We start from the raw sequence: 466,068 nt of genomic DNA, 5'->3' as shown, positions 1-466,068 counted from the left end.
GAACATCCTTAGAGTGCAGTACACTGCTCACTGCTCTCCTGTTGCTGAAGGATTAGATTGCTTTTCATGGTGTGGGAAAACCAGTGGTTTCCCAACCCACTCCATCCCTACAGGAAGGCAGCAGCACAGAGCAAAGTGAGGAAAACAGCAAGCAGGAAAGCAGTTCCTGCTGTCATTCTGGTCCTGAACAAAAACAGGAAGTAGGGGGTTGAGCTTAGGTTGTTGTTTGAGTTTTGCCTTTTTTGAACCTTCCTCCAACAACTTACTGCAGGGAAGGGTCAGAGAAGAAAAGCAGACAGGGAAGCACCAGCCCATCTGAAGAACCTGGAAGGATGGGAGCATGTTGCATAGCTGCTCCATCAGGACAGCATGGGTGCTATTTGTTAAACTGCCAAACCCAAGAGTGAAAAAAGTTTGCACTACTCCACTGGCTGACTGTACTGGATTTTTAAAAGGTAAAGGAATCATTTACACCTTCAGAACTCACCAGGGATCACTTAGCCTTGCCTTTGTGGGTTGTGTTCTTAAATATATAGTAAAATCCCATCAGGTCAACAAGATAAAAGCAGTTGTACTGTATCAGACCAAAGGTCTGTATAACCCAGTGTCATCTCCAACAGGAGACACAAGAAGAAAACACCATGTCAGCCTCAGCTCTCCAGAGCTGGGATGACAGGAGGGAGAAGGCAGTTTGTCCTGCTCTTTTTCCTCAGATACCCCAGGGTCAGGTGGAACAGGCTCATGGTCTCAGGCTGCCTCTCACAGAGGAGGGTCTGTCTCCTCCCAGACCATCAGAAACAGCGGCACAGCTTCAGTCTCTCAGCCCCTCTCTCTGTTTAATCCTGTTTCAATAGCATATCACAAGCAAATTCAGGTGGAGTCTGGTTCACTCTCAGGGAACATGAATAGGCAGTAAAATAAAGGCCCACACTTCTCCCTGCTCCTTTTTTAAACATAGTTTAAGAATGGCTAAAGGAAATGCTAGTGCCATGAACCACCATGGGAGAAATAAAAACCCCTAAAAGCCTCACACATGAAAAACCCAACAGTAGAGCAAAGCCAGCTACCTGAACAGATCCATGAACTTTGAATTGTCATGGTAACTACACAAGCCACAGATTCTCTGGCACCACACTTGGATGTTTTAAGTAAATTGATGTCATTACAGCTGTGTGAGTAAGGCTTGTGGAACAGGACTAATAGTGGCTGTTGGTGCAGCTGTCCATTATCAAACTCTACCAGCTTTTTACTACCTATCAAGTTGATGTTTGCCATATTAAACACAGTCTCCTCAGGGTTATTAAATACCTCTTTCCCCCATTCTCAGAAATGTTTCTATTGCCCTACCCAGAATTTTCCAGAAGAGGAGGCCAGGCACCTGCCCTTTAAATTGTCAGCCTGGGTGAGTCAGCTGCTTCCCAAACCAGGGCAGGGAAAATACATTGCTAAAAAGCCCCTGGCACCCTTGGTCTTGAAATAAAGTCTTCATGAGACTAGAACTGCCAGGACTAGACACCTGGTAATCCAGAGGGATGAGGTGAGGGGGACAAGACTGGGACGAGTAGAAAAAGCATGTTTGAAGGACCTACAGGAAAAAGTTCCCCTTTGTAACTTGGAACAGATGAAGCACATCCAAGCCCAAGGCAGGTGTGCCTCCTGCCTCTAGCCCCTTTAGTTGTGTGTTAAGTGACAGTGCTGTTAGTGGTGGAACCAGTTTAAGGTGTGGTGAACTGCAACAGATGGAAGCTTTTGGCTTCACGGAAAGCATGGGTCCCTGTACAGCTGTTGGTAGCAGTTCCCCACCTATTCAACTTGTCCTCTTGAAATGTAGGAATATACAGTGAGGATTCCCTGTCCCTTTAATGGAGCTTTAACAACAACAACAAAAAGATCAAATCAGCCCCTCCCACTTGAGGAAATCCTGAGATCAAAGCATTTCCTCAGTTGGAGCCTGTGACCCAGCCCTGGTGGCTTTCCCCCCAAGCCTTGGGGTGGAGGAAGGAAGGATGCAGGCAGGGAGGGAGCCCTGCACTGCAGCTCCTTCCCTCTCAGCCAGCCAACATCGTGCCAGGCGCTGCCGGAAGGAGCTGGTGCCCAGTCTGTGGTGTGTCTCCTGTCTCAGATCACTTGGCAGCTCTGAGGAGTGACCTTACCTGCCCAAAGGCCCTTCTGGCTCAGACTCCAGACACATGGCTTCCTAGGGAAGGCTGTAAGGCAGTACCAGGCAGCTCTGAACCTCCTACACCGAGCCTTATGGCTTGGGTTTTATCTAGAAATGTGTCTGTCTGAAACGACACATCCCACTGCTGACAAGTCCTCAGCAGCCCTTTTGTTAGCTGTCAGAGGCTGAAGGCAGAAGCAGCCAGTAGATTTAAGATGGATGTTGTCAGAGATCCTGCATCATTTTTTCCAGGTTCCACAGCATTGCATTGCTCTCCATTAGAACCAACCCTCACCATGCACCAGTGGGGGAAACAAGGCAGGGGATCTCATACCAGGGACAGAAACCCTTGGGATGACAGTGTTGGAAACAACACAGGGTTGGCCTTAAGGGACTAGTCTAATTTACTCAGCCAAAATCCACAGTGGAAGGGGTGGACTGTTCATTGTGTTCCCCTTTGCAAGCTTCTTCACAATCTACCTGGCACTTTCTGAAAACAGAGTAGAGATGTTACACTATAGCCACCACCACACTACCTGGCTCCCGTGGGCAGCGAGCAAGCCTGAGTGCTTGGGCTGTAGCCTGAGCCTCAGCTGAGGAAGGAGCTGTGCTACAACCTTCATTTGAATCCAAGGCTTGCAATCGTTCTACATGCTACAACCTTTGTGGAGGCATCTCTCTTAGGTCAAGAGGAACTGCAATTCACCTTCCTGGATTTACCCGAGAACAGAAAGGCAGTCAGAGGGGAAGGCAGGAATGAAAAATTTCATTTTGCCCCATTTTTGGTTGGAGGAGGAAGAAAGGCTGTCATCTGACTGCAAAACCAGCACCAGCACACAGTCAGCTTGCATGCCTCCTGGGAAAAGGGAAGTGAGAAAGAAGCAGAAATCTTTTACTACCCTGACCTTCCAGATTTCTCCATTTTATTCTAAGCCTTTTTGAGAGGAAATAGTGTCAAAAAGTCATGAAGAAAAAGCAAGCAAGATAGGACAATCCTTTGGACATACTGAAGCTGAGAGAAGCCAGTACATCCTTCACAGCAGTGACACAAACATCAGATAACAAAACTGTTTCAAGATGTAGTAGCACAGTCCTGACCTAAACATCAAGTTGTAGCTTCATCCCAACACTGCAAAGCTAAGAGCCAAGGCTGCTGACTCAGTGGTCACAATTAGTCAGGAATAAATGTACATAAATTAAAGAAAGGTGGACTGCTCAGGACTTTAATAGGCACAAGCATGCCAGGAGACCAGTTCCTTAAGTGCAAAACTGTATTTCATTTGTTTCAGACAAGATCTAACACAACACCAAGATGTTCACCTGCAAACATTTCTGAATCAGACAGCAAAGGAAGCACTCAACACTTAATTTCCAGCTGAGCTTCTCTGCTGTTCCTGGTTGTCTCCCCACACCCACGTGACTCCCTTAATGACACCCCATAAGGCTGTTTGTTAATAAGGAATTGCAATGTGGTGTTAAGACAGCTGACTGAAAGCAAGGGGGTTTTGGTGAAAGACTTCAGTTAAAGTAGGTCCCAAATGGAATTTTCAACGTCATTTTGCAGTTCTGCTTTTCCAACTGCTGTAAAAGTTCCAAAGCAGATGCAGCAATACTAAAGAACCATGAAGAAAAACCATTAATGGGCAAATGGGGAGAAAAGGCTGCAGAGCACTTAGATGAAGGCAATTGCACTATTTTTCTCAGGAGTTACAACAACAAAAAACCCCAAACACTTCCATGTTCAGAATTTAAACTGTGAGTGTTTAAAAAAGAGTTTTACACCCCTGAAAATAGGGGATTATTCTGAAGCACTTTCATTTACTGACTGCAGTGATTAGCCATGTTATACAGAGATGCCACATCCCCTACCCACATTCCAAAACAGATTTCCTTAAGGTATGATACATAGCAAAAGGACAACCCTTTTTCAAACCAATATTGCTTGCACATAGTTACTGCTGAGCTCTACCAGTTTCAGAATAGCAAACATCCAATGATTTAACAGTATAAATATTGATTACTGAAGTTTTAGTCATAAGTATAAAATCTCTGTGTAAAACCACATGCTACAGCCTATCTGCACAAAGGCCAGGAAAAAAGGTTGTTTTTTTCTTGTAACAAAGTGCTGCTGCAGAATTGACTGATCTGTTGTGGCCATTTCTGGAGAAAAACAGATTGTTTGGCTCAGAGCATTTCCCTACAAAGATTACAGAAGATTACAAAGCAGTTAGTTTCAGGCTGCAACAAAACTCGAGTTATGGCTCTGAGTTAGGCAAATTTTCATTTTCTCTGCACTATTTCCCATTTTTCACTATTACTTCAAAAGTTTCTGTCTAGATTTAGTCTACATAGAGCACCATCAGACAGTACCTGTGGTACAGCTCAAGCAGTTAGAGAGGCTGATGCTCTGCCTGTGTTACCTTCCATTTGAACATTTCTAGTCTGTTAGGCTTTAGCTCATCTGGTTTTCTCTCAAATGGATCAGGAATGCATGGCCAGGTATCTTCTCAGCAGAGAACCCCAACAATTCCTTAAATGACTCCAGCTTAAAGCAGCACTTACCTGTGACCCCCCTTAGGAAGCCCTGTTTTATAGTAATCCTGTCCTCTCTTCCCTCCATCAGAGGCATGGGACGGAGTGAAAGGGGGGAAAACCTCTAAGGCAAGAGTCCAAAAGAGGTGCTCAACTCCCATTTGAGCTTTAAAATATCTCTTCCTTTATACACTAAGGCTACCACATCAGATTGTCCCAGACATCCTTTTTTACACTTAGACACTTTCAAGTCAAAAGAAGAGAACTTGTCCATTTATCTGGGATTTCCAGGTATCAGGCAGTCCAGAGGAAGTGCAGTATCTGACAGGCTGACACACCTGGAAGCCCAGAATGAGCACTCAGACCAGCTGTGTGCTCGGTGCATCCCTGTGCAGAGACCAGCACAACCAGACTGTGCTGGTTTTGCAGCCCACATGCCACAGCCCGAGGTCCAGACCCCAGGAAGAGATGTCAGAACAACAGAGCTGTCTGACATCTGGAACCTGCAGGACAAACAGCCACTGTCATGATGTCTGGCACAGCCTGGCCACATAGGCACATGCTACCTGTATGTGTACCCACAGTGTGATATGAAATACAGGAGCCATACACACAAAGTTATACTTGGGGAAAGATACTGAGACCAGGAATGTTCCCAAATGCACCTCCATGTGTTCCACACCAAGCTCCTGTATTCTGCGTTATACCACGGGAAATATGACATTCACTCTTATACCTTTAATTTTGCCCTATAAAACATCAGGCATTCCTATCTGTATGGCAAAGCCAGCATTTTTAAGTTGGTCCATAACACTGAAGTGCATCAAAATCAGACTTTAAGCATTTGTTCAGCAGCAGCTAAATGAAAAAGAAAGTTTTCTGTAGCAGGTGGAAATCGCTTTTGTTTCAGGGCCTCGGGTTTAAGGGTTGGTTTTTCAGTGCCATCAGAAGCTTCAGTAAGTGAGGCTAATGTAGCCAAGATTTCTTTTGTCTTCAGGGAAATATCCTTGAACAGAAAAAACAAGCAACCATGAACATAGTATCAGGTGTGAGGAAGTTTTAACATGCTAATGGCAAAAAAAGAAATCGCTACAGAACGAAACTAAAATCATGAGAAAGAAATAGTTCACTTTAAATAAAGAGCCCATTTGTTTTAAGGCAAATTAAAACAGCCTGCCCTTGTGGGATGTTGACTACAGGGAGCACAGACACTGCCCAGGCTCCTCTTGCTGCCCAAACTGAGCTCTTTTGACTAAATGGCTCAGTTGTGAAATGTCTTAACGATCTGTGAGATAGGAGAGGAAGTGAAAAAACCATCGCCATAAGAATCAGGCTTTAGGGCTGAGAAGACACCTCAGTAGTTTTCCAAAGTTATTGACAATACTACTGACAAGGCATTGAGTAACCTACATGTTTGGTAGAATAAAGCCAGGAAGCTAATGTTACTGGAAGTCTTAAAATCAAGATATTTTCTGACGTTGCTTCAGCAACGTGGTTACCCAAGAGATAATATAAACCAAGTATATCATCCCCAAAAACCTGTATGAAGAAGAAAAATGCTCATTTGTGAAAAGGCAGAAGAGATTGGCTGACTCTCAGGGACAATCTTTCTCCTGCTCTCCCTCTTTCACTAAAGGCACAGCAATAGAAGTAATGTAGACTTAAAAATAACATTAAAATCTTAACCTTAATGACTTGGCTGTCTGATTTATCTGGATCTTCTGCAGATTGAACAATTAGTTGACCAATTTCTTTGTGAAGTTTCCCCATTGTCATTGCATCTGAGCAAGGAAAAAAAAAGAAAGCATAAAATTTACATAAAAGGAGCATTTCTGTGATACCTAGGAATGCATTATGGGTAACAAGCTATGGTAAAGACTCTTCATGACTGCCATTGGAGAGCTATGGGTACAGGCAGCAACCCGACCTGTCAGCAGCCAGCACAGGCAAATCTCTGCCTCTAGACAGGCCTCAAGCAGATGAGCTACTCTAGGAGGTCCTGCTCTGGCAGGGGGGTTGGACTGGATGATCTTTTGAGGTCCCTTCCAACCCTTGTGATTCTGTGTGACTAGAAGCAGCCAGATGACAAGCAACATACAAATCTTCCTTTCAAACAGTCCTCAATCTCCCAGCACTTAGTGCAACGTTCTTAACAAGCCTCATGAGACAGCTCTGCATCCAGCAACCCTCAGCTGAATGTCTCTTGTGTGTAGTTGTCTCACACTGCTGTTTGGAAATCACAGTTGTCCATTTGGTGTTAGGTGAAGCACATCTTTCCAAACCCCAACTTCTACCACTCTTCCAGCTTCTCAATAAAACCAAAAGATGGAAACATACATACAGGCTTTTCAGAACCAGCATGGAAGAAAGATCAAGATTGTTTGACTTACAGTGAAGTTCAGCAATTCCTATCAACTCTGAAATAAACAACCCCTAAATCAAAACCATAAAAAAGACCCCACCAACCTTTTACTGCAGGGGAAACAGTGATCTCACTGTCTGCCAAGTTCACGTACACATCATAGAGGTCTGGTCTGCTGGTCACTTCTGAATCTGTAAATCCAGCAATGTAACCTGGAGAGCAGAATATTGGCAAGACTAAGATCTTCATAAACAAAACCAAAACAGAACCAAGATACTGTGGAGAAATCAGTCCTAAAGTCTGTTATGAGTATTTGACCCAATACTCATTCTTTGGACCCAAGAAGCTGCTCTCTTGATATTATCAGTCATGTGATGACTGTGTCCAGCAGAACCCTTCACTTGTGATGGGCTTCTGAAGTTTAGGTGAACCCCTAACAACAGATGATACACAGGGTTGTCAATTCGAAATGTTAAGCTCTCTTTCTACCTTGCTACTTAAAATAATTCATTTGCAAATGAAAAACTACTGGCCTTCCTCTTTAAAAGATTGTTTACTCAGGAGCCCCTTGTCACTAAGTCAGGATCAAGCTGGAACAGAGGAATAAAAGCAGCAGATTTTCTTATTTATAGCATGCCAAACTCACAGTGGCTTTTCCCTGTGGAAGATGTTGAGTGAGCTGAAACAAGTACTGTTGGTAATGCCATAGAAATGCTGAAGGTGAGCAGTTGCCTTGCTCATTGTTCTCTACAGAGAAGCCTCATAATTGCCATGTTCTGCATCATGCTTGCCCTGCATAAACCAAAGGCCTCTTCCTGGATTCTGTGTCAGGCGCTACGCACACAGAGCAATGTGTCAGATCAAACTCCTACACAGCTGGTGAAGTCTGTGTCTGATCAGGAGCCAGGGACTTCACTGGCAGCAGTCAGTCAGAATCAAAATGGAGAACTTCAGAGTTAGGAGCTTAAAATAGAAAAAGTCCCAAAAGTTCAGTTACGAGCTATGGGTAGAAGTTGGGGAAAAAAGAAGTAGCTTGTTTGAAGTGAGCTGCTCCTGTACAACAGTAGGACTTTCAATCCCTCTGATCACAACATCAAAAAAGTCTCAAAGCTGTTTTGCATCTGTGATTAGGGATAGGCAGATGCCAATCCATGCAGAAAGACCAGATGAACTAGCTCTCTTCTAACATACCTGTATAGCTGATTTGCCTTTTCTACAGAGCGGTACTTTTTGAACACCAGCATTAGTAGCAAAGCAACCCACGTTGTTTTGCTTCAAAAACAAAAGGCACTGGTGTGAGAATTTGCACCAACAGAAACTGAGATGACATTTGGTTTATATTTTTGATTAATATATTATGCAAACCTCTGCAGGCTTTTAAGGCTTCCACTTCCTCCTCATTTAGATGTACGTATGAATGAAGAATCGACCAGTCTTGCCGATGCCACACTAAAGCAGGCAAAGTCCTAGGGAAATGAGATTGACACTTGACACACAGTAGATCTTTACTAATTAAAGTTTCACAGTATGAAATGCATGTCATAAGAAAAGAACTAGTGAGACTAGGTCTCGTTTGGCACATGAACTACAGAGACTATCAGTGCAAGCAAAATTTCTCACTCTGACATTTCTCTCAGCTAACAAACATATGACTAGAGCTTAAGAGATACAGGATAAACAAGTTTAACAAAGATGTATTTTTGCTAAATTATGGACATTGCTCTTAACAAAGGGTCAACACTTGGACTTTTGGCAGGATTGGGGCAGTAGGGATTGACAAAGTACCTGGTAAACTCCTGGAGAGCTTCTATTCTAGGATGGTACACTACAATTCTCTTCTTTAACATCAGTGCTGTGTATAAGATGACTGTTTCCATTCCAAACTGAGATACTATATCTAGAAAAGAAGGGGAAAATGATTTTATAGAAGACATAGCTAATATATTTTCCATATGATTTTATCCCTGCTGATACTACAATCCGTTTTTCAAAGCAGCTTAATAATAGCAGCACAGCTAATACTGTCAACACTATTTACTTGAAGTATCTGTGGAAAATGGATTGCATTTTATACTGGACAAAAGAAATCAGAGTAGAGACTTGTGGTATTAACCTTTGATGGACCCAGCAAGGTAAGCCTTCCGAGCATCGAAGTCTTTGCTGAGGAAAGACCCATTTTCTTCGCTTTGGCAGATCCCCTTTGTAAGGACTGCAATGTAACTCTCCATCATTTTCACTGGGCTTCCATGCTTCAGGTAGATTCTGGATGAAAAGAAAGCCTGATCTTTTGACTGCAATCGGTGCCAGCAGATACATTGTGTGTGTGGGGGAGAAAGCAACTTAAAAAACCTCACAGTACTACAAGTAGCAACATTATTGGCAAGAATTCCTATTTAAACACTTATTTTTTCATCCAACAAGCAGGCAAAAATGTGTCTGTCTCCTACGATGACAAACTACCTTGTGTTTTCATTTGATTTTCCCACAAAGGTGTGAGCAGGTTCTTTGGACTAAAGGTCCTTTGCAGATGTGGAAGGTACCTGCTTTATGATAAAACAGTTACTACAGTGACTCCTGCTATTATGTGCAGACCACAGATGGCTTTTCATTTGTTATACAAGTATCATCAGGCATTCTTCTCTACTCTATGTTAAACAATGAAAGAAAAATAGAAACACATCCTTCATAGACCTCATCTAGGTGACCCTGCTTCTGCAGGGGAGTTGGACTAGATGATCTCTAAAGATCCCTTCCAACCCCACCATTCCATGATTCTATGATATAGAGGGATTGTGAAAATGGGTATTGGAGGAAAGTGAGTAAAAGGGACAAGGGGGAGGTTTGGTTAGAAGAAGGGAGAAGGCAGAGCCACACACCTCGAGAGGCAGAGAGCTCTCATTTTTCTAAAGGAAAAGCAAAATTCCCTGGGTGCTCTGCTTGGTTCACAGGAGTGGCAAGAAACGTCTGTAGGAGAGATGTTGTGGAGGGATGCAAGTTGCCCAGCATACTGGCACTGATGTTTGACTACAGAGCACTGACCTCTTCACAAATGTATGTACTTATTTTTCAAAATATGGAAGAGAAACAGAGTGTGAAACTGGGATGGTGTGTCAGGAGAAGACATGTTACAACCTACTGTGCACCCACACAATTTCAGGTCATGAACTCAAGAAGCTCAAACCAGGCATTTATATAATCTGGTTCAGTTTGTAGGACTGAGCTTCCAGCAACAACACACAATGACATGTAATCTTTTGCCCTGTCAAGATTAAAACATGCCCACAGCAGTACCACAAAGCAACTTTTATACAGACCTACACAGTATCCTAGCGAAGGCTGCGTATTTCTCTGGGTTGAAGTCTTTGGCTGTCAGGACAACAGAGAAGTGGGTCACCTGGGTGAGACACACACACAGAAAAATGCAGAGCTTATTTGATGACTTCACATGAACGATATTTTTCACATTATTGAATTTACTGCAGTACTTTGTCAAGGTGTTTCAACTGAGAAAAAAACAAGTGAGCGTCCGACCCAAGTCGGTAACTGCAGAGAAGGTCTGGTTAAAGGATTGCTGGTGCGACTCCTTCCCATTGCCTCAGCTCTAGTACATACTCTCTTTTGCTTAATCTCTTACAGAGTTGCTTTCTTTTAATCTCATGTGATTACTTTAAAAGAGAGAATGGGATTTTTCTTCCTAACACTAGGTAGGAAGCTTCCAGAATTTGTTGCCCAAGGAGGCCGTGGAGGCAGACAGCATCAATGTATTTAGAAAGAGACAGGAAACAAAGACTTGATGGACAGAAGGCCCACAAACAGAAACACTCTTTAAATTCCTTAATCAAATGTGGGCTGCGACAGTATGAGGCTAAAAGTCTGCAGACAATGACCAGGCTCACATGTCCTCCTTAAAGACACTGTCAGACACTGGGAACACAGTATTTCACTTTCTCTTTTTTACACCTTTAAGGTTCATGGGAGATGTAAGCTTGATGTGAGGAAAGGCAAGGAACACTCTGCTGTGGGCATGCAAAATCACCACATTGCTGCTTAACAATACAGCATGAAACACAAAAACTGAATAAGCTTAACGGGCAGGGAGAGTATAGAAGACACAAGCATGATCCCAGTCACTCAGCTTTCAATGCAGGGGAAAAGAAAGTACCTATATAACTCAAACCTTTGGAAGAAGAAAAAGGCATCAAGCCCTGTACAAACAAGATTTTGGACACTATGAAAGATCCTTTCTAAGAAGCGTTTTTGACAAAAAAATTGAAAGAATTGCTGAATTTGAAATGAAAAGTAACTAGAAACATGAACTAGCACCTTCAGTTTCATACACAGAATCTAAATAGAGTCATAAGTATCTCCATCTCTGCATCTCCATCCAATATACATCTTGGTGAAAACATTAACATGAAGATTGGTTGGGCAGCCAGGCAAGAGCTGCATTTGTGTGCCCAGAAAACCTCAGATCCCTTCCCTTTTTCACAGCATCCAGTAGGAAAACATTGCTTGAACTGACACAGCAAGCTCTGCAGAAGTCTTCCTCGCACCCTGCTGAAAAAACAAATGGCCAAGTCCTACCTTTTTCAAGGCTGGAGAATCTTGAACTTCCACAGTTGTGATATAGAACCATGACCTCTTATATTGGCCAAATACAAACGTGTGGAGCAATTTATTTTCGTCTGTCAGGCAGCACTTTCGCAGCAACAGACTCCTCAGCTCAGCTGATACGGACGGATAACACCAAACCCACAAAGCATCTCCGTTGGAGTCTTTTTCTATGGTGGAAAGATGTTCACTGTGAGAATGCCAAACAGCAGCAAGGAAGTAAATCGAGGGGTTAATCAGGTTTGGTTCCTGGAATCAGATTAAAATTCCACTTTACCCTGACACTAGCCATCCATCTCTGCCGCTAAGGTTTAAATTATAGGGCAGCGCTTGTGCCACGGGTTTTGCTTTTTAAACATCGGCAAAGATCCACTCGACCTGCTTCACTAAGTCAGAAAAGCATCGGGAGCCTGAACAGACATTCATACCAACAAGTTATCGACCAACGGGCACCCACACCAGCTCATTTATCATTTTCCCTGCTCTTCTTGCTTCTGGTTTCATAACAGAAACCTCAGAAGCCGTGAATCTGAGCCACTTTAGCCGAGTTGAGCTCTGTAACAGGCAGAGCCCTGGCACAACCGCAGCCTGGCAAGCGCCCGGCCGGGCCAGGCCCCGCGGCCACAGCTCGGCGGGACCCCGCCGCCCGGCTCCCCGCCGGCCCCGCCCGGCCCGCCCTGCAGCCCTCCCGCACGCAGCCCTGCCCCGGGGCCGGCGGGGCCTCACCGATCAGCCCCACGGCCCGCAGCAGCTGCGCCTCCGGCTCTGCCATCTTCCCAGCGCGGCCCGGCCGCTTCCGCCCGCCGCCGCCCCGCCCCCGGCCCGGCCCCTCACCCCCCGCCCGCCATTTACTCCGCGCTCTCCTGGCGGGCTCCCTCACGCCGTCTCTTCCAGCGATAACTGAGAGGGAAGAAAAAAGAAGGCTCTTGACGAAATATATGTTTTTATTACCTGCATAATCTTCCTTTGCAAGTCGGAGGGAACGGTTTACGTGAGATGTTACACAGGGGGAGGCGGCCCTGCTGCCGGCTGCCTCCGGAGTCAGGGCCAGGAGCTGCATCCCTGAGCAGAGCTCAAAACACAGGCCTCCCCAGAGCTTCTGCAGACACTGGCTTGAGCCTGAAAGCCGGCCTGAGAAAGGTGGAGAGTGTTCGTGAAGCACAACAGTTGTTTCTGAGTAAGTCTCATGGATCGACGGGTTTATCTGAGGATGGACGATAGTACCTGAATACCACATATGGATGCCATAGTGTGCCAACCCCACTAATGGCATGGGCAAGGACTGATGAGGAAGAAACTTCCAAGATAACCTGGGAAAACTACAGAAGCTACTAATGTGCAGTGCTGGGAGAGAAGCCCAGGATCCCGCCTGGCTAGGGAAGGCACTAAAGGGTAGCCCATCGTGTGATCTTCGTAAAGTCATAGAGGTAAAGCACACATGTTAATACACTTGGCGACAGTGTAGAAAGAGACAGGAAGAGTCAGACTGTAAAAGCTGCCCTTTTTATCTGATTCAAGCCTGGAGGGCTTTCAAAAGTTTCAAGGAGCTTTAAAAAACTGAAGTGAGCTTCTGAATAGCAAGTGGTGCTACAAACAGCAATAGATACCAGGCAGCACAGCTGACCCCCTGAGAAGGCTGCCAGGCCTTAGGATAGGCACTGCCTGGTAGCATAGCAGAGGTGGTCAGTGGATGCTGGGAAGCTGCCACCCAGCCCTGGGCAGTGTCTCCAGTACTCACCCGACAGACTTTGAAATACATTTTATTAAGGCAAGAAAAGGACTTGTTCAGCACCATAAATAGCTTAATGAAGGCTCTACCAAATCTCTCGCTGTGGCTTGAAACAGAAACAAGGAGGCTGCCAGAGACAGTTCGGAATGCAGACCGTACTAAAATAGCATCACAAAAATCAATAGTGTGGCTTGAGGGAGAGAACACTGTGTTACAACACTGGCCACCAGCTCGCCAAGAGGTACCAAGGACATAGAGAAAATCCCAAGTGAACTGAGACTGAAAAAAGCAAAGTTGCTTTCCCCTCGTTTAGTTTTTCACTGTGGAATGGAGGCTCATGCAATAGAGTGGAACAGGATTCCACTGCTAGTAGAATAGGATCACTGGAGCTTCCATACAGTGACTGGGTCTGTCCTGTTCTTAGTTTTAACGGTTCATTCTGTTTAGCAATAAGCTGTGATTACAAGCCAACGTTAAAAGTACGATTTTAAATGTGTTATATAACGGCTGTGAAGCTTCCTGGTGGCCATGCAAGGTGGATAATGTGACCAGTATGCAAAAAGAAACTGAGCAACAAGTATACAGAAGCACATGTGCCAAACCAGAAATTCTTTAGTCATCGTAAACAGACTTTCTTCTCCATCTACCTATGTATTTTTTGAAGAATCATGCTTAGATATACTTAAGAAACCTGCTGGGTCTGCAGAGGGTCACAGCTACAGCTCCAGTGTCATCAGTGATGTAGCTGCAGAGGTGCGCATTCCTGCTGAAGGACATGCTCTGCTCAGTACCTGACATGGAGACACACTATTCACTCATCCAGAATATGCCATTAGTCGCACATTCACTTGCTGCTGTTCTACTGCTTCAGCTGCTGCTGTTACAGGGTATTTTTTGTACAATCCACACACCTTTATACAGCTTCCATTGCATCTCTGCATGCCAACAGGAATTTTCACACCAGTAGACTTGACAAAAAGCACACTGGCCCTAGCAGTTACCACATGTACACTCGTATGAACACTGCTGCTACTATTGCTCTTAAAAGAAACCTCCTGAGTTGCTCTCAAAACAGTTTCAAATGTTTAAGATTCAGAATGCACCCTACAGCTGGGCCTTTCTGCAAATTAAATGCCCCAATGTACAATTCTGAGCCGGCTGGACAAGCCACGGAGAGCCAAGGCTCGGCATACGTGATGACTTCTTTGCCAAAATGTTCTTCTGTATTCAATTATTCCCGTAATCCAAAACCTTAGGGCTAAGCCAACCAAACGGCTTCCTGGAGCTCCACAAACCGGCTCCCCGGTTTGGAAGTCTGCCGCCATCACCGAGGGGGCTGATCAAGCCAGGGACTGCCCTGAACGGACAACCGCTGTCACCGGCTCAAACTCAACCGCGTCCCCCTTCCCCGAGGCGCCCGGCACAGCGGAGAGCACACGCCGACGGCCTGAAGCGCGGCTCTCGGCCGAGAGCTCACCGAGCGCCTCGGGCCATCAGCCACTGCGGCTGCCGCTACGCCGGGCTCTGGGCTCGGCCAGCGGGGGCCGAGGTTCCCGGCCGGGACGCGGCCGAGCAGCGGTGCCCCGGCCGTCCCAGCGCCGGCAGAGCCGCCACCGCCGCCCGGCCCGCGGCCGCGCGCCCCGCCCGCGCTCCGGGCCCCTTTCCGCTTCCGCCGGCGTCACGCGCGGGCGCGAGGCCGCCCTCCCTTTCCGGCCTCGCAGGCTGCCTGGCTGGAGCACGGAGCGACCCGCCGCCGCCGCCCTGTGAGGAGAGGCCGCCGCCATCATGCCGGTGTACTTCCAGCGGCCCGAGAATGCCCTGAAGCGGGCGAACGGTCAGTGCGGGCCGCCCCCCTACCGCCGGGTCGCCTCCCGCGCCCCTCTGCCCCGCGCCGCGGCGGGCGGCGTGCGCCGCTCGTGTGCCCCGGGGCCGCGCCGCGCCGTGCCCGCCCCTGGAGCCCCGCCGCCGGCCCCCCAGTGCGGCACGGCGCGGGGCCTCGGCCGGCGCCCGCCTGGTGCTGAGGAGAGACCGCCCGGGAGCGGCGCGGCGCCGCCGTGCCGCGAGGAAATGGCCGAGGCCTACCGGCGCCGGCCGCGCCGCATGGCGGAGGCGAGGCCCGGGCGGCCGCGGGGAGCGGGCCCGGCGCGGCTCCGCCTCCCGCTCCCCGGCGGGGCCCCCCGGCTGGCCGCGGGCGCAGGCGGTGGGCAGGCTCTGGGCGAAGGGGGGGTCGCGGCGGCGGGGACCTGAGGTGCCGAGCTGTGCGCGGCCTTGGGCGCAGCGGCGCCTCAGCCCGCGGCCCGGTCGCCGCCGCGCCCGCCGACGGGAAGGGCCTCTGCTGGATGGAGGCTTGGTGTGAGGCGTCCGGCCTGGCTCTCGCACCCACCCCGTGATGATTTCAAAACCGATCTGATCCCCGGCCCTGTTTTTCCATGTGAGCTCCGTATTTAGTAGCCCCATCCTTCATGTGACTTGGGTGAGAATGGTAATGATTAAACTCCTGAAATGCTGCGCAGGCTGATGCGTAAGTTTGTGCCTGGAATGGAAACCAAGGAGGACTGCGCCGTGGCTGTGTCTCACTGACAGCCACATATAAAGCTGGAATAGTTATATTTATCAGCTGTATCCTTTCAGGCTAAATATATGACTTTGACACTGTTGATTTTTTTTAAAACAGTACCCTATTTTAAGCACTTAGCAGGACCATTTAGACCCTTAATTGCCACAGGGCTGATTGCAGGATGACACTTACAGATGATGTATGGGTCTTGAAATGACAGCTGAAGAGGCTGTGTGGTCCAGGGACTATACATAATTCAAGTACTTGCTATTTTAACAAGAAAAAAACCATACTGCACGTCCTCAAGATTTCTAATCCAAAATTCATTGTAAAAGTCATTCCTATAAAAATAAAATGATGAAAGATAAAATCATCTTCAATCAACTTTGAAAGGTGAATTTATATTTTAGCAGTCACTGGGAAAGATGCATATACCTTAGCATATAAATGAGACTTCAGACCTTCAGATCTTAAAACTGTTGAAATGTGATGTTTTATTATTGGTTTCTTCGTATTAAAGAGCAGCTTTCCATTCACATCTCTTGCACTGCTCCAAGTGTACCAAATTCTGCCAAACTGAAGGAGTAGGGTTGAACTGAAGGATTAGAACTCAAGGAAACGTTCTCTAGACAGATGTTGGCAATCCCGAGACTTGGGAGACTGAAGGGAAAACACGACAAGCAACGTCAAGCGTTGCAAAATGTAGGGGCTTCATCTGACCATGGCCAAGTGTAATAAAGGGTGAGAAGTTGTACCCAAGGCCGATTGTATGTCACAGTTGAGCGTTAAACTGACATTTCAAATTGGAACACTCACTGCAGTTTCCAGAGTTTTGATGTTTTATATATAAAGCTTAAGTGAGTATTTAGGAGCACTTTATGCTTCAGGTCCTCAGTGACTTCAACATACACAGGAGATATTTGGAAATAAGAAGAGCTGGAATGATTGTAAATGATGTACAGATATGTGAGAAAGGCTGTTTCTCCTTATAAGCTGTGAATGTAGGTCAGTCAACCCTTAGCTACTGTTGCTGTCTGTTATTGTTTTATAGTCAAGAGTGTAATGCAACTTTAAGGAGTGTTTTATTATGGCAGATAGAGAATTTGTTCTCTATTAGAATAGCCATCAGCTGATGCATGACACCTTTGTCACCCTCTGTAATAACATACCTTTTCTGAGATGGAAAATGTAGCTTAATTCAGGATTTTAGATTAGCAGTAGGCGAATTCTTAGTGTGTATCAGCTTGTTCTTGTCCTCTTGGAGCTTCAGTTGCTGTTTTGGATACCTTTTAGCATTTTAAGTACTAGAAGAGAAAAAAAGAAAAAAAAATTGTACTCCTGAGAGCTATTTATTGGATGAGGCTTCACATTTTATCTGTTACAAATCTTTGTTTCCCTGGTGAGTCCTCATCTGGAGTCCTGTGTCCAGTTCTGGGCTCCCCAGCTCAAGGGGACAGGGAACTGCTGGAGAGAGGCCAGCACAGGGCCACCAGGATCATCAGGGGTCTGGAGCATCTTCCTTATGAGGAAAGGCTGTGGGATCTGGGACTGTTTAGTCTGGAGAAGAGAAGACTGAGGGGGGATCTCATTAATATTTACAAATATCTAAATGGTGGATGTCAGGAAGTTGGGACATCCCTTTTTTCTGTTGTATCTAGCGACAGGACAAGGGGTAATGGGATGAAGCTAGAACACAAAAAGTTCCATTTAAAGTTCCATTCTATTTTACTGTTGAAGTGAGGGAGCCCTGGCACAGACTGCCCAGGGAGGGTGTGGAGTCTCCTTTTCTGGAGGTTTTCAAAACCCGCCTGAACGTGTTCCTGTGGGACCTGCTTCCGCGGAGAGGTTGGACTGGATGGTCTCTAAAGGTCCCTTCCAACCACCACCATTCTATGATAATTTACAGAGTTTCTACTACAAGGCACAGTGAAGTGTGCTGCATTTGACTCTTCCTGATTCACTTTGTGTGTGCATTTACTACAGTCTGTTAAATTACTCTTAATTATTTGACTTACTCGTAAGAACTTGCTTTACCAGAGTTAATTAAAAGTTTTGGAACAATATGAATTCATTTTTGCTTTGTCCAGTTGGTTATCGACCTCTGAGAGTTGTGTCAGGAGTGGCCTGGCATTGCTGCAAGATTAAACTTGCCTTTCAAGTTTATTTTCATAAATGAAGAATTGGCAAGCTGAGCAGTAATTGTCTCAAAAGCGGCACTGAGACAGAATAACAGTGTAAATTATGGGATGGAGAATAGCTTTATTAAAACTCTTGATGTATAAAAAATACAGCTGAGCACTGTCATGCTGTAACCTGAATTATCTTTAACACTTTTTTTTCTGGAAAGGAACTTGCTCATTTTATGCACATTCATTAAATTAAGCCCTGAATATGTGCTGTTGTGATCTTTAAATTAAAACTGTGCTGTTGCTTTCAAAATCCATCTTTTAGCTGTGTTCAACTTCGATTCTAAGATTCCAGAACTTAGAAGTGCTGTCTAATCTCTGAGCACCTTGAGCAGGCCTCTTATCTTTAGGAATGCAGTGAGTTCCAAAGTACTTCATGGGCAGTACTGAGGCCTTAAGAATACACACATTTCCTTTTAGCTGGAGTCGACTTACCTTTTAAGAGTATTGATGGGTGCTATGTTTAGTGAAGGGCCTGTATGTGTACTGGTTGATGGCTGTTCTGCTTTGATATTTGCTTCTGGGTGGTTTGCTGTATTTCATACTGAGCAGAACGTGTAATGTATCATAGATGGGAGTTGCTGTGATGCTGAGAGATCCTGTTAGTAACAGCAGCTGCTTGAGGAATTAATAAATAGAGCACTGGTTTCAGCCCCAAGGCTGGTTTTATTAAAAAGTACCTGACCTTTCAATTGAACTGTAGCAGCTTTTAGTGTAACTGTTCCATAAACTATATCTGTAGACCACTCTGAGTTTAAAAAAATTCCACCAAACAACTTTTCTGAGTGAAGTTTGTTCCTTTCTTTCTTTCTTGGCTTGAGGGCAAGACTTTTTTAAAGCCAAATTCACTGGATGGTTTGCATCTTGTTGGATGACATTGGTAGGCACTGTACTACAAGCCTCATGATGTCTATATTTAATTGTCCTTGATGAAGCTAGCTTGGAATCTGGATGTATATATTAATATGTATGAAGTGCCCAGTCCTGCCTTGGTAGATGGAGAGCCATCTCTGCTGTCCTGAAGGTTTTTTGTTAACGGAGCAGTCTGCAACTGTTTGCTGGTTATGTCACTGAAGGACTGCCACTGCAGTTGCATCTGCCACCATTTTTGATATGACCAGCTAAACGAAACTATCAATGAACTTTGGTTAGAGTTGACTCACTTTAAAAGTTGGCAGTGTTAAGTGCAGAACCATATATGTTCTGGCTTGCAAGGCTTTCGCTGATTGAATTTTACTTTCAGAATTCCTTGAGGTTGGCAAAAAGCAGCCTGCCCTTGATGTTCTCTATGATGTTATGAAAAGTAAAAAACACCGAACATGGCAGAAAATTCACGAGCCGATTATGCTGAAGTACCTGGAACTCTGTGTGGATCTCCGCAAGAGTCACCTGGCCAAAGAAGGACTCTACCAGTACAAGAATATTTGCCAGCAGGTATGGCTTTGGAATTATGGGTTTTTTGGTATAAGTGTAGTATAAGTCAGCTGATATGATCTAAAAGTAACTCATTGGTCTGGAGTTAGAATTAATCAGCCTTTTAGATATTCCTGGGTTTGTGGCATTTATGTTTTAAATATTTGCTGCTTATTGTGGGTGGAAACATCTTCCCATTTTCTGCCTTTGGTGTAGGTGAACATCAAATCTTTGGAGGATGTTGTTCGAGCCTATCTAAAGTTAGCTGAAGAAAAAACAGAAGCAGCTAAGGAAGAATCCCAGCAGATGGTACTGGACATAGAAGACTTGGATAACATTCAGACTCCAGAAAGGTAGGTGGCCTGTCTTTAAAACCTATCAATTCACAGCAAAGGTATCCATGGAGGATGTTGTCAGTCCAGGGAACTGAGATATAAAGATAGTGGGTTTGAAATGGCATAACAACAGGGTCCTAGAGGTTCTAAAGGTAGGAAAAAACCCCAGAAATTTTGCATTGAATGAAATCTTAAGTCCAAGTAAAGAAAAATAAAGTAGTAAAGAATAGAAAACATGGATACAGTAGGAGCACTTCTGGGAATTGGGTCACTACTTTCTTGGGTCTGCTCAGATCTGCGTCTGTAGTGGTATTGGAGAGTCTACTACTGAAAGCTACTCAATATTAGTTGATGTACAAATGCTATGAATTATACCTGGCCAATTTAATTCCTGTGGTGATAACCTCCACTCTTTGTGACCACATTGTGCATGTGCAGACAAAAAAAAATACTAGTTTATACTTGCTTGGATAACTGATGAGGTAATAGAAGAAAGGGCATAAAAAATTAGAGTGTTATGATTAATTGGACAGATAACGAAAACAGAAGGAATGGGAAAAAAAAGATCAGTAGCTCCGTAGACCTTTCCTTGAAGGTAATGCCAGGTAAGGATGAAACTACTCACCAGCTCTGTGAGAAGTCACAGTTCTGTTGTCAGGATGTTTTATGTGAGAACTTGCACTGGTGAAAAGCCAGGTGATTCTTTGTGAGTTTTGCATTCTGGGTGCACTGTTCAGCAGAAAGGGGTTGGTGTGGGTCATAGTGCTGACTTTGTCTCAGTGCCTTGGGAATACTTTCCACTCTTGCATTTCTGAGTGAGGGAATACAGTTACGTCTGTGAAATGTCAGGTCATCATATCCTACTTCTGACATCTTTAAGCATCTTTTCTGTGTCAGATTGTTTCAAGGATTTGGTATTTTAATGTAAATATTCTAGTTCTTGCTGCCTGCAGATCATAAGGCACACATTGCTTGTGTCATATGTCAACAAGGAGTGAGCTCTCTCTGGCAGCGTTGCTGGTGACTAAAAAGGAAGTTTCAGCAAGTAGGAAAGTATCTGAGTAGACACTGATACTTGAGTCTAACAGAGGTACAGTGCACAGCTCCCTGGTAGCAGAGGGAAGGTGAAAATCCTGGAATTGGTTTCCTTTGGCTTCCTTACTGTGTGAAGGATACAAAAGCTCCTCATGTCTCTTCCCGCTGAAGCTTGTACATGTCAGTCATTCATATATGCAGGTGCCAAAGTTTGAAATCTTAACAGCAAAAAAAGTTATCTATATCCTTTATATTCTATGAGATTCATCCAGTGTCATCTTAGATCTTGGTAAGAAAAATTGATGAGAACTGTGTGGAATAAACCACTTTTTTTCTACCTCCCCTTCCCCCCTGCCCCAACTGTAGCGTTCTTTTGAGTGCTGTAAGTGGAGAAGACACTCAGGATCGTACTGACCGACTGCTCTTGACACCCTGGGTTAAATTTCTGTGGGAATCATACAGACAATGTCTGGATCTTCTCCGAAATAATTCTCGTGTGGAACGCCTGTACCATGACATCGCACAGCAAGGTAAGGGGAAAAGGTGGAATCTTAGAGTATAACGAGGTCTGGGACTTCTGTAGGATCTAAAACTAGAAAATTAAAGGCTGTTTCTATTTGAATATTGCTTCAGCCTTGTAAATAAGTTGACCTCTTACGCATATGTAACGTACACATGTAGTATGCTTAAAATTAACAGAGGTTCCTTAAAAGTTCCTGAGGTTTCTGGACACTGATCTTTCCTTGTAACAGAACCCATAAAGAAAAGGTTATTTCTCTCATGCCAAGAAGCCGAGAATTACTGGTGCTGTGTCTCTGTTGGTTTTCTAATTTACTGATCAAAATTAGTTGTGTTTTCACTTTATGATCCAGATTGAGAAATGCATCTCCCATTATAATATTCTCTGGCAGCTAATTTGAGAACTAGTGTACACAAAAGGAGTCTGTAGTATTACGATGTGCTGCCAGTTTTGACACAGGTGTAACTTAGGAAAATACGGTGCAGAAGGTAAGAGGAGAAAAGCCTAACCTGACTCTTTCTGGCATTATTCTCCAAAAACTGACTTTATAAGAATGAATACTTACATGTTAATGTTTGCTAACAGGTGAGGTGTTTTTCTTTGTATGGTTGTTTTTCTTTCTCTTAGAAAAAGAGAATCTGTCAGGTTTTTAACGACACATCCAAATTGTGCAAGTACATTAGGAAAGATGACTGTCAGTTGAGTTCTAGGCGCTTAGTGCATTTCAGTCTTTGTGCTACAGTGTTGGGACTTCCATTTATGCCTGTTTCTGGTAGACATACTTCAGAGTTTTCAGAGTGGCAGTGACAAAGCAAGTGTTCCCTGGGCTTCTTAGGCTTAATTATGTACAAATATCTACATTGTTTTGAGGTCAAGATGGAAGTGCTCTGCATTGTCACTTATTCTGTGTGACATGTTGCATCTCCTTTGACATGTCATTGAGCTGTAAATGAAGATTCCTTAAACATACTGTTTTACATATTTGAGTCCCATTTAGAACTACCATTAGTGAGCATTCTTCATTGATATTGTTCATTTTTGCAGCTTTCAAGTTCTGCCTGCAGTACACACGTAAAGCTGAGTTCCGCAAACTCTGCGATAACCTGCGAATGCACTTGGGCCAGATCCAGCGTCATCATAACCAAAGTACAGCAATCAACCTCAACAATCCTGACAGTCAGTCCATGCACTTGGAGACCAGGCTTGTGCAGCTTGACAGTGCTATTAGCATGGAGCTGTGGCAGGTATGCAGCAGGGCTCCTGTAATCACACTGTAGTCTACAGCCTTTCCAGAATCTCTTCCACACAGATCATGTTTCATGGTGTACATACTCCAAGGTAAAGATGGGCTCAGAGCTAAAGAATAAAGTTTTAGTATCTGAAATGTGGTGCTGTTTGCATATTCAGTATTTATCCTGATGTTCCTGCAGAGCATTTCAAACAAAGCTTCTGCTGGTACTAGTAGAGGGTGAAGTAGCTGAAGTCACTTTGGGTTATGAAAGTGAGAAATCGATGATAACGCTTTAGTGTCTGACATCTTTCATTCTCATGAGCTAGATCACTGGGAAGTGATTGGTAAACATTAAACCCTGCCCTGACATTGCTGGTTGAATTATGTTATTTGGGGCACCGTCAAAGCAAATTTTTCAAGGACTTAATTTGCTTTTCCAAGCTTCCCAACATCAATTTTCTTAAAAACCTAAGGTTATCACTTTTGGTTGTGTGAATTTGGAGACTGTTCTCTGTTGTTTGCTTTTTTGGTAGGTAAGTAATTACATGCATGACATTTCCAAGATTGTATGTGTCTGTAGGGAAACTATACCCAGTTTTGATCACAAAAGTTTTTTTCATGAAGAACAGTAAACCCAGTAAATAGTAGAATTGGTATAATACTAAAACTAGAATTTTTGTTATTCTGATTGGGGTTTTTGTCCCTCTTGATTTTGTAGCTTGACAATCTGAAAGAAACCACTTTGCAAAGGATGGAAAAAACTAATCCTTAACTACCAAATTCCAAGCAGACAGTTAAAGGATTTGCAATATGTCCAAATAGTTACTAGGAAAAACCTGCTTTGTTTTGTGTAGCTTGTGAAATTGCAGGTCAGAACTCTCACTGGTATTAAATATATTGCAGTGTTCCAACCTTTAGTGAACATGTATTTTTCCCTTTTCTTGAGGTTACAAAAAAATTCCTGAAAGTAGTGTATTTGACTTGTTTTTTAGGAAGCTTTCAAAGCAGTGGAAGATATTCATGGGCTATTTGCACTGTCTAAGAAACCACCCAAACCACAGCTGATGGCAAATTACTATCACAAAGTTTCAACTGTCTTCTGGAAATCAGGAAACGCTCTTTTTCATGCATCCACACTTCATCGACTTTATCACTTGTCGAGAGAAATGCGAAAGAATCTCACACAAGAGGAGATGCAGAGGTGGGGAAAGATACTCAGTGTGATCTTAGATTCTGTTTTTAACCCTGTAGGATCAAAGATAAACTAAATTGTTCCCTGAAAGATAGAGATGATACGTGTGGCTGCGAGCAGCTCTCCTTAAAGTGGCCAGTACTAGTTGCCTCGAAACCTAGAGCAAGAAGGATATTTTACAAAGCTACAGTGTAAATAATTTAAACACCAGGATGACCTTAATTAAGCTTCCTTCTCTATAACTGATTGGGAAGTTAAACAAGTTAATAAGTCTATGTTTTACTTCCTTTTTATCTTCTCAGTGATATTTGCATCACAAGACTTCATGATAACTGTTATAAACTTTAATACATAAAAGCCTGTATAGTCAAATGGCCTTTGGTAATAAGTATGATACTGGCCAGGCTTTTAAGGCATGCAGAATCATTGACTTAATTAACCTCTGAGGTTTGTGTACAGACATGTATAGAAACAGAATCTGTGGGAAGAAGCACTTTATGCAAATTCTTATATTCCTGTTCATCTGGCTACTAAGGTGGCAGTTCAGATATTTAGTGTAATGTGTATTGTGACATCAAAAGACACATCTGGCTTGCACAGTACATCTTAAAAATCAATGCAGTCAAAATGACTGGTGTAGATTTGCAGCTAAAATGAGTTTGAAAAGGTGCTGTTTTCATTATTTTATAGGATTTTGATATTCACAGAGGCAGGTTCAATTTCTGAGCATTTCTCTGTGTGTATATAGATAGAATTGCACACATATGTAAGTAATAAAGAGGTGTTAACCAAAATCTTTCCCCTGGCTGCTGAAGAATACATTCTGTAGACTGTGCAGTTGGCATCTTTTCTGTTATTGCTGGTATTTTTACACAGTTTTGCATCATAAGTGCTACTCATCCTACTCTTCAGTTAGCAAATATATGAGAAGAGTTTCATTAGTGTTCCCTTCCAGTTCATCTTTTGTGGCTACACTTTGTCCACAGGATGTCTACTCGGGTCCTTTTGGCTACTCTGTCAATTCCTATAACTCCTGAGAGAACTGATATCGCTCGCCTGCTGGATATGGATGGCATCATTGTGGAGAAGCAGCGGCGGCTGGCAACCTTGCTGGGTCTTCAGGCCCCACCTACACGTGGCAGCCTTATTAATGATATGGTAGGTGCTGGTGTTCAGACAAGAACACCAACTGGATGAATTTTGACAAGGCCAAGTGCTGGGCCCTGCACTTGGGCAACAATAGCCACATGCAATGCTACAGGCTTGGTTGGACATGTGTGGCTGGAAAGCTGTGTAGTGGAAAAGGACCTGGGGGGTGTTAGTTGACAGCAGCTGAACATGAGCCAACAGTGTGCCCAGGTGGCCAAGAAGGCCAATGGCATCCTGGCTTGTATCAGCAATAGTGTGGCCAACAGGAAGAGGAAGTGGTTGTTCCCCTGTATTGGGCACTGGTGAGGCTGCAGCTAGAGGGCTGTGTTCAGTGTTGGGCCCCTCACACCAAGAAAGACACTGAGGGGCTGGAGTGTGTCCAGAGCCAGGCACCAGAGCTGGGGAAGGGGCTGGAGCACACTTCTAATGGGGAGCAGGTGAGGGAATGGGGGTATTTAGTCTGGAGAAGTGGAGGCTGAGAAGCAACATGATCACTCTCTACAACTCCCTGACGGGAGGTTGTAGCAAGGTGGGGGTCAGTCTCCCAAATAACAAAGGATGAGACGAGGAAATGACCTCAAGTTGTCTCAGAAGAGGTTTAGACTGGAGATGAGGAAGAGCTTTTTCCTTGAGAGGGCTGTCACACTGTCCCAGGATGCCCAGGGAGGTGAGGAAGTCACCATTCATGGAAATATTTAAAGCTGTGTAGCTGAGGGCTGTGGGTTAGTGATGAGCTGGGCAGAGTGAAATTGGTTGTTAGACTCAATGATCGTAAAGGTCTTTTCCAGCCAAAATGAATCTGTGATTCTGTAAACATTGATTCCTCTTTATGGACAGCTTTCCTTCTAGAGCACTGCATTTAGTTATGGGACAGCAGTTTCTAAGTTAAAACAGCCTTATGGTTAATTGTGTGACTTGCATTATAGCAAGTTTCATGTTCACAAGAAGGGCTGTTTGGAAGTGACAGCAATAACAGGAGGCCTGCATGCTGGTGTTTGTGAGTCAGGTTCAATGGTGTCCTTTATGTTACCCAAACAACAAATGTCTTTTTGAAGCTGTGAGGGGTGTGAAAAGATCTGAGCTAGAATTGGATTTGCAATAAACTGAACTAAATGTTTCTTTTTCTATTCTAAATGTATTTTGGTTAAGCACAGGTCAGTTACCAAATAGCAGACTGTAAAGGACCTATGTGATAATGAAGACTTCCTTGTGTGTAATTAGTAAGGGAAGCTGTATTCACCTGTCTTCAGGCCTTCCCAGATACTCATAAACAAATTAGGTATTCAATCACAATTAGGTATTTTCAGAAGATATTTGACTCTCTTGCAGTCATTTGCATATATGCCTAAAACCTCACATTCAGGGTTCATTGTAAAATTTGCAGTAATTCTTCTGGCACCTCTCCCGTTTGCCTTAAAAACCACAATTTAAAACTTCAGAAGTTTCCTCATGAACATGTGTGGTTTTAGTTTGGAAGTGGGCCTGAATCTATGTCATAGGACTTACATCTTAGAAATGGTTGATAAGTTGAGGATGGGATTCTAGTCTGAATTATTTCTCTTGTGTGTATCTTTTTTTTCTACTTTTCCATTTTTAAATAGAACCAATTTAGTGTACAGTGTAGAGTTGTTATCATTGCAATTAAGAATGCCATAATAAGAAATATGTAGTCACCTGTATGAGGTAGTAGGTACACGTGGTGCCTACTTAACTTCCTGAGTATAACATTCTTAAAGCATGACTCTTTGTTAATATTGCATTTCTTTTGAGATCTTTGGGTTTTTTGTTGACTGTAGGTAAGGTTCAACGTAGTGCAATATGTTGTTCCAGAAGTGAAAGAACTTTACAATTGGCTTGAAGTAGACTTTCACCCTCTCAAGTTATGTGGCCGTGTCAGCAAGGTAAGTTTTGTAGTGCTGTGTGTATAGCAGTTTGTCTTAGCTAATAGTCTGTTGTTTGAGTATTGATTTGTAGTAGATAGCAACTAGCACTTTGCTGTTGTCAGAATTGTCAGTAGTTGGCTTTATTTGATCCAGTTCCATTACAATGACTTGCAACATCCAATACATGTAACACACCAGAATAAAAATGAATGCAGATTTCTAGAGTGCTATTCAGAGGGCCTTTATAAAGGTGCAGAGTTTTGAGAGCCTAGCAAAAGGTCTTGTGGGTGGGGATGGTACAGAGTTACATTTCATTTGGAAATGGAGGAATGAGAAAACTGTGCACATGTGCATGTACATTTAAGTGGGTTATTCAGGAAGTGGAGAAACACTAATGACTGGTTTTACTATTAAAATATAGAGTGTTTGGAGGTAAAATAAAGTGAGAGTCTGTAAGGTTAATGTAAAATCTGCAGTTGATCAAGCACGTCACGTTCTTTTTCTTTGATAGTGGGAACAAAGATATTTGAGGTGCTAAAAAGGACTTGAAGGTAAATTAGCAGTGTGGTAAATGTTGCCAATACTGTCAGTCACCTTCACACAAAAGATGTTAGTTATCATTATAAATAAAAGTGTTCTGATCAGAAAGTGCACTTCAGTAAAACAGGGTAAGATCTGGACAGGAGTGCTGTTTTTTCATGAGCTTTAAACCATAAGTATTTAAAAGCTACACCTTATACTTTAATGTTTAAGCTTTTAAGGTTGTGCAGATAGAGTAACTTTTCAGAATTTTGGTAGGTTCTGAACTGGGTGAAAGACCAAGCTGAAAAGGAGCCTGAACTGCAACTGTATATTCCTCACCTGCAGAACAATACCATTCTTCGCCTCCTGCAGCAGGTATGAGTAAAGAAAATGTATGTTCATAGGTATATGGAAGTTAGAAAATGCTTTGGAAGAACATTAAGTTACAAACTTAATGCTGAAGCATTCTTTTTGTTCACATCAAATGGAAGACCACTGACTAAAATACTACTTTTTCCATTATATAACCTGTACCTTCAGGTTTGTACATCCTTTAGGTACAGCCATAGTACCTGTATGTAATAGGGACTGCATACAGTGGTGTAATCTCTTACCTAGATCTTCTTCATTAACCATCTAGGGCATCTCATTTAAGGTAATTCATTGTTTCTTAGAACTTTGAGTGGAGCAAGATTTGGGTGGGATGTGTGGTTCTTAATGTTTTTGTGTGCTTAGGCATTTTGTAAGATGCACATTTCATTGACCTGCTTTCCTTTCCAGTGACGAGCAGCGTTATTTCTGATGTGCTAAAGAAATACATGAAGGCTAATTAGCAGCATAGCTGAATGTAGTTACTGCTGCCAGTCTCCTTCATACAAAGAAGCCATCAGGAATAGCATTTAGTCTTAGGTTAAGTTGAAACACAGTAGAGAAATGAAACTGTATTTATAGGTACACATTCATTTGTTGACAATTTAATAAATTAGCTTTCTAGCCCATACAACAGCTTGTATTTCTTGTCTGTTTAGTGAGGAAAATTACCCAATGTTTCTGTTCACATACAGGTGGCCCAGATTTATCAAAGCATTGAGTTTTCTCGCCTGACTACCCTGGTTCCTTTTGTTGATGCTTTCCAACTGGAACGTAATATTGTTGATGCAGCCAGACATTGTGACTTACAAGTAAGTGCTGTAAAAAGATTTCTGTGAAATGATGTGTGAATTCATGTGTATCCATGCTGATGAAAACCAACTGGTTGACATGGAACCCATAGGAGACAGTTGATTTTGGTAGATGGAGATAAACTAGAGTAAGAGATGGATGTGACAGTGTACTAAGAACTGTTTGCGTGTATTTTTTGAGTCAGCAACAAACAATATGAGACGAGTAGAAGTGAAAGTTCAAGTAAAATAAGCTGAAATGTGCCCAGTCATTTAGTCCAACATATCCTAAAGCAAGTCTAGCAAATAGGAATGTGAATTTCTGAGTGTGCTGAATTAGTTGTGCAAGACTGAAGAGCTGGCAGTTGCTGATGTTGGGTTTTGTCTAACCAAGTGACTGAAGTAAAACACCTGGTGTCTGAGATGTGTCAACTGCTGTTCAAGATTGTATTATTGGTAAAGTACTGGAAGAACAACAACCTGTAATGAAATGTTTAACTTGCTGAATAGATACAAGTAGTTTCTAGTAGAGGTTTCTTTGTGATTGCACATTTAGGGTTTTAGTTGAGATTGCAGTGCTTGTTTCATAGAATCATTGAAAGTTCAACCTCTTCCATTGCTTCTGTTTGTTTGTGTTTTGTTGCTTTTGTTAATAAACCATGGAACTCAAGCTTTTATTCATGGTGCTAACTTGGCATTTGTCATAGTCAGGTATAGCTACAACTTTTTAAAAGTCATTTCTGCTTATAGTATCTATTGACTCATATTGGTCATAGACAGAGCAACAGACACATTGTTTAATAACTCATACAATCCCTTTTCTTCCCATTTTTTGTTGCAAAGGTTCGCCTTGATCATACTACCCGAACACTGAGTTTTGGCTCAGATTTGAATTACAGTACTCGAGAAGATGCTCCACTAGGCCCTCAACTACAAAGCATGCCTTCTGAGCAAATTAGAAATCAACTGACTGCTATGTCCTCAGCTCTGGCTAAGGCTCTTGCGGTCATTAAGCCTCCTCACTTACTGGTAAGTCACTTTAAGGCTTCTGAAAATGTTGACAAGTTCTGACATTTCCCTCATGGATGTTGTGTGATGTTTCTCTGTTGCCCTTATGCAGCCTTTTGGATCTTTTTTTCCTTTTGGGTTTTGGGGTTTATTTTTGCCTCTTGTTGGATTTTTCTGTTTCCTGTTGTTTTCTTACTTATCTGGTCAACTGCTCCTTCGAGTAGTCTGTTCTCAGTGCAGCAGTAATCAGTGTTGCTACTGCTGTTCCTTCCCTCCAGAACAAAGCCTTTGATCCTTGATGTATTAATTTATACAAATGCAGTGGAGCACTAATGTGTCTTTTAATGACAAGATATCCTTCTGCATCTGTTACGTACTCTCTTGCTCTAATAGATCTAAACTTTCTGGTTTAGCAAGACAAGCTTGTTAGGAAGTTGTGAGATCGTACCTGAAGCAGTTTATACCTTTCTTTGACATAGGAAAGACAGTGAGCTGTTGAATGATTAATTTAGCAAGACACTGCAAGGAGTAGAGTAGGTAGCAATTTGTGCTTTTGTACACTCGTTTATTTTCAGAAGCATGCTGCTCTGTTTTTCAGAGCATTGTAGTAGTGATCTCTCATCGAATTTGACAATGTTGATGGACTGCATTGAAATACTTGTGTGCGAAGTATAAATGTGAGCTAAGAACACAACATTTTATACCAAAGCTTGTATCTTAATTCATGTATTTGCTCAGATTAAGTGTACCTTTTCAGTTCATTTTTTTTTTTCAGCCTGGTGGTAGTCAGCTATTTATGCTTGTGGAGAAGAATAAGTCATTCTTAAATGCACCCAACTAGTTAGTGTTAGTCATAACTATAAAATCACATCAAAATGTACACAAGAGGCCTGAGCTGGAACTGCCAGTCTTGCATATATCAGGTGCAGGATATACAAAATAATAACTTACCTGTATATGAGTCTCCAGAGCTAGGATTTGTTTCAACTTCTGCATGCATTTTTGAGCATATCAGCCTGCTTGCTTTATTCTTCCTGGAGAAAATGCTGTTGTGAAGAACCTGGAATGTAGCATCGTAGTGGAATTTAAAAGCATGACAAAAGATCCCCTAAGTCAAGAACTGACCTGTCCTTGTCACTCTCTGTCCTCCTCAACAGGGCTGTTGGCTTCAAGGTTGGACTCACTGATGAGCTCACATTTCAGGTTCTCCAGAGCCCTGTAGGAGCAAGGTGTAAAGCAATCTCAGACTTCCAACGGGTTTTGTCTGTGACAAGTTAAACCTTCTGAGAGTTCAGTGCAGGGCCACAAAGATGATTAAAGGAGTGGAGCATCTCCCTTCTGATGAAAGGCTGAGGAAGCTGGGGCTCTTCAGCTTGGAGGAGACTGAGGGGTGACCTCATTGATGTTTAAAAATACGTAAAGGCTGGGTGTGAGGAGGATGGAGCCAGGCTGTTCTCAGTGGTGACCAATGATCGCACAAAGGGCAACAGGTACAATCTGGAACGTGAGAGATTCCAATGAAACACAAGGCAAAACTTCTTCCCTGTTCAGGTGAGGGAGCACTGGAAGGGGCTGCCCAGATGGGCTGTGGAGTCTCATTCTCTGGAGACATTTCAAACCCACCTGGACAAGTTCCTGTGTGACCTACTCTAGGTGGTCCTGCTCTGGCAGAGGGGTTGTACTGGATGAGCTTTTGAGGTCCCTTCCAACCCTTAAGATTCTGTGATTCTCTTAGAAGAGCAGTGGTAATTTTTTCTTTTGCTTTATGAGAGATTTCATAGCAACCATACAAAAGGTTTTTTCCATATGGAAGAAGGGCTGATAGCAGGGTGTATGCCTTCATTCTTCATTGGGGTGCAAATACTAACTGATATTCTTCAAATAGAAACACACAAAGTAGGGCTATGTCATGACACTTAATGCTACCCTATTTACGTTGGCTTGAATGTATTTTAACTGGTTTATAGTGTTTAAGATAAAAATATTCCCATGTAGGCTTTCCCCTAAAATGATTTTATTTGTCTTTGATATTAGATGGATTGTTGGTTGAAGCAAAAGTCATCCTTTATGTGGCTGTTCACAGATAGAAATGACAAAATAGTCTTTACTTGACACGTTCCTACAGTTTGTGAGTAAGACATAAAGGCTAGTGATGATGCCTGTGAAATTGGGTGCAGTGTCAAGCTTAATACCAATCTATGTGGTTAGAGAAGCTACAGAACAAGCTGATATCCTTTGCTGCTGAGGCTAAAACTTCTCCCTTTTTTCAAGTGCTTAAAAACTTTGTGAAGTTTGTTAGAATTTACAAAATCATAAAATTCATCTGAAACTGAAAGGATCACAACCTAAAAGTTTTTGTGTTTATGGCACTTTCATTTATCTTTAAATGTTTGCAGATCTGCAACAAAGTATTGATGTTTCAGTGTTTCTGTTGAATGCCCCAGAAGTGACAGATTACTAAAAATACCTCCGAGGTAGTTCCATTTCAGGAGCAGTGTGACTGAGGGAGTGTAGTGAGCTGGTTGGCCTGCAGTGTTTTGCTGCTTGCTGGGTTGAAGAGAATAGGCAGCTCCCTGGGCTGGCATAGTCACACCTCTTCATATGTGCAGCATGGATCTCTACTAAGAACTGGATAGATACTCTGGAGGAGTCTGGAGGGGGAATGTGAGAAGGCTGCTTAAAGAATAGTCTCTATGATAGTGTCTAGAAGCCTTGTGCTTTTTATAATGAAATTGAAATGGGTTTATATACAATGGTTATACCTGAGTTGTAGACTCCTTAGGTTTTTATCATCTCACAGATAGCTCTTTGTGTTAATTAGGATATTATTCTCTTACGGTAGTGTGTTCAGACAAAAAGCATTAAAAACAAGGAAGCTTTGGTGAAATATAGTACATGTGGTGCTATACATGCTAACACATGTAGAGACAAACAAGATTGCTCTCCTCACCCTGCTTTCAGTTAGTCTTAAATAGCAATAACATGGGTGTGCAGTATTTTTTAATAGAAAAAGGTGTGAAATGGTTGTACTTCAGATCACAGAATCACAGGATGGTAGGGGTTGGAAGGGACCTCTAGAGATCATCTAGTCCAACCCCCCTGCTAAAGCAGGTCCACCTAGATCAGCTATCAGATGTGTTGCAGAATACCATCTCCTAGAGATAACTCTCCCTGTGCACGTGGTTGTAGTCAGTTGATGCTACCTTGTTATGCCACTCGGGTGAGTGATTAGATTTGCCGTTACGGTTGTATTTCCATGCACTTGGCAAGTTTCTGAACTAACTTTCTGGGGGTTTTTTGAGAAGCATTTGCTATGCTTTCTGCCTTTAAGAAGTGATGTTGATCATTGTCTCTTCAATGCAGCAAGAGAAGGAAGAACAACATCAGCTGGCGGTCACAGCCTTCTTGAAAAATTCAAGGAAGGAGCATCAGCGTATTCTGGCGCGTCGTCAAACTATCGAGGAGAGAAAAGAGCGCCTGGAGAGTTTAAACATCCAGCGTGAGAAAGAGGAGCTGGAACAACGTGAAGCAGAGTTACAAAAGGTGCGGAAAGCCGAAGAGGAGAGGCTGCGGCAGGAGGCCAAGGAGAGGGAGAAGGAGCGAATCCTGCAGGAGCATGAGCAGATCAAAAAGAAGACTGTTCGGGAGCGCTTGGAGCAGATCAAGAAGACCGAACTGGGAGCCAAAGCATTTAAAGATATTGATATTGAGGTAGGCAACTTGAAGTTTTGAGTTGGTTTTTAATGCTTTTGGTGTTATATACTAGGCTGACTGAATTTTTGGGGGGTTTACTAGTTTTATACCATAACTGGTCTTATAAACAATCTTTCTTAACAATGAGACAATAGGTTGGGACTTTTTTTACCTGGATAAATGAAGTCCATCCATCTTTCTTATGTTTTTTTTTCTTTCTTTGTTTTCCCTCTTTGTTACTTAAACGTTATCTGAAGTACAAAATAGACCTGCAGATCCAGTTTTGTAGTACCTGGACTGGGTCTCAATTAAAAATCAGGATCTGAGTGCTTTTTAACAAATAAAGTAAAAGTTACCCAGAAGAGAGAAAAAGCAACTGAAAATAATTCTGAAGCAAATTAGTTTAAAAGTTGAGAGGGAAACTGCAGAGAAGCTTAAATAAACCAACCAACCACATTTGTAACAGAAAAAATGTTTGCGTGTTTTACATTGGTAACTTCACTTGGTTGTAGGATCTTGAAGAATTGGATCCTGACTTCATTATGGCTAAACAAGTTGAACAACTGGAAAAAGAAAAGAAAGAACTTCAGGAACGTCTGAAGAATCAGGAGAAAAAGGTACAAAGCAGGAAGGGTACAAAGCCACGTCTATATGATGCTTTAATTAGCAATTGTGTACTCCTATATTGAGATATATATATATGTTATTGTTTCTAACTTTATTGTAAATGTGTTATAAACTTATTGAGTTTCTAAAATCAGTGCCCAAATCTGTTCTAATCAATGGAGTTCATTTGAAAAGCCTCTCTATATGGACTAGGTCTTACTTGGGAAGGCTTGTAATTGGGCAATGTTCAGAGATTAACTGTTCAGAGAGGAAAAAGTCCTTTCAGAGAGCTAAATCAATTGTATTAGTCCTCACTGAAGCAGGAGATTCCCTAGGAGTGCAATGAGTTGCCAATGGTAGGGTCAGTTTCTTGGTCAGGTGGACCTTTGATGTGGTCCAAAGTGGTTGTTCTTATGTATCAGAATTTGCTTTGGGGGATTGCTGAAGACTGAGTCTTCCAGATTTGCCCTGTGCACTGTGACATACTAAAGGTGTGTTATCTCTATTTAGATCGACTATTTTGAGAGAGCGAAGCGCTTAGAAGAAATTCCTTTAATCAAGACTGCCTATGAGGAGCAAAGAGTCCATGATATGGAGCTGTGGGAGCAACAGGAAGAAGAAAGGGTAAGGTTTTTTTCATTCAGATGGCAAATCCATTGGTAGTGGATGAAAAATAGTGAGTTTTTCACTGTCTATTTCTTCAGCTTGATCCAAGGGAAGAAGGGGAAAAGTTAATATGAAGAATGAAGTGTTGGCTTCACAGTTGCATTGTGCTAGTGGCCAGCAGTATTCTGTGTCTTGGATCTGAGAGGGAAAGGGGATTTCTCTTCCTAGTGGCTGTAGTAGATCGAATGCAAATGTATGGAAAAACCTTCCTTTGTAATCCTTCATATATTTTGTATTTTCAGATCACCACTTTGCAGTTGGAGCGTGAGAAGGCCCTTGAGCATAAGAACAGACTCTCAAGGATGCTGGAGGATAGAGATTTATTTGAAGCCAGGCTCAAAGCGTCACGACGAACAGTTTATGAGGTACACAGGATACGCTGTCAGAATAAAATACTCCCCTAAGTGAGGAACTAAACTTGAGACCCAGCGATTCTTCAGGAAAACCAGAAACAAATCAATATCTAGAATGGGTAGAGTTAGGGAATTGTTTCTTGTCTGATTGGACTGAAAAAGAATTCTTGCACATGTTGCTAGATATTGTCACGTAGAATTTTTGACAGCTTCTGCAATAGCTTACCCGGAAAATGAGAGACAAGTAAATTACTTTAGTGCTTCTGTTATTAAGAGACGTTGTGTAGCATGTGAACAGACAGCTGTATCTGTACAACTACTTGGACTTACTGTGGTGATGGAACAATGCTGATAATAATACTGAAGCTGAGAAATAGAAATACTCATCTGTCAGGGTTTTTATGTTTTTTTGTCTGAACCTGGGAACTATTTTGGCCGTTCCAAGTGTTTGATACTTCAAGTTGTTTTCCATTTGCAAAATTTACTAACAAATGAGACCACAAAGGCAGGGAAAGATCTGTGCCTTTGTTTCTTGCCCTAGCTTTTTAATGTTCTGCATTTGCTGAGGCTGTTCATGGTTTCGATTGTTTGGCTGTGTTGCAGTAAGAAATGGCTGTTTGAAAAAAAACAAAAGAGGTATTATGGTCAAATAAGTGACTGTATAGGATTCTTTGCAACAATATAGGTGTTTTTAGGTAATGTATTTTGGGTACAGGTAGATCATTATTCAGGTAATTTCTTTCATTGAAAAAGCAGATGGACTAAAATTGAGCATGGTGATAGTCTGTCATACAAAACCAATTGCAGGAAAGGTTGAAGTAGCAAACAGATAGTTGACTTGCAACAGAGCAAAATTAGTATGTTGCAGTTGGTTTGCTTCTGTGCAGCTTTATTTAGTAATTTGTGTAACTGTCCAGCTCTTACACATCTGGTGTTTTCAGGTGCACTCTTTGTGTTTCAGGACAAACTCAAGCAGTTCCAGGAGCGGTTAGCGGAGGAGAGGCGGAACCGTTTGGAGGAGCGCAAGAAGCAACGCAAAGAGGAGAGGCGTGTGACTTACTACAGAGAGAAGGAGGAGGAGGAGCAAAGGTTACGAGAAGAACAGCTTCTTAAAGGTATCATCAAGAACATGACCATCTTATCCTTTGCATCCATGACCCATTCCAGACCTGCATACAGCTGACTGTCTTCATTGCTATTAGATCCTGTACCTTTACAGTTTACCTAATGCACCTGCTGACTGTTTACCTGTGCAGCATAGAGGTGAAGGTAAAGCTTTATAGGACAAAGGGAAAATGAAAACAAATTAATGCTTCCTGCTCTCCCCTTCTCCTGGACATGAATAAAGGAGGAGAATGAACGAGATTGGTGAAAAATTGAGTCTTTGATTTTAGTCGTTTAGAGTTCAGGCCACTTGTTCATGCTCATCTTAAAGAGAACAGAAAGAGAACATTGGTGCCAGATCAAGAATTGTAAGCGACTCACACACCTTTCTTGGTGAATTACTTTGTCTGGTAGCCTGTTTCAAGGCTTTAGAAGAGAAGAGGTGGTAGGCATCATCCTGTAAGGTAAATTTCTGCCCTGCTTACACTTGCTTGGTGAAGGTTTTATGTATCAGAGTTCCTAACAGTGCAGTATTTAAAAACCAAATGATGAACCAAGCTGTCCTGAATATCAAATGTCTCACACTTCTAGCTGGTTTTCTTTTTTTGTTTGACCTCTCCTAAGGAAGAGATCCTCTACTGTGCTTGAGGGAGTTACCAATATTGTAGCACATTTGCAACCTGCATTGAACTAGTGTTACAAGTATTGGAACATTTTCTTTCCTTTCTCACTAGCTGTTGTTCGTGATGTCACATTATTGAGTGTATCAGAGTTCCTTTTCCTATTGCTTTTGAGTTAGGATACTTGGAGAAACCAGGTTCTGTGGTTAGCTAAATGCACCCTGTAAGGTGCTTGGATATGTTTTTTATAAGAAGTCAAAGGGGAGAGGTTGTTTTTTGTAACCCTCTGAGGATACAGTGAATTTTTTATTGATTGCACATTGTGTCATGTTTCCAACCGTGCAGAGCGAGAGGAAAAGGAGCGCATCGAGCGGGAGAAGCGGGAGCAGGAGCAGCGCGAGTACCAGGAACGGGTCAAAAAACTGGAGGAACTGGAGAAGAAAAAGCGGCAACGAGAAATGGAGATAGAAGAAAGAGAGCGTCGTCGAGAAGAAGAGAGGAGAGGTCTGGATGACCCATTTTCAAGGAAGGTAGGTAAATCTGCAGGTTTGGTTTCCTTTTGACTGCTGGTTTTTTTTGACACCCGTACTCAGGCACAAAATAGGCTCTGCTATGGAGAGCTTTCAGTGTGTTCAGTTACATGTTCTGATCTGATTGGCAAGCACAAACACAAATAATTCTTTGAATTCCTTCCTACTGTCATTAAGCAGCAAGAAAGTGAAACTGTTAGAACCTTTCTTCTGTTTACAGTTGGTAGCTGTGGCCCACTGTGGTTGTTCATACACTTGCTTATAGACTGTTGTGTATTTGCATCTGTCCTGCCCTACGTGTAACATATGTGTCGCAAAGGGAACCGTCTTGTCTTTAAACTGTGCCAGAAAAAGTAAAGTTAGCCAGTTAAAGGCTACACTGAAGTTGTTCAAACTTCTGATAGCTCAGTATTCTCCACAGTGTGAGAAGTGGGTTTTAAATGAAATAATATACGCTGAAAGGAGTAAATGATACGTTGGAAATGTTCATTTTAAAGTATTCAGAGAGAATGTTCTGGATTTGTTTTGACATACAGGAATCTCGTTGGGGTGATAGGGAGTCTGAAAGCTCCTGGAGAAGAGGTGGTGAGACAGAGTCTGAATGGCGGCGAGCACCAGTGGAAAGGTAATCACTGGCTTATGAAGCACCAGTCGTAGTGGGTTTTAAATATGTAGACTCCTTTTGTGTTGTTGCTGCTAGAGCTGCACTGACTGAATAATATCTCATGCCGTTGCATTTCTGAAAGCTACCTTCTGTTAAATTGCCACCTAAGGATCTTAAAGTGAGAGAGGGGGTTTTATCTTGGAACTACATTCAGATAACATTCCTGTTTTATTTAGCTCAGATATGTGAAAGCTAGCAGATACCTTCTGGTTTCTTTTTTAAATTAAAGAATTCTGTCCCACTCAAACATTGGTGTCACTTGTATAAGTGCAGGATGGGGAAGGATGACAAGCAGACACTGGGTTCCTGGATGATGAAGCTGGGATTTTCCACTTAGGAAATTGACCATAATGTATAAGAACAGGAAAGTCAAAATTCAGAGTCTTGAACTATTTAAGTCTCAGAGTGAGTCACAGTGCAGAAGATATGTGCCATAAGCTAAAAGTCCTAAAAGACTGCATTGAATAAGCAGGAAGCATTTCTGAAGGGAGAATACTCTGAAGGTACTTTTCACTTTAAAGAAGAACACAATGTTTCTTCACATCTCCACATCTTAGAGGCTTTGGATGTGTTCAGTAATAATGTTTATGTAGTTGCAGAAAACAGGATCTTTAACCTCTCTCTCCACCCCCTCTGTTCTACAACAGGATCAGCTGTACCTAAAATATGATAAAATAAATAAAATATGGTGCTCATCTAGTTGTTCTTAAAAGGCTGTGCTGATGGAGATATGACTGCTTGTTCCAATTGGCAGTGTTCTTTATTGCTTAATTAGCCTTCCAGGGAGATAGATTTTTATAAATATCTAACCTTAATTTCCACTGCAGCAATTTAAATCCATTACAGCTTACTCTGACTCCAGTGGAAGCAGATTAATTTTCTCTCTCTAGTAATTTCTTGTAACATGCTGAAAGAATATGCTCTCTCAATAAACAAAATAGCCTTTCCTTAAAAGCTGTGTTGCCATTCCTGGCTCTGATCCACTTTCTTGTGAATTGCAAAATCAAAAATTGGATGAAACTCCTGGGTGACACCTTTAACATGTTGCAGAAGCGTTTCCAAAGAAACACAAGGCAAAACTTCTTCCCTGTTGAGTTGAGGGAGCACTGGAGCTGCCCAGATGGGTTGTGGAGTCTCCTTCTCTGGAGACACTCAAACCCCACCTAGACGAGTTCCTGTGTGACCTACTCTGGTGGTCCTACTCTGGCAGAGGGGTTGTACTGGATGAGCTTTTGAGGTCCCTTCCAACCCTTGAGATTCTGTGATTCTGTGAGTTGAGTGATAAAGGCAGTAACAGAGGACAGAGCACCAAATTTAAGGGACAACACGTGTCTAACACAGCTACTGGATATATGCATTAAAAAGTCTTTATGAATGTTGGTACAAGGAGAGAAGCCATCAAATTCATGGAGGGATCCTTATGGCCCAGTCCATACATGCTATTTTGGTACACAGTTCTTTACAGTCACAGAGCAACCAGTTGTACTGTGCAGCAGTGCCTGGGGGAGACTGAGGGGAGATCTTATTAACATTTATAAATATGTAAAGGGTAGGTGTCAGGAGGTTGGGACAGCACTTTTTTCTATAAAAGGACAAGGGGTAATGGGATGAAGCTGGAACACAAAAAGTTCCACTTAAATATAAGAAAAAACTGTTTCACTGTTTCAGTGAGGGAGCCCTGGCACAGGCTGCCCAGAGGGGTTGTGGAGGCTCCTTCCTTGGAGGTCTTCAAGACCCGCCTGGACATGTTCCTATGCGACCTGATCTAGGTGACCCTGCTTCTGCAGGGGGGTTGGACTAGATGATCTCTAAAGGTCCCTTCCATTCTATGATTCTATTCTATGAGTGCAGCTGACCAGCATGTTTCAGTCTTTTCCATTCCATGGGGCTGGTTGCAAGAAAAAAAAAGATTACAGAAAAGCAGAGTAGTCCAGCAAGGGCTGCCTGTCTCTTGGACAGCCAGCGGCTTTAGTGGGAGTTCCAACTAGTCTCTGAGTGTCTGCTTTGTCCTTCTCTCTGCAAGAAAGGTAGCTGTCATAAGAAACAAAGGAGGAGAATAAAACTGATGATGTAATAAAATTTTATAAGGGAGAGAATATCATGATTGCAGGAAAGAAAAGGTCAGCATAGAAATGCTGTGTAGGAGTTACATTAAAAGCTATCTGGTTTACTAGAAAAAGTCATACCTCTTGTTCTTTCTTTGGATCACAGAAAATCCATAAAATGCTCTCAGGAGCTGAACACATGCCTGTTGAAACAATCAAATGGCAGTTAACATGGACCTGGTTGTCACCAGAAGTGATGGGGCAGTGCTGTAGGCTGATGTGGCTGACACAGCTCATTAGAGCTATTACTGCCACAGAAGCAACAAATGCTTCTGTGCTTGTCATCAGGGAATGCTAAAAAGCCACAACCTAGAGAAAGGGGGAGCTGACTTCTGTTTTATGTGTGTGCTGTTTGTGCATGAGTCAACATGAGGAAAGAAGAGTCCTACCTGTGGAACAGTGGTAGACACTGTAGTGTGAACTTTGCCAGCAGATTTCTGCTTTATTTGATAGTAAGTGAGAATTGGGATTTCTAAGAGGGAAAGATGGACAAAAGCTGAAAAATGAACACTAAAAGTTGTCAAACAAGAAGGAAAAATTAAAAGTGAGAAAGGTGTAATTTCAGCTGTGAGTAAAAGTAGTTTAAAGATGGATTTAAAAATCCTGACCCCCTGAAATGGTGCTTAAGGAGGAACGAATTGAATACTTCTTCTTTTGATGAACTTCATAACCGTTTCTCTACGTGTCTTTTACATCAAAATAATCAGATTTTTCAAAGGAGAAGATTATCCAATTTGAGTCTTAAGTGGAAGTGAACAATCTCCATGTCTTCTCTGCGTCTCACAGCTCAGTGCTAATTGCATTCTCCCTGATTCTTCCGAAACGAGGAAACGCGCTGCTCGCAGTTCCTCGAAATTCTTGAGATGCAGGGTTGTCACAAACTGTTGCCTGTTTGTTCTCACCTCTTGGAGTCCTACATCTGTTGTTGTGTAGCAAGCCATTGCTGTTCTTTTGTTTACACTTCAGTAGCATAGTGGATTTCTAAACCTGTGGGGGTTGTTTGGTCTAGTTTGGTTTTGATTTTATGTTTTGAATCCGTGAGATTAAACCCCAGCACAGTTTCTCTTCTCAAGAAGCAGGTACCAGCACATCTTTGTGATTCTTGTTTCTTTTTATTTCTGAGGAACTAGCTTAGGAAAGATAATTTCCTGAAATAAAGTAATTAATCTGGTGACAAAGCCAAGGTTTATGGTCTGAATGTATGTGTAAAATCCTGTAGACGTTAAACTAAACGATGTGTCCAGAGAAGTGACAAGAGTGGAAGGCTCTCTGTTGTTTAGTAGTGTCTGATCTTTTCTGTGTTAGAAATCCACACAAATTTCAATGGTGAACTGATGACTTGATAGCCCAGGGAAAATTCTCACCACTTCTTTACTTCCCATGTGCATCCTAGTAAGGAGAGTCCATGCAAGCACCGTGCAAACCTGCCTGAGCTTGGTGTGCCCTGCGTGCTGACAGGCAGAAGCAGGGGATTGAGTCATGAATTTCCTACCTTGTCCTGCCATATCTGGTTGTGGATGCTTGTCAGTGAAAGTATTACCAATCTGTTGGGCTGGAACTCTGCCAAAGCCTATGCAAAAAGGGATTGGGCTGTAGAGTTGGCATGTATGTGAGGAAGGGAGATCACTTACTCGATGGTTGTGGGTTTTTTAGTACTGATTCTTTGAGATTCATCTTGAGTTTTTCAATTTAGGCTTGATGTAGAAGCTTTTGTGTGGCAGCAGGTAGCCAACAAGGGACTGTAGTTCTCCTCCTCAAACTGCAGTTTGTAAACTGCTCAGTCTATGCTGAAGCTGTAGGGATGGTGACCTACCACTCACAGCAATGAAGGCAAATGGAAAGTGCCTTTGAAAACCGGGAGCTCTGTGAATATGTTTGTAACCACACACTAGGTGGATACAGTCAGAAATGGCCTTGAGGGGGGTCTGTGCTGTCAGTGTAACATGTGAAGCTTTCCTGGGTGTCAGCTCCTACTTTTTACTCATTCTCTATGGTTTTACAGAGATTGGCGTCGAGGAGAAGCGAGAGATGATGAAAGACCTTTCCGGCGAGGGGACGATCTGCCCCGACGTGCTGCTCCAGAGGAAAAGGAACGTCCTTCTGCCGAATCAACGGAGGACAGGCCAGCCCGGCGTGACGGGGACGAGGACAGGCCGCCCAGGCGTGACGGGGACGAGGACAGGCCACCCAGGCGGGGATTGGATGAGGACAGGCCGCCCAGGCGTGGTTTGGATGAGGACAGGCCGCCCAGGCGTGGATTGGACGATGACAGAGGGAGCTGGCGGGCTGCGGATGACGACAGGGGTCCCCGGCGTGGAATGGATGACGACAGGCCACCCCGGCGTGGAATGGATGACGACAGGCCGCCCCGGAGGGCTCTGGATGACGACAGGCCGCCCCGGCGCGGGCTGGACGATGACAGAGGCAGTTGGCGTGCGGCAGAGGATGACAGAGGGCCCAGGCGGGGGCTGGATGACGACAGGCCGCCCCGGCGGGCAATGGATGACGACAGGCCACCCCGGCGAGGGCTGGATGACGACCGGGGCAGCTGGCGGGCTGCAGATGACGACAGAGGCCCCAGGCGGGGGATGGATGACGACAGAGGCCCCAGGCGGGGGATGGATGAGGACAGGATGTCACGGCGTGAGGATGAGAGGGGACCGTGGCGCAGCGCGGACGATGACAGGCTCTCCCGACGAGACGACGACAGGGGGCCGTGGCGGAGCGGTGACGATTCCAGGCCGGGTCCTTGGAGGCCATTTGGTAAACCAGGTAATGCATGATGACGTAAATCATCTCCCCTTCCAAGCCTGTGCTAAGCTAGTAGCTAACAGATGTCGTGTACTTGGTGCCAGAGATGGGAGAAGCAAAACATGTGGATTAATTTGGCTCAGGTGGACACTGCTTACTGTGATTCAACCTTTGAATTTGGTTGAATTGAAAATAAAAACGCAGCAGTGTGTGTTACCTGGAAGATACCTCAAGGTCACACAGTAATGCTGGTAACTTACCCATGTGCAAAACCAAGAGATGAGTTGAATGCTCTGATGGGAGAGAAGCATTCTCACAAGCCATGGTGTCTTTCCTGTCCCCCTCTGTATGTCAAAATTAACCTCTTTTCTAAGAAGGATTGTGGTGCATCATTTATTGATCTGGCTTTGCCAAGCCTTTTTTATGTGTGCTAAGATATTCCTGATTTTACCATTCCTTTTGTGCTTATGGTTCTTGAAAATCCTGCTTTGAGCAGGAGTTTGGGCTAGAAGACCTTCTGAGGTCCTTTACAATCTGACCTGTCCTGTTCTTGTAGAGTTTATTTCTAGTCTTAAAGTCTTGTTGCTGGTGACTAGAAGGAGTGTTTCAGGTTCTTTCCAGAACTGTTGATGATGTTTAAATGTTAGACGTGATTTTGACTTCCTGATTCTTTTTATTCAGATTTATGTATTCACAAGACACCACATCAGCTTTTATAGATGCTCAATTGTGTGATCCAAACCTGCAGAAAAGTTACTCACACTCCAATAGCTTTCTCCTTTCTGCTCTTTAAAGAGAAAGCCGGCTGCATCCCGTTCATAAGGAGCTGAACAACATTGCAGGATGCACTGTGGAAGTGGGTGGTGGATGACAGTGGTGTTTAAAGTAATGCTTTCAATAGCAGCAGGTCCTTAAAGAATGTGCTTGCCTAAAGTCTCCTCGCTTGTATGTTTTCACAAAGGAATCTGCTGTCTCAGCTCCCCCCTTTATTTCTTCCTGTGCTTGTTTTTGCACAAGAACCTTGAGGAGTCTGTGGTTTCTGACTGAAAACTGCAGGGTGCAGTGGGCTCTGCTGAGCTGCAGAGGCAGTCCTGGCAGCTGAGGTGTGTGCTGCTGTCTCTATGTGAGGCAGTCTCTACAGTGTTCTGTCTAAGGCTCCCACTCAGCACTTGACAAGCAGCTTGAGGTCGGTCCTCAGGGATAGAAACTTGAAGAACCAGTTTCTGTGAGGGATGTAAAGGATTCTTTGTCCACTGAGAGATCAGAGGTCAAATACGAATTCCTTTGACTGTGTTTCTTACTTACAGGGGGATGGAGAGAACGAGAAAAGGCTCGGGAGGACAGCTGGGGGCCTCCCCGAGACTCCAGACCTGCAGGAGACCGTGAATGGGATCGAGACAAAGACCGTGATGAGAGTGAGAAAGACCGTGAATTTGACAGGGAGAGAGATTTTGATCGAGATGATCGTTTCCGGCGCCCCAGGTTTGACCTAAACCTCTGCTTGAGTACTTCTAGGATGCTTCTGTTTAAAAACATTCCCTGCTGATAAAGAAATGGCCAAGTTCAAGGGAGTGGTTGGTTTGTATGAAATGGAGCACTTTAAGGCAGTAAATGAACAGTGGCATTTTGGGGCCTTTTTGGTTTGCTGTTTTTAGGATGACATTAACTATTTACAGAAGGAATCCCAAAGTGCTTTACTGCTTTTTCTTTTGATCCCTGTTGTCAAGGGAATTTCATGTTATGCTCCAGAAAAACAGGAAAACTTTTGGAACTGTGTCAGTATGTTCATAGAATCATAGAATGGTGGGGTTGGAAGGGACCTTTAGAGATCATCTAGTCCAACCCCCTTGCAGAAGCAGGGTCACCTAGACCAGGTCGCATAGGAACATGTCCAGGCGGGTCTTGAAGCCCTCCAAGGAAGGAGCCTCCACACCCCCTCTGGGCAGCCTGTGCCAGGGCTACCTCACTGAAACACTGAAATAGTTTTTTCTTATGTTTAAGTGGAACTTTTTGTGTTCCAGCTTCATCCCATTACCCCTTGTCCTGTTGCTGGCTACTATAGAAAAAAGGGATGTCCCAACCTCCTGACACCCATCCTTTAGATATTTATAGCTGTTAATAAGATCTCCCCTCAGTCTCCTCTTCTCCAGACTAAACAGCCCCAGTTCCCGCAGCCTTTCCTCGTATGAAAGATGTTCCAGTCCCCTGATCATCTTGGTGGCCCTGCGCTGGACTCTCCCCAGCACTTCCCTGTCCCTCTTGAGCTGAGGAGCCCAGAACTGGACACAGGACTCCAGATGAGGCCTCACCAGGGCAGAGTAGAGAGGGGGAGCAGAACCTCCCTTGACCTGCTGGCCACACTCTTCTTGATGCCTACCAGGCTGCCATTGGCCTTCTTGGCCACGAGGGCACATTGCTGGCTCATGTTTAGTTTATTACCAACCAGCACTCCCAGGTCTCTCTCTGCAGAGCTGCTCTTCAGCAGTTTGACCCCCAGCCTGTACTGGTGCAGGGGGTTGTTCCTCCCCAGCTGCAGGACTCTGCACTTGTCCTTGTTGAACCTCATGAGGTTCCTCTCTGCCCAACTCTCCAGCCAGTCGAGATCCTGCTGAATGGCAGCACAGCCTCTGGGGAATCAGCCAGTCCTCCTCCTTCCCCCCAGTGCCCAAAATATCTGTATTGTGACTGATCATAGTGAAGGTAAACTCTTAGCATCGATTCTTATACTTTGAATGGCAAAAGGGATGATGCTGGCTGGAGAAGAGGACCAGCTGAGGAAACTTCCAGCTGGAGAGACTCGAGCCGTCGTGAAGAATGGGACAGAGGTGGTCGTGACATGAGGGATCGCCGCGCTGACGACAGGGAGCCGCCGCTCAGAAGGGGAGCGCCGCTGCGAGCCGAGCGTGACGAGCGTACGTCTGCCTGCCCGTGCCCTTCGAGGGGGGGGAATGGCAATAGCTTTTATTTCCAGCCACTTCAACTCCCTTTGCAGAAGCAAAGCAATAGAAGGGGAGCTGTAGTGGAAGTGGGGCTTCTCTCTCAAGTCTTGGCTTTTTTCAGTCACACTCTGGTCTGTGGTAGCAGCTTTTCCCATCTGCAGCTGAAGGACAGTGTCTTAAGTGTGTGGTGCTCAGAGGAGGATTAGGTTCAGGGTGAAGGAAATTCTTGAACTTAAACTAGCAAGGTGGATGTCCCAGAAAGTACTTTCTGGCATATTTCTTAAAACTGTTAAAATGTGAAGGAAACGTTTCCCAGCCAGGCCTTACAGGTTTCACACTATGAATGGTATGATGAACAACCATTTTAATTACAGATATTAACCTGGTTTAATTATGTACATTTATTAACCCTTTTCTGTGTTCTAAAAACACAGTAACAGCAAATACATTTAGGCTGAAATAGCACTTCTTCCAGCTGTGTCTTTCTGCCCTTTAGAGCCCCGAGGTGGCTGCTCCCTGAGGGCGGGTGCTGTTGGGAGCACACTAAGGCAGGACACGTCCGTGGGCTTCAGCTGGTGGAGAGCCCCAGGGTTCTCCATGAGGAGACTGATTTCACTTTTAAATATATGAAGAACTTTGGATGTTTGTCTGGTTTGGTATTTGACACAGCTTTGTTCACACAGAGCTGGGGTGGAACTCTAATGTCCTTTTGGTGGAAATAAACGAGTTTTCATATAGCAAAGAGGGGCAAGTACTGTTGCCAGTGGAGTCTTGTTAATCCAGTGCCATTCATACCTCTGATTTCAGTAGGCTGAAGAGTGATTTGCTCTCTTTTGAGACAGTGAACACCAAAACTTCTTCCACAAGTGTTTCTAAGTTAGAATTTCTCTGTCCTCAGTGTTCAGGCATTTCTAAGGAGATGCTTTTGTGCTTTTAATTCTGACTATAATATAAGACTATATATTTTTACATCATAAAACCATGTACCTCCCTAGAACATTCTTATTTCAGTTATTGTGTTTTAAAGATGACACTTGGGTTGCTCACAACAGTCTCAGATCTGACAGGAGGCTGAGTAGCTCCTGTCCATTCCTTCCCTATAAAATTAAACCGTGCGTTTGGCTGCCACCGTTGTATTTCCTCTGGGCAGGATGGAGAGTCAATAAATCAGAGTGTCAGGGCCAGACATACTTATTTAAGCTCTTGCAGGCTGCTGCTGGAGCATGACAAAGGTTGTTTTCTTGTCCTTGTCCTGCAGCAAGCTCATGGCGGCGTGCCGACGACAGGAGAGAAGAACGCGGGGAGGAGCGGGAAACAGTGCGGCGATCGGCCCCTGCTCCCGCTGCTCCTCCAGCTTCTGCTGCCCCACCAGCATCGAAAGAGAGAGATGGGGAGAAGGAGAAAGGTTCCTGGAAAACAGAAAAGGAGCGTGAGCCCGTTCGCCGTACTAAAAACGAGACAGATGAAGAGGGCTGGACCACTGTACGACGTTAAGTGAAAGTCACAGAGTTTAAGCAATGTTTTAGCTTTGAATTGATCGAATCCATGGATTATATTTGTGCTTATAAACATTCTGAATTGGAATTCTTTAACAAATGTTTTGAGGTAACATGAAAGCATGAGCTTGAATTACTTACTCGTATAGATTTGATCATGCACAAAACTCACAGCAGAAGGTTGGGAATGGAATGCCAGTTTTGGAAGTTTCAAATGATGCTTATTTTGTGGGTCACTTGTTGCTGAAATGAAAAGCAGCAAGCCCAACAGCTGGCTGAGTAATGCTTTTATCTCGCACCAAAACCAGTCTGACCTTTTGATTTTTAGTCTTTCTTAATTTGGAATGGGGTATTATCATCACAGAACATGCATTTGGAAACACCTCTGTTCGCACAGTGGAGCTACTGTAAAAGCAGAGCTAAATGAAAAACCAGAAGAGCCCTCTTTGAATGGATATCTTTGAGGGCAGGGGGGCCCTGAGACTCATTTTATCCCTAGCTAAATTCAGCAAGGGGTTTGAATTGGAGTTCAATACAGTAAACATTCTGAGCATTAGCTACACTGGGCTACTTGCTGTAGATTTACTGGGGTACATAACACCTCTGAGGCCGTTTTGCAGTCACGGTTCCAGTGATGTGTACAACCACAAAACTTTGAGCTTTGACAGTTGCAGTGTTTTGGGAAGCATGTGGCTGTGTCCTTTCTGTTGCCAATAGCACAACTGCTTTCTCCATTACTGGCTAATTCCTGCCTTTCAAAGGTATATCAATATTGTCATATTTAAAATGTGTGCTTTTGGACAAATTGTTGGATTTGCCCCCTCCCCTCCCCCAATTCTTTTGTCTCCAGGGTCAATTCTTTTCCCTTTCCAAAAAAAGGAGAAGTGATCTGTAGTAATGGCTGTGTGTTTCTTCACATTGGATGGCTTCAATTCTGGGGTGCGGTAACAACGATTAACTGTCTGGGCATACTGAGGCCAGCACAGAACTTGCTGCTGTGTGTTTCTTCAATGATAAATAAACAAGTTAAGGAATGATCTGCCACGGCGTCTTGGTTTTAGTGCCTTCCTGCAGGGTCAGGGAATGTGGAGCAGCTGCTGGCTGGCTCTCCTCTGTAGGCAAGCCTGTTTCTGTACAGCTGAGGGAGAACATGAGAACACTTGGCATAGTTTCTTCCTGAGAAATCTGGTTCCATTTGAATGGGTGTGAAGAAGAGTTGGGAAATTCCTCTTGTCGTTGTCCTGTCCTCTTCCAAGTTACTCAGGACTGATAGGTTCTCAGGAAAAGCTTGCTCTGAGAGTCATGTTCTGAGGGACACAATGGACCCTGTCATGTCATTGCTTGTTGAGGCACAGAATTCCTTCAGAGCAGTAGTGTTTTCCAAGCAAAAAAACCACCCCTCTCTGTGTTCTTTGTTATTCATAGAGGCCTACAAAGGATGGAAGCAGAGAATCGCTGCTATCCAGATGAGAAGTAGTGGGTGTTGCTGCCTCTTGCTGTCCTTCCATTCTGTGCTGCAGGATCCCAGGGTTGTTCTTGTTGCAAGGGACCCAGGAGCTCTCTTCACCTCAGGCTGTGAAATGAGGTATTATTCAGAACCATGTTGATCCAGTGGGGTCTTGAAAAGGGATGTAGACTGTACAGCAGCCTGTTCCAGTGCTTGACTGCTTACAGAGTCAGTGAATTGTAGGGTGGTTGAGTTGGAAAGGACTTGTAAAGGTCATCTAGGCCAACCTTGCAAAGTTGGAATATCTTCACCTAGAGCAGGTTCCTCAGAGCTTCATCCAACCCGACCATGGGGATTTCCAGGGATGGGGCATCTCCAGCCTCTCTGGACAGCCTGTGCCAGTGTTTCACCACCCTCATTGTAAACATTTTCTTGTATCCAGTCTGAATCTTCCCTCCTTTAGTTTAAAACCATTACCTCTTGTCCTATCACTACAGACCATACTTTCTTATAAGCCCACTTCAAGTAGTAAAAGGCCACAATAATGTCTCCTTTGAGCCTTCTCTTCTTCCCATCTTCAGGCTATGGTGCTGTTCAAACAGCTTGATCTGGCTCACACTCAGCTTTTTGCGTGCTAGGGCCTGAGCAGCTTTGAGCCACCCCCATCTATCAAGCCCTGCAAGGGCTCCCCTTGGCAGGGCAGGGCTCTGCCCTTCTTGCTGCATCCCTTCTGGCTCTTGCCCAGCCTGTGCTGGTCCCTGCAGATGGCAGCCCTGCCCTGAGCCTACTGCCTGCTCTCCCAGCCTGGTGCCACTCACAAACGTGCTGCCAGGCCACACTGCTGCTGCCTCCAGATCCTTGGGAGACGGCAGGCCCCTGATACCCCCTTCCAGGTGCAGCCCAGCCCTCTGGACGTGATGCAGAGCCTGAACATTCAGTGTTTTCTGCCCACCCTGTTACTTAGGCCGTAACATCCCAACGTGGGTACAAGAATATTGTGTGAGGCAGCGTTGAAGTCCTTGCTGAAGTAGAGACGAACATCAACTGCTCCTTCCCTTGTCCACAAAGTTACTCTTGGAGAAGGCAGGTGGGTCAGCCATGATTTACACCCTCTGTAAGTCCATGCTGGCTGTTCCCAGCCACTTTCTCCTGGATATTCCCAAAAACATGCCCTGAGAATACTTCCCCCAGGATTTTCCCTGCAACTGAAGTGACACCATCTGGCTTTGTAGTCTCTCAGATGGTCCTTTTAGCCTGTTTTGAAGATGGGTGCAGCATTTGCCTTTCACCATTTACCAGGGAGATGTAGAGGGGTTACACCTCCAGTTACATATCTTTAGTTTTATCCAAAGCCATTTTCACATGAGGATAAAGGGTAGTGGTCACCTCACCAGCCCAAGCTCTGCTCCTGTATCTGGGTTTTCATCTTGCATTAGTTGAGACTGATCACATTGCCACACATGAAAGATTCTCAGGCCTGGGCAGCTTGAGAAAAGATCTCCAAGACATGTGCTTTACTGCCATGCTGGTGTGTTTATTTTGCTGCTTAACTATTTTAGAACACCAACTACAGTGATGCAAAGCCACTACTAACCAAAGCAACAGCTCAAACCTCCATCTACAGCCATAATGATAGAGTAGCACAAAGTCTGGCTACCTGGCAACATTGAAGAAGTCACATGAATTCTGTGGAGCATTGCTGTGTTTGATTGATTCACGTTCACTTAAACATCTCACATTTTCAGTGACCCTTAGAAGAGCATGAGCTGCCACATGCTGTAACTAGAAGGCAGGACTTAAGGCTGCTGCTGGTTAAATGGGTGCAAACATGGCTCCATGAAAACAGATCTCCCAGAGGTTCTTCCCTACTCCAGGAGCAGCCCAGACTGACCCAAGGACTCAAGCCCATCCAGGTGGCTTCATTGTGTGTTCTCTGGAGTGCCCTTGTTCTAAATAACATTGAAACCCCATCAAGTATTTGCTGAGGACTGGCAGAGCAGGGCAGGGGCAGTGAGTGGAGTGGGGCCACCCAAGCCTGGGCACAGCTACGGCTGCATCTCGGGGCAAGCAGTGACCTCAGTGCTGTGAGCAGGAGGAGCTGAGGAGCTGCAGTGCAAGGGGGCTGATGGCCACCCAGGAGGCAATCTCAGAAGGTGCACAGGGACTCTTGCTTTGCTCTGAATGAAATGTGGGCTGTAGCCATTGACAGGAACTGCTACATGGAAGCGACTTTTCCTCCTGGAACTAAGAGGCAGCGTTACATTGTGAGAGCCCACAAAGTGAAGGTGTTGGGACAGTGAAAGGTGAGATTCAGGATTGCCTTGTGCTTCCAGCAGTGTGAATTCCTGCAGAAGTGGGCATGCAAGAGGCCTGACTGGAACACCTGATTCTTCCCATTTTGCCATGGCAGGACCAGCTGGAACTGAAACACCCTACAGTTTGTCTGGTCCTCCTCTCAGAAATAATTATTAATGCATTTAATTAGGGCAGAATGGAGAGTCTACCAGCTATTCCACTGCTTTTTGCTGATGAAACTCTCCCTTGCTGCTGCTGCTCTCAGATGAAGCTATTTGCCATTCCTAGGATTTAAATTACTAATCCAAACTGTTTCCAGTATCTAAGGAATCAAAGTAAGATCACAAGCTCTGTATATGGTAAAAAGCTTTTCAGAGTGACCAAGAAGCAGCTCATTTCTGTTTACTCCATGCTACAAGGAGCGTGCTGGTGCACAGGAAATCACAGCAGCTTACACCCAAAATGTCCTTAAACATTCAGTGTTTTTAAGACAGTGACTCGTAAAACTTGAAAGGGCAAATTGTCCTGTTGAATGATGGCGTAAAGTTACCAAAGAGCCTGGCTCCTGGTGGCCTGTTGCTGATTCTGGATCTTGTCATCTCCTCTCTGGAATAGTTGGATGTTTTTTCTCCCTCCCACTGGCCTTTTGAAGCTGTTACTCTGCCAACTTACCTGTAGCAGCTACGCCAGTCAGCCCTCTGCCTTTCCCCAGCAAGGCTGCAAATCAGACAAGAGGAGAAGCGGGAGTGCCAGGCAGCAGCAGAGGCCATCCATACAACAGGCCATTCCTGAGGGAAGGAATGGGCACAGCAAAAGGCCAGTGCCATCCAGGGCAGGGCATCTTCTGGAGTCTTGATGAATGTCAGAGACTTGCACAAGGGCTGTTGCTACACTGTAGCTTGATGCACAGACCAGAGAGGAGGGGTGGGCACACCACCAGCACTGCCAGGGTCCAGCCCTGCCAGGATTACCTCTTGGAAAGCACCCAAGGCAGATTTTCTTAAATCTTTCTTCTGTGTCCAGCAACAGTCAACTGCATTAAAATGCATGTACTGATCTTCACACTTCCCACAAGGAGGTAACAAAAGTACAGAAGGAAACTCCTGCCGTAGCATTACACTGGAGCTGGATTCTAACATGTGGTGGAGACAGCTTCAACCTCCATGTGCCAGGCATCACAAACCCAAACGCATTAACAGCTCAGCAGAGACCACAGAGCAAGAGACAATACACAGCTGATAGCACAAGGAGAGGGCAGCTGCCATAAGGTTGGCTGCAGCCACGGTGAAGGGTTATTGAACACAAGCCTTGTTGCATTTGGTAATTAGACCTGACATCATCTTTGAGCCATCTGATGAGATTTTTAAGGAAGATGAGAAAAGGAGAATTTCCTTTTCTCCCTCCTAATTGCAGCAGCTGTGAGTCAACAGCAGTGATGAATAACAAACCCCAGGCCCTCTTCCTAGCCCACCCTGTACATGTTTTGGCTCCCCTCTCAACTGCCCTACTCTCCCCCTCCACTAGCTCCTACCCTGCTGAGTAGCTTCTGAATCCACACAAACCTGTCTCGCCCCTCACTTTCCTCATTCCCTTTTTCTATAAGGACTCATCTCCTTTCTCATCCTCCAGTGATGCCCCAGCAGTTCCCCTACCAGGCTCTCTCCTCCTCCCTGCTCTTGGCAGGGCCAGCTTCAAGGACAGCACCCTTCCACTTCCCAGGTGTCGGTAAAGCCATCTGCAGCGTAACCCTCTCTGCACCGGGCACTTGGGCACCTGCCTGTTGGCTCTGATGAACTCCCAAGCAAATAACAGCCCTGCTGCCGCTCCTTCTCCTGCCTCTGAGTCACAACAAAAGCCATTTCTGATCTCGTGGGGATTAGAAGCAATGCAGCCCTGCCTGGTACTTGGTACCAAGGAACTGTCAGCACCTAGGCAGCTCTCAGCATCAACCATACATTTTGTAGAGTCTCTGTAGGGTTAAGGATATTTGTGAGCTACATGGGTCGATCCCTCCCACTTTGCAATGAGTTAAAGCCACATTCTCTCAACTCTTTGCATGACGTCACCTCCCCTTCCACCCTTCTGCTACAGTCCCAGCTTTCTGCTTAGTCCAGGTCTCTGCTCTCCAAGGGCTCCCCATCACCTCCCCATCGTCCACCACAAACACAATTTGCCAATTCTCTTGCCAAACCTCCCGCCTTTCCTTCACCAGCAGGAGCTCTGTTTGCACCCCCGGTCCTGAGCCACAACGTTTTCAAACATGCACCGTGACGCTTTCTCCTCTCAGACCGTCCCTGGAGCCGCGTATGGGACACGGGCACCTGTGAGAGCAGCGCGGTGCCGCGCACCGGTGGGACGGCGCGGGGGCGGCTGCGGGCACGGCCCTGGGACTCGCCGGGCCGGGAGGAGGTGGTCGTTACCCGGCGAGTAACAGAGAGCAAGTGCGATCATGATCTGCTCCCCGGTTCTAGGATCGGCGAAGAAAATCGCTCGGATGTTTACTTCAGACGCGAAACGCGGCGTGTTGCGCCCTGATTCAATACGCCCCCCACCCTGCCCCCCCATTAGGAGCAGCCAGCAGTTCTCCTGCCCGGCCCCAGCGGTGCAGCACCGGGATGAACCATCCCGCCGGCCCCCTTCGACGGCACCGAGGGGCGGCTGCCGCTGCCCCGCCGCGGGGAGGGGCCGCTGCGGGCCCGGCGGGCGGCAGAGGGCAGCGCTGCCCTCCGAAAGCGCCCGCGGAGCCCCCTCGCCGCCTGCCCGGGGCTCGCTTTAACCCCCGCTTCTCCCAGTCACATCTCGCCGTAAATCCGTTTCCATAAAAATCACATATATATATATATTTGGTTTTTTTCTTACAATAGCCAAACACACAGCGCATGTGAGCTGCGCAGCGGCCGGCTCCGCGCGGGCCAGCGCTCCCGCTCAGCACTCTCCCCCTTTAATATATTAATGCGTGACGAACAAAACCCGCCATCCGCTTTCAAGACCAAGAAACCACCCAAAACAACCCCGAGAAGGAAAAAGACGGGATGGGGCCGGGGTGCCGGCGCCTAACGGCCCTTCTTTCCCAGGGCGGTCCGGGCGTGTTTGAGCTGTTTGGCCGCCTGCATTTTGGAGAGGGGACAGTACTTGATGGTGTGGGCATTGTCGCCGCTGGCCCCGCAGAGGGGGCAGGTGTACCGCCGCAGCACCGGGCACAGGACGCGGCCGTCGGGTCCCTTGAGGATGTGGGTAGTGTAGAGGGCCACCGCCTCCTTGTTGTTCCGGCAGAAGACGCAGACCTGCAGCTCGGGCTTGAGGAGCCGGGAGGCGGCCCGCGGGTGGGCCGGCAGCCGCCCCGCCACCACCACGCCGCCCCAGGCGTGCGCCGAGCCCTCTCGGCCCGGGTGCTCCCCCGAGCAATCCAAGACGACGGTGGCGGGGCCACCGCGCCCGGGGAAAGGGCTGAAGTCGGCGAAGCGCTCCTCCAGCAGGCCCTCGCCGTGGTGGTGATGATGGTGATGGTGGTGGTGATGTCCGCACAGGTCCAGGTCGTGCAAGTCCAGCGCGCCCTCGAAATACGGCCCCACCGCCTCCTCCTCTTCCTCCTCTTCTTCCTCCTCCTCCTCGGCCGGCGGCACGGCCGCCGCTACCACCACCGAGGGGGGCTCGGCGCCGAAGCCCTTGCCGGGACGCACGGCCTTGGTGATGAGCGTTGCCAGCCCCAGGTAGTCGTTCCAGGAGTTGAAGACGTTCCCGCAGGAGCTGTGACTCCGGCCGCCGTAGCGGGAGCCCGGTAAGCACTCCACGGGCGGGAGGTGCCGGTGCTGCTCCAGCTTGCCGCCAGGGAAAGCCTCCATGGGGGTGCGGCTGCCCGGGAGCGCCCGCTCCCCCGAGCGCAGCGCGGTGCGGGGCTGCGGTGCGGGGCTGCGCCGGGCGCCCGTCCGCGCCCCCGGGCCGCGCCTGAGCAGCGCCCGTCCGCTGCCGCCCCCGCGCCGCGCCTGAGCAGCGCCCGTCCGCTGCCGCCCCCGCGCCGCGCCTGAGCAGCGCCCGTCCGCTGCCGCCCCCGGGCCGCGCCTGAGCAGCGCCCGTCCGCTGCCGCCCCCGGGCCGCGCCTGAGCAGCGCCCGTCCGCTGCCGCCCCCGCTCCGCTCCCGCCGCCGCCTCTGCGAGCGCGCGGCCCCGCGACGCGCGTCAAATAAGGGGCGGCGGCGGGAGCGGGCGGGGGAGGGCCCGGCCGCCGCGCTCCCATTGGCCGACAGCCAGGGCCCCCTCCCGCTCATTGGCTGGCGGGCGGCGGGGAGGGGCGGGGCGCGGCGGAGGTGGGGGGGCAGGTGTGGCCGCACGTGCGGGCGGGGCGGCGCGGGGCGCTCGCGGCTGCGGGGGCACGCGCCGGGCGCCGCTCGGTACCCGCCGAGCTCCTGAGGGAACAGACGCCTTCCCATAGCGGCTGGTGAGGTGCGTGGCGCAGAGGCCCCTCGGAGCGAACGGGCTGGCTTGTTGCTCGGATCGGATCTCAGGCGAGGTGCGTGCTGGAGCCCCGCTCTGCTAGATTCAGCCCTAAAAGGGGCTGCGAGTGCGTGTGCGGCAGGTGCCGTGCGGGACTCCGGTGCCCTGTGGCCCTCACCTGTAGAGTGAGAAGTCCAGGGTCTGGTGGCCCAGCTCTTGCCCCACGCTGCTGGCTGGGAAGCTGTGGCAAGGAGACACAACGCCAGCCCCAGCTCGTCCAGCCCGTGACAATCCCCATCTGATCTGGCCCCCCAGAAACTAGATCTTTCTCTGGGAAGCATCCCATGTGTGCCCTTCCGTTTGGGCGAGAGGAGTTAAAGAGGCAGCTGCAATTAACAACCTTGCCAATTTCCAGCCCCTGGTAAGCGCTGCTGGGTTGAGTGTGGTGTGTGTTTTGTCAGTAGCAAATCTGACTCTCCTGTGCACGGACTGACAGGCTCTGCCACGGCAGGTAAAGCAGCTTCACAGTGTGGTTTGTGGCTGAAATCGGCAGGTTTCCTGAGGTCAGATATCAGAAATACCTCCCGAGGGGCTGGCTCCATGCACCACAAGGCCTTGATCCGCTTCTCCAGCCGTGTGAAGTGGCTGGGAAGCAGGTATGCCGAGCACTAAGGACAATGTGTGTGACTGCAAAGACTGGAGATAGCTGGAAGCAGCGTTTCAGAGTATGAATGTCCTGGGTGGAAACCAGAGCTCCTCTCAGCACTCAAAATGTTTGCAAAAGAAGTTGTGTTCTAGAGCCATGCTTGTTGTGGGACACGGTTCTGCACTGGGTGACCACGTGGATGTTTCACAGCTGTGCAGCATCAGGCCCAGCCTAGAACCCTTCACCAGGCCATGGGTCTAGCTTTTTCTCTCTTTGATGGAGCTTTGCAGCCTGTCCAGTGAGGCACAGGGGTGTTGCCTCTCTGAACACCGATGGATGGACTGATTTTCATGTGGGATGGGCACTTGCAGGTTGCTCTGGAGCCAATGGGGAATGGCAGAGGGAACAGGTGGGTGAAACGCACAGGGTATTCAGCCCAAGCGGTTAAGCACTATGTCCTGGGGCAGTTGTTGTTGCTCATCTCCTTCTCTAGACATTTTAAGAGGAAATATTGGAGACTGGATAATTTCAAATCATGTCACACCATAGCAGTGTAGGTAGCACAGGCAGAGAGGACAATGGTCAGTTCTTCTCACAGCTAACACAGGGAGTGATAAAAAGAATACCTCCATTAGAAAAATCCTGTGAAGGATGGATATCTGTCCCCAGCACGACAGTCACAGCTCCTCTGTTTGACCAACAGCTCTGTCAGACCTCGTGTCCATCAGCAAGCCAAGAGTACCAGGTTTATCATGAAAGTTGTTCAGCTGCTTTCCCTGTCCAGACTTTTGCAAATGGCCACTCATGTTCCAGGTGCTGAGCCAAGACTCAACAGCTTGACTTGGTGCTTGGGCCTGTGCAGAGCTGTCAGGTGTCATCAGACTTCAAGGCACCTTGTTTATTGGGTGGCATGTGCCGGTGCTGGTGACACTGGAACAAACTGGGGTCTCAGTGGAACTCTTTCCACCACACGGTCTCAAAGAGTAAACAACAAATATGGTTGTGAATAGCAAATGGAGAAATGGAAAGGACACAGCATTGGCCTTTTGGTGTTCTTTGGAAATGTTTTTCATTTGAAATGTTGAGAACTGCAAGAAAAACTACTGCTTTGTCCTCAGCTGGAGGTTGGGACTGTATCCCAAACTGCCCTTTTGGCAGCTCTTGGAAGGACTTTGACAGCATAAGACCACAGCTGTCTCGGTGGTGTCTTATGTGAGATTTGTGGCAAAGCTGCCCAGCAACACTGGAAAACTATGAGCTGGAGCAGCTGTTGGCACCATGAATTCAACACCATGGACCAAACTCTGCCCAGTGAAGGGGAAAATTTTCTGCAGTCTGTCAAAGCAGCGAGAAGGCATGTCACAGATTCAAGATGACCTGAGTGTAGGAAGCCATCAGATCTGCTGGGAGTGGGGAATCTCTTTGGGGGGAGCTATTATGGGAGCTCCCACTGGCCACAGAGTTTGCTGAGGCCAAGGTTGCTCCTGGGAATGTATGTATGTGTATGAATATAGATATATCTATGTGTATATATGCACACATAGGTATTAAAACTATGAAGCCAGAGAATCATAGAATGGTTTGGATTGTAAGGGACCTTAAAGATCATCTTGTTCCAACTCCTTGCCATAGGCAGAGACACCTTCCACTAGACTAGTTTGATCAAAACCTCATCCAACCTGTCCTTGAGCACTGCCAGGGATGGGGCAACCGCTTTGGACAACCTCTTCTGGTGCCTTACCACCTTCACAGTGAAGAACTTCTTCCTAATATCTGATCTAAATCTCCCCTCTTTCAGTCTGAAGCCATTGCCCCTTGCCCTATCACTACAGGCCCTTGTAAAAAGTCCCTGTCCATCTTTCTTATAGGACCCCTTTAGGCACTGGAAGGCTGCTCAAGGGTCTTCCCAAAGCCTTATCTTCTCCAGGCTGAGCAATCCCAACTCTCTCAGCCTGTCCACATAGGAGAGGTGCTCCAGCCCTCTGGTCATTTTTGTGATCTCCTCTGGACTTACTCCAACAGATCCATGTCCTTATGTTAGTAGTGAACATCAGTGTATGGTACCACCCTGCTCCTGAGGGATGGAACTGTGGTGCTCTGGGTCAGCCAAGCTGGCTACTGACTGCCAGGAGAGCCTGTCTGGGCAGCTCTCCCCTGCCTGCCATGCCTGCAGTGCCTTGGTCATCGCTGACTCCTCAGGAAGCCTCTGAAGCCTGAGGGGCTGCAGCAACGTGGTGCCGCTGTTGTGCACACCACCAGAAGCTTAGGGAGGTCTTTGTGTAGCATCAGGGGAAAGATTTCTTTCTCCATATGAAAGGAAAAATTATCTAACAAGTCATTTGACAGGAACGGTAGAAGGATGTGAGCACGGGAGGGGTGTTGAGTGCATGCAGGACAGCTGTCAAGTTTAGAGGAGGGATTAGCAGTTCATTGGAGAGATACATTAGGAAAAAGAGCTTACTCTGAGGGGCTGTTAGCTCCCTCGGGGCTGGGCAGGATTTACTGTCTCTAAGTGTTGATGTATGGTGCGTGTTTTGAAGTTTGCCATCCCAGCAGCTTTGATATGTTCCAGCTTTTCTTTAAAACCCCCGTGGATGTTGATGTGACTTTGGTTTAACGTGGGAGATGTTGACAAGCTCCCCCAGGAGGCTGGTGAGTTCTTGAAAGGGTCTTTTAAAATATTAGCTTCTGCGCGGCTTTCCGATGGTTCCCCCCCGCTGGAATATCAGGGAGCGGCTCGTTTCTGACAGCACTAAAAATACATTAGGTGTCTGCTGACACAGGAAAGATACAGCCTGTGCTGGGAGGACTCCCAGCCTCGTGTTCAGGGATCCCATCTAAAGCTTTTGGCCTCACAGCTGATGCTTGTGTTTGGAAAGCTGAAGTTTATAGCACAGAGAGATCCTTCTGTTGAGAAGATTGGAAACAGCTGGCGGGACTAACGCGGGCGAGTCACGTTTCAGCAGAGAATACAAACACAAGTCATGAAAGCAGAGCTTCAGCCTGGAGTCTGCTTCGAGGCTCCAAGGGTGATGTGCCCGTGTGCTAACTGCTTTGTTTCCCTTTTCCAACGGGAGAGGTGCACAAGGGCTTGTGCTGTAAGTGCACAGGGGGTGGTTGTGCTGGCAGGGCGCTCTGGGGAGGAAGCCCCTGCTCCATGTCACTGGTGCAGGGAAGGTGTGGGGCCTCGGGTACAGTGGCACCCAGGCTTCAGGGAGAGCTGGCACGAGGATGTTGGTAAGAGATGTAGTTCAATGATTCCAGCCTTTTTTACTGACAAACACACACTGGAATGGAGGGAAGTAAAAGCCACCTGTAAAATATGACTTTGGTTTGGGGAATCTTTCTTTGAAGGCGCGCTTTTGCTTTTGTTGGGTGGAAGCAGCTGATGCTTCGGGTGGGCAGAAATGTCTTTGACTGCAAAGGAGGCAGTGGTGATCTCCCCTTCCTCTGATCCATACTGAGCCCATGTGAGTTGTTTCTGTACCACATATGAAACTTCTCCATGGTGTAGACCACCATGTTCACATACTGCACTGGAGGCAGGAGCGCCTGTCTGGATGCATTTCCTTACCCAGTTTGGAGTTACATGAAAGTCCTCAGGCAACTGCATCAAATGTTTACCCAGGCAAACAGAGCTGGTGGGGGATGTGGTGTATTTTTAGCTGTCTTTTAATTCCATTCAGCCACTGAAAATGCAGAGCAGGACACAGTGGTAGCCACCTCTCTAGGAACTGCTGCTCCATCTCTTTGCATGCAGACAGAGCTGTGAGGAAAAAATAAAGGTGCTTCCAAGAGAGCATTGTTGCCTGGTGAAGAGACAGGACTATGTTAGTTTCCATTTCATGAGTATAAAACCAGAGGAGACTCCAGTGAAGCAGAACTAGATTGCTATCTCCCAGGTCTTGATACTCAGAGAAATCTCCCCACTCTCCATGGCCGCAGTGACATCTGTTCAAGTGAGGAACTGGGCTGCAAGAGCCAGGGCTATGTTCCCAGACTATCTCCTAGAGAACCATACAGAAACACACAATCCTATTTAACTAGACTTTCCCAAATGCCACTAGTTGAAAGACCTGAAGTGAAATATTGGTGAACTATTTCATAACCTGGGTACTGTATAAGCTGAGCTTTGGATGGCATGGAGAATCCAAGCAGTGATCATACAAGCAATGTGCACATCACAGCAGAAAATTACATGGGCAACCTAAGTATGGCTCTGCTTGACTATAAAGTGCTTGATTTTCCTGCAAAATGACATCCTTCTCCCTGATTTGTTTTCTCTCTAGCAATGGCATCTTCTGCATCCCGTGTGGTTTGAACCCAAGTCTTCATCAGAGCCCAAACTCAGTCTGGAAGCACCAGCCTGGCTGTGGCTGTAGAGGTAAGTGTGCTTGGGGGCTGCTGAGGTGACAGCCGAGCTCTCTCCAGGGCTGACAGCAAACAGGATGAGAACAGACTGCATATGTTTGGTCACTGACAGTGCAGAGAGGAGAGAAACTGATTTTCCTCTTCCCCTGAAGAGTTTGTTGACTGAACCTCAGCTAGTTTTCAGTGCTTCCTGGACACAGACCTTTTTAAATGTTCATATTTGGAGCACTGCTGAAAGTGTTGGCAATAACAGCTGTTAAAAAACCCACAAACATGTTACAAGACTGTTTGTACAATCAAAAATGTACCACTCTAATTATCACTGCTGATAAACACTGGGCACTATCAGCTCTTCCATCATCTCTTGCAAATGCATGGAATTTCAAGGAGAATGCAAAGGTCATAGAGGACCAGATGGGATTTTGACTCACCCATCCAAGCTCCTGCAGAACACAAATACGAGCCACAAATCAAATGTTTATCAGCAGAAGCATATTTTTCCTGAGGATATAGTAACTCACATTAATATCTCAGGGAGAAGAGTGTAAAAGCAGCATAGATGTTCATATATAAAGTGTGTGAGAAAAAGAGTTTTTATGGAAACTGAAAGGGTTTTTTTGTTTAAGAACAATTTGTGTTTGTGCACTTTCTAAATACATCAGGGCAGTGTAATAAATGGGATCAGCATTCCAATTTCTCAATGTCCAATGAGGTTTCCCTCTTAGAGCAAGTCAGACTCATGTTAAAACTGAAACCTAGGTTCTTCTGTAAACATCCTGTGAACCTGAAACACCACAGAAAACATGTTAATTGTACAGTTTTATAGTGAAACAGGTCAAACTGTAGATTATTGGACTTTATTATTGCTGGATATGTCAAACTCAAGTTGAAGCAACCAAGGCAGGATGAGTGTTTGGGGACCAACAGCTCTTTGATCCATGCTGAGCTGCTCACCCACTGCCACTGCAACTGTGCCCACTGACAGCAGCCTGTGACCTGGCCCGTGCCTTTTGAAATGCTGAGGTTGAAATCCCGGCTGGCTGGTCTCCACTGCAGCCGGGCTTTCATCTGCAGAGCTTACCATGGCTGGCAGCTTATTGTCCTGCACCTCTGTCAGAGTCTGCCCCAGCAGCTGCGTGTCAGAGGTTGGTGATGTCAGTGTCTCTTGGAGGGGCTGCTAATTCGGAGGTTTTACCCATCTAAATTTGAACTGCTGGGTGGCTTTGCCTGCATGTAATGCTGTTTCACGCTTTCTTTTAACTCCAGGGTAATAATAAATGAAACCCCAGTTCAGCAAACACTTAAGTACGTGCTTATCATTACAGGCTTTGCTCCAGTACTTGCAGTTTTTCCTCAAAGTTAGCAGTTTCTGTTAGCTATCAGGAGACTGCAGAGTTTTTGCAGCACAGAGGGATGTTCCTTGCAGTGCAGAGTAGAATCCTGTTCAGTTGATATCAATGATGAAACTCCTGATTACTTAAAGGGGTGGCCAAGAGTTTGTGTACTGATTCCATCGTGTGCTGCCCACGCTTTCTTGTGTCCTCTGCAAGGTCATGGAAGTGGAAGGCTGAGCCAATGCATGTGGGAGAAAGCAGAGACTTTCCATTTTGGATGTCTTGGGATTCATTGAAAAGAGGATTTCAAATAAAATTTGGCTAGACAGCCCACATTCCTTGATGTATTCCTCCTCTCCAAAAATTACTGCTCCAAGATATACTTGAGAGAGCTTCGTACTTGCATGAGGATTTATTGCTTTTAGTTTCTGAATCAGTTCTGAACCTGAATTAGCAAATGCTGGTGCATATTTCTAATAGCAACAAGAATTCCAGCTGAATTTCTGAGGTCTGCCTGGCTGATTAAATCCAGCAAAGGCTCCTGCTAAGCTCCTAGGCAGAGCCAGCCGGATCAAGGACTTTAAGACGACCACAAATTCATTTCTGAAGATCTTTTTTATTGTGTGAAACTTTACCAAGCAGAAGACATATATATGAGTTGATCCATATAAATGTCATACACACATGCAAGACGGTAGATAAGTTCCTCTTATATTAATTTCACATGGTGAGGATGATACTATTTCTCCTGACAACTTAATTACACGCGTAAGAAATTCCTAGTGAAGAACAGGCATCGCATTTTTTGTCAAGCTGGTAAGTATGGTTTCACTACAGGAGAAAAGCAACTGAAAACTAGCATTCTTGTTTTATTATTTGGTCAAAAGTGTGAATAGAGAGTTCTTCATTGTTCTGCTTGCTTGGTGATGCTGATTTGCTTAATCTGAAATGGAAGTCTGTATCGGGATGAAGAATGATAACAGAAGATAATGAAACAGCTGAAGCATACTGAAGTCAAGAAAACAACAGGAAGGAACTTTTAATTGGTCTAAATATTTTATGTTTCTAATATATTCTGAGATCATTTATCTTCTTAGAAGTCATAGTTCACTTCGAGACTTAAGATTCTGGGGAAAGGAGGCCTTCATTAAAGATTCAGCACCTCCACCTCGAGATATCTGGCAAACATGTTTGGGGACATTGAGTGTATTCTCCAGCTGAGCAAGGGAGATTAGAGTTTGGAGTCTGACCTCTTCTGGTTTTATGGGAAAAGAGACAAAATCACAGTGAATTGTTTCTTAGAGGACTTTGTGCTGTGCAAGAAAATGAATGCCCCTCAGACTGTTAATGTAAACATCTCCATTCAAACATGTCTTGGTTTGGGGAGAGTTCCTGGAGAACTCTGAGGGTCAGAGCTTAGGTTGCAGTACTGTGTCTCGCTGCTCTGAGGGTTGGTGCTTGTGTGGGGTGAGAAGGGGGTTCTCATGGCAGAGCTGTGTCCCTGGGGAGGCTCTGGCATGGTGGAGGGGCTGGTGTTTCCCTTGATGTATGACTCTGCCCATGCACCTAGCAGTCACCCCAGTGCCCGGCCAGGGCCTCATGCACAGAAGGTATTGTTTACCTCTTGCTGCTCTTCACCATGGTTTTGCCTCCAAAGCACTACTCCCTCATTCCTCAGCTCTGCCCTTCCCCCAGCTCATCTCATGCCCATATGGGCTCACAGCTTAGGCTGGGACACAAACCCCATCTTCCCCCAAGGGGCAGAGCCCCTTGCTTCCTGGACTATGGGGTCCCTCCTGCAGAGAGGCTGGGGCGTAGCTGGGGTCCCTCCTGCCCAGCTGTGCTCCTTACCCCAGGGAGCTGCAGGCACAGTGGCCCCTATATCACATATGAGCTCTGGTGCTCCTGTGTGCAGATCTCTGTGTGCAGCAGTGTGTGAGTGGATTGCAATTTGCACAGCCACACTTCACATCCCCTGGGAGCCTGTGTTAAGTTTCCAAATTCTTGTGCTCCTGTTTTCTCACAAGTCCCGTTCTGAGTCTGACCCCGAGAGCACGACGTCGTTTGTGTTTTCAGTAACAACCGTTTTACTCAAATCTTTGGGTATTTTTGATGCATTTTTTTTCCTGAAGGGATAAACTATTAATTGTACATGGAAATGGTACCCCCAAAATCCATCTCAATAATATAATTGTAGTAGCAAAGCAACTGGTATGATTATGTGCTTCATTGCACTTTGCAGCCATTAACCAGCTTTTCTTGGTTAATGAAGTTAGTAAAACCTAGAATATGCTTTGCTGGAATATATCCAGTGGAATCTCATTATCACCTACAAGCCTTTATAATTGGGGTGATAATGTGCAAAACGTTATATTGCTGATAAACAAGATGGGATTAAAAGAGGCTGAAGTTCTGCTCTCAGACACGTGTGACAGGTCTTGGGATTTTGGTGTGTGTTCGTGGAACGCCTGCGGCCCCGTGTGGAGTTTGGGGAGGGGAAGGGGGCCACATTTCAAGCAAGAGTTGGAGTGAGTCCAGTGGCAAAACTAATGAGAGCTGTGACCTCTCAGGAAAGGTAGAAAGAGCTGGTGCTGCCGAGTCAGGAGGAGACTGCAGTGATGCATGAAAATGGTCTTAAACGCCTTCAAAGAAGGGAATAATCTGTTCTCCATGATCCTGTTGGATTGGATGCAGAGGAATGGGCTTATAGCACAGTGAGGGTGGTTAACATCAAGTATTAAGGAAACACAGAATGGATAATTAAGGACTGGTTGGAACTGCTCAGACCAGTGTGTGTCAAAGATTCTCCAAGGCATCACTCCAATGGCACTGTATGGCTCAAGGCACATGCAGATGAGGGACTGCTGGCAGAGAGATCAGAGAGCTACTTGGTGCTTGCACAAACACAGACCAGATCTGCCAGGAGGATCTGGGATCAGGATTATATGCACACCCATTACACCTTTGGAATTACTGGCAGGACTGCTGATAGAAGGGGGAGAAAAGACCATCAGTTTTAAAAAAGCAAAAGGGAGTGTTACTGTTTGTTTCCTTGGATGATGCAGGTCACAAGACTGCTTCTGTTTGCACTTACTTGAGTTTCAGCGGGTCTTTTTAGGGGAAAAAACAGCCAAATGTTGTTAAAAAAAAAGCTGTAATGAAGGATCATCATCTCTGCTCCAGCTCTGGCTTCAGTAGTAAATTCACTGTTTGCAGTGTTAAACATGTGCCTTGTCTTGTCAGTCAGAACTTGTCTGTTTTCAGTGTCAAGGTTTTCCTGTGCTAATTGAGGACCCTGATGTCAAAATTTCATTCTCCCTGTAAGTGCTGATAGTCTTTAACCAAATCATCCCTTAACCTCCTCTCTTCCTAACCTAGACTGAGCTCCCTCATCTGTAACTGTAAAGGCTGTTTTTCCATCCTTCATGTTCCTCTCTGCAACTTGTCACCGTCCTTTATGAATTGCAGCCTCTAAATTTAACGCAGCCCTCCAGCAGGAGTTACACCAGTCAGATTTGCATTCTTTGCTACAGTACTACATTCAAATCCTGTTTATGATTGAGTAGGAACATAAAAATAGGTTCAGACCAAGGGCTCTTCTAGCTCAGTTTTGTATCTGACAGCAGCCTGTAGTGGGTGAACACTATGGTTCCACACTCCCCTGCGTAGCCCTCTCTTTATCTTTTAAAAGTAAAGCCCTAGTTAGAAATTCCATGCAGAGCCCTTGATATTTATATGGTTTTGGTGTATAAATGGTCTCTCCTGTTGGTTTTCAGCGTTTGTATTGTGTGCTGCACGAGGGGTTAAACTGGAAACCAGAGATTTGTGTCTTCGCTGAGAGGCTGAGAAAAGATATTTTAAAAAGATATTTTAAAATCCCAGCAGGGCAGACAGAGGCCAGTGCATTCCTGCTGCCCAGGGATGGTGCTTGCCAGCACCCTGGCTCCCTGGAGGCCTCCCCAGCACCCTCTTGCCTGATGGCTGTGCCCCAGTGCCATGGGCTGACACCTTGAAAAGGCAGTGGGAACAAACACAGGGTCCTGCCAGGCACTGCTAGAGCTCTGACAGCAGCCTGACTGGGAAGAAAGGAGTTAGTAAAATGTCCTTAAAGCTCAAGAGCCCTGCCTGTAATGACTGTGCTTGTGTGTAGCTGATGAACCACCACGATCCCCAAATCTGTTGCAGCATCCAAGACAAAGCCCTCCCTCTTGTGAACGTGGAGCTGGGGACTCTGCTTGACCTCACCAAGGCAGAAGTGACTTCTTTGCCTCCCCTCGTCCAGCTCCCTAGCAGCAACGAATCCTCTCCCTCACTTATCACTTGTCCCAATTGTGTCATCTGCAACTTTATTAGAACATGATTTCATGTTTCCTTGCAGCAAGGACGTTATATAGCTGAGAACAGATCACCTTGGAGATTCTTGGAAACTACTGGGGAACGATTCCCTGTTTACAGTTACACTTGGAGCTTTGTCAGCTAGTTTTTGGATTTCTTTGCTCTGTGCCAGGTTAGTTCTCTGTTGTTCTAGTTTCTCAGTCAGTGCAGTGTATTAGACTGGCTGTCATGTAGCATTTTGTGGCATCAATGTTAGTGTATATGTCAAAATACTTCAGCATCTTGCAGCTAAAAGACAACCAAGGCAATTCAGTAAGATGTGTAAACACGCTCTATGTTTAGGCACTGTTGTCTTACTACAGCCCTTGGGCTGGTGGAAGGATTAAAGGGTGGGTAAATTGGACTATTCCAGTGGCAGACTAACTAAAATAAGGTATAATTCAGTGTCACAGAATTTTGTTTGTGAAACTTCCATGGCAAAAGCAAGACTTCTGAAGATAGAGTCAGTGCTAGAGGCAGAAATGGATATATTCGCTTTTCAAGCTGTTGCTGACAAATAGTGGGCAAGACAAGACTGATGATGAGGAAATGTGTTTTACTGATGAGGAAGGAGATCAGGAAAACACATTGCTTTAGGGACCAGAAAGTAACAGTAGAGCCAGGTGAGGCCACCAAGAACATAGAGATGAGATGAAGAGAAAGAAATGATTTACAAATGTTTGCATCCTGAGTAGACAGAACAAGTGATGTTACAGGTCACTTAGAAGATGTAAATATACATCCCTTTGCTACCATTTTCCTGGTAATTCACTAATTCTGGACACTTGGGTTTTTGTTCCAACAGATGAGGAGAGTAAAAAATATTTGTTGATGTTTAGTTGTGAGAAGATTCCTCTACCATTTAATTTCTGGAGGGATCATTTTGATTTCCTCAGCAGTTTTGTCCTGGTACCAAATTATTACTACTTTCCAGATGAATATGGATGCTCTTCCCTTTGGAAAAAAAGAGGATGGAAATAAACAGCACTGTTTTCTAAATTAATAACCAACTTCCTCTAAGTTTCACACCCAGATATTGTAACAATTGAAAGTACATGCTACAAAGAGCCAACATTATTGAACTGCAAAGTTATAAAATAGCAATGATAATGAAAAATGAGCAGTGCTGAGATTTGGTTGGACTTTCATTAAACTCATGATGCTCCTGAGAGCCTACATATACATGGCCACAAAGATGCTTAAGGGTGTGGAGCATCTCCCTTCTGAAGACAGGCTGAGGGGGCTGGGGCTCTTCAACTTGGAGAAGAAGAGACTGAGAGGTGATCTCATTATTATTTACAAATACATAAAGGGCAGGTGTCAGGAGGATGGAGCCAGGCTCTTCTCAGTAATGTCCAGAGATAGGACAAAGGGCAATGGGTACAAGTTGGAACAGAAGAGGTTCCAACGAAATACAAGGGAAAACTTGTTCCCTGTTCAGGTGAGGGAGCACTGGAACTGCCCAGATGAGTTGTGGAGTCTCCTTCTGGAGACATTCAATCCCTACCTGGACGAGTTCCTGTGTGACCTGCTCTAGGTGGTCCTGCTCTGGCAGGGGGATTGGACTGGATGAGCTTTTGAGGTCCCTTCCAGCCCTTGAGATTCTGTGATTCTGTGTGATTCTGTGACCAAAGTGTGTATTGGAACCACAGTCTCTCTTTTTGAAAACAATATACTTGTGAACGTTTACTGAGATGGAAGTGTTTCACACATGTGGGATTCATCAGTATTTGGACAACAGTTTTGAAACCTTATGGTTAGTTCAAAATGCTTCTTAGTGTCGTTTCAGCAACCTTCAGCTGTTTCAGTAGCTGTCAGAACTATGAAATTGGAATGTCTTGACCCCTTTGAAATAAAACATCAAAACACTCATTGTAACATTTCTGGGGCTTTTCCTCCAGAAATTGTGAGAGATTTTTAAAATGTCACTGTTTTATTCTGACATGTGCCAGGTTTCACCCAACTCTAGATACATTGTGCTCATGAAAACAGACATGCACCCGTGCAGAATCCAGATGGTTTCATTTAGATAGTGGTTTTGATCGTGGCCGTTGCTGTGATGTGGAGGAAAGCTGGTGAAATGACAATGCCTGTACAGAGGGAACAGGAACTAGAGAGGTTTTCATTCATCTGCAAATGAAGACAGAGGTGAAATCCTTCCTAGAACAGGGTTGCTTCATATTAATGGAGTTTTACCAAGTGCCAGGAACCCTTCCTTTTTAACATCACCAATTAAGAGAGCAGACAGAGCCCCTGCGTTGTTCAGCAGTGTCACAAAACATCACAACACTGCAATTCAAAGCTGTTCCATGTACTTGGAAAGACAACAATATATGAGGGTCAAAGTTACTATGAGATGAAACAGATAGAAATGGAATTAATTGTTCTGAAATTCTGTGACTCCTGTGGGTGTGATTTATGGTGTCTTTGACTTACCTGGAACCAATTTTGCCACTGCCATCACGGTAATATTTTAACACATATAGGATCTGTGTAAATCCAGAATTGAACTGTATAACCAGTGCTGGGCTGCCTAGGTGGTTGTGCTTAGTTTTCTCTGCGTTACTAGCTTACTTCATCCCTGCCTTGTTTCCCCTCAGACTCATGTCACTTAAAACATAGCCATGCTTTCAGCATCTCAAGCCTTTTAGAGATCCAGCCCATCTTTAATCTGCTGTATGGAGAGAGCCACTCCTGGGAATGCTGTATGGTGTGGCAAGTGGCACCCAAATCTTTCAATTTTATGAAATGCTGTCTGAGGACAGGCTTTATAACCCTTGCTTGCTAGCTACAGGTAGCTGCATCTGCTTCAAGGAGATTGTTTGCTTTGTAAAATATTCTTTGTAACAAGAAAAGAGATTGTGGGTTGGATCTTTAAGATGTTTGACATGTAGGTTTTTGTGTCACTGATTTTCATGTCTTTGCAAAATAGCTGAAATATTTTCCCATGTAGGCTTCTAATGTTTTCCTTCACTGTTTGCTAACATGTTAGGAAGAGATCAGACACATTTGTATCTCGTTGTAAAGAGGAGACTTCCATGGAAACCACGGTGGATACTCCAGGGAAGCCCATCAAATAGTTTAAGGTCAGAAATCAGCCTGTGTTTAGGAACGAGTAATGACGAGCCTTGTAGCGAGCCTGTGAGTGGAGTCAGGAGAGCTGGCTGCCTCTCCAGATGCACTGCCCATGTCTGTCTGGGGCAGGTGCCTCTCTGCCCTTTCTGGGTGCTGGCCATCTCCTAAGGACCTGTCATGACTACAGCAATTTGTCTGCAACTGTAACTTCGTTGCTAAGTTCCTGCAGCTACAGCTGGTGAGCACAGAGGCTGCCCACTTGGCAGTGGGTCGAGCGTGGTTTGAAGCAGTAAGGTGGTGGTGCTGGCTGCAGCTGTGGCTGGACTCTGCCCTCCTCCCTTCCTGTGGCTGTTACCCATGGAAAGCCCTGGTTATGTACGTAACCATAACATTTTTTGTCCTATGGCTGCAAAAAAAAGCACAAGTTATTTAGCAGGGTTAATCCCAGGACAGAGGGAGTCCTGGAGTGGTTTGCTAGGGAGTAAAAAAAAAAGTGTGTGGAATATGAAATCTGGGCTGGCTTTTACTCTCTCTGTGGAAAACCACGAGATAAGGTGTAAAAAGAGAGGAGAGACATGTGACAAGAAGCCAGGAAAAAACCTCCAACAGTTTGAAGCAATTTAAAGCACATAGGGTGATCTTTCTGAATCAGGATTATGAGAGGACAATGAAAAATTTTGCACAAAAGGTGCTTGAAGGATACAGTTGGTGTGCTGTGCCATTAACTGTGGAGTTGGGTGGACTGGACAAAGGGGATTTTGTATTGATTTCCCTGGAGTAGTGCAGTCTACTCAAGTGGCAGGGCATGTGCTCCCAGTCCCCTCAGGCTCTCACAGTGGTCATGGCTTGTAGCCTTGAGGGACAATGTAGAGAGATTCCTGGCAGTGCTGCAGTGGCCGAGAGCATCTGTGGGGTGTCCAGGGGTGTCTGTGGGGTGTCTGTGGATGTCTGTGGGGTGTCTGTGGATGTCTGTGGGGGAGTTGGGGGTTTCCAGTGGTGAGGCCAGCACAGGCTGCCCTTGCCATTTGAGACAATGCAGAGGCCAGGTGATGCCCGGCAGCTTTGGCTTCCTCTGTTTTATTTTACACTGACATTGCCAAAACGTGGCTTTTAAAACATCTGTTGGCTAAAGGCAGGTACTGAAGGCTGACAAAGTATTTAGAGGGGAAAAAAGCACCCAACAGTGTTTTACCTATTGCTATTGGAGGCAAGTCTCATCACCACTGAAAGGGAAAGAGAGGACAAAACCCAAACTCCAGCCACCATCTCCTCAGCCTAGTTACTGTCTTGGCTTTACTGATTTTTAGTTAGTTACTCACTTTCTCTTATATATTTGTGACTTTCTCTTGGCAACAGTGGAGATAAAATGTTATTTCACTGTTTCTTTCAGAGGTAAATTAGATAAAGGTGATACAAACTGTCAGGAGTATCTGGCAGATTGAGTAGTGCCTGACACTGCTCATCCAGTGAAACTGAAAAGGTTTGGCAGCTGCCTGCACACTGCCAGAGTCAGAGGAGAGCCCTGTGGCCTCAGGGGCTACCTTCAGTCTCGGGGCAAAGCAGCATCTTTGGGTGTAGCTGCAACATCTGTTGGCATGAGTATGCAAATGCTGAAGAAAGTGGGAAAAAGACATTTTTCTTGCCATGTCAGTGTCTGAACATTTCAGTCTCTTCATGTTATTTCCTCTTTGCTGCCAAAGTGGGGAAAGAGGTTGAAGATGGACACACACTTGCAAGAGGTCCAACTGGAGGCCTGCCAGAGGGAAGAATGAAAATTGGGTCTGTGCTGCTCAGACTTAGTTGTGTCGTGGAGCCTGGAGATGTCCTGCCTCTGTCCAAGGCTGTGACTTCATTCTCATCCTGGGCATTCAAGAAAACAACCTTGCTGCAGACTTATGGAGGTTCATGAGCAAACATGAGTCACTGAGTGGTAGGAAGAGACCTCTGGAGATCATCCAGCCTTGCCCTGAGCAGGGAACCTTAGAGGTGGGAGTCCCTTTGTGCCCTGTGTGGACATGAAATGCTTATTGCTATCCAGACATGCTGCAACTGTAGCAACTGCTGTACTTGCTGGCCTCCCCTTCCTCGTGTTTTGCAGGCAGACTGCTGTTGGCTAGGATGGAAAGGTGGAGGAAAGCAAGGAAACTGCATTTGCTGCAGGTGCTGCTGAGAGACTCAAAGGACCACTGCCGTCCAGCTATTCCATACAAGCTTTTAAAGCTAGCACAGTAGGACTTCTATTTTAGTCTGTACATTTTGTAAGTGTTACTGTGACATTCATCCCACTAATACCTGAACCTGCTGCATCCTCCTGTGAGAAAGAGCATTTTCATCTTCTTTTTCTGGTGGGAGACTCCTAAGGTAGGATATGGTTATAGAATTTGTCCATAGTCACCTACTAGGGCCATGAAAGAGCCAGGAATGGGTTTGTTTCCTCATCATGGGCCTTAGTCACAAAAAGAAATCCTTCCACTCTAGTGAAGTCAGTCCTGTCAGGTAGCTGCCTTTGTGCCTGTGTGTGTTAGTCCTGCTGTTCATAGACTTCCCTCATTAAATGGTCACATGCTGCAGACTGAATGCCAGGCCAATCTTCCAGCCTTGTGTTTGCAGGCTGGAAAGGAAAAGGCTGGCCCTGAAAAACTCAGCTTTCATCAGGCACTGACTGAAATCAGGGAACATAGATCTTGTAAACAGAGGGGTTTGGTGCTTGGGGTACACCAAGGGATGCAGCCACATCAGAGAGTGTCCTGCCTCTGCTGAAGCCAGCAGCAGCCTCCCACTGGCTGGGAAACCATTTAAGCAAAGACAAGAGAGAGCTGAAACTGTCAAACAGGCAGCTACTGACAGCTGGCAAATAACAATCCTGTTTGGAAACAGTAAATGAATAAAATACATTTGGTATCTTCAGGGAGCTTTGTGGTCCCAAGACAGCAAGAGTTCAGGTGTCACTGCCAAAGCAGGGGGGTGTTTTGATAAGTGATGGGCTAATCTTGAAATATTTTTTCTCATATTACTAAAACTCCTTTCAACAGTAAGCAAGCAAGGTGTGTTCTCCCTCTGTGGTGCCCTGAGCTAGCACATCCTCATGATGTGCCTCCCATTCTGACTCCCTTCTCAAGGCTCCCTTCTCAGCTGTAGGGACCTGGTTTGCTACAGCTTTGGGAATTGTGCCCACATTTGTGTCAGTATCTGTGTGCGTATTTCTTCATGCCAGCAACTGTCTTTCCACTAGGGTTAGCAGCAGCACTGAGCACAATAGAGCCTCCTCCCCGCTCTGGAGTGGAATGGTAACTGGTGATAGCAACCTGTGCCTCTGTAGGGTTGTTACAAGGAGGTGTAAACAGTCTCTCATTTGGCCCAGGAGGTCTTTGCAACCCTTGGGTTCTCTTGTTACAAGGTACATGAATTATGTCGGTATCTCGTGCCTTTCATTGCTGCATGGCAGCAATAACTCTTTTACATCAGTTCGTTTACAGTCTGATTCAGGCCTCTCTGCAATGAGATCCCTCATTTTTCCAGAAGCTTCTAGTGACCATTCATTACTTCCCAGTGTGTTAGAGCCGATGTTGGTTGCTTTCTGCTTGTCTCACAGCACAACATCAGGAGATGTAGCTCGGGGTCCTGCCTGTTTGTTGGTGTGCCTGGGGCAGGTGGGGAGGGAGGGCTGGGGTAGCTTGGATGTATGCAGTGCTTCAGGTGCAGGACTGCCTAGGAGTCTAAATATGGTTAGGGTGTAGAGGAAAACAACTCAAGTGTGAAAGGAACATGTTTTAAAATGAGCATTTTGCTAAATGAATTTGCTCCTCTGATTCATTGCTCCAGTGAAGGCTTTCAGCCTCCCTGGAGTAGCTCATTGTTCACTCATTTTTGCTCTATTAATAAACATGCACAAGCACTTAAATGGAATAACTTGCCTTGTGAAAAAAAAAAGAGAGAAAAAAGGCACAACACAACTTGGTGTTCCTGTGGGGAAACAAAACTTGCATAAACAGTGCCATTCTGGTGGTTTTGTATGCTGAAATAAATGCGTTGCTTAGGTTTTGCTGTGTGGGGACAAGGGTGGTTTAACTGCTCGTCTTGTTTAATGTATAGGATATCTTTTTCCTCCAGATCTTTCCTTTTCTCTCTCATATATTTCTCTCTTCATACATTGTTATGTTTCATATCAGAGTCAAATTTAGTACTAATATTCTGAGGTTTTGTTTGAGTTGAGGCTAAATCAGTATTTAACAGGGAAACTGTGTCAGGATCAGAGTCTCACAATGCTCATTGTGAACAATGGAAGATAAAATGAAGTTGTCACAGGTTGTATGTAGTTTGGAATGAAAGACCAGGCTATGTGACATTATGAAAGCAGCTAATTTCTGAGGTCTTTGTTCTTTTAGGCAAGATTTCCTCTCCTGGAATGGCTCTAATGTGTGCAATCACATAACTTGCAGATGTGTTTGAGGGTCACCTCCCCTTTTCTCTTCTCCCCAGATTGCTCCTTGGACATTGCAGGTTTGCCAGGTTTTTAATTCCACACCAGAAGAAATCTTACAGCAGCTGTGAAATTCCCTCACCCTGAGGAGTCATTACAGGAGCTTATCACCTGGGCAGATAACAGGCCTCAAAGGACTGATCCCCAAGCTCCTGGGTAGCAGTCATATTTGAAGCTAATATTGGATTATAGTAATGATGCTGCTTTCAAGGAGTTTTCCTGTTATCCTGTGCTTTGTTTCCAGCCATGTGTCTGTGGTCCTGTGTATGTGAGATAGAGGGATAGTCACTTTCTGAGCACCAAGGAGTGGCACTGAAGTCCCCATTGCCTTGCCAGGCTCCTCCCAGGTTCTCCAAAGTGTAGAGGGCACCTATGGTTTATCTTCTTGGAGAGTCCAAGCTGTCTTCTGCCCCACAGCCCTCATTGCTGAGGGAGTCTCTTGTGCTGACAAAGAGTGAGTCCTTCATCTTCCTCCTCTGCAGCAACCAGGGCAGCCTACAGCTTCTCCACCTTTGCCTGGCTTTCCCTGTCGTCTCCCACTACCTTCCCAGGGTGGTGGCAGGAGGCCTCGGTGACCAGGGTCAGCAGGGGCACCCTCAGCACTGTTGGGACAATCAGGCTTTTTTTTTTTCAGGGAGGATTTTATCATTATTTTATGTCTTAAAGGGCCTAAAAGTACTGCTTGTCAAAAGCCAGTCACTATTGGAGGCTTCATCCCAGGCAACCCAGGTCTGAGTACAGCTGGGAGGCTTCTGGGCTCCCCTTGCAAGGGAGAAAGCAAAGGATCTTGAAATGAGTCCAGTGTATTAATAAGCCAGGCTGTCCCACATAGCAGGAGTGAAAGTGGGACAGTCAGCACAGTGCTAATTTTATACAAGCCCATGGGGATTTTTTTTTCCAGGGAGGGTCTTATCATTATTTTCTGTCCTAAAGGGCCTAAAAGTAGTGCTTGTCAGAAGCAAGCCACTATTGGAGGCTTCATCCCAGACCTGGGTAGAGCTGGGACTCATGCACATGCTCCATCCCAGGAACTCCTCAGCCTGGCAAAAAAAAGAGATGGAAACAGAAGTGCAGAGAGGTGCTGTCTGTAAGTCCCTGTCTGCAGCCCCCATCCCTGTCCTGTGCTTCTCCCAGCCTGGCAGGGAGGGAGTTCTCCTCCCCTCTGCTCCCCAGGGGCACCCACCCATGCTGCAGCAGGGCTCAGCTCTTCGTTCCCTCTCCCTGAACCAGGCTGTGGCTGCAGAGTGGGAGTTGTGGCCACTGTTAAGTGAAGGATGTGCTTTGGAGTGTGAAGTCTTCCAGACAGTTAATTATGGAGGATGCTTGCAGCTTCTCTTTAAATCCCAGCACTGCCTCTCTGCACTCTCTTCCACAGGCAAACCTGGAAGACAGCAAGGGAATGGGGGACCCATCAGTGGATCCCCAGCTCTACCAGGGCTCACGGCTCATGCACTGCACTGCTAGACAACAGCCAGGGAAGCCCCAGCGTGCCCTGTAGCCTGTGCACACAGCCCTGGGCAGCTCTGGGATTCTCACCTGCCATCATGTTACCTCTAATACCTGGGTTCAAGGGTCCCATCTACAAGGGGCTGAGCATGCTAACCCAAGCAATGCAGCACTTGCTCTATGGGTTTTTTCCCATGCTTGCAGTTAACCACTCTTAAGTTCTTTTGCTTAAGGAGGCCAGCCTTGGCATGGGGTGCAAAGTGAGGCTAGATTACAACTCATCTTTTTCAAGTGATAAGCTAAAAATGAAGCACTTAGCCCCCAGTTCTGCAAATAATTAAGCACATGGGTAATTACTGATTTCATTCCATTCCTCAGTTTTGTTGGTTTCAGTTGGGCTGTGTGATGCTGGTAGTCACTGGAGTGTGTAAGCATATGCGAGGTCGGGCCCTCAGGTTAAAAGATCACAGAGACTGGGGAAATAGATATCTGTAGAGTGTCTAGCACATGGGGCCTGCCATGCCTGTCACATGTCCCTGGGTACTATGGTAAGAATAATAATGCCATATTTAAGTACAACCGATTTTTAAAGATGCTGAGCACTGGCCTTCCCCACAAAGTTGTAGCTTGGGCTTTCTGTGACAGTAAGCCTCATTGTTAATAGTGCAAAAGAAACAGCATATCATATCTGGACAAGAAAACCTGTAGCTTCATATCCACCCGTGCTACTCTTTTCCCAAATAGGAATGGTAAAACACTGTCTTCACGACTGCAGCCCCTAATCCAAACAGAGCAAAGTGAAATCCAGGCTGTGAGATTTATCTCAAGCAGTCAAAAGAAAGACTTTTGGCACTATTCTTTTGTGTTTGCTTGTCCCTGGGTATGTTTTGCTTTGCTTTTTTAAAATAAATCCTTCTAAAAACAAACCCAGTCCTTATCTGCCAGGAAAGACTTAATTCTTGGTATCTTTTTGTTCCTCTGCAGATGATTTGACATTGATGTTTACAGAACTCATGATTTAGAAAAAAAAACAAGAAGGGGGGAAAGAATAGGAGTGAATTGAACTAAGATGACCCGGGAGAACCTCCTGCCACTCCATGAGGCAGCTGTTAATGATGCCTTTGATAATGTGCCACGCTGAAGGGACAGTTACATGATTTCTTTTCTGTATCCAGACGGCTGTGGTTTTAAGCTGATTGTGTGTGCCCTCAGGGGGGTTACAACACCATGTTTTCAAACAGAGCCACCATGAAGCACCTTGCATTGCAAACAAGGCTCATTAGCATAGCTCAGCAATTAAACCCCTCTCAGTCTGCTGTCCTGAGATAAAGAACTCCCAATTTATGGCCCGGTTGACTTTCGCTGGGGATGAATTGGCTGACAGCTTGGAGTTGGTGACGTTGTGTCTCATGAGTATTGCTGTTCACAAGGGTGATCTTTCAGAATGTGACTTTGCCACAGACTAACCAAGGGTATTAGCACTAACTAATTATGGGGAGAAGCCAGGGGCAATGGGTTTCTAAGAGTGGGAACATCACAGGCCCCAAACAGCTGGGTAGTGCCAGTTCTTTTCTCTCTTTGAAGACAGCAGCCATGCTGGAGGAGAGCTTCCCATCTGGCAAGCTCTTCTAATTCATGTAATAAATGCAAATGGTATTTATCATATTTATTTTTTAGTAGACTTTAATGAAGTTTAGAAGGGATTGGATGCATGTGGCAAGACATACACCTTCCTTCTCTTTGGAGTGAACGTGTCGTAGCATTGCTTAGCAATACTCTATTACATACACTGTCCCCATATCAGTTGGTTTCCAATTTTATGAACATTGTTTTTAGGAAAGAAGTTTTCTCCTGTTTACTTCTCAGTCCACTGGCTTTTTGCTGATTGATTTTGGTTCTTTGGGGTTGAGTTTATGTAGGAAGACTTTTAATGGTTTTAGTGCTGATTAAAAACTCTTCATCTTCATACAACATTGTGCTTGCCACTCTTAAACATAAAATAGCTTGAATCTCAAAGCAACTTTAACCCAGGGATTCTTCATGTACATTGGGAGATATGAGTGTGCTCTCCAGCAGAGAGGGAAGCACAGTGGAAAAAGAGTGACTCCAGGAACTGAGGGAGGAAAAGGGCACCTGTCAGAGTGAGGTCATCACATAGGGATTGACATTGCAGAGAGGTGAGCTCCCAGGGCCTTGTTGTTTAGATAAATACAGCAGCAAATTCGAGCTGAAGGCTTGTTATCATCTACTTTATAACAGCTCCAGATCTATGTGGACTGCTTACATCTAGTACTGTCAATAGTGCAAGAGAATTGCACCTTACAGATGATTTGGTTTATTCTCCTAGTCATAAAGACAGTGGGATTGCTACAGGAGGGGATCTGGCTGTGTAGGTGTTTGGGTGCAAACAAGCTTGGAGGTATGTCCCTAAGCTTGTTGCAGGAGTTTGTGGTTGGGATTTAGGGCTTCTAAAATGTGAAATAACAACCTTTGCTGCCCAAGACCCCTTGGGAAGGGGTGAGGTGAGATTGTGTATATGGCACATACATATATACATATATATATACACATATATTAGAATCTGGGTGTGGTAAAGGAAGAAATGTGTATAATTGAGGAGTTGAAGAAGTATGGTGCCAGCCTTTTGTGATCTGTGGCATGACAACCCCTGGGGACATCCCCTCTGTGTTGTGACAGTCTAGTTGCATCACAGCTCAACTGCTTGGTCCATAAAAGGCATTTCTGCAGCTGTGATGATCTCATCCATCTTTCTCAGTATGCTCTCTGGGTAGCTATGGGGGTAAAGAGTCTGACTCTAAGTTTAGAGCTCTGGTTTTTTTTTGCAAAGGTCAGGGATCCAGCAGTAAAAGGTTGAAAATCTGGTAGGTCAGCAGAGTAGGAGGTCATCAGCCACAAAGTGGGTCAGTGTGCAGTACAGGGAGGGAGTGCTGTTTGTGGCAGAGGGGCTTAGAGCCATGAAAGTGTCACTAGCTGACTTGTGTCCATCTTGGAGACTGAACTCTTTTGTGCAGTGAATGTCTGTGTAAGCCTTTTTTTTTTTCTTATTGAAAAACCCTTTTAGTGAGCATGTGGATCCCCATAGAGCTAATTTAAGCCCGTTAACAATAGACTGGCTTTTCTTAATTACCTTTTGAAGAATCATCCTAGGATTCCCAGGTGTCCTTGGGCCACAGGTTGAAAACTATCTATACATTGAAGGAAAAGGTGTCTGGTGGTGGTGATTAAGATCAGAGAACACAGCTGATGAATTAAGGAGGACCTAGGGTTGTTTTTTATGTGTTAATCCCTTTTGTTTGCCCCAGTTTGTAACTCTTTAGTTACTGTGTCCTGAGTGAGAGCCAATAATGCACCAACAGACCAGGTGGCCATGGACTACAATTTAGTTCTGTGTTTGCTGCAGATGACATTGGTTTTGAGTCTAGGCCAAGCTCTGAGCCAACCTGAGCTACCTAATGGTGAAGAATGAGAACATGAGACTGGTCTCTCTCTGTTGCCAAATAAATGGCAGCAGGAGGCCTGGTGTGTCTGGGCCCGTAAGATCAACTTGTGTTGACACTTTGGGAGCCAACATAAATGCTGGTTAATTTGTGTGTGGCTATTTTGAAATGTCACTGCTTTCTTGGCAGCAGTGACTCAGAGATTTATCTGGATTAATGGTGGTGGGGAGGGAGTGAGCTGTGTACATTGATGAGTAACTGCATGGTGTATCTCTTCCCAAGCATGTAGGATGTACCAATTGCTGTCTCTTTCCATAGCTTGCTGCTCCCTGACACAGATGCTGGTAAGTTCCTGAGGAGCCCTTTGCTGCATGTTCATGCACATGTTCAGGTATATGCATATGGAGCAGAGATGTGGCCAGTGTGAACTCCAAGGATCAGGACTGCCAGGCCCACTGCAGCATCTCCATTTGCTGCTGGGAAGACACACATGTTGGATTTTCTGCTTTTCTTAGTTAGAGAGCATTGTAGTTTGCCACCCAAGAACCCAGAAATCTTCATGAAATGAAGAGAAAAATAAAAAGATCTCTAAAAGTCTCTCCTGAAGCAAGAAAGAGGTGGGAAGTCAGGAGCTGTAGGCAAGCATGCAGGCTGAGAGCTGCCTAGGAGCCAGGAGCTGCAGGGCAGGATCTGTCTCACTGCCCCCAGCCAGGGAGCAGGGCAGGCTGGGAGGGGGCAGGGCAGCCAAGGCAGTCACCAACCCAGAGCACCAGGCACCTCTATGGGGACAGGGATGGGCTGAGACCAGGCCCAGGTTGTCAGCCTGTGTGTCAGGGACAGGATCAGACCTGTTTGATCCTGAGCTCCAGCAGCCAAACCTTTAGAGGACAGGAGGATGCTCTCATGGCCCTTAAAGTGTCCCACTCACTGTAGCACTTCTCATGGGTCCTTAACTTCTCTGCAAACATCTCCTGCAAGGATATTTTTCCTCAAAGACTTTTCAAAACACAAAGGAAATGAAGAAGATCTCAGTGTTTTGCCAAGGAAAGGATGGGTAACCTCAAATCAGCTGGGGGAAAAGTATTTGTCTTCCTAAGGTGAGAATGGTGTATTTCCACAGAGAATCTGGGTGGTGTATATTGGTATTGTTACTTCCTGCTGTGGAGTAGGTATTGCCTGCCAGAAGGGTTTCAGGAATTAACAAAGAGCAAAATGGAGTCTACCAAAGCAAGCAGGCTCAGCAAACTCTGAGAGAAATGCACATTTTTCTTCATTATTTTCTCACTGAAGTGTGATGGTGTCTGATGGAGCATTATAGATGGGGAGAAGGAAGGAAGTGTTAACAAAGCCTGAAAACAAGAAGCTACTGCTCTGGCTAATGATGCAAAAAGGAAATTCTGGCTCTAGTGGCAGTGAAGTCCAATGAGAGAGAACTGGGCTTAAGCTTGGGTGAGGAATAGGAGCTGGCAGAAAGACCCATACTGAGTCAAACATATAAAACCTTTCACTTTCCAGCTTCTTCCCATCTTCTTACCTAGAAAATGAACATGCACATGGGCATACAACTCACACCCATCTCCTGCATGGATGGCATCCACATTCAGCTGTGGTGAAGGATGGCCTCTATAATTTGTTATGGTTTTCATCCAAGGATCTTTCTATTCTTTGTAAGGTGAGGAAGATTAGGAATCAGCCTCTTAGTGCACAGTGGTAAGAGCTGGGCATGGGCTAGTCCTTGCACACACTAGATAGAAATAGATGATTTTTCAGTCAACCCAGTTTTGTGAAGAGATGTTTTGACCTTTTTAGTTTAACTGTGAAGTCACAAAATGGTAAATGAAGGCTGAGATGCTCTGCCCTTGTGGCAGTAGTTTCTGAATTACAGTTTGAACAGATATGGTCAAATTTTCTTTTGAGTGTCCCAGATACCACAGCTGGAGGCTGTAGCATAGCTTGAATCTTATGGCATGAGCTTCAAAACAGGCTAGTCTAGGTGTACTCAGCATAAGTTGCAAAAGTGCCTGCAGATGTGTACAGTTTGAAAACAGTCCTAGATTTCTCCAGTATCATAGTAATCCCATCAATCCCCAGGGTGTTGACTCTTGGTGGTTTAAAACAAGATGGGTCAGAGATGCACCAGTGCTTGGTGGGCTCTGAGGTTGCAATGCCTGGTCAGGAGCTGGTTGTGTGTTCAGTAAAACAATACATGTTGCTCTCTTTGATGTTTTTTTCTTACTGAAAGCAGAGATTGAGAATCCTATGTGACTATTATCACATGATGATAAGCTGAGCATTTAATGCTGGTTGTTTGTGACTAAGAGTTAAGGGTCTGTGCTGCCAGCTTGGCATTCTTCCAGGTGACCAAATTCATCTGGTAAATAGGACAGAGTGGCTTGAGCAGACTCAGTCACAAGCTGGACAAAGTCTTCCTGTGTGAACAACCCATCCCTCCTCACAGCAGCTCTTGTGCTCAGTGTTTTTGGAATTCCACACCAGAATGTGGCTACAGAGGTAAACACCAGCTGGGTGTCATGTGAAAGGGTGGGAGATTAGTGCAACTTGACAGCCCCTGGATACAACTAGCAGACTTGAATTTCATATTCCTTTAGAATGAGGAGATCAAAGAGCCATGATTTGGAAACAGCCAGCAGCCTGTCACGGTGCATTAGGACTGAACAACAACCCTATGTCCAGGTGAAAATGGATTTTGTGTGTTTTGGTATGTGGTGTTAGGATGGGAATCCCCAAATGCCCAAGGATTAGGTACACAATACACAAGTTCTTTGTGAGCTTGACTAAGTGCTCTTCTGCCTGGTGGAATTTGCCACCCTGAGTTACATTCCCCTTAACAGAATGAAGAGAGAGGTGCTGGTGAGGTTAAAGAGGCCAGATGGGGATGGCCAGGGAGGTCCTGAGCTGCAGGTGGCTACTCTGTCTCAGAGGCAGGTGCTTAGCTTGGGTTCACATCTGTTTTGAAATTACAGCTGAGAGCTGTCTGGTGGGGCTAGGAAGGACAGGGCTGGCTGGAGACCACTATAAGAGGAGGAGAAGGAAGAAGTACACACCACCAGTGAGTTGTCAGGAACACAGCAGCCATGTTAGTGCATCCTCTACCTGGGCTTATACTTCCCTGTGTATGGACTGGGCTTCAGGTAAAGATGAATAAACAACTGTCGTGTCACTCAATGTAAGGATTTATTTCCTAGAGTATCTCCAGGTTTCTTTTCCATGTGTTTATGCAGTCTCTTTCTGAACCCACATACACTCTTGGTATTCACATCCGTGGGACTGTAAGTGGTGACAGTGTGTTGAAATCTTTTAGAGGTTTTCTGGGGGATAACTGTGCTTAAGTTACCTCTGATGGGATGCTCAAAAGTCTTTAGTACAAAGTCTTCGCTCTGCTTTAGATCTACAAGTGCTGATGTGGCCATTTAACAGGAGTAAAAATAACCTAAGCAAAATATACCCATTTATTAACCCATCACTATATCTTAGGTAAAGTGTTCTTATTCTATAAATAGATGTCACTTTGCCCAAGGAACAGCCTGGCATTTTACCAACACTGTCTCTTTTACCAGCACCTACCGCCTATTCTGTAGTGCTAAAATGGGAAAAGCTTCTAACTTTTATACTCTATCTCAGGTCTTTTTCCTCCCAAGTGCTTGTAAGAGCACTGCATTTGGTATAAGATCCAGTTATGACTTCTTTTAATGGATGCTTTTTGGTTTTGTTTTGACTTTTTCCCTCTCATTGACTTGCACTGCTGCAGAAAACAACAGCTGAATTACATTTGGCTTCTCCTGCTTCCTTTCTCTTTGAGATGAGGTTACAATGACCTCGCCTACCTAAATCAATAATCTGCACCCAAATCTAATAAAGATTTAGCAGGGCCTGTAAAAGAGCATGCAGCCCAGATGGAAAGGGAGGCCCTAATGTCCAATCCACTCATTAGCTATTTATCAACCATTAATGATGAGAATAGGAGTGGTGTGTGGGGAAAAGGACGCAAGAGCAAGGTGGCAGAGAACCTTCCTGCATGTGAGGTGGAGACAAAGGCTATAAACCACATATGTGGAGGTTACAGTGTGACATTGGCTGTGGACAAAGAGATACCTAAAAAGTGGATTTCTCATGGGAGTTTACTTTCAGAATCCCATGTTTTTATGCACAAATAAAGTGTGTCTTCCAACTAGTGCGTGAGAGAGCGTTATGAAGAGCTGAAACACAATTGGCTTCCCATCAGCTGACCATGCATCTCTTTACAGATGTGAAGACACTAAACCAAAAAGCATTAATTCCTGAAACTGAGTATTACATAGTCCTTTTTTAAGTAACAGAGAGATTGCCTGTGTGGTAACGGACATGTCTCTGGATCAGTGTCAGAGTTAGGAAGAAAACGGCAATTCCCCAGTTCTTTGTTTTGATTCCAAGACTTCTCTTTCAGCTGATGGATGTGAACATGTGAACTGGCAATCAAAAGGTTTTTGTTTGGGCTTTTTTTTTTCATCAAATTCCTGGAGCACAGAAGTAGGCAGACAGCTAGTGTGAGTATAGAAATAGATTTTTTCATCACTGTTTACTGAGCTGAAACTGGCTTTGTGACAAAATGGGTCTTTTTTCAATACTGTCAACAACATGTTAGTTTGTATTTGAAAACTGAAGCCACTCTCTTTGGTTTATTTTTCTTTTAGCTTTAACTGAAAATAGTATCTTAGTGGTTAAACATTTTTATGCAGGTTTGAAGCTTTCATGTATTTTTGGGGAAGGGTGTTAATATTTGTTGGAGAAGGGGAAATAGTTTTTCAAAAGCTGGAGCAGTAGAACGAGAAGGAATTCGGCATCTCTGGAGTTTGTGGTATGCATAAATACAATCACGGTCCATGAAACAATATTTCAGATTCCAGCAATGCAGAACATAGTGGCAATTCCAAAGAAAACAGGAAACAGGAGTAATTAGTCAGACAGGAGGAAGAATCCCAAACATTGCTAGGTTACCAAATGCTTAACAAAACGGTAGCCAAAAATGCATCTGATTCTTTGACTCTTATTCTGCAGGTGGAAAGTCAAAATCAGTTGCAGTGCATTTGTAGTCTCTTTAAGGAATGCTGACTTCAGATTTATGGAATAGTTGCCATCAATTGTTTCCCCTTCTGTAGAAGGAGCTATTCTACACTCTGTAGATCTCACCTAGATACCCCTCACTGAAAGGAGCAGAGCTGCAGCCAGGGGCTCTTCCACAAGGCTGGTGTCCATCTCCCTCTTTAACAGCATCTCCTGCAGCTGGAGCCCTGCTGTGTGTGGAGGGGAGGGTGTCAGCAGTGCTCCTTGCAGGGCTGGCCCTTGCTATGAATACAGGCAGCTGTGAAGCATTTTTCAGGATGGACTGAGGAATCCACTGCATCCTTTGCCAGTTTGCTCTTACTATTTAAAGCCTGAGCTGTATTTTCTATTTGAAGTTGTCTGGCTTTAGTTTCTCACCATGGGTTCTTGTTAAGCTTTTCTCTATTAGATTAAAGAGCCTTTTATGATTGGTATTTTCTCTCCGTGGAGGTGCTTAATACCCTGTGATCAAGTCACCCTTGGTATTCTCTTTCATAAGCTAAACAATTCCTACCCATCAGATTTCTCACTGGAAGCAGTTCTTCCTCCCTGGTCCTTAAATCATTTTGGTGGCAATATTCTTCATACTCTCAATTTTTTCAGTTTCTTCTAAGGCAGTACAGAATTGTGCATGGGCTTTCTGCATTAATCCCACCATAGTTTATGGAGAAACACAACTGCAGCCCCACAGCACTGCCAGGTGAACCCATAAGCTGAGCTGTGTGACTGCAACTGCAGAGGTGCTGGGAGAGGCACTTGGTTCCCGTGCAGACTTGCAAGGCTGCAGTCATTGCCTACATTCTTTTTCTCTCAGTGTATAACTGTAACAAAAGCGTTTTTATTAATGAGCCCAGCTTAGCAGATGAGTTGTTTGTATGATTTACTGTGTTTCTCCAGGCAGGACTAGGGCAGCAAACTGTTCTGCTCAGCCATTGGGTTTCATTTCTGCTTTTTGGATTCCTTTTCCTGTTGGATTTTCTTCTATTTGTTTCTCCCAGTGCCAGTCCTGTGGTTAGATTTTCTAGATAAGGGCTAGTAAAGATTATATCTTCCTGACAGTACTCTTGGGAAAGCCATGTCTATTGCTATGAGGATCACTTTTGCTCAGCTGTGGAAATAGTGTCTTTTACAGAAGGACTTTAGGAAGGGAGAGATCCCCATGAGCATGGCTGGGTATGGTTTGGCAGAAAAAAGTGTTGAACATGGAAGTCCATTGCATGACACATCAACCTTTCCTCTGTGTTAGTTAAAGTCTTGAGGTTTTACAAGCAGAGGCTCTTTAGGCGGTGCTTGGTGAGGAAGGACACTGCAGTATACTCTGCAAGTTCCGTTGTTTTATCCTGGTGCAACACATCCTTTTTTTGTCTTAGTGCGACTAGCTCTGCTGGTGGCTGCTCTGGACCTAGCAGGGTTTGCGTGCCTGACAGAAAAGGTTTTAGATAAACCTTCTCTATTCATTTCCTTCTGCAAATATGCTCATACTTGCGTGATAAGTTTTCTGCAACTCTTTCTCCGTCAGGGCTTTGGGTTTTGGTTGTGGCTTTTTTTTCCCCTGGAGCAGCAAATCAACAGGCTGTGATTAAAGAATTTAAGAACCTCCTTCATTTGCCAGTTCAAAATTTAGTTTACTGAAGCATCTCTAACTAGCTGGCAGCTGAATCACACGTTTTGTACTTCTCTTCTCCTTTACGGAGTGGGACAGGAGACTGGAGACATCACGTTCAAAGACTTCCAATGCTGCTGAATTTATCTGTCAGCCAAAGATGTGTGTGGTTATTTCCCTCTCTCTTTCAGAGGAAGGTCTTTTTCATTACATTTCTCTAGACTTGTATTTTTCCATTCACTAATTCCTACCATTGTTCTCCTTTTCTTTCCAAATAAAAAACCCCAACCCAGAAAAAAACAGATGGTTTTAGTGTTGTTTACCCCAGGAAACATTTTGAGCATTCAGTAATAAAACTGGGAGGAAATCCTTCACTTCCTTTATGCCTCCTAGCAAGTAACCACATCAGTATGAAGTGAGGATGTTTTTGGGTTCTGACCCAGTGTCACCGATCAAAACACAGCCATAAATACTTTCAAGATGCAGTCTTGAATCAATCTGGTAGATGAGGAAAAGCCACTTCTGTTTTGGAAAGGAATTCTTTCCTTCTGCAACCACTTTCTAAATTGCATTGACATTTAACAATTAACATACAAAAGCTTTTGTATCCGCAGGATCATTTTTCATGTCAATAAACACATTCCTTTGCTTTTCGGTGCAATGTTTAATAATTCTCATTTCCTATAGTGGAAAAGAACCCTTGTACTTTATTTGGATTACACAAATTACATGGAAGAAGCAAAGCTGTATCTGATCACAGTTATTAAATTAAGAACATTTGCATAAATCCTTTTTTTTTGTCTTTCCTAATCTAGTTTGCTGTTGGTAAACAGTGTGTTATCTAGGTTTAGCAAAGCATTTGGTTTCTAGCCAGACTTTTACTTTCCCCTGTCCTTTTTGAAGTTCTGTTGGCAGGCAAGGTCTGCTTCTCCTAAGCTATCTGTCATCACACAAAGTGGATTCCAGCTTCAGACACTAAATGAGTTGCTATTCTGGATTCATGGGCTGATCTGTCATTAAGTCATTGCATCCCAGCCCTGGGGTTTTAGGATGTGTCTCTGTTCCAGACTGAGGCTCTGCTCTGGGAGCTTCTTTAGGGTTCTTCATAAATTGCAGAAAGTAAAGTTGAAGGTTCAGTGGTGCTCCCTGTCTGTGTTTTGCAGAGCAGAGTGTGCAAGTGGATGACTTGCTGTGTGGGATGGCTGCTTGGCATTGAAATGGAAAAAGGACTGTCTTGTTTCCATGGGGGCCCCTCAAGCTTCCAAATCTGAGTGACACTACTGCAGTTAGGATCCAAGAGAGCAGAAAAGAATAAATGAAAGGCATTGTATGTGTTGAGAGAAATGATCCTTCAAGAACAAGGAGACCTGGTCCTATAGAACAAGAGATGTTAGAAATGACTGAAATATCCATGTAATCTGTGGCAACCTGGTCCATGGCTTTCTCTTGAGGTACCACAAGACTTGTGCTGTGTCTCTATACACAACAAGCAGCCTGTGGTGGCACGGTGCAATTTAAGCAGTAAGTGTTGGTATCTGGTGAACTTCTTTGGAACCTGAAGATGTACGTAGAGCATTGATGGGAGCTTGTTAGGGATGCTGGAGGAGTTGTGAATTTAGGTGAATGAAGTATAAAGGCTGGGGCATGTCACGACTAGTGCTACATGTAGGGTTATTTAGGGTTTCTGGGAGGCTACTTGTGAGTGTAAGGGTAGGGACTTATTTCCCATTCCCAGTGCAATCTGCTTTGGGAAAACCAGATTTCATTCCCCTGCAACCCCCTTCTGCTGTTCCCTTCCCTTCTTAGAGAAGTCCTCCTTCCCCTTCCCACCTCCACCATTGATTATTCATTTTCAGTATTATTACTTTCTTTACAGGAGAGTGAATTTAACAGGGATGCCTCCCAGTCCTGAGTGCCAGAGGTTTTGTAAGGAATGAAAAGACAGAGGCTGGGGATTGAACTGCTGGAGAGCAGCTCTGCAGAGAGAGACCTGGGAGTCCTGGTTGATAATAAACTAAACATGAGCCAGCAATGTGTCTTCATGGCCAGGAAGGCCAATGGCATCCTAGGATGCATCAAGAAGAGTGTGGCCAGCAGGTCAAGGGAGGTTCTTCTCCCCCTCTACTGTGCCCTGGTGAGGCCTCATCTGGAGTCCTGTGTCCAGTTCTGGGCTCCTCAGCTCAAGAGGGACAGGGAAATGCTGGAGAGAGGCCAGTGTAGGGCCACTAAGGTGATCAAGGGACTGGAGCATCTTCCTTATGAGGAAAGGCTGCAGGAACTGGGGCTGTTTAGTCTGGAGAAGAGGAGACTGGGGGGAGATCTTATTAACATTTACAAATATCTAAATGGTGGGTGTCAGGAAGCTGGGGCATAATTTTTTTTCTGTTATATCTAGTGACAGGACAAGGAGCAAGAGAAATAAGCTGAAACATGAAAAGTTCAGTTTAAATTGTTTCACTGTTGAGATGAGGGAGCCCTGGCCCAGGCTGCCCAGGGAGAGTGTGGAGTCTCCTTCTCTGGAGGTTTTCAAAACCTGCCTGGACATGTTCCTGTGTGAGCTGATCTAGATGACCCTGCTTATGCAGGGAGTTTGGGCTGGATGATCTCTAAAAGTCCCTTCCAAACCCTACCATTCTGTGATTCTATGACAGTAACACTGATGAACATCTTATAAATGGCAGTGTTTCCCTCTGCTACTCCAGGAAGCCCTGTCAGATCCTAGCCTGTAAATCTTTCCTTTAAAGGATTGTTTTTTAATTGCTAGCTTACTTTTCCTCAGATGGAGATGCAGTAGTCTTCAAAAAAAGATGATGGCAGCCATGGTGAGGTTGTCCTGCTGCAATGTGCACATCCCACGTGAGATCCTGTGGCCTTGAGCTTGCTCCCAGGCTTGTATGTCCACAGCACTGTGCCATCTGCAGCTCCTGGGTCTGACTGCTCTGCAGTGCCTGGGGTTGGGGTGATGGACTGCCTTGCAGCCCCTTGCTCAGCCAGGGCTGGGGACTGTCATGTGTCTGCCCCATTATGTGGAGTTCTGCCTCATTGCAATAGGGAGAAGGAGAAGGTTAGATATGAATGAAATCAGATGGGGCAGGGAGCTGGCTCTTTTCTGGGCACTGCTACATCCAGCCTTACAGGTATGGCTCATGCAACATCAGTGTCAGGTTGAGTCTCCATGATGTCTGCAGTTTGGGGCTGGGCACCATGAGCACAGCCAGTGGACAGCCAGCTTCCCAAGGGCTCAGTTTGCTTAGAGACCGAGCTCACAGGCTGCCACAGTGCATCCTGACTGCCTGGTGAATCTGTGACACAAGGAGGAATTGCCACCATGAGGGACTCGACCAATCCTGGAAAGAAGGATTTAAGAGGTGTGTGAAAGGAGGGGATCTACATTTATGGAATCTAGTCCAGCTGCATTTAAAGGCAACAAGCTCACATTGATTTAAATGGCATCTGGATTGGCCCTTAGTAAATGAGATCATTAAACCCAGCTTTTATCCCCCTTTTTAATCAAACATGAGGCAAAAGTGAAGCAGTTTGTTTGCCACGATGGAACCTAACTGTTGGTGGGATCTTGGAGACAGAGAGCCAGGCACTTAACTTGAAAATGACTCTACTGCAATAATGTCATTACGTTTTATTGACCGAGCATTTCCACAAGTGCTGAAAAGGGATTATTGGGAAATCGGGATGAATGTGCATTATGTCACTTTTGAATCATATCCTGAGTATGGGGAAGATGTGAGCCCTGGTTAAGTGACCTGCTGGGCAGAGGGGGTTTGTCTGTAGTAGCTGTACTCCTGCATGCATGGGAGCTGAGGGATGCCGTGATGAAAGGTTTTAGTGGGAAACTACAAAGACATATCAAAGGAAATCAAGATGTATGGGGTTTGATTTCTGCCTGTGTTCTATACCCCTGAGCTCGTTTTGGCCAACTGATAGTCATTAGACAAAGCTGTACTGCTTTGCAATTTACTTATTGCAGGGTAGTGACTTAACTACTAACAGAATAATACTCTCCCTCATATGTAACTTATAATTTGTTGCATGTATATTCAGCTGCTGTCATGGATTAAACTCCCAGAGAGGTGTGTGAGTGCTCTCAGGCACTTACAGCCTTCAGATGGCTGTTGAACACAGCCAGATGCAAAGTGTTATCACAATTGCATGCAAAGGCCTTTTCTCTTGAATCCACGCTCAGCTAGGAAATGAAATACAAGATCACTGTGACATCAATAAAACCTGCTGTCAGCAAGCTGTGTAAGTTACCTGGAAGCTGAATTCCATTTACAGGTGGCAGTGGAGTACACTTTATGCATTTTTTCCCCCCCAAGAATCAGTTTCCATGATTGATTTCATTTGTGTTAACGTGAATCTTGTTTCCATTTCTGGCTTTTTTATGAGGCTTTTGAAAGTGAGAGGTACTAAACTGGGAGGTTTAGAAGAATGGTTTTCAAGAGGAAACAATAACGCTGGAAAAGATTTCCTATGTTTGTAATATTCATCTGGGCTTGGGTCTCTAGGTCCTAATACTCTGCATTGGAGGCTACTCTGGAGCTTGTGCTCATGGGAGAGTCTTTTGATTCTATGTGGCTCAACATACCTGAATATTTCCATCAAAATCACCTAATTTACTTTTCCCATGCCTTTGTGACTTTGATTGTATTGAGTATGCCCAACTTCAGTGATGTTTACACACAGAATTTCTGGTATGGTTACCATAAGCATATGTCCTGTTTCCCCCAGGACTAGTGAAGTGACCAGTGTGAGGATCTAAGGAAGAGCTCAGGGCCAGAGCAGACAGCTGCAGAGGAACAGCCTTGTAGCAAGTAAGGTTATGTTTCTCATTTCAACAAAATTTCTCATTCAGTGCCTGAAGCAGTTCTCTTGGATGTTGTCATTGAAAAGTAGTAACATATTCTCATCTTCATTTAAAGTTGGTAAGCAGAGGCATGTCCTTCCCACTGACTTTTTTGCGAGGAGGAGAAGAGTAAGTCTGAAAATGAAGTCTCTTAGCATGGTGTTTAACCCCTATTTTTTAGGCAGTGCAGATTGAGCTGAGGGTTTGTAAGGTGACTGTTTTTCTCCTCACAGGTTGTGATTAATAAATAGTGTTGCGTTCCTGTTTTTTCCACACTTAATCTCCTCCTCAAGTCCAGTAGTGACCTTCTCGTCCTGCCCAATGTGAGCTGTCCCCAGGCAGTGTGGCAGAGGAGGACTCCATGCCTGGCTGTAGTTTCTGTGCAGCTCTTGCCCATGTCTTTGTCCATTGAGGCTGCTGGACTTGGGCGAGCACAGTGTTTGTGCTTGGCTCACAAGGGCACCCGTTGCCAAACAGTTTGTGCAGCCTAATCCATGTTTGTGGCAAGATGTCACACATCTCCCAAAGTGACATTTCAGCTAATCCTTTTCTGTGTTTAAGCAGATTATCAATTTCTTTCACAGAGTTCTGTTTTCAGAGAAATAAAAGGAGACTCATAGAAGATTCTGCTGCTAAAATGTGTGTGTGTGTGCATCGAGGATTTATTTATTGGACTTCTAACCATAAACAATTTAATGTTTTTGAACTACTGCTCAGGCTCATTTAGTTTGGTTGTGACCTTGAGCCATACATTTCCAGGACTCTTGCTAATAGTCCTTTTAAATGATGACAATGAAATACACCAGGCCCTTTGATAAGGATTGTTGCTACAGTGCATATTATTTTAATGCTATTCTACCAAATAACCATTATAGTATTGTTATTATTTTTTAAGTCTGGTTTTATTTTGTCACACCAACATTACAACAATCTACATCTAAAATATTTCCTCATTTGTGCAAAGCACATTTCTCTGCCAGGGGTAATGAAATGACCAAGCAGTGACCCTCATTTTTATGTTTCTCCTACTGTGAAGAGGAATTGAAGATGAAATGTAGAAGCTAATAGCTGTGCAGCACCAGTGAATCTAGCAAATCTAAAGAGCCCAGTCATGGGATACATTTAAATATTAAAGCAGGTTTTATGTGCTCTAAACAATATTTGATGCAGCTCTCAGTATGCTTTAATCTGGCTAAATGGTTATTGTGTTATGTGTCCTAGCTGTAAAACTGTCTAGCTCTGTTGTGGTCAGGATACTTTTCCCCACTGCAATTTAGATTGGATGTGGATAAACATGAAGTACCGTTCACCAAAACGTATCTTGTGCAGCTTCATCGCGCGTGGAGCAGGGTGCTTAGAAACCATTCATGTCTGTTTAATACTTTCTTCCTGATGTGCATCAATGACAATTGCTTGTAGGGCAGGGAGTCTGGTGTTTTTTTGAGGGGGGAAAAATAAGAAGATATCGACACAGTTCAGTCACATAGGAAGACTGGCATTGGGCACAGTGCTTGTGCCAGATCTTTGCCTGGCTACACTGGGAGTTGTGTGTTTCCACAGTCAAAATGTTTTCTTCACGGTTTCATTGCTGAATACCAGAAAATGCCCTTTTTTTTGAGATTCTTCTATTTCCCCTTGGCAGTTTTTTGGGGTTCAGGAACTCCTGCTTTGCTGGTGATCGGTGCTCAGGGCTGCTGGGATGCAGCAGTGCCCTTGGTGAGGACGCAGCTTGCCTGCTCCCACCAAGCAGCAGCAAAGTGTCAAGGCAGAGGCAGGAGAGATGAAGCAGGAACACCTTGCTTAGTGGCTTTTGCTTGATTGCTGCTTGTACAGAAACACACAAACAGAAATGTCTTAATTTCCTCTATGCCCCAGTCCATTCTGAATGGCACATTTTCTTTGGAAAGCAAAATGCTTGTTGGAAGTTGGCTGCTGCAGCTGACTGAGCATCTCCAGGTCGAGGTGTCAGATTAAAACAAGTTGTTTGCAAGCATCAGGACTGCAACTGAATCTCCTGCAGGTCTGTGTCTTTTGTGGGAGTTATTCAAGGCTCAATAAGGAGTAGATGGAATTTTTCCCGTTTTTTCAGCCTCCCTAACATGCCCATTCATGACTGAGCACAGGTTCTGTTGCTTTCCTGAGAGGTAGCAATAATTTCTTGCTGCCTAATTCATGATTGTGAGGTGTGTAGGAATCCCTTTGCCACTGCTCTCTCTCCCAAATGTGGCTGAAATAGGCTAATGACCTCAAAAGTGAAAAGATGCATATAAAGCCTTATTATTATTCATTTATTTAGGAAACCAGGCTAAATATGGAGAATATACTCATTCTACTTTTTTCCCTCCTAATTGTTCTGATAAAAGCCCACCACTACTTCTTCTCCTTACCCCTGAAGAAAACATGCAAGCCCTAGTGTAGCATGGTTGTAGTAGTAATAAGGGGACAGACTGTTTAGTAACCTCTGGGAATGGTGTTTCTGAATTATCCTGAAGCCTTGAAATTACTTTAGTGATCTCCTTTAAATCCCAAGTGGGCAGTGATCCATATTGTAAACCCTTCACATGTAATTTGACACAATTAGCAAATTCTTATCCTGAGACCATCTTGTGACTGACTGAATGCATTTCCTACAAGAGGAGCTGTGGGCTGTCTGCATCCAGGAGGAGTAAATGAGTCAGCTGGGGGGAAAAGTTGATTTTGTCCAATTTACCCCAGGCCAGGATGATGTTGATTAAAAAAGGTCTAGTTTATTCACTGTCAAAGGAAATCTTTTCCTGTTTATGTTCCAAAAATAAAACAGATTGTGGCACACAACTCCAGTGCAGGTCTTTTCTGGATCCTGAGTTACTTTTGTTGTAACCTGCTTTCCTTAAACCAAAGTGATTTCCTGGTTCTTGTAACTGACCTTCCCATCGCCAGGTTGAATGATTTTTGTCAGTATGACTCTTTTATGATCTTGCTAATGAACTTTTCATTTTATGCTCCTTGTCTGATTAGTAATGCCAGAGATTTAACCAAGCAGAGATAATTCATTAGTCTGAGCCATAGCTCCGAGGGCACGATGTCAGGCCCTCCTTTCCCACTCTGTGCACTCCATTAGCTTCTCTGTGCTTTGAGGTTTCCTCCATTTGTTTTCTGAGGGAAAACACAGAAGTCTCCTCCTGCTGCAGATTCTTTATGTGTTGGTCATTCTTGACAGTGAAATTCACAGGATTATTTTGGAAACTCTTAGGCAGTGATTTCTTGATTATTTTTTTAAAATCCACATTAAATTTTCACACAGATCAGTGGAAACAGAAAAAACCACTCCTAGACTCTGACTTGCAGTGTAAAAAATAAGTGATTAATTGCAGTTTATGGATGCAGCTATGATTATTTATGCTACAGTTCCTTTCCTTTTTGATGTTTTAATTTGCAGCCCTTAAAATTCAGAAATGAAAAATGTAATCTGTTACTGAGTAATCGTTGGAGTCAGTGTACTGTAGAGGAGGGAGGTGTCTGTCAGAGTGACTCTGTGCATGACTCAGTGTGTTGGTTTGATCTTGTGCTTCTTGTCTGCTGATTCCAGGGGGCTGTCTCCTTTCTAGAGGGGCTTTCTGGGACTGATGTAGTGGATGCTGAAGCCACGTCTGCACTGTCAGTGGACTGTCAAGGCTTTGACTGTTCCTTGAGCACACTCTTTAGCAGTTTGTATTAATTTCACATTACAAACCTTGCTCTGCCAAAGAGGTAGGTTAGTGAATAGGCAGGAGGTGGTATGGTGGGGGTTCACTTAACAAAGGGATTAAAGCTGTGGAAAGCTATCTGTCCCTCCCTTTGGTGGCAGAGCACATCCCTACGGTGAAATGGTTGCATCAGGGAGAAGAGCTGGGGAAAGGAGGAGAAAAGCAAAGTCACATGCAGGAGAAGTAGGAGCTAAGGGAATAGGAGAGGAGTAAGGGGAGTGTACACACCTTGGAGCAGTGTAGGAGAGACCTGTAGGCCACTGTTATTTGAGTGGTACAGATCACACTGTTCATACATACTCAAATGGATCATGTCACTTTTTCAGGCTAAAGTGATGGACGACCTCTTTCACTCCACTCACAGGAAACGTGTCTCCTTCTGCAGTGTAGCTGGTGTTGCAGGAAAGATCAGCTTAAGCTTCCGAGAAACACGAGAAACAGATTGAGAGCTGGGACCTTTGGCAGTGGGGCTTCTTCCTTCTGGAAAGAGAAGCAGACTTTGTACCAACTCTACTAGAAAGGCTGGAGTCAGAGCAGGTGGGACTTTGCATGCAAGTCATCTGTGTCAGAACCTGCAGCAACAGCCAGGTGAGTTTTTGGCTGGAAAATCTCTACTAAGGCAGTGTGACTGCCTTACCACCTCTCTTTGGACCTTTTTATTAGCTTTTGCCCAGTTTCATCATGACTGCAAATTGCATAAGTTCACTAGATTTACTCAAGTAGTACCACACTGTGTCAATGCTGATTTTAAAGTTATTTCCTTATAAGCAGTGGGTGCAAACCTGTATTCCTTGTGTACCCACAGAGAAAAACCAGTCATGGTTAATCTGTCAGTGACATGGTCATGGCAGTGGACAAAGAGACTGGAGAGATACTGCACAGAATGCCAGATGCTTATTAGCTCCATGAAAGTGATACATTTTGCAGCAGAGACAATATAAAAATTGTCTCTTGCTGCTGGTTTTCCTTGCTGTGTACATCAGGCAGGTGTTAGCAGGACATGCCAGACAGTGCACGTCAGGATCTCTTTGTGATTATATCCCTGCTGCTGAACATGTGCCCTTCTCACTCATACTGCTGTTGCTACAGAGGGTAGGCAGGATCTAATTAAAGACAAGGAGGGATGGATCTGCATATGTTGCTTGTGTTTGGGGACTGTCTGGCTCGGAGGAGTAATAATTGGCTACAGGGCCTTTCACCTCTATGGCATGGCTTTGAATGCAGATCAGCTTAGTGACTTTTAATGTCATTACTGTGTGACAGCTGTTTTCCGTATGAAATTAGCTGGTAGTTTGAGTGTTCTTTCTACAGGAAGCCAATATCAATAATTACCACATCAAATGGTGCTATTAGCACCCTTCAAACATACATGTAATTTGGAGTTTAATGAATATGCTTCAAGTGTATGTATTGGAGTGTGTTGCAACAACACTGAGATCAATATAAATCCATTTAGCTCTGTAGTTAAGTCTACATATATAAATATATGCTGGAGGTAAGTACTTGGGATAGAGTAAGGTATAGCAGTAGCATCTAACTGGAGGACTCTTAACAGCTTTCTGCAACTGCTTTTGGAGTCTCATTCTTATATACGAATCTAATCTCGTAATGCATTTAAATTTAGACTGTGTGACTATCCCTTAAGTGTGTAAAAACACAGTGAAAAAGCAGCATCAACAGAAAAGGTCGTGGCAGTTCAGGGAAAAGTCCTTCTTGATAAATGACTCCCATTTCCATGGTGAGAGCTGTAAGGAGAGAGATCTCATATTAGACCAGCTGATACAGTTGAATGAAACAGATAAGCTTCTGAACACATAGGCTGTTTTTTTTAACATACCAGCCCTAGATTAAGGCAGCAGCCCAGCTCTTTTTTAAAACTTTTGCACTCTTTCAACTGTGACTGGTTTGTCTCAAAAGGTCTGATACATGTGCTCCTGATTTACACCATCTATGTTGGTGGCTGTGGCCTGAACAGCAGCCATTTACAGAGTGAAATTTTACCACTTTTCCTGAGAGGGGAAAAAACCCTTGAGAGAGATGCAGGAGAAAAATGCTGTGGTTGGGAGTTGGCCTCAGATTCTTTGCTTGTGTCCTCTGATGCCTCTTGGAGTTCTGTTCTCCTTTGCAACCTTAACAGCAGCAACAATATAGCTGTGAACTCTTGCCTTATTCCCCTACCTGAGTGGGAAGCTGAAGAAGCTGGGAATGTTAACTCAATGCATTTGTGCTGGAGAGGAATGGCTCATCAAAGCACAACTGTTCTGTGTTGAAAAGTTTTTAAAAAAGACCTATTTGTTCTGTATCCCTCCTGGACCACAGAGACAAACAGCTCCAGCAGAAGAACCCGTGGTTTTGTAGGTCACTGATGAGGTGGGAAACCTGAGTCTGTGTTCCTGCAGTTTTTTACTTGGTACTTTATCATAATTATACAAAGAACAACAGATCCAACAAAGAGGGCTTGCTGAGAAAGACACTCACCCACTCTGAGGAATGAAAAGCAATATCTGACATCCTGACATTTTTCATAAAGTGGAACTCTTTTCACCCAGTAGGCCTTTTTCAACGTGATAAAGGGGAATGTTCTCAGCATGACTGTTCCTTGCTTATGATATCTGTAGCTTTTCTACTCTGGTGATTCTGCAGATTTGCATGCAATCCCTTTCTCCTCAAAATCTTCCAATACCTATATATTCACACACTATTATGGTAACTTGTTCTCCTCAGGATGAAAATGGTTAAAAACCCTCATAATTCTCCAGGCTCTCTAAATACATGTAGCCCCTCCTATTGGGTAATGAAACCATTATTCACTAACAAATTTCCAAGTCTATGAAGGTCTTTTATAAACAGATAAGGTGTTATCTGTTAGGAATGAGAGCCTCCAGGCTATCACAGAGGAACATAATTTATGTTATAATTAAGTGTAGGGTGTTGCTGAGATCCTGGGAAGACACAGCAATAGAGGTTATCTTTCTTTACGATGACAGGAAGAGTGGCTTCTCAGGCCAAGTTTTTTCAGGATCTCCATAGAGTGTTTTTAGAACAGCTTAGAGACATATCTGAGCTCCTAAAGCCCCCTTCAGGCCTCTGTCCTGTGGTTCTATGATAGATTCATGCCTGGGTAAGCTCAGGAACTGACCTCTAGCAAAGGAGGTACCTAACATGGGATTACCCAGCAAGGACAACTTATTGGCTAATTTGTGGCTATGGATCACCTACCAGAAGACTATAGAACAGATTGCAGATAGCTTCTTATTGAATAAAGCCACCCCATGGCTAAGGGGCTTGCTTGTTCTGCCACTCTGCAATCTCCACTCCTGGGGTCCTTTCTGCACTGTGACTCAAACTACAGGCTAGAAAGGAAAAACTTCAGTATCAGGAGTGGTGATAGAAGAGATTGGGACTACCTGGTTTGCCCTTTGTACTGCTTGCTGCTGCTGTGTTCCCTGTACTGCAGTGCCTTTGAGCCTTTGTAAGGCCTTGTTGACAGGTGCCCCAAAAGAGAGGCATGCAGGAGATGTATGTACTAGACTGAGAAATGCTGAGCTGTAATATCGAGCCAGGCTTCAAAATGTCTGTTTTTACAGGTGAACTACTTGATGTGGGGGTTATGGATAGAGAGGTGTTGCTCATTTAGCAGTGAGGAGTGGAAGCAGCTTCTCTGTATGGGAAATTTAGTGGCAGGAATGGGAAGAAACAACCCTGGATGTGTGTTACTTGCATGAATAGTCAGTGTCTAGGTGGGATGGTGGTCTTCTGCATTGACATCATGAAAGAAGCAGCCTGTCCTACTCCAGACGTGTTTTATACCTTCCTCACAAAATTCTTTCTGTGTGAAAAGCAATTACCTCACAAATGGCCCTTCATTAGCTGTGGGGTCATGTCAGAAACAATCATCGGTGTGCTGCTGATGTGGCCAACACATCTTGTGAACTCTTTGACCCTGGCAGTCAGCAGGATTTCTTTATGTGAAGCACTAGTATGAAACACATTAGCATTAATGAAAGAGCTCTCAGCCAGGTTGGTGTAAGGGGTCAGCAGAAGTTTATAGACACCTTTGCCTAACATTCCTATCATGCTTGGCAGTTTGAGTCTCATCTTGTTTTTTCATAAGCTCTGATTAATAATATAATTCTCAACTTCTGCTGCAGCCTGTCAGTACAGCAGGAATGCAGCAAATCTGGAAGCCACCCTAACTGCAAGCTATCTAGGGATTGGTCTGTCTGCTCACATTCACTCATTTATGGTTACTCGTTACCCTGCTGGAAAACATGCAAGGGGCTACAGCAGATGAAGGCTTTGAAGACCTTTTTGTTTTTAAGAAATCTTACCCTTGTGCTTCTCTTGACCTGGTTAAGAATCTCCTCCATGGACAGGACAGTAGTTTCCCAATGTCTCTTGACCAGTACCTTCTTCCTAGAGAATGCAGTGGTAGATGTTGAAGGTCCTGAACAGTCTTTAGTCATTGCAAAGAGCATTTGAAAAGATCCCAACAAATGGTAAAAACAGAACATCTTGTGAAGGGTGGAAGCCCATTTTGGGAATGCCTTTTTCCTTTGAAATATATGACTGTAAGCATCAACCTGATTCTTTTACTTAAAAATCTAGTTTGCACTTGGATCAAAGAACACACTAATGTTGCAAATAGGTAGATGGGGTAGCATACTGAATCCTATATAGACTAATAGCATACATTAACGACAGAACTTGAATTGCAAGATGTTTTATTTTGGAGCTCCAGAAACACTCAGGTGCCATCTGAGTGCCACAGCTCTTCCCTGCCTCATGGGGGTTGCAAAAGGGAGTCTCAGACACCTGTGGCTGGGAGCTAAAGGCTTTGTGGCCCTTCAGAGACCTCTCAGTTTATTGAGCAGGGGAGAACTGAAAATCTAAGTGAATGGCAAACCAGTTTCACTGCAGGATGGGCTACCTGAGTCCACAAAAACATGGGTAGGTGTGATTTGGAGTCTTGCATCTGTTTGGGCCCCTTGGTTCTGGTGTTTACAGCAGCAATTGAGTATATTACATTTCATTTCTGCCACTTGAATTATTCCAGCTCTAGCTTTGATTCACAGCACTGCTAAGCAGTTGTGAGTGGAAGAGCTATCTGTGACTGTTTTGTCAGCCTTACAAAAGTGGTGAGGTGTGTATAGGTAGTAGGAACAATGACTCTGGCAGTCCCAAGACAATAGTATCTTTTTGTTTCTAGTCTGCAGTGCTGTCCTAGCTGCCTGGCATCTCGTAGAGCTGGTTATGTTTCAGAGACAAAAATATGTGCATGCTTGACTGAGCTATGGGGTTAAAAGTTCCTTTCAAAACAAATGGTATTTTTGCTGTCTGACTTTTTGTAGATGTTTACTTACTGCAGGAAGGTGATGGCATCAGCTAGCATGGCTTTTCAGTGTTCTTGGCAACGTGCTTAACTTCAGTGGGAATCATTTACTTTATTAGTTATGTTGGTTAGTTTTCATTCACTTTGTTAGGGTAGCCAAGTTCCATCTCTGTTGAAGATGTGGGACAATAGAGATGGTGATTCCTGCTCACAGGTCAGTCCTGTATTGAGGTCAACAGTGTCTGTGTCTGTCCTGGAGTCCAGACTCTTAGGTATGCTGAGTGACTGACATATAGGCTTTGGTCATCTCAAAATCTGCACCTGTATTGAGCACACAAGAGCTGCAGCTCTTCCAGGACTGCACAGAGTAAACTGAAAGGCTGAACAACTGAGAGCCAAAGGTGGGAATATAGAAACGTCAGGCATTTTGACTCTCTGGTCCATATTATCCACAGTGCCACCAGATCCCACCTTAGAGAAATAGAAGAGGCTGCCTGGAGAGAGGTATGGAATATTTCATATTCCATTCTGAGTAAACATTAGCTTCTGTGGGAGTTGCTTTATTTCTGGATTTGTTATGCTTGGTTTGTCTTGCTGATTTTAAATATTTGTACAAGTGACTAGAGCTATGCAAACTCTGCCTGAAGGAAACGTGAAACAGGATAAGAATTAACTGGAGGTTCCAAAATTAGTCAGTATCCTAACTAAAAATATTACAAGAGAAACTGAAGAAATGTAGAAGCAGAAAGAAGTGTAATTACCTTCTGACCTGGGAAGGTGAATGTCCAGGAACTGTGGTGGTCTGACAGAGTGGTGAGAGCCTATCTTTAAATAGGTTTACATTTCCATTTACAAAGTCTTTAAAAGCACTCATGTAATTGTGTTTAGATAAACCAGTAGGTAGGGAGACAGCCTGTCAGGTTACTGCTCAGACGTGTTGCCTTCTGCTGACATTTTTCTTGTCAATATTTACTTTGGCTTTTCCTATTTCTTCTTTGGTGAATGTTTCTAATACATGTGGTAACATTTGAATGGCTGTGCAGATATGGCCAATCCAGCCTCCATCCTGTAAGCCACCACAAATGCTCATTGCCATCACATGAGGCAGAGAAGATTAAAATCACAGAGGACGTGTTTGGGCAGCGTTGCAGGGATTAGAAAGAGCTCTGCTCGGGACACGCCGCCTTACCAAGCACACAGTTTGCTATCTTCTGTATCAGATGACAGGATTACATTGGAAAGTGTAATAACTCCATGTGAGAACAAGTGGATGCCTTTTAAATGAATTGATTCCTTCCTGTCAGATGCTGTAGTGGAAAACAGTGCTCATTAAGAAAAATATAATACTGACAAATGGAAAGCTCTGAAAACCAGAGAGCTCTTGGTATGCAGGGAATAGTGGTGGCAGCAAATAGCTGCTTAGAATGCAAGTACACTGGGGTCTGCCTGTACTAAAAAAAATGCATTATTATTGCTGCTGCCTTAGCTGCTGGTTAGAAACAACTCCGTTGACAGTATTAATGGCATAAACCCTTCAGAGTGAGAGAGAAATGAGGGAGTAGGTTTCCTCTAATGGAATTGTTCTGTAGATGAGCACCTGAAAATCACTTTTAGCTTGTTTGCTGAATAGGGAGGGCTGGAGAGAGCACTCTGATGTGATGCTAATGAGATCTAACTGCTGTATATCATCCTCTGGAAAAAATATGGCGTGATAGCCAAGTGCCTGAGTTTGTGACTAGGCTTGGACAATCCAAGACTTCCTACTATGCAATGGAGAGCTACCTTTGTCTTTTTCCTCCATCCTTGTCACTCACCAGGAAAATTGCCATTGCTGCTTTTAATTTTGGGTTTTTTTTTAAACATAGGAAGGAGGGTAACAGTAACTGGGCATTGCTTTTGGGCACTGCAGAAAGTAAAGTTTCTCTACCTCATTTCCAATTTCTTGACCCATGAGTTCTACTATCTCTTACTGTATTTTGATGTTAGTGCTGGTTCACTTATTAAGTTGAACACAAGTGAGTTGAAATTTCATCCCATAATTAGAAATATTTCCTATTGTTTTGTCAGAATTTAAAGGAAATTAAAGTTAAAAGCACTCTGCAGAGGGAAGGACAGACTTAACAGCCTACTGTCTCCTTACCACAGCATGTGACTCCTTCAACTCCAATGGGAACCTCGACTCATGCACTAAACTCCCCAAACTATTAACATTTTGTAAACTGCAGCAACAAATCGTAGCTGGCAAAATCAAAACTTGCTGAAACTTGCTGCATATGAAGGCAAAGTGTTTTCCATCTCTGCTCTTGCAAGTCAGAGTATGTCCTGCAGCCTCTGTGTCTCCATAGATGAGCTGGGCTTTATTCACTCGCAGATGTGCAAACTTTAGTCCTAGGAGAATGTGGCAGGTTTTGGAAGACAGCACCTGACAGAAAGGGCTATGTCTTTTGGCCCTTGTTTCCGAGTGAAATTGTAAGCATAAGGAAAAAATGCCTTCAGGAGGTTTAAAAATAGTTTTCATAGCTGGAATTTTTTTGTCCATATTTCTACAGAACTTGATTCACTTTGGCTTCCCTGTTAAAAACTGCGACGGGAGAAAACCAGCAGAAGCAGCAGGTGTTATCTGAGAACTATTTAATGTGATAGCATCATCATCTAAACAGGGTTTGAAAATGGTGTCTGTGAAAAATCTTAATTTTTAAAGCTTCGTGTTCTGGCGAACAGTTTGCTAGAGATTAGCACTGTGGTGATGATTAGAGCACAATCTGCATCATCCCACAATTTCCCCTTTCGTATCGCACATTATGCTAATCACGCTGGATTCCATTTTTCAATAAAAGGTCAACAGTGCACTGTTTGTGCAGAATGTGCAATTTAAACTTCATGTCTGTCATTAGAGATAATCTAGGTTCGCTGTATCAAGTGAGGTTGTCATAGAAACTAGACCTGAGATCTCTGTTTACAGCCTTTGGAGAATAAACACTTTGCATTTATTTCACTGAAAAATAGGCGAACAATTAAATAAGGTTTGGAAACAAAACCATAATGGCCCAGAGAGAGATGTCATTCATCAAAAATCAATATATGTTATGCAGCTGGTAAACTCCAAGCATTCAAGCAGTTGACTGACAGCGATAGCAGAATATTTCCCACAGGGATAAGGGAGTAACTGATAGTGTATCGTAACGCCTGGAGCAGAGTTAATTTAAATGTGCTAATAAGTTTTGTTCCAGGAATTACAACACTGAAGAATATTTGCTTAAATTTTTGCTTCATGTCAGGTAAGGCTTTTTGTGTTTATTCTTTGGATACTTTTAATAGCACTGGGAGATGTTTTAGAGTTTATTTGTCTCTAATGTCCTGTGCCTTCCTATCATAGCTAAACTTCTCTTCATCTATTAGAACAAGGTTTACAGGCATCCTAATGATATCTTTGGCATCTGCAGCTTCATTACTGGGCAAAAGAGCAACAGCTTCAAGCTTAACACCAGGGTTTTAGCTTGTTCTTCCTGTGATATGTTACTAACTTGTAGAGCTCACCTTTGTCAGGCAATGGTATTTAGTAATGTTTCAGGAAGGGATTAGAGAAGTATGTGTCCAAAGATGGCTTCTGTTGTTATAGCACAGTAAAATCACCAAGACTATCAGTCTTTTTTCCTCAGGGCGTAATCATATTACCAGCTGGGTGTTTATGTAAGGGTTTTGTCAATGGCATAGCATTACCCTACTGACAAGAGGAATTATGTGGATTGTATGTCTTCTGAAGCATCTGAATACAGCCTGATGTCCACACGCACTTTCTCTTAAACGTATGAATGGACTGTTTGTGTGCCATGTCCTTAGACACAAAGGTGTATCCAAAACAGGTGATCTCTTGCCAGCTTTTAAGAGGAAAGGGGAACAAAAGAAGAAAGTTAACTCTTGAAACAGGAAAACTGGCAAAACTCATAGGTAAGGCAAGCTGAATGAAAAGCTTTTGATATTTTGCTTCTGTGTCAACAAAAGCATTTCTCTCCCAGCAGGAAGGACAACTGAATTCTTCCAGGCAGGAGATAGCCATGATCTGCTTTCCACGTTGTAAGACAAGACAGCAAAGCCTCCTGTGTTCTGCTGGTGGAAGCTTTGCACAGCTCTGTTTGCTGCAATGCATTTCTCTTCATTTCTTCCAGCAATTAATGTGATCTCTTAGTCCCTAAGGATTGTCCCTGATATCTCATTTTGCTAGGAAATAAGAGGACAGCTCTGTTAAGGGCAGCCTGCATTGTGTTATGCCACTGGTGAATTTGGTCTTTCAGATCTATAGAGCTCCATGTTCAAACCCTAAAAGAGCAACTGCAATGAATCCAGGCTGATATTCTGCTATTTGTAAGCCTTGTTTTTTGGTGTATACATCTTCTAACTAATACAAAAAAGATGCTTGGGTAGTTCTGTAAACAGTTTCTCTACCTTTCCAGAGCAGAAAATCTTCCCGTGCCTGATGTGTTTGCTCAGCAGCACACTTCCCTCCTAATTATCTGCTCTATTTGTAGCTCTTAACCTCAGCTGCATCAGTAACATGGCAGGTCTGTGAATCAAGTCCTGGCTTGTTGAACTGCCATTTGGACAATTTTTATGATACACTATAAAGTAATCCAGTATTAGCAGGAAGATAGACCTTGAAAAGTAGTTTCTATTATGCCTGTGTTAATGTTGAGATTCAAAGCCCTGCCTTCGGGTGATTGGCATTGCACTGGTCAAAATACTGAGAAATCCATTAACTGTAATAAGTTGTTTATCCTGGTCTTAAGCTTCCCTCAGAACTCTTCCTGCAACTGTGCTGCATTAGCACAGGGGCTCCAAGTCTGTAGACACCTTCAAACAGAGAAGCTAAAGCAATGACAGGGGCTCAGAGACAGTGTCTACACTTGACTGAACAGCCTCAAAGGCCTGGCAAATCCCGGGGGACATCTGCCAGTGTGTCTGCAGGCTTGGAGCTCAGGCCATGTCAGCGAGCAGTGTGTCTGTGTTCCTGGGTTTGGGAGGGATGGGGGTTGGCTGCCTTTTCTGTGTGTCAGGTTTTCATGGACTCCACTTGTAATATCTCAGTTTCAGCGCGTCACAAAAACTTAGGTTGGTGGATATATCACAAACTTTTCACCTGGGAAACCTTTCTCTGAAAGGAATTGTCATGCAGATCCAAGTTACCCTCCATTTCAGCCTGGCCTGCTCCCTCCTGGGAAAAACATCTCATCTCTGGTTTTGCTCTTGGTTTTACTGGCACCAGTTCTCTCTGCCAGTGAGTGTGGCTGTGTTGGAAGGCGGTGAAGGGAATTGTGTTGGTGGTGTACCTGGGTTTTGCTTAATGGTGGATATGACTTGGGCACAGGAACCAAAGGATCTCCAGAGCATAAAGCATGAAGCCAGTGCTATGGAGGAGGCTGGCTGCTGTGTTTGGCACTCCTGGGCCCCTTGGATAAGTACAGCCACAGGAAGTGATGACAAACATGCAGATAGCTCCCTGGGGGATGGTGTAAGTAGGTAGTAGCCTTGCCTACTAAAGTGGAAGAAAGCATTTTCCCCTGGTGTGATCCACCATCAACATTGGTAGCATGTACTTTGAGGTTTGATGAAAATCTAGCCACTCCTTTCAAATGGAGGGAAGCACTGGCATCCTGGCCAGCTCTGCAGGGAAATCTAGACTCTGACATTGTCTGTGACCAAAGTCCCTTTCATTTTTTGTTTTTTGGGAGAAGAACAGGAATCACTTCTGTATGTGCATTGCATAATGTGTGGCACTATGCTTCTGGCTGGAGAAACAAGTATGAAGTGAGAAGGAGCATTGTCACATAGCCCTCTGCTCCTGGGTTTCTTTTTTATGGATGTGGCAAAAATATGTCTAATAAAAAGTGCTTGGTTTGGCAGTTAGTAGAGAGATGTGCTTTCCAAAGGCTTACTAGCTGGGACTCACTTTGTGACCCATGCTTTGGTAGGTTTTTTGAGTAGGAGTGAATCCCTTTGCCTTTTGTAAGAGATGGAACGAATATCTGAGTGTACCTCTAACGATTGTCAGTTAGAGAGGGAACTGAGTTACTGTATTGCCATGCAAGCATCTTTTCTTTTGAGCATCTATAGTCATGTTCTTCAGGTAAATGATTTTCCTTATAATTCTCTGCATATATAAAAGCTCTATTGTGCTCCACGTGCATTTTTCCCTTTTCAGTTTCAGGGTACTTCTCACTTTTATCCTTGGATTCCTCTTCTCTGCTCCCTGGTATTTATAAGCTACTGCCACCTCTTTTAGTTAAGCTTCATACCTCCTGTTCTCCATGTTCCCTTTATGGGAAATAGCTGCCATTGCTACTGTAGGAGGGAAGAAGGTGGGAAGAGCAGTGATTTCTGAGGTTGTGCTTGTGCTGGACTGAAGTGAATTGTAGCAAGGGCTGTAGGTTTTGTTGATGAAAAGTGAAAGTCTGTTATGCACATCTCTTCCAGTCCTTCTGAGTGGGCTCTGCTTGAGGGACTTTACAGCCTTATCCTCTTGGTGGGAATGTTTTGGTGTGGAGGCTGATGAGAAAAGGAGTTGCAGTGTCCCAGACCTTGCACAGAGACCCCAATGGGCAGCCAGAACTCAGCCAGTGCCCTTGTGAGCAGTGACAAGTGTAATAATTTGCCCTGCTGCTGTTTCAGAGTGTGGGTATATAAGGAAAAGATTGATGGAGCAATTGAATAAACATTTCTTGGCACCTCCTGTTGAAAAACATACTGCCACTGTTTTTGATGGACAGATTCCCCATGTCCACACAGACTCTCCACCTCCACAAGCTCCTGGGCTATCTGGTCAATCACTAGTGGTTTTGCTCCAGTGGGTCTGTCCTGGTGTGCTACCAAGGGCCTTCTTAAGCAGAAGACAGACACATGCGTGTGTGCAAGTGTCCAAATGAGAGCATCCTTCCTAAAAGCAACACTTGTGCTCTTCTTGTGAATATTTCAGTCTTAGCTCTCAGTACATGAGGGAGAGCAGAGCTGAGTAGCTGATTGTGGCTGGAGGTGTGGGGCTGAGGTGCTGCCCACAGGGCAGGGATCCCCTCAGCAGAGCATCCCTGTGTGCAGCAGGTTCAGCAGTGCCTGCACCGCTGTCTGGGAAAGTCAAGGCCATTGCTCTGATAGTGTGATGACAAAGCTTAATTACCCTCAATGTTCAAATTGCTCCAAAAGACTGGGATGCCTACAAGAATGGGATGATTCTAATGGCTCTTTTGCAGGAAGCCAAGGTTAATCTATAGAGACTGAACACTTGCACATGGTTATTTGTGTTGTCACATTTGCTGTGCCCATTTCACCGTGACCTCTTCTGCCTTTGTCTGGCTCTGTCTCCTGCTGCATGTGCCAGAGAGGGACAACTTTCTCCAAACTGAGGTGGCACCTGCCTCTGCCTCCACACTGAGTGCTACAGGAACAATAAAAACTCCCCTACTGACTACTTCCCCCAAGTCTTGGGCTTTTCATTCAACTGCTCCAAAGCATCAAAAAACCCACAAACCAGCAAAAGTTTGGATCCTACTTTACAGTATTTTTGTGAAGGAGCCAACTGTGGATGACACACACTGAAGCTGATTTTGAAGGGATCTAAGACAAAGTGGTAGTTGCAGATTATAACTAGAATTTACTGGATATTGTTTTGCTCAGAATTTTGTGTTTTGAGGAGGATAAGTGTCTTTAAAAAGTCTGGATTGGAAGGACTGGGATATAATATTACAGCTTACTGCTGCCTTCCTCAAACTGAAAGGTTTTAGTCAGTTTGAATTTCTGATTCTCTCTGTTTCTTTTTTAATGTTTTGAATAAAAATTCCCAATGTCCATGGGGAGAGCTTCATTCTGCAATAGGGTTATTTTCCAAGATGAAATAATTCAGAAGGACAAGTCAGTGCTTGGCAAAACTGGCATCTATGAACTGAGCAGACAACAGAGAGCTCATGTATGACTCCAGAGCTCAGCAGTTAAATGGTTCTGTCTCCAGCTCAGGCCAGCATGTTTTGTACAGTCACTGCACGGAGAAAGCAATGGGAGAGGAGAGGGCAGAGGCTGGTGCTAGTGTTTTTAATGTCACATTTACTATTAGGCAGCACCATATGGAGCAGAATGGAGCATATAGAGGAAAGAGCGATGGATGGCATTTTTCCCTTGAGCTTCTTGTCAGAAGACAAGGAAAGTGAATTCCCTGCAGGTAGCTTGAGCCTTGCCAGAAAAGTGGCTTTATGATTGCTAATGGTGGTGAGGACAGGGGCTTTTTTAATCAAATGTGTGGGGTTTCAGATCTTTTTTTGTTGTTGTTCTTAATAGGATGAGTGGGATTGACTTATGCCACTCTAATGTTTTCATAATGTCAGTGCATTGTTTTCTTAGGGCATTCAGAAGAATGCTAGGCACTTGTCACAATCAAATATTATTTACTTGGAGACTCAGTAGGATACCCAGGCATCTGGATGCCTCTAAAAGAAACACCGCTGCTTTGACTGATTGTGCAATGGCACTTCTCCTCCCAGCTGCATCTCATAATCTCTGGCTGCCAGGAGACCTGTGGTGAACAGAGACTCTTTCCACTGCTCTGCCGCTTCTCCTCTGACATCTCTTCCTCCCACAGGTTACATCGCCTTTCTTTCCAATGACCGTTCAAAGCTGAAAGCTTTGCAGTGGCTGAGAAACCAAGGGCTTTGATAATGGGAGGGAGGGAGGAGAAGAGTCTGCCAGAAAAGTGACAATCGTGTTGTAACTTCTGTGCAGAAGGTGCTTGAGAGCTTGTGGGAGCCCTGAGCTCCTCTGTAGCCCCAGGAAGGCACAAAAGATGCAGATATGAGTAAAGGCTGGGTACAAGCTTTTCAATAAAGAATCTCCTGAGCTTTGCCTTGGAGCTGTGACATCCTGAACCTAAAGCTATGCCTGGTCTGTGTGAACCAGTCTGCTTTGTATCAGCAGAGAGACCCCCAGCAGAAAGCCCTGCTGGGTGATGAGGCAAAAACTGTGTGTGTGTGTGTGCGTGTTTAGACACACAATGCTCATCCAGCTCTTCAGTGTCTCTGCTAGCAGGGGGCCTCTTGAGCCCCAGGGAGCAGATAAATCTATTGGCATGGCTACTTCAGCTCCCCTCCAGTCTCCTGCACCCTTGGCTCAGCATGCTGCAAATTGAAATGATTTAAAAAGCATTATTTGCCAGCTTCCCTCTTTAATACAGATTGGTGTATCTTCCATCTATTCCTTGCACTGAGGTAACTGTTTCATAGCTGCAAGGCTATGACCTCATGATTCCATCTCTTAATTGTGTTTTAGGACTATTTTCCTTGTCCATAATGGATTTGCAATGCAGTCAGAAATGGCAAGTGATGTTTATAAAGTACTGGGTTGAAAGTAACTCAAAAAACCACTCTCAGCCCTCTCTCATGAGTCTTACAGCTCTGTTGACAAAAGATTTGCATGCACATGTGAAAAATGTTGGTCTTGGTATAGTTTTGAAATGCAGAGATACTTGGTGTCCAATTACTGTATCTTCCTTTAGAAATTTTATCTCCCATAGTCCGTTCTCAAAAGCCTCTTACTATTCTTCCCAAAGGTAAATAGACATTTAAGCCAGGTCATTGTGTGCTGGAGATCTTGACTATCCTGTGCATTCAGGTCCTTGAACGGCAGTGGATATCTGAGGAAGCCTTTTAATGGAGAGGATGGTAAAGTGCTTTGATTGGTTTCTGCTCCCCTCATGTAGCCTTTGTAAACCCAAAGTGTTGGTAATCCTCGGTGAGAGCTAGCAGAGGAGTGTCTGGTGCTCCTCATGGGTATGGGCCAGGGGAAATTAGTACCAGCAAATATAGGAAAATGTCTGGAGTGCATACAAAGGCAATCCTGGCTGGTATTGCAACACTACAGATAGGACACAGTCCTTCTCCTCCATTATGTGATTGGGACTCTCTCCTGTAGAGCCTGGCATCTGCCTTGGTCATTGCATTTGAGACTTTTCTGACTCCTTAACAACTGGTGCAGGAAGGGCACGTGAGACCCCACATCTCAAGGCTCTGGTCATGGCTCACTGTCCCAAAGTAGGCAGTACTTGATATGCTTACATGTTAAACATGTGAAATGCTGCTGTCAATCTGCATACATGTGTACTTCTTACCTCTTCCTAGTGGCTGTCTCTTCCTGTTTATGCATTACATCTTGGAGTTGGTATTGAGGAACTTGTTTTCCTTTGTGAAGAGAGGCACGTACAGAGGGAACTGTGTCAGTCAAAGAAGAAGACTCAAATTTGGGGTTTCTGACTTGCCTTCCCTTTGAGTTAGCTATTCAATTCCTTCTTTTTTTACTGCTTGAACTGCAAAACAGGTGCAGTACCTCAGGTAAAGCTGTGTGGTGAGTCATGCTGCTCTACAGGGGCATGCTCAGGTAACACATCAGGGAAGATGACAGTGATGGAGACCTGAGCTGAATCACTGAATATTTGCTAATGCAAATGGATGAAATCTGCTTAGAAGTGTTTGGCATACATGCTCAAACTCTCAGACTTCCAAATTGGTGCAGAAGAAAGGCTTGTTTGGCCTCGTTGCTAATCTGCAAGAGGCACTCACTTCCCTTGTCCGGCTGGCAGCATTCCCAGGCCGTGCATCCAAGTCCCAAGGCAGTGGTCACAGATCATGTCACCCCAGGGAAAGGACCTGTGCTGTGCACAACATTCACTATAGCAAGGGAGGAGGTTGGAATGAAGCTTTCAAAGAACTGAAGAGAGAGGAGGTAGTTGACCTTCAACTGAAAGGTTCTAATCCTGTTCTAATCTGAACCTTGCTGGATCAGAACTGCCTGAAAATTATTCTCTCCTGCTGGTTGCTCAGTGGCCTGTGAGAAACATAATTGACAGATTTTGCCATGATGGTGCCAAATGTTCAGGATCCCCGTGAGTAACACAATTCTGGCCCCTGCTGTGTAGAGCCGCTCTTACTGTGACGTGAGGTATTGCTTACTTTCCGTGATATTTTGGGGATGGGAGGCAATTCTTTACCCCACACAATGACTCACAGGGAAGAGAAAAAACAAAGACACAAGCTCACGGGCTAAGTTTAGTCTGTTGTTTAGTTTGCTGCATGTGTCTCATGAGACCACTTTCATCCAATTTGCATTAACATTTGTTCTTCATTAAGATAGCATTGTGTTTTTTTGCATAATATCAGGTTATGCCAGATGATGTCAAGGAATAGGCTGCAGGAGCTAGAATCATCCCACCTAGCCGTAGGTGCTCATGTGAGGTGGGTCTCAACTCCTTGTAATCAGAAGAATGAGACATTTGTGCTTTGAGAGAGTGACAGTTTTGAGCCCTGCAGAGGGACATCTGGGTCTCCGTTGTCAATGGGGAGAGAGAGGATGGCAAGGCTCCTAACTTAGCCTCCTGGGTGAGGAACATGAAGCTACACTCAGGGAACTTGAGCTGAGATCTCTAATAAAACAGAAGTCCCTCTCTGTCACTTCAGCCACAAACTCCCACAGGAGAAATCATGGAAGTGGCTGAGACTTACTTGTATCAGAGGATCTACATGAGTGTGTCTGTATTGGTACCTCCAAGGTGATTAGGACAAGGTGTTGCCAGCCCAGTGTTTGGGTACAGGATCTTCAGCTCAGCTGGAATCTCTCGGCCTTTTTGTATCCTTGAGACTCAGGCTCAGCTCCTCCAGATGATTTGTATGGGCTTGTCGCTGCATCTCCCTAGTTGTTATATCACTGTCTGCCTCCAAAAGCCATGAGCAGAAGGGTGACCACTGTCTTTGGTAGCTCAGTGTTTGCTTATGGTGACTCCTGCTACAGACTGGCTCACCTGGGAGAAGTTTCCCCAGAAGTGACCTGAGAAAGTCTGACAGCTTCAGGCTTCCAATTTGCTGGTTACTTGTCAATGTGCTTTATCAAGAGAATATAAAGGACTGTGGCATCATCAATGGGATGCACATATAGCATCCAATCATGGGAACACAATTCAGCCACTGAATCCCATCAGGTGCTATCACAGGGAAAGTGGAGTATTGAAACAGGATGCTGGATACCATGCCAGTGCTGGTTTTGCTGCAGTGCTTTCCATATTTAATGTGGCTAAATGAGGCCGTCTCCTTAGGAGTCTCTGAGAAAAGATGCTTCCTGTGTGCTCAGAAACTGCCTTGCTCTGCTTGGGTAAGGTCTGAGTGACTAAGCCTAGAAAATAAACTGTTTTCTTGAGTCAATGAGTAATTTCCACAAGGTATGAAGATTTCACTTGGAAATGGGGCACATCTTAGGCATTGCCAAGGAGCTCTGTAGTATTCAAGTCTGAGTCTCCATTCTGAGCCTCAGCTGGTTCACTTCTGTCTAGAAGTTCCCAGTCAGGGGATGTTTACTCTAATAAAAAAGGAATTTGCATCTCATTTCCAATTCTTTTTCCAGTGCTACTATCTGTTCTGTTCCCCTGAGAAATTTACCTGACCTCTCAATTGGTCCAGTCTCTTTTTGGAAGTGAGGCTTTGCTGCTGTTACTAGGGTCCAAGTAGGGCAACATCCTTCCAGGACTTTAGCATTTACTGCAGCTACGGCATGTGATTTGATCAAAAGCTTTATCCCATGATGTGGAATTACTGCTTTCCTGCTCCTGCCCTGGGAGTGTAGCTTGGGCACTGCTTGCTCCTTGCACCTGGGGTTTCAAACTGGCAGTGGGGGGAAAGAAGTGCAGGTGGCAAAATCCCTTAATGCCACAGAATGTGCAACAGGTAACAAGAGGGGAACATATTTGCTTTGCAGTCTTAAAAGATCTTTGGATGCAAGAAAAGGTGGCTGAGGAAGGATATAGGTTCTGAAGGACAGACAGTGAAGTCCAGTCCCATGGAGCCACTGTGGGCTTCTAATGAAGCCCTTCATTGCCACCTCCTCACTGATGTCTTCCTCTTCTTCCTTTTGCCAAGGCAGCTGACACAAAGTTGAAGGGACAGCATTTTTCACAGATGCTGCTATGCTGACTGCTTAATTTAGCAGCTGTTTTGGCAATTCCTTAGTGCCCAAAGCTGTTGAAAGAAGCCTATGTACAGTGAGGGGAAAAAATAAACAAGTCAAAGGCTACATTAGGGAACGAGTCCATCAGTCGTGGCTGGGGGTGAAAGATGAAGCCCTTTGCTTTGCTGGGGCTCTGTAGCAGCTTTTCCTGTCTTGTATCCTTTGCATTCACCTCACCTTGGAGTTGTTGCTGTTGACCCTGGTGTAGCTGCCACACAAGCATAAATTGGATGGGAGCTAATTAACTGTCAAAACCCAGGGCAAAAGACAATAAACCCCTGCTTCACCTCCTGGTGGCTTTTAGTCTTTTCTCTTTGATGTGACAGCTTGTCCTCCATTCCTTTTGCAAACAGCTCGCCATTGCTGAGGAAATGCAATACAGCAAGGCAATCACTTACCACCAGTGACAGCAAATAAACATGAAAAATGGGCTTTGAAATACTAAAGGACAATGATCAGAAAGGTTTCTTCTTTCATCCTAAATCATGATGTTTAGCACTCTGCTGTAGTATTGTAAGTTATTTATAAATGCCTTTGCTTGTTAGGAAATGTGTGTTTTTATATGAAGATAAATAATGTTTTTAATCAGATGATAAATGTGCATGTTCTGCATGGGGAGGAGGGAGAGCAGAGAAACCGATGCAGGCTCGGTGTAATATCCTCACATTTATGGGGAGGCACCTAACCAATGAAAATATTGCAGTGTGACATTTGCTCCTAGGCATGTGTAAAACAAACATGTTTATATTGCAGGAAGGCTAATCAAAACTTCTGATGGAACAATTTTCTGCCAGAGAACGCAGTTTCATCAGAATCAGAATGTCTTACTGAGAGGTGCCAATCACACAGCAGATATTTTTCAACAGAGGAACATTTTTGGTTTGCTTTTGCTAAAGTAAAATCCTTGTTTCTGTGTTTGTTTGGATTTGTCACATAGAATGTTGAAGTACTTCAGCAGGATTTGATTTGTTACATTGCTTTGACATTCTCAAAACAAAATGTTTCAATGTATCAATACGGAAGGGTTCAAAACTGGCTTTTTTGGGGGCTGTCACTTCAGGAGATATTTTAGAGGGCTTTTTTTTTTGTTTGGTTCTGATTCAATGTAAAAACATGCCAAAATGTCAGCTTCTCATATGACAGAAATTCTGTTTTTCACTCCACTCCAATTATAGCATTTGCATTTTGAAATTCAAAGCAGAGAGCAACAGGAGGCAGGAGCAAGATGTGTTAAAATTGCCTTTTCCCCCCACACATAGACACACGAATCAGCTTTGGCAAACTCAGCATTTTTCCAATGTTGTTATTGGAACTGAAATATTGTTGTATTATTATTTCCATGCTAATGTAGGCATGTTCCTAGCTGAGCCCTGTGGGGATGTATTTCTTCTGGGAAGGCTCAGTCCCTATCCCTCAACACTGGACACTACCTCCTTATCCCACTAAAGTAGGATTTTTTTGTGGATTCTCATTTCTGCTGCTTGTTGAGGGTCTCTCTTGCTGACTCTTTAGAAGTAATGGAAGCTGCAGCATCTGGAGTATCCCAGTGGCTTAGGGGACTGTGTTATGGAGTCTGAGGGTCCTGTGTCTGGTGAAGCAGCTATTAGAGCCACTCACAACAACCCCAGAACTGAGAGGGCTGTGAAGGTATCAGAAAGCTGCTGTACCCCCCTCTGAAACAGCAGTAATAGTTATCTGCTATGCTAGCAGCTTTTGTTTAAAAAACATTCCCAAGTCTTCCCCATACTGTTTAACAGTGTCAGCATGCTTGTGTATGATTTGTTTTCTTTGCAAAGACGTTGTAACACACTTTGGAGCAATCCATCAACAGTACAGGCACGAGGTCTGGTTTATCTTGCTCTCAGGTTAATAGGTATAACTCCTTTGGAAGGGGTTTTCAAATAGAAAACTTTCCCTTTTTGTAAACACACAGGCAGAACAGAAATACAGAAAATGCCAGGTCAGAAAGATGGCAATATTGCCTCAGCACCTCTTTGCCACTGTGCGTACTTCTGGGTTATTTCAACTGCTTTCTGATTAGGGCAGCTTAGCTTAGAAAATCTTTAAGGGGCAATGTAAGTCCTGCTGGAGATGAGGCTCTTTTGACAAATAAGATGAACAGAGATTTACTTCATATAGGATGATTTTGGTATTTGCAAGTAAACTCTGTGCAACAAAGGCATTCATTTTGACAGGCTTTATTGTAAGAGGAAAAGAATGTCACCAAGTGTCATGAGCCAGCCTGAATAGGACCTTGTTTGTACACTCTTCTTTCACATTATTTCAGGTTTTAATGTAGTAAATTTGGACAGCTCTGCTGGGTTCACTGGGAAGTGGCTTTGGTTTTATACAGGTGGAATTAAAAAGCGATTCAGCCTGTTGAATCTGGGTTTGTGGATGATGTAAGACATCTGGCAGGTCAGCAGGTGTTAACACTGCCAATCTGAACTACCAGAAATAGGAGCCCACACAAGGTAATGACATTGAGGAAGTGATAAGATGAGGGAGAGAAAGGTGCTTCTTGAAAATGTACCAGTATATCTCAGGCTTTCCAATTCCCACATTATCATCATTAAAGCAGCCAAAAAGTGGGCTGGAGGAACCATCCAGCCCAACCCATGTACCAGAGGTGGGATGGATGTAAGGTCAAAATGGATGTAGTGCAAACATCTAACAGTATCACTTCCATCTCTTCAGCAACAGGTTTGTTGCTACTAAGTAACAATTGAGCTATAGCTAGTAATTAGGTCTGTTCCTATCAGACTTGTATGTGTTTCACTGTAACAATAAACCCTTAATAGTGTGTAGATGTTTGCATGAGCAATGTAACTCCTTTTACTACATTTGAGACTTAACTACATGAAGTCTTTGGCCATCTTGGCATCATGCAACTCATTGCACTGTCCTTTGCCACCTCATAAAAGGTTCTGATTTGCTTTGGGTTTTGGGGTTTGTGTATTGCTTTTGAGGGAGGAAGGCAGTATTCCACTGTGGCAAAAGAAGGAGGAGGAATCTATGCCTCCATGGGTCTTCACATGTGATTTTGTCATGCCCTCTGTGTGGTTTTCAGATGTATGAGGAAAATGAACTTGGGTTGCAAATAGCTCACAGTGTAGTAAACTGGCTTTCTGGGACTCCCTTCTGAAATGAGCCCTCCAACCTGGAACAGTTCTGTATGGAGCATGTGTTCAAGTACAGGAAAACGACCCTGCAGCAAAAGGCTCCACAACTTCTGGGTCACGCTGGTGCATGAGGAACTCGAGCACTGAGAGTGGTTGGTGTCGGGGTTGGTGGGGTGTGCAGGCTGCTTGATAAAGCTTGAAGGCTGAAGTCCTGTTTCAGGAAACTGCAATTGTTAGAAATCAGTCTCATCCACATTTTATTGGTTCTGTTGGCTCCTTCAGGATCACTTTTGGTAGCACACAGCTATTACGTGCAGAGAATGACTCAGTCCCAAAGAGAAGAGCGACGAGAAGGCACAGTAACAAACTGCGAGAGCAAAGACATGCCTTGGTAAAAGATTCCTTTAGCTGAATTGGAGTTGTGTTAAGTTCTTCCCTGAGGGCAAATACTTGATTTTATTTATGGCTCCTGAGTTGGAAGAAAGCCTTCATTTTAGAAAGGTTTCAGAATTCTTTTCCTTCTCTCTCATACTTGTTTTATTTAACCAGCTGTGGCACTGACTATTGTTTCACATGACAAAACCACTCTGTTACAGAAACCAGAAAGCAACCTCATTTCTTAGTTTCCAAGTCAGGTAGCTGTGGAAATGTTTATAACTCAAGCCTTTTAAAATTCCCAGCACTTCAATATTTCCCCCCACATAATCCCTATGTAAGACTGGAGCCTTTTAAAATACATTTGTTTTCTGAAGATAAGCAAAGATATTTTTGTGCTGAAAACCTTCATCTTCCAACACTGCTTCCAACTTCAATAATGGGATAACCATGACAGGTAAAGTTCTCCAGTAGGACTAACACTGGGAAGGGCCCTCATCTTCAACAAGAAAGGAGAAATGCTGCTTTTGATGCTGGCAATTGTTGGGCACTCCTCCTTGTCATGCAGGTGCCGGTGTGTGATGGTGACTGCAGAAGGATGAAAGTGATGCTTCATGCTTTAACAAGAGGCCAGCATGCTCCTCGTCCTCCTCTGCACACAAAAAAATCTACATTGCCCCTACTGGACTGTGTAAGGATTTGACCTACCTCTTATTAAAATCAAATGAGGAGCAGACAAGATAATGGTGATAAGTAATGTAAATAGGAAAAACTGAGATAACTGTGTGTCACAAAATAGACTGAAAAAGGGACTGGGAATTTTGGGGGGCACTTAAATGACCTTATGGTCAAGTGCATCTGACAAAACCGAGGGTGAGAAATACCCTGCTCCTCACAGCTTTTAGGGGTTTGCCTTGGGTCTCCTTTGGATTTTGTTTCAACTCAGGGCCTCCATGCCCCTGCCAGGCAGCCCCTGGTTTTTCTCCACATGGGAAATACCAGTACTCCTGTGTTGTTTCCCATGCCACTCTGCTGTGCCAGCCCTGGGCTCTGGTATTCAGCTTGGTTATGTGCACATCAAGCAGTGCTTCTGTTGCAGACTGATGCTACTCAGGCAGTTGAACTGAGTTAAGATCTTGCCTTTGATGTCCTAGTGCTGCATGCTCTATCAAGGTGGGGTGACCCATTTAACTGTTTCTAGCCCTGATGAAATGCAGAAAACTTAAATCTGTCCCATCCTTCCCCTACCAACTCCCATTTTCCTACTAATCCTCCTGTTGTTTACTATTGAGAACAAGTAGGTAAGATAACCATGTCCTTGGTTAATGATGCTTACACCCACATTGTGCAGTGAAAGTCATACCTGTACTTAGAAATGCAAGCAGAAAGCTTCAAGTGGTCGTAGCATAGATGAGAGCAGAGCAGAGCTAGTGAAATCTTGTTTTACATTCTTCCATCCCCCCTCAACAGCATCAGTAATATGAGGAGCCTGAGGGAGTGAGCTGGAAGGCAGATTTTGCTCTTCCTCCTCTCTAAAAAGCAGCTTATGGAGTCCAGGAGGGGAATCCTCAAGACACTGATTTGTGCTCAGTTTTGCCAGATCCCTGCAAATGACACCACTGACCTCAACCTGCTTTGTACTCTTGCCATCAGCACAGCCAGAATCCAAGAATGCTGTTTCACTTTGATAGCGGTCAGCCTGCTTGGCCTCCCCTTTGGAACACTACAGAATGCTACAGAACATCAGTGCAGTGCAGGCTGGAGGGGGCTGATCACAGAAACCTACAATGGAAGGGGTTGGAAGGGACCTCTAGAGCTCATCCAGCCCAACCCCCTGCTAAAGCAGGTTCTCTTTGATCAGAGGGCAGAGGAACATGTCCAGGTGGGTTTGGAAACCTCCAGAGAAGACTCCCCACTCACCCTGAACAGCCTGTGCCAGGGCTCCCTCACCTGAACAGCAAAGAAGTTTTTCCTCATGTTCCAGTGGAACTTCCAGTGTTCCAACTTGTGCCCGTTACCTCTTGTCCTGTCCCTGGGCGCTGCAGAAAACACAACGATCTGGCATGTCTTGTGGAGTGGGCTGCAGAAGTCGAGCAATGGAGTGATGAACACAGTATGGAGAGTGATTTACATGGAGGCATACCCGTGACAGAGCAGCACACCAGGCACATTATCTGTTGGCTTCCCTTATGACCACTGTTCAAGGCTCCTCTGGCTCTATGGGAAATGGTTCTTTTTGCCTCTGTTCAAGCTCATCTCTGAACCTGTCCTTGTGGCTGTCTAAGGTTTAGTTTTCTGCACCATTTATTTGTTTTCTGTTTGCAGTTAAATTGCCAATCTTGATGCCATATGGCTCACTCAATAGATAAATAAACCAGTGTATGTGGTGTAAATATTTCTTTACAAGTGAGATTGCAACTGAGGAAGTTGTTAGTTCATCAGAAGAAGTGGAGTTTTTAAAGTGGGATTGACAAAAATAAAGCCTAGTTGAACACTGCTCTAAAGGACTTCACCCTGAAGCTTTTGAATGCCTTAAACATCCTTTTTTATTAGTTTTAATTATTTTTTTAATAAATAAACTGAGCAGATTTTTAGTTACAATAGCAATGTTTGAACCTGCCCTTTGGTAAGACTCTAAGATCTATGGGAATGTTATACATGGCACCAAAACACTGAGCTCTTTTTTTTCAGAGTGTTGATATAGCATTAAAAAAGTCAGCTTTAAGAGTACTAAGATTATGTGATAGAAGTGGTATAATGGAAAATACTAGGCCTTGCATTTACTGCTCTACAACCTAATACCCTCAGTTCAAAGCTTAACAAAGCCGTAAAGGCTAAAACAACAACCACCCCTTTCTCCCAGGAATGTGCTCTGGGAACAGCATGTAGCATATTAAATTATTACAGATACTATAAAAGGATGTATCTCAGAGCTCATCTCTTAGATGTACTTGCCTGTGTGTGTACATTGAGTTAGCTTGCTGGCAGGTTTGCCAAGAAATGTATATGGGAACGAAAGGAGCGTCCTGATATTTACTGCCCTTTAAACCACTTTGAGGAGAATGTGGCCCCATCCACTCCTTGAACTCTGCCTTTCTTTACCATGTGCTGCTTTAAGCTGATTCTGGAAACAGTGGTGAGAACAGAGGTGTTTAGCTGGTGCTAAGGAGTCAATGAAGGAAGAAAAATGTGAGAAGGGGATGGGTATGGATTAGAAACTCATCCTCTTTGCAGAAATCTGGAATAAGGCTGGTTGCTCAGGATGCAAATCAGACATATGAACCTATTTCAATTTGTTTTAAAACCAAGTATTTAATGCTATGCCATCTTCCAGAATGTAGTGTTAAATGATTTTTGTTTCATTTAAGAAAAGTTCCCAGGTGTTCATGACTAAGTATGACTGATATCATCTCATAGTACCACTGGATTTGCAGTGATGGTGTGTAGGGGGTACTGTGGCAGCTCCTCTGATGAGACTGAGATCTCATGGCTTCCCCCTGTGACACAGCAGTGCCTAGCAGACAGGGAAGATGAGGGAGGCAATATTCAGACCAACCAAAGAGAAGATCAAAGTCGAGCTAGTTGTGCAATGTGATGTAGCCTTAGGTGAGTTGTTAACATCTCAGTGTAGGTAGGTTGCACTTGGAGAAATCCTGGCTTATGTCTAATAGAATAACTTGTTCCTGGCACTGGGTGGTAATGGCCTTGAGAGTGAGGGGACTACTCAAGCACACAAATAAGAGGAGCATACCCTGAGAGTTCAACTCTTGTCCATCTTGCTGCCCTTGAAATTTAGGCTTCTGTTTCAACTATTGGCTTCTGAAGATAAATCCTCTGTCTGAGGCAAGCAGAGAATATTTCCAGGAAGACGTGGCTGAAACAGCAGAGCTGCAAGTGGTTTGGTCTAGTCTGCCTTTGAGAAGACAAATGACGGCTGCCTGGGTGGCTGCAAAAACCCACTTGGAGTTTGCTCTTGGGAAACAAGTGACTCTGAGGGAGAGGCAGTGGTGTGCTGCTGCAGTGAGCTACTGAGGTGTGGTTTTGTTGTTTGAATGGGCCATGCAGATGTTTTGGGTTTCTTGGGGTTTAACCATGCAGGATTTTGACACTTAGTGGGAGCAGTGAATGATGTGAAATGGGGATGTTGACAGGTGGCTGGGCCTGTGTTTGCAGCTCAGGTGCTGACCTGATACTGTCTTTGTCCTGTCTGATATTGTACAGGCTGAAATGAACGTTGGCTTTGCCATCTTTTGTTGTTTCTCCTGGGCACACACAGCGCCCAAGCACTGCTGGTACAAGTAATGCTGGCTTTTAAAAGCAATTGTCCCAGCAGCTGTGCTTGCTGGTAGGGAGCTGGCTTCCCTGTCAGGGCTGATGAGCAAGGACTACCCAGTGTAGCTCTGTGGTCTCTGCACCAGCTGGGAACGTGCACTCCTGACACCAAATTCCTGCCCTTGTTTCAGTTATGGAATTAAAAGCTCAGCAGTGGGGAGGAAGAGTCCACTTTTCAACGTGCTCTCAGTCTCGAGGGAGAGATGGGTTCCCAAGAGGATCCCTGTCACCTGGCAGTGAGGAGAGCAAGGATCTATCTTGTCAGAAACCTGGATGTTTCTTCTAGACTGGCTGCCTTTTCTCCTCCTGAAGCCTGAAGATGTTGGAGTAACACCCTGGTATGCTATGTCAGCTGCAGTATTTTATTGTTGCCATTGGTGTGGCATGCAAGGCTGGTCGAAAACCTTCTCTCCAAACTTCTGCCTCTCTGCAATGTTCTCTAACACTCTGATTTACTTTGCCACCAGGGATTTCCCATATTGTTTTGCAAGAATTTTTCAGCTCTAAAAGCAATGTTTGCAAAGTGTTTGTCTGACCCCCATAGAGCTTAGGGGCTCTACAGCATCTCCTGTAACCTGATGTGTCAGTGGAGCGATGTTTGAAACTCAGAGGGTCTCCAGGTTGGATGAAGAGTGTAAAGAAATGAACACTTTTGTGCTCAGTGTTACATGTGCTTGGAGTGATCTGCTGGCAGAAATTTAGTTTCCAGTAATTTGAGGTTATAGATAGGATTACATGTCCCAGTCACAGAAATTAATCAAGAAATAGGCCTCTTAATCCTCCTTTCAATTTTAATGAAACACTGTAAAAATGCCTTTCACTGGGGGATGTCAAGTATCAGTTGTGCTTTGATTAACATGCTTTTGTGACAGGTTTACTGTTGTACCATCTACCAAGTTATTCAGCAACCTAATTTAAGCTGTCTGTCAGGAGAAAACAAGTACAAAGAGAGCATTATTTTCTCATTGGAGTTGCAATAACAGACTTGTGTATCTACAAACAATTATGATTTCTTTTAATGCTGGTTACTCTGCACCCATTGTGATGTCTTTAACCTTCAGGATAAATGCTGGACGTGACACAAATCACACTGTCTCCTGAATGGCAATTAGGAAAGTGATAAGAAATAGGAAATGTTTTTGCAGCTGATAGAAGTTAAGCACTTGCTTTTCTCACAGCAAAATGGAATTTGGACCAACTCTGCTGCAGCGTAATGGGTGTAAATCTGGGACAACTGAGAGGAGCATAGGCCTCTGAATCTCTAATCCTCTCTTCTTTTTTCCTCTCCCCCTTCTGAAGTCAAAACACATTTTCAATGAAGGCTTTGTGGTTTGAGTTGCATTTGGCTTCTTATCTGCTCAGTTCTTTCTAATGTGGCTTGATTATATTAGATATGAACTTCCTTGTGGCTGGAAGCCAACACCAGACAGACTATTCACTCTCCTAGTTGCTGAAACCTGACAGGGGAATGCCAAGCCTTTTCACAGGAGTTGGTTTATTTTTAGAGAGGATTTTTTTTTCATGCCTCTTTAAAAATCGACCTCTTGAAAAATAATGACTCCAGATCATCTCAAAAAAATAGACTCTAGCTGGAGTCTGGAGTCTTCCATGTAAATGCAGCCTCTTCCATCTAATATGGTGCAGAACCCCATAGGCTGCACTCACCGACCTGACACCCACCAAGTTAACAGTGAACTCAGTGAACTGAGAGAAGTTTCCTATGTGAGTGGGTTCACTTGCACTCTCAGGGCTTGGAATAGGGATGAAAAGCTTCACAGTGCACCGTCTTCTATATTGGCTACTCTGCACAAAAGAAACCAATTACAAGGTGGTCTTTCAATTAGCAAAGTTTATAAATGAACTCTCAGTCTAATTCTGATGTCTAATTGTTCCCAGGAGCCTGTGACACCACATGCCTTGCTTGGAGGGAAAGGCTGCTGTGGTTGCAGCATGTGGGAGGCAGGTGGGCTGGCAATTCATGCAAGCAGGCTCTGTAGAAGTGGCCAGTCCTCTCTGAACAAGGGGAAAGCACATCTTGCTGGGGTACACCTGAGTCTCCCTTCAGCAGGCTCCCCTTGCTGCTAGCCAGCCAGTAAGGGTTCTGCAGCAAGGATGTCTGTGGCATGTTCTTGTCTGTTACCATGGCACTGTGACCTGCTCAGATCCCTAACCTCCGACTCTGCTAATCTGCCAGGGTGCTCAATACATTGTGGTGACCTGAGAGGATGTTCAGGACCTATTTGTAACATCTTAATGACCCTATTAACACCTTTAATTGTAAATGATGGGGCAATTAGTCTCAGCATAGCAGACTGAACAATTATGTTTGCCCTACTAAAGTGACAGAATATTCATTAGTGTAATAATAATAATACTAAAGAAATCATCTCCTTGGGATTTGTCCCTCTGAAGACAGTGGCCTGTCTGTCTGTCTGCTTTCAGGTCCTCTAAGAAAAACCAAGTTCAAGTGCAACTCTTGCCAGAAATGCTCGGCTCTCAAAACTATTTATTCTACCAAACACATTGACAGCAAGTGTGTGTCTACTCTGACTTGATTCATAGGGAAGAAGTGTAAGAGTGAGAGGGTGATTCAATCTCTGGTTTTCTATCAGGCTAAAGAGTCTTGAGGTCTCTTAGGTGAGTCCCAAAATAAGGTGAGGGAATCCACTGAGGTAACTGAGGTGTGTATATTTAGGGTCAGAAACCGTGCTGGAGGTTGTGATAGGTCTGAAAATTTCTTAGAATTTTTACTGCTTTTGTGTTTGAGAACTCCTCTAAAAGCAGAGCTGTTTTTCTGAGGAGGCTATGTTTCAGCAGAGCCAGTCCCAGCCTTGAAAACCTTGCTGTCTTCACCAACAGACAAAACCTGAGGCAGCAGAGAGCATGAGGAGATCTACACCGATAGCACGTTATATTTCTGACTCTTCCCCATTAGATTTCACTGCTGTTAGGCAAGTAAAAGCATATGCAGTTTGATTTTGGTGATGAGACAGTGTCATTGCTTTCAGTGGAAGCTGCAAAATAGTGATCTACCATCAGTCACTTCCAAGGATTAGGTTTGAAACCCTGGAACTAGGTTTCTTTAACATGCTGATTCAGTTACCTGATTGCTTCCTAACTCTTCCCCAGTTGACATTGAACACGTAGTAATTTTACAATCTCCCCTAGTATTTCCATCACAGATCTGAGAGACCCCATGGGATCTCTTTGGAGCTGGGGGTCTGCTCAAGATACAGCAGTGAGAAGGCAATCCTAGAGGCAGCCTCTATTTCCCAACCACTTTTGTGTGGTAGTGCTATGAAACAATTTGCCCAGTGAAGCTGGGATCTGTTTAAACAAGTTTTTCTAATGTCTTAACCAGTGAACAAACATCCTGGCACTATGGATGAAGTTGTGCTGAAGATTATGCTTTTTTATAAAGGCATCTGAAATCTTACTAGTGAATTGTCATTGTTTCAAAAACAGCCTCACTCCTAAGTGAATGCTGTCATTGCAGATGTGTTTTAGCTCAGTGGAAACATCAGGACTGTGTTTGAGGCTGCAGGATCATGACATCTTTTTAAGCACAGTGGGAGACAGACGGGTGAGCTGCCAACTTGATGCAAAAACAATAAGAACAAATGAGCTTTTTAAAAATAGAACCGTTGCATTTGGAAAAAGGCTTGGAGGAGGGTGAAGTTGAGAGGGAATAATTCTCCCATGATCCTATCCTAGTTTTTATATTAAACAAAACATGTTGCAACATTGTCTTAGCAATGAAGTGACAAACTGGAGTGCTTCCAAAATGGCTGGCTCCAAACTACTTTCATATTGACCTGAATTGTCAGCAGCTATTATGTTCTGCTGACCACTGATTGCTTCCAGAGTTGCATTTTCTTCTGTGAAATGAAAGAAGTTTCATCTCTGTGATCTCAGTGTCTCCTGGTGTTTGTGGAGTATGATAGTCATGGGAAACGATATAGTGCCTTTATTTCAAACCACTTCTCAGCTCAAGTGAAGTGAAATGTTGGTCTTGAAGTTTTTTGTACTGTGAGAGTGTGCTTTGTGCAAGAACACTGCATTTCCTCTCCTGGAAGGGTCCTCCACATCACCTTCTTATGCCCAGCAAACCAACATAGTAAGTAGAATCATAGAATGGTAGGGGTTGGAAGGGACCTTTGAGATCATCTAGTCCAACCCCCTGCAGAAGCAGGGTCACCTAGATCAGGTCACATAGGAACACGTCCAGGCAGGTCATGAAGACCTCCAAGGAAGGAGACTCCACAACCCCTCTGGGCAGCCTGTGCCAGGGCTCCCTCACCCTCACAGTAAAATAGTACCTCTAATCTATTTCCCTGCCTTCACACACACACATGAAGTTGGGCTTTGACATGGCAACGTTGGTGCCATGCTCTGCAGGCAGACTGTTAATTATTTTCTGTGGAGCTATGAAAAAAGATGAAATGGAGAAATGATACTTCTGATAGCAGTAGCTGAAGTTCTGTGATCAGGTCTCTAATGACACGATGGAATGTGTGTTTTGTTGTCTTTTTTAATCCTCTTTACAAGACAGGAGAATGTTCAGGTAATATTTTATTTCATGTAATGCAGGCTTAACATTATGTTAAAACGTTATGGAAACCTTCTGGTCTTTAATTACCAGGGAATTGAACTGGGTGATCTGCAAGGTCTTTCTAATCTTTCTTTTTTTAAAAGCCTGTGTAATATAAATTATTCATATTTCTATACTCTATTTTTCTGTACTTATCACTTGAAAAGGACTCTTTCAAGAAAAAGTGAAGGAAGTGTACCTATCCTTTTGGAAAAGTTAAATGAGTCTGTTATCTGCTAAAGACCAGAATGAAATGCACTGTACAAACAGACCTACTGGATCTGCTCTTGGAAAGTAACAGCAACTAAATGATCTGTAACATGGAGGAAAACCTTTCAGGATTGTGTGGGTTTTTTTCATTTCAGAGACAGATATTTCCTGTGCTAGAAAAATCCCAGCTGTTGGGTGGGCAGACTTTGATTGCCTTACTTGGTTTTTGTGATAGCTGGGCTCCAAGAGGAAATGTATTTGAAAGTGGTGCAAGTCTGCAACTTTGGTAGGGTAGGATTTGAGCAAAAGAGAAACTAGCCCTTAGATCTCTCATATTCAATATCCTTGGGGTTTTGTCATGTCTTTTCTGAGAACTTTCCTTCCAAGGGAGACCATTAACTAAGTGGAGCCAAGTCAGTCTGTGGGCCCACTGTCTAGGTGACTGTGTAGATGGTTTCTGAGGAGAAATGGCCTTGGGCCACTGCTAGTTCCTCTTGATGTTCCATTGTCATCCTCCTTGTATTACCTTCACTTGTGAAAGAAACAGAAACACTGAGTTTCCTAAAAGGAGGAGAAAGAGAAGTGTAAAGGAGATTGGTCATGTTTTTATAAGAGGCTTTGACTTTATTTTGTGTGTCTTAAGAATGAAAAGATAAAACTGCAGCACTTGGACTTCTATTTTGTACAGTGAAGTCTGACCACTTTGTCTGTTCAGACCCACTCCCTTTCTCTGTTATCTCCCAATTAAAACGAAACTCAATGTGTGAATACACCAAGAGCTTTCATGGGCACCAGGCTATTCTGTTTTGTGGTTTTGTTTGTTTGGTTTGGGGTTTTGTTTTGTTGTTGTGGAGCACTAGCTCCAATCCATCTGATCAATTATTTAGAAGAAAAGGAAATCTGCAGCATTTCTATCAGTTCCTAAAGGAATGCTGAAGTATCCCAAATAAAGACATTTCCCATTTCCTATATGAGAGATTGTAGATCCTCTTAAAGCCTTTTTATTTCTCACATGGTGCATATCTCTGCTGAGCAAATTTTTCCTTCTCCTAAGTGTTCCTAACCCTCACAATCCTCTGATAAATTTTAGCTGTGACTTTTATTTTCTTCAGGTCTGGGAGCCCATCTATACAACATCCCAGAAGCACGTTCTTCCTAAGGCAAACAAATCAAGCGATTAATGGCTGTCTCTAGTGTGAGCCAGGTAACTCCCTGCTCTCAGGGAGGGCCTAGGATCCTACTTTGTGCTTGCAAAAAGTGGATGGTTTGGATGGAGGCTTCCATTATTTGCAGTGTTACCAGGGGTCTCCTGTAATACCAGATACTGTAAAGATTTGTTGCAGCTTCAGATAGTCAAGGAAAAGATAGTGAATTTTTAGAGAGGATCTTCATTTTTTTTTTACTTACTTTTTTCCCTATCAGTGGTTTAAAGGTGCACCTATGTTAGTATTTTGTGTGAGTCAGAAGCAGCATTTGAGATACTTTTACATTTTGAATCACAAACTGGAACAAAATGGATGCAGCTTTTCTTGTCCCTGCCAAGCTGGGATGGCAGCGGAGGCTCGGTTGTTTTTCAGCACTCTGCCGAGAAGAAATCTGTTTCAGGCAGCTGCTGCTTTTATTATTGTAATAATCTGTGGAGAGTGCAAACAGAATGGTGCTGGGGGCTGGATCCTGTGTGCTGGGTTTCAGGAGATGTCGTGCTCCTGACTGTAAAGGGAGTGTGGAGGAGTAGCTGCAGCACAGCCGAGGGCAACGGCACAAAGGGCTGTGCAGAGCGAGCTGGGAGAGCACCTAGGCGAGATGCTTCCAGGGATGACGAGGCTCCTGATGAATGAAGCCATGACTAACTGATGTCCTTTGGAGGAGATTGGTGTTTCCAAAGGATCTCAGAATAGCTTTGTTTACAAAACTTGCAAATGATTGAAATATTAGCAGCGTGATTGAGTCACACAGAGATGAAACGGTTTTACAGCTGCTGTGATGGTTCCTACGAATCCGCAGGGAATCTGTTGGGAATTTGATTGCTGACAGTAGAAATAGCAACTCGTACTACGAGTCAGCTCTCACACTTAGCTACCAACACCCTAATTACATTCTGCTTTAGTAAACGTGAGTCAGTGCAAGAGCAGGAGTAGAGCACAGGGCTCCTGTCACTGCCCAGCACTGAGCATGCCTGTTTTGCTGAAATCCCACAGAGCCTTGGTCAGAATCTACTCCTCGTTTTCCTCCAGTCTGGTCACTTACAAGCATGCTCCTTCCATTTCTAATGAAGTCCTCCAGAGACCCCAAAACAAACACACCTCCCAAAGCTCTTCCCAGGAGAAGGTAGTTGCTCAGCTGCCTTTGCTCTTCTGAAATGTCAGTCTTACAAACCATACGTGAAGGGCACCAGAAGGAATGATCGCTGCCTTATGAGAACAAGGGATGTCTGTACACCAAAGCAATGCTTTCTGCTCCCTCTTGTTCAGGATAGTGGCCCTCTTGTTTAAATGCTGTACAGGTGAATAGATTCCCCAGGGTGAGTCTATCCCATCCTGAGTTTTATCACAGTCTACAGAGACAGCAGGGATTTTGTTGGATCCCCTTGTTAAATTATTAGCTGCACTTCACTGAAAAAGTAATGCTTTAGATTCTACTCTAATGGCCTCCCACCCCCTGCTACTGTAGGGGGGAAAATTCCAGCCAAATAAAGGATCTGTAAAAAGAAACATCTCTTTTTATATGACACACTGTTAGCCCTAATGACAGTTTTCTCCCTGTAAGTGCAGTAAAGTATGGAAATATTGCTGTGCTCCATGGTGCAATTTTCTGACTGAATTTCGTTGATAAAAGCCTTCAGAGAGCACATTTCCTTTCCCACTTATCTGCCATCAAAAGACAGCAAATACATGAAAAATTCAACTGTCACTCTAAACAAAATATACAATTACTCTGGGTTGATGTTTTAAGCAGAAATAATTTCCATGGCAAAATCCTGCAGCTATTTTCTAGATGCTGTGATGTTTGCTTCTAGCTTTTTTGCATTATGCATGTATCAGCTGTTTTAGATACTTGAATGCAAAGATGAAACACCACAAGTTAAAACTTAGCATTTGCCAAATTAAATATTTGCTGGGCTGAGCCCTAAGTTCATTACTTGACTCTGATTTTTTACACCAGAGAATGAAAAATCTTTTGTAACCTGCCAAAAGCAGTTATTTTGGGAAGCTGACGAAGAGGGCAGATGTTATTCAAGTGGTTGGATAAGAGAAGGAAATAGTACATGTTAACTCTTCTGGAATAACCAGATAGATGAAAGAAAGTGGAAATGTTCCTGAAAGCTGCTACTTTGTTTGAACAAATCTAAACAGAAAAGATAAGATGGAAATTTGGTACTTCATCTTTCACAAGCTGAAATGTTAAATTGGGGTTCCTTATGTCTCGTCTTGCTTGGATTGAATTTCTTTGAGGGCATCTCCAAACTTTGAAAGGACCTAAAATCCAGAACAGTGTTCTTATTATTATTTTGTTTCAAAGGCTGAACTCAAAAATGATATTCAAAAGCATTCTATTGTAGTAAAACAAAACTACTTCTTTTTTACTCAAACGGAAACGTCTCTCACCTTTTGCAAGTCACTTAAGCTTTATCACTCTCACTCCCACCTTAAAATGATAATTCATCTGTGTCATCCTGAAATGTGAATTCAAAGCTCAGTTTAAAGCTTCAAAAAGTATTTTAGTGCTCCTAAAAAAGAATGGTTGAGTTTGGAAGAAAAATGTTTAGTCCAGCTCCCACCAGCTCAAAGCAAGCACTGAAACTCTTCCTTCTAAAACATGAAAAGAAGAGAATGTCATGTTTTTAGTGTCACAGAATCACAGAATCGTTTAGGTTGGAAGGCACCTCTGGAAAATGTCCAGTCCAACTGCCTTACTTGAACCAGGTGAGACAGAGACACTTGCTCAGGACTGTGTCCAGTCAGGTTTTGACAATGTCTGCAGATGAAGATGTCATCTCATTTTTTTTCCCCTGAAAGTATTAGCTAACATTAATGTGAACTATTAGTGTTTGCTATCTCCTAAATTCCACCTCTGCAAATATAGTGTTCAATAAAAAGAAAAATCTCCCACCTCACCATGTTACTCATTTCCCAGAAAATATTGCCATTTGCACAAGTTTGCTGATACTACAATCATAGAAGTGTTTCAGCTGGAAGAGACCTTTAAGCTCCTGCAGCCCAGCCTTTGTCCCAGCCCTATCAAACACTAGACTATTTCCCTCAATGCAACATCCACCCATCTCTGAAACCCTCCAGGGATGGTGACTCCAGCCCCTCCCTGAGCAGCCCATTCCAATGCCTGACAAGCCTTGCAGGAAAGAAATTCCTACTGTTGGTGACGTATGTCATGTTCTCTGGAGAGCACTACAGCATCTTCTGCTTTCATACAAAGATATCTGATTTGCTTTCCTAGAGGACATTTTCATATTAGAATTACACTTGGCTGCAGCTCAGAGGGTCTGTGCAGTGAAGATTCTTATGTGCTGGTGAGCTCATGTCACTGTTTTGAGTGCCTGCAATGAAAGAAAGAGGAAGTTCAGAATGTAGATATGTGGTGTTCAGTTAAATTATGTTAACTCATCTGAGAAAATGAATATTTAGCATTCCATGGCATGTAAAGATATTTCATAATGACAGAAAAAGTAATTGAATTTCATATCCAAGTGGCATGGCTAGTTCTTCTGACCTGAACTAGTCTGCCCATGCAGGACTCTTACTGCTGAAACCTTCCTGGAGTTGGGTTCCTCTCAAGCTCAGGTTTCAAGTGTAAGCACCTCATCAGTGTTTCCAAGTCTGGTCACCCATGTCTATTCATAGAGATGGACCATTTGCCAACTCCTTCTCCTCAGAATGTTGGAGTTAGTTCCTGCCTTAGAGAAGTCCAGTGCACAGCAGGACTCAGCCTACAGAAGCAGGATTTTAAACAGAGAGAAAAGCAAGCCTCTTGGCGAGGCTTAGTCAAGTCAGCTGCTCTGCTGTTCATATTTGTGCAGCAATGGTGCTCAACTCTACAATTAAAAATCACCTACCACGCTTGCATAAAGGTCAGGCAGCAGATGCTGCCACTAGACCTGGCAGATTCGCTGATAAGCTTCACTTCCAGGCAAAGCTTATAAAAAGAAAACGAAGCATCCACATTTAATATTTCCAACAACACATGCCACTACACAAGCATATATCTTAGCAGGGGGTTTATTCTTCATTATTTAGTAGAAATATGCACTGCCAAGGCTCACCCTTTTGAAAACCATGCTCCTCACACTAAATAAAATGGATACTTTAAATGAGATATGTGACATAACTGTGACTAGCAATTCTTTACATACAGTCAAGTGTTTGTGTAGCTAACAGCAAGTGAGATGTGTTCTGAAGAATGAATGGCTATTGCATTAATACACAGAATATCTTTGCATAATAATAGTGGAAGAAAAATCAAATTATTCAAGTCTGACTAGGCATTGAGTGGAGTTATACGAGAATGTAAATTGGAGAGAGAAGGGGCCATATCTCTGTATTCTCACCAATCTTTTACAGGTAATGATTTGTTTAGGAAATGTAGCTAGGGAAAAGCTTTTGAGTTGGAGTCTGACAGTCCTCCGGAGTAGTCTTAGAGGTTATCTCTGCAAGGCAGGTGGATGAGGAAAGAGACAAGCTTAACCCTATAAAAATAATTATGATATATTATTAGCAACTAATGGCAATCTAATGGAGTCTTTTCAGCAAAGACACCGCTGGCTGTAATTTCTCTCTGTCATGTGCATAAAAAAGCAACTCTTAATGAAACCTACATCCTGGTGATTTCTCAAACTCAATGCAAGTGGCAAGAAACTTTCTGCACTTCAAACCTCCCACATTTCAGCATATTTCTGTGCTACTAATAATGGGAACACCCTCCCCAGACAGCATGCAGCCAGGCTCAACACTTAAGTCAGAGGAAGAAATCTGTTGAGCCCACGTAATCTAGTAGATCAAGTGTATAACTGGGATTTTGCCTTTCTGAGATTTATTTTTTACATGAAACAAGCTGGCCTGATGAAATAATGGTTTGCATCTCAGCACCTGTTGGGTAGTGTTACTTCACAAAGGTGGGAAATGTGGTTACGATAGTTGAGTCCTTACGGGCTTTGTGAAAAGAGGTGGATAGAGAGCAAGGACTCTACATACCCCCATAAAACCAACAAGGAGGAAAAACAATCACTGGAAGAACTTGAATTTGAGAAACTGTGATCAACAAACAAAACACCTCACACATGAGGTCTCCCTCCACAGTCTGTGGCCTCAACAGACTTAGCTAATGGTTGGAGAAGGGGCAAAGGAGGGAGGGAAGAGCACAAGGACAATATTAGCAAAAACCAGGGCACGTTACATAATCTGTAATTGCTGCAATTGGAGCTCATCATCTGCTTAGCACTTGATGTCTTGGCCTTTTCAGAATGCATTTTTTAATATTAATGTCTTAAGACAACTGTAGCAACAATTATCTTTGTTGATTCTTGTGATATTCAAAAGTGGAGCTCTTCTCTTGCTGTTGATTGCTTGTCTTTACCAAACTCTTCGTGTGTCTAGAGGCTGTCAGACCCTTCAAACGTGCCTCAGGATACTCTGAGAAGGAGTGTCAGGACTGCTCCCCTGTAAACCCAAACTGACTACTCCTGATCACCTTCTTGTCTTTCACATGTTTGGAAATGGAGAAGAAAATGTGGGAAACCATCATCTTCCCAGGGATCAAGCTGGTGCCAACCAGCCTGTAGTTCTCTGGATCCCCCTCCTTGTCCTTCCTCAAGACAGAAGTAACATTTGCTTTCTTCTGTTCTGCAGGAACCTCTCCTGACCACCATGACTTTACAAGGACAGTTAAGAATGGCCTTGCACTCACATCACCAGCTACCTTGGCATCTCATGATCAGCTGTCATGGAGTTTTCTGTCTGCTTTGTTTAAATGTGTCCTAACTGAATCCAGCTGCCTCTGTAGGTTTGCCTTGCTGCAGACTCCCACTAGTCTCAGGGATCTGGGACTGCTGAGGGTTGGTCAGTAATGACTGAGATAAAGAAGGCATTGAGTATCTTGTCCTTTTCTGTATCCTTGGGAAGGAACTTTCCGCTACATTTGAGTGATGGTGGCTGCTTTCTCACGAACTGTGCTACTAAAGCTGCCCCCCTTGTGCCACCATACAATCCTAGAAGATTTACCAGAGGAAATGTCCCAAATGCAGAGAATTGAGAGGCTCATTGCTTTCAGCATCCCCAATTCCACATACTGCTTTTGCTTCAGGTTGTGGGCTATGGAGCTGCCATTATCTCTGGCCTCAAGGAATGCTTGTGATAACCCATCAACTCTCCAGCAGAGCTCTTTCAGATGATGCTGAAGGATGGCTTTTCCTCATACCCTTTTCTTTAGAAAGCAGAGTGCAAGTTACTTGTTTGAATTCTGCTGATGTTTTGCTTTTATTTCTCTTCCGTTTCTCTGTTTCCTTCCATCAGTTTTCCCAATTAAGTATAACAATTGGAGCTGCTCTGGACCGTTGCAGCAGGAACAGAAACACTTGCAGTCCTGCAGAAAGATGTGTTTTGTGAATTTCCCCTGAAATTGCTGGACCAAAATGATTTGTGTGCTCTAAAAGCGAGGGTCAGAGCAGAGACCTTGGAACGATAATGCTGCAAAGATCTTATTCTTTGTCTTTTTCAAAACATGGACTTCTCAAGCAAGGGAGATCATCAACAAAAGAAAAAAGAAAGGCCCTCACATGCTGGGCTGTGCCCATTAGAGGAATGCAGGCTCGTTAGTTCTACTAAATATGATCCTGCGGGTAAAGTCAAAAAAGCAAAGTGAGGTCTGGAAAACTTGGCAGGAAGTCAGCCAAAATCCATTATATTATCTTTCACATGGCTTGTTAGCAGTGACACTAATTGAAGGCTGGGCCCTCCTTTTTGCTGACTGCCTAACATTAGGGCCAGTGTAATTTCACCTGATTATGTTGCCCTATTGTAAGAAGTCTGACAAAAACCCAAGATTTTTGGAAACTCCTACCAATGAGCCCTTGGCTGCCTCAGAGCTCTCTTGGCAGTTAGAAGGTTTTAGTTAATAAGTGGACTGACCCATTTTTCATTTCTAGATATCCCAGAGAAACTGGCTACTGTGCTGCTGCATTCCAGTTGAGGCTGACCAGGTTTCTGTAGCTTATCAATCTGTGTGTTTGTGAAACTTGTGGGAGGATTAAAACCGCCATAATTCCTACCCACGCCTGTGAGAAAATGACTTGAAGGAGACTGTCCACCTGAGGGTTGCCAAAGAGTGGGAGCAGATGAAGTAAGTGCTGTTGGAGGAAAAGACCATACAATAGTGGGATTGTTTTAGAAGGATTTTCTTGTAGCACTCTTGGATAAGAACTGTGGTTCTTTTGCCGCTTTTATCGGCGTTCTGTGTAATTTCCTTTTACAGTTGCCCTGCTCTTTCTTTGCACTTCCCTGAGAAGACAAGATCAGCTGTATAATAAGGAGCTGAGTTTTACCTCCCTTATATCAGTGTAAATCTAAAGTGACTCTGTGGAGGTCAAAAAGATCTGACATTGGTTAGGGGAGAAATGGTCCCACTAAAGAGCTTGTTAAAGAGAAAAATTCCCTCTCCAATTGTGGAACAAATGAACTATTAGTAGCAGGCAGTTGAATGCAGCTCTCTGGGGCTGATGACCAGAGAGACTTAAAAGTCCATTAAACTAATGCCTAAATTCATTCTTTGCATGGAGAAACTGTCCTGGCAGGCTGGGCTGTGACAGAGTCCAGCGTTTCCATTGGGGAAGGGATTTACATCAGCGAGAAAACATTTGATGATTATGACTACCAACTGTGTTAATCATCATCTTGAATTAAAAGTCACTGACAAGTTGCTTTGGGATTTGTGTGGCAATGCAAAAAAAGCCAGAATGAGCATTTCTGAGCAAACTAGATGTGCCAAGGAGGGATCATCCTTTTCCTCTGTGGACTCCTTAGGCATTGCAGAGAAATGGGGCTCTGTGAGAACCGTACAGGCCCTTTACGAGGCAAAATCTGTCCTTTTGCTTCATGAGGCATGAGTTATGAGTGAGGAGAAGCTGCTTTTGTTTGAGGAGGGGTGTCAGTGCATGGTGCCACAGGGACCTTGCTGCTGGATGGGTGCCCCAAACAGGGCAGAGCTGAGTCCTGCCTACTGCTACCTGAACGGCCCCTCTATGACTGAGAGAGGCTGGGTTTGGAGGACCAAGCTTCCTGGGGGCTACCACCAAGTGCTCTGTCTAGAGACCTCTGTGAAGGAGAAGCAGCCTACTAGTCCCTTGAGCCATCTAGTGGTGCCTTCTTTGACTATTGAAGGTAAAGTCTCACTGAAAAATATAAACGGCATCTCTTTAATTAGAAAAGAGTGATTAGTGCCAGAAGCAGGCCAACTACAATGAAAACAAGACCATCAGTGTTTTGCTAGGTTTCCAAAGCAACAAAAATGCTGGCCTGGAAATCACAGACAAGGTAAAGAGGTGGATAGCAGCATAGGATGCTAAAAGCTGAGGAGGTTGGTCTGGTGCGGTCTATTTTCTCCTTGGTGTTTGCAGGATTTTATGGATGCTCATTGAATGAGGCTGAGATTTTAAAAGAAAAGCTGAACTTTCCAACCTGAAACCTCAGCTCCTTTTCTGATGGTTTTTGTGACTGAAAAGCGGAAATAGAGTCTTCAGTAATGCAACAAAGATTTAACGATCAACGCTGCAATTACAAGTGTGGTGAGTCATCCTACCATTGCCCACGTGCTGCAAAGTACAGCCTGTGTGAGAGATCATGTTGTCATGACTGGTTTTCCTCAACAAGGATGTAGGAGCTGCTATTACTTCCAGCTACAGAAGCACTCTAAGTTCTGCAGAACTATGTTTATGGAGCAGAAGAAAAAGCAACAGTCCTGGCTCCTTAGTTGGTGTGTTTTATTCAGTAGTTCTGTCTGCAGTATCTGAATTCGTTATGGTGTTTTATTACTTTTCACCTTCTTTCAGTGTCTGCTCTCAGTAGGAGTCTTGATTTTTTTCTTCCATTTTCTCTAACAAATTACCCACCAAAACAAACACAGAAGAACTGATCTTTAGAGGATTAATATCTCTTTTTTCCTTTCTGTGGCATGCACTTACAATGAAATATTTAACTGAACATTTCACAGTGTGTGCATTTTCTCAAATTAATATTGCAAAAGACAAGGAAATGAAGATAAAAATATCCAGCCATGCTGTTTCTCAGAAACTCTCACAAGTAATCTGTTTTTTTCCTTTAAGTCCTGTTGTTTTAGACTCTTTGATAGAAAAGATTAATACTAAGTATGGTTTGGTTTAAGTATAGGAGAAGCTCTTCATTCCTAAAAGTGTTTAGCCTATTGCACAGAAGAGCTGGAAGGAAACAGGAGGATTTGTAAAACTCTACTGGAAAAATATAACAACAAATTTAGATCTTCTGCTACAAGTCTTGCTTTCCCAATTCCTCAATTCCTAGTGTCAGTGTTTCATTTTCAAATTCTCCTGACTGCTGCAGTATTCAAACTCTTTAACACACTAGAATGTGATTGCCTGCTTTGCAAAAGTCCTTGCTGTAGCTCTGCTCTTAAAGATTTATTTGTGAAACAAGCTTTTTTTTACCTTGCCATTTTTGACATCAAGTGCCATATGTCAATGAGAGATAGCTATAAATCAATGCCAGCTTTTGCAAGAATCCCAGAAGGAACATCTAATGTAAAATATAATGCAATCAAATCAATTGGTACTTTTTTCCCCCCCAGCTTTATCTGAGAAGAGACCTGCTCTGTAAGCTGAGAGACAAATCAGGTTATCTGATCTAGCAAGTCTTGCAAACAAGAAAATTCAAATATCTTATCACAGATCAAATCCATTGTGGTCTCTTCATGCAGTTGACGTAATGCACCTATAGAAAATGCTCCTACATTTGTACATTACTTTACAAATACAGCCACTTAGTAAATGAGAAGTAGTATTGCCATCTCTCCATTTGGAGCATATTAGAATGGCCTTTATCTAGTGCAGTCAAAGAGTAGCCACAGTTTAATGGAAAAATAGGAGAAAGCCCTGTTTACAAAACATGGATCTTGAATGGAGGATTTTATGAGCTTTTCTTAGAGGTGATCCAGACTAGGACAAACAGTTTATGTCCTTTACATTGGGAGAGAGAGGCTGCCCATTTGCAGAGAATCAGGCACGGGAGTGTTTTCCCCTGCCTGTCACTGGTTGGCTGATGATCTGGGCCAGCCATGTTTTTACTTCCTACATATCATTTGTCCTCACCAATGACATGGTGACATTTTTATTATCCATGTGGATAGTAAGTATTTTGAAGTGGGATGATAGAGAACCTCCATATGTCATAGCGACGAGTCCCTCAGGTTCATTATATGCTTAATAAAAAGTCTTTCTTTCAGTAACTTGAAACTTTTCTCCTTGTGCCCTTTCCAGTTTCACTGTGTACCCCTTGCTCGACTACAGAAAAGGTGGCTATAGCAATTGGCTGATGTTAAAGGAGTTGATGGGAAGGTCTGAGAGTCCTCTTTGTGTGCCTGTATTTGTTCATGTATCTCTGCCCCATTCCATGCTGTTGGTCTCTTCTCTAAATTCGACCACTTCAGACATTCCAAAATCTGATTGTATATTTCCTGTGATAGCTGTGTCTCTCTCACTCATCCATGCAAGTGGGAATGGCCTTGCTACCAGATAAAATCATGAGTGGATAATCTTAACGTTGATGAGTACTATATGCTTGTCAATGAGGAGGAGGAGCACCTTTCACAGCTCAAGCATCGAAAGCAGTGACAGAATCTGACTCCATTGTATTTGCTATTTATGTGTGATCAAATGAGGAAAAATACTTGCATTTTAATATCAACCCAGCAATCTAAACTGAGAGGGAAGTAATTACACATGAAAGAAATACAATCTTTGCTAATAACATTTTTAAAGGATCAGTTTCATTCTATCATGATATTTTTATGATTAGATTTACCTTCTAATATTTAATAACTTCAGTATGAAGTTAAGAAGTCCTTTGTAGCTTATCTCACAAGCCTGTCTAGGACATTGCACTTAATGAGGTTTATATTTCGATATAACCACATCTGCATCTTAAATAATGCCTAACATTTAATCTTCATTGCACCACTTGAATCAAAAGATCTAAAATTAAACCTACTGCAGCTTAATCTAATAATAAACACGCATGACATTTTGTGCCAAATGTGTGCCTGATCAGCACAGTGCGCTCTTACAATTGTATCAGATGTTGAAAAGCATAATTTAATCAGCCAAAGGTAGCTGGTGACATTTAACTCTCTACTTTGGGGAAACTCTAAGATCCTGACCCTGGAAGAAAGGACTGGCTTTCAGATCGTTAGCAAACTTAGGTCCAAATCCCACTAGTCAGAGCAGCATTAACACCAAGTCTTACTAGCAACAAGTGGCCTTCAGACCCTCTAACTTCATACAGGTAATTCTGGTACTGTCAACAGGAGCCTTGGCTTTGTATGTAGTCAGTGGTAAGGTGCTCCTAATTTCCCTGGTAATTAGCTGGAGCATGTGAGCTTCTGAGGTCCCTGAAGGTTGTTTGGCTTGTCCATACTGCCATGCAAGCATCTGTCCCACCTCAGGTTCCCATTGCCCTGGGAGGCTGTTACAAGCCTGCTGAGACCCCACTACCAAGTTCTCACCTAGGAAAGTAAATCAGTTTGGATTCTAAGGGTAATCTCAGCCATAGGGAGGCACAGCAGTAGGTTGTGCTTCTGCACTAAAGAATGAGGAGACTGTACATGAGACATAGACTGTATTTGTGGGCCCTGAAGGAACTTATGCCTGAGAAAGTCCCTTTGAATTTATGGAGCTTTGCACAAGCAGGCTGGGGAAAGGGGCCAAGTTCTGCAGACCTCTTTGTGGAGTCAGAGCTTTGCATTGGATTTATGGGTTGGTGGTATTTCTTTTCAAAGAGGTAAATGGTGCTTTGTAATCACATTATGCTTTGCTACAACAGTTGCCTGCGACACCAACACCTATCTTTGATAAACTGAGACAAATAAGCAGAGGAGACGACATAGCATGCTCTTATTTTGGAGAGCAGGCAGTGTTAGAATCATCTATAATGTGTTCAGGTGAAACAAATTCATGAAAGCTGAGCCCAATTATTAAATGAAAGGCTAAACCTTCTCATTTATCTTTAGTCCAGCCATACTCAAAATTGCTGTTTTGATTCCTTACAGAGGCAAGAATTAGCAACAAGTCAGCGAAAGACTTGAACCTATATTAGACTCTCATTCAAAATAGCTGCTATTCTCTCTGCATTTAAAGGGCTCTGGCTGTGCTCCTTACTGTACTGTAGCACAGTCAGTCAATTTTCTTTTTAATGTATTTTGAAGCTAGCATAGTAAACAGCAACATAGCTCCTCCATGTGAGATGCAGCATAGCTCCTCCACGTGAGATGCAACATAGCTCCTCCACGTGAGATGCAACATAGCTCCTCCATGTGAGATGCAACATAGCTCCTCCACGTGAGATGCAACATAGCTCCTCCATGTGAGATGCAACATAGCTCCTCCATGTGAGATGCAACATAGCTCCTCCACGTGAGATGCAACATAGCTCCTCCACGTGAGATGCAACATAGCTCCTCCATGTGAGATGCAACATAGCTCCTCCATGTGAGATGCAACATAGCTCCTCCACGTGAGATGCAACATAGCTCCTCCATGTGAGATGCAACATAGCTCCTCCACGTGAGATGCAACATAGCTCCTCCACGTGAGATGCAACATAGCTCCTCCACGTGAGATGCAACATAGCTCCTCCATGTGAGATGCAACATAGCTCCTCCACGTGAGATGCCTTTGTGATATTCACAGGAAGTCCCCATCACAAATGAAAAGCCACTTCTTCACCAGGATCTGAACAGAATAATTTGACATCAGCTGAGTCAAGATAGGAAGCTTTGATCGGAGGAGATGAAAGACTGGTGAAAACTCTGCTGGGCCAGAGTCCCCCGCTGAAGCTGAAACTTCACATTTCAACTGGGCTCCATCTGACTTTAATTAAATAAGGGAAGATCAAAGTGTACAAATCTCCCTGATCTATATCAGCACAGCAAACTAAAGGTAAAAATTCTTAGTATCTTTCTGTACCTCTGGAGTCAATAGTAAACTTTGTGCTCTGCACGAGTGCCATTTGGGTAGCTGCAGGTTTACAGCAATTGTGACGTAATGTTTGTGCAAGAGGAGGAAGAAAAGCTGCACCTCGAATTGATGCCTTGGCAGCTGTGGGTCCCCACTCCTCCCCAAGATTGATTTTTATCTTTAGGATTTACTTTGTCTTATGATGAAGCTAGGGGCACAATCACATAAAAAAAATCTCAGGGAAATCATTGTCTTAGTTTTCCTTCAGCTATCAGTCACAAACCACACCGCTTTTATACAACCACTTCCCCTCCCACCTTCCTTGCATACTAGCGAGGTGAGCTGGAGACTCACTTGATAACAACATCTTGAGCTAAACCAGCTGGAAATAGACAGTACAATAAGGCCAGCCTGCTGTCAGCCCTCATCTGTTTTTGTTTGATTGGTATCTGATTGAGATTGAAAGGCTTACTCCCAGAGTTAGCCACCTTGAGGCCAACCTTGAAAACATGTCACATTTGGCCACTTGATAGCATCTTAAGCATAATGTTAGATCCAGACCATGCACAGTGCAAAAAAATAGAAAGCTGGCATCTTGCTACACTGCACAGCAAAGGGAAAGCAACGTGGAAAGAATCTGACAGACAAGCAAAGAGATGAAAATGCCGCAAGGCAGAGAGAGGAGCCAGTACACGTGCGTTAGCAGCTCTGGGCAGGGTGAAGCAGTGACTTTCCCAGGGTCCAGGTTGGCTTCATGGCTTACCATTGCTGTGAAACACAGTGTCCCTTCTCTGCAGTGAGGATCTATGTGAGGACAGCTTTGCCAGTGCGTGGCTCAGGAGGGCTGAAAGCAGTTCCCAGAGTTAACAGTCTCCTATTTGCTAGGGTTGGGATTAAGGTTATGGAGGAATGGAGAGTGTGTTGTTTATGATGCAGCTGTGCTAGGGCTGTGCAGTATGTTTATATAAGACACATAAGTAGGGGAAATAAAGTATATTTTCATTATGTTGAATAAAAGTAGAAAGTGACAGTAACAGGTCTGATGTGGAGGATAGTATTGGTTCTTTTGATTTCAGTTCCTGTTGTCTGACAGCCATAAATACTGTGAGGCCAAAACATACAGATCTTTAAATCATACCTCCCTGAAAAGAAGGGAGGCGTGCTTTCAAAGGCTCTGTAACTGAGGCTAATAGCAACAGCCATGTCATGAGCTCCAGAAGAGGCAAACAAGGACGTCAACACACCTGCTGAACAGAGTGATGCTCCAGCACAGAGACTGGGAATAGCAACAGAAGAGTTGTGGGTAAACAGCCCTCTCTCTCTTCTGCACTGGAAATGCCAATAGGAACTAGATTATATAGCCATAAGAGTAAGAGATGTTGTTGGTATTACATAAAATATGGCTTGATGTTGGGTCAATGTACTGTATTTGATGCTGCCTTCCATTTAAGCTGCTCTCAAAATAGCAAGATGGAAAACAAATAATATGCTGCTACTTTAGGTATCACAAGAAGATATATCAAAGAGGCCTGAGCACAGTCCTCATGAGTAGAAAAGGACTTTTTGAAACAGAAGGTGCAATTGCTGTTTAAATTGCTTAGATTTTCAAACTATTTTAGCATTCCTATATCACTTTCTTTACTGGGATTCTCATGCAATGCTGAGGTTTGTCTCCCATGGTATGTAACCCATAGCATACCAGTGGTGCTTTCCAGTGAACTTCTGACAGGAAAGGATTTTCCCTTAAATGGAAAACCTACAGAAAAACATTGTGAATACATTGTGAGCACTGGTGGATACCTTCTATATGGATAGCCTTTCTCTCTCACTATCTACCTGAGACTTTCTGCTTAGGAAGCAAAGCTCCTTTCAAGTTCCTAACTGAAGGAGTGGTTGTGTTTTCACCAAAGCTTTGGGTGGGGGATGAGAGTCTGTGCACAGCTGGGCAGGGCTTTCTGCCTGACTCTGCACACAGGGGTGAACTCTGCCTCAGGAGATCAATATCTGCCATTGGCCAGGCTGGTGGTGTTGCACTGCTGCTGGGGGAGCAGGTGGAGCTGCAGGAAGGAGATCTTTATTAAGCACGTGGGCAAGAGTAGTTTTAGAGGGCAAGTAGGACTTGCTGTTCATCCTGCTTGTTCCTGCAGTTCAATACTACACCCATGCATCTAACACCTCCAGCTAACCAGCAGCTAACCTTCACTCTTTGGTGCCACAGGCAGCCAGGGAAGAGATGGGAAAGCTGAGTCTGAGAGGAAACTGGTGTATTTTCACAAGTCCTGTAAAGACCAATGTCAATGCAAAGCCCTGACAGCAAAGGGGCTGTCAGAAGCACTTTGTGCTTGCACTACTGGAGTGGCAGAACAATGCCGCTTCAGATGGCTCCCAAAGCCCACCCCCTTCCCAGGTGACTATGACGATGAAGCATATCACTTTCTTGAACTATTCATATTCTGGGTTAAGTATAACTTTGAGCAAATGTCTGTGTATTCTTATATGCCCCTAACAAATGTCCCACCCCACAAACTGCTGCCCATTTATTCACACCGATGCTGTTTGTCACTTTTAGCTAATAGGTGCACAAAAAGAAACAATGAACAAAAGGTTCCCAAATGACTGTCAGTAAATTTATTTTGCAGTTAACAGCCTTTGTAAAGCACAGACTAACTTTATCTCATTTCACTGTGGGTGTGCTGGGATAATTGCTGGAGTACTTTGTTAAAAAGAAAAGCTCTCCACATTTCCATTAACTCCCGGCATGGTGTCTGTTTCACTTGACTGCACTAGGTACCATTTACAGTTCAATTTCACAGTCATGATGGACTGAAACATATAAACCTGCTTTCCCTCCACTCCACTAATCACATGCATTAATAAACAGGGAGATTCATAAGGTCTGTTACTCTGATTTTTTCCTTTGTAAGTCTTTCTTTATGAATTAAATCATGAGCTATTTTTTTTTCCCTGTGAAATCCAAAAGGCCAGAGGAATAAATACAGTGCTATCTTATTTGTAGGGTGTAATAAGCTACTATTTTAGGGAATCAAGCCAGGCATCCAGAAGTTCTTGCAAACTAAAAGGAGAAAAAAAACCCCAATCCAGCAACAAAGAACAGCATTGTATGATGTCAATCTACAGTATATGTGTGTTTATATAATCTCATTGGAATTCACTTTGAACTTTAGCCTGGAAAATTTACTTACTGGGGGGAAGGGGAAAGGATTTGAGTATCTAAGCACCAAAATAGCTAAGACAAAGTAGTAAAACTGTGTGGTTGGTTGTAGAGCAGAACCGTGTGAAAATGCAAAGAATCCCTTTTGTAACGGGTAGAGACACGTAAGCCACTTGATCATTATGGTATGAGATAAGTATACAAGCCACAGGAAATGCTGTGCAATTCACATTCCTCTCTTATTGTTTTTCCAAGGGTGGCTATTTTTTTGCCTTTTAAAGGAACTTTTTTTGTACGTGACTTGTTCTTGCTCTGGTTTAATAATATCAGTTCTCTACAGAGAAGGAAAGAACAGTCCTAAGTACCGTTACATGAGCTAAGACATGGGTAAGAGATCAGAACATCAAGGGCTGTCTTTTCTCCTGTGACTTTTTTGGTGATGTGAGAAGAACAAAAACCATTTGACCTACCACAACATTTATTAGCCCTCATTCACACTGACAGAGGGCTTGGTGGACTAGTTCAAAGTTCAGTGCTGCCACGAAACTCCCACTTTTCGTGGCTACTGTGCCATCTGGCCCTTTGCAAAACAGAATGTAGTAGCCTTCCTCTGCTAAAGGCACCTGAGGGAAGTATTCTGACCCTTTAACCACATTTTTTTGAAGTGCTCAATGCCCAGCAACTTCTTTTGAGTTAATTTGTCCAGAATACAAAAAAGGAGAGACTGTCTCAACGCTTCAGTTGCAGAGCCATTTAGAAAATGATGTTGTTTTTGCTGGTGATGTGGAAGCAGAGGCTTCTTCTAAACCTCCCCTGAAACATTTATTAAAATGGAATGTTCAAATGTCTGTCTTATGGCATATTCTGTGGCAGGGCTGTGGCTACAGCTTTGGTCATCCATGGCCCATTCTTCAGTGGTGCTCAAGGAAAATCTTGCTGTGAACAACACTAATTCAGTCGGCAAAGGATATTGGTAATGGGCTGCTGTGTTTTTCATCTTTACCAAGCAAAACAGACTTAAATTCTCAGGATTTAATCACTCTTGGCAGAACATCTCTGTAGTCTCTGTCTTTTCTTTTAATGTTGACTTCTCAGTCTATGTGAGAATGGACAACAGCTGGGATTGCATCTTCGGCTTAGACAGGCATTAAAAAGTGTGTTTTTCTCTTAGTAAATGCCACCTGTCCTAGAAGGCAATTGGGTGACTTCTGTGATAAACCACCTGCAGTGTATAATGGCAACGTGATTCATCTTCAGCCCTAGCTATAGCAATAATAATGCTTTTTCCAGTCAGTAGCTAAAGTGATTTAATTACAGCATGAGCTGGAAGACACAAGCACGTAGAAACTTCCTCTCAGTGACTCACATACGGTTTGGACTTTCACCATAGCAGCAAGCCTTTGCTCCAAGTTTGCTCTTCCTCCCTCTCCCCCCTGTTGTGTTTGGTTTTAGCAAGAGCTGTTAGGATGTGAGGGTCCAGGATAGCCCTTCACATCTTTTTGAGGTGGAGATCTAAGAGAAAGACGCAGCAGGATGACCTCACTCCCCTCATACCCCACGGTGCTATGCAGCCTGCAAGTACGTGGTGGGGTGGAGGGGATGAGGAAACCACGCTGGCCTTATCTGCAACTGCTTCCTTAGGAACCAGATCTGACCCTTTTGAATAACCTCTGTGAAGGCTTCAAAGACGTGTGGAGAAGGTGAAGCTGGTCTTAGAAAAACTAGATCCATGTTTCTAGCAGTTGGAGCAGTCTGTTGAATTCCTCAGTCTTCTGTTGTCAGAGGAATTCACTGAAATTCTTCTGACCCACGACATAACATGATCAAATATAAGATGGGAAATGAAAAGACTGTGTAAATGCACAGTAGATGTTTTTCTGGGCAATAGCTTGAATCCATGAATGACTAATGTGGTCAGTTCTCTCAGAACATCAGAATCTCTGTGCTCTTCTTGGGTCTGGGGTTTGCAGAGACCCACAGGAGCGTGCTGAGCATTTCTGGCCCCAGGGGGCTCTGGCACAGTTTCTGTGACACTGCATTTTATTTTATACACTGGAAAGCTTAAGCTAGATGTTGCTGGCTAGTTCACTTACTTCTGGGCTCCAGTTCCACAAACTAGGATGTGAAGCATGTCCCTCAACCCAACAGCAACAACAGAAATGAGATAAGACATTGTACCACTCTGTCTCAGTAGACCTTGTCATTCCATGTAATTCATTACTGTTTACCTAAAGTCATTTCTGCAGCCAATGACTTTTCTTTGGTTGCTTCCCTTATATCCCAGCCTGCAGAGCTGCTTCAGTTATGAATTTTGTAAAAAATGGCTTTAACCTCATAAATCTTGTAATATTTCTTGATTGATTTGCAGTCAGTAGCAACAGGTATGATCCTTTTCTTGCCAAAATCCTTGCCATTTCTTTTCTCAACTTGGAGTCCTCAGAGCCTGCAGGGTTTTGGGTTATCTGAACCTACAGACATATTTTTTCTTGTCCTCTAATAATTCCTGGATTGAGTTTTATGGTCTTCTAATCCACTTTTTCAGTTATTCTCTATAAAGTGTCAGTGATCCATGGTATGAGATCCATTTTACTTATGGATCCATCAGCAGACTTTCCATACAGGTTCAGTTTTTCCTGTTTCTTATTTCCAAGCTAAAGCTATCATTAGGATAAATCCTTGTAGCTTCAGGTACCAGTTGAAATAAATCTAGACACAGTATGCATCTTTATCTGACTTCTGTAGTCATCCTTAACCATTCCATCATCATCATCTTGTCCACTGCTCCCACACATGATGGCTTGCTGTAAATGTTTTTTGTCAGCTTGATCAATCTCTTGGGATGTCACAAGTCTGCAGAACTCCCCATTTTTTGCTCTCTGTGTGATGCTGTCAGAGCCTGCTCAATTTTTTTGCAAGTATTACAGCAGGTTCAGTTGGGTCCTGCAGACTTCTGAGATCTGTCTTAAATTAGTACTTTGGTATGTTTTTCCTGAGTATTGACCTAAACCCAGCCTGTTTTTCTTTCACCTGTTCTCCAATGCCCTTCTTTCTTTTCTTTGTTTACTCTGCTTTTATTTACACTTCTTGAGGAATTGGTTTGTTGAGCACCTTGGCTGTGGATTCCTTACCTGCTCTTAGCCTGTGTTTCCAATACCATTTTTCCTACCTCTTTCTCTTCTGAACTTTTTTCTAAGACCATGACACTTTGATTCCTTTGTTTAACCCACCTCCCTCCCAGCAAAAACCACCACCAAACACCCCCTCAAAACCAAACTAAACAAAAACCCTTTACACCTGCTCTCTCTTATTTTTGCCAGGAAGCTTCTCCAGAGCTTTTTCACCTGCTGTGCTCTGGGTCCTTCAGAACCCTCTTTCGACCCTGTATTTAGCTTGTTGAGCTGTTCTTTACAAACAGCCTCTTTACCTCAAACTCCAAATACCAGCCTGACTTAGTGACTGATCAAAACCCATGTCAGAACAAATGATTATTAAAAAAGAGTTAGACTTGATAAAAGAATGGATTAGTAATGTACACAAAGTAAAGCTTTACTGTACCCTTCTGCTAAGAATGACTCTGAAGGTATCGAAGGAAAATGACTACAGGATCACAAAGGATTTCATTTCCCTCTCCCCACTCCTCCTCTTTTTTATAAGACTGCCTGGGTTTTGCTGGCTTCTGCCTTTATACTGATAAAGATGACTTTTGACAGGAAACAATAGGATCTGTGTGTCATGGCCTGTGTTTCTGGTCTAGATTCCTTGCCAAAATAGCTACACTTAACACTTGCACAGTTCTTTTCATCTTCAAAGCCTTTCACAGATCCGATGTAAACAGCCATAGTTCCACTGATTTTGGTGGCAAAGAGCTTAGCTTTTCCTTCAGAAAGGATTATGCATTTGCATGGAAAGTGGGAATATCATCTGCTGCTCTGCTAGCTAAAATTTTGTAAAGATACCAAGCTTCAAGCTAGAAAGCAGTTCTTAGCTGAATGGAGTTAAGAAACTTTCCTTGTGGTCAACGTGCATACTCCTGGTTACAGTTGCATTGGATGAATCAAGAACTGATTATTGAATCAATCCTTAAATGTGTTTACAAGAAATGCAGTTGCTGAGACAAACAACATTTTGAGCATCATTGATTTTGATATTTTATCAAGCCATGTACCTGCATGTCCTAATGTGTATGCCCAATATGTACAGAGATACTCTCTTGGTAGGTTTTATTCAGTGTATTAAGAGCTTTGAGACTTACTTTACTCTTTTTCACAGAATTTAACAAATAAGATGCTTGATTTCATCATAGTACATCCTATGACAAATGTTGCTATATTCAAACTTGGAGCACACTTAAGGGGTCAAGAGCTGGTCTACCCCTCTGCTCCATAACAGAAACAGGTCTGTCTAGTCTGGGGAGATGTTTATCTACTCTTTTTAATCCATAGATAGCTTTGTAATGATAATTTTGTCTTCTTTTCACTGTCATTTAGATGCATTTTGTTCCCAAATATCTCCAAATTGCCACAACAATTATTTCCTGGTGAGACTGAAGGAGGTGCCTGCAAATATTTTAAGTGGCTGCATTCATCCTTCCTAGCTTCCCATATTATCTCCCTTCTGTGATGGTCCTGGGCAGCCAGCAGGATGAACAAGGGCTGTGAATAACCCTGCTTTCTGTCCTCAACACCTCTCTGAAGTAAAATCCTCCCTCTTCTGCCAGCTTTCATTTTCACAAGGTGTATTTGCTGCTTTAGTTCCCTCCAGGACGCTGCCAAATGAAGTTCTAACGATTTTATGGCAGCAGTTCTGATGGGTGTGTTGTTTCCCTGTGTCCTAAGTCAATCCATGATGCTGCCATCCTTGGGCACGTCCCTGGCAGCCACCTGCCACCTGAACCCTCCTGCGGCAGCAGCTTCTGCAGGTGGCTCTCACAGGCTGTGCATCACCAAACCCAGCACATTCCTGCCCATCTTCTGTGATTTGCTTTTGCCTTTCCAGCTGTTAGTGACCTTTCCTTGGGTTGCTGGTGAATCTGGCCTAGCAACGGGGAGAGCTGCTACTGTGAAAAGGCTAATCAGAGAGACGAGGCTGCAAATATGATAGTCATATTTAAACCTGCAGTACTTATAGCTAAGAACTATCTATGCTGGTTCTCCAAAGCTCTACCTTTGTACAGTGGGGAAACCTGGTGTGAACCAATCCTGTAATCTGCAGTTAATGCTTATCTATGGAATACAAACCTGATAAAAATAGCAGCCCTTCAGACTCTGCTTGATGTATAAAGAAACACACTGTGGTATATTTAGGATTAAATGCTTTAATAGCAGTAATTCTTCTTACAGCATTACATTACCATTACAGCACAAAACATTTTCTTTTATATTGGAATATGTCCAGAAAAACTGTTTAGCAGAATTGATGAAAGACTTGAATAATAGTTTAAATATTTAGATTATCATCCAATATCCCAGATTCCAGCCCACGAGGGAACAAAGGCAAACACCTTTTTTTCCAGATCTAGGGGACCAGGATATTTAATGCAGACCTCCAGCTGCATGGAAATAATGCAATACACCAGAAATGTGTCAGATGCTGTATCAGCTGGGTATTACTTATTATTATTTCTTATTGCTATTTTGAAAATGCATCTGCTTTGATGCAGATGTTGCTATCTAACACAAGACCAAAGTGAATAATATCTTTGTGCCTCCTGGTAGTAATATCTAAATACTGTAGAGGATTATATATTTTTTTGGTAGCATATTATCTTTCATTCTGTCTGGAGCAGCATTATTTTGTGATTCTGTCACTGATAGTGATGTGCTAGAAGGAAGGGTGAACAAAATCATTTAGTTACTGGGTAGTGAATAAAATAAATGATCTTTTTATAGATTCATAGTATTTAAGTCCAGAAGGGATTGGTGCATTTAGCTTGACTTCTTTTATATCCCATCTTTATAAAGCAAGAGCTGTCTCTACTGCACTAATCAGTTGTTGAAGCCCATGTTGCATACAATTATTAGTCTCCTGGATAAATACCAGCTGTTGGGATCCTTCCAGCTATGGCTTTTCCTGAAGAAGGCTTCTGTGTAACAGAAACGGACTGATGATGCTCTTTTTTGAAAGAAAAGTGTGCTACAGGAGCCAGAAATGTAGGAAGGAGTTTCAGGTCCAAGGAGAATGAGGGTTTCTGGCACAGCTTTGAAACTACTGAGGGTGTGTTGAAATGAAAGGATTCCCCAGTCTGGCAGCCAATTCCTTTCATTTCATAGGGGAAGAATCATGGAGAGAACAGACAGCAGTGACTCAGAATAGACTTCTCCCTCAGTTTGCAGGAGCTGGTGGTGGTGTCCAAAAGGAAGGATGCTGTGTTTAAAGAAGCAGCAACATTTGTCCCCGTGACAGTAAAAGGACTTTTTTTCCTTTGTGTGTATGTTGTCTCAATAACTATACCCATAACCCTAGCAATGACAATGATGTGATGGCTTTCTAATGGGCTAATCACAAAGGGTTAAAGATGTTCTGCATTGAAGCTGTTTTTGTAGTTTCCCCCTGTTTGTGCCAATAATTTAGTCATGTCAGTGCACAGGCCAGAGCACTGGTGTGCATGTGTGTGTGTGCACAGTGAGAGGCTGCACGACAGAGAGGAATAATATGTTGGTTATATTGGGTTTTACTGGGGGCCTTGACAGACATGAGCTCTCCAAATGCTCCTCTCAGTGTGTTTTTGACACCTGCCTGTGTAGATACAATTACACTGGCACATCCATATCAGCCTGTTAGACACTGTCAGTCAATACCGGTTACAGCTGCAGTTCCAGAAGCAGGGTGGAAATAAGATGCCTGCAAAATGAACCTTCCTTTTTTACACTGTACAGAGCATCAACTGTGTTGGGGATTAGTCTGAGTCAGTCTCCCATTTCTGATTGCTCTGTTTTCCCAGAAAAATGAGCATGAGGTGACCTTCATCCCGTGCTCTTTGTATGTGCCTTGTGCTTGCAAGGCTGTAACAAGCTTTCTTAAGAAAATTGCCTCTCTGCCTTCCTTTTGTGAGTGACTCAACATGTACTCAGATGGGAGCCCTAGGTGTGGAGCCTGGACACCACTGCCCCATCTTCTTTCAGGACAGCAACTGGGTGCTTTGCTGGTTTCCCTCCTCCAGTCTGTTTTTTATAATGAATGTGGCATTTGGTTGGGGCTCTCGTCTCTTCTGAGTGAGATGCTTTCAATCTAATCTTGAATCTCTCTCTGGGAAAAAGATACTTGGAAGAAAAAATATCTTCCCTCTCATTTTGACACAGCCTCCTATACAGCCTGAATGTCAGGAAAGCCATTTATAGAGCGTGTACAGTAATTGCATGGTTAATATTTCATCAGCTGCATTAACAGTAATGTCACTAAAACCAGGTATAGATTTAAAAGGATCTTTTTTGATTAAAAGTGACTTTAGAGCTGCTGGAGTGTAATAATAGCAGGGGTACATATTATCATAGATGTTGCTATGAGTTTATGAACTTAATAATTCAGCACATATATACACACACAGAGATTTACATTGAGACTTTGGACAAAGCATATGATTGATATGTGACAGCAATCCTCTAATGACATCAAAATTAGACTGGTGTGAAGTAGATTGCTTAAGCTTGAGCCACACTCTTCTGTCACAGCCAAGAGATAGCAATATTTTAGGATTGTGCACAACCCTGTGCTTTCATTACCCTGCTACAGTGAGCAGCTCTAGGAAATAGTGGTTAGAATAACTGGTTGTTTTTTTACCAGACTTGCTTTAGCCTCTCTTGGTAGTGTCACGTGGTATTTGGACATGAGGCAGAGATGTTTATTTTGAAACAGTGCTTCAGTTCACTTTTATTCCACTGCATCATAGTAATAACTGAGAACAAAGATCTGCTGCCAACTCTCAATGGGACTGAAACCTTGTGAGCATGCTTGAATGGAAAATAAAAGAAGGAATTTATTGGCTATGTCTTAGTAATAAATCTAAAGAACTTTTATTTCTCATTTCTCAGACAAGAATAACTTTACAAGCAGATCTTGTGTTAAATGGTAATGAGGAATCCCTCAAGAGCAAGTGTCAGTTGGCTTCTTCAGAAACACACTTGTTGGTTATAATTTCCTTCTATTATTGAGCTAATATTTTTGCTGAACTCTGGTAATGGATCCATTGGGGTTTTGGCCAGTGATGAATTAAAAAGGGGTTTTTTTTGTAATGCTTGTGTTTCACTGATGATGACTTTTGTCCTTTTCTCAAGTCATAAGCGTCAGAGCAGATTTCCCAGATGTCCTCTTCCAGTTTGAACACATGTGCATCTTGAGTCATGCAGCCTGAATTTCCACTGGCAACCAGAATTCCTCTCTGTAGACACAACTCAGAGCGTGCTGAAATGCCAGATTTTGTACATTCCAAGGGTTGCTTGGAATCCTTTTGGCACAAAAGGTACCTTAAGAAGCTTGGGTGGTGATGGCAAACTGTGAAGACCACTTATCTCAGGAGCACAGATACTTTATCTTGCACTGTTGTGACCTAGTCCAGTCTGTGCTCTCAATTAAATAGGGATCTATGTAAATATATATATTAAAAAAATAGATGGTTATTCCATGGTTAGGAATGGAAAAATTGTTGCTCAACATTGCATGGGTAACATACTGGCTTCAAACTGTGCATTTGAATTATGGCAAACCAGTGTTCATTTTCTACCTGGATCAGCCATGTTGAAGGATAGCATCAGCCATGCACAGCCACTGTACATTTAAGTTTTATAGGTGAGGCAATTTTATGCATCTGAGTAAAATGAAACTCAGCTTCAGTGCTTACTTATGATGCAAACTGTAATTAGCTGTTTTATAAATGTAGTCTTCCATGTAAGAGTAGTGGAGTGAGAAAAATATCACTCTGATACTTCTGGTCATGCTGTTTTCTGTTCTTTTGGGGTGAGAGCAAATATATTGCAAGCTTCTTTCAAGCTTATGGGTTTTTTCTTCACACTGCTCCTGGGACAGTAATTTCATGGGTGGCATCCACACAGCAACACCAGTGGGATATGCCAGAAGTTACTTCTCAGGTTCCAGTAAGGTAACAGTTAAATTTCTGGATGAGGTAATACTTTAAACCTTCTGTTTTCATGTAAGAATGAAAGGTTCTCTTCACCCCTCATACTGTGTCAGTAATCTGTTCCTTTTCTGACAGGTAGAAATGACATTTTGTTTTCCTGTTGTTTGCTCGTACTGGACTATTGTCTTTAGTCTTCTAGATCAATCCTTTCTATTGGGTATTAAAACACACACAAAGATTTGAAGTTTTGGGGTTTTGTGTCAATTGATAACTCTGGAGTTGTTTAATTAATACTTGCTTTCATAATATTTCAATATAATGGATATAAATGGAGATATGGAGATATTTACAGTGAAATAACAGTTGGGTCTTACAACGTTTGCTTTATAACTATTGAGGCTTCTCACTTGAAGATGATTGGAAAACTTTGACTGAAAGAGGAGTTGAAGAGAGACAAACAGTCATGGCTAGTTGCATTCCTGAGGAATATTTATTTAATGAAGAAGCTCCTAGAGGAATTCTGGTTTTTGGTTCAACACGAGGCATGCTTACTTTGAAGCCAAATCATCATCGTCATGTTATCTGATGTGGTTACTTAACTCAATCTAATGCTGTCTTTAGATTGTAAAGCATCAGGGTTGGTTCTTGGTTCTATGATAGAGTTTAATGAATACAAATCAATGCTATTACTGCTCATCTGGAGACTGCAGTTGTGCCACTGGTAACTAAAAGGTCAGAAATGTTTACCATTGAAAAGAAACCAACTTGTCATCAGCCTTTTAGCACTAATTTTAATACCCATATGTAGAAGAGAAATAAGTCATAAGAACCCTCAATAATTAATGGCTTTGCCTTTTTCTGTGTGGGAATAATGTGACAGCCTCATCCTGGAATTCCAGCAAATGCTCCATTTAATGAGGGAATGAGTTTTTGTTTAAATGCTCTGAAGAATTTGGCTTCCAGTTCTGGGAGTTTTCCAGGCTGTAAACTGTTGATCACCCTTTCAAGCTCTGCTTGAGGTATTGGCTCCTCAAATCTAATTACATCTCTTTGTGACAGAACTGCCTGATGCAGTCATTTAAATAGTTTGCATCTGGTCTATAGGACTAGCTTATTTCTCTATGCCTAATTTGGTGTAGAAGTCCTGCTAAGTGGATTTAGTAGATCCAAGATCACTTTTGGCTCTTCTTTCCTTTGAATAAACTGCTTTGTGATAAGCTTTATAAACAGATGTGCCAATGCTTTATCTTCTTTACTTTCCTTTTCAGAATGGATTGTGTCAACTAATTTTTGGTGCTGCTTTGTCTCTCCTTTGGTAGTATGTGAATCCCTCCACTGATATTCCTTAGATTCCTTTACCTTCCTCAATTTGTGAGAGAATCCTCCATCCTTGTACTATTGAAGAGAGATTTTGTTTGTTTGTTTTCCTAGCCATGCTGTGCAAATCTCCTTGCCAGGCAGTATCTGCCACTCCCCATGGGATGATGTTCATGGCATCTCCTGCCTTGTTCGGTTTCTACCTTCAATGACCACTTCGATTTCATTTTTCCCTCAAGGGTGTCCTGAAGCTCTGTGAACTGGCTCAGTAAAACTCAGCAAATCAGAATATGGATCCTATCTAGATGCTGCCATTATGTTGAATGTTTATGTGCTTTGCCATGCAGGACTAGACATCCTCAGCACTGATGTGAATGTAGTAAGAGGAATGCTTCAGGGATTCTCAGGAGAGTGCTTGATGCATCAGGAAAAAGAATAACCTAAATCCTGCCCACACAATGCCAGACTCAGAACTGACACTTAGAGGTTGTGAAAGAGCCATTGCTGACAGCTCTCTGAAACCATGAGATCCGTGTGCAGAAGCCAACTCAGCATTGGGTATCCTCAGAATGAGTTTGCTGCTGAATGAGATATAAGGAAGTTATCATCAATGTTAGTAAAATCGTGACTCAGATGAACACAGAAACACTTCTCAACAAACTCTGCACTACTACTCAGAGCAGGAACTGACTGAAACTAGTAGATGAGTGTAAGACAGGTGAAAGAAATCACTGTTTCTCATAGCAGGCAATGAACTTCTGGGATGGATTGCACAGAAGAGTGTGGGGTCTTACAGGGACAGCAGGTCCAAAACAGAACTAAACACATTTAACTTGAGACAGTGGGTGTGAAGTGAGTATGAAGAGTTCAAGTAGAGCAGCACTCTCTATGTCCCTCATAGAATGGTAGAATGGTGGGGGTTGGAAGGGACCTTTAGAGATCATCTAGTCCCACTCCCCTGCAGAAGCAGGTTCACCTAGATTAGGTCACATAGGAACGTGTTCAGGTGGGTCTTGAAGACCTCCAAGGAAGGAGCCTCCACAACCCCTCTGGGCAGCCTGTGCCAGGGCTCCTCACTGAAACACTGAAACAGTTTTTTCCTATATTTAAGTGGAACTTTCTGTGTTCCAGCTTCATCCCATCACCCCTTGTCCTGTTACTAGCTACTATAGAAAAGAGGGATGTCCCAACCTCCTGACACCCACCCTTTAGATATTTATAAATGTTAAAAAGATCTCCCCTCAGTCTCATCTTCTCCAGATTAAACAGCCCCAGTTCCCACAGCCTTTCCTTGTATGAGTCCCTACTGCAATCATTACAAGGGTGGGAAGAGTACAGAGGCAACAGGCTGCAGAGAGAGGTCAGGGTCATGTGCTCTCACTAAATAATGCCTGCTGCTGCCATGATCCATGGCAGTGGGATTTCTGAGCTAGATAGACCATATCTCCATCCCCTGAGGGTGTTTCTTGTTCATCCAGGCTACACTGCTCCCATTGCTGTAGCCAGTGATGCTCAAGCCCTAGCCTGGCTTGCTCTGTCTGATGCTGTCATGTGCCATATAAGCCTCCATCCCTCGACTGCTGCTTGTTTGTTGATATTAAACTTCTGAGAAGCAGGGATCTCTCCTTTGCCCTTGCATACTTTTTCCCATACAATGTCTCATACAATGCAGCCCATACTGTGGCTTGGGTCCTCAGGTGCCACTGTGATTTATACTCCTCAAAAGGTTTGTGCTCTACACAAATAAGTTTACATACATAATGCACATTAGTGCATTGCTGTTATGCTGTCATTCAAATGTCTGGGCACAGGTGACTAACTTCAGGCAGGCAGTATGTTTCAGTTATTAAAGGGGGGAAAAACCCAAGCTAGCACTGTAAATGCCTTTCTGCTTACTTATGTTGGCCCACTTCCCTTCCAGCGTTTCCCTGTCGCGTTGTCATTAAGATTTCCACCCCCCTCTGTATCCTTAATGATCTACTTGGTTGACCTGCATCATTTAAAATATTTTTTCATTATAGTGATTTTCTCATTTAGGTCCCCAGGAGATCCCGACATGTAATCAGTTTTCTCTAACAAATGACCTCCTTTAACTTCATTAGTTCAGAATTAATTTACTAGCATCCAAGGTATTGAATGACTCTGATTAGTAAAATACAGTCAAAAAATTAAAGTTCTCTTTCATTTATGGTCAAGGCAAACATTAATTAAACCTCATATTTCTTTACTAATTTAGTTCACAGCTGAATTTGATAAAGAGGGAACATTTGATGGGCTGTCACTAGACATTAGATGAGGGTGGGATGGGATTACAGGCTTTCTGTGCGTGTAACATCTTCAAGCGGCTGCATTTTGCCAAATGCTTTGCTTCTCTCACAGCTTCCTTCACCTTTTAGGGAGATTTTTAAATGAGCAAGCCGGGAAGAGTCGCTGTCTTCAGTGAAAGGCAGAGAGAGAAGGCAAGGGGAGCTGTGGGGAGGATGTGCTTTCTGCTGGCTGACGCTTCTGAGCCACGCACCCCTACTGCTTGTGCACAGCAGCCTCAGTGCTTGGCCTGTCTCTCTTATCTCAATATCTCTCCTGGGAAATGTGTCTCCCTTTGCAAGTTATTTACAGAGTTAGCCACACTGCCAGCCCCTTACCCTTTAAGGCTTTGCAGGTTTCCATTTTGTAAACGTGCTGTGGCAGGCTCTGGCCCGGTGATGGCATTTTTCTTCCTGTCGTTTGACAGTGAGCACGCTTGCACTTTGCACTGCATGTGGGATGGCTGATGAGGCTCTGTGGAATGTGTGCAATGAAGGGCAATACAGCTTTGCTCAGGGAATGATCATTATTCCTGGAAAAATCCAACCATGTAGAGGAAGGTACCCTCCTTGGGTTGGTTTGTCCCCTTCATCACTCCCCATGCTGCTATGTTTTTGTTTTCTAAATGGTAGAATCAGAAGGTACAAATAGTTTTAAAGAAAGCTTCCTTCTTTTTTAACCATATTACTGGCTGCTAAAGACTTTATTCTAGTCTCTATGCTGTGTTTTGAAACTGCATTGACAGAAACGTTGTGCTTGCTTTGATCTTTGTATGAATAGGTAGTTTTGTTAAGGCTCCAGCCATGGCTTGATACTCACTGTGCTGAGGACAGATGAAAGCCCGCTCCCCCCACCCCCAAAATACTCCTTGAAACAAACTTCTGGTCTCAGTAATCTTAGCTGTGGAGACAACTCTGTGGCTGTGCATGACTGAAAGCCTTTTTAGATGTTGATTTTGGATTTTCATACAGGTTTGTTCCTTTATATGTGTTTGCCAGGAGAAGGGCCAGGGCAGGCACGTGATCCTGATGAACATGCCACTCAGCAGTGAGGTCTCCTCAGCCCAAAGGTGTCTGGCAGCTCGTGCCAGTGGCAACCAGCATGTCAATGGGAGAGAGTCACCCCTGACACTGTGTGCCTGTTGCTCATTGTCACCACAACCTACTGCAAATGGCCAGGAACATAGGCAAGAGGTGTTCTGGCACTCACACTGCTCCTGTCTCTCGTCCAGGCTGTGGGGCAGCACTGACATGGGGGCTATGGGGGCTGCTCTGCTGTCATGTTGGACATCAAGTGTTGTACTGGTAGCCTTTGAGAAAGGAGTTATTGAGCTAAAGGGAGATTAGATGAGGCCAATAGCCTTATAAATTTTTTTTCCCCCTATTCATAAGAATAAAGTTTGTGGAGGGATTCAGGCAATCATTTTACATCTCTTGAAGGAAAAGAAATTGAAAACACTAAAGCAATTTATTGCCTTTTAAATTTGGGGATGACAGGGAAGGTAAGTAGTGCTTAAATTTAACTACCTGCAAAAGCAAATAACGAAAACTCTAATATTTCACAAAGCCATAACCCACTATCCTATAAGTGCATTTTCAATTTCATTGTGGAAAATATAAGTTACTGCTCATTTCTGCCTAAGAGCTTGCCCATAAAGCAACATCCAATTGCTGGATTCAGGAGTGTTTCTGGTATGGATTATTTCTTACTTTTTTTACAATTTGCATAAAACACTTAGGGTTTTTTTTTCCCCCCCTCCTGTCTCATATTGCAGTATTCCAAGTTTTCAGCACAATAAGTGCTTTGCCTGCAAGGCCTATATCTAATATTGGTTCATTTTGAATGTCTTTTCCCATTTTAATGTTAGTCCAGGAAACCAAAGTGATTGTAATCAAATGAGTATGCTCAATATATAGCTTATATGACTACAGGGTGGCTTTCTCAGTCTCATTCAAATGCTCTTAGGAAACAGGAGAGATGATTCAGGAGCTGTTCTCTAAGAAGAATCTTGCTTCTAGCAATATTTACTCTTAGGTAGATTTAACAAAGCAAGAGCTGGCATCTGAGAAAAGAGATAAAAACCAAAATGGGCTAATATCTGCTTGTTAAGTGAGGGCAAAGCCACTGATGCCAATGCAGCAGAAAGCTGGATTTGCCCCCTCTGCCTGTGAGAGTGTTTCAGAAGAGCCCTGGAGAAGTTCATTGTATGAAGAGAGCATAGGAAGTACAACTTGAGCTTCATCCAGGCCACAAACCCATACTGTTCAATTTTCCCTCCAGGAAAAGTCATCCCCATTCTACAGGATGAACCATTGATGGCTCATTTGTGTGGGCAGACTGACTGCCTGAGCTGTTCTGGGACAGCTACTGCTCTACAGGTTTTATGGAGTTTCTCTTGCCTTAGATAAAGCTAACTTCTGAGATAAAGCTAACTTCTTCCTGGCATAATTAATCAGAGAATGGCTTTGCTTCTATTTTAGAGCAGGTTCCCTGAGGCAGCTCTTGGGATCGCAGCCCTTTTCTTCTGCCTGGAGAGCTGGGAGCTTTTCCATGTGAAAAATTGCCTTTGGCTCCAGCTAGGCTAGCCTGGCATCCCTGTGTGGCTGTAAGCTGGGCAGTGAGCTTCCCCTACCAACACCAACAGCATAATGTACATACCCTTTGCTGAGAGCCTACACTGGCTTTCCACCTTCCCAGGCTGCTGGTGGGATCTTGATCCTCACCCTCATATCAGAATAGAAAGGGCTGAACCTTGTGGCTAAGCAAGAGCTTTGTAACAGCTTACATTTATTTAATGATTGTCAGATCTTTTTGTTCCTGCTTCACACACAGGTTTCTCAATTAGCTATTTATATACACCTGAATAAGTTATGCAGATAAGATTGTTTTATCTCTTAGGCACTGCTGATATTCTAAACAATTTATGATGAACCCATTGAGTCTTAGCACAGAGGGGAATCAGATATATTTTTCCTTTAAGAAATGCTAGAGCTTCCCTCTGTAATAGTCAATCTGAGTTTAAGCAGAGGTATTGCACTGGCCCTATCGTATTTGCAGAGATCCTGAATGCATGTTCACAGTACAGTTCTGTGCATAGGGCTTTGAGGTCCAGAGCTGTACAAAGGGTTATTCAGAGAGGATGGGAGTTTTTCCTTTGTTTAAATTAATTCTTATTCACTTCAAAGACTGAAGTGAGCTTCAAACCAAGGTATGCTCCTTGCAGACTGTCCTCACGGGGCTGAGTTTCACCCACCGTGGCAGTACGGACACAGCCTTGCTCAGATCATAACAGAAAATGACTGCAGAGGACTGGGTTTCTCCAGAGATGCACTAACTGCCTGCTGCTCCAAGGACATGCAAATCCTTTCAGCCCATTGCAGGATAAAACCTTCAATATTTAAGACCCACTCTGGTGCTGCAAACTCTTAAATGTAATGGGCTCTGATGCTGTAAAATGATGTAGCTCTACTGACATCAACCCTTTCCCTGAGGCTGGAGCCCAGGGGACTGAGATGGGACTATGCTGATTTACATGAGAATTTAACTGTGTATATTCACAAACCAGCCTTTTGTGATCTCATATAAACATGTCTAGTTAGGACACAGTTAAACCTGAAATCAAAGCAATGTTTAGAAATACTGCAAGTGCAGCTCTCAGGCATCATCACTAGGATTTCAGTTAGGATTTCAGCTGCTTTGCTGCAAGGCCTTTAGAGCATTATGGCTGACTAGTGACATTAAAAAAAGCAGTTTTACTGTTATTAGCTGTAAACATTGCAGCATGACAGAAAAAATCCAACATATTAATCTGTGCCATAGCAGAAAATATGCACACCAGTCATGACAATTAGCAATAATTTGTTGTTCTGTGCTCTACTTAACTTTAAAATAGCCAAACTGTTGGACAAAATACCACCAGCACATGGGCTGTGGCTGTTTTGCTATGACAGCTGCCTTCTCTAAGCAGCAGCACCTTTTCCTCTTTCCAGTGCCAGCTCAGGATGTTTGGCATGAACAAACCTCATGCCTGTATGCAAACTTGGGAAAGGTCACCTGAAATAAAACCTTCTACCAGCAGAGAATTCTTGCTGTAGATCCAGCCTAGTGACTTAGCCAGCCTCCTGCCTCACCCAGGGATTTGCCTTCTGATGACCACAGCAGCACCTCTCTTGCATGCTGAAGCTGGTCCCAGAGTTGAGGTGAGCATCATCCTCTTTCTTGGCTGGCAGGGATTCCCTGGCACTGAAGTGGGGAGAAATCAGAGCTGGCAATACTGTCTTAAGATAAATCACTTGAGTCTTCCTGTGATCAGACCATGATGCTGTCCTGAGAGAAATCACTTCAGGTGATACTGGCTTGCAGATTTTATCTTTCCAATCACAAAGTACTTTTGTTTTCAGTACTAAATCTTAATCTTCTTGACACACTTTTCCCCCCAAACCTTTTCTAACTATTCCTGTCTTTCATGAAAGATCAGATTCTTTGCTAAAAATGCTATTTCAGAAAAGAATGCAATTTTCAAAATAACCCTCTTTTGAGCCCATTTGTTTATTGCAAATTTGTTAGAAGAGACTTAAATTGTCTCCTGGCTGAGATGGGCTGGAGGAGTGTGGTGATACGTTACGTATTACAGTTATGCACTACTTGAAGCTTAATAGATGTGATTCCTGGGGCACAGATTTTGTCACAGCTTTAGAAGAGTCCTGCCTGAGCAGTTGTTTGTGCTGGCTTTTGAGAACTTTGTTAGCTGGCCTGGAGTCAGTGTAGATTTCTGGCACTAATGAAGGGCTATACAGCTCAAAAGATTTCCTGTAGACTGGAAGACTGTCTAGCCTGTGGGCTTGGCTTAGGTGCAGCCTTACTCCAGTAAGTATTTATTGAATAGAATACTTAGACCAGTGGAAGAAGGTCTAGTCCAGTTCAAAAATACTGGTTTAGCCTAAGCAAAAGGCAGAATAATTCAGAAGGAGGGATTTGGGGTGGGTTTATTTCAATCTGAGGGTTGCACTAGCACCAAGTCACCTGTGAGACTTTGTTAAACTAGTCTAGTTTCTGTGGACCTGAGAATCCCAGCAAGCTTATTTTCCATGTGGGGTTTTTTTTTCAATGCCCAACATATCTTGTTTTCTCTCTCCACTCAATTATACTGGTGTCTGCAGCAGTGCTGTGTACTTTTGCTCCATGCACAAGGAATGAAGAGGGGTCTGATGTGACATTAAAAGTGCTTTCCCTCATTATTGAAGCCTGGCACCTGGGACCTCCCAGTCACCTTCTGAGCATGGCCTGCAACCCCAGAACTGATGGATGTGAGATTATCACACTGAATGGGTTTGAGGATGGCTTTAAAAATACAGGGGCCTCTCTCTTGGAGAGGTAACTGGCACATGGACAACCCAGGACCCCTGATGAGATCAGGAAAATGTATCAGGCAGAAAGGCAGCATGCTCTGAGGTGGAAGGGTTAACAGTATATTGTTGCTTCTCCTTCTTTGCCTTTACTGTTATCATGATTTATGTATTGGAAAGTAGGGATGATTAATAATCCACAAACCTTCAGCCTGGAAGGAAAGTTGAGGCACTTGACATACCAGAGCATACTGCCATGCAAACAGTAAGAAATAATTAACAAGACTAACATTTTCCTTCCTTCCCAAATAACTCAAGAGCAACATCAGTGGTCCCTTGCACTTCATGGCTCCCAGCAGTTGGGTGAAGGCTACCAAATGGCTTCTTCAAAAGGCCATGGCTAAAAGCCTGGGCACTTCAGGTACCATAGTGATGAGTCTGACACAATCTCCTGAAAAGATAAATATAGTTAACATGCTGTTCCTGGAGCTGGATATAAATGTCTCTGTTCCATATGTGCACTGTTGCTCTCAAGATAAGTTAAAACTGGCCTATAAAAAGTCCTCATTGACCTAAGAAGTCAATTAAAGTACAGAAAGACCCTCTGAGCACAGTGGTGGAATTCATCTGCTGTTTATCAGCTTGGACTTTGATGCTTTCCCTGCTGGCCCTGGGATAAGTGTAGAGGTATGACAATGTGGCCACAGAAGAGAGAAACAAAGCCAGGGAAGTGAGTTGGAGGGAATTCACCTCTGGGGTAATGGCACATTGAATGCCGAGTTGCATCGGTTCCCCGTATCTCTTCAGTTCATAAAGACTGATCACTACCAGCTTTGTTCTGTGGTCTCTGGTGAAAAAGAAAGAATCTACTTAATTCAGAAACTACTTTGAAGGTCAGAAAGTGGTTTTGCTTCCCCTGAGGTTTTTGGTGTCAGCAAGGGCAGGGGCAGATTTGGTTTCTTAACTACAAAGAGGTAACCTAACAAGGTCTTGTCTCTGTGCTGATACAAAAGGGATGAGGGGAAGTCCTAGTAACCCAGGGGAAAATGTACAGGAGAAAATCAAAATGAAATGTGGGCAACTCAGCTGTGATGAGATTAAAAATGAGCAGGTAAATTGCATCATCCTTACATGAGAAAAGAATGACGTTACTTTATTGATGCTAATCCATATCAGTAGCAAAGTGAGTAGATGGGAACTGGTAAGGTTTATCTACGACCTACTTCTTTCACAGTGGTACAAACAACCCTTTTAAATGAGATACAATGGCAAAGTGGGGCCTCAGAGGAGACTCTAAATCCCCTGCCTTCCCACCAGCATTAACAGACTCTGTAAGTCTTCATCATCTTGCTGGCTCTCGCTGCAGTGTTCATGGTGACAGTGATCAGCCCACCTGTGTGTTCCTTGCATTGGAAAGCAAAGGGCAGCAGCACACACATGCAGTGATGGAGTCACTGCAGCAATGCTTGTGTGCAGTGATGAGCCCACTACACAGTCAGTGAGGCCCTAAGCAGGATTCTCTTACTTTTAATCAAACGTGCAACATACCCAAGTACAGGCAAGTTTTGATCTGGTTTATCCTTCTATGATCCTGAAGTGGAAGTGGACTTTAATTTTTAAAGTGAGACTTAGCAAAACCAGAAAAGCTGCTGTGAAGCTTATTTCAGTAGACACCACACTTTCCAGACCTTCTCCATTTCTTTGGCAGCAGCTCCTCCCCAAACGCTGCTCCTGCCACGCTCCTCTGAGCCTGGACCAAAGTGCTCTCCAGCACATGCAGCTGTGAGCCTTAAGAAACCTGTTAGGTTTGGCTGAAAATGTCTTCTGACACTGAACAACAAACTGTACTTTCAGTGAAGTTAAACTCTTAGAGAAAAGTCTCTGCTTTGACCTTTACTTCAGCACCCCCCACCCCCAGGTCACATAACTGACAATAACATTTTATTTAGAAATATTGAAAGGATGTCTTAGGGGAATTTTATTTCCCAGCTGGGCTGCCTGTTCCCTCATGTACCACAGACTGTTGTCTTCTCACTCTGGAGAATGTTCTGCAGTGTGTGATGGTGATACGACAGGGTATGTGGCTTCTGGAGAAACGTGAAGTGTAGGGACGTTACCTTGAGGAGGTCCCATGGTAGTACTTCAGTAGCAATGTCCCTTTTGTTCTTTTCCACAATAGACTTCAAGGGTTTTTTCACTGTGAAGCAGTCTAGTCCTATGTCAAAGGTGCTGTACACATATTTGCTATGGCATGCCCACAAAGCTGAGCAGAGAAAGTGATTATCTACATTGAACTACACCACGGGTTTGGGAGAAGAGCCTCTACAGTGTAGGTAGAACCATACAGGGTTTATAATCAAGGAAGGGGTGTGCATTATCCCCATTTTGTTCCTTAGGATGCTTTCACTGAATGCCCTGCCTCCTTCCTACAGCTATTTTAGCTGCATTCTTGCATTTTTCTGGTAGATCAGAGGAATGACACCATTTCTGCAAGGATATATGGGTTGTATGGCACTGCAACCACTGTGACTCAGCCTGGTCATAGGCAGAGGTCAAAAGGAAAGTTTTCTTTGGCTCCACAGTTCACTTAGTACCATATGATGATCTAGTCCTTCCTTAAAGATGTTAATGAAAAGGCAGGACTAAGCCATGGTCAACATTGGATTAAATATCTCAAGATGAAGATTGGCAGATGATAGAATGACCTTCTGTCTCTCAGTACCCTCTTTCTGGTCTTCCTGGAAAGCACAGAGAAGTCCTGTGAAGATAATCAGCAAAATGTAAAGAGTTGAAAATATTCTGCTGGAGAGCAACAGGGTTCAAGAATAGGGCAAGGTCTTCCAAAGAGCAACTGAATGATTTTAGGAAGCGTATCTTGAAGGTGCAAGAGAAGGCAACACTCATCACCCCCTGCAGGGTGAAGGGAACAGCACAAACAAAAAGTGGCAGCATGTCAGGGTATTGGACAACTTCATCTTCTGAGAAATTTCATCACAATGGGCAATGACTGCTTTGAAGAAGCTGTGAAGAGAATATGTCTGGTGCATGAAGCTCTGCTGTCTTCAAGTGAATAAGGAGAGATAAGGGAGTCTCCTGAGGCTCAACCAGAGAGCTGTCTGAGAAATGCTTATTTTTATCCTTCTTTGTGCAGCAAAGACAGTACCAGCACACAAAACCTGCTGGTCCTTGGCAGTGAAATGCCACAGATGGGATTTAATAGTTACCTGATGAAGCACTTGAGAAAATGAGATGGTGAGGGGAAAAAAAGATGTCACAGGACGTGCTGATGAAGTATGAGGGAGCTCCAGTTGTATATGGACACATCCAGATTGCTTGCTAAAGAGGGAGCTCCAGTTGTGTATGGACACATCCAGACTGCTTGCTAAAACCTTGGCCTTTGTTTGGGCAGAGGAAGGCCATCCAGAAGGCAGACTGCTCAGAGCACGTAGCTCAGTGGTGAGCAGGGACTGAGACAGATTCTCTGCAGCATTGCAAAGTGTAGCACAGTGAGGGGTTGGCACCTACGGCTGCCAGATTACATGACTGAGGGAGGAAATACCTGTAACAAAACTCTTGTGAAAGCTACATTCTGGAGTCTCTTTATCTCTCTGCTCTCTTCTTGTGGCACAATGTCTGTGTCCTAGATTTGTACCAAGACACTGGGAAGCTTTGGTGGCTTGTCACATCCAAGCTCTGGACACCCTCCTTCCTTCTAGCATGGCATTGCTTACAGCTGCAGGAAATCTGTCAGTGTGCCAGGTCTTTTTTGTCCTGCTTTCTGTCTCTCAAACCAAGCAGTGAAGGGTCAGAGTTGCTTTTCCAGAATCAGAACAGCTTCCTGTGGAGCAGTTTGTTACAGGCTGTGGTCCATGCTTGGAAAGGGGGTCTAGGGCTAGTGGCTCAGGTCACCAGGACAAATCTTATGTAACCCGTGTTCTGTGGTGCAAAAGAGACCAGCGTTTGGGCAGCAAATCAATAGAGAGGATATTTCCATCAGCTCAGTTCACTTATTCTCTTTCCCCTTTTCATGACTACTTTTCCTGCTCCTCTTTATTCTCCACCATCTCCTCTCAGGCCCGACTGCTTTTGTTATAAGGTTGAAGGGCAATGCCAAGTGAGCACATTAATCTCATACATTTTCATGAATATCAATTACAACTTAGATGCCAGAGGATTTTTCTTACTTTCATCAGAGTCGAGGCCTAATTCTTTCTACAGACCCTGTCTCAGGTAACACCTGGGGGTGTTTTTCCAAAGCCAAGCCTGCCATCTCTTCTTCCCACTCCCTCCTGCCATGCTGAGAGCCTTTTGCTTTTTTTCCTGTATTATCTTTACATACAATGGTTATCAGGAAAAGCCATTCCCCTTTCTGCCCTTGAAAGGCAATATCCACACAAGCTCTCAGGCAGAATTTGGAGTGTAGAATCTCTGCTGTTCAATTACCATGGAGCTTATCTCTTTCATGTGTGACTAGATGTTGTATTTTTTTTTCCCAGCCAGACTGAAGTTTAAAAGGACAGAAACATTTCTAGTGCTTGAGCTGGAGGAAAACATCTGGTGTTGAAATGTGCAGTTTATGGACTCCTGGGAAATAAGGCTATTTCAGAGGGAATAAATGTTTCTTCTGTTTTGTAGTCTCTGTTGCACTCTTGGTTATCAGATTCAGATCATCATGAAAACAAAAAGGTCAAAAGCATACAGCAAACTTTACATCTATCCTTTTCTACACATGAAAACATCTTTTCCTTTCATAGAGTCCATTTTTACCTCCAGTAAAATAAACTCTGACTGTCTGGCAGCAGAAGTAAGGCCAGAGAGTGCTGGCAATAAATCCCAGGTATTCTTTCCTGGAATTATGAAAATGCCAGTGAACTTTACTTATGGGTTAGCATTCCACTTTGCTGGCTGCTCTGCAGAAATCAAGCAAAAAGGCAAATCCACCCAAAAGGGATTTTAGTTTAAGCCAGTGTCTCCCACACTTAGCTCGCTCAGGTACCGCTGCTGTAGGAGCACTCCGGTAACCGAAGCAGCAGCTCTCCCTGCCACCTCCAGTGCTGCAGCTCGTCTCCTTGGAGGAGATCAAGATGCTCAAGTCTCCTCTGGTAAGCAGACAGCAAAGCAGTGGTCTTGGCACATTCCCTGCTGTGGGAGCTTGGGTGCTGCTTGCTGCTGAAACGCTAGTCTGAGTGATAAATACCAATGATGATTTCAACTGTGTCTCACAAGAACAGTCACCTGACCCTTTTTCAGTCTCTTCCAGATACACTCCTAAGATGGCTGAGAGCTGGAGAGTGTCTGTTACATGCACACAGGCTGGGCAAGTGAAGAAAGGGGAAATATATGATCTAAGATACATCTATTCATTTTGGGTCAAGATGTGGCAGCGTACCACAAAGTTTTATAGCTACAGATAGTAACAGGAGCAGTGACCTTTAATTATAGCAAGATAATGGGCACTGCTGTAATACAGAAACAGCCAAAAATAAAAGCCAGTATAAAAACACAAAGTATCTCAGAATGTGATCACATTTTCCACTAATGGAAAACATAACTCAGCTCTCTGCATTACTGAGAAATGTTTTCTTTTACAGATACTAAGGTTACACTTAGATACCGAGTTGGTGTGGTTTAATTCAAGGTACCGTATTAGACTCATAAATTCAGAGTAACCAGAAAACTCTGGATATTTCCACTTTGATTTAAGCTAGGGTTATTAAATTTTGGTTAAGTTTGATTTGATTTGGTTTGAGGTTGAAGTAAATGAAAGCCCTCAGTGGAAAATGAAATTTGCTACCCGTAAATTAAAACAAGAGAGACTCTTCAATGCATTTACTTTAGCGAGTAAGCTGGTTCTGCAGATGTGGAGGGTGAAATGGTGCTGAGGCCCTGATGTCCAGACTCTGCATGTTTCTGGGGAATTGTTTTAGGTTAATTCAGTTCTGTGGACCGAGGGCCCATTAAGGACTGGGGTGTTATTGCAGCTCATCTGGTGGTTTAGTTTCATCCAAGAGGAGTCTGGAATGTATGCTCTGAGACCACTCCAGGGATGTCACCCAAAGCAAAGTGAGAATGGGCAGGACAGTTGAAAGCATACGTCTGATTTGGACTAGGAATGCAGTTGTGGTTGCCTTCTGGCTACCTAAATGGTCTTTGTGTGTCAGAAGGGCTGATGAGAGCTCCTAATACCTCACTTGAACCCCAATCTGTGAAGTGATTGGTGCTGGGGCTCCCGTGTGAGCAGGCATTGTAATGTCTGGGAGCTCCCAAACCAGCTCATTCAGTTTCTTTTCTTGAGGAGAAGCTTTCCCAAGTTTCTGATATTTCTTCTGTGAATTGAAAACACTTTGGTTTGCTTTCCAAATTTACCAACCTGTAGCTAAAGCTGCATTTTATGCCTGGAACTGAGCTTGATTTTCCTCTCAGAGCAAGTTAAAATGTCCCACTGGAATTAAAGCGCTGACCCAAGGTAGGAAAGGACTGCTTACAGCTCAAAACATCACAAGATAATACAGCCTGTCAAAGCAGACGTGGTTCTCAACTTAGAAATTCACTTTTACAGGGTTTTGTTATGTGTTGGAAGCAAGGGAAAATTCCCACCTGCCAGGTTTTGCTGACAAACTTCCTGCACCTATTCAGATCAAGTGAATTTGTGAACTGTCTCGAGATGCCCCAGCAATTACAAACTGTCAGTGGCAGCTCTATTAATATGCTAGTCAGGACAACCATTACAGTACCAATTACAGAGCGAGCTGAAAAGAAGTTTGAAGAGCCAACTTCTGAGCACTGAGATGCAGCCAGACCCCAGCCCTGCCCCAGAACATATCCTGCCACAATAGGAACTTCTCCATATCTGTTGACAAACTTTGGCTAATGTTGCTGCTTGCTAAAAGGTTTTCTGCCAATACAGCAACATATTGCAGATAAAACCTAATGAGCTGAGTTTAACACAAAAAATGCCATGTGGCTTCCTTACAGTGATGCCCATCTGTCGGCTTAGTGAAGCAGCAGTGTGCTGCAGCTGTACTCCTTTGCTCTTTATCAAATCAAAATAAAGCTGTGCACCCCAGAGTCAGGTATGATAAACAGGCCAGCAAATTGACTTACATGGGTATCATAGAGCTCCTTATCTCTCTCCCTTTTCAGAGCAGCAGAACCAGATGGCTCCTAACGGTGGGTGAAATTTTCTCTGTTATGTTATTGGCATTGAGATGGGGGGACATAGTCCAGAAGTCCACCACCAAAACAACAGATATTTAAATTGGACTGGGACTGAGATTACAGCCTGCAAACAGGACTTTTGAAATTGAAGCAGATTTCATTAATAGCAAAGGAAATGCCTATTTAGTGTGGGTCTGGTGGAACAAAAAAAAAGACACAAAACAATTTAAAAACAAAGAGGCTTTGTGAGCAGCCTCAGGGAACAATGAGGAGGTTGGCCTTCCTCCAACCTCCCACCCAGCTGGTGCAAAGCAACTGGCCTTTCCACACCTCCCTTATTTATCACAGTGGCAGTGGGAATAGGGAAGACTTGCCTGGCCACTGGCTGGTGGCTGGAGGCAGCATCTCCCACCAGTGCTCTCTGCAGCCAGGGGTTCAGAGGAGAATAGTGTTTCTACTGTGATTGGAAGTAGGGCCATTAAGAGGGCTTGGGGATATGGAGCATCTGTCTGTGATAGAAATCGCTGCTGAGAGCAGGATGCCACAGGCTAAAGGCTTCATTTTCTCCTGGCTCATTTTTTTCCTGGTTCACTTGTCAAATGAATCTGAAGTTGAAAATGTAGAAGGGATTTGCTCTTCCTTTAACTGGCTCCTAAACAAATATAGGTACTTTTATCTTATCCATGGTTTTGGCACCAGTTACAGATTTGAGGAACAATCAAAAAGGATGTAGGTTCAAGGTAGAGGCAGTTCTTGCTTGGTACATTGGGAATGGAGGTTTTGTTGGTGTGCACACCATGCTTTTGCAGGTGGCTTTTAAGTTTAGTTGGTTCTAGGTCTCAAAGGGGAATGTAAAAATCCACATTTGCTGCCAATGTGTACACAAGCCCCTTCTATTGCTGGGAACATGCAGCAGATTTGCATGAGGGTTTGCTGTCACCAAGAGAAATGTATGAAATAGAGCAGATTGAAATTGTTTAGAAAGGTGACTGCCAATGAACTTTCTCAACACATTGATGCTTCTGTGAATTTAGACCTATGTGAACATTTGTGTTGTAAGCACGTGTGTGTGGTGGTGTCATCTTTGTGGGCTGTCACCCCCACGTTGTACTAACATTTCAAAGACTGAAACCTGGAGCTTCTGTGTTATGTGTGCTCAGGCAAAGCAGAAAATAAACCCATCATGAATAGAAAACTGACTGAATAGAGAGAAATCGGCAACTTTTGTCCTCAGGTCATTAAAAATGATCTGAATCTACTGTATTTCTGAAGAGCAGGCTACTTATATTTGTGTGCCTTTGCACAGGTAGGACCTACTAGGTAGATAGGAACCTCATTTTAGCTGACCTCTTTTCCCCCAGTGCAAGCTCTATATCCTCCAGGAAAATATGCCCCTGCTGAAGATGAACCAAGACCTGTAGAGATGTTGAAGACTGTTACCAAAGATACCTAATGCTTACACACAAGACGTTTCAGGATTGTTGGTAGCATCAATTGTGGTCATTCCTTGCTGTGTGGATGAGATGGTGAAGGATGTATCCACCTTGTATAGCTGAGGCAGGAGAACCATATGATCAAAGTCAGAATCAGGCAGCATTAATTCACGTTGTTCCTCTTGGTTGTGTCGTGGCTGCCTCCTGTGGGTGTAAAAAAAAGAGAGGGTGCTTGTCTTCAAAAGGGTGTCAGAGCTAAAATGGAAAGTGATGAATTATGTACAGTGAGGTGGCATCTAAATGTAGACAAATGGAGTTTTCTTATTTTGGAAGTGATGACAAGTGCCACGTTGAACTGGTTCTGCTTGAGCAAGACTATACAGTGGTGGACAAAGTTTGCTGGAAAGTATTCTGTGCAATATGTACCCTGGGAGCTGCCTTTGCCCACTGTGTGTGCTGTCACCTGATTTGCAGAAGCAAGCCCTCAATTAGTTTGGGATTCTGAGGCAGCTCCCTGTGATCAGAGTAATTTTATTGCTATCTGACCACTGTTTCAAATTCAGTCCCACTTGTTATGCTGCTACGGTCACACCTCTTTAGCTCTTGCATTTCACTTCCAAGCAGTAAGCTGTATGGAAATCCTCCCTAAACAGAAAGAAGAATGTTGCAGAAATCCAGCCCTTTTCCAGATGCTGCAAGTTACTAAAAGTGTGTTGAACAACTTGACTTTCTTCCTGGTATTTTATTCATGACTGCACTTTCTTCCTTTTAGCCAAGCTGTAGACAAGAGGAAGAACGATCAAGATGGCTGAGTTAAATATAGAGCTGGGGCTGAGACATAACAGACTGTCCAGGGCTCCAGTCGTAAAAGAAGAAAGAAATTACTTCAGAGAGGATTAAGCACTTTCTTGTTATAGAAGTTGTGCGTGATGTCAAAGAGTGGAGAGTATTGAATAGCATGCTAGGAAAAGGAAAATCCTGGGATGCTGACCCAGAAAATGACCACACTGCTCAGTGGTTAACTCAAAATGGAAGAGGAGTTTCATGACTCTCTTTCCTGAACTGGTGACAGCTGTGACAAACTGTACAATGCAGTTACAACTCCGGCTTCATCCTGAGTGTGTGTGTGCATCAGTGGGTAAGGAAAGTCATGTCTTTGTACAGCTACTGTGATGTCCTAGAGGGCGTGAGCTACAGGTTGAACACCTTGTGGGTTGTACTAAAGGAAGAAATACAGCCAGTCTGTCCCCATTCCATAAATCTCTGCTCTGACTTCCTCAGACTTCCAGGAGTAATTTTCTCATGCCAGCTCCCTAACTCCTAATACTAGGAGGCACGAGAAAATTACTCCTGGAAGTATACATGAAACCCTCAAATGGAGAGAGCGTGTCTGGGTGCTGTCTCTGAGCCTCCGTGGAGGCAGAGGTCTGCAGACCTGCTGTGCGTAATCTGTGTCACAGTCACAGGAACCGCATCTGTCATTGATCTGTGTGTACAGCTCCAAGACCTGGTGAGCAGCTCTCTACCTGTGCTGGCAATGTGGAGCTTTCCAAATCTGAAGAGCTAGTCAGCACCAGAAAAGGAGCTTCTGCCAGTGCAAAGGGAGAGACAGGCAAAGGAGGGTTTGGTCGCTGGTTGATGGAGGCATGAGGGCTGGGTTGATGCTACATCTCCATCCCCTGAGCATCCCCTCACTTGCTGCAATGGCAGGCAATCTGCCTTCAGGACTCTGGCACAGGACATGAAGTCACTGCAGCTCTGCAAAAACCTATTGTTGTGGGGATGCTTTGACTCCTGAAATTGTGAGGTGCATGGTTTGTGTGAGTAGAAAAATAGAAGAAACAGTGGCTGCATTGCTCAAGCTGGGAGCTATGTGTCTGGAAGGGACATTGTGTGAGTGGGGTAGGAAATGCTTGGGATTGCTGGGTTAGCTGTGCTGCAGGAGATCTTCCAACTGCAAGAAAACATTGGAAGCAGTTTCCAAACTCTTGCAAGCAAAGCAAGCCCTTGGATTTTGAAGAGGCAAGAAGGACTCAGTCACCTTTTTTGAATCAAGAATGTGAGCTGAAGCAGGAGGGGAGTGATTCTCTCTTCCTACATGGTAAAAGCTTTACTTTGTTTTTAGTATCACTATTAAATTGTGCTGTGATGGATGCAAAAAGGACCCTGTGGTGAAAATCAACCTATTCCTAACCCACCATGCTGCTAGGCACTGTGTGAAGACCTAGAATTTTCTATTGCACACTGGGAATTGAGTAGCTACAGAGAATAAAATGTTAGATCAGCAAGGGACCTGCTCAGTCTGCTGCATCCTCCTCTCTCTACATGAATGTAAATGCCCCTTCTGTGAAGAGAGGCATGAAAGAAAATTGGACATTGAGAGAAAGACCATTCATCTGCTATCATCTGTTTATTAAACTAACCTCAGAATAGTGATGATTAGCAAAATGTTTCATTGAAATATGTCCAATACCTTCCTCTGCAGAGAAACCACTATAGTAAAAGGCTACTTCTGCTGAATGGATAGCAAACTCAACATAAAGCCTATTGACCAATTTAACCCACACATCCACTAGCTTCTAGATCTGTGAAGAAAAGGGGATGCCAGACACTGTTTAATTTCCATTTGTATGTCTCCAGATCTACACGAAAGCCTTTTGCCCACTGAGTTTTGTGCCTTTTATTAGGAATGACTCACTGGAAAATAATGTGTTTCACATTTAGTGACCCTGAGCATTAGAAAAGGGTGAAGAATTGATTTTTTTGGTTTGCTGACTGCACTAGGAATGTGTGAGGAAAATGCCTGTGGGTTGATGCTCCCAGCTTTTTTCATCTTCCCACAGAAATGTAACATTAAAAAGCTAAAAAGGATTGCGTTGGCCCAAGCAGGTTCTTTTGACATAGAACAGAGAATGTTTTGCAGCAAATGTGAAAGTGAATGGCCTAGCATGCTTTACCAGAAAAAAACACCAGTGTGTTTTCCAGTGAAAAACTGGAATCTGTCAACTATCTCAGTGCACCAGGTGTGCACTGTGCTTTGTTATGAACTCTCTGACTCTTGTGCTCACCCCTAACAAACACAGACAGTTCTGCAAGCTGCCCTGTCAGGACAAACACGAATGACTGTACCTATTATGCCTGCTGGACTCTGAAGTGGAGTTGCTTCTGATTGTGCCAGGTGCTATATCACCACCACCCTGCTAAGTCGTGGTGATGTTCATGTTATTTCATTATCAGGATGAGAACACCTGCAGCTCCATCTGATCCTACTTGCTCTGTCGTTCCTAAGCAGCAAAGATTCCTCCACGAGGCACCTCAACTCCCACTTCTGGGCATGAATAAGTTCTGCCCCCCAACTCTGGCAGGTCATCAGTAGAGACAACTCATCATGAAATGGGGACAGCCTGTGCAGGTGCAGTACCTGGTCCTACTGGGCTCCCCTTGTCCTGAGTTGGGAAGAGAGCTGCCACTGCTGCCTTCTCCCTGCTCATTTCCCTCCTGTATCTCTTGTGTTGGTGCAAACCAGCTTGCTTCAAACAAAACAAAAGACTAATGCAGTGCAACAGAGACCATTAATTGCTTGTGCTCATCTCTAGTGAATTACCTGACTGCTACAAATAAGCAGCAACAACAAAATATCTTTGCCAGAACTTTCAGTTTCAAAAGCTTTGACAAGAGGTGGAAATTGCATCCAAAATACCATTTTTTGCAGGTTGTTTCTAAGTTTTAATTTGAGAAAAAGCACCTGGAAAAGAAAGTTTCAAGGCACAAACCCCTAAGATTTTGTGGTTTTAAATTGGAAAAAAAAAGAGGTTTTTGAGTTTTTCAGTGTAACTTCAAAACCAAACTTTTTTAAACATAGAAAGGAAAACGGTTTGACTTGTTCACAAGAATTTCTCTGAAGCCAAGTGACACCTCTGTAGATACTTACATGCCCTGCGGTCAGAGCCTCTAGGTTCTCATTGTTTTTGTGCTCATGGAGTTCATTAAAAGGCTTTTATTAGCTTTCAGCTTAGAAAGGGTGATACAACTCCACATGAAGCTTTTGTGCTGGCTCTCAGGTGAACTGCAACATTTTTTAACAGTTTCTGATGCATTTTCCCATCCTGTATTAAGTAAATAAACTCTCTGAAGTTACCAGCAGAAAGCCTAATCAGTCCTATAATGATTCTTTGTTAAGTTGCCTCTTTGCTTGTTGCCTGTGAAGATGTTTTCCATCGCCTGAGTTCAAGATGTTCTCTCTGAAAGGCCATTATATGGTACATTTCAGGAGATTTCCCATTAAAGACTTTATAGACTTTGAACCTTGGTTATTGAAAGAGGAGGTGTTGCAAACAAGTATCTTGAAAGCCAGGATAGATAACCTTGAGAGCTTCACAGAAATGAAACTGTTCTATTATAAGAGCTCTCTCTCTCACTGCTCTTGTGTACCATCCATTCTGGAAATCTTGGAGAGGGAGGTGCTATTAATTGCAGAGGAGGCAGAAGCATGAATAAAGAATGACCTTCTATCAGGAAAGAGCAAATCACTGAAAAGAGGAAGCCTTGTTTGTTGCAGAGCCGTGCTGTCTTACATGTCCCAGCGTGTTTCTGGCTGGCTCCAACCCGTGCACCAGCCAGCTCCTGAACCTTGATCCTTCATCCATGGAATCAAACAACCCTCAAAGTAGCTCTTGTTTTTTTAGAGGTGAGACATGAGCTCTTCACGTCCATCTTCCCTGTGCAGAGCAGAGGAAGCACAACTTCCCACATCTATTTATAAGGACCGGCTGGTGGCTTCTGCCACATTATTCCAGTAACAGTAAATTTGCCTTCTTGGCTCTTTCCAACAATGGAGTTTCTTTTTCTCTTGTCGTCCTTCTTCCCCAAAGCCGGTTCCCAGCTGTGTTTGCTTAGCCCCATTAACACAGATCTAACACAGAAGTGGCCATTGTGTGAGATTATTAATGCTGTTCCGTTTGCGTGCTGCATGGAGAATCTTATTTCAAACTCACAGGTCCAATTTTCTAGTCCCTCTTTGTTTATTTATCATGCAGAAAACGGCAAGATTCAGCTGTGGGCTGGCTATTCTGTACCTTTTGCCCCATCCCTTCAGCATTGTTTGAAGCTATATGCTTCTTCCTGCCACTCTGAATGTGCTCTTCTGTGTTTGCGCTTCCTTTTGTTAGTGTTGGAGCATGAAGGAACACAATGAAACACTAAATAATATGAGGTCAAGGAGTCAGTCAATGGAATTGATAGGAGGTAAACAGAGAAAATGAGTATAAACCAGCTGCAAAATGAACAGAGGCTGGAAATTGGCAGAGAGCTTTTAGGCATTAGGGGAATATGGCCTAGCAACAGATGCCACAGACTGAATTAGTTTAAGGAGAGAGTTTGATCAATTTCTGTACAATTTTACATGGAAGAGCTACTTGTGATAGCAAGAGTGAGGCTTTGCAACCAGGAAGGTCTCTTCCAGCACTAGTGTGTTGCTCTTACAGTCAGAGACACATACAGAAAATACTGGAATGTACAGTTTTATCTTGGGGAGGAAATATCCAGTTTCCTCTCTGACCCACTGCTGCTTGCTAACGTACTTCATGCTGTGGAGGAACGGGGTCGGCAGGATTGATGGACATGTCTCTCTGGTGGTGTGTTTGGAGCAGGGGATGCTGACTGCTTGGCAGCATAACCTGTGGAGCTCCTTGAGGTATACCAACAGATTCCTATCCTGGTGGCATCTGCCACAAAAGACTGGCTAGTCTGGGAGAAGGTCTGTGAAACAGGAGTGAGCAGGTTGGCTGACGAATTTCAGGTTTAGGATATGTGTTGAACAGTAGAGCAGGCTGCTAATGAAAGGAAGCTGTTCCCTACAGGTTAGTCTTTGCAAGCAAACATCTGCACTGCAAGTAATTTGTTAACAGCATGTAGAACATAAGAGAGTGCAGAGCAGCTTAGTTCTCTAAAGGGAATGAAGAAAAGGATCGAGTACAGATTTATCATCTAGGTTAGATGTAAAGCACCATGTGTGAAGAGAGAATAAATGCCAAAGGGTAAGTGCTGTGTAGATGGTCCTCAGGCTCTCTCAGCTGCCTGAGGTGCATCAAATAAAGATGTGATAGCACTTTCTCCTCCTGAATGCAACAGCTCCTCTGGCTATTGTCAGAGGCTAAGTGTCGTGCCTCTTCCTTCCCTTCTAGCATCCCTACTCATGTTCTTGTCCCTTGGCCTTGTACTGGCTGCAGCATAGGACACCTCACTTGGTTTTGTCCCCTAGACTTCAAATCTGTCTGATTAGTCCATTGAATCAGCTTGAATCAGCTTTAAGGAGGTTGGGGATCAATATGAAGGTGAGCACCAAGGAAGGGGGCAAGAATGGACGAACTTAAACTGGGGGGAGAGGTAGAATGGAAGAGCAAGGGCTCTGGCAGGTTTTGCAGGCAGTCAATGCTATAGCAGCTCAGCCTGTCTTATTGCTCTGCTTATGCCCTCAGCCTCTTTGCAATAATTACACCTCAGGATAGTGGGGATCATGCTGGGGAGGGTCTGCTGCTGAGCTGACATGGCATGCCAGATGTCCCTAGTGCTGACAAACCATACCCATTGTTATGAGTGGTAAAAGCACTTCAGCTGAAGAAGAAAAAGAAGCTGGTGAAGCAAGACAAAGATACAATCCATTGAGAAAGAAAAACCCTGCCATCCCATAGAAAACACATCACATCACATGCTCAGGCAGAGACTTCAGGTTGGCCTAATTTAATCAAATATTCATGTTGCGGTTTTCCCTCGTCCTACTGTGATGGCAGCTGACATCGATCACTGAAAGCCTTTGACAGAGATAATTGTCCTTGTTGAGTCTTGCTTCTATTTCCAAATCCCCCTTTGCAGCATCTTTTCACACTTTTATAGATCTGCACATTTAACTCCCATTACTTGATTCCAGGAGCCTTTAGCTTCTGAAGTTCTGGTGTCTCACAAGAAGGTTGCGCAGGCACATGTTGATTTGAACACCAAACACATCCCCACGGAGCCAGCGTGCAGCCTCCTTTGACAAGTTGGATGTGACATGTATTAACATGTCATGGCACTTTTTTGTACAGATGACAAGTGTGTCACTTTTAAAGAGCTATGAAAAAAAAAAGCCTTCCTGAAATCCTGCCTCATATTATTGGCTCTCCGCTATCTTGTCGGTATTGCTCTCCCTCGTTATGCAGAATCAAATTGGGTGCCTGCAGGATTTGATAAACTGTAGCACTTCACACGTCTGCAATGGACTAACTTGATTACAGTAGTTTAATTCTACTTGATATCAATCAGCTCTGTACACAGCAAGATTAATTATTGCTGTCACTTTGTCAGCTCTGTAATAAGAAAACATAGATTCCAAATGGCAGATGTAAATTTGTTGGGAGCAAGAAGCGCAGTTTGCTTCCCCTGCTCCCTGGGGAGGGAGCAAGCCTCCAAAAGGTGAGCTGACCCAGGGAGGGCTGGAGCTGGGATTATCACCTGCTCCTTGCTGCAGATGGGTGCTTGTTAGTATCTAAGCTGATCCCTCTCTTCTGTCAGCACTCCAAAGCACCTCACATTTGCCCAGGCAGTCTAATTTTGTTCACAGGTATGTGATGGTGAGCATGGAAACGAGCTCCTGCCAAATGTTCATCTCAAGAAGACTGTGCTGTACATGTGCCTCTCTTAAACTGTACCTCTTTATAGTGATTTCCCCTGATCCAGAGTGGGATGTAAAATGCCACCGGATCAGAACAGCAATGATTTCCACCTGTTCTGTGCTGCTATAAATGACTACGCAGGAAAGTTGGCCTGAAAAGCTGCCTGCTGCTGCAAAGGTGACAGACAGAGCTGTTATTTTTGCTTTGTTATTGTGCTTTGGCATTCTAGTGCAAAAGTTGTGTTGAGTTGCAGATAATATTTACTTCTCTTCATTCTCTACTGGTATGAGGTACTTCAGTTATCTTACTGCAAGGGAGTAAGCTGGAGCCTCCACAAGCTGCTCCAACCTGCACAGGGTGTGGAAGGCTCTCAGTCAGGGAGTAGTGGCAACCTCTTTGTTCTTCCAGCTTCATCCTTGGAATAAGGAAGGAGCAGAGCCTGGAGGAGGGAAAAGAAAAAAGTGTGTGTTTTGGTTGGGAAGTCAGATGGAACCTTTTCAGGTCTAATTTCCCCCTTTTGAGGCAAAGTTAGGTAGCACGACTGGGAAAGGAAGAGGCTGTTATTTCATTACACATAGTGTGGTTTTCTAAGCAGATCTTGTCCTTCTGGATTTGTGTCTTCTCACTTGCTGGGTCTGTTGCACCTGCTTGAAGTGGTGCAAGATCCTCTCATTGTGAGTCAGGGAGGATTTCTGTCTGGCTGGTGTTTCACCTCTCTAACTTGCAGGTTGAACAGCAGAGCCACCCAAAAGAGAAGGCCACAGGTTTTGCTTTGCTTCTTTTTTTCTTGAAAAGCTTGGCTATGTGTAATTGCCTGTAAATATAGAGACAAGGTAGCCTTCTAGCAATCCAAACCTTGCATGTCTTTATACTGAAACAAGATGAGGCCACTCTGTTCATGGCAGGTTGCTGAGATTCCTCTCCATCCCCCTGGGCTAGGCTCACCACGGCATTTTCTTGGAAGCTGATCCAGCTTTGCCTTAGAGGCAGATGTGGTTGGATGGGTTTCCAGGCTGCTTGGGCTGCTTGGGTGTGTAGGGCTCTGAAGAGAGACAGGCTTAAAAAATGTTGTATGACAAGTGAAGCTGAACTGAGATCCACTCCCTTTTGCTGGAAGACCTCTAGATCTTGAGTTAGAGAACTGAGTCAAGCACAGACAGAATTTCCATCATCAAATGTTGGATCAGTCATAGGAGAAAGGGTGGAGCAGGCTATGAAGTGCCTCCAAATCCTGGAGCCTGATGTAGATTGCAGTAACACCAGCTCACCTTCCCCCCCAAGAGAAGTGACTACAGAGGGTATGGTCTGTAAGCTGCAGCAAGCACTGAGGCACCAGCCAGGGAAGTCAGACATCTCCTTCATCCTGCATGGAGACTCCCCAGTCCTAGCACACGCCTACACAAAGGCAGCAGCAGCCCTGAGCTGTCAGTCTGTCCTCAGACAGAATCCTCATCCATCAGCAGGAAGGCTCGCCTGGATAAGCCTTCAGTGTCTGGCTTGCATTTGCACCTTACTCTGGCATTTCCTTTGCTCTAAGAAATGCTGTGCTTTCCAGGTACAGTCTTTGAAATCAGCTGGGGTAGTTAGCTTGAAAAGCATTGCTTGGTGCAATTAAGGTCACGAACCGTTGTGTTGGGTTGTCCTAATCATCTGCACAGGCATTTGCAGCCAAAACAGGCAATAATATGAGGTTTTCTATTAGAGGAGAGGCTGAGGTGGAGGGAGCAGTCCCAGGCCTTCCCCTAGGAGAGGCACACAGCATAGGCTGGGACTGATGTTTCACTCAGAGGGATGCTCAGCTTCCTGTGCCTTCCCCCAGTATAACTACTCCACTCCTCTGGAGCCAAAAGTCAAAACACCTCCCCTTCTCTTTTTGCAGACAGTGAGCTGGGTTACCTGAGCAGAGACATAGTTCAAATCCTGGAAAGTTGTTTTGCTTATTTGCAAAACTGATATAGAATTGATATTTAGAATTACACAAGAATCTCCAGATTAAACATTTCTATATGTAGGAGAATGTTCACAGGCTACTTTTAGATATCTAACTTATTTCTTTCTGCTGGCTATATGGGGAGCTGAAGTGCCATGAGTGGTCTCCTGGAAAAGCTGAGATCACCTTCACTGACTGTCAAAAGAACCTTGAAATCTAGCTTGGCTGCCCAAGGTCTTACAGCACCCCCAAACTTGTAATTTGTAGGAATAATTTGTGTTGCAAAATAATCCATAGGCCCACAACTGAAATCCATGACAAAAAGGTTGATAGTCTATCATCATAGGAGGTTCCAAAGAAACATAAGGAAAAAATTCTTCCCTGTTCAGGTGAAGGAGCACTGGCAGGGGCTGCCCAGATGGGTTGTGGAGTCTCCTTCTCTGGGGACATTCAAACCCACCTGGACGCTCCTGTGTGACCTACTCTGGGTGGCCCTGCCCTGGCAGGGGGATTGAACTGGATGATCTTTCAAGGTCCCTTCCAACCCTTGAGATTCTGTGATTCTATGATCTTGTAGCTGGCTAAGAGTCAGGGCTGTGCAAGCTGTGCTCATCCCTTTCACTGACCCACGGGGTGAACTCGAATCTCCATTTTCCCCGAATCCCTTTAGAAACAAATCACACCCCTGTTTGCTGAGTGCATCTCCCTGGTATCCAGGGATGTGATGTGTGGGAATGGTAACTGAAATACTCTCATCAATTCTGTTCTATATTAAAAAAAAGCATTAAGAATCCTGTTTCATCCTGAAGAGACAGGGTGCTGCAGTCTTCCCTGCCCAATGATGCTAGCAAGAGAAATGATGCATCATGCATAATTCCTGTTTCATTTCCTTAATATACAGAGCATATATCACCGTGGTGGCAGGTGGGCCATTATGGACTACCCGAGAGCTGCCTCCAATATGTCACATATGTGAAAGGATGATATGATGAGGATTTTAATGTCATATGATGATCCCATGACATTGTTTGTCAGACTCCTGTTTCGAATTGGTTTGATGTTAAAGCCCACTGCTGATGGTTATATCTGCCACACCACGTAATTCACACTGTGCTTCTCCTCAGTGTTTACTACTTGGTGTCATGCATTTAGAGAAAGTGAATGATGATAAAGTACAGGAATATATTTAGCCTTAACTGTTATTAAATGATTGCTCTTCTCACTGTTTCAGCTGTCACTGGCCAAATAGATACTTGCTAATGACTTTTCAAGCACGCACTGAAACTCCTGAAATTCATCAGGGGCAGTTATTCATGCAGTCAAAATGATATTTTTATGGCAGTGAAAAGGACAAGTAGGGTAGGAGGTGAGGGAAAAAGCACTTGCAGATCATTTAGGAGAACAGCATGAACTCACTAAAATCCCCACGTTCCTCCTCAAGAGCTGTGCTCTGGGCCACGAACACTGGAGCTTTGGAAGGGCCTTTAGCCTGTGCCTTCATCCACTGCAGAAAGGGCTGTCTTCTCACAAGATGGGTGCCAGGGTAACCAGTCCAACAGGCTGAGGTCAGCACAAGCAATTCTTTACCTTTATAAGGGTATTTTTTCCCCTTCCTGTACCAGTGAAGTCCTTCAGCAGTGCCCTCAGGGCACAGGGATCAGGGCAGCAATATCTCTTTGATGCCTTCACTTGAAAGATGGATTGTCTCATCTGAGGGTCAGGCAAGACTTGAACTGGCAGCACTGCTCTGCTTGGAGAAACCAGGGTATTAAGTGTGCTGCAGGAGAGGAGTTAAACTTTTCTTGATATTCCTAAAACGCTTAACTGAACTTAGGCATTAGACTGAGAAGTAGTGGCAATGGTGACTCTGCTGGGCTTTGTTGCCTCCCTCTAAGCTGTTCACAAACCAGCAGCTAACAAAACCCATTTGCACATCTTGTCTGTGCTTTTGTGGTTAGGTGTCAAAAATGTGCTTCTGGTAGTGGTGTTTATTCAAAAAATGAGCTTCTTTAACTTTGCTTGCATTAGCCAAACCTACAAACTTGCATTGTCCTTTGCTAAAATCGATGGCAACTGTTTCTGTGATGAGGTTGTCTGTCAAATATAAACTCAGTAGAGACATCTCTGGTCTTATTTCTCCAAAGCTACAGAAGACTTGTTTTCACTTTTGATTTCAGTAGGACTTGAATAGGTTACCTGTCTGAATGGAAGGGACTTTTCCAGTTGCTTCTGTTGCTCACTTTATAGAGATCTCGATCTTGCCTCCTTTGATGCATTTCTACTGTGAATCTGTTGTTAATGACATTTTCTTTAGTGTTTTTTATAAATACCTTGCCTTTACTGAGAAACACCTTGATACAAATCAGTCATTGTTGTATTAGGGAGCCGTTCAAAGCAATGTCTGCTGCTGCAGGACAGGCCAGTGGCTTGAAACCAGAATTGCCAAAAAGTGTAGGGGTCTCTGTTTCAATTATCTTTTTCCTCCCTGGTCAGAAAATCACTCAAAGTGTATTCACAACAGTCCAGAATACAGGAAGGGGAGGAGGTATTTATCACAGTAGCCTGAGTGCTGGAAAGGGACCATGTGATAAGGACAGAGGATAAAAAGCCATGAATCAATATTTCTATGTGCTTTCTGCTGCTGTTTATTTGAATCCATTTGTTTTGCTGACATATTTCCCAAGTGGCTGGAAATGCTATTTCCTTTGATAACATCAGCAATTGATGTATTTGCTGTACAGCTAGGTGCATCCTAGGCAAAGGGATGTCACTCTGACTCTGTTATTCTGCTTAAAAAACCAAAACCAACTAAAAGTGCATGTTGCCTTTTATGTCCCAGCTCTGCACCCCTGTGTGACAGGCACCGGGTTCTGCCACCGGGCAACGCAGCCCTTGCAGGGAAGGAACTGACAGTCAACAAATTGTTGTTGACCAAGTGCATACCATTATTTTTGTTGCATGAGAGCCCTGGGATTTCATAATGTAAGGTCTCTTGGAATGAATGCCATTGAGGTCAAGCAGGTCTGTTGCTAGATAACAGATACTGTTGGGGAGATTACATGATCAGTAGAGAGAACTTTTAGTTGTTCGTAAAGCTAGAAAGGACCACTGCATCAGCAGCCAGAATGTGTGACCAATTTACTGTGTGATGATGCTTGTAACAGAGAGTCTGCTGCTTCTTTCATTGGAGGTTCTGGAGCATGTCCAGACCCAGGCACTGGAACTGGGAAAGGGGCTGGAGCACAAGTCTGGTGGGAAGCAGCTGAGGGAGCTGGGGGTGTTCAGCCTGGAGAAGAGGAGGCTGAGGGGAGACATGAGCACTCTGCAACTCCCTGACAGGAGGTTGTAGTGAGGTGGAAGTTGGTCTCTTTTCACAGGTAACAAGGATAGCACAAGAGGAAATGGTCTCAAGTTCCACCAGGGGAGGTTTAGACTGGAGATTAGGAAAAAATTTCTAGCCCAAAAGGGTTTTCAAGCCCTGTCCCAGGCTGCCCAGGGAAGTGGCAGAGTCCCCATTCCTGGAGGTATTTAAAAGCTGAGGTGCTGAGGGGTATGGTTTAGTGGTGGCTCTGGCAGTGCTTTGGTAATGGTTGGACTCAATAATCTTAAAAGTCTTTTCCAACCTAAATGAATCTGTGCTTCCATGATTCTACTTATCTTCACTATTGAAAACATATCCCTTAAGCCCAATATATCTTTCCATTTGTTGATTGCAGTGGTGTAACAAATGGTATATATTTACTCTAATATTATTTCAATCTATATGCTTAGAATGCAGAGAATTATAAAAGGTAAAATGTCCCTGGGAACTGATTTGGTCACACTTGGGATAACAGAGAATTTGGTTTTTAACATGACATGGACATAAATACATGTACATAGCAGCTTTGGGCTGATGTTTTAATAAACCCACAGCTCCTGTGAGAACGTGAAACGGATTTTGTTAACCTGAAAACTAGAGTTTGATACACTGTGTAAAAGTAAGAGGAGGCAACTTGTGTTTATCTGACTTCCTTGCAATGCACACTGAGAAGATGACATTTCCACTAGAAACTGCCCAACTCGGGCAGTGGTAATTGTGACAAACGACATCTTGCTTTATGTAAAAAGCACATCTTGCTCTCTCTCATCATTACTGGTATATGGAAAAAGCAATTATATTCTTCCTTAAGATTCAAGAAGAAAAGAGCAGCTTTCCAATGAATCACAGGACTATTTATGTTTTGAGAGGAGTGGAGAGGAGACTGGAATGGCAATAGAAATAATTTCCTGTGTTTTGCCTGCTTTCAGTGACCTAGAAAAACGCTTTTTTAGCCTCTCCATAGTTACCAGAAGATCCATTTTTCTTTTTTGTTTTGTTTTGTTCTCAATGCCTGGCACCCGCAGGAGGTGATTTCTGTGCTCTTTGAGCATTGGATCAGTAAATGGAGAAGAGCACATCCTTTCTTTGTGAAAATGTACAGTCTCCTATAGTTTTCCCTATTCAGGAGCTGCTCAAAAGAACATACCTTTCAAACATAATTCTTGCTATTCAGGAGGTGGCACTAAACAAAGCTGAGGTTGGATAGTAACCTCTTAAAAGGGAATTCTTTCCTTTTCAGTGTGAAGCTGGTTGCATTCCAGTTCAGACTGGCTGCTGCTTCTGCTTTTTGAAAGATGAAGAAGCAGATACCAACATAAAGGGATTCAAACCACCACATGCCAATTGCCATCTGCTTGAATCTTACTGTGCACATTCATACAGGAATTGTGAATCTATGACTTTGGAGTGGTGAGAGTGTGGAAACAGACAAATAACCTGGTATGGTGAGGTTCAATGTCAGGAGACTTCTCCCATTGTCTGGGTTGTTCTTTTTACCCTGTTCAATATCTGCTCAGTAAATAGTGCAGAGCAGAGATTTGTAGCTAGATTACTCTCTTCTCTAGTGCCTGGTGTGACAGAGCCCTGGGACTGGGTTTGTGTTCCCAGGCGGACTCCTACAATAGATAATAAATGGCAAGAGCTTTGTGGTCCCTTCCACCCTGTTGCTCTGATTGGATCAGGCTACATTTCTTTAAGGCAATATGAAAAGTTGGAGAGACTTTCAGGCAAGTTGCAGAGAAGGAAGAACTTACACATAGCAACCTGGGATCTTGTAATCAGCTTTTATAAAAGGAAGGATGCTACATCTATGCTGAAAGGCAAGGAGAAGCCATGGTCCAATTCAACTCCTGGTTGCCCAGAACAGGCACCTGCCCAAAGTGCATTTGCTTTGACTCATACACTTGTTTTTCTTTCCAAGCTTTTCAAGACAGTTCACAAACTCACTGTTTGTGAGTGTATAAGTGCAGGAGCTTGTGGATGTTGCATTTCTATCATTATCTGAAGTGTGTTTTCTTAAACCATCTTTGACAGGTGAATGCAATAGAGAAAATATGGTTCTGGTGTGTATATTGAAAGCAGATGCAGTAAACTGAGTTCAGTGGCTCAGAAGGGGCAGCTGTTGCAAAGTTTGAGATAGAGGATAAATTATGAGGTGCTATTTCTGGCCTCTGGCAAAAAGAAAGGTGGGCAATAGAACATTGACTTGAAACAATCACTTTAAATGATTTTGGAATTGTGTTAGCTGGAGATGTGCTGCATTTACACTGATGGATGAGTCCAGAGGCTGACCTAATTCCCCTTATTTTTGTCATATGGGCTTTCCTTTACCTATTTCACTTGCAGAAGAACTATTTACAGAGAACTTAATTTCCTGTTTGTGAAGGCAACACACCTGACAGGCAACTTGCTACCTTTTAAATTTAAGTAACAGATTACTAAGTATTTCATTCATTTTGTCTAATTCAACCAGTTCCCCTGCAGTGATTTCTTCATTTGTTTTGTGCCTTTTCTTCTTTTTCCACAGAAGTTAACTTCTTTCACAAAGCAGCACATAAAATCTCACCTACAATATGGCAATTCTCATTGCACCACAACAGAGAATGCTTGAAGAAAACGCTATGAAAGAAGAGCTGAAATAACACTGAGCTGAGATTTCTTGCCATACCAGTAAGTAGTCTCTGTGCTTTTCTTAATTATGCATTGCAGCAGTGAGATCTGTAGTAAAATTTCCACATGCCTTAAGCCACACTAATGAATACACATAAAGAGGAGTGATTTGTTTGTTATTGCCCCATGTCCTTTTATTCACTGTAAATTAAGTTCATTCTGTTTATAGTTGCTCCTGCATTGTTTTCAATTCAGTTTGTTGCTTTGTAGCATCTCTGTTATGATTTTGATCCTGGGTGACATTTTCAGCTGTTATATATATCAAAGAAATTGCACCAATGAATTAAGCTATTAAAAAACTTAGTCCCTCTTTTCTAGACTTAGGTATATGTCAAACTGGTACTCTTTGCAGGGTAAAGCATCAGGAATGCTCTGCTAGCTCTGCAGCCGTTATAGTCAAGACAGCCTAAAGTTTCCCTAGAAAAGATTTATGGCTTAGAAATTGTTGTCTGAAAGGAAAACACAATATTTTTGGACTGTATGAATGTGAAAGAGTATTGTCTTTGAATTCTGCTCAGACTTCAAGAGAGATATCTGTGAAGCCAAGTGGACAGGTCTCTGATTTAGAAATAAGATCTGTCCTGGTGAATCAGTCTTGAAGCAGGGAAGGAGCAGCTTGCAAGGAGGAGTGGCACGAGCAGAAAAACTAATTGTCATGAAGCATTATCTGTTAATATTCCTCATTGCTACGGAAGAAACACAAAATAGGATGGGATTTGATTTTTTTTGCACCGTTGGAAGATGACATTTAGAAGGTGCTAGAATTTTAGAATCCTTTAAAAGCCTCCTTCTTCTGTTCTCATTTTGTGGTAAGGTCTATTCAGTGGTTAGATACTTGACAGAAGCAAAGGTGTGAATTTAGACTATTGTACATATGAAAAATCCCCAGGAATGCTTTTGCATGTTTTTATCACGTTTCTGTTTATGTGCTGTCAGGGAGTTTGACATCTTTTTTGCTAAATTTCATTTGGATATTAAGTTAGAATTAGTCTTCAATAATGTTCACTGATGGTCTTGCTGGCTCATTGCTTCCTTCTCTTATGCACTGTTATACATGTAATTTGCTATCAATTAGAAAAAGGTTTGAAGCATGATGTGATGGGAAAAGACGATGGATTTAGTCCTGTACTGTTGTAACACAGTCGCTGGTCATGGATCAAGACCCATTGTTGGTGGGGGCTGTGAAGGAGAAAGGCGATATCTGTCCTTCAGTGCCTGAGATCTCACTGTCAGACAAGAACTAATGAATGGATATGGACAGCAAAGGAGACTGAAGGAAATATGAGCCAGTGTTAGAGGGTTTCAGCACATAGCAGCCTGGCACTTAAGGATTTTATTGACTAATGTCACAGGAGAATTTTAAGGATAATGAGGATGGTTTCACAGATACTTAAAGCTGCCTGGGAAAAAGCACAAAGGTGCCTAAGTGAGTGTTTTAACAAGTGGGAGATAAGGGCTTTTATCCTGAAGGGGCTGGAGGACAGAGTTGGTTTCCTGATACTTAAGACAAGAACTGGATCATAAAGAACCATGAAAGTGAAGCTTGTGATTGATACGCTGAAGAAAGGGGTCCAGAAACTCCAGTGGGGTCTGAGACGGTTTAGTGACATGGTTGGTTTGATGGGTAAGGGGGAAACATGACCACAGTTGTTTAGGGGAAGGGAAAAAAAGGGCACTGTAACTGAGGAAAGAGGAGAGAATCTGCTCAGGAGACACCTTTAGATGAGTGAGAGAGTATGTGTGCCAAAATGTTACTTGCACCAGTTTCCGTGAATAGCAGGATGTGGGACACGAAGGCCCAAGCCAGGGCAGCACCTGGGTGGGATGATGGGCCTGTACCCAAGAGGAAAGGGAAGAAGATAACATAGTCAGTCTAGAGGGAAATTAAAAGCTTTCTTTGAAGTTGAGCTTGCAGTTTTTGATATGTTGAGATTGCATTACTGCCAGAAAGGAAGGGAGGAGGAAAGTTAAGCTGAGCACACAAACACCACCTGGGTGGGGGAAGAGAGGCTGAAGGGAAGAAATAAGTGAAAAAGTAGGAAGAAAATTAGAGAGTACCAAGAAAAGAAGCCAGGCAAGACAAGTTTGTGCATGGTGAATGATGCCCAAGCTCTGGGCAGACTGAGGAGGATGAGGCTTAAGTACTGATTGTGAGGTTTGATTAAGATAAAGCCACTCACTGTGCTGCTAAAATCAGTAATCATGAGGGCTAGAGGCTGGTATCTGTGTCTGATCCTTAGCTAACAACACTTTCAAATCTCTTGCATTTGTTATTTCTGTGTTTGCCTGTAAAAATCCTTGCATTTGTGTGATTCCTTTCACTCTAAAGTAGTTTACAGAGGAGGTATGAGTTAGGCTGGCTGAGATTTTGGAGTGGATCAGAGCAAGTGTCAATGCAGAATGGAAAGAGGAAAGTGGCACACCAGGTCCTGCAGAGTATGTGGGTGAACCTTCCTTTAAGGACTGAATTGAAAGCTGACCAAGAAACCATGCAGACTGTCATTAAACCCTTCCCCATCATGACAGCTTAGTGGAAAGAAAAGTTTTAATGGGCCAGTATTTCCTCACTTATAGCTATAGAAAGATAGGAGTCCAGTTTAAAACTCAAGATACAGTGAAGCCATGCATTATCTTCCAGCAGGAGGAACTCTGGATGGCATTTTTCCATTTTCTGAGAAGATACCAAGAATGAGGAAGTTGATAGCCGGTATCTAATACAAACCACAGACTGGGCACCAGTTCTTCTGTTGCTGTGTGCTGGTGGTTCACACCAGCCAGATATGTGCTATGCAAATGATTTTCTAGAATGTCTTGGGTGTGAAAGCAGATGAAAGATGTGATGGGGAAAGCTTTCCCACTGCCTGATGAAGCTGTCCTACAAAGGCCTGTTCTTGAAGCAGCGAGAGAGGTGCTGCCTGATGCCTAAAGGCATGGTGCAAGACAGTAATCAGTAGTAGAGTTCTCTGTGAGAGGTGCTATGTGTTCTCTTCCCCTTCACATACTATTTTTGCTTGAGCAATGATTCTTCCTCCCCGCCCCAGTCTTCCTTCCCAGATTTTCCCCTGAAAAATTCTCCTGTGGCTATCACAAATGTCATCTAAACCTTCCAGTAGTCTGCTGCTCACTACTGATGAGGATGTATCACACACACATAGCAAATATTTAAGCAAATACATGACTCATGTGGATTTTTTTCCCTACAGTTTTCCTGAATTGTTGCTCAGAAAACGTTCCTCTCTGTGTTCAGCCCTGCAGACGACTGGCTCCACCTCTAGGCCAATGACAGTTGGTTTTACAGGGTGATCTGCCCATTGCTGTTTATGCTGTGTTTTCTTCTACTTCCCTTTTGTAAAAATCAAACCAGAATGTTTTGCCACATTGATAGATCTCTGCGACTGGCACAGTGCTGCTCTTACTCTGACCTCCAGGACATCTAGCAGGAATGAAAGTTTTCATTCTATTCATTCCATCATGAAAAACTCACAAATACTTCCTGAATTTTATACTTGAATGTATTGGTAATGTCCCTTTAAAAAAAGTTCCTCGCTGCTGAGAAAAATCCTGCTGGCATCAGTTAATATCAAAATCCTTTTCACTTAAAAAATAAAGAAGTCTAAAATCTACACATCTCTGTATTTGCATTCTCAGCTAAAGTGCAAAGGAGAACCTGAATCGAGGATGAAAGCACAAAAGCTTTGGCAGATTCTCTAAAAACGTTACTGAATGTACTTTATTACGTAGCCTTATTTTACTGAAACCAGAGTTTTCATGCTCGTGCATATTCGCTGGAGGCATTGTGAGAAAGGAATGAAATAATGGTACAACAAACAAAATCTGCTCTGAAAAGTCTCGAGTTTCCTTTTTACTTCTAGTCAAGAAGCACTTGTTTGATAAATGGGCACTTTTAGAGAGCTTACAATAGCCTGCACACCCGAGCGGAGGCGGAGGCTGGTGGAAGATTACCAGCAGATAATGAGGCAGCTCGAATCAGAAAACACGAGGAAACAGCAGAAAATTTACATGCTGCTTTACTTCTTCGTTTTGCATTAATAAACCTGAGGCTCGTGTGTTTATTTCCAAATGCTCCCCTATAAGCCCGTGTCGCTGCATGTGCCCATGCAGCTGGTGAACCCGCCCAGCCCCACGGTCCCAGGGGAGCGGGCTGACATCTAATGACGGGCTGTAAAACAGCATCTGTGAAACAGCCTCCGCGGCTTTTTACTGCATTCAATGCATCAAACTGTTTGCAAAGAACCAAAATCCACCAGAGAGCCAGAATGATGCACCCAGTTTGGCCCCGGTGAGACGGCTGAGCTGCGGGATGCAGCTGGTGTGAAGCCCATCTCGGTTGGGACCCGCGGTGCAGAACCTGTGTGAGCATCACCCAGCACAAGGGCTGACAGCCACGGGACTGAGGAAAACTGAATGAAAGTGGCACTGTAGTTTGTATTTGTGCTGTAAAACCAAAACCAACTGATATGGTCAAAATACATATGGCCTTAAAGTTGTAGGATACACATGGCACTCATCCTGCTGTCCTCAGGGCTCAGGTTAGGGCACTGCTTTATGTGCCTGACTGACAGAACAGAGTGTCCAGCGTAGGTTCAGCTGAGGTTTTGGTCCATGGAATGCAGCTGCATGGGGCTGGCTCTTCTACCTGTCCCGTGGACCAAATACTGAGTTATCCTCATAACCAGGAACTGAGTGAAACAGACCTTGAAATAATCCTGTTTGATCATTTATGAGAGAGAGAGAGTAACATGCAAGGACCTGACAAGGAGTGAACCTCAAACTCTGATTTTAAGTGGAGAAGGGGTCCTAGGTGAGGCTGGAAATTTAATTACAACCAATTAGTGCACACAGGGCTCTCACATTAGGCATAGGAGATGCAGGGAATGTGACCACTAGTGGGCAAGATGGAAAAATTCCACTGGATATACTGCTGTAGTCATTGTGCTCTTAATATCTTGCTGATGATGGCATTCGGGGAGAAAAAAGAGAGCTGGCTTGAAAATACATTTTCATTATAAACAGCTTCACACAGTTCTGGGTCCTGTTCTCTTTTTAAGGCAGAACACAGCCTTACTTGCTAAAGGACAGAAGCAGGTATGCTCTTGAACCTAATGTAAAACTTTTCCATTTACCCTAAATGCAAACTATCAGAATGGGTTTTTGCCTCCATACGCAGGGGTAACAGAGCACAGACCATGGTGTGTCTCCTATGACTCTTCTGTTTGTTTCAGAAGAATGTGATCTCATCTATGTGTTTTTGTTGTGCTCTGCAAAGCAGGGCAAACCTATATGTCCAGCACAGCACAGGAGAACAGACAAACATCTCTGGAGCACTTGTGTTGGGTTTTGATCAGCAGCTTACATTTACTCTACCATTCCCTGAGTGTGTGGACAGCCTGTGCTTCTCTCCTCCACCAAAGGGACCATGCTGGCACCTGGCAAGAACATGCTCCTGCTGACTTGGTGGGGGGATAGTTGGGATTTCCTTCTTCAAAATGCATTGTTTCTTTTGCATTCTCTGCCTGTGGAAGACAGCAGGGATTGTTCATCTTCAGGCACTAGATTTCAGCTTCTGCTGTGTTTCCTTCTCCTGAACTCTCAGAAATCAATACTGCTGATAAAAAGTGTTAACACCCTCTAGTTCCCAAGGTCTTATCCCATAAGCTGAGTTTTGTTTTGTTTTGTTTTTTCCTCAGGCAGAGACCAACTAAGAGACTGTGACATAATGACACAGACTGTATATAGTCAAGAAACACCGAGTGATCTCTCTATACCATAACTGGCATGTTTTCATCAAAGCTTTCTACTCATCAGCTGGCCCTAACAGTAGCAGGTGTTGGAAAGGGTATGCCACAGATTGCCAGACTGCAGAGGGACTACCAGTTCTCTGAGCCTCAGCAAGTCACTTCTTGGAGACTGTCAAAATATGTCTCAAAAAGAACAAGGACTGAAGCCTCCCTTTCCGTTTACCTGCTCTCTGCCAGTATTCTGCAAGAGGCTGTCTTATTTGCCATTGAAAGAGCTCCATTTCATGCTCCTCCTGACAGACTGCTATTTAAGGCTCTGCTTAGCATTCATAGTTCTTTCTTGTCAGAATTATTTTCTTGTTCCATTTGGTTTTTAGCACCAGAGCTGTAAATCCAGGAAGCATTTTACACGCTGTGTTAGGGCTTGATTGAAATCCCATTGAAATCAATGAAAGCCTTCCTATTGACTTCAGTGACCGGGCGCCAGGGAAATCAGCAAAAATGGTCTGGTTTAAAGCAAAAAAGAATTGTATCCATGTCATCAAGTTTATTATCAATGGCAGGAAATAAGCCAAAACATATTATGCATATCCTATCCCGACGGGCTTTGTATATCATTTGACTGCTACCTACATACACCCAGCTGTGACATGGAGTGTCACAGCAGCTGTTCTGCTTTGTAAACACAAATAGCTGAGGAAAAAGAAAACCCCCTTGTCTGGTTGCTACAAATGTTCATCTAAAATTGAAATTCCACAAGAGAGAAACATCCAGCAGAAGGAAGTGTCACAGCCTGCCACTGAGAACCCAGAGGGAAAAGTTCCCCTCTAGCTTCATTCCTACAAATTTCTGTCTAGAAAACACTTCTTTAATGACTCACACTTTGTGTGGGTACTGCTAGGAAATGTGGATCTTCCCTTTGAATTTGTAGTGGAGCTCGTGGCTGCAACCTGGTTATCTAAACCAAAAAAGGTAAATATTATGAAAATATACTGATACTTGTCTAGGTCATTAAATATGGATGCAGAAGCCTAAAACGAGTGTGACATCGGCATGTTAAGTTTGTCAGTGAAAGTACTCCAGTCTACTGATGAGTCAGTCATGCTAAGGACAAGCCTTGAGTCTGCAGGGATTTGTATGGAGCCGTGAAGACACTCAGGTCTTGTCAGAACTGCGTTTGTACGTTGTATTCTCCAGTAATGCTGAAAGTAATTACAGTTGTGGTATTGCACAAGGTAATTTTTGCCAAGACAGTACTGAAAGCCTGAATCAAAGTTTCACATGCTGACGAGGAAAAAAGGAAACAATGCAGAGAAGCCTCTGAAGTGCATGCAAAAACAAGTGCTGCTTTAATGATGAAGTATTTGATAGGGCCTTTTTATCAGCACGCAGTCATGTGTTTAAATAGCGTGAGCCACAGATGACTGTTGCAGCACGTCATTTGCCTTATGGGAGGGAAGAAAGAGCTTCTTGTTTGATTTGTAAGATGAGCTAGCTTGTTGCACAAGGCAACAGAGGAGACTCTGTAAAAGGACTCCACAGTGAAGTATTTCCTAAGCTTTTTTGGACTCCTGCCACAAGGAAGTGCAGCGAGTGTTCTCACTGTGCAAGGAACATTGTGAGAGGGATTAGAAGGAAACATACTTTGAAAGATTATGACAAAAAAACCCCTTCAAACCAAAAGACCCCATTTTTCAGTAAGTGACAGAGATGGTAACAAAACCAGGTGTGTGCAACAGGAGAGTACAAAGCACAAAATAAGAAATGCTAGAAGTGAAAAATGCTGGGTTTGGCTTTCCCACTGCTCTCAGGTGTTAACATCAGCCCTTTTGAAATTAATAAGAGAAAGATAATGCTATGCTGATACGGATAAGCTCCTGCTTTCTCCTCAGGTCACAGTGTGTTTAAATACTGGCAAACAATCTGAGACCCACTCATGGGATCAGTGGAAGCAGATGAGTAGGAGTTGCTCTGCAGGTTGAGAACACAAACATGTCTGTCTCGAAGCAGTGCAGGTATGCAAACTTCATTTACGTTTCTTTGTGATTAACAGAAAATTGCAACACTTACCTAAGCTAAAAATGGTTTGCTGCTTTAACTTTCCAAATTTAACAGCCATCATAAATGACTCTACTGGTATTTGTATTGTGTCAAACATCCCACTCAGAAAATGTGACAGCAAATGCAGAAATGAACAAAAATGTCCATTCTGTCCTTTTCCCCGACGTTGTTAAGGTGTAGACAGAAATAAATCAACAGCCAAAACAGGGTTGTGAATATGCTGAATCCATAATCTAAAAGCTCTACGTGATGTTTCAAATCAGCTTTTGGTCTGTGAAACTGACACATTGGTCAGAAAAGGCAGAAAACAGAGAGCGAGCTGCATGTTGGTTAGAACAAACCACTGGTGGTCACAGTGTGGTCTTTACATCTAAGGAAAACACTGTTAGTTCAAATGTATAGGGAAAAAAAAGCAAAAAGGACACATTCTTTTCATCATTTGCCTTTAGCGAGGCAACTCCAGACAGAGATTTTCCACAGCAAAGTCAGTGGTGACATCTTCTGCTTTTATCAAATAGGATAATTCAGTCTCAAGCTAAAATAGAAACCAGTGTTTCTATTCAGAAAATGAATGACATGCTTTTCACTTTCCATGAGCTGTTTTGGAAAGAAGGCTAAACACCTCTGCTCTTATCTATGGTTTTCATGTTTTTGATTGCCAAGTGAGAGCAAAAACCCACACAGTGGAAATTTTCTTTGGGTTCTGAAATACTGTTCATATCTGTTCGTTCTTCCATTGCAGTGGCCAGTTGCACATGAAAGTAAAACCTGAGTAAATAGCCATGAGAGAAACTAAACAATATTAAACAATCGTTTTTAGTGGTTACATTGTTCATTGACAAGATGATCTCATCAACACTTAGAAGTAAAGGGTGAGTGTCAGGAGGATGAGGTGACACTTTTCTCTCTAAGTGCACAGCAACAGGACAAGGTGTAACGGGCAGAAGCTGCAACGCAGGAAGTTCCAATTAGGAACCTTTCTCCAAGGAGAAACTTGCTTGGTGCTGAGGTGAGGGAGCCCTGGCCCAGGCTGCCCGGGGAGGGTGTGGAAGCTCCATCTCAGGAGGTTTCCAAACCTGCCTGGACATGTTCCCATTACCCCCGATCGAGGGCAACCTCCTTTCGCAGGGGGGTTGAGTTGGATGAACCGTGGAGAGCTCTTCTAACCCCCACCATACAGGGATGCTCTGAAGACATATGTTTTTATGTGTTACTTGTGCCGCTTGTTCCAGCAACAGTAACGTTGTGCGGCCATGGGGGAGGGGAGGGGAGGGGAGGGGAGGGGAGGGGAGGGGAGGGGAGGGGAGGGGAGGGGAGGGGAGGGGAGGGGAGGGGAGGGCCGCTGCTCCCCACAATGCACAGCGCGCAGCCCGCCCGCGGCGGCCCCGCCCTCTCCCTCGCGCCGGCCAACCGCAGCGGCGCGCGGCCGGACCACAGTTCCCGGCGTGCCTCGCGGGAGCCGGCGCTCGTGGCCCGGCCGCCGGCTTCCGGCTGTGGCGCGGCGCGGCCGTGAGGGGCTGTGCTGGCGGCCGCGGGCCGTGCCCCGAGCCGCGCCGCTCCCGCAGCCGCCGCGGGCCCCGCCATGGGCGGCGGGCGCTGATCTCCGCCCCGCCCCTTCCCCGCCGCGCCGGCTAGGCGGCCGCTATGGAGGAGGAGAGCATGGAGGAGGAGGGCGGCGGAGGCTGCGAGGCCATGATGGACGACCAGAACCACAACAACTGGGGCGCGGGCGGTTACGGGCGGCACCTGCTGCGCCCCGCCGCCGGGCCGCTCGGCGACTGCCTCCAGCCCCCGCCCGGGCCGCAGCTCCCCACCGGGCCCGAGGCCAACGGCGTGCTGCGGGGCTGCGAGCCGGGGGCCGCCGCGAGCAGGGGGGGAGCCGGAGCCATCGCCGCCGCCATCAACGCCTCGACCTCCAAGTTCCGTGAGTGGCCACCCCGCGCTCCGTCCCAGAGGCCTCGGGCGTACGGGGGGGACTTCGCGTCGCGGTGCCCCGCTGCCTCAGCCGGCCCTGCCCCTCTCCCTTCAGCCGGCGCTGCCCCCCGCCCGCTCCCCTCACGCCTGTGGGTAGGCACAGGGCTGTCTTGCGGCGGGTCCTGGACGCGAGTCTGGGCCCGAGAGGCTTCTCGAAGCGGAGTCAGATGAGTTAAGGCGACTTTGAAGGCTAAAATGCTTTGCAAACACTCCCAACTTCTACTGCTGCTTTCCTGTCATGGCACGGCAAGGTGATAGAACTGGGAGAGTGAGTGTAGGCAGGGTTTTCAGCTGTACAGAGACACGGTTACTTTGCCTTGAAGCTTCTAGATCAGGTGATGTTTTTCTAAGAACTTTTTCTTCCTACCTGAAAAGCCCAAAGATGGTTCTGAAACATGTTTGTGATTGCAGACATGGTTGGCCTGTGCAGGGCCTCTGCTATTCTGGGAAGGATATATGCCTGTAAAGGGGACAATGGAAGATGTATTTCCTTCCTAAATATAGTTCCAAAACAGCTGTAATTATTTTGGAGGTTTTAATGGAAATAGCAACTTTTCCTGTTGTTTAGCTGAGGTAAGGTTGAGGGATGAGAAGATTTTCTTGATATTCATTTCAATTCTACTTTTGTTTCCCACAGTCATCTGTCCAGGCAGAATGTGCCCTTTTCTCTAGTGGCCTTTGGAAAACTTGGATTTGGCTAGTGAGAAGTATTCCTGGAAGTGTAACTGTGTAACTACCATGATGAAATTTGGATGGGAAATGCACATTTTTTTCCCTTGTTTCTCCAGTGCTAGCTCACCTGGCCAGCTCCAGGGCTGATCAGAAGCCCGAAGTTCAGGCTTCTGGATCCCTGACTCTCTAGTAGCCTGGGTTTTGTGGCTCTAGGCACATTGCCCAGGCTGTCTGCTTTGAAGTTGAGGCTCCCAGACTCCATGAGCTCTCTGGCTCTCTGCCTGCTGAGCTTGTCAGGGCTCCAGGTACCTTGGGCTGACTCGTAAACACTCGAGACAGTTGAAATGAAATGTCGCTGAGCCTTGCTAAACTGAGCTCGTGAACTCCCAGTCGAGAGATCTAGTTTTAGTTTTTCCTTCTATTTCAGAACAAAAATGTTTTCCAGTATATATCTTTAAATGAGAAGGTGACTTTCCAGGTAATCCCCAGTTTATGTCTGAGGGGGAGAAGAAGCGTCTGTGCGTGGTTTTGCTTAGGGTGTGGTTTTTGAGTTCTTGTTTTCACTTCTCCTGCATTGGTGTCCCAACACAATATCTGTGTTAGCCATAAAGAGTGTTGTTTTAAAGAAATTAAAACCTTGTGTGATGTATGAAGTGCTTTGGGTGAAGCTCATTAGAACCTTTCTGCACCTTTGTGGATAATTTTGATGACGCATGTGCATCCCAGAACAGTAGGGGTTGGAAGGGACTTCCGCAGCTCCTCCAGTCCAACCACCTGCTAAAGCAGGTTGCCCTCGATCAGGGGGCACAAGAGCATGTCCAAGCGGGTTTGGAAACCTCCCAAGGAGCCTCCACACCCTCCCTGGGCAGCCTGGGCTAGGGCTGCTGCACAGCAAGGAAGTTTCTTCTCATGTTCAAGTGGAACTTCCTATGTTCCAGCTTGTGCCTATTACCCCTTGTCCTGCTGTTGGGCACTACAGAAAAAACTTGACACCTTTAGGTATTTATGAGTGTTGATAAGGTCGTGCGTGAACAAAACAAGTGCAGTGAAGTAGTATGGACTGAGAAAGTACAGGTGCTGAGTTGGGATCCTTCCTGCTCTAAACCTGACTCTAACAGAGGGTTCTTTAATCTCCTCTGGGTAGTTGTCATGTTTAGAAAAAGTGAGAAAAGTCACTTTTGATGTAAATCTACAATGAAAAGAGAGACAACTTGTGCTAGATTCTCTCCTTCCTGCTCTGCCTTAGCAGTGGCAGAAGCTGATTGTCAGTGTTAGTGAGTTTCCTGACAGGAAAGTTGTCTCTGCTACTTGAAGAACTTGCAGTTGTAGGGGCAAGGACACATGCCTCACTTGTTTCATGATGCAGAGGCTTTGTTTTGGGCAGGTTATTCTTCCAGATGACCTTAAAAAATGTGGGTGATATGGTTTCCAACAATACTATGCTAAATTGGAACACCTCTGACATTCAGATAGGTCTCTTCCTCCTGATTCTTCCCTCCAAAACAAAAATCCAATGCCTATATTCCACTATATAATTGTTTACAGCGTGTAGTCTTTGTCATGTTTGCAGACTAAAGCTGTTTAGGGAGCCTTAATTCAACTGGCAGAATAAGGGAGGAAGATTAGAATGGAAACCCTTTATTTCTTTCTAAGGGGCCAAATCCAATTCTCCTTCCTTGGGATTTTGGTGAGACTGAGAACTACCATCAGGTATAATAATATGCAGTTCATTTAATAGCTTTTCTTCTAGCTAAAGCAGCTTAAGAACTTTTTCTATGTTGTGGTAAACTTGTAACTAAATCTTCACTTACAGTTGATCAGCTTCAGTTACAGACAGATTTATAAAGCAGTAGTGTTATGGAAAATGTTTTTCAAAGGCCATAAGCGAGGAAATAAGAGTGAGGGGGTTTAACACTTTCAGCAGAATTCATCTGCACTAGTCATTGCAGCTTATCTTAATTGTGAAGAAAATAGACAGTTTTCCTTCTCGTTTTTTTTTCATTCTTTTCAAGCAAGGTTGGTCACAGAATCTTAAAGGTTGGAAGGGACCTCTAAAGATTGTCCAGTCCAACCCCCTGCCAGTGTAGGACCACCTAGAGTAGGTCACACAGGAACTTGTCCAGGTGGGTTCAAATGTCTCTCGACCTCCTGCACACAGCCTTTCTATGACCCCCTCAGGATGCCACGAGGCATTATGGCTTAGGCTCATCCTGCTGCCCACCAGGACTCCCAGGTCCCATTCCCCAACCTGTACTTATACACAGGCTTGTCCTTTCCCAGATGGAAGACTCTACATTTGCCCTTGTTGGATTTCATTAGATTTCTCTCTGCCCAACCCTCCAGCCTGTCTAGGTCTTGCTGAATGGCAGCACAGCCTCCTGGTGTGTCAGCCACTCCCCCCAGTTTAGTAGCATCAGCAAACTTGCTGACAGTGCCCTCTGTTACCTCAGCAAGGTCATTAATGAATAGATTTACCAGTACTGGTCCCGACACTGACCCCAGAGGGACTCCAATAGATACAGGCCTCCAACTAGACCCTGGATCATAAATGTATTGGATCCTAGTACCGTTTAGGATGGGCACATGTGGCTGTGAGCATTGGCACACCCATGGGATCTGTTGCTGCCCCGTTGCGTAAGGCAGCTGAGCGCAGCATGCGCCATGTGCTGCGTGTGCCCTGTGCTGCGTGGGCAAACTCGCCGATGGAGGAGAAGTTTGAAGTGACTTTTACAAACCAGTCTTAACACAGACTGTGAAACCTGTAATAAAAATAGAAGAGAATTGGAAGCAACTCCAGGGCAGACTCATAAACTTGCTAATGTGTGCAGGGATGTGTCAGGCAGGGGATTTAGCAAAGTCTGCTCTGTAAACAGACGTGAAGGCTGAGAAGGAGGAAAGCACAGAACCTCCGCGAGAGCTGTGAGTCTGTGGATTAGTCCCAGACATCTGCTGGAAGAGTTTGTATACTTGGACAAAATATTTTGCTAATATTTTGCATTGCTAATTAAGCAGTAGAGCTTCATATGTGCCACCATGAGATGAATCAAGCTTCTGAAAGATGCCTAGCTGCTTTCTTTGATATTTACTGTCCGGATAAATGACATTGTCAGACCTATGGCTGCTTACTCGCCAGTAGATTGGATTACTTGGCCTGCTCTGTGCCCTGAGCTTTAGCTATAGTTTTAAAAGAAGGATGTTTTTAATATGTTAACAGAGTAACCATTTTGAGTAGCTTTTCAGGTTAAGTTACTTGATCTAAATAACAAAACCAACAGTATGAATGATTGTTCTTAAAAATTATTAGGCAGTTCTACACATCCTGTGCCTGTCACTGTTCCAGCATTGTTTTTGGACTATGTGTGTTTGTAAGTTTTCCCTATCAGTTTCGTAAGGGATATATGCCAACTCTTAGACTTATGGTTTTTGGCTTTTTAAAATGTTAGATTTTTTTAACCATTCTTCTTATTGAAGTTGATATCAAAGAATTTGATAGCTTGGAGCAGGCTCTGTTTCAATTCTGGCTATGATACTGAAATATCTAGGTTATAGCATGAAACTCATGCATATTCTTCTTCACTTCAGTGGTTTCACTGCTGCATCTGACTCAAACGCTTTTTCTTTTGAACTTTTCTGTAATGAGGAAAAGCAGCAGTTGTTTCTCAAGTTTCCTTGTGAAGACTTTCGTAATTCATTGGAAAATACTGGCTTCTTTTCCATGCAATGAAACTCTCTCCCAGCCCCACCCCAAACTTGCTGTAGTTGGATAAAATCATCCATTCTGGTGTGTTTTATTGCAAAACACCTGTGTGGCTTACCAGAAGTGTCGATGAAATGAAAGTAATATTTTATTATCACCCTTTCCTTGCAATTTGGAAACAGCAGCTCTTGGACAAATCCTTCTAAATCTTGGACACCTAAGGTAGGGATAAACATTTAAGACTGACATCCTAAAAAGATGGAAAAGTAACAAATGAAAGAAGTTTCTAAAAGAGCAATCTGTGTGTTCTTTCTAAGGATCCGTGATTCCTTTCCTTTGTGGTCTTGAGGTTATTCAGGCAGAGTTTGTAGTTGGAGGGTTCTGCTTGAGGTCATCCTTTGTTTTGTGTGTGCAAGTGTGACAGAAGGAAAGGATGTTTTTAACTTTTGACAGTTGTTAAAAATTTGAAGTTATTTGTCTTCTGGATTAGAATAAAAAATGGTGATAGCTCAGTGTGTAGCCTTTGGACTCAACTGTATAAATATTATGGTTCTCAGTTTCATAAGGGAACCATGGAAATTGAATTAAGTAATAGTTGTAAGAGGGGATTTTTGAATAAAAACAAAACTTCACTAGAATGTTACTTTGAACTCCTCAGTGTTTACTATGCAGGTTTCCCAGGGCTGTCTGTAAAAGCATTTTGTCCTTTCCCTGTGCACTTCTAATGGGCAGGGTAGGGCTCCCTCTCTGCTGCTGCTTTCTGTTCCTATAGGGTAAAAAAAATATAATAAAAGTTGACAACTCAACAGCCTGCTAAACAATTCTTTTGCAGAGTACTCCATTCTTACTTGGCTGTTTTATTTCAAATGAATAGAGCTCATTTAATATGTTAAACTAGATGTGGGTGTGATTATACATTGAAATCTTAAATCAAGACGTGGTCTAGTATATATGCTGACTTCAGTTTAATGTTTTCTGTGGAACAAAGCACTTCTGTGGAGACCCACCATTCTTTGGGCAACAAAGTAAAATACTAATGCTCCAATTTTGCTGCTGAGTGTGAGAATGAATAGTGAAGCTGTTCCTGAGAACATCTGCCCAGAGCGTGGGCTCTGTAAGAGACGAGATCTCAAGCAAGTCATTGCAAGATAGATGAATAAGGAGTGACTTCACAGTCAGGCAGGTGCTGTGCTGTTCCTGACTGCAGGGATGCTTTCATGTGGTGAAGCTAACTTTCTGGACAAATTAACTTATGTCCTGATAGTTATGTCCTCAGACCCATAACCTACATCAGCTTATTAGTAAACAGGGATGTACTTTCTGATTGCAGAATGGAGTGTTGAGAGAACACCATACAGAACTTGGTGCTCGTGGCTTGTTCACTGCTCAGACACTTGCTAGGTTAGCTACATCTGTTTGTCTAAGAGGTATGAAGCAAGAGTGGTCTAATGGCTAAATTGGTGAAGAGGGGGCTAGGAGCGCTGCACTAACATTTTTCACTAAGCAAGGTTTCTGGCTGAAACGCCCTAAAATGGGACACAGCAGGATTCTGCTCTTACAGATGGCATTCAAATGCTTTTCTTGACTCACACCTCTCCTTATTCCATACTCTCTTAATACTCTTTTCTCATTATATGTTTAATATTTTGCCTATATTTTCCTAGAATTGTTCTTCTAAAGCCTGCCCAAAGTGACTTACCCAGCTCCTTTCAACCCCTTGTGAAAATAACATATCAGAAGTCTTGCTCCTCAAACCCAGCAGTGAATCTACATTTGCACGTGTTTAAAATGCAGCCCTATTCAAAATGCTTCTTTTTGGTGCAGTGTCTAAACTAGACTGTTTGGGGTGGAAACTATTGTTATTCTCTGTCCCATATGGCCCAGACCCACATGTGGGGTTCAAATGAAGAAATGACTTTAGATTTCCTGCTGTGGATAGTTTTGATGTGAAATGTGGTCTGTGCTGTTATTTATTGAGGACTTTGTTTTGAGTGGTTGCTGAGGAGCTATGGTGGTGTGACAAACCAACCAGGTAGTCCTGCGAGTACGTTTGAAGGGAAGGTGCTGACCCTTCTGCTGTTGGAACTGAGACTTACGTGGTTAGTTCTGAAGTCTTCCCTCAAAAGAGAGAGATTAAACTCTTCTGTGTCAGGGGTGGCACATCAATGGCTTGCGCAAGAGGGTGCAGCTGGGAAGCTCGAGAGGAAAAGCAGGGAGTGATGGGGGAACGCTAATTTAAGTGCCTGCTATTCTTCCCTCTGATCCTTTTCTGGATCAAGGAAAAGGAATATTATTGTGCCTGCTGGAGGAGGAACTGTAATTCAGCTCCAAAAATGTTGCCTAGGAGCCTAATTGCAATTGAAGGCAGAGTTGCATCAGCTCGTAGGCCAGGGAAGCTGCTGGTCCCACCTGAGACTTGCTGGGAAGAAGTATTCCAAGAAGTACCAGTCTTGGCCAAAGTCTGTTCTTCTGCATGTGAGGACCCAGTGTTAATTGTTAACTCTGGATTCCCACAAAAACATATAATTTATTAAGCTGGACTACTGGTTTTTTAAAGGTTATTATTAGATTGTCATGCTAGAACTCCCAGGAACTTGTTTTTCCCTGCTACTTGGACCCCTGAGAAATAACCAAGCGCTCATTTGGAAGATTTTCTGATTTTCTTTTCTTCTCTCTAGTTAAAATGCTGTAAATTCAAACCCGAGCTTTAGTTTTATCTGAAGTTGTATTAGTGAAAGTGAAAATTAGTGAAAGTGAATATTAGTGGTTTTTTTGGTCAGCTTATCAGTGTGGTCTGAAGTTGCAGAGCATTCACTAGCTTCTAAGCTTTTCGTTAGTTACTAACTGTAGCTTTTCTTTTTTCTTGTAGTAATGAATGTTATAACAATTGAAGACTATAAGAGCACATATTGGCCAAAGTTGGACAGTGCCATAGATCAACTTCTAACTCAGAGTCCTGGTGACTACATCCCTATCTCCTATGAACAAATATACAGGTAAGGAAATCTTTGAAGTGCTGTGTTACTTTATTTTTTTGTCCTTTTTGAAGTTAAATATGTCATATGTTGTATTTATGAGGAGGGAAGTGGGAAGGTTATGTGAAGTACAATAACAGATGCCTGTCTGGACATCCTATGTTAACAGGAATAAATGCTAAAGAATTAAAATGCACAAGTGCTGAAAACAGTAACTTTCAAGTAAACTCCATCACAGCTGCTTAGTGTAATATAATAAGAAATGTACTAGAGTCTAAATATCCCTTTCCTCAAAGGGGGAGAAGACTGGGGTGGATGTTTGACTTAATATTTCATGAGGCATCTTTGTCATATCTGATTGGAACCAATTTCGTGCAGAGGTAAATAGAGGCAACTGGTGCCAAAGTCCAGCTATATAAACTGCCTTTGGTGTGTTTTGCATCAGGCAGATTTGATCTGATTTTCCCCTTTGCCCAGCTATCCACTGCATGTGCAGCCTCTATCTGAAGGACTGACACAAAGTTCAGTTCTTTATATCTCCATTCTTGTCTGGAGAACATTTGGTTTGCACCTGGCCTGGATCTGCAGTTTGCTTTGCTTGAAAAGGGATCAAGTCACACACCAGCACTGCTCCACAGACTAAGCTAGTGCACAGCAGTGGAGATGGGAGGGATTTTGCTTCAGAACATCTCTGCTTCCTCAAACCAAGATAACCCTTACTGGTAACACCACTTGTAGCAGTGCTGTCTTGGTTTTCTTTGGCATGATATTGAGCTGTATGAAGTAACTCTGGCAGCTCAGTTACTGATTACTGCTTTTAGGCTTATCATCTCCTGCTCGCTTACTCTTAGCCCCTTTATCTTTCCAGTTTGAAACTTGGGATTAGGGAACCAGATCCAAGAGTGGCAGATTGTTTAGTCTTCCCATTAACTCCAGTTAAAAACTTTCAAATTTCCTCTTTCCTCTTCAAACTTTTGGAATTGCTCTTTCCAGGACTCAGACATCAGCATGTGTATCAATATTTGAGAGGGTAAATTTGAATTGAGAGACATTTTGCAGATTTAATGTAATTAATTCTTTTCTTGCTGTGAAATCCCCAACATGCAAAGAGCTGTAAGAGTTAATCTGACATCTCCCCATAGTCATCTCTGATAAAGAGATGTGCAAAGTTTGTTTTAATGCCTAGAATAGACCTGTACCTAGTTATGACTTTCAGATAATTGCAGTTTATCTTTACCTTCTTTTTGCTGCTCAAAACTATCATTTATTAAAGCAATGACAGGCTTTAAGTTTCTCGTTGGTAACACTTCTACACCAGGGTGACACTTGTAATGATGCACAGATGTCTGCATGTATTTTATATACCAAAACAAAAGATGGTCTGCAGTCTTCTTTCAAAAATTGTGTCTCTGGTTGTAATCACTCTGACACAGCCTCAGGAGGTTGGTTTTTTGATTTTAGAGGATATCCCTTTGTTTGACTTGTAATCTAGACAGCAAAGATTAAGGGTGGAAGAAAAATCAGATTTTTATGTTGAATGTAATGATGTTGCCTGCTTGGATTACTAACAGTCTGTAGCAGACTTGAGGTTTAGTTCCTCTCTGCTTCCCCAGGCTACTACTTTAATATGAAAATGGGTTCTTTTACAGTGAAACTGAACTGAAAATACAGTGATCTTTTTTTGATTGTCTTTGTGCTGGCTGAAGGAGTCAAGATTTCCATAATGCAAGCTCAAAATGTATTATTAGATACCTAAACTAGTATGTATGACATGATCAGTGGGAACTGTAGACATCTGCTCTACAGCAGTGAAAGCTTGGAGAGAACTTCAAAGCTGTGTATGCAGAAACTTACTATGGATCAGTTTACCCATAAGATATCAAAGTGTGGTTAGTGACTGTTTTCATCCTTAAGTCCAAAGCCTGCCTGTGCAAGGTTAAATACATTGACAGAGAGATGTGAAGGAGACTTTGAGATGAGGAAAATGTGAACAGCCAAGTAGTACTTGTGGCAACTGTTACAGCTGCCTCCCAGGTGCAATGCAATTTAGATCACTGTTCTTCAGGACAACTTAACAGATGTCAGATCTTCATCCCTCTCGATAATTCTTACCTTCTGATGTCCTTGACTCTTCCTTTTCTATGGTGTTTGGTTATGCTAAAAGACCAACAGCCTGCTGACTTCTTTTGGGTAATAGCAGGGCAAAAATTATTCACAGAATCAGCCCCCAATCAGGAACTGAAAACAGGATCTGAAAATGGGGAAGGAACTTCAAAATAGAAGTGTTCAAATAAAATGTAAACACATGTGCATGTACATAAAGAGACTGGTGTTTGGCTGCAGAACCTGTTGTTGAAGTAGCTGCAGCAATATTGCATATCACACTAAGCAGACCTGCAGTTTAAAATTCAGTTTAGTCAGATCATTGGATATAAATGGCTAACTTGTGGAAGTGGTTGTGTACTGGATAGTTATGGAACAAACACACATATAGCCATTTGCTGTTGTTACCTAGCTAGCTGGATTGTAAGAGATAAAAATTAATCTGGCTTTTTTAATGTTGATCTCTTTGATCCGAATAGAGTGGGTGTTTTTGCTGTTAACTGCATTATACCAAAATGGTTTTTGTACTTTTTTCAAGGTAGGGTCTGTTCTTGGTAGACTTCAGTCAAAATTGTTCTGTTTCTCATGTTATTTCAGTATTATCAGACTGCTGATAGGAAATTGTTTCTAAGATCTAGTAGTAGGAGCGGTGTCAGGTGCCTTTTGGCTTTTCAAAAATAGGATGGTTTGACAAACAAGCAGCCTTTGTATTAGGGATGAACACAGTATTTTGAGAGCTTCTGAAGTTGTCAAAGGGAATAAACACAACCTTCTAAAAGTCACTGATAATTCACTCATAAAACCTTCCTCCAGAAGACTTTGAGGGTGGCAGTTATCGAATGAGAGCAGTGTTTGGGCCCCTAAAGACTTGGAGTTGGTCCTAACCTTGCACTAGAAAATTCCAATAGCCCATAGTCTGTGATTGTTTTAATCCCATATTTGCAGTTTGTCATTGTACCACCTCAGCAGAGAACTGGAACGTCATGACTCCCCACAGAAATACTGTTGCTGTACCATGACTTTAGTTTCTCGGTGCCATTAAAACCCACAGAATTCAGGTCTGGGATCTGCACCTTGATGGAAATAGTTTGTTTGCACATGTCCTAAGGAACAGTCTCCAGCCTAAATTGCTTGCACTCACAGTACTTTGTACAGGGGGATGGAGAGAGGGAGAGAGGAGCAGAATAGAGGCATAGGGAAGAGATGTGGCTTTCCCAGGATACCAAGTGAGGTCTTCCTTGTTCCACTTGATTTTTAGCAGCTAGCTTTCAAAATGCTGACTTCTAAGAATGAAAGGACTCGAGAAGTAAAAGCTACTTGGTCCAGATAACATTATTGTTAGTCCTGATGGTGATAACTACTTTAATTTAACTACTTGGTGAAAGTAATCTCTATATATGTTTTACAACTACAGTAAATACATTTTCAATCCATAGCTTGATTTTGTAGATATTATATTGCAGTATGAGAGCAATAAAATGTTCTAAATAAACAAAGGTAACACTGCAGTCTAGAGTTAATACAGCCAAGCCGTGGAAGGTAGAATTGTTGCTCTTTCTCTGCATCTTTGTTTATTATGAAAGTGTAGGGTTTTCTTAGGATTTAAGAAACAAAAGGATGGAATAACATGCTTAGGCCTGTCATTTTAGAACTTTTCCCATTTCTTTTTAAAATACCAGCACAGTTTTGATGTAACTTATGTGGCTGCATGTCAGTGCCCTTCTTTAAAAAAGGGTTTTGCCCTGGAATGTGCATATAATTATTTTAATGCTTGTTTTAATGGAGACTTTGCTCACGTAGGAGAGACAAAAGTGAGAATTAGGAATACACTGTTGACAAAATTTTCCTGACTGTTCTGAAGTGCACTGTTAAGGGAACTACTAGTAAGTACAAGTGAGGTTGTGAAGCAGGAATGGAATGGACATGCCAGGGCCTCCAGGGGAGACTTAGGGGTCTACTGGAGCTCATTCTGATCTTAGGATTGTATTTAAAAGTTCATCAATCATTCAGGTAACTCTGTTATCCTCTAAACTGACACTTGAACAAAATATTTTGAAGTCTGTTACCCTTCATTGCAAACTGTTGTAAGTTCATTGTTTGTTCCTGTATTTGTTTCTGCAGTTGTGTGTATAAGTGTGTATGCCAGCAACATTCGGAACAGATGTATAGTGACCTAATAAAAAAGATAACTAACCACTTAGAGAGAGTCTCAAAGGAGCTGCAGGTAAGAAGCTGTGCAATCTAATTCTGTCTTTCCTGGGATCTATGATTATATTGGAGCAGCATGTAGCTGGCCCATGGAGGGGATTGCCATTAAGACTGATTTACACCAGCATACTAAATTGTGGACTATTTAATTCACTAACTGGCTGTCAGACAGAATACCAACTACTAGATCTAATTGTGTGGCACTGATCAGCCTTAGGCATCTGAACCATGTGGAGTGCAGTGGGAAATCTATGGTATGATCTAGGATGTAAATGCCTCAGTCAAACATGACACGAGCACATGACATGCTGTCTTCCATTGCTGTGTTAATCTGGATAACCTGTTTATGGTCCTTATGCATCACAAGCAGCACAAAAGGGAAAATCTGAAGGAAAAATTGAAGTGAATTGGATCTTAATTATGAAGTATAAATTAGGAGTTACTGCATATGAAAGTTTTGTGCTTCAGTTTATTCTGCATTTTTCTTGCCTATCTCTAGATGTCAGTGGTTTACAGCAGTCCTAATAGTTTGTGTATCCCTGTTCTCTGCATCTAATCTGTGCATCCATATCTGTTTCTGTGTGTGTTCCTTGTTGAAAATTCCTTTTAGACTAGAATTTCCAGACATGTTTTTGAAATTGTTATTGCTGTAGCAGCAGCACTGTTTTATTTCACTACAGCTTTTTTCACTTCCATAACTGGTATTTGAGTTGTGTACTGACTCGCAATGCATCAAGTACAGATGCCAGATACAAAGGAACCCTAAACCACAGCAGCTTCAGTGCTTCTAATTTCTGTCAGTCAAAAGTAGCCTTACTACTTTTAACTACTTCAGGTTTTTCTGGCTAAACTTGCATTCCCATCCAAATACATAGCACTGTGACCACTCTGTCCTCGTTTCATTCTTTCTCTTGTTGATTTCCTTATAAAGAAAAATAACCACCCTGCATTTAATTGGCATGGCCTTTGTGGCAGTCTGACTAAAATACCTAGGTAGTCTTGAGTTTGGTTCTTTGCTGCTTTTCTCCTTTACATTTTTTAATTCCTTTTTTATTCCTGGCTAATGACAACCTCAGTGTTCTGTGAAAAGTAAAGTGGATGGATGCAGCATTTAAAATTAAGCCTTCTTTTGGTCTCCTGAGCTGGTGCAGGCTGTACATTGTGAGTACAGATCTTTGCAGCTGTACAGGTTTGGCCAGTTCTTCTGATACATCCCATGGTAGTGTACTGCATTGCTTTGAATTTGGGAATACCCCAAATTTCCTTACTCTGTGGTATAGTCCTTAATTGTTTCCTCTGAAGTTCCAAAACTGACTCAGGCTTTGAAAGTTTGCTTTAGCATGTATGTGCATTAGCTGCTTCTGCCTAAAAACAAGGCTGCCTTCCAAGCATCAGCTGTTGAAAGAATAATTGGGAGAATTATTTAATGCAATCTTTGTCTTGCAAAAGCTTCCTTAGGTAGGTCAGACACACCTTGTGGCAGATGGCAAGAGGACTGTAATATAACATGATACCATCTTGGAGTGTATCGTGTGAGTTTTTTCTGACGTGAACATAGTTTTGGGTTTGGATGGTAAATCCATCTTTTTGAGCTCCTTGAAGTAAAACTCATATGCCTTAGAAAACTGTCCTGTAGAGAAAGAGTTTTAGCTGTGGCTTGTGAAATTTACCTTTAAGAAATTACTTTGCTTCAGTATAGTATTATCTTGATACATTTTGGTGGCAATCACTGGGGGTTTTTGTTGAAAAGTTGGTGCTAGATCTTTACCCTTGCAACAACTTACTGTGTAAATATTGGTTGCCCAGAAGTTTGACTCCTGCAGGCAAACAGTAAAAAAAACCCCACCCTGTGTGTGTGAATACTTTTAGTGCACAATATGTAGTGTTTTGCTTTCTCTGAGGGAAACTCATCCTACCTGCCAGCAATATTTAGTCAAACTGCAGGGTTCTGTTTAACTGGCAAGGTGTGACTCGATGCAAGACTTTTTTTTCAATTGATTTTATTTGCAGACATGCAAATGTATCTCAGTATAAGCAGGAGAGTTGGTTTGTATGACAAAGCAGATGATGATGAAAACTGAAATAGCAAGCAAATGCAATGTCTTATTCTGGACAAGCCAAGCTACTTCTTTGCATACAAGTGCAACAGTTTAATGACAAGTGGGTTGCAGAATATCTGCGTGAAACCAACGTGTCAGAGCAAGCTGTTCCTACAGGAACCACTCATCAAACAGCAAAAGCAGTAAAACTCTTGGATACCAAACAGTAGAAGTGGGAGCCTCTCAGGGGACTAGTCAGACTTGCTCTTGTGTGGTTTTAGCCTTACCGGAGTTTGTCTTTCTGCCTGGCACTCACTGCAGAGATTCCCCATATTATTATTTCCCACTCCATGTGCTTAACCCTCAGCTTGCCTGACCAGCTGGCCTCAGCTGAAGTCAGCAGAATGGTGGACACTTGGATCTCCTGAGCTGGATGTCCCAGGTGCTGCAACCAGGGCCCTGTGCTCACACAGGAACATGCACACGCTCCCTGGTCATCCTCTGCGTGACTTCTACTCTTCCAGACTGCAGGACGCTTTCTGTGGCTTTGGTGTTTGTTGCCATGTGCATTTCTGAGGATCTGCTTCACAGATTTTTCACCTCAGAAAGGATTATTTTTCAGTGGCATCATAAAAATGTGGATGGAGTGGTGTATCCTCTGCCTGTTAGACGTTAGGTGAAACATGGTGACTGTTGTCCACTGAGCAATAGCACATTTTGATGAGATGAGTTACTTGTCAGACCATCAGCTCTTTGATAGGAGGGCCTCTGGTAGCCCAAGACGTTTCCAGCTCCCTCATTAGTATGTATGTAAGTAAATGATCCTCTCTCAGGCTGTTTCAGTTATGGAGAGAGACTGAGCACGGATTGCCTTCCTTATTTGCAATGGATATCTGATCAGCCTGTCTGCATTACTGAGTTTTGCCACGGGGAGTGTCCAGGAATTGAGAGTAAAATTTCCCTGATTCTTGAGTTGATCAGAATTTTGGACTTTTGTGTGCTTAAAAAAAAGGGACTGCAGAAAACAGAACTGATCACATTTCCTATGTTCTTGTGAGGCTTGTAGCACATGGGTGATTTTGATGCTTTATTTGGAAACATTTTATTGGTAATGGAGAAAGCCCATTATGTTGTGGTTTAAAATAGTGACAGCTGTCTTTGTGGGTAGGCACTGAGTCATTCAGATGTGTGAGGTAGGGTGGATACACAGGCATATGCTTTTTAAATGAAATACATCTCTTTAAAATGACTACAACTATATTTGCATTAGGCACCAGTGTTTCTGGCTTAACTTATTCTTAGGTACTCTGCCCCTTACATATCTCTTCAACAAAAGACACTGAAAATGCACTGAGGCAGTGAGCTGATCCATGACAAAAGTAGCTTTTTTTTGTCCAAGTACAGTGGACTATTTTCATTTTAGTTAGAATAATCTCAATTCCTTTAGGAAATGACTGAGAGCTGAAAAGCAGTTCTTTGTCATGTTGTACCCTCTTTTTATTTAGAGAAAAGAGACAGATTTATTGTTTTCTATGTGTGTGTTTTAGGAGTTTGGGTTTTTTGTCTTGAGCAGAAGCAGTTGAATTCATTAACTGTGTGATTTTTTTTTTTAATGCTTGTTGAAGTTAGTAAGTAGAATCAGTCTTTCTCAGAGTAAATAAACACTGATTTGCTTGTGTTGTTTCTATTTTAAAACAAACAGAAGTGGTGGAACTAAAACACCAGAATGTCTTGCTTAAATTCCCTCTGTCTAAAAGCATTGGATTAATTTTGGAGCCAATTGCTGATAGTGTACTTCGGCTTTTGAACACTCCAGAGGGTTTGGGGCTTTTCTCTGCTATTATGTCTTGAGATATGTATGAATGTGTGTATATTTCTTTCTTTATTATGATCAATATATTTTTTTGCATTGAATGTGACTGAATTGAGCAGTCACTGGTGCTGACAGGTAATTTATATGGCTGCTGTGTGGCTCTCAGGACCTGCAGATTTAGGGTCTTTGCTGTGTGATGCTAGAAAGCTTTCTTGCCTCGTTGATCCTTACACTTTCTCAGCCTTGGGTCCTGTCAGGTCAAAAACCACTTGGTGCAGTGTATGAAAATATCTTCTCACCTATTGTTTTCTTGGAAGAATATGTGTTGTAGTCATTCTGCTGTTTAAAGAGGACTGCCACATCTCAGGGAACAGAGTGCCTTGTAGCACATCACTGTTGGTTGCCATCACTTCTTGTAAAACTATATTAGTGGTATCTATTGTGGACAATCTGTTCCTTCTTTGCCTTTTCCTTTCTTTTCTGTCTCACCTTTACCTTCCACTTGTCCCCTGTGTGATTACATGGAATTTTGCCATGCAATGGTGAGAAGCCTGTAATTTCCTGCCCCAGCTTTTTCTGAAACACTAATCTGGTAAATACAGCTGCCTTACTTCAGACTTCAGATTACGTTCTGAACTTCCTTATTTGCCTTTTAGAAACAGTTGTGTAACTTCCAGTGTTTCTCCTGATTACAGGAGTAAAAGCATGAGGCTTAAGTGGCTTGTTGCTTTTACCTTTTAAGCTTTGCATCTAGTCAGGATGGTATAAAATGCATCTGAGTAGTGCTTTAAGGGACTGGTAAACCTGAACTTTTGCCTGTGGGCAGAGTTATGTCCTGGGTACCTCCTTATAGCAGTTCTTGGTACTTATACTTTAAGGTGATTGTTACTGCAGATGGTTTTGTAGATCTATTTTGTTTTCCTTCCAAGGTACATGGATTGATTACATTACCTTTACATAGTACTATATTGCAATTGAAGTTATGCCAGTGTGTAAAGCAGGCAACATCATCCGTGGCTGTTTCTGTGTAAACTTAGTAAGTTAGATTGCTCATGAAGTTATGATTAGGCTTTAGTAATGTGCTTATGTAAGGCCAGGGTATATACTCCATCCATGTGAAGAAGCCTGTTCTTGCTATGCTGGTTCTATTGGCATTGTGTGACTTGCTAAAGAGAAATAGTGACCCTTCTTCACAATTCATGTCTCATCACCCATAGCATAGAAATAGCACTCAAATTAGCTCTCTTTAATGTAAAATTAGTTGATTCCCTGAAATAATTTCTGTACTTGTAGCCATTTCACAAACACTTGTGTAGAAAACAAATCTGCCTGTAGAAATGATCAGAAATAGAGGTGGAAAATGGAAACTGAGAACTTGCATTTCATAACTCTTTTCTTCATAGGTATGTTGAATGACTAGTGATTCTGAAGTCCATTTGGGTCAATTGCATTATCTGTTAATATTGACAGTCTGTTTTTTGAAGAGGAACCTCAGATAGGCCATTTATCTGGTCCATAAGGTTTAAAAGGGAAAAAAAACCCCAACCCTACTCTGAAGTCTAGTGCCGTGGGCATTTATCCATCAGTTTTGCTGGCAGACCATTGCTTAATTTTGTGTGACTTAAGCCTTTACCACTGTGATCACACTGAATTGAATGATCAGTATTACAGCTCAGAAACAGAAGTATTACAAATGTGTGCATCTTCATGTGTGGACATCAAAAAGATGTCTTTTGACTTGAGGTAGGGGTAGGGACCACCATATTGCCTGAGAAAAACATCCCTGCTGGCAGCTTTCTTGAAAGGCTTGTATTTTTGCAGTTGTTTCTAGTTTCTTGCCACACTGCACTCTCTGCTACAAGCCCGGGTACAATTACAGAAAGATATAAGTAAATACATCACAAATTACTGTGTATTTACTAAATGGAAAAGGTTCTGAAGATTTCTTACTAAAAGCCAGGGTTTTGATGGTCCTTAGAAACAGTGACTTGTTTTACAAACACGTAACTCATGTTTCCATTTCTGTTCTACATCTACTACCTTGCTCTAAGACAATTATATGAGCATGTCACAATGCTGTACAGCTTTGAGCAGTTTTGAGTGCAGACTTGAACAGGAAGACACAGTCAGTCTTTGCATGAGTTGTATTTTGCCCTGATGTCTATTTCTTTAAAAAAGTTTTAATGGTGCCCTTGCCTAGTGAGGTAGACCTGGGCATCACAGAAATTGTCTGCAAGGCGAAGTAAACAAATTATGCTTTCTTGGGAAAGAACAGAAACTGGTATAAAAGATTTAACCCACTTAGATGAGTAGCAGGTTAATTTGTGTAGTCATAGCCATTCTCCCTTTTCACTTGGCAGGCGTGGGAGAGATGCTGCAGCATGTATGCTGGCATTTTGGCAGTGAGCATGTTCCCAGGAAAATGGAACTGCCCATTCAACATGGGAATGTAAGCTTTACTGAATATATTGCTGATTGGGCCAGACTGTTTATAAACAGATGAATTTTGTGTTCCTCAAGCAAAGAACTGTTGTCACTGTTTCTTTCTTGTAAGCCATTTACAAGTTGTCTTGATCCAGCAGCATGTCTTCAGGTTTCATTCATGTGTTCAGTTAAAGAAATAGTATTCAAACTGAAAAAAAACCCCATCTTTTTTCATGTTTACAGTTTCTTGCCTACAAGTTCATTGAAATGTTTAGATATTGGATTTCAAATAAGGGAAGGATAATTTAATATACTGAGTCCCTAATGCTTGTTTTGTTTGAAGATGTCTGTCTTACATATCATCCTTTTTCAGATGTGTTTTCATGTTCCTTCTCATTTTGCTTGGTGCTGAGGTGTCCACTATAGTGTTCAAGGATGTTAAATGATGTCTTTACCATCAACCTATTAACAGCAGCTGTAGTATTGTGTGTTGACTTAAAACCAAGCTGAAGCTGTTAAGCAAATGCAACTGCATGACAGAGAGACCTGACCAAGTGTTCATTGCTTCTGTGGACAGATGCAGTACACAGTTGTTACTGGAAAACTGTTCTTAAGCCTATGACTGGTAGATGAGAGCAAATGTGGAGAGAGGATTTAAGCTGTCTGCATGTATTGAGTGTCTAAAACTGAACTGACAGTTTGATAGGATTCAAGATGGGGGAGTGAAGGAACAAAGGATCCTCTTCCTTCCTGGAAACCTTAGGCTAGTAGTGTATTTTTCTTTCATTGAGTAGCTTCTGTAATACATCCCTCAGGTAGCAGACAAGTGATTTTAAAGACAATATCTTCTGTGGAGTTGTAAGAAGTACATTCTATGCTTAATTCCAACTCTCCCTTCCCCATAATTAAAACAGCTGAGTATATGTGTTATCTTTTCTGGACTAGGACCAAGAGTTAAAAACATCAGCTTAAGCAATTTCTTAATTTTTTTCTGTAGTAGCTGTAGTCAGCTACAGATAAATACAGATTTTAAATGCAAGTTCCACTCTAATGATGGCAGTGTAATGGGAAAATCTTAGCAATGTGTGTTTACTCATTAATTTGGTGTCATGCACAGCCATTTAGTGTATAAAATTCATGTAGTATATATAAAGCTAGTCCTGCTCCAGTTCCTGTCTTACTAATGTGAACGTGGAGAAAATTCCTATGTGCAAACAAGTAATTGATTCCAGTCTGGCAGTTTCAGGCAGCCATACAGTAATCCTGTAAACCAGATAGTTCTGTTTTCTCCACACAGATTAGAATAATTCATAGATGAGCTGTGAAAATACTGTTATTGATTTCTCATTAGGTTGTGTTTTTTTGTGTACAAGTCAAGCAATAATTGTGGAGAGTTTGACAGACAGGCTTTTTGGAAACAACCAGAATGTGCTTTTCTGTTAGCGTTTTGACTGTTGAGGCTTGACATGAAACACTCTCAGGTGAATAAAGCTGAAAGTTAGCACAGTGATTTTTGCATTCCAGAGGTTAAGGTCAAGCCCTGGTATTTGCCTGACACTAGTGAGTGCTTCTCTTCAAGCTCTCATGACCTGTAGTGTTTGCATCTTTATCTAGAGCAGCTGTTTTCCACTTGGCTGCGTGGTGGTGGTGAACAGCTTCCAGGTATCCATCCATTAAGGGACTCTTGAGATTCTTCTCAGGAGACAGCTGGATTTCTAGTTGTTGTTTCCTCTTAAAACACCTCTCTTCGTGTGACATGGGCTTTGTGAAGTGACCTTGCAGAGTTTTCGTCTTCAGTGGAGGAAAAAGATACCCATTCTTAAAGTCCCCTGTAAAAACAATGGCAGACTGGCTGTATACCATTGCCTAGAGTCTGTTCAGGGGATTAAGTCACACACCGTCCAAATAACTTCTCTCTCTTTAATGCAGAGTGCAATCAGTGAGAGAAGAGTGGTGCCCTGTGTTGGGCTATGGTCTCCTTTTGTCTGACACGTTCTTTGAAATAGAGTTTTGCTTTAGTCTTAAAAGCTACATACCAAGCCTCTACAAATCAGAGAGTGTAACTATATTTAAAGTTGAGGTTTAAAAGGAGTGAAGCAGGAATACATACTGCTTAGAAATGCAGGTTTCATTGCAGGTTATTTGCAACAAATTATATATGTAACTATATATGAAAAGGAGTCGGTGGAGTTCATAGCCGCTTTTATACATTGTTGGCATTTTGAACTAGCGTTTGTGTGGCCTCCCCTGAGAACTGCATCTGCAATGAGATTAAAAACTTATGATCAAAATGAGGAATAACCATATATAACCTTTGGCAATAGCATATGAAATAAAACTCTTTATTCCTTTGCCAGTTTTACTTTCCTTTCTGAAATGTCTGCTCTGTATCTGTGTGTGTGGTGAAAATTACCCACGTGTTCATTAAGCATATGAAGGAGGGAGGCAAAAGAAGCTGGTTTAAAGGGATAAAAACTCCAACTTTTATGGATTTAGAATACTAAATAGAGCAAAAAGTCAACATAAATTGTACCTATTCTCCTAGGGCCCTTGGTGAATGTCCATACAATGGCTGAAAAATGTGCTTCACAAAGATAAGAGCTTCATGTTCTGATAAGGTGTTTGAGGTGCAGGTACTCTTCAGTGTTTTTCATGCCACAGATGGTTTGGCTTTAGAAAAATCTTTGAGCTTGCTTTCTTGCAAGGTCTCAGTCACTGCTGCATTCTTCATCCTCTTCCAGCTTGGTGCTATCAGAGAGGAAAATGGTGCAAGGGAAGAGAAGTTTTGCTTCTTGTTAGCAAGCAACTCTTTGTTCTTGGGTGTGTATAGGTGTGTCTGTGTATCTGAACAGTAGAAACTCAGGCAGCTACCCACCCCATGCTCTGGAAACACCATAGTAGGGAAAGCAGGAGGAGCTGGGCCAGAGGCAGAGCACTGCATATGAGTGAGTTGGAATGGAGAGGAGGATAGTGGAGGAACACATTTCCCTGGCTCCATTTGCATCCCTGGATGTGTAAGTGCACTCCTGAATGCTCCAGTGCAGCTCCCCAGCATTGCTCCAACTATATATTAAAGAAACAGTGGTTAGTGCTTCCCCTTTTTTTATGATTCCCTTCTCAATTTAAATTAGCTTGCTGCAGAACAGGTCTTATTTCTGTCTTTGGGAGAGATGGTATTGTACACAGAAAATAGCAGTGCTGTCACTGAGGGCTTTACAAGGCCTGTCATAAGGTTTGCACATTCTGGTTTTGTGTAGCAAAGTTTTCCTTGGGGCTACAGGATAATGCTGTGTGTTGGAGCAGGAGTGTGGGATGCCAGATGCAGAGCTCTGTCTGAAGACATTGTTTCATAGTCCCTCCAACTTAACACCCTGAATATATGCCTTAGGTGACTCAGCAAAACCTTGACATGTTTTCTGTGAAGGACAGTGCTCTCTGGAGCTGGGGGATGTGCTGCTTGCCAGCCCAGATACAGAGCAGCAGCTTAATTCCACCCTGCTGTCCTGGAGTAAAGGGAGTTGGAACACACTGCAGTATTTGCTGGAATTTGGTTATGGATTCTAAGTGTGACAGATAGTCCTTTCAAAATGAAGATCTGCTCTTCAGAAGTGTTTTTATTTGCCTGTGCTAATTTGCTAGCTTGTGTTGCTTACTGAACACACCTTTTGCTGGGCACAGACACATAGTTCTAGGCAAAAACCTGTTACTGAAGAAAACTAGTTTTGCTGGAGGGAGTTGTAACAGAAACTCTGGAATGATGTGTGGCTTGCTTTGTGTGGACTTAGTGTATTAAATACTTTGTAGCTTTATGAGTTTGCTGTGAAAGCATAGCCCATGCTGTTCCAGATCTTTCTCTTGTTCAAATTACAACCTGATTTTTACGGTTTCTTGCAGGCCAGCCCTCCAGATCTCTATATTGAAAGATTTAACGTAGCTCTTGGACAGTATATGGGAGCATTGCAGAGCATTGTGCCTCTTTTCATATATATGGTAAGTTTTAGAAAATTCTTTTCCAATAAAGTATGTCCATGCTGACTGAAAGTGAAAAGAATAAAATGCAGCTATAATGATTTTTAACTTGTAGAACCTATGATTCCTGCCTAGTTTTGACACTTGGGAAACAGTACTGAGGCGAGAGGAAGAGAAGGGCAAGGTGTGCTCTTCAATGTAGTTCTGCAGTTGGCTTCTGCCCTAACATTTTGTTCCTAGGAGTGGGGGGAATGATTTATTTTTTTATGGGGGAAAAAAGATATCCCAAATAGTTAGGTCATTCTTTATATATTTTTGAACAGAGATAGTTTATTGGCTTGTTTTATGTTGGCTTGGTAGTTTGGGCAAGTTACAGAGATGATTGTTTCTTGCTTTTAAATTGCACAGATTCAGACAAGACAAAGAAATATCTGTTGGAAATGTTTATGTCACTTGATAAAGCAATTTAGAGTGTTGACTGGATGAAGACTAATTTATGTTCAGAGTTCTGTCAGTCATACTTAGAGAGGTTCAGAAACCGTGGGCTGTGTTTGTCACGCTGATTTTGTAATTTATGAAGTCATCTATACCTCTGAAACAGTTTATGATTTGCATTGTTTTTATCAAAGTGCCAAGACTTTTGTTGCTTTTTTTTTTGTAGTCATGAATAACTAAAACTTCAAATTTGTCCTTCTCCAGAAAGTATTCTTGCATTGGCATTACTTACAAGTAAAAACTAAAGAAAGTATTTATTGGGAAAGAAACTTTTGTCTTGTTTTTTTTTTAAAGATGGGGGGAAGTTTTCAATTGATAAAGATTTAAATTGATGTAAAATAAATCTCAGTTTCCTAAAGTTAATCCTTGTTGGCAGCCTCCCAGAGTTGGGATGCAGCATCTCCTACAAGGGTTGCCTATGTTTCAGTGAATGCACCTGAAACTATGTAATTCTCTATTGTCTTTCAGCATAGTGTCGCCATATAGATTTGTTGCATTAGGAAGAGAGATTGCCCTTTCTTGAACTGAGTGTTTTCTAATGTACTCATTAATACAGAACAAAATCCTTTGATACAGCTTCACTTGTAAGTTAAGGGGTATGTTCCTGGTTATGTTTAATTTATTCCTGGCTCTTGTCACGAAATGCTGGGGAATTTCTAGGAAGAGCCTTTCACCCCTATTGCATTCAGATATTTTTAGCTGCTAGCCATTTTTTTTCCTCTATATGATGACTTGTCTATTGCAGACAAGTGATTAAGCAGTCTCATAATTTAATAAGGTCTTCTAAAAGTATTCTATGATTCTGTAAGTTGTTCAAGTCTCTACTTTGATTGAGCACTCAGATCTGTGACTGAAGTTCTTCCACCACAAAGTCAAAATCTATCTGTAGTGATAAGACACAGCAACTAACATCTAAAAATCATCAACAATAGACATATAAACAGATAGGTTTGATCATTACAAGCTTTGTCTGTATGACCTAAAACAGTATAATGGCTGAATACTTTCCCTTATCTTTTTTCCTCTTACACAGTTGTGATGTTTTTATCTCCAAAGGGGAAGTGCTTTTTATATCGTCAGTTTTTTTCCCTAGAGTTTGAGGCTAATTGATATCTCAGGCACAGTGAAAATGTGAATGAGTAATAAACAGACCTGTAAAATGGACAGTTAAGTAGTACATTTTTTTTAGTTTGAGTAAAAGAAAAGTGAAAGTACTCTTTGTTTTAAAGGAAGGGTGTGACAGGTGATTTCTTCAGGCAGTAAAACTGTTCCTGCAAACACTTTCTTATTTAAGTGGCTTGATTCAAGTTAGGCCTGACAGTGGCTCAAGTGTTATTTCTTGTTGCCAAATGTCATGCTGATTTGGCTCAGCTGCATAGCTGGTTTTGAAAGCTAATATCAAATTCTCACACTTTTTCTTGGAAATAGTTTATTAATCAGTGTGGTGCATTATGTAGAAAATATCTTTAGAGGTCAGGATGAAAAATGTTTACCTCTTCAGTTTTTATTCTGTGTGCATTTGGAAGTACTTTTATGTACAGCCACTCCTGCAGTTTTACATTGTAGTGTCTAATCAAATGTTCTTGCAAAGCAGCAACAGTTTCCTTTGTTTAGAGAAGTAAATACAGTTAAACAATTGCAAGAAGTGAAAGCCTAATAGTTCTGCAGAATAAATCAGAGTTTTGTAGTTACTTCAATAGCTACTTTCAATGTATTTTTAAATGAAGAGGACTAAACCCTTGAACTCCACCAGAGGTAACAGGACTTTCCTTTTTTGGTAGTGATGTGATTGCTTTAATTGGGAATTTCCAAAGCTGTTGAGTTGTACAGATATAACATGCTTTTAAGTATTTAAAGTATTTTAAGTATTTTAAATAAAAAGGCTTACTGTTTTGCCTTAGGCTTAGTCTTGTGTGTTTTGGTACCAAGAGCAGCACTTTCCTTTTTCCTGATGTGTACTAGACCTTAGTAGTGGTGGGACTACAGGAAAAACGTTTTCTTAACCTACTTACATGTGGTGACCAAGATGTGTTTCAGAGCTTCTCTTGAGTGATGGTTGAGAGAGATGACTTGACAATTAAGGGAGTTTTTGCTGCTTTTACTAGGAGCACTAGTGGTTTTCCTTTTCACATGATGATGGATTTTTTTTCAGTATTATGCTGCTACAGTGGACTTTCCATGAAACCATGGAGACCCAAAGCACCTTTGTCCTTCCACAATTCTGTGGGTTTCAGCTCCTTCAAAAGTTCTGGGATGTAACTGCAGATAAAGCAATTTAAAGTGGAAGTCAGCTTGGCACACAGTGCTTCATTTCTAAAACTAATTCCTAGTGAATAAGAGCTTGCTTTGTAAATCTAAGTGAAGTTATTCTAGAAGCTTACAGATTGTACATCTCACAGGAGGCTGCACACATGAATGAATAAAAATTCTATTTCCACCTCAAGAAGATTAAAATCCGCATTTAGATGGTAGACTTTTTTTCCTAATAGGTTCTCGGTTGTTAATTATGCTTAGAGATGTAGCTGAAAATGGTATCTTGTGGTATTAAATGAGCCTAACATTTATGACCACAGTGGTTTTAAGACAGTTAATTTTTTCATTGCTTCTACAACATTGCCATTCTTACTCTCTGTTACTTGTTGCTTATCAGCTAGAGGGCATTTTGTGTGTGTCTGTACACAGAAATATATGTGAGTGTGTATATATGTGGATGAGATGATAAGCACTCATATATATATATATATATATATATATATATGAGTGCTTATTTCTCTCCTTTTAACATTAACACAATTATTTCCATATTGGTTTGTGAGGTGGTTTGTAGAAGAAATGCTTATCTCTGACTTTTTCAGCTATCTGTTGATATCTGCTTACCATTTACTTGTCAGGTCTTTAGGTGGCTTGACACACTTTTCAAGAAATACTGGTACAACTTAGGTACTGACAAATTCTACAGAAAATCTTCCTGTTTTTTCACTGGAAAGAATGGGAAACATGACAAACAGTCCTTTCAGCACTGTGGATTGGAAATAAAGTACTTGTTAAGTGAGGTTTTCCTGTTGTGTATTTAAATCCATGCAAGTGTAGCATCTTTTTGGAAAGATGTTTCTGAGTGAGCAAATGTGAAGAATATTTTACAGTAAGCACTGTGTTGTAACTCACTCCTTGCAACTACTGGGGTGGTTTTGTTATTTTTCTAGTTATGAAACTTTAGGCTTTTCAACTCAAACAAAAGCATCACAGTTTGCTCATATCTTTGCCAGCTGCTTTTAATGTTAAAAGGTCTGCAGTCTGGGACAGGAACAGAGTAAATTATTTCCTTAGCTAAATGCATCTCGTATGTTACCACATAATGAGTATGAGTAGTTTGACATTGTCAGGTTTAGTTCAGTGAGCAGGTTTGTGCTGAGATGCTCTCGTCACCCCTGTGTGTTGCTCCAGTGGATGTGTGTTAGTTACGTGGTCAGGAAGGTCAAGGTAGAAATCCTTTAAGAAGTTAAGTCTGAAAGACTGTAGTATGGTGTGTAGCTTAACACTTCCTAGAAGATATGTATCTCCAGCTGCTGTGAATTTCTGTTGCAATGACAATTCACCTTTAACCAAAAATATTATAAATGAAGTTACCCTGTTTCTTACAACAAAGATTATTCTATCTGCAGAGCCTTCCCTTCAACCTCTGTTCAAAGAACAGGCTCAAGTGAGGAGGAAACAACTCAATAATAGCCCTAGATAAAATGTTTCCAGGTAGGATAGCTTCAGGGAAGTAGGAAGCTACTGAATTCTTAAGAAATCTTTTCAAGGTTGTTTTCTGTCAACAACAAACCTAAACAACAAATCTAAACTGCACCAGGGGTGTGTATTCAACCTTTGGATTTGTTCTAAGGGGATTCAATTTTCATTAAATAACTGCTGCTGAAAACTTGCCTTGAAAATGTAAGTGGTTTCTGCATGGACAGTTTATTATGATATGTGTATGGTTTTGGTAATGGTCAAGAGAATAGGTTTTACAGAAAAATGCAAAGATTGCTCTGATAGTATTCTGGGGCTTTGTTCCAATTATGTTTAGTGAACAGGAGAACAACTCAAGTTGTTAAAGTGTGAAAAAAACCTTTCTCCCTTAAGATATCCCTCCCTCTAGTAAATCTCTCATATAATTGTTCTAGCACATTATTTTTGATGAAGTTGATTTTCTATTAAAGTATCTATTTAAATCTTTACAGAAATTATCCAAATGAATTCAGTTGTTCTACTTCCATGTTAGTATTGTAATAATAGGAGATTCATCTTGAAGCAATTATTTGTTTTCCCCCCACCATTTAAAACCCACCTATAAATAAAATGCAAGTAGGAAATCTTAATTCCAGGCTGGGACTGGGGAAAATACAACAAATAGTACATTAGCTATAGAGGCCCTCAAGGAACTCTTGAGTAGACTCTCCTTTGAGGATTAAAGAAGTGAATTTATTATTAATGGTGAGTGGGGCAAGGTTACCTTGAATCCTAAAAATTGTGAAGCAGTTCAGTTTTGATTTGTTCAGTTTCAGATTTGTGTCTAGATATCATTTATTTCCACAGCTGATTAATTCTGAGATGATTGATAAACCACAGAAGTTAATAGCTGTACTGCTGATTGACTATTGTAACAAACCTGTTTTAATAACTTAATCAATTTTAGACATTGGTGAAAATGTTTACTGTTGTTATAGACATGAGGACCAGCCCTATTTTGGTGTTAGAGCGTTTATAGAGTTCTAAAAGGAAGTGGTTTTTCTATAAAGTCCGCAGTCTGGATTGATATGGAGATACATCTATAGATACAGAGAAAAAATATGCACACCTCTGTGTAGGTACATTTGTTACCTATAGTACCACATACAGTCTTTATTCTAAATGGGTATTTTTTTGTTGCACAGGAATGTTCTATTTAGTATAAAAGTGATCACTAAGGCAACACTTGACAGGTCAAATATGCTACAGCTTTAAAATTTTGAGCTGTTTTTATCAGGGGAAAAAAAAATGTTTATTTGCTACTATGAAAACCAAACACTTCTGTCTTATTTTCCAGAATAAATTTTACATAGAAACCAAGCTTAACAGAGACTTAAAAGATGACCTTATAAAGCTGTTTACGGAACACGTTGCAGAAAAGCACATTTACAACCTAATGCGTAAGTAAAGCTATGGAATTTTTCTTCTAACGGGAGCCAGGAAAACTATAGTGCTTCCAGATACTCGAGAAATCTACAGGAAATAGGAAGAAAATACAAATGATTAGTGAACTGAAATCCAAATTCCTTTTTGAGGCATGTACATGAAGAAATGGAGCACACTTCAACTTACTTTTTTTTTCAAACATATGACTTTTTATTAAGTCCTGAATTTCTGGAGTATCTAGGCAAAACAATGTTTTCTCTTATGACTTGTCATTATGACATAGTGAATGTTTCAATGTCCTGTTGCTTATGCTGTTACTTTTTAAGTTCATAATCAAAATATTGACAGGTATCATTAAGGATGTGATTTAGTCAAAGAATTGTGACACTGCTGGGGTTACTGTGGTGATCGAGTCGAGTACTTGCTGCTAGTTAGTGAATTGGATAATGCTGACAGCAGTTGCTTTCTTCAGCCTCATGGATTAATGCATGAAGAATATGCTCCAAGTGATATGCTTCCCATTACCTACTTGCAACCTGCCACCATCAGTTGTTTGTGTGAGCACAGAGACCTTGGGTGCTGGCATGGTTAGCTCCTCAAGAGCAGTTATCAAAAGCAGAGGCATTTGGACATGGAGTTCAAATTGGAGAAGTTTGCAGAGTAGTGAGCAGTTGACCAGCGTGTTGGAAGAATTACAGCTGTTGTTGCAGCTTTGTGCAAGTGGGTAGTTGCTGTGCTGAGTTCAGTACCTATCCAACTGTATTCCCTGTGACCCAGCCCTACTGGAGGGTCTCTTTTCATTTTCCTCCTCCTCCTCTTTGCTATGAACCAGTTGGTGTCTGAATGTAAAGTAGGGACCAAATGAGGGGCCATTAGAGTTGAGTATATTTCTCCTTTTGCCTTTACTTGGGTAGCTGTGCCCTTCTCTCTCTGGCACAGGGCTGAGGGAAAGGAGCTTTGCTGTGTTTTTTTTTTTACCATCACTGTGAGCTGGCAGCCTGGGGGAAGGGTGAGTGAACAACATGACTACCCTGAACTCAGGGAACCTAGTGCTCTAGAATGATGAGTAATTATCACCTCTGATGCTGTGTTCTTGACCTCATGAAAGGTCTCCCTAAGATAAGAGAGGTGGCAGATCAGATCACGGGGGAAATAGCAGGACAATGATGAGTGCCCACCCATGGATTTCATGTTTTATTTTATACCAGGGAAGTTTAATGGTATCTTGAAACCTGGTAAGGGGATTGCTGTAACAGCATCAAGGAAAATTCAGCTGATACTGCACTTTAAAATGAAAACCACTTAATTTTAAGTGTATGCATTTTTCAGGCAATGCAAACATTAATGTGGTTTTAGAACACGAGTAATGCCGGTTGTGTGTTGCCATGTAGTTCATTTCCTATGGATGATAATGTGAGAAAGGAAAACACCTGTAATTATATGTGTGTGCATATAATTCTGAAATACTTCTCCCTAGGTCTGTGTTAATTGCAGAATTAAAACTAAAATAAAACATGGAAAAATATTAATAAGCTGTCACTGTGGTGCTGTGTATGGTTTAACAAACAACTTCCTTGGGTTTCATTTCAGTCTTACCATCAGTGTATTGAGATTAAGTTAGTTGTTATCTTATTCCTAAGTAAGATAATAGATACTGACATGTATAAACTTGTAACTGTGGTCTGACTTGGTTAAATCTCAGATAATAGGATCTTTAAATTGAGTTAAAGTGTGCCTAAAATTCTAAACTTGCTCACGGGATTCCTGGGAAGTAATGGAAGACACATTCCTGTAAGATGCTGAAAAAGATCTAGTGTTGTGTCATTTTCTGCTGTTCTCAGCTGTTCTTTCTGCTTTGCTGAAATTCAGGCTGTAATATACAGAAATATTACCTTCATTTTTGGAAATGTAAGGGCTCTATGAGAATAGAATAGAAGTCAATGTTTAATTACTTTCTTTCCTGGTGTCATTGCCTGGTACTGTTGCCTGATATTTGATACAGATTTGGTTTAATAGAAAAGTGGCTTCATATGTTGAAGGGGAGAAAAATAAGATTGTGAGTGAGTATGCTTAGAAATTCAAGTCAATGAAATTGTGGTCCATATAGAGAAACAGAATCCTAGGGCTACTTTTTAAAGAGATGTTGCAGCTGAAAACCAAACAACAACATTGATTTAATCAATTTGTTATCTAGACTCAGAGGACAGAAGTAACATTCAGTCTTGCTCTTGAAATTTGTTGCTGTGTTTTTCATACAAAGGAGTTTTTGTTTGTAATGTTTTGTCATTCTAGCCAAGCTTAGAAGCTGGCATTTCTGTTTGAAGTTTTGTTCAGGAAAGACTATAAGTATGTTTCGGGTTCATTTGATCTAAGAAAAAGTTCCTACTCTACTTCAAAAGACAGGGGGGAAAAACATCAGAAAAGCAGTACAGCACAGATCTCTTCCTCAATGTTTTAACTTGCTCAAACTCCTACTGGTTGAGTTGGCCTTAGTCTCCATGCTGTGTGGTTGAAGGCAGGAAGATGCCAAATGAACTCTTGGTACAATGGTCTCTGTGGTGGGAACACTTATCTGAGCACTTAGTTGCCGTAAATAGGTTGCTTAAGGTGTGAATTCAGTATTTAGAGAAGAAGTATCACCTAAGCAAGCTTTACTTTGACAAATTTTGCCTGCATAGACATTGATTTGGTTTCGTGTTGGTCTTTTTTTTTGGGACAGAGGAAATGGTTTAACCCCCCCCCCCAACTTATCTACTATCTGAAGCACTTCTGAGCAGTTAAGTACATAAAAAATTCTGTAATACACAGCTCCATGAACATAGTTATATCTGTGAGACACTTTTGCACTCGTATATATATCAAATCGGTGCTCTTCAAATTAAAGTGGATACGTTTGAACTAAGTGAATATAACTTGATTATTTCTCTTACAAAGCCAAAGCTGGCTCTTGCTGATAAGGCTGCTCTGTTAAATGGCTTGGGAGAAGTTGCTGTGTGCAGAACTGCTTAACTGGATGTAACAAGTAAGATACAGCCTGTTGTTTACAAAAGCTTCAGGAATGGGGAGGGTGGGGTGGCAGATGCAGGTAATACTGCTTTGTCACTAGGTGTCTAGACCTAGACTTGTGTCTAAAAGAATGGCAATTATTGTGCCCCAAACAAGCTTGCTTTTGAGTCAAGCAAAAAAGAAGAACTATTAAGAACACACTTGTTTCTGCTTGGTGGATAGATCACTTGGTTTCCAGTTGCAAGAACCTGCCTTCTCTTTCCAAAATGAAAGCAAGCAGGTGAGGGGTTGGCTGGAGTTCTGCTCTGGCAGGGTTGATGAGCATCTCAGTGCTGAGAAGAAAAGTGATGGTAACTTAAACTGGTTATATAGTTGAAAGCAATTTTAGAAAGCAAGCTGAGGAAAAGAATTCTTCTTTGCTTACAGTGGAGTTTGTGGGGGAAGTAGGATGTATCAGATTGATTATGGCACTTCCTAGTGCTGTGCCTTAGCATACCACTGTAGAACTTCAGCCAGTTATATCTTTGTGTGCAGGCTGTTTCTTTCCTTCCATGTCAAGTGTTTTGAGTTCAGGAAGGGGTTTCCACTCTTGTAGGAGAAATGTATTGCTAGATATCATTCAATACAAGCTGGTTGTTCCCAAAGAAGCATCTGCCAGTACTTCTGGCTAGAACTTACTCAACTAGGAAGTCAAGTGAACTCTAGGACAGAGAAAACTTCTTTCAGCACTTGTGATCTTGTTTCTGTTGGCTGGGGTAAGCAGTGAATATTTATGTGCTCACATCATTGATTGACTGTCAGGAACAGATCATAGAAACAGATCCTTTTTATCCAGAGGAGAGGATACTTCTTGGGCCATGGCAAAAATGCTGTAGAGTAGGGCCCAAGATCTCAAGGTTCTTTGTTACCAGAATCCAAGGTCATCACATGGCTTGTGAATGAGGCAATTGACTAAAATTTACTGATACAGAACTAGAGCCTGGGCCTGAAAGCATGTAAAAAATAGACAAGATGATTAGTAAGGATTAAAGCTTTAGATCTCAGCTTCTGTCTGTCTCAGATTTTTGTTTGTGATATATATGTTATTTAAAGAGATGGATATTGAAACCTGAGCACACACTGCCCTGTTATCTGTTTGTAGTTTCTAATTGGGTGTAGGCAACTGTTGAATGTAGTGTTCCATGTCAATGCTTGTGTGAGTTCAGAGCTAAAACCCACTGTAAAAATGCATCACGTGTAAAAGTAGCAGCTTTTATCATATTTTTGTAGAGTCTGGAGGAGGAATCACAGCCTATTTCATTAGATTTGCAATTTCTAGTTATTACTGGGAAAAACCTTTTTCTCTGAAGATTTCTCACATCTGACAGCTGTGTTTCCTCCCAGTATGTCACTTGTGTTCAGCTGTGGTGAAGAGAACTTGCTTCTCTGTTTTCTTAATTTGTATTTTTTGCTGGAAGTACATTATAGTAGAGTAAAAGGACCATTTATGTTGGGAAAGATTTTCCTTTTTATAAGGATGTCAGCAAACATATTTCTACTGTCTTGGTGCTTTCTGAAAAGTACCAGAGAAGTTAATTTGAAAGTTGAAAAAGGTTGATAACAACTTCCTGACAGTGCTATTGTACAACTGTCCTTTTTGGTTGCAGCAAGTACAAATTGAATACAAAATTACAGAGAGTGAATCGAGTTATAACTATTAATGGTTGATAAATGTGGCAAGGAGCAAGTTTCCTGGGCAGAGATTTTCCTGTTGTTTGTGCAGTGGGTAAGCAGGAGAAGGTGTGATGCTTTGTGGGCACCCAGACCTACATAATTAGATGTGTTTTGCTGTGTTGACCTCCAGAAGCCTGATGATCTCAGTGAAGCAAGGGACCCTCATCTATTTGGCTGTGTAATGCTGTGCCATAATGCCTTTTGTTAATAAATTCTGTATCTAAATCCTTGCTTGTGAATACCTCAGAGGAAGAAGAATAGTGTAGAAGGCTGAGAAAAGGACTGTGGTCAATGCCAGGTTCACAGTCTGACCATACAACTACAACAGAGAACATGAGGTTTACTTTTATATGTTGGGGTTTTTATTCATTCCCTATGCCTCAGCCTTTGGGCAGAGATAGACAAGAAAAGGATACATTGGATTGATTTTTTTCCCTACTCTAGTTAGCATTTCTTTTTTCCTCCTCCACTGTGCCATCTGTCTCAAATGATCCACACATAAGACGCAAGCTGTGTTTGCCCTGACCCACAACCTGCAGAGAAATCCCTCGAAAATGTGGGAAAACAGTGTCATCATTTTCAGCTTCTTCCAGAAAACGTTGCCCCCACACTTTTTCTGTGCTGCCTTTTGGGGGTTTTCTTTCAAGAAGTTGTTCTTCATGCTTCTTATTTCCATATCTGATTTAATGCTTAAGTTTCATAAGGAAATAGCTGTTAGTTTAATAAGTGAGCTTGTTCTTGAGTGACTTTACTCTCTTGGGTCAAACGTCAGTGTAGCCCAAGTGTCCCGATCTTGGCAAAAATGCCCAGACTGTCATTACAGGTTTGGTGTAGCAGAAGTGTGATGACTATGGTTTTACATCTTGAAGGATATGTGCTCTGTAGGAAGAGATGAAGATTTCCTTGTGTGGTTTAGGCTTACATCTACATCAGTAAGTGGTGTGATATAAAGGAAGCAGATCTACAGAGTATGGAAGACCCACATGTAAGTGTTGACGACCCAGTGGTGGCCTTTACACATGTTTTGGCGAGTTCTGTTTCACACTTGCCAACGTCTGATCCTGTAAACAGAATGTCAGTTAGTAGTCTGAGCACATCTGGTTTAATCTTGCCCAAAAAGAATTAAGTTTATGTGCTCCAAGGCAGCTCTTTCATATGGACCGAGGAGCAGTAAGTGGAGATGATCAGTGAATTTGCTTCGAAGGCACATTTCTAATCTGAACTAAAGCTTTAATATAGAATCTGCCCTGAAGCATTTGAAGTGACTTTTCTTTCTTTCCTTTGAGACACAGTGACTGCTGTGATGGCAGAAGCAATATGTTGGTTAAAAAAATGTCCCATTTGACTGCTGAGGCTCTTTCCTTCTGTAATATGTTGTATGTTGCTCAGCCCTTAGACAATTATTTGCTTACCATTTTTCCTTAAAGTTTTCAAAATCATGATGAGAATAAAACCTGCACAAGCTTCCTCTGCTGCCTTCAGAAAGCTTTGTTTCTTGGTTTTTAAGTTTAAAAATGATACAGAAAAAATGAAGTGGTAGATTTTAAACCCAAACCAAACCAAAAAATGCCCACACCAGGCAGAATTACTTGCCTGTGGAGTGACTTGCTCTTTGTCTTTAGAATCAGCCTACGTGTCTGGATACGTAAAATGGAATGAGAAAATTCCTTGCTGCAGGCCTTAAAAATGAAGCAAGGTAGCAGAGCACTAGGAGAAAATAATGATTCATTCCAGTGTATTTGTACCAGACTAAAATGGGATGATTTCTATTAGAATCCCTCTACAACAAAAAGATATTCACTTTTTTTTTTCCCCCCAGCTATAAAGCTGTTGAAGTACAAGGTTTGGACAGCAAATATTTTGGGGGGAAGAAGGTTTTGCAGCATCTTTTTGAGATGTTGGACAGAGATGCTTTTCTTATAAGTTCTTTGAGAAAAGTAGTTTTTGTGCATCTACAAGATAGTGAGTCTGTTCAGTGTTTAATTTCTGGCTAATTCTACATAGGCAAATAGTTTAATCCCGTTGCCTCCACTTCTTTAAAACAGTTTTCCTTGAAAATATTCTAACCTTAAAACAGTTTTCCTTCCTTTTCTTTCTCCTGTCTTTGTTCCAGATATTGATAGGCTGAGGCAGGTGGTAGTGCAAATCAACTGCAGAATGATCCATTTATTTTCCAGCATGTGGGGAGTGTACTGGGGCTCTTACTGCAGGATAATCTGTGATTCCTTCTTCAAAACACTGAATTGGCACGTTTGTGTCAGCAGGCACCCCTACCCCCTCAGGGGCTACGTAGGATAGCTTTTGCAGCTAATTAATATATCTTATACCCTCTGTACTCTGCAAATCTGATGGAATAATCAAGAATAACACACCAATTTCAGGGTGGTATTGATAATAATGAAAGCCATAGCTGTGATTTAACAGGGCTGTGGAGTTGTATTGGAAGCATATGGAAACTACTGTTAGCAAGTGTGATAGAATAAATTCACATTCTGTACATAACATTTAACCTACACACAAATTCTGTCACTGAACTGAGTCAAGCAACAAAGTTAGTTTTAAAAGTTGCAGCAACATCTCTTATTTTTCATGTTTCCTATTGATTAAGTTGCAACTTATCAAAGTAAGGAAACTTTAAAATTGGAAAACAATCTCAAATAATGACCATCATGTTTAATCTGGCTTCTTGGTAAAGGAATAAAGTTCCCATTTCAATCCAGTTACAGTTTCCAATTTTATGAATTATTAATTGCAAGCATGAAAATATCACTTTCTTTTCCAGATATAGGTGTCCAAAAGTCTACACTTCTATGTTTATAGTTTCTCTTTCCATACTTGTTACCACACTGAATATTTTCCATGTGATTAAGACTTGGAGTTTTTATTTTGCAGCATTTTTATTAGATACTTAATAAAGCTTTTGGGCTGTGTAATGAATGTTTCCAAAGTAATCTGTGGCTTCATTAAATGCCTAGCTGCAAACACTTAGTAATAAATACATCCCCTTATGTTTTTTTCCTAACCTACATTTTAATTCATCACAAACTTGTGAAGAATTTAACTTGCTCAGAAGTTATTTTGTAGTTCTGTTTAAAGTAAAAGCAAAACTCAGAATCACGAGGAGTTTGATGTAACTGCAGAAAGGAGGGTCACACCAGAGGAAAGGTTGGTTTTCATGCAAAAGGCTTTTAAAGTTCTAGATCAATAGTTAAAGTGATGGAAAGATAAGACACGATCAGACTTCGTCAGTCAATTTAATAACAAAATAGGCAGAAGGTTAAAAAGAAACCCCAACAAACCCAGAACACACCAAAAGAACAACTAAACTCCCAATAAACCTCAACTGAAACCAACAAAAAACTACAGCCACATCTTGGGGACAGAAGCTCTTGTCATTCCTGTCTTATTGAATTGCAGTTGGGGTGTGGGGCTCAATCAAGTGTTTGTGTGGCTGGGATTTGACAGTAGAAATTGACACAGAGGAACCACATTCAAAGTGAAATTGATGTTACCACAGTGAAGTAGAAGGATACATGTGGTCAGATGGTGCCAATACAATTTAGCTGAGAGAAAGGGAATTTATAATGCTCTAGATTTGACTATATGTACTTTGATGGTACTCCTAAAGAGCAGAAGTGCCAGGTGAGCCTGTGCTGCTGAGGTTTGTTTAGGCTGTGCAGTAGCCGTGGCTCCATCGTTACTGCTGCGTGTCCCTCTGCCAGAAATATGACATCTTTGCCAAGCAAAGGAAATCAGGTTTGAAAGCATTGTTGAAGGATAGAAAAAGATCTTTAGAATAGCTCTTAGTCTTTGCAAGTCAATTTTGAGTTATGAACAGGTGAGTTTCAACTTGTAAGGTATCATTTGCTACTCTTGGAATTACTGGGGTCACAGAATCATACAGAATCACACTATCTGTGCCAACTACTCCACAGTAATTAGGAAGTAGCTTCAACCTTCATCAGGGGACAGGCTTCTTCAGTGCTACTTCACGATACTGAAGCATCTCAGCTACTGCTGACAGACTGAAGTGCTGCAGGTTCATTCCTCACGCCAGGATGGTTCATCCACTGGTCCTTAGGAAAATCCTGAGGCCATTCTGGCTTTTCTGTCTTACCTCACTCGGTTCCACAGTATTTCAAAGCATCTTCTATCTTTCTGCAGTTAAAGCATTTAACCAGCATTTAACCAACATTTCTTTAGTTCTGCCACAAGTTACTTTCAAGAGGATTTGCAGGTTAATTAACTTCTTTATGTATTGGTTACTTAGTCTGTAAAATGCAGTATGAGTTCATAAACAGTGTGGAGGTGGTCAGATAGTATCATAGTGTCATTACTGCTGCCATTCATCCGAGGTTTAGTTTTATTCTGCCTCACCCTCCTCTATCTTTGTAAATGCTGCAGGTGGAGCTGCTGGGAGTAGGTAGGAGGAGCCTGCAAGTTCTATGTTGTAGAGTCTCATTAATTGTTCTAATGAAGCAAGAGTCAAAACCTTAGTATCTGGAGGTCTTTTGCAAGACAGTAAAATAACAACAGAGGTAACTTCAGTGTGTCTGGCACAACTGTTTCTAATCCTTGAGTTTAAATGACCCTCTCAAGAAGTAATACAGGCTTGAATGTTTAGGTGGGTTTAATTGCAAAACTGGAGATCAATTTGTGTGTGTAAGAAGTTTTACATATTTTATCTATGTACCTCTTTGTCTGTAAACTGCATTGAGATTTTTCAGGTCTATCAAAAGAGGAGGAATCTTGTTAATTCTTACAGAAATCATTCTGAAAGTACATATCCTACAGCAGTGCTGTTCATTCTTTATCTAGCTTTTGGAGAAGTTATAGGCTGGGTTAGTTGGTTTAATTACTAGTGTGGGGTTGGTTGGTTTATTGAGAAACAGGAAATATCTGCCATTATTTCTATTATTGTTGAATATAATACCATCGTGCTTGTGTTTACTGGCTCTAAATCAGGAGTGAGTGATTTAGAGTTGCATAATGGTAAACTATACTTGAGTTGGGGACTATCCTCTTAACACTATTGCTTGTACAAATAATTCTGTTGGTCAGCCCCTGGAACGTGGTAAGGAACCACTTGGGGGAGTGTTGCAGGGGGTTCATTAGCTGGAAGGGAAGAAAACAGTACAGCATCCCCAGGATATGTACAGCATCACAGACTGAGAGGAATGAGCTGGTCTGGTGAGCTCATCACCTTTTGTCTTTGGTCTGTATTTACCATAAAATACAGTTTTTCTTTGTCTCTGCCACCGACTTGTTCTCTTCTAAATAACAGATAAAATCAAATTGAAAGGTGACAGTACATCTGACTGTTTGCTCAGAGTACAGGCACCACATTTCAGATTTCATCCATAGGTGGAATAACGGTGACCAGCAGTTTCCCATTTACTTGGAGATATCCAAGTATCAGATGCTCTCTACTTAGTTATGTAGTTGTGGGCAGCTTCAGTTAATGCCTGGGCTTGTCCTTAAAGCAACTCAATAGCTTCTTTTTCTTCTATGGTATGGCCTGTATGTAGCTTCTAAAATATTTTGAAATTGCTTTTGCTAGTTATAACTTGGATACCACTGGAGAGCACAGTTTTCAGTTTATCAGGAATAAAATCAAGAAGCTCTGTTAATTAATTTACTTAGTATTCATTAATATCTTCAAATGGCTTGTAACTGGACTTTTTTGATCTTTAAAGCAGTATTAATTTTTAGGCATGTTCTCTTTTGAACATTTCCTTTTTCATGCATAGCTTTGGAACATAATTTGCTGTCTGCATATGAAGAACAAATTATAGTTCTCTGAATACTTTATAAATCTATTGGTGAAGCTTAGACTGAAGTAGCTACAGTGTGATTATATATACACATAATTGAATGGATTGTACATTACTGTCTGCATGTCTTCCTTATAAAGCATTGCTCCCTTTTCAATTTTGTTTTGCAACTTTTCTGTCCTCCAAGAGGCTGTTTGAAAAAATCTTTAGGAAAGAGGCAATAAATGTGTAATTACAAAACAAATCACAGGCTCTCAGTCCCTCAGAAAGGAGCAAGCACTTCTAAGATGGTTCTTTCCAGAAGAAATTCATCTGTAACAGCTAAATACAACCACTCTGATTACCTGGAGGTTAGCAAAAAACAGTCTTTTTTAATTTCCCTATTATATAAGCCCCTTAAACAGTTTGAACTGCTACTGAAGATTTTCCTTTGTATGTAAGTGCTGCAATGGCAGATACTGAAGACAACTGGAGAAGGTTTCAAGTTTAAAACCCAGAGTCTCTGCAATGTAAACACAATACACCTTTTAGGCAGGACTGTAGGATTGTTTCACCTCTACATAGGAGGTCTGGAAAGGTGTGTGTATACTGCTCAACTCCTTTGTAGAGGCATAAAAACTGAAAGGGAGCAGTTTGTTTAAACCATATTGATTTAGTTTGTTTCTGTAATTCAGATGGATGTGTAAACCTCACGTAAATACAAGGCAGACTAAAGGCCTGGCTGTTGTAATATAAGCAGTAAATCTGCTGTTGCCAGGCTTTTCCACAAGAGGAAGATACAATTATTGCAGTGTTTACTACAGAAGAGACCAGAAATGATACAGAAATGTTCACTTGTGCTTAAAAGAAGTAACAACTTCTCTTGATTTTTTTTTTTTTACTATCTTTACACTGCATGTGTTTCATTCAGAGCCTTTCAATCCAGCCTTAGTTTTATGGACAAGATTCTAAATACTGTAAAGTGAGGATTTGTGGCTCTCAAAGTGTTTAGCACATTCAATATGAGAGTAGCTTCTAAAAATAAATTGTTTACTTCAGTTCTGCGTCTGAATACTTAAAGCTGTTGCTTGCTTGGCTTTTCCTTGGAGCTCCTGCTGCCTGTCTGAAAATAGATGAAAAATAAGTTACTTCACATTTTCATCAAACATAATTTGAACAGAATGCTTCTATTTGAAGGTGATGTTTTATGACTCTTGAGAGTTAAGTTGTCAGTCAGAAACTTGGCTGTTTCCTTTGTGAGGACCTCAGGTGATAAAAGAATCTGCAGCTACTGTATTTCTTTGATACAAAAATGTGTTTAAGTGCCCATATTTCTGGATTGGGAAAATGGCTAATTCTCTTAATTTTATTTCAGCTTTACTTTTGGAAGCTCAGTCAACACCGTTTCAAATAACTCCTTCAACCATGGCAAATATTGTGAAAGGCCTGTATACACTACGACCAGGTAAAGAAAGATATTTCTAGGAGCCTCTTGTACTGTGGTGGTGCTACCCTTTCCTGAATACATATGCAGTCACTACCTACTGCATATTTAACAAATGGGCATTGTGTTTGGTCCATCAGAATGCTTAATTCTGCTATGTGAGGGCCCTGGTTGTTTTTGTTGTCTGTCTCTATAACCTGCACAAGGTACCACAAGAATGTCCAGTCCATTTAAAAAATTAACCAGCCCAACCCTCTGCTCTGGAGACAGTGGGGAGACCTGTTTCTCTTGCTCAGTTGAAATAAAGGCAGTTGAACGAGTCAGTCATGGCAGTAGTTTAGAAGTACTGAAAGGGTGAAAGTAATATTGTGAGTCTCATTTCAAATGACCAGATCTCTGACAGAAGATGAATAACTGTTTCATCTATGAGGCCATTATTTGGTTGGTACTGTTTTCATGGAAGAGCTTAATTTAACTAAGGAGTGCATTATGAGATCTTGTGTAATGGCAATTGTATTGAAGGGAAAATGGTGTTGCAGATTTCAGTCAATTTTGTACCAAGATCTTTGGTTCTATAAGTTTTGGAGAGCTGAGTAGAGCTCTGGTTTGTTTTTGAAAAGACTTTAGAAACAGGAAGTAATCAAAATATCCCTAAATAAATGGTGCCTGTTTCTTTTCTTCTTGCAATACTGATACTTCTGAGTGTGCCCAAGACAAGGATTGTGTCTGAACTTCAGTCAGTTTTTGCTTTGCAATCCTCAGTTGTAGAAATACAAATGAGGATAGGAAAGCTTTATTACCCACCTCTTCAGTAGTACAACACTAAGCATGTGGGTACTCCATCTGCAAAATGCACAGGTAAAGCACTTTTAGTAAGCAAGGATTATTTTAAAAATGGCAAAATTAACATACTGCCATCATTTTTAAACCAATACTGCTTTTGAATTTGTAAACTGTTCAGTACCAAAGAAAGGAAGGGTATATAAATTAGTCTAGGGGTATAACTCTTGAAAGCAGCTCAGGATGGTTTGGTTGTACTGCACTTAATATTGCAGATGATGGACTTCATTCCCTAGTTGTCCATTTGAGATGATCCCTGTCTTGCTTTCTGCTCCATAACACAACAGAGCGGTTTGAGTTGGTATCATGGACCTAATCAGATTTTGTATAGTTGCCTTATGTCTGCAAGATCTTTAAATGTTCCTGCAATTTGTTGTCTGCTTTCCACAGCTGGGTACAAAGAGCCAGGTGATTGATGTTAAGCTATTGCTTAAACAGATACACGTTTGCCCTAAGTACCTACTCCTCAAACTTTTCAGCTTCTGAGAATATAAACAACTTTAATGTCATTCCAAATGGACTTGATGCAAAAGACTATTATTTGGTGGTGCTGTTTTTTGAAGATGGATTTGGAAACATTCAGGGTAGGAGTTCCTCTGAGATAGTGCTTCAGTTATTCTATGGGACATACTCCTTTAGATGTATCATGGGAATTGGGGAAGTATAGCTGAAATTGTGGCCAGTGGGAAGTGCTGCTGGGGGTTTAGAGCAGGACTGAGAAGAGTTTTGTTTTGGCAGGGCAGAGAGCAAAAGGAGAATCAATGCTGATGGCAGTGGTGGCCATGGACTTACTCTTTGCTTTCTCTTCTGTTACTCTCTCTTCAAACTGGAAGTGCTTGGCAACTGTTGGACTTCAAATGTTTCCAGAAAAGACTAATTCCAGCTCCATCATTTAATGGCCTCAACAGAAAAGTCTGAATCCTCGCAAGGTGCTCAGCCTGATAGTTTGGCTCACTTGGATTTAATCTGAAATACTATCTTCACCTCACCTATAATGATCTGGCAGTGGCACAAAATACTCTAACACAGTATTTCATGTTGTGAATTCCAAGTCATTTTATTAGCTTGGCTAAATTAGTAGGTTTTTCATAGGTAACATTTGCCATGCAGCTCATTTTTACTGCATTTCATAAGATGAAAAGTGCCATTTTGTGTTAGAGGCTTTCTATGCTGTTGATTTGGTTATTTCTTTTTAATCAAGCATGGCTATGTTCTAGGGGATCCAGGGAGCTAGAAACCTCAGTACCAGGGAACGTTATGGAGATAAGTGCAATCACACAGCTCACATGTGACAACCAGGTGATCAGGCCCAGTCAGCATGGATTTATGAAAGGCAGGTCCTACTTGACCAACTTGATGTTCCTCTATGACAAGGTCACCTGCTTAGTGGATGAGGGAAAGCCTGTGGATGTTCCTTACCTTTTAGTAAAGCCTTCAGCATCATTTCCCACAGCATCCTCTGGAGAAAATATCTGCCCGTGGCTTGGACAAACCTACTCTGAGATGGGTGGAAAACTGGATGGCTGGGCCCAGAGAGTCGTGGGGAGTGGATTTAAATCCAGTTGCTGGCTGATCACCAGTGGTGTTCCCCAGGGCTCAGCACTGAGGCCTGTTCTATTTATCAATGATCTGCATGAGGGGATCAAGTGCACCCTCAGTAAGTTTGTAGGTGACACCAAGTTAGGCAGGAGTGTTGCTTTGTGTGAGGACAGGAAGGCTCTTCAGAGGGCCCTGGTCCCACTGGAGTTGATGGGCTGAGGCCAATTGTGTGAGGTTCAACAAGGCCAAGTGCCAGGTCCTGCAACTGGGCTGCAGCAACCCCAGGGAACGATACAGCAGCTGGAAAGCTACTGCAGGGGAAGGCCCTGGGAGTGTTGGTTGGCAGCAGCTGTACATGAGCCAGCAGCATGCCCAGGTGGCCAAGACGACCAGTGGCATCCTGGTTTGTATCAGCAATAGTGTGCCAGTACTTGGTACTGTAACTGCTCTGTTCAGGGTTGTCAAGCTCTGCCACAGGCTGCCCAGGAAGGTGATGGAGTCGCCATCCCTGGAGGTATTCAAAAGCCATATAGGTGAGGTGCCGAGGGACATGGTTTAGTGGTGGCTGTGGCAGTGCTGGGTTAGTGTTTGGATTCCAATCTTAAAGGTCTTTTCCAACCTAAACAAGTCTATGATGAGGGAGATTAGGGCATTGTTCTGTAAACCCCCTGCACGCTAGTGATGATTATTTAGTGAGTGTGCTGATTCAAGTGAACACTGTTGAAGCTTGGCATCAGCCAATTAAATGCATGTGGGAGTTAGATAAAGACTTGTCATGTGCCCTAGTGAATATATTCAAAAGCATCATTTTTTTCCAAGTAAAGATGAAATTGAATATAACTGCTACAATCTGTAGAAAGTCTGGCTTCAGATGTACTTGTTCTCTCAGAACTCCTTACACTGTTGCTATTAACCCAGTTTTCATCCTTTCCTTGATCTTCTGTCTTTTTATAATCAGCCTTGAAGTAGCTCTAAGATAGGCTGTCTTGGTCCTCTAAGGCAGTGTTCATTGTAGTGAAATTAACTCCCATTTCTATCCTGAAGCTGAACTAACAGGTTCATATTGCATAATGAACATTTAAAAAGTGTTAATCTAGGCTTTGGAAGATCAATGAACAAGTTGTGTTAATTCATTTGAAATGGGTGGTGGAGAAGGGTGGTATGGTGCTATTACTGTATTATTAGAATCATAGAATGGTAGGGTTTGGAAGGGACCTTTAGAGATCATCTAGTCCAACAGGTTCACCTAGATCAGGTCACACAGGAATGTGTCCAGGTGGGTCTTGAAGCCCTCCAAGGAAGGAGCCTCCACAACCCCTCTGGGCAGCCTGTGCCAGGGCTCCCTCACTGAAACACTGAAATAGTTTTTTCTTATATTTAAGTGGAACTTTTTGTGTTCCAGCTTCATCCCATTACCCCTTGTCCTGTTGCTAGCTACTATAGAAAAGAGGGATGTCCCAACCTCCTGACACCCACCCTTTAGGTATTTATAGCTGTTAATAAGATCTCCCCTCAGTCTCCTCTTCTCCAGACTAAACAGCCCCAGTTCCCGCAGCCTTTCCTCATATGAAAGATGTTCTAGTCCCCTGAGCATCTTGGTGGCCCTGCGCTGGACTCTCTCCAGCACTTCCCTGTCCCTCTTGAGCTGAGGAGCCCAGAAGTGGACACAGGACTCCAGATGAGGCCTCACCAGGGCAGAGCAGAGAGGGAGAAGAACCTCCCTTGACCTGCTGGCCACACTCTTCTTGGTGCCTCCCAGGATGCCATTGGCCTTCTTGGCCACGAGGGCACATTGCTGGCTCATATTTAGCTTATTACCAAGCAGATAACTCCCAGGTCTCTCTCTGCAGAGCTGCTCTTCAGCAGTTCGACCCCCAGCCTGTACTGGTGCAGGAGGTTGTTCCTCCCCAGCTGCAGGACTCTGCACTTGTCCTTGTTGAACCTCATGAGGTTCCTCCCTGCCCAAGTCTCCAGCCGGTCGAGATCCTGCTGAATGACAGCACAGCCTCTGGGGAATCAGCCAGTCCTCCCAGTTTGGTTTATTAAGAGATGTAAGTTCTGTGAGTAAAGTGTTACAAACAATTTGATTATCAAGGTGAGTTTGCTCATCCTCAGTGTATGTCCTTGAGAGTGTCAAGAGACTCAGCAGGCACTGTGAGATGCAGGGAGAGCTGAATTTCAATTTGATGATGAGGTTGATGACTGATTCAAAATAACAATTCCCGTATCTACATGTAAACATCTCATTTGAACAGCCAGATGCTTTGTTCAGCTTTAAGGCTTAGTTTCTGTGGGTTTGGGGGATAGTTTTGGGATTTTGTGTTGTGTTTTTTTTTTAAATTCCAGATCTTAAAATGTATTTAAAATGTAACTTTGCTCTGTTTGTCAAATGGTAAAGTTTTCACAAAAGATCTCTTCCTCTTGTTTTGTTGTTGCTTTCCTTCTTCCTGCAGAATGGGTACAGATGGCACCAGCTTTATTTTCTAAATTCATCCCAAATATTCTACCCCCTGCTGTGGAATCTGAGCTTCAGGAATATGCTGCTCAAGACCAGAAACTTCAAAGAGAGCTCATGCAGAATGGATTTACTAGGTAATAGTTACAAGTCTTTAGTAGTGATTGTGCTGAACTGGTAAAAAAAAGGTTACACCTGAAAGTACTGAAGAAGTAATTTAAGAAACAACCTTCATAAGTCAGTGTCTGAAATATGGCCTTATTGTCCACACACCTTCAACACTACCAGCCCTGCAGATGATACCAAAAGTAGATGATGGGGCTCTTGAAATAGTTTTGTGAAACAGATTGTCTTCAGTTCATGCACCTCTGTGCTTTGAACAACATCTTGCTCTTACTCAGGCTTTACTTCAGCCATTTATTTTCTAGAAGATGACTTTTTATTTCATTATTCTTCTGAAAATGTCAGTTGATGACTTCCCCTTGTTCCACTTTCAGAGCTGTTTGTGCAGCTAAGGTGTTTATTTAAAATAGTCATTTCTCTTTTGAGGGTTGAATTAGTGGGGGGAAGAACAAACAGCAAAAGAGACAGTGGGAATTTTTCAGCACCTGTATGGTTCACTCTGGGCTGTGCTTGTTGCTCTTTGCTTCTCTGTTTAACTGCTTAGACAGAAGCACAGCCATGCACCAGTTTTGCAGTAGTCTGATCTAACCAAGAACCAAGATCAGACTGGGGAAGCTGTTGTGCTCTGTTCCCAAGAGGATTGTTTCTGCGTGAAGAGAATATCTTTCCTGTTACCTGTGCAGTGCTCAGAATCTGGTTGTGTAGTTTGAACACCCACTAACTGTGGGTATGTTTAGTGTTAGATGTACTCCTGAATCTCATACTCTCACGTAGTTTTACATAAAGATTATCTCTCCAAATCTTGGTAAATTATTGAGTATCAAAGCTCTACTACTGACCCAAATGCAAATGGTACAGCAGACCTGATCCTTGTAAGGCTTTCTGTTGAGAAGGTTCTTTTTCAAAGATACAGATGAATTAAGATTAAAAACAAAGCCCCAAGAGTTTGGGCTGAGAAAAGCAGTGCATTTGGCCCAAGAAACAGGAGTTTGAGTCTTTGAAACTGAGTAGGCGTAGGACATGGACAGAAGAATGTGTAGTGCATGTAACAAAAGAAGGAACATTTCAGTTCTGTCTAACTTTCAATCTTACTAATTCTGTGGGTGGCATATAATGGTTCTGCTTACAACTGCATTTCACTAGTTTCACACTTCACAGAGAAATAAAAGTGCAGTTTCAAGCTGTAACAGTCAATATCCACAAAAACAATTGGTTTCAAAAATATTTTTCCCTGAGCACTTGAAAATGAGACAGACTTGTCAGCTTGGCTGGGAAGTTCTTTGGTGCCGAGAGGAGGATACTGTAAAAGGGGCTAGGAAGAGTAGTAGGAAGGATGCTGACCATTGCAAAGGCTAAATGTCTTTGATGCTCTCTTGTTAAAGACTTAGTGGGGTCCCCCAAATATATTTTATCAAGTCCTATTTTATACAGAAAGTGCTAGCAGTGGCACTAATGTAAATCCATAGGAAGCTGTTTGTGTCCTGTGTGCTAGGTGAGGACAAAGAAGAGGTAAGGGCTTGAGGAGAGCCGAACAAGGTGGAACTACACAAAGGTTTCTGTCACAGTTTATAGAGACGAATTTCTAAGTGTTCCTTTTGCTTTTAGCTTTCTGCAGTATGGGATCTTCTGGGTCCTGCACATGTGAAGAGTTTTGGAATGCTTTGTAGGTTCAGCAAACTGACCCACCTGAGCTCATGCTTTTGTGTAACTGCAGTTTCTGTGTAGCTTGCTCTCAATAAATAAAATTGTAAAATGAAACTTTGCAGAGGAATAACTGATGACATTTAGTCTGCAATGAATGTGTTTTGCACAGCATGTTTGATGTCAGGGAGTCAGTGTAGTCTGGTGAACACAGAGCTTATATAATGTGTTGAGTAAAATCAAACTGAAGAGCGGATAATTGCTACGTGGCATTTTGCAGTGGTGTTTGAAATGCATTTTGCCTTGAAATGTATTTCAAGATGCTTCTTCCTGTGTTATGAACATAGATTGTATCTATTTATAATTTACCACAATTGTCTTGGGGCTCTATTCCTATAGAGAGAGATATATATATTTTTACATGAATGAAAGGGTTGTTTTTTCTCTTTTACTGAGCAACATGCCTAGTCGGTTCTCTTCTGAGTTTGTATGAAGTGTCATGTGCTTTCCTCTAACTGTCCTCTAAAATGGTGAGGTCTTTGCTCCTTCATTTCCTACAACAATAACCATGAGGAGCACAGCACAGTGGGATGTCTTCAGCAGCGTTAATGGCATGTCAGGTTCTAGGTGAAATAGTCAGCTCATCAAGACTGCTAAACACTATTGCTGCAGAAAGTGGGAACACAAGACAGTTGCTTGGTGATATTTCTCCTGTGAAAGACCTTAATCAAGGCCTACACAGCAGGTCCATCATCTTAAGAGTGGTTTCAGGGAAGAACACTTTGTATTATTAGAAAAAACCCCACAGTTTCTAACAACTTTCAGCAGACAAATGTGATTAAAACCACTGTGATGAAAATACATTGGAATCTCTCTTGCTTATGTAACAGTATCAATAATGTATCTGTCATCACAAGGAGCTTGTGAAGCAACAAGATTTTCCAGCTTTAATAGGTTATGTGCTCAAGAATAAAAAGAAATAAATGTTTTCCAAGTAGATGGGAATTTGACTGTAGGTTTTCGGGAGCAGAGATGTCAGCCGGTTCTTATACAACTTTCATTGTTCATTTAAATCTCCTTGAAGAGAGCACTGTCAGCTCAGACTTGCTTAGGGTCTGATTTTCAGGAACCTTTGGAAAACCTTTTTGGACTGATAGACTGATAGAGTTTGTCCACATAGTTATAAAAGGTTTGGTTGAGGAATTTGAATTAAGGAAAACAGTTTTATTCAGGGCGTCAGACCACACTGCATATGATCCATTTTCCTGATTTTCGTGTTGCAAAAATCATCCTATAAATCAAACCTACTATCTTAAACAAAAAGGTGAGCTAACGAAATCTATTAAATATAGCTTATACTTTCTTTAATTAGAGAATCCTGCAGCCATGTGTTCTTGCTGTTGTGTTTACATTTTATTTCTAAAGTCTGTCAAAATTGATGATTGTGCTGAGATGTTTCACTTCTTGTTGTTTTCCCTTTTTTAAAATCATAGAAGGGTTTCAGTTGGTAGGGATCTTTAAAGGCCATCTAGACCACCTGCCCTACAACAAGCAGGACATCTTGGTGGTTCAGGTCATCATGAAAATACCTTTCTTCTTCTTTCTAGAGGTGACCAGTCACGCAAGAGAGCTGGAGAAGAGTTAACTTACAGTAAGTATGCATCTAACCCTGCCCTCCAGTGCTGCAGTCCCTGACAGGGTGGGCATACAGTCCCACCACTGTGATGGATTTCTAGGTTCTTTTGGGTGATGAGGTGTCAGAGGCTGTATCTCCAGTGTAGCAAGTTGTCTGCCAGTGTAACTCTGACCAGTCTTAGTAATACTACAGAGTTCTTGGATTTAGAGCCTGGCTAACTGTGCTAGAATCCCCTTGCCCCTTGTAAGGCAGTAAGATGTCCTAGCTACCGAAGCCAAGAGACTTCCACTTCATTTAAGTGGAAACTTGAGGAAACAGCATGTAGTTGTGCCAAGTCTCAGCCTGGTCAGGATACTCGTAACAAGTGATAGGAGTGATAAGCCAGTCCACCTCTGATATGTCACCTGCTGTGTATTTCTGTCTGTGGACAGAATGGAGAGCTTGAAGTTGTGCTTTGCTACTTGGAACCCTCAATTATATCTCTAATACCGACCAGGATCTGCCTGCATTGAGATCCTAAAGGCAATTGTTTGGCTACAACCGTTTGAGTCATGCAGCAGGGAAGTTCTCTGGCCTTTATAGATGAAATCTCTTGGTGCATGTTTAACTCTGAGGTTTTTCACTCTGCTCCCTTAATTTCCCCTAGCATAGGTGAAGGAGAGAATCCAGTCCCATGCATCCTAGGTTTGAAATCCAAAGCATTTTAGGATTGAACTACCAGGTCCTGATTGTCATTAATTAGCCTTGGGGACTGGCAAATAGTATCTCCTCTGGCAATGTTGTTAACTTCAGCTCATTTTATTACATTCTTTCCACCAAGTTTTCTCCTGTGCTTTGAGCTGAGCATAAATGTCACACAGTTTTATGGTGAGCTCTTCCTACAGCCTGAAATGATTGAATGGGATGTTTGTGTGGTGTATCAGCTTCTGGTTAAGCCCTTTCGCAGACAGTGCTGGGTTTGGGGCTGTTGAGGAAAGGGGGGCAAAGGGCAAAAGGTGGAATTTTAATATTAGAGAATTTCTTGAACTTTTTGTATGATTTCAGATGGCTCATCAGCTTGTGCAAGCTCCAGAGGGTACAGATAGTGAACATACTGGATCACCTTCTATTCCTAGCCAGAAGAGACACTGGAGGAGCGCGGGCGGTACCCGGAGCCTCCTTTGGCAACTGCTGATACTTCAGCTCTGACACGAACTATGCCTCAAAGAAGAGTTTGGGACTTTCTTCTTTATCTAATAAAATGTCAGTTGCTGCTACAATTGGGATGACTTTGAAAGACTTGGTCTAGTCTCTTAACAAGTTCACATCGTGCGATCTTTGTGAGAAAGGAATGCACCTTGAAAAACAATCCTTTCCAAGTGGAGATGGGCAGCCAAAAATCAGCAGCTTCCAAAAGCATTAGAATGGAAGAACCTATTTTGCACTCTTTTCTTAATGTTAAGGACATTCTTAAAACTAGCTAACACATCAGTGTATTAGTTTTTAAACTTCAAGGTATTTTCTGGAGCTTTTACTTAAATAAGAAGAATAAAGTTTCATTGTTTTGCAGTACTTGTTCATTAGTTTAAAAATTGTCACCTTTTTAAGAGTTGGTCCCTTAGAAATGTGTCGTCTGTCAGGGAGTTCAAAATTCTGGGGTTTTCTTTGATCTTTTTGTTTTGTTCCTTGATATTTGGAAGTCTGTTTTCCTATGTGTTTGTACTCTGTGCCTTCAGCCTGTGCACTTCGCGACTTTATACAGCGTATCTTGTTACTGCAAAGTGTGTTCTCGAGGAAAAACTTGATGTGAACAAACATGCTGCAAAGTTGCACTTTTTCTCTTGAATTAATGGGAGGTGAAATTAAGGAGGAAGGAAGAGAAGTTGAACCTATCACCATTTACTAATCGTGACTTGAAAGTCTGTTCCCATTTATTTTCCATACGTATTGGTGTTTAATGCTGGGACCAACTCTCGTAGAACCCCTCTCATTGACTTTTGGCTTCCAGAATTGCAATAGATTGAGATGTGAATTCCAGACTGAATGAATACTGAGGTGTGTTTTGTGCTGTGCTGTGTAGAAACATTGTGGGCAAAATGCTCCAGTCTAGTAGGTCTGCAAAGTGCATCTCCCATCAGCACAGAGCAGATTTGCACCTGGTTCATCCACAAACAATGGTACCTGTCCAAGGTCACTTGGCTCCTGTTCAGGGATGTGATGGGGGTGTGATAGTGGATGTCAGAATCGAGGAGTTGAGAGGTGGTGTAACAAGTGCACACATTAGCCTCCTGCTTCCAGGCTTGTGTGTATCTCCAGCTGAGCCCAGTTGCAGGAGGTGTGCATATAAATCCCAGTGATTGTGACGTGGGTTTTAATGAGTAGGATGACTAATACAGTTCTTTTGTGAGAGAAGAAACATACTTGAAAAAGCAGTTTGACTGCAGGTTAGGGTTGGTTTTATTCCTATGGACTTGATATCACCTTTAGTTAGGAAGAGAAATGAGTTGGCAATATAAAATCTTCCTGAAGTGAAACAAAAGTTTGCCTTGTCTTAAAGCTGTTTAAAAAACCAAACCAACAACACACAAGAACCAAACAGCTCACCCCCTTTCTGCTTGCATGAATTCATTACAAAATACGGGGAAAGGTGAAAGACCAGATGCAGCAGGGACAAAGTTTCTTTTTGGTTTGTGTCCAGGCTCCATGTTACTGAACTTAATTCTGTCAGTTTCACATCAGCCACTTCAGCTATGCTGTTAGTTTCAGGGTGGGGGGGAAGGAATAAGAAGGAGGAAGACACTGCTGTGACTGGCAGATTCAAGTCATTTACCTCTCTATTTCTTTGCATATTTGCAAAGCCTATTTAATGTTGAGGAAGTTTCTCTCTCAGCATTAAAAATGAATGCTTTTAGCATTTTGTGTCCTGTGTAGAGCTGTCTGATCTAATCCTCAGTAGTGGAAGAACAAACTACTCTGAGTAGGGATTTTTGACTTCACTTTGCTGCCAGCTATTTAAATTGAACCAGAGTTAGGTAAAAACAGGGGGCTTGAAAATTTTGCTGAAGGATGCAGTGGAGAAGTTAATGAAAGCTAACAGGGAACAAAAATCATCTGCCAGCTTCCAGATTTTTCTGTTTTGGCTTTAAACAAAAAAAACCCCTCTTCATAGTGTCCTTAGCTTTAAAAATCACTGCTGAAATGACAATATTCTTGAGCTAAGAATAGATTTATTAACCCAACTCAGTTAAAGTGTGTTTACAACTTCTTTACCATTCTAGTTCACGTGATACAGGAACCAAGCTCTGTCATCTTTGTCAAGTGATTACAGGTTTGGGTTTTTTTCAGTTCTTAAAGTGCTTTTACCAGTTCAAGTTTGTAAATGACATGTTTGAGGCAAGGGTTTACCACCTGTTTTATGTTGCATTATGGTTGGGACACAAGCTCCAAGAACAATAATTCCATGACAAGGTGTAAAGCATTCCTGTCAGCGTGGTTCAGTTCATGTGCACTGAGTAGTGCTTGGATGCTCTCAGTCTTGTGTAGCATTCTCATGTAGCCACCACCCTGAGAAATCTGTTTGTGAAGCACTGTATTATGTTGTAAATTTGGCATTATTAACATAATGCTGACATTGTTTATCTGTTGAAGACATTATCATTGTGACTGAGCATGAAACAGAATACAGTGTACTATACTAAATTATTTTCTTTCTCTGTAAATGTGCATTTTACAAGTCAAACTCAGCCAACTGGAGCACTGGGACTGCAAAGCCACCATTCCCCACAGCATGGTCCTAACTGCAGTATTTCATTTAGCCAGCTAATTGGTGGTGAATCCATTGCATCTGTAGCTTACTCCGTTAAAGATGAAGCAGTAAAGCTGGTTATACAATAGGTGTCCTCTTGATGTTGCACTGGGTTCTAGAGCCAAACTTGCTACATTAAAATATTTTGAGAGTAATTTCACTTTGTGATTTTGGGAAGTTGAAAGATTTCATTTCTGACTGCTGTAATGGTAGGCAGCTGACAAGATCTAGTCAAGATGGTCTTTGACACAAATGATGAAGGGAAAGGGGAGGTCTAGCTAGGTAGTACCCAGTTCTTCTACAGCTGGATCTCAGTGATGCCTTTCTGCAGTTACTGGGGAAGTGTTTGTGGATGAATATTTTGAAGCAAAACTCTTGACTCCTGTTTGTTTTGTTTGATGCAAATATGATCAGCCACACTCACCTCTCTTTAATTTTCCCCCAACGTGATTGTTTACTTTCTACAGGTTAAAAAAGAAACAACAAAGGCCGTGTTCTGAGTGACTGAAAAATGTTTCTGGTGTACACTATGGCAACCCTAGTGAAAGGACTATGCTGTAGAACTACAGAATAAAAACCAACTGCTTGAATTTGACTCCTGTTTTCAACCCAGCACCAGCAGACAGAAAACAAAGATGCCTTGATGTGCACCGGCTATCCAGAGGGTGACCTGGAGGATCACAACCAAAAGATACAGCTAGGGAGGAGTGGTCACTGCTGGGATTGGGTGCTTGCCTTTCTGCTCTACTGGGACTGTGATAACATGGGATGGTCACCATGCTGATGCCACTATAGTTGAAAATTCCTTTTTTCAGAGAGATCTACAACTGATTGAATTCACAGCTGAATACTGTAAATAAGTAAATTTGCTTGCAGTAGGGGTTTGTGCTTTGCTGCCTTGAAGAGTCCCTTCACTGCTCATAGATTTCCATTAGAAGCCTTGAAATGCACGTTAAAGATAGTTGCATCTTTGGGGAGATGTTGCAAGGTCTAACACTCTGCTGCAAACTCTGCTCCCAACAGTGTTTTTGCCAAGCAGCAGGCTTTATGTGTTCCACTTTCTCTGCCCTGGGGTCTGCAGGAACAGACACGTGTGCTTTGCTGGTATGAGGTTTAGCCTTCTGTGTGCTGGGTGGAAAGGTGCAGGTGGGTATAGCACAAACATGCACATTCCCATCATATGGAGTTACGTCTTCATCTGTAACTTTTAATGACTTTTGTGAAAGGAAATGGAAGTCTTGGTCTGATTCTGTCTTTTATTTCTAGGTAAGATAGAGGAGAATTTGCAACTAGAGTCTGATCTTTCCTTTTGGAGCTTTTAGGGAAATATTCTCTGGCTTGTAGAGGAGAGGGATCTTTCCTCCAAGGAAGGGGACTGTGGGTGTTCTGTCTCTCATTTTGGCCTGCTGGTCTCCAAGGCAACTTGATGCAAGACAATCAATCCTATTGAGTGCACTATGCTTATGGCACTGCAAGACACCAATTCTGGGTTTCATCTGGGATATAGAGTGATCTTTTCAGTAGGCTCACAAACTTCAGGTGTTGGTAGTCACAGAAGGTGCAAACCAGGGGTGGACTTGACTTACTGCAGCGTGAATTGGTGTGATAGTGGCTCAACAAGGTAGATTTCTACCCATAGTGCCTGTTAAAAAAGGTCAGCAAATCTAAATTTCATGTTTATCAGCACTGGGATGCACCAGCTTTGATTGGGCAGCAGAATCACATGTGAGGGGGAAATCTCACCCTCTGTGAGGAGGTGCAGAGGGTCAGTTACTGCATCAGCAAACAAGGCAACTTGCTGATTTGGCCTCGTTCGGAAGCTCCTTTACAAAGTGCTTTGTACTTTTCTAGAGGGAGTGGAAGGACTAAACCTCTACATCTTGGCCTAACTGGAACGACTGGTTTAAGGGGCTTCCAAAATTTCATAGGCAGTGAGTACTCAGAAATCCCTTCTGGCTGTTGCTCTCTGTTGTTGAAATGCTGCAGATACACTTGGGTAATGTTCGTCTCGCTGAGCTTCTGCTAACTGATGTAATTAGCACAGAACAGGAAAGCTGACTCCCCTAATGATGACAACAGAATGAATTTAGCAATAGCACTGATTGTTTTTCAACTAATCATTCCTTAAGAAAAACACCTGCACTTTCTGGGATGACCTGGGTCATCACCGGTTCTTACTAAGGGGCAGGAGGTAATTTATTCATTACCACCATTGGCCATTTATCAGCAAATTGATCAATTTTGGGTGGAGAACAGTTTATAAATGGGTATCTTAGGATGGCTGGTAGATGTTACCCCATGGATGAGGTGTATTGCCAGGGTAAGAGCCACATGTTCAGAGCACAAGCTGTGTAGAGGCCCTAAGGTGCCATCAAAGAGCTGAGGTGGTCCATGTGGTTAGGTTCATGTGCTGTCCTACAGAAGCACACAGTGACCATGAAGTGAATTGTGCTGTGAGCATACACTCAGAGTCTACCAGCAATTGCCATGGGATGGCTGATGGGCTGCAGGTTTGCATCTTGTCTTCCCAGTAAGTAACCTGTCAGGAGTGGCTGAGCAGTGACGTTTGACTCGCCTTTGGAATAGGTCGAGGCATGAAACCTTAAAATTACCAGTTCATTAAGGTGCCTAATGTAAAGTGGTCAAATATGAAGCAAAAGATTTCTCCAGCAGCTACCAAGTGGCACTAGAAGGGTATATACATTCCAGATTTCCTCTTTTGGGTCTGTGTGGCCAGCCATGGCCTGCTGGTACTTAGAACCCATCTCCTCAGAGGAGCTGGAAGCAGAGCTTGCCAGAAAGGATCTGACCTACCTGTGCAAGAACAGAAGGAAAACAAACCTGTTTGATTCTTGTTCTCGATTACTTTTGTCTTAATTATTTAGTGAGCTGGTACTTGCTGTTCTCAATTGCTTGATAGCCTGAACTTTTCAAGGTACAGAGTTTGGGTGGTTTAGTCTGTTGGAATGAATCTTAGGCAGAATTTCATCTAAGCTATAAAACCATTTCCCTTAAAAGACAGAGATACGTAATACCCGGTGATTAGCTACTTTCAATAATCTCATTATCCTGTTTGTTCCCTCAGTTACAACTTCTGGAAGCATGTTTAAGTGATAATCTGCTTTCCAGTTATGTCTCCAATCTTCTGCTTCAGAGAATGTCGTAGTTACTGAGTACAGATGGGCAGGAGAGAGAGACCCAGAGAGTGAAAGGAGATTCTCCATGGGTACTTCTGTTTCATGTTTCTCTCCAGGGGTGTGTCAGGAATGGTAAAACTGCATACACAACCCTTCACTCATCCATGTTTTGGCATATCCTTTGCTGTGTGACCTACTCTAGGTGGTCCTGCTCTGGCAGGGCGATTGGACTGGATGATCTTTTGAGGTCCCTTCCAGCCCTTAAGATTCTGTGATTCCTTTTATTTGTTTGATTCATTCTTTTCTAGTAGTTCCCAGCCTTGAGTTTGCCTTTTCCTTAATAACCAGTGCATACCAAGGTAATGCTTCTTAGAGCTATCTGTTAGAATCCCAAGGTGTCCTTTGGGGGTAATAGTAGCTCCCTCTTGTGAAAGTAAAATCAGGATCTTGTTCTCCCAATGCCTCTTTTTGTCAGTCAGTGTAAACTTGTAATCTGCATCTCTCACGCTGTTGCTTAGTGAAATGAAGTCCTGGAGCTCTTTGTAGTCAGTCCTCCTCTTTACATCTCCGAATGACAGCACGAGAACTTTTGTGTTAGGCTGTTCACCTCCTTTTCAGCTTTCTCTGAGCACAGCAATTAGCATGACTCCAGTGCTGTGCTGTTCTGCTGACCTCTCTCTGTTGTCAGCACTGTCAGTTCCTGCTCTGTAGTTTTCCACTGGCAATTTTTTTCCTGTGAAAAACCTTCTCTATTATCTCATGGTAGATTGTAAAGAGCTTTTAAGGAGGGAGCTCACCAAAGGCCTGGTGGAAATCTGTATCAAAGGTTCTCTTTTGCCACATGCGTGTTTCAATGCCCTGCTGTGACTTGGCTACGTTTGTTGTCCTATGAAGCTGTGTATCCCTATTGCTATAAACTGCTGAAATAAGCCCTCCTCACTCATATTTGATAAGCTCACAGTTCAGCACACAGGTACTGCTGGACTGACTCGAGCATCCCAAACCCTGAGATCAGAGGTGACAAGAGTTGAGATGGGAATTTGTGTTCCCACCAATCAGTTGGGAATTACCAACCTGATTTCCTCAGGTGAAAGGAAAGAAGATCTGTATCATGGTCATTATTTTATTTGGGAGTTTATGCAACTCTGCTGCAAATTCTCTGAACTCAGACTAACTTCTCATCAGCCACTTTGTGATTTGTTGATACAGGAGAAGCAAGCAAGGTTACAACCTGCCATCTACCAGCAACACAGCTACTTGTCTTCTAAGGATGTGCTTGCATCTGAATATCCCAACTGAGCAAAGGAGGCTCAGCAGAGCAGCCTGGCAGCAGCTGAGCTGTTCTAGCTGAGATTTAACATCCACAGTTGCTGCAACATGGTCTCATCTACAGGCACTTTAGTGCCTTGTTATTGACATTGCCCATCATCACACTTGCTTCTTTGACTGTTGTATTAAATAACCCACAGTCAGGGATCTGCAGGTTTCAGGAGTCACCTTTGGGGCGTATTTACTGAAGCTGCTGTGCCCCTCTGTGCATGGCATCTCTGGGCTCTTCTGTAAGGTCTGAGAATTGTGCCTTTTTGTTTCTGAAACCTGTGTGAGACTGAGGTGGGTGCTCAGGGGGTCCTCACAAAGCTGTTGCCATGGGCAGGGTGCACAGTGGTGCCTGGAGCCCTGCTGGGTGTGCCAAGTGCCGTGCCGCAAAGCTTTTCATTGCAGAGGTAATGACAGTGTGTGCATGGCCCGTGGCTGACCTTTGGGGTTGGTAGGTGGTTGGCCTAATATGCAGGGCAACAAAAGATTGTCATTTGCTCTGTATTTATGTAAAGGAGCAGAAAGGGCAGCTCGCCCTTGGGCTTTTGGGAAGGATGGAAGCTGAGTCATGCTGGGCAAGCTACAAAACCAGTCTCCTGCCAGAGCAGCAGTGACTACACTCTTTGCTAAGAGAGGATATGTTTCCACATGCTCTAAGGTGTAGAGGTACGTGTTGACAAAAGGGTGCTGAGGAGAGCAAGGTTCCCCAGCATTTGTGTAAGATAGTAGAACTGCCAACCACCATGCCCAGGCTGGAGGCATGGCTGGGGCTGGCGAGGATGTTCTCCTTCGTGCCACCAAACAATGCCTGTGTTTCTATTTAACAATTGCCAGGGCAGAGCAAACCTCCACTCTTGCTTTAGCTGCTTTGCAGCCAGTCTTTTGTCATGTTTAAAGTATTTGAAGAGCTTTATTGATTTCCTTTTTAAAGCATCCTGAAAAATAATGGATGTGAAGTTAGTTCCCACTGGAGCTAATTTAACTTTCTGTTGGTTTGCATCCTCAGAGTGACTTAGTTTAAGCTTACTTTAGTCTGATGAATTCCTCTTGTGTTGAATACCAACAAATGCTTTGGCCATTTTCTCTGTTTCTTCTATGGGCTACCTGTGCACTGAAAAAAACTCTCAATATCTATGGCTGCTTTTCATTGAGCCATTGTGACTGACTAGTTTTGATAGGTCAAATTAGGGCTAATACACTAAATATAAAGCAAATGAATGAGATTCATGCAGAAGAAATAATCCTTGTCCAGATACATTTCAGAAACCAACTGTCTGAGTCCTAGATACAAAAGTCTGAGAATACCATGAAGAATCATGAATTAATCTGCAAATCTCATGAATTATTAAGAAAACTCCCAGGTTACATTGAACACAAGAACTCACGAGCAGAAGGGAGGAAGCACTTCACCACTTGTAAGACTGCACAGCGTGTGTGTGTGCTTCTATAGGCACAGTTTCAGCATCTTTAGCATCTCCAGTGTATTGCCTGAATTGTGCCCTGAAACTTGTACTTTTCCATGTGGTTGCCAGATACTGTCTCTGTTTTGGCTGTCCAGCGTCTTCTGACTTGGAGATGCTGAACACCTTCAAATTCCCATTCTCCTGGTATGGTCTTTGGGCTGCTCTGTGCTTCTCTAAGAGCAGATGCTGTGAGGGGAGAGGATGGACAGAATGAGACTGCTCAATTAAGGAAGGACCACAATGCAGGTAGCTGGTCTGTGCCTCTTTCTGAGGAGTAGCCTGACCTGGGTTCCCCTGGGTTTAGTAGTCCTGTTTTAACCACTCATTAATCTGTGCTTCTGCACTCTGAAGAGCCTTTGCACTGTGTTAAAGCTGTGCCCTTTTCCTGCTTAGCTGCTGTCCTCAAGTGCTGCTCAGGAGCAGGCTGTTTACCATAAGCAATGTTTCCCTGCAGCTGGATGAGTTGTGGAAGCAGCTTTAATCTCTCCCTGTTGCGTGGATGATGTATTGGCAATCATTTAGCTATGCTGCATTTTAATTCTCCTTAATGGTCGTGTTGCAGGAAAGATGACAATATTGGCAGCTTGATGTTTCAGAACAGACTGAAATCTTTAGGCACTTCCAGTGTCAACATAATTGCCTTCTCAGGAATGAGGGATTGAATTCAAATAGATTTAAATTCCCTGCCAGCAGCTGTAGCCTGTGATTGTCAAGGTGTTGCTGTGCTGTCAGTCAGAGTCTCCTGACTCATGCATTCCTACAAGGGCTGATTTGCTTCTGCTGTCACTTTTTCATAGTCTACTTCAGTACGTATGAAGTTGACGTCACTTGCAGGTGTGTTCTCTCTGGTTTTACTCTCAAGCCATCCAAAGCTGTCACTTCTTCTGCCTTTCACTCTGAGTAAGAGCTGTCACAAAGTTGTGTTCCTATTTGGTGGAAAATTCTTGGGAACTGAAATGAGAGCCACCCAGCTTTCTGTCATCTTCCTGATTCCTGAAGGATGCTAAGGGAGATTCCCTGGGGACCTCTGTGTGCTCAAAGGTGGGTTGGATGTGTCTAGCCACTGGGCAGTGTCAGACTCTACTTCAGTATGTTAGAGGTTTGTTCCACCACAGAGTAACATTTTTCTTATCCATGTACTTGGAAGTTTCTTTAAATCATAGATGTGCAAACAAAACTTGCACCACAAAGTGAGGTTGTAAGGCAACCAGTGAAGCATGGAGACACATGAAATGAACGGTGAAGGATGCTGATGTTGTAAAGAAAGACTGCAGTTCTGCCCCTCCTGAACTCAGCAAGGATTTCCCAAGATACCAAGAGCTGTTTTGTGCACAAAGTGCTCAGAGATGAGGTGCATCCACTCTGAGCAAGGCAGGAAACGGCTTTGAGCTGTTCCTGAAGTTAGGCACAAATGGAACAGAGGTGTTGTGTTAAACTGGGGCTTAATGAAGGACCCAGACATACAGAAACTGGTCAGACATTAACTTAGGCAAGATATTAGAGTGTATTGGGGTCTTTGATCTCAGAGAGCTCATGGCAAGTCATTGTCTTTACCAAGAAATAGTGGAGATGATGTGGGCTCAGTTTGCTTGCTCACCCAAAACAAATGGCTCTGCCTGCAGCTCTCGAGGGATGACAGTACCAAACAGGCTAAAGAAAAACCATCAGGTGAGAGTACAAGTCTGGTGGTCCCTTCCCTGCCCCCATCTCTCCAAGTACAGTAAAGGATACCTGGCAAGGATGAAGTTATACATTCAGTGAGTGTAACGCCCTGGCCCTCCCAAGAACATTGAGCTGAGCTTCCTCTGCACATCAGAGCTTCTGCTCTGCAGGAAGGGATCCTCTGACCTCTGCCTGTGTCCTTGGGCTGTGCTCCAGCTGCAGGCTGCTCTCAGGTAATTTGAGGGGTGATTAACCAACACAAGTTGGTTGTAGTCCCAGTGGCCACCTCAAGATCAAAAGCTGGTTGTTACCTCCTGTATCAGGAAATGTACCTCTGTGGGAAAGCCCCCAATGACTTTTGATAAGTAACTTTATGGCTTTAGCATAAAGAGACTTTTTTCTTGCAGATGCAAGATCTTTTCCTTTGCTTGGAATCAGATTTTCCTCGGTGTAATTCATTGAACTCCACAAAGTACAATTATTCACTCACATCCCAATTAACGTTAGAGTAATGCAACTTATGGGCAATTTAAAAGAGCATTCAGCACTCATATTGATGACAAAATTATAAGCTTAAAAAGCCCCAAAAGCTAGCTCTGCTTTTCTTCACGTGGATTGCTGGTCTGACAGTCCCTTGCCCAACCATTCTGCAGATCCTTCTGGAATAAGGCAAGTGCTGGTTCTACTATGATTGCTTGTCTGCTGTGAAGCCAACAGGCCTGCCTGAGGTGCAGGAGGAGCACAGGGATCAGGTGTTGACATGCACTGGGTTGCCTGGGAGTGAACTGTAGCCACAAAAGCTGTAAGCCCTAGTGCTGCTCTTCACTGCCTCCAGGTTTATTTGCAGCTTGGCTTTTCTGGGCCATGCTTGTTACTGCAATACCAATGTATGTTTTGCAACTGCATGACTTACTCTTTCTCTGCTGTCTCTTGTCCGTCTCCAGCTACTGAGGGAGCCTGGGGATGTAAGAGCTCCCCGTGCCCCGAACTGTTGAATCTGCACAACCGTGGCAACTGGAATACCATTTTTGGAGAGAAATTGCAGTGGGGGCAGGGAGGGGAGCAGAGGGAGGATGCCAGTGATTTTGGAGACTTGTATTTCACTTCTTGCTCTGCCTCAGTGATACCCAGTTGCATTAGTGTTCACTTAAATTGCCAAGAAGAACATCTGAGTAGGGAAATGCTGCTGAAGTCGGTGGGGCTCAGCGTCAGATACCTTTTAGCCCTCTTTAGTCTAGAGTTGCTTTTCCACATATTGAGGTACTTGAAATTTTACAGTGTTTTAGTCATGCTGAGCCTCTGTTTCTCACCCATGGAGATGGCATGATGACTTTTCCACATCTTAGTTTGGGATATTTCCCAGAGCAGGGTACCTGTCTGTCTTACCAGCCCTTCATGTCTCTGTTTCCCCATAGATGATGTAGCACAGAGTACAATGCAGGCTCTTGCTTCATGAAGTAATTTAGAAGCTTGAGGTAGTCTTTGGCTGAATTTAACATCCTCTCTGCTTTGCTGTCCATCACATTGCCAGGTTTAGGCTGTGGTTTTGATGGAGATTGCACCTCCTAAATAGTGCAGCAGGTACAGCTGTGGCTGGTGCTGCCCAGCATCTAGAAATAATACTTTTTGGTAATTGGTGTAACTGCTGCTGGATGAACTGATCCTGTCCTGACACTGATGCTCCTCTCACCACTCCTGTGCTGCCCAGATGACTTGGCTGCTGCCCAGAGGTTTCACACCAATGCAATGGAACTCAGTCACTTGACAGCAGGAGGAAGTATTAAGCCATACCAGCTACTCCCTCCTGTCATTGCACTGTGCAGTGAAATTAAGAGGATTGGATGTGGTTTTCACCAGTAAAACTCCACAGAATTATGTGCAACATGTGGACAGGGATACCAGAGAGGCTGATGGGCACATTGCCCACTCCTAGTACAGCCACAGACCAGCCCACAAGGCACTATATACTAAGCTCTTCCTTTCCCACCTAGTGTGAGGGATGTGGCAGGTCCTTGCAGTGACTTCCAGCCCCCAGTGAAAGGCTTTTTGTGTCACATCACTTGATGTTCAGCCCCTGGTGACTTGGCAGCCTTCTCCATCCACGTGCCTCACCTGGGCGTGCTGGAAGTGAGTTTGAGGAGATGGCAGTCTCTGTAGCTCTGGTTTGAGGGGAGAAGCTGAAGGATACAAACCTACAGTTTTGGGCTCAGCTGTTGTGATCCTAAATAAAAAGGTGGGGTAACTTTTGTGTTTCTCTACCCTGAGGAGCTGGGAGTGGAGTCTCTACTGTCAGAGCTGCCCTGGGAGAGCCCTGCTGTGGAAGCAGTACCACAATTTCTCCTGAAGCTGCTGAAGGAGAGCCATGTTCATCATCTGACATGTGGGCACCAACAGAAGCCAGTCACCAAAGTCTGAACTGGCACAGTTATCCCAGACAACAAGTGCTTTCCTGAGATTAACCCAGACAGTGAGCAGTTTCCCAAGACAAAGTGCAGGCAGACCAAGCACTGAGCCTGCCTGGGTGCCCCGGGGTCCTGCTGCTGTTGGGGCAGCTCATTGCAGGGCCCTGCCAAGAGGAACCAAAGTCCTGGGGCTGCTGCAGCCCCTTTGGAGAAAACACTCCTGAAGGCCAACTGAGCAAACTTTGCAAAGACTTTCTCATTGCTGGATTTCTCGTTGCCTGAGGTATAAGAGCTCTAGCAGGCAGCAAGGCCTCCTCACCTCATGGCTCTTTGTTCCTTTTTTGCATTAACTCTGTGTGTGAAATTCCTGTTTACTCTTCTGCTGATATTGGGCCATCTTTAAGGGGCTCTCTGTGTGTATTAACATCTTTAAGTGGTGATTTTTATTGACTGTCAACGCTGTGAGCACACAAATGATGTTCAAAGTGATGGCACCAATGCCCTTTTTGTTTTGGTTGTTTTGTTGTATTGGTTTGTTTTGTTCTTTTATGCAGAGGTGAGCTGCTTCAGGGAACTAAACAAAGATACAGCCCAGCAAAACCAGACAACTGAATGTTTTTTCTGCTGCATGCCCTTTCTGAACCAGCTGCCTGTGGAATCAGGTACCTGTGTGGGAGAATGGGTCTTGGCAACACTAGCGATACAGTCAGCTTCATAAATAAGGCTTCTTTAACTGTTGAAAAATCACATTTTCAGGCTCCTGAGGGACTTCTCTGGTTTTGGTGGCCATGAGCACTTCTCCCTTTCTTAGCAGTCACGTCCCAGCTGCCGAGGGAGGTCGGTGAGACCTGCACTGTCTGCAGTTGGTGGCTGCTCCACAGCCTCGGCACAGATACATCCTGCACCTAAATGATTCATGAGGGTAACAGCACATGTTGCTCTCTGTGGTAGGTCATTGAGGTTTTTTGACTGAAGTCAGTCTATATAAAGATTTGTTCTGCAGGCATCTTTTCACCACAGGAATTATGGTTTATCCATTATAACCCCATCACCTTGAAGAGTTTCAGTTCCCTTCCCTACAAGACTTTTTATATATGTCTGTGCCTTGGCAACTGACTGCAGGAACTTTAAAGCACCTACTTGGATGCCCAGAAACCGAGCCCAGAAGTGTCCTTTTTGTAAGTGATTTGGTTTTGCTGAAGCCTTTTTGATTTTTATTTTCAATGACTTGATTCTTTTGAATCCATTTCACCAGCTCTGTGCTCACACTGCTTTCTTGGGGTGAAAAGATGATGTCAATGACTTGCTCCAAAATGCCAGCCTTAGTAAACTTGGTGTTCTCAATGGAAAGAAACTGAGCAACAGAGCCTAGAGGCCTTGCCTTCTTGGTTTGATTTCAGACATACTTAACTGATTGGCAGCTAGAGGACTGCCTGGCATGAGATGGCATCTATATTTGTCCATGGAATGGGCTGTCTTTTCCTCTAGATGCCTGAAATCAAAAGAAGAAAAGGCTCATCACATGCATTGCAGTTCTGTCATTAATAAGTGTATGGCTGTACATGGGACCTGTAGCTGTGATCTTGTGTGCAGTCGCTAGTCAGACATTGATCAAAGGCAAGTTGAACACTGTGGTGAAAATCCAGCATGATTTCACCTGCTATTGAGCAGTGCCCAAGTGTATACCTGAAGTGACAGCTTAAACAAGCATAATGGGTAACCAAAGGCCATGAAGTTCTCCGTGATTCAGAAACGGGTTGGTCTGCTTTAGAGATTGGACAATGAGCAGTCATTAGTAATGGCCATGAACTGTCTTTGGAGCAAACACTCTTCCAGTCCAGTGTTCCTGATTTTGTAGTGCTGACTACAAATTCCTCCTTTCAATTTTTGGCATTTATTTAGTATTAACAAACTTCCTGGTCCCATGCCTCTTACTAAAGATGCTCTTAAAAAGAGTGACACAAATTACTGTTGGTTTCCCATTGGCTCTGAATTCACTTTTCATTAGGATCTGCCACAAAAGCAGTGCTTGCTTTAATCAGCCCTAGTGTCATTGTTTGGAAAGGCTTGCAAGGTTGACCGGCTTTCTCCACTTGATCTGTGCTCGCAATAATGAGACATCAGGCTAATGAGACCATTGCCATTACAATTACCAGCTTATTAAATCCTAATTAGGGACCCAATTCTGCTAGGTGCTAAGTGCTGCTTGTAAGTAGCCGAACATTTTCATGTGCCCATTTTTGATCTCTAGTTGAAAGAGGTACTTGAAGAGCATTGAAGCTTCCTGTTCACGTACAAGGTCTGTTTCAGTGCTAATAGGGTAATTGACCCTAATGATGTTGGCTGGTGTATAATGGTCAGAGCTGCCTTCCCTTCCTCTGAGAAGCCCAGCATCAGTGTGGTTGTTAAATGGGCTGTGATTCACATGGCAGAAGGCTGCATGACGCTGAAGGACAATATTTCCTATATGATGCTCTGTGGCAGATTGTTTTCTGCACATTCATGCACTAGTGAAAGGAGTTTGCAACTTGATTGTTCATCAGTGCCAATTAAATGCAAACTCAACGTTAGCAGACGTGCTCTCTCCTGAACAAACAACTCAATTCTGTCCTCCTGAGGCTGGAAATGTTTGAATGTGCAGTGTCTCTCTTGGAATTTCATTTCCAAGTGACCTTCCCACTGCCTGCTTTCTGCTCTCTGAGTTACTGAGCTGAGCAGGTAGTGTTGGTACAATAGCAGGGCACTTGCCACAAGTGCATCAAGGAACATCTCTCATGCCTGCCACAGGCTGGTTGCTTTGCTATTGTTTTTGTCAGGGGAAGGCTGTATGAGCTCTTCTTGATTTCTTCTTGGAGGGGAAGTTGTATGCTCATCTTTGCTAGCCTGTGGAGCTCTGCTATTCGTGGCACATGTGTCTTTGCAGGACTTGAAGCCTTTCAGCTCAGGCTGCCAGCAGCAGTTGCTCCCAGGTTTGGAGAGGTGATGCTGCCCGAACTGTGCTCCCTTCTCACCTATAGACCCCTAAAGCTTCAGGAGATCCCTCTGGAGTGGATCCTCTGCAGAAAAGACACTGATTTTGTGCATCAATCTCTTTGTATACCTGTGTGCACACACAAAGATGTGAAGCAGAGTCTTTCCATGGCAGAGCCTCTACCCTATGAACCCAGCATCCCGGACTCTTTGCCTTGCTGTGCGGATGTGACATCCTCTGTAGATACTACACAAAATTAACATTGCAGCAGTCTTGTCATGCCTCAGTCTTTCTCACCCTTTTTAATACTGTGCCATTGCTATTTACCTCCCAGCAATCCCTGCTGAGGCAGCTTTCTGCTCTGTATGTTGCACAGAGGCGACACTGTTCCCAGCGATGCTGCCTGAGTGTATGATGCCAGATGTCTTGTACTGCAAGCAGCCACATAAAAGCAATCTTGTCCTATTTCAGCTAAGGCTGGATTTCATCATAGGTATCTTTTAAGATGGATGCCCTTAACTTTTAGTGCTTTGTCTTCATCTGCATGCCTGAAATTGAGCTCAAATGAGGCTCCCACAGATCCATTGCTCCAGAATGCTGCCCTAATCGCTTTGGAAGAGGTAGTGAAATGGAATGGGGCTTATTTTTCAGGCTTAGTTGATGTCATAAACTTTTTGTGTTGCAGATGAAAGCCAATTTCCTGAGTTTGATCTTGATATGTCTCCCAGGGCTCTGAAGAAGCAGTCTCGAATGTCTGAGGTGCCTGGAACCAATTCTCATTTTTAGAGGGCTGTTAACATTGTGTAACAGAACATTCAGACACTTAGTATTAATCACTGGATTTTTACTTGGTAAGAACCATGCCTTGTCCTTGTTATGAGTGGTGGATCCAATGCTAAAGTAGCAGCCAGATTGCATTTCTGCTTCTTTCCCCTTCTGACTCTTCCCAGACTTAAAGACTCATCACAACTTTTAGCAGTCCATATCCTTATTGGGGTTTCCACTGCGTGTGCCTTCTGACCTTTAGAGGCTGAGGACTTCTCCTGCTGGTTGCTTATCAGCCTTTCCCTTTGCTCTTGGTCCTTCTGGATCTGAAGTCAAATACTTCACTTAGCAACTTTGCTAATGAGGAATGAGACTGAGACTAAGTGAGCATTTTCCCTCCCCCTGAGGACAACAAATTGACCAATACTCACTGGAAGAAGCAGTAAAAAGCAGGCTTTTGGTTTCATGCTTTCTGCGCAGTTTCCATGCAGAACACATCTGGAGTCTTACCAGACCCAAAGGAAACCATCTGACTTCTGGTAAGGGAATATGTTGCAATGATGCATTTGTACCTTCATCTTTCAGTTTTAAGCTACTCCCTGAACATGGCAGCAAGAGAAAAATGTGTGAAGCAGGTAAGAAATCCCTATCTGAAAAGGCAGTTCCAAAAGTTCATTCCTCAGTTATTTAGTAGTGGAAAAGGTCTTCCCTGTTTAAGTTTCTTCTTCCCTCACAATGTGAGATCAGGACAAAGCACTTAGGTGTTACCTTGGTAATTGGGCTCTAAAGCATTTTGAAGTACGTAGAGCCCTAAGCCACTGGCACACAGGGTATCAAAGCAGAGATTGAGCCACAACTATTCATGAGAAAATCCAGCCTTTCCTGACTTGGTTTGAAATAGAGATGTTCTTGGTGTGACACTAACACCACTTCCTGATTTTGCAGTGAGCAGGGGTCAGGTTCAACTTCAACTCAATTGGGTTGCTCAGAGACACATCCAACCTGATCTTGAGTATTTCCAGGGATGGATCATCTACCACCTCTCTGGTCTCTTTCTAGGCACTTGTGTAAAGACAAGTGAGGGAGTGGGGAAAACTGGGCTTATGTACTCAGGCTTAGTCCAAGTGATCCTGGATGCTTGGCTATGAGCTTGTTCTTTTATCTGTTTTGTGGCATCTCTTTTTGTTCTTAAAATGGCCTCAGGCTTTGAAGAGAACTGCTTGATATGAAAGAGACCAGACCAAAAAAGAATAGCTTCTGGGTTTATGATGCCAGCCCCACACATCAGCCTCTCCTGGTCCAGTTCAGTGGGGCAAACATTGTCCCAAAGTAGGAGACTTTGAGCTGTGTTGATTAAGAAAGTTGATAAAGTTGATTAAGAAAGTCTTTTCTAGATTTACACAGAGGTTATCTCAAGCAGGCAGATGATCTGCAGAGGATCTGGTTTTTGTCTGCTTTGTTCCCAAACACTCTCATCTCAGAGCTCCACCCCACTGTATGAAATGGGCTGCACTCTAAATGAATGGGTTGATTCTGGCAGGACTTAAGGCATGAATGTGTTCTGTGGCTCTACTTGGAAATGTCATGGCTCTTTGGTTTGCAGCTGATGTTACTGCTGTGACTACCTGAGCAATACTGGCCTTGCAAGACTCTGCTCCCCACTAGGATCTTGGTCTTCCACTGCATTTATGTGAAGTTTGCCTGTTTCTCACGTAAGTGCTCTGCCACCACCTATGATCCCAGCCATTCCTTACTGTGCTGTTTGTAGCACTTGAGAGCTTCTCACACTCCATCACATCCAGCAATTTTGCATGTCACACCCAGGAGTTTCCTACATCTTTCCCAGTTACCTTAATCTCAAGCAAGGGCCTCATCATCAGCCAACCCAGGCAGCATGGATACAAAAAGGCAGAGGTATGATGAAGACTGTTGCTACCACGAGTGACCAAACTAGATTCACATCTGCTGTAGAGCAAAGTGACTCCCCATCCATGTAGCCTTTCATGGCATACCTGTTTGGGAGTCACTGTGGGGCTTTGTCTTTGATGGTCTGCAGAAAAAGCGAAAGGAAAGTACTTTATAAAATAACCACAGGAAGGAAGATTCAAATGTGCATATCTGGGATACTGTTATTCATCCCTGAGCTTTAAAGAAATGGCCAGAGTCTTCCAAATGTAGCCCTGGGTTTAGTAATTAGATCCAGCAGAAATGACAGGTTGGATTTTGAAGCCTTCAGCCTCACAGGGATGTGTATTTGATTGTATTGCTTTGAATCTCAGAAAAAAAACCCTGAAGAATCAGCATTAGGTACTGTACAAAGCTCTGGGAGATGTGAATCTGTGATACCAATCTCTTAATTACAGCAGTTTCATTTCCTGAAACCTTTATTCTCTGGCAAGACCTCATTGAAAGATTCTGTTTGCAATTAACCTTTAAATGCTTACACAGTTATGAGGGCTGCTGAATCCCTTAATGCATTCAGAGATTAAGGATGCAATTGGTGGGACTTCTGCTTCTGGCATGGGTCATTTCTACTGTCTGTCTCCTGTTTTGTGCTGTATGCAGCTCCTTTGTACTTACACCTTTCCTCCACGTCTCCACTGTCACACCTTCATCCATGCCCTTGGGCTTTGTGCTACAGCCAAGGTAAAACCAAAAGTCATGCAGAAGTGGCTGCTGTCCAGGACAGATTTCAAGGAAATCCATGGGCTTTGTTTATCATTACTGTTTCTCTGCCCAGTCCCAGACACTGAGCCAGAGAGTCCTGGGTGTGCTGCATCCCATTCTATGTATCCTGTGACTGACACATGTAAGTTCATACAAGACTCCACTTATTACTCAACAGAAGGTTTTTAGAGCCTGGCATGTCACTGCTCAGGAACACAGTTCACCAAAATGAATATTCCTAAAATTCTCCAGTTTTCCAGCAATTTGTCTGCAGCAACTACTTGTGTAACATGTTTCTTCCTGGCCAGGAATGTAGCACTGCTGTTTGAACCATTAATTGAAGACAGGAATCCTTAGATACATCTATACTCTGTGAATGGTATGCTCTGGCTTTCACACCTCTTTCTGTGTAAAACCAGTGACTTTCACTACCTTGCACACAAGTTATGAGGCTTAATTTATCACTGGAAGTGCTCTGATTGAGCATCTGTGACAATGATTTATTGTATGCCTGGTAAACAGGTATCTCTGATATCCAGGCCCTGAACAGGCTCTTCAAAGAAAGGAAAGTTTGGTGTGTTGGTGATGGAGATGCCTCTGGCATAGCAGATCAGAAAAAGGGTAATGGCTTGTAACAGCTGATAACTGCAGGAGTTTTGATCAGATAGATTAAAGAAATTACCAATGGGTAATGGCCATTAGTACTTTTTCCAATGTAGAGAGAAATTGCTAAGAAGCAGAGAAATGTGCTGAGACGAACAGGAGTCCTTCATGCAGTGCTTCTTGGGTGGTTTTCTTGCTGGTGTCTTTGTGTTTGTTTGTTTTTTCCCTGCTGATTGTGATGCAAACTAGTTGGCCAAACAGACTGGGGAAGCGGAATGACTCAGTAGAGGAGCACTGAGGGAAGTGGGAGGGAAGCGGTGCCTGTGTGTGCTGTTGGGAGGACCACTGCTGGGGACAGCATCACCACCTCTGGGCTTAAAGCAGAAAACTTCAGTGTTAGGCAGCTTCCTCATTCCTCCTCCAAGGAGGAAGCTAGATGGATGAGGTGAGGATGATAAATGGCCCACAGCTTTGGCACACTGGCTGTGCCTGGCTTCTGCTTGGGAGGTGGATAACGCTGTGATTTGGAAGTAAGCAGATATGTGAACGTTAGCAGAGCGTGCTGATGACTAACGTCGCTTTCCAGATACTGTTTTGCTTCTAATCCTGCATGATCTTGTTTGAATTGGGACTTACAGAGAATCTTGCTTCTTGGAACAGGCTGAAAAGCCCCAAACTCACACAAATTCCGTGCAAGGTTTGCTTTAATTTTTGCATGGAGATGTCACTGTTTGTAAATGACTTTCTCTGGCCTTGAGTTGTCACAAGGACAAAATACATTTTCACCAGGCGTGTGGATGTGGAGTCAATTTTCACAGCAGCAGGAAACCAGCCAGGGCTTGTCCAGCTGCTGGGAGCTTGCTTCCTCAGGAAAAAGGAGACTGACTGTTTCTGATGGTCAGGCACAACCAGTCCTTAAGATGCTGTACAGCTGCATTTAGCTTGAGATCTGCACTCTATCTTAGTCTTGGCTGATGAGATGATTGGGGATGACAAATTTCCTCAAGGGACTTCAGTTCTGGTCCAGTCCAGTCTGCACTAAGAAGATAATAAATTTAAATGCTAATCCATTTAGGCTGAAAATGCAATTCCAGAAGATGTTTGCTAAGCACAGCCCCGTTCCATGAGAGCAGGTGCACTGAGTATTTCCCATGCATATCTGTGAAATCATTCCAAGTGTATTCATTTACTTTTTATGAGTGCTTGTCGTTACATAAAGCATCAACAGCCGCCAGTGCACCCCTGCTAGGCTATCTCTGTAGCAACCCTACCAAGCAGTAGGCAGCCTAATGCTTTTATAGCCTGATTAAGGCTACAGAAGACTCCACTGGGTTTTTTGAGGGCTGCACTGGTGGAGAAAAGGCCTTCTGAGAGCTGGGGGGAGGGTAGAGCTCTGAAGCTCTTGGCTCTTCCTTCTGCCTTCAGTTCGCTTGCCTCTGCTGCAGGCGATATCCCAGGAGATGTTGAGTCAAACCCAGGGTACCGTTATTGAATGTTGCATTTTGGTAGAGCTTTACAGCCACACCACGCTCATCTGGTGCACTCAGTATGGATGACAGTCAAGCCATGCTTTTAGATAATGAATGAGGAAACTCTTTGTGAGTAGTTTTAACTAGATCTGGGTAAAAGGTTTGCAGCAGAGGGAATCAACTCCAAAAATGGGATGTGTGCTCTGAATTTAGAGGGAGCGTAGTGACTTGTTTCAGTTGAGGGGAAAACATAATCACTTTCTTATTTGGAAGCAATGACTTTCTTTTTCTTTGAAACATTGACTTTTTATTGAACAGCTTCCCTTATTTAAGATGTGATCCAACAGCAAATGTTAGTAAATGAATAGAAATGACCTTTCAAGCCCAACAGTTTTTCAGGCTGGCTCCAAGCAGAGTGTGCTTGTTTGCTCCTCTCGGTGACACAAGACAAATTTCAAGTCTGATTTGTTTGGAGACAACCCATGTTCCAAAGTTCATCCCAAGAACCTGAAAAAATTCATTATTTGTCAAGTTTTAATCACTAGTTGGACAACAACATCATTTTACTTTGGCTAAGGCAAAATTGTTGGAAGTGCAATTGAAAGCCAGAAGTGTTCATTTGACAATTAACCCTGGGTAATTTATACATTTCAAACTAATGCAGAGTGATACTTTGATAATGACATGCAGTTTCCTTTAAGGTTACTTTAATGCCTGTGTTGAAATTGGACCTATGTATTATTTTTAGACTTTAATGCTAATTGATGAATTTGCCAACATCTTTCACTGACCTTTATGACTCGAAGCTTTCCAGAACTGACTTAATTAAAGATGAGATGGAATCAAAGTGAATTTTTGAAAACCCTGGGTTTATTATTCCCTATTAAAATTCCCCTGAATTACTCAGCTGTCAGAAATGGAATGGAATCTATCATTAAGTTATTCACTTAGATAATTAAATGAACCTGCAGCTTGAGTGGAAATGGGAGTGGAAAAAAGGCAGCGGGGTGCTTGTGTGTGACAAGTTCACTTCTTGGCAGACTTCTTGGGATTATTTAATTGTCTACCCGTGGTTTGAGGAGAGTCTGTTGAGTTTCTGCTTTTGATATTTTAAATCTATAACAGAGTCTGCAAATATGAGAACTCCCAGCCCTGTTCAGCTCAGCTCTTCTCTTTGTGTTGAGCCTGAAGGGGATTACAAGTAGGAATTGCAAGATCTAGCTCCTAATGCATCAGCTATTCCAAGTGCACCTTAAAACACTCTTTCCTGCCCTCGCTGTTGTGTTGCAAACTAATTGCAGAGAAAGAAAAGAATGACTGGAAAGAAGGACAGTGTGTAATACAGAGCCTTATACATGGATGCCTGCCTGCTGTGCACCAAGGACATCTTCACAAGGCTGTTTATTCAGTTTGTGCTGCTGTGGCTCACAGTAACTGAGCTGGAGGAGAGCTCTCTGCAGAGTGGGTACCAGCAACATTTGGGTGTTGTGAGAGCCAAATTGGTTGAATGAAGCCACAAGTTATTCATTATTATTTTCACAACACCTGCTGGATTCATTTAAAAACAAATGCCATGAAATGTGAGGGATGTCTAACTACAGAGAATTAATGGCACAAAGAGAAGCTTGCAATGCTAAGCCTGGACCTGGGATGTTTCTGTCCACTAGTGATGTAGCAAATTCTGTAAGAAGTGGATGGAGACAATCAAAAAGGTGGATGTAGGAGGGATCATTATGGTGAAAGCATTTGTTTAAACCCCAAACTTACAGCACTCTGTTTGTCCTAGTCCTGTGACCCTCCTTGACTTGGCCTGTGGGGGGACCAAGGAAAAGCATCATCTGAGAGGAGATTGAAGCAGACTGAAGCCTGATGATGAGAAGCCCTGTGCAAGTTTTGTCTGGTGTGTTAGGTTGGTGCAATGCTTTTGGAGAAGCTAGATTCAAACTCAGCTTTTAGGAGGAGGCACAAAGCCATGCTCACCCCACACAATGTGGTATTTGAACCTCCAGGCAGGTGTCAGCTTGCTCTGTTTATTTCCCCCCCTTTCCACAGGAAGAAAGTTGCTTCATGCTGATCTGTTCTTGGGACTGACTTCTTCCCTGTGTGCACTGGCTCAGCAGCTCTCACTTCATCATCCTCCTTTATCTGCTGGTCCCAGAGGATGCTGCAGTCTGCAGAGACAGCAGACACAGAGACACTCTGACACAGGCTCTGATGCTGGAGTGTAGATCTGCTTGAGGGCAGGAAGGCACTTCAGAGGGTCCAGGACAGGCTGGAGTGATGGGCTGAGGCCAATTGTATGAGGTTCAACAAGACCAAGTGCTGGGTCCTGCACTTGGGTTATGACAACCCCAGGCAATGCAACAGGCTGGGGCAGAGGGGCTGGAAAGCTGCTGGAGGGAAAGGACCTGGGGGTGTTAATTAACAGCAGCTGCAGCATGCCCAGGTGGCCAAGACAGTGAATGGCATCCTGGCATGTATCAGAAATAGTGTGACTTGTGGGAGCAGGGCAGGGATTGTCCCCCTGTACTCAACACTGGTGAGGCTGCAGCTCCAGGGCTGTGTTCAGTGCTGGGCCCCTCAATGCCAGAGGGACACTGAGGGGCTGGAGCATGGCCAGAGCTGGGCACAGAGTTGGGGAAGGGGCTGGAGCACAAGGGTGCTGGGGAGCAGCTGAGGGAGATGAGGGTGTTGAGCCTGGAGAAGTGGAGGCTGAGGACAGACATGAGCACTCTGCAACTCCCTGATAGGAGGCTGCAGTGAGGTGGAGATCGGTCTCTTCTCCCAAATAACAGGACAAGAGGAAACAGCCTCAAGTTACCTCAGGAGTTTTAGATTGGAGATGAGGAAGAACTTTTTCACTGAGAGAGTTGTCAGACACTGGCACAGGCTGCCCAGGGGGGTGGAGGAGTCCCCATCCATGGAGAGATTTAAAAGACACGTAGCTGAGGTGCTGAGAGCGATGGGTTAGTGATGGGCAGTGTGAGGTGAGTGGTTGGACTTGATCTTAAAGGTCTTTTCCAACCATAACAATTCCATGCTTTCCTTCCCAGCATCAGAAGACATGCAGCACTTCAAATCTGCACTTCCAATCTGTGGCAACTAGCTGAGGCTGGGCATCCATTGCTGTTCATGTGAAGCTGGTACAAGTTTTCTGCTGAGTTGTCTTTGTAATCTGAACTCTGCAGGCTCTAAAACCAGCCCCATCAGAGTCCTTCCTTGTGATGGTGCCGTGTTGTGACACAGGAAAGCCTGTTGAACGAGGTAGGAAAGGTTGAATCCCCAGATTGTGTCTATGTTGTGCACACACCTGCTATTTCAGGGGTTCAATTTCTCCTCCGAGTGGAGGTGAGGGTGCTGGAGGTAGAGAGGAGGGTCTGTTGGTACACTGTGCTGTGCCATGCAGAATGTGACTACAAAGAGAAAGCATTCCCTTTGGTCACTGTCAAACCTTTCCTATTTTGGCTTTCATATGTAGCTGCAAATGAGATACCATGTAATAAATCCTGATCTGTTTATCACAGAGCAATTGCCAAACTATGTAATCTCAATTTTAATTAACAGGTCTCGTGAAAACAGAAGCTCGTAAATTCAGTGCTCTCTTGGGGCTCAAGTGATTGAATGCAGCACTAATTTCAAACTTCAGCAGCTCTTCTATTGCACCTGCAACTCTTAGATAATTGCTTTTCCTGGCTGGCTGTGTTATTACTCTGCCAGTGAGTACTGTCTGTACCAACAGTGCGTAAAAGGAGAGACGTTATACTGCTGGCTGCTGTATTCAACAGACTTTTCCCATCACTAGGGCTGCTCTGAAAGCTTTGATAGCCTTACTGATACATTTCCTAGCTGCTTCTCCAAGTCTGGGTTTTCCAGGCCCAAAAACTAATCTCTGGATTTCTCCAAGGAGTCCTCCTCTGACAAAAATGCCTTAGTTCTTAATGGTATGAAGGTAAAATAGATGTTCTCTTGCACAGTATTTGCTGTCACTGACTTGATTTCCAGGAGGCTTCATAACTGCTGGATCAAGGAAGACTGATGCAACATTAGAAAGCAGGGAACACTTCTACCTCCTGTACTCTTTTCCCTGAGTAGAGAGAAAGCTGTTCTTCAAGGTGTTGAAAGTAAATGATTCTTTCACAGTCATGTGTCAGGTTTTGTTGAAGTTCATTTTCTAAAGAGTGGACAAGCCCTGTAGGGCAACAATACATTCCTAACCAAGACTCGTTCCTAACCAAGAGGCAACATAGTTTTATGGGTCTCATCATCTTCCTTGAAGATATGAGAAGAAAAACACAAAGGTTGAAATAGATCAGTTGAGTGATGGCTTCCACACATATGCTCCTTGACTATGAACAAGCCTGGGGAGTTGGTGCTTTGGCTGTTGGACACCAGGACTGATGCACACTCATGTATACATCATACACCCTCATGAATGCTTCATGAAGCCCTCTGGCAGTCACCCCTTGGGACTTGCTCAGTGAAGGGAGCTTTGCATTTCTGATGGAGATGCAGTGATGGATATGGTTGAAAGAGAAAAAGAAGTCTTTAATCTCATGAGCACACTTGGGTTTGCATTCCATTGTGGTGAAATTCTTATTACAAGAAAATGCAGGCTCACTAAAAAAACATGTGATTGAGAAACTGCTCCATCCACCTCAAACCCTCTGGGGAAGCTGATCAAAGGCAGGCTGCAGAGCTGCGTGCCTACGGGTGCCAGACTTCCTTAGAAGTCCCAGCCTATATGCTGAACTCACTTATTACCTGTACATAGTGGTATATGATTATTGATGCTATCTTAATTAATTTTCCATTATTGGGGTTTTTCTTTCCCCCCTTAAATATTTTATTCAGCAGTTGTACTGTGAACCAAGGCAAGGAAAAATGTTGTGGGTGGAGGCTGGCTGCGGTATAACGTCTGAAAGCAGCACAGGAATGAAAGAGTTTAAATGAATAACAGCAAGGGAAGATGAATTAATAGGGACCATGAGTGTTTATAAAGAGTTAGTGGAAAGCAGCTGGAGGGAGAAGATGCTGATGGATCTTTTCTTATAGCTTGCACCAGGAAATGGAAATGTGTACCTAGACAGGAGATGTCACAGGCTGCAGCGGCCAGAGAAAGATGTGTCTGTGGTTACAGCATTTGTGCTCGTTTTTAACTCCTCTTCTTGGGAAAGGCAGTTTGAATCAGGACTTAAACCTGCTCATGTCTGTTCCTTTGGCCCTCATCTAAATGGAGAGCATGCAGCAGTTGACACCACCAAGCACCGAGGCCAGCTCTGCTGATGGATGCAGTGTGGCATAACCCATCTCTCAGGTGAAACATCTCTGCCTGCTTCGTCTTGTGTGCAGCAGGACCAGTGTTTCTTGCAGATGCTGGCCCACATCCAGGCCAACAGACAGTCTGAAGTCTTTGTGACACAGCCATTCTTTGACTCCAGGTAACACTGCCTGCTGTTTAATGAAAGATAGCTGCCTTTGCATAGCATCATTTGGCTTTGCCAGATCTGGGGAACTCATTTTGTACCAACTCTCTGGGAGCTCTGGGGATTTAAAAACCCACCAAAACAGGGGTGTTTTTTTCATTTTTCTCTCCTATTTCTAAATTTGAGCTGTTAATGAGGTTATTTTTAAGAACAAGCACTCCTAAAGGGCAGAAAATCTCTCATTTGAGTTAATTTCAGCCTCACTTTTAAAGGGTTTGAAGATCTTAGAGGCTTATGTTTAAAATCTTGGCTTAAGTAAACTAAAACCTGGATAATTTTCACATAGCTTGAAATGTGCTTTGTGAGTGCTAGAAGCATGGTCAGCAAGTTGAGAGAGGTGATTCTTTCCCTCTACTCTGCTCTCATGAGACCCCATAGGGAGGTCTACATTCAGCTCTGGGGCACCCAAGGTAAGATGGACATGGAGCTGTTGGAGTAAGCTCAGAGGCAGCAATGAAAATGATCAGAGGGCTGGAGCACCTCTCCTGTGAAGACAGGCTGAGAGAGTTGGGGTTGTTCAGCCTGGTGAAGCCAAGGCTCTGGGAAGACCTTATAGCAGCCTTCCAGTGCCTAAAGGGTCTGACAAGAAAGCTGGACAGGGATGTTTTACAAGGACATATGGTGATAGGACAAGGAGTGATGACTTCAAACTGAATGAGGGGAGATTTAGATGATATTAGAAAGTTCTGCCCTGTGAGGGCAGTGAATCACTGGTACAGGTTGCCAGAGAGACTGTGGCTGCCCCAGCCCTGGAAGTGTTAAAGGCCAGGTTGGATGGGGCTGTGAGCAACCTGGTCCGGTAGAAGGTGTCCCTGCTCGTGGCAGAGGAGTTGGAACAAGACGATCCTTAAGGTCCCTTCGACCCAAACCATTCTATAATTCTATGATCTCTAAATGCCCTTGGAAAATGGAAAGCAGCATATTTATGTAGCCATATACTTCCACAGCATCTCTCTGCTCTTTAACATGCAGAGACTAGCAGTTCCTGTGCATTCCTGGGCAGAAATGTGTCCTGGTGGCTGTAAAGGAGTGTGATTCATTCCTGTGAGGAAAATGATAGCAATGCAATCTAATATAGTGGCTCCCTTTGGTTATATCACAAAAGATTAGTCAAATTACAGATGCCATTCATGTACAAAATGTACATAGCAAGATGCAACACAAAGAGGAGAATGGTTTATTGCCTAATAAAGGGAAAATAGGTGTCTCCATCCGCTTCCCTTTGTTCCCAGAATAGTGTGTCCTGGTGTATAATCTGCCATGGTGGGCATGTGCTCCATGGGAGCTTCACACTGATAAGGAAAAGACAGCCTTAGGCACATTTTTAAATTGCTACAATATCATAGGACTCCTAGATGCTCAATTAAATCACAGCTCTTTGTGTTATTCTAAGTGCTGAATTTCTAAGGAGAACCCCAGGTCTTCAGCTTCACCCTCAGCAGGCATCCTTCAGGCTCATTTACTCGTGGGGACCCTGAGAAACCCTGAAATGCCACTGAATGCTGGTGATGGCCTGAGAGGTGGGAGGGCTGTGCTTACCCCTGGTCCCATCGGGGTGCAGAGGTGCCTGACCCAGCTGCTTGGTGTGCAGCCCCAGCAGGGCACCTGCCCTGTGCTGCCACTGCTCTCCTGTCTTGGCTGAATGAGCTCCTAGGAGAAGACTAGCTAAGCTGGCTGAGCTAGTTAGTGGACTAAGGAGTGGTTGTGTAACCAGCTCAGGGGCACTTCATGAGGCAGAGAAATATGTGAGGGACAGAGTGCAGAAGGTGAGGCAGTGATCCTGCTGAATGCTGCACCGTTGCTCCTTCCCCCTCAGCAGTGAAGAAAAGCCCACACTTTAAACACTGATGCAGAGTTTTAATAGTTCAACATTCCAGTACTTGATGAGAGGCTGAGGGAGCTGGGGCTCTTTAGCTTGGAGGAGACTGAGGGGTGACCTCATTAATGTTTACAAATGCATGAGGCAAGTGCCAGGAGGATGGAGCCAGGCTGTTGTCACTGATGGCAATGATAGGACAAGGGGCAACGGGTGAAAGCTGGAACAGATGTTCCAAAGAAACACAAGGCAAAACTTCTTCCCTGTTGAGGTGAGGGGGCACTGGGACATGCTGCCCAGATGGATTATGGAGTCTCCTCTGGAGACATTCAAAACCTACCTGGACATGTTCCTGTGTGACCTACTCTAGGTGCTCCTGCTCTGGCAGGGGGGTTGGGCTGGATGAGCTTTTGAGGTCCCTTCCAACCCTTGAGATTCTGTGACTCTGTGAATACTTCTTTTAATATTTTGAACCAACTTTTCAGCAGAGGTGAGAACTGCCTTTCCTCCTTGCTTCAGGTTCACTGAAGGAACCAATCTCTTTGCCACAGCTCTGCCTGTTCTTCCTTATTTTCAAAGTAGCAAAGGTGGTATAGGGTGTTAATTGTCCTTTGTTCTCTGCAGAGAAGATTATTGCAAGACTATTACAATTGCCACCCTTCTTGGCAAGAGCTGCTGATCTCTGCTGTGATCCTCTGAGAAGCTCTCTGAGTGCTGATTACTTCTTGGCCCACTGATGCCAGTGTGTTGTGCCTACAGGCTGTTACGTATCTATGAGTACCCAGAAGACAATTAGACTGCTCAGCTTGATAAAAGAAAAGCATCTAAAAAGCCTCCAGTCCTCTCTGCATGCACCAAAAAAGACAAGGATCCCTACTTACATATAACAAGGGATGAGTGGCTGCTCAGAGTTTATTTGGATAGTTATCTCTGCCCTGTGAAGGAGAAATGGCAATGCTAGCTGCTAGCAAATGCTTTAGAAGATGATGTATTTAGCAACTGATAAGGTTTATCCTACCCTTGTACCTGTGCCAGAGTGATTTCTGGGTTTTTCTTAAATAGGTGCAACCTGGGTTTAGTGAATATTAAGGGAATTCTCCAGGTCTTACAAATGGTGAAGATGTAGAAGGCTGTGATGCAGATAGTGGAGATGAAAGCAATAGGGGTGTCATCTACTGCAGCCAGTGATCTACAGATTTGGACCTACTGAAAAAATACAGGTGTATGGACTCCAGCCATTATCCTCTGCACAGTCAGGTTGCTTGATGGAACAAGCTGGAAACTGGATTTTCTCTTTAATGGGTAACTCACTCCTGTGATGGTTCCTAGCAGAACAAAGTTCAAAAAGAATTTCAAGCTAATGGGATCATTTTGATGAAACGGGAAGGTTCTGGTGATTCTTAATCCAGGAGGTATTATTGGAAATTGTTTTGGATGAAAAATCTTTCAGGGGAAATAGAAAAGTTCTCTGAAAGAAGAAAAAAAGTGTTCATGGGATTGTGCCATTTTTCTTGTGAGTAAATTGAATCAGCCATAAAATCCAATTTCTGGGTATGAAGTATGGATGTCTGTGCATGGAGAGCAGGCCAGAGCAATCTCAAAGCTCTGCCACCAGTTTGCCATTTTACAGAGGAAAGCATTCACATTTTCAGTGAGGTTGGAGTGGGGTCCCAACTGTATTGTCTCTGACTTGCTCCTGTCAAGAAGAATAGAGTTTTTAATTCAAATGACAATGTTAGACTAATCAGATTTCTATTATCATATTTAAGGAGTGCTTTGGGGACCTATAAACGTGTCAGGGTCTGTATTACTGATGTGATTTAACAGGGGAGTACCCAGCTTTCTAAGTGGCTCCTTTAGATGCTTCAGCATGCTTCTGGAGGTACTTAACTCTAGCACATCCCATCTGCAGGACCAAAGTTCTGATACTTGCCCAGCCTTTTGTATCCTGAGTCCTAAACCATCATGGTTTAGAATTGGACTCTGTCCAGCATAATCTGAATAACCAGATACTGATGTCTATTTAGAGACGGTTACTTGAGTTCTCCCTTGGTAACCTTACACAGCCATGCAAGGAGGGTATAACAAAGGAACTAACATGTTGTAACTCCAAGTGTCACAAAGCTTTGGGCACAGTTTAATTTTGGTGTTTCTGTTTAGCTGGTGTTAAAGGAATACTGAAAGCTAAAGTGGTTTTTTAAGGGAGAAATAGCAGCAAAACAAGTAAAGTCCTGCAGTGAGGATTATGGTTGTTATGGTTACTAGATTATCTATATTGCTACCACATCTGAATTCATCCAGAGTCTCATCCTCTGTGGAGGATGTGGAGCTCCATCTTACAGGATGCACCTCAGCAAACCAGCCCAACCATTTGTCATCAGCCAGAAATCAAAAGGGCCCACGATGCTCCCTTTAGTTACCATTGCTTCAGGCTTCCCAACTGCATCTGTGGGCTCCAGGTGTGTTACTGTTATGACAGCTGATTGAAATGACTCAGAAATTACACTTACAAGAACAGAGCACTGTTTCTTGATAAATCCAAGGGCAGGATATGAAGGGTAAAGGTATAAAGTACAGATCCCACCGAAATATTCCCTTAGGAAAACATTGTCTCCTTATTTTATGAGGTAGTTCAGTGCCTTCCTGACCTGCACTCTTTTTAGCACAGTTAAATGGGAACCTTAGAGAACAAAGTATTTGAGCAAGAAGGACACAGAGAAACATGCTTTTAGGAACAGGTTCCTTTTTAGTTTCAGTTGGGACTAAAAGAAGCTGGCTGCACAAAAACAGCCTGCAGAAAAGCTACATGGAGGAGGCCTTGAGCTGTAATGTAAGGCTCAAAATGCTTGAAAACAGTGAGGAATTTAAGTGGAGAAGTGCAAATGGGACTTTTATTGATGTCTCTTTTCTCCTACTTGACTTATAGAAATCCTCCTCCTGTTCCTTTCTGCAGGACTGATCTGTCAGAAGGATCAATGTACTTTGATCTCTTGAAAGCAAACCTTGTCAATATAGCCCTGATATGAAGGGCTGGATTGGATTCCTCTACCTACAGGTACATATTTTCTTCTTATCTGGATTATTTTCTCTCCAGAGTGTTGTTTTCCTCTCCAGTGGCTGCTTTACCTGTGGGGGTTTAACTCTGTCACCCAACACACAGCATTTCAGTGGTTTCTCTGCAAGTATTAAACACCCCAGATGTGACTCCACCACCTGGAATCCCTGGACCCAAAACTCGACCTTGTTGGTTCTGTGAGCCTCTCTAGGACCCTCCTGATGGTGTTAAATGAAGTTTTTACTGATGCAGTATAAAAAGATGGATGGTACAGCCCTTGTGACAGCTGTCTTCTGCTTTGTTTACCCCTGTACTAAAAGCTGTTGGTAGGAATCATATGTTTATGGCATTAGCTGATGGACAGCTGGGGCTACAACATTTTAAGAGGTGTAAAAAGTGACCTGAGAGATTAGCTGCTTGTGTCAAAACAATCTGCTGCAAATCAGGTGGCAGTCAAACCTTTCCATTTGGTCATCTGCTTTGGCTTTCATAGGACTGAGGCTCTTCCAGGCTGACACAAATGCTTGTGACAAAGCTGACTGCAGATCAGGGAATCTGAGAAACAAGAGCATTCATCTAAACCAACAAAGTGAACTCAACAACCAGGAGTCAGCGTTCAGAAATGCAGCTGAACTGTGAGTGGTGGTGAGGAGCCAATGCTTCAGCTCGTGGTTTAAGAAGCATCAGCTTCAGAAGCATAGATGGTCTCTGGCCATGGAATCATTTGAGAGTAACAGCTTGCATGTGGGGAGGTGCAGCCCCTGCTGACAACAGGCTCTTTGCTGCTGCAGGAGTCACAGGGAGGTATTAGCTGGTAATTTGGTTTTGTAATTTCCTTTGGGCAGTGGAATTAGGAAGAGAGAGAAGGAACAAATCAGAGAAAGGAGGCATTGAAGATGGCAGAGACTTTGTTTTTTCAGTTTCTTATTCTTTTGTCATCACTTGCCAATACATTGATAGCTCTGTTGCCAAATGGAAACTGGGGGAGAGAAACACAACCAAGGAGACTAAAAGGTGCCTCTTGCAAGGAATTTTGCCTCTCTGTGGACCACAGTGAAGCACATGGGCATTCAGCATTTCAAATCACACCCTAGAGTGTCCCAAACAAATGTGTAGCCTCATAAAGCCTGTTTTTGTGTTCCAAGTGGGGTATAAAGTCCAGAAATGACACTGTAGATATCAAACAAATGATGTTGTTATATCCTTGTATTATAAACAACGTTCAGTGTCATTAGGATGTTGTTATAGAACCACTAAGTCATTACAGCTGTTTATCTCTGGTTGTTACAGTGTATAAAACACTAAAGATAGATGTCCCTCGAGTTATTTTCTAATGGTTCTGCAAGGTAAAAGATTCAAGTTGTGCACAAAAGTTCATGTCTAAGACATCTTTTTATATATCAGATTAATTTTAAGAATCTCTTTAGTGATTTCTCTTGTTGATTTAGTTTTTGGACTCCTGTCAGTCTGTATTATATGACAGATCAGAAAGATGCCCTTAAATCCCCTGTGTAAAGCAACACCCAGTGCTTTGGGAACTTGATTACCTGAGTTTCTGAGATTCACTTGGACAGTAGCTGAGCTCCAGGTCGTGCACCAGATAGGTGAAGACTGCTAAGTGTGATTTAAAAGCAGAAATAGCTCAATTACCCTGCATGTTCAAATGGAATTTAAAAAAGAGCACTATTGAATACTGGTTGATATTTAAAATAGCTGCAGCCCCAAAACTGTAGTTCTGCCAGCCACCTACCCCATGAACAGAGAAATCAATTACAAAATAAGAACTGTTAAATACTTCTGTTGCCAGAGACAGGACTTCATGGGATTCAATTTTGAATGAGGGAGCCATTGGTATCCATAATGGTTTGACCACAGCACGGAATCCCTAGAGCAGGGAAAATGCAATTTGATGCACTCTTCATGCAGGCATATGAGGTGAAGGATTTGGGAGCCCGTTGCACATCACCTGTAAGGTCAAACTCTTGAAGCTGGTATTAGAAAAGGTTTGTGTTGAGCAAGTCTGTTCCTTTCTCTCCAGAATTTGGAATCATATTTTGGAAAGAGTTGCTTCTTATATCAAGGTACTTCTCCCACCCTGAAGGTTTTAATGCTCCCTTGTTATGGCTGTGCTTGTGCTGCTTTGGTTAATGACCATCCATATTTCCATTCCAGAGCCTGTAACAGCTTAGCTGTGAAATACCGTCACAAGTTGAAACCTCTGCAGGTGTCAACTTAGAAATGTGTTCCCAAAGTGCAGAAAGACAATTCTGCCTCTCTGAGTTATGAATGCATACATAAACTGAAGGGCAAATGTTCTCTCCTGCTTTGTTTGAATCACAGGTCGCTGGGCTTTGACATGACTTACTCCCCTGAGTGAATGTCAATAGAGTTGACTCTGAACTTCCACATGGCTGGAGCTGCACCAAGCCTGTAATTTATTGGCCTTGTGCTATCTTCTTCAGTGCAAGACAGACTCCTGGCATAAGCAAAAGCTAATCCCTTCCCTTCCCAACTGCAGAGGTACATGGTTAGCTCAAATATGTAGATTACAATTGATTTTAGAGAGAGTTATTTATGTCTTGGTGTTCTGAGGCTGCATGGTCTGTGGTGAGCTGTCAGACGATGCGAGGGGCCAGGCTTAGTTCAGCAAACCCAAAGCTGATAAACTCTAACCTCGAGGAGGATTATTTTACAGATTTATGGCATTCCCTTGGCTGCTTTGATCATTCAGATTGATTGAGCTGCCTGATCCAGAAATACAATTTTAACACCTCTGGCAGCAGACATAGAGGTTTGTGGTCTCAGTGTGTTGTATCTGTTTCAAGGCCTGCTGATGAGACAGCTTAAAAAAACAAGCATTTCCTGTATATTACATGAGAATTTGAAGCCTTTTTGGTTTACTGCTTGTTAAGGTGCCTCAAAGTTTAATCAGTCCAGGAGACACCATCGATTGCAGTCTGTGCTCTCAAAGTCATGGTCATGCTCGTGGGCAGCTCTGTTGCATCACTGAGTTTGGCTTCGGTGTATTTAGTAATAAAGCCACAAGTAAGATTAGTACTGAGGAAAGTTCTCATCAAGAAGCCTGATGTAACTGTAGAGCTGTTGAATTCTCCCTGCTCAGCTGTGGTATTTTATATTTTTAAAGTCTTGCAGCACCTCTTTGGTCTCTCAATCTCCTTGAAGGTAAAACTTCTCTCACCTCTTCAAGGAAGTGGGATCTTCTGGTCCAGCTGTCTCTCACTCTCCAAACAAAGGATGGAGAGACTCTTGTAACTTGGGCACTTAGAGTTTGAACCCTTTACATTCATCATGGGTTTGTGCCAGACCTCAGAGCTTTTTGAAAAGTGCTCCAAATTCAGCCACTCCTGGATTAGTAAAAAGAATAAAATGGGTTTTTTTCTTACCAAAGTTCTCTTTCTGTTCTGTAGGGTTTTTGGATGCAAGTCACAGTGGTCCAAGAAGTCAAAGATCACCCATTGTCTTCATGACTGCTCCTCAGACTCCAAGAGTCCTTTCTGCCACCAGCTTCTCTTCTCCTCTGCTGTTGATGCAGCAAAAAGATCTTTCTCTGAATTCCTGTCTTTCTTTGGGAATCCCTCCCAAGTTGCAATGCTTCTGTGCTTTTTAACAACAATTTGTGCTCTATTGAGTGGGACAGACTTTAGTCCCATAGAAGAGAAATTAGAGATAGTGTAATATTACATCAGCTGCACATTGTTGTTCTCCCAGGCAGGATTTGTTGAGCATTCCCCAATGCTGATCTAGGCATGGGTAGTCAGACTCATGAGCTGACTGTAGGTTCACACGTATCAGTTGTTACAAAACTAGCCACAGTAGCTGCAGGTTTAAGAAGTGCAGGTTTGAATGTAAATCAGCCCTGTGCAGAGTGGTAGAAATTTGCAGGAATCACTTATTTTCAGCTTTGAATTTTGGTAGACAAAAGGGGATACTGGATTTCATTAATAGTACTTTGGACTTTTTCACCTAATTATTGTATCTTTCCTGTTTAATCTATCATTTTTTTAATGGGAGTTGTATTTGTGATTCCTCTTATGGTGTTTGGGGTTTTTTTTAAAGCTAAAAGGGTCAGGTTTTGTCTCTCCCTTACCAGTAATATGAAAATGTACCTCTCCTTTGTGAAACAGCAAGATCCATTGGGTAAAACCTGTCAAGAGCTGACACTGTGGACAACACGTTTCTGGCAGGCAAACAGTTACCAGATTGTCAAGAAAGTGAACAGTTGTGTGTTACTGGGGCTGCTGAATATGAAACAGTTGAAAATCATTTGGGTCAGCAGTAACTGAACAATCACACCTGGTTTAGCAACCTGGAAGGTAGGTGTCTGATCATAGCTGGTGGCACAACATCCCATTGTGGAAAACGAGTTGGAGAGAGAAAACACCACTGCAAAGGCTGTCTGCACTCATTGCAGCTGGAAATGAACCACCAGCTCTCCTCCATTGATTACAGGACACCTTGATAACTTTCTGAAATTAGATGTCATCAGCTAAAGAGGATGAATCCTGTTGTCTCTCTTTTGAGACATATTTGACTCAGCCATCCTAGAATTTATGTGAACTGGTGTAAATGAAATACACTGCTCCCCCTTGGTGTTCAATGATGCAGAATTTGAAGCCACAAGGGATAGTTTGATTTTACTGTGTATTGTGGGCTGTTAAATTTCTGGAGCATTTGCTATTCTAGACCCAATAACCTGGCCTCAACTAAAGTGCAATTTGTGTTTGGGCTGATGTGTGTGTTTCAGGAAAGCACACCAAGGCTTGCTAAGATGATTGAAGGAATGGAGACTGGTGTGCATTTTGGAAGGGGTAGGAACAGTCTGGAGCATTTTGCATGGATTAACTTTTTGTTTTCCTTTCATTTGAGTTTGTTTGGCATCAGTTTACTGCTGTAAACCTGCTTGAAGAAGGACCCTTCAGCATATGTTCCATACCCATGACAGAATTTGTTGCTCTTTCTGTTTGTTTGGTTTCTGGTTTTAAATTTCAAGCAGCTCTGTTTGCAATGTTGTTCTGGTTGCTCTGTGTTACTGGCCTTATCTGATCAACAGCTGAAAGTCATTTCTGTTATTTTATACTTCCATGTACTCCTGGAAGTGCTGACTCTAAATGCTTCCATTTAATGACCTATCTGTAGGTAACAGCTTTTCTAGGTCTCTCATATTCTGTCAATCGAGTCTTGATTCAGCTGCCTAAATACAGGTTGCTAATGTGAATGTCTTAAATACTACAAAGTGTCTCAAATGTGCTAGTTGCCTGTGAGAGCTGAATTGATCCCTTACTATCATACAGCACTAGCTTTTTAATTGTGATAGCACCCAGTCCTTAGGTTCGAACACAGCGATCACATTTGCCTGTTCTGAGATGTTCCCGTCTGCCATCTGGTGAGGCAGGAAACGATTATGTGCAAAGAAAAGGTGATTAGCTTAAATCACCTCATTCTGGCCTCCTGTTAGGAAGTTATCTGCAGTCTTTAGAAACAAATGGCTTGCTTCTAGTACCCAAGACTCATTTAATAGACAGGCAATTTTGCTTTGTGCATATTTAGGAACCATGATGAAGGCAAAACGCTTCCTGTTCCTCAGTTTAATTCACTGGGCAGCAACAGCATCCTCACATGGCATCATAAAACACTTCTTTTTTGTAAAGTGTAGATGTAGACTGGAAGGATTTTTGGTCATAAATACAGCACGTGAGAGAGAAGAGCATGCCTTGCATCAGCTTCCTTCCCTATGGCCAGCTGGGACTATCCACTCTGCATTCCCCCACTGGCTTATTCAGAGTTTGGGAGGATAGGAGAGAAAAGGGTCCAGATCTTGGCTATCTAGTGTTTACTTTCTCAGAGGAGCAAAGGCAGTGTACATCACTCACTTGCACCACTCCCAGATGACAATGTCTTGGGGAATCAGAACTGGAGGTGTCAAGGTCTCCTCCTGCCATGTGTGAGTACACGCATGCAGACCAAGCCATGACTTCTGTTTATAACCCCACACTCCAACGCAGAGCATGGTTATTGTTTTAGCTATGGCCCCATGTGACTTGGAAAAGGTGTGTTTCTTGGTAGTAACATTTACACATCTGATACACCGTTTGCTCACTGGTTTGCGTTTCCTGACATGAAGTCAAATATCAGTCGAGATTTTAATGTGTTTTTACTCTGATTTGATGCTTCTGATCAGTGCCAGTGACAATGGCATCAAATTCAGCTGGTGTGGGTTGTAATTTCTTGGGAGTGCATCTGAAGTGCATCTGAAGCAGGACAGGGAATTTTCAGTCACAATAATTCTCAGTGCCAAACTGATATTTCAGAGTAAACTCTAGTGACCACTGAGAAAACCCCTGTTATATGCATAAGGTTGGATTAACCACTCAAGTCTGAATCTAGGAGCGTGTCAAGTGAAACTAGTATAAACATCGAATTAACTCCTTTGCCTTTAGGTCCTGGTCCTATTGCATCTCTTCAGCATTTGCTGCCTGAGGTAAGAGGTCATGTAGCAGCTCATGTTTGGCATAGTTTAACATAGCTCTGAAGAAAGTTCTGTTGAATTCCAAACACAAGCAGAAACACATTAATCAAGTGCCATGTAAATCCTGGTTACAAGATTTGTAAGATACTCACTAGGATGTTCATTGAAGGGAGTTTATAAAAAGATGGGGAGAGACTTTTTAGTAGGGGCTGTAGTGATTGTAATGACAAGGGATAATGGTTTTAAACTAAAAGAGGGTAGATATAAGGAATAATTTTTTCTGATGAAGGTGGTGGTGAGGCAATGGAACAGGTTGCCCAAGAGAAGCTGAATTTTTCACACATTTACTTCCTCACCAAATGAAAAGATTCCTTAATTTGGAGGTTGTTTGTGTGCTGTGTGTGGAGTTCAGGGTTTTGTGTAGATCCTCTCCCTATCTTTAAAGCTTGTTATGCAGATTGAAAAGGAAATTACATTGGTTTGCTGCGATGGATTCTCAATAAAATCTTTATCTTTACTGATCTCCTGATTTAACTCTAGGACTTTACAAATAGTTTGAAGTTACACTGATAGATGTTTTGCTCCTTTTTGAGTCCTCAAGCATGGCTGCTGCCACTCTCCAATGTGATGAGCCAAGTTCTGTTAGTGTGTGTCTGATAGTAAACAAGGCATCTAATGAAAATCATGTTTGAACTTTGATCTCCTGTTCTTGCTCTCTTACCAGAAATGAAATGTTTTAAAGGATATTTTTGACAGTATTTTGCAGCATAATCAATGTTTCCCTGACTTGACTTTTGTGTGTACCAGTATCACCTCTCACCTTTGGTCCCTCAGAGAGCTGTTGTCTGCCCTGCCAGTCCAGCAATCTGGAGTGGTTCACTGTGTACTGTGTAAATCACAAATGATGTCGCTACATTTGTCCTTAATGTCATGCAATCTTTATTCTGTCTGACCTTTTCCCTACTGTCTTGTACCTTCCTCTACTTGTTTACTAACTTTGCAACCTCCTCATTAAATGTGAAGAACTGTGCAACTCCCGAGAAAAGGTTGTGAATATTGACAAATGCTGGAAACAACAGCTCTGTTTTGAAGTGGAATTGGAACTGATTCACAGGCTCTGAGAACAGTGTGAGTTGGCAGTGCACATCCTATTCTCACTTTAGGCTATCATGTCAAATTCCCAGGTAGTGAAATCTCATCACAAGGTGATGGCTTAGAAAAAAAATCTTACAAGCTTTGCTCTCATCAAAGAGGAGATGTTTTCTGCTTTTGTTTGCTTTATGTTCTTTCCCCTGAGAGATATAGTGTTAGACTCCATGTGAAATGTGCACCTGTGAACCAGCTTAAAAGGAATCATGGAAGAAAACAGAAAAAATTAGGGTTAGGGAAAGAACAGGAGAAATCAGAGGGAAGCAAGTAAAAAACTGCAGGGGATAAGTGCAAGAACCTTCTTACCCACATTCCTGAGTAACAAACTTAATGAGCACTGACCAGAAATGAGCAAAAACAACCTCAGGAGAAATACCACTGACAAAAGAAGACAGAAGGGTTTGGAAGGGCAGGTTTGCTGAGGATGTACTGTGATGTTACAGCTTCAGGACCCATTGCAGCTCATGTGAAGAGAAGCACCATTACACATGTGAACGGAAATGAAGAGCCAAAATTTGCACAGAACATGAGGGCTAACACTGCATAAGGGAATATAAAGAGGAAAGCAGCATGGAGAATAAAAGGCTTGGTTATTTGCTGTCTGTGTGAGTCAGGAGCTGCCCCAGACATGCTGAACTGGAAGCTGAAGCCTAAAAAGGATATAGAAAGAACTGGAACTACAAAAGTTGTATCAAGGATGGGGAACTTAAGGTCTGTGTTCTATGGATGTGTTTTGTGGTGCTGCTTCAAGTTATTTGCAATCACTCTACTGTTTCCAGCATGCAACAAGACTGCAAAGATGTATACTAATAAATACTTCCCTAAATGCTGTTGAGAAAACTAGTTTTCAAGGAAAAACTCTTGCCATTAATTACAGCAGGAAAAAGGACAGAGAGCCCAGCAAAAGTACCACTTGACAGGAATGACATGGAGAACCATTTGAAAGCCTCTGAATGGTTCTTTGAACCAGAAGACCCAAGCAACAAAGACATAGAAATTCCATAAATATTTTCTTCCAGGGCACTATGTTCTTCTGTTGACAGTAACAAACATATTGAAAATAAACTTATTAAAGGTTGGGTGGAAAATTATTCTGAGAAGACATTCTTTGCAAATGTCATCTAGCCTCGAAGCATTTCCAATTTGGGTTTAAGGCTTTTATGTCCTTTTGGCAACAGCATACAAATATGGATGATTCACATGCAGAATTTGAGACCAGCATCCAAACAAAAGGATTGGAGTCTAGATGTAAGTTGTGTGGCTTTGCTTGGAAATGACACCTCGTGTGATGAAAACCTGAAAAACTCACAGTTCTTGCCAAAATTAAACGATGAAGCATTTGATTCACAGCAGTTAATGAGAACCATTACCTTTTATTGCTTGACTTTTCTCTCCTCCTTTTTGTCTCTTGAATCATTTAAAGGAAACCTATTTGAAAATGGCACACTGAAATCAATTGATTAAATCTGATTGTCCTTTTGTTCCGTTGGTTGCCAGTGGAAACGAGCTGTTGTGATTTAACCCCAGCTGGCAACTTGGCCTCACACAGCTGCTTGCTCACTCATTCCCTGCTGGTGGAAGGTGGGAGAGGATTGGAGGAGTAAAAGAGAGAAAAACTTGTGGGTGAGAGAAAGACAAATTACCAGGTAAGAGAAAACCCGTGCATGCAAGAAAATGAGGAGCTAATTCACAACTTTGCATCTGCAGGCAGGTGTTCAGCCATCTCCAGGACAGCAGGGCTCCATCATGTGTAGCAGTGACTTGGGACAACAAACACCATCACTCTGGACATCCTCCCTTTCCCCCTTCTTCCCTCAGCTTTATTTGCTGACACAATGTCTAATAGTCTGAAATGCCCCTTGGGGCAGTTGGGGTCAGCTAGGCACCCTCCCAACTGCTTGTGCTCCCCCAGCCCACTCACTGGTGAGATGATGTGAGGGGCAGAAAAGGCCTTGACTCTGTGTGAGCACTGCTCAGCAATAACAAGAACATCTCTGTATTATCAACACTGCTTTCTGCACAAATATGAAACACAGCCTGCACTTACTATGAAGAAACCTAACTCTATCCCAGCCCAAACCAGCACACAAGCACATTTAAAAAGAGCCTCCACTTAGTCATTGCAGTCTGACAAGGGTCAGTGGGACTGATATGAACTCAAAAGCAAAATGTGTCCAGCTGTTGGCATTTTGCTGATGAGCAGCTTCTCCATTACACTTCTTTCTGTCACAATCATGAAAAACACCAAGGTATTCTAGCCTAGGGAATCATTTGGTAATTGTCCTATAGATCAGAAACCCAGGTGAAGGGATGGACCCAGCTGCCCCTTTGCAAAGGGTTTATGGAACAGAATTGCAATTGAAACAATGAAGAATGTTCACAACTTTTTGTTTGAAATCTTGACAAACTTTTCTCAGGCTCAGAACACTCTTTGTCTACTTTGTTATAAAGTCATTGCTATCATCCTTTAGACTGTAGACTAATTGCCATTGTGAACAGGATTCTGTGTGAGGCAGCCTTGATTTGGGTTGAGTTTCTATGTAACCTTGTGGTTGGCTGTTGGAATAGATAATTAACAGCTTTGAGGATTGAAAGAGGAACAGGAGGACGAGCAGTAAAGCAGTCTGCTCTTATCTACCATGGTGTTCACCTAATGCCACTGTGACTTGCTTTTCTTAGACTCCTCTGGAGCTGGGACACACAGAACCTACCAAAGGACATCCATTATTTCGGGTTCCATTGCTGGGGGTTTCCTGTTGCTGGAGGACAGGATCACGTTATCACTAAGCTATCACCTGGCTTTATTTAATTGCAATTTGGAGAGGCTGAACTGTTGCAGCAGTTGGATTTAGACTAGGCCCTCAGGAGGAAGCATATGGACAGAAAACCACAGATGTTCCTAATGTTTAATTGAGTTTGTTATGTAACACAGGGTGCTCTGTCAGCTGGAGACAGTGCCTTAGGATTCCCCTTCAAGTCCTGCTTCCTATATTGCAATTACTAGAGAATAGCTTGAAGGGATATCCTGGTAGAATATATCAGGTTTGTGTGGCTTTCATCTTTTGGTCAGAATAGAAGTTTTTATGGACTACAGAAACTATGATGTCCTACAATTGCCCAGATTTTTGGCAAAACTTCTGATGACAAATGTCAACAAGCTCTCTTTACCTTTCTAGCAGTCTAAACCCTTTGCTAAGGTCACTCAGTTCCTTGCCACGTTGGTCAGGTGGGTTTGGGTGAGAATTTTAGTCTGATTTATGAAATGACACAATCAGTCTGTGATTAGAGGACAGCTGTGCTTTGCCTGTGTGTGCCAGTTTGTGTTGGACATGGTAAGTCCCAAGGTAGCCCAGCTGCCATTGTAACCCCTTGGTGTGGTAGCGATCTGGGCAGCGTTGCCACTCTGCTGCTGAGAGTAGCAGCAGCAGCCTTGACAGTGTGAATCTATTTAATTTCAGGACTTATTGGGCTTGTTGGATAAAAGGACCAATGCTTATGTCAGTGGTTATATGGCATTTCTCGTTCTGGCTCGATGTTGCTCACCTTGTTCCCTTCAAAGACTTGCAGCAAGCTGTTGGAGCCGAGGGCTCGTGACAGGAGCCATCTGTGTGTCAGCTGTCTGAGAGCACAGCACATAGACTGCAGGCACAGAGGGATTCTCACTCCAGCTCTGCTTTGTCAGGTTGTGTCATGCAGTGGCTGACCTGTGTCTTTGGTTTTAAACCAGATGGAGGTGGTGCTGCTTAGAGGAAGAGGGTCGTTATCTGAATGATGCTTTGGCTCTGTGGGCATGACAGCAATAAGGAAATTAAAAGTTAATTGAGGAACATGAACGTGGAGCATTAAACTCTGTGTCCTAACTCATGTGTAAGCACGATTTATACCTTGTGTACAGTAGATGTGTCTATACAGATGGACACAGAGTATACCTTGCAAATGATGGCCATCATTTATAGAACAGAGCTTGCCAGGCACAGGGTGGACAGCTGTACTTATCAAGGCAAATGGCTTGTTACCCCCAAAGTTGATGTAAGCAAGGATGTCCGACTAAAAATGCCCAAGCTCTGGGCTGCAGAGGCACTTTCCTCCATAAACCCCTTTCTGATGTTAGAAATATCTTTTCACAACACTGAAAAAACTATAGGGAAGAAAAGAATAGGAAGAGAAAAGCATGCTCCACCTTTATCCTGAGTTCTACAAGAACATCTAACAAAACAGTTTTGGAAACCCCTGCTAGAGAGGGCTTCAAATCCCATCAGGAGACTACTCAGGCTATAAACTAAATTACCCCTTAGATGAAGAGATCCTAATCCCTCTATTGACACTATTTCAGCATTGATCAGTGCTAACTTCTATGCATTTTAAGTCTTTCCATGTCAGAATACTGAAAGTTGCAGTTAGATGAGACCTAGATAGTTAAATCCCTCGTGGATTGGACTCAGTATGATCACAGCTGCAAATTGCTGCTTGGAAGGTGCAGATGGATGTTAGAAAAAATTGTTCATGAGCAGGATTCAGCACTGGGACAGGATGTTCAGAGAGGCTGTGAAACCCTTGGAGGTTGTCAGGCTTTCATTGAAATGAAATCATTGCTGAATGGGTGTACTGTGAGCAGCAGTCTTGCTTCAGGGGGAAGCTTGATTAGGTGACCTTCAAAGGTCCCTTCCACCAACACTTCTGTGATGCTGTGAACAACAGCAGCCTGAAACTCAGGAAGGTTAGACACGTTGTGTTGTTAATGCTTTTGCTCCTGGAAGGTTTAGCAGTCCTGGGGTGAGCTGCTAGTGCAAGGAAGAAGATATGAGAGGGTATCAGGGAAGAGATAGACCTCCCAGGAGTGGCTGGGGTCTAGAGTGCCTTTGGCACAAGGCTGAGTGGGTGGATTTTGAGTGGCAAGTTTACCATAAGGCTGGAGGGTTCCTTGAGAGCATGGAGAGGAGAGAAATTGCTTGTGAATTTGAGTTGAGCTTAATATGTTCTGCTGGAGGGGCAAAAAAGGAATGTTAAAAACATGCATCTCTTCACAACTTTTAAAAAGCTTCCCTCCAGAATTGCCCAAATATTTAATTTGCATATCACTTTTGTTTTTTCTCTCAAAAAGTAACCTTGGCTTTACTGACATGGCGTGTTTTGATGATGGAAGAAAAGGTGAAGTAACCCCAGATGGGCAAAGCATTGTCCAAAATGAAGTTTTTGTAGTTTCTTCTGCATTTTACTCCAGTCCAACCCTTCTTTGTTTCATCTTTATCCTAAGCCAAGCTTTTTAGAGTAATTTTTTAACTCTTCCCTCAGACTGAAAGATCCATTATTTACCCAGAAAGCAGGAACAGTCATCCTGCCTGCCAGTGTATGAAGCTGCAACTCCATTAACATGAGCTGCAAGGTGGCAGCTGCTAATTAGCAAAGTAGAAATGTGCAGGGCCTTGACTGCAAGATAGAAAGGGGTGGATTTGAGCAGGCAGGTGAGAGAATCAGCTTCATGGGCTCAGTGGGTTTTAGTGCTCTAGAGCTATTCCTTACACCTACCAAAGGAAGGCATTGGAAATAGGTACTGCTGTATTCAGGGGACCTCTTTGGAAAGTTCAGAGCTGTGGCATTTGTTACAAGAGTCCACTTTTGTAATATTAGTTAAAAAATTGCATGTGTTGCTTATAGAGCTTTTGTCTAACTATGGCTCTGTTGGAGGACTACATACAGTTCCAACTCTCCTCTGTGATGGCATTCAGTAAATATAGCCAACAGGTAGGAAAACACACTTTTTTAAACAACTCTTGCCAAACCAAAATAAAACCCCAAATCAACTCTTAACCTACATAGTTCTCATTGGTATTTCACTTATATTATTAGCAGAAAAATTGTACAGAAACACGAGCCAGATAGAGTCTGCTGTCACCAGTGGGGACATTCCCATCATTATCCAAGGATGTGGAAGCAGAACCTTTGCTTAGCTCATAAGGAGCTGGAATTCTTGCCTTCCCCTCACCTTAAAGTTAAAAACTCCATAATCCTGCTGCTATGTGGGAATTTCTCTTTATGCTGAGACGAGTTACAGATGGAGAAGAGACAGCCTGATGAGAGAAGTGTGTCCTAATTCCATGCTGAGTGATTAAAGCAGCATGAGGAGTGAAGCAGGCTTTTAGCAGGTACAATGAACACGCATGATAACCTTGAATTGCTTCAGTCAATACTTGCTTCAGGACTGGTCTTTTGTTTAGGAAATGCACAGCTACTGTCTCAGTCATTCAATTTCACTCCTGAGCCTTCCTCACCACAGAGCCATTTATTCCAAGTTTGATCTGAAATTGCACTTGGTTCAGGAGCATCTTTGCCAATGGCTTCAAATAGAAGTAAAAATTCTCAGTGAGATGCACAAGGACATCCCAGGCAAGGAAGAAGGGATGCACATCATGCAGGGTTTGCCTCTCAATACATAGAGCAGTAGATAGTCCTCTTCCTTCCTGAATAGTGTCTTGTCCTCAGGAAATTGGGGATCTTCCTCTGGCTAATTGGATTCTCTGTACATCAAAAGCAACCTCAGTCATTGCTTCAAGATTGCAAGTCCTCTGTGAGCTGCAGAATACTTCTGCAATCAGTCCTTAAATCTTAAAAACCTGTGGAAAGATTTTAAGCAACAGAGAACTGATATTCTCAGGAAATAGCTCTGAAGTCCAATTATCTTCAATAAATAGGCCTTATCTTGGGGGCTTTATTTTTAGCATTAATTTATCGAGCTTCAGCTTTGGCCACCAGCCCTCATTATACCTTTGGTAGATTAATAATCTCTCCATTATCAGATGCACTCCTTATGTCCACATGTATTGGAACAGCTTTACCTTTTAACCTCCTCTTGGATGAACACATATCGAGCTCTTTTATGTCTTTTGCCAGAACAGGAAAAGCAGCCCCAGAGTGTTTGTTTTTTCTGGCACTTTTGAGAGGGTATTGAGAAACTGAGAAAGAGCAAATAGCAAAGCAAATGCCCAGCACCCAGCCACGGTGCTCTAAATGTCAGGAGTGAGGCAGGGACAGCCATCAGCCTAGTGCAAAAGGGCTTTTGCTGTCTGTCTGAGGGAAGCAGATGCCCTGAGGATAGGCCATCTAGGGACCTGACTATACACCTCAGTAAGTGGGACATGTTAGGCTTGAGCAGTGAGGCCATGGAGAAGGTGAGGACAGGGATGGAAAAATGTTGCAGTCGGGGATTGCAGCTGGTGCATTAACAAGGCCCATGCCAACAGTCCCTAAACTGAGCTTTGGCTTTGCTGCTGATGAGGGTGGATCATTTGACATCAAACGTTTCCCTCTCTGGAGATGAGATTCCTCTGCTTTTTTATCTGAGGCTCATGTTTGACCTTTTAAGAGCAAGAAACCACCATAGCCTGCTTTAGCTGCTCTGCAGTAGTATGCATGCATACAGCCTTACTTAATGGTGACTGCTAGACAAGTCTCTCCTCCTCAGTTTCTTCCAAGTACTACTTATTAATATCAAAAGCTTAAAGCTGGTGCACAAAGCAGTTGTGCATTTGGCAGAGGTAACTTGGCATCTGTGGCCATTTGTGCCCTTACAATCTCAGCCAAGGCTGTAGGAAGGTTGGCACGTGCACAGGGATGTCTATTTCTCTGTCCCTCTGTGGTACATGTAGTGTCTCAGTTCTCTGTGTGCATCTCTGCTGCTGCTCCCTTGGTGCTAACCTATCCCTTGTGACATCTGCATGTTTATAAAACAACTAAATCCTTCCCCTGAGATGGTGTGATGACCTTTTACTTTCTCAGATCATCTACATTTGAGATTGCTTTCTACAGTGCATTGGGCTTGTGTATATTGTGGTTTTTAATCCAAATGCCACGTGCCTGTACATGAAATGCTTTACAAAGGATTATATAGACTAGTGCAGATTCCTTTGTCAGCCAGATCTGTAATTCATGACAAACAGAACCCATATTTGTTCATAACTGCAGACATTTATGTATATGAGTCTGATTAGAAAAGCCTGACTCAAAGACTGTTGGAAGGGGTTAGATACAATGTGTTGGAAAGAGTGAACCTGCCTTCTTAGAAAATACTCCCAGGCCTTGTGATTGCATTGGATCTACATTTGCATAACAATCACCTTGTCTAACTACTTCCCAATAATTTGTGTAGATAAAAAGGCACTTTTCATTGCAGAGTTCTCCATGTTGCTCAATTTGTATGGAAGTCAATAGGGTTATGTTTTCTAAAGTGCAAATTACTTTTGGTGTGATTCACTCCCTCTTTTTATTTATTTCTGTATTTACTTGTATTAGTTTTACTCAAGGACACTTCAAATAGTCACCTCTTTGCAAAAATGAAGATCCCTTTTGTACCTCATTATACTCATTAGACCTAACAGAGCAGCCAAGGTTGAAAAGAAAAAGTGATGATAGGCTGATGTGGAAAGCATCAAAGAAAATCTTCCAGTGTAATCACTGAATCTTCAGATCCAACCCTTCATAGGATTTCTATTGATTGTCCAGGGCACTGTGTTGGTGAATCTGCTTCCCACCTTAGACAAGGCTTTTTCCCATGGGACGCTGCTATGTGGCACTTGACATCTGCTCTGTACTCTCTGCAAACTGCAGATCTGTCCCATCAAGCTTTGTGAGGACACCTGTTGCATGAATAAAGGTGGGTGTAGAATTCAATTGGTGTGTAATGTACAGCATGATACCAGTGGGAGGAAAGTAATTCTACACAGCTAGTTATTCACATTACAATTATAACTAGTACATGCTGTCCTGCACATCCTTAGTCTAGCTAATACCTTGAAGAAACAGGAAAGGTTTGTTATTTGACAAAAGGGTCTGAAAAACCTTGAGGTCCACCTATTTCTGGATGCAGATGGGTTGGATGAGAGGGGGAGAAGGGAACAACTCTGTGTCACACACAGAGAGGACTTTCCCTTTCTTAGTTGTCTCACAGACAGGCAGAACTTTGTTCCCTTGTAGACATGGTGGTTCTGTATTGAGTTGCCTGTATTATGATATATTTGTTGAATATATATGTTTGAATATATTTGTTCACATTTACCATAAACAGTCACACAGAGCCAGATCTCAAGGCAGTGAATATTGCCATGGCCTCAGTGAATCTCTGCTGAAAAACTCAGAGGATGCATCAAGCCTGTGCTCATTTGTAACACAGACCTCATCTCCTTCTCTGTTCCCATGTATGCAGTGGGAAACAGTGTGTGGGTAAGCTCAGCCAAGAGCTGGAGTAACTCTGTGGCACAGTTCATGGCAGCCATGCTCATTTTTTTCACTGCTGGGAATAGTCATAAAGGGCTCTTTCTGCTTCATTACTAATTGCCACATGTATGACTGAAGCAACCAGCAATGCCACTTCTGGGATGGACTCAATCAATAGGGTCGGTTGTTATGGATTTTGTACCCACTGGAGCTTTGCAGGGAAGGAGTTTCTGAGGATGACTCATGTGGACTTGGCTGTCACTTACTGAGAAATACATGTGTATGTGGGCTGCAGTGAAAATTAGCTGGATCCATTGGTTAGCAATAGGATATGTACAGGGAAAAGGTTAAAAATATGTGAATGACTTTAGTGATACTCCAAAATGGGAACACTTCAGGGCAGTATGGGCAAATGATGTGGTCAAATAAGCTGTTTCTGGCAGTCAATGAGCTGTTAGTATGATCCTCTGGATGCCAGGCTGGAGATGTTTATTGGAACCATGGGCACCCCTTGTGCTGCTTTCCCAATGCACATGTGTTTTATGCTGCTATCAGAAAGGCACACCCCTTGTGCTGCTTTCCCAATGCACATGTGTTTTATGCTGCTATCAGAAAGGCACAAAGGACCGTGTAAGAGTTATGATCTGTTCACCTGCAGCCCCTGGGACTGCTGGAGTGAGTCAGAGGTACAGTGGCTTGGGAACAGCCTGTGAAGCAACCCTGCTTATTAGTCATTTTGCTTTTTGCTGTGTTATTTTTAAGCTAGAGCGGTTCCCCAGTCCAGCTTGCCAAGCAGCTGCCCAAACACTTTCAGCAGCAGAGCTGAGGGTCAAAAGCCAATTGGCAGCAGGAGGTAGAGATAGGAACTGGGAGCTGTATGAGCTGGTTCTGCTATTTAAAGGAGTTCTGTCTTTCGAAGCATGTTGACACCTGAACTCTAATAGCAGCCTGGGTATTACAAGTTGTTGGCTGGTCAGCTTAGCATAGACCTGTGGAAATTTGGACCTGGGCAAGTCCATCATGGTAAGAGAAGAAAAAGGCTGGAAAGCTTTGAAGGAAGGAAGTCATACGTTTGCCATGAGCCACCAGCACTCCTTGGCTGCCCTTGCCATGAGCTGACAGAGAACCAAAACTGAAAAGGTGAAGTTTTAAAGATTCAGAACTCAAGTGGTTAATCTGTTAAACTTATTGACCCTGGCAGATCTGGGAAGACCAGAATATGTAACCTTTTTCAAGGTGCACGTTTTTAAAAGGCTATCTACTGTTTTGGTAGTCCTGGATCTGGAATGCCAGCTTCACAAGTCTTCCCTCCTGTACACCTTCAGTATAAAACATTGATAAACCCTTGTTCTTGTAATAGTTCAAAATAGAATATTCTGTGATTAATAGTTGCAGGGGTACGTGCTTGCTTGAAGGGCTCTGTGTGCTTAAATTACCACTGGCACTCCTGAGGCTCAGGCAAAGAGCAGAATAAGGACAACTCAGGAGTTACTGACTCCTAATGCTGCTTTCCTCATTTGGCCTCAGTCTGATGCTTTAATAGGCTAATGTCAGGAACAAACTCTTCCTAACAGAGAAGCTGGGGAATATACCTCTGTTTTGGTTAGTGAATTTCACTAACACATCTTTTAAGACAGTCACATTCAGGCTTTTACTGTGTGATTATCATTCTGGAAGCAGCTGAAGTTGGGAAATCCGTTGTTGCAATACTCACTTTCCAGTCACCCAGTAAATAAACCAATCCAAGTGCTGTTACCAACTGTTTTAAATTACAAATGAGTTTAAATTCCAATCCATTGCCTCACCTGAAGTCGGTGGCTCTGCTGGCAAATATATGCCTCTCATGTAGATAGCACTTGAACAAAAAGGATGAGTTTTTTTTAACACCATGGTTTTGGTGCTTTCTTCTAGCAGTATTTGTAGCCATCAGCACCAACTGTGCAAACTAAACCAGTCTTGTTTCCAGACCATATTCATGGAGTTTTCAAAGATACTCAGTTGCTTTTCATCTGACATTAAGCTGCTGACCTTGTTGAGTAATAGATAAAAGATACCATCAACTATTAAATTATGAATGGAGTTGCTGCAGGGCAAATGAGAAGTGGTCATTGTATGGAGGAGTAAATACTGCCATTGATTTTGGATGAGGCTTGTGCTGACGTGCTGATAGTGAGTGGGGGTCCATCTCAACATGGTTACATGGCTTTGTTGAAGGGGTGAAACTACAAGTTAAAAATGCTGCACTTATTCATGTTTTTGATGTCTCATTAGAGATCCTTAATCATTTGGAGTAGCTCTGACTAGCTGGTTAATGTGTTTATTCCATGGCATTCGGCTCCTGTGGAGAACTCTCTATAGCAACATGAGATTGAAGGTGTTTACAAGGAGTTCAGCTGAAAGGACCTCAGCAACAGTGTTTGAGACTCTCCTGTGAGAATTTATAGCAAGGATTTTCAAAGGGAAAAGAGGAAACATTTGTAGGTTGAAATGAGCAAACAAATGATCAAAGATTCTGAGAGTCTCAAGTTACTGATTTTCTGGGTTTTTTTCCTAAGCATCACAAGCCTGCTGCTGCAGGCAGAGCTAATTAACTAATGAAGACAGAGCAGAATTGCTGAGGAAGGGATGGAGAACAAGTTATTAAAGTTTAACAATAAGATATCTCTGTTTCATGTATTATCTGCAATGTTGATCACTTCTAGTGACAACATCCCAACGGTATTTTTCCCTAATTGTGCAGGAGTGACAGGTACTGGAGGCAATATAGTCTCCTGTTTTGAAGTTCAATCTGTGCTTTTAGCAGTACTAAAGAATTTTTTTTTTGTTCTGCAGGTTAGAAAAGTAAGTGTCACATTTTAATTGTGCAGCTTTGATTCTTAGGCTTATTGCCTGATTGATAACTTTATGGGTTTCTGTGTAGCAAGAAAACTATGTGGTAATACTTGAGGAAGCAGAAAGTAGGAAGCAACATATAAACTTATCAATCAGGCAGTAGGAAAAGTCCAAAAGCTACATAATCAAAATGTGGCACCTTTTTGGCAGAAATTGTTTTGTATTTGAATGAAGGGAGATAAGAAAACAGTTAGACAAGTCTGTGGAAAAGGTTGTAATGCAAGAGGTGGAGGGTACAGAAGAGGTGGGCACGGGGTGGAATGAAAGGAGGTGCTTGTGTTAGCAGATAAAAGCACATGGTGTAAACAATTAGCTGGAATAAGGCATCATCCATACTGTGTATGGATGATCTTGTCCCCTCAGCGGGGATGGGCTGAGTGATCCGTGCAGGTGGCCTGGTGATGTTGCTGGTAGTGGCAACAGAAACCCATGGAATAAATCTCTCTGGATTAAACCATCAGCTTAAAAGAACCCCAAATGTTGATTTCTGGAAAGCCATCACAAGAGAAAACATCACTAAATACTGCTTCTCCTTCCCCTTTCCTTCTCCCTAGAGGAACTACCAGAGATACTCTGCTGTGTTGGGTATGTTAACCCAGTGCTGCTGTTCTTCTGTTATGTGATTTAATTTAACCATGTTCTTAGCTTGTAACTCAAGAAATCATAACCACCATTCAAGGGCAAAGATCAGGGAGATTTGGTTCGTGTTGACCTGTAGTTACTTTGCCACACCACATTTGGTAGTCGTGATTTGCCCCTTTCACCTCCTATGGTGCCAACATTGCTTTCCTTCTACATCAAAACCTTTCAAGTCTCATTTACAAACCTCAATCCTATTCCTAATGAGGCATGAGCTCAAACTGTGAAAATATCAGAAGCATGTCTGATTCATGCTTTATATATAGCACGTGGATAATCATTTATGTAATGTATAATCCATGAAATGCATGGTTCTTGATGCTCCTTCTCAAACACCCATTTTCACACCTCCCTGTGCCTCATTGCCACCCAAAATTACCCATGTAACTTTTATTTACTCTTACTTCTGTTTAAAAATATGTAGATATTTGGTAGATGACTGGGTGTACATAGATAACATCCATATAAAATAATCTGGCATCATCATTTTGGGCAGTAAAGACCAAACTTTCAACACCAAACTTTTATTGACTTGTAAAATGTAACAGCTGTGATAGCACAGTTCATGTGTGTGTGTGGGAGGAGTTTCCTAGGAAGGAATAGATTGTTTTGGGATAAGAAGAGTTGAGTAACATCTGGTTAACAAATGAGTCCCACAATAGAAGTTGTTTTTCAGCTTCTTTTTATCTCTAGCACTGTTAAATTTACTGCTAGATACTCCCAGTGCCAGCAAGCCCTCAGCCCTTGGTGGTTACAATGGGGAGCTGAGTACAATGGTGAGCAGGTCGTAATGTGCACGAGTGTGGGACAGCTGCTGTGGTATGGGACATGTGAGATAAATATCCATATGTAACCAGGATTTTGTAATTCTCCTTTTCATGGAACAACTTATTAGATGTCTGGGACAATGAGGACCCCAAGCTGTTTATGTGGCAGTCAGTGGTAGAAAGTCTGTTGACTTAAGACTCCAAATGCCTCATCATGTGCTGGGACATAGGGCAGACCACACTGTCCCCACCTGGTGCTGATGCTACCTTACAAGCAGCATGAGCCCCTCCATGCTTGAGTCTTTTAGGCTCTCCAATTGGATAATTAACCTGCACTTGTTCTCTGGGAGCCTCAAAGCTGCAGTCATTTATGGCAGTTGACTTAGGTAATTTCCAGCTGTTCTGTCAGGAGCAGTGGTGGCTATACAGCAGCAAGGCTGTGGTGAAGCTCATGGCTTGGAAGGCTCTGACAGCTTGATGTAGTGAACTGCAAGTAAATCTGTGTAGCTTTTTCCTCCTGCTCCTTTGCATCAAATGCACACCTCAGCTGAGCTTTCCCAATCTCTCTCCTTGGTTTATGGACATTGTGTTTGATAACCTGATGCATACAAATGTCTTTTCCCATGACAAGGAAGCCTTTGCATTTCAGAGCTTGGATTCTCTTTCACCTTTAACAGAAGAGCAAACAGTTGTGATTGTCTTTTCTAAAACACTACCAACACAAAGCATGTTTTCCAGCCAGTCTCAGCTTCTGTGGTCTCTCTGCTATGTTGTTTCTTTCTTGCTGCTTCTGCATCATTTTAGTAGCCTTCAAGCAGTGTGTGATTTCAGTCACATGAAACAGGTCTGCTTATAGCAACCAACCTGCTAGACTAGATGGAGGCAGCTCCTGCTGCACATGGCAGAAAATAGGGTAACTTGAAGCGCAAAAAGCATTTCAAGTGGCTTAAAAATTGCTTCATTGTGAATCATAGGCTACATTTGCTGTCCTGATAATGAGAAACACCATCTCCTGCGATTCATTGTAGTCAAGCAGCATTAGCTTCAGAGAGAAATGGGACAAAAAGGAAACTGGGCCCTTGGTAATGGGGCATTTTGTGTGGGCAAGCAGTGTAGCTGGCATAGATTATTTTATTCTGATCATTCAGATCTGTTCTTCTCGGCCCTTTTGATGTTGGAGTTAATACTATATAGTAAAAGTTAAAGAGTGTTGAGTAATGGAAGCAAGGAATAACAGGTCTTAATCAGAGACACACACCAACAGTTCTTAAACTGATTAAGTTTGACAGAATAGGGGAGAAAAAAAGAGAAGTGGCAGAAAAATCTCCATCTTCTTGAAACAGGGGGAAGGCTTTCTAGTGTGAAACTAAAGATAGGCTCCTTGGGTGTCATTTTGTAAGGGTCTGGTACATTTGGGTATCCAACCATTCAGTAGATGAGTTTAACAGCTTTTTAACTACCCTCTCAGTCTTGTTTTTGATTAACCCTACAGGAAGCCCAGGGAGACACATCTCACTAGGCTAAACAAAGTCCTTGTGAGTACCTGCTACTGCCACAGATTAACATCCTTTATTGAGAGTCTATTTTAGTAGGAAACTCTCATTATGAAACATGAATGCTGAGAGGACATTACAGATTACCCTTTCTTTTTGGATGTGTGTGTTCAAATTCAATCAGGCTGTTATGCCATATGGGGTAATTTAATTTAAATTGAATTAATCAATAGAGTACATCAGCCACATCATTTTAATGTTAGCTTGGTAAAATCCTTGGCCTGTAGAAGTCAAGAACAAAACTCCTGGACCTGATGGTGAGATGACATCATGACATTAGGTCTTTTGCAAAATCAATGCAGCAAAATAAATTGCTTCTTCTCATTCATCAAATCTTCATCATGGCCATTTGGACTAAACATCCTCCACTTTGTGCTTTCATCTATGGAGCAAAGGCATTGAAGGTGCTAGTTTGGGTGTTTACAACCAGTCTCTCTCTCATTTGTTTTTTCCAGTTGAGAAAGGTTCCTATTTACTTCATGTTTTAATTCCTCACTTGCATATTGAGTGGCAGTGCTTTCCTCCTCAGAGTATATTGTGCAGATTTCCTCCACGTTGGAGTGACTCAAGTTCTCCATGAGCCATGCCCAAGTGTGGGGGTGAACAAAGCAAAGTTCTTGGGTGTGTAAACCAGATTTTATTAATTCTTTTTAACCTCTAAATGTTTCTTTTCTCTTTATAGATTTTGTTTTGCTTTTCCATCTCCATGAGCAAAACAATGCAGCTAGTTGTCATTACAGTGTGCTGGAAACGGTCCAGAAAGAGTAACACCCAGGAGTCCAGTGGTTTTGGAATCCCTGAACAGAGGTGTCTGTAAGAAATTATGAGATTGGTTTGCAAAGCCCAGCCCTAGAGTATTGTGATTTTCCTTGGCAATTTCATTTTGTTTCAAGGGAAAAGATGCTCTTCTCACTACATGGCTGGGAGATTTAAAGTTGTGGCCATCACACAAAGGTCTCTTTCCTGAAATGGGCATTATTATTTTAAGTTAATTGATTAGTTATAATGATAGGTTGTGAGGACAGACTTGGCTTCATGGAGGGCAATTTTAGCCTGGCTGGAGATGGAGTTTACCATCTATTGATAAATAAATGGGCAAAACTTTATCTAATGGCTTGAACAAGTGTACTAAGATAATTGGACAGTCAGCAAGGCTCTTGGGAAAGCTGAATTCAGTTTTGCTTCTCCATAGGAGTTAATTTCAATCATGGAGAGGCCTGTATTAAACAATTTAGACATCTCATGGTCTTTTATCTACAAGATCTGCAGGGTCTATTATATTACCTCAAAATTTCCATTCTTCCTCAGGTCAAATGCAGATTTCTATAGTCCTCAGAGAACAAACAAGGGGAAAGGTTTATTTCCAGATTAACCAGACGTGGTCCCACACTCTAGAGACTGTTGTGTTTAATATAAGTGAAACTGAGTCCATAGAACTTCTCTATTTTCTTCTTCTCTTTTCAGAGTGCTTTAGTTAGTTATGACTTTGTGCCTGAAATACTGTTATATGCCCTTGTAAATCACAGAAGAAGTATGTGAGGGATTATTTTACCTGTTGGGTAAAACCAGTCATAACTAAAAGGTTTAATGGACATGTTTCTATCTGGATTTGTTTCTCTCTGTACAGTTTGGATTTGACTGTGGCAGCATGTGCTGCAGAGTGTGGCAGTGCAGATCCACAGAGTTATAGCTGGGCATTATGGAAATATTATATTTACTTTAATGGGAACATTATTTGGTTTTTAATATGCTGTTGGAGATAAAAGGAAAAATCTCTGAATGGAAACTTGGCTCTGCTGAATAGTTATTTAACAAGAGTGACTGGAAAGTGACATGTGTACCCTTTTTAACTTGTGTAACATTGAGAGCCTTAGAAATTGCAGCATCATTCATGTTAACACATCAAAGTATTGCTGGCTGAACTCAGATCTCTCTGAAATGCTAATCTGCACCCTTAACTGTAGAGGAATGAACATACAGATGGTTCTTCTAATTACTTGGAAAAAGAAAAGGGGATGATTTCTTTTAATGATTTCCCCTTCTTTCCAGACTGAAAGCAGTTCCAGCTCTTCCCTCCAGCTAATTTGACAATTAAAAGATGCCTTTGTCTTGCTTTCAGCTATTGAGGTTTCGTCACAATTTGTTAAAACTTTCCATCATGAAGTGAGGTGTGAACCCAGGGTTATGTGGGTTTGGTTCAGATGTCACATGGAAGGCAATTATAGCCTTGAATATTTAAAGCCAGAATGAGGGACTATTCTCATCGTCCCATGTCATTGCACTGATGGCAAAGATGAGTTTTTAGGGTTAAAATCAGAGCTTGAGTCTCAGATGCACAAGGACCTTGACTGGGGAATAGATTCCAGGTATTCAGGCTTCAGACTCCTGGCAGTTCTAGTTTTCCAAGGATACAAATGAACAAACTTGAAACACATCTCTGGAGCTGTGGACTTCACTGCTGCTTTGTGAGGTAACAAGTGCTTCAGAGGAATAGGAGGAAAATTATCAGTGAATACTTTCAAACCTTTTCATTTTTGTTAAGGACCAGAACAAAGGTTGAGGCTTTACCAACTCCATCCTGCAAAATAGATCTGTGTGCTAGAAATAACTGGTGTGATCACCGGTCTATTGGCTTTCTGCCCCTCTGGATCACAGTGGTGCAGTCATATGGGAAGCTCTTTTCCTTGACTAGATGGTCTCCATGTAACTGGGTCCATACCAGCTGTTGAGGCACAAATCTGCTGTTGGGGTTCATGTGAGGAGAAAGAAGATCTTTGTTCTACCTGGGAGCATGGCTGAGCTGACACGGATGGCTGAGAATAAGATGCATGATATGGGTACCCACATCACACTGTGACCTCTCTCTCTCTTCAGATCACAAAAGTGAGTTTGGGGTAATGCAAGCTTGTGTAAAGTGGAACAAGACTGGGGAGCAAAAAGGAATGGACTTGGTTCCTTTTGGTTTGTGTCTTGGATGCAAGCAGAGTACCCCTTTGTCTCTATTTTAAAGGTTACGACCCATGGCCTTGCATAGCAATGTAGATGCCAGAGCCATCCCACAACTCCTCCAAGGTATTTAACTTCATTCAACATGGCATCAGGCTGTGACTGTTTTTTCGGGATTGAATAGTATTTTATAAATTACCATATTCCTGAATATTCCAGAACCTCTTATGGGTGTATTTCAATTAAAAGACTCAGCTGGAAACAGAGTTCTTATGAACTTCTACATACACATCTTAATCATTCCCTTCTGCTCTTTTTTTCAGGCGTATCACTTCTTTCCAAGCTATTCAAAGGAAGAAGATTTGGGTTTGTGATTGTAAGAAGACAAGAAGCCTGTTTCAGGACACAGACAGACATCATGAGGTCAGAATTCAGTGTTTTGGGTTTTTTCCCTTCATTTTCTATTAACAAGACCATGTTTTTGCTAATACTGTAATCAGGCTTTAAGGTGTTTTCCCCTCCCCCAGTAAAACAAAAAATAGGAGCCACTACTGCCACAGGATAGAGTTTTGGGTTTTTTTGACAATACAGCAGTGTGGGCATCTTCAGAAAGGGCTTTGGCAGAGTTTGTTGCCTAAGGCTGTGTATTTTGATTTTGTCTGCTGGAGTCTACATTTACAGTGTTGTAAAAGAAATGGGGAGAATGATTAGTTAGAAAATCTTGCTTTACCTTCTTGGTCCTTTGGAGTGATGACACCTCCTTTGGTAATAGGGAAAGGTGGTTTGCCTACATAGGATATTAGCAGACCTGGATTCCTTTGCCAATTGTACCACTGATATCTGTCCTGCTTCAGGATAACAATTACCCAGCTCCCTAGTGTGGAGGTGACAGTGATCTTTGCTTGGTGTCAGAAAGACATGCTCATTATTGTGCATCAAATGCTGTGAACTTCTTGGCTTGTTACATTTGCAGTGATTAAGTTGCCTTGTGTTTGAGCAGGTCTTATCTTGTTCAGTAAGTAATGCTCATTGCAAGTCTCTCTGAATGCCTGGAGTGCTACTACAGCAATGGGGTTAAAATAATAGATGTGTCTTAGGTAGCATGGATCAGCTCACTTCTGTAGACATCATTAATTTTGCTGTAATCAGGATATGGTTCTCATGATTGACCACTACTAGGAATGAAACATCTGAAACAATACTCATGTTTCCTCATAGGAAAGAATCATTTTGTTGCAGTGATGAAATAAAAGATATGTGATGTGATATAAGAATTGTAACCATCTGGAGGGCGCTAGACCTAGTGGACTTCATCCCAGCTCTCCTCGTGTTATATATAGTATCAGAAAGTACTGCACTTGAGCCAGTAGTTATTTTGATGTTGCAGTGTTTTACTGCAAGTTTTTAGCAAGTCAGCAGAACATAAAGTTCCAGGTTAAGGTTCCTATATGCTTTGGTTAATGAGTATAAAATCGACACTCGTGTAACAGTGGAGTTCACCTCTTTAATGAAACAGCAGGCACTGAGCTGGTGACTGAGCTGACATTAGTTACCCAAGAAGGAGGAAAGAACCTGATTTGAACCAAAAAATTAAAGGACAAATTTCTCTACCCTAAGTAACGTATCTCAGAGCAGAGCACCCACAACAGAGAAGCAGTCATGGGACTATCCTTTGCTATCATTCACCATCATCAGATGATGGTCACATCCAGCCCTGAAGCTATTGACTGTGGATAACAGACATTAAGAAATCTTCCAAAGTAAACCAGATTTGTTCTGTAGAATAAGTATGTCTGTGGAAAAATGGATAGATTCTGAGGTAGATATCTACTGTGGACATTGCATGTTCAAGTCTGCTAATTGAAGACCATGGGGACAGGAGCTCTTCCTGGTGCTCTCCTCTGGGAAGATGCTCAAACCCCAGCAGCATGGGAGTGTACCCAGGAAAGGTTTCTCTGTGGTTCTGTATAGAAGTGTTAGGGGACAGGCAGTATTTCTGCCCTGTTGCTGCCAAGACTCAACCCACAGGTTTTCTTGGCTGCCCCCCTCTACAGCAGAGTTAAACTGCACTCAGGGCCTCAGGGTATTTAGTGACCTTGACTTCTGGCTGTTTATAACTGCAGGGAACATTTAAAACACCACATTTCTCCAGGGATCAGCATTCAACCTGCAGGTGTTTCTGGGAGCTAATTCCCACAGTATCTTCTAGCTTGGGGCAAGTATCAGTATTGCACTCTACAGCCCTTCAGGGCTTGTGAGCAGAGGAGCAATGCAAGTTTTTCTGGTGGGGATGGGAATTGTTGGATCTGATGGATATGCAAATCTGCCTTCATGCTGTTTCATTTTAATCCTTCCTTGTAAGAGAAACTTTTCTGCCTTTAGGCCAGAGACACATCTTTTCCCAGGTTAGTCCTGACTTAGCTATATAAAAAGTAAGCACATTTTACCAGGATATGTCAGCACCATTGCCTAAAATCATAGTTACAAAGGAAGAAGGAAACTTCTGGCTGCACCTTGGATACTGTGTTCAGTGCTACAGGAGGGACACTGAGGGTCTGGAGTGTGTCCAGAGATGGGCATCAGAGCTAGGAAACAGTCTGATGGGGAGCAGCTGAGGGACCTGGGGGTGTTGAGTGTGGAGAAGAGGAGGCTGAGGGGAGACATGAGCACTCACAACCTGAAAAGAAGTTGTAGTGAGGTGGAGGTCAGTCTCTTCTCTCAAATAAATAGTGATATGAGAAGAGGAAATAGCCTCCACCAGGGGAGGTTTAGTTTGGAGATGAGGAAGAGTTTTTTTCCCTGATATCTGTCCAGGTCCCTGGAAGAAAGTCAGGCTTGTTCACCTAGTCCTTCTTTCAGCAAAATTCTGCTTTCACATGCTCCTTCAACAAATTCAATGTGAATACCTCTTGTATCATTGTACAGCTTAACTTTCTTCTCCCGTGCTTACAAGTTTTAGAAAACCCACCCATCACCCACCACCCTCCTCCAAATACCCCTACATCAAAATAGGTCAGCATCTTTCTTGGTCATTAACTCCTTTATGAGTTTCCCAGTCAATGGAAACCTTAAGGGGGTGGGGATGTGGGGGAATGAAACCTGCTTGCATTAAGCCTCTGAGCAGCAATCTTTCAGGAAGGCAAGAGCAGAGAAAGAGGCATCAGCAATTGCACTGAGTGAAGTGCCTTGGGGCTGGAGTGTTTTTACCAAGTGACTCTGCTGACCCTGTCTTTCTCCTTGCTCTGGATCAGCTGCCCTGAGCAGGTGCCAAGACCAGCAACAGTGAAAGTTCATCTGGCGGATATTCAAGTGCTGTTCCAATTGATCTGCACAGGCTTTAGTGCACAAATGTTCCCATCAAAGAACCACTTAGGACTTAAGTCTCATCATCTGTGCCATTGTGTGCTCTGGGTGCTTGGCTTGCTAGGATTGTCTTTGTCTATTGACCAAAATGATATGGTCTTTGGCCACCTGGTCCATGTCATGTAGAGAGACCCGCCTGGGGTGCTCACTGGTCTGACCACTGGTTTCTTGCTGTTTGTATGTTTTGTATTATTTTCCTTCTCTCCTCCCTTCTCCTCTTTAAAAATTTGTCCTCTTTTATACTTTCCCTTCTCAGCCTGCATGCCCCAGAGGTTACATCACATCATTTTAGCATCCTGAGGGCCTCCAGTCCCCAGTTCCTGCCTCGCCAGCCAAACACCCCAAAGTGGTGACATACATTTTAGCTCTCTTTTGAGCACCATTAATTTGGATACTGCTGGAAAACATTACAGTGGAGTTATTTTCAATTAGGAGTGAATGAAGTCCAAAGTCTGATTCTGTGTTGATGAAGGAGGAAAGGAACATCCCAAAGCCCTGTGGAAGCTATCATTTTTCTGTTAAAAGCAGGTGTTTTATCCCCCATAATGCATTGATTGTTCCAAAGCAAGCACTTCTGAGGGGCAATTTGTTGCCTTCTCACTTAGAAGCATTCTACTTTCCATCCTAAATTTGCTTATGGTGAGTTTGTTCTTTCATTTGTATTGTTCCTTATCTTAAATACATCTTTTCCTTCCCTGGAGTTTAACAAATCCTCCCTAGTGTTTTTAAAGTATTCAGTGCAATTCTGCTCCAGTGAAAAGACACTTATAGCAAGAAAATTGTGCAGAGGTTGTAAGAAAGTAGAGACAAATTCAGCCTGGTATTCATCATAAAGTAGTAGGTGCAGAAGGAAAACTTTTCGCTTTCAAATGCACTGCCTGCTCCTTTGTATAGACCTGCAATAGGATTTACTCCATCCTAAGCCACAGTGAAAATGCTTATTATCAGCTGACTGTGATCCTGTCTTTTATGGCAAGTTTTTCCTCTGTATTGGTATCAAACTTCCTCCCATTCAGCCTGAGGTTTTACAAGTTTCTGTGTGTAATTGTGCAGTCATCCTGCACGTTGTGTCTGGTTCCAAACTTGGTGGTTCTATGAAATTCAGTTGGTGTGGCCCTGCTTTTTATGCTAACACCATAAAATGAAAAGAGCTACCAAGACTGGCCAATCCCAAACAAGGTTTTTGAGAAGCATGAATAGCTCCTCTCTTCTGGTCCAATCCCTTCATAAACATTGTTCTTTGCCTGCCTCATACTTCTTAGGATATTTCCTCCGGTATAGATGATGGTTGCTCATATGGTACCACATCATGTGTCATGCAAACCCACACTGAGGAGAACTACTACATACCTTACCCTGAAGGAAAATCAGTTTAATTACATATAAATGGAAAATTAATTTGATGAAAGCTTCTATTGGTATCCTATTGTCTCCTCCCTCTCCCTCTCTCACTCCCTCCTTCCTCACTCCTTAAAGCTGGTCTAAAACCTACTGTAAACCTGTACTTTCTCACCACATCCCCCCTTTCCTACTCTTAAGGACAGGTGACCCATTTGCTTTTCTTCAGTCACAGGGTTGTGTTCCCATGCTATAAAGATAGGAAAAGCCCTTACTTCTTACCCAGCAGTTCTATGTGCCAGTTCTTGCAGAACCTGGCCATGGGGATTAGCTGGCTCCTGACAGTACAGGTTTATTCACTTCTGTGTGTGGCTTTTACTTTGCTGTGGTCATTGTGATCCAGCGCTTTCATTCCCAGGAAAGTGCCTGTATTTTTCCTCAGATTTTACAGTTACCTTTATTTTAGCAGAAGATCTTTGTTGTCACCTCACTTATCTCATCTCACTTTGCTCAGCAGACTAAGCATTCTGTGCATGCAGGGAAGAGTTGAGCCTTTATTCCACATTCACCCTGCAACCTCAAGCGGGTTTTGACTTAAATTCAAGCCTCTTCATTCAAGTTGCTAAGCTCCTCTTCATCTGAAGTGAATTAAGATGAATCCTGAGTTTATCAAAGTTTGGTACCTTGAATTTGAGAAAAGCAATAATAACCAAAAGACTTCAAACCAAGCAAAGAAACTCCTTAGTTTTAAACATGTGATGTGAGATTGTGATGGCTCAGTCCACAGCAGGGGCGTACAGGATGCATTTATATGATTAAATGAGAGGAGGGACAGGCTGCCCTGTCTTGAAATTGTTGTCTAATGCACAACCTGGTTCCCTGGTTGATCAAAGGAAGAATTTGCTAAAGGACCCCCCCCCAGCTCTGCTTCATTCAAAATAGGCAAAGTGCCTGTTTTTATTACAGGCTCTGCAAGGACTCCTTGATCTGCTCTGCACAGAACATTCCTGGAAGAATGCAAAAGACTTTTTAAAGGAGTTCTATGAGGCAAAAGAAATTGTGTTTGACAGAAAAAGACATATACCAAATAAATAGGAACACAGGAGACCCGAAACTGTGAGCCTTAATGACAGGTGAAAATGTTTTGGGCTGCAAAGCCCAAATAACAAGAGATGGCCTATTAGTTTAACAAGTACTGTTGGGCTTTGCAAATATATCTGCTAGGATCAGACCTCATTCCTTGGATCATACTGTTTTAGTGAGGAACTACAGGGATGATTAGACAAGCACTTAAGGAACAGCATTAGTGCTTGAAGAAGTTTACCACTTTCTGAAAGTCACACAGCACCTGCCAGTGTTTGTACTCAAAGCATCTGTACAGAGTTGAGCAGGTTAGCACAAGAGACTGTGAAAGCTCAGCTGTGGAATGTTTCTGTGAAGTGCTGGTCTGGCTCTAGGTATAACATTTTCCATTGGCTTGAGGAAGACTGGGGGTTCAATGAGACACTAATCAGCATCCCTGTGTGTGATACTCCTATACACTTGGGACATCAAAACAGTTCTAATATGACAGTAATGCCATTTCTATGACCTTTTCTCTTTTAATGAGAAAATTCTGTGTGAAATAGACTTAGTTCAGGAAGGACTTTGTCATCTAGCTGAAGAAATTCTAAACAAGATTAATATTAGCAATTTTAGAAGGAGGATGAGGGATTTCTTTGGGGTAAAATGCTTTTTTTCCTGTTAATTTAAGTCACTAATAAATATTATCTTTCCAGGTCTTGACTGTAGAGACAGTTGAACTGAAGAAATTTTCTGCCTGAAGCCAAAACAAACAGAAAATCACTAACAGAGATAAGGTGGGAGACTTAAAACAGAGGGTGTACTGGCTATTGGCTTCAGAGGTGAAGAAAATGCATTTAAAGGTAAGAGAAAATGTAGGAAAATTGCTTGGTACAGCTTGAAATGAAAGAACCTCTAAGATTACTTACAGGCTTTTGTGACCTGAGCATTAAGGTGACCTTGAGACTACTTTAGATGATATTTTTGTTTGCTTTTTAAAGGATAAACCTTTTCTCATAAGAATATAATGAGGATATTTGTTAAATCTGTTCTGCAGGTCTGGGGAATGAAACAGAAAAACCACTTACTTAAAAATGTGATTTTTCAAGTATTATGTGTGCACTGATACTATTGTGAGGCTTCTTTCCTTGCATCAGCCTTGCAATTCCAGTAGGATTTGGACAGTATGAAGGTCATTTACATATGCTTCCCCTTTCATTTTTCTGTGGCTTTTAGCTTATACTAGAGACCACATCCAAAGCCCACTGGAATCCTACTTCAGTAGGGTTTAAATTGGACCATACTTTTCTCCCACATTAAGTGAAACAATTCCACTCACAGGTTTGCAGCATGCTGCCTGTCACCAAAAAGTACTGTTGCACTGAGTGGTGAAAGCAGTTGAAATCCCCCTTTCTCTGCCCTTTTGCAAGCTCTACCTTCAGCTCCCTTATTCTGGATTTAGGTATGTAGAGAGAAGTAGGTATTGTAGTCCTCTGGGTCCTATCTAGCTCAGATTGGTGAGATTGGAGGCTGAAGTGCAATGTAATACCCCATTTTTGTGGATGATTCATGGGTAGGTTACTGTGCTCATGAAGTGAAGGATGGCACTCCTGAGCAATGGGGCTACATGCTTATTCTCCCTTGGGGCTGTGCTGGAAGTGTCCATTCATCATAAATAGTTGTGGGAGAATGGCTCTGGTCTGAACAAGGGCTACACAAGATCAGCTTCTGTTTCAAGATTAAGGAAAGGATTGTGATACAGATGAAATGACATCAAACCAAAAGAAGGATGTGGGTCTGTTGCCAGCCTCCTAGGAAACAATGGGTTAATATTTCTTTAGAGTAGTCTAAAAGGTAAAGGCACAAGCTGTCTGTTGGAATTGTGTCTAGATCTCCTGAGGGCCTTGCAAAACCTAGCAATGTTCTCTGAAGTGTTCAGAAGTTGTTAGACTGTTCCATCTATTGTTTTGTTTCCCTAGCTGGTGTAAGCAGATGCAGGGGAGTTTCAGTTCTTTTCACCAGCTGAGGTACTGGTGGTCCCAGCAGATGCAGAAATGGAGGAGAGGTAAGAGAGAATTAGAGCTGGATGGGGATGCCTGCTGAACTGTGCGTTCTCTAAGCAATTATCTTGATGTTTTACTTTCTAATGTTTGAACCACACAATACAAGTATATACAGTTTTACAGACAGGTTAGCCCATGCTGTCTGGTACAGAAAAGGTTAAATGACTGCAAACCTACTGCAGGAATGAAGAAACACTCCAAATATTTTAGGGCAGCTGCAATATTAGAAACAGTTTGTTAAAGTTCACTGCAGGGGAACCTTTACATTTGAAAGCCAAGCATCTCCCTTTGGGATACTCACATGTGTTTACTTTTAAAGATGAGGAAACCCCACCGAAAATACAGTGGGTGAGTAGACATTGTAGTACTCTTAGAAAATAAACTCAAGTACAAGAGCCTTTGTGCCACAGCTAATTGCAGGTTTCTCAACCTAACTTCATTCACCAGGTACGTAGCTGAGTCCCTCTAGTGGCACAGACATTTATCTGGCTCCAGCGTGTCATTGACATCCTCTTTTACAGCCACATTATAGCAGCAAATTCACAGGTAGCTTTTCTGGGCACTCTGAGGACTGTGGCAAAGTGAATCGTGGATTAGATACCGTGCAGGCTAGTGTTAATGAATAGAAACTGATTTTTAGCTGTGAGGGGCAATTATAGATGTACTGGAAGGAAAAGAGGAATTTTTAAAAGGATATTCAAGAACTAATTACTATCAACAAGAAACACGCAAAGAGCAACGTAATACCCAGGGCAGCCAATAGGGCTGAAAGCTTAGAGACAAATCTCTCGTGACCTAGGAGTGAAGACTGTTTAAAAACACTGATCTCCACTTAGCTTCACCCTCCTTTCTCACTCGTATGTTTTCTCTCTCTCTCTCTGGCATGCATTCACACATGCTCCTGGATTTGCAGAAGACAGACATCTAGGGCACTTCTTGGCATCCACAGGAAAAATCATATGAGCTTAAGAAACCCCAGCAGTAAGTACTCGCTGCATTAAATGTTTATTAAGTGGCATGCTCTCCCAGCCCAGATTTCACAGTAAATACAGGAGGGCTTTAATGGAAATCGGTCTTGTTTGATTTTCCTTAGGAACTGCTGAAAGCTGCCTCTCGAGGATTACAACTTCACCTTTTGCTTTTACAGATGCTTGTTTACTATCCATGTGGTAACCTCTGGCCAGGCAGCAAGCCATTCATTACCCGTGCCGATCAAGCACAGGAGTAGTGCGGCGGCAACTACTTCACCCAGCTGACTGCAAACGACAGAAGGAGGGAGATGATGAATTCTGACAATTTAACCTCCCAAAGCTTCCTCTCTGTGATTCACAGCAACGCCAGCAATTTATTCTCAGGTCTCCAGTTTGTTCAGTCCTTCAAGCCTCTCATCATCCCTTGCTACTCGCTGGTGGTGTTTATCGGTGTCATTGGGAATTACCTCCTCATTTATGTCATCTGCAAGACCAAAAAAATGCACAATGTCACCAACTTTCTGGTAGGCAACCTGGCTTTCTCAGACATGCTCATGTGTGCAACCTGCGTGCCCCTGACGCTGGCTTATGCCTTTGAGCCCAGAGGATGGGTGTACGGGCGGTTTATGTGCTACTTTGTTTTCCTGATGCAACCCGTCACTGTGTTTGTGTCTGTCTTCACCTTGACTGTCATAGCTGTGGATAGGTATTGTGCCATGGTGTATCCCTTCCGCAGGAGGCTCACCATCCCTGTTTGTGCATATATCCTGGCTGCTATTTGGCTGCTGAGTTGCACCTTGGCTGCTCCAGCCTTGGTCCACACGTACCACGCAGAGTTCCCAGAACTGGACTTCTCCATCTGTGAGGAGTTTTGGTTCCACATGAAAAGAGATCGCTTAGCTTACGCCTACAGCACTCTCATCATCACCTACGTGCTGCCTTTGGCTGTCATCTCCCTGTCCTACCTGAGAATCTCAGTCAAGCTGAAAAACCGTGTGGTCCCGGGCAACGTCACCCAGGGCCAAGCCGAGTGGGACCGAGCGAGGAGGAGAAAGACTTTTCGCTTGCTGGTCTTGGTGGTGGTAGCCTTTGGAGTCTGTTGGCTGCCTCTGCACATCTTCAACATGATAAAGGACATAGACATCAGTTTGATTGACAAGCAGTACTTCAACTTCATCCAGCTGCTGTGCCACTGGTTTGCCATGATGTCTGCTTGTACCAATGCCTTCCTCTACGCCTGGCTCCACGACAGCTTCAGGGGGGAGCTGAAAAAGATGTTTTCCTGGAGAAAGAAGAAAATTGGACCCACTACAAATTGCATTATGGCCAGTGTGGTGCTGTAAAAGAGGGCTGGTGGGAGCGCTCTTCCTTCGGATGCTGACGCTGTAAGTCTTTTACACTCTTAATTACTCCTGATCCCTGACATTTGTCCTCAGGGCTCAATGAGAACAACACAAGCCTTCCCCAGCACCTCTGCTCCTGCAGGACAAGCAGACATCAAGTCCCAGAAACATCTTGACCTCTTTGACAGGAGTTAGAGGCCAAGGAGATGTTAGCACAATAAGATACCCTTACCTAAACCACAGGGACCCCTCCTGTCTGTTTAGGATATTGCTGACAGCACAGACACAGGATTTGGGGACAGGGAGAAGCAAGGATGAATATGAGACCTAAATATCTCAGTGAGGAAGTGACTTGGATTGGGTAAAAATCAAATCTGCCTCTCTACCCAGAGCCTAGTTCTCAGCACAAGAGAGGACTCAAAGGTAGAGGACTAACACTGTTCATGTAGTTCTCTTGGGTTAGGGTGATGCTGGAAATAGCCTAAGGCTCTTGAAATGTCCTTCCTGAGCAGCTGTCTCAGGTTGGTAGGAGCTGCCCTCAGACTGCTCCTAAAGGACAGTGCCTGGATACACTCCTAGCCATGCTATGGAGTTTGTACACGTGCTCTGTGCTGGTGTTTCAGGCAGATATGAAACACAGCCTCTGTCTGCCAGCTGGGTTGTGCTGGCAGCAGCAGTGTGCAGGGGGCTGCCCACTCCTGAGGTTGTGACTGGTGTGTGGGGCGATGGCATTGGCTCACCCACACCCCAAGCACCTCTATACAAGACAGCAGGCTTATCTGCACACCCGTGGCCCTCTGATGGGATGTGTTCTGCCTTTCATGCATGGTTTCCTCCCTCATTGCTGTTTTTAACCTGCTACTGGTGTTTTTAACCTGCTACTGGTTGAGCTGAAGGAATAGCAGCCTTTGCAGTAGGGCTGCTCAGCTGCCTGCCACAGCCAGCTGCATTGGGCAGCAACTTATGCTATAGGCTTTTTGAATCCAGCATCCTCCCCAGCCTCCAGTGTCTCATGAACCTGCAGCACAGCATGGAAGAAAGTGAGATGCAGAATTGCAAGAAGGGAAATGGAGCTAGAATGATGTGTTTTCTGTGAGGTGCAACTGCAGCCTGCTGGGTTTGATCACAGAATCCCAGAATGACAGGGAGTGGAAGGGAGCTCTAGAGACCATCTACCAAAGCTAGAGAGAATGGAAACATAATGTGTGGTGGAAACACATCCACACAGGAGCATGTTAAGACATATCATCACTTTACTGACATTGAACTGTGTTCCATGTATGCCATTGTCTCTCATAACCCCAATTTACTGACCTTCCTGCAAGGTGGCTGCATTCCCAGCCAGAGGAGTGGACATCAGCATAGCCTTGGCCAGGCTAAGATGCTTCCAGCTCATTCCTCGAGGTACTGATTTTGATGTGTGGCAATGATGTCATCAGCTTTGATCCTCAGAGACAGAGGTTTTTTGATACTGTCTTCAGAAGCACTTCTGGAGGTGCCTGTTAAGGAACAGCAGTTGAAGGGGCTATTGACAATGAGCCTTGTATGAGTATTGCATGAGCAGTCAAAGACAGACCTGTCAAATGGAGCAGAGTGTCAAGTGCTCTCTTTTGAAGGAGTGTTTTGGGATGAAACAACTTCCTTTGAAATTCACCTTTCAATCAGATGAGTGAGCTGGAAGCTATAATCAACCCAACAGTTTCTAGTTTCATCCCTCCTCTGCCCGGAACAAAAATATCTGAGACACTAGATAAGCAAAGGAAAAACCTCTGAAATCAGATGGAAGAGGTTTCTACCAGCCTGCTCAGCCAGAATATGAGATGACATGAGAAACTGTCTGGTCCTGAGCTGAGATCAGATGGGAAAAAACATCAGTTTTTGCCATGATCATCGAGAGCATCTACACAATGGCCAGAAACACATGCACCGTGAGGCAATGCAAACAGACAGAAGGGGAGGGGGAAGAAAGAAAGGATGGTTTCTCTAGTTTGTAAATGTGCTCCTACTGTGAAACTATTGATATCATTTTCCTCATCAGCATTCAGTAAGCTTAATCTGGTTAAAAACCAAATACACAGCTGCATATGCACACACTGAGAAAAGCACTGGAAAAACATTTGAAGTTCCTTTTCACAAATATCCTTAGAATTTCAAGCTGTTCTCCTGCTGGTGATGAGGATCTGGGTATTAGAAGCTGATTACAGAGACACCGACTCAAGGAGGTCCTTTTAAAGTGGGCATTACTTGTGTTCACTCTGTGATTAAGTGTGTCTGCCTTTCTTGCTTGGGTTTAAAGATTTGAATGGCTCATTAAAGCATGTTTTGCTTTCGCTGAGTTTTTAAGAAACTGTTTTTCCTTCAAGCTCAGTGTAGCAAGATGCTGGAACAACTGGGGGTTTTGAAAAGGTGGAGAAGAACCCTTCCAAACAAACCAAGCAAATTGTCCAAGCTTTTGTTTCAGGGCTGTTTTGAAGAGAGGAGAGAGTAGGACACCAAGAGAGCACTAAAACAGCACTGCAAAAAGCAGCTTTAAATACCAACAAAACCCTGATTCTTTAGAGCTCTTTCTTCTATGGAATGATGTTACTTCAAGCTGTTCATTTGTCGGGTTTCTAAAAGTTAATTAGCATTGAGATGGCCCCATAATGTTTGCAACCTCACCAACTAAGCACAGACAGCACTGTAATCCAGAGTGAGCCAGAGCCCAGTGGAGGAACTGGGAAGACTTGTTAACACAGCAGGCCTGGGATCATTTTCTTCTTACACATCATGTTTTTACCCTCACTTGCCAGCACTGCGGTTTGGCTTATTAATGGCTGCTGCAGAGAGCTGCATGAAGCAAACAAGAAGGATTTCTCTACTTTTTTTCCCCCTTGAGACAGAAATGAAAGGCTGTTTAGTGCATACATTGTTCCCACAGTGATGAATGCACCTGGAGCTGCTCATTTCTAGCAGCCTCTGGAGCAGCCATTAGAGCAATGCCAAGGTCTGTCCCCCAAGGAGGTCATCAGGAGTGCCCAGCACAGTAGGCACCCTCAGTAAACACTGATTTAACCTATATATGTCTTGAACCTCTCACGATGTGCATTTGCAGCAGAAAGCTCAGAGCCTGCCCCTTGCTTCAAGGCCTTTCCTGGGACTAAGTTTGGAGGTGCACCCTGAAACGATCTGTGTTCCTCACTGGGGGCTCCTGAAACTCTTCTCTGTCCTCAGCAGACACCTTGACCCATCTCAGTGGCCAAGCAAGGCCATTTTTTCCAGGTTCTCCCTGTATACTGCTCAAAGGAGGTCTGGATCCAAGCAGTTGAGCTGGGGGTCCTGCAGGCAGCTGGGGACAGAGGGATTCGCTCAGCTCCACTTCTGAATCAAGACCCAAGAATCCCTACCAAAAGTGTTCCCTGTTTTCTCTGCTAGCCAGAATAATAAACAATATTTAGAGGCGAGTTGGTGTGTTTCTTTAATCCAGTTATGCAAATAATTACATTAAAAGCTGTCATGTGAAGAGCATTTGCTCATCCTCACCCCTCTCCAGGGAACAGCCACGGGTCCCTGAGGAACTGGGGCTCATCACTGCTGCATTTGTGGTGGCATCATTTTAATTGTTATTTAACAAATCATTGCATGCTTTGATTTTACAAAGTAGTCTGCTTCAAAACCTTGGGAACTTCTTATCTTTCCTGGATGAGTTCCTGTGTGACCTACTCTAGGAGGTTCTGCTCTGGCAGGGGGGTTGGACTGGATGAGCTTTCAAGGTCCCTTCCAACCCTGTGATTCTTATAAGACCAGGGATAGAGCAGGGTTTTTGTCTGAGCTGAGGGATGGCAGAATGTTACATGCTCCTTGTCTACTGAAGCTTCATTCCAGTTGTTTATATGCACCAAGGGATTTCTAGCAGGTAGAAACCCAGGTGTTCTGTATCTCACAGCAGCAAACACAATCTGTTTACGATGGCTCCTCAGACTGTTCCTAAAGGACAATCTCTGGTAAACACTCCTAGATGTGCTGTGGAGTTTGTACATATGCTCTGTGGTGGTGTTTTCTAATGGATTTCAAATGCATTAGCCAGCAAATGGGTTATCACAGCACAGCAAGTCAGGCTTTGGAAATACAGGGCCCACTTAGGATCACACTTCATGTAAAAATCACCTGGGAGGCTTCAGTGAGGCCAAGCCTCTACAGCTCTGAAGGCTGTGCGTTATCTTAAACCTGGAGATTAACAGAGATATAGTTGATGAGGAGAGGGAGATGTCTTCCCTTACAGTGAAGAGCACAGATATAGATAGCAGGAATCACAGGTTCACAATTTGAAGCTATTCTGCTCACAGAGCATTGTTCTAGCAAATACACTGTATTTCCAATGCTTAGAGATGCAGAAATCCTTCATCGAATACAAGCTACTCCCTGAGGTCAAATGTGGGATTGGTATTAACAGACAATGTATTTATCATAGAATCACAGTATGGTAGGGTTGGAAGGGAGCTTTAGACATCATCTAGTCCAACTCCCCTGCAGAAGCAGGGTCACCTAGATCAGGTCGCATAGGAACATGTCCAGGAAGGTCTTGAAGACCTCCAAAGAAGGAGCCTCCACACCCTCCCTGAGCAGCTTATGAAACACTTAAAAAATTGAATCACTATTTGATTAGGAATTAAAAAACAACAACAAAACAGATGAGATAGTGAACAGAGGTCACTAAAGCTGAAATCAGGCAATCAGTGAAAAACAAGAGTTAATGAAACCTCGGTTAGGGTCAGGTTGGGTTGTTCTCTCCCTCACCTTGAGAATGGCAGCTCAGAGCAGTCACCAAAGACTTGTTTGTGCAATGCATTGCTTTAAATAAATTTGCCTGTGCTTGGATGAAGAAAGCTGAGGGCTTTCTGTGTGTCATATTTGGGGGATGGTGGTTTATCTGGGATGGACAAAAGCAACTCCTGCCATAAGGTCACTGCTCACAGGAGCATGACGAGTGCTTCTCAGCTGATGGATAGGCTGGGACAAGCTGGTAGTTTTTCATACCAGCTGAACAACAGATGCTCTGTGCAGTTTTAATTGAGCAAATATTGCTTGTTGAGGTGTCAATGGTGAGTTATAATTAGATGGCTAAGACTATGCAAGGTTATAAGCTGAAAATGGTACACCTGCAGCTGGGGGGAGGGGAAAAAAAGGTGAAGTTGGATGGAACTGTATCATACATCCATCAGTTTGCCCACCAGATGAGAAGAGCACAGAGAGAGAGAGAAACAATGTGCTGGCAGTAAAACCACTGCTGCCTTTGCCACTTCTCCATGAAGAAATAGAACACAAGTTTCCACCTCCAGCCCTCCTCTCTCCCTGCCCATTATCATTGTCTTTTCTCAGGAAAAGAATAATTGCTTTCCTCCTGCTTCCTCTGGAGAAAATGCTGTTCAAGTGTCAAAGCAAACATTTCTGCCTCATAGCAAGCATACAGAAATCCAGGAGGCTTTCTAAAGTGAGGATCATCTCCTCTCTCAAGCTTTTTTTCTCTAAGCAGAAACAACCAATCATACCTGACACACAGCCTCTGCACCTGACCTGCAGCTGGCAGGAGCAAACCTGGCCTGCCTGCTGCTTGGAGCTCTGGCTTTTGTGGTTGCATTGAGTAAATCTGACTCCTCACCCTCAGTGACCTCATTCTGGGTCAAACACATTGCTACTTCTGGTCCTTTGTACCTGATTTCCCTCCACATCAACAAGAGTTTGCTTTACTCCAAGTCCCAGAGAGCAACTGCAGTTGCATCAAAGGTACCCTGTGCATATCAATGGGACCTTTCCTTTACAAATCATTACCATGATCCCTGGTTCAAAAGCAGGTTTCCAGTACATTCTTATGTGTTGCTATTACCAGGTAAGGGCAGGCCTTCCCCAGCCTAATCAAATTCTGTACATGTTTCTCTGATCCCTGCTCTCCCAGCCCTCCCCTAGACTTTCAAGACCATTGATGGTTGTGTCAGCAGAAGCAGGAGCCTCAAGGCTGTTGAAACCCTAGCAGCTATCCTAAGAAGAATAACAGTATTTTATTGGTGCTCCCCAGGGAAGGAGAAGATGTCTAAGTACTGGATCCTAAGGGATCCACCCAGGATTACACAGGAGATGGTGTAAATGGTTCAGACCTAGTTAAAGAGGTGGCCTACAGGGCAAAAAGTGAGAGGTCAAGGGCACAAAGCTCAGTTCCCATTGGGAGTCCTGTCCCCTGGGATCTAAAAATCTACTCATTGGCAATAAGCTGATAGGATTTTCTTGCCTGTTGTTGTTTACTTTCCCTTGCTACAGCCAGCTTTGTCAAACTAAACTAATGAAGCCAGTAATTGATATAAATAATAAAACACACACTCAGGAGCTCCCTGCTTTGTATCTCCAGCCTGCTGGAAATCAATTTGGGATCACTGCTCTCTGTTTGCAACTGACAGGGCTCTCCATACTCTGCATCTTATGTTAATCACCACCATTACATTGTCATTTTCTTGTGGGTTTTTTTTTCTCTGCAGGAAACATGCAAAAGGAGATGATGGCTTTAATCCCTCTATCTACATTTCCTACAGTTCCTCCATTTCCATTTGGGGCTGGAGATGTTTCAGCAGCAGCAAGGAGGGCTGCAGGCAGAAGCTTGCTGCTTTCCAGTGTCACAATGAGATCTGCCTCTCCTGCTGAGCACAGTCCTTGGTGCCCAGATAACGTGCAGGAAAGAGAGTCTGTGGCTCACAGCAGCAGGAGGGGGCTTAGTGCTGTGATGTGTGAGAGCCTGGTGATGTGTATGGTTCTGAAGATTGCTCCTACACAGCTCAGGATCCTCCCAGAAATACTACCACCAAATTGATGATGGCCATCAAGAAGAGTGTGGGCAACAGGTTATCCTCTCCCTCTGCTCTGCCCCGGTGAGGCCTCATCTGGTGCTCGGTTCTGGGCTCCCCAGATCAAGAGGGATGGAGAACCTTCGGAGAGAGTCCAGGACAGGGCTATCAAGATGCTGAGGGGACTGAAACATCTCTCTGATGAGGAAAGACTGAGACCTGGGGCTGTTTTGCCTGAAGGAGAAAAGACTGAGACCTATCAACACTTATAAACACCCAAAGTGCAGCTGTCAAGAGGAAAGGGCAACATTTCTTTCTGTGACAAGACAAGGGGTCACAGGCAAAAGCTGGAACACAGGAAGTTTCACTTGAATGTGAGGAGAAACTTCTCTGCTGTGAGAGTGAGGGAGCCCTGGCCCAGGCTGCCCAGGGAGGGTGTGGAGGCTCCTTCTCTAGAGGTTTCCAAACCCATCTGGACATGTTCCTGTGCCTCCCCAATACAGGGGAACCTGCTTTAGCAGTGGGTTGGACTGGATGAGCTTCCTGGATGGAGGTTCCTTCCAACTGCCACCATTCTAGGACTCTGTGACGTGCTCAGCTGGAGGTGGCTGGTGCTCCTGTGGGACTGGGTAGCACATGGTATCATTGCTCTGCCTATGGTTTCTCAGCCCCAGGGAGCTGTGTTCAGCTGCCTCATCACACCCAGACAAGACAGGCCAATGCTCTGGTGAAAACATGACAGCCAAACAACACAGCAGCTGTGACACACTGTCACAGGTTGCCATCAGTCACAGCTCAGGTTTGTGCCAAGAGCTGCATTTGGGAGTGGGGAGGAGAAGCAATACACTGTACTGCAAAGCAAGCCTGTCTTGGGCTCACAGAGGCAAGACAAGAAAGCAAGAAAAAGAGTTTCTGGTCTTCAAGCAAACAAAAACTATCCAAAGGCTAAATCAACAACCACCCAGGCACTGTGTTTCTGCATGAATGTAAGAATCAAGTCCTCTTGTGAGTGTGATCCCTCACTTGTAGTGTGCCAGCTCAGTGTACTGGTGGTGTTGTCTCTTTCCTCCCCTCCCTCTGCCATACATAATGAGCTTGAACAAGGGCAATGCAGGTGAATGCATGAACCATTAGTGCTAGCTGCACAAATGCAGAGCCATTAGCACATGGCCCCGAGATGGGTTGAGGGCAGATACATTTGTGAAAGTGTTTCTTTATAAAGGTAATTGAAAGGTTGGGGATGGGGCTTTGAGGGAAGTGTTCAGCCAACCCACTCCTCAGCAACTGGATGCAAGTCTGGAGGAAGCAAGATGAAAACAACCCAGACATGTGTAAGAGTTAGCTATGAGCTCCAGCACTGATTCAAAATTACTTTGAGTCAATAGATGCAAAATATTTTGCATCATTAAGAAGACACTCTGCTTTTAAATGATTTTTCCCTCAATTATTGGCTCCTTTTAAGATTCAGCATCTGTTGCTAATATGCATAACTTAAGAAAAAATACCCCAAACTAGATGTGAAGCCATCTGAAGCACTAGACACAGCATATGGCAGACCTGTTTAATCCCAACAAGTCAACAACAGTATCGTTGCGAATCACTTCTTCATTAAAACACGTCTTCATGTCTGTTGTATGTTTATTTGTAAAAGCCTGTTGTACCACTCATGCAATTGTCAGTTGTCACAGTTAATTCTAAATTGTTTTGATAGTACCTCCTCATGGGAAATTGCCCTGAACTGAGGACAGATGAGATGCAAATCATCACTGGCCAAACAAAGTTCCAGCAGCAGTGCCAAGGAAGTGCAGGGAAGATTTTTAAGGGCTGTGTTTTGCTTTAGTTACAAGAAGATGGGGGTTTTAAAAACTATTTTTTGAGGCATTGTGAAAGACACTGCTCCAAACACTTTTCACCCTCAAAAATTTGTATACAGGGTCTGGCAAGATCTGCATACTTTCATAGTTCTTCCTATGAATGAATGAAGAAGTAACGTTCTCCCATGAAACAGTTGAAAATGGCACCATCCAGCTATGTGCTGCTGTCTAGGGACAAGGTGAGGACATAAAACAGGTCAAACTTTAGAAGCAGGGATTAAAATCCAGACTGCCTGCACCCTGAAGCCATTAAATTCTTGCATAAAGGCAACTGTGCCTTGAAAAGTTGTCTTTCAATCATTTACTGAGTACATTTACCTCTTCCTCCCACACACTTCAAGGAAAAAAATGCTTGAATTTCAGGCTGCTAATATTCATGCAGAGATATCTCCCTTCAGCCCCAGAATGAGATAGCCAAGCTCAGAGATGCAGGGTGTAAATGACATCTTCCCTTTGGATTCTCAGTGGTGGCAGTTCAGCTCAGAGAACAATTTGTTCTCCATATTAGCATTCAACATTTTGGGTAAAACCTTTTGCCATTGCACAAGCAATCTGTCTGGGATGCTGTCAAAGCTCCCTTGTGTTCACCCAGTCTTATAAAGTTTAAATCTGACTTGGGAGGTTATTCCAGATCTGCATTCCAAGGATTTAAACAGAAGTGGTAAGTAGCCAAGAGCTCTGGCTTCATTATTTCTTTCTATTCATGTGAAATTTATTATCAAGTTAAAACCCCACAAACCTGTTCTCTAAAACACCCAAATCCTCAGCATGTTAAAGAAATGGATTAACATAAAAATGGTAATTCTTAAAATGCCTTTGATTCCTGGATATTGGGTCTTCTAAAAGGGGTAGAAAGTGTTTAAAAGTCTGCCCACCACTGCAGAAGGTAGATGCAAGTGAAGTATTTGGTAGCTGCCTACAACCATTATGGGTTTGCTTAAGTGATCAGAAAAGCACAGGAGATTTGAGGGAAAGAGGAAAATGCACAGGATTTTTACTGCTAGAATGAATTAGCTGGATGAGCTGAATCTGCAATGTGGTGTTCAGCAAACACAGACTAATTTACAGTGCCAGCTATGCTGCAAATAGAGATAATTAGGCAAGTGCTTTTACATCCAGTGCTAACATGAGCTATTTGAAAACAGAGGTGGAAGGTGGGTTGAGGGAAGGTCAGATAAGTACAAGAATTGTCTTAATATTTACGTCAACAGATTAAATAATGAGTGTCAGCACAGCTTTCTAAAGCTATTCAGATTCAAACACTGAGGGTGGAGGAGATGGATGAAAGTGATGTAGAGCTGCACTAAATTTCCCAATCCACCTATTTAAAAACAGTTGTTAGATTAGCCAAACCCTACAGGTTACCCTAAACATTTGAAACTTGGTTCTGCAGTTTGACTTCAGCTTTTATTGGAGGAAGTCTAACCTTTGAGTAGAGACAAGTGTCTCTGTATTGTTTCTTCTTTGATGGAGCCCAGAGACTTAACCAAACCACTATGATTATCTGTTGTAGATAGCAGTTCCAAAATTAGCTTTGGGTTATCTGTCCACAAGATTTTCTTTTAACATTCACAGCATAACCAGAGGATAGAAAACAGCAAGCCATGTAAGTAAAAACTCTCACTAATGCCCCACTTAACAGTAACTAACCACTTTTAATGCTGAGAGAAATGACAGAGGAGTATCGAAAGCTTTGAAGTACTCTAATCCTTGCATAGCCAGAGGTGTTTTCTGTGAAGCCACAACTCTTGTGACCTGGACTTTCTGCATTTGTTGTAGGCAGCACCACTGTTTCCAAGGCAGAGCAATACTCTTAGAAAATGTTCTATCCTTGTGAGCTGGATACTGACACTTGTAATCACCCTGACACATTCCAGTAACTGCTGAAATGCAACGAGGAAGACATTACCTCCAACAAAACATGCCAGAGTTCAGCTATGCAGAAGTGTGCTAATTTCTTTTATTGCTAGCTAAGAATCCAACAGACACCTATTATTCACAGATCTCAACCCTGCTCATATGTTTCCTGATAAATGCTAATTAGCCATTTGAGAACCCACCAGAGTAATAGTTTCATTCAGTTTAGAATAAGCAGCAGTGTGGATAAGCTGTCGCTGAAAGCTGTGTCACTTCTGAAAAGCAGACAGAAGCCTGAAGGGAACCTGTAATGCCTCTGTGATTCAGAGCACTGGGATGTGTCTGGTTTTAAATATCTCCTTCTTCCTCTGAAGTTTATTTGGACAAACTGTCTGAACAGGAGAGAGACAAGTACAATTTATTCCTCAGTGATTACACAGTGCCACCAGCTACAGTCACCATTGGGATGCTCCCAGGTACCTGAAAATCTTACTCCCACCTGCATCAATGTCAGCTGTGATTTCAGATTCAAGACAACAGGAGCTTTACAAGGGGTCCCTACCTCTCCTTTTTCCTCCTCTACACTAGCAGAAGGCAATTCCTTTTAACCTGTTAGTTCCTTGTAATACAATATTCCTCAAATGCCTGTGTTCTTTGCTATGTATAATCAGAAACTGTCAGGATGCAGCAATACACCCCCTCCACACACATCATTCAGGTTCTAATAAACAGGAGAGCTCAGAGTCTGAGATATCTCCTCCTAATAGTTATGGCAAATAAAGGATTGGAGTCCATAAAGCATAAACCATGAAACACAACATAAGTGAGTATAAATAATTACCATCCTAATCCAGAGCTGAAACAAGAACTCTAAATCAGAGCTAGTCAGCATATCAAGTACCATCACTTCACAAGAAACTAATACCAGCCCTTCACATTCAGCATTAACACATTTAACAAAATGGCAGTATCTACTCACCAAAGAATCTTCAAAAGTTCTTGCCTCCCTAGGACCTGAGAGTCAGCTGTTTTCTCCACAATTATCTCCACATTAGAGAAACAGACTCTCTTTACCTCCCAGCAAATCTTAAATCCCATTTCCTAAGAGGACTCGCCCTCCTGATGAATGTGGTGTCAATTAGCCCTCAAGCACCTGCCAGAGCCCAGCAGGCAGAGCTTTCAATTAGGGCATACAGAGACACCCTCCCCATGCAAAACACTGGCAGTATTGCTGCCAGCTGGGTTAGATGAGAGTGTTTTCTAGATAGTTCTAGATTGCTAGAAGTTTTACAAGGTTGCATTATCAGTAGATGCTATTACATGAAGTCAGGAAGAACCCACATATGCAAGAGAGTGGTTAGAATAACTGACATTGATAGAGAAGCCTGTTAAAACAGTAGGAAAAAAGCCTTCCTAATCTGTTAATAAACACTGAAGAAAAGGAATGAAAACCTATTAAAAACATTTGAGGGGCATGAAAGAATTGAGGTTCCACTTAATCTTAGACCTCCTATTTCTACTGGAGTACTCCAATGCTGTCCCTGGGCTCTTGTATTCTTTCTAAGAAACTCTGTAATCCCAGTTTAATTGCCAGAAGTTGCAATCTTGCAGAAGATACTGACAGCCCATCTTTTTGGTGCTTGCTGATTCTGGGGCTGTCTGGAGGAAGGAGGAGGATGAATCAGTTCAGAGCTAGACTCATTCCTACTTAAAACTGGCTTTTCCTCTAAAGTCTTTGCCAGCAATAAGCAAGAGCTCAGTTTAACACCAGCACTAACACTAGGAGCTAGCTTCTGGTTTAGCCAGTACAGTAAATATAATAGCAATGATCCCTTGGTGGTAAGCTGCAGTAAGACATAGCTGGTGAACAGCAAAGCTAGTGAGTAGTGAGCACCAGAAATCTCCACTTTGAGTGCTGCTCACTTCCCTGGTCACCCACTCAGGGTTTGTACAGCTCTTCTCATGCTCTGGGGAATCAGAAATCTCACAGACTCAATTAAATGCCAAATAGTCTGTTGTGCTAATTACTGGAGCCTTCTGGCTTGGTCTGAGCTGTGTTCTTAGTGGTACCTTTTTGTCCAAGAACGATATGAGTTTCTTCACCAACCCATTGCCAGTCAGCAAGGACTGAGCCTCTGCTGCTGGAGACCAGCCTTGCTCTGAGGCTGTCATGCCATGTCTCCTCCCAGCATGATCACATGCTTGACACCAGGTGAGACCAGTTATTCCAGACACATACTCGACCTTTTGTAGTCTCTTAGCATGGCACTAGAGGAGTTCTCCAGGAAGCAGGAAAAGTTTTCAGTCAGGGCTGTTGAGGCAATGCTTATAAAAATACAGCAAGAGGTTCCTGTCTGGTTTCCTTCCCCTGGGGAGTGGGGAGAGTTGTGACATCCAGATTTTGTGATGGCCTTTTTTTAATGGCTCATCCCTGTGAATCCAAGCTGTTACAGTTTTGACTTCCAGGTATCAACCCTACACCTGTGTACCTAGGGATGTCTTACTCTGGAATACTGGGCTGGGACACGAGTCTTTTCACAGACTTCACTTTTCACCCTCATCATTCCCTTTTTGTTCCAAATGGGTTTATTGCTCCTGTTGATATTATGTCATCTGTTTCCTCTTTCACTAGCCACTTGAAAGGGCCAATTTGAAAATCACCTGAACTTCAGACTGTGTGGCACATCTTGTGTTTGCAACTCTTTTCAACTTGTGTAAAAAGCTGCAGGAGAACAGGCTTCTGATGCTGCACAAGCTGGCACGGAGCCTCCCATCCTTATGCCCGTGAATTGTCTGAGCAAGAAGACAGATCAATACTAATTAATGGTCCCCTGGAAAGTAAATGATTGTTCACAGTGTGCAGTGTAGCAAGGAATCCTGTAGGCTATTTCTGCCTTTGATTTATCACACCATACAAACAAGGGTTTATACACATAGCCTGCAACCTAGAATCTATTCTTATAAAGGTCACAGCTTCTGTTGGGATAAAAAGGAGCCCTACAAGCCTGGGAGAAGAGCTTCATTTTTAACTTCAGTGGATGCAGCAGATAAGTGTGACCATTTCATCTGTCTGGTTGCTAATCTACCACGGCTCCTGAGGACAGGAACACATAGACAAACATTCAAGAGCTCAAGTAATTTGTGGAGTACCTAGACTGACCTCCTATTTCCTGCAGGAAGGACATGAATTATGATTCAAATGGGAAATTTTGGCTAGTGAAGGTTGCCTCTGACAAGCTATAGCAGAAAGCTCTTGTGCCTGTGCTACAAGGTTTCCTAAAGTGCTGAATCAATCAATACTGCACTGGCCTCGTGTGCAGCTCAGAGGGAAGATTCAAGAGTGGCCATTTGTAGGAAAAGGACTTTTAAAATGTGTCAGGCTTTTTAATTACGGGTAGTCACTGAGCAATTTCAGCTTTGTGGAAATGGGTTAGTACCATTAGTGGAGGCAGGTCCTTTCTTTATTGCAGTCCCTTCCAGCAAGGTTTGTTCTCATAGAACATGAGCAATTTTGTTTAATTGCTCTGTGAGAGTACAGGATGTTAGGAAATGGATCATCATACAGTGGCTCAAATGTATGTTTAAGTGTTGTGCTGCACAAATGCCCCTTCATTATAAGCACACATCGTGAGTTTTGTGCAGAAAACGGCATCCTGGGTTGCAGTGGCGATTACCTTTATTTTGCAGCACCTTAGGAAAGCACTGGCTCATGTTCTGCTCATGATTTTCTATAATCTTGGATCCCTGGAATTTCTATTTGTTCTCCTTCTCTTATTTGTGCCGTTCATCACTCCTGGCAAATGCACATCCTTCTGTTTGGTCCTGTAAGGTTTCATCCAGTGTTTTCATGTAAATATTCCAACTTGCCTAGCTGACTGGTTTCCAGTCCTCTCCCTGTCTCCTCTTACCTTAGTGTTTTCTAGAGTTTTAAGAGTGCAACTCTCAGTTGCATCTACCAGCTCATTAATAAAAACATCTTGGGTACAGCCAATTTCATGACAGTGTCTGAGGAGCACATAAATCAGACACTTTTGTTTTGACCATGAGTCGCTGATAACTGCTACATTTTCATTAGTTCAACACGTTCATTCCTCCTGCTTGGCCTGTCAGAGTCTCATATAAAACATACTTTTCTACCTTTTGAATGAGAAGGTCTTTAGAGAAGGCCTCAAAGCCCATTCTGTTACTTTAGATGATGTTTGTAATTTTCTATCTGGACCTGCAATCCATTCATAAAAAGAGACAAGTTTGCTCTGAGAGGGTTTGCAGTTCACTTATCCATTTTGACTCTTTCTCCTTTCCTGGTTTTCTGTCCTGTGCTCACAAAGATTTTGTGCTTTCCAAGGCTTTTTTGGCATGTGAAGGTAAGCTCACTGTTAGACAAATCCCTGATTAGTCTCTTCCTTCCATTCTTAGAAACTGAACGTATTTGCCAGCCTTCTGATGTGTATTTACACTCCATGACCTCCCTAAGATAGCCCCAAGTGATTCTAGCATTACTTTTGCCATATTCCTTTGCAGTATCCTGGAACAAAATCTATCAGCCTTGGGCAGCATGAAACCTTCAGCGTTCTCTAAGTGTGCTGATGCCTCCTTGTGCACATCCACGGAGACATCCTACTGCTCTGCTGCTGCTGCCAGTCTTTGCACTTGAGCTTTCCTCTCAGAAATGTAAAACAAGACACAGAGAACTTCAGTCTTGTTCGATTTTTGTGCTGATGACTTTCCTTTTTCATTTGCTAGTGAATCAAGAATTTGCTTGGTCTCTCTCTCTCTGTTTCCCAATGTATAGTCAGAATTGTTTCTTGCTACTCCTGATGTCACTTGTAAAATCCTGTTCTGTACCTCCACTTTAAACATTTTCTCTCTGCAAACTCATGCTGTTCTTTGATGCTTCTCTCAATAGCCTCACTTAGTCATTACTTTTTGTGGGCACCTTCTCTGTGTTCAATGTGAATGAAGAACTTGTGAGTTTTCCTTATGCTTCCAAATCTTCTGTACCACTGGTTGTCTCATCCAATTCTCCTTTTAATTCTAATGTGCTGGGAAGGTGTCAGTGTCACTGTACTGAAAAATGAGAAGAGCTGAAGCCTGATTCAGAATTCTGCCCTACATCACCCTACTCATTTGCCCATTCAAACTATTTTCCTTCTTTACTATGTCTTTAATAAGAAATGGAAAAAGTATTTGAATCAAGTAAGTAGGATTTTCCCAGCAATCCTTCCCTGGCTTTTTCTTTAGAGTATTGTTAGAAACAACCTTCCATTTGAGCAATTCTGGAAGGAAAAGGAAAGCAAACACAAATATTCTTAAAAAATATAAAATGGGGAGGATTTTTAATGTTTCCTTTGTACATGGCAAAGGACACATAAGATCATTTCTCTCTGGTGCTGGCTTTTACTCACAGCCTTGCTGTGGGAGAAATCCAGGCATGGTACACAGTTTGATTCATCATGCCATGACGTGGCAAATGCACACAAACATTCACTGTCCCCAGTGGTGCCTGTAGCTGCCCTTTGGGTCTTGGCCACCCAACAGTGCTGTGAAAGACACTCTTCTGAAATGGAAGGTGAAAAGGGAAAGGAGCCCAGTACATGGATTGAAAGGGCACACAGGAAAAGAGAGAGAAAATCCCATATTTCACATATACTGATCAGAATGTCCCGAAAGGACTCAGCTCCTTTGACTCTGCCTGCCAGGGACTGGTGGAAGATGAGAAACTCCACCAGTGCTTCAGCAGACACAAAGCTCCATCCCTGCTCTCTCAAGCCTCACAGCTGAGAACACCAATCATTCCTCAGATATAATCATCAACTTACTTGAGTTTCTTTACCCCATTCTTGGTTTATTATCCTACAGGCTTACAGTGCTGAAGTGGCCATTGATTGTTCCTGGGCCAGTGGAACACAACCCAAGTGGTATTGCAAGAATGGGCCTCCCAGAGGCCACAGGGACCTCAGGCTGAGCTGATTTTACTAAAATACTAACATGAGTTACAGCATGTCAGTAAGGGCTTCCTAGAGAGACAACTTACTTCTTTCAAACCAAGTATTTCAAAACTCTTGTTTCTGTAGATGCCAAAACACAAACCAGAAACACAAACACAACACAGACACATGAATGGGCAAGGGGCAGGTTGCATTTTAAGGGATTGCACACAGACTCTACTAACTCCCTCTGCATGCAGCAGCTTGCAGGGCCGTCATATTAGTCATGATAATATATCTAAAATGAAAGGCAATTAACACTGACTAAATCCAGCATCTGCTTTCCCTCTGGAGGGCTTTTCTGGGTTATCCCAAAAAGAAAGGTTGGTAAAAATGGGCCTCAGGCTCATTAACAACTACTGACTGACAATGGTGGGAAAATTCTGTTAATTTTTCTTACTTTTCAGGCTTTTGAAGGGGACCTGGTGTTTATCTCAGTAATCAAAATTGCTTCAGCTGTCTGGAAATCCAGGGTTTGGCAAAAACATTTTGAGAAGAGCTTTTCTCCTCCTAAAGTGAACAAGTGGGTTTCCTTACACATTTCCAGCTTCTTAACTGCGGGGTCACACATTTTGGCATTTCAGGAATCACAGATAAGACATACCTCTTAAAATACTCCAGATTGCAGCGCTGGCTTGTCTCGTAAACCGGTGCTGCTTCTGCCCTTGAAGTCAACGGGGACGGCAGAGCCGAGCAATGAGTGCTCTTCCACTGCCACCTCCTGGCCATGGCCAGCGGGACTTGAGTGAGATGCCAACGAAAGAACGAACTTGAAAACAGCATAAACAAAAAGATTCAACCGTCCTTTAATTTCTGACAGCAAAAAAACCTCTCACCTTAGATTTTCCCTGTTGTCCAGAACTCAAAATTTATATTATTTATATATATCATTTTATATAGACTCAGCACTCTGAGGCCAGACACTGTGAGGCTCAAGTCTACATTTTCTGGGTTAGACATTTTTGCTTTTGTATTCCTCTAATTCCCTCTGTTGCCTCAGATGCTCATCAGTGACCTGGTGAAGTTTGTGATGTAAGAAGGAGGATTTTTTTGGCCAGGCCTTCTTCCCAGGAAGCTGTGCTGGAATATTGCACATCCCTGTGCTGTACTCACGTGAACCACACAGATTTAATTGTGCTTTGGGTGGGGTTTCTTTTTGCAGAGCTTTGTGTGTGGAGTTCCTGGGAAATAGTTTGAGTAATTAGTCTGTCTCTGTAAATCTGGACTAAACTCTTCCAGTGGCTGAGTCAGTAAACCCAGCAGTGAAATCAGCAGCACTATTGCCCCAGCATCAACTGCCAGCCAGCATCCAAAAGTGACTGAGAGCTGAGCCCCTCTGCTATCCCTACTTCTCTGTAGGGCTGATGTACACCAGAAATTCCAAGCTCCATTCTTCCTTTAGTGTGCCAGGGACTGCAGAGAGGACCCTCCTCCTTCTTTTTCTCCAAACATCACCTCATTTGGGCCAGAACCAAACTCTGAAGATACCTATCTGTTTAGAAGCATTGTTTTCCCTCTGGCTGGGAACTCCCTGTGTGTATGTGACTGTGAACTGGCTTTGCTTTTAAAACCAGCTTGGGTTTATTTCATAAGCTCAGGGATGGAAATAGGCAAGTGTTCTCAATTCTGACCATTCTGTTACAGGCATGCAGTGTGCTTCATTGGTTAAATGGGAGAGAAGTGTGTTTTGTGCCCAGCCCTCTTGCGTTTTTAGTACAGAATTCAAAATGATTGACCAGGAAATGTCTGTCCCCAGCAGGTGTCAGTGGAAGCTACAGAATGCAGGAGCGCTACCAAAGCCAGGCTTTATTCCCCTCTGGCTCTTACAAGGTGCTCCCTGGCAGGAGGAGAGAGTGAATGCACCATTCTACAAAGAAAAGTTACTGTAAGCCAGGTTGCTTCATTATTTTTTCCCTTGCTTGAAGCAGAGCTCAAAAAAAAGTCCCTGTGGAACGGTCAGATGGGGATGAAGCAGGTGTTAAATCATTTGGTGAGGGGACAGTAGACATATTTGAAAAGTTAGTGACCCAATTCACTTATGTTCCTGCAGGCAGTTAAGAGTCTCTGACTTAACAAGAGTAGTGCTTTACCCTGGACTGCACAAACATGTAAAAGGGCAGAGATAAGGTTCTCTCAGTAGCTTAATTCCTGACATTTCCTAACATTTGAGTGCTTTAGATGTCACAGATGAAAACTGTAGAGTCACATGCCAGTACGATGTCTGCCTACCTGATGTCCTGCAACTCAAAGGCAGGGGGTTATCACTTCTCCTAGTCTCAACCTACCCTGGAAGCAGCATTTCTAAGAATCTATGGCTCAGTTTCTTGACATCACTGAAATACCCAGCTCCTCCTTTTTGGAGAGTGGTGTCTGAATTCTGTAACACCACTTGACGCAGTTCTTGTCACATAGCTCTGGCTCACTGGGTCCAACAAGTGCAAGTTGCTAGAAAGCATTAACTGGCTGATTTAGAGTTGTAGGTTCACCACCCTTTCAAAAAAAAAAAAGGTAATGGAATGCTGACTTGAGGAAGTAAGAGATGAGGAAATGTCAGTGTCATCTTGCAGGGACAAATACATCTTTATATTATCTATTTTCCCTTAGAGAATCTTCCACTGTGTTTTAAAAGCATTTATTAAGAGATACCTCATTTGAGAAGAGCTATCCTCACCTGGGGAGAAACACTTCACATGGCAGCAGTAGCATTTCTATGAGACAATTCAAATAACAGGTACCATGCAACATAAGCCTGTGGCAAAGTCAAACCACTGATGTGACGTATTTCCCCAGCAGATTTTATCCACAGAAGTTTTTACCTCGTGTCACTTGAAGATCACGATGCCTCAATGCCCCTTCTCAGGAGCATTTTAACTTTACTGAATATTAACGAGGAGTTAACCCACCTGTGTTGTGTGAACAAAGCATTTGGTGTGATATTTTATTGAGTTCACCAACACACGTTTGCAAAGTTTTTCATGATTCTCTACCAATCAATCCATTTACCTATTCAGAAAAGCAAATGTAGTAAAACATGCACCCGTGGCTGAATAATGACACTAAAGTCTTTACCGACCCTTGGACTAATACACAAAATCAGTTTCTATTAATACCAAGTGAAGGGAAGCACCACTTAATCTTAATATCCATGATCTTAATTTACAATTCTCTAGCAAGAGAATCTCACGTTATTTATTCCTAAATCTTAAAGGAAAAGCTCTGTCATGAATTCCCAGCATCTTCACTTCCATTGTATTTTATTCATGATGTTGCATCAGATTCAGAGGAAGAAGTTATAGATGATTCTTGATGTATTATGCAAACTTTTTTTCTTGAAGTGGATTCAATGAGCGTTACAAAATCTATCTTCAAGAAAGATTCAATGAAGTATATGAGGAAACAATTTGGAGTTGACTGTAAATAAGAACCATTCTTACCCTCACACAGGAAATTACTGAAATCTGTTTCTGTCATCAGTTTCCATAAAACTGAGGAGCTGGCCTGTTGGTGTTTTTCATCCAACATTGTCTCTGCATATCCAGTGCCAGACTTTACATTTACAACAAGAAGGCTTGTTGGTTAAAAATGGCAATGTGCCACTGCCAAGGTACTGAAGATTTCTTAGTGGCTCCTTTCCAGGGATCAAAGGGGTGGGGGTTTTGCGTGACGAATGCAGGGAGAGGAGCTGAGCGTTTAGTGACCAAGGGTCAGACAGCAAAGGGCTGCTGCTTGCTTCAGGAGGGTTTCACATGAGAGATCCTACGTCTGAAACACTGGATTGTGTTTCCAGGGTCTGAACCGAGGTGCCTGGACACTTCCTTAGTGCCAACATGTCAGGGAGCCTTCAAATCTCAAAGCTTGACAACATTTTACATACCTGAGCTTTGCAGACACCTCCAAGCAATTCTGTATCAGCAGTTGTTTGAATCACTTGCTAAAGGCAGTATCATGAGTTCAAGAAAGCTTTTCTTGACACCATACTTACCAATCTCTCATAGCTTCAACTGGATGAGGCCTTACCCACGGAGGAGCTTTGCAAGTGTGTTGTGCATCCAGTTAAGAAGGACACCGTAGTAGCCAGTGGTGAATAAGTAAGACACCAGAGACAGCCACCTGTATAGAGCTTCTTATTGAATTTGCCACGTTTCCAAGAGCCACAAAGCACGTTTCAGGAATGGAAGGCAACGAGAAAGCCTGTAGGACGTTGCAGCTGGGAGGGGAGAAGTATATCTCTGATCTCCCCAGGCTATGGTCTGGGCAGCTGGATCTGACATGTGAGATGGGGTTTGCTCCAGCAGTTCTCACCTCATGACCTCAGACAGGCACTGGGGTTAGCTGGTAGCCACTGCACTGGCCATCTGACACAGCCCTGGCCTAGGGAACTGCACCAGAACTGCTCACAGTCAAAAGCTGCAAGCTGGCATCCTAGCAGTGAAGAGGGAAAACAGACACAGTAAAGAAATCACAACTGCTGGAGACAGTTTACTATGAGGTTGTACCCCTCTGGGTTATGAATGCCACATCAGTAAGTGATCTACTGCTCTCATTTTCTAGCATTCAGCTGTGCTTCCAGCTACCTTGGCGAGGTAATCAAACCACGTTGTGGGAATAAAATCTAGCAAGGCACTGTGTGTATCCACATGTTTAGGGAAAACTATTTCTGTGTTTTTTAGACATGTGACGCTGATTATCTGCAGATACTTGATGTGCTTATGATTTCAATCAGCATTTTGTTCACTCATTGCTTCTAGGTTTATTGATTTATAAGCTCTTTAGAATGGTATGATTAGTGCTAGCATTTTATTCTCAGTGGGGGTAAACCAGTATTTCATTATTAACGTGTTAGAAGCTGTTTCAAACTGACAGTTTGTTTGGAACCTGGGCAAGTGAAGTGACATTTATATTTGAGAGAGGAAGATTGACACAGAAATTGTTCTGAAACATAATTAAAGGTAAATGCAGAAGGAGACAAATTCCAGTTGGAGTTTCTGGGGGCTTCTCTGCCATCGGTAGCTGACTCTTGCTCTTTTCTCAGCTCAATGTAATGAGACATAGCAGTAGTCCCTGTAGGCATTTACAGTAGATGCAGGATCAGGACTTTTACACATTTAGGTGACTGAGCACAGGGCTGTGAGTGAGATGAAAGGCAAGTGCCCATTCTACAGTCTGTCCTGGCTATCCCAAAGAGCTGCAGTGCTATGACTGGGTGCTATGGCACCCTGTGCTGGCAAAGCTGAGGAGAGGGTGATTACTAGTGAAGCAGCTGATGTCCCAGGGGCAATTCCCCACCTTTGCATTTTGTCTGATTTAGGTCAGTATTTACCAGGTTGCCTGGATGCTAGTCTGCTCTCATGATAAGGGGACTTCGACCTCACTGCAGCCCAGACAGCCCTCCACCACAGCTCCTGCCCCAGCCCCAGGACCTCTAGGGATTTTCAGCTTGGGATTTTCCAGGCTGACTTTGTGTCCACTCTGGGGTTGTTAATGTAAATTCTTCCCATTTTTCCCAAGCAAAACATTTATCCAGTGCAGGGACACCAAGATGATCAGGGGACTGGAACATCTTTCATATGAGAAAAGGCTGCGGGAACTGGGGCTGTTTAGTCTGGAGAAGAGGAGACTGAGGGGGGATCTTATTAACATTTATAAATATCTAAAGGATGGGTGTCAGGAGGCTGGGGCAGTACTTTTTTCTATAGTAGATAGTAACAGGACAAGGGGTAATGGGATGAAGCTGGAACACAAAAAGTTCCACTTAAACATAAGAAAACACTATTTCAGTGTTTCAGTGAGGGAGCCCTGGCAAAGGCTGCCCAGAGGGGTTGTGAAGGCTCCTTCCTTGGAGGTCTTCAAGACCTGCCTGGACATGTTCCTATGCGACCTGATCTAGGTGACCCTGCTTCTGCAGGGGGGTTGGACTGGATGATCTCTAAAGGTCCCTTCCAACCCCCACCATTCTATGATTCTGTGATTCTTACATTACTAAGGTGTCTTTTCTTGCCAGCATCCATTCTTCCATCCTGTAAGAGGACTCAAGGAGATTTTACACACCGAGCTGCTGAACTTTAAGAAAAAAAAATAGGTTGATGCATCTGGTTTTTGTTTCTTTTTTTCCCAAAGGATTTTGATTCTAGTGACTGACCCTCCATTACTGAGGTCTAAAGGAACTTTTCCACTAATGTGAGTAGGAGCAGAGGCCAGGGCTGTACTGAAGTGCTGGGAGTTTCCATCTTGGCACTAGAGCTCATGAGATGGGGTTACTGCAATTGTCATACAGAAGTTATGCACAACCTAAAAGATATAGTATAAGGAACAAACACACTAAGCAACAATGAGTCAACATATTACATGTACACAGTTGCCAAACATGACCCTATTTGTTGCTATCTTCTCTGGAGTAGAATGAGAAAGAACAGAAATTTGCCACTGTTGCATTTTTTTGGTGTGCTGGATATTTTTTGCAGTTATTTCTCAGAGGTATGTAGAACCTATGACAACATAGTTTTTAATATTTAAGATATTGCAAGTAGATTAAATAAATTAAAAGTAGTGACTCAAAATTCTTACACTGAAATGCACAGAGATCGAGAGCCTCAAACTATGCCAGTGAGGATGAATTTCTGCTTGGACTTACTTGAAACTGCAGCTTTATTAAATTCTTAGGATGAAATCCTAGCCTCACTGAAGTCAACCAGAGTGCTGCCCCTGGTTCCAGTGGGACTGAGATTTTGGATCTCTGCGTAGTGCACTATTTCTTTATCCTTCCCGAGCTGCTGTGTTCTGGTGGCCCATCTCATTACATTGCACAGTTGTATGTTCCTTTCTAATAAATGAAGTAAAACGTGCATCCATTATCCATACACACTCCCTCCATAATAAAGGAAGGCAATGAAAAACAACCACTAAAGATCAATGTCCAGTTTTATCGGATTAACACAGAGAAGGTGGCTCAATGACTAGACATAAGGAAAAGCCTTATATATATATATATATATATATATATTTCAGATTGGAATTATTCAAGTCCAGATGAAGAAGAGCTAAAGGAAGCAGTATGCAATTAGATACAATTATGAAAGATATACAGGAAATTAGAGCTGTTTGTAGATATTTTTCCAATTAACATTTGTCTTTCATTGGAGAGAAACCTTTAACTGGAAATAACCACCAGAATTTTGCCGTGTCAAGCAGAATGCTGATTTCTTCTGTGTTGGAGAGGGAAACAAAAACCACCCCCTAACCCTCCCTAAAGTATTTTTGGAGGGTGAAAGATTGAAAGACTGAAAAGTGTTTCTTGTTTCAATGAGAAAAATAAAAATTTCCATGAATAAGTTCCTGGATGAAATAGTAGAACTTGTCTTTATCCTAACTATGACATCTGTTTGCAATAACTCTCCAAGCCAGTAAACGATGTTATTTTAACTAATCTATTGGCGTGGCGATGAAAGTGACAGTAAAATGTTGATATGGAAGCTAATTTCTGTGTTTGGCCTTGAGATCCATCTTCACAGACACAGAGTAAGTGCAGAAACTATTTTTGGCAACATCATAGCGATCCAGATTTAATTCTGACACTTCTCTGCCTTCCTGAAATCCAAGGAAGACATCTGGCTGTGTTTTCTGCGTATGTTTGTGAAGTGCCATTGAAATCATTTGCATCAGCAGCGAATTCAGAGATAGAAATGTGGTGAGGAGGTGCATATGAGGAGGAGAGGACCAAAAGCTTGCATTATAAAGAAAAAAAAAAAGAATGGCAATTCTTCAATGTATAATGTGCTTACTGAAAGCTGGAAATAAGATGTCATTCTGAATGTGTTTCCGTGAACTTTTAACTCTGTTTAGTGCTTCAGTGCTGTTCAGATCCATGATTTATATGGAATTATGCACATGCATGGCCCGGGAGGAAGAAGAGGATGGCTCTGCCTGATTCCCAGGGGAATTCCTGCCTAAGGTGTTTGTGGCCCCTGCCATGGGCGTGCTTAGAATCATAGAATGCTTCCAGCACATCTTTAGAAGAGCAAGCGACCTAAGTGTTTGTGTCCCTTCCAACCTTTAAGATGCTGTGATTCAATGAGATTCTGTGAGTTTTTTACTAGTTAGGGTGCCCCTAGATCATTTTTGGGAAGCTAGAAATGCTTGTTTAAGTAAAAATAGCCCTCTGTAGGCTTTGCTTGCAGTGGCTTCATGTGCCACTGTCTTATTGTCTTCCGCCAGAAGCCAAGCTTTCTAGTTACTCACAGCACGCTTGAGTTGCAGACTCCTCAAAAAAGGAACTGAAAAATATAACAGTGGTCCTCTTCTGCTGGGATAAATGTGTGTGTTAAGTGTCCTGCAGCAGCGGCTGGGCCGGGCAGATGTGCTGTGGTGTCTGCACGGGGCAGCCCCTGGGCTGCCTGGCGGCTGCTGGCCATGGCAGCCGGCACGGGCAGGCCCTGCGTGCGCAGGCACACATGGCGGAGGGGCCTGCTGCCAGACCCGGCTGTCTGCAGCCTGCCCACACGGCAGCCATGTGGGTGGAAGGCAGGCGAGCGGCGGAGAGAACTGGCTTATGGCTGTTTCGGCTTATGGCTGTTTCGTCTTGGAGATCACTTTTTCCAAGCGGCCTAAACACGGGCCGTAATCATCAGCACTTCTGAAGCACTCATCGTTCTTGTATCCAGGCGAGGAGCCTTGTTATTACCCTTTGAGAGATACCACATTCCCTCATTTCCTATGGAAGGGGGCCTGCCAGCAGTATCAATACCGGCACCGCTCGGTTTGTTTCAGATTAAAAGTGTCCCCAGGGAAGATCTGTGTTCATCTTCAGCAGTGTCTCAACACAGTCACAGGGATAAACTCTCGCACTGGGACACTGACGGTTACCTCCAGTGAAGGCACTGGTGGTCACCTTCACTGAACTCACTGCTCCGCCTTTGCCCAGAGGAAAAGATACCCTGTGTCACAATGGAGAAACCTTCCCTCTCGGGTTTCTCCTTGCTTAAAATGGTGGCAGAAGAGGTTACTGTCCTTCACCGACTGCCCTCAACCTTCTTCCACATGGGAGTGGATTGCAGTGGCCCTGGTCCTTGGTGTGGTGGCTGTCCCTGGGTGGTTCCAGCTTGAGTGGCTTGGCTCCACTCCAATACTGGAAGAGAATGCTTGGAACAAAGGGAAATGCAAAATGCTGTCTGCACAGCCCTCAGTGCATGACTGCCCACATCTTGGCCTGCTCTCAGCTATGGTTCCTGGGAACAGAGAGTACAGGAGGAACCCAAAGGAAAAGCTGTGTTTTCAGCAAAATTTAGGTTTTCAGAGAGTTAGGGGATGTACTTACCATAACTATGTGAGGGATCTGTGAAAACTACACACCGTGGCTGTTTGCACAGGGAGACCAAGAGATGTTGCAGTCCAATTCACATCTGAAAAGGTCAGTCATTGAGGATGAAGAAAATAATGTATTGATGTGATATCACAAGTTATATAATATCATGGCCAAATCTCTGCAGCTGGATATCATCAAATCAAAATTAGAAACTCATTGGAAGCAAAGGACAGTCTTTGCACAGATTGCCTATAAATCTGCAATAACTAGTTCTCCCTGGGCGTAACATCAAAAACATTTTTTAGTGTCTCATTAGTAAGAAAATTCATTGCTCAACTATTGAACTATGTCGATTTTTGAAAACATTGTGTGACTAATTCCAGAAAGCATGTGTTTGATTTGTATTCATTTTGTGCCGCTGGATAGAAAAAGTGGCTTTTCCCCTATGATGAAATGACACTAATCATGAAATTAAAAGGTGAAGCATGTCTACAGTTTCAGAAGAAGGTAAATTTTTCTAAATATGCTAATGCCCTCCCTTTCCCATAAGTCAAATTAAGATTAAGGAGTTCATACCCCAGCTGAACTTAAACCAAAAAAAAAAAGTAAATAGAAGGCCCAATTACAGTTCTGTAAAGGGGAAAAGAACTCCTCCCAGCCCTTATTATTGCTTTGTGCTGCAGTGTGTTTCCCAGCTGTGTCTGTTGGCCAGTTTTGTGGCTCAAATAGCCTGAATAAAAAAGATTGAGAAAAAGAGAAGAAGTTTAAATCAAACTCGGCATTGTCCACACAGGATGGATGGAAAGAGTTTGCAAGTACCTGTCATGTGGTGAGGATTTATTGACAGCAATGTGTGTGCATTGCTGGGTTAGAAGAGCTAAGTGCAGGCAGTGCTGTCTTCTCTCACATTTTAGCTGTAGGGAGGGCAGAATGAAGGGCTCCAGGAAGATTCACTAACATGGGCTCAGATGTGCAAAATTCCTTTAAATGCTTCAGTGCTGAGGCAGTTGGTTCTGCACCTAGGCATCTCCCTCAGCTTCAGTGGAGTTTGGGTGAGCAAACAACACAAAGGCACCCTTACTCTTTACTAGAATTCCCTTGCTAGATTCTCCTTGGCAAGTAAATGCTTGTCAGAGGCCTGTAAATTCAAGAAAAACCTCTGTGTGTGAAGACTTGGGATGCAGGCATAGGGAAAGGCAAGGGCACTGTAGGGCTGCCATGAGGTATGGAACAGATTTTGGGGCAAGCCAGGACCATCCAGAGGCTCATCTGGCATTCAGGCTCAGATTTAGCTGGTGAACAGAGTGGGGAATAGACAAGTTATGCAATTAAACTCCCCTGTCTTTGGAAATAGAACTGCTTGGTTGGTTTTATCATGCTGTTAGCAGAGTTTCTGCAGTGCCATTGCTTTGGCCCTGCATTCTCCCTCTTTGTACAACACGATCTGCAAATGCAAACTAACAACCAGGTCTTATATCAAGGAATTTATTCTGGAGGAAAAGGAAGGGGAAGAGAAGAAACCGAGTCTGAGGGGCCAAGTGGTCTGCTCAGGGTTACTCACACCTCAGTGGCAGAGTCAGAAATAAACTCAGGCTGGGGATTCACAACCCGATGTCCATCAGGCTGTGGAAAATACAATGAAATTCTCAGTTTTGTTTGTGAAGGGACTATTTTTCAGAAATGAAGAATAAAATTTTTAAAAATAACTGAATTTATGTAGCATTTTTAGTGTATAAATCCTTCTCATGAAATAGTTTCAGCATCATTCAGCCAAGAAAATATGGAAACCACGAAAAAAAGGCATTGCTGTTGTAAAGTCCCATTCCAGTCTGCAGGCAGCTACTTCCAAGCCCTGCCATATAAACTACTGTAGCAGCATCACCTGTGCAGATGAAGCAGCTGATAGTTAGGAAGGACTGTGAGGGCAAGCTGGCATCTTTCTAAAGAGATATTAGAGGCTGGTAGTTGTCTGTCCTGGCTCTGCTGCTGTCACACTGCCTCCTGCCTGGCAGAGGGTCTGTGGTGCGGGTGGGTTTCCTCCCACCTTCAGACATTACAAGTACAAGCAATCCGTGTGCCACAGACAGTTCTCAGCCAAAACTTGCCATTTGAAGCTGTTGTTTTGAATGAGGGGTGCCCTCCACAGCTCTGGGGAACATGAGGGAGAGGGTTCCTCCCAGGGACATGAGCCTCTGGCTCCAGCAAACCTCCCTGGAGTACCTCTCTGGCTCACCTACAAAGGCCTTGAGCTGGGCTCCAGGAGACACCAGCAGCACTCCCCCACTTTCTTCCAGCTGTGCTGGGAAATCTCTTTCCCAAACATTCATAGGGAATGAGAAAATACAGGCACAGCCCCAGCCTTCTCTGGAATGAACGTGAGCCCCCCCCCACGACCCTACTCTCCCACGCCAGGCCCCTCAAGCCCAGCTTTATGGGTGAGAAGGATCAAAGGGCTCCAACTGTTCCCATATGGTAAATGGCCCTATACATTGCGTATAATTACACACAAGCAGCCCCACATCCACAGTGGGTCTCTGTTAAAGATCGCTGGGTGGCAGCCAGCCACGTTTTCCCAAGGCAAGCGCATCTCCAGCCCTCACAGCAGTGGCGTCACGCTCTCACACGCACGGCCTGGCAGCCGTAGGCCTGGGGCTCCCACCTGGCCCTGGCCCCGACCTCAGCCCCGTTTCACTGCCCCCGTCCTGCTCTGCAGAGCTGGGATGGGCAGTGGGGACATTCCTTGTGTCAGCACCCAGGAGAGGTGTTTCCAGACACAAGGTGGCAACTGATGGATGTGGTCCTGGAAAGTCCATGCTGCTCGAAGGAATTCTACCCTGGCCTTTTAAAACACTAATTTTGCTTTGCTAATACAAGTCCTCAAAAGGAAAGTTTGCTTCTTACTAAGACCATACAGTAAAAGGAAGAAAATCAGCCCTTCAGTCACTTATTTGAGGCTGTTATGATCCTTTTTTAAAGCAGACACTTGTGCAACGATTGCATGGGCGCACATGGCAAGCCTTAGGACAGGGCTCTTGGCCTTCTCTCAGGTTTTGGTGCAGCACCGGTCACAAAATCATCTGCAGCTGGAGGACTGGGGAATGGGAGTGCCAGGCCATAATAAACAACAAATCTGTTCTGCTTTTAAAGGCTGCACTCCCTCTCTAGAATGCAATCCTGCCTTGCCAGCCAGGAAGCTGCCCTGCACAATGTCAGCCAAAACAGCTTTTCCCACCCTCCTCTTCCTCTCTGATGAGAAAAAGACTACAAACAGCAGTCAGGCACTGGGGAGTGACTGGGGATGGAGAACACCTCTCGTGGTTTGAATTGGGAGATGGGCAGTGTGGGATCACAGCAGGACCTGGGGCAGTGAACTGAGCAGGCATGTCATTCCAGCCCAGCTGCCAGAGGAGCCTGTTGGGGATCCAGGTAGAAGGACGCAGCTGTTTCCTGGCACTGATGTGAAGAGAAATTGAGGGAGAAATGGATGAAAGAGGAGTGAAGGAGGCCCAAGACTGAAACACATTTTTTTTTTTTCTTTTTCCCTGGTGTTCAAGCAGGAGAAATTGAAACAATTTGAAGATGCAAAGGGAAACATCTCTTGGTGCCACAAGTTGGATTAAGCTGGAAGGGGCAGGAAGTCCCAGTTCCCATTTTCAGCCTTACAGCAAGGCTGTGTCATGGTACTCAGAGCTGTGTGGTAGTGTAGGTTACACAGTTCAGGCTGGCTACCCAACACCTCTGGTTTGCTCCCTGCCTTTTCCCAGGCCAGCACTTAGCAGTCATAAGAAGAAAGCTTGTTTTACCAAAGGCATCTTACCTGGGCAGTTCTGTCCTGCCACAGAAGGACTCTGCTTGCTGTCTTTTCAACCCTGCCAAGTTCCCATCCTTGATCATTCTTCTGTGCTGGAAACAGAGAAGTTCCATCACTCAGGTGCTCAGCTCAGCTCAGCCTAATTTCATGTCAGGAAGAGCTTTGTGGCTGTCGCTGCTTGACGTGTTAACGTGCATCGCTTTGTTTCTTGTTAACGTGCACCATTGCAAAAGTGACACTGAAGAGACCCAGGGTAAACTATTTTCTGAGCTGAAGCTCAGAGGCTGGCAGAACCACTCACAGGAACGCCCAGGCTGATATGACAGCCTCCTTTTCATAAACACAGCCATTATGAGAGCTGGTATTGGGTTTTTTTAACTAAATAAACTCCCCTCTCCTATCCCTCACATTGTTACCTTGGATCACCTCTTGCAGAAGCTGGTGGCAGACCTTGTTGGGGATTTTACTTCAACAAAGTATATTCAAATGGCAAATACAGTGACAAAGGAAAGCCTGTGTTTGTGGTGGTCTGCCCAGCTAAGGAGAAAAAGCAACCAGGCTTTTCATCCTGAAGATTCCTCTTGTTTTCAAAGAGGGACCCCGGGGCCATGACCACCTCAAGGATTGGATTGCTCACCCATTTCTGCTAAGGGATTTTTTTGACTCACATTGATTCCCTCCAGGGCAGACAGTACGGGACATTTTCCTTCTTTGCTCCCTGCTTTCCCCCATTGTCTGTGTGCCAGCCGCTGTGCTTTGGAGTGACAGTGCTGAATGGCAATGTGGACACCTGGTTTGCATCCAAGCACTGTTTTTTTCAAGTAATTAGTCTGGGAAGTAAGAAGCCTGCCCTACTGTGCTTTTTCAGGGACTGGTGGGTTAGGTTACCTGCTGAGTTAGAGAACTTACCTGTTTGGGGGTTTTTTCCCCCCCAATTCTAGACCTGTGATAGCCTGGGAAAAAAATCTGCCTTTATAGAGGAACCCTTTAAAAACATCCACCGGCACTCCCATCTTTCTCTGCTCAGGAGCCCAAGGGCAGACTTAATTAAAAGTTCCTTCAAAATATACTCCCTACTGCTACAAGCTACTGTGTTTCAAAAACCCTGGTGCTGTGCCAAAGAGAGAACAGGCACATATTAAAGTGACAGGTACAAAAGAGATTGTTATTCCTTGTGTTCCCTTCTCCGATCCCTCTGTGCTAATGCCACAATGTAAACATTATGGAAAATAAAGAATAATAGCCCCTCTTCTCCCCTGCCCAGCTAATGAACAGATTATGGCTGACCTTTTGCCTTCAGCAAGCAGCCTCCTCGGGCACAGGTTTCCTCTTGTCATTGAGATTCAGCCCTGAAAATCTCAGGAATGTTTTCCTGGAAGTGGCAGCTTGGTCACACCATGTCTCTGCTGGCAGCATGTCCCACGGGAGGCTTCTGTGCTGTCTGTGCAAGGAAGAGCAGGCTGGAGCACCTTAATATCCACCAGCTTGTCACTAGTAGCTGAAATATTCAAAGCCTCCTTGTTACTAGGATACTCTGAATCTTCCAAGTGCATCTATACACATCATCGTGGGTGCCATGGACTGTAGCCCCTGTGGTAGTCAGTAACAAGAGTCAATATTGAGCTGAGAGGCAATGATTTCAGTGAGAAATGGGGAATCATCACTTTTTCAGCTTACGATGGAAAACTAATGACAGCCATCACTAGGCAGTTGGGAGAGATAAACATCCTTCCCTGAAGACTAAAGAGAGAGAAGGAGCACGAGTTGGAGCATATTAAGTTAATCTAACAGCTTGGCATGGACTAGCTTCCCATTTTCACAGTAAGTGGGAGCCTTATTCTGTCAATGTGCTGAGGATTTTATTTCTAGAGATTTATAGCCACAGGTTCTGGAGTGCTTTGTAATTACATGAGTTTACACTTGCAGGGACAAAGGCTGAGTAAATATTTTATTAGGCAATTTTTTATCGTATTGAAACTGAATACACATGTGATAATTTGCCTGGTGAATGGGGGAAGGATAGTGAAATAAATAAGATAGTTTACACAGAGCCTGGTTTGTGGGCTGCATGCAGAATCAGAACTGTGTAGCTCTCAGTGCAGGTGCTGCAAGTGCCACCCACAGCCAGAGCAAACGAGGCCACTGCTGAGGTGAATTGTGCCTATGCCATGGGATGAAAGGGACACGGAAAACCTCCTGCACATACAGCCAGGGAGCTGTTTACATCAGCTTCTTGGGGCTGCCTGTGCCTAGGTGCAAACCCAGGGCCTGCTTTGATCACCCAGCCCCAGTTGGTCAGTAGTAGTGGGACAGAGAGTTGTGAGAGGAGTGCTTGGTTGCCTGAGGGTTGTGAGTCTTCCAGGACAAGGGAGGGGAAAAGAGGATTCTAACTTCTCCTGGGCACAAGATCTTCCTCACACTCCTGAAGAACAGCAATGTGTTGACATGCCCTTGCCTCTTAGCTATGGGATTCTTACACCAAAAGCACCTACAGTCACATGGAGAGATTACCATGGGAGTCCTCAGTCTTTTCCTGCTGGTTTCATCACCTATTGGTCTTGCTCCCTTCAAACAGCAACACAGAGCTGCCTCTAGCAAAAGGCCAAGAGTTAGTGTGATGCCTCTTGGACGTGGCCCCTCTTGAGAGGGCCTACTGCTTTACTGTTTAGTTTATTGGGACGATACAGGGCTGTCTGTTCACACCAAAGTGACAATCTGCCAACTGTGACTTATCTAACCTCCACTGGCAGCCAAGGGGTCGAGTCTCTTGTGATTCTATGGATGTGATCCAAGTCCCACTGCAGCCAAAGTCAGCTGCTGTTTGCATCAACGTGAATGTGGCATGGGCAGAACGTGGCCTCTTTGGGATGATGCCCCTTGATTTTAAGACAATCTACAACGAGGAGTGAAATTCCAAGAGCTCACTGACGTGCAGGCAACGAACTGTTGGGTACAGCAGCTATATGTGAAACTCAGCTTTGAAAGTAAGATCTTGGTGAAGAAGCAGCATGTGTATGTGTATACACATTTATATATGCATATAAAACGATTTTTAGCAGTGAGACACTTAATAAACATCTTCATAGGCACATGAATAACTGAAAAAAGCAAAGCTTCCTGTAGCATGTTCAGGATCTATATTACTATTCTATTCACAAACAACTGCAGCCTGTTCTAAGTCCCACGGCACAACATTTTCTAAGAATAGTCAAGGAACCTTCGAATCCATTTATAAAATTGGGTAATCATTTGCAACTTCATTAAATACTCAGATGCCCAATAATACATTATTCTTATCTTGATTTCAAATTTTAATTGCATGAAGTTTGGTCCCTCAATAATTAACACGTTGTATATCCCACCTAATTCACGAACTAATTGTCATTTCCTAGTTCTTAGTGTTACTTGCTAATTCTGCCAATGATAAGAAATTTTATGTCAAAACTCCAGAGTAAGTGACATTTTGTGTGCACAATAATGACAAAACAAGTTAATTTACTGCAAACTTGCTGAAAGATAGAGCTTTTTTAATTGCATATTTGTTACCTTCATTAAAAAGGTAAGTGGCTCTTCAGTTATGTATTTGCCCGTTTCTTACACATTAAAAAAGTGCTAATGAACCTGATTAAAATTAATTGAAAAGGTCCAAGATCTGCAAAGAGATCCTAACATCAACAGACTTCTAATTACTGCTGAAAGATGGACTTAAACAGGGTTTAGCAGTAGGCAGAAATTCATTTTCTAGCTCTGTTGTAAGGAACAATATGGGGAATGCAAAAGCGATCAAGAACCAAAACACTTGGTTATAAAAGTCAGAAAATGCTGAACGTCTGGACACTATTTCCTCTCACTCCTCTCTGCTGATAACTGCTCTTCCTGGCCTTGTCCCGTGCGTGGGGCAGGCTGTGTTACAGCTGTACGGGGAAGAACAGGCGCTCATATGAAAAGCGGCGGAGGAAACTCCAGAGTCCTCCAGGCTGAGTGTTTGCTCAGCAGAGAAGGTTGGGAGGTACCAGAGGAAGGCTGAAGTTTAGGCAAGTTAAGGGAAATGCCCATGAGAAGTAGGGGTGTAGGAGTGAGAAAAAGAACCCAAAATTGAGGGGCTCCAAAGAGACAGCGAGGGGAAAGATGGAGGAGAGGGCTGGGTGCGTGGCTCTAGGGATGGACCAGGGAACGGAGTGAATGGGGAGGTCTAAATCCTGCAGACAATGGACTAGGGTGGAAATCATGATTTATGCTACCCTGGGCTTTCCTGAGAGTTGTCTTAGCACTTGTGGTCACCCATGATGCTGTGAGAGGACAATCCTTGTTGACATTGCCAAGGTAGTTGCCAACCTGGTTGACTCCAAGGTGGTTTCAAGCGAGGCACTGTCAGAAATCCTTCTGCCTGACGGGCCCAGGTTGTCCTTGCTTTTTGTGTGCTTGCAGCACTCACAAACCCCACAGACCCAGTAAAAGGAGCTCATTCCTCCTCTTGCTCTGCTCATCAGCAGTGGTAGCTCTGTCTAAGCTGAGGAGAGGGTCTGTTGATGTATTTATAGCAAGAATAGAGAATTGCCCTAGCTCACAATCTCTCTCTTAACAGACCTCTTTCTTACTTTAACTTCACCATTTATAGTTATTCCTTTTCTTTCCTGCACTCCCACTCTCCATTCCCATTGTTCCATGATATTCCAATCTTATCAGAGCTATTTCCCTCATCTCTGTTAATAGCACACAACACTTATCTTGCCACCACTATATAAAAATAAAAGAGGAACAGATGAGCTATTTTGATTCTTTTTTTTTGTTTTGATTTAATTTAAAATGCTGAATGAAAAAAATAGCTGCTTCTAGTAATTCTGCTGTAACTAACTCAGTTTGATATTGGTTCTATTAGCCTTCTAATAGCATGAAAGCTAAAAAATTAAATCGTTCCACTTCCACATTCGTAATTATGTGCAATTAAAATCTTTACATACCCAAAAGTCTTATACGAAGGCCTGAACCCTTCAACTGTCACTCTTCATTATCTGCAAGCCTAACAATTTTACAGTGACACATTGTACACAATGAGATGTGCTAAAGAGGAAATATTATATTTTACTGATGTATGTGTTCTTTAATTTCTCTGAATTAGCTTTTTGATATGGATGCTAATTGTTTTCTTTGAAAGGAGTCACCACAGATAGACGATTTCTCTATGCCTGTTGCGCTTCAAAAAAAATGCAGTTAATTGCAGGAAACAGGAATTTCTCTCTTTTTTGTAATATATTAAAATAAAATAATCAGTTGCATATCAAAGGAGTGAATCTTAATCCAACTTTCTGATTGTATGTTAAAAAGAAACCTTCAGTGTTTGTGACCAGCAGAGAGTATTTGGCGACGTTTGATGTTTCCCCTTTTCATTTATTCATGAGGAGAGATGAATAATTAAAACAGGACGTTTGGCAAAACCAGCACACACACACACACAAATATTTCCATATGAACTTCCAGCTTCAGCCCACTATAGCCTCTGAGACGTGTAACTGCAGGATTGTCCATATGGCAAGTGCACATGCAACTTTGAAACCATAGACCTGGTTGAGCCTTGGGATCCTGCCATCAGTGGCTGACAGCTGTTACCACAGCATAAAGGCAAAGGTTGGGTGGATGGGAAGCGTGGCAGCTAAGAGACGTTGGATTTAGGCCCAATCCTGGGTGTGATGAAGGCCATGGACAATGTGTGCCCACGGGGAGAGTGGCAGATCTGTCATAGATCTCCAGGAGAAGGTGGATTAAGTGGCCACAGTCCCACATGGTTATGTGGGAGAACCCTGAGCTGCAGCATAGAAACACCCTTCCTGATGGAACAGCACACATGCAGCAGAGAGACAGTCCTTGAGATGGAGAGGGAAGGTTTGGTCTGTAGTTTCCTGCAGAGGGTTTACCAGCTAATTTTAGCATTTAGTCTTAGCTGTGATGCTGCAGAAAGCACTAATTTTCATCCTCAATCTCATAAAAGCCTAATTTGACTTACCTCTCATTCATTAGAAAGAAGTATTACAGAGAAGTGACAATATACTGTGCATATCAAAAGGTCTCAATCAGTCTGAGCCGGTCCCCTTTGTCTTGCAAATCTTCAAAGGAGCTCATGGGTTTTTAATCGTCACATCCTGCTCTATTTCACAGCTTGAGGGATCCTGCTGGGGAAAGACATCTTCTCTCCATATCTAGCTCGGAAATTCCCCACTGACTCTAACGAAGGTCTACATGCCTGTTTGCAACATTGCTAAATTTAGTCTTCAACGTTTTTTAATGCAGCTTCTGACCTCCTGTGAACCTGTGCACTGGTGTTGGAATGACAAGTGAAAGGGGCTCCATTCAGGCTCGATGCCTTACATGGGCACCGTATATAGCTTTCTCCTTAACGTTCCCTATGAATCCCATTCTTCTGTGCAAATTACATCTATTTCATTTCTCTTTTGATATCTGCAGTCGTGTTTTAGCTGCTTACACAGACAAAACCGCTTCCAGAATGTGGCTGGTTTCTGCTTATCTGGGTAAACCTTCAGGATTCCACTTGAAACCTCACTTTAGTTTTTTTCCGTCTCCTATTAGAGTTTCACCTTTGTCCCTGCGTTTCCCAAAGTGGAGTCTGTGGTTTATGAATTGTTTTACTATGGCTTTGTCTTGTTTTCCCTCCAGAGCTGTGGTCTTTGCTTACATTCTCTGAACGGCAAAGCCCATTTGTTTCCTTTTAAACTTCTGTCAGCTTAAACTTCCATCAGCTCTCTTCTCTGCTTGGGGTCTCTGATCCCCACTCAGACCTCATCTCAAATTAGGGATTCCACCAGCTCCTGTAAAATGAGGATCAGCTTAAATTCTCAGATTAAGACGAATAATTAAAAGTTCTGCCTCTATTTTGCCATTCATTCCTCACCTGATGTGAAGATCATCTCCTAGTTCTGATCTGAAAATATCATTTTAGAGGCTAGCTTCGTTCGCTGACATTTTTGGTAGCTCCACCTGCACAGATTTCTTTCTTGAATGATTTCCCGAGGCCTGTGGACACTTTAGAACAACATTAATAATAGTTCTTTCTCCCAGCTTCCCTTTTTCATCCTCCCAGAAAACTGCAGCCAATAGCTATGAGCAGGTGAATCTTCAGGAGGAATTCAGCAGAGCTCTACCAAGTTGTGGCACAGAGAGAGGGTGGGGAGTGTCAGAGCTCCTGCACCAGCCACGCAAGATTTTCTGAGGGTGCTGCTGATATCTAAAGAGGTCAGGGGAACAAACTGAGCCACCACGTGTGAACTTACCAGCCACAAGCTGTCTTACCAACATGCCCTGACTGCCCACTCTGAGAGTGCAGGGCACAGACCTGACACCCAGCAGAGAAATGCTTCGAGGGTGGTTTGTGTTTCCACAGAGGCTTCCAGAGGGCTTCTGTATGGAAGACTCGCTCGCTCTGCTTATATAGTTATCTAATATCAATAAGTTGATTAAGTGGCTTAACTTGCATTTATCACATTCCACCCTTGTTGAAAAACCCTCTTCAAAAATCTAAGTGGCTGGAGCATTTGCAGAGAAGTGTTATACTCACAAGAGTGATAATGAGTTGGATGCAGCTGGGAATCAGGTATATGAGAATCACAGAACACTTGGCAAAGGCTGTTTATTCCCTTTCTCCCCCTTTTCCTTCTCATGATTAAAAACAAACCAGGAAAGATATTTGTACACCACCAACAGAAGCTTGTTTGTTTTATTTTGTTTTTACAGAGTTCTTACAGCTTGTAGATTCTTATTAATTTACTTTTCTGCCTCCTTAAATCGCTGAGGAGTATCTGGTAATGCCATTCCTTTTGGAGGAAACTGATGGTGTCTTTGACCCTGTACCACCACAGAGAAGCCTCCAGCATTGTTCTCAAAGGCTTTCCTCAGACCTAGTCTATATGCTTTCTATATTCTGGTCTACATATATTTTTTTCCCCACTTTCTGATGGCCTAAAGAGTAACACAGCCTCCTCGTGTGGAATTTCCTGGGACAAGTTTGTTTCCTGGGTAGAGTGTATCTTCAGTGCCTTCCCCCAGCTCTCTTCTCTACCAGCCCCAGATGGGCGAAGGCAGGAGGCATCAAGAGCTCTGAACACTCAGAATCTTCTGGGCTCAAGGGATATCCTCGAGGTCAGTGTTCAGTTTGGTAGACAAATGAGAGTAGAATCTGGTAGTCTTTGGAAATAGTATTGCCCAAAGAAGGGGATTAAGGGTAATTTCCTTGTAAACCTACTGAGTTTTAACCACTTAGCACAGGAATAGTTGTTTCAAGAGTCATTTCACCATGCACAAGCCCTCACAGCAACTATAGTCCCTGGGTTACACAAGTGCCACTCAGCACCACATCATTTCATGTGGGTTTGTTCTTTCTTTTCTGCATATTTGTTTTGAAAAGATTTAAGAAAAGAAAGAAAAATAACAGCATAAAAATCTGCTTTGTGCTTCTTATTTTGTGTAACTGCTTGTCACTCATGTTATCACCAGCTGAGTGCAGTCTAATTGAACAGCAGATCAGCTGTTGGATGGCAGATCTGTTACTGTACCACCAATTCAGCAAAACCCATTTTCCTTCTAGCAAGGTGCTCTCTCAGGTTGGTAACATGATGCAAATTTCTGGTATAAAGAAGATTACTCATCAGTAAAAAACCTTCCAGTCAAAAGCAGTATATTTAGAGAACATTTCTGCTTGGGTGACACATAAATGCTATTGTAGCTTGAGAGTTTCTAGAAATGTTTTGGGCTTTCAAAGCATTAGTCTAAAATCTGTGGAGCACATTGGCTGGCAGCTGCATTGCTGCCACACCACTATGCTGAGGCACACGAAACTCTGGGCCCACACCCACTGTAGCTGAGCAAACAGAGGCCAAAGAAGCTGCAGCAGGCTGGGGAGGCTCATGTTTAGGAATTACAGCCCTTCTCTGTGCTCTGCCAGCAAGCTGTATGATTCATGCACTGCTGTTATGCACTGGGGTGGGTCATTACTGTTCTGCTGTGGAGATATTTCAGGCAATTAGGTCCCAAACCATCCCATTGTTTATAGTTTACCTTCACCTCTGTCCAAAAGCTTTCAGCCTGTGCATCTGAAAATGCCTCTGTTTCCTTCCGATCATCCCTCTGGTGTGGGATGTGCACTTGGTGCAGCCACCTGAGGCTCCAAGTGACCATAAGTATCTGATGGTGAGTGATGAGGAGTGGAGAGCTATGGACAGGTCTGCATCAGAAAGTTCAAACTCATCTCAACAGGCCTGCTTGGGAAAATAAGGTCTTTAGCAACAGCTCCTGACCACAGTGCTGCAGGACCTAACAGTGCACAGATGGACAGAATATCATCTCCTGAAATGATGGCAACCAAGAAGAGAAACCTGGATCAGGCAGTCCTAACCCCAGGGAAATAGCATTTCTGTATTTGGTGGTTGAGCTGACACACTTCTATTAAACTCAAAAAGAAAAGATGCATTTCACTCCTTGGCTTTATAGAAATTAGATTTGTTTTTCTACACAAAGAAAAGCTTTAAAAAATTCTTTTTTTTTTCCCAACAAATTGCAGCTTCTTTTTTTTGTTGTCTTTGTTCCTTGACACCTCACTGAATCTACTGCAAAATGATCACTCTTCTGTGTTTTCACAGAACTTACAATTTAATCCCCACCGAAAAAACAGAAATTCCAATGGACATTTCCTGTTGTTTTTCATAAGAAAAGAGTGAGATCAAGATGGAAACCCCTGGCAGGAGGAAGAGATGGTTCCTGCCTTGGAGAGGCATCCTGCTGCAAGAAGTTTCCTAAACACTGGCACAATAGCCAAGGAAATGAAAGAGAGTCTGTAGCACAGCACATGCTGTGTAGGAGAAAGTGTGTCAGCAGACAGGTGGGGCAGGACCTCTGATACATTTCAAGATCATTTTTGTTCTTCTTCTGTTATTAGAAGTCAGCAGTGAGCTCTGTCTAGCTGCAGAAAGGCTCCAGACCTTTAGATTTCAAAATGAAGTGTTTGTAGATCGCTGAAGATCCAAATTATGCCAAAATTATGTTATTATAGTGTAATCATCTTGTTAGCTGCTCAGAACATTTTCTTCATTATCACTTCATTCATACTTATGATGATGAGCAGATGGTACAAACGTCATAACGCAGCGTAAATCACTCCCAAATGCTGTCTGAAAACACAGTCAGAAGGTGGCAGGGACTTCCTTGCCTGCTGATGAGTCTGCTTCTTACTGCATGAGGAATTGCTGAAACCTGGTTTGCCACTTAACCCATGTGCTGGCTGCTGGCACCAAAGCACTGCAAGTCCTCTACTGCCAGAGATTCAATGAGGAACATATACATTTTTTTTTTCAGCAAAGACTGGTGAAATTAAGGCATTTTGAAGTAGATTATGGCCCACTTCAATCAAACAAGTAAGTCATAGAGAAGCCTCACATATCCTGTTTCTACTGAAGAAGTCATTGCTGTTATCTGTACCTATACCTCATCCACTTAGAGCAGGAGTCTGCAAGAGAAAAAGGGTGTAAAGCAGATGTGTTCAGCTGTGGTAGTCCTGCACTGGAGTAAAGTTCTCAGTAGCCAAGGAAATGGTGGAAATGGAAGTTGCTGCTTGCAGCATTAGCTGGCACCAGTGCTGGAGCTGGCCCTGAGAACAGAGCAGTGGTGCTCCCTGTGCCTGCAGCCCAGCTCATGGTTCATGTGTGTTAGGGAAAATCCAAAGTTAAGGCCTAACACAGATGTCACTGCCCCTTCAAAAAATATCAATGATTCCCGAGCTATCTGTCAGAGTTTTATGGGCACAACAGCCTACAGTAAGCAGGAGAGCCACAGAGCTCACCTTGTTTGTGACTTCTCCTCCTGAGTGCTCCTTTCCCTGGTTCGGGCAGGCACACCACAGCAATCAACTAATGGACCGAGTGTGCCCAGAGCAAACACACTGTAATTTTACTCAGAATCAGAACAAACACACTCCAGACCCCAATCCCCAAATCCAAGAGACACAGATGGAGTTGAAACCCAGAGCACCTAAGCAAGCAAAGATGCACACATGCACACACACATACACAAAACCCCCATGGTAGCAAAACACAAAACAACAGCTACCATAAGGCTACTCATCCCTGTTTAATTAAAACAAAAAAGCAGCAGGACAAATAAGGACAACAAAGTTTGTAAACACCTTTCAGACTTACAGAAAACCCAATTCTCCCCCCACTCTCAAGCTGCACCCACTGTGGAGCTCAGCCTTTGATTTCTAGATGCAACTGGCCTTAGTCAGGCCAAAAGAGCGATTTGAGGTGTACGTGCAGCACAAGGAGGGTGAGCTTTGTCACTGCATGGGGTAAGGACCCCTGCTTAGGCTGTTAAAAGAATTTACACACCTCACTCCCCTTGAATCCCCTTTGCAAATGTAGTTCTAGCTCTCAGAAGAAATTCCTCCCACGAATCTTGTACTAGCCACTAGAGGGGAATGTATAGCACAGTGAGAAGGGAGAGTGTCACCACGTTAAAGTTGCAGCCAGTTTGCTCCCTCAGCATTTAGTGTCATGTTGGATCTTTTCAGTTTCTGGGAGCTAATTTTGCATTGATCAGGTGCCTTGTTATTTTACTCTCTTCTGTCATATTGATCTCTCTCACCTCCTGTCAGTTTAAGTTAGTTTATGTTAAAGTTATGGACTCTTCAGGTGAAAAGAGATCCTTATAGACACTTAATTTGATGCTTAATACCTCTGAAAGGCCATAAATCATGCATTTGAGAATGTGATCTCCACTGAAACAGTCTCCTATTCAAAATTGTTTACAGAGCATAACAAATACAGTATTTCTCTCCCAGGAGAAATGCTGACATTTCAGCCTTTCTCTCCATTTAAAACAAGATTTAAAAGTAGGGTTCAGATATTTTGTGTGTGTGTGTAATGGAAATTCCACATTAACTCCAGCAAGGAAATGACAACCAGATTCATTTGGATGTTCTTCTCACAGAATGAACCTTTCAGCAATTTTGAAATGGACTTTTTTGTTTTAATTCAGTCACTGATAAAACAAATCTAAATACTCTGCATCAAAAATGTATTTCTCTGGAGTGTATGGAAGATGGGCATTGCCTCTCTGGAGCTGGGATCTGCTCTTCCCAGCTTGTATCATACCCCAAAAACCCATGATTGCTGGAGGTTACATCAATCCAGGTCAGGAAAAAATAAGCACATTGGCTTACAGTTGTCTTGGGAATGAGAACAACAAGGTCCTGAGAGTGTTTATGCTGTGTATAATGAGTCTGTAAATCTCCTTCTCTGATTAACTGCTCTGTGTGAAAGCCACGTCCTTGGTCACATGGTGGGTGAGTGGCTCTGGACATCAGAGCTGGGAGTGCAGGCACTCCGCAACAATGGGACCTGAACTCCCACTGACTTATGGTAAAGGGTGATAGGGGAATCCACTCCAGGAAAAGAAAAATCAAAATCACTAAGTGACTTACAACATGTTTCAATTCAAATGAAGCAGTTAATTCAAATTGCATTTTCTGTGGAAATGGGAAATATTCAGTGAAACAAACCCTTTCCAACTCAAAATTCTGAACTGGCACTAGCTGCATTTTTATTGGGAAAAAATATTCTTACTCTTTTAAACTTTATTTATCACCCTGATAAAAGATTCCCAATCAGCTCTGGATATTTGCATCAGAGATTTGCATTTCAAATATGACCTGCTTATGAGCCAACTTTTTGGCAGATAGGAATAAACAGATTCAAGTCAATAGAGCCACAGATTGACACACATACACAAAAAGAGAAAATACATCTCTACATTTTCAAATGCTCTCTCCTGATAGCATATAGGTGGATGTTGAATTCAACTACCTGTTCTGCAAAGAGGCTTTCATCAGAACACTAGAAGTTCATACCACCCCTTCAGTCTTCCCTCTGCAAGCCCCCAGAATACACATGCATGGCCTCTAGAAGATGTGGAGCTCCTATGCATTGCTGAAGTTGACTCCTACCTACAGCCCTCCTAGACATAAACCCCAGACTCACTCATGACAGCCACTAACTCCTTCAGCCAAGCCACTGTGGGTGTGATGCTGAAGAGAATCAGCTCGTTTGCATCACTGGTACTCTTGGCCCACCAGAAACTTTGCAGTGCAAATAAAAGCAGATGCTTGACTTTGAACTCACAGCTTTTCCATTCAGAGCACAGTTTGTGAGGGAGAAATTTCAGATGTTTCTCTCAAAAAAGGGCAGTTTGAAAACCAGCCACTGCAATCTGCCATATTGTAGATGTGTTTTCTGCTGGGGGCCTGGTGAGACCAATCCTGGTTGGTGATGAGCCTCACAGTCACATTCATGCTCTTCATTCGTATTCTGCTGATGCCAAGGAAGCACAATTAGAAGTTGACGCCACAGCAAACACACACTTGGCTAAAATTATCACATTTAGTGTGATTCCCATAATAAAAACAGGGGCCAGCATGGGGAGCCTCTTTCAATTTACAGAGAGAGACTTGGGGTCTCCTGACAGTCAGAACTGAGCCAATGTTTCTGAGTAAACTTTGTTAGGAAAACAGATTAAAAACTCCAGAGGTTTAGCTAAATCTTATACAGGAAAACACCTTGTTACCCTTCTGAATTAGAATCATAATTTAGTGCCAGTGAGTTATACATATTAAGTGGTGGCAAATGCATCTCTAACAAAGTTCATGTGATGAATATTTTTCTTTTATCTGAAATATGCAAAATAAGCTATTCTCTTCTGATTATTATTATTATTGTGACTAGTTGTGCAATAGTTGCCACAATCAAGTCTTGATGGCTCATTAATGAGATATTTGCAGAAATAGTCAAGTCTCAATATGTAAATTCTTTGGGATGGATAATCATAGTGATGTGCCTATGACTGAAATTTTGTCACACCTAGAATTAGGATTCAGGTTTTAAAATAGTAGAAATAAGTTCCCCTTCCTTGCATTTCAATTGCTTTCTGGAAGATATTTTCTTACAATCTGCTCTCAAATCTCTTCTTTCAGTGATCATTTATAGATGAATATAAAAGGAGAAAAAAACCCCTTTTATCTGAGATAGATTTACAACCTCACTTTCACATTCTTTTGTAGCATTGACCAAAAATTAACCTCCATTATTATTTGCAAGTAGCAGTGGTACCTGTTGCAGTGAACTCCTTTGTGTTAATATTATGGAGCAGTGCCATTAGGTTCAGGAGCAGATGAACACACAGACCGGTGCTTTAAAGTCTCCTGAGAGATGGTTAGTCCTTGAGTTCAAGCCCCATGGCTGTTGTCACTTCATCGTTTCTTTGACCTATGACCCAGATCAGATGGATCAGGGACAGATAATGACCAGGAATTCAGGTTTTATCATCCCTTGGAAATGTGTCATAGGCAGTCTGAAACTCTCATCTGAATGTGATGTTTGGCTGTTATCCTGAACATCAGCTACTCCACTGTCCATTTTCTGTGGCCAAAAGAGAAAGCCATTTTTCTGATACATCACCTCCTGTGTTTGCTGCTGAATTCTCTGCCTTGTAGTGTTGTCCCTTCTCCTAAACCCTGTTGTCATCTACATCCCAGCACTCTCCCCTTTCTGTCCCAAAGCACGGTTAGCCTCCTGACCCTGCTGCTGGGAGTGGATATTCATCCAGACAGCCTGTGCATCCTCACATATCTTACCTGAAGTGAATTACTGTGTGCAAATTCTGTGTGGGCTGAAAGAGAAAATCTAAGCCACATTCCCCTTCCTCTTCACTCTAGGAAAAAAACCCAACCCACCCAGATTCTTACAAATTGCTCTGCAGGGATTGTTTTACCTTTCTAGAACCTAATTTGATTTTACCCCTGACACAGCGTTACTGTTTTTGACAGTTAAACTTTCCAGTCTGCTTGTTCCACATATTTTAATATCCTGTTACCTCTGGTAGGGAAGAGATAAAATTTCATGCCAGATACTGATGGTGATGTGGGAAGAGATTTTTAAAAGTTTGCTTAAATAATAGAATTAATGACCTCTATCAGCAGCAACACAACTTCCTAAGCAACTACTGGTGATAGCTAGCTAAGCAAAACAATGGAAAATCAAAAGGGTAGAGTCCATTACCAGACACTCCCTTGCCCCTTCTTTGCATAGAAGAATGCAGATTTCTTCTTAGAGGCTCTATCTCCCTTCCACTCCAAGGCAATGTGTCAGCAATGAGTGACAAAAGTCCATTACTGTGAAGCACTTGTCACCGACAGTAACTCACGTTGTTGTTGTCAGTTGCCTTCAAGGTTTCCACCCTTCAAAAAATAGGGTTAAAGGCAGGTTTTGAGATAGTTGCATAAAGAGGGCTTGGGAAGGAGTAGATCTTAATGTACAGCTGATGACAATCTTGGCTTATTCTTTGGAAGGAATATGATCTGGACAGGCTGAGGTCATTATTGTGCAGGCAGGTAGTGATTTGCCACGCTTTTAAGTCAAATTCATAATACTCAGTATTTCATATGCAGCAACAGAAGAAATTCCATGTGATTTCCTGAATAAGCTGTTAGGATGTTTCACAGATGGTGCTAGAAAGGAGACACTGAAATCATTTGCCTAATGCAATTTCATTACCAGAAATTTTAAGAACATCCCATCTCAATTTACTCCTGCCTCTCAGATACAACTCTTCATTTAGTTATTTGAAACTAGTTTATTCAACTATGCAGTGACTCTGGGACATTTGCACAGCAATGTCAGATGCTATCTGGGAAATAAGTAGTACCATTTGCAGGCTCTGAAAAGTAATTTTTGATGACACCCTTAAATCAACTTCATGGTCAGTTTTCTCAAGAACTGGGATTCCATTGTGATAACTGAAGGCTGCATGTTACTTGATCTATGGTAATGTAGAATAATTACTAGTCCATTGCACTTCATTACACTACTGTAATAGGCAGCAGGTCAGTGTTTGAGCTACAGCTGCTCTGAAAATTGAGCTGACACTGATACTACGATAGAAGTGATAGCAAAAGGCTCTCATGCAAATTGTTGAAATTAGTTTCCACTCACTGGGTTTTGAAATGCAATACATGACTCTGAGCAGGACACCTGGTTTTCACTAACTTTTTTTTTCTCCTTGGATACAATGGGATGGTCAGGAAATAAATTAATTGTTCAATGCAATATGCATTATAAAAGGTCACTGAAATGCCAGAGGATTCTAAATACCATGGAACTGCTGGACTCTGGCTAATAACATTCTCTAACATGTCACTGAAGGCTATCTGATGATGGGTTTATTTTATTTAGATGATTCTCACATTTACTCACATCACCTGCTCCTATATTCACAGGGCAGTCCACTGAAGCAGGCACCCCTACTCTTTATCAAGGCACTTAATTTATCAAGCTTTCAGATGAAGGCAGTAAGCAGAGGCTGTGAATAACGAATTGCTGTGCATTTTCCTTCAGCAGCTGGTTGTGATCTCTGAATTCAGCTAGGTGCTGCACTGAAGGAGCCCCCATGCAGTCAGCCTTTTAGAGAGGTACAGGATGATCCTCACTTCAAACCATAACCTTGCTGTGAGGTCTCCAATGAGCACTCAGGCTAACATACCACCAGTATGTTTGAAATGCTTCTTGCTGCTACTTGAAAATAGATGTGAGTGTTTTCAAAAGGAAAATGGAATACTTTTCCTCTGAAACATTCACTTAATCAGACTTCAAGAAATTGAGTTCTGCTGGGAAACAATTGTCCAAGCTGACAGACCACCTCTCTACTCTAGGGAATGTTTATCAATGCTTAACACACACAAAAAGAGAAATTTGACACATGTGGAGAAAGAAATCTTATCATATCTCTACAGTAAAGTAGAGAAATATCCATATACTTTGCCCTCACCATCACCCTGTAGATGTTTTCTGCATTGAAGCCTCCCTGGCCACACATGCTGTGTCTCTGACAGGAAATGTTCCACACCTTCCCCTACTCTGTGACACTGTGAACTCCACTCTGCCATTCACAGAATCACACAGAACCACAGAATGGTGGGAGTTGGAAGGGACTTCTAGAGATCATCTAGTTCAACCCTCTGTCCCTGAACAGCTCTGAGCTTCTTGCTTCTGAGCTAAGACACTATACTAACTGTTCTGTTTCTGCTTCTGGTGTGATTTAGGACAGCTGCTTTTCTCAAGAGATGCCTATGTTCAGAAGCAATCCTTTGATGGAGCACTGGCACAGGTTGTCCAGGGAGGGTGTGGAGGCTCCTTCTCTGGAGGTTTTCAGGACCCATCTGGATGAGTTCTTGTGTGACCTGATCTAGGTGGGCCTGTTTTGGCAGGGCAGTTGGACTAGATGATCCCTAAACATCCCTTCCAACCCCTACCAGTCTATGATTCTGTGTGACATCTGCCAACACGTATTTAATAAATAACCACGCTGCTTTTTATGTCTGGGAATCATTTAAAATGATGAATTTGCTGAAAAATGTTTTCTTGACCTTTGTATTTACTAGCTTCAATACATATACAAAGGAATAGTATGAAAATTTGCACAACTACCTGAAATCTTATGCCATTAATGCACTGTGTATTACCTATGAACCATGCAGTTTTGTCTGTATCTTTCCTAGCCTCTTGGGGGATTACTGCTAGAATTGACTACTACTATTTGTTTGAACTCTTTATAAATTAATAATAATAAAAAAATCAATATGTGTTTGTAAATGCCAGCTAATCACAAGTAGCTTTGTACAAATTAGAGGAGGGATGTAAGAAGAAAGTAAATGGACAATGCCTGTGAGGGTGAAAAAGTCAACACTCAAAGTTCATCTGCTACCTGAATGATTCCAGATACATTCAGCCTGTTCCTGTGGTTTTGTTATTCATGAGAGATGGAGGAGGAGAGCAAAGCAAACATAGCCCATGCTGTATGGGCAATGAATACAAAGAGCCACTAAGCCATGAGAGTGGGACCTCTGTCAGAGAGGATTGGAATGCCAGAAAATTCATCATCTGGATTTCAAAATGAAAGCAAAAAAATACCCCCATAAAATCTTTAAAAAACCCACTAGATTTCTGCATTAATATCTGGGAAGGAATTATCTGTCAGATCCAGATTCACTACTTTGCCTCAGGAAACATTTCTGGTTTACCTATGGTAACTATGATTTGGCAATGTCAGCCAAAAGCATCTGTGAGTTGGGATTCACAGTTCCCATACCCTACAGTTGTTAGATTGATGTATTACCCCCAAAAGGTACCAAGGTACCTGTGATACATTAAAATATTTCTTTGCCTATGTATAAAGCATCTCTTTTTGTGAAAGGATATTCCCTAGTGTTATCGTGTTCAAAGCATAATCAAATAGAAAATGGAAATGTATCATGTTATCCACTGGTAATCATCAGCTTTGTTTCACCAGATTCCCTGAGATCCCCTGGAGCTGTCAGTACATTTGCTGCTGAACGTCAATCCCTTGCAAGAAAGGTTAAGTTGTGTGCAGCCAAATCAACAGAGCTCAGGTGATGAAGCAATCTGGGACCTATGTATCATAAAGTTTTACATTCATGCAGATTGACTGGGCTTCTGGAAAACCAGATCAACTGGGAAATGAGGGGTTTGCCTAAGGGATCCTACACTTTCCATGCTTAAACCTGCTTGGCTGTACTCCTCCTCTGTCTGTCTTGCTTAGCAATGATACCACCAGTAATGTAGTATCATAAGTAATGGGGACTTGCTATGTGAATGTTTTCAGGGTGCTGATGGCCTAGAAAGGATAAAGCAAAGTGGCTCTGTATAGGCATCTTATGTGTCTGAAAAAAATATCTTCTCTTTTGCAAAAGCAATCCCTCCCTGTCCCAGCATAATTCCCAGCTGAAAGTGTGCTCAATTGTGATTTTTCCATTTCACCAGACAGAATCGTACCTTTTCATGGATTTTGGATGGAAGCAGCTGTTTAAATATCCCTCAAAGGGCTCTCTGTGGGGTTTTTGTGTGATTTATTTCTTTTTTGTGTGTGTGTGTGTATGCATTTCCATGATGGTAAAATACTGTCTGAACTGTTCTGGGAGCTACTATGGAAGACTGCATGAAACTTCAGTTCACCTGTTTCAGCTGTGAAAAGCTGTTGTCAAAGCAGTTTCCAGCATCCAGAGACAAGCTCATAAGCACATCCAGAAAACTTGCTGCTTTAGGTACATTGTTTTCATATACTCTTTTCTCCTCACAGTAGCCATCCTTACAGTGCATTTATTCTTATTTCAATTTAGCCTTTCATCTAAAATATGAGGGATATTGCCAAGGTATTAGTGGTTAAGCTGCTTTGTTAATTACAGACTGGCTCCTTTTCCTGTCTGTCGGTTCAGCAGCAATGGTACCAAACAGGTCTCCACCTGCTCTGCAACAGCATCTTGCAGTCACAAAAAAGAGAAATCCTTCCTATCTGAGAATTCAAGGTGCTCTTTTGACTAACCAGACAGGTGGAAGACCTGCCAAGGTCACCAACACATGGCCACACAAGATCACACAACAGAGCAGCTGCTCCAGGTTGAACTTGCTATCTGAGTGAAAATCACTGAAAAGTTGTCACCATCTATGTCCCCATCCACCACTTTCTCCAGGTCTATACATGTCCTTTGACCTAAAGGCACTCTAGCTTTACACTAGGCTCAAGATTTGTGTACATCCTGACTATATAAAGGGATATGATTATATTTCCTGTGTCATTCTCTATTTCTTTTCTCATAATATCCAACTTTCTAATTGGTTTGACTGTGGTCTGGCATTAAGCTAATATTTATGCAAAACTATCTATTATAATCCTAACACTATTTCCTATGCTTACAGACAAACGGGATTTCATCTGCATCTTTATTATCCTGAATAATCTAAGTTTGCTCAGAAGATTTCTCCAAGACACAATTGCTTACTTGTAGCTAATGCTGGCTGCAGGTCATCTCTAGACACTCTGGGAATCAGAGGCCCCTGGTATTTATCCAGCAGCCCTGAAGACACTTGTAGCTGCTCTATCAGCCCTGGAGTTAGTCCAGATGAGACATCTGCCAAAGCTTAGGACAGCACATTCACTGGAGTATACATATTGAAGAGGATGGGAATTTTGCATGGTACTGTCATCTCTAGTATTTGGAAGACTTAAGTCAAGATATAGCCTTCACCTGTGTAGTGAACATTTTGTGTTATGGCTTTTACAAACTGCAGATATTTCTGCAAGTTACAATGCAATTGTCTGCAGACCACATCTGGTCCTTCAAAAGAGATTCAGTTAGTGATTTCAATATCATTACATACAAATGTGTTTCCTTATCGTTGTTTATACTTTTAAAGAAAGCTCACACACACAAGCAAAAAATAAATGAGGAAACTCTAATCTTTCAGGGCCAAAAGATAGCTAAGGAAAAAAAAAACAAAGCCAATGTATTTTTCCCTTCTGTAATTCTGTTTGTGAATAGAATGTAAATCAAGTTAGCTGGATAATTTGCTAAAACCATGGATGCAATAATTCTTATGTTGTTCTAACAGAGAAAGAAAGTAGAAAATGTTACAGGGAGAGACAATATGCAATTATGTATGAATACTAACACCCTAAGGGACAAATTACCAACAATGACAGTAAAATACTGCAGATTTCTTTTTGTGCTACAGCATAATTGACTTATACTCTGACGAGAAGAAACAGCTTAGCTTTGGAGAAAGAGTTTAAAATACAAACTATGCATTTGCTGGAAAGTATGTAGCCACTTTGCTTTATGATATTGATTACATTCCTTTATTTTTAGTTTCTATCTGTAACTTGATTTGAGAAGACTTTATCTTTTCAAGAAATCATTATTCGTCCTTAATGATATTAATTATGTGATTACAATTATTTAATCAAATTTGGTCAATACATTCAATGCAAATGCTTCTAAGATTGGATGTGGGAAACCTCTTTGTTGTTTAAGTGAAGAAGAAATAAATCTTTCTCTAACAACTCACATGAGCTGAGCCTCAAAGGGCTGTTCCCATCCATCAACGTTACACCTTGTAGAAGCTGCTGTGTGGCATGGAAGAGCAGTAGCTGATGTAACCTGATAAGCAGCAACCTGCAAACACCAATCTTGGGGCAGAATCAGGAGCTCAATTTGAATTTTATTGTTAACCTCACGGAAGTTGAAAGAAACACAGTTAAGGTTGGCTGCTCAGCATCCAGGGTACTCTGAGTTGTATTTGCAGAGTTCACATGATTAGTTTTCAGATTCCTCCATAACCACCACATAAAAGCTCTGATTATTCTGGTTTTATAAGATGGTTAAAGGATTCAAACAGATGTTTGAAAACAACCTTATATTGTACTTTTATAAATGGGATGTTTTTATAGATGTGGGGTACCTGGATGTGATGACAAGTAAGGCCTCTGAAGAGTACTTAAGAAAACAGGAAAGTGGAAAGACAGGGTAGTTTTGCTTGCAAATCTAGAGTAACTCAAGTTTGAAGGGAACAATAAGGGTCATTGAGACCTCAGCTGCTCCTCATAAGTCTTTCCTTTAAGACCTTTCACAACCTTAGTCACCCTCCTCTGGACACACACTAATAGTCTGATATCCTTCTTATCCTGAGGTGCCCAAAACTGCACACAGTGCTCAAGATGGGGCTGTGTAAGGTGGGACAATCACATCCCTTGACTGGCTGGCCAGGCTGTGATAGATGCACCTCAGGACACAGCAGGCCCTTTCGGATGCTTAGCACACTGTTAACTCATATTGCACTTAACCCAATCTCCCAGATTGCTTTCATAGGGCTGCTTTCCAGCCTCTTGTCCCTCAATTTGTATGAGTAACCAGGACTAACCCATCCCAGGTGGGGAATATGACATTTACTCTTGTTATGTCTTATACATTTGGCAACTGCCCAGCTCTCTAGTCTATCCAGATCTCTCTATAAGGCCTCTCTACTCTCAAGGGAGTCCACAGCTCTTCCTAGTTTAATATCACTGGTAAATTTAATGTACATTGGACTCCTGCATCCAGATAGTTTATAAAAATCATAAGAGAGCACCAGCCCCAGAACTGAGCTCTGAGGAGTCTCACTGGTGACTGGCCACCAGCCTGTAATAATCCCATTTATTATAACTCTTTGAGCCTGACTTATCAGCCAATTTCTCATCCATTGTATAATGGACTTGTTTAGCTGTATGCTGGATATTTTGTTCAGAAGGATACTGTGAGAGACAATATCAAAAGCTCTGCTAAAATTCAAACCCCTCACACTGTGCTCTTGGAGAGGGGAACAGCAGTTTCACAGCAGGGCTGAGCCAGGTTTGCCTTTTCTGTCTCCCTGTTATTTTCAAGGACACTGTCTTTATAAAAAGGACTGAAGAACAAAGGAAAATGTATTTTACACTGTTAAAGACAATTAAGTTCAACTTGACTAAAATGGTTTTGAACTGCAAAATTCAGGAACTACAGTATGTAATATCCAATGGGAAAAGGAAATTAGCAGGGCTTTGCATAACCTAGGGAGGTACAAATCATTCAATGTAGCACTATGCAGCACAATCAGGCACACTACCACATTCTGTTTCCTGCCTCAGCATCTGTCATGCTGGAGAAAAATGTCAGTTTGCACAAAATATCCCTCTAAATTGTACTCTGTCAGCAAAATTTGCTGATGAAAGATATTGATGGTAACTCACACAGCATCTGGAGGTAAGTCATACTATTGAATTGAGACATTGTGAAACTAACTCTGACCTGATAAACATGCAATCATCTGGGAGAAAATGAATGGCTAAACACAGAATTCTCTTAATACTTCTTAGTAGTAGGATGTAAGTCTCATACATTTTTCAAATATGATTTGACAGCCTTACCACTTTAAAAAAAAAACCCACCAGCCAACCTAATGAACTAATGCAGACATTACATCTCAAGCCTGATTCCAGTAACATCAGTGGGTGAACTAGAGAGAGTGCACAGATTGAGTTACCTACAGGAAAGAGACTGAAGAGTGTCTTTGGGTCAGTGGAAAACATAAGGCAGCAGTATGTTTTATGTTCCTCTTTGAGGAGAAGTGAATGGGTGTCACTGAACAAATATGTTTTACCACATGGAACAGAGATCCATTCGCAGCCCATGGAGGGCCCCACACCAGAGCAGGTGGATGCCTGAAAGAGGCTCTGTGGGGAGCCCACCCTGGAGCAAGTTCCTGGCAGGACCTGGGAGTCTGTGGGGAGAGGGGAGCCCACACCAGAGCAGGTTTGCTGTCAGGACTTGTGATCCTGTGAGAGACTCGGGCTGGAGCAGTCAGTACCTGAAGGACTGTTCTCCCTGTGGATGACCCACATTGAGGCAGGGTGTGAGGAGCTGCCCCTGTGGGAGGCCCCAGGCTGGACCAGTTCGTGAGGAACTGTATCCTATGGGAAGGACTCATGTTGGAGGAGTTTGTGAGGGACTATCTCCTGTGGGAGGGACCCCACGCTGTAGCAGTGGGAAGTGTAAGGAGGCCTCCCCCTGAGAAGAAGCAGCAGCTAAGTCCATCTGTAATGAACTGACCACAACTCCCATCCCCTGTATCACTGCGGCAGGGAAGAAGGAGAGTCCTGGGAAGAGGGAGGGGTGAAGAATAAACCAAACCCTTTTCTCCCCAAGTTGAGTCTGTTTTGCCTGTGATGCTAATTGCTGAGCAGTCTCCCTGTCCTTATCTTGACACACAAACCTCTCATTATATTTTTCTCTCCCCTGTCCAGTTTAGGAGAGGGATTGATATTATGACTTGGTGGGCATCTAGTACCCAGCCAGGGCTGAACCATCACAACAAATAAAGCTTTGAAATGACATGGGCAATGTGGCTGTGTAACAACATCTATGAGTGGTCTTAACACTGAAATGACTTACCTGTTCTCTGAAGAACGTTGGAGTTCGCCCAGTCAACTTGGTCTCATGTTTTCTTTGGCTTCCACCACTGATCAAACTTGATGGGTTAAAAAAGCTAGAAGAGGTTTTACAGAAACACAAAGTTAGCAAACTTAGAGCTGCTCATACTTACAAAGACACTAAGCATTTTCTCACTTGGCTTGCCTATGCAGTTTTAGTTAACATGTTCTGTTCCTCAGCCATAGAAAAAGATACAGCCTGATAGTAGCAGACACAACCTCTGAGAGCAGATTAAAGTAGAAAGGGATACAGGTGGCATTTTCAACACATAAATAGTTCTCCTGTAACACTTAAATTAAGCCCTTATAAGATTCAGGTGTCTTCTGTCTGCCTTTGGCCTTAAGCCCCAATGAGGTAAGTGTTGATGGGTGTCTTTGCAGCTAAGCAAGATGTTTTCCTGTTATATCTTATGTGTATAGTACGTACATTCTCTTCAGTTCAAAACTTTTATACAAATGCTAATAATCAATTTAAGGCTCATCAGTTCTTAAGATTAGGAAGTGCTCTTATCTTCATTTTACTGCTAGAAAAAGAAAGGCTTTAAAAGGTTCCATGATTCTTTCCAGAATTCACTTAAATTGTGATAGAAAGGGCTTCCTGGTATCAAGGCTCTTCATAAGGACTCCTGCACTTCAGTGTTAAGGCCTGGGGCAAACTGTAATCAACAGTTGAACTGAACTTTTAATATGCTGTGCACCTAGCTATAAGTCTCGAGATTAATGCTGACTTAGTTATACCCAACATGTTTAGAATCACATTATAGTCTAATGCTGATGATGAGTGTCTGAAACTTCTGTTTTTCCATCCTCTTACTTTTGGGAGACATTAAAATCTCCTTACCACCTGGTTAAACTGCCAAATATCAGCTTAAACACCTGTGTTGCTGATACATCTATTAATATCACAGCATGCAGTACATGCCAGGTGCTGTACTTTGAGAGGCTTGGGATAGGGATTCAGTCTAAACTGATTCTGGTCTCATTAAGAACTATGTTTTCCACTTTCTCACTGTGTTCCTCTAATCTTCTTACAAGGCAAACAAGCCAGGTGTTTTGTGAGTACTTGTGAGAATATTGTACTTTCAATTCAGCTTCAGATGGTTATAGACTTCTATGTAATTCTATTGTTTGTGTGATGCATAGTTTAAGAGGGCTAGCTGAGAACAAAATACTTCCTTTTCCCTCTTTCATATACCTCAAAGAAGAAATAAGTATTTTGTGAAGGTTAATAATTCATTTCAAACAGCCTCTGTGACTAGCAGTGTAGTTGTCTTTTAATAACTCTCAGTTACATCTTAAGAAACACTTAAATATATGCAGGCTGTACACTCACATAAAGACTGTTTAATTTTAAGAAGAATATGCAAAGAGTCTGAGGTGGGAAGGAGTTATGTGGGAAACAAAGCTTATGTGAATGACTTGTCACTCCAGAATGAAGTTAAAGGCTGTCCAAAAGTTGTGTGAATGCTGTGCTAAGTCTCTCATTTTAGAAACATTGTTGGATAACATGAGCAGATTCCAGACTAATACAGCTGCATACCCCTCTATCACACAGCTGCCAATTCCTAGCGAATTCTGCAATATAGTGACAGTAATGGAAAGCAAAATGATCTCTAAATAATGGTTTAAGATGGTTACTTGATAAAGGGCACCACAATAATTATGATCAATGGAGCATGGATTCAATATATATTGCCCATTTAGATGCACCAGATTAGCTTAACAGCTTTCTTTAATGTTCTGAGTATTTTGTGTGTGTGTGTGTGTGTATGGTTGTGCATGTGTATATGAGAGGGACAGCACTGCACATTTTGGTCTATTCCTCATTACTTATCAATGCAGATGAGCACTTTGCCGTATGGGAAAGTGAAATGTGAAAGTTAGACTATCAGTTGCAAAGACAAAGCAGAAGGAGTTATGAGGTTGGTTTTTTTTCAAGAGACAACTATTTTATGCTCTGAGTGCCAGTGATTGCAGAAATAGTGTTTATAACTTAAAAACATATCACATATGCAAAGGAGAAACTAAAAATGAGTAGCTGGACTGTTTCTCTGGATGTACTGAAACACGATGAGGGAGAAATGGAGGCAGAGATGGTCTCTGGTTAACATGAGAAGGGTGTAGGGTTTCCTCATAGATTCCCAAGTTTCTGGTTTGCTTCATGGGATGAAAATACAAGTTTCTGAAATAAAACTCTCTGCCAATTTTCAAAGCCCAGAAGAAGTGAATAATTAATGCCCTCTAAGGCAGTTTCCCTGCCTAAATATTTTGCCCATTGAATTTCCATGGGAGGTCATCCATCAGCATGGTGTCATCAGGAACTGACAGGCTGTATCACGAGGTTGTATAACACACTTTAGTCAAACAAGTGACCTTATTCACACAAATCTAGTGCAGGAGCCCTTTCTGCTCCTCGCTGGTCATGTTAGTGCAATATGAATGGCTTTCAGGTTCTAAAAAGATGCAAGTCATCGTGATTCCTGGTTTTTTTGCCTGAGAAACTGAGGCATAAGGGAGATGATTTTTTTCCAGAGACATACAGGCACCAGTTGAGCTGGGAATAGATGGCTGAGTTCCTACTTTCAGCCTTGTGCCTAACCACTGATGCATGCTCCTCTTATTAAGCAATGAAATAACTATCAGTTGAGGCTTTCTTTCAAGCTGGGGGAGGATGTAAATTTTGTGTCACAGCAAAATGAAAAATTTAGGACTACATTTTGCCAGGGTGCAGAAGTGTAATGGCAATTGTCATAGACAATGTTGGACCTCAGCAACTAAAGAAGAAAGGCTAATTTTAAATTGGAAAGTAAATGTAAAATCTAAATACCAAGGCTCCTAAATGTATATATTAAAAAAAACCCCACAACCCAAACAATAAACCAAAACCAACCCAAAGCTTCACAAGGTTTTGGAGATTTTAGTTATGTTTCCTCTGTGCAGGTTTTTGTTTGTTTAGGCTCTATTAAAAAATGCTGCCTCAAACTTTGATTGGCTCCCTACAATGTCACACTCGGGGAGGATTTTTGTGAGGTGCATTTTGCCATCTATCACAATGCATACAAAGGAGAGCCCCAGGAAGCAAGCCCCTGTGCTGGAATGTGTTGCAGTGCTCCACACTGCCACTGAAATCATCCTCTGAAATGATCCTCTGATTCTGATCCTCCGCTCTAGATGAAAAGCAGCTCTGCAGGGGTGACAAAACACATTGGGGGCCTGTCCTGAAGGTGACATAACTCCTCAGGTCGAGAATCATGACAGAGGACGAATGTAATGATTCCATTTCAAAGCCACCATGGGACAGGATTTAGCTGAAACCTGCCTCTATATCTGTGGAATGTAGTTAGGCACAAGCCTCTCATGGCATTCACTCCAAAATCATGGGCAAAGCAAGTGAATGTTAAATGGAGTGCTTTAACTGCAGCCACACGCGCTGGCTCTGCTTCGTGGAAAACAATGGCGATGGCTGAAAGGATAGTCATGTGTGATATACAAATATTTTGGGTGAAATATATAATCAGTTAATTGGTTTATTAAATTATAAAACCTTTGTTTGCTTGAAAGAGCAATAAAACTAACTGACTAAATGAATATTCGCCCCTTTGAAGACTTCTTACATTAATTATGTTTATGCATCACTTGCAGCAGTAATGTTAGACAAAGGAAGCTTTATCTTTATATGCCATAGCTACATTGTATTGTGGTACAAATGATGGCACCGACTTTGTGTCTACATAATTACTGAAATCTTATCCCTTTTGTGTTTGCACATCATTTTCAGTTTTTTGGAATAGTTAAACTCCATTTTACTTTTTAATAACATTTTAGAAATCATTCTGATTCAGGTAAACAGAATTTGATTGCTTTGATGGATTGAAAATGGTTAGCTCAGCCAGAGCTTATTTGATTTGTTTCTTCAGGGATTACAAAGAATAGGATTTTATCTATGAACTGACAAAAGAGGCAATCTCTGCATTTTTGCCTATGAAATAGCAGATCCACTAAGCCATTGCTCCTTCACATAGTGAATGTATTAGTCACGGGGTTGCTTTTTATTCATTTTCAAAGTTCTTATTCCACACTGTATGGGGTGTCAAGCTCCTTTGTTCTTAAAAAAATTAATCTGGAAAAATAATACTGTCAAATGGAGTTTGGGAAGATTCAGTAGCCCATTAGATTTAAGGCAGATTTTCAAAACAAACAAACTCTTTCTCGCCAGAAATGGACATCTTAGACAAATGCTCTTCAACTAATGCAACGGATTTAAAAGCCTCGAGTACCTGAATGCTAATTACCTGCCAGAGTTCAGGCTGAGGGTTCTCCTGTGAGTTTCCTGAGAGCTCAGTCCCTGACCCAGTCAGATTACATGGTTTTCCTGGTACCGCTCTTCATTTTATCCTGTGTGACATGACATTTGCAAAGCAGACAGTGTCAAGAAAGTGTCAATATATGGTATAGCGATGATACAAGACACCCTGAATAATGTGTTTGCAATTGTTCTTACACTGGCCAGTACATTCACCAAGTCCTGGGGGCCTGTGCCTGCTGGGTTTGGCTCACACGTGAATAGATTGGAACATCATACTTAGAAAAGCACTGAACTATTTTTCAGAGAATTTGCAATTTACAAGCTCAGCATCTATCTCACACTGTCTCAGGAGAGAAAACCAGAAATGTGAAATAAGTTGGTCCTTACTCTGAGGCTCTCCAGCCAGGTATTGGACAATGCACCCTAAACACATATTATCCAATAACTCTCCATTTTTTTGAGGAGATTTTTTTCTTTCCCTTTATTTCTGTTTGGGGCAATGAATAAAGAACAGTCATTCAATGTGCAAAATGTTTAAGTGAACATTCCATTTCAATAAGAAGTACTCACTTGCTCAAAACAAAAGTTTTCACAGGCTGGGACCTCGTGTCCTGACCATTTCCAGATTTCATCCCCATGCTCTGACTATTGGAACACAGCAGGATTTCCTGCATGTGCTTTAAAGCTCAATTAAATTTGACATCATCCACAGCCTACTCTCAAAAAAGTCCCTTAACAGGACTAACAGGATGTTCTTTCTCAAAATTCCCATTTATGGCCAGACACGATGAGAAATGTACAGTGTGCTCCTTCTCTATCATCCCTGTTAAGTAAAGGGTTTTCGATTTACTCTGAAATGTAACAGGCAGTTTTCAAGGTTAGAAGAGGACCTTCTAACCAGCCTCAGGTTAGAAAAGGAGCTAGTAGAAATCAGGGTTGGCCTATTTTCTCCTCTGATTTGCATCACCTGAAGACTTGTCCCAGCATTGGGTTATTTCTCTTCCTTTTAGTACCCAGACAGAGAGAAAGCTACCCATTTTGGTAACTCAGGTTCCTGGAAGGCAGCTTTGAGGAACATGCATACAAAGTGCTCTAGGCAAGGTCAGCTATGCTGAACATGAGTCACTGTGCCCATAGCTCTAACCTTAACAACTTATTGCATCCTAATACAACCAGAGATGACACACGGTGGTGTGTGGTTCAGAAGGGAGCAGAGGGAGTCCTGGCACACCTCACACTCTCGTTCTGCTGCCTCTGCTTTATTTCAGTTCAGCATGAATGCTCCCTTTCCAAGGTTAAACATAAATTATTTGGGGTTTTACATTTTTTTTTTAGAAGAATACTCATTCTCTTGGTTAGAGAAGAAAGAAGAGTTTCATACACCTCATTTTTATAATTAGGTGCCTTCTTATGCTGATTTATGACCTATTTTAGCTTTAGCTGGTCTGTGTTTCTGACGGCAAAAATGATAATCCATACTCCCATGTAAGCTTCAAAGAAATGCTGATAATCCACTCTGCCTGATCCCAAGACCTAGCAGCAGAAAACTGGAGGAGCAAACAATGTGCTGAGTACCACTGTTGAAAACCTCCCCAAATGCCTGGAGTAGCAGACAGACCCTTAACAGCATCTCTGGCGTTAAACTTCTCTCAAAACTGTCACTGGGACTTTGTCTTCCCAACTGTTACCACGCTTGAGCTGAGGCTCCTGCTTTTGTCAGAGGGAGGAGTGAACTCTTACTGTCCTGTTCTCCTGCATGACTGTTGACAGGGAGTGAAAGGTTAGCCACAAAAGGGTTAAAGCCACTTGCCTTTTCAAAAGCAACAGGCTTGATCATGCACTTTCTGCTGTTTTACAAGGCCAGGTGAGCTCATTCATGAACATCAGTCAGTTCATTGCCAGCACTCTGAACTCCCTCTGCTTTAACCTGAGATTTGACTTGCATACTTCTTGGGCTTAATCCTGTATTTAATTAAGTGAAGGTCAGGATGAGGGTCAACTAGACTAGTGAACTTAATCCAAGACCCACAGGTTACACAATAGCTGCTTTGGGGAGGTATAATTGCAGATAGGAATCGAGAGAAGAAAAGACAATATAATTGAACAAGTTATACGATAAAGGAGGAGGGGAACAGCAGGATTTATTTTTTCAGACTGTATGGCACTGGATGCATTTTACAAGAGTAGCCACTAGATAGCAGAACAGGCATGAAGCTCTGATACTTTGCTGGGCCAAGTGGAAGACAAACAATGCCTCAGTCCCAGCAAATGCAGTGTATGTAATTGTGTTCAGCAGGTACCACCGTTTTGTAGGACAGAGAGACTTTTAAGATGTGATTCCATATGTTGCTTTCCTGCTGCTATGATTTTAGTCTGTGCATTTTTCTCCCAGCATGCTGCAAGAGGAGCTTATTTCCTGAACAAGCGATCACCCTGACTTTTGTTCCAGGGGAGATGTTTGTAATGAGTGAGTTGAATGAGTCAGGGCAGCACCAGGACACCAAAAGTCAGCCCTGCCTGAGCAGAGTCCTCACCAGCTGGCCATGGCAGGCTTGAGACAGTGACAGGACATTACTGTTGCATCCTGGCACTCACCCAGGGTTTTGACTAGAAAACTGGTAGCTCAGACACTGAAGTAAGAAAACTCTTTTCTGACTTTCTCCTCCTGCACCCCATTGCACTGCAATTGGTGCTCTTTAGAGGCTACAGAGAGGTGGCTGTGCCTTTCAGGGGCCAGCACAAGGACCCCTTGCAGCACAGCATCCTGTTGTGTGCTCTGGGTTCTGTTACCCAGTGTAGACCAGTTAACACCCAAATACTGGACTGAGCAGATCTCTGCTACTGGGTTTGGCTCTAGGTGCTACCTGAACAAGCAAGTAAGGGTCTCAAATTTAAGGTGACTCTTCAGAGAAAAATGAGTAGTTTCCCACAATCAAACTTCATGTGGTTCTTTCATTGCTGGCCCAGAGAGATGCTTTTGCCTTTGAAGCAATCCTCTGTGCATCTAACAGCCCAGGATCCAGCAACAGGCAGCTTCCATAGCACAAACCATCTGAGTATAACATTGATTAATCAAAAATTGACAGTAAAACCACTTCACTTGGTACCCTAGGGTTATGCTCCAGTTCAAATAGGCAATGATAATGTTTTTGAAAGGCTAATTTGATTGTCCATAGAATATCTTCTGAACCATGGTCTCCTGCACTCAAACTCAGAGAGAAAGCTGCTTCAAACTGATGAGTAAGGAGAAACTAATCTGGTTTCCCACCTAGCTACATCTCTGATGAAGCAATAAAAAGCTCCAGTAACATTGCATGAGTACAGATGTCTCACAGCCTTGATATGAAAGTTTAATTCATGACCTTGTCAAGTTTGAAGTTCCATAGCCATACTTTTACAAGCCCTAAATTACAAATGTCTCTTTTACATACAGGTCAAACATTTTCTGAGCATTGATTGATAGACTCATCCAGTCCCCAGGACAAGCGTTTAGACCTTCAGGAGGAGGCTGGAACACTTCTGTTAAGTCAGAGGAGAATAAAGGCACTCAGAGCATTTACAGTGCTCTGTGTTTTGCACTGCACTGTGGCAGCTTTGTGTGACAACTCAAACCCTCATCTCTAATTCCTATGCAGTGAGACCTGTTTGTGAAAGTTTAGAACTTAATTATGTAAAAACATTCCAAGATACCAATAGTAATTGATCTTCATTACAGATTCAATTTGTCTGCAATTGTTTTAACTAAATAACTGTTTTTCAGTTGTAGCAGATGAAGGAAGGGAGGACAGGAGATTTAAACAAGGATACACTTTCTAACTCATTGCCTACAGGGGAAAACAAGATTTTTCCAGAAAAAATTAATGTTTTAAAGTAATTAGCTCCTGGGCTGAGATATTTTCAGCCTGCTGTGAATTTTTATGACATTGCTGTTAGACTGCTGAAAACATGCTTTCCTAGTTTATCTCACAGAATTTTAACTATGAGGTACAAGTAATATTTATTGCAGGAGTACTAATTATGTATCTGTAGCTATGTAGTGCACATTCATACACAGCCCCAGAAATTTTATCCTGTCTCTTGCAAAAACTGAACCTGTTGTGCACAGTGAAAGAATGAACTACGTGCATTGTTTCTATCTTTACCATTTTATCAGTTCAAAACCAAAAAAAAGGGAGGGAAAAAGGAGATATCCTTATTTCAAATGCGTTGCTCAGTGAATAAGGGATGAGGTGCATCTCAGAGAATTAGTTTTCAATGGCATCTCATAGTTTGGCTCTAGATTAGGCATATTTCCTGTCTCAATTTTAGCCTCCTGGTTTGCAAATTGGGGATAATGACGGCGAACTCATTTGCAAAGTGCTTGAAAGTGGAGCCAGAGTAAGGCCAAATGCTCTTATTTGATATGAATCGTGTAATCCTATCTAACAAGAAAAAATGTTGTGTTGGACTCCGTCAGGTAGACAGTCCATTCAGCACTGAGCTGCAGCCATTTTGCCAAGAAGTGCCTGTCAACCCCAACACGACACCCATCTGATATCCTCTGCCAAAACCTCACCTTAGTCTCCACAGAAGTCAGTGATAATGCTCATGCATTCCCTGTCCTCAGTCTCTGTCTCTTTCCATGCTTTGAATCCCAAACCAATCGTTCTGCATACAGAATAGAGGTGACTCTGTATCCCATCAGCAATGGTGCAGGGTCAGAAACTATGCTAAATGGAGTTGTGCCTGGCTGGAACTATGCTGGTGGCCAGGGGACTTCATGGGAAAAGCAGCCCCACTTTGCAAGTATTTCACGTTAGGCTGAAACCTTTAAAGGAACAAGAAGGGTAAATATCATGATTAGGTTTGGTTGTTTCTTTTTAAAAGCAGAGTCCAATTAAAGAAACAACCTCCAACAGCTTTCACACTGCCCATTCTCACCAGTTCATATGAATTATAAGCCTGCAGGTGACACCATGCATCTCCAGCCTAAATGAGAGAACTGTAAGGAGGAAATAATACTGTCCTGCCTGTGTAATTAGAGAAGCTGATGCGTGAATCATTGTTATAACGAGTTTAATTATAAACATGATTAAATAGGCAATTAGTGCATATTCTGCCCCAGATAAACAAAATTAAATTCCTGCAATATTAACATCTTCCACAAGGTTTATTATTAGATTACTGTAAGTCATGTGGTACAGGAACATTTTCCTGTCCTATGTTTGTAATGAATAAACACCAGTTTTTATTTCCACTTAACCATATGTAAAAGACAAGGTGCTTCTCTAAACTGCCAGGATCTCTTGAAAAGCAGCATCCTGTGCATTTAAAAAAAGCATCTCATAAAGATCACAGACAGTGCAGCCTTTCCCAGTTTATCTAATGACAACTCACCACAGCTATGACTGGTGCTCGACAGAAACACAAGGATCCAAGTGTACGAGTCCAAGGCGGGCAGCTCTCATTGTGCTCTCATATGTCTGCCAAAGCTGCTGGTATGCTCCTAGAGTATCAAAACAAGGGCAAAGCAGGGTCAAAGCTCTGGGGAAAAAGTGCTTTGGATCTGGGAATGAAACAACTCAATTACCACTAAAATGCACAAGACTTTCTATTGAAAAACCAGGAGTCTTTTTAGTGGGTATATTTTACTTCCTGATGTGTATCTCCAGTGACAGTGTATTAAGAAAGGTACTAATACATTCAGCATATAAGCAGGCTTTTATCCATGTAGCTCCAGAAAATGGTGTAAATATTAAATACATATAAAAAGCCTTTTCTGCTCAGTGACTAGTAATTTCAGAGTGTTCTCTAAGGAGATAGAGAAAATGCTGAGCGTCCATCTCTCTGGAAATCAGGCGTGTGTGAGAGGTCTCCAGTTAGTAACGTAAGATCATGAACTGCTTTTAGGGAGACCTGTAGCTCTTGTTTTCAACTGAAGAAACCAAGAACAAGAAACTGGTTGAAACTGGTTATTGCTCCAAAAGGGCTTATGCTTTCCCTTCCAGCATAGTCCCTCTCCATTTTTACTTTGGCTTTCCTTGAGGAAATCATCTCTGTTTTGCCAAGTGTCTAAGGAATTGAAAATTTCATTCATTTCCCCATGCTTCTCAGCCAACTGGCATGGGATTGCTCACTGATCACTGCTTTCAAGGTCTCCAATAAATGTTTAAGGGGGCTACACATTATTTTTGTTTGTCCTTTGCCAAGCCCACACCCTCCTTCCGTGCGAGTCTTTTGGGGCAATTGATTAAAAAGAGGTAGCTGCTGCAGTAACAGCTACAGTAACACATCCAGTATCACATCCAGTGTTATTATTCCTGCCTGTCGAGATAACCTAGATTTGCTGTCTCTTACTGCTGCTCTGTGAATCCAGAAAGAATCCCAAATAAATTGATATAGCAGCCATATACATAAAACCTGCCTCAGCAGAAACTGGTTCAGCAAATTTTCTGCATTAGTGAAGTGTACCTCACAGCCTCTGTGTGTTGTGCATTGTATACTCAGCTTTTGGAAAATAAACAGCATTTGTATAAGGCAGACTGTTGTGCTGTGCAGTTAACATCTTTAGCAGTGATGGAATAAGCAAGCACCTGGGTCACGGAGCCCAGGGAAAATCTCAATTTGGATAAGAAATTGCCACAAGTAATTTTAGCTGTACACTGCCACAGCCCTGTCCTCTTTCATGAACGAGGCAATCTTCGTCTAATATAGCATGGCACTCACATCTCATAGGATTCACAATGATCATGCCATAAAAAATATTCTGTCTGTATCTACAGCTGTTAGTGATGCTGCAGTGTGCAAATTCTCAGGTGGATGATACAGGCAAATTCCACCTTGCCCTCAAATAAAAGTGAAAGGCAGATGAAACTTTTCTGATGGATGGACTCTGTCAGTTGCTGGAAAGCAACACAACAGTGTTGGGCTTGACTGGAATGCTCACACCAGCAGGCAGTTTTGTTCTGGGCACTTGAAATGAAGGTGTATAACATCCTGACATGTGCTGATCAATGCAATGTGTTAGAAGTCAGACCAGAAGCAGAATGTCCCTGCTTTGGGCACAGCATATGCTCATATCTGTGCTGAGCACCAGCACTGTTCAACTCCAGCGTGAGCTGAAGAGTGATGTAGGTATTAGCACGGGGCCTAATGATGACCTAATTGTGCACAAGGGTGAGTTTCAGGATGAAATAGTAGCCTTGCTGGCCACTGCTGGGATTCAGGCAAAGAGCATTTACTGATTGAATGGTCCTGCATTAGGCATGTGTATAAATTTATACCAGTAATGGCTGCAAGATCAGGTACATATTAGGGAAAAGAAGTGGGTGACATACTGAGATATGCCTCCCAGATGTAGGAGACAGACAAGCATAGCCCTAACACATGAGAAAACCTGTCTCCTCTACAAACCACTTATGCTTAGCGAGTCCTCTATCACATTGTCAAAATCAGCACCAGCTTGAGCTTTCTGATATCAATATAACATTAACTTGTCTTGGGTCAACATTAGCTATTAGAGAGCAGAGAGGAATTTCAGAATTCCCTGAGACATAAGCACACTGAAAAGCCAATTGAATCCCCAAATATGCTTTTCCTCAATACTAACAGGTGTACTTTTCTTTCTCTTATTTCTAATTGAACTCCTTGACATTCTGGTCAATGCTCCGTAGTATATTTTGGAAAACAATAAATCCTGGTAACATGAGACCTTGCTACGGTATTTCACTGTTAAATCTTTGCTGAGATTTGGGAAGAGTGTAGCAGGGTTTGTGTGCTGAATTATGAGGTGTGTGGATGAATTATTTTTCCCCTTTCACTTTTTCCATCACAGAATCAGCACATAGTGAAAAATCTCTGATGAGCCAGATTCCTACTGTGCCTGCATTTGAATGCTGTAGGACACAATGTATTTCAAATATATTTTAATCTTTCTTTGAAAGGAAAAGATTATTTGCAAGTAGAGAACACTGATGTTTTATTTCATAGGGCTAATCAACATTTTATTCTCTTCAAAATGCAGTTTTGATGATAGTGTGCTTTCTCCTTAAAAGTAAATATTATCAAAGAAAAATTCCAGCCCATTCCCAAAGAACACCTCAAGTTTATGTTATAAAAAAGTTCTATTTATAATTTAAAACTGGTTTCCAAAATCCATACACATCTTTTGAAAAGCAAAAATATTCTCTGAAGCATTTTTTTTCATTGCAGGTCAAAGGAGGTTCTTCTCCCTCTCGACTCTGCCCTGGTGAGGCCTCATCTGGATTCCTGTGTCCAGTTCTGGGCTCCTCAGCTCAAGAGGGACAGGGAAGTGCTGGAGAGAGTCCAGTGCAGGGACACCAAGATGATCAAGGGACTGGAACATCTTTCATATGAGGAAAGGCTGCGGGAACTGGGGCTGTTTAGTCTGGAGAAGAGGAGACTGAGGGGAGATCTTATTAACATTTATAAATATCTAAAGGGTGGGTGTCAGGAGGCTGGGGCATCCCTTTTTTCTATAGTAGATAGTAACAGGACAAGGGGTAATGGGATGAAGCTGGAACACAAAAAGTTCTACTTAAACATAAGAAAAACTCTTTCACTGTTTCAGTGAGGGAGCCCTGGCACAGGCTGCCCAGAGGGGTTGTGGAGGCTCCTTCCTTGGAGGTCTTCAAGACCCGCCTGGACATGTTCCTATGTGACCTGATCTAGGTGACCCTGCTTCTGCAGGGGAGTTGGACTAGATTATCTCTAAAGGTCCCTTCCAACCCCTACCATTCTGTGAGTCTATGATTGCAAAAATCCCCTCCATTTTCACTGGAAATGTTGGGCAAAAAAATCCACTTTTGAAAATATCACAGAAGTCTTTGTGCTTAACGTTACTTGTTTGGTTTACACCCAAATGTTTTTGTATTCAATTATTACACCATTGCCACTGTTAGTTCCTGCAAAGTAACTCAGAAGTTTCTGAAATAATCAATAATTTGGTATTCAGAAACTTCCTGAAATTGTCTGAAATGACAAGTTAATGAGAAATATTTGGAAAAAAAAAACCCCAAAACCAAACTCAGGAAGTTTCAAAACTCTCAGAGACCTATTGAGGCATTTCTATACGGCAGTGGGTTAAACATCATTGAGGTCTTAATCTCGCAAAGGCATATTGAGACAGCAAAGAGTTAGCCAAGACTCTGCATTAACAATGATTAAAAACTGTGAAATTGTATTTAATAGTTTATAGTCTAAATTTTAACTGTAAGATCATGAACAATAATTCTTTTTGATTATTTTTTTTCCAATTTAACATCACTATTCTTCGAGGACCAGAGAAGTAAAACACTAATGATTTTTTCTCTGAGAATATCGTTATGCTGCTTTAACAGAATGTCCTAAATGAAAATAACTCTTTCTGTCACAGACTTTTAAACACTGCCCAAACTTTTTACCCCAAGCTGACCTGAAAGATCAACTGTAAGCTTTTATTCTTCTGAAAGCCTTTATGATGTCAAGAACAGCGCTAATAACAATATGTTGGGTTCATTTTACCCTAAGCACTTTTGGCCATGTACAGGGTCCTTCAAGTTCAGTCATTAATACTGCAGCTTGATCATAGAATAGCTATTAAAATGTAACATCACTGGGAAAACAGCACACATTCCTTCCAAACCTGTACCCTATATTTTTCACGTGTTCACTGATGTCTGATGTACAAATTAGGACACATATATATAAAGGAGTGGAGCATCGCCCTAATGATGAACAGTTGAAGGAGCTGGGGCTCTTTAGCTTGGAGAAGAGGAGTCTGAGAGGTGTCAGGAGGATGGAGCCAGGCTCTTCTCAGTGATGTCCAATGATAGGATAAGGGGCAATGGGTACAAGCTGGAACAGAAGAGGTTCCAAAGAAACACAAGGAAAAACTTCTTCCCTGTTCAGGTGAGGGAGCATTGGAAGGGGCTGCCCAGATGGGTTGTGGAGTCTCCTTCTGGAGACATTCAAAACCCACCTGGACGAGATCCTGTGTGATCTAATCTAGGTGTTCCTGCTCTGGCAGAGGGGTTGGACTGGATGATCTTTCAAGGTCCCTTCCAGCCCTTGAGATTCTGTGATTCTGTGAGATATATAAATATATATATAGATATGTTTCAATTTTGCCTTTATTCTTGAAAGTTATACAAAAAAGTGCATGGCCCAGAAGATTAGTTGCCAGCTGTAATATAAAGAAGGATACTACGGAAACTGAGAACTGGTTACAGCAGATACCCTTTCAAGGGAATGATTTATCATCTGGAAATACCAGCAGTAAGAGAGGCCCACCAGCTAGACCTGTATCATCTGAAGCAATCAAATCCTGCAAATATAAAGCAATTTAGTATTACTATTTCCAAGTGCTCCCCACAATAAGGACTGTTGTATGCTAGAGTTTAATATTCAGAGCAGAAACCACAAACTCTAACAGTCACTCTGGTCAAGATAGCTAATAACAGTTCCTGGGCAATGGCACAGTTGTAATAGTATTGCACAAAGCAGCTGGGGATTTACTTATATGTCAGCTTCTACATCTGAGAACTAGAAAACGATGGTGGGTCAGACATCCATTTGCTTTATATATTGATATAATTTCATCAGAATTTATGATGTGGGAATTATTGCACTGGCAAGAAATGTAATCTAACCTTCATCTTGCACAATGTAGTACCAATAGTATGCTTTTGAGAGAAATATACTGACTTGTTGAATCAGATTACTCCAAGAGCATTCCTAATGGATTTCAATATTCCCTTGGATACACCAATGCTATTTGCTTTGTATTTATGACATTTATAAAAAAATACATACAGAAGATAAAACTTCTGACACCATATAGTCTTCCATTCTGCAAACTACTAATGTACATTTATTCATTAATTTTAATGTCTAAACTTTTCTCTGAGTAACGGTCATTGCATTTACTCAACTATCTATATTTCAACTGCACATTTTAAAGGTATAAAGAATTTTAAGTCTAAATATTGACAGCTGTATGCTTTTCTCCTTCCTCTCTTGGATTAGGCAGTTTGTCCTAATAGAATTATTAGTGCTGGGATATTCCCAAATGCCAGGCTATGCCACTAGTAACAGATGATGTATTTGGGATATTCTTTGTTATGACACTACTAATGTAACAGAACTCCAGGGAACTTTATCAAGAGAGAAAACTTGGATCAGTCCTGAGGTTGCTCTATATCATAAGTCAAGGATGGGGAAAATAATAGTAACAAAGATTTTATAAAAAGAGAGGGAGGAATCTTGAGAGTTAGTCTCCCAAAGAACTCTGAAAAGACCTTAAACACCGCACGAACTCCAGTCCCTGCCCTATAGTTGGGTTGTCCCTAAGAAGAGTAATGAATTATTTTAAAACCCATCCATATCATGAGCATGCCCAACTGTTAAGCCATCTTCTCCCAAGATTTCATTTGCCAATAAAAAAAAACTACTAGTGAGAGCCCCAAAGGAGATTCATCTCTGCTGGTGTAACATCGAGCTTGATGAATATCATAATCTGGAGCTCTGGAGCTCTCAAGAGTCCTGAAACACCTCCTAGGCAGGAAGCACTCTGAGTAAGTCAGGCCAGCTGGAAATGGATGTCCAAGAACAGAGTGCACTATGCCTGTCTGCTCACTTCAGCATCATGCTCATTCCTGTATGAGTCTCAAAACAGGCATGGATGCTCCATTAAAGCACAGGGGCAAGCATGGGTTACAAAACTGGAAACAAATCTTCAAAGTAGTAAAGAAAGCAAGCCATCTCTCTTTGGGCTGGAGCTTTATCCTCAGCTGTTACTCTACAATTCCTGTGCAGACAGTGAGGGAACAGTGAACAGACATTGAAGGTGAAGGGCAGCAGATGTTTTCTCAGATGGGATGCTATCTCACAGAAGTACTTTTCCCCTCCCTCATGGCAAGTCACTTACACTGTCTTAATAGCTACTCTCCTACCTCATTTGGAGAGCTCCTTAGTCTTCTGGCTCTTCAGCTCACAGATTGTTTCCTATTCTTGTTTCATTTTATTGTCCTTCCCCCCTGCTGTGGTGATCAGACAAGACAGAATAGGTTAGTATATCAATAGAAGTGCAAACTGCTGTGCATAGTACGTAAATATTGATATTAGGAATTGGGAGACTGAATTAATAGCTCCACACACTATTAGTTCCAGGCTACTCAGTCATGTCCAGGCAGTTCTATAAACAAACATATGAAGAAGAAACATGATATTCAGACAACAATCCTGTTCCTTACTGTTATTTATCCTGGAGCACGACCAGAATCAGAAGACAAAAACTAGCCAATCCACCCACACTTTCTGGTGCACAGTGCTGGAAAGTGCATTTTAGTTGGAAATCCCTCTCTTTGTGGTGTCATATTTTGTATGGTCTAGTCAAGCCAAAGTTGTTTTAGCATTATTTTATTAATTTAGCATTATGTTTTTTTAATGCCATTCAATAGAAAACATTGTAATGTGAGAGCATTCATTAGAGCATTTGTAAAACAGTCTTTTGAGATCAGAAGGCTGCAGCCCATCTTCTTCTCCATTTCCACTGCATTCACTCAGCTGATAGTGCCAGGACTGATTTGGTGATTTGTGATCTCCACATCAAGAAACTCGCTGAGATGTAATGCACATCAGAGCACAGAACTGAAAAGCAATCAGATCAGAGAGATGCTCTCCTTGCTTGTTGAACAAAAACCCCAAACAAACAAACAGCAACTCCTTCAGTCATGAAGATTCAACAATTTCCCCAAGCAGCATAATGAATTGCTGCTGTAGTTTTCCTGATGAATATGGCTACATAGGACATGCAGCTACACAGCAAGTCCATTATTTCTGAAACAATTTGACATAGCCACAGGGAAAATACTCTCCTTGTATAGCTTAATTACTTTGGCTGTACAGATTGTACCTGATAGCAAGTAGGCATGCAAAAGGTAAGAGTGAGTCAATGTCACTTATTGAAAATGCTGACTTACCTAGAAATGGTCACTGTTTTGAAAAAAGTGTTTGGAAGAAACAGTTTTTCACTATAATTTTTAGGAAAGACAGGTAAGAGTGATTTCTTCTGGATAGACTTATGCCACATGAGCACTCTGTAGTCATTGCAGAACTACCACCCCAATGCCAGAGACAAATGTATTCAGTAGGTGCTTTACCATTATTAAGTGGCAAAGCCATTATTACTGAGGCAGAAGCTGTGAATGATGCTTTAAAAACTACAGCATTCCCTGGGCACAGGTGGTGGCACTTCAGAATAAATCTATGGTATCTCCTGAGATGGTCATTACTGTTTCACTCACCTATTAATTTATTGTCCTTTGATGTTCATTGGAAAGCAGCATTATTTATGGTAACACACCGAGCTTTCCTAAAGTTTGGTTGGGTAATTTCCTGTTTGCTTCACCACACACAGCCTTTACACCTGAAACACACATAATGTAGCAAATATCACCATTCAGTACCAAGGAGCTTTATTTTGGAGCAAACAAGCTTTTCCTCTTGGGAGGAAAAGATCTGTTCTGAAGCCCAGTTGCCTAAATCACGTCTAAAACATGGAAAAAAGTTTCATCCAAAAATGAAGGGAAAAAAATAGTGGTAGAGTGTGAGCATGCAGTCACATGAGTGCATCTGTCTGTTTTACAGAGGCAAGGTTGAGGTATTACCTAAAAGCATTCATTTCAAAGCAGTGTAGTGAAGCCTGAAGGAGCACTATTTTAAAACAAATCAGTCAGCATTTTATTGGTGTCGGCCCAGCTTTGTACTAAACACTCAGATTAATGTTAAATCACAGCTCAGGAATTATTCATGAGATCTCATACAATGTAATTGCTGATTTTGGCACCAATAGTCTGTATCCTTTTATTTCCTAGATTAGCTTCCCTTCCTGCGCTACTGTATGTCATGCCAGAGACAATGATTTTATATGACATATTTAGGAAAGAGGGACCCACCTATTTTACATAAAACAATGTCTGAGGAATGTACCCTTAGTGCTGAGATGTCAGTCTGTGCTGACACATTCCTGTGAGAGACAGAGCCTGCTGGGAGAGGAGAGAGCACAGCACTAAACATCTCCTTTCAAACTGTTGACTGAATGGTTAGTTTTATTCCAAACCTTTATAAAAACTAATGAAATTACCCTTCACCTATCTTTGAGGATTAGCATTAATGCTCAGAACAAACTGCATGACTACTAATCTCTTAATGTCCCTAAAGATATGTACAAAATGAAATGTATAAATAATAAATGAAACCCAACTTTTTCTAGAAATACAAAGTCATCCTGCATTCCCTCTCTCTCTTAGAGTTGTGTGTTACTGTGTGAGGTGGGGCAAATACAAGGAGTTGGAGAAAGGTGACTTTGAGCACAGAAGTCAGAGAGCTCCATGGTTTAAGCCTCCATTTCTTTCCCCCTAAAAATACTGCCTTTTATTTCTACAGTAGTATGTTTAGATCTAAATACCTTCAACCTCTCTCCATTCTCATTCCTTCATGCTCCAAATATCTGTATCACATGGGTGAGAAGTGAGAGCAGGAATCTTTGAAGACACAAAGTATTTCATGCTCAGGTGGCTGTGTCCTGTAGCCACCAGAAAAAGAACACACATGCAATTTCCTCACACTGAAATTTTCATGCAAACGAAACGTGAAAACCAGACTTCAGTCCTCCAAGTTGATGAGAAGAAATTGTTAAAATTTATCAGAATTCATTGCATGTACTACAAGCAAAAGAGTTTCCCCAGTGAGAAACCCAACTGTTACTCACATAGTTGGAATGCAAAACCAGTATTTCTCTAAATGATGATACTGGAGGGATTAGTCACTTCGATTTTCCAGTGCTTTCAGTCCACCTACTGCACTTCCACCCCTGCTTATAGAGACTCACACTTGCATACTTGAGGATTTTAGTACCAACTTTTAAAGATGTGGTTTTTTGGCTGTAGAAAATTAGAGATTTTGAATTTACCAGTTAAAGATTTCCCAGGAGAGCTGGTCTCTGACCTCCATCCCTGGGGTGTTTGTTTGCTCAACAAGCACACTTGAAGTGTATTTATCGCACTTGCACATATGTTAGAGTACAGTAGACAGAGAAAATAAATAAATAACTATTTCTGAAAGATGGTGACAGCATCACTTTGAAGTAATTGTAATGATCCATTATGAGACAGACCTGGATCTGCTGAAATTTGATCACATTTGCAAGCCCTTGTTGTTGCAGGCTTGACACAGTCTGCCCAAGGGTTCTTCTCAGGTCATTATTTGATTTACATTTTCTGTTTTTAAGATATTTTCACTCAAGTAAATGTTTCAGGCCAAAGATTTTGTCCTCCTCAAGGACTAACTCACAGAAGACTAATATTCAAGTAAAAAGTATCCTTAGTTGGCAAATTGCCTCAGACTCATGCATTTATTGTTTCATGACTGGGCATTTACAGCAAAATTTGGAAATATAAACTAGGCTTTACAGCAAAAGTAGAGGCAGAATTATATGCCTTGTGGAAGGAATGTATAAAAACAGTAAGCCAAGTGGTGAGCCTCCAGAGTTGGCAAAAGACAGGAGATTATCGAAACTTTTCTCCATGCCAAGGGAAAGACACTTTGCTGTGACCGCCAAAGAAAGTGATCCTATCATCGCCTTATTTTGGGAGGCTGCTTTAAGTAGGTAACAGTAGGGTGTTATCATCATCTTGCTCCCTCTAAAATCAGCGGCACTCACTCCATTTGTACGGACCTGGCTTGATATTTAGGTCTACAGTGTCAATTCTCTCAGACAATAAATGTACAGAAACACCTAACCCATGGATGACAGTTGAGCCTGGACATTAGCTGAGGATCGGTCAATATTCTGTGCATGTAGTAAATCAGAATTTTCTGAATACCAGCAATTGATACCACACACTCCCACAGGCATTGACATTACTTGAAAGTTGGGCAATTGTGGTGTGATGATACAAGAAAATTTGGTTCCTTTGATTCTGAAAATGTAACCATGGGATGAGAAAACACTAGTGCTGCTGGTTCAGACTTAGGTTTCCAACAGAGCCTCTCCCAAAATCTCATTTGCTTTCAGCTGTATTTGGACGCTCAACTTCAGTCCTCGGAAGCCCAAAACCCTGCTGAGTAGGGATTGTATGAACTTTTGTAAGCAAAATATACTTATTCATGATGGAAGAGCATGCTTTGTGGACAACACTGTATGCTCATACAAAGCACACATATCAGAAAGTCATGAAACCTTCCTCAAAAATACTTCCCGAGTGATCATTACTGCTTGAAAGCCAAATAGTGATTTTGTTAAAATAAAACAGACCTATTTCTTCCATTCATAAGACTCCCATAGGTGTCCAGCAGAGCTTTAAGGACTCAGAACCCAGAAAAGCATCAGCATTTATTTTTATGCTCATAATTTCACAGTGGCCAAATGGACAGTTTTTAACTTTATAAAAATGCATAAATTAATAATGCAAAATAAAAATAGTATGATCCAAATTACTTCAAGGCTGAGATACCATGTGCCGAATTTCAACCCAATTTTCATGGATGTGTTATCTGAGCCTGCATATTTATAATGGAGCTACTGACAACCCTTTTTTCATAAGGAGACCCTCCCGCTTCAAGACCAATATAAATGTAGTTGGGTGAATTTGGTATGCAAGAAAACAAACATCAATAAAGATTTTGATACACAGAATAATACAGAAATGACAACTCTGTACAAAGACATGCATTCATCTGTAAATGATTACATTTCTATCTGTGGCAGAATGAAAGTGTGGGGCATATGAATCTCACCTTCAAAAGATATTCTTTCGTTCTACAAAAAAACACCGGCAAGCACAGGAAACTTCAATCAATGCCTTATATTCAAAAACTATGACACTGTCAAACTGGTGTCATTAAAGCTAACTAACCATATTAAACGAATATTAAAATATAGGTTTCTTTGCATAACATAATGAGTAAAACTGCTTTTAAGTTTTTCCCTGTGCTTTGAGGTGTAGGTGGCATTTTCATTCCAAAACTTTGAAGTCAGAACAAAATGTACAGGTAGAGGGTACTAGATCAAATAATAATCAACTTCAAAAAGCATTTTGGCTGTTAGATGTCCCAAGGCTAATTTCCTCTAGACATTTTAAATGTAAATGTCTAAACTCATTTAAAAATTGTAAATTGGTCTAGGTTCAATCAAAAACCATCCTGACACAGAACAGGGAGACTGGGCTAATTGTCATTTGTTTGTCAAATGAATTCCATTTGGAAAGCAATGAAACCTCCAAGCTAATTCTTTTAAGGTGAGCTGGTAGTTGTATTATCAGTTAAATGCAGTAAAATGGATAATCACATGATGATAATGAAAACTGAACCTATGTTAGCACTCAGGCTTAGTGTGCCACAGGGCATATAGTGATGGAACTTAAGTACTGTAATGTTCCATTGGGCACAATGGCACCAAGTCTGCTCTTTAGCCTTACAGACACTTTCTTTGCATTTTAAAAAACTTTATCAAAGCACCGTGGCAATGTAGAAAATGTCAAAGTGAAATGCACTGTAGGCAAATTGAGATTTCATTAAGTTTAAATTTATTGCTTTTGACTGATGTATTACCATGCTTGTTAAGAACCAGTAATTTGGAATATCTGCCTGCCTGGTAAAATAGCTTTGTCTCCTTGCGTAATACTTTCTATGGACTTTGAAAGACCACAGTAATTCAAAAAACAAGTGTGGGTTATTTTATTTTTCTAAAGAACAATTTCAAATATTTTAAGGTCCCTGACCCAGTGGATCAATACACTTCTGCATGTGTCCCAAGTGTGGTGTTGGTGCACTCGGTCGAACGTTACAGCACTGATGTGTTATTTTGTTGCCTTGGTATAACATCGCATTCACTGACAACAGAACCTTGGGAAGCACTTAACAACTCTCCTTGTTCTGTCACTCTCAGAGCAGTTATATCAGAAATACATAAAAGCATTTGAGAGAGAGAAGGAATCCAACAAGCTGGTGGGAGACAGTATATGCATACTTCTTTGTATAAATATATATACAGGCACGCATGGATTGTGCACACAAGTGAGTTTGTGCACAGGTGTATAAACAAAGCGGAGATACAACTGTATGTGGATTGTGGCAGAAGCCATACAGGTATTCTCTGCATTGCACAGTATATTTGTGATTTAGTTTGCAGGCTTGTGCTATGGCAAAAGCTACATTTGAGATGTTGACATAAAACCTCTCCGTGTACACTGGTGCTTTTTTCACCTTCAGGAAAGGATTGAATCAATAGCGTAGGACTAGCACAATTTCTGACTGATGAGGAAGGCCAGGCCTTTGGGAAGAGATTACTGCCCTTGGAGAGAGACCTGGATTGAATTTGCTATATTCCAGATATATTTATTTACCCTAGGTGCTAGGGTTTTATGGCAGAAGTGAGAAAGTTTGTGAAACCCAGGAATACGTTATCATGTTATCTGGTATCTTAGATGGACGGTCAATATGAACAGACTGTAGACACACCTATCCCAGTATCCAGTTCACCAAGTAATAAAATGGAAACAATAGAAGTCTTTGAACAAACAACAGACATTCGAGTCTTTGGGTTTAAACAAGAGGTTTGTAGAATTCAAATGGGTTTCCTCTAGCACTGCCAAAGCAGCCAGGCCTGTATTGGTGCCAATGACAAGAGTCACACAACAAAGCCTGACTTGTGTCTACCCATATGCTTTCATTCTGCAGAGTATGGATATATGTACCTCTTCATGGGATGGGGGTGTGGGGTGAGGGAAGGAAGAGAGTCTTGAATTATACCTATTTTACCTACACTTGCGATGAAACTTCCAGCTGAAAAACAAGGAGAAGGTGATGTGTTGGATTCGATGATTTTAAACTGCATTTTGTTATTACCATTTAAAATGATAATTCTGAAGACTAGGGCAGTCTGTGTGAATTAACTGAATTCAGACATAAGCATTTGCCACTAGAAACAATCTTCTCCTTTCCATCTCAGGATTCAGCTTCTCTCACATACTCCCTACATGACTACAGAGGTAACAAAGCTGGGCATGGCTGCATTTGCTGAGCCATAGCCCAAATTCACCCAAGAGAGATTTTCATCAGAGGCACTCACCCCTCTTTCCAGTGGAAGCTCCAAAGGCTCTTGCACTCCTCCAAGGGACAATGTATGCCAAAGGGGTCACACAAGAGGGTCTTCTGTCATCAGCAGTGTCCAGCCTGAGCAAGAGACTCCCACACCCAGGAGAGATCCACCTGCACTACAAAGCCCCAAGAGGAAAGGAATCCTACTGAAGGTGAGTGCAAAGCTCAAGCCCTACTTAAAAATAAAGGCTTTCTAGTTTTGTTTTCACACATTGTACAAAGGCTACACCAACTCTCAATTAGAAGGGTGCAGAGTTAAAGTGAGAGCTAAGGTAAAGCTTTTTATTTGATAAAACATCTGTTTTTTTGCTTTAAGACACATATGTGCAGCTCCCTTTGAAGTCCAGAAGAGCTGTACAAGTCTACACTTGAGGGCAGAATTTGGCCCAATGTGATAACACAGGAGCTTGTCATCTGAATAAGGAGTGTATTTATTGCATTTTAAAGAATTTGTGGGTTAACTCAAATTAGTCAGCGAGGACTAACGCCTCTGAATAATTCTCCCTCTCAAGACATGCTTTGGAACACTGTAAGAATTACAACTAAACCTCACCTTTCTGCTGTCTTTTAAGGCACTAGACAAAATTTGCATTTTGGAGTAAGCCACTAGCTGGAGCTAAAGATCTGCAGAGCAAATTCAAAGGAAAAAAGAAAGGAAGTAAGGAAATCCACCGGCCTGAGGAGACATCCAGACTTTTTAAGGAAGGTCCGGAATGGGTTTTTGGTTGAGTTGTGGATACTGGCTGTCATCTGTTAGAAAGGCAGAAAGACCAGCCTAAGAAATGAAAACATCCACCTTGAGTTGATGGCTAGCTAAACTAAACTGGACTAAAGTCAGAGATTTAAAACAGAATGAATCAAAAGAAGCATATTGAAAAGGGCTTTTGAAAAGCACCCAAAGGACCAGTAAAACAATGAATGCAAGGAAAAGCTGAGGCACTAAAGAAGTAATTAAAGGCAGAAATTAATTGTTAGGTAGTGTTTGGAATTGAAAGGGAATTACCTAGAAATACAGAAGGCACCTAACAAACCTTCTGACCCATTTACTTTTAATTATTGACATTGCAAAGGCTCTTTGATATGCAGCTGTTTAAACATCATCTGGGAACACACTTCATGCAAGCAGAAGGAAAGATTTCTGTTTGTAAAGATCAGTTTACCTGTGGCAATCAGATATAATATATCAGGTGGGAACTGAGCACTCTGTGGTTTTGGAGGGTCAACGAAAAAGAGAGAAACACAAAGAATATTCTGTATATTCTCCTAGTTCGGTGGCACATACAAAGGATTTGATCTTCCCTTGTAATGTGTGGTACTGAGATGACTGGTGAAAATGACAATCACTGAATCATGCAGTTGGAAGCAAAATGTATTGCAATCTTTCAAAACCTTTCAAAAAACCAGCAAATAAATGCTTAATGTGCCAAACAGGATGAAAAGGGACAGCTTTCCTATAGAGGAAAACACTGGAGTCAAATGGTACTAGGGAGACAGCAAACATTTCTGAAGTTTCTATTCGTGCCTTCTGTACACTCAGTTGCAGCAGATACTGAGGCTGGCAGGTAGGGCAGTACATCTGGAGTAGGCATGTATATGCATAAGTTGAGTGCTTGCACAGGGGTTACATATGTCATACATCATGCTGCCCTCACCATGATGCAACAGAACACTGAAATATGAATGCAGATTTAAATACTTGCTGAAGAGCTTTCCTGGAGCTGCTGCTAACTGCTTGTTAGCCTGTAGCCAGGTATTGAATGTATGGCTTAGTATATGGAGACATTTGTTTTGCACAGTAAAGATAGCTTCCAGAGTGTTAGATATGTCTCTCAGAAATGGCTTTTACATTTCCCCATCATGATGGTTTTCCTCATTGAAATAAATCCTGTTCTTTGGCCAACTGGTATTTACTGGATTCCTAGCCCCAGTTTGCATGGGCAGCATCCACAGCAGCAGCACACGCAGCTTCCAGCTTTCTGCAGGTCCTAGTAAGACCTTTTGCTCTTTGAGCAACGGTGACACATTGTTTTTGAACCAGCCATGTGTGACTGGCTGTTGTCATCCATCTGCTTTAAGGCATCGGTTTTGTTGCAGTCGCACTATAGAACTGACTTCAGTAGTTTTTCTGTATGTGTGATCCACCCAGAGACACCTCTCAGCTTTCCCCAGGATATTTATTCTCCTAAGGTTATACTGTTCTGAAATTCTTAGAAGTAGGGTTTTGTTCCTTTTCCACAAGAATAACAAAAAATCTCCAAAGCTTCAAAAGCACACCTTGAAATGAACAGTCTTGGTGGGTTTTACATACACAAGTATACCATACCTATTGATTTCAGACACTGCATTCGTAATGTCTAATTATATTGAATGTGATATATTCATTTAGTAATTTTAATATACAATTCAATAATAGACACTCTTTCTTGATTCATAGCACTAACTCCATTAAGCACAGATAGCTGCTGTACTCTGTACTGGACCTTTGGTTTCACTCTTTAAATTTAAACAGAGGTGCTTTCACATGTGAACATGAGACTCTCTTTCCTGACTCAGAATAGGATCTTTTTTTAAAAGCAATTTCCACTCAGCTACTTTCCTGAACCAACAGCCTGTAGACATTGTAAACTTTTTTTGTTTCCTCAACAATACCACAATCCTGACCATTTATCCTTTTCTTTGAAAGGTACAAAAAACTTTGAGTCAACACCACCTTCAGAACTCTTTTACCGTGCTATGCTGAGTATATTTACATGCTGCTTCACAGGATGCAGGGAGAAATTGCATTGTTTCTCTGCTCTAGGCAGCATTGCAAATGAAGCTTTTACACTGATATACTTCATGATTAAGAAAAGTTTCCTTCTGAGTCACTTTGTCGTGTCTGTCATTAAGTTCTGAAAACCAAGACAGAGTGTAAGACACAAGAAACATAAAGAACTCTGTGTGTACTTAGATATGTTCTCCTTGCATGAGTGTTTGCAAAATTGATCCAGGAAAAAGCACAATATTCCTGAAGTAGTGACAGCCTTTATTCTATTGCATACACATTTTTAAAAGTCCTATATCAACCTAAATTTAGAATGGAGTGGGACAGACTCCAAAACCTTCTCTGGTAATGAGATTTAAAGAGCTGAGCTGCAAGCTGAGAAATTTATAAAGCAGGTAAGCTGCAAGGAAGGAGCTTTGCCTGCAAGACCAAGGAATAAGTACAGTGACTCCATTTCCCTGTGTCACTCGATGCACCTTTGCATGATTTCAGAGTCCGTCAGCAGTTGGGGTATACCTGATCCTAACCCTCTTGTATATTATCATACATCATTTCCTAGAAAAGAGGCACAAATATTTTAAGGTCTCCCCTTGTGACTCTCGTCACACCGATACTGCGGCCTCGAGACTCTTTGGAGTGCAGATGGGAGATGACACAAGAGAAGAAGAGAGCTGTGCTGTACAGAAAAGCAGCATATCATGCAAGAAAAGCAGGTGACGAGCAAACCCGTAAGCGTGATGTTTGTTTTGGAGTGGAAGAGCAGCAGAGGATTCAAAGGCAGTAGGCACAGCATGTAAAGGAACACTGAGGGCTGGCTGGCCAGGGAGTGCCTCTCGGTAATGCGGTATCGCGTGTATCCGTAAGAAATCGCACCTATCATACAAAGACATTTGAGTCATTTACATAGCCTCATCAGCAGTGCGAAATGGCTCCTTGTGGAGTCAGACATTTGGAAACAGATAAAGCCCCGAAAGAATGCTTCTTTTCTCCCTAAGAGATTAATGTAGATGTGAACACATTAGCGCTGTTTAAGAGAGAGTATTCTCTTTGACAGATAACTGGGATTGGGAATATTAGATTACCAAATAATGGACCTTTTAAATTCTGTCATCATTACTTATCAGGTACATTAGTTTAAAACCTGCAATTTTGAACTTAGTATTATTGAGCTTTTGAAAGATTAAATTACTCAGCTTTTGTTTGTGAATGGCTCTGTGAAATTTCCTGAAAAGGATAGTCCTCGTCCTTCATTGTGTAAATGTGAATGTCAAATAACATACTTTATTGATATTTACAGACACCCAAATGATAGGACTAATGCACCTTAATGTCTGTCTCCCTGAGTGAAAAGGCAGAGAGTTGTTAGATAATATGGTGCACTGTATCTCTTTTGTAAACCTGTTTGGAAGAGTTAGTCTTTATCCCTCCCTTCCCTTCCTGAAAACCTTATTCTGACAAGTAGCTTCTCAGAGGCAGGCTTGCAGTACAGGTGTCCTTCTAAGGGTCGCTTTCTGTTACTTGTGAGGTACATCAAAAAATGCATAACTCCAGGTTACAGAGAGCTTGCATGTACAGATTGGCAAGAGAGCCATCCATATCCAGTACATTAAAAAATTAGCAATTTATAAGCACATCCACAATTGCATTAGATAGAGAGGATAAAGCCCCACATTCATTAGCTGATCAGTCGCAGGAACAAATTACCCTGCTGCGCTGTTAAGGCTCCCAGCTGCCTGCTAAGCACTTTCTCAGTGGCTTCAGGAACTGGGTGATTCTGCAAGATCAGTTCTAACAACCATCACAGGATATTTCACCACTCTAATGATCCAGGTACCATCTGTATCCTGGACATGGCAACCTCTGCCTTTTTTCCTCTTCCTCGTAAGGAATTGTGAGACTGAGTCTCCACAGTAGGATTTTCAAAGCTGAATAAGGAAGCTAATCTCACAAATCTCACAGACATATAATGCAAATTAGGTATTTTCTTTCTACCAATACCTTTGAAAACTCCCACAGAGTTTCTCGAAGTTATTTGGTGAGAGCAAGACTTTTTATTTTTTCTATTTTTTCCAACTTTTTCAGAAGTCAACAGTGAGACAACGAATATGAAGAGAGATAAGCTACAGCCATGAAATGCAAAAGGAACACTTTTGTGAGAATATATGTTTGTTTAATGAGGTAGGTTCAAATCATTCTCATAAAACAAAATCAGAGAAAAAGCAAAGATACACTGTAAATATCCCTGACTCTCCATTAGACCTCGAGTGTAGGTACCGCCTATGCCCAAACAATTCAAAACACTTGCAAACAGTTTAAAATAGATTTTGTTTTGGTTGTTCAGTTTTTATGGGCTGTTTTTTGTAAATTACCATGGTTTTTTTCTCGCTTCTGAGATAAAACCTGTTATATTTGGGAGCCAGACTTCAAATAGATGAATGTTCTGTATATGTTAAAAAGAAAGAAAGTAATTTCAAAAACAAAGTCTCTTCTTCAGAATGATGCTTTCTTCCCTCTTCCCCAACAAATGAAATTTACTTTCAATTCAGATCCAAAAAAAACTGGACATCTATTCAACATATCAATTCAGCTAACAGAGAGGAGCATACTCTAGCTACAATATTCATGAATTGCTTATCAGGCCAAGCTTAAAAGCCTTCCAAACTCTTGTATGTTCTTAGGTGTCTCTGACACAGAGAGAAGCTTCATTGTTACACTTGGTTACTTGTAAGAATTGCAAAGTGTCACACAATCATCAAAAAAAGTAACTGGGTTACTTGTAAAAATTGAGTTTCATTCTCTTCTCAAAATGGTGTTACCCTTGTTAGCACTCGTTGAGAGAGGGAAGGATCAAAATAATCTGCTTGCACTTCTTTTTAATTTAGAGCAATCATGTTGAATTTCATAGAATCTTAGAATCACAGAATGGTTTGGGTTGGATGGGACCTTAAAGATCATCTCATTCCATCTTCCACTGGACCAGAGTGCTCAAAACCCCATACCTGGCCTTTACTTATATTGCTCTGAGTATAACTGACATAAAAAAGGCATTATTTTCTACAGATTTAAACTGCATTAGCTATTTCTTGGGCTGCTAAATCATTGACTGTACATGACTCTGTACAGGTACATTTGAAAAGATATTAAGCACGTGCAAACAAAGGAAGAAATAATCGAGCTAAATGAGCATACTGATTTATCAGCCCTAAATTAACAAAGCTATTGATAAGAAGAAGAATAGATTATGAGGCCAGAGATATGAGTGCATCACCTTTCTGTATGACATAAGGGCTATGGGAGCTTTAACATGTTTGTGCAAAATGAAATGAGTCAATATGGCTCACGCTAGTCAAAATGTTAGCCAAAGCTAGCATCTACTTTTGTATTTGGGGAGCAAGGTGACTTGGAGACCCACAAATGCTTTTTCCTGCATTTACAAGCTCTTTTCATTATGCTAAAAGCTCATTACCATTTTAATTTCTCAATCACGATTCTCATTAATTGCTACTTAGAGAAAAAAGAAGGCTTAAGGTTTGAGCTATGTGTAGTACTAGAGAGCTTGCATGAGCATCAAGACAGGTTCTTTCCACAGTGCGTGGGAAAGTACTCAGTAGCTCAGTTGACCAATGTACTGGACCATCCAGAGCCCCAAGATAAGGGTTAAAAAAACTACTTCCTCTCTGAGTAGTTTCTCATGAGGATTTTTGTATCTTCCTTTTAAAGACACAGTTGGAAATAGATCCTAAGTTCCACTGCAAGATCATAAGCTCAGCTGAAACAAGTTCTCTCTGGTATTCTCCTCAGAAGATAATGTCTCAGTCCCACTGGTGGTGAATGTCTTCAACTTACAAGCAAGCAGAACTGTTGGAAATTAAACCTTTTCTGTTCAAGATGAATGGGAAAATCTGCAAACTCCTAATATGATCTTAAAATTTAAAGAAACCTATTTAAAGAGCACATGCTTGTAAGCATCCTACTTCTACTGTCCCAGAACAGCTTTTAAAGCATCTCAAGCAATATTTTGTTGTCATGTACAATGCCACAAACACTCAGTACTATTCAAACAGGCCAAAAGACAAGATCATCTCCTACCCAATGGGATTTCACAATACTCCAGTGAAATCAAAGAGAAAGTAAGGAAAGCCAGCTTTACACTGCTATTGCTCCTTCAACTTGCTTTTCCACTTCTACAAACCTTTACATTCAGAACTGATCAAAGGAAGTCTTTAACCTGAGGTCAGCTGCACACTGTCCTTATGTCCTTGTCCTTTATTGCCCAGTAGTAAAAGCCTTTGGCTATAGACAGAATGTGTTCTGTTGCATGGTGGACACTTCATATGAACAATACCGATGCTATAGTTATGCGCAAGGGACTAGCAATGCTCTGTATGCCTATTAACAGAGTCTTTCAGATAATGAACCACAATTGCACTTCAGTTTAGAACACAGAAAAGGAAGATTACATACTAAAGCAACAGCCAGGAAAGAAACATGATAGGCAGGGACAAAGAAAAGTAAACAAGAAAGACAGAATTTGAAAACAGCAGAGATGCAAACAAATATTTGTGCAGGCTAGCTAATGTCAACCTACCTCTGCAGTTCCTGGGGCATGTGGCCCCTTAAGAGGGAACCTAAGTCCCATCCCACCACTCTCTCAAGGGGAACAGGCTTAACCGGCTAGAAAATGGCCTTCCACTTTGGGGAAGAGGAGATATTTGTCAGAAACATGGTTTAGAGTGGAGTCCACAAAGAGACACGGGAGGCACTTGAGACTGGCAAACACAAAAGCAGAGCTGCTAGGGTGCTGCACTGCACAGAAGCCTCTGAGGTGACAAGAGAGCAGAAATGTTGACACACTGTCCATGAAGTGTTTGTATTTTGTAAGATGTAGAATCAAAATCAAGCTAAACAAAAATTTTCCACTTGAAAAATTAAAGTTCACAGACGTTCAAGTCTCAAATGCCTGTGTTTAAAGCTCAGGTAAATGCGAAGGCAAAAAGGGAGCAAACGTTACTTGAAGACAAGATGCAAATTACAAAGTCTAATCTCCCTGCAGTGATCAGCACACTCACTTTATCTGGTTTCCATCTGTCATCTGAGCTTCAAGTTTACAGGCAGTGTACTGTCTGTCCTGAAATCTACATCACTGATGAGGTATTCAGTTTTCTGTAGTGGAGAGTCTCCTCCACAGAGATAACCAGCCTCTTTATTTGGGGGAAAAAGGTAAGGGAATTTATTCACAAACTTACTGGAAAACTGAACGCTTTTCTGTCTGTCTTTGCTTTTCAAAAAATACCACTTTTGCAAAACTTTCTCCTAGAATGGTCTCAGAATACAATTTCAAAAACGTTTTCAACCTAATCAAGTTTGTTTCAGTTGATGGTGAAAAGCATGCTATGAATGGAGCTAAACAGAATTAAAAAGACTGTTGGATTGACTGTCTTTTCCAATGAGTTTCCCTATATTTTTTTCCCTGGTAGCTTATAAAACTCACTTTTAAAGAATCTATTGCATTGTTAAATAAAAAAATACACAAGCATAGCTGCCATGGTGCTGTATTGGTCAGAAGGCTCTATGGTGAATTTTGAGGGAGCAGAAATATTGACATTTCTGAGTACACAGCACCATTCATACAGTGAATTTCAAAGGCTTTCCCTTATTTTACACAAGATTTAGTTTCAACACAAAAACTGTTCTATGCTTGCAATAAAGTGTCAGGAGTAACAAATCTGGAATCAGTCAGTACCTGTCATGAGACACAGATACAAATTGGTGCTGCCTACTCTGTGGCTATCAGGCAGTTGTACCTCACTTCACCTACTGTGTCATCCTATAGACAAAGGAAAGGTAGAAGTGCTTAAAATCAAACCTATCTAACCCATAAAATCAACTCTGGGTATTAGCTCTAACATTAAAAAGTTGAATTTATACATCTGCGAAATGTGTAAACCTTTTTATTTATGCAGATATACTTTTGCAGAAAGAAAATAACACTTCTGAAATACAATCTCTCTCTGAACAGGCCCCTGATGACAAATCTGAACCACAACTAAATGAATTTTCTGCTGTTCTTTGTCCACTTATTAAACTGCTTTAAAAAGAGTAGAAAACCAAAGTGCCAAAAACTTGAATAAAACAGATGAAAACTCATAAGCCCTATGTGCAACAGGTGTTAAATCTAGATGCAATGTGCATTATGCTACCACCTGTGCTCATCTTATTCCGGCCAAAACAATATCCTCTGCAGGTGTGCAGGAGAAGTAGGAATGTAACAGTGCTTTAGAGTAAGAGGAGAAAGTGGCAGCTTTGGCTGAGGCTTTCACATCGAGACTGCAGGCAAAGAACATTCTGCTGCATGCCAGAGGATGACCAGGTCTGTATGCAGACATTTCTGGGAACCACATGCAGGCGTGAATACTGGGAAATACCTTTTGCTAGTTACATTTCTCTCTGTACTGCTGCTGATCCATCTGGAAATGATGGCACATGCCACCTGCAACATTTTCTGGGATTAATAAAAGGATCAATTAGACAAACAGAGTCTTTCATATTTATCATATTCATTGTATTTATGAGCTGATTTTGACATTAGTTTTTCTTTTTGCTTTTTTCCTTTCTGCTTCAGCAACAGCTGAAGAATGCTGAGATACTAACTATAGTATTTCAACCCTTAGCTGCTTCCAGCGGCTAAAGCTCAAACCCCAGTGAGAGGGTTTTGTATAGAGAAGTAAATTCCAGTGGTGATCCTGGTTTCTCAGCTTCTGTGGAGTACCAATTCCACCAGGAAAATGCTTCTTGATCCTTTATCAGTCCAACGTTCATTATGAGTGAGATGCTGGAAGATTTTTCTTAAACCTGATGCATTATTTCCTGCATAGAGCATGTATTTGCATGCTCTTGTTCAGCTGAGAAAGGTTCTTGGCAACATTTGTTCACTGTGAACTGCATTACTTCTCCACAGTGACCTGTAGCACTTCTCCACAGCTCTTTGGAAGGTAGGGTATTCAAGTCAGTGGCAGAGATACACTGTGAGCATTTGCAAGGCTTTGTTATTCAAAACATAGTTTGAAAATGGCTGTAGGAATTTAATTAGAAAGTTCCATTAGGAGATTAGATGTCTAGAACAAAGAAAACCAGTGAAAAGGCTTCTTATTAAAACCAGTGGCACTGTAGAATATTGATAATATAACAAAGGAATGAGTCGATATGCATAGCAAATTATTAAAGGTTACGGATAGATGTCCAAAAGTTCTTAGTTTCTGGTTATCCCACTATATACAGAAACCATTGAGGCAAGATGACACATAGTCCAAGTCCCTGCAGAATACAGAGGTGTTAGAGTGCAAAGCTCAGCAGTGCTGGGCATGAATGAACATATACAAGTATACAGACTGCAGACCCTAGCCCCTAATATTAGTAAATGTAAATTCCTTGGATAAATAATCATGCCTGGCTAAAGGGGAGTTTATGCCTGGAAAAAGACTGGAGCAAGAAGAGACCCAGGGCTCTGTGACACTGCAGAATCCCTAAATTCCCTCACTAGGCAATGTTAGGTCAGGTGAGTTTAAGTCCTAGAAAAATCTGTCCAGGAAACTGTCTTGATGGAGTCAGAAACTTTCACATGGAATAGAAAAATCAATACATAATTTAAGATCAAACTTGGACACACAATTTTAGTAAGTTCACCTTCCTGAAACTCAGATGAATTTTTGCCAATTGTGGTCAAATCTTAGCATCGACTGACTCTGAAGAGTCTTAATGTTTCCATCCAGAAGTGGCTGTATTCACAGCAGCCATCAAACCCCAACTTCTTGTGGTTCTGCCATCTACAAAATTCTCATCTTTTAAATCTAGACTTCAAATTTTCAAGACTTGGCCATGTGCAGTCAATGGGTCTGTGGTGCATATGGAACAAATAACTGAAGCACAATGCATCTTCCTTTTCAAAACAGAAGTGCTAGATTTTCCCAGCCATTCACTGTAAGACTGTTGGGTTACAACTACACGACATTGCAATATTGAGCAAGTCCTGGGATAAGTAGCCAGCAAAGCACTGTATTGATGTAGGTATGCTGCTGTCAGTATCCAATTGAGGTCATGCAGATTTGGTCAGATATCTTTGCATGATGCCTCAGAAAATATGGAATGATTAATTTCCATTTTAAAATGCCCTGTTTACCAAGGATACACAGAATCTATTTCTGTGAATACAGCTGAATATGCTGTTATTGCTTGGGAAAGACTTCCTAAGTAATCAAGACAAAAGGAGTATGTGAGTAGGCATGGACTGCCTACCTCAGCCCTTAGCCTTTGTATAACCAAAGATCTTTTTCATGTTCCAGTGGAGCTCAGTGAGCCAGCATGAACTGCCTTGTGTCTCCTTGCACTGCTTGCACAGGCTGAGGCAGCTGAATAGCCTCACATTTCAATTCCAGACTATTCTTAATGAGGCCAATGTGGCTTCAAACAACAAGGCAGAGATTGTGACCTTATTAATGTTTACAAACATGTAAAGGGTGAGTGTCAGGAGGATGGAGCCAGGCTCTTCTCAATGATAGCCAATGACAGGACAAGGGGTAATGGGTATAAACTGGAACACAAGAGATTCCAAAGAAATACAGGGAAGAATTTCTTCACTGCTCAGGTGAGGGAGCACTGCAACAGGCTGTCCAGATGGGTTGTGGACTCTGCTTCTCTGGGGACATTCAAAACCCACTTGGACAAGTTCCTGTGTGACCTACTCTAGGTGGTCCTGCTCTGGCAGGGGGCTTGCACTGCCTGAGCTTTCAAGGTCCCTTCCAACCCTTAAGATTCTGTGATTCTGTGATTCTGTAATAGATGTACAGCTACCTCAGTATTAGCTCTACTGTAAACCAGGTAATACCTACCATCCTGTCAAGGCAGAAGCCAAAGGAGCATGCTAGTAACTGGCATGGTAACCATTTGACAACTTTTGTCCACAAGAAAGGAAGCAAATCAATACATTATCACACAAAGACTTAGAGAGACAAGTTTCCTCTTTGTTAATACAAGACAGCATTTTAACAGTTACCAGTTACTAAAAGGTTAATAAATTGTAATATTTCCAAGAAAAAGTAAGGGTATTACAAGATGAATAGATAGCTAGATGGATGACTGTAAAATACTAGAAAATTGCTGATTGCTTTGCTAAAGGGCAGAGGCAAATTACAATCATTGTCTTTTGTTCTTGTGAACCCAAGGCTTTTTTTTTTTTGTGGTAATCAAGTTATTTTAAAATGAACCATACAAGAAACTCTGATGTCCCAGGAAAAAGTGAACATAACCCAGGACACTTAAATGGGTCATGAAGCCATCCTGCAGCAATACTGAAGCACCTCAGTATATGTGCTCATTTCACAGGCTTCACACTGTCTGGAAACGGCTAGAAGACACACGGCTTTTATACTACAGTATCTTCAGGTTGATGTTATGGTAACACAAGCTTCCTCCCTTTCATCACAGAAACAAAACTGTATGGCTACTGAAAGATGAAGTCACATCACATCAGTAGTACAAAAATTTCTAATTCTTCCTTGCTGATGAAACTAGATGAGGTTAGATGGGATTATCTGCTTAGAAAAGCAAGTAGTAAAGAGCAGAAGCATATAATGGTGAAAGAACAGCTCCAAACCAGACCTTGCTTGGTACTTATAAGAAGTACCTTTAATAATTTTTACTATCCTGCTAAAACAAACAACTCCCCTCAAATTGAAACATCGCAAGTCCTTCACCTGTTCAAAAGCCAGGGATGGTTCCTGAAAATTTCTTTTGATAATGCTGTGACGACTCCTTTCAGAAACTCAGAAGAAGAAACAAACTTTCCCCCTGAAGAAAAATTGAACCACGTCCAGACTGTGAGGCTGTTACACAGATAAAAGTATAGTGCCTTAGCTGGATTCTCATAATAGCTGTAAGCTTCTTGTCCTAGTGACAATCTGGACCAGAATGCCTTTTTGTTTTATTACATCTGTTTTGTCATAAAGCAGCACAATGACTGCATGCAAGAGTATAACAAATTATGGAACCACCTCTTCATTCTGGCCACAATGGAGAGCTTCCTTGATTCGAAGCTCAGCAAAGGAAGGTCTTCTTTGTCCTGTGGTCTCTTTAAACCCCTCTTTTGGGAGAGCCAGGGCAGCAGCCAGGGAAAGCTCTCCTGACACCATTCTTGATAAAGGCCGTCAGGCTGACAAGGAGTCTGTCAGCCTGGTCCAGAAGCAAGGGGTTAGCAGCTTTGAGGGCCTCTTGGGCCCCTTCTTTAGGGAAGAGCTCCTTGAAATTCCCCTCAAAATAATTCTACTATTCCCCCAACCACATAATATCTCCTTTAAACTTATGTTGATATGGTAATATTTAAATTATAAAGCACTAGCCTTTCACCTTTAGGTTCCTGACTGGATTCACACCCTTCTCCTATGGGAAATGAGTTTGGTGGCCTAAGCTGAGTCTTGAGTAGACAAAAGTCCTTATCTCTAAACTCCAAACATAATTCAGCACAACGTGGCATGATTGGAAGTCCCTGCTCAGGAAAAGACAAGGAATGAGCTTGTGTGAAAAGTAAATTACCTACGTAATCAAATCAATATTGAATTCAAAGTGGAAACATCAAAATTATCAGGTGGTGCTGCAGAGACTACAAAACTGCTGTTTAGCACAATGTTTTCCAGCTATATTCAAAACGAGAAATGTCATTTAGAGCAGATAAACTACAAAAAATGAGGTCAAAGCTGCAAAGAAGCATAAGCTGAGAACCTTAATAAATTAAAAAATTTCCTTGAATAGCACCTTATCTCCCTTGGAAGAACACATATAGTCTGGAACTGTGGATCTGCCCTCTTCCCAAGTATAAGGCAAAGAATGACCATGATCTGCATCTCAGATACATTTGAAGATGGCTGAGCGTGTGGTAGAAATATCATTTAGAGATGAGTCCTTACACAATTTCATTGAGTTTAAAAATGGATGCTGTACATTTTGGTAAAATACAGATGAACTATCATATCTGTAAGTTAAAAGAGATTCAAGAAAATACAGAAAAGTACAGTTCTCCTCTCGAGTCGGAGGGGATAAAAAGATGTAACAGGCTGTGAACATCTACACCTGACGATGAAAAAAAGCAAAAAAAGTACCTTTTACCAAAAAATCCAAGCCATGTTGTGATTTTTAAACCATCTCCTGGTCAAGTCAATGTGATATTAGATATTCATTTCTTTCCTGCTTGCTTGCTCCATAGTCTCTACCCTTTACTCACAACAAAATGGATGACAGTTTCATTACAGAATGGCATCACTTGTCAAACTTTGAATTACTGATCATAAAAATATCAGTTATTCTTTGAAGGATTGTTTGAACACTCTTTTTTTTCCCTTTTTTTTTTTGTCAGCATTACTGTTTAGTGCATTGTACACAAGGGGTTGAGGGGGAAAATGATGGTGGAAAGAAATGAAACCTGGCTGAAGAGCTATGAGTTTGCAATACCCTACCCATACAAACAAGCTTCTATCGCAGTTATAGACAGCAGAAATAAAAGGGAGCTTTTTGGCTCACAGCTATAAAAAAAAAATTATCATAGTGATGAAGTTCCTCAGCCATCAACAGAGCTGTGATAACGCTGTTTGATGATGATTTTCCCATGAATGTTAAACAGCCGCCACTGCGGAGGAAAAGGAGCTTATCTGCACCTAATACTGATCTCTAATTCCTGCCCTTCTTGAACCATCCATTTTCTAACAGCATTAACTGGCAAATTTACATCCCATCTTAATGCTGCTAAAGAGGACAGGAGATGAAGAGTAAATGACAGCAGTGTAATGAGGATGGCTTTTTTCTCCTTTCTCTTTAATGGCTGAAGATTTACACAATTGTCTGTAAGCTTATATAGAGAGCTTACCTGAACCTTTTGCCAGCATGGATTCAACTTACAGGAGCTTTTGTTAACTAAATACACATAAATATTTTTAAGGAGGTTTAATATTGTGACTTCAAAGAAAGCTAAAAGACAGGATGAGAAAAAATGTTTTTTAGCATTTTGATGATGGATAAAAACTGCTGATATTTCTTTCTCAAGCAGATGCAGTTGTATTTCCAAACTACAAAAATCAGACTTGAATAAAAAGTCCTTTTCTGCTAAAAAACTACTTTTCTTTTTCATCGTGGGGAAGAAGAATCTTTTTTTCAGGTTAAAGAATTTTTGTCAAGAATTATCTTCAAAACTCAGATATCAATGGTTATCCAAACACATTATGTAGAGCTGTGTTTCACATGTCACCCACAATATGGATTGCTTTCTGATCATGTAGTTTCCATCAGGATAGAAGGCGCTAGGCTGCATGGCAGAAAGGAGAGTAAGAATGGAATGTTCTAATATAGGAAACCACAGCAATAGTACTTGGCCAGATTCAGTCAAAGTATTTCTATACATCCAGATGATAATTTCAATGGAAATTAGAACCAGTTCAAGATGTGCTGTTGATACTCAAAAAGGCTCTTGGTCTGGCTCAGGCTTCTGCTGAGACACAAAAGACTAAATTTAATTAGCAAGACTTTCTTTTTTAAGATAGCTTTTTTTTTTCCCTTCCAACTCTTAATTTACTTCATATATATTATTTCTCCAGGATGTGTAAGAAAGGCTGTAGTTGTAAGGGAAAACACAAAATATTGTTCAGAAATGCGAGGATGAATGCTTCAACTCCTGCTTTATAACATCTGCCTGAAAAAATTGCAAGATGGAGGGGACTTGCTGTTTTTCTGAGACTTGTTATAATCTGTTAAGTTTGCTCTTCAGAAATGTCAGTATTTTTGTAATACATATTGTCACTATTTCCTTATCAAGCATGTTGTAATTATTTAATACATAGAAGATAAATATGTATGCATATCTATACACACGTGTAAGTAGAATAATGCATCAAATGTGTATGAGAAACATAAACAGCTGTCACCATAAGACATTCTAAATGAGTTTTTATTCTTCTTTAAGTGACATCAGTAGACATCTCCCCTCCCTTCCTCAATGGCAAAACTGTAAATGTACCTTCAGAAGAGCTTCTCAGCGGTGCACTACATGTCTGTCCCTACACCTATCATTACCCAGGTCTGCCCGTACACATATTGCTGCTCATTAATGAAGGTTCAAGAGCCCTGAACTGCTGTTGGTTTAGAAATGAGTAAATGTCAATTACTATCCATTTATCTATTACCATCCAATTACTATTGCTGTACTAAATGTGGCAACACAGGTCCCTGGAGGCATCCATATCTCAGAATATACATTTTCTCTATGCTTAACATATTTGACATTTCTGTTTTGAAGACATCAGGACATTCTGGGGTACTGTGTCCAGTTCTGGGCTCCCCAGCTCAAGAGGGATGGGGAGCTGCTTGAAAGAGTCCAGTGCAGGGCCACCAAGATGATCAGGGGACTGGAGCATCTTTCTTATGAGGAAAGGCTGTGGGATCTGTGGGATCTGTGGCTGTTCACCCCAGAGAAGACGAGACTGAGGGAAGGACCTCATTAATACTTAAAATATTTGAAAGATGCATGTCAAGGGGATGAGACAACACTTTTTTCTGTAGTGTCCAGTGACAGGACTAGGGGTAATGGACAAAAACTGGAACACAAAATGTTCCACTTAAACTTAGAAGAAACCTCTTTAGTGAGGTGAGGGAGCCCTGGCCCAGGCTACCCAGGGAGGTTGTGGAGGATCCTTTGGAGGTTTTCAGAACCCACCTGGACACATTCCTGTGTGACCTGATCTAGGCAGACTTGCTTGAGCAGGGAGTTGGGACTGGATGATCTTTAGAGGCCCTTTCCAACCCCTACTATTCTGTGATTCTATGATTCTGTAGGTAGAACCCAAGACATCCAACACACAATGTACAGGACTGATTACTGAATGATATACTATTCCATTAGGTATAAATGGAAACTTGAGTGGCTGTCTTCTATTTCTCTACATTAATCTCTTGGTCCTAAGAGGCTGATAAAGTAAGATAACTTGTAATCTCATTACTGTCCAAAACAATGTAAACAATTCGAGCTTCAATTCAATCTAGTCAGCCCTCAACCACAGTGCATTGACCGTAACTTTCTTCTAACTTCTTAAAGACTCCTTAATTACTTGCTGCAACTAGATCTCTGAATGTGAAATAAAAGCAATGCACACCCAGAATAAATAACAAGTTCATCTGAGTCCTTTTGTTTATTGATAAGTCCTGACCATAAACCAGTTTTTTTTTTTGCTAATGATAACCATTTTTAAGTAATATGTTGCCATGATCCAACACTACTTAGATTCCAAAATCAGTAATGAAGTTGTCACATAGAAGTCTCCACAGAAGAAACAGAGAAGTCTGCATTTTGTAATGTGGAGATCAAACCACTTTTGGAGGTTGGAAAGTTCTGTATAATCCTGTTTTGGTTTTGATTTTCCTTTGAGCATCATCCAAGCCTTCATTACAGTTGGCTTTTTGGCAGACAGAAATGTCCTGTCACAGAGTAGTTTGCCTCTTTCAAAGAGGTCCCAAACTGAATCACTTTGCCCACGTTTCATATCTGAAACAACCACATGTTTATTAATCCAGCTATCTGCATGTCATATTAGTACTCTCCTATCTAATGTTCCTGGCAGCCCATCTTTCTACGTTGCATGTAACTTCCTCAAAAAACAAGGACACCAACAAAGAGGCCTAAGCTCAGAAGCAAACGAGGATCTTAATACACAGCAGAGTATAGATGTAAAGGACACTGGAAAAGAATCCAGGAAAAACAACTGGTATTCAAGTTTCACTGTCTGTCCAGGACTGTGAGAACTACAACTAGGTGGGATTTTTTACAAAATGTTATTTCCAGGGAAAAAAAAGAAAAGTGCTCTTTTTGTGAGAAGCAAAACATTATAATTTTCTTATAAAAACAGAATGAAATACATCCATCAGGCTGAAACTCTCTTTGAAATAATTGGAAGAGGTTTGGGTTTTGCTTGTTTGAAAAAAAATTAAATAGAAAATGATTCATTTAAAACATCTCAATTCCACTTCTCATGAATCACTGCAGTACACGATGGAGGAAAACACAGTTCAGTGTCAAACTAGGCCATAGAAGACATCTGTTTGGTTTAAGAAACTCAGATGAAACATTTTAAGATTTTTAAATTGTTTCTATAACTACTTATTACATTGAAAAATCAGTCTGATATAATGAATCTAGAAAGATCAAAACTTTGGCATAGTAGAGATTTCTGTTTTCAGCCAATTCGATCCACGCACACAAACTTAAATTTACATTTCAAATTGGTTTACAGTTGGTTGCATGAAGAGAAGGCAAAAGCTGAGGTCAGCATAGCAGAGTTCCCAACAACCTTGTAATGAATACCCAATTTTCATTTTACTGCTTGCCATAAATAAAAATGACTATGAAAGAAAGAAAAGCAGTGAGCAACAGTAGAGCTTCATGTGCATTGATCACTTAAAATCATGACATATAATTAAAACAGCACCACAAAATATCGTCTCCTCATGCTGCAGTATGTACCATCAGAATTGCTGTTGACAATGCAGCATGCCAAGTGCACCAAAACTGTGTTTTACCTTAAATTGCAGGCGGGTTTTTTGTGTGTATATATAAGAAACATCTTAGCATAACAGTAAAGATGAACCTTGTACTTGGCAAACTTTTCTCCTGGTTTGAATATTTGGGAAGAGAGGGAAGAAGAAAATAGTGGATGAAAAAATACAGACAGAAATTAAGGGTTTATAAAGAAGCAAAAAAAGCTACCAAAAAAAGGACTTCTATGTCATCCAAATTGCTTGAACATATCATGATGCCTCAGATTCTGTTGACACTAAGCCTTACAAAGAGAGATGGCAAATATGATGTGGTATAACTCTGCATTTAATCAAGGTGAATCCCTCTATGGTGATTATCAAGTGAGGATAGATTTCCTGCTCCACTCTCTATTCTTATACATGAAGAAAGATATTGTGAGCGATAACATCTAAAACCATAATAAGAAAAAGAGATTATGTTAACTCTTGCTTAAGAAGTTTCTTTGTACCATAGAAACAAACAAACTGAAGGCTTTAAAAATCAAAGGGCAATTTAATGTTGCAGTTCTACATGAACACAAAAGGACTAATAAAGAGTTGTCTCCTCTTGCTGTAGGTAGATCACAGAACTCTCACTGTTTCAAGCATGTCAACAGTGTCTTCCTACCATCACCACCTTATACCAGCCCTGGGAACATATAGCTGGCTAGTTTTATCTTCAAACCTGGATTACAAGCTGTCTATGCTAGCTTTATTATTGTTGAGAGAAGAAAAATGCAAGGCAGTTATGCTCCTGGAAAGAAAATATTCAGCAATTCTGAACAAGTGTGGTCTGTTTTTCACATGTGATGTGGCTCTTTGTGCCCCACCACCTAAACAGAATACTGAGCCAGAGTTCCCTCCCAGACTACAATGGTACTAGATTGTATAATGGAAATGGATTTTATTTGGCAGAAAAAATGAGCTAAATAGAGAATGAAGAGTCTACAGAGACCCCTAAATCAGGATCCAGAACAATAAAAATCCCAATATGGTTGACTGAACTGAAAATCACTTCTCACATTGAGGCTGTTCTGGAGTATGTCCGAAGCTAATAATTTTGCACACTTGAGAAAGCCAATGAATAACTGGATCCTGCTGTAGTAGGATGTTTCTGACTACAATGAAGCCAAGAAGTGATGTGCAGGTGGAAGATAACTGTGACTGTCCTGTAGTCCCACGAGACACTGGAAGGACATTCCAAGATTACCCTGAGCAAAATGTGCAGTTCATCTCAGGTGATCTCCCTGATCTTTGTATCTCTCTCCCACATGCTGGCTCACAGATGGAATTGTGGATGTCCAGACATTTCAGTACCATCAGCTTTACTGTTTGTCATTTGGTACAATCCTAGTGTGCCCTAGAACTGTTAATGATTTTCATGTGGCCACCCTTCCTTCTACAGAGTGTTAGGATACATGCCTTGCCTTAATCTGCAAACCCATGTATTAATTTCAGACAATGAGATAAGGAAATAAAAGAAGAAAGAGGGAGTCATGCCAAGGAGTGACTGTATATCTAATCACAATACTGTGCATCCAGACTCCATCGAATATATGGACACTGTGAGCAGCAAGCACAAAAAAAGATAGGAGTAGGTGTTAACCAGCCCCAGTTAACTTCTTACACACAAAGTCCATGTTTTTTTTCATGAAGCTGCAAACTTACATTCATTTTTGTGAATGTGTCAAATTATGATGTTTATAATGCAGTATTTCGAATTCAGCCTGTGCAAAATATCACCAATGGCATTTTTAAGTAGGTCCAGTTTGAAAATGTGACCCTTAGAGACATGATGAATAAAATTAGTCAACTCTGTAACTTTAAAATAGCTCTTTTCTAATTAAAGTGTGATGAAGCTTTCAGCCTATCTAGCTTGGGATGCAAAGTGCACAGGCAAGCCAATTAGAGATAGTAGCAAAAACAAAATGGTGTCACAAAAAGATTTACCACATCAGTCCCTCCAGTAGCTGCACCATTTCTGCTGATAAAGGTGAAACAACAGCTACTGCTGCAGCTAAGGCTGAAGCTAATGTTAAGCTGACAAATCAACTTTTAGAGTCTTGGGAGATTCAGCAGAGCTATCAAGAGGCACAAAGGCTACTAATGCTTATGTCATACCTCTCAACGCTCACATTTTACCCAGGAGACGCCAGATTTTTTTGGCTTAATTTTTTTCTGATTTTTGTATTCTCCTGGGCAAAAAAATCAAAGAGGCCCATTAATTCAATGGGAATTTCACATATCTCGCTGCTTGATATTTTTTTTCCACAAGACTCACACTGTTTGAGGTTGAGAAGTATGCTCCACTTTGATAATGACACCCTGAAGGATAGCACTGGTAGAAAGATGAACATACAGCAAAATCCCAGCTGCTGCTATTCAATGCAAACACGCAGTACATGTTGATGCTTGAATTCAGGTGGAGAGACCACCATATATCATTACATTGCCATTCAGGGAAGGCTACATAATAAGCCACAAAGAACAATTCAGTCAGTATTTGAACCTCCACAGCACAGAAAAGAGAACAGATTGGCCTGACTCTCGTAAGCAAGCACACAGCTAGTAATAATCTGTCAAACCTTTGCACGCCTTGTGGTAATCTGGTTCACCACTTCTTAGAGGACGTGATTACATGCTTACTTGAACAAATCTCTCTGACTGTCTAGTGGTAAGCATTAGTAGAAACAGGGAGAGACAAACAGATATGATGCCGTGGAAAGCAGAAGAAATGATTTTTATGACGGACTTGCCTCATGCTGCTCCAGTCTTTCACAACTCAAAATGCTGTGGGAAAACATTCAAATTTTGGCAAACTTTAAGTTACAGACAAAAGCTAAAAGCAAAGCAAGTGTTAGAGGACAGACCAAGGTTTTTGCAAGTACTTCCCATGTTAGGTTCAAATTGCTTTCCATAAATCCCAAGAATAGAGCTCCTTTGTGGCCAAAAGCACATGTGTTTGGGCACCTGTGGGCAGAATTACCATGTCTTCTGTACATTACATGTTATCAAAACAACCCAGTGTACTATATATTTACATTCAATCTTATTCCATGTGGCAGAATCTTCGTAGCAGGAGTGGTAAAGATTTAGGAAAAGTACGTAGCTCAGATTTTCAAAATCTATATCCAACTTCAAACAAATCCATTCTCCTTTGCTTCAGTTGGAGGTACTTTTGTAAAGAAACAATATGTGCCTAATATACACATTAGTCAGAAATTAAGGTGAGCTATGAAATAGAAACAGAGATGCAAAGTTTCAGGGCTTGGCATCCCTGTGTAGTTCACCTGCAAAGCTCAGATCTGAAACATGAGATTGTATGTGTTTGGCTCTTCAAAGCCATAGATTTAATTCAAGCTTAGCTGCAACATTATTATTATGAAGAACTAGTAATTACAAGACTAAGTTAATCAGAGGAATTGGGAGAAAATGTAAGGCAAAGCATAATTTTAAGATGTAGGTAAACATGGAAGAATAATGTCTAGTTAATTACATGCAGGAGAATGGAAACAATATGAGTTAGGAGCATGACATTATTGAAGGTAGTAAGACCCAGTAATATATCATAGATTATATGAGATAAATTGAAGAAGAGTAGAGTCTTTACAGGCACAATCAGGAAAGGTTACAAGTAAGTAACCACCATACAGTCTATCATCTATGGATGTGCTAGGAAAACTGGCCTTACTTTAAGAAATACTATAGAGATGGTGGCTGAAATCCTGTATAATTACCACTGAGGTTTTCAAAGGAGACAGAACAAAGGCTGACAGATTTTCTGACTCACTGGATTAGCAATACTTGCAAAACATAGTGAAAACATCTGCATTTAACACAAGATGATGTAACCATAGTGGAGGGGATGTTTGGAAACAGAGAACTGCACTGCGGACTTGGTGCTGGGAACAGGAGTTACAGGGGAGAGTTCTTAAACTCTTAAAAACTCAGACATAAATGATAAATTTCTCAGACTAAGATTTGCTTTCCAGTCTGCAAATAATAGAGGAAAGATGCTAGATAAATATTACTAAATGTCCAACAGAAAACCACTTCTAATTGACAGGGCCCATCCTGCCTTTATAATGCTGACACCTATATTTCCCATCTTACCTAAGATGTTGTTTCTAACTGTCAGTTTAAGCAGCACGTGCAAAATACAATCTGTTTTGGTTTTTTTTTCCTGGGGCAGCATTTTTTTTTCTGGGCTCTGAAAGCACAGCTCTGATACAAATCTACATCTATGTGTGCCTGCTGCATTAGCGATCATACGCAATGGCCTGTCTGCTGTGCGAGATTATGGGGATACTGCAGGCAGGGGGCAAGGGATCAGCTAGGATGTGTACAAACTTCAAATTTGTGGTTACACTCCTGACTGAAGTGTACATAAATTATGTTCACCACGTTCCCATCATTTATTTCTTTTGTCATTCCTTCAAAGAACTCGGTCATATTCTGTCTGACAGGATTTATTCTTGGTAAAACCATTGCTGATCTTCTTTTAATAACCCCTCTCCTATAAATACCCAGTGCTTTCATCCCTAATGATTGATTCTCCTATCTTAACTTTCAGCAATATATCTGAGGATAGCTATTGAAAAGCAAGTTTCATCTGCCAAGGCAAATATAAAGATGAACTCAGGTGGCTCTATGCTTAAATGTCTATGTATCCATTTATCACCTGCTAAGGTACAAACAGCTCATCATTACAACAACAACCACTGAAGATGAAAACAGTACCCTTCACTCAGTCAATTTTAAAGCAGGAATCCAGTGTCTGGAAATACCAGTTTAACTTTTTTGAACATGAAACCCTTTATCACAGACATTTTTCTGTCAGAAAACCATTTCCCACCCAATATATGTCTACTACAGCTAACACGCACGTACCAAAATAATGTGACTAGTTTGTTCTAATACAGACTCACAACTTTTCCAGTTTCAAGTTGCAAAACCATATTTGCTTGGTGAGATTTTGTGATTAAATTTCAGGCAATAATTGAGGCTATCATATATTGTACTATTGATATGCAGTTAGTTATCGAATGGTTTATTTCCTCCTGTTTTAAAACATAGGGAAAAACACATGGTATCTGCTCTTGCTAATGCAAGTTTGCATGCCTGTGTCCACTCTAGAACTAGCTAATGCTATTCCACATAAGCATTTTGTAGGTCTTACTATTGCACTGATGAAGAAACTTCAGCTAGTCTGGAACTCAGCTGCTGAAATTTTGACTGACACCGTGCATGAAAATCACATTACCCTGGTTGTAAAAAACCTTCTCTGGCTACCTGTAAAGTACAGGATTATGTGTAAAGTCCTAGTTATTAACTTACAAGTCCTTAAATTGACTTGGGTTTGAATACCTCAGAGACATTCTGGAACCATACATCCCCAGTCGTTTTCTTTGGTCTCAGTCAATTGGATTAGTTCTTTTTGGCTGAAGACATTGAGCTACAGGGCATTTTTAGTGTTTGCTCGCTCCTCATGGAATTCATTAACCATGGAAGTCAGACTAGCTGACTCTCTAACATGCTCTAAATCTGAACTCAAGATATATACTTTGCGTATTAGGATGTATAAAAACTACATGATTCTCTCTATTAGGTTTCTATAGTCTTTTCATATGTATATATAACCAGGAGTATCAATATTTTAGAGACAGAATTAGTCTTGTCTCAGGGTTGTCTTCCCCCTATGCAGTGTAAGAAAATACACCTTGTATTATTGCAACTTGTCCCAATAACTTTGCAAGGATCTGCAGAGAAGAGACTTGGCATATGGAAATCCAGTGCTTAGATAAGACATTCCTATTTTTAAAGCATCTTTGACAACATGACCTAGATCAATATTTCCAGGAAGCAGAGCAAGCGAAACAGAGAATGACTCTCTTTTAAAGTTTTTTGAAGTCTTTCATTCAAATACTATGAGTATTTGCTTTTAAGATATTTATAGCTGTCTCCCTTTTTCTCACCAGTGCACACCCAAAGAAGCTCCCTTGGTTTTAGTTGGTCTGCACCACAGTAAAAGAGTGCTGAATTCAGACACTAGATCAGATCCAGCTCTGATCTAAATAATTAATAAGACTAAATCAGATCATAATTTTACTGTACTAACAGGGATTCTTATGGATCCGTGTGTGGTGTGATGATATTCACACTCCACAGTGGTGCTGCAGGTGGATACATTCTAAATTATAAAATCATAACAAGCTTAAAAGGTTGACAAATGACATGCACAGTCTAATAGTATTTCATTTGACCTTCTCCCTGTGTCCTAGGGAAAAGTCTAGCTCTAGAGAGGAGGACGCAATCAAAAGACAGAGGCATGGATGCATCTAAACCCATGTGCTATCTATATTGGTATGTGATATAAAGAACAATTCCCTATCAGCAGTGTATGAATAACTGTGCCTTGAGCTTGCATGCCAACAGTTATGAGTAGATGTCATCGCTTAAAAAAATAAAAGCTGTTTCTATAGACATGCAAGACAGATTGGTGAATTTGCCTGGTTTAAATTAGGCTGAGTGGTTCATGATGGTGTAAGGAGCAGAAAGATATTTTAATAAAACCAGCCAAATCAAACCTTCCCTGCCCAATCGACTTTTCACAGAACAGGTTGACAGGGTATTAAAAGCTGTTCCATTGCATTCCGCATGTGAAAAGGGTGCCTAGCATCTAGATTTAATAGAGCTCTAAATAGCTATAGATAATTTATTCTAGTTATAGCTTTAAGTTCTGTTTTTCAGAGAATATGAGTCTTACAAAAATGGTTTCCATGCAAATCAAAACCAGCTGAAAGCTTGCCAAGGCCAAGATGTAATTTAAGATGGCATTTAAGCTGCTCTGTCTTTTCTGTCTCTGGAGATATCATCATAAAATAAAAGAATTCATCAGGTAATGTTTTCTTCATTATTCAACTGCACAATTCTGAAGTGAAAAAGATAATTAGACATCCAGTGCTGTCGACACATAGTTTATGAGGAGATTCTGATTAATTAGCTATGGTAAAAGGTTTTTACACAGTCATAATTAATTTATATTTCAAGAAAAAAGGCAAACAGACAGTACACAGGTTTTAATATTTCTTTCCTCTGACAGGAGGTATTATCAAAGTAATTCTGAAGTTCTGTTGAACCTACTGCACTTCATTGTTACTTTATAAAGTGGGAAGCAGACATCTAACAGCATAACTAATATTGACCTGCCTGGGAGTCAGTCAGCTTAACACTCTTACATCGTTTTAAACGATGCATTTTTTCTCTGCTGATCCAGCAAGTGAAATCACACTGAACTGCTCACCAAGACACACCTTGGTCTGGTATACATCAAATCAGCAATGCAAAATTTGGATGTAACACACAAGTTGGCTTCTATCATACTTCCTTCTACTGAATTGACCTGATTTATAGTGGGACTGAGGTGAAAAGGTGGATTATTCCATATTTCCTTTACTTTTGCATATTGAGTATAAGCTAAAAGAGTTAGAAATATTGTCTTCATATACTGTCAAGTTAGCTCAAGACTTGTGCTCACACTCAAATCCAAACTCCTCTAACTGACCTCATAGGCCATGTGTTGATTTATGCTTTGGTTAACACTGCAGTGAGCCAACCAGCACAGCAGGCAAAGAGAAGGATGACATAAACTCAAGTAAACTCAAGTGTGTAGAAGAAATGCAACTTGTTTAAACCATATGATACAGAAAAAGTGAGCCTGTGCTTAGTAATAGATGACAAAGTCAGAGAGACTAACCAGTGTATTCTGAGTAAATTACTGGCAGGGATTAATTTAATCCAAACAAGAGAGATAGAAACCTCTCTCATTTTAGACACAATTTTTGAACTGCATTACTGTGTTTTCAGGTACATTATCCATAGCACTTAAGTATTATGACATAGAGTTTCAAACGTTATGAATTCATGTTTGTATATGACCCTCCTGGACATGTTCCTATGAGACCTGATCTAGGTGACCCTGCTTCTGCAGGGGGGTTGGACTAGATGATATCTAAAGGTCCCTTCCAACCCCTACCATTCTATGATTCTATGATCCTATGAGGCTAAAGCTACAAGCACACATGCAATCACCAGGTACTGGTCAGGGATTGCCATTTACTTATTTAAGTAACTTATTCTGAGAGAGACTTAGAGGTAAAGTCTCCTCTTGGGATCTTCAACAACAGCCACTGGAGAAGTCTTTCCAATGTAATTTGTCTCAGCCCTTTAAAAATGCACTTCAGCTATGGGCAGAATTAGGAAGCCTGTGAAAAAAAATTGTTCCTTCTCTTGTTTCAGCAAGAATCTTAGTGATGAAAAAGTAGCTTAAAAATCCTAAACTGCAAGATCCCAAGTCATGTCCATTCAATTTCTGGTTAAGCTTATTTGATGCAGTATATTACTCAAAACGATTTGGAGCTATAAAAAATGTTACAATAGTGAAGATTCCTGAATAAATAATTCTCAATTAAGTGCTAGCACCTAATTATATTAACTTATAGTAATTACTGATTCAATTATGAAATTGAAGATTAACCTGAAAATGCAGACTGGATAATTTATTTTTATGATAGCTATACCCCAATTGCACATGTAGTTGGGCTTCTCTAGGCACAAGCAAGGTAAGGGTCATTTTAGCACTTGTTTAGGAAGCTAGAGAATATCTGACTAGAGTACCTACTGAATTGTGTCTGACATAAAGTTGAATTTTATTATTCTGTAGTCTCATGTACCTTGCACAGAAATAGGGCAAGAAATAGATCTTGATATTTATCATCTCTGCTTATGGTTTTATTTTTTCTAGTAAAAAATGGCCTGGGATGTTTTAGGTCAGATTCTGGCCTTTACAGTATGTAAAAGAAGCAAATGTATTTCCTAATATACCTGTGTTTGGACTTTGTCTCAGGACAGAAAATTTAGAGAATGCCTTATGGTTAAAATTCAGGTAGAAGAAAGAATAGGTTCAGCTGTTAGTCCAAATGATTTTAGTTAAGTATTTAAGCTTTGGACTGTTAAGAACAGTGAGACAGAGTTAGGTGAAGATAACACAGGTAAAGCTTCCCTTGGGTCAGGGAAGGTGGGCTATATGAACTCCTGAAGTTCCTTCCAGATTACATGGAAGTGAAGACTTTTGGTGTTTTGATCTCTCATGTAATGTCACTATTACCATTTTTTTAAGAATGCAGCAAAAAGAAATGGAAAGAAACCCATTATTTTAGTATATTTAGCCTGGCAGAGTAACTGCTATCTTTCCATATTGTGTGTGACTAAGGAAAGAATTTTGCCACAGATTTTTACTTTAAAAGCATGTGACTCAAAACTAACAGCATGCCTTGGAATCTTAAACAGGTAATTTCTCCCAAGTCCAATTTTCAGTGATGATTTACTTATTGTGCTACTTACAATAAATACCATGATTCTCAACTCTGAAGATAACAAGCTGTATTTGTGAGCAGTGCATGTCGCATATTTAACAAGTAACAAAGCGGTAAAGATTATTTCACGTGTACAGATTATTGTATTATTTGTTAGTGTGTCACTTCCAGTACTCTTTCTTTTCCAAGTGAAAGTATAAAAAACATGTGATTAGCCATGACACTTTATGTGTTAGCTTTTACCCAGATAAATGTCAGATTTAGATAATCCTATGGGGTCTATGCTTCAAATGCTTAGAAACATGACTCTGGAAGTTTAAGAAAATATATACATACATATTATTGAGATTAGTATACCAAAGAGTACAGTCCTGCAATAATAATGTATGGGGCAAGATTGAGTTTAGCAACCATCTCCAAACATTTCCTGTGTGAATTAGTGGAAACCAAGTATATGGTAAAGGGGAGTGGATTATTCAGTAAAGATGACTGTTAAATCTATCATTTCTTGTAATCCATCTCGGTCCTAGCATGCTTTTAAAAATTTCAATGTATCTCGTGTATTTGTATCCTTCAGGACAATAAAATATAGTATATGTGGCTTCCAAAACTGACTGCTGTGGACAATTCTTTTTATTGCAATTCATTAGCTTTTCCACAGGTAATTGAGCTTTCCTCTACAATTCCTTTCTGTTTATATTCTTCCCATTTAAAGTACCAAATATCTACAGAATGCTCAGATAAATAAGCATCAGTATGAAAATCACTACTGGAAAGGCAAAACATTTTATCTGTGGTAAGAGGAGCTCCTAAAACTGACTAACTTTTTTGCCCATCAATATCAGTTAGTATTCTGCAAGGCTGCTGAAGTATCACATTTATTAGACACATCATTCTTGGGAAATGAACCTTGCAAAAATATTTTCATTTAGTCCATAGGCATTCCAATCCTTTTCCAAAGGAAAAGGAATTTCTTCTTTTAAGACAGAGTCACAGTCAAGTGCACTATGGCACTACCTCAGAGGGAGAATTTATGTCTTACAGAGCATCTTAGAAATACAAAGAGTTTTAAGTGCATACTTACTGAGAGGGCTGCTGTATACTATGTTGCTATACAAGAAAGCAGAAAATTCCATGTACTGGCAATTTGTGCTTTTGACTTGTTTTCTTCATTAAGAGTCTCAAACTGAAAAAAAAAAAAGATAATTAAAATATATATACATATATTTTTAAAAAGTAAAATTCTTTGTACAACCTCATGAGTTCTGGAGAAAGCCAAACTGTTTCATGTTTAAATAAAAATCTGTCACTACCCAAAAGAATGTAAACAAGTTATATAGGAATTCACTATCTCAGCACCATACTCATCTCCTTCTTTTCATGACTCATTTACAGCATGTTTCAGTTACTTCCAAGACACAATGTATTACTCTACATTCTCATAAACATTGGATATTTTAAGGTGATCTTTTGAGTTACCTTCCAGCCCTTGAGATTCTGTGATTCTGTGAAAGGATCATAGGAGAAGCAATCAAACTTTCCAAAACAAAAGGGAATTTGACCCTGGATATGTAGAAAAAGAAGTGTAAACAGCAAGTTTGAACTTATACTCTAGTCCTTGCTTTTATATTTCTGTGAAATCTATTTTTTACTGGTGGTTAAGTCACAAATGCAAAAATTATCTTGCTGCTGATACAAACATCTGCAAAATGCAGATGCCAGTTAATGAAGAAATCCATAGCACTCTTAGGAAACAACACTTAATTTGACAAATGCTGCCTGCAACTCAAAAGAGGCATCCATTCTTTGGCATTCTTGATTAACAGCACTGGATTCAATTTGGGACCCTAAATGGGCAGGCCAGTCAGCTGTAGTATATCTGAGTCTCGTCAAGGGCCTGATACAAACCAGATTGTTTTTGATTCATACACCAAACCAGACAGGCTAGAAGAATCAATCTCACTGATATCTATCCATAATGAAACATTGGGCAGCAAGAAAGGCACAAACCTTTAAATATCCACCCAGAAATCCACATCAGATAGTCTTCTGCTGTATACACACACAGTTTAATATATAGAAAATATGTGATTGGGGCTGACACTTTGAAATATATGTAACTAGATATGCTAGGAATTTAGAGTGGGAACACTAAATTTAGAATTTAGAGTACTCAGCACAGATTTAACTGGCCCTTATCAAAACATTCATTTCCTCAGCAAAAAAAAAAAAGAAACAGACCAATGCTGAGCAGTTTGGAAGAAAAAAGGGATGAAGAACTGTGTACTTACAACGCAAACGATGGGTTGTTAAGAGATAAGGGATGATATAGATGAGGTCTCCATCTCTTAATATCCTTCTCTTGGAAACCAGCTCTGTGTAAACTGCAAATAGGTAAGATGTCATTTATTGAGAAAAGGATTCTGTATACTCTAAGTATCACAACTAAATTTTAACAGCGTTCCAAACTCAAAGCTTTTGGGAAATTGCTGCTGAAAAATAACGAGATACAATAAAAGCAAGGCTAAAACGTGCTAAATTATGATGAGCTGCTTGACTTTCTCTGTGTAGAATTAAAAAGAAACACTTTCCAAAATGCTTGTTGATTTACAGCCATTAATTCCACTTTTATTTAAACAAATGATTCGTCCTGAAGTGTTTCTTTCTAATCAAAGGCCATTTAAGGTATTTTGTAAAAACTAAATAGCACCCACTTAACAATGTGTGTTCAGCAGATTCTGTCATCCCCCCAAATATACACACCTATTACCTTACCTTTTATACAGACTGTGTTATCCCAAAGAATTCTGATGTGCTTTGCAAATATAATTAACAACATGGCACATCAACTTCCCTTGCTGATCTGCAACCACCATTTCTGAAACTGCCAGCACTTGGCAGTGCTGTGGAAACGTTTAAAACAAAAGGGAAACATCAGTTAACTGTCTAGGGGGCAAATAGAATCACTTCATTTGGAATTTGATCGGGGTTAAGCACTAGAGTTTTAAAATCCAACACTTATTATTGCATTCCTATGGTATCTTGATGGTTAGCATCCTTTAGCTGCAGAATGGATGACAGTGCTTGATGGGGTGGCTGCATCAGAAGGAAGGGTGCTGCACAGTGAATAAACCTGGCCTCTGTTTTCTTTTGGTTTGTTTTTTTATCAGAGAGTTCAAAATTACACAGAGTTCTCTAAAATATACATTTAGTATAATTAAAAGTATATTTGGTATGGTTAAAAGGAAAGCAGTTTTGGGGTAGAGGTAGATAGGCTGCTTGCAGCAACTATAGCATCTGGAAGCTGCTCACGTTATATCCTTTCTGATTTTAGCTTTCAAGGGATTTCAGGCATCAATGTATCACCTGGTACGTTCCTGACACATTGCCTACAGTAAAATGAGTTGATTATTGTAGCTACAGAGACCCAACACATTGGAAGAATCTCAAGCTAGTCACTTAGGCTACCCATGTGGCCTGATACCATGGTAGCTCAACAAGGACTACCAGAGGATGTACTGATGCTCTTAAACACAGCATAAGGCATTACAGCTAGAATACATAATGATGTTACGCTTCACAAGTTTTGTTTTATGAAACAATAAATTGTGTTTACTTTCCCTGGTTATAAAGCAAGATGTGAGAATTCCACGGTTGTTCCAAAAATGTAAAGCAGGATCAGCAGTAAAAGATGTTGAAGCAGCGGCATTTCCCTGAGAAGCAGCCAACTTAGAAGTGGAATATGGATTAGTGTCATCAGGAGCAGCAGTAAGAGCTGCACAGGCAGTCTGATGGGGCACTTCCCTCACACATCATTCTGCAGCTGTACAGCTGAGCCACTCAGAAAATCACAGCTGAAAAAATTTGTCCAGAACTATCAAGCAGATTTGCACCTTCTCTACACTCTGAATTTTACAAGTTACTGAATAAAGATGAATGAATATCTTCAGCAGCAGGTGTAATTTTGATCTTTGGAAAAGAAAAAAAGTAGCTCCACTACCATAAAGAGAAAGGGCATGAACTAGAGTTTGAGGTGTCCTTGCTGAACTCTCTAGTCTCTTGTTGGATCAGGAAAATAAAAGCTTTTTATAAACAATGCAGTCATTCTCTTCTTAAAATTCTTTTTTATCTGCAAACACTGTAGCTGGGAAGTCTCTAATGTTCTGATATAACAAGGAAACACTCAAGGAATTTTCTTCTTTACCTTGTCATTTTGAGATTATCTATATCCCTTTATTGTAAACTAACACGAAATACACTAAAAATCCCTCTTCCACACTGATTCAATGGTAGCATTAATTTCAGTCTCTATCTTTAACAGGCTATAGTCAAGAAACCTGCAGGGACTTTGTGTATCAGCTTCATTTGGTTGAAATTGGACAGCAAGTTCAAAATTACAAAGGTGCTGATTACTGAATGACCCGATAGTCTGACTGCAAACACCATTTCTATTTGAAAATAAAGAAGAGGAACCAATATTTATGCTGTAAAGTTTTTCAAGTGGCAAAAGAGATTTAAATTTAAGCTGCAAAAATTCAAGAATGTATTTTGTCAGTTTTAAAACATTCTGAGTTACCAGTGGGCAAATTTACATCACCTTACTACATTCAGTTAAGAAAAAAATAACTCTGCATGTCTGGGTTTACTTTCTAAGAGGTTTCAAGGCAGGCACCTGAAATTCCAAGTACCAGAAGTGGCAACACACTTTTGAAAACATAAGTTTCTATTTCCAAAGCACAGAATGTTATGATTCTTGCTGAATTTCAGTCACGAAAAAGCCTCAGTTATTCACCGCACATACTCAGAAACACATGTCTAGTTTCTTTGCTCTTGTCTGGATTGAGTTGGTTTCTCACAGTGTCTTTATTTCTGTCACTTGAGTTTGCTCCTACATATCCTTTTGTGTTATTAACATTCTAAAGAAGTTGAAGGATTCAAAGCAATAAGTGAGTTTTCCAATATGACTGACTATAGTATTTACCATTATAACATTAGCTTCAAAAGACCTTCATGCTACCTAAGTAGTTTTGCAAAGACCTGTGAACATTGAAGACTTTCTTGTGTTCTCCCACTTAAGATAAAATAGCTTTTACCATGAAGAACATAGCTCTGCAAGATTTTAAGGTAAAGATCCAGCATGAAATACGTCTTTATTCATAGACTGTCTGTTCCATGGTATAACATAATCACAGGGCTTTTACTACATAGCATATCCCCAGAGTAGGTGAAAAATAAGACAATTCCTGATTTTAATACTAAAACTCAGGTCTGACCAGAGAGTTCCTTTACTCCAATGGGTTATTCCTTTGTGCCACCAGGCGATGAGCCAAACTTATTTTTCCCCTTCCTACAGATGGGAATATTAAGTGAGCAAGACCAGGACAGTGGTATCACAGGCAGCAGCTCATAACTTCCAAACCAGTTCTTAGGCTACCGGCCAGTAGTCTCAAATTGTGATCGTGGGGCCCTGCAAAAAGTCAAATTGATTGTACAGTCATAATAATCATGCATTTAGATTAGTCAATTTGTTATTATAATTACAAGTTTCATTTGAATTCTGTGTGTAATAAAATTTAGAACTACCCCAAATATGTTTCTCATAGCAGATTGCAATTTTTAATTTCCTGACACTCTGCAGATGTCAGGGAAGGGTGGCTGTGATCCCTATGTCTTTTAATATGCCCTAAAGATAAGTGAATCAAGATGAAGAAATGCATGAACCATAGGCAACCTCATTATCCATACTCTCCGTGCTGTTCATTTCCTAAGGACCCTTCTATATGAGGGAAATTATCTATATTTTATGTATACTACAGCAAGATAGATGTATTTTCAAGCTGCTACATTTTTACCCCCTCTCAACTGTACTCCCCCTGTTGGCAAAAACAAAAGATGGTTACTTGTCCTCAAAGACAGGACATAAAGATACAATGTAGGTATAACATATATAATAAACATCTAAATGTAAACATGTAATCTTAGCCAAATACAGCAACAAAAATACAAAAAAATCAACAGATCTGCTATATACTTTAAAAAAGGAATTAGGCCTTAACAGTTAGCTGCCTCATCTTGTTCTAAAACTCAACAAACTCAGAGAAAATCTCTTTTTATACAATCTTTTGGGTATGTCATTTGCCATTTATATTTGATGGCCTTAAGGAAAAAAAAAGTTACAAAAAGGTATTAATGCAAGTAGATAATAAAGCTGCATTCTATAAATCTATAGCAGCTTACAGTAATCATTAAAGCATGCAAAACTCTTTCATCTATTCAAAAATATGCAGTGCACAGAATGCCTGCTAAGGTGCATGACAAGTCAGAGTTAAATATATATTAATAAATGAATTAGCTTCATAAATAATAGCCATAATGACATTTTAGGAGACAATAAGTCTGAGGATTGTCAGAAAATGGTTGATGTATGAGCTTCACGTCTCAGTGATTCTTCAAAATGAATAGGCTTTGCGAGATAGTTCAGACCCACGACCAGCCTATTTCCTTGAATAATTTACTTGTTGTCAATTTGTACAGCCACATTACACATGCAAATTGTGCTGCCTGTGCAAACACCACTTGGAGATGATAAAAACAAATTTACGAAGGCTATAGAGGAAGGATTTATTTCACTTTCTCGCCCAGGTCAAGCAATACATGTATCTGACGATTGTGTGTACCCAATTTTGTTGTAATTATATCAGCAAATTATTCTTTATAATCTTATTATTTTTAGCAGTCTCCTTGTGCTTGGGATAATTAGCTTTCTTCACTCAGTGTAAAAACAATTCAACTTGCCAGCTAGGCAGGGCACAGCTCCATTATCTGTTTTGGGTTTAAATTTATTCCCTATATTCTTGGACACTTTGTGTAAATTAAAAATTTCATAGTCCCTAATACTGTACACGCTGTTCATTCAGTGATGAATTAAGGTCCCTAAACCTCTACGTTTGCTATTAGATATCTCACCCACTTTATATGTTAATCTGTGCTAATGAATTCCACAACCCCTAGCCACAGCGAGATGACTAAAATTATTACCACTTACAGAGATATGCCTTTTTCATTTAAAGTTCAATTCAAATTGCTCCCATAAACAGTCTGCCACACAAAGATACCTCCTTTAAAGAAGAGTTACTTACCTGTAAGTAGAGTTCTCCGAAGGTAGCATTATCTTTGGATACACATTCCTCAGCCACGTGACCTCTGGTTTGTGGCAGGGGGGAGTGGATCCATCCCTTGATAGTTAAGACTTTTTCCTCAAGGCACTTCATTACCTCTGTGGCTCCTGTGCCTCAAGGGTTATTTAGCACCACAGCCTGACAACACGACTGCCCTTCACTTTCTAAGGTAGACCTCAGACCAGGCTGAAGACCAGAGAGGCTCCTTGAAGAGGTGGCCATTGTGTTGACAGAACATCTACACAGCAGCTTTGTACTGAACAAGTCTCAGGTAAGTGTCTTCTTCCCTCTCAAGATAGATACCTGTGAGTCTGTCATTCACAGCAAGAAGAGCAAACCCAGCGAAACAAAAACACACAGAAGGCCACAAAAAAAAGCTGGCACAGTTTTATGTGTGTAGCACAACAGTCACTCTGAGGTCAGCTCACCTACAGTGCAGCAACTTGCACTTCACAGGGAGTCTGGATACACAACCGAAATTCTACCGCTCTCAAAGGAAAAGAATTCAAATATTACAGTTTCCTCAGTAAAGGACAGCAGCAATACCCTCTGCTGAGCAATTGTATTTCAAACCGGTAGAGGGCATTGGTATACGTGGAGACTAAATAGGCTCATTACAGTAGCTTCAAACATCAGCTGTTATTTATATAAATGAAACAATAGCACTCTTCAAATACGGTATGGAGTATCAAAACTAGCCCTTCAAAGTTAAATCAACACAAAATAAAACCCAAAAAGGTCCAGATTCTTATAAGCCTTTCCAATTACATAGCCCTTTACTGCAGTACAAACACTAAACTAATTAATTTCATCTAATATCCCTGAAAAGTAGTTAAAATAACGTCTTTTGTTTCACAGACTAAACCAGTGAGAGGTTAAGTGCCTTGCCCTAGCTCCATATCTGAGTGCCACAGGAAGGAACTCCTGGCTGTAAGGCTCACTATTGCACTTCTATATAATGGTAATTAACATACAAAGGAAAACTCTCTGCGAGGTTAGGAAAACTGCTTTCTGGCTCTTCTTGTGTAAAATGTCAGATGATATTTCATTTTGTGATATAGCAGAAGGGTATTTCTCTTCTGCTGCTGAGCAGAGGAAATACGCCCAAGATCCCAATGCAGTCTATGGACTTTGTGTTCATTACAACAAAATTGAGACCAATGTATTTGAGTTGCTGAAATTTCTGCTATACCAGGTGAAGACCCCCAGCCTGAGGTGATGTCTACATTGCAGTGAACTAAATGGCTGCAGATCTCATAAAAGATATCCTATATTCAAAGTAACAAATGTAATTTGTAGCAACATAGGGGTTAGGTGAGCAAACACAATGGTCATCAGGTCCCAAGCAGCTGAAAAAATGCTATGGCACTTAACATGAAGTGAACTTCAAACCCTCATTGCCCTACCATGGCTCGATATAGTATTTAAAACTTGTCCCAGACCTTGAGTGGCAATTTAAAATTAGCTGGATGAAGCTTCTCTACTTGTTTGTTCTTATTCCCCTCTTCCCTGTCTACCACCAGGTATCCCTACCTGAGGAAAGATAACATCTGTTGCAAAAGTTGACCCTTTGAAAGGTGGCCTGGCAGTTTTAAGACATCCAAAGCAGCCCTTGCTAGTGTCTGTCAATGCTCTGAACAGTCCAAATGGGATCAAAACATGCAGAGTTTATGCTTGCAATAGACAAGGATGATGAAAAGTCTAATTGTGAGGTACTAAAACTATGTTGCTCATTCCTCACAGGAAATCTATGGTAAGAATGATAACTGGGTGCAGATCTTCTAAGTTTCAATCAGGAATTTTGAACAAAAGGTCTTGCTTATAGTGCTCCCTGAATACTGACTGTGTGCTAGTACTTTTGAGGTGCCTTTTATAAAAAGTAGACAAAGCAACTTGCTTGTGTTGCTGTTGCTGAAAAATGCAGATATTTCTTTCCATGTCTATAGACAGAACTTTCACCAAAATGCAAACCTCAGAGGAACAAGGACATAGTAAATGACAGTATGGCAATCTTCTTGGTAAAAGCTCAGGCTTGATCCTCGTTATCCAGTTATGTAGTGCTCTCAGACAAGCAAATGCAGAAGCATTTGAGCAGACCTGCTTGGATGCTGCAAAACAAAGAGCCCTGTGGACTGACTGTTCTTGGCTAGGAGCAGTACAAGGACTAAGAAGGGAGCATATAGCAAAGCTTCTCAACTGTACACAGGGAATTATACTTTCCCATTTTTCTTCAGAATACTATTCTTTGTTACATTTTTCTTTTGCTTACTGTCTATGAGAACATGGGAATGAGAACAGAAGGGGGCTTGAGACTTTGATCAATTCACAGAGGACAATCTCAAGTGTATAAATCAACTGTACACAAGTGGCCAACTTGTGTTGCAGCGTGACAGCTCTGTGCTCTCTGCTGCACACTCTTGGCCTCATCCAAAACCAAATGAAGCCAATGGAAATCTTTCCACTGACTTTAATGGGCTTTTGATCAGGGCTCAGACAAGGGCCTGCCTGGATTAAAGTCTTATATTGAATGAAGTAAAGGGAGCTCAAATTACAAAATATCACTACTACTAACACTATATACTGTAGAATATTTACTAATATACCTTAATGTACAGTCTTAGATAATGTTCTTTGGAGATTTCCATTAATTGTCTCGGTGATGATTCTCGTAATGTTTGTTTAGCAGGAATTAATTTGGTTCTTATATGGCACAGTATGTGAAAAAAAAACCCCTCTGTAATCCTTTTAACTGACTTTAAATGCTCATTTGAATATAATTATTTTAAAGGATTAATAAAAAGTATTATTTAAGTTAGCAACAAATTAAAAGTTTTGGGGAAGAAGAGGTTATTTTATTGTCTTTACATCTCTCTTTAAAATCATGCTAATTTTCCTTTCCAACACTATTTTATTGTATTAAAACATAATCATGCTAGAAAATTTTCTCCTTATGATAGCAAAAATGAATACGAGGTAGATAGTATACTAACACAATGACTATAATCTGCTAATACAATAAGGCCTTCCCATTAAGTTTAAACAGGAATTTAGCTCTTGATCATTTTGACGTATTTCCAAAACACTGTCTCAAAAGTATAAAATGTAGCACATTTCCACACTTAAGGGAAAGTTTCCGATGTCATTTACTGCTAAAACACAAGAAATAGCCAATAATGCATAATTTGTGTCATAGCAGGTTCCATTTTTGTACTAGGAAAATGTGTGTATTTTGTGGAGATAAGCATGGATGTGACTATTTATGATTAGCTGAATACAGCTTCAAGCATATGTCTGATGAAGTAGGTCAGGCTTCCACTGTGCCCTGAAGCCCAACAATCCAACCTCTACCCTGTCTGAAGAAGAGAACTCCACTGTGAGAACCCGCTGTGGGGACCAGGACTGCACACAGCCCTTAGCTTTCTGATATCCAACAAATTTCACTTCTATTACAGTTGCTCATTAAGACAGTGTTTTCAAAAAGAACCCAAGCAATGATTCTTTTACCCAGAAACTAGCAGCACACTCTTTCAGTGCTGCTTCATGAAAACAAGCAAAGGTGGGGAAAAATGCTCTGTTCAGACTTGATACAGTTCACACTGCCAAATGTGGTGGTGTTTGAAGTGGTATGAAGTGCCCATCCTATACACTACAAGGAATAAAACCAGCACTAGAAGCACTGTTTGGTTACTCAAATGGCTACAAGATATTGTGTTTGCAAGCAAACTTTCTTAAGACTGCCTCAGGAGAGTATGAGCTAGAAGTGCCACAGTGCTATACATTAATACTCAGTTACTCTACAGTAAGAAGAGACAGACCAACCCTCAGAGCTGCTGTTTTCAAACCCTGAGCAGACTGTGCACTTTGTTCTGCAGAAATTCTCATGGCAGGAATCTTATATCCCCATTGCCACAAGACAATACATCTGACACAGTAAACTATAACAACTAGAACTCAAAGTAGTATCTGTAAATATACAACAGCAGAAGCTAAAGACAGGGAACAGATACAGAGAAAATCATCTAAACCCCAAAAATTCATTGAGATGCTGAAAGATTCCATTGAAACTTGATATTAACTGCAGTAGACTTTTCTTTTAAAGTTCAAGTAGTTTTTTATAACAGCATCCCAAATATCTAAGATGGAATTACTGCATTGAACTAGTTAGATGCTCCATGGGAACATCAGAGGCATGACTCGTTTCATTCACAGGAGTCATTGATTGGCAGGTCCCCAGGACAGGAACTGAATTAAGAAAGGAAGTGAGATCAGTTAACAAAAAGGAAATAAATCAGATGATTTGAATGTTTGTTTGATAGGGACTAGAAAATTGGCATGAAAAGAATTTCAAACAGAATCAAGGTTTGAACACAATGGCAGTCTTCACAAATTTGACGTAGGGATGGTGTTGGTCACCAGGGTATACTGCCTCTTCCTTTCTTCTCCAAATAAGAAGACTATACATTGCTTCAATAAAAAAAGTCATAAAGTTGCAAACTCTGTGAATTAGTCAACAACTTCTATTTTAGCTTCAGCAGTCACTGACCCTTTGAATACAAATGGTTCTGGATTGCTGAAAGCCAGGAAGGAGCTCTCGGCATTTTTTTTTCTCATGGAATAACCTGTGAGAAGTCAGAATTTTTTGCAGGAGAACTGGACATGATCCTGAAATTTGGCTTTTAAAATTCCAAATACAATGAATTTGTAATTATAAAGCTAAATACAGCTGAACATTTGAGTACTTAACTCGTGTGCACTACCAGTCACAATCTGTGTCACAAACTGGCTTGTGAGTACTAATAAGGAGCACAAGGTTTGGATCCAAATTGTGTCACAAAACTAAACTTGTCTTCTGAAAATGTTACCCTAATAAACATTTAAATTTACAGGTTGTAAAGATGTCACATATCTTTTAGTTTTTGGAGTGTTTTCAAATTAGCTCGCATTAAGAAAATATCATGCAGCCTAATGGTCTAACATCTTGCTAAACAAATGGCAATGAATATCCAGTATACAATCAATTATTAGATGTAAATAAAAATAAATCTCCTAAAAATTGATTTCCCAGATGAGAGGAAAATCTAGTTAGCAAGCTGGGTGTGAAATTTACATGTAGTTCATGAAAAAGTGATTACTTACGGAATTAATTGATTTTAGAAATGAATCTGGGGATGTAAAATTATGGCATAAAAAGGAAATGAATCAGCAGGTGTGTTGTATGTCCATGAGAAAGGTGTTTATTTTTTCCTTCCATGCACACTCAATCTTAGAAGCTATGAGCCATCAACAAATCCCACTCAAAGCTATAATTCCTATTATCCATCTTCATGACAGTTAAACTTTTGTCTCTTTCTCATTCTCCTCATAGCTGAAGAGTTTTTCTGCAATAGAGTTGTGTCCCAGTTTGGTGTCAGCAATTCCTTTCTCAGAAGTCTTGATACTAAGATTGAGTTTTCAACCTGTCACATTGTCACTCACAATTGCATCTTTTTACAAATTATTTCAGTCATGAAGCCTCCATTCTTTCAGGCACATTTCAGTGCTACTGGTGTCAGGCTTACCTAACTTATCCTTTTCTCACAGTTTCTCTGTGCCTCCCTTCCTGTGGCTCCTTAAATGCAAGATGCTGAATCATATTCAGGCTTCTTACCAATTCTTTTCATCTGCCTCATGACAACTGAGAGGACAAGGTGTAAAAAAATCTTTCAAATAAGCAAGTCCTGAAGGCTCTGCATAAACTTGCTGTTCACCTTTGAAGCACCTAGCAGAGTGTTACTCGGCTCAGAATTCCTGATGAGTTTCTAAGAGTTTTTTTGCATTCTTGGAGCAGTTTAAGGAAACTGTGAGCTCTGATGCTGGAAGATAATCCACAGTGAACAACTGCAAGATCTGGCAGTATCATTTTGGGGGTTTTCTTTTTATCCTATCAATCCATGACACTATTGGGAACTTTAACGGGATTTTCCTATCCTTGGAGAGTATGGTTGCTGATCCCACTCACTCCGTCCCAGCATAAACACTTAGTGCAATGTGAAACTTACAAGGTTTACTTTTGCAATACAGCCCATATTCCTTTACGGCAACTAAGGTTGCTGTGAAACTTGCCACCTGTCTTTCTCTGAGAGCACTGCTGTTGGCTCTGACACAAACACCGCACTAGCACATGTCAGGCTGCCAGACCCTTCCGCAGCCCTCCCGGCTGCAACCGAGTTGCTCTGTTCACCCAGTGGCCTTAGTGCAAGGAAGGGGCCTACGCCCCCAACAGCCCTCAGCGGGGAACTGCGGGCCTGGGAAGGCAGCACCTCTCTCCTCAGGGCCAGGGCCAGGCGGCGCCGGGCTCTCCGGCCCCTCGGTAGCGGCGCCGCGTTCTCGGGCTCCTCGGCCCCGGCCCCGGCCCCGGCCCCGGCCCCGCCTGGTTGTCATGGAGACCAGAGAGGCCGGGCCCAAGACAACAAAGCGCCCGCTGATTGGTTGCGGCCCGGAGTCCAATGGGCGGGCGGGGTGTTGCGGCGGTGCCAAGATGGCGGGCAGGTAAACACGGCGGGGAGCGCGGCGCTGGGGCTGCGGCGGGGGAAGGTGCGGCCTCTGCGGCAGCGCTGTCGGGCTTGCGAGGGCCGGAGGTGTGAGAGGTGCCGTCTGCCTTCCCCTGCTTTGGCTTGGAGTGGCGTTTCACTTCGCGTCGCTTCTCCCGGAGGGGGCTGCCCTCGCCTCCTCGGCCTACCCCTTTCCGCAGCGGCCTCCTCTCTCCGTTCTCCCCGCCCGGGGCCGGCGGAGCTCGCTCCTACTCGGCCTTGTCTACCGCGTGGGAAGCGGCGAGGGGAGGCGGTTGCGCTGTCCTGGGAAGCGATCGCGTGGAAGGACAAGACCTGCACCCCGCTGCCCGTGAAGGGAAGCAGGAGGCGTTTGCTGCCGTATCGCCCTTAGAGCGAACATCTATAAACGGCTGCAAAGTGGCAAAGCTTTAAAGAACAAGGAACAACAACAAAAAAAGAGCTAACAGCTTCAACCTGTGTTCTTAAATCCTTTACTTTTCTGAAATAGTAAGTATTAGAAGCTTTGTAATGTGCTTGCCTAAAACATTTAAGGGTAGTCGAGTTTCTCAAGAGAAACTGAAGTGTTTCTGATTATGTTTTGCTATTTCTGTTGCTGTCTTCTGCAAGTTGTTTACGTTTTCATCTTGGAATGGGTGAGATCACATAACTGATGTCTTTCCAGTGACTTGAAGCAGCTTGGATTTATTTAAACTGAAAGATGTGGAGTGGATTGTTACCTCCAGGACTGAATGAAAGTGATGTTGACTTAAGTTCTGATGATGGAGATGAATCACATGTTTCCTGTTCGAAGGAAGATACAAAAGAAGATATTGAATTCAAAGAGAATGGACCTGAAAGTCGTGCCATCAGTGAACCTACTGTGATATCAACCACAAATGATGAAAACGACTCTCAAACGTGCCCTTCTGGAGTTTCTTTGGATATATGGAATGTGGGTATTGTTACAGATCTCCAAAAGTCCAAAACATAGTTGAATGTCTACTTTTTAAATTAAAATAACTCAGTGTTGAATATTCTATATTCAAATCTGAAATGAAACAGAATATGATCAAAGTGCAGTCATAATTAGATTAGATTGTTTCAGGCAGGATGCAGAGGAATTTAGATAGGAAGTGGATTTAACTGTTGGCTTCTTTTCCCTAGTGCAGTGGTGATGAAAGTGCAGGAGGAAGGTGTTTGGATAAAGACTTGTGTTTTTGGTAGTGTGTGGCCCCTGAGATTCTTAGTAACTCCTTTCTGTATTAGTAAGGATTTACAGCTGAGGGCATCAGCCCCTGTACTGGGGATGCCTCTCTGCTTAGTGTGCACCCTTCTGCTTTCTGTAGGGGTTTCTTGTAGGCATTCAGAGTCAATATTGCTTCTAATCTCTTGATTTTCCTGTTGTGTGTGAAGACTGAATAAAATGAGTGTAAACAAAGTGATCTGTACTTTAGGCTTTTGAGCCCAAATAAGAATTGGCAGAAACTAGTTGCTTTCTTCTCTCAGTCAATCCATGTAGGTAGCCTGCTGTGCAAAGACTCTGCTGTCAGGAGTACTGGGATTGCAAAGTACCAGCTAGGCAAGTAACAGTGCACCAGATACCTCAGGAGTGCACAAGCAGCATTAAGTGTGTTCAGTGTCATGTCCCACAAGGAAACCTTTGGGTTTTTTTAATAGTTCTGGGATTTAGGGAGGTCAGAAACACAGAGAGAGGTGAGGAAAGATTAGAGGTAATTCCAGTTTAACACCATGAGAGGTGAATGTTCTCAATGCATAAATTGTAATGTAATAGATGTAATGAGATCAACAAGATACTGAGACAAGTTTTTGGTTATTTTTTTTTTAAAGGGGGAAAAATAAAAATACTGATTTACCTTCTCTTAATCTTGTAGAAATTTCTGGAGCTTCAGAAGAAAAACCATGAAATGAAGGCCCAGGTAAATCAGGAAAACAGAAGCCGGAAAAGGAAGCGCCGCAGAAAAGGTGTTTTAGATAATCACAGAATGTGTTTTTTCTCCAAGTGTAATTAGTATTGAATGCACTGGGAGTTGGAGTCGTTGGTTGGTGGAGGTATTTTGTTTGGGAGTGAGGTTTTTTGGGGGGTGTGGTGGTGTTTTGGGGCATTTTTTCACCAAGAATCGTATCTGTGTAATCTGTGGGGTTTTATTTGTCCAGTTTTATATACATAATTTGAACTCTAAGTAGCAATTTACAACTAAGTCCCACAAGTACTAGATTTGCCTTCTTTTTAAAAAGGAGATAAAACTTATACTCAGCCATTACAAACCAGTATTATTGGGTATTTCAGTAATTCCATAAAACATACTTTTGTATATTCTAGTTAAAACTTCTCCACAGGTATTGTAGGGGTGTTCTTCATATGAAGTTTTACAGCTAAGTGGTTTAAATCCACATGATCATTGGGTGAAAATCCATGTGTCAGTCTTTCCAAAGAAATGTGACCTGTTTATGTTTAGCTGTCTGTTAGCTCTATTGGATGCTATAGTGTATTACTGTGTAATGTTGGATTGTATTGTCTTTGTTTTCCCCTAGAAAAACAGCAAAAGAACGCTGAAGTGACTAAGAGGTATAACCAAGTCAATGTGATTATCTGAGGTCTGTTTTTAATACCAGGCAGAACTTGTAAAAAGCTTGACCATGTGCATGGCCAAAGCCTGGCTTTGAACACTGTGTGAAGTGTCTGCTGGAGTTACTCTGTGTCTCTGTCAGGCAGGTGGGGTTTGATTCCAGGGATTGCTTTGGGGAGTTTCTTGCTTGATTTAAAGTTGTATTATTTAATATGACTTAAAATGGACTTAATGTTATTTCTAATGGTGTTTTGCTTGGAATTGCCTACAAGCTTGCTTTCAAGATTGGGGCATTACTCTTACAGAGTGGAAAGAATAAGTAATTTCCCTTCCATTAAAAATTATGAATAGGTGAAAAGAGCATGTCTGCCAAATGGAAGAATTTCTTTTAACACTGAAGAGGATATTACAAGCTTTGGAAAAGGAACTGGTTATATTAATTACTTTTACTTTGGTTTTAGTTGTCAACAGTTGACAAATGAAGATACATGGAAAGAACTTACACAGTATTTTGGAATCAATGATCGATTTGAATCACCTGTGGAAAGGAGGGCTCAACAAAAGGTGACTTGATACAAAAACAAAGTACATGGTAGTAAAAGAACTCAGCCTCAACCGAGATAAGAATAAAACTGAGATTGTTTGAAAGTAAACGATGAAGTCACTCCGAGAAAGGACAACTTTGTGCATATTTTGAATGAATTTTGTTTTGGATGCTGCATGAATCGTACCTGGGTTGAAAGGTTGCTGTGCTTTCTTTTGAGATGGTAACCATGCTTGCTTCCTGCCTGGTTTTATTTTCTGTTATGAGACACAGAAAACTTCATATGTATAGTTTAATTTTAATTTTTTTTCTTTGCATTGTGTTTTAACTTTCAGATGTGTCAAGTGAACCCTTTAGTTAGCACCCGTGGCTATAGGATGACACCTTCTACTCATAAATATTATTTAGCTCGCATTATTTCAAATAACTGATACAACCTGATGAGTTCTACTCATCGTAGTACAACTTCCTCATATCCCTCTTTGTTTTTTTTGTAAAGGCTTACCCAAGTTCCATGGCATCAAAAGTTCAGTTAGCTTACTGATGATAAATTTCATGTTTTTCATTTGCTTGAAGTAAGTTTCTACATGCCAGTCATGAGACATTGTTTGCTTCTGTCTGAGTTCTCACTTTTGGTGGATATTTAGTTGTCATTAATCTGCTCAGAATAGATCTGGAGTGAGGCCCAAAGTGTTAAATTGCAGATGCTTGCCATGTATGTTTAGAAATTTATCACTAGTGGAACAAATGTCTCATTAATTTCAAAAAAGACATCTAACAGAATTGGCTATCATCACACCTTCCAATTGTGCACTTGTTTTAACTTCCACCTGAATAATTCAAGTGCAGCATTTGCAGATCACTGTTTCTCAGGAATTGATTGCTTTTTTCTTTTATCTTTTTAAAAAGTACATGTTATGAAACTGTCAAATGTGTCTTCTTTAGGATCACTGATATTTAAAATGAGTGAGGCTGCAAACTGTCTTCTGTGAAGAGAGAGTAAGGGTTTTTTTGTGAAATTCTGAAGTCGGCACCTACTGCTGTGTTGCCTTTTCTGTATTCCTTCAGAAGTTACAAACTATCATTTCCAGTAGATATTTATTATTGTTACATTATTTATAGGTGCTGTCAATGTAACATAACTTGTATAATGACTGTATTTGTGTTCTCAGAGGTTAAATTCTGAAGCTTTTCCATTGCTTTCCATGAGACTGATAGGATTTCTCCTTTATTAGCACAGTGATGTGGCACCATGCCAGAACTCAGATTTTGGAAACGATAAGATCTTAGAAGTGTAACGATACAGTGGTAATTGCCATTCTTCATGTTACCTGACACATATATTTCACATTTTGTTTAGAAAGCTCCAGGGATGGAAGAGATAAGCCAGATCTTCAGATGAAATTTTATTGTGACAGGCATAAACTAGTCCGTGTAATTTTTTTAACCTACAGTATTATCCTACACATAAGGTGGAACTAATGCAATGATTTGTGCTCAGGCAGCCTTTCAGTGAATTCTTAATTATACTGTCCATTACAATACATAGACAAAGTGATTTGTGTTACATAGAAATTACAGGTTGATGTGGTGTCTTAAAATAAAGAATGTTATGAAGTATTTTTAGAATGGAGATGCTCCTCTTAAAGATGTTCTTTCTTTTTGTCCTAAAGATACTTGTTTTTCTTTATTCTAGTCTAGCCTTGAACTTTGCATAGAGAAGTATGTGGCTGAAGGTGACATTGATAAAGCTGAGGAGCTCAGTGATAGATTAGCCACTCGTGAGGTAAGTGGGTTATTAACAAAAGCTCTGAGGAAACATTTAGTTTTGTTCATCTGTACAAAAAGTGTCATAACTGAAATAGTACTGACAATGGTTCAAGGCATCTTTCCTGTTTTCCTAAGCAGATTTCTGTCAGTGATTGAAGGATTTTGCTGCTGATCTAGTAATGCTTGGACTGCCGTAGCTGTGTATAAGAATTGAAAATACAACCATGAATGATCCCGAGTAACCTTGCTTTAAAGCCTTTGGCTCCATGAGTCAGAGGACTAAATAATCATCTATATTCAGCTTTTGATTTTTCTGCATGTCAGAAGCCAAGAAAACAGCAGTAGGTTCTTCCTTTCCTGTGAGTTCCCTCCCCAATAAGCCTGGGAGGCCTGAAGAAAGGTAAAGTTTAGAGCAAGACATATGCAAATAAGGACCAGACTTGTGTGTTTGCTTTTTAACCTGTGTATTCATGAGATCAGGAGTTAATGATTGGAAGAATTCTGAAGAATGGGAGTAAATGGACGTCAAATATTGCCGTAGCCTTAGAATGTTTATAAAATGAATTGATTATTTTCTTGTCATTTGTAGTATATAAATGAATATCTTGAAAAAAAATGCAGGTGAGAGAAACTCCATTTTTTCAAGATGTTATCTGGTTAGTTGGTGTATCTGAGTAATTTTATGAGGCTGCTCTTTGCTACAAAAAGGGAGTCCTTTACATTCGTATGTAGTGCTGAGTAAATACTTAAACTGGTGAGAAATCTACCAGATACCTCTAGTAATTACAATTTCATATTAGGAGTAGCTAAATTGGTGCATGTATGGTAGGTGGTAGCAGCTGAAGTATGTAATTGAAATCTATGAAGGCTATTGTGCCCATTGCTATTTGTGCACAGGGGAGAAAATACAAAGGAAGAAATTGGGAATAAAAATATAGTTGGAATAGTTTTGAAGCCAGGTAAGAAAAGATAAGTAAAGAAGTACTATCAGAGGTGAGGAGGGAAGCTGTAATTTCTAGGTAAGCTGATTTATAGAACTGAAATTGTGACTATTCTAAATTTATATTAGAAAATAATTGTATAACTTTTTTTACTTTCATTCTTCTGTCTTAACAGAATTAAAGGGAATTTTCTGTCCCCTGGTTATTTTAGTAAAATTCAGAGGTGTTAGAAAAACATCAAGACAGACAAATGCCAATTACTTCTCATTCTCAGGAAACATTTAAATATTTGTGTCAGTACAAGGTTTCAAGCTGAGCTTTAATGTAAAATTGCAGATTAAAATCTGTTCTGTGCAATGGAAAACAGTATTGTGATGTTTTTAAACACAGGTTTTGAAATGGGAAATACATTTAAGAGTCTGTAAGTAAGGTTAGGTAAAAGTAACTGATCTCCAGTGCATGTTCTTATGCAATCGTGAAACTCCTACCTTTAGTCACACACGACAGTTTCTAATGGCTATACTCTTTACCTGCTTTTTCACCACTGATCACAATATTCAATCCACAAAGGTAACAGCTATTGACAGTAATAGGAATGTGTCCTAATGTTCCCTTTAAATATGACCAGCATCTCACTGTGGTACTGTTACATTACCTTTCATGTGCACAACATGAGAAACAAGTGCTGTTCTCCTTCACAAATGTCATTATCCCATCTCCTCTGAAGTGGTTAGAGTATCATAATCAATAAAACATACTGAGGTTCTAGTGCAAATTGTTTGACTATAAAAACAAATTAATGTAAGAAGTTTTGAGGTTTTGTAATATTTATGATAAACTGTTATCTGATTTTGGTAGCCATGGGATTGTACAACATCTAACATATCCCAGGTGCTACAGCAGTGTATTATTATTTGTGGAACATTAGCTCCAAATTGTTGACTTTCAAATATTAGCATGTTGTAATACTGAAAACAAAATGCTTGAAACACTATTAGTATTCACAGCCTTGACTTGGTTTTGGTTAAGTGGGTTTATCTGAATAAATAGTATGTTGAAAGAAGGAAAACTCAAATGACTCTGGCTTGATCTCCTGAGGACTTCTGTCGAGGCAGAATCCATGTGAATTCACTGGGGTTCTCTACTGTTGTGAGGATGTGCTGCATAACCTGCTGCAAGAATCATTTTTCTTTGTGACTTCAGGAAGCTGTATTTTGTTTTTAAGGGATCTTCAAAATTACTTTTTAATCTAAGGAAATCATTCTAGCAGTGACTAATTCTGATGGAGTGGAGAAATTGAAAACATTTTTATTGTGGAAGAGGTTGATTCAAAAGTCCTTGTATACACATACCATTAATAAAATATTACTTACATATTGTTATGGTATTACTTCAATTGCCACTTTCCTTCTCTTTGCAGTTTAAGGAAATGACCCTTTTAAAAGCCATTTTACATAATAAACTCACTTCCAAGTAGTATTTTTTTTTAAGTATGTGGCTGTTTGCATTTGGAAGTTGGAGAAATACAACACAACACTCTAGGGAAGTCAGGCATGGAACTATACTCTGACTGTATTGATGTATACCACATCTGAAGTCTAGAGAAATCAGTGGATAAATTATTGTTCTTTTATCTGAGCTTCATCTTTTTATGTATAGTTTTCATTTCTCTTGAGCAGTGTTGCAGGGTTAGGGGCAAGGAGCGTGTGAGAAACAGCTGCCTCCTGTTTGGGGTACAGCCCCCACCTTGCAGCCATGTGAAAAATGTTCAGTGGGTAGGTGTTCTTTTTGAAATCAGGTGTATGGGATTTTAATCGGCACCATTTTCTTTTGCAAGAAGCAGTGACTGGAACCTGCTGATAAAGCTCTTGCTTTGAGGCACAGATCCCAGAGTTCTTAAAGCCGTTTCCTGCCTTAATAAGTGAAACTAATTTTTGATGTATAACATTTATAAGCCTGTGAAACTGATAGGGCAGCTTCAGTATTTAGAAAAATGAAGCCAAAAATAAACAGATGATGAGAACGGGCAGTAAAAACACGGTCTGAAAAGCAAAGGAATGCCAAAATGATGCTGTCAGTGTGCTATCATTATGACACACTGAGAAAAGGTTTTTAAAAATCAAGTTCCTTGAAAATCACCGATGACTTAGGCAATCTGCATGATCTAACAGCTGTGAGTGGATCACTGAAATTTACATCCTAAAAGGCTGAATGATACTGCTTCAAGGTTTTGGGTCTTCTGGTTTCCATGTGGTACTTGTTGCAGGTTCTTTAAGGAAAATGTTGTACTGCTGTAAATGAGGATTTGATTAGTTATGATTTGACTAATAAGCACAAATGCTGGTTTTAAACCAAAACTTCTTAATCTAGCAGCATTAGAGGTTTTGGACCAAGTGAAGTTAGAACTTAGATACCTTCTGCATGAGACACTGTATTCAGTAGTGACTGCATATGTGAATTCATATGTAGCTTTTGAGACTAGCTAAGAATGTGGTACTTTTTTTTTATTGACAGTTCATTTCTAGTAAAAAACAAAACCAAATAGAACCTAAAATGAATTATCTATCATAAACAATAATATTTCATCGTGGCAGACCTCACTCCAAGGTATTACCACTGGTCTTCTGTTGTCACCTTGGTTTGTAGACAAGAAAAGTGATTGCAATTAGTTTGAGAGTTCCCAGCATAGCAGATCCCTTGTCTTGTAGCATCTTTTGCAGCTTATTATCTTGTGGGATGTTCTGCTTCACAATAAGTTCTAGTGATCCTGATATTCTTGACTGCATTATGTTTATGTATGAGTGAAATTCTTCCTGAAAGAATACAAGCTTTTCAGCATCATGTTGTCCAGAATAATTTAGACCATGAGTAACTGCTTCTTCAGCTGGACTGCTCCTAGAACCTAGTCTAGCTTGAGCATATCAGTGCTGCCATGCAGTTACAATAGCTAAGATTAGCACTCCCTTGATAAATCTGTGTTGAGCATTGACATAATACAAGTGGGTCATATGCTTAATCTTCATTCAGTGTTGATTTTTAAATTGAATGAGTTATTTAATACCCACAACATAGTACTATTAGTATTAAATAGCAATTCATAGCAATAATAAACACAGTTAAGGTGTATTATTGCAGGGCTTTTAGCATTGGCAGAATGTCCTTTGTGTTGTGAAGTTCTGCTTTTCAACTATAGAAGAGCACACCTAAAGCTATTGTTTGTACACTGCATTTGACTTGTTGAATGTAAGAGATAACAATAGAAACGTTAATATAGAAGGTGCCAAAAAAAATCTGAATCTTTTAGAATGAAATTTGTTGAGAAAATGTTTATATGGGCACTGAGCTGCATAAAGTTGTTCTCTTGGTGATGCTCTCAGGTAGGATAGTTGGGATTTGATGGTGGCAGGTGCTTGGCTATCTAGCTGGGAACAGACACTTGGAATTGTGTCAGTTTTTCTAACTTGTTAAAAACCTTTTTTTGGAATAATATCTTGGAATGTACTTTAACTGTTCCCACTGTGTTTGTGGGAATCTGCCTAGATTTTCTTTTTTCAAGAAGAACTGTTGATAAAATAGAACATTGTGACTCGGCATAGCTGTAGGTGTTTATCTTTCTTGGGGAATGATAGTATGTGGAGATACCTAGTAATTTCAGTTTGCTGTAGATCAGTTTTGATTTGGAATGATACAAGTTCTTTTCCTAATTAACCCAATTAATTTTAAAAGATTCCCCCCACACACACCCCTAATACATAAACCTGTAAGGATTTTCCCAACTCTTTTTTCCCCTTAGAGAAAGAATTTTTCATCATGCTTTTGTACTAAAATCGTTTTGTAGTGTCAGAAGCAGCAGAATGCAGATTTCTTATGGCCCTAATATTCTGAGGACTAATCTGGCTAAACATTTGCTTGTGTTAACTTCCTGGTAGGTAGGTGCCACGTTGTCTAAGAGTGCACTAGCCCGAGGTCTGTAACCTGAACACAATAAGATAATCTTGACCACATTAGATTTAGCTGTCAAAAGAAACATTTAAAATGTTTTGTAATTTAATGTGCTAAATTACTGGAGCCGTTGTCAGTCCCGAAATAGCACAGACTTTTTGACAGCACTGTTCCAAAGTGCTTAGCTTAGTGGCTTCTGGCATTTTAGTGAAAGTTTTTTGTTTTTTTTTTTCCTTAAAGCTGCAATATATAGGGAACCTGGTGTTGTAATCAAGCTTACATGAAAGATCCTCATAGTAATTGATGACATTAATTGGACCTTCACTGGGATATCATTCTCATGTTACAGCAAGATTGATCCTGCTGCTGTATTGCATCAGATTTGCCCATTTTCCACATGATCCAATCAGTATCTGTTGTCTGTAAGTAGCTTCTAGTCATATAATTTAGAATGGGAAGTCCAGGAGCAAGGCTGTATGTCTCAACCAGGGAGAGCCATTCTGGAAGCTGTTTTCCATTTGAAAATCCAGATAGGATATGATTGATCGTGAGGTCATACACACATTACTGTTTCAGATGGACAGGTAGTGTTGGATAATCTTCTGTTGGTAAAATGAAATCTCAAAGTTATCTACAACATTCACAGTTTATTGTAGTGCTTTTTGGTTCCTGAAGAAATCGATGCAGTTGTATATGGAACGTAACCAAGCACCAATTAACTTGGGAGTCTTGCCTGATGAAGGACCCAGGGATAGAAAAAAAAGGGAGTTTTTTTTTTTCTCTGGAGGATTTTCATTCTAACACTTAGCAGAGGTGCTTCCAAATATCTCTCTTCATTGAGGTTGTTTTCTTTTAACCTTTGGAACATGGCAGGGTTATCACCTAGAATTACATTCTTATGCTCCCTTAATTATGTATATCTTTTCCTTAACAAACCTTAAAAAAAGATTTCAGATGTTACAAGTCTAATTAAAGAGACAGACAAAGCACAGTTTATACTGTAGATTTTTTCTGCAGTTCAATTAATCAGCATGTTTTCTCTTTTAATTAAAACCATTTTAGTAAATTAAAGCCCACAGCAAAACACATATATAATTTGTTTGTAATTAGCTCTTAATTGGTGGTAGTTGAAGCTTAGCACCCTTGGTTTCTTTCTTCATGATTGCCATTTTATTAGCAGCCAGTCATTAATTAATCTTTTTTTCTAATTAGCTTATAAAACTGTTGATGGCACATTATTGTAAATGTGATTTTAAGTTCAAAGCTTGTTAATAAGCTTTCTTACTTAGAAGAACAGAGATAAAGAAATTGCTGAAAACAGTACTACAGTTCTTTTTTTTAAAACTGCCTTTCTTATAAGGGGACTGTGTAAAGCATCTAACAGCTTATAGTTAATTTTTTAATGCTGTGTTTCCTCATGAATGGAAGAAGTTACTTGCATTTAAATGTTTCAGTCTAGGAGAGAGCTTAATACTGGAACAGTTTTCTGTCCTTGCACCATTACTGTGTCATCCAAATATAATTTGATGTTGTAATACACAGCATAAAAATATAACAAAGGTATTACAAAGTATTTTACAGTGCAAGTTGAGCACATCATTGAAAGGGGACAATTTTCACTGCACAAGCCACTCAGTATTCTTGTTTGCTTTATATATTTTATATACGTCAGCAATGGATAACATTCCATAACATAAAAGGAGACAATCATTGCTGAAGGCAAGGCTGAAATGACTAGATTCATATTTGATGAGAAACTGTAACACTGTATTAAAAGGCTGTTTGGCTTCTGTTGTATGATCATAGGATATTTCAGGACCTGTTTGAATTTAGATGCTTTGTGAGAGCTTCTGTAGGTTTAGCTTTTTGTATATCACACTTCTGGAGCAGTTCTTGAATCTGTTGTCTCATTACTTGTATCGTTGAGCATTTACATTGCACAGCCTTATCTTCATGAAAAGTCCTTGCTTTATGATATTTAATTGTAAATGTCTTGATTTTTTTCAAGGAAGTTTGAGTAGATTCTGTTGCAACTTCACAAAAACGTTTACTCTTCTGCCTGAACTTTACGTACATTTCAACTTCAGCCGTTTTCTTTGCTTGTTTTAAAAGTGTTTTCTGATGTTGTGCAAGAAATACTAGAAAGGGATAGCTGACAAGGAAAAAATTAAAAATTGGATAAAAAGTAAATGAATAATGTCATATTACTAAAAAGATGAGAGGCTAATTTGTGCCGACTTTTTGCTAATTTTGTTCAAGCCTCAAAATGAGGAGCTGTCACCCGTTCTGTGTAGCACTGATGACAGTGCCAATGATCCATGAAATAAGCTGCCGCTGGCTTTGTTCTGATAAGAATGAACAAATCTGCACAATGTACGGCTCCCAGAATCTCATTTTCATACTTGCATGCAGGCTAAAAGAAATAAGCTGTTTGCAGGCTTGATTAATCAGACATTTGAGGGTTTTTTGTCTCTTTGATCTCTTTCGTCTCCTAGGTAACTTGCTTGACATTAATGTTGAGCTTGAGTAAAGACAATCAGGAATTGTAGACCAAACTGATATAAAAATTAAAGACCTTAACACTTTAAGTACTCCAGTAATGGTTCCGCTTTACTTCAGAAAACATCTGTTTTCATTTAATTAAAGAACAAAAGAGAATGGTATAAATATTTTTCATAGAGAGCTGTTATTCCATGAAAAGTTAAAGTATGATAATTGGTATTTTTAAATAAACGCCTTGAAACCGTTCAAAAAGAAGCCAAGCTTTAGAAATTCGTTACCAGGTAACAATTTCAGATGAGCAGAAAATGTATGAAACATAAGGGATAAGGAATTTTCATTTATGCCACATTAAACATCTAGAGTAAGATATTTGACGTGATTATTGGTCAACTTCAAAATGGAAAGGTCTTTGCCTTAGTAGAAACTAAGTTGTTTTTCAAGTTTGTCTTAAAAATGTGTGTGTGTGTGTGTATATACATATATTTATATATATAGTGTTACAAGGATGAACCATTATATGAGCTTTACTACCCAATATGATTTACACACTTTTAAACCTGTAAAATTGAAAGGAATGTAAAAAAAAAACTGTCGCAGTGCGCTTGCTGGAGGTTATGCAGACGCTTTTACAAATCTTCCAAGTGGCTGTAAAGATGAATGCCTCAAGGGTCTAGCCAGGGCCCTGCTTTTCCAACCAGCTAAAGCCCTTATCTTAAATCCAAGCAAAGTACCATTAATCTTTTTGAAAGACCTTTTATGGCTTTTAATATATCCCAAATTAGAACATTTTACACCCTTGGTTCCTGAAATATGGTGATAAAAAGCCTTTAGAGCTTAATTTTCCTTACTGCGTGCTCTGACCAATTTGCAGTTCTTTGTGATAATGTTTAGACACCTTAATTAAAATGCAGCAAAATATTGGATGTTCTATATGGAAAATGCTGATACTTTGACTACACAAGAAACTGTTGTATGTATTTTTTTATTCATGCTTTCTTACTTCTTTTAAGGTTGTATTTTATTGAGTTATCTGATGACCTGAAATGTTGAGGTTTTTTAAATGTAAAACCCATTGACCAAGCTTTTACAGATTTCTTTGGGAGAGGAGAAGTGACGACGTATGTCTGGGTGTGGATGGGAGCAGAAGACATTTAATCTGACTAAAATGATCATGTGTGTTTATATGCGACATCTTTGTTTTCATGTCTTGAAAACTGGACTCTATGTAGCCTAAAAATTCTAACATCAACACTGCAAAATGTTTCTCTTTTACTTCTGCACACACTTACAGAGGATTATATTGTCCTGGTTTTTTTCCTGTACTTTTCAAAGATGGAAGAGCTCATTCTGTCAAGTCACAAGATTTTTTTGTGCAGCACTCATGTAGACCTCACTTGTGTATGTTTGTGTGTGCGTGTAAACATTCATTAGACCACTAGAATATATTTTAAGGAGATGCTGTTATCCATCACATAGTAAGAGTGGGGTTTTTTTTTCAAGGGTGTTAGGAGGGGAAATACAGTTTGAGAATACAGGCATGTTTCTTCCAATTGACTTCAGCTTTCAGATTGCTCTGTTTTTTTAAGCTAATAATTAGCCCTCTTTCAATTAACTAGTAACACTTTTGGAATATTTTAGTTGAGCTTTCTTAAGCATTTTTATACTTCAAGTATACTAAAGTTAATAGCTGCCCTTAAATATTAAGTGACAATGCAAATAAGGGAGTGTTATGTTCTAGTCTTTGACTTGAAATTTGGCAGGTCAGATGCTGGCATTGAATTACTGATCAAATAAAATGTTAATGCTCAGGGCAAAAATGATGTAGCTAATAATCTAGAAGTTTTGAAATGTCTGGCCACATGAATTACTTTATGCCTCAAGATGATTCCGTAGGTACATTTTATGACCTTGTAAAAAACAGTAGATTAAAAACTTGTTTAGCATTATTTATTTTGCACATTTTCCTTTTAAAATGTTTACCTTGCTTAAGTGTGTTGACAATGCTTAGAGCCTAAAAGCAAGCACCAAGTGATGCATTTATTTACCCCTACATACATGTAGACGCTCAAGGCCTTCTGCAGAAAGACTGCTTTCTTGATTTGTGAACCCTTAAAGGACTATAAGGTAGAATAGCTTGTACTGATCATCTTTTGTTTTGCTTTGTTAACAAAACAATTTGGGTACAGGGTAGGTGTTTGATGAGAGAATTGTAGATGATGTGTCAGTGCATTTACACCTGAAGATGTGTTCCTGAGTCCTCTCTCATCTTACCTTGATTTAAGTGTCTCTCAGGATAAGTAAGAAATACCTGTGTGGGTGCTGCAGAATTATCCAAGTGTATTGCCATTGATAATGGAACTTTGACCAAAGTGTTAAGGAATGTTCTTTCACTTGGCTCTCCCATGCCTCTCTGATGATCATGTGACATTTTGGGGAGACCTAGACTATCCAGTCAAACATGTTACCTAATTTCAGTAGGTTTTAGAGTGGGTAGGAGGAAAACCAGTTTGTCTGCATCACAGTTTGTAGCAGTTTTGGCTGAATGAATTGCTTGTCTTGGTGAAAGAAAAGCATTAACTTTTAAGACCAAATGCAGGTAATGTCAAGTCATGACAGCAATGACATAATGTAACTACAATGAACAAGTTATGATTGCTGATAAAGGAAAATATTTTGGCCATAGTTCACAGTATTTTCTTCATGTTTTTTACTTTTTCTTCCTCTCCCTTTGACTTTCCCTAAAGAGAGCTTCCTTCTTAAAAGTGTAAGTTTATGAAAGTAAAGTAGTTTTCACCTACAGCCTCTTATGACCCCATTTGAAAAGCATACATATTATCACACTAATAATCTAAAAGCTAGTAATGTGAAGCCTAAATGCCAGATGGACTCTAAGGACACTGTCTCATTTACTTTCTGGACAGACTGATTAAAACATGACTACGAGCATTACTTGAAAATGGGTGATGGTAGCAGTTCTTCCCACATAAAACTGTCTTTTTGGGTGCTTTTCATATTGGTAAGACTTGATACTGTTGGTGCAGGTTAGATCATAGATTGGTCTGAATGAGGGACACTCTGCACATGTGTACGTCTGTCTATATATATTTATTTAAATGTCAAACAACCAAACAAAAAGTTTAAACAAACAAAAAGTTCATTGCTTTCCTTCTTGAAAGTGAAGGATTTGGTGAAAAGGATTGTTTGGCACAGAATCCCCTTTTGTATTTCTCTCAAGACATTCTTATTCATCCAGTATAACGGTACAGCATCAGCCTAATATTTGAAAGATATTTTAATAACTACTTTTGAGAAACAATTGCAGACCAAGTATTCTTTGAGCTTCCATTTCACATGAGCCATTTGCATCTATTTGGTTTTCCTTTGTTCCTTTTGCTGTCTTAGCTTGGTGTGAAAATCGCCAAAGCTGCTGCTTGCCGCAACTTTGTAAAAGCCAAGCAAGAAGCAGAGGCCGCCCAAGAAGCTCGAAAGAAAAAGAAGCTTGCTTGGGGGTAAGTCATTTGAGTATGGAATTAAGCATTTGTGGTTTCATTTGCACTTAAGTGTATACAATACAGTCTCAGTGAAATGTTTTCTTAGTTGAAATAGGCTTGTGCTAATCTTATTTGTTCAGTTTAACCTCGTTGGGTTTGGGTTTTTTGGGAGGTGGGGGTAGTATCAGATCAGACTTGTACCAAAGTTAATGTGGTGTTTATATGGCTACGTTTGCCTTCATGTCTTTATTACATTAAAAATAAGGAGGGTTTGTTGTTGTTGAGAATGGTATGAAACACACATACTCATGATTCCTAATGTGGCTTTTGTGCTCTGTTTTAGATTTGAAGCCAAGAAAAGATGGGAAACAAAAAGCAACATGGGGTACATGTAATTCATCCTGTTTTCACTTGAAGAATCTTCGTGGACAACTTAAAGCCAAACCCAACCCATCAAATCTCTTGTGTTTCTTCTAATGTCATTAGGCTGCAGTATCCTGTTTTGGCACTCTCTCATACTATCTAAATATCAATACTCTGGTAAACATGGTATTTTCTCCAAAATATGAAAATCTAAGATAAAGTATTGCAGAATGCATTCAGAGTCTCGTAGAGAACTCTCTAAATTTGGAATAAAATACTTGGTCCAAATATGTTCTGTGTTGCATTGCAGTTAAAATGTGTGGATATAAGGGGTGATGTAGTTTTCCTGCTGAGGTTATGCAAACAATGCAGTAATTACTACTTTTCTCATGGCTTGGAAATCTGGGGGGAGCACTAAATAAAGAAAAGCAAAGTCATCCTACCTATTTAAAACCATTATTATTTATGCATTTTTGGGTTTAGTAGAAACAAATGGGAATAAAAACCAGCTGAGAAAGTCCATCCTCCCTCTTCTGGGAGGATCTGGTACTATTCATCATGTCCTGGTGCTATGTTCTTCAGAATATTGTCACTTCCCACTCTCCTTCCCAAGAACTCAGCGGTGCACGGAACCCAAGAAACAAATGCAGATTTTACTCCAAGTGAAATGTTTTACAGATCAATTAGGATTTGAATGTTTATGTTATAAGATTATAACAAGAACTGATGATAGTGTTTCGTCAAAGTTGTTCTCAGTAAAAAGTAAGGACACATTCAGAAGTAATAACTTTTCTCCCTGAAGCTCTTGCATATATATGTTTACTCACCACAGTGCCTGAATTGAATTGGTAATGTAAATGTCAGTTATTGTTAACTAAGATTAATATGTTTCAGGCCAAAAGTATGGTATTACTGTAATGGTGATTTACTGTGTAAGTACTTGAGGCTAAAACAACTTGCCAGCAAATAGCAATTTGAAGTTTTACGGCACCGATTCGAAGAGTTGAGGTTTGCAGTCCAACATGGAATAGTGCATTTTTGTTCATTAGCCCTCAGGATGTTTAATTCTTTTTCATTTTTTAGCAGAACATCATATTTCTTGCGCAAAGATGAGAGTTTGCAATATGGTAATCTGCAGTTAGCTGTAATTAGTTATGATGACAGAGTTGAATACAATTGCCAGGATTGTAAATCAGGGGCTAAACAGGTTTCTGCAGTGTAACATCATAAATCTCACACTATGGCTTACAAAGGACGTTAGCTTTACAAACTTTGGTGTGGAAGGAAGCAAGTGATATCTCTCAGTGAAGTGATTTATAAAGGTAAATTGCATGTTTACTTGCATAAATAGATTACACTATGAACTTTCCTCAAGATTTTTTCTCACTTCCAAATGTTCCTGTCCAAAACTTCCAGGTGCTCTGTCCATAGTGTCTATTTGTTTTTTAAGCAGCTGGCAGATACTGCATACAATTGACCTTTCTGCTTGTTATATACCGATGAGCAGAGTGATGCTGACAGCTTTGTGCTGAAAATATCAGCAATATTCCATTAAACATTTCACATTACCGTTTATTAAACAGATGCTAGTAATAGTTGCTCTTAACAACATTTAATAGTCAAAAAAGTTCTCATTGTAAGGATCAATGCTGTTTGGTATGAAAAAGTGCTTTGCAAGAGATCCAAAGACTCAATACAGGCTGTTGTCAGAGAACTTGCCACACTGTTTGTCACAGCAGTACAGATCCTGTCATATTTTTCATTTAAAATAACCATTTAGTTTATTTTAGCCATTAATAGTGTAACTGTTTAGGAAATATGGAGATTATCTGCATTGGGTTACTTATGTGATGAATTTAAAAATTATCACATTTCAAGTATTTCAGTCTACCTAAAGTATTTGCTTAGAATGTTGGTTAATTCCCAGAATTATATGGTGTTCAAAAATACCTGATTAGCAGGGAAAATACAAAAGCCTAAGGCAGCTTTTTAGAGATCATCTGAATACATAATAAATAAATGAATGCATTTACCTTTAGTAAACCTCCTCCTAAATTGCTTTTCTTGATTCTAAGCTGTTTTGCATTCCTGACACTTCTTTTGTAGTTTTCATCTGTGCTGTGAATTTTGGCCAAATGAGTGAAACTATGTTTTGAGATTTAACTTTTCCTGGTTTTAACAATGTTAAAACAATCCAAAAGCTTGTCTCAGTTAACTGAAACCTTTTTAAGCAGCTTAAATATATAATCTCTTATACTGAACTAAATTTGAGATTTAATAATTCTTTTAGCAAATGAAAAGTTTGCACTATCTCCTCATTTGACTGAAATTATGTACCTAGAGAAATGTACTTAAATTATTAATTTCAGTACAAATCTGTTGTGAAGCCAAATATTTATTAGGAGCTCATTCGATGATCTCGAGTTGGGCAACGGTTAAAAGACAGCCTTGCCTCAGCTCTTTCCTACACCTTAGAGGCCTTGAAGAGCATAAATGCATCTGTTAGTTTTGCCCCAGTTTTTACCCCACCACAGTTTCATATTTCTTCAACTATAGTCGTGGTAGTCTGTTGGATATCCCGAGTAGTCTTATGTCATTTGAGGGAAAATCTGGTAGTGAGATTGCTGTGAGGTGGTTAGATTGCTGTTGTTTTCACGATAGACTTGGTCAATGTCAAGTTGATGCTTCCATGCACTGTTTCACTACGCAGTGTAGATGCTCCTCGTATACATCCCTCGCATGTGAGTGTTGCGCTTTTTCATTTCTATTCCTACCGGGGTATAGTCCAAACTCAAGTTTTTGCAATTTATTCTAAGGCCTAGACAATCATGAAAGAAACTGTTTATCAAGTCCTGTGATAAAATACAGCCAGTTTGAAGTTTGACAGCAGCATACTAATACAATTACTAGTATTTCTTAATACTGCATTCCTGAGCTCCTAAACCAAAGAGTGGCTGCAGGGACAGTTTGACAGATAAAAACATATATATAGTTGTTAGAGTTTTAATAGTCTTTTGCCTGCAACCATAATCTGTATCATTATATTTTTTTTTAGTTTAATTCTGTTGGACAAGTTTCAAAGATAAATATGGTGTGTAATAAGCCTTTGCAACCTCTAATTTGTGAAGGAGTGTCTGTCCAGTTAATACTTGCTCATTGAAGCAAGGGGTTTTGAAATAGCTGAAGTACGAACTGTAATTACTGATGTCTGTTTCCTATTCACCTATGGCTGCTGGCATTTGATCAAAAAATGTAATGTATTGCTTAATCTCGGAGCATTCCACACTTTCAAAAAATATTTACTTCATGAGAAATGTACAGCACTAAATGACCTCAGCAAAACCAGAGTAGATTTTCATTTGGCATTGATCACATGGACCTAATCCACCGACAAGGATTTTTCCTGTTGCTTTTGAATGTTGGTAATTTAGAGATGCATGTGTTTATGATGTACTTCTAGTGCAAGCTCAAAGCACTTTAAAAACAGTAAATAGGTTAATAATAAGATGGGGTTTTTTTTACTTCACAAATGGGGTGGTTAGAAAGAGGAATACAAAGGTTGAGCAATTTATGCGAGGGCAAACTGCAAGCTGGCAGCGAAGTGGCAAATGGAATCTCCCGGTTTGTATGCAGTTTGTCATGACATAGAGAAAGAAGCCTCCAAGAAACGTGAGGCCAGTGCCTTAATCTCTTTGAAAGCTGTTGGGAATTGGGTGCCTCATTACCATCTGTCCTACTGAAAGGGTGAAGAACTGGGATATTGAATGCAGATGTTCTGAGCATCACAAGAATAAGTAGAAGCCCTAATTTCATTTCAGAAAAGTCGTCATCTTGCTGAAAAATGTCTGCATTGCTTTGATCTGCCTCCAGCTGTGGGGGGTTTTTTATACCGTCAAATCTTCCTGGTTTCCTTGGGACTCTGTGTAGTGGAGTTGAAAGATTTTCTGTTCCTTTACTTAGAATCAGACCTGGAATATAACATTTTTTTCTGAAAACGCATGAGAGTTAAATACTAAAAAAAAATGCAAACAGCCGGCTTTATAAAAATGAGTGTGTTCATAAATATGATGGACACCATCTGAGGAAGGAGAAGGCTGTGTGCAGTGAAAAGACAGTGTCATAGCAAATATTGGTTGAGTTCCAACTCGGAGTGTGTCAGTCCTTGAATCATCATCCTAACTAAAATAGTATATTTATCTACTATAGTAGCTAGCAACAGGACAAGGGGTGATGGGATGAAGCTGGAACACAAAGTTCCACTTAAACATAAGAAAAAACTATTTCACCGTGAGGGTGAGGGAGCCCTGGCACAGGCTGCCCAGAGGGGTTGTGGAGGCTCCTTCCTTGGAGGTCTTCATGACCTGCCTGGACGTGTTCCCATGTGACCTGATCTAGGTGACCCTGCTTCTGCAGGGGAGTTGGACTAGATGATCTCTAAAGGTCCCTTCAAACCCCTACCATTCTATGATTCTATGATTTCTCTTGGGGTTTCCCAGGTATGCTGACTGCTGGGCTTAGAGAGATGAAAGTGACTTGAGGTAAAGTGACCACAAGTTGAAATGAGCATCTGTGTTGTGTGTCTCAGTGAACTGGCCTTTGCAAAACGTGTGCTGTAAGTGAGCGTGATTCATGTGGTGTAAGAGGCAAAGATAGATATGGAAGTGAGGATTCTTACCCAAGTGAGAACGGGCTGCTTTCTGATCACCAAAGGGGAAGTTTTGATTGTCCTTTATTTGGCAACCTGTCCGAAATGACTGATATATACCCAAACAGCAAATCTAGATGTTGAGTAAAGTGTAATGCTGCCTGTGGAATTTCTCAGCTAGATAGCATTTGTAGTATTTTAAGGCTTTCTATGTAGATAACTGGTGGCTCACCTGCAGGATCTTCCTTAATACCGAACTGGTAGCTGGCATCTAATGGTAGAGACCATTAATTCCAAACTAGCAGCCCTCTGAATTTACCAAAGCTTCTCAATGAGACAAGGAAAAATAACCTGCATCTTTTCTAATGACTCCAAAGATTCTGTGAAAAGTTGTCATATTCCTTTGTGAACTGAAAAGGAATAACCAGAGGGCACTGAGATGTTTTTTTTCTTTAAACATTGATTTCTCTTCAGTAGAATTCATTAAAATATCTTTTCCACAGTGACATTCATGTATGTCACCAGCTCCCCAAATGACTCTATATAATAGCATAGATTTCTAAGAAAGCCCTAAATAAAACTAGGTGTAATGTGCCAGTGTAAACTGTAAACACCCAAAGAACATGGGAGGGTTTGACACAGTGCATGATTCAGCTTCTAATTACAATTACAATGTAGAATGGAGCTTTTATTTTTCCTGGAGTTAATGAAGAGAACATTGAGTGCAGCCTGCTAGCAAGAGCTGTCCTCTGTTATCTGCTGAAGGAGTACACAAGCCGCAAAGGGGGAGACTCAGCCAAACAGCATTTCCAATTTGAATGCTTTTCTCTTTATAGAAATACATTTATAAAATGTCCTCCACTCTCACCACAGCAATGCCAAGGGCCTTTCCTGTAGAAACACAGACATCACACAATGTGTTTTGTTAAGAATTATTTTCTTTGCTTCTCTTGCTGCATTGTTTTTGTTTATTCTAACAAACAACATTTTAAATTAAGCTTTGCTTTAGGTCACTTTAACTTTTAAAGAACAGCTCAGAGAAGGGATTTGGGTGTACTTTGTCAAACAACAACAAGTTTTTCCAAGCTCTGCAAGGCTGCTGTTTCATGTTGTCCCTTTAGCAGGTGTTTTAAAGATCTGTGTCACACCTCACACCCTGTAGATGATGGCCAGGACTTCAGATTACCCATCTCTGGTGTGTTTGACCTTTCCAATCTCTTCTGAAAGGAAAAAATGTTTCAGTTTTAAAGCAGTTCCTTTCAAGGATCCACTTGAATGCGACTCCTAAAATAATTGTATAGGGCTAATTGAGGGAGTGGCAGAAGGGTGCAGGGAGGTGGAAGCAAAGGAGGATGAGATTCCTGTAGCAGAGGAATGAAGGAGGGAATAAACCTGTTAATACTGACATTCTCTCAAGGCATACTGTATTCAAGGGCCCTGTGCTCAGTTTTAATTAGCACTCCCATTGGAATCAACCCTCATTGATCTGATAGTTGATGGTAATGCTGGACATTGTTGTTAAATATAATTATGGATTTGAAGGACAGAATTATTTGATGTAATTAATTTTCTTTTTTTTCTGATTCACTCAAAAAACCTGTCCTGTAAGAATATATTGCCAGACTCTTTCATCATGAAAGTGGCAGAATTTAGCCACAGACCAGTCTCTGGGGGTCATATTCTGCTGCCCTCAATCAAGCAGAGCCTTTACTCCAAAACTGGCCACACTGGAACAAATAAGTGAGACAAAAATTGTATGAGAACAAACTAGACTGGAGACTTTGACCTGCATTTGCTAAGGAGAAAGGAGATTAGCTCTTCTTTGAGTACTGAATGAGGAAAAGTATGTAAGTATTTAAACTCTGAAGACATTAAGTGGGGAAAATGGTGGCTCTATCACCTAGCTGGGCAGCCTGTTTCGGTGTTTTAGCAACCCTCTCAGTGAAAAAGTTCTTCCTAATATCCCATCTAAATATCCCCTGGGGCAACTTTAGGCCATTTCCTCGTGTCTTTTCACTTGTTACTTGGGAGGAGAGACTGATTCCCACCTCATGACCACCTCCTGTCATGTAGAGAGAATAAGGTCTCCCCTCACCCTTCTCCAGGGTGAGAACACCCACAGCTCCCTCATCTGCTCTCCACCATTTTTGTGCTCCAGACCCTTCCCCAGCTTTGTTGCCCATCTCTGGACATGCTTCAGCACCTCAATGTCTTTTCTTGTGGTGAGAGGTCCAAAACTGAACACAGCGCTCAAGGTGCAGCCTCACCAGCACTGAGTACAGAGGCATAATCACTTCTTGGCCCTGCAATGGAAAACATAACCTCTGCCTGTTGTATCCAAGCTGCCTCTGGTGCAGACAGAACATGCACTGCTTGCATGGATGTGAACAAAATGCTTCTCAAGTTGTGTTGCCCCTTAGTCAATCACTGTTCATTGCCATGGCACTGAGCATGCATGTGGTTCGGTGTTAAGACTGCTGCCCCACGAGGGCCCAGGTATTGGGGTAAATACACTGACATTTTTTCCCAATAAGAGCACAGGCAGGTTAGGAAAGTTGGCCAAGGCCACGGAGTATGTGACTCACAGGATACAAAGACCTGATCTCACATTAATCATAACCAAGCAGAGGCAACCTGACATTTGACTTTTATACAGTGAGAACCTGGCAGCAGCCCTTGTGATTCACGAGTAATCTAAGTGCCGATTTTCCACTGCACGTTCCCCTCAGGTCTTACATATTTTGCCTTTGTCCCAGATTGAATATTTTCAATTGACTTAATTGTTGTCATAAGTAAATGTTTAGTAGAAATTTATGAGCCATAAACACATCTAGGATGTGGATTTTGGTTGAAATAGGTTTTGGAAAAATAACTGTTAGGAACTTAACAATTCTTCCGGTGTTATTTATTTGTTGTGAAATCCATCCATTTTGATGACATTACAAGAGCTGTGTAATCCTTGTTGCACTCATTTGCTAGAGTGATGTGCTGCAGACAAAAGATTTGCTGTACGATGACTGAACAGATGCCATTTGGAATCTTTTATACAGCCCAATATTTCAGATTTATCATAATGGCCTTGTGAATGTTCCTGTACCTCAATTGATATTTACAGCTCTGCTCAGCACTGCAATTCATCACACAAGCATAGAATTTTACTCCTAGAAAAAGTCAGTGGAAGTGCTTAGATCACGTAGGCTCCATTAGAAATGGGATGTCCATCTAATAATAGGAAAAATGTGTGAATTCATCCTGAGGATAAACGGCTACAGAGCAATTGAAGCAAGCAGCCTTTTTATATAAGTGGGTTTGCACATGTTTTCTCCAGGGATCCGTTCAGTCCACTTTGCCTTTGTAGTCTATGCTGAAATTCTTGAAGATAGGAAAAACTTGCCGAGTATTTGCATGTACTAAGTGCCTGCCATAGTTCAGAGTCTCTACTTTTCCTTTTTGCTAGTGGTACAATTGTTTAAAGAAAAAAACTAAAGCAAGTAATTAATCCTGTATGAATGTTCAAACATTCTGTTACTAAGAGTTATTTTCTCCCTCAAGACCTTGGGCTTCCTCTGTGTATGATCCAAGAAGGCAAGTAAAAGTCCTTTCCAGGAAAATACAATTTTCAAGTACTGTGATTGTGCTATGATACTTGCTCTACCTGAATCTTTTGAGATAACAGGCATCATGCTGTCTTTGGTTTATTTATCTCTGATCGAAGAGCAAGGGAGCACAGAAGTGGCAGTCAAGGAACATATTAGGTGTGTATACACAATTTGTGATAGTAAGATCAAACAGAACTTTTGAGAGGGAGAATTTTCTTCATCTAGAAATTCAGCTGTGCTTATAAGATCCACCTTCACAAAGGAAAAAGAACAATCTGGAAAAAGCTCACTTCCCTACCCCCTTGAAAAGAACGGTCTGATCTTGTTTTCAAGGTATGGATTGGGACTCTGGATATTTCTCCATGGTCTCTTGCAGGCCAGGCTAAGATCATCCTGACCTCAATCAAGCTGGCTAGCAACCAGCCAGGTCCAGTCCCAAATCTATACAGCTCTATTAGTGTGATGCTGTGTCCAATCTATTAAACTTTCTGAGAATCCCTAAGCCTTGTTTGCAAAAATCTGGATAGATGTTGCCCACAAGAGCATAGTTCAATATCCAGCACTGGCACCATTTCACTGTGAGACCCTGGAAAAAGTGCTCTGAGCCAGATTTTTAAACATGCAGAGCCATCCCAGAGCCCACTGTTAAAATGCTACTGATCTTTTAAAAGAAGCTGCTCAGTTGCAGTCTCTGGTTTTGCCAGAGGGTCTATATATAAAGCCACTCAAACTTTGACACTGCCTCACGGGCAGGCTGTGAATGAACATGTGCACTAAGCCCTAAGTACAGACACTCTCTTTTTGATCCAGTGGAAATTTAATTATTTATGCAAACCAACATGATGCTTTTAGGGATGATCAGTCAACCCCACCAGGATAGCCGGTGCCTCAGTGGCTGGGGTGGTTCCTCTGCTGTGGAAAGGGTGTCTTCCAGTCTCTAGTCCAAATTTGGTAGAAAGAATAAAATGAAAACCTTTAGCTACTCTGATGACTGCTTTGGTGAAAAGCTAGTGCCTGCTGAGAGGCTGGTTGCTTTCTGTCCATCTTGTTGCAAACGAGATGTGGAAAATTCAACTGTTACCTACAGGGAGAAGGCTGATGAGGAAGAACCTCCCGTCTGGTCTGAGGAACGTTTTGAGGCTTATTTATATTATCTCAACATGCTGCCTCTGTAGTTCAGGTCCTTCTTAAGCCATGGTGGGTTGAGGACCACAGGCAGTACAACAGGGAGGGTGTCCCTGTGAGCAGAGGCTTCCAGACTCAACCACTCAGCACTGCAATACCTGAACACTTTATGGGATACAGCCATGGTGTTCTCACTCTGGTTTTCTAACCAGGAAAAATCACATATTTTTCTTCTCTGACTCCTTGCTTGTGTTATCTGCTTAGAGCTGAGTTCTTTGCTGTGTTTGCTGCTATGTTCAGGCCAGGTAATAAATAGACCTGGACAGTGCCCTGTGTCACAGAAGGCAACAGCTTTTGCCATTGCTGAAAGGGAGATAAAGGGAACCAGACTTCCCATGTGGTGATGGTTGAACCCATGGAGGACCCTCTGGAGGAGCCTCTGTGGGCTGCAGCATCTCTTTGGGAATACTGCAACTCTAAGCAATGTCAAAGCTCTCAGCTCTTTCTGACTGAAAATACTCCTGGCCAGAGCTCTGTGTTGTTAGAAGTACAAAGACTTTCACCATCTGACCATAGTTGCTTCAACCTCACCCCATTGTACAGTTCTCTTAGAGATTTTTTCTTTTCCCCAGAATGGCTCATAATTCTGGTGCTTTAAATCCAGGCCATACAGCCCATTTCCTTGGGCAAACCATTTTTGTTCCTATTGATGCTTGCTAGTGCTGTCTTTTCACAGGATGGTTAAGTGTTCTTCTTTCTTCCAGGTTTCTCAAATGGTGGGTGAGCCTCGCTTTAGCATTCTGAAAGCAACTACAAGGGGTTGTAAGACCAAAAGGGATAAGGAAACATGGAATTCTGCCATAATTTATATAAAAATCTATGTAAGAAGGAAAGACTGAGTCCTTTTTACATAGGCAGATAAGTAGTGGTATATGGAAATCCAAACTTCCAAATCCTTTAAAAATGAGATCTGAGGAGACTGCTTCAAAAAATCTGACTTTTTTTACCCTAACTTTTTGATTAGCGTGAATTAAGTTTTGGTTTTCCTTAAAAGGAAGGGTGAAGGTAAAGTACAAGGGCAATCATTTAACTTGTAGCATATCATCGTGCAAGAAGTACCTCTGAAGAGGACTGCAGTCTGTTCAAGAGAGGCATGCACTTGAGAGCTCACAGGGCATACTTCCAAATTGTATTACAAACTGGGTTTTCGTTTTGGCCTGATTCTTAAGATGGGAAGACCAATGAGGCAGTCATTTGCAGGAGATATTGGATCTAGAATCTCATTGAGAAATATTTGTCTAATCCCTTTATGCTGCTTTAACAATAGATGTGCATGAGGCTTAAGGGGTTGAAGAAGCCTGTGAAACGACCTGTTTCTGTGGGAGAAAGGAAAGGCTACAATTTGTCTTTTCTTCCTCAGTGAGGCTGTCATCCTTTCTGAAGAACTCAGTGTTGCAGAGTGAATTGGAGGGAGGTGGATATGTTAGAGGGTGGGTGGGATGCAGAAGCAGCCACACTTCTATGCAAGCACAGCCTGGAAAACAGCTATCAAGAAACAAAGACTGTGGCTGGCCACACCTTGAGAGGATGGCAGCACCCACAGAAGCTGTGGCAAGCTCCAGCTCTCCCTCCTCCCTGGCTTCCCCCGGCTCACCGCAGCTCCCGTATTGTCATTCTGCTGCAGTCCTGCGTGCCATCTGAATTCATTTGTCATATTCTATGAACTAGAATCCATCAAAGCGTATTCACTGGCCTTTTAATTAGTGTTAGATTAGCATTTTAAGATACGGGTAAATTCCCAAGTCTAACTTTGTTTAAAGGTGCATATTCAATACAGTAGCCAGGAAATCGTGTGTTCTCATGTACTTACTACCTTAGTAATGTAATGCTGTGAGGGAAAAGGGCAGATAATACTTCCGACAAATATTAAACGTTATTTGTATAGCTACTGTCTGTGAATTTAAACAGAAAATCATTCCTCACACCGTGCCATGAAACACACACAAATTTCTTTTGTGGCTTTCATGTTTCATTAAAGCTTTGTATGTGGAGGAGAGGAAAATCTAAATTGCTCCTTAATTAAAGGGATACTGTCAGATTAAATATATTTTGAAGAAATGAACTTTGCTTTTTACCTGGCTTGTCACTAACACCTAGGATTATTAAAAATGAAATATTTTTTAACATCTAGTATAGTTCTCACCATTTATCAAGCTGGATCATTTCTTCTCATTGGCTGCTGAAACTAGAACAGTCTCTTGCTTTTCCCTTTAGTCAGCTTCATTGTCTGGATCCTATTAACTAACCCAATATTGGAGGGCTTTAGGTTGTAAATACCAGGAGGTGAAGCTTATGTCTAAACCCAAAAAAAAAAGAGAGAAAATGTATGGCTCCCTCTTTATTCCATTAAAATATTTCTCTAAAGCTGGACATAATGTAATATATGCTCCTTTAATCATGTTTTCATCACCACACAGCATGTGCAGTGTGGGTTAGATCCTGGAAAGTGCTGAGCAGTGTTGTGTGTGCACCTTTCCCTCTTACTGAAAGCCAAAGATTCTAAGGTTGCCCTGTAGCACAGAAAGGGGTCAGACAGCTGTGTGCAGTGCACAGAAACCAGAGCCCAGTCCCACACAGTGAGCTCCTTGCTGTTGTTCTTAAAGAGAGGTGTAAAGATTTAAGTTAGGACCAAGGCAGAGCTTGAAAGTATGTGGGTACATCTGACAAGTGACAATAAGAATTTGTTTGGAGCCCTTTGCTTTCCCACAGCTACATGTTCCTGTCTAGAAGGGCAGGCAAAATCTTACTGAGGCAGGTGCCAGGTGAGGCTCTAGAGCAAGACTGGATTCTGCATGAGTGGTTTTCTTGTTGAGTTTACAGGAGCTGCAGAAGGAGGATAGAGAGGCTGTGTATTCTGGGTTAATGTTTTTATACTCAGAAATAATATATTCCTCAATCCCAGATCTCTTCAATAACAAAGGGCATTATTTACAAAATGGCCCCATCTATGTATACCAGTGAAAGCTGGTTTTGGAGTTTCATATTAATGCATATTAGCATTCTCATGAACCTATCTGCTAATACTTATATACGGAGACTTGAGCTCCTTAAGCAGTGTTCACACTTCCATGAAAAAGAATACAGCAAAGTTCTTCCTTTAAATGAACTTTCTAAGCTTATCTCTTAATGCTTATCTGCCATCTGCCACAAGGAGAAACACAGAGACACTTCTGTGCCTTACAAATCTTGGGCAGCCAAGTGTTAGGTAGTGAATTAAATGAGAAGCAAGAACTCTTTTCAATGGATCCTCCTACTTCATTTTACCACATGGGAACATTTAAGTTGAGTTCTAAGGAAACAATCTCCATCCCCAAGGGATATATTCCTGTGTTCTGAAAAATAAGCCTGCTATGTAAATGGCATTTTAGAATGCATTTGTGGTAAATATTTGCCATGGCCTGTAAGTATAAAAGCCTGCTTTGGTGTTGTATGATTTTAACATGGGTATATGCATAGAGGCCACTCATAAAATCTGACTTCAAATTATCTGGAGATGTCCACAGGCTTCAATAGCAAACAATAGCCTGTGGTTTGGCTCCTGCTAGAGAATTGAGCAACTGGAGCTCAATTCCCAGGTCAGCTATTTCCTCTGACTGTGAGCAATTCACTTCATCATTCCCTGCTTCACAGTCCTCCCTCCTGAGGGATGGTGAAGGCAGTGAAGGAATACGTTCCCACCCTTGCGATGGCTGAGGTGACCAGAGACCTCCACAGTGGAAACCACTCAACTCACTTGGTGGACAGGGCTGTAGAAGCTGATGGGAAATTCTGTCTGCTATGAAACATTATCAGATTGATAAAAAACAGGCTAAAGAAAGGATGTGATTGAAAATTAAATTCCATTGGCTTTTTGTTTTGTGTTGGATACATTTGTATGAAATCTTACTGTTTTCATCCCATTTCTTGCTCTATGAATTTTCCACAATGGCAGTGCAATTTCATTTGACTAAAAAAACTACCCTCAAAAACAGAAGGATTTGGATTCTAACCATAAAAGGTAAGCTGGCTGGAATTATAATATGCCATAATCAAGTAAAAATACATAAACAGGGAATCAGACATGTTCAGGCAACACAGAACATAGGTAATTCCTTTTAGGATTAAGCATATGGCCAGCAGCTGGCAGATCTCTGCAGATCTCAGTGAAACTAAATGATAAGGTAGACATCCTTTGCTACATCTTTCTCGGTGACAATAACCAGTAGGAAGGAAAAGATTGGCCATTCATAATCATTGTTTTATTTAGTGAGACTTTTCTTTCTGTTTTGAAAAGGAGAAGGACGATATGTAAAGGCAGAAGCTTCCTGGAAAGTACAAGCCCTTATAAATAGCAGCAATGGGAAAAATAGGCTTTTATTTTCTTTAAAAGTCATAAAATGAAACAAAACTTTCCAGCATATGTTAGTATTCATAGCTCTTGCAGACCATGCATCAGAACAGAAGACTTGTGATGATCATTAGTTCTTTGTGTTGCGGTTGGTCCTAACAGATCAGGGTGCTGTTATGCTAGTTGTTCATAATTAGAGATTGTGTACTCCCTGGAGTAGTGACTATCTCAATAAACAAGACAAAGGATGAGAAAAAGGAAGGGGTATTGTTCTGGTTGTACAAACAGCAGCACAGAGAAACTGGCAAATTAAATGATTCACCCAAGTTCATACAAGAAGTCTTTGGCAGAATTTGGTAGACATAGCTTCTTGTTTTCCTTCTAGGAAAACAGCTACAGTGTGGGCATTTAGTGGATTGATCCCATTCCACAAAAGAAAGAAAAATATAGTTTAAGATGTTAAAATAATTTCAGATTTTAAGGATAAAGTAATGTTGTTACTTTCTAAATCTGTTAGAGACACTTGGATGACAGATGTTTCATTTTGAAAATTTTGGCTTTCTTTTTCATTTCTCCAGTTTATTTCTTTCCATCCATCCTTTTATTTAAAAAGAGGCTAGCAGGAAAACTGGGAGAGGAAAGAGTTGAGAGTCCTGGGGAGGAAAAACAATAAGCACAACCTCCCCATGGTTCCCAACTTCATTAAAAAACTCTGAAAACTTGTCAGTATGGAAAGAAACAGCTTGCTTTCATGAGAGACACAACTCATTTACTCTCTTATTTTCCTCTCTTTTACCACACACACTCAAGCCCTCAAACCCAGACTGAAATGGAGCCAGCAGAGATAGCTGGCCATACACCCATGAGACTGCATGAGGAAGTGAGCCCAGGACGCTGCTCATTTCCATGACTATTCAATGCTTGTTTGGGCTGAGCTCCAGTGCTCCCCTGCCCAAACTGGCAAGGTGGAACAAACACTGGAACCAGGATGAAGCCATAGTTGACAGTGCATTTGGAGATGGGAGAGGCTGTGCTATTGGTAGGGTTAGGGTCAGAGGTAGGATTAGGGAACCAAGTGTCTTCAGAGCTGGAACTTGTAGCATTGGGGGCATTTCAGGAGGACTCTTGCAAATGGCTCGTTCAATCTGTCTTCCCTACCTATAACGCAGGACCTAAAATGGGCTTCTTGCAACAATTCCCTGGCACGTCTGCACCAGCCAAACCCTGCCCTTTGGTTACAGAGCTCTCAAAGAGCTTATTTCACTCTTCCACTTTTCCATGTGGTGTCAAGAGTCCAGAATACCAATAAGGAACTTATTGTTTATGCTTTTCAGCACGAACACGTGAGAAAGAGAGTCTGAGTGCACAACAGAAAGGTTCCCTCTTCCATCCCTTGATCCATCCTGTCTCTCCCTTAGTATATTGGAGGTAAATACATTTTTTCTTCTTTTCTGTCCTTGTTACTTAGTGCTAGGAACACTGTGGAATGACTCTTGTGCTCAGACTGAGGTCAGGAGGTTCCCCCTAAAGGCAGGGGTGGGGGTCCTTGGACATCATCCTGGAACGCCTTGTGAAATAAACAAGTTTTAAATATGTTCTGAGACCTTCCATCATTTGAATGATAATGATGTAACATTTTTTTGTAACAGTTAACAACCTCCAAGCTTGAAGGAAAAGCAACCAAATTAACAAAACAAAACCCTTTGCTAAAACTTAATACTTATTAGAACACTAAGTTGCCATAACAACTTGATGCAAAAGTCTTTGGTGGCAACTTTGTACTTGGTCCTATTGAGGCTAAAATAACCTTACTCTTGTGTTAATACTTAGCCAGCATAGTAAATACTATTGGTTACAGAAAATTAAAACTTTTAAATAGTGAAACTACTTTTACTGAAGTAAAAGAAACCTCTTAAATCTAAGTGTTTTTCTTCTTTTTTAAAAAAAGCATAATTTGTCAGACATTAAAATAACAAAAGGTCTTTGAAAAAGGATTATGGTTTCTGATGTTTCACTACTAGAATGGATTTACTTTATATCCTACTGATGTTGTAATCTTGAATTCTGAGGTAATGTTTTAGCCCTTTCTTTTCACATAAATAAAGATTTCAATGATAGCACTTCATTTCTTCTGTAGAACTTTCCTTTATTTTTCAAACTACTCATTTTCTCTCACTTAAACCATTTCATCAGAATAACATACAAATTGGATGCAGTGCTTATTAGGAGGAGGGGAACGGTTAGAAAGGCACGGCATTTCAAATCAACACACTGCTGACTGCAAGGTAGCATTTAAATGGAGAATTTCCATATTGTGCTTACATGCTTTCCTCCACAAGATTATTTTTTAAAGAGCCTCATTTTTAAGATTTCCCAGTAAAACATAAACACGTATACGTGTGGTTTTTAATATGTCATGGGGAGTTTTGGTATTTTAAAGTCACTTAAACCTTCGTTGCTACATGGAGTACAAACAATTGTTTTCCATCAGTATTAAGCACTGAATTTTAAGAATCAAAATGCATGTTTCAACATAGTAATAAAACACTTGCTAATCACACTGTCTTCATCCCCCTTTGGAAAACAGTGCCATATATATCTTTGGGTTGCGGAGATTTTAATTAATGCTGTCTTTAAGAAGTCACAAATTCTCACCCTCTCTGAAATGAAATCTGCTCTTTACACTCAACCAGGCTGCTTTTTGTTGGTGTTTTTTAATATCCTATAGGAAAGTGAGTGGTGGGGACAGTGGAGTATCTTTAAAGGATTATTGTTTACTACCAAAGGAACAATGTGTGCTCTGCATCCTTCCAGCTCAGAGAGACTCAACAAGAGATTTCTCTCCAGCAACTTCGTTGTTATTGGCTTCCTTGAAAAATAGGGACCATTCTCCCGCTTCTCACCCTACAATCTGCCTTTGAAAGTATAGAAAAAGTGGTGTTTATAAACCAGATTTTTTTTTCTTTATTATGTATAGTGAAGGCCAAAGCCTTTTCCGCTTGAGCAGAACCAGCAGGGAAGAAATACGTGTAGTAATTACCTTAAACAAGCAGGCAATAAAGGCTGCTGCCTCTCAAGCCATGTGGTTTAAGGACACGAAGAAAGGTGGAGGTGTCAGCATTCGTAGCCCAGAATGACTGGCTGGAAATCTGTCACCCCCACGTGCCTTCCACCTTCTCCCGTGGGCAGGCGCCCTGGCTGGCCGTGCTAGGCTGCTGGGCGAGCAGAGCGAGCCCCAGAGCCAGGGGATGGCTGCGTCCAGGTGAACGGTCCCGCCAACAGAAAGGGCATCCTCAGCTGTGAGAAACTGCTTATAAGAGGCACTCTCATAAAAGATATACAAAGCATTGTGAGAGTTTCCCATTTGAATACCAACAACAGAGAAGACAAGAGTTTGATTCAATCCTGTCAGAATTATTCTCTGGAGAAGTTTTCAGAAACTACCCTCTTGATAGTTGTGGGGTTTTTTATGCTAAGGATCAAACTGACGTTTACTTTATATTTCAACACAAAATACTTTTCCCCCGTGTTCCTAAAGCCAGCTCTTCCACTATGGTAATCCAGGGAAACTTTGCAGGCAAGAGCAAAGCCACCACAAAGGACCTGGGCATGGCTGGGAGGTACGACATGGGGTGATGCTTTTTGGGCTTACTGCAGGACATCGCTTGTGCCGGAAAAAAAGGGTAAAGAGACCAACTGATGGCTTTGGGTGCCCACACCACAAGCCTTTCTGGACAGGCGCCGCCTGCTCTCCAAGTGAGGCATCGCTGAGGCCATTGCAGGTGAGATGGCGCGGTACCGGCTGTACTGGGGACGGGGCGGGAACGCTTGTGCCCTCAGCCACCCCGCGGGGCCCGGCGCGGCCTGGCCGGTGGGACGGGAACGCTTGTGCCCTCAGCCACCCCGCGGGGCCCGGCGCGGCCTGGCCGGTGGGACGGGAACGCTTGTGCCCTCAGCCACCCCGCGGGGCCCGGCGCGGCCTGGCCGGTGGGACGGGCCGCTGAGGGCAGCCTCTGCGCTTCCCGCCGCAGGCTCTTGGGGGCGCGCGGCCGCTGAGGCGGCATCGGCGGGGCGGCAGCGGCCCCTTCCCCGGGCCGTCGGTCTCGTCTCATCCCCGGGCCGTCGGTCTCATCCCCAAGGCTGGCCGTCTCATCCCGGGGCCCATCCCGCGTGCTGGGGCCGGCGCGGCAGGGCAGTCCGGCAAAAGGCATCGGCTCTCGAGGCTCCCACCCCGCACAGACAGATCTTTGTTGCCCTCTTGAGATGTGTTGAGATTTACTTCCACTAATTTTTTAAGTACCAAGTGTATCTAGTGTACTTATTACTCCTAATTAATGTGAGAATAAAGAATCAAAGAGGGTATTCCTCCAATGAGTTGTTTTTGAAGAGTGACAAATTAATCCCCTTGGATATGGCTGAAGCCAGGGAAGATCTTTCTGTTCCTCTAACAAACTGCAGCAATTAGACGTTCAAAACTCTGCTCGTGATAAATAGATTTTAATACCTATTTATTCTCTTTGTGCATGCCAAAATCCTGGGGCTTACGTCCTTCAGCCAAACCTTCTCCCAGGTAACCAGAGATGTAGGAATGTGTTCCCAGTCTTGGGGACCCGCATGCACTTGTGTTCATGTGTGAGTGCACCTGTGAGAATTCGGCATCCAGGGCTTTATGCAGCCATTTACCCGCTAAATTTGTTGACTTTCACTTACACTCTTGTGAGCTTTGGACCAAATCCTCAGTGGCCTGATTTGCTAATACAGTGACCTGCATTCCCTTGCCCTGAGAATATATCTTGAGCATGATAAGAAAAAAATGTATGGCTGGTTTATATATATATATATATATATATATATAGTTCTCCCTGTAAATGCATCCTGACATTTTCAAGGGGATACTTGTAATCTGCTTTAATAGGGATCAGGTGCCATTTACCACAAGTCCTTCAGACTTCACAGGTACAACTTTAAATCTTCACCTGCTTGTGGAGCCTTTGCCAGCACTTGGGGGTGATAAGCCAGAGATGAGATTTCAACAGACCCTTTTTCTGATGGGGTCTGGAGATAAGTGACTTGGAGATTTCCAGCCTGAATTGTTGCTCCGGGTCCTGATGCTGAGCGAGGAACGAGAGTGCTGGGGAAGATGCTGAAGCCACCTTTGTGCTGAAGCGATCAAAGCAGGGGGCTGAGGGCTGCTTCAATGCTATCAGCCTGTACCAGGCCCCCGCGGGACTCCTGCACCTGCCAGCCGCCTCTTCTTTATGCTCCTGCCGCATCCTGCCCTGCGCTTCCCTTACCCCGGGTGACCGGGCTGTGCCAGAGGGTGATCTCTCGCAAGAGGGTAATCCTCAGCTGTTTATTCAGGCGGCTCAGAAGGGGCAGCAGCTGCCGCTCTGCTGCGGAGGTGGTGAGGTGGCCATGGGAAAGGACGTGCAGCTGTAGGCAGCCAGGCTCCAGCTGAGCGAGGTTAGAAGATGGGTTTTGCCCCTGTATACTCTTTCTGCTGTGGGCCTCATACAAATCTCGTGTCTCTGGACAAGGTATGTGGAGCAAGTGGAGCTTTTAATATTTTGTTTGCAAAGTCTTTTCTGTGGTGCTGTAAATCACCCCTGTGTTACCCTAAAATTTGCAGCTAGCTAAATGTACTAACTTTACAAAGTGTACTGTTCAAGGGACAGTACAACTCTTGCTCACTCAAAGCGAGGAAAACAACCCTTCTGTTTCACTGCAGCCGTTCAATACCAAATAAAACATCGGCAAATCCTTCTGCAGTGTTCAGCTTCAGAAAAAGTGGTATTTTCACAGTCTTTTTTCTTGGATATCAGACCCTTTTTCAAATGGAAGCAAGCTGTAAATAGCTGTGGAAATCACTGCGAAGGGGAATTTCTGTAAAGCAGGGTTCATGCCACAAGATGCCACATGAATGCAAAGATTAATGTTTGCTGGTTTTTATCGCATATAATACACTTTAAATGTTTTGGGGTTTTTTGCACCCTCTATTAACAAGAAGTTTTAAAACTGAATTTCATAATGAATTTCTAGAGCTAGAATCATCACAATGCTCGAGTTGAGATTGTACAATACTCAGTGCTGTTAGAAAGCTGTTGGGCCAAATCTGAGCTGTACAGCCCGGGAAACCAGGGTAAATTTGGAAGCTAGGCTGATGTGGTCATGGTTCTTGGAGCGTGAGGCTCAAAAGTGATATACTGCACAAATGGGAGGTTGAGAGGCCAGAGGGGAAAGAAACTGGTTTTCAAACCCAAAGAACTGGTGAGGCCCAGATGTAAGGTCTAGCTATGTGTGTTACTGGGGGAGAAGCGAGGGAGACAGTGGGGACAGCCATGTGGGGACAGACACGCATAAGCCCTTGTTCTTGATCCATATTTAAAGAAAATAATTTGCAAGACTTCTGGAAGCAGATTTTTAAGTAATACACCAAAATATCCAAAAGTGCCATATAGTCTTGGAAGCAGAGAACATTATGATCCCTGGACTCAAAGGTGAAAGATAGCCAACTATCATCTTTGATTTCTCACTCTCACTATCCCAAGCCCACGTTGATTTTCACCCAGGTATTATATACAGAGGGTTGCACAAATCTAGATATTTCTTTGCTTCTTTCTGCTTTTTCCCACCTGTGGCTGCTGCAGTTCACACTGGCCTTGCCTTTCCCTCAGCACAAAATCTTGCTGCTGAAGAACATGGCTAGACTGCGGCGCAGACACTTATCACTTTATTTTCTCCTATGAGCGAGGAGCGGGAACGTCTCATCTGGCGTGTTGAACTCAGATCTAAGTGCTAAAACGTTTACTGCTTTCAATCTGCCCAGCAGGAGACTGGGAGAAGAAGTGGCGGTTGGCAGCCTGCAGCTGATGGAACCATCCGACTCGCAGGGCTCACGGCAAAACTCGCGCGGATTCTCAAGCATTAGGCTTTTAATTATTTTAGGGGCCTTGTTCCACAAGTAATTCAGATGGCTTTCTATTGACAACATCTCAGTGACTGAAATATGTTTAGTGAGATTACAATGTTTAGATTGTGGTCTGAGAACTTCTGATCAAATTCCTCTTTCCCCTAATTAATGCATTCCGGCACCTACTTAATGGCATTCATAGCAACAAATCATTTCTGCTCTTCTCTCATGATATGCACCATACCTTGTCACTGGAGTGTGGATAAATACATATATGTTTTTGTTATTTTAGAAGAAAAATCCGTGTGCTGTGGATAATGAATTGAAGGTTAAGTGACAATTTTTCTTTACAGCCACTCATGTCTTACAGTCTGTGAACTGAAAACTGGATTAACCTTTAATTACCCCCCGTGATCTCTCAACCCTGAAACAACATTACCACTCCTCTCTGTGTTATTTGCATACAGCATTTAATGAGAGAAACATCTGTTTGCATATTTGATATCATTAATATTATGCAGATGAGCTGAGTTTTCATGTTGCAATGGGCAATTGTGCGGAAATCTCCTTTTCTCTCATTTTTGGTCTACTTCCCTCCTCCTAACAATTTGCATTG

General features: G+C 42.2%; 6 protein-coding genes, 1 long non-coding RNA gene and 2 other non-coding genes across 18 annotated transcripts; 7 read left to right on the top strand and 2 right to left on the bottom strand.

Annotated features, from left to right (window-relative positions):
- Positions 1–3,363: 3,363 nt before the first annotated feature.
- Positions 3,364–14,351, bottom strand: DENND10 (DENN domain containing 10). 3 transcript variants are annotated; one of them, XM_062001562.1, is made up of 10 exons: positions 14,307–14,351; positions 12,618–12,870; positions 11,640–11,836; positions 10,370–10,449; positions 9,169–9,317; positions 8,841–8,952; positions 8,421–8,521; positions 7,160–7,267; positions 6,380–6,474; positions 3,364–5,699 (listed from the first exon to the last, which is right to left on the bottom strand). In XM_062001562.1, exons 1-10 carry the CDS (start codon positions 14,334–14,336, stop codon positions 5,523–5,525), a joined length of 1,302 nt encoding a protein of 433 aa, XP_061857546.1. In that variant the 5' UTR covers positions 14,337–14,351; the 3' UTR covers positions 3,364–5,522. The 3 variants fall into 3 exon arrangements, with proteins under 3 accessions (XP_061857546.1, XP_061857545.1, XP_061857547.1); XM_062001561.1 differs by lacking the exon at positions 14,307–14,351 and having other exon boundaries at positions 12,618–13,359; XM_062001563.1 differs by lacking the exons at positions 12,618–12,870; positions 14,307–14,351 and adding an exon at positions 12,393–12,459.
- Positions 14,352–15,090: 739 nt separating this feature from the next.
- Positions 15,091–48,150, top strand: EIF3A (eukaryotic translation initiation factor 3 subunit A). Of its 2 annotated transcripts, none has more exons than XM_062001821.1 (22): positions 15,091–15,229; positions 19,382–19,572; positions 19,768–19,904; positions 21,288–21,451; positions 22,486–22,685; positions 23,665–23,873; positions 24,851–25,022; positions 26,810–26,914; positions 27,695–27,793; positions 28,483–28,599; positions 29,422–29,607; positions 32,950–33,297; positions 33,792–33,896; positions 34,396–34,509; positions 34,794–34,916; positions 35,866–36,019; positions 36,974–37,158; positions 37,695–37,783; positions 41,930–42,699; positions 43,986–44,160; positions 45,421–45,590; positions 46,876–48,150. In XM_062001821.1, exons 1-22 carry the CDS (start codon positions 15,181–15,183, stop codon positions 47,109–47,111), a joined length of 4,098 nt encoding a protein of 1,365 aa, XP_061857805.1. In that variant the 5' UTR covers positions 15,091–15,180; the 3' UTR covers positions 47,112–48,150. The 2 variants fall into 2 exon arrangements, with proteins under 2 accessions (XP_061857805.1, XP_061857806.1); XM_062001822.1 differs by lacking the exon at positions 15,091–15,229 and adding an exon at positions 15,606–15,826.
- LOC133626003 (small nucleolar RNA SNORA19) lies at positions 27,379–27,502 on the top strand. Its single transcript, XR_009819223.1, has one exon. It is a non-coding gene; the product is annotated as a small nucleolar RNA SNORA19 (small nucleolar RNA).
- On the top strand, positions 28,166–28,298 carry LOC133626002 (small nucleolar RNA SNORA19). The gene has a single exon (XR_009819222.1). It is a non-coding gene; the product is annotated as a small nucleolar RNA SNORA19 (small nucleolar RNA).
- A 5,518-nt stretch (positions 48,151–53,668) lies between the features above and the next one.
- NANOS1 (nanos C2HC-type zinc finger 1) lies at positions 53,669–54,820 on the bottom strand. The gene has a single exon (XM_062001823.1). It carries the CDS (start codon positions 54,695–54,697, stop codon positions 53,909–53,911), a length of 789 nt encoding a protein of 262 aa, XP_061857807.1. The 5' UTR covers positions 54,698–54,820; the 3' UTR covers positions 53,669–53,908.
- A 5,405-nt stretch (positions 54,821–60,225) lies between these two features.
- LOC133625977 (uncharacterized) lies at positions 60,226–190,592 on the top strand. Its single transcript, XR_009819200.1, has 3 exons — positions 60,226–60,315; positions 184,207–184,349; positions 190,058–190,592. It is a non-coding gene; the product is annotated as an uncharacterized LOC133625977 (long non-coding RNA).
- Positions 190,593–193,708: 3,116 nt separating this feature from the next.
- Positions 193,709–243,396, top strand: CACUL1 (CDK2 associated cullin domain 1). Of its 4 annotated transcripts, XM_062001598.1 has the most exons (9): positions 193,709–194,093; positions 201,382–201,508; positions 205,712–205,814; positions 215,969–216,064; positions 221,607–221,709; positions 233,543–233,632; positions 238,444–238,582; positions 241,817–241,860; positions 242,890–243,396. In XM_062001598.1, exons 1-9 carry the CDS (start codon positions 193,814–193,816, stop codon positions 242,928–242,930), a joined length of 1,023 nt encoding a protein of 340 aa, XP_061857582.1. In that variant the 5' UTR covers positions 193,709–193,813; the 3' UTR covers positions 242,931–243,396. The 4 variants fall into 4 exon arrangements, 3 of the variants coding, with proteins under 3 accessions (XP_061857582.1, XP_061857584.1, XP_061857583.1); XR_009819193.1 differs by lacking the exons at positions 241,817–241,860; positions 242,890–243,396 and adding an exon at positions 235,285–235,380 and having other exon boundaries at positions 238,444–238,526; XM_062001600.1 differs by lacking the exon at positions 215,969–216,064.
- Positions 243,397–306,693: 63,297 nt separating this feature from the next.
- Positions 306,694–310,219, top strand: PRLHR (prolactin releasing hormone receptor). Its single transcript, XM_010201112.2, is given in 4 exon segments — positions 306,694–306,705; positions 308,855–308,886; positions 309,053–309,131; positions 309,134–310,219. Coding segments are annotated over 4 exon segments (1,209 nt in total).
- Positions 310,220–428,576: 118,357 nt separating this feature from the next.
- FAM204A (family with sequence similarity 204 member A) lies at positions 428,577–446,829 on the top strand. 4 transcript variants are annotated; one of them, XM_062000976.1, is made up of 8 exons: positions 428,577–428,643; positions 429,328–429,597; positions 430,538–430,628; positions 431,199–431,232; positions 431,695–431,797; positions 433,474–433,563; positions 444,335–444,441; positions 444,767–446,829. In XM_062000976.1, the coding sequence occupies exons 2-8, from the start codon at positions 429,364–429,366 to the stop codon at positions 444,816–444,818; spliced, it is 711 nt and encodes a 236-aa protein (XP_061856960.1). In that variant the 5' UTR covers positions 428,577–428,643; positions 429,328–429,363; the 3' UTR covers positions 444,819–446,829. The 4 variants fall into 4 exon arrangements, with proteins under 4 accessions (XP_061856960.1, XP_061856961.1, XP_061856958.1 ...); XM_062000974.1 differs by having other exon boundaries at positions 428,604–429,152; XM_062000973.1 differs by having other exon boundaries at positions 428,604–429,152; positions 429,273–429,597.
- The last annotated feature ends 19,239 nt before the right edge of the window (positions 446,830–466,068 follow it).

Source organism: Colius striatus, chromosome 8, assembly GCF_028858725.1.
Source record: "Colius striatus isolate bColStr4 chromosome 8, bColStr4.1.hap1, whole genome shotgun sequence".
In the NCBI taxonomy this organism is placed as follows: Eukaryota; Metazoa; Chordata; class Aves; order Coliiformes; family Coliidae; genus Colius; species Colius striatus.
Note: the sequence above shows the minus strand (reverse complement) of the source record. Positions and strands in the feature narration are given on the sequence as shown.

What these genes read in the sequence shown, in the direction of transcription:
- DENND10 (XM_062001561.1), bottom strand. Translation starts at nt 13,089, where the DNA reads ATGACTTTACGAAGATCACACGATGGGCTACCCTTTAGTGCCTTCCCT. An exon ending in ATTCTCCAGCCTTGAAAAAG is followed by an intron (nt 10,450 to 11,639) that starts GTAGGACTTGGC and finishes TGTCTCACCCAG; the next exon opens with GTGACCCACTTCTCTGTTGT. An exon ending in TGTTTCCCCTGCAGTAAAAG is followed by an intron (nt 6,475 to 7,159) that starts GTTGGTGGGGTC and finishes TTCCTTGCTCAG; the next exon opens with ATGCAATGACAATGGGGAAA.
- EIF3A (XM_062001821.1), top strand. Translation starts at nt 15,181, where the DNA reads ATGCCGGTGTACTTCCAGCGGCCCGAGAATGCCCTGAAGCGGGCGAAC. An exon ending in TGCCCTGAAGCGGGCGAACG is followed by an intron (nt 15,230 to 19,381) that starts GTCAGTGCGGGC and finishes TTTTACTTTCAG; the next exon opens with AATTCCTTGAGGTTGGCAAA. An exon ending in AGCAACAGGAAGAAGAAAGG is followed by an intron (nt 34,510 to 34,793) that starts GTAAGGTTTTTT and finishes TTGTATTTTCAG; the next exon opens with ATCACCACTTTGCAGTTGGA.
- NANOS1 (XM_062001823.1), bottom strand. Translation starts at nt 54,697, where the DNA reads ATGGAGGCTTTCCCTGGCGGCAAGCTGGAGCAGCACCGGCACCTCCCG.
- CACUL1 (XM_062001598.1), top strand. Translation starts at nt 193,814, where the DNA reads ATGGAGGAGGAGAGCATGGAGGAGGAGGGCGGCGGAGGCTGCGAGGCC. An exon ending in CGCCTCGACCTCCAAGTTCC is followed by an intron (nt 194,094 to 201,381) that starts GTGAGTGGCCAC and finishes TTTTTCTTGTAG; the next exon opens with TAATGAATGTTATAACAATT. An exon ending in TCCTATGAACAAATATACAG is followed by an intron (nt 201,509 to 205,711) that starts GTAAGGAAATCT and finishes TTGTTTCTGCAG; the next exon opens with TTGTGTGTATAAGTGTGTAT.
- FAM204A (XM_062000976.1), top strand. Translation starts at nt 429,364, where the DNA reads ATGTGGAGTGGATTGTTACCTCCAGGACTGAATGAAAGTGATGTTGAC. An exon ending in TTTCTTTGGATATATGGAAT is followed by an intron (nt 429,598 to 430,537) that starts GTGGGTATTGTT and finishes TTAATCTTGTAG; the next exon opens with AAATTTCTGGAGCTTCAGAA. An exon ending in AAAGGAGGGCTCAACAAAAG is followed by an intron (nt 431,798 to 433,473) that starts GTGACTTGATAC and finishes TCTTTATTCTAG; the next exon opens with TCTAGCCTTGAACTTTGCAT.